The sequence below is a fragment of the Pongo abelii genome, chromosome 1, assembly GCF_028885655.2.
Source record: "Pongo abelii isolate AG06213 chromosome 1, NHGRI_mPonAbe1-v2.0_pri, whole genome shotgun sequence".
NCBI lineage: Eukaryota > Metazoa > Chordata > Mammalia > Primates > Hominidae > Pongo > Pongo abelii.
Window position 1 is genome coordinate 31,569,843 of NC_071985.2, and position 576,716 is coordinate 32,146,558.

Below are 576,716 nucleotides of genomic sequence, written 5' to 3' on the forward strand. Positions count from 1 at the left end.
TTGAAGTAACAGATCATTTGGCCTATAACATTTCCCAGTGTCTGGGTTTCGCTGGCCAACAATTTTAAATTAAAGCTTTTATGGTCAATAAATCACATTTCCTGTCCCTCTGTGCTATCATTGGATCCAACCCCCAAATCATATGCAATAATTTTAGTGTTATTCTCTTCAGATGCAAGAAACAAAGATTCCCTCAGCCTACCTCTAGCAGGAAGTTTTATTGTAAGGATACACATGGGATGGGATTAAAGGATATAGGAACCTCAAATGTTGAGTTAACTTCCAAGGATTCCAGGAAAATCTAAGCATCACATAAAAAACAGAAACCTCATAAAAGCCCAGCTTTTTGGAAACCAACTGTAGTTCATAGCCATGCAGGATCTGACACAGCCCTGGCATCCAGATTATCTCTTTGCTCTCTTGGCAGCAGAGACTTGCAAATGTCTTCTCTATTTGAGAGTGCCTGTGTTTCTTCTCCCACACCCACTAGTCTGTGTCTGTTGTGTCTGTGTGTCTCAAGTTCAACAGTCTGAGGGGTTTCTAATTGGTCTAATCAGTCATTATTTCTCAGGGCAGAGCTTTTATGCTGAACTATTTCACACAATTTACACTTCAAACCATTCATCATTCTACTTACATGTTAGTCGCCCTTAATTTGGGTACCCAACACTGGTCTCATCATTTGCGACCCGGGTGAAGGGGTCAGAATATGGGTACTTCAGGGGAACCATTTATGGCACTGTTGGTCACCAGGGGCTGTGATTGTGACAGACATTCTCAGAGGTAAAAGACTCAAGTTTAAGTATTTCTTTGAAAAGATATGTTTAAGAGATTTCAAATACATACACACAATAATTAATTCATGAATACAGCTACAAAATTTTATAGTTTATTGAATCATAGCAAGTATATTTCCTACAGGATCTTCATCTGTGTTTTCCTTTCAGAACTGTTAAGTTTTAAAATGCAGATGGCTTCAGTTTCTTCTTCTGATACCTAAGAGAGAGAAAACTAGAGAGATTAAGAGATTCAAGGTCACTCATCAGACGTGGAAGAATCCAGGACTCCAGGCAGTGTTGGGTCTTCTATTCACACTCACTTCACACCTTAATCTCAGTTTTACATTTCATCTTCTGTTTTCTGAAAACAAAACAGTAAAATGAAAAAAAAAAAAAAAGAACTTCAGAAACACGAGTTCTTAAATTCTCTATTTAAGTCTTCCTCTCTTAGCTTCAGTTCAGTTAATGTTAGGAGGTCACAGCCCCGGACTTGAATCATTTTTAGCCCTGTTCTCTGCTCTCCGTCTACACTACTGCAGATCTTCATGAACAATCATGATCAAGTCTGGGTAACACAGCAAGATCCCATTTTTATAAAAAATTAAAAAATTAGCCAGGCATGAGAGCGTGTACCTGTAATCCCAGCTACTCAAGAGGCTGAGGCAGGAGGATCACTTGAACCCAGGAGTTTGAGGTTGCAGTGAGCTATGATCACGCCACTGCACTCCACCCTGGGCAACAGAGTGAGACCCTGTCTCTCTGAAAAAAACAACAAACAAACAAAAAACCATAAACAAAAAAGCCAATCTTGATTATGTGTGCCACTAGACATACAGAATATCTAGCAAATCTGCCTCCATTATGGAAAAACACAGCAAAACATCTTCATACAGGTAGGTGGGGTGGTTATAATATTTTTAATCAAAGACAATTTAACCAGGAGAAGGATGCTGAAGATACCTTTATTCTTTTCTCTTTGCCAATTCATTATGCCAAAACTTGAAAGGGTTACAAGTTCACATGACACCAAACTGAATGACAAAATTTAATAATTTTTCTTATTAAACTAAAATTTTAACTCCTAACAGGCACACATATAACTTATATGCTTAATTATTACTCTCCCCTCATAGAACTTTTTTCCATACACAGTTGCTAAGATCTTATTCCCTCTGGAAAAAAGACGATGGCATTTAACCCCTTTCCCAATCCAGGTGCTAACTATACTTATTTTTCATTTTATTTATTTATTTGTTTTAGCTGAAGTTGTTCATATGCCAAATTCCTATGGAAAAGGAGAAAAAGTACATTGTTTTTCAAACCTAACAAATAATTTAATTAAAACTCATCTTATTGGGCCTCAAAATTGAACCACTTTTTAGCAGAAAGACAGCCTGGACCAAAGCCCATTTTGCAAAGACAAACTGGAGGAAGTTGAGAAGCCTGTAATGCAGGAAAACTCACATTGATGCCAGACTGAATCGGGTACATTATCCAATTCATAAAATTACAACCAATGATTTTAACCTTATCTTGCTAATTTTTCTCCACAACAATGTTTAAAGAGACTCTGCCTGGAAAGATAAATGGAGCTAAAAGGATAGCAAAACACTCTTGACAGGACACAGCACGTTCTGATTTAGATCAAACTGCTTTTTGGAAACTATTGAAAGTTACAAATAGTGACCATTTAAAAGACAAATTAAAGACACTAAAAGGAGTAATGTTATCCTAGTCAGACAGTAGATTTTAAAATATGTGTGTGTTTAAGATCTAGTTCCATGTATTTTTCAGTGGTTTAAATCTTAGAGCATTAATGATAACAGCTAGGTACAGGCAGTGTTTATCCTAAACTTAGACATGCTAAAAGAAAGAAAGATTAATCTGATAAAGGCATCACTATTTCTAATCGGACTGATGGGAAAATGTAGTATTGGGTGTAAAAGGCGATGTCGGGTGAATTATAGTGAAGTGATGAACTACCTTGAAGCTGAAGCAATCAAATAGATAGCTCTAAAAATTACTACGGCATCTTTATTCAACAGTTTGGTGCAAGTGTCCCCATCTTGGCCTTTTTTTACAAAGAGCAGAAGCACTTTGTTGTATTTGGCGAAATTAAATCTTAATAGGAGAGCCTCAGCTAAGGCTGCTGCCCTTCACTTACCAAAATTAAACACTAGACATTCATTTCCTATCAAAGAAAAGGAGATGACATTTTTATAATATTGTCAATTCACAAAATTGTTAAAAATTGAAAAGAAGAGTTGGCAAACATTAAAAAAATCCATAACATATTTGTGCCTTTGCATTGCACATTCTTTTTAATTAAAAATAATCTACACCATTTGTTACTCATCTTTGTCTTTCTGTATAAATAATTTAGCAAGTAATTATTTCATCTTCAGAAAAAAGATAATTGCCTCTAAATTATTATGATTAAATAGAATAAAGTCAAGATGTTTTTGTAATTGATAGAGTAGAGCAAACAGTCCCTACTGGAGTGTTTTGTTTTAATACTTGGCTTTCATCTGGTTGCATTAAAACATCAAAAAATAGAACTAAAAAGAAGTATCCCACAAAAAGTACTCATAATCTCACCACCCAGAGATAACCACCATTAACACTTTTGCAACATACAAACGTATACAATACATATTAAATATAATAGTGTGTGCAAGTGTGTTTTTATACATACGTATGTATGTATACACACATATGTATATATGTATGTATACACACACATATGTATATATTTAAGTGAAATAAGACTACACAGCATACTTTGAATCCAGTCTTCTTTTCCTAGAAATATATTGTAGGCATTTTTAAAAATTAATGGGTAAAGACATAACATTTTACTGTCTGCATAGTACCGCCTTGTATGTGTTTTATTATTTAACTAACATATATTGAGTGTTCAAGTTATTTTCAATCTTTCATTATCATAAACAGGACTGATATATCTTTGAGTTAAAAGCTGAAGTCACACACAAATATGAGACATTTTATTTACATTACTTCATACTCTGGCTCTCAAATACCAGATAAATGCTCCAATGGGTAATGATACTTTATAAACCTTTGAAACAGAAATTCCACTTGGTATTATATACACATTTTCTATTAGCTCAGAATATTTCATATTTTCCCTCATGTATTCCTTCAGAGTAGCTAAAAGATAGACATTGGTATCTGCATTTAACATATTAACTTCCAAACTGAAGCACTCAGTGGGTAGAGAGGAAAGAGTAACATAAAATCGAAGGAACTTTGCCTTGAATCTGCCCTGTGCTCTTTCTAACAGTCTAGTGCTTTCTCCTTGGTTCTTGGTCTGAGAGGATAGCTGGGGGATTCTAACTAGTATGATTTCTCATTTCTGCCCCTTTCCTTCAATTGCAGTGATCTTTGCTGTCTTCACCCAATACGTTCTTTAAATTTGGCTGAAAATGTCACAATAGCTCCTATTAGACACACTTCAATTGTAACCACTGCTGTATTCTAAAATGCCTTAGAAACTGAATACAGTATTCATTGAGAGCTTATTTTTTGTTCTTGAATTTTATATGGTTACCTTTGTTCTTATTTATCTTCTAAACATTGATAATCAGAATTCTATATTCCATTTCTTTGGTATTGTAAGATACTTCATACTTCAAATAATGTACATTATTCAGTATAATATTTGAAATGATACTGTATCAACACAGCACTGAAAAGTATTTTGGCTTTGGAGCACCAACAGTATTTTTTCACCGTATTGTGTAAAACTATTTATTGTATTAGTTAAAGATAAAGGGTATTTAAGGGCCAGGCATGGTGGCTCACGCCTGTAATCTGGCACTTTGGGAGGCCGCAGAGGGCAGATCACCTGAGGCCAGGAGTTCAAGACCAGCCTGGCCACCATGGTGAAACCTCATCTCTACTAAAAATACTAAAAATACAAAAATTAGCCGGTGTGGTGGCACTGCCTGTAGTCCCAGACACTCCGGAGGCTGAGGAAGGAGAATCACTTGAACCCGGGAGGTGGAAGTTGCAGTGAGCCAAGATCACACCACTGCATTCCAGCCTGGGCAACAGAGCAAGACTCTGTCTCAAAAAAAAAAAAAAAAGAGTATTTTAGATTTTTAATGTTCTATTTCTTAATGTATTTTTGGCTCATTTTGGAGAAGAGATCTGAAAAGTAAAATTCATGATCTTTTAAATGTTGAAAACCATGACACTATAATGAAAGAAATTTATGGAGTCTTATTACATATAAATATTATTATAACATGGTTTTTAAAATGCTTGATAGTTAAGTCAACCCCATTTGATTTTTTAAGTGTTATTTAATATACTTTTTGAATTACTTCTTAGCAAAATGTCATACCTTTATACAATCTGTCCAGCTTTTGAGTATAATTTTCCATACTTCGAGAAGAGCTCAAATGATGGTAATACAGTCTGGAAATCCTAGGAGGAAAAAGCTCAAAGATTACCACAGAGATCTTAACGATTTTATGTTATTATCATTATTGTTATTATTTAGATTAAATCGCTAGACAGATGTCTTTCAGCTGCACTTCAAATTTCCCATTATACTCTCAAAACAAAATTAGCAGGTAAATTTTTGAAGGTTTATCAGTTGAGAATCAGGCATACTGAATTTCCTGGCACATAGTCTTTAACAGTTATGGATGTCACCTGCAAGCAAGTCTGGGCAATGCAAACATCAGGCATATCCACCTGTCTTCAATGAGTCACAATCTAAATTTTTTACCTTGGCTTCATAGGGGTTGGTACTTTGTTTTCTGCACAATAAATATTTGTTAACTGAATGAATGGAAATGGAAAGGTGATACGCCCAAATCACTATCATAGAGGAGAGACTATGTTCATTACCTTAGAAGTTATTCAAATGAATGGTAAAGGACTCCAGAAGGAAGAGGAAAGAAATCATTTTTTGTTGTGTAACCAGTGAAACAGCATTTGATTGAGCATAGAAATGGATGCTTTTCATGCATGTTAAAACAGGTAAAGTTATTAAAAAGGTAAGATACACTAAATCAACAATGAATGCTGTAAACAAATGACCAGATTATATAACGGTGTATGTTTCTTCTTGGAAAGGAGGTCTATTGTTAATAAAGGTAATTTTGGCTGAGTTTTTTTTTTTTCTTAAGAAAACATAGGAGAAAAAGACCTATTCCCTGAGTCCAGCTCTTTATAGGGCCCATATATAACAAACACATGTGAAAATAAATGTATTAAAGAACATGTGGACATGAGGGTGTCTCTGTCACTAGAGATCTCGTTCTCCAGTCTGGTACAACAAAGCCTCTAACCCTAAATATCTGCTTCTACAATTAATGCTTTTTCAAGCCCCAGGGAAAAGCTTCACATCTGTTGCTCTGTGTTTGTCATGGCCAAGTGACATGAAGGATGGTGGGTTGTGACAGACACTGCTTTTGAGTGCAAAGAGAATTTGAGTGATAAAAATGCTTAGATAAAAGGCAAATTAATTAATATGAATGAAATCCTTCTTGGATAGCATAAATGCAATGAAATTTTACATAATGAAATATCATTTTCCTGTGGGGCTGAGCATCTATATTCTTGCCTTCTTTTTGTTACAAATTACAATTCTGGAGGTAATCAGAAATCAGCACAGTATTTGCAACAATGCACGTGACATCTTTACTTTTTGCAATAGTAAATTGTTCATATCACTCTTGAATTTGAGCATATAGAGTTTAGACATCTGCATGAAGCATCAGTGACTTTTTATGTTGGCAACTTGATAACACTAAAACTCAGAACTGTGAATACCTTTATTTTTATATATATATATATATATATAAAATATTTTATTTAATTTTCAAAAAAGTAGACCTGCCTTGCAAGATATGTTAAAAGAAATTTTCAGTGAGAGGCAAATGATATAGGTTAGAAATTCAGTTCTACATAAAGAAATAAAGAGAAGGAATAAATGAAGATGAAGTAAAACCTTTTATTTTTCTTATTCTTAGTTGACCTAAAATATAACAGTCTTTGTTCTAAATAATAATAACAACAATGTCATTCATGATTATTGCTTGTGGATAAGGGAAATGAATGATAGCAATGTTATAAGAAATGGGAGGAAGGAATCAGGAATAATCTGTTATAAGGTAACTGCACTACTCCTGAAGCAGTATAGTGTTATTTGAAAGTGGACTGGGATTAATCATAAATGTATACTGCAAACTCTAGAACAATCACTACAGAAAAATTTTGATATACTAAGAGTGAAAGAAAATTAAATCATATAAAACGTTTAAAACTAGAGAAGACTAGGAGTGGAAGACAAAAGCAAAACAAATAAGAAAATGAAGACCAAGTTACAAATTTGGTATATATTGATCCAACTATATTAATAATCACTTTAAATGTGGATAGTTTAAATGCACCAATAAAAGAACAAGACTGGATAAAAAACAAGAATCAACTATATGTCGTCTACATGAAACTCACTTTTAATGTGAAAACACAGAGTAAAAGTAAAGAGATGCAGAAGGATATACCATGCTAACACTAATCAAAATATAGCTGGAGTAGCTATATTAATTTCAGACAAAATAGATTTCAGAATAAGGAAAATTATTAGGAATAAACAGGAGCATTCATTACATAGTAATAAAGTGCCTAGCAATAGAGTGTGAAAATCTATGAGGCAAAAACTGATAGAACTGCAAGGAGAAATAGTCAAATTCATTATTGTAGTTGGAGACTTCAACACCCCTTTATCCATAATTGGCAGATCCAGCAGGCAGAATATAACTGAAGAGTACTACCATAAAACTGTATATAATTGACATCAATAGACTGCTTAATCCAACAACAGCAGAATACTCATTATTACAGAGCTCACATTGAACATTCACCAAGACAGACCACATCTTGGGCCATAAAACACAACTTAACAAATTTAAAAGAAGAGAAATCATACAACGTCTGCTCTCGGACCACAGTGGAATTAAATTAGAAATCAGTAACAGAAAGATTGCTGGAAAATCTCAAAATATTTAGTGACTAAACAATGCACTTCTAAATAACACATAGGTCAAAGGAAAAGTCTCAAGAGAAATAAAAAATATTTTTAACTAAATAAAAATGAAAATACAACCCATCAAATTTGTGAGATGCAGCAAAAGCAGTGCCTAGAGGAAAATGGATAGCACTAAATGCATATACTAGAAAAGAAGAAAAATCTAAAGTCAATAATCTAAGCTTCCACTTTAGAAAACTATATTAAAAAGAGCAAATTAATTACAAAGTAAGCAGAAGCAAAGAAATAATAAAATCAGAGCAAAAATCAATAAAATCATGAACAGGAAAACAATAGAGAAAACCAACAAAATCAAAAGCCTGCTTTTGACATCATCAGCAGAATTGATAAACTCATAACCAGGTGAACCAACACAAAAGAGAGAAGACACAAATTACTAATATCAGGACTGAAAAATGGGCAATCACTTCTAATCCTATGAGTGTTAAAAAGATAAATATTATGGCCAGACATGGTGACTCATGCCTATAATCTAGCACTTCAGGAGGCCAAGGTGGGAGGGTTGCTTTAGCTCAGGAGTTCGAGATCAGCCTAGGCCACATAGTGAGATTCCATCTCCCAAAAAGTTTAAAAATTGGCTGGGTATTGTGCTGTACAGCTGTAGTCCCAGCTACTTAGGAAGCTGAGGTGGGAGGATTGCTTGAGTCTGGGAGTTTGAGGTTGCAATGAGCCATGGTTGTGCCACTGCACTCCAGGATGGGTGACAGAGTTCCTCATAATATTCCTTTATATATATACATAGCAAGCCCCTTCTCTTAAAAAATAATAAAATAAGATTATATACCTATAGAAATACATTTTATATATATATAGAAAATTACATATATAGAGAAGAATAAATGTATACACATAGAAAATTATATATGGAGAATTTTTAGATATAACTTTTACATATATTATTTATATACATAATATATAAAATTATATATTATATATTATGTATATAAATATTTTAAAATATATTTAAAATTTTATATTATATACAATTTTATATATTATATATAAAATTACATGTTTTAATTATATATAAATTTATGTATAATATAAAAATTTCTCTCTATATAATTTTCTCTCTATATATAAATTTATACACATATATAATTTTATTTAATTTTATTTATTTATTTTTTGAGACGGAGTCTCACTTTGTCACCCAGGCTGGAGTGCAGTAGCATGATTTTGGCTCACTGCAACCTCCATCTCCCTGGGTTCAGTGATTCTCCTGCCTCAGCCTCTCAAGTGGCTGGGATTACAGGCACACATCACCATGCCTGGCTAATTTTTGTATTTTTAGTAGAAACGGGGTTTCACCATATTGGCCAGGCTGGTCTCGAGCTCCTGACCTTGTGATCCACCCACCTTCGCCTCCCAAAGTGCTGGGATTACAGGCATGAGCCACCATGCCTGGTTATAATTTTACAATTTTTTTAAGAGAAGTTGTCTTGCTATGTTGCCCAGGCTGGCCTTGAACTCCTGGGCTCAAGAGATCATCCCACCTCAGCCTCCCAAGTAGCTGGGACTACAGTTATGTGCCACCATGCCCAGCTTTATTTTTAAAAACTGAATCAATAATAAATAAGCTTCCAAAAAGGACAAGATGGTTTCACTGGTGAATTCTACCCAATAAGGAAGAAATGATATCTATTTTCTATAATTTGTTCTAGAAAATAGAAACACAGGAAACACTTCCTAACTCACTCTGTTTTGTAATCTGTAAAATGGGGATATCTACCTCACAGGATTGTTGTTTAATCACAGGATTGTGATTAAACAAGACAAACTATCTGGCTCTTAACACTAGTATTTACCTCTCTCATTCCTTAAATAATAGAAGTCTATTCATATTATACCTACCATGTTCTTTCAAAAATTAAATCAATTCCATCGGCACTTACAGGAGACTAATTTTGGGGCGATAATGTGGTGAAACAGGACTTTGATGATACCATGTCATCAGTAAAACTATTTTCAATAAGCACATTCAATACATGCCTATTCATTTGTGTTAAATTATCCATGTGTAACATTGTGGGAATATAATATAATGCTAAATATATATACAAATGAGATAAAAATAAATATAAATAGAAGTTCTAATATTTTCTTCATTTCTGTGGATCTTCTTGTGTACTTAATTTTGGACTCATCTGATATAATGAAGCATCACTTAATTCTGAGTTAGACCTTCTTTTGTGCATTCAAGTAACATTTTGGTGTCTGCAATGTGTCTGACACTATGCTAGCTTCCAACCAATGGTAACCAAAACTTGGTCTTATCTAGTGTCAGACAATAGTACAGATAAACAAGGATTGACCACTTCAAGTACCTACCTTCTATGTCCTCCAAAACAAAATCTTTTAGAAACCCTTTATTGCTCTTATTTTTAAATCTAAAATCTCACATTCTTACATAGCTCTAGTCAACCAATAACTGTGACCTCTGGTATAGGAAGAGGTGAAGATACCATTAGGAGAACTTTGGTTTTGGGAGAAATCTGGTGTTGATTAGCATTTGTTTAAAATTTGCCTCTGATATGATAAAACATGTCATCCGATCATGGGAAACTATGAGCTCAAGAAAACCACCTGCACACTTGTACAGTGTCACTTTTTAAATGGGGGTTGGGGAACTGCTTTTCTGAAAAATAACCTCATCAAGAAAAAACACTAGGGATGGTAATTTTAAATGCTGCCATAGCCCTTGCTTGCCAGAGCAGACAGCTTCTGCTATTAGGATGCCCAGCCAAACACAAATAATCCACTGCCAAAATGAGCTCCTTGGGACAATTTAGGAGTCTTTGGAAGTGAACGGCTCTCTGAGCTGGAATGCAGCCCAGGTCCATTTTCAAACCCAAGTCAAAATGACAAAGAGCACATTTCCTGGGCCACTCACCCCCTAAGTGTAAGATTACTTTAGGTTGGCAGCTGCACTGTTTATCTAGTTATTTAAGGCTTTTCACCAGATACTCACAACTGAGTGCTTAAATACTTCAATGTTAGTAAGCAGGACAGTGCTGTTACACCATAGGAGACAAAACTTTTGAGATTAGAGCGATAAGATGAAAATCAAGGGTTATGCACATAGTTTTCAGCTAGCTTATAATGTCTTATATATTCAGCTTTAAAATATGGCAAAGATTTTTCTACTAGAGTTAGAAAAAAGGAGCATGGCAAGAACTTCTGGCTACGTATAAATACTATTTTAATCAAAAATATTTCCTTATATCCTGAACAAGACTTCAACTAAGTCTGGTTAGCACTGGAGACTTTACAGACTCTTTAAATGAGAGTTTACAGCAGGTTTAAAAGATCACCTGGCATTATTCCTGCAAGGTCAAACTTTGCTCTCATTGCATGTAGAAAACTGTGATGACATGAGGATCTCTACAGTTCTGACAAAAGAATATACAGGAAAAAGTTGTAGGAATTATCCCCTTCTTTCTGTTCACTATTTTCAGGAAAATATCCTCAAGTATTCAATCTTTGTTATTTGTGTTGTTCTAAAGCTCAGAGATTTAGGATTTATTATGTATTCTTCAATCAAACCATTTGTACATGTTCCCAGAGAAGAAAATTTTAGCTGATGAGTTGATGATGCATTATCAGTCTGAATCTAAACAGGAAACCAAGTTCATTTGCATATCGTGTGATGCCCAGAGTCTCACTGGTGATTGCAGGGGTCATGTGAAAACTTTCTTATTACTTCTACTCAGAGGCAATACTGCTTTGGAGTCAAGCTGCCTGGGTTTGAAATCCAGGTTTATCTTTAAGGACTTTGTGGTCTTGGAAAAGTTATTTAGCCTCTGCCATGCTTGTTTCCTAATTTGAAAACAGATAAAATAACATGAAAATATAAATACATGAGTTTATCCATGTAAAGCAATTAAAACAGTGTCCAGCACATAGCAAGTACTTAACAAGCATTAGCTATTCTCAAACTAAGAAACTCAAGTACACTTTTAAAAAATTGTAGATGAATAATCCTAAATAGTTGCTAATCAAAGTTCATTTATATTTGACTTTAGTATACACATTCCTGCTTTTATTTCAGAGTGGGTATATCTAAATTGTAAACTTATCCTTGAGTTTCCACTGATTCTTTTCCTGTTTTTATATACTGTATCTTCCTTCTTAATAGTTCCATCTGTCGGCCAGGTACAGTGGCTCACGCCTGTAATCCCAGCACTCTGGGAGGTTCAGGGGGCAGATCACGAGGTCAAGGGATTGAGACCATCCTGGCCAACATGGTGAAACCCCATCTCTACTAAAAATACAAAAATTAGCTGGACGTGGTGGTGCGCACCTGTAGTCTCAGTTACTCGGGAGGCTAAGGCAGGAAAATTGCTTGAACCCAGGAGGCGGAGGTTGCAGTGAGCTGAGATCATGCCGGTGCACTCCAGCCTGGCGACACAGAGAGACTCCATCTCAAAACATCAACAACAACAAAATAGTTCCTTCTGTCTTTCTCTCATTTAGTTCTCATATTTAGTCCTTTCCCCATCTTTACGGACTTGACAGGCCCACATGACAGCCATATAAACTGAAGGATAAATGATTGAGTTCCTTGTTTGACCAGTTCATTGTACTCAGTGGCATATGTATTAGGCCATAATAAAAGTGATACAAGATGTAAAGATATATCAGAAGGAATAGATTTAATTATAGAAACAGATGCAGATATAGAAAGGCAGATGAACATGAAAATGTGGTTTCAACTATTTAATTACAACCAAAAACACAAAAACATGTCATCTAAATAAAAGTACCTGAAATCGAATATCTAACTAGATACAATGTGTTAGTTAGAATGATCTGTAGCCTGTTAGTGGTTTTATCATAGAGCTGGTGATACCACGGTAAGATATTCCAGCAACATTATTTTCATATACAAAGATGTGCCAATTTAAAAAGCAGAAAGGCTATATGAAACTGGCACTAAAGGGAACATTTGGCTTGCATGTGGTTAATCTGTGGGAAAATATGCTGCAAAAATGTTCAGAGACAGTATCAGAATGGTTTAAGAAGAACCAAATGAAATGGGGAAGAACAATTGATACTGGGATTGTAGCATTCCTAAGTTTTCTCCTACTATGACACTAAGTGTTTCTTACTAGGAGAAAAACTGAATGCATCTAAATAATGAGGTACTGCAAGAAAATGATCAAGAAGGGGAGTAACTGCTAAAAGCCAGGTTACATTTTGTTCAGTTGTATTCCCAGGATTTAGCACAGTGTCTACTACAAAGTAGGGACTTGACAAATGTTATTTAGCTGAAAGAATGACTAAATAAATGAATAAACAGATGTGGCCCTGGGGAAACCATGAACTTGTTAAAAGTTTGAGCCCTCTGGAGTAGCACATCCTTACTCTCTCACTCAACCCTGTCACTCTAGAAACCAAGTGAAGAAAATGGAAGTCGCATGCCCTGGACATCATCAGGGTCCTCCCAAAGTCCACACATGGAAATCTTTCCTTTTCCAGCTAGTAGATGCTGTGCCAGGTCGCTCCATACATTCAATTACCTGGGTTTCAAAGTATTTGGGGGAATGACAGAAATCAGGAAAGAGAGAAACAGTAGAGAATTAGTGACAGATTTATCTATGGGGGAGAGGCAAGCTGTATCAGTTTTGTTTGTTGTGTTCCCAGTACCATCACAGGGCCTGAAACATATCATATTAAATCTTGTTTAAATAGAAATACAGGACTTCTCAGAGTGACCCTATTTTGAGAGGAAGACAATGCCTAGATTTATCCGTAATATGATGGTGTGTTCAATGATGACTTCTTTATAAGAACACTGTTACTAGAGATCCTCACTATTCACAGATTCCTTATTTGAAATTTGCCAACTTGCTAAAATTTATTTGTAACCTCAAAATTAATATTCGCAGTGTTTTTGTGGATGAACTGCAACCTAACTTAATGGGTAGACAAGATTGAAAACCTAACTTAGGAGTATGAGCCTGTAACAATTGCTGAGTCTTGGCCAATCCCAGCAGCCATACTTCAACCACTCATACACTGCTGAGTGTTCAAACTGTGTTCAAATAAGGCAAACACCTAGCTCTAAGCAATCCAGCTGTTTCTGTACCTCACTTCCGATTTCTGTATGTCACTTTACTTTTTTTGCCTATAAATTTGTTCTGACCATGAGGCACCCCCAGAGTCTCTCTGAATCTGCTATGATTCTGGGGGCTGCCCGATTCACGAATCCTTCATTGCTCAATTAAACTCCTTTAAATTTAATTTGGCTGAAGTTTTTCTTTTAACAACCCTAAGTGTACTGCTGAAATTCTGCCTAGTGTTCCTTAAGTGTAACGTGGAGAACATACATGCTAGATAAGCTTCATTCTAGCATGAGTTATAGTGCTATTGGCCACAAGTTCAATGCTAATGAGTCAAAATATACGTCAGTTAGGGTGTTTTTAAATGGAAGCACACATAAAACACTATTATGCACTGATTGGTTGGCAAAAATGTCGGCCAAAGTCTAGCAGAAACGTAATCTTATTTTCCCTGTAGGAACAATGGTTCATTATTCACCAATTCAGTGTTTGAGGTGACTTTATAGAACATAACTACTGCAGATAACAAGAATTGATTGCTGTAAGACAGTCAAGCTCTTTCATGACACACTCACTATGGCATAAACTTGTATATTCTACCAGAATATCACAGATACAATGACTCCTGGGATATGAATAACATTGAACAAGCCACTGAATGAATGAGAACATGAATACATAAAATGAACTAATGAGTTGAAAATATTTTCTACTATTATTTAAGGGGTGAATTGTAAATAATTCTTTATGAACACTAACACTAACCATATATAGATTATAACCTGATGTTTAGTTTAATAAGAAATAATTTTCATTTAAGTGTAATTTCACTGCCATAAAAAATAAGGTAATGAATAAGCGAAGCATTATAAACAGTACTCTCATGATCCTCTACTAAACCTAGATGTTCATATTATCATCAGGAATAATCATGTTTGTTAAACTAATTTCTTTCTGCTCTTTTTGAAGGATTGGTTTATAAACATTCATTTATTCATTCACTCTTTCTTTTAAAAAATATTAATCAAGTGCCTACTTAAGCCAAGCAGTATTCTAGGCAGTGAGAATACAGCAATGAACCAGTCATGCAAGAATTCCTGTCTTCATGGAACTTAAATCTCCAGTGGGAGAGACAGACAAGAAACAAGTAAGTTATATGATAATAAGTGCTGTGAACATAAGACAGGGTAGTGGAGAAGGACTGAGGGAATTGGGAAACGGCTTTGAATTTCAAATCAGGTGGTCAGGAAAGGATACTCTGAGGTGCCATTTGAGGACAAACCCGAAGGAGGTGAGAGTGTAATCATGCAATTTCAGCTCACAGTTACAGTCACCAATTTGTCACTGTAACACTAGGATCACTTCTCGTTACCAAAACCGTATAAACTATGTTAAAAAGATTGATTTATTTGCTTTAAGATTTTTTTGGGGGGAAAGTTTTCCAACATCTGAAACCTGTTAATGCATTTGGGATTTGCAATGCAGAATGTAGGGCCACAGCATCAAGCAATGAAACAGATGCCTTTTCTCTGTAGGTGGCAAGAGAAGGGCACCATAGTTTTGCCTATGGAAAGAGTTGTGTTAATTTCACTTCTTTCAAGAGTCACTGTCAAATCCTGATGTTGTCATCACACAACATGCACTGATTTCACCACAGCCCCCAAGCAAGAAGTATATAATAGTCCAGCCAGTGAATGATACCTAGCCCATAATTTCTAATTCCCATTGGTGTATTTATATTCTTTAGGCAGCAATGCCCAAGAGAGACATTGCAGAAATAAAGAGAACTATTAATAATGATTACCTATTTCTTTCATTGATACCACAAATAGTATCTAAGGTTAAAAAGTAATTTAAAAAAATTCACATAGAAATAACACTTGATGCATTGTCTGGGCAGGTGTCAGCTGGCAATTTTTTTAAAGATGGCAATAACTAACTTTTGTCAATGTCAGGTATTCTTTTCATAACTGTGGGCTCTGGTGAGGAAAAGTGATCCTTCTCCAAAAGGAGAGCTAACAGGGTACATTTTCACTTATTTTTCTTGAAATTGTTCATGCTTAAGTTTTTGTGATGGGATTTATTATTATTTCTTGGTTAGCTGGGTAGCTGGAAGGGAGGCTGTTGCATAACATAACATATCTTGTTCATTTTCTAATAACCTCCTGGAAAGGCAAATACTCCTGAAACACTAAGCTGGCTAATTTAAAAGGCATAGCTAACTAAAATGAAGGGCAACTTTAGACTTATTTTAAAGTCTTTAAATGTGCAAATCAGAACCTTCAAATCAACTAGTCATCAAATCTCAAAATAAAAAGCAATATTGCCTTGTCTTCATAAAAGGCAGTTTATCTCCTTCTGTATACTATTTTCATCAAACTGTTTTCTACTTGCTGGTTTACTCTTTTACTGTGAGAATGTGTTTGATAATGTGTGATATAAAAATCAAGAAATTAGTCTCACAGCAGGGAGTCTGCTAACAACACCATTTTAATCTTATCCTTCAAGCAGTTACAGAAAACATATTAATTGCAGTTTAATTTATGCAACAAATATTTCATTTTAATTATGCTTAATTTTTGTCAAGCTATAAAAATGTCAATAATTCTGTCACAGTTTTTTCTTACAAGATTTTTTAAATGAAAGAATTAAAATCAAGTGCTGTTTCTAAAAGAAATTATGAAAGATTTCTAATTACTGCTTATGTTTTTGAAAAATTGCTAATCTAGCAGCCCCAAAATAACATCTGGGAACATGTGAACCTGGAGTTTTCTTACTCAATATTTATAATTCTTAATAGTATACATGCATCATTAATATAATGGAATTCTCACAGGAAAGTTTTTTTGTAATTATAGGATGTATCAATAACTGTCATTGAATGGTGCATTTTCTCTATAGAAGTGTTTCTGTTAATTCCTCTCAGGAAAACTGAGACAAGAATAAGTGAAACTGATTGCTGCTGACACACCACACTGAAGAATATTCACCGTTAACAGAAGTAAAAAGAAAAATGTCAAACCAACAAAGCTGAAGAGCATTAATTATATTCAGCAAATATTTATTAAGTTCTTAGTAGGTGCAAATCCTACCCAAACATTAAGTCTCAAGTAAAAATGCTACTTCCTCCAGGAAATCCTTCTCTCTTCAGATGTAAATTAAATTTCCCTACCCTGAACGCCTATGGTGCATAATCATACTTTTCTCACAGTTCTTTTATATTTTTTTTGTTTTGCATCACAGTAATTCCCCCTGCAAGTTTCATCTCATCCACTAGATGGTAAGGTTCCTGGGGGAAGAATTCAGGCTTTTGTGTTTACATCCTACATCTACCACATTCAAATATACATAAAAATGAAAACTATATGTATGAATAAAATATTCTGGATGGGTGAATGGCTTTGTCGGGTGAGGGTGTGGAGGTGTTCCTATGGCTGGACGTGATTGGCGATTCGCAGCATCCTCATATCTTCTAACAGATCAAAATGCAGATCTTTGTGAAGACCCTGACTGGCAAGACCATCACCCTTGAGGTGGAGCCCAGTGACACCATCAAAAATGTGAAGGCCAATATCCAGGATAAGGAAGGCATCCTCCCCGACCAGCAGAGGCTCATCTTTGCAGGCATGCAGCTAGAAGATGGCCTCACTCTTTCTGACTACAACATCCAGAAAGAGTCGACCCTGCACCTGGTCCAGCGTCTGAGATGTGGTTGTTAATTCTTCAGTCTTGCATTTGCAGTGCCCAGTGATGGCATTGTGCTGCACTATTGTCATCTGCCCCCACTTAAGTTTAGAAATTACAAGTTTCAGTAATAGCTGAACCTGTTCAAAATGCTAATAAAGGTTTTGTTGCACGGTAGCATTAAAAAAAATTCTGGATGTTATACTTTTGGAAAAACATTATTTCAAAAGTCCTTCTATAAAAGTTGTATACAACTGTACTTTGAAATTATTCATTAGAAGACTTCTAGTTTTAGGATGGTGGTGAATTTCTTGCCCTGTCTCATCCTCTCAGAGATGCATCCCACCTCCCCACATTCAAAAAAATGTGGACAATTGTAAACATCCAGTAAGCTACATATTCAGTGAAACCAGCAGACAGCAGCGACCCCAAATTATAACTTATATTGGGAAACAGACAGGGAGTGGTACTAGACTTACAAGGAATGAAGAACAGTGACCTGTTCAGAGGGGGACACCAATGACATCCTATCCTATTTTTCCTACTTAAACCCAGAAACCCTCAGGCATTGGAATCTTCAGATATCTCAGAAGGCATAGATGATGCACAGGGATTGGTTAAAAGCCTACATAAAAAAACACTCTCCAAGCTCCCTCTAGGTTCTAACACTCCAGGAAAATCTTCCTCCCCTCCTCCCCTCAGGTTCAGGAGGTTTATGATCTGGGGGATTTTGGTGGCTGGGTGAGCAGCAGGCACCAGGCACAAGGTATGACACTATACTGAAAATTAAGTGAAAGGCTTCATACTGAATGGTGAGAACAGCATCCTACTCACCACCTCAATTACCAATTCCCAGAATATTTGCACACCTGGCAAGAGATTAGAGAAATTTTTTTAGAAACACTGAATGGCCATAGGTACTGGCCCATCTGCAGAAAGTCACTTCTACAGTAAAAACCACCAGTCAACCTGGCTCAGGCAGGACAATGAATTCAACTAACATTTCTGTGCCTTATTTTAAAATATGAATAAAACAGCAAAAGATCAACAGATGTCTGAGGAAATCAGCTAACATAAAAGATGGAGAGAGAGATAACTAAACAAAAAACCAATTTAGATGAAGTTGAGATGATGCAAAAAGCAGAACCAAGCATCACTAAAATCTAAAATAAACTTTCTAAGAAGCATTAGAAAGGATATTGCATCCATTAAACAAGTACAAGCTGCTATTTTAAAAAGAAAAAAGCTTTAGTGAAGTAAAAATATGAGAGCAGAAAACACAAGTTGATAGAAAAACCGGAATTTAATATCAAAGAACTCTCCTAGAAAGTAAAACAACAGGACAATAAAATGGAAATAGGGGATATAAAATTCAAAAAGAAGTTGAAGAGCTATTAGAAAATTTCATTTCTGACTAGAGGAGCTCCAGTAAAAAAGATCTGAGAAAACAAAGAAAAAAGAATTAGGAAAGAAATAATGCAAAGAAAATTTTTCACAAAGCAGAATGACAGATAACAATGGCTTCAAACAGAATAGAAATAACTCTTAACATACAATTACACATCAAAACAACTTATCAATTACGTGTAGGATGAAATTTTCAGATAGAAAGATTATATTGAAAGATTTTTACAGGGTGTGGAGAAACTTCGACAAGAGATGTGAAGAAAATTATGCAAATGGAGAAAAATGTAAGTAATAACTCCAGGGAATATAAAAAGTTATACAGAAGAAACATCATCATGGAACATTTATTGATTTAATAAGAAACAATCTTTACATAGTAAAAAAAAAGTAAAAGCTGAATATTTGCTTACTCAAGACATATATTCTAAGAAAACATGGAGATGATAGTATAAGAGCTAAATCCTCATCTACCGTAGTTGAAGGTCAATGGCTAACACAGAAATTGATAAATTGAGAGATAGCCTATTTTTTGGAACATGAAAGAGCTGAAAGTGGTGGCCTCCGAAAAGGAGGCCTGGACATGTAGGGAAAGAGTGAGTTAGCAGTCTGCCACTTTTCATTACAAATCTTTGAACATATTTTTCTTTATGCATGTTTTAACTTTTATATCAATAAAGTAAAAAATAAGTGCACCAAATATTTACTGTTCTTAGAATTATATTTCCTTTCTACTTGGACACTTATTTATCAACTGTATTCCTCTTGGTAATTTATGTCCTTTTTTTTTGAGACAGGGTCTCACTCTGTTGCACAGCCTGGAGAGCAGTAGTACCATCGATCAAGGCTTACTGCAGCCTCAACTTCCCATGCTCAAACAATTCTCCCACCTCAGCCTCCCACATAGCTAGGACTATAGGTGTGTGCCACCATGCCCAACTAATTTTTTTATTTTTTGTAGGGATGGGGTATCACTGTGTTGCCTAGGCTGGTCCTGAACTCCTGGGTTCAAGCGATCGCTTGCCTCTGCCTCCCAATGGGCTGGAATTACTGGCACCTGGCCTGATGTATTTTTAAAGTCATTTATACAAAATATGTAGTTACATTTATCTTGAATACCTAAATATGTGGTTTCTCTTGTGTTATTAATTTTTACCTACATCTGAACATTTTTACATTTCCTATTAGCAAGTCTAGATATTAAAACATATTAGAATGCAGATAAGATAGTCAACGGAAATTAGTATACTTTAATACCAACCCCCTCTACAAGCTTTGGGAAAATTATGTTCACATTTACTAATCTATGCACAATATTTAATGTCTATATTTCAACCAAAATTATTCTAAAAGCTCTATTTTCTGAACCAGTGTCCTTTCCCCCAACTAAATCAAATTAAGAAAGCAATGTGAATTTCCTCACAAGCTATTTCATACTTGGATGCCCTTGAACTTTACTGAATCTGAAATAAAAGACATGTGTAGGTTAACTTTGGTTTTCAAAATCCTAAGGAATGTCTATTTGCTATTACCATTCAAAGCACACATAAATATAACTAACTTATTTAGACTTTATAAATGAAAGTCAACTGCAAGAATATGATTTAATACATACAAAAATTTAGTCTTAATATTTAATACATTATTTCATTATTATTTTTTGAACAATATAAAAATTAAAGATTGAGAGGATAGAATAGAACAAGTTAAATAATTGTTGCCTCCTTAAAACTCTATGATAGACATAGTCACACAATTTAGGAGAAAAATAATATCTTGAATAAAGTGAAATTCAACTGTGTATGTATTGTCTTGACTTACACTGCTTTTGTTCTGCAAATAAGAATTTATCAGAAATAAAATAAAGAGCAAGTATATTTTTGCTGACCAATGTATAATAACTGCTGATTAGTTGATATCACTTTTTAAATTGCACTTGTAAAACTAAATAATTAATGTTATATTCTTAGTAAATGAATTATATGTAAGTTGCTACACTTCAGAAACTTTGACCTGTTAAGTAAATTAACCATTCTTATAATGTTGCTTAAACTATTATCTTATTTAATAAAGCCCTTTTTATAAAAACATAAAAGTAATTCAATAAAAGAATAAATAAATCAGGTACAAAAATAGCAAGTATATATAACATGAAGTTCTGATGTGGACAGGCAAAAATAGTTTACTAGAGCATTAACATGTTCTTCTATCCATTAGCAGCTTGAAGATAAAGATGAATTACTAGTAGGAAAAGTCTTTCAATTAAGCTTGATAGGCTAAACGTGCTTGAAAGGAATGAAAATCCCCCACAGGTAATTCATATCATCTTTATTAACAAATAAGAGGTAGAATGTTCTCGACTTTATGTAATTTTACCAAGTAAAATGTTGACAAATACATATTCACTTAAGAAAGGAAAAGACATGTAAGAATTGTTTCATGTTGAAATCACATTGAAACTCTACTTTATCATGAACATATTAATATGCTAGACTGAAATAATTATGAGTTGTAGATTTCTTTTATGAAAACATTCTTTAGCAATGTAGGTTAGGATATTAATGCATAATGCTTCATATATCCCTTATGTTGACATATTTTTACCTAATATAGATTACGATATAGGTGTTAACTACCATTAATGATATATCTAGAATCCCATTAGTTTCCAAGAGCTTGGATATTAATGGTAAAGTATTTCAATTAGTTTTGTGTGCTCTCCAACTATATGGGTAGGGCCTATCCAAATTTTCAAAACTGTTAGTCTGTTAATGTGATTACCTCACAGTGTTCCATTAAGTTCTTTTCTATCATAGAGGCTAGTTAATTGGGCTAGCAGAAGAATTTGCTCTTCCAAGAAATCTTATATTAATGTTTAGACCCCTAAAACACTCTTTTCCATCTTTAATAAGCACATGGAAGAACTGGCAGAGGAGAGTGGGGGGAAATTGTAAACAACTACTACTAACATCTATGTGTTTATGGGTAGAACTGAAAAAGTGATCAAATAATTATCTCCACCAGAGGATCTGGTACTCACACAATTAATTATACCAGCAAGTCTTTTGATGCTTTACAATGGAAGATAATTCTTAGTCTAAGTAAACTGCTCTGGAACTTCTCCTTACTTTCTTTTGACCTCACCACAAGCATTAAAATTGAATTTCTTTTAGGGCACATTTTTTTTTAAGAGAAACTTTAATCTCTTAAAGAAAGTTCAGGATAATGAATGAAAACATAAAACTGCTGAGCTGCAGAAACCAAGCAGTATTCTGGGTTTTATACAGGTCAAGCAACCCACTCTCACAGAGACTCACTACATGCAGGGTCTCTGTGCCATGCAGAGAGCTGTAAAGGCAGTACCAGTTACAAGTATAATTTCCCATCTCTTCCATCAATTATTCTTGTTGGAGAACTAGGAAATGGGGCAAGTGAGTTGGGCTGCCTTCCACCTGGAGCCTAGAAAGAGGCTTCGATCCAAAGAGACAGAAGGGCTAAAACCACAGGCCTTCTATGTTGGCAAATAGTGAATGCATCTAGTGCTCTTAAAATAGGAGAGGGATAAGAGGGAAACAATTATATAGGCCTATGGAAGAAAAATAGGTCCACATGTTAAAAGACATGGATGAAAAGCAGGCACTGAAAGTCATCCTCTGCAGGAACCTAAAGAAAAGTTAAGTGTTAGAGAATATTTGCCAGCTTCAACCAACTTATGAAAACAGAGTCAAAGACTAAAGAATAAAAGAGGCTAAAATAAGAGGACCAGACATACATAGAAACTATAAGGTCAGAGATGTTAGGCAAAAGAGAAAATAAGCTAAGATTACAATGGAAGAATTAAAATTCATTATGTAGGTAATAACTGGCTAATTTTCAAGTTGAATTAGTGATGAAGGTCATACTTTAGAATAAAAAAAATTCAAAAAGCACAGCCTCCTCCACCCACACAAATCAAAGAATTAGTCTTATCTCAGGTATTTAATTTGTAAAACTAATTGATAATCATGACTTAATAACTATTAAGAGAAAAAGGTTGTGAACCCGGTACTCTAGACATACTCTAGTTGTCACTTACATATGAAAGCAACAGAAAGGCATTCCTAGATTTTGTATTAATGGGGATTAGCTTAGAAAGCCCAGATTAACAGTGACTTAACAAGAAAGAAGTTTACTCAAAATTCCAGAGTTAATGTGATACTTTATAGTGTAAGGTCCCCAAGTTTCTTCTATGTTATTGCTTTATCTTTTGTGGCCTACATTGATTCAAGGATTGTATCATGATTAAAGATGTCAGTCCATCCGTAGCTCTCAAATACCCCATTCCAGACAGCCACAAGGAGGAAAGAAGGACACTCGTTTTTTTAAAACACACTAGGAAGAGGAAGTCCATCTTGGGACTCGAGTCCCACGAGTCTTGGTGAATGTGCCAAAATCATAAAGTCTTCACCATTCTTTTACCTGGGCCACTCCTCAGAATTCTTTATGCAATTGCCAATCCTGTAACATCTCCCCAGTACATATCACTTAGTCCTGTGATGTGCCTGGTTTCCCTCAGGGCAGAGAAGCCTTGCTTACTGCTTCCTATAAAAGTCGTAAATTTCCTATACTAGGGGTTGTTTGCCTATGATATACTTGCATATGCAGGCCTTCCTGACTCTCTGCATCACTATGTAGGATTTGAGGCTATTGCTTTTGCTGTGAGGGATAAAATCTCTGACCTAGGAAGCTGCTGTCTTCTACCAGTATCTACGGAACTGCATCAGACTAATGTACTAGCTTGAATAGTTCTTTTGGTGAGTGTTCTGCTTTTAGCTGGCCTCTACATCATCAGACTTACTAACATAGGGGAAAATCCTGGTAAATACTTCTTAGAAGCTGGATTCACACTTTTTACTTATATTCCGTTTTCCAGCACTTAGTCACAGGGCTATACACAGTGTAAAAAAAGTGGCTGATAAATGTAGTTTTAATTTCAGCATGCAGGTACACACTATAAATCAAAGGTTCTATTATATAGAAAAGGCATTAGAAAACTACAGCTTGCAGGCCCAAGCCAGCCCACTGCCTAACTTGTATATAAAGTTTTATTGGAATGTAAGTCATGCCCACTTATTTATGTATAATCTATGGCTGCTTTTGTGCTACAATGCAGAGTTGAGTAGTGGTAACATAAACCTGTAGCCATCAAAACTTAAAATAATTACTCCCTGGCCATTAAAAAAAAAAGTTTGCTGACCTCTGGTTCAGAGAAAGGGAAAAACTGATACTGAGGGACAATGAACTCTCTGCCATAGATATTCAAGGCCTCAAAAAAAGTACTGTCCATGCCCTTCTTTAAATAAAGCTTCATGATATATTCCATGTATCAAAAAAATTTCATTTTTTTTTTTTTTTTTTTGGTAGAGATGGGGGTTCTTGCCGTCTTGTCCAGGCTGACCTTGAACTCTTGGACTCAGGATCCTCCCACCTCAGCCTCCCAAAGTGCTGAGATTACAGGCATGAGCCACCGTGCTTGGACAAAATGATTCATTTTAGTGTTTCAGGAAGAAGAATAAGTAATACTGGTATGAATAATACCAACATGATATCAAAACTCAGTAAGGCTGCAGAAGATATGAACAATATTAGCAAACCTCCGGAAATGGATGAATGTAGAATGTTGTGCCCAAGAACTGTATTCTTTTTAATGTACTTGAAACATTTACCAGAACTGACCAGATCCTGGGACATAAAGCATTTCTCAACACATTTCAGTAGATTAAAATCACAGACTCTGTTGTTTTAACATGGAGGACATAAATTAGTACATTAATAAAAATATAACTGGGAAATCTCCAAATGTTATATAATTCAGTAAGATATTTCTAAACAAGATATGAGTCAATATAGAAAAAAAGAAAACATTTTGAAATGTATGATGAAAACTTGTGGATGTCACTAAGTACATGTTCTGAGGGAAATTTATAGCCTTATATACATAGATTAAAAATAAAGGGTGAAAATGAATCATTTAAATATCCATTTTAAGAAGTAACAGAAAAATCAGCAAATTAAACCCCAAAAATTGAAGGAAGAAACAAAGAGCAGATGTGAATAAAATAGGAAATGATCATTCCATGAAAAAACTAACAAAGCGAAAATTCAGTTTTCTAGATTGATGAAATTTAAAAATCCTTAACAAAATTGATTAGCAACATTTATCGATATCCATGAATAAAAAGGTGACATCACTGCATATGCTATAGAATTAAATATTAATATATAATAAAAGGGATCATGAGCAATTTTTTGCCAATAAATTTGAAAATTTAGTTGAATAGGTCAAATAAAAAAACACAACAAACAAAATAAGAAATAGAAATCTGAATTGTCCTTTATGTATTAAAAGAACTGAATTAATAAATAAAAAGAATACCCCACAACTCAATAGGCTCACTAGTGCGTTCTTCCAAATGTTTAAGGAAGAAAGAACAATGTCACACAAACTCTTCCAAAAATTGAAAAAGAGGGAATACTACCCAAATTGTTTTATGAGTTCAGCATAATCTTGATACTAAAACTTGACAAGGACTGTCTAAGAAAGGAAAACTAGGGACCAATCTATCTTACAAACATAGATATAAAAAATAATAAAGTATTAGCAAATTGAATGCAGGAATATGTAAAAATAAAAGTATCTCATGATTAGAGTTCATTCTAGGAAGAGAAGTTCAAGTAATTTAAAAAAAATGTAATTCACTATAATAGAATAAAAAAGTAATCACATGATCATCTCATAGATGCAGAAGAATTTGATAAAGTTTAATACCTACTTATGATTTTAAAAATAATAATCTCCTAGCAAAACAAAAACATAGGAACCATCTTTAACATGATAAAGTATGCTAAAACATTATACTTAATTGAAAAATAGATTAGAAATGCTTGAAAATGGAAGAAATAAAACTTTTGTGAGTTTATAATGTACATATTATATGGATATATATATTTATCATATACCTAATATGTATATGAAAAATTATGTATATCAGATTTAATTTAATTTAATACGTAGGAAAGTATGGCAAAATATATTGGTTGAAACTAGGTGGTGAGTGCATGACATATGTATTATTCATAACATGGTCTTGAACTCCTGGACTCAAAGGATCCTCCCACCTCAATCCTCTCAAAGTGCTGAGGTTACAGGCATGAGCCACCGTGCTTGGACAAAATGATTCATTTTAGTGTTTCAGGAAGAAGAATCAGTAATATTGGTATCAATAATACCAACATGATATCAAAACTCAGTAAGGCTCTAGAAGAAACGAACAATATTAGCAAACCTCAGGAAACGGGTGAATGTAGAACATCGTGCCCAAAAACTGTATTCTGAATAATATGTATGTCATGCACCCACCATCTAGTTTCAACCAATATATTTTGCCATACTTTTCTACATATTAAAAATGTTTCATAATTCAAACTGTGATATAATTTTTAGCAAGAAAATAAATACAAAATTTATCAAATATTGATAAAACTCTTCTCAGAGGTGTATTTATTACTATAAATGTTTTCATCCCTATTGTTTCAGTCCCTATTGATGTCCCAAAATTTCTTTATCCCTGAAAATAATTTAATGTTTGACTAAAAAATAAATGTAAGTAACTAGAAATTTCAGAAACTTTATATCATACCTTACTTCATTTCTGCATATTGTTTCGTAGATGCTTCATGGTAAATATCATGGTTAACTGAAAAATTTTACCACTTAAACATATATACATAAGTATTCTATTGTAAGAATTATGAAAACCAAAAGAAATTTTTTAATTTACCAAATTTAAAGTAACATATTTTTTATTTTCTGAATATATCTATGTTCATATATGCATGATATGTACATGTCTATATATATCATTATATAAGTATATATGCACATATATTTCCTCAATTTCTAAAGTAGAGCTAAATTATTGTTACTATTATTATTATTTATTTATTTTTTTGAGACAGAGTCTCACTGTGTCACTCAGGCTGGAGTGCAATGATGCAATCACAGCCACTGAAGCCTTAACCTTCTGGGCTCAAGCAATCCTCCTGCCTAAGCCTTCCAAATAGCTGGGACTCCAAGTGCACCCCACTACTCTCAGCTAAGTTTTGTATTTTTTGTAGAGATGGGGTTTTGCCATGTTGCCCAGGCCTGGTCTCTAACTCCTGGGCTCAACCGATCTGCCCTCCTCAGCCTCCCAAAGTGTTGGGATTACAGGCATGAGCCAGGCGTCTTCCAAGTATCTACAAAGAATTTATAAAATCTTAGAAGCTGACCTACACTAGGAGAAAGTAAGTTTAAAGAGCTAGTTGAGATACTATAGTGTAATGGTTAATAGGCCAGATAGCAGTGATGAACTTTCTATATTTAGCTTTTAATCTACACTGAGGAATGATAATATCAATATCCTAGGTTAGTTAGTTCTGAGGCTTAAAAGTGATAATGCACCTAAAGCTCTTTCTCAATATGTGTCAGTTTACTAGGAATAATTTTAACTCTGGGATAATTTATCAATAAAAAGGAAAGGACTGAAATGTGTAGAAACTGTTGCTTATGCAGCCTGACTCCAAAGGAAACAGAAATAGCAAAAAGACATCTAAAAGTCTTTTGCTTATTATTTTCAAGGACATTATCTATATGAATGGAATTAAATACCTTTGTTTTATCTAGCTGTCTTACAAATTGAGACATTACTGTGCACGCAGTGGGTGTCCAATAGTTATTAACTCTTAATAACATTAATAACAAAATGTACCAATAATTGTAAAGAAATTGCAGTCATGCCTGCAAAATGACTGATTCCTTTTTTTCGATAAGTTTAAACCTTTAAACATGATTTTCCGAGTTGCACTTCCGGTTTATTGCAGAGTAACTTCACTGGAAATCTATAGATAAACCTTAGGTCCTAATGCCTCAAAATGTTTGGCTCAGTGCAAAATGTGGACATCATAAAATGATGTTGATTGATAAATGGGAGGTATCACTATCGCCCTCTCAAAATAAGCTAACATCTGTATATTAATTTCATAAAAACTCTTAGTGGAATTTTAGTCACCTAACCACCAACTATGGTTCCCCTATGTTGTATTATACATACATTTGAAAAAAAATGATATATATGGATATGCTTTATTGCTACCTTTAGCAAGATTGAAACAGTGTATCAAATTTTATTTTGGTTATGCTTTTATCAGCTTTCTACCACTTGATCAGCTGATATCACTAATAATAAATATTTTTTATAAACTAGAGTTTGCAAGTCCTGTCCCGAGACTGTAATATTTCAAAAAACAGTTTAAGCTTTAGGGAAAAAACCAATTACAGAAACAGCATTAAAAATGCCAAGCTCCGGGCAGAAGCAATTCTGGATCAGTTTTAAAAAGTGATTGATGAAACTCTAATCCAAGCTGAAGGAACAGTTTCACGACAAGCTGTGACCATTCCACACACTTCATTAGCTGCCATAATTAGCCTGGTGTTTCAATTTGTTAGAACTGGTGGGGACAATTTTCCTCAGAATGCAAACATCAAAAAACAGGGTCCCTCAGACTTCAGAAGAGGCTGATGAGAGGCTTTTCTAGTCTCTGTTAACTAAAAGATTAATTATTGCTGATGGGAGGCTGTGCTGTGATTGTCACTCTGTCTATGTGCATTACTTTTAGCATTAGAAGAAAGATATGGTTGACACTGCACTACTCAATCAAGCAGCTTCACATTAGAGCCCAAAGTCGCTTTTAATATCCAGGGTATTTTTGATTGATTTTTCTTCCTGTTTCTAGGTCCAAGAGTCACACCTATTTATTTATATTAGAATTTTTAAATAGCCTCTAAAATACAGAGGCTTGGTTAATGTACTTTGTCCCAAGTCACAGCTTTCTTCTTATTTAGATCAGCAAAACAGTGATTTCGTATACTTCTATGATTGTATAATGATTTCTCTCAACTATGTTTATAAACCTTCTAAGATGACAAATGTTTGAACCAACCTAGAAAGCTACATCAATTTTACCTATATATTTAGAAATATAGAACTATAATCTTATCTCTTGATTAAGGGAATGTTCTCTGATTTTTTCACAACATAAATTTATGAAATCTAATCAAAAGGGATGGGAGGAAGGGACTCCTACTTAATTTCCTTAGAACAAAAGTGACTTCTTTTTGTCTTTGGGCCACAGGCAAAACTAATCCAAAACAGATAGTATATATCTATAACAATTTCATTTAAAATGTCACCAATGCCTTAATTTTTAATCCACTTGGATTTACTATTAGTTAATTATTTTCATTAAAATATTTTTAAAAGAAAAAATTTCACTTTATATATCTTTCTGTATCATTTCTTTAATGGACCTATAATGAGCAAACTGGAAAATAATTTAGTGAGATGTAGAAAACGCAGACATAGCTGAAGAAACTGGTGGTATTTTCAAGTTCTCTACAACACTAGAGTGCAAAAGTCTTAAAGCGAAAAAACATAACATCAGAGAAAAATGCTTGACTAAATTTCCAGGGGGAAATTTTCCACAGATTCTGCTAAAATCAAGTCCCTTCTATCCCCCAAAATTGGGGAAATATATCATTTAGAGCAGTGCTGTCTAAAAGAAATACAATGTGGGCCGCAAATGAAATTTATTTTTCTAGTAGCCACATTAAAAATAGTAACAAGAAACAGAGAACATTAATTGTATGCTAATAAAATATTTTAACCCAAGATATCTATAATATCAGGGTAACATGCCACTAATATAAAAATATTAATATGTCACTTTTTAACTAAGGCTTCAAAATCCAATGTGTATTTTACACTTACAACACATCTCAATTCAGAACTCAATGTTTCAAGTGCTCAATAGCTTTACGACTATTATACCCGACCACACAGAATGTGTTTAGAGAATGCGGAGCTTTCTTTCTCCAGGAGCAGCTGTCTGCTATTTAGTAAACAGAGCAATTCTGGAATTCTACAGAGTTACATACTCAACAAATGGGACAAAGAGAAATAACAGTACTTCTTTCTTAATAAATGTGCCCTGAAGAAATGCATATAGATTATGAGCACCCCCAAAATCAGTGAGGATAATGTAAGACTTAAGAAATAAACAGGCCCAAAAGGGAAAATGCAGATGGTAAAGGACCATGCACACCACTGAGACTGAGTATAGCTACACACAGGGCCAGAAAGATAGCGCCAATTCCCAGGGCAAAGCTGTACAGTTAAAAAAAGACAATTTTCCTTAACTTTCATCAGAGTGCAAAATTCATCCAACATGCAACAGTATGGTTATATTGGTTTCCAAATGGAAATGCTTTCACTATTTTCAAATCTGTTAGTAAACAGCAGTTAACTCAAGCACCACCCCCAAATTACCCCACAGTGCAGCAATTAAAGAGTTAATATGTATCCCTGCAGGGAACCCCAGTATTACTGTCCATTCTGATTGTTTAGTACTTGGGTATCATATTTAGCAAATATTTTAAATATGACTTGTGACTATAATACATACACAATTAGCTGGGCATATTGACCACAGTTAATTATCTAGCAAAGTTGTGGCTAATTTAGCCATATTACTGTTTTTAATCTCATCAATTTGCTTCTTCCCCAAATCTCAAGAAACATACTGAGAACCAAAATATCTAGATTCAGGAGCTCTAAACATTCATGCAGAAGACATATAGAAACTAGTCACATTTGAGTCTGCCAAGCCATTTGATATCCAAAAAATATTACAGGGATTATTTCTATTTGGGTACTGCACTGTGGGGAAGGCTTTACTCCCACAATTCTACATCTCTACTTTTTAATCTTTAATTTTTTTAAACAGTGGAACATATACCCAAAATAACTCTTGTGGTTCATACATAATTTTCAAAATTATTGTTGAATCATTCATCTTAGTATTGTTAAATACAGAGAGAGAACCTTGAGGTTTAAATTATAAGATAGTAAAATAACTTCTTGAGTAGTAAAAATTGTACCATTAAAAACAAAATAAATACAGCTGGAGCACTTCTGTCCTTTGTGAAAATACTTGAGAGGTCATAGCTCTTTGTCACAAAATATGGGAGGAGCTGAGAAGGCTGGAAATTAACCCAAATTTTGATTTGCTCCATCCAAAGACCTTTGCTTGGAAACATCTCATAATACAAACAAGAGAAGCCATAGGCCACTAGGGAGAAATCATGCGGCATGAAATCATGCTAGAGTTGATTTGTCACTTGGAAGAGAAGAATACAGTAGACATAGTACTTCTTTTTCTTCCAAATAGTTGATGTTTTGTAGCACGTCATAGAGTAAATGACAGAGTTAACATTTTCCTTCCGCATTCCCCGGAATGTATCTGAGAGCAAACAACTCACAGCTTTGGTCTGTTTCTACTGGCATCATGACAGATAAATTCTTATTTTGTGAGCTCCTTTTAGAAACTATGTAGGCTGTTTTCTTATCTTCAAAATGATTGAAAGTTATTTTGTTGAGCATAACTCAGATGGAAGAAAAATCTTGAAATTTTATATCCAAGTAGAGTATCTGCAACCTTGGAAACACATTTGGTTTTGCTGTTTGGTGAAAAAAGTTTCACATGCCATTTTGACCATTTTATAACTGCCCGACAGATTCTTCCTGCTCACTGCATAAAGACCACAGCATTACAGTAAAGAGGGTTTAATTCACACAAGGCCAGCCATGTGAAATGGGAGACAGAGTTAGCACTCAACCTCCTTGAAGGTTCCTAGGTTAGGCATTTTTCAAAGGTAGTTTAGGGGTGGCTAGGTAATGGGTGCTTGTTGCTGATTAGGTGGGGAGTACAATCATAGGGGTGTAGGAAATGATCCTCCAGTGAGCTGAATCGCTTTGGGTGGGGAAACAGGAGAGGCTGGAACCATTGGTCAGTGGGTCCAGGTGGAGCCATGGGTTGTCAGACATGTAAAAAACTTGAAAAGATATCTCAAAATGCCAGTCATAGCTTCTACAATAGTGATATTATCTACAGGAGTAATTGGAGAAGTTGCATATTTTGTGACCTCTGGAATAATGGTTGGCAATCATTTATGCCTACACCTTAACAGAATTCAGGCTCCTCTCCTGCTCCTAGCCTGGTAGTCTCTCATTAGCTTCACAAAGGCAGTTTAGTTTTGGAGAATATCTATTATCATTTATCAGGACAACATGGTAAGAAGAGTTCATCCATGGATTGACTTACTTAGAAAATTTTATTGTTATTCAATGCACTATGGTTATTCCATGCACTACAGTTATCCAATGCACTAGGGTCACGTTATACTTTGTGCTACAAATTCACAAATCCTTCTGAACAAATTCTTAATCTAGAAAATAAGATTAGAGATAGATAAATATGCCAGCTAATTCTGGAAAAAGTCCTTTGTAGGCTAAAGTGCAAAATGAAAATTTGTTAATTTCTATATAAGCAGAAATCTCTAAACATCCTATTGAAATTAACTTCAGCTTCAAGGTCCCTAAAATGATACATGGATTTATTAACTTTCAGCTGTTACAGACTACATCAACAATGCAGACCCTGAAACACATAAATGCAATGACTTAAGCACAAAGGAAATGAAATGACATGAGTTCAACCAAGAGATTTCTTGGAAAACTTATATAGTCACATGGTCCTTAACAACAGGGATACATTCTGAGAAATTTGTCACTAGGCAATTTACTCATTATGTGAACATCATAGAGTACACTTTCACAAAGCTAGATGGTATAATCTACTACACACCTGGGCTATACGGTATAGTCTATTTCTCCTAAGCTATATACCTGTATGGCATGTTCCTGTACCGAATACTGTAGGCAACTGTAACACTATGATAAGTATTTACGTATCTAAACATATAAAGGGTACAGTAAAAATACAGTGTGAAAGATAAAAGGTAGTACACTTGTATAAGGCACTTACTATGAATGGAGCTTACAGGACTGGAAGTTGCTCTGAGTGAGTGGTGAGTGAATGTGAAGGCCTAGGACATCACCATAGACTTTATATATAAACACTGTACACTTAGACTACACTAAATTTATAAAAATATTTATCTTTCTTTAATATTATAATAAACTAGCCTTAACTTACTGTAACTTTTTTACTTTATACACTTTTGATTTTTTTAACTCTTCGCTCTTTTCTATAACACTTAGCTTAAAACATGAATACACTGTACAGCTGTACAAAAACATTTTTCCTTTATATCCTTATTCTATAAGCTGTTTTTTCTGGTTTTTTTTTGTAACTTTTTAAAATTTTTGTTAAACAATAAGACACAAATACACACACTAGCCTAGGCCTACACAGGGTCATGATCATCTATGTCACCGTCTTCCACCTCCATAGCTTGTCCCACTAGAAGGTATCCTGGGGCAATAACACACATGGAGCTGTCATCTCCTAAGATAATAATGCCTTCTGGATACCTCCTGAAAGACCTGCCTGATGCTGTTTTCAGTTAACTTTTTTCTAAATAGAAGCAATACACTCTAAAATAACAATAAAAATTCTATTATAGCAAATATGTAACCCAATAACATAGTCATTTATTATCATTATCAAGTATTATGTATTGTACATAATCATATGTGCTATACTTTTATATGGCTGGTAAAGCAATAGGTTTGTTTACACCAGCATCACCCCAAATGTGTGAGTAATGCAATGTGGTACGACATCTCTACGTGATGTTTAAGCTTCCTTGTAATCTTATGGGACTGCCCTTGTATTTGCAGTCTATTGTTGACTGAAACGTCATTATGTGGTGGGTGACAATATTTCTTTAGCCTCTGCTCTCTGATAAAGCAAGTTATTGGAGTTCTAATTCCATTTGACACTACATACCTAAGTAAATTATTATTTTTAACCCTTGTTGCCATTAGAGTAAAAACACTGAAATCCAATTAATGTTAGAGATAAATGCATTGTTGTACAAAATGGCTACTACAACATTTCAACATTTTATTCAAGTAAACAATAGCAGTGTTCTCATTAAATTTTACTTTTATACAATTTCATGTCTTTACTTGCAAAATTTGAATTCTCTGAAAGGTCAGATGTCAAAATGTATCTATTAATTTGACATTTTTAAGATTATTTCTGAAGAAAATAGCAGTTTCCTGAATTAAACTGAAAACCCACTTTGCCACTCTGTATATTAAATCAAACTCCGCATATAAAATAAATACCAGAATTAAAGTCGGCAAAAAGATTTCCAACAAAGGGAAATGAAACCAAATGGTTAAGTGAAGGAAGGTAGTGACTTGACTTATACTAGTGATCTGGTGTGTCCATATAGGTGGGCAAGCCTTGAACACAAAAGCCCAAGCCCATAGGCATGCACTCGTAACATCTGATTTATCTGACTTGCATCACTCTTATTAATGCTATCACTCCTTAGAGAATATAATTACAGTGTAGAGAATCATTTTTACATGTAAGTTTCAATATGAGAGAGACGGTTCTTCGGTTACCTCTTCTCCAGTCGATGACAGCTTTCCTGAATGTGGGTGTGTGTTTATACTTGTGCATGAAAAGACTAGCAAGCTCTATGGGACAAAGGCAGACAACATGTATAGCCGATATACTTTTCGCTAATGAGTTCTGAAGGTAACCAGCTTTTTGATTTTGACTTTTAAAAACCAAAACTAAGCATACTGTCATCTCTTATGAGGTCATGATATATAATAATGATGAAAATGATTATCTACAGAAATTTAAAATACATATTGAAAAAACAGGCAGTTGAAACTGTCTTTGCTTTGAAATAATAGACTTTTCTGAAGCAGTGTGTTATAAGTACTCAACAGCAGAAAGAAGCTTTTCTGAAAGTAAACTTTTTTTTTTTTTCTTTGAGACACGGTCTCACTCTGTTACACAGGCTGGAATGCAGTGGTACAATCTCAGCTCACTGCAGCCTCAATCTTCCCTGGATCAGGTGATCCTCCCATGTCAGCCTCTCAAGTAGCTGGGACTACAGATGCGCACTGCCACAGCCAGCTGATTTTTCTGTTTTTTGTAGAGACAGAGTTTTGCAATGTTGCCCAGACTGGTCTCAAACTCCTGGGCTCAAGTGGTCCACCCACCTCGACCTACAAAAGTGCTGGGATTACAGACATGAGCAACTGTGCCCAGCCAAAAGTAAACCTTATTTTTATGTGAGAATGTCATAAAAAGTCAATCCTTAAAGCTACTATTGATTATTTTAATGCTACTAAGCCAAACTTTATATTAATATGGTAGCTACATTCTGTGATGATTTTCATCATAGAACACCAAATGCTTAACATTTGATACCCGAAAATCTCCCAATCTGACGAATTCATGTAACTTCAGATCCATTTTTATTGTCAGCATTTATGTCTATTATAGATCAGTAAGATGAGAATTAGAAAGTTAAAGCATGTGAAATTTTATCTGTCATGTTTTGGGATAAAAAGAAAATATGTTAGTTGTGAATATATCTAATATAGTCTACCACTGTTTTCTGGTATATTTTTAGAATTTTTAATGTACTTTGAATTTTAGGTAACACTAGCCATGAACATGGAAACTTACTTTATAAACTAAGCATACATTTTATATATGGTATTTTGTACTTCTTTAATTATGCTATTAGAACTGGAAAGTAGATAAGGATTTTTCAGATTAAATTGCTTCTACCCTTTGGACATTATTTATGTATATTAAATGTCAAAACTAAAATGACAGATGATTTCTAAATGCAATTAGCAAAACAATATCCACTGCCTCAAAAATCACAAAGATAAAGTAAACGAAGCTTCAGATTCAAACAGGTATAATTTCAAATTCTATTTATTTCTTTTAAAGGTACTATTTTCAAGAAAATGTTAACCTTTTTAAATGGTTTATAGGATTCAGTCATATGAATTTCTACTGAATATGTCGACAAATAAAATAGAAATAATTTTTAAAGGTAATACACGTATGACAGAAAAGTGAAGGAAACAAGTATATGGTAAATGCTAATTGTTCTTCATTACTGCCATAATAAATGTCATCCTGATCTACAGCTTTAGGTGGGTGAGCTACAAAGAAATTTGGACAGACATGCTTCCAGTCTTCTAATGGCAAATCATTAGATTCATACACAAACAAATGCAGAAGGAATATATAATAAAAATAATTAAAACACTGAATAAATGTACATCAATTATATTTTATTTGCCATAAGAAAATGTATTTTTGGAGTATGCCTTTTTATATAGGGATTTGATCCTTTAAATACTAATTAAACTTGCTAGTCATATATAGCTTGAGCAAGATGCAGTTAGGAGAGGCATTCCTAAGGAAGGAGATAGAGAAAATGAGTATGCTTCCTTAGTATTTGGTGTAATTTGACCAACTGTGTGGATGCAAGGAATTTAGAAGAGACCAGGTGTCAGGGAGGAGATGAAGAGTTCTATATTGAGCATATTAAGAGTGAACGTCTCTGGGATAAGCAAAGAAAACAGCTGAAAGAGTAATATGGCAACATTCTTTTCTCTAATGCTGCTTACAGGCAAGTTGCATGATTAAATGAAGAAGGTAGGGAAAGTAAGACATTTATAACACAATGGACAAATGACAATGCATTGCTAGTTAGACAGCATAATAACTACCATCTAATTTTCTCTTTAGAATCCATTTATTCTTCAAAGCCCTAGATCATCATCAAGGGACCCCATTTTCTAACTGAGGAATTACAGGAGAGGAAAAGCCAATTTTATTAAATACTCCAATTGTTATGAGCAAACCCTTTGCAAATAGCTCCTGGAATGGATTTAATAAGAAAGTAAGGTTAACATTTGTAACCTTAAAACCAATAGTGCAAACTATTTTCACTATTTTTATACCTTTATAATATTTAATTAATATTCAAAAAGTCACTTGCTGCCCAAGCTATCAAATTATCACTTCCTAGTCATTTGGCAATTCACATTTGTTAACCTTTTAACTTGTAAACAGATTTAAATTTTTCTCTAATAGCTTAACCTGACAACAGTCACCTAAAAAGTAACTTGTAAATTAATTCAGAGTTAATAACACCATTATCAGTCTGGCACTTATATGACAGATGTTACAAAAGGCAGTATTCTCTAATCAGCCTGGAAGTATGGCTTCCAGGCTCTTCTAAGAATAAATATGAATGTGTAGCTAAATAATTCCATGAAGAACTTGTTTAGGAGAAAATATATTGCATTTAGGCAGAATTTGGAAAATACTCAGTTAAGTATATTACAATAAAATGAATCTATGAGAATAATTTTTTGCACTGGAACACTTCCTTCAAGTGAATTCTTAAGCAGGAAGCCCAGGATTTGACACAGATGAATGGAGCCCTGTTTGAGTCGAGGAGATGTTCAGTACAGGGCTCAGGATGCTGAGTGCTTGTTGGTGCACATTATGTAAAGTGATATGAAGTGATCAAGCAATGCAAAATTTAAAAAAGAATTTGACTGTCATTTTTATGGTCTATATACTACTGGATTCCTTTGCCTTTTTGTAGAAGGTTAAAAAAATATTAAACACCAACTTGGGGATTTACCAAAAATAATTTTCAAAGAGTTGCTTGTTACATTCTGATATAAAATTGAATGGAAGATACAAAATGATATGAGATGAATCCATAAATTCACATCTGACTTGCAAATAAGCTTTCACATATTTGCCTTAGAAGTAATAAAAGTTGGATGTTTTACAGATTTAAATATCAATATTTAATTTTTTGAATAAATTTTATTGTGTATATTTGAGGTTTACAACATTATTTTATGGGATACATATAGATAGTAAAATGTTTACTATAGTGAGTAGATTAATATATCTCTCATCTGACAGTTACTTTTTTATTTTTGTGACAAGGGAAGCTAAAATCTACTTATTTAAGAACACTCCCTAATATAATTTTATTAACTTTAGCCCTAATGTTGTACATTGGCTCGCTGGACTTTCATCCTATATATCTGCTATTATTTCATCCTATATATCTGCTATTTTGTATCTTTTGACCTATATATAAATATATATGACCTATATTTCTCTTGCCACCCCAATCCCCTCCCCATGCCCATGTTAATCATTTTCTTTCATGCTCTATGTGTATTTGAGCTCGTTTTAAAATATATCTTTTTTTTTTCACATAAGTGAGTAAATGCAGTATTTTTTTTTTTTTTTTTTTTTTGAGATGGAGTCTCGCTCTGTCACCCAGGCTGGAGTGCAATGGTGCAATCTCAGCTCACTGCAACCTCCAACTGCTGGGTTCAAGTGATTCTCCTGTCTCAGCCTCCCGAGTAGCTGGGATTACAGGTGTGGGCCACCATGCCCGGCTAATTTTTGTATCTTTAGTAGAGACGGGGTTTCACCATTTTGGCCAGGCTGGTCTTGAACTCCTGACCTCAGATGATCCACCCTCCTTGGCCTCCCAAAGCGCTGGGATTACAGGCGTGAACCACCATGCCCGGCCGGAGGCAGTATTTTCTTTCTGTGTCTGGCTTAGCATGCCCTTCAGGTTCATCTATGTTGTGCTAAATGGCAGGATCTTTTTCTTTTATAAAGCTTTTTAAAATAATAATATATATCTCACATTTTCTTTATCCATTCATCCTCTGATGAACATTTAGGTTATTTCCATATCTTGGCTATTGTGAATAATGCTGCAATGAATGTGGAAATGCAGATACCTTTACAATGTGGTAATTTCTTTTCCTTTGAGTATATACACAGAAGAGAAATTGCTGGGTTATATTGTAGTTCTATTTTCAATTTACTTAGGAATCTCTGTGTTGTTTTCCATAACAGCTGTTCCAATTGGCATTCCATCAGCAGTGTACTAGGGTTCCCTTTTCTCTACACCCTCACCAACATTTGTTATCTCTTATCTTTTTGATAACAGCCATCCTTACAGATGTGAGGCGATATCTCAGTGATTTTAATTTGCATTTTACTGATGATTAGTAATACTGAGCATCTTTTAATGTACCTGTTGACATTTTTATATCTTCTTTAGAGAAATGTCTGTTCATGTTCTTTGCCCGCTTTTTAATTGGCTTATTTTTCTTGCTGTTGAGTTGTAAATGTTCTTTATAAAATCTGAATATTAACCCTTATCGGATAAGTGGTTTGCAATTATTTTTTCCCAGTTTGTAGGTTGTCTTTTCATGTTGTTGATTGTTTCCTTTGCTGTGCAGAAGCTTTTTAGTTTAGATTTAGTTTAGTTTGAAGCTTTTTCGTCCCATTTTATTTATTTTTGTTTTTGTAGCCTGTTTTTGGTGTGATATTCAAAAAATCATTTCCAATGCCAATATCAAAGAAGTTCCACCTATATTCTCTTCTAGGATTTTTATAAATTCAGATGTTACATTTAGGTCTTTGATCCATTTTAAGTTGATTTTTATGTATGGTATAAAATAGCATCCAATTTCATTCTTTTGCATTTGGAAATCCAGTTTCCTTGCACCACTTGTTGAAGAGACTATCAGTTCACCACTGTGTCCTCTTGGTGTCCTTGTCAAAAATTAGTTGACCATATATGTTTCAATTTATTTCTGGGTTCTCCATTCTGTTCTGTCAGTCTATGTTTCTGTTTCTATGTTAGTACCATACTGTTTTGATTATTGTAGTTTTGTAATATAACTTTAAATCAGAAAGTATGATGTCTCCAACATTGTTTTTCTTCATACTGCCTTGACTATTCAGGTTTCTTTTGTGGTTCCATATAAATTTTAGGATTTTTGTTTTCTCTTTATGTGAAGAATGTCATTATAATTTTTTTAAGTTCCCAGGTACATGTGCCAAATGTGCACATTTGTTACATAGGTAAATGTGTGCCCTGTGGTTTGCTGCACCTATCAATCCATCAACTAGGTATTAAGCTCAGCATGCATTAGCTTTTTTCCCTAATGCTCTACCCTCTCCCTGCTCTCTTACAACAGGCCCCAGAGTGTATTGCTCCCCTCCCTGTGTCCATGTGTTCTCATTGTTCAGCTATCACTTATGAGTGAGAACATGCGGTGTTTGGTTTTCTGTTCCTGCATTAGTTTGCTGAAGATAATGGCTTCCAGCTTCATCCATGTCCCTGAAAAGGACATGATCTCGTTCCTTTTTATGGCTGCATGGTATTCCATGGTGTATATGTACCACATTTTCTTCATCCAGTCTATCACCGATGGGCATTTGGGTTGATTCCATGTCTGCTATTGTGACTAGTGCTTCAATGAACAGACACATGCATGTATCTTTATAATAGAATTATTTATATTATTTATATTCCTTTGGGTATATACCCAGCAAGATTGCTGGGTCAAATCTTGGATGTGTTTCTGGTTCTAAATCTTGGATGAATTGCCATGCTGTCTTCCACAATGGTTGAACTAATTTACATTCCCTCCAACAGTGTAAAAGCATTCCTATTTCTCTGCAGGCATTAAAATTTTAATAGAAATTGTCTTAAATGTGTATATTGCTTTGGGTGGTATGGACATTTTAACAATATTAATTATTCCTTTGCATAAACATAGGATACCTTCCAATTATTTGTTTCTTCTTCAATTTCTTCCATTAATGTTTTATAGTTTTAGTAAAAATATTTAATTTTTATATTAAAGCATAAACTTTAATATAGAAAATGAATTCATGTTAATAAAGGGCAAATTAATCTTTTAAAAATCAGTTTTTCCAAATGGCTTTTATTCTAATACACCATGAAAACGGAGCTAATAATGTATACATTTTAAATGAGATACAGAGAGCATTAGAGATTTAGAATATCACTATAACATAAGTAATCAAAATATACCAGTAGACTAGAAAAAGACATAAAAAAGATCACTAAATATAATAAAAGCTAAAGCGTATGCTGTTTACCATGTTGAGTATAGTTTATATAGTTCTCCATCATCAGAAAAACACTGTAAGGAAAGTAAAATATTTTCCCCTTTCCACAAATTAGAAAATTGAGGTACAGAGAATTTAAATAACTTGCTTAAAATTACGCACCTATCTGGAATTTGAACCATAAAATCTCACTTCGGAATGCAGTTTCATAATTATTATGTTTTAATGCCTTGAGTTTCACATGTAGTGATTTTAATGACTGTTTTGAAATTGACTATTTGAAAAGATAAATCTTTCTCTAATTGGTAAAATATCATATTTAGAAGTTAGTTATAAGTAATGTTATAAGTCCATAAAAATACCAACTCTCACTATGACTATTTAAAATCATTCTGGATATATTAGTTAATGGAATTAACCAAAACACTAAAGTAGAATATAAATGTAAGAAATAAAGAAACAAAATTATCATGAGTTTCAGATGATTATATACTTGAGAACCCCAAGAAAATCAACAGATAAATAATTAGACCTATTAAAAATGTTCAAAAATCTTTATAGTAACTGTTACAGACTAAATTGTGTACTCCCTAAATTCATATAATAAAGCTCTAACCTCCAATGTGACTATATTTGGGCCTATAAAGAGATGATAATAATGGTTGAGTGAGGTCATAAAGCTGGAACTTTTAAGTTGATTGGGTTGCTTCTTAATAAGAAGAGGAAGCAACACCAGAGATGTTTCTGTCTCCATTTGTACATAGAAAAGAGGCCATGTGAGGACACAGGTTAGAAGACTTCATCTGCAAGTCTGGGAAGAGAGACCTCACCAGAAACTGACCCTGAGCTTGGAGTTATAGCCTGCATAATTGTGGTAAAATACATGTCTTGTTTAAGCCACCATCTGTAGTATATTGTTACGGCAGCCTGAGAAGACTCATATAGTAACAAAAATATATATAAATAATGAAAGTTACTATGTAACAAAAGCCAGCTAGAAAATAAATAAGAAAAGAGCTTTCCCACAATAACAATAAAATATAAATTACTTAGGAATAAATCTAACAACAAATGTGTATTATCTACATGAAGAAGACTGCAATTTTTATTGAGAAACATAGTGTGTTCTTGGAAAACAAAGCTCAATTCATTAAAATCAAGGAAATGTTAGTTCAATCATTAATTTCATACCTATGTGACTGGTAAAACTTTTAGGTTAATAATAAATGTTAGAAAGAATGTAGACTATATCCCTGCTGTAGACTAAATGTGTACTTTGGAAAATGGATATGAAACAAATTTAAAGATGTAAATATCCTACAATCCAATAATACTTTTCTTTCATACGTACACCAGGAGATATGTAACATAACATATATGTATATGTTATATAATTACATATAACAAACATAATACTCATATTAGCATGATTTATCAGAGCAAAAGGCTGATTACCAAACCAGATTAATCTTTAGTAAAATTGATAAATTGTGGCAAATTCATGTGTGGAATATTTTACACTAGTGAAAAAGAATGAAATGCAGCTACACGCAATGAGTGTTCTGTATAAAAGTTTTTACAAAAACAAAACAAAAAATCACATGGCATGATTTACACATTCATATAAATACATTTACATGTGTATTACTTTTTTCGTGTATTTTAGGAGCTTTTAATATATTTCTATTTATATGAATACAAAAAAGAACAGTTTTATTCTTCTGAAGTCTTTTGGCATTCTTATTGATTCCACCTTTTCTGTTCTTAATTAGAGACAGCCACTATCCTGAATTTTTTAAATGATTTATTTGCTTTTCTCTGTACTTTTATTGCATATGTTTTTATTCCTAAATAATAGTTTGTTTTGTATATTTTAGGAATTTTTAATGTATTTGTATTTATATGAATATTTGTATTCATATAAATACCAATACATACACAAATGTATTTGTATTTATATGAATACATATATTCATATGTATATAAATGTATTTATATTTGAATTATATATATATGTATGTGTATTTTATACATATGCATATGAAAGAAAATTATACATACGCATATGAAAGAAAAGTATTATTTTTTTAGGATATTTACATCTTTAAATTTGTTTCATATCCATTTTCCAAAGTACACATTTAGTCTACAGCAGGGATATAGTCTACATTCTTTCTAACATTTATTATTAACCTAAAAGTTTTACCAGTCACATAGGTATGAAATTAATGACTGAACTAACATTTCCTTAATTTTAATGAATTAAGATTTGTTTTCCAAGAACACATTATAAAATACATATACATACAAATTTATATGTATTTGTATAAAATACATGAATATATGAATAGAAATACATTAAAAGTTCCTAAAATATACAAAACAAACTATTATTTAGGAATAAAAACATATGCAATAAAAGTATAGAGAAAAGCAAAGAAATCATTTAAAATATTCAGGATAGTGGCTATCTCTAATTAAGAGAAGAAAAGATGGAATCAATAAAAATGCCAAAAGACTTCAGAAGAATAGAACTGTTCTTTTTCTAAACTGATGGAGAATTTTTTGTATAATTATTTTTTAAGTAATATTCTGGTATTCTATACCTACTTGACTCATAATGAAGACAATTTTAAATATATATAGTATACAAAACTGTGAACATAATACATAAAAGAACAGAGTTAATCAACATAAAATAATAGAAATTCAACAAAAAAATCCCATAGTAAATAAAATAGTAACTAAGTGAAATAAATAATAAAATAATGGAATTTCTAATCATGGGGAAATGACAGAATAAATGATATCAAGAAAACTCAGTAGCTATTTGGAAAATAGCAGCAGTAAGTCCTTACCTATCAATAATTACCTTGACTGTAAATGGATTAAATTCTCCAGTTAAAGACCATAGAGTGACTGAATGGATTTTAAAAAAGAGACCCAACTATACGCTGCCTACAACTATATGCTGCCTACAAGAGACTTACTTTACCTGTAAGGAAACAAACTGAAAGTGAAGTCATGGAAAAATTTATTCCATGAAAATGGAAACCCAAAGAAAGCAGGAGTATTGATACTTGTATCAGATAAAATAGTAAAATAGTAAAAAGAGAAGAAGTTCATTATGTAATGATAAAGGGGTTAATTCAGCAAAATGATATGACAATCAAAAATATATATGCACCCAACAACAGAGCACTTAAGTAAATATATAAAGCAAATATGAAAAGATCTAAAGGGAGAGATACACTGCAACACAATAATAACAGGAGACTTCAACACCCCATTTTCAGCAATGAACACATCATCTAGGCAGAAAATCAACTAAGAAATATTAGATTTAAACTGTACTATAGACCACATGCATACATGACCTTGAGAAGAAATGAGGAGATTCCTTGGAAGAAAGAATTGACAAGGAAGTACAAATCCAGTGAGGGTAGTGGTCAGCGTTTGCCTCATGGTATATACCTGTCCACAGAGTCGTGAGTCTGGGTATAACCTGCCACATGCTAAAAAAAATAGATGCTTAGAACTAGAGCAGAGTGAAAAATTAAATTAGAGAGCCCTATATAAAACTGGAACTCCTAAAAAATAACATTCTCAGTCGGTGAACTAGAAAAAGAAAGACTTTAGTAGGGAGAATTTGAGCATATCTACCTATTCCATTCTTAGTTCTGGACTGAGTAAAGAGCAGGAAAGAAATCTTTCCTGGGAGAATATGATATGGCTAGTTCCAGCAAATATTAGAGAAGAGCACTATTTGAAGATATAGTGGCTAAGATTTTTCCAATTTGGTGAAAGACATCACACATTAAGCAACCCAAGGAATCCTAGGCAGGATAAATAAAAATGAAATCTATACTAAAGGAAGAGTTCATATAGTAATTAGAAAAATAGTAAGAAAAAGACAAACTCGTGAACAGAAATATGAGCAAAAGATATAAAACGTCTTTTACAAAAAAGCAAGTGGTCAATAAATGTCTAAAAACATTTTTAGCATAAGTTGTTATCAAAACAATGTAAGTTTTTAAAGAATTTTACCTATTATAAAATTAATGATAAAAAATATTCAGTGTTGATGAGAATGTAGAGAAATAAAAATTCACACAAATGGTTGAAAATGCAAATTAGTTTAATCTTTCTGCAAGACATTTGGGAAGATGGATCAAAAGTCTTAAAAACATGCATACTCATTAACCCAGGGTTTCTCACAGGTGGCATAATTGACATTTTAGGTAGATAATTCTTTGCTGCAGGGGGCTACCCTGTGCATTGTAGAAACTTTAGCAATCCCTAATCTCTCTCTACCCTTTAGATTGCTGTAGCCTCCTTCATTAAGTTGTGACAATCAAAAATACATTGCCAAAATCACAAAATCACCCCTTGTAGAGAGCCACTCATTTAACCTATCATTCCCATTTCTAGGAACTCATTTCTAAGGACATAAATTTTGGGGCAAAGTTTGTGCCCCTTGCATGAGTGCTCCTCTTAGCATTACTTCTGAATCTGAAATTTTGGGAAATTAATTTAAAAGACAAATTAATATAAAATCGGAGGATGCCAGTTAAATAATGATATCCACATAACAGCATAATTAATGCTAAACATCTTCTATCTTAAAAAATAAAAGATACATTACCCCATATCTCCCTACAGCTATTGCTCTCTCTTCTCCCACTCACAGACAAACTTATTCAAATTTTTATCTACACTTGGTATCTCCTTTAAAATTTACCTAATCGAACCAACTCTAGTCTTCCATATTGTCATTGAATCAACTCCTGCTAAGTAACCAGTGACCTTCATTTTGCTAAATCTATGGGGCTTTTTCACTGTTCATTTTATTTGACTTCACAGCATCATTTGACATGGCTCATCACTCCTTTATTCTTATTGCATTATCTTTCCTTGACTTTTTTGATAAGCATATTCTCTTAGCCTTCCTCACATTTATCTGCCTCCTTTACAGGCTCATCCCACTTCAAATGGCCATTAGATATTGGCATTCCTCAAAACTTCTCCTAGCACTCCTCTTTTCTTATTCTGTGTTCCCACTCTAGGAAATTTCATTCAGGCTATTGTTTGGACATAATCTCTTTATCTCCACAAAATTTCATGTTGAAATTTGATCCCCAGTGTGGCGATGTTGAGAGATGGGGCCTAGTGGGAGGTGTTTGGATCATGAGGACAGATCCCTCATGAATGGCTTGGTGCCATTTCATTCTAGCAGTAGTGAATGAACTCTTGCTTTCATGAGATGGGATTGGTTCTGGGGGATTGGATTAATTGGGACGCCCCTCAGGTTTGGTCCCTCTTTGCACATTCATGCTTTGCCCTTAACCTTCTCTGCCATGTTTTAATGCAGCACAAAATCCCTCACGAGAAGCTGAGCAGATGCCAGCAGCATGCTTCTTGTGCAGCCTACAGAACTATGAGCTAAATAAGCCTCTTTAAAAACTACCCGGCTTCAGGTATTCCTGTAGATAGCAACGAAAAAATAAACTATCTACTTTCATGGTTTCAATTATTATTTATGAACCAAATATATTCAATTTTGTGATTCTAGTAAAGGCTGTTGTTCCAAGCAATGCACCTCTATATTCAGTTATATTCTATTCTATATTTTATTTGACATATCTAATTGGATGAGTTAAAGTCATTTCAAACTCAAACATGTTCAAGATTGAACTCAAGGATTCTTCTCTGTAACTGACTCCCAATTCTAGCCCTTTCCTTCTTTTCCCAGTCTCAATGAGTAATACCATTCTAAATCTGGTAGCCTTTTGCAGAAAGTTAAAAGTAATCAGAAAACATCATACTCAATGCATTTTCAAGTTTTAACATTATCAGTAATCTTAATACTTCTAAAGTTAATTCATGTCTCTCCAAATCCACTGCCATTCTTGTAGAACAAACTACATTAAATATAATTTGGACTACTGCTCACAAACTTGTCCCTTCTCCATTCATTTTGGCCTCTCTAAAATTGAGTATCCACATTGTATCCAGAGAAAACTTCTTAAAAACATAAACCTCACTTTTTCAATCCTTGCTTAAAACCTTTTAACTCTCCTAGCCTAAAGACTAATTGTTTAGGATAGTCTAGCGGGTACCTGCATATTCTATATCCGGCGAGATCTCCAGTCTTATCATCTAACATCTTTGTCCTTATTCTCTCAACTTAAGCCCTGATAACCTTTTGAAACTGGAAAGTTCTTGTTCCCTGAGAACTGAAAGTCCATGTTGTCTGCAATCATAGGTGTTTAGCACTTACTGATCCTTAGGGTTCTTTACTATCCAGTCTTATATATGTATGACCTTTTTCTCTGGGGTATTTAAAACAGTGATTAATTTACATTCTAAATTGTCTAGCATACTTCCTACTCCATAGAAGGTGTTCAGTATTTGTTGAATGACTAAAGACAACTGTTGCTAAATATGACCTTCAAGGAGTTTTAGCTGGCCTTTAGAAAATGGAAGCTGCCTAAATCCAAATCTCTCCATACATCATAATATTATCAAGGAACACAAGTAAAACTATACATGACACATACCTTCAGCCTTACTAGGAAATAAAGAATACAAATCTTAAATTAGTTATAATTAAAGAAAGAAGCATCAAATTCTAAGAGTTAATATGGTAGCTTTCCTCATTGTTGCAAACCTTTGGGTGTAAAATGCAAGGGGAGAGAAAGCTTACTAAAGGTTATAGAAAGAGGTGAGGGGCACAGAGAACACTGATAAAATAACCTCCAGAAAGATAAATTTAAAAACTAAGTGTTAAAAGGCTAAACACAGGCCTGTGACTTGATAGTTCATGGCATCAACTATAGAGAAGAGCATTGAATCTGAAGCGATTGCTTCTAGGGAAGAGGGAGATAAAGAGAGAAAGATGCACCCTTGAGTCAGAAATGAAAGAAGGAAGTAGAAGTGGAAAAAAAAGGATCCTGCAGAAATAAAACCACAAGACATCAACTCCCTCTTCTTCCCTACGACATTATTTTATTAAAGAAACCAAATTTACCATAGTAACAGAAAAGTACATACTTGACTTAGGAACTCTGTCCATAAAATAAAGAAAATAAGCTAAATAGAACCTCATTAAAAACTCACTGTGAGAAAAAAATCAAAGTGAGAATTCAAATGTTTCAGCAAATGAAAATTCCGGAAAACAATAAGAAAACATTTCAAATTGAATTAAATATTCTCAAACAAAAATTAAGAAATAATTTATATAAAAGCTCACAAACTAAGAACAGAAATGTACCCAAAACCAGGAAGATATGCAGGAAACTTATTTAATCCCAGGAAAGAAATTGAGGAAAGAGACAAAATCATATCGGATATGAAAAGTAAATTATATATGGCCCAAAGGAAATAGATTTGAATACAAATTTAAAAGAAAGCAAAAAAAAAAAAAAAAGGAAAATGAAATAAGTAATATGGGTGAGAGAGAAAAGGGCTAAAGTGGAAGATAGGCAAAGAAAGATTCAACATTAAATATAATTAGAGTCTTTAAGATGATAAACAAAAGAGTAAAAAAGAATATTTAAAACTATAATCTAATAAATATTTCCAGAAATACGGGAAAGCTTTAAATCTACATATTGAAAGGAACCACTGTGTACCTGAAAAATTTTAAACTAAAATGATAAACTGTAAGCCATCAAACTAACACATATATGATGATGTTCACATAAGATTATACTTTACAGTATGGTTTTTAACTGTTTTTACTGTAATTTTTCTATATTTAGATACATTTATATACACAAATACTTATCATTGTATTACAACTGTCTACAATATTCAGTACAGTAACATGCTGTACAGGTTTTTAGCTTAGGAGCAGTAGGCTATACCATATACCAAAGGTCTGTAGTAGGCTATACCATTTAGGTTTGTGTAAGTACACTTTATGATGTTCGCACAACTAAATTATCTAATGACACATTTCTCTGAACATATCCCCATTAAAGTGATGATCAACTGTATTAATGTTTAAAGACAAAGAAAATTACTCAGAGCATTCTGGTAAATTGTGATGTCCAAGGATGGTAAGTGAATACAACAGGCTATGAAAGAATATATCAAGTGCAAACTTATTTTCTGTATGTATCTGTGTGGTAGATTATATGTACAAAAGTGAGACTGAAATAGTACTGTAAGAATAATAAAATACTGGCAATGAATAATAGGTGGTTTTATTTTCTCTATTTGCTTCTCTCTTTTCTAAATTTTCTAAAATTAAAGTGAATTCTTGCAATCTAATCATATAAAATATAATTTTCAGAAAAGCATGATAAATTCAATTTAATTGTTTGAGATTCCCTTTACTGAATGAGAATAATGAATGGGGACTGTACCAGAAATGCTAAAACTAAGAGGACAATCAGCATGCAGAGATACATGGGAAGCTGAAGTTCAGTAATACAAAATGCTTCATAAAGTTACAGGGAAATTATTGGGCATGCCTGTAGACTATGCATGTGTGATCCTAGTCATTAACCTATAGACGTACAGCAAGATGTGGCCAACAGCAGATCAGAAAACTGTACCTAGAAGAAAAATATTAGACTTATGTAATATAGCCCATTTAAAGGTAGCTTTTGAAACCACGTAAGGTAAATTATGCTGCAATTTCAGGGCAACATGTTGAGGGTAAAATTGATTTGGTATGTTTCCACTCAGTCGAGGATCTTACTTTGGATAGACACACACACCAGCATCACCATCTGTATTAGTTCATTCTCACACTGGTATAAAGAACTGCCTGAGACTGGGTAAATTATAAAGGAAAGAGGTTTAATTGACTCAGATCCACAGGGCTGGGGAGGCCTCAGGAAACTTACAATCATGGCAGAAGGGGAAGCAAACATGTCCTTCTTCACATGATGGCAGGAAGGAGAAGGAGAGCCAAATGAAGGGGAAAGCCTCTTATAAAACTGTCAGATCTTATGAGAACTTGCTTGCTATTATGAGAATAGCATGGGGGAAACTGACCCCTTGATTCAATTACCTCCAGTATGTCCCTTCCACCACAGTTGAGGATTATGGGAACTACAATTCAAGATGCGATTTGGGTGGGGACATAGCCAAACCATATCATCACCTGGAAGATTTGTTCACAAGAAAACTGGGAGAAATGAGAGGATACACTTATTAAATTTCCTCCAGTTTGACATCTTTTAACGGTCTTTAAACAGGCTTCAGATTTCACTAAAATATAACTTCTATAATATTTACTAAAAAGTACTCATTTTTTCTTCTAATTTTTTAAAGCCCCATTCCCTGTAAGACTAATTCATGAGCTGAACCCAAAGGGAGTAAAAGCAGATAAGAATAGCTGAGTTATGAGAAAACTAGATACATAGAATAGATTTATTTGATCAATTGTATGTATAAAAACTAGATAAATTTTAGCATCATGCTGAGAGAATAACACTTTATAAACTAGAGAGAGTTTATGCCAGGAATACAAGGATGGTTCAACATTACAGCTTATATTGATGTAGTACATTGTTTTAAAAGGTTAAAAAAGAAAAATATATTGATCTTTTTAGATACTAAGAAATTACTTAATAGACTTCAATAATTACCTCACTCGAAAAGATAGTAACTTCTTAATATTTCAATATCATATTTTAACTAGTTATACGTATATATGACACTATCAAGTAGTTACAATTGTGTGTATGTATATTATGTATCCAATAGCAAACTTTATATTCAGAAGTGAATGATGACCATTTTAATCTATTTTTCATTATGCTATGTGTTAGTTAATATGACCAGAAAGTTTTTAAATGAAGTAAAAAGATTATAAAGTGAAAGATAGAAGGTTGAATATATAAATATGTGCAGATGATGTAATTGTCTACCTAGTAAACCTAAATGCTAGAATTAGTAGAAAAATTCATAAAGCAACCATTAAAACATAGCACATTAAGGTAATAGTCTTTAAAAATTAATAAATAATAAGGTAAAAGAAAATCCTAATCAGAATAAAAATATAAAATAATTAGAAATATGCTTAGCCAATAACTGGAAACTAGAACAGTTACAAAACTCTTCTTAAGGTCAATTAAAAAATTTTTAATAAATTGAGAGACAAAGCATGTTCTTGAATGCTAAGACTCAATATATTAAAAGTCAATTCCCCCCATATTAATCTATAAATTTATTCAGTAGCAAACAAAATTCCAGTTTATTTAAGACTAAAGATGTGTGTACATCTTTTGTAAAAACCACTGAGAACAACCAGTGTTAATGACAATGAAGGGATATGTATATATGGAATAAGGTACTTTTTTGTTCATTCCGCTTCAGAGCAGTTAGATAATGCATAATGAAAGTATTAATACTATGCATTCACTCTACATCAGTCAGGGTTCTCCAAGGAAAGAGAACCAATGAGATAGATGTCGGGGGAGGGGTGAATTTATTTTAAAGAAATGGCTTATGCAGTTTTGGAAACTGGTAGGTGTTAAATCTGTAGGGCAGTCCACTCCAGTAAACTGAAAACACAAACAGGGATTGATGTTGCAGTCTTGAGGAAGAATATCTTCTCTGGGAACCCTCTATTTTTGTTCTTAAAACCTCTAACTTATTGAATGAGACCCACCCACATTATGGAGGATAATCTGCTTTACATAAAGTTAACTGATTATAGATCTTAAGCACATCAGAAAAACACCTTCACAACATCACTTACACAGTGTTCGATTAAATAATGGTGTCATAGCCTAGTCAAACTGACATAACATAAAACTACCCATCACATTCTTTGACTCAGAAATTTTATTTTCAGGAAATCATTAGGGCAAAGATATATGAATATGCATAAAAGTGTTCATCTCATTGGCAGTACCCAAAACACACTGCTGCTGAATGGTTTGATAGGGGCCTACCTAGAAGTACACAGAAATATCCATTTGAATTCTCCATGCCAAACCTCCAGATATAGCCAGGAGGACACTTGTCTAAGTACTATTAGCTAACTTTTGTGTTCATGTTATGTTTCAAGTACTTCCATGATTCTTAAGACCAAAGTTGGCCTCTTTCTAAGGCACAATGTATATTTCCTATTTATATTTCCAGTCATTTGGGGTCCCCTTATTCCAGTAAAACCTCCTTTTGTCTGAGTCAAATCAAGACCAGAAAGTCACAGAAAGATATTAAAGCAATAATCTTATACTTCGGAACGAAGGCAATAGGTTTGGAGGCCACAATTCACACTGATATCTTGTCTCAGTTTCCTACAACAGCAAGAAAAACGTAAATTGAGGCCTTCAAATTTAAAAATATAAAGTTAAGAGTTTAATTGTAGAAAAATGCAGAGATAACATATTCCATGATCTTTGTCAGAAGAAGAATTTAACTCTCATTCTAGATGAGTAACAATGCAGAGAAGACTAGCATATGTTGAATTTTTAAAGACTTACAAACTTCTTATTTTATTTTTTTAAGAGATGAGGTATTTCTTTGTCACCCAGGCTGGAGTGCAATGGTGCCATCATAGCTCACTGCAGCCTCCAACTCATGGGCTCACACAATCCTCCCACATCAGCCTCTCAAGTAGCTGGAACTACAGACATGTGCCACCATGCCCAGATAATTTTTAATTTTTTGTGTGGAGACAGGGTCTCACTATGTTGCCCAGGCTGGTCTCAAACTCCTAGGCTCAAGACATCCTCCTGCCTCAGCCTCCCAAAGTGCTGGGATTACAGGAGTGAGCCATTGCACCTGGTCTGAGACTTAGAAACTTCAGGAGAAACTTTTCATAAAGTTCAGGAATCATATTGGGACTAAAAACTTCCAGAAAAAAAATTTCATAGGCAAACTATTAAACCTCTCACTGTCAGAAAAAGATTTTGTCCTCCACCACAGTGTACAGCCGCACATCTAGGGCAAACATCTTACCTGGGGTAATGTAAATCTTACAGACCTCCGACGGAAATGTTAACCATAGTCTCTTCAGAGCTGTACAGCTATTAATAATCTAATGGAGAGATCTCTCAGTTTCAAGCTTTATTGCAGTTACAAAATATAAAGATTTTAAAAATGGCTTACCATGCTTCTTTGTAAAAATTTGTTCCACTATGTTTGTTCATCACTTAAATGAAATATTTTAGAATCAAATGCAAATTGTGCCCTTAGGTTAATGATTATAACTAATATGCTCAGATCTAATCTTTTGAGAATCTTAGACACATCATTGCACATATTATTTTCATTCACAAGTTAAAATTCAAATCAGGAACCCTGTTGTATCATTTTTAAAAGCATAATTGGAAATTACTAAACAATGTATCAAATTAATCAGAAACAAACCAGATTAAAAAGCAAAGGCAGCATAAATGTATATATCTTTACATAATACATTTAAAGTATTCTATACGCTAAATATTATTTTACTAAGTAATACAATACAGTATTTGGCTCTGCCCAATTTTCTGAAATGCATAGTAGACTAGAGTATACATATAAATATATGCATATACAAATGCATCTATAAATTCATAACAAAAATTCATGTAAATTTATACTTTTCCTGAAGCCTACTGTCCTTAGAAAGACTAGACAAGGGTAATCAGAGGAAGAAAACTGAAAAAATTCAGTCTCTAATATATTGCCAAAGAGGGAGAGAGAGAAAAATCACTTAAACTGAGTATTTGATTATTGAAGGCCATCCTCATAAGCAAAATATTTTCCCTCAATTACACCTAATTATTTAATTGTTTACATTTACTAATGAAATGAAACAACACATAACAAACAACTGTAAGGGGCTGTTTTTCAGCAAGTGCATAATCATCAATCAGCATGTATGGAAAGATTCTTAAAATTATATGAAGCTGGTCTGTTTAAATAGAAAGGCATATTTTATCCCAATCAATGCATAAAAAGTAAAATTATCCATAACTGAGGCATGTTTCTCTGCTGTACAGTTCAGCTATAATGATCCCCACACACTGCACTTGCACATCAATTATGATAATCATAATCACGGTCGTTAAGCTGAATGTTCATTATTATCAGGATGCTGGTGACAGCAGATTCAATCACTGGGTGCAATGGGCAAGCAGTCACAATCCCACCCAAGTTTCTGCAGACAACAATGTGCCACATTAAATCTATGATGTGTTCTACATCCCACTCCATTCCAAAAGCCGTAGACAGTAAAGGTCAACTTTATGTTCTGTGCAATATGCTTAGGTTCTCTAAATTAATTCTTTAGAGTACTGGATATTTTTATGCTTTGTAGCTTACAAAATCCTGTTTAGGACCAAAATGCATGTGAAAATAACAAAAAAAGAACTTCTCTACTGTTGTAATTCACCTGTAATAAGACGTATGAGGAAAAGCTCTATCAACATGAACCATCTTGAAAGAGTCTCTTCCTGAATTTTTCAAACAAGGGAAAACATCAAATGGTTCCATTAAAATCAGTTGTCTAAAATGCCTATGGAAACTCATTCCAATTCAGATAAAGGCTTTAGAATATCATTTCTGCTTCAGTAAATACGAACATATGTGAATGTTTTGACAACCAAAAGGATGTTTTTAGTACACTGAATTTTTTATTGTCCAACTCTTTTAGATCTACCCAAATAGATTAAATTAATAGTGACTGACTGGTAGATTCTCCTTCTTTAACTTCACATCTAGTTTAAATATGGAGATCAGTACAATAAAGAATTTATGAATACAAAGAATTTACCTCATCTTAAAAGGTTCGACCATTTAAGACACAGACTTAGAATCTAACAACTTAACTTGGGCAGTTTACAAATAGATTAAAAAAATGAGTAAATTATATGGTATGCACATTATCTTATTATTGATTTCCACACTTTCAAAAATTATATATATGCTACTTTTCATTATTGATTTTCATACTTTTGAGAAAAATCGTATTATTTGCTCTAAATTTGCTGACTTTGATTTCTTTGTATAGTGCTCTTCAGTTCAATAGCATTAAAAATAAAACAAAAATTTAAATAATATTTGATACATTAAATCGATTTAATATGAATGTAATGAGAGGAAGAATATTTACTTACCTTTGATTTTCTGCCAACTGACACCTTTTAACACAATTGGTTAATAAATCATTTGAAAAGTATAACTTCTATGTTTAAAAATAATATAAGTGAATTAAAGCTTTCTACATAGACAATCTAAAAATATAATGGGAAGAGTAAAGGACAGAAGCCAAATATACTTGCTTGAGCCTTCTTGGCTAACGTCAATCTACTGCATTCAACTCCATCTTGCCATAGAAGAACCATAAGATCATGTCAGCCCTTTCTTTCTTCAACATTTTGAATGTGACATCTCTAGTCTCCCTAAGATTTTCTCTAATCCACCAATAATTAATAAATTGAAGCCTAAAATTGCCAATATCAAGAAACAAAGTTTTATAAAAGTATAGAAAAAAGTATTTTAGCAACCTATTGAATGCAAGTCCCATCCAAGTTGCTTAATATCAAATCAAATTATAAAGTATTTCTAATAATTCTAAGATTTTATGTTTAACCAATAAAATGACTACCTATGTATTGTACAGATTATGCTAGCCACCACACAGAGACATAGTTTTTGTTTGTTTGTTTTGTTTGGTTTGATTTGGTTTTGAGATGGAGTCTCGCTCTGTTGCCCAGGCTGGAGTGCAATGGCACAATTTCTGTTCACTCCAACCTCTGCCTCCCAAGTTCAAGCAATTCTCCTGCCTCAGCCTCCTGAGTAGCTGGAATTACAGGTGTGCACCACCATGCCCAGCTAATTTTTGTAAGTTTGTTTATTTAATGTTGTTGTTTATTTTAAGAAATAAGAAGATGGGGAGAAATAAGAAAGGGAAGGAGGAAAGGAGGAAGAAAAAAAGGAAGGAAGGTAAGAAGGGAGGGAGAAATGTAAAGTTGTTGTGAATAATTTTCTACATGGTTTTGTATGGAGTTGGAGGGACTGATGATTTATTATGATTTAAAGAATACCTACAATCTCTGGGCGTGGTGGCTCAGGCCTGTAATCCCAGCACTTTGGGAAGTCTTGGCTTGAGTTTGAGCCAGGAGTTCGAGACCAGCCTGGCCAGCATGGTAAAACCCCGTCTCTACAAAAAATACAAAAATTAGCTGAGTGTGGTGGTGCATGCCTGTAATTCCAGCTATTTGGGAGGCTGAGGCATGAGAATCACTTGAGCTTGGGAGGTGGAGGTTGCAGTGAGCTGAGATTGTACCACTGCATTCCAGCCTCAGCAACAGAGCAAGAGTCTGTCTCAAAAAAAAATAAATAAATAAATAAAGAATACCTACAATTTTTCTTTTAATTTTTAGGGTGATGTGGTTTGATTCTGTGTACCCAACCAAATCTCATCTAAAATCGTAATCCTCATGTGTCAAGGGAGGGATCTGGTAGGAGGTGATTGGATTATAGGGGTGGTCTCCCCTATGCTGTTCTTGTGACAGTGAGTGAGTTCTCATGAGATCTGATTGTTTTAAAAAAAGTGTTTGGCAGTTCCCCCTTGCACTCTTCTCTCTCACCTGCTGCCATGTAAGCCATGCCTGCTTCCCCTTCACCTTCTACCATCTGCCATGATTGTAAGTTTCCTGAGGCTTCCCCAGCCATGCAGAACTGTGAGTCAATTAAACCTTTCTTTTAAAAATAACCCAGTCTCAGATTCTCATGTAGTTTCTTTCTTTCTTTCTTTCTTTTTTTTTTTTTTTTTGAGACAGAGTCTCACTCTGTCACCCAGGCTGAAGTGCAGTGGTGTGGTCTTGGCTCAGTGCAACCTCCACCTCCTGGGTTCAAGAGATTCTTCTGCCTCAGCCCCCCAAGTAGCTGAGATTACAGGTGTGTGCCACCACATCCATTTAATTTTTGTATTTTTGGTAGAGACAGGGTTTCACTATGTTGGCCAGGCTGGTCTCGAACTCCTGACTCCGTGATCCGCCCACCTTGGCCAGGTAGTTTCTTTATAGCAGTGTGAAAACAGACTAATACACGAGGCCAACAAGAATAATTATGTGTGATTATTTTTCTTAAATATGTATGCATTCTAAAAGTATATGGAGGCATACAATTATTCCTCCAAAATAACAAAATATACTACTTTTCTTTTTACTGTGTATCCAAAAGTTTCCATATTTCCATAAAGTTGCTTACTTTATGGTTTAATAAATGCATATTCTCGAAAAATACATCAGAATATATGAAGTGAATCCGTTGCATAAAACCAAAAGGAAGTACTACATTATTTTAGGAAACACATTTTCCACAAGAACATGTCTTACTCTGAAGCAGCTTAATGTCACAAGTCATTTATATTTTAAAGAAATGAACACCTCTTTGAATTAAATAGAACAGTGAGATGGTATAAAAGCAACAAATGTTTATGTCAAATAGAAAATGAGATGCAGATCACATTACACATGTTTAAAATATGAAATTAGATAAATAGTTAAAAAGCATATTTAGCTTACATTCTGAATGGTTGCATGCCAGTTAAAAACATGTGCCTAGAACAGGTTGATTGCTGAATTTTATGAAATGACATTGCTATGGCTTGAGTTTGTTCTCACCAAAACTCATGTTGAAATTTGATCCCCAGTGTGGCGGTTTTGGGAGGTGTTTGGGTCATGGCAACAGATACCTCATAAATGGCTTGGTGCCATTCTAGTAGTTGTGAGTGAGTTCTCCCTGACTAGATTAGATTCTTACGAGGATGGATTCATTCCCTCAAGGGTTGGTTATTATAAATCCAGTGCGCCTCTTGGGTTTTGCCTCCTCATGTGCCTGCTTCCCCTTTGACCTTCTCCACCATGTTATGACACAGCACAAAAGCCCTCACTAGAAGCCAGGAAGATGCCAGTGCCAGCCTTATTGTACTTCTCAGACTCCAGAACCATGAGCTAAATAAGCCTCTTGTCTTTATAAATTACTTAGTCTCAGGTATTCTGCTATAGCAACACAAAACAGACCAAGACAGATATTATCATCAACATTTAGGTTTGTCGATCAGTTCTAAGGGTGAACTAGGTTAAATGACTCACTGTATACATTCTTAATGCCTTGGAATTACTAGTGTTTTTGAAGGCCATTTTTAATTAAGATGTCTTAGCTGCAAACAAAAAAAAATTTGCTTTCTGAAGTATCCAATTTACTTTCCAGCATGTCTTACCCCTTGGCAATCCCATATTTATAATGTCCTTAAAAAAGAATGTTTCTTAGAGTTTAGTAAAGAAACACCTTATTTTTCTTTTTGGTCTAACGTTTCTTCCTTTTGAGTTAGGAAGATCCATCTGTAACTTCTGTCTTCCCTTTCATGTTGGACACCAGGAAGCTGAAATTCTTAAATCACCACCACCGTGATGCTTTCCCTTTATGTTGCAGGCATATAAACTCTTCTCATCTTAGATCATTTCCCCTTATCCTTACTTCAATAATATGACCCTTATTGCATTTTACTTTTTTTTTTTTTTTTTTTGAGACAGAGTCTTGCTCTGTCACCAGACTGGAGTGCAGTGGCGCGATCTCAGCTCACTGCAACCTCTGCTTCCTGGGTTCAAGCGATTCTCCTGCCTCAGCCTCCCGAGTAGCTGGGACTACAGGTGCACACCACCACACCCAGCTGCTAATTTTTGTATTTTTAGTAGAGACAGGGTTTCACCATGTTGGCCAGGATGGTCTCGATGTCTTGACCTTGTGATCTGCCCACCTCGGCCTCCCAAAGTGCTGGGATTACAGGCGTGGGCCACTGTGCCCGGCCACATTTTACTTTTAGAAAGATGCCTTAAATCCCTTCAGGAAGGAGGCAGTATGCAAATGAACGAATCCTCACTGATAGACTATTAATAGAATCATTAGGTCTGGTAGTATGTGGAACCCATACCCTTTCCAGTGGCCCCAATTCCTTTCCAGAAAGTCACTACTTCATTTTGTGTAAATTCCGAGATGTGTGTGTGTGCATGTGTGTGTGTGTATTTTTTAACTGTTAGTGAAGGAAACCAAAATATTTCTCTCTGAAATACTGGAGATCACTGAGCTAAAGAAGGTTAAAATGCAGGGGCACATTCTGCCCTTCTCTTTGCCTTTCCCACCTGAAGGCAGGCACTTGTACAACGCTTGCTTATCTCAGAAACAGAGCTCAGAGACAGTGGCGCCATAAGATCCTGGAGGAGACTTTGTTCTTTCCATGAATGTATCTTCCCACATTTTCCTGCTTTTTGGAAGTCTGGAGATACTCTATTCTTTGTTTTGTCACTATATAGAATGTATAGCTCTTTATTAAAGTACTATTTATGCCAGGCTCCTGTGCCACTGCCTTGAGAGAGAAATACTTTTGAACTGAGGCCTCTTCCATGTGATAGGTATGGCATGTGTTAATACGCTTTGACTGGGTTTTTCTCTTGTTAATCTGACTTTTCAGGAAAGTATCTCAGCTAAGAATCTATGAGGGAAAGAAAAGAAATTATATTTTCTCCCTACAAGGAACAACAGGTTAAATGCATGGTAAGAACTTTCCTTTTTCATCTCTTACAGTCTAAGACATGTTTTCCCAATTCAGACATTTTTATTTAAGAGGTAAAAAATATTTTGAAATCAGATAAAAAATATTTTTTTCTTTCTTCCTTTATATATCATGTTTTTTGACTAACGTTCTTAATTCTGAAGCCCTTATTGAATTGTAATATGGGCAACGAATATACATATACATTATCCTGTTCATTCAGATCTATTGAAAGTTTTACTCTAAGCCAAAAATTAAATTAAAAAGCTCTAGATATAAAACATAATACGATGAACCATAACATTTAAATTTTGCAGAATATGTAGTGTAATGATGTTTACACTAAATGTTTTCAGAAAAGCAAACTCTCTTAGGAATGTCCTTAGACAGTAATATGGGTTTCCTTTTATATGTGATTTTTTTTCATTTCAGGGTGTACATATACAGGTTTGTTATATGAATATATTATGTAATACTGAAGTTTGGACTTTTATTGATCCCATCACCCAAATAGTGAACATAGCATTCAATAGGTAGTTTTTCAACCCTTGCCCCACTTCCTCTCTCCCTCCCTCCCCTCTTTTGGAGACCCCAGTATCTATTGTTTCCATCTTTATGTCCATGTATACTCATTGTTTAGCTCCCACTTATAAGTCAGAACATGCAGTATTTGATTTTCTATGTCTGCATTAATTCACTTAGAATAATGGCCTCCAGCTGCATCCATGTTGCTGCAAAGGACATGACTTCATTCTTTTTAATGGCTGCATAGTATTCCATGGTATATATGTGCCACTCAATTTTTTTCCCTATCTATAAGTGCAGCACAAAGATAAATATGTATATGTATGTTTGTATACAAGTATACATTATTATTAACTATAATCACCATGCTGTATGTGTGCTGCATATATAACATGTATGTTACATGGTATAGCCTGAATTTTGTAGCCACCCCCACCACCACTCATGTGTTGAAGCCTAACTCTCAATGTTACTATATTGGATACAGAGCTTTTAAGAGGTGATTAAGATTAAATGATGGCATACAACAGTCTGTGAGTGCTGGGTTTTGAGCTAGAGTGGGAACATATTGCTAAGGAAATGCATAACATGGTAGAAACAATATCTTATATTTCCAGTGCCTAGAAAAAGTTCTAGACTAATAGATAAAGAGATGATGGGACTCAGGGACTTCATCAGCTCTATGAACAGAAGCCAGGAACAGAGATGAGATTATACCAGCTAAGACACCAAGAGTTTGAAGTAAATAGCGCAGAGAAAGCAGAAAAGAATTAAGGCCGATTGTGGGACTTCTTGGATTCTACAAGGACTGGACCACTATTCAAGGAAAGGGAAGAATGACCCCTAAGGGGATTCAGAGATCACTGGGGCTGCTACTCCTGCAAGAGGCCCAGGGAGCAGGACTGTTTCCTTCTAGGTTTCAAAGAGTGGGGCCGCCTCTCCAGATTCCGTGGGGCAGGATGACCCTGTTCAGTGCCTCTAGGGCAGGACCCACCCTTACAGGGAGCCATGTGGGCAGGGCCCTTGCAGAGAGACTCTGCCTCACCCACAGAGCCATCAGGATGACCCTGCCATCCCAGAGGAACTGGAGAGCAAAATATTGAACCAAAAAGGATTATTTTCAAGTCTTAACATGAAATAGAATTTGCCTTGTTAGGTTTTAGACTTCACTGAGACACATCATCCATTCCTTTCTTACAATTTTTCCCTTTTGGCATAGAAATATCACCCCTTTGCCTGTCCTACCATTGCATTTTGGAAGCACGTAACTTGTCTGGTTTCACAGGTTCACAGCTACACAGGAAGTTTGCCTCAAGATGAGGCAAGTTTCACCCATATCTGATTATATGGTATTTCTTGGTAGTTCTTTGTTTGTTTTCCCACAGCTTTACTGAGGTATAATTGACAAATTAAATACACCAGCAGTAACTCAACAGATTACTTTGGTTGTATGGACATTTTAACAATATTAAATTCTTTCAGTCCATGAACACAGCATATCCTTGCCAATACATGTTATCTTTTGTCTTTTTGTTAATAGCCATTCTAACATGTGTGAGGTTATATGCCATTGTGGTTTCTATTTGCATTTCCCTGATGATTAATAATGCAGAGCATCTTCTCATATACTTGTTGGCCATTTGTAAAAATTGTATATATTTACAGTGTACAACATGATCTTCTCATATACATATACATTGTGAAATGATTACCACAACCATGCTAATGAACATATCCATAAGATTTAGCACAGTTATTTCTATTTTGTGACAAGAACACTTAAGATCTATGCTGAGTCATTTTCAAGTATACAATACATTATTAATTTTAGTCACCATGCTGTATAATAGATCTCCAGAACTATTCATCCTAATTGAAACTTTGTGCCTTTTGACAAATATCTCCTTCTCATTTCTCACCCCTACCTCCTGCCTCAAGTCTCTAGTAACCACCATTCTACTCTACACTTTTGAGTTTGATTTTTTTCAGATTTCACATAAAAATGAGATCATGCAGTATTTGTATTTCTGTGCCTAACATTTCAATTAGTGTAAGATCCTTCAGGTTCGTCTATGTTATCACAAATGACAGAATCTCCTTCTTTTTAAAAGCTGAATAGTGTTCCAATGTGTATATCTAGTACATTTTCTTTATCCATTTGTCCTTCAATGAATAATTTGTTTGATTCCATATCTTGGCGATTTTGAAAATGCTGCAGTAAACATGGGGCTGCAGATATCTCTTCAATATACGGATTTCACTTCCTTTGAATCTATACCCAGAAATAGGATTGCTGGATTTTACAGTACTTCGATTTTTAATTTTTTGAAGCACCTCCATTTTCCATAATGACTGTACTAATTTGTATCCCCACCAATAGTGTACAAGCATTCCATTTTCTCCACATCCTTTCCAATACGTTATCCTTTGTTTTTTTGGTAATAGCCATTCTAACATGTGTGAAGTTATAGCTCATTGCGGTTTCTGTTTGCATTTCCCTGATGATTAGTGATGTTGAGCATCTTCTCATATACTTGTTGGCCATTTGCATGTCTTCTTTTGAGAAATGTCTATTCCAGTATTTTGCCCATTTTTAAAAGAGCTTATTTGTTTTCTTGCTATTGAGTTGTATGAGTTCCTTATATATTTCAGATATTAACTCTATCAAATGTATGGTTTGCAAATTTTTTTCCTATTCCATAGTTTGTCTCTTTATGCTGTTGATCATTTCCTTTGTTGTGCAAAGCTTTTTGGTTTGATGCAATTCTATTTGTCTATTTTTGCTTTTGTTGCCTATACTTTTGGGGTCATATCCAAAAAATAATTGCTTAGACCAATGTCAAGAAGCTTTTTTCCTATATTTCCTTCTAGTAGTTTTACAGTTTCAGGTCTTAATCTAGTTTTAGTTAATATTTGCATATGGTGTGAGATAAGGATCCACTTTCATTCTTCTGCATGTGGATATACAGTTTTCTCATCACCATTTGTTGAAGAGACCATCCTGTCCCCATTGTGTGTATTTGGGACCTTTGTCAAAGATCAATTGAGCATAAATGTGTGCATTTATTTCTGGGTTCTGTATCCTATTCTATTGTTTGATGTGTCTATTTTTTATGCTAGGACCATGTTGTATTGATTACTATGACTTTGTAATATAATTTGAAATCAGATAGTGTGATGCTTCCATCTTCAGTATTTTTGCTCAAGATTGCTTTGGCTGTTCAGGGTCTTTTGTGGTTCAGGAATTTTAGGATTGTTTTTTCTTTTCTTCTTCTTCTTCTTTTTTTTTTTTTCTCTTTCGAGACAGAGTCTTACTGTTTTACCCAGGCTGGAGTGCAGTGGCATGATCTCAGCTCACTGCAACCTCCGCCTCCAAGGTTCAAGTGATCCTCCTGCCTCAGCCTCCTAAGTAGCTGGAACTACAGGGGGGCACCACCACACCCGGCCACCTTTTGTATTTTTAGTAAAGGCAGGGTTTCACCGAGTTGGCCATGCTGGTCTTGAACTCCTGATCTCAAGTGATCTGCCCACTTGGCCTCCCAAAGTGCTGGGATTACAGGCATGAGCCACCCTGCTTGGCCAAGGATTATTTTTTCTATTTCTGTGAAAAATGACATTGGGATTTTGATAGGGATTGTATTGACTCAGTTGATCACTTTGTTTATATGGACATTTTAACAATATTAAATTCTTCCAGTCCATGAACACAGAATACCTTTCCATTTATTTGTGTCTTCTTTAATTTATATCATCAGTATTTTATAGTTTTCAATGTACAGATCTTTTACTTCCTTAGTTAAATTGATTCCTATGTGGGATTATTATCTTGATTTCTTTTTGGAACAGTTCGTTGTTAGTATATGGAAATGCTACTAATATTTGTACATTAATTTTGTATCCTGAAACCTTATTGCATTTGTTTATTACTTCTAACAGTCTTTTGGTGGAGTCTTCAGGGTTTTTAATATTTAAGATCATGTCATCTGCAAACAGACAATTTTATATCTTCCTTTCCAGTGTGGATGCCTTCTCTTTCTTTCTCTTGCCTAACTGCTCTGGCTAGGACTTCCAGTACTATACTGAATAGTAGTTGTAAGACTGGGCATCCTTGAGGCTGGGTGTGGTGGCTCATGCCTATAATCCCAGAACTTCGGGAGGCTGAGGTGGGCAGATCACGAGGTCAGGAGAAGGAGACCATCATGGCTAACATGGTGAAACCCCGTCTCTACTAAAAATACAAAAAATTAGCCAGGCGTGATGGCATGTGCCTGTAGTCCCAGCTGCTTGGGAGGTTGAGGCAGGAGAATTGCTTGAATCTGAGGGGCAGAGGTTGCAGTGAGCCAAGATTGCGCCATTGCACTCCAGCCTGACCGACAGAGCAAGACTTCATCTCAAAAAAAGAAAGAAAAGAGTGGGCATCCTTGTCATGTTCCTATGATTTAGATATGACTTTAGACTTTAGAGAGGGTACTAAATGTATTAAGATTCTTGTGGCTTTTGAGATGGAAAGAATGTATTTGCATTCAAGAGTGCATGAGTTTGGGGGCCAGGAATGGAAGGCTATGAACTGAATTGTTTCCCTAGAATTCATATGTTGAATATCTAACCTGTAATGTGACTGTATTAGAGACAGAACCTGTAAGGAGGTGATTAAGGTTAAATAAGGTCATGAAGGTAGAGTCCTGCTCCCTTGGAATTAGTGCCCTTACAGGGAGAGATACAAGACAGCCTGCTCTCTCTCTGCCCAGAAAGAAGAGGTCATATGAGCAAACAGGGAGATGGTAGCTGTCTACAAGCCAGGAAGAAAGGCCTCACTAGAAACTATGTTGGCAGTTATCTCAGACTTCCAGCCTCCAGAATTGTAAGAAAATAAATGTCTGTGCTTGAAGCCACATAGTCTATGGTACTTTGTTGTGGCTATCTGAGTATAGACTAATATATCACATAAGTGCCACGTATACGTGCTGTACCTGTTATGAAAGTGCATATGACACTCAGGAGTTGCACATATACATATATGCATGTTAAATGTATGTTATACATTTATACATCATGTTTTATATAATGCTTGTCTTCTCTCCCCTCCTCTTTATTTAGCTATCTATAAACATACATACACAGATTGAGAGAGAGCAAACAAGCCCTGATCTCCATGCCCGAGAGTTAGCTTAACTCCATTCTGTGACCTCATACTCAAACCCTGCTCATATGCCAATGCCAATGATCCATGCCTTTGATCCTAGGGCAGTTAAGTTATAACTAAGTCATAAAACTTAAGAATACAATACTGAAAAAAAAAATCTTACATAGGTCAGCAGCACCATCTTTACCTAAAACAGCTATAAAAAATGTTGTTACCATAAAGGACTTAATTGTAAAAAGAATATTTATATTTGCTCTAATTAATGTATATTTCTAGCTTTTAAAAAGGAATAAATTTTTAAAATGTGTTGTTAACTCACCTTGTCACAGATCCATTTCTTAGGATTTTCACTTCGGAATTGTTCTTTGTAAGAAATAGGAGCATACTTGCTTGATAAATGCATTGATGGGATGTACTTTTCATTTTTATGGTATGAAGAAAATGGCAAAAACCTGAAAGAAATATTTAAGAGCTATTCTTAACTTGATTTCTAGAGACATTTGATTTTTAAAATAAGGCTTTGTAGAAGTACTATAGTACAGTGAAAATGATACATTATTTAGAATCAGAATACCTAGATTCCATTTCAACCTCTGCCACTGATTATCTGTGTTAATTACTTCTATTAATCTTTATTTTCTATTCTTCAAATGGAGATACTAAAATGTTCTTCACAGAATTTTTGCGAGTCTCAAGTATTTTATATATAGAGATAATGTTAAATAGTACATTTATGAATTAATTATGCCAAAAACTCAAAATTCATCATATAAATGAAAATGTTCTTAATTTAAAAATAGTATCCCTAAATCAAAAGGACAGCCAATACAGTCAATTCTCATTGAAGTAGGCTTTCTTCAATTTTAAATCACTTGAATAATGGTGGCATTATTGGTAGCAGTAGCAGTTATGAATAATGGGGTCTTCAAGCCAGCCAGACCTGTAATCACATCTTAGCTTTGCTTTGCTAGCTGTATTACCCTATGCAAGTTACCTGAATGAGCCTTGACTTCCATATAGGGTTATTACAATGAATGAACAACTTAATTTATGTAAGGTATTTAACATGGAGGCTGAAAAGAATGTGTCCAATAAATAATGTTGGTGCTAAAAGCGGATGTAAAAATCGAAGGAACCTGTTGCAGCAACCATTATCATTATCATCATCATTATTACTTTAGATATTTTTATGATCAACAGAAAAGACCAAACTTTTAAAACCCATATAAACTCTCACAGAACATCTAAGATTGTGATATGCTTTCAGTATAACCCAGATCCCTCACCAAAACACACTGAAATAAGAGTAAATAAATCTTTTTAAAAAGTTATAAACCTATAAGAAGAAGTAGGACAGAAAATAAGAAAGAATAATTGAAAATACCAATTAATTTTTAGCAGGTGGAAGGAAGATAGAAAATTCATAAATGACACAAAAGAGTTAAGAAAACTGAAATCTAAGTGCCAGAAGAATGAGATGTCAAAGAGAAACAGGGCAATTTGTCCTGCAGAACCATGGAAAAGCTCGGGAACTAAATCTACAGTTATTGCAGAAAGTGAGAGAAGGAATGAAGCTGAAAACAGCTGAAAGTCTATGTAAGGAGTAATGAAATCCCCAGGTCCATGTCCCAGTCCATGTATCCATCAGAGCCTATTCTCAGAAAAATTTACACCAAAAAGCTCTAGTCTCAAGGAAAGCAGGTACAGAGGAAGGCTAAGGGGAGGCACCAAATGGAATATGTAGATTTTAATCCAAAGACTGGCCATTGAACTCTTCCCTTGCTTGTCTCTTAAATGCACTGGCAGCTTGGACTTATATCCTTCAGAAGACTGATTGCATCTTCTGAAAAGACATGACAGTTCTCAGAGAAACGAGTTCAAATATCAACAATTTGGGGATGTTTTGATTAAAAAGCTGTATCAGAGTATAATAAAATCTATCAAAAAGCCACTCTTTTACACCCATAGAGTTTCTAATCTAATTTTTATTTTTTCCATTTTAATATAAACTTAAGAATGGTTTACCAGTGCGAAAATAATCAACGTGGAGGAAGGACACAAATCCAAACATATGGAATAAGCTAGAGGAAACAGACATCATAATGCAGCAAACAGGAATAAATTCAGAAATTTTTAACACATATAATCAAAGGAGATATGGTATTAATGAAATAAAAGTTGGATGCTTTTTTAAATAAAAGAAACATTTAGAGAAAAGTGGGAGCTCTGGGAAATAAAAACTATAAATAGCAAAATAAAATATTCTCCTGAGAAAAATATTCTGAAATTCAGACTTAAAAAAAAAGTTGAGGTTCAACATATATTTACTGAGCCATTACTATATGCCAAAATTTTCACACAGATGATCTCATTTAGTTAAGATAAAGAAGGGTGTTTTTAAAAATCTAAATTCAATTGAAAGTTATTATTTTTGCCATTTAATAAACTTAGAAAAAGTAGCATTCTTTCACCAATTTTAATACCTCTCTGCAATTTCTTTTTAATATTTATTAAGAAATTCTTTCTTAATATTTTTCCTAAGAAAATATTTTCTAACACTATTTAAAATAAAAAATAAACAGAATACAGAGCTTTGAATTATACAAAGTTACAGAAGCATGTATTACGTATGCTCTTGGGAAAAGAGCTCTCATATAAGATAGATTATGGTCCTTCCAGTGCCAATTTGCATGTGGGATGGACATCACACACAAAAAAATTAATGTGGCCCCAATGTCCCTGAGTATACAAAGGAGGTGCTGTGAGCCGGCTGCTGCACTTACAGTTTTTATCACTTCTGAATTGCATTTTAATGGTACATTTTTCTTTGTGTCTGAACAAAATTTGCCTTCTCAAGGGAATGGATGGCTGAGATGACAAGGCTGGAAGACTGGGTATTTCCCTGCTCATGAATTAACTCTACTTTCATTTAGCCAACATGTTTCATGAAAGTAACATATAACATATATATTCTTAATTGTACATATATATGTGCATGTATGTATATTCAAAAATATTTAGATATTTTATAATCTTTAAATAACATTTATCTTCAAATTAGGAAAAAATTAATTCTCAAATCAGATTTGCTCTATAAAGTATAAATAGCTACTAACATTAAAAAATCACTTTGGTTTATAGTAAAATTTTACATAATTATCAATTACTTTAAAACGATGTTCTTTTACTAGTTTTTAATATATACTCAGTTGTGCTTATGCTTACAGTGAGTACTTTTCAATTAACTAAACTTCATGTTAAAGAAAAGTAATATATGTACTTACCTGTTTTTTTTTTTTTTTTACAATCTTATCAAAGACATAGATCTGGCAAAAATTCTTGAAAGCAATGTAGAGATATAGTGGTATATACAAACAAGTAACAACTTGAATGTCTGGGCAGTTACAGAAGAATTGGTAGAGGTCTCAGGAAGCAAAAATTAAAAATAGTTAATTCGCTTCCAGGAAAATAAGTCCATTGTAAATATATTATAAAGTCTTTCTTTTTTTTTTTCTTTTATTATTATTATTATTATTATTATTATACTTTAGGTTTTATGGTACATGTGCGCAATGTGCAGGTAAGTTACATATGTATACATGTGCCATGCTGGTGCGCTGCACCCACCAACTCGTCATCTAGCATTAGGTATATCTCCCAATGCTATCCCTCCCCCCTCCCCCCACCCCACAACAGTCCCCGAAGTGTGATGTTCCCCTTCCTGTGTCCATGTGTTCTCATTGTTCAATTCCCACCTATGAGTGAGAATATGCGTTGTTTGGTTTTTTGTTCTTGTGATAGTTTACTGAGAATGATGATTTCCAATTTCATCCATGTCCCTACAAAGGACATGAACTCATCATTTTTGATGGCTGCATAGTATTCCATGGTGTATATGTGCCACATTTTCTTAATCCAGTCTATCATTGTTGGACATTTGGGTTGGTTCCAAGTCTTTGCTATTGTGAATAATGCGGCAATAAACATACGTGTGCATGTGTCTTTATAGCAGCATGATTTATAGTCCTTTGGGTATATACCCAGTAATGGGATGGCTGGGTCAAATGGAATTTCTAGCTCTAGATCCCTGAGGAATCGCCACACTGACTTCCACAAGGGTTGAACTAGTTTACAGTCCCACCAACAGTGTAAAAGTGTTCCTATTTCTCCACATCCTCTCCAGCACCTGTTGTTTCCTGACTTTTTAATGATTGCCATTCTAACTGGTGTGAGATGGTATCTCATTGTGGTTTTGATTTGCATTTCTCTGATGGCCAGTGATGGTGAGCATTTTTTCATGTGCTTTTTGGCTGCATAAATGTCTTCTTTTGAGAAGTGTCTGTTCATGTCCTTCGCCCACTTTTTGATGGGGTTGTTTGTTTTTTTCTTGTAAATTTGTTGGAGTTCATTGTAGATTCTTATAAAGTCTTTCTACACTGAGTACATGTAATATTATTTTATTATTATATACATATATATGTATTTTCCAAATAAGAACACTAACAAATTACATTTATTGTTTTTCTACCTTAAAACTCTCTTTAATATTTCTCTTTTTCTTAAAGTCCTACTACTGTTACACATAACTCTAGGTTTTCCATCAATGCATTTATTTCACTGCCAGATAATTGAAATCTTCAAATTATGAACCTCTCTTGCCTATTGAATCAAGCCTAAATTCTCCAACCTAGCTTTCAAGCTTTTTCTAATGCACTTGATCTCTTCAGGCTGTTCAACCACTCCCTACCTGCTGTTCTCATGATGCCATTTGCCTTTCTTCTCCCATCCTACCTCTATGCCTTTGTTCATGCTCTTCCTCCTGAAATGCTCATCCATGCACTACTCCTCTTTCAAAATCCACTTTAACATCCAGCTGTCCTAGGTGCCTAATCTACCACTCCAACTAACGCTGATTTCTCTATTATCTAAATATTTATTCATTGAACAACTCTTTTTTTTTTTTTTTTTTTTTTACGGAGTCTCGCTCTGTTGCCAGGCTGGAATGCAGTGGTGCAATCTTGGCTCACTGCAACCTCCGCATCCCAGGTTCAAGCGAATTCTCCTGCCTCAGCCTCTCAAGTAGCTGAGACTACAGGCACATGTCACCACGCCCAGCTAATTTTTGTATTTTTAGTAGAGACTGGTTTCACCATGTTGTCCAGGATGGTCTCGCTCTCTTCACCTCGTGATCCACCCACCTCGGCCTCCCAAAATGCTGGGATTACAGGACTGAGCCACCGCGCCCGGCCTCATTGAACAACTCTTAAATGAAATAAATGTATATACTAGGCATTTTGAAAAATACAGGGCTGGGCAGGGCAGCTCATACCTGTAATCCCAGTACTTTGGGAAGCCAAGGTAGGAGGATCGCTTGAGGCCAGGAGATCAACATCAGGGCAACAAAGTGAGAATTCGCCTTTAATAAAATTTTAAAAATTAGCCAGGTGTGGTGTTGTGCACCTATAGTCCCAGCTACTTGGGAGGCTAAGGCAGGAGGGTTGCTTGAGCCTGGAGGTTAAGGCTGCAGTGAGCCGAGATTGTGCTACTGCACTCCAGCCTGTCTCAAAAAAATAAAAAAAAAAGAAGAAAAGAAAAGAAAAACACAATGGTATAATGATGGAAGATGCAGTATACCTGAAAGGAATTCACCTTCTAGCAGGGGTATGAAATGGGACAATAAACACAAGTAGAAGGTGATAAATTTTGTGATGGATGTATGGACAAGAGGCAATTAATGCAAAGAGAAAGATTTGTGTTTGCATATACATGTGTGTGTGAGGGTATGGGGAATTACTGGCAGGGAGATGGAGGGTGCGGCATGGAAAAATTATCTTCCCAGACCATGTATGCCACAACTGAGTATTGAAAGGCTAGCAGAGTTAAGAATCTGATGAAAGCTACTTAAGGTGGGAAAAACAACATAAGCAAATACATGTAGGTGAGTTAGAGCATAAAAAGGAATGCTGAAGAAACTGAAAAGCATTCAACATAGCTAGAAAATTTGGTTCTTGTGAAGGCAACAAAGTAGATCATGAACAGCCTTAGTGGAGACAAGATTGCCCGTGAAAACAATCCATGGAGGCTGGGCGCGGTGACACACACCTGTAATCCCAGCACTTTGGGAGACCAAGGCGGTGAGGTAAGGAGTTCAAGACCAGCCTGGCCGACATAGCGAAACTCTGTCTCTACTAAAAATACAAAAATTAGCCAGGCATAGTGGCGGGTGCTTGTAATCCCAGCTACTCAGGAGGCTGACGCAGGGAGAATTACTTGAACCCAGGAGGCAGAGGTTACAGTGAGCCAAGACTGAGCCGCTGCACTCCCGCCTGGGTGACAAGAGAGAAACTCCGTCTCATACACACACAAACACACACACAAAAGACAATCCATTGACAATAATATATTACAGATTGATATAAACTGTAAAACATTTTTATTTTTACATATGTATGAATTATGACTGCCCAATAGGATAGTTATACAATCTGCAGTGGATTCTGCCTTAAGTAAATTATTTCAAAATAGACATTGTGATAGAGATTTATAGATATCAACAAATGGCTATGGAACAGGTAAGTCTCAAACATCAAACATGTCCTAGATCAGCCCCCTCTCAGTTGAAGAGCTCCCAGCGCAAACTATGTATTAAACATAAAACAGGATAAAGGGATACTCTATTACAAGTCAGGAATTTGGTTCCAGACTGTAATACATTCTCCAATGAGCTATACAATAGCATACAAATAGTCCTTTCATCTAGAATAGAGGTAGGAGAAATAGCAAACTAGAACAAGTTTCTCTAAAAATTTATAGCAGAGCTTGTATAATCCTCCACTTTGTCTATTTGTTTATTTAAAAAATTTTAAAAATAGAGATGCAGTCTCATTATGTTGCCCAGGCTGGTCTCAAGCTCCTGGGCTCAAACAATCTTCCTGCCTTGGCCTCCCAAAGTGTTGGGATTACAGGCATGAGCAAACCGCGCTCCGCCAATCCAACACTTTCTAATGTGAGGACTGCTCCTGGACCTGCCCTCAGCATCTCAACAGCTAGCAAAAATCAGAGGTGAGCTTACAGATAGCACAGTTATCTCTCCAGGGAGAATAGCCTTACTGTTTCCCTACTGGAAAGTCAAAGAAAAGTGAGAGACAGGTAAGGATTCTCCCCAAAGGGAGCAAATCCAGGATGACATTTTAGTACTTAAATCTCCTGAGAGGTCAAAAGACAATCTAAAGACAGGGAACCCCACCACTGGAACCACCTTACCTTGTGGGATGGATCACAGCAGCCCTGCTCCCTCCTTGAGCTGAATGGGGAAAGTTGGAATGGAGTGGTGGTGGGGGTTGGGAAAGGGGAGGCAAATGGAGGCTTAGGCTTCTCCTAGAGACAGCCATTGTGATACTGAAAGGGATACTCAGTTCTGAATTTGTATTAGGTAAGCAAATATTAAGTATATAATAAACTCTTGGTGACTTGATTCATAGTTAATTCAATCCACCAGATATGTCTTATTAACTAATATGTTCAACACATCGTACTAGACACTATGAGTATAAAAAGGTGAACGAGCAGATGCCCAAAGGCTCTTAAAATCTCATGAGGGAAAAAGACAACTATAACAGTACAAAGTGGGAGTTGGGGGTAGGGCGGGGAGTGAAGCTTTTAGGATAAAGGCAATAAAAGAAGCGTATGAGAACGGAGAGTCCGGAGGGCACTATCTAACCTGGGCTTTAACAAATGGGTCAAATTCCATTAGACAGAAATGGGAATCGAGGATGGGGATGCAAGCAAGGGATCCATATAAATAGATGCTCAGAGGTAAAAGATTGGAAAACATATGTGGGCTCTTATAAGAACGTAGCCAAGTTGCCTGGAAAATAGAATGCTGTTGGCTGGGCGCGGTGGCTCATGCCTGTAATCCCAGCACTTTGGGAGGCCGAGGCTGGCAGATCACGGGAGATCGAGACCATTCTGGCTAACACGGTGAAACCCCCTCTCTACCAAAAATACAAAAAATTAGCCGGGCGTGGTGGTGGGCGCCTGTATTCCCAGCTACTCAGGAGAATGTCGTGAACCCGGGAGGCGGAGCTTGCAGTGAGCCGAGATTGAGCCACTGCACTCCAGCCTGGGCGACAGAGCGAGACTCTGTCTCAAGAAAAAAAAAAAGAAAAAAGAAAATAGAATGCTGTTGCCAGGGTGCTTATATTGTCTCCTATTAGTACAGGTCAAGTTTCAGCGGTTTCATCTTGTCTTAACATCTCTATAATGGATGTTGCATCTCTATGCAACTGAGAATATTAGCCCAGTTGCAGGTACTCCTGTCACACCCTGTAACCATCGTTGAGGTGCTACACTGGCTCTCTCCTTGGAGGGCTGACTTGGCCACAGCATTACAAAGGCTAATAAAGACTGAGGATCAAGGCGGTCGCCCATTATCACATTCCTCTCTCTAAACTCTGTTGCTAAATTACATGTCTTACAATCATTTGATGCCCACAGAAGTCTGACATTTTCCACCTTCTATTGGAAGACATTTTGTATTCATGAATTATAAAATAAATACAAGACTCTTAAACAATAAGTGACTATTGACACATTCACTTTTTCAGGTGGGAAAAGATAAACACATACTTTTTCTTATTCTCAAAGTAGGTATAAAATTATTTACTTTTCAAGTTTCAAAACCTCCTATCCTTTATAGACAAGAAAATATAATGAGTAACAGAATAGCAAATAAGGTCTTATGAATTTTATTGTTGCAATATTTGAGTAATTGAACTTCGTATGTTCAAGTAGTAGTTTACTTCTAATAAGAGTGACTGTAAGATGCTATTATTTCTTTAGCATGCACTACTGGGGTAATAAATGACAAAGAATTTCTTAGAAAATCAATAGTTTTATCTTTTAAATTACATACAATAGGAATTATGTCAATTGTTTTTTGTTCTTATAGCAAAATTTTAGCACATTCTCACAAGCTTCGTTAATAAAGATGTTAGTCTATGAGCAGCCTCCTCATGCCAATCATTAACAACACTGGAAGGACAGGAACTCCTAAATGGGGATATAGGACGGGCTGCTAGGGGTCATCCCAGAATATCTGCTTAAAAGGTCTATCTAAAATACTTGCCAAAGAAGTGGCAAGGAGTAAGAGCTTAGTAATGTTCAAAACAAACAGTTATTTAAATTGGGGTGAAGAAAATAAGAATAGAAAAATTCCACTCTAGACTTATTAAGGGAAGGGAATCTGTACTCTGTTCTACAAAACTTGATTTGACAAGCAAAGACACCTACGTTTAAAAGTTGGGAAAGAACTGATGAAAGAATGTAAAAGGAAATATGGATAAATGACGTTGATTTAATCTAATAAATGAATCAACAAACAGCAAATGTTTATGTTATAAAAGTACACCTGCTCAAAAATTATTCTTAACTCTAATATTTTAACCATTATTATAATATAGAAAATAGTAAATTTAGGCCGGGTGCTGTGGCTCACGCCTGTAATCCCAGCACTTTGGGAGGCTGAGGTGGGTGGATCACTTGAGGTCAGGTGTTTCAGACCAGCCTGGACAACATGGCAAAACCCCATCCCTATTAAAAATATAAAAAATAGCCAGGTGTGATGGCATGGGCCTGTAATCCCAGCTACTCAAGAGGCTAAGGCAGGAGAATCATTTGAACCTGGGAGGTGGAGGCTGCAGTGAGCCAAGATCACACTACTGCACTCCAGCCTGGGCAACAGAGTGAGACTCCATCTCAAAAAAATAAAGAAAGAAAATAGTAAATTTAATGTTTTGAGGGCTGAGGGGCTGAGTTATAACCAGTTCATGCCTGATCTCATTATCAGATGACCCGGTTCTCATAAACCAATCATAAGCTTTTTTAAGGCAAAGCATTTTGAAAGAACATGTAATTGGAAATATACAAATTATTTGGCAACAATATTTGAAATAGGATGAGACATGTTTTACAATTGTAGTAAGTATAATTAATAATGAATAATTTTGCCCCTTCTAAAAAAACAAACCTTTTTATGGCCCATTTTTTTAATGGGCCCTTTTTGGGCCATAAGATGTTGAATATTTGTCCTTTATGATACAGAATAGTTTGAGTTTTAATAAAAGGTCAGCAAATAAATAACAGTCTATTTTTCATTACCTTCAATATGAAAAATAAAAAGCATCTTTACTGTATGTATTAACCACCTAAATGTCCAGGTAAACCTAATATATAGCTCATTAGTATGAACAGAAAGATTTCAAAACATAGGTTAGTGGAGTTTTTGTTGAAGATATTAATAAAATGAGCAACAATCTGGAATAGAAATTAGACAGACTTCCTTTATGGTTGAGGACAAATCATAGCTATAAGCGCTTAATACAGTATTTTATACTTAGAGTAGAATTCATAGTATAAATTTAAAACTCATGAACTATTTAGGCAGCAATATCTCCCCCCCAGGGTGGAGACAGAAATGTAATGTTTAAATATAAAGAATGCAAGTGGCAAGACTATCTGTTCAACTAAACAGTAAGCTTATATTGCAAGCTTCTAAATTTAACTGGAAAGATATTTTTCCCCTTTCCTTACATTTTTCTTAGCTTAAGAGGAATACATTTCCCTGGATTTATTATTATTATTATTATTAACAATGTCAAATCATCTTGGCTCAGTAATTTCATTACATCTATGCAACAAATTTCTGATATATATTTTGCAGAGTTCACTTTATTTTCTTCTGATTGTGAAAAATATTTTTAAAAATCTCTGATAAAAGATACTGAAGTTAAAGGCCTCAGCTAAATAGCATTCACATAGGCTCTTCTTTTAGGCCATTTACATCAAATGTTTTAAACTAACAAAGTTTCAAAAAATGATGAACTTAGATATTTTAAGGACTTATATAAATCACTTAAAGAACGTAAACTTCTCACGCCTGTAATCTTAGCACTTTGGGAGGCCAAGGTGGGTGGATCACTTGAGCCCAGGAGTTTGAGACCAGCTTTGGCAACGTGGTGAAACCCCATCTCTACAAAAAATACAAAAATTTGCTGGGCGTGGTGGTGAGGTGTAGTCTCAGCTACTAGAGAGGCTGAGGTGGGAGGATCACCTGAGCCTGGAGGTCAAAGCTGCCCTGAGTCATGATCATGCCACTGCACTCCAGCCTGGGTGACAGACTGAGACCCTGTCTCAAAATAAATAAATAAATAAATAAAAGGTGGCAAGAAATACATCCAACTATATCCAGAGCACCATATTCCAAACTATGGTCTAGAGATGAGATGAGGGGACTCATGGCCAACTAGGCCATTTGCTCCATGAGGTCAACAGACTTTTGTCACTGGGGGCGGTGGCTCATGTCTGTAATCCCAGCACTTTGGGAGGCCAAGGTGGGTGGATCACCTAAGGTCAGGAGTGCGAGACCAGCCTGGCCAACATGGTGAAACCCTGTCTCTACTAAAAATACAAAAATTAGCCAGGTGTAGTGGTGGGTCCCAGCTACTTGGGAGACTGAGGCAGGAGAATCAATTGAACCCAGAGGTGGAGTTTGCAGTGAGCCGAGATCACACCACTGCACTCTAGCCTGGGCGACAGAGCAAGACTCCATCTCAAAAAAAAAAAAAGAGACTTTTGTCTGTCTTGTTCACTGCTATGTTCTCAATGCCTAATGTAGTGCCTGGCATATAGTCAGCATGCAATAATATTTGTTGAGTGAATACACTTGCAAAATGCTATATACGGTATTATTTCCCCTCTTTGATAGTCACATCAAATAAAAGTATATTTAAGACTGAGAAGCCCTGTAAGTGCCAAAAATCCATTTAAGTGTTTTCAATGTAATTTTTCCCCAAATTTATTTGAAAGAAACTCATTAACATTAGTCTTAAGACTAGTTTTTTAAGAGACATAATTTGGAAAATCATGTTCATAGTAAGAACAACAAAAGAAAATATAAGCCTATTACTGAGACTGTTAGTGTAGTATTAATAAACATCAAAGAGGAATCATAATTGACTTCATTTTTTGGCTTGACTTGTTTTTAGTGAGAATGATTTTTGTGATCTGATATGTTAGGCTAAAACAAGCAAAATCTAGTTCAAGCTCAAGAGTCAAAATTCAATCGTAAAAAATCTCTTAGCACTTACTGTTTGTCAACTATTGTGCTAAGTGTAGTGCATAAGTCAGGGGCTCTGTTGTTGAGAAGCTTATCATCCAGAACAAGGCTCTCTTATTTTTCTGTTAAAGGACCAGGCAGGTAACATATATGAGTCAGATGTAAACCAAAGAGTCCAAGTTTTAATCAATTGTTGCCATGTCAGACTGTGAGCCTGCTCCTTCTAGATCTCCTGATTTTTGCTATAAGCAGTAAAATCTGGAGTTTTAAATAATTTAATTGCCATTTTTAATTACTTTTCAATTTATCTAATTTTTAGAATATTGTGGGATCCAAATACAACACCCCTGGGGAGGCCATATGCAGCTCACAAGCTACTAGTTTGCAATCTCTAGTTTAGAATTTTAAAGTAGCTCCGTCAATGATTTTAAGGTCCCTGACAAGATAAATTATATCTTAAATTACTGTGCAAGCTTTTGTATGAGATCACCAAATCACCATTAGTTATTCTTAATAAATTGTGAATGTACCAAAGATGTAACACAATGATTTTTAAACAGAAGACTATAGATTCTACAATATATAGAGGGCTTAATGTGATGTTAATTCCCAAAGAAAATACAGGAGAAGTAACAACTAGGTGATACAGGGGAAAGTAAAATCTACTAATGAATGACTCCCCAATAGCCATATCCTAGATATCCTTTTTAGTTTTCTTTCTTTTTATTTATTTTTTTTGCAACAGAGTCTCACTCTGTTACCCAGGCTGGAGTGCAGTGGCACCATCTTGGCTCACTGCAAGCTCTGCCTTCCAGGTTCACCCCATTCTCTTGCCTCAGCCTCCAGAGTAGCTGGGACTACAGGCACCCGCCACCACACCAGGCTAATTTTTTGCGTTTTTTAGTAGAGATGGGGTTTCACCGTGATAGCCAGGATGGTCTCGATCTCCTGACCTCGTGATCCACCTGCCTCGGCCTCCCAAAGTGCTGGGATTACAGGCGTGAGCCACCGCGCCCGGCCTCCTTTTTAGTTTTCACTGAATTTGAACTTGCATCAAGCTGTTTATCCACTTCTTGTAGCCAGTCCTCTTTGATTTGCACAATCGCTCCTGGTTGTCTTTCTTGCTGTCTCTGTTTCTTGACTGACTCGTCATATTCTGCCAATATCTGAAAGTAATGACTCTTAACCAGAACTGTGCATTTGAATTACCTGGGCATATTTTGCAAATATATATGCCTACTTAACCAAACTATCTGTGATTGAGACTTGGGAACGCATATGCATATCATTTTAAACCTCAAGGTGATGCAGTTAAGCAATCCTGACTAAAAACCACTGCCCTGCCGGGCGTGGTGGCTCACGCCTGTAATCCCAGCACTTTGGAAGGCTGAGGCGGGCAGATCACGAGGTCAGGAGATCGAGCCCATCCTGGCTAACACGATGAAACCCCGTCTCTACTAAAAGTACAAAAAATTAGCCGGGCGTGGTGGTGGGTGCCTTTAGTCCTATCTACTCGGGAGGCTGAGGCAGGAGAATGGCGTGAACCCAGGAGGCGGAGCTTGCAATGAGCCAAGATCCTGCCACTGCACTCCAACCTGGGCAACAGAACAAGACTCCGTCTCAAAAAAAAAAAAACAACAACAACAACAAAAAAACCCACTGCCCTAACATTAAAGCAATTCCTAGAAATCTGTAATCTTCTCTCTATATAGTTTCTCCTGAGGGATTATTCCACCACCAAGGTTTTAACTATCACCTCTAAACTGATGATTTCTAAATCTTTATCTCAATACACAATATCTTTCTTTAACTGAAGAACAGTATTTTCAAATGCTCACTATGGATATTTACCTTGATACACTAGAGGAACCTCAAATAGAGCTGCCTCCAAATTAAACTCATATCCAAATCCTCCACGCTATCAAATTTGCAATGCTTCTTATATATTTTTTCTTAGATAAGTCAGAACATCATCCTCTAGCCAGTCACCTAAGTCAGAAGCCATCAGTTCAGGGCATGAGAGGACGTTCCTGCCTCTCCTCTCCTCAATCTGAGGAGATTCTTGCCTGTGGCTCTACTCACACACAAAAAAACTGTATTTGATATAATGTGACACCCCTCCCCGAGACCACAGTCATGGTCTATTAGTACATTAATAGACCTTTAACTTAACCGTTATTTATTGTCTGTTTTGTTCCAAGCCTATGGCATATGTGAGCCAATTTGTTAACATAAATTGAGCAAAATAGATTCTCTCTCAGAAATTTGAACTGAAAAACAGAAGTAGCTGTGGGTTCTAGAGCTAGAAGGTTATATTGAATTAGGCCTGGGTGGTAACTAAGTGAAAGCTAAAGATTTATGGGAAAGAAAATTTATGATTTACGAGTCATCAGTTAAGCTAGTCAGTAGAAAGAAGCAGACGTGCAGAGGAAAGCAGAGATGCCACTAGAAGAAGAATGCCATGTCCCTACAGCTCCCCACTCGTCTTAGTCCAGTTTTTCTTTGGGTCTTTATATCTCTATAAAATTCCTCAATATATCTTTTAAACATCCCTTTAGTTTCTTGAGTTTCCTTGAATGGATCTTTGTTCTTTGTGAGTAAGAAAGCTCTGAGACAGTGATCCTAAATGCATCTGTGCCTCTGACCACACCATCCAGACCATATCAGGCTCACCCCTAAATCTGATTTAGGGTTTATGGCAAACTTGTCTAACCCATGCCCCACAGGCCACATGCAGCCCAACACAAACTTGTAAACTTTCTTCAAACATTATAAAATTATTTGTTGTGATTTTTTTTTAAGTTCCAGCTATCATTAGTGTATTTTATGTGTGGCCCAAGACAATTCTTTCTTCTTCTTCCAGTGTGGCCCAGGGAAGCCAAAAAACTGGACACGCCTAGTTACAGGATCCTACCTATAAAGCAGCTTCTCAACCTTTCTCTACCCTCCATTACCAACGTCTCAGTTCTATGGCAAGTCCTCTTCATCTCTGACCTGGACTGTGGCCCCAGTGACTCTGGCCTCTGTCCCCATTGACTCCCATTTCTAAAACATCTCCGTAGCTAACAGAGTGATAACTGCAAGCTATCTGATCTTTCACTCAGGGCCTAAAACACTGTGCTGGTCTTGTGAATGCCTCTACAGCATAAAGTCCAAATATTAAAAGTGTCTTTTTATGACTTGTCTGATTATATATACTAGAAGTACATATTCTCAAGCATATCACTGAAAGTATTCCAAATTATCAAATTATATATTTTTAAAATCTTAAGTTTTTTTAGACGCAGGTGTCTGTAAGAATAGAATTCTAGTATTCTGTGGTCATTTACTTAAAATAAACTTTTTTTTCTTTCAGAGAAACAGTGGACAAAAAGCACAGTTCTCACTATATAGCCAAAGTAATACAGAGCTCTTTTGTAGACAAATTCTAGAACTTCTTAATTATACACAGGCTTATTATCTATATCCCCAGTGTTATAAAGTACCAGAACTTCATTAGAAAAATTAAGCTGGAAAAATGAAGGCAGCACTTTGTAAATTTCCACTGGAAATTAGCTGGGAGAGGCAGAGGAATACTGGATCAAAAGAGGGTAATCATGCTTAACTGTGCCCTAGAGCACCCGCATGTATAATACGATTTGCACAGTAACTGCCTCTCTTATTACTGCTTGTTTGGAGTATTCTGTGTTAATGGGGTTAGCTAATTTAGTATTTTAACTTAAAAAGGCTCTGCTGATTAATAAATGTTGCACACTGTGCTAGTAATTAAAATAAGTGGAAGAGTTACAAATAAAAGTTGAATTGTTAAGAAAACATTATCTGAAAATATATGATAATCTCTGTTTATCATAATAGTAATAGTTCAGAAAATATGCAAATTTTAAATGTCTAAAGTGTCTGAAAAAACTACACAAGTCAAAAAAGTTTTGAGATATGTTAAATTTTCTTTTCACTATTCTTTAATGATAAATAGAACCAGTGCTCACCCGTATATACCACATTGTAAAATGTCCTTTCTAAAAATTGTTATTTAGATCTTGTTTCTTAACCTTTCCCACAACATTTTTCTTATAGTAATGACTATGAAATGATACCTAATTAGAAATTCTATTTAAAGTTTTAAAAGTGAGTAATTTGGCCAGGCGTGGTGGCTCACGCCTGTAATCCCAGCACTTTGGGAAGCCAAGACGGGCGGATCTCGAGGTCAGGAGATTGAGACCACAGTGAAACCCCGTCTCTACTAAAAATACAAAAAATTAGCTGGCGTGGTGGCGGGCGCCTGTAGACCCAGCTACTCGGGAGGCTGAGGCAGGAGAATGGCGTGAACCCGGGAGGCAGAGCTTGCAGTGAGCCGAGATCGAGCCACTGCACTCCAGCCTGGGCGACAGAGCAAGACTCCGTCTCAAAAAAAATAAAAAATAAATAAATAAATAAAATAAAAGTGAGTAATTTACTCACTTTTTACTGATGTTTACTACAACAGAGCATGGTTCCCCCTTTTTTAGGGGTCTGTGCACACCAAGCACAGAAATAAAGGAAAATCCTGAGTCCCTTCAAGGGAAATGCCAGCCCCAGAAGTAAATAAGTAACTTGTTCTAGAGCTATTTGCTTTCCCTGTAGGAATTAAAGATAACATCTTACCATAGGTCCCTGAGTTGTCTTTCATGGGCTCAGACTCTCACTGAATGGATCTGTTGGCACTTAGACCCCAGATAAGGGGGAAGTGAAGACTAAACTTTAACTATCACCCTTTGTTGTAAGTTCCTTCGTAAGGGGCTTGGGGGAAGTCATTCTCCCTAACCGGTTAACATTTTTGTATTCACCTCCAATTTTACTTTTTTAAATTTTGAGACAGTGTCTCACTCTGTCACGCAGGCTGGAGTGCAGTGGTGGGATCTCGGCTCACTGCCACCTCCGCCTCTCAGGTTCAAGCGATTCTTGTGCCTCAGCCTCCCGAGTAGCTGGGACTACAGGTGCCCACCACCACACTTGGCTAATTTTTTTGTATTTTTAGTAGAGATGGGCTTTCACCATGTTGGCCTGGCTGGTCTCAAACTCCTGACCTCAAGTGATCCACGTGGCTCAGCCTCCCAAAGTGCTGGGATTACAGGTGTGAGCCACCACACCCAGCCATGATCCCAAATATTTAAAAAGAGAGTTTCTCTTTCTTAGCCAATTGCCAATCAGAAGATCTTTAAATCTACCTACCATCTGTAAGCTCCTGCTTCAAGATATCTCACCCTTTTAGGCCAAAACTAATGTGTGACCTCCATGTATTGATTTATGATTTTGCCTGTAGCTTCTGCTTTCCTGAAATTTGCTCCTGCCTTTAAAAACTCTTACCTGCAGGCCACGGGGGAGGTTGGGTCTTAAGCATGAGCTTCCTTGAATCTTTTTGCTTGGCGCCCTGCAATAAACACCTTCCTGTCTGTCACTGCAAAAACCTCTGAGTTTTACTGTGGTGGGTGAATGGACCCCATTTTGGTTTTATAATATTACCAAATCCAATATTTACCAAGGCCCCTATCTAAGCTAGGTTGCAAATTTGAGAGAAATGAAGGCACATTAGATTCATAGCTATTAGTTCCAGCAAGTGGAGGAGCTCCAGAAATAGAGTTATTAGTTCTGCTATGCTACTAAATGTTTATGGGATGTCTCTCATTTCACCTACTCTGAATAACTATCAGTAAATTAATACCTTTTTATTTTTCTAAAAGATGTAGAGACAGCTGTTGAGCTGTCTATACACAGTTTCTTAAATGAAAGCCTATATAAGTTAAAATATAGCTACAATATGCTTTAATCATGAACTCCTCTTCATAGGGAAACTCCAGTCACTGTTACATTTTTTAAATCCTCAATGTCTATACCTTAAACTTGTGGAAGACTCTTGAATCCTTAGGGGTTTAAGGAGTTCCTTCAAATTTAGCTCAGGATTATAATTAATCTAAACACCAAAGTCTGACCTAGCAAGGTAGCTTCTTGATTTGGAAACCGTTAGGAAGAACACTTGCATTTATTTTCTTTTGCTGTTATAACAAATCACCACAAAATTGGTGGCTTAAACAATACTATTAACTTATCATTCTTGAGGTCAGAAGTGCAAAATAGGTCTTACTGGGCTAAAATCAAGGTATTGGCAGGACTGCGTTCCTTCTAGAGGATCTAGAAGAGAATCAATTTTCGCTCCTTTTGTGACTTCTAGAGGCAGCCTACATTCCTTGACGTGGTGCTCATGCCCCATCTTTAAAGCTAGCAAAGGTAAATTGAACCCTCCTCACGTTGCATCACTCTGACCTCCTTTCATGTAGTCAAATTTCTTTCTGCCTCCCTCTTCCATTTTTAAGGACCTTTGAATTACAAAACTGGACCCACTCTGATAATCCAGGATAATCTCCCCACCTAAAAGTCCCTAATTTAATCAAATCTGCAAAGACCTTTTTATTATATAAGGTAACATTCACAGGCTCCTAGGATTAGGACATGTAGACTCTTTGGCAGGGCAATAGGGATTGGGGAAGCATTATTATGCCTAACAGAAAATTAATTGAAACTAATTGGTTCTCATTTCTATTGCAATATCCTAAATCCATTGTATTTTGGATATAATTATAGTCTCCTGTATTAAGCCAGAATGTTTACAATTAACAGAAGATATCAATGTATAGGAATTTTACACCTCTCATAAGACCTTAGTGAAGCCCATATCATAGCCTATATCATCTGATTTATGATTGTCCACTCCACTCAATTTCTGCTGTCTTGATGGGTAAATTAAACATTGAATAGCTCTGGTACCATTATGGCCTCCCATTTCCTCAACCTGTTAATAACTTTTTTCCCCATTTCATCTAAGCAACTTTCATGGTCCCATTTCATGTTTGGAAATATTCCTTGAAATGTTCCCCTCTGAAATTTTAAAGCCTAAAATTCTCTGTGATCACCATATCCCATAAATAAGAAGTACAGTATATATAACAGTCTGTCTTATTTTAATAAAGAAATAATAAATATACATATAATTGCACTTGTAACCAAAAATTCCTGGACAGATACACAAGAAAAGGTTGACAATAGATACCTCTGGAAAACATAACTGAGAATCAGTGAATAGTGTTTAAGGTTTTTACAATAAATATGTGTTGTAGTTTTAATGTTTTAAAAGGCAAACAAAAATTCTTCCTTATTTTTTTAAATGGATTTGAGGAGATTCATAAATCAAAGGAAGTAGAAAATTTCTAACAGAAACAAGAGAGAACCAGGGACATACAGAAGAATGAAAACAGCTCAGTATCTCTGGAGCACAAAGTTCTTTACAGAATATGACAAAGATTAGTTAGAGAAATAAGCTTGGATCAGATCCTGAAAACTGTGTCTTGCAATAAGAAATTAAACTTTATCCTAGAGGCAATAAGAAGCCATTGAAAGGCATTTTAGCTGAATAATAATTGCATAATCGAATCTCTTTAGTGCTTGTGTGGTAAAATGCACTGAGTGAGAGTAAGACTAGGTAGACCAGGTTGAAGGGATTTGATGGCAATTAAAGTTAAGGAATTTTAAGGTGCCTAAATTAAGACAGTGATAGTATAAAGGGGAAGAGAGGCTGAATTTGAGAAAAACTTAAAAGGTAGAATAAACAGGACTTGAGGACTGATAGGATATGGATGACGCTGGAGGAGAAGGTAACTCACGAGTCTCCAGCTTGGGGAGATAGTTGGTGATGCAATTCACACTCAAGAGAAGATGCAGGAAAGTGTGTTATACACTGCGTTTAGGACATCTGGTGGAGATACACACAAAGATGGCAGTTGAAAATGTAAACCTGAAATGTAGGATCAAGATTGTGCAGATTTAAAATGGAAATCACTGGCATAGAGGTGGTAGTTAACATCTTACAAGTAGAAGCATCCATTCAAAGATTATACAGAAGAAGAAGAAGAAAGAGAATATCGACTCCTTCTATCACTTTAGTTCTAACCCATTACCTATTACCAAAGTTTCTGCAATATTTATCCTAATGGGTTTCACTGCATCTATCATATCTTCTCAAATACATTTGTCTCACAATCAAATTTATATTCTTTTTATACCATCCACTTTCTCTAAAAAAACAGTAAATAATTTTCCACTACCTATAGGATAAACCACCAACTCCTTGGTCTTGAACTTTTTTGCAATTTTTCTTACTCCCGCTCTCTAACATAAATATTAGCCTGTCAAATTGGCCTTGTCATTGTTCTGTCAACTTTTCCTACCATCGTTTTCCTTTTCATATCATCAGCCTACTTTTATCTACTTTCTTCTTTCCTCTATCAAAATCTCAATCATCTTTTGCAGGATCCAGCTCACTTCCTTATCTGTCAAGAACGCTTTCCTAGATTATCAGAGACCAGAGAAAACTCGACATTTAAAAATATATACATTGTCTCTTACAGACACTTGACCATTTATCAAGTACTTGGTAAATGTTACTAAAAATTTTGTTAGGTTTCCTGGTTGGTTTCAGCTATATAAGTTTCATGAGAGTAGAGGCTATGTCTGATTTATTCACCACTATGTCCCTAGAGCTTGGAACTATTCCTGACATGTAAACATCTGTTGAATCAATACATAATCCTTTTTATTTCTCACAATATCTAGATGAGACTTTCCCATATAAAGGTTCCTTCATAATTATTTATTAATTGCTTATTTGGCTTCCTGGCTTCATAAGGATAGACATATGAGTGAGGGAAATAATTTTCTTTGAGATGGCCTGAGAAAATTGAATGAGTTCCTTTGAAAACAAGAACAAATAAAGCTTTAAAATGACTTCCAAAAAAACTTCTGTAATCTATCTTCCATGTCTTTATTATTATTGTCCTATTTGCTATGTTTATTTTAAAGAAGATATTTAACTAACAGCTATAACCTACCAGCCTGTGATTATTAAGAAGCATTTTGTCATTCCTAATAACAAGGAATGCAAGGCTATGAATTGTGTTCTCTCAAAATTTATATGCTGAATTCCTAATACCCAGTACCTCAACATGTTACCTTATTTTGAAATAGGATCTGATATAGTTTGACTCTGTGTTTGCACCCAGATCTCATGTTGAGTTATAATTCCCATTGTTGGTGGAGGGATCTGGTGGGAGGTGACTGGATCATGGGGGTGGATTTTTGCCTTGCTATTCTCATGATAGTGAGTGAGTTCTCACGAGATTTGGTTGTTTAAAAGTGTGGCACTTCCCCCTTTGCTCTCTGTCTCCTGCCACCAGGTGAAGATGTGCTTGCTTCCTCTTCACCCTTCCACCATGATTGTAAGTTTCCTGAGGCCTCCTAGCCATGCTTCCTGTACAGCGTTTGGAACTGTGAGTCAATTAAACCACTTTTCTTCATAAATTACCCAGTCTCAGGTAGCTCTTTATAGCAGTGTGAGAACGGACTAATACAGGGTCACTGCAGATGTAACAAATGAAGATGAGGTCATACTGGAGTAGGGTAAGCACCTACTCTAATATGTGTGGTGTCCCTATAGCAAAGAAAAATTTGGACACAGACATAGGCATTGGGAGAACACCACGTGAGGAAGGCAGAGATCAGAGGAATGCTTCTAGGAACTGAAAAACATAAAGATTAGCAGCAAACCACCAGAAGTTAATGAAGAGGCCTGAAGAGATTCTTTCTCACAGAGAAGGAACCAACTCTGCTGACACCTCCATCTTGGTCTTCTAGCCTCCAAAATTGTGATACAGTACATTTCTATTTTTTTAAGCCATCTGTTTGTGGTACTTTGCTATGGCAGCCCTAGCAAACAAGTACACTTAGAAAATTTGTCTTTTAGATGCATAAAGAGAAGTCTTTAATGAGGTTAGGACGCTGTGGTGTAGGCAGAGCTGTGCTCATTGTCCTCCTCAACTTCTGGTTCTCCAGGCTAGGGGATAAAATCCAACCCATCTTTGGAACCTGTGATTTCTTACAACTTTTTGATGTCTTAAATGCAGAATTACATTTGTAGTAATACAAAGCATGTTAATAATTCTCTTTTATTAAGACCTTACTATGTTCCTGACACTTTATACTCATACTCATTTTCTCTATCAATCCTCATTACAGCCTCTTAAGGTAACATTTCTGCTTCATCTTACAGACAGGAAAATAGAGTTTCAGGTAGGCTAAATTACTAACCAAGATTATACTGCTGTTTAATGGAACTAAGATTTGAGTTTATATAGATCTAGTTTCAAAGTTCATACTACTTCTACTATAACACGCTGCAATTTTCATAATGATATGAAAACAAAAGAGCTAAATGTATTAAACTCTCAGATATAATGCTACCCTTTGAGTCCTTAACATTAGAAATAAAAAACTCTACCTTTCTAGGTCTAGATAGCAGGTTCCTGATATACTACCTTTAACTCCTTATAGGCAAAGTTGGTTTTGTGGTAAAAGGACCCTCTGCATTAACAAACCATGAATCTTTGTGACAGGACTATACTTCATGGAATTATTATCTGCAATGATATAAAACCTATATTTCTAACATTTCTTTTGCCATATAAGATAAAATAAGGCATTAACCAGTATACAAAAAAACAAAATGGTTTCAGAAGAAGCTATGAAAAAAAATCAGTGTTTCAATTCTAATAATGGAATTATCCTTAGGCTAAAGACCAATTACTTAGCCTAGTTGCAAAAAAAATATGATAGCTTTGAATCTATAAGAAATTTTTTTTAGCATCTCCAACTTGTTTTTTTTCTGATTGGTTGAAAATCTTAGAAAGACTTTGCAATCTCTGAAAGCCTCAGAGCAAAGGGTCATCAGCAACACTGTGGAAGTTGAAGATATGTACAAGTATTCCATGGAAAATACAAATCGAGCAACTTTCTTTGGGGATAACATTGATAGCTGATCTTTCTAGGCTTACTAAGGAAAATAGTAAGAAATGATATCACAGTATGTTTAATATACAATGATTTCTGTAGAAATATCAATCAGATAATCAATAATCATCTCAATTATTTGTTTGAGCAATTAGTCATGCTATTTTGTAAACCTTTGCATCATTGGAAACAGAAAAAGAATTCTGAGTAATATAACTCTTTAGATAATCATCAGTAAATTTTATATTTTGCTTGGCTAAGTCTGAGAAGCTTTAATCTTCTACAATATGTGTGGTAAAATGAATCTACCTCCTCAAAACTAACTGGAAAAAAAAGTTCCTTATTTTCTTACTCATCATATGTTGGGTTAACTCAATCAATTATTGAAAGAATCTGCTAAACACTCTACAGCTAATTATTTCACTTCAAGTAATTGCTATAAAGTGAAAAACTTTATAAAAATTACTTGAGATGCCTGCCAATTTTGTCTTTGATATGTTTGTGTAAATGTATAATTCAAATAAAGCATATTTTATGTGTACATGTATATATATCTTCTAACTGTTAAAATAATCCAAAATCCACTACAATGGATAAGAGGTAATTCTAATTTCCTTCTATATCAAAACACACCTTTAAAATATTTTATAATTATTATATAAATTATTATGTAACATAATTAGCACATGTATTATGTAAATGCAATAAATGATTATAATTTTATGTTATATTTTGTATTACACAATAATTTATAATAATTTATATTATACCAATATTATCATTAATATTTAGTATTATAATGTAATAATGTCTTATTTAGCATATAAACAATATTAAGATACATTATAAGACACATTGCAAAGATAATTGTGATACATTATAGAATAATGACAATCATAAAAAAGCCATTTTAGATTTAAAATGGTCTATTTATAAGTTATCTATGACTCTATTGGTGACAAAGTGTCTTAAGAGAGAGAAAGCGCCTGAGAGAAAGATGTCTGAATTAAGACCCAAATCCATGATGCTAATAAAATAATTTAAAATTACATATGCTATTAAATCATTCTTCATCTTTTTCAGTCATTTTCCTCAGTCATAAAGAAGCTAACTTCTTTCATTATATCTGATTTATTAAAACTACAATGTTATGTCAATAGATCAAAATGATATTTAGTCCACGTTAAGAAAAATGTTTCTTCCATCTTACTGGATCTTATTTTAGGCGTTTCATAAATATGTATGCTTTCACTATAGATAATTAAGAAACTTATCTTCACAGATACATAGATAGTGGTCATTTATCCTCAAAATGCCGATCTTTTTTTTGTCTTTTGAGTTGTCAAAAGAGTTTTTGCCATCAATACTGACCTCATTTAAATCATTTGCATGTTGAAAAATTATTGCTTTGGAACAGGTCAAGGGTGGCTTTACCTTTTCTCACAAATAAAAGATTTTTTACAGTATTAGGAAATAGAAAAATTAGAAAATTAAGGCACCAAATATGTCACAGCTATTTTTGTTAAGCTAAGAACTCACATATTGTCATTTACATTTCGCAGCCATTCCTCTCTTCTGAGCTCCTCTCTGGCCAACTTTAATTCATCGATTGGTTCTGCCACCCGCAACGTTGGCTCCAAAGGCTTGTAGCGTTGTTCTAATACTTCGGTGATATCTCGGAAGGGCCCCTGACAAGACAGGATGAGGAACGTATTTTATATGGAAGTTTTTTTGAGGTATGATTGATGACCAAGGCTAGTGAACATCTACAAAGTATAGCAGGTTTACTAAGTTATTTTTAAAACACCATTTGTTCTTCACTGAGTTAGAATATATATGACATAATGTCACTTATTTTCAAGATATGTTCTGTCAAGTAAAATTGATTACATTAAAAAACTTTAAAATTAAACAGAAGTTTCCCCACTTGCATCAAAAGATCTTCATGTTATAACTGATAAACTTGTTATAGGTTGCTTTGTTTTCTAATTTTACAAAGTACATTTTGTTTAGTATAATTAAAAAAAGAATTGTCTCCTTTTTTGAGTAAATACAAATATTAGGAAAAAATTCTAAGCATAGCTTTCCAACAGCCCTTCTACAAATAGAAATAGGAGAGCATGTGTTTTTTCATTAAGTTAAAATTTTTTGGTGAATGTCAAATGTCACATTTAATAGGCAGCCTCCTAAACACAGAAGAACCATAACTTTTATTTATTTTAAATGTTATTTATTTAAAATTCTAAACTCTATTGTTCAATTACTCTGATACCAATAGCAACCTTTTAATGACACAAATACTTAGCAGAAGAAAGTCCACAGCTGCACTGTGAAAAGTAACTTACAACCTATCCTGCTTTCAAGTTAGCTGTTATTTATACTAGTTACTAAAATCCACTGGTTGTCTAATTAGTATCATATTAGGCACAATACAAATCAAAGGCAGCTCAAGATTTTGCTGTGACATTAATTGCATATTGTTTCTTTTCCTTACTATTGTATAGGAGAGAAGTAATATTAAATGGACAAAGATTTGTAATCAAATTCCTTATTCTTAAAAATATCTCTTTAAATAGGTTATCACTAACAAGACACAGCTGGAGTTACTGCAAGCACTGAGTGAAGACTGTGGGGCTAATAAAAAGAAATGATTCACGCCTCATTTATGTTCACTTATGTTTTACATTAATAGAAACCAATAATAGGAACCAGTTACCATAAAAGTCATGGACCGTAAATAACACAAATGGCAAATAAGTATCATCTAGTACTTTTCACAGCTGGACAGGAGGATTGCTATATTTGAAAGTAGTTAATGGATTTTTATTGGAATTTTACTTTTTAAAGGTACAGTAACATGATTCCAAGTTCACCATTAAGAAATCAAATGGGACTTCTTTTTTTTCTTATTCTTATTCTTTTACTTTGAAAGAGTCTACGACTTAAAAAATTGATATTTGGTTTTATGACAAGGGATAAACTATTTCTCTATGCCGATGTTCATCATATGTAAAATGGAATAACTACATCACAGAATTTCTCTTAAGATGTGTACGATAATGTGACACCCTTACCATGTACTTAGAACACAGCAAACACTCAAAATGGTTCCCACTACATTGTTATTATTATTACCATCATAATTATTAGTTTCAAGAAGAGTTTTTAAAAGGTTTTGAGCAATAGTAGCATCAAAGAAATACACAATGGCCCAAGGCTATGACTTTGAAGAGACCAGCATTCACATGGAGCAGTGGTCTTCTTGGTGGCCACGCTATGCCTTCTAACCTTTGTTGATAAGCAAACATAACACATATCTACTTGTAGCCTTACTCTACTATTGTTCTGGAACTTATTAGTTCCCGTAAGACTAGAAAATGAAAGAGAAGAAGCCCTGCTTAGGATTAGAATGAAAGTAAACTCAGTCTTCCTTTTGGGTTCACTACCACCTTCATGATCCCTGACCTTTGTGCAGTCGTGTCCATGTCCCTATGTCTTTGCAGTGTCTGGTCCACACATTTATACCTCAGACAATTAGCATCTTGTCTTTGAGCTCAATAGTCTTCCAGCTCCTTGGTTAGTGAACTTGACACCAGCTGTCAAGTTTCTCTACGTCAAATTTTTGTTGATTTATATTTCTTTTGAAAAACTGCCTTTTTTGGATATCAGGCAATCATCTATCCCAGTCATGCCTAGAGTGACATGGGAACCCAGGTTTTGTAAATATATATCTATATCTATGTGTACCTTTCACCTATCAAACTTTAGATCTGCTGATTGTACTTATTTCCAATTAATCCCTAGAATACCTAGATCATCCAAGACTCAACTTGACCCTACAGGTATTTCTGGACTCTTAGCTATGGTTTTTCAATGTTTAGTTTATGTTGCCTCCACCTAAGCCCTGGTTGTGAGAGTAAATATATTTATGTTCTGCTGTATTTTTCATAATTCATGTTATTTATAGTCATTTTATACGTTTAAGCTTAATTATTAAAGCCATAAAATTGTCCTAGATGTTTAAAAAATTCACCTGGCAAGTAAAGCTACTCTGATTGGAGTACAAATATTATCATTTGGGCATAATCTTAAATGTCACCAATGAGATATATACTTTTTTATTATTGGGTAACACACAGGAATATGGCTCAGAAAAAAAAAAACGAAACAAAACATAAAACAATCCCATTTGGGGAAAAAGAAAAAGAAGAAGGGAAAGAGAAAAGAAAAAAGAAGAATGGTGAAGAAAAGAGGCAAAGGAAGTAAAGAGAGGAGAAGGTGTTAAGAAAAGATGACAGAAGGAAGATTGAGAAGGAAGGAAAGATAAGAGAATGAAGAATAGGGCAGTAGGGATGACATGGCCAGAGGAAAAGAAGGAGGAACTTAAAATAGGGAAGGAAGGAGACAGAAGAAGAAGGAAAGAAAAAACACTGAAAGAGAAAATAAATAATACAAGAGAAGGGAATAAAAAAGAGAGAAAGAAGAAAAGAGAATATATTAGTCGTGATCGTTATTTTGTAGCATGCTAGATAAATGTAATTCAGGAGTATACGTGTTTATATATATGTAAGTATACATATATACATATATAAATACATATTTTTAAATTCCACCATATGTTTATGTATTCTCTATATAAACATATATTTCTCTCTCTCCGTACACAGACACACACACACACACACACACAAGTTGTTTTACAAATGTGTGTATTTTTCTATTTTTATACTTATACCATATATATATATCTTCCATATGGGCTGATATACCATTTATACATACATATTTTCCATATACCTATACATCATCCATACATTATTTCTGTACATGTACCTTTCGCCTATGCATTCCATACATACTAAATACACTTATGTATATAGGTATATGTGTACATAGGATGGTGCGGAGGAAGAAAGCCATGTAAGGAATGAAGATGGTTGTACAGAGGTTGTATTGAGAAACAGAGATGAAGAATGAATACTGACAAGTGTAGAAGAATACACATCATTAAAAGTTTATTAAAAGCAGGGCAATAAAGCAAATGTAATAACATTATAAAACACCTATACCATAATATTACATGTTTAATGGTTAATGTTGTGAATATTGTATAGTGGGGTAGTTTGGTTCAGATGACCTTCATGGTGTTTCCAGCTCAGAAATATTTACATGCCCTGATTTTATTCATGCCATGTAATTTTCACATTTCCTAGAAAGTTGTACGCAAAATTACTCTATGAATTCCATGTAGTACCAATAGCTATACAAATCAATATAGCATGCAACGTGGTTTTTTATTATTATTATTTTTTGGGATAGAGTCTTGCTCTCTCACCCACACTGGAGTGCAATGGTGTGATCTCGCCTCACTGCAATCTCCGCCTCCCAGGTTCAAGCGATTCTCCTGCCTCAGCCTCCCAAATAGCTGGGATTACAGGCATGTGCCACCATGCCCGGCTAATTTTTGTATTTTTAGTAGAGGAGGGGTTTCACCGGCCAGGCTGGTCTCGAACTCCTGACCTTGTAGGTGATCCACCCGCTCCGGTCTTCCAAAATGCTGGGATTACAGGCGTGAGCCACCGCGCCCAGCCGCAGTGTGGATTATTAAAAATTTAAATATGCAATGTTACATCTACCTTAACTGCTTTTGAGCAGTTAATACATTTAACACACTGAACACTTAATATATATGCAATGGAAATGCTAGAGTTATTATTTTCTTGATAGAATAATTAATAAATTTAATTGTTTGTTGATGCAATGTTATATGTTATATATGCAATGTGATGATTACTTACACTAATAGAAAAATAGTAATGTACATAATTCAAAATAGCAAAAATTCAGTTATTCATAATATAAAATTCATTTTACATTTACATTTAAAACTATTGTAAATGCTTTCACTAGAATATTGATATAACTCTTATTTAAAAAGGAATAATGAAACCATATTCTGAAGATATATCCCCCTAAAAAACTGAAAATTTTCCTACTATCTCTTCTGTCCCCTTGCTCACTCCACTGTGCTTGTCACTCCATTTTAGTAAAGGAAAGAATGATCAGATTCAGATAAATGGATTAGTTTACTAGGTAATTGAGAATGCTGATACATGGGCCTGGCGTGATGGCTTATTCCTGTAATCCCAGCACTTTGGGAGGCCGAGGCAGGCAGATCACCTGAGGTCAGGAGTTCGAGACCGGCCTGGCCAACATGGTGAAACCCTATCTCTACTAAAAATACAAAACTTAGCGGGGCATGGAGGCAGGTGCCTGTAATCCCAGCTACTCAGGAGGCTGAGGCAGGAGAATCGCTTGAACCTGGGAGGCAGAAGTAATTGTGTGCTGAGATCCCTCCACTGCACTCCAGCATGGGCAACAGAGCAAGACACCATCTCAAAAAAAGAATACGGATATAAATAGAATATCATAGGAACTGAATCAGAGATGAAGAAAAAGAGAAAGCAGTCCAAGGGGGAAACTGACTATATATTTTCAATTATATTTTATAGCTCTTTCTCTAAGACAGCATAAACCATCAGTTAATAGTATTAATTATCAGTTAGTAGTTTTGAGAGAGCAAAAAAAAAGATACAAATAAAGGGGATTAAGGATGTAATTATAGAGAATGGAAACACAACATATACCACAAATAATTACAGTAAAGTGGGAGATTTTTAATGAAATAGAAAGCAGGGCTATCTTATTGCAAGGATGATTCAATGGTTGGGGGTGTAAAAGGCAGTCTCTAAGATGACTCCCAAGGGCCCCTGCCTCCTGGTATCCATAACTTTGTGTAGTCTTTTGCCCTTGAATATAAAATAGACTTACTCATTTCAAACATGGCAGAAGTGATGGGATGTCACTTGTAGCATTAGCTTTATAAGCCTGTGGCTTCTGTTTTGAAAGCTGTCTCTCTCTCTCTCTCTTACTAGGATCACTCACCCAGAGGGAAGTGAGCTACCATGTTGTGAGGCAGCTCTGTGAAGATGCCAATGTGAGGAGGGGCTGAGGCATGACAACACCCAACCATGTGAGTGAGGGAACCAACCAAGAGGATTTCACTGCCCTCCTAACCCTACCCTCCATCTGAGCCTTCATATGAGATCACGGTCATGGTTGACATCTTTTTTTTTTTTTTTTTTTTTAGAGGCAGGCTCTCGCTATGTTGCCCAGGCTGGTTGTGAACTCCTGGGCTCAAGTGATCCTCCCACCTCACCCTCCCAAAGTTCTGGGATTATAGGCATGAGCCACTGTGCCTGGCCTGGCTGACATCTGGACTACAACATCATGAGAGAACTTGAGTAAGAAGAACTCACCAAAGGCAGTACCTAGAATGGCAAACCCACAGAAACTGTGAAGTAACAAATGTATGTTGGTTTAACCCAATAGATTTTGGAGAAATTTATTATACAGCAATACAGATACACAAGGGCCGCCTATGCAGGGAGCTAATGGTCAGGAGTTCTGGGAGTTTAACTGTGTGAGCCAAATCTAACACAATGTAGTTGATACTACATGGTGGCAGCTTAATTATTGATTGGGATGATAGACCTGTGGCTCTCCAGGACTTTTAGGATGGTGACAATCATCACTCACCCCACCCCACTCTACCCTTTAGCCTCAGGAAGTCATTTGCCAAACCTGTTGTACTACAATCTAGTTATAGTGAAGATTTCCCATCTCTACTATGAGTCTTGCTTTGTTTTCAGCTATCTCTAATTCTCAAATTTACATTTTTAAAATTACTCAAGCCCAAGTTATGTTTAAAATGGCATATAAAGACATATAGCTTCAAATGAGAGGTTAAATTCAATAAAATTGATAGTACATATATTCCCAGCAACAACAGGTTACAACAAGTAGTGGTATAACAATATTTTTACATAAAAAAATCTAGATTCTAGGAAATAATCCATGTTTTAACTTCTTATTCATTATAACAAGATTTAATGCCAAAGAAGTGTTTGTTCACTTCTTTGGTATATATTTGTAAATTACTTTATGTTTATTATTTAAAATTAGAGTTGCAAAAAATAATTTTCCTCTGGTCAAAAAAATGGAACAAAACAATAATCTATATAGATAGATAGATAGATTATAGACTATATATATAGAGAGAGAGAGAGATCGGTTGCCAGGCTGGAGTGCAGTGGCACGATCTCGGCTCACTGCAATCTCCGCCTCCCGAGTTCAAGTGATTCTCCTGCCTCAGCCTCCCTAGTAGCTGGGACCACAGGGTGCGCCACCACGCCCAGCTAATTTTTGTATTTTTAGTAGAGATGGGGTTTCACCATGTTGTCCAGAATGGTCTTGATCTCTTGACCTTGTGATCTGTCTGCCTTGGCCTCCCAAAGTGCTGGGATTACAGGCGTGAGCCACTGTGCCCAGCCCTATATTTTTAAAAAGCAAGACACTATAACAGAGTAGAGAAGGAGCCCATAGAATGGGAGAAAATATTTGCAAACCATGTATCTGATAAGGCATTAATACCCAGAATATATAGAGAACTCCTAAAACTCAACAACAAAAAACAGCCCAATTCAAAAATGGGCAAAGGACTTAGAATAGACATTTCTTCAAAGAAGACACACAAATGGCCAACAGGCACATAAAAAGATTCTCAACATCGCTAACAATTAGAAAAATGCAAATCAAAACTGCAACAAGAATGTGGAGAAATTGGAACCCTTGTGCCCTGTTGATGGGAATGGAAAATGTGTACAGATGCTATGGGAAACAGTATGGCAGTTTCTCAAATAATTAAAAATATAATTACCATATAATCTGGCAATTCCACTTCTGGGTATATTCTTAAAAGAAATGAAAACACAAGTCTTAAGAAGATCTTTTACACCCATGTTCACAGCAGCATTATTCACAATACATAAAGTGTGGTCGCAACTCAAATGCCTATTGGCAGATAAATGGATAAACAAAATGTGGTATGTACATAAAATAGAATATCATTCAGCCTTAAGAAAGAAGGAAATTCGGACACATTCTGCAACATGGATGAACTTTAAGAACATTGTGCTAAGTGAAACAAGTCATGTCAGGGGATGGGGCAAAGCGAAATGGAGAGTTGTTTAGTGGGTATAGTTTTAATTCTACAAGACGAAAAGAGTTCTAGCGACAGCTGATTGCACAAAAATATGAATGTACTTAATCCCACTAAACTGTATAGTTAAAAATGGTTAAATTAAGATAGTGTTATATAAAAAGTGCAAAAAAACAGTAAGAATAAAATTAATGACAGAACTCTTATATAGCAAATTAGTACCTGACATTGCTTTCTATTAATAGGTGGTAGAATTTCAGACCGAGGAAAAGAACGGGTGCTTGTACAAGCTAGCCAATCAGTAAGGCTGGTGGAGTCCTTCTGCTTAACTTTAGGTCTTCGGTGTGTTAAAGGCTTTGCCTTTTGTAATTGCAACTCCCGTGGATCAGGTTCTTTTCTGAAGGGTGAATTGTATATTCCTGGAATCTAAAGAAGAAGAAAGCAATTTTGATTTTTATTTTTAATTTTCAGATGAAATAAAAGCAAGATACAGTTGTACCATGAAATTTTTTCTTATGTTTAAAGAATATTTTAAACTACAACTGTGGTTCTCAACCAGAGGTGGACTCCAGATTTACCTAAGGAGATTTTACAAAATACTCATACTTGTCTTTACGCTAGACCAACAATTTCAATATCTTTCAGGATTGAGCACTAAACATTTTAAAAACTAGTGAGCTCAAGTTCCTATCTGTCACACAGACTTTTTATATCACCATACTTAAGAAAAAATTACAGTAAGACCCTAAGCCATTCATTTTGTATTCTAACTATATGCTATGTATATTTAACTATACGCGAAAGTCATACATTCATTCACAGGAAGTCAAACATACAATGCTTGAACAAGTTTCAGGTACAAAATACGTACTCAAATATTTGACTGATTATTTTAATTATTATTCATTACATAAACTAAGGGCAGCTATCTTGACTTTTGTACTTTAATAATCAAATTGGTATCACCTATAATGCTACAGGTATCGCCTATAATAGAGGCTATAATACTATATTATACATCACTCAAAATAACATCCTGTATTTCATGAGTTGTATTCATGTGGTTAGGTGCTATGCTTCTGTAGTGTCATATTATCCTTGCTGTTCTATCAATGACTTTGTCATGTACTGCATCAAAATAGTCAAGAGTACCTACCACACAATAGAGGTTCAATAGATGTATGTGTGACAAATGTTAAGTCAAATTTAGCAGTGTCCATTTTTGAAAATTTAATGTTGTTTGAATATACAAACTGCATAGAACAAAATTTTGATGGTATTATATTTTAATGGTATTAGATACCAATCTTTGATATATGGTTCCATGAAGTCTTATATCAAAATATATACACATATGTGTATATGTAAATATCATACACAAATGCATATTTAAAAGGAGAAGTTACATTTTAAAGGGCAATATAACTTGTTTGGTGTCTTTGTAGACACTCTGGACTATATATTAAATGTATCCATTCCTACTAAAAATGTGATTTCTCTTATGCCATCAACATATCTATAAACATTCCTGTATGCTACATTTACTTCATGGAATCAGCAGTTCCAAAGCATTAACTAAGATAGCTGTCTTCGAAAAACTAAGAAAAGTTTATATTTCTAGCCTAACTCAGCAATAAGTGTTAACCTCTATCAAATACCTACCCAGGCTGTAGTCAACGTCCTATCCCAAATGCGATATCCTATCCGAAATGCAACATCCTATCCCAAATGCAATGTCCTATCCCAAATGCAACATCGTATCCCAAACGCAACGTCCCATCCTAAATGCAACGTCCTATCCCAAATGCAATGTACCATTCAAAATGCAACGTCCCATCCCAAAAGCAACGTCCTATTCCAAATGCAACATCCTATCCCAAATGCAACATCCTATCCCAAATGCAACGTCCTATCCCAAACGCAATGTCCTATCCCAAATGCTTCCTTACTGTGGGGATAACCACCACAACACCTATCACATTACACTGTTTCAAAATTATATTTGCATGTATGTCTTCCACAAGCTAGAAGTTGGAGCACAGAGAGTCTGTTCCAGGTATTTTTGCAACCCCAGGGCCTAGCAGGGTACATGGCACTTAGTAGGCACTCAATAAATGAATGTTAAATGCTCATCTAGAAGAACAATGTACAATTGAGAAAGGCCCATGAAAACCTCTATTTCACTCTTGCTTTCCAAAGCAACATAAATATCTTAATAAAAAGTTTGAGACTTATTTCAAAATTGTATTGACTGCTTTCAAAGAATATACAGATTATACCATTTTTCTCTTTTTTAACAGAACAGTTTCAATTTGCTTTAAAACACATTGTCAAAGACCTACTTGAGTCACCTCCAACTCAAATTTTCCTATTTTATAATTGGAGACTAAATTTTATTGGATACAAAGCAGTTAATGTAAATGCATTTAAACATTTAAAAATATTTTTGTACTGGCTCTTCTTAGAGATTTATTCTCTATTACAATTGATACAAGAAAAACACTGTGTGGAAAAACATTAAAGGCAGTTATATAAACCATTTTTAATGTCATGTTAACATGTTCTCTCTATAACAGTAAATATAGACAAGGTAAATACACAGACAATAGCTTTCCATGGACAGTAATTTTTAAGTGGATGGCAATTATAAAGATAATTTCTAGGGTGATTTTCTAAGATCAGAATTTATTGATTGTACCAAGAAAAAAATAAATGTTATATTTTTAAAAGACTATTGTGACGTAAAGTATAACTAAATCTACAGTCTATAAAAATGATATGAGAATACCATTCTCATCAGTGACGATCTAATAAACTGAAGTCTGTTAGTTTTTTATTAACATTGCTACAGCCTTACAGATTAAAATGGTAAAATACATACAATTTAGCTAGATTATAATTTATCATTTGAAAATATCTACCTACCTGAATAACTGCTACCGGCTATTAACTTTACCCCATTAGAAATCCTCTTTGATCTCCTTGCACATTTGCATGCACGTGTATACATAGGCTAGATGGGAAATGCAAATGGATCAGTAGACATGATAGCTTTCTTAAATCATATTTTGCAACCTATATGGAGACCTCCTCATGTGTATTCTCTTTGCAATTTAAATCAAATATAGATCGAAAATATATTTTAATTGAATTTCAAATGTATCATTTAAAGTCTTCAAGGTGTCAGTGTTTTAGAAATTAATTTAATACATTTGCTAAGTTATGTCAATAAAAACAGTCCAGCACTCCCACGATCCTTACAGCAAGTAAATACCCTATTTATTTATATTGATACAGTATTCATTTACTTATTATTTCTTTAAATAAGTACAACAACCTTAACATACTATTGTCTCAATTGCCATATTTCATCATTAGTAAGCCACCTATGAATAATGGTTTCTTGTTTATTTTTAAAAATATTACTATGAGTCACAAAAGACAGGGTTAATCCTCGGGGACCATGGCATATTTTTCAGTTTTCACATTTTTCACAACTTAGAAGGCCTACTGCCAAGCTAGCTTTGGGGACTTCATTTTCAGCAATAATTTTCTAGAGTGACCAACACTATGGGGAAATCTGTGCTAACTGCTTAAAAAAAAAAGAAAAAGCCTACAACTGAGTTATTTGCAGTACTGTCATGCTAACATTCAACTCAATAAGACCCAAGAAATCTCAGGAGAGGACTCTGCTAATAGCTTCTTACTGACCTCCTTGCATCAGGCCCGGCTGCTGACTGGTGGCCCAGTGGTGAATATGGCAAATGAGGTGTGAAAGCACTGATTTTTTTTTAAAGGCTACGATTCTGACTCGTCAAAAGGCAAAAAAAAAAAAAAAAAAAAAAAAAAAAGGCAATGAGTTATATAATAGATATATATTTTTCTTGAATTCCCCCCTTCAGACTCTCCATCATGGGAACTTAAGCATGACCTAGAATATTAATTATGTCAGGCTGAGCAACGAGCAAATGTACCATTTGTTACCCAGTCACCCTTAGCATTACATTAATATTTTGAACCATTCTGTATTTCTAACAATCTATCAATTGGCTCTTTTTCTCAGTTTTTATTCTTATACTTAAGTATTATGTGGAAAAGTGTTAAAATGGTACAATTGATTTGAAAAGAAATTGATATACTTGTTTTATTTGGAGCACCTACTATTTTATTCCATGAAAAATGTTTTTTATGGCCATTTTCCACTCATACACTGACCTTTACTTTGTAATTGCCTGGGGGAAGCTATAGTCTAATTTTTTTCTCTTCTCTTTGTTACCAACGTGTACTTTTAAAACAAGTTTCTATGAAATAGGAAAAATAAGACACAGGATAGTGTACACCTACAATTCCCAAATCACAATTACTAATGTCCTAATTTCATATTTTACCATAACAGAAATAACAATTTCTGATGATTTCCAAGGAACTGTTTATCCTGGGTATGAAGAACGATTAAGTATTCAGGATAGGTGGAAGAATTCAAGTTTTACTTTTACAAATGACAATTACGCAGCAAAAAAGAGTGGCTGACCACAAATAGGAATAAAATTTAAAACTATTTTCTTGCCTCTTGATTAAAAATTTCTGAATAACATGACAGAGAAACAGTTCCTAAAGGAGGTGTGTCTAAAATATGTTTGGTTTCTATGTTTTAATCACATTTGCTTTTAAAAAATGATATACTAAGCCAGTAGGGAAGAGTAGTAAGATCTCTCTCTAATAACTAGAAAAGTACAAGTGGGCCAAATAACTGTGAATGAAATATTTGCTAGGGTAGGGACTGCTGAATCTACACTGACCAATGTACTTCATCATAATTATCAGGACATACTACTACCAGAGGATTTATAAAAATCCCACTCAGCAAATAATTGCCCTGCTGTTAGGAGATAGTCAGTGTTAACACACTGTCACAATCCAGCATTTAGTAAGATATTCTACATTCAATTACTCTTGCTCAGAACTAAAAGGAAACATGGTCATTTCTCAGCTACAGCAGTTATTTCAGACAATAGTTAACCCTCAGATATAGTACCCCAGAAGGAATAAGAATTTCATGGAAACATTAGGGATTCACAAAGGATACATCTGGTCAGAACTTATCTATATAAAGAAATATTTTTAAAAACTATTACTGATGTGAAATGCTTTTAGTCTTCTTTGTTTTACTTTAGTTAAGAAGGAATTTTTAAATGTTTTGAGCCATACTACAGAGTGGGGTCACATTAAATGCGGATCCCAGAAAGTTGAAAAAGTAACTTGAAGGGATCATTTGGAGCTCTTCCAAGAACTCAAGCCCTAAAGAACACCATCAAAAGGGGTATTTCAGCCAAGATCATGAGGTTGTTTGTATGCTTATTCTAAGACCATTCTTCCTGAGTTCCTCAGGGGTGCAGATAAGAGAGTATTTAAAAAATAATAACTGCATTCAGCTTGAGTTTGTTTGGAGAAGTCTAGAACTCCTCAGAGGGATATAGTGCAAGGGGAAAGCAGATATATTGGAAAATTCACCTTTAGAAGGTTCCCCTAACAATAGTGCTACACCATCTTCATTCTGGAACACATTCGTTTTTTCCTCATGTATTTCATATACCAAAGGTACACTTCGATTTTTTTCTCACATGATGGAAAATAAATATTGCAAATGAAATATTACCTTTGATGTAGCTAGTTAACTAAAATGTATATCTTTAGCAATCATTTTGATATCTTCATCCATATGATCATACATTAAACATCCTAATGAAATGTTTATCAAAATGAAGAAATTTAAATAGAATACTGAGAAAGGGTCCACCTTGCTAGATCCAAAATAGGCACAGAGGCAAATAAAAAGTTATCACTCCCATCAAGCTCTTCTCAGTGGTGGGGGTGGATGGGATTAGGAGAATGGTTTTGTGATTGACTATTACATAACTAGCCAGCAGTAAGTGCCCTCTAATAACTTTTGAAGAGGTACACATCAAAGGCTGCAGTAAAAGTATATGTTCTGTGTAAAAAATATTCAAATTTGTTCTAAAGATGAGTAGAGCTGACCAGGCACGGTGGCTCACGTCTGTAATCCCATTTTTAAAAAAGTAAATGGCACCACCAGCTCCTCAGCTTCTTAAGTCAAAAACCTGAGAATCATCCATGATGACTACCGATTTTCCCCTACCCCATATATGCAACCCACTAACGAGTTCTATTAATTCTAGCTCCAAAATACGTCTTGAATCCATAGGCTTCTATTCATATCCATGGCCACCATCCTTGTCCAAACAACCATAATATCTTTACCGAAGTGCTTCACACTTACAGGTTCTCTCCATCTGCTGTGCTTACCCCCATCTGCAAGGAAGTCCGAGTAATAAAAATAAAACAAGTATTTTCGTTCCTTAATAAAAACCTGTCATTAGCTTTTCAATGCACCTAAGAAGATCTCATAAATTGTTGACAAGGCCCATTCTTTTCTGTTCCAACCTCATTTTAGCCACTCTCTCATCCCTCACTACACAGCAGCCACATTTTTTTTCCATTTCTTCAATACATGCCAGTTATATCCATGACTCAAACTCACCAAAAATGTTTTTTTTTTTTCCATCTGCTTATTTGCCTGGCCAAATCACACTCATCCTTAAGAATTCACACTAAATATCATTTCTTAGGAAGACTTTTCATGACCCACACACATTCTAAATTAGACTGTCCTATTCTATTCTTTCTCTCATGGGACCCTTTTCATTTTCTTCATGGTACTTATAACTAATTGTATGCATATATGAGTAACTGTTTTATAATGTCTATCTCCCCAAGTCCAGTTTACATTCCAAAAGGACAAGGACTGTGTCCATTTTCTTGGCCTCTACATATGACAAGTTGTTGGTTCTCAACTCTGGCTGCGCATTAGAAGAATTTGAAAAATAGTGATGTTCAAGCTCTTCTCTAAATTAACTCATTCAGAATCTTTGAAGCATGCGTCTGAGCATTTGTCTAGTTTAGTTAGTGGGGTTGTTTTTTTGTTTGTTTTTTTGAGACAGGGTCTTACTCTGTCACCCAAGATGGAGTGCAGTGGCAACCACTGCCTCCTGAGTTCAAGCAATTCTCCCACCTCAGCCTCCCCAGTAGCTGGGACTACAAGTACACACCACCACGCCCAGCTAATTTTTGTGTTTTTAGTAGACATGGGGTTTCACCATGTTGGCCAGGCTGGTGTCAAACTCCTGACCTCAGGTGATCTGCCTGCCTCGGCCTTCCAAAGTGTTGGGATTATGGGCATGAGCCACCATGCCTGGCCTAGTTTAGTTTTGTTTTTTAAAGCTGATGTGCAGCCAGGGCTGAGAACCCTAACTATTGCTTATTTCCATAACTGGCATAGAGTAGACAATCTATCGTGACCTGAATAACTGATATAAAACCACAGGTCTACAGAGAGGTTAAAATTTCTTATTCAGAGGTAAGGAAAAAGAGCAATGAAAATAAAGGATGAGATAGATGGGGAAACATTCCATAGAGTAGAATCAAAAGGCATCGATACTGGATTAATTAAGAGGAATGTAAGATAATGTGGAGTCATGGAAAAGCTTGGGTTTGGAACCAAGTCAGAGAAGGTAGAAAGAGGAATACTAATATCTGTTTTGGAGTTATTAGGATTGAGCTCCCCTTAACACATTCAGGTTGAGAGGTCCAGTGTATTGTTGTAAGAGTGGGTCTGAAACTTAAAAAAGAGGTCGTAGCTAGCAACTGGAGTGTTTTCTAAATAAAAATAGCTAAAGGTGTGAAAAATGGATGGGGTTACTGAGGGAGAGTGTAGACTGAGAGAAGAGCCAAGGGGAAAGTCTTAGGAGTGTGCACATTAAAGAAATAAGCGGGAGAAGAGAAGCCCATGAAGGGCACTCAAAAGAGCAAACAGTGAGGGAGGAGAAGCAGGACACAAGGGAGAAGACCATTTCATGAAGGAGGTCAGAAGTGTCAGATGCTATGAAGAGGTGGAACAGCATGAGGACGGAGAATGCACACCTAGAATGGTAATTAGAAGGTGACGGGTGACCTCTGCAGCAGCAGATTCTGTTCTTGTGGCTGATATTATACTGTAATTCAATGAATGTGAGAAAAGAAAGCAGATTTCTCTTCAACCCTACTGCATTTTGAAAGACTTTGCGAGAGATTCCATTTAAAGAACTTTCTGGGACATCTTCCTAACTAAACAATTCTCTCTTTACATGTAAATATCAGGTCACTATTTTACTGATCCTTGAAAAAAACCAGACTAAAATTGCTTGTTTTCTTGCTTAGGCAATTTCTCTAGGCTTGCTGCTTTCTCTAAACTCTATCAACGCCCTACCCCTACCCCTAGTCCACTCTCTACCTCCAATATGCCTTCATTGATCTCCTTTATCTGCAACCTCTCAAGACTGATTCCTGCTCTTCCATTTGAGTCACAGTCTTGATAAGTTTATGAATAATTAGGTAATTCTGATAAATGTTGATGTGGAGATATATATATATGTATACTAGAAGTACACTATTCTGTGGAGTCAGGATGCCTGGTGTTTGAGCAGTATCGGGAAGGAAGAGAAGGAGTTTGGTGTATAAGGTGTGGCAAGGCATTCTCAGAAAACAACAAGAGTGCAAAGTAACAGAACCTTTAAATAACTTTGGAACTAAAGAACTATAAATAGTCCCATATGACATCACAATATACCAGACATACAGAAATTACTGAAGAAGACTGAGAAGAAACGACCAGAGAAGGAGAAAAAGATGACCATAATGTCACAAAGGCCAAAGGAGGTTTTGAGAACTGAAGTGTGATGAGCAGTGTGCAGATCTCAGAGAGGTCCCACATGTTTATACTTAGGAGATTCCTGGTGGCCTTACCAAGAGTTATTTTCAGTAGAGTAGTAGAAGTGGATATCAAGTTCCATAGTGATTTCTAGACTTCACTATGACTCCCTTATGCACCATTTCTACATATTCTGAGCTGGCTTATTAGGCATACTAACAATAACTGTGTGCCCTAAGAAAAATAGAAGAAAATCACAAAATATGTTTTTATGACCACCATCCTCCTACAAACCTTCTATTGTATACTCTTTTCCTCTGGATACCTAGTGTTTTCACTTACTTGAATTCTTCTACAGGTGATTTGACTTACAAATGATTTCATAGTTTGAGTTTAAAAGATAGCTTCCAAGGTAATTTGGTGCTGAAAGAAAAACCTCCAGAATTACAGAACTAGACAAGTGAATGAAAATTTTCTTTTGTTAAAGAAAATGCAATAATAGAATTGGGCATTTGTCAAACTTTATTTCTAGTGTTATATGGGATTCTGCAAAAAACTGATTTCCCACCAGTCTTTGAAGAAGGAAGAAGCCATTTTAGGTTTCATCAAGTATGGTTGAATGCATCAGGGGGAAATGCTATATTGCCCTTATCTGACTGGCCACAATCTTGTATCCAGATGTTAAAGATTTTCAGAACACTGAGCCCTTATATAATCTTTTTCTATAAACTCGTGGCTTCTTACAGGAAAATTATTAAAGTATCTATTAGATATAGATTATACCTGCCATTTTGTGATTATTAATTGAGCTAAGTGATTAGAATTTTTTTCACTTTTCTGTATGTTATCCTTCAATAAAATTGTATATTTTTAGATTATCTTTTGTTTTCCTATTTTGTTCTGATCTTGATAGTAGAAGGCCCAGAAAATTCACCTATTTGATAGTAGAAAGCCCAGAAAATACAACTATTCTTCACAACCCAGTTATCTTTTATCACCACTCAAACTTTAAGTCTCTCTGCTGGTAACATAATTTGGTCACAAAGTAATTAGAGCAAAAATAATTTGGTCAATACAAATTTTGATCAAAAAACTGATCTCTAAAATGAACAAAAGCTCTACTCTCTGGATTTTTGGGTGTACTATTGGGTTGTTTGTCTACGTCTTTATTTTTTCCATTTTTCAAAATTTGAGAAAATAGTTCTTCCTTTGTATTTTTAATACATAATTTACTTTCAATCTATCATTACTGTAGTATTTAAAATAAGGACAGTACAGCAACTTAAGTTTATCCACAATAGAAGATGGTTGGATCAAGCAACTATTGATCCATTTGCTTTTTAGTCAAATTGCTTATGACCAAATAATTTTCTGCCAAATTAATAATATCTCTCTTTTAACTATATTCTTTGGTATACTCATTCTCAAATTACTGCACTACTTTTCTGAAGACTTCTGATTTCCTTGCCTATAATATTTTCAACCTTGCCCTGTGGAGCCCCTATTCCATCTATATGAAACAATCTCCCTCTGCCTCAAACTTTTCCATAAATATACTTTTATTATAAATGAACTTCCTGCTCCTCTAGAAAACCACTTCCCTTGCTGCCATACTGAGCAAGGCATTTTAGTATTCCTTTGTATCACAGTCACCACAGAAAGGTTTTCCTTAACTCAGTTCCCCATTTCCACTTTCAATGTGGTACTCATCTTACTTTTTTCTTTTTGTTTTTAGGCATAGCCTTGCTCTTTTGCCCAGGCTGGAGTGCAATGGTGCAATCTTGGCTCACTGCAACCTCCGCCTCCCCAGTTCAAATGACTCTCCTGCCTCAGCCTCCCAAGTAGCTGGGATTAGAGGCACCTGCCACCACACCTGGCTAATTTTAGTCTTTTTAGTAGAGATGGGGTTTTGCCAAGTTGGCCAGGCTGGTCTTGAACTCCTGACCTTGGGTGATCCACCCACCTTGGCCTCCCAAATTGCTGGGATTACAAGCGTGAGCCACCATGCCCGGCCTCATCTACTTTTTTGTAATCTGAATATTTCATATTTTTCCCTATTGTAGTTATCATAAACTGACTTGCTGGTTATTCCCCCATATTCACAATAGCCTTTGGCACATGGTCCAGTCTTCCTTTTTACTGCATGTTCCTAGATAATTTTAGGTGATTTCATATACAGATGGCAACCCATCCCAATATTATAGCTTCATAGTTCTTTGATGCCTTCTTGTCCACTGACCTTCACATATATGGAATGGTGACCACACCTCATACATCCCCATCATCCAGACCGCTCTGTGTAATTATACAACCTTAAAGATCAATATCTCATCCTCTTACCACAACTTTCTGGTCTGTTAGTTATCTGATATTCTTATTCTTGTTATCCATAAGTTCATTCCCTGGAGATCTCAAGTCAATTGATTCTTCCAACCTTTCCTAATCTATTGTTTCCTTTTCACCCTCACTTAGTTCCCTGCTCATCTGAGTCCCATTGTTGATTATGTTAATCACACAAGGCTCTAACATCAATCATCTTGCCACACCCACTGGGCCATACCCCAAACGAGAATCAATTCAACTATGCAGGAGAGCTTAGTGGTTATGAGCATGGGTTCTGGAGGCAGATTAACAAAATCCAAATTCCCACCTCCACCTTTTATTACCTTTATAATTTTAACCTGCATTATATAACCTCACTGTATCTGTTTTCCCCTCCATAGTAATGGTACTACCTTATAAGGTAGATAAAGATTAAAGGTACTAAATCTTTAGTACCTTTGAGCTGTTCAAAAGCTAAGGCACTTCGAACAGTGGTTGACACAAAATAAGTACTCAACAAATGCTAGCTTTTTTTCCCTAAGCGATAGTGTCATGTAGTCTTTGTACATGTGGGCTCTGTTCTAGACCATCAAATACTAACACTGATATTGGGCTACTTATTAATCTCTTTGTGCCTCATTGATAATTGGAAGTAATAGTCTATCTCATAGGATATGTGAGGATTAAAGGAAATAATTCATGTAAAGCACTTATGAGAGTACTTGGCTCACAGTAAGCATTCAATAAATATTAGCTGTTATTACTGCTATCATTCTGCATGCCTACAGTATCAGGTTGTTGATAACTGCTGGAATAAATTACATAACCAGGCAGACTGCTATTTGTGGATTTCAAATCTAGCTGGTCCCCAGTACCACTAAACATTCCACCCTCTCTCATTCTTCTAAGGATTACTCTGGAAGATCAACCAGAATACTGAGGTATTCAAACATTAATTACTTTAACATCTGACCTTTCCCACAAAAGCATCCATACATGATCCTACATTAATTTTATTCCTTCTTGACCTAGAAGTTCAGGTCTTCTCCCACTTGTTTAAGCCTACAACTTAATGATCTTCACTGCACCCTCTTTCACCTTTTCTGGGTCCATGTTTATTTGGTTATTTTTTTCTCGTCTGTATTTTCAAGCCTTCTCCCTCAAGTAGCTCTGATGAACATGTATAAGCTTCTACCATTCTCAAACTCTCCTCTAACCTTGCTTCCTTGCCAACCCTACAAATCTAGTTAGTGGGACGTACATATTTCCCATTCCTCATGTTTTCATGGGCTTCTCTCTGCCCTTCAGTATGTCCAGGAAGAAGCAGTGGGTTTTCAGTTTGTGCGTCAGGAAAGGAGTTGATCCAACCTAATTTAGCCCCTTCCCCCTACCTCTTGAAAGCCAGCCTATTTATGGGAAGCAAATATCTTTTGCTCTCACTTCCTTTCAGATTTACTGGGATAGGCCTAGTTTTCCTCCTCTGCCCCTGACTAGCGGGTAGATTTAATGATGGAACTAAATAGAAGCAAGCTCATTATTGATTCAGATGTAAACTTCCAATTCAGCTTTCATTACTAATTTTGAGATAGATGTATGTTTTTATCTCCATCTATCTGTCTTTTTTAATTTTCTCTCCACTGGTTCTGAAATCAGGCAGGAAAAAGGGGATTTATGTATTGGGCTCTAATACCTGTCTTTCCCATCTTAGCCAAGTTTCCACCCTGACTATTCCATAACAGTACTTTGGCAAATATCATGTCTCACTTTTGCCATTAACTATATTAATGTCTCAGATGGTACTGAATATACCAATAAATGTATCTTCTGTTTTATCATTTGGGATGTAGCAAGCTCAGTTTTTAACTGTCATGAGTGTACATTAATTAAAAGAAACATTGCTAATTAGATCAAGAATGAGATGTCGAAGGCATTTGTATTTTTATAAACATCCCTTCGTCTCATAAAATGATTGCAAACCAATGTGTAACAGGATGTTGAACAGGATTTCTGTTGTTTCAGAATTTCAGCTGGTGTTTCAAAGATGAAAATACTAAGTAGATGACAAGTACCCACTTGTTCCTCTCTTCATTGTCCTTTTTCTGGCATGACAAATAGATTGCCTAAGAAGTGTCCATAAGGACCCATGAAGCCTTGCTTCACTTCCTGTGAGAGGGCCTTGCATCTGAATTGTCTCTTCCACCTCCTGACCTCTGAAGAAACTGAGAAGCTAATTCCCACAAAGTATTAAAGGCTAATAATGTTGAATATGTTGTCTAGTAGTTGCTTTCAAGTAAACAGAACTCTTAAAATACAATTTCACTCATAATCCAGGAAAATATTCTTAAAGTAGGCCCTTTCTCAGCTCCCTTGAAACCACCCATAAACGGGAAGCGTGGTTTTGAAGACAGCCAGAGCTAAGTTTGAAATTTAGTTTCATCCTATATCTATTGTGTAACTTGGTTTAATTTGGGGCACACAGAGTATAAAAAATATTAGCTTTCCCCTTTGCGTTTTCTTGGTGTATAAGATTTGTCCTTCAAAAAAAACCTACATAAAATATATTCGGGCAAATATAGACATAAGTTACTAAAAAATTATTGTAGCTTTAAAAATAATTTTGTTTTACTTACAATCTTGTTTCATTAAAAAAAGAGTGAATAATTGGAATTAAAATAAAAGCTGCCTGTCTTGTTTTGTATCTAAAATTATTTTAAATCAGAATTAGGACATGTACATAAACCATTCATTTATTAGTTAATTGGTATTACTTGTGAGCCTACTTTGGTATGAGAAACTGGAGGTATCAAAATGGCATGATTGTTCTCCTTTATGAATTCACCTACATTAGAGGGAGGTAGCTATAAACATAAAACCAATAGCAAATGCTTTATTAAGACATAGAAGGGGGAAAAGGGAATAATTCTGCCTTGAAAAAGCAAGGAAAACTCAAAAATTTTAATACTCAAATAATAGGAAACAGGGAGGTTGATTTTGGTATAGATATATAAACAAAAAAAGAGGTAAAATAAATTGAATCATTTCAGTGATGTGAGTTTAAGACCAATACAGATGATCATAAGTTAACTTATGTACATAGAACCCAAATATAAATAATTAACATTATTTAATTATGTATTATAAATACAACAAAATTATATTATTTTAATGGATTCACATTTATTTAGTGGGATGTTAGAACAGAAATTATATGCATACATATGTTTACATGAATTAATTTAAAAGTTAACGGAAAATATTGCTTAATAAACTTGAGAAAAAACTCTGGAATTCAAGTCATTAAGGGAATGACTAATTAGGAATGCTTTTCCTTATATAAGCACCTTGTAGATGTCACTTTTCTCTAAACTAAGAAAAAAAAATTTTTGACAAGAGTTCCTTTCCAGCCTAATACTAGCTACTGAGATATGCAGCTTATTTATTTTAAACTCAGAGATATTCACAAATTAAAATTTAAAGAAAGATTCTTTTCCCTTTTTCTCTTCTCCACATCTTCATTTTCTCATCTTTTATTTTACTGTCCCTTGTGATACTCTGTGAATAACATAATTCATTGCTGAGTAAAATATTTCCAACTGTCAAAAGATACAGTAGATAGAGAACAGCAATTGACAAGATTATTCGTTTTATAGAAAACCTGTCTGCCATTTTACACTAAAATACTCAAAATCATATCACACCAAAATGAAATCAATTTTATATTTTTTAAATAAAAAATTGGAATCCCTCTTTGGTTTTTTTGTTTTGTGATTGTAACAGATACACAATATAATAAGCAAACTTTCTGCGTCTTTTAAAATATTTACATTTTGCATAAAATCCAAAATTTATAGATTATTTCTTGTGTTGGACTATACTGTGATCTCAGAACTTAAATACTCATGATCTTAACAGTGACCTTAATGACCACATCAGTCACATTAGTCAATGTTTGAGTATCTTAACCACTGACTCAGTTAAGAGCTCATTTTAAGAAAACATTTGGGAGTATAATCTTTCTCCTTAAGTCTCTAGTTTTAATATAAAGGGCATATGGTATTTCATGATAGGGTGCACAGAGGAGGGAGGGTAATAAAGAGAAAGATTAAAGGAAAAAGATGATGGATTAGACTAGAGCCTGAAATTTTAAAATCTGGCTGCCAGATACTCAACAGAAAGATTGTGAAGTTTTTCAGTCTAAAAGAGTGGATTAAATATCAGAGACACTGGGATATCTATATAAAGTTATTCTTCTAAAACTCACTGAAGAGCTAGGATAAATCATAACCTGACAAACTTCACAAACTCATTATTTATCAGTTATACTTAATAGCATCTAACTCATGACTGGGCTCAATCCAAAATATTTCTGAAGTGTCCCCAAAATAGAAAAATAGCCATAATAGTAAGAGAAATAAAAATTTAAATCTACAATTTAAATTTAAATCTACAAAACTATTACAGCCCCATTTCTTTCATTAGATCTAGTTAAAGAAATGGCCTAACTGCTTGTGTTTCTAAGATTTGGATTTTATTATATTATAAATTTAATTAGTGATTAAAAAAAGGAACAACCAAAAGCTTAGTCTCTTCTAACCAATGAAGAAAATGGTAGAATTGATTGTAATTAACTTGAAAATAACTGTAGGATTTTTTTGTTTTTTGTTTGTTTGTTTTGAGACAGGGTCTTGCTTTGTTGCCCAGGCTGGAGTACAGTGGCGCGATCATGGCTCACTGCGGCCTCAACCTCCTGGGCTTAAGCAAGCCTCCCACTCAGCCTCCCAAGTAGCTGGGACTACAGGCATGCACCAACATGCCTGGATAATTTTTTTTTTTGTAGAGATGGTGTTTTGCCATGTTGCCCAGGCAGGTCTTGAACTCCTGGTCTTAAGTGATCTGCCTGCCTTGGCCTCCCAAAGTGCTGGGTATTACAGGTGTGAGACACTGTGCTGGGCCAATAGGAGTTTTATATAAAACCAATAAAAATAACCAAATACTAATTAACTTTCAATTGCCTTGTATAAATTGTTTACATACAATGCAATTTAAAATATGGTGTTCTGGAGTAAGTGGAGGAACATTTTACACTGAGGTAAGAAATTGGAGCTACATTTGTTATGTACTTTGTCCTAATTCTTTTCTGGCTTTTGAATGTTTTATTAAGACTGTATTTGAAATTTTATATATGTTTGTATTTGTGTGTGTATATATGCATATACGTACATAACATGTATACACGTATGTACATATATACGTATGTACAAATACAAATGTATACATGTACATATATATACATATACAAAATATATTCATTCTTTTTAATACCTAATAACTATCTCAACCCCATACCTATTAAGTTAATTTTAAAAAGGCACTGAATCTACTAAATGAAAATAAACTGATCCTGAGTTTGATGTCCAAATTTTGTTTTCAATTTAAAAGAAGAGAAAGAACTAAAGAAAATTCGATGCTTCAACTTTAAAGAAAGATAGGCCTAAAATGATAAGGTTTACTTAACTGTCTGAAGGCTGGATTTGAAATCTGGCATGCCAATGATTATGTATAGCACATTAAAACAAATGTTAAAACTTATTTGAGCAAGTTTAACAAGAGCAGCAGGGTTTTCACATAGTACATGAATGGAGTCCACTCAGAGGTGAAATCACAGTGAAACTAAGGAAGCTTAAGCTTTGGGGTCCCTTGCTTTCATAGGCCCTTTCCAAGGCACAGTGTAGGACCCTAGCAATTTGTTCACGTGGTCATGCTTTTTGTAAAATTGGCAAAAGTCAGATATCAGTGAATGCTACTCTGACATTCTCTATCACACTTCCCCGTGGGTTGGGTGGTATGAGAGTGGCTGTGGGCATGTTTGGATCAGGCTATGAAAAAGATGAGGTGGGTACCTGTTTAATCTAGGTTTAGTTAAATACATTTATGTGGGTTTTCTGACACTTCCACATATACTTAATATTTGTTGCAATCCCAATACAGAAATACCTCCCAGGAATATTCCTACCACCCACCGTGTAGATAGGAGGCACCGCGAATGAAGGAGCAGGGCCAGGGGCTTCATTGCAATAGGAACATCTTAAAGTGCCTCACCATGGAAGTCTGCGAGTAGTGGGGGAGATGCAAGGTTTAAAATGCACACAGCCCAAAGCTAGCCTGTGAAAAATTTTTCCAACTTTCAGATGTGTAAATCATAAATGGGGAATCCAGTTCTCATAATTTCATATACAAAATGGAAGACTCTCCTTTCAAAAACATATTCAACATAATGCATTATACAACACTTTTATAGTAATGAAAATTTAGATCAATGTTGTCAGAACAAAAGGGTAAATAATCCATCTCTTCTCACTTCAGAAAGTATAACAATATTATTGTCAAAAAAGGAGCAGTCAAAGAGTATGAAGTCAAAACATAGAAAACAAATGCTATAGAGCTGTGGCAGGCAGTTTATTAAAGCACTATGCTATATTTTTAGATTTTAAGATGTTGGGTATTATCAGGCCTTAAAATTTGAAATGTGCTTGACATGATTTCCTTTCTCATTAGAAAAAATATTGCCAGGTGTGGTGGCTCATGCCCGTAATCTCAGCAATTTGGGAGGCTGAGGCAGGAGGATCACTTGAGGCCAGGAGTTTGAGAGCAGCCTGGACAACACAGCAAGACCCTATGTCTACAAAAAATGTAAACAAACCTAGCCAGGTGTGATGGCACCTGCCTGTAGTCTCAGCTACTTGAGGCTGGATTGGGAGAGCACTTGAGTCCACGAATTCAAGCTATGATCATGCCACTGCACTCCAGCCTGAGTGACAGAGCAAGACTCTGTATCTAAAGAAAACAGAAATAATGAACTTAATCCTCTTTTATTTGAAACTTTGCATACTTTATCCTTAAAGGTGTATTCCCAAAATTGTGTAAGCTTCAGGCCCATAACACATGGATCTGTCCCCAGTCACACATAAGGGGGAGGTTTATAATGTGTTTTGCTAAAGAATTTATTCTAAAATGCTGCACACTTAAAAGGAAAAAATACATAAGGGAAAGAGCTAAGGCCCTTTTCTACCTAAGTGGCTCTCTTTTAATTAATTTTTATTTATTCTTGCCTCTTTCGGAAATTGTTGCCTCTTTCTTAGATGTGAGGTAGTTAAAAGATGGCAAGAGGAGAAGAGCAGAAAAGGAATTCATTTGAGAACACAACAAGATTTTTTTTAAAACCACTTCACTCTGTCTCTTCAAAGAGAACTGGCAATGGATAATAATGCCATCCCTTTCATATATTACAGGATAATAAAAACTACAATGTTAAAGAGGGAGGAAATAAAACGTAAAAGTTAATAGGTAATTCATTCTCCATGCTAGTTCAGTCCTTGGCCTTTCTGCACAGAGACTGCCAATAGTAACAAATTATGTGATGATTCTGTGATGTGAGCTGTTCACTCGGGATTAAGAACAAATGTCCAAACTTGAGGACCTGCCTCTTAAACTATGGATCCAAAGATTGTAGGTCAGATCCTATCTAATCTTGAAAGAATAAACCTACCAAGTGTCCAAAGGGAAAAAAAAGGAGTCCCAAACAACATTTTAGTCACTAGAAAGATAATTTCTGCTTTATAGAATATTCTGAAAATAGATATAATAAATTGTTTTGAGCAATTCACCAGAAGGTACCATAGGTATCCAAATTACATTCTAGCTTTCCTTATGCTTCTGTATACATGACCTAGTTCTTATCTTTGTACATGAACTCACTCAGAATTGATGTTTCTTATAAGTACTAACCCATTTCAGAGAAAGGGAAAAAAGAGAATTCAATGAAAAACCAGTGCATATCCTTTAAAGAAGGACAGTCATAAAGGTAGGATACAGTTCGTTCCACGTAGGGTTTATTTAGGTTAACCAAGTATAGACCACAGATGTAGATGACTAACTCAGATTTTTATTGTGACCATGGTTTACTGAGGATGCCCCAGCTTTACAGAATGTATTCAAACTAGTTGTGTGACCTTGCGCAGGTTGCTTCATCTTCTAGTCTTAATTTCTTTAATCAGTTAAAAGAGAAGGCTGGAAAAATCATCCTAAAGATCCCATGCTGCTCTAGCATATTCCGATGAGTGGCACCTCTGTCAGTGTGAGTTCCTATTGTTAAATTTTTCTGTATGAAAACATTCATACAAACTACTGGGAAGTTAGCACAAGCAAATATAAGATCCTTCATGTAAAACCTATAAATCTACCTCCCAAACCATACATCCATATCTCTGTCTTATTACCAGACCTTTCCAACTACTGAAAGAGTTTGCTAAATAAGTGGCAGGGAATGTAAGAGTTAAGAATTGGTTTTGGAGAATGCTGAGTTAATAATTGATACTAAATAGCAGTGACCCTAAGCAAAATGACACAACTGATACATTTCTTCTGCATGTCCTCTTAATATTCTTTTTTAGTGCCATAAATACCTACTTTCCTCCCCAGACATCCCATGAATGCATTACACCCTTCAGCATCCCTGGATCTCTTTCTTACCAACTTTATGTCCACTTGGGTCTTTATACTCTAGGCATTGCCTCAGGTCTCTGAACGTACTTTTCTTTCCCATTCTTATCAGAAGCTGTTCACAATCTATCAATTTTCACTAAGATATACCATTAAGGACAACCTGAAAGCTAACGTCTCCTTTCTAAAAATAATCTAAATTAGTTATCTAAATTTAATAGGAGAAAGAAATACATCTTTAATGGTAAAGTAACAGTCAAATTCAAGGTATTAGTTAAAAGCTGGTAACACGTTTCTCCTTTTCTGTGAGAGGTAGAGGGGAGGCTTCTGAATTTCCACAATATGACAAGTCACCAGAAGTCACCTACCTCATATATATATACATATATATATATATATATATAAAGAGAATCTTATGATAAATTTCTCTAAGATATAAAGTCAGACTGTATCAGTATGCTCATATTGAGGAGCAAAGGCAGCTCAGACTGAACAGGCAGAGTGAAGTCAGATTATAAAGAATTTTGAATGCTTATGCTGAAAAATATGGATTTTATCCTATGGATAACAGGGAATCTTTGGAGGCTTACCAGCTGCAAAGATAAATGAAATAAAAATGCTCTTTTAGAAAGATTTATCTGATTGTGGCAAATATATTGGGTTAAAGGGCAAAAGACTTAAAAAGAAAATCATTTCAGAGACTATTACAATTGCTCAGGGCTCAGGAAATAAACATGAAGGGACTGATTTGAAAGACACCTGGAATCATGAACTGAAAGATGATAGCAAAAAAAGAAGAAGAGTCAACTACTTCAAAACCCTGGATAACTGGGGATAGTTTAGTATCGTGGATCGTTTAATGTAAAGTCTGATTTGGAAAAGAGAAAGAAAACACACACACAGAAAAAAAAAAAGCCTGAAAAAGTTCACAAGGAACATGTGAATGCTCAAAATCAGGTTGCATCAAACCACAAAGATCATAAATGTAATATTCAATGCAGTGGAGATAAGGGTACTATTGGCAACCGTAATATCAAGGCATACATCCTTTTGCATGTATATCATGCAAACATAAAAGAGGGAAAAAAGGTCCAACTAAGAAACTAGAAAGGAACAAAATCAATGTTTTTCAAGTCAGAAAAGTAGTTTTGAGATAAGGTCTAAGAGGTCCAAATATGTGCTCCAGAAAGTCATTATAGGTAATCTTAACATTACTCTTGAGTTTCCCTATCACTCCAAAGATACTTTCCAAATATACCAAACATACAAAGACATATGACACACAGATACACATACACACACATATGTAATGTGCAATGCAATACCCACACATTAGGCAATGGTATAGCCTCTCCAAAGGTACTTTCCAAATATACCAAATATACAAAGACATATGACACTTAGATACACATACCCACACATATGCACACATGTTGGCAGGTGCACACGGTAAGGCTGCCATTTTTCTAGGACTTTATCATCTCAAAATAAAAGTGAATAATCGCGTATTGAGCACTTGATATGCATAAGATCTCTCCACTTATGATACTTAAAAGATAGAGTTGAAAGCAATAAGTGATTTGGAAGAATTAAAATTTTTTTTTTTTTTTTGAGTCAGAGTCTTGTTCTGTCACCCAGGCTGGAATGCAGTGGCGCGATCTCGGCTCACTGCAACCTCTGCCTCCCGGGTTCAAGCGATTCTCCTGCCTCAGCCTCCGAGTAGATGGGGTGGCGCCCGCCACCATATTCAACTAAATTTTTTGTACTTTCAATAGAGACGGGGTTTCACCATGTTAGCCAGGCTAGTTTCGAACTCCTGACCTCAAGTGATCTGCCCTCCTTGGCCTCCTGAAGTGCTGGGTTACAGGCGTGAGCCACTGCACCTGGCCAAAATTTTCCTAATTTAAATATTTTTCACCTTATAAGATTTGTATCCTGGAAATTAAAATAATTTTTTAAAAAAAGATTTGTCTTATAAAACTGTTTTTCATATCAACAGACTACCAATTAATTATGGGTATGTAAAGTTAATTTTTTTTTTTTTTTTTTTTTTTTTTTGAGATGGAGTCTGGCTCTGTCCGCCAGGCTGGAGTGCAACGGTGCCATCTCGGCTCACTGCAAGCTCCGCCTCCCGGGTTCGCGCCATTCCCCTGCCTCAGCCTCCCGAGTAGCTGGGACTACAGGCGCCCGCCACCACCTCTGGCTAATTTTTTGTATTTTTAGTAGAGACGGAGTTTCACTGTGTTAGCCAGGATTGTCTCGATTTCCTGACCTCGTGATCCGCCCACCTCGGCCTCCCAAAGTGCTGGAATTACAGGCGTGAGCCACTGCGTCCGGCCAAGTTTAATTTTTAAAATTAAGACAGTCTTCTCTACACAAATATGATTTAATATGATTTGGGAAAGAAGTAGCTGAAACCATTTTGGCTTCCTCAAAAATATAATTCAAAGTAAAGTTTTATCAGTATTAATCATAGTATAGGGTCTTTTTAAATCATAAATAACTTAAAATAGTTATTTCAGTAGTATTTTCACTACTTTAGTGATGAGTGAAGAAAAACATCAAAAATCTATCGTATAAATTATGACATGAAAATTATTTCCATTATATACGTGTAACAATTTTAATTAAAGTAAATGTGTTTCTACTTTAGCTTTAATTTCAATATGTGCAAACTCTTAAATGCCACACCAAAATAAAATATACATAGCTATACTGAGTTATATGTATATTTTATGTTTATTTACTTTTTTTATTATCACTTTAAAATGAAAAACAGGGTAACATTTTCACTAATAAGATAACTATTGCTGTGTATAATTCTATATAATAACCAATATTTCCAAAGTAACCTTTTATAATTTGGATCTTGAATTTTACATTTGTATCTGTAATTTTTCTAATGTCCAGGAAGATTCTCAAAAATTCTGGCAATATTTTACAGGTATCTTTTAATAAATCCAACAATAGGCCTTTGCATATATCCACCAGTAGGTGGAGCAGACAACATAATTTATTACCTAAGAACAAGGGCAAGGGAATGAAAGTCAGTTTATTTGGAATAAAACAAATCTGCAAATGAGATTTTCTTCAAAGAAGATATGTCCTATATGTGTTAGATTTAGTTTGACTAGTTACTGAATCAAAATAAATAACTTTATTAAATAATCAATCTTTAGCAAAAGATAAATTAAATTTACAAATGGAAGCAATATTTGCATTTTACTTTATCCAAATCAACCAAAATTACCCTTCCTTTCATAAAACTTTTACAGGGACAAAGATTTTTTGATGTGTTCATTTAATAAGGGTGCTAAACCCAATCCTGTTTTACAGGTGATGGGGTGCATAACAAATAGTATTTTCTGGGAAATATAATTGACTAATCCTATTATGTCTGTAGCAACAAATTAACCTTATTACTACTAGTAAATGGTGATTGATTATTTATGCAAATAAGTTACCATATTCAGCTTTCTGATTGAAATAAACATGTACAAAAGGTGTTTTAATAAGACTTGAACTTTTCAATTAATAAAACCCTGAGGGTCTATTTATTCACTCATTGCAATATTAGTTATTTACTTGTGTAATTTCTATTAGCACTAACATATTTGCTTGAATAAAGATGAGATAATTAATACCATCAAAAATTAGTAATAGCTTTTGGAACTATTTTAAGGTATACATTGGATTTGTACTAAAAATAGGCTTAAATCTGACTTTAAAACTTTGCAATCAGCATATAAGCATATGAGTATATCAGCATAATCATCCTAAAATTATTAATACATTAAAAACACGTAATCTTATATCATCTATATCTGAATTCACAAATACAATTTTGGCTTACAAAATTATCTTTTTTGAAGCACTGTCAAAATTAATGTTTTATTTCTACTCATCTAAAGTAAGCTATTAGAACAATAAAAATTTAATGTAAAAATTACTATTCTATAAACCATACTAACATCATTCCTAATCACCAATCACCAATATAAATCATCAATATAAATAACGTCCCTCTCTTTGCTAAAAATGCTATTAGATGTATTCCTTTTAAGCAGATCAATAAAGCTTTTCCTATCCTGATATACTTTTTATAAAATTATTCAAACTTGAATATTTGGAGAGTTTTCAAATATCTGCAGGCATTGAACGTTAAAATTGATACAAATCTCTTAAAATAAATAGTATTAATTCTTATTTGGCTTTTATTTGTACTTAAAGGTCTATAAATATAATTTGAAATCAAAATCTTAAAACAAGCAATGAAATTAATTTGTAAACAACTAAGTAAGGAATATTTTAAAATCTGCAGCTTAATTTCTCCCCAATAGCCAAGACATGCTGTAAAAATTACTAACAACACTCAGATTGAAATGTATGTTTTTTATTCTCTGAATCTTCCTTAGGCTCAGGAAGGAAGGTTATGTTATTTTTTATTAAAATAAAATAGCACATCAGCAAAATCATAAGTATAAATGGTTGTTAATTTCAGTGAGATCACCTATATAAGCAGTAGTGAAAAGCTGGCAATTTCCATCTACAAAAAAAATCGACATTAGACTGAAATTAGGCTCAGTGATTTTTGTGGTTAAAGATTAAATAGTATATATTTATATATACTAAAGTCCTAGCACAGTACTATTAGATGGCAGGTACTCAAAAATATTATTGGAAGTCATTAACTGATGAATTTAAGATTCATGTTTATTGTATTTATTAAATCTTAGTGTTGCATACTTTTGTTTAGACAGAGACAGTTTTGTATTAATAGTTGTGACTTGTAGCATGTTTCAAAATTCAACTTTTTAATATCATGATGAAAAATACTGATTAAAAGCTAAGTAAATCTGTTGGGATATAAGGAAGAGAACATATGAACTTTCCAGTATCATTCTGTCAGTAAAACTAATCCCTTGAACAAAATGAACAGACGAGTCTAAGATGACACTGCTATTCTATTTTACCACCACACACACAAAAAGTTTGCCTTGGGAACAAAAGTGGCTCCATAGGTTCAAAGGGTTGTCTTTTAATCTCTAGTTACCCGTGATCAAATATTAAGATCACTATGATGAAGTTTACCAACCGGCCAGGTCCAAATTAAAATCCCTAATATTTTTGTAACATTTATCTCCAAGGGAAGCAATTTGAGAATACAGTTTCACCTGTAATGTCCTCAGGTCTGTGAAGTCAAGTGTCAAATGGAGGTGGGGGACACCAGTATAGAAATTTCTAACTAATTTTTTATTAATAACTAAAGGAAAGCCAAGAAAGGAAATGAGAAAATGAATGCTTCCAATTGGTAAGATTAATGGAAGAAAATTAAGAAAACCTTAGGTTTATCTGTGGTTAAATCCTAATAATATGATTGTTACCATTTACTGAATGCCCTCGAAGGGTCTGGCACTGTTTTAAATACACTACATTTAATCCTCATCACATTCTTCCAAGGTGGGTTTCATTATCCCACAAATGCAGAGGGAAGCAGAGGCTTAGAAAACTGAAGGTGATCTAATCCATTACCCTTAGTGGGAGAGCTGGGATGTCAACTCAGCTCTGTCTGATGACAATACTTGGGTTCTTTCAACCTTGCCATAGTGCCTCAAAAATAATTATTTTATTGGATGCCAAGGAGTTTTGGAGACTAGGGATCACTAAAATAAAGTTTATATACATTGATATTATCAGCAGCCTATATGGTATAAAGAAGGAGAAAAATGCATTGACAGCTTGTATTTGTTAATACAAATATACTTAAAACACAATGGTAATATCTGAAAATCCATTAAGGTCTATGATTCAAGTGTTTTAGTCAGGTTTGTGAAAATTCTTTGTCAAACCAGGTGCTTAATTTTAAAAATGAAATGAAATCAAATTAGTTAAAGAAATAATGCATAGAAAGTCTCTATGATACTGTTTGGCACATGGTAAGCACTCCATAGATATCTGCTGTCAGATTACTTTTATTAGTAAAAAAAACTGAGTCTTCATGGACTTTCTAAATCATTTCACTAGATACTCAGTATCTCAACAACCTTGAATAAAACAGAATTAACAAATGTTCAGTTAAATATGATTTCACTATTTTAGGCCAGGCGTGGTGGCTCACACCTGTAATCCCAGCACTTCGGGAGGCCCAGGCGGGGGGATCACTTGAGGTCAGGAGATCAAGACCAGCCTGACCAACACGGTGAAACCCCATCTCTATTAAAATACAAAAATTAGCCTGGCATGGTGGTGGGTGCCTGTAATCTCAGCTACTCTGGAGGCTGAGGCAGGAGAATTGCTTGAACCCAGGAGGTGTAGGTTGCAGTGAGCCAAGATCATGCCACTGTACTCCAGCCTGGGCAACAGGGTGAGACTCTTTTTCTCTCCCTCTTACAAAAAAAAAGTATGATTTCACTATTTTAAAAATTGCTTTCTGTATTACAACATCCATCATAAGTATACATAGCACAACTAGAACTCATATTAAGAAAGATTCAGAGTATAGAGATGGTTCAGAGTTACTAAAATTAACAACTGTATTGTAAAAAATAAAATATCAGATTTAAAGAAATAAGGATATTGATAGTACTCTTAGTTTAATGGAAGTTGAAATTACTAATAACTAAAGTTAAAAATTTTCTGCTAAAAGGAATTTTTGATTTGAAATTCTGTATAAAAATGTAGCACTTCAATTATACAACTAAAATTTTACTACTATAGATTTTATAATGAAAAGTTAAAATATTTTGACTTTTAATTTTTAAAAGTATCTTTTAATTATTGCCTAAGTATTTAAAGTCTAGAGACCTCAGAGTGCCGAGTGCCATATCTATTTCTACTAGCTTTGTATCTCTAACTCAGCTATGTAACACCTCTGAGTTTGTTTCCTTACCTGTCAAATGAAGATAACTCAGCTACACAAATCCAAGTAAATATGAAGATAGTCACCATGATTAAAAAGTATTGGTATTTAGACTACCAAGCACAGGCTAGAGATGCGGGAGATCTACACTCCAAATGTAGAAGGTCAGCCCAGGATTTAATATATATATATATATTTTTTTAATTTGGATGCCTCTAAGGATGACATTCGGTCTTGGGGCTCACCCTTCACCACTGGGACTTGACTTGCCCCTACCTGGAGACATTCAACTATGTGACTCTGGCCAGAACTACAACACTGAACTTGAAGGTCTATGAGAAAAAAATAAAAACCCAGAAATTGCTAGTTTCCTGACTAGATCCCTAGTAACAAAACACATCTCACTCCCCAAACTCATGCTTTTTTAAAACCGTATTTCTTTTTGAGACTATTCCACATGCCATGTATTCTTTCCTAGTAACCAGGACAAAATCCAGGGTATTGACATTTTAGCAAGCATTGTAAAATAAATGTCTAAGTATTCCAAATTTCATGCTTATATTTCTATAAGAAGATGTAATTCCTGAAGCAATTCTGTTAAAAGCTTTACCTGAAAACTTCCATCAAAATTTAGAAAGGGTCGAAAAATGGTTTTAATCTCAATGTTAGCTCAATTAAAAGAGAAAACATGAAAGCAACCTCAGCCTAATAACTTGTTAGTTCTTGATCAATTCACAACACAACAATAAGCCACTCAGAATGAGTTTTGAAAGCGAGGTTATGCCCTTCGTGTTGTGTTATCACCGTGGCAGATCACACTGCTGACTTGGACCTTTCTGCCAGCATCGCAGCCGCTGCCTCTATGAAGCCGCTGTCACAGACGAGTCATGGTGCCTGCGCGCACCTACACAGAAGCACGAAATTGAACTTGAAGTAGTGTCTTTGTGATATCTTTTCAACAAGTCATGTCCCATTCAGCCTGCTAGTTTATCTTTGTCAGGCTAGTGGCCCAAGTGGCTTACAGGAGCTGTCAGGGACAGGTAGACCAACCTGCTTTGTGCTGAGGAGGTAATGCATCTTTCGGGCTTGGTAATCTCTTTTCTTCTCTTCCCTTTCGTGGTTAGCCTTCTTCTCTTCTCTTTCTTTCATTTCTGCAAACTCCTCCAGTGCCTTCCTGCATCAAAACCATCTGCAGTTACTTATGATACTATGTGTTAACATTTTAATTCTTTCACTGATGATAAATCAGTTTTTTTGAGGGGCAACCATCATCCATATCCATCCAAATCAGTGGTGTAATCTATCTTACCTGCATTTTCTACATGAATCTTTGCAATATTTAGAAAGCATTTATGTGATTTTTCAGTGATTAAGTTTTTGAGATCAAATGAGTCTATTTATAATTGATTCAAAGCTGAGAAAATACTCATATCAAATGCAAAGTAAGTGTCTTACTTATCAGGGTTTTTTTGCTTTAAGATTAACTTTTTTGGACATACTTAAATATCCCAAGAAAGCATCTGAGCTAATGTTTTCCCTTACATTTTGGGTTTGTATTTTCAAATCTCTAATCATTTATTTTGCCTACTAACTACTGGCCTAATTTTTAAAATGTGACAGGTTTTATACATATACTTAATTTATTGTAGGTTTACTTCAGTTGACAGTTCAAATAATACCGATAAGATTACATATATTATCTTGCACTTCAAAGGTTGACATTTTGTCCAATTACATAGATAATTCGAATAAAAGCTAAATTAGGTGAGAAAGTGCAAGTCTTTTCTAAGTATAATAAATTTTATTAAAATAATGAAACTTTTCATTATTTATGTGTATCTAAGAAATATAAACAAAAAATAAGCTTTTAAGTATACTATGTGAAAACATCTGCTAAACAGATTATGATATCAAATATGGAGAAAAATAAATCCTTTATTTTCAAGGAAAAATTTAACTATTTGTATTAAAACAATGTTTTGAAATTGTACTATACTTTTTTAAAAAAGTAGGTATGTAACTTAGTGTCTAGTTCTGTAAGTAAAGTTTTAAATAAATCATTTGAGCATTTTTCTCAAAGGTATCTGAGGAAAGTAGCGGAAAAAAATTCAAAAAATAAAAGAGATTCTCCTTTCTACTTCAATGTCTAGAAATATTTTTGTTGCAATTTTCTGTTAAAGGCTACTAATACAATACTTTATACAAGTTTACTTATGAAACACACTGACGTTTAAAAATCACCAAGCTATGCCATTGCAGCAGAGCAATTTTTTTCAACATAAGATTAAATTGCAAAATAAATGAATTACTTGGAGTGGCATGGCCCCCATTTTGCCACCTTCTCTTGAAAATTGCTTATTAATATGAAAAAAGGAGTCAGAAAATAGCCTGTTTTACTTTATGCATAGTATTTTGGGGGCTTCTGCGCCCACAGAGCCAGGCTAGCTGCACATTTAGATTGTGTTGGCAAGCTGGTACAATGACCTCTCTGACCTGCATCTCAAGGCTATTATTAATCGCTAAGTAACCTGGTAAAGCCAAACAAATTTGTTTCCATTGAAAGGATCTCTATCTGTGTCTGAGAATTTGTTCTGTACCAAACAAACCTCATTAACTGTGTCCATTTTTGACAAAGAACCAGGAGTTAGAGGGATTGGTGACCTTTCTTTGTCCTTAAAGTACAAATTTCAAGGCAGTTACATACGACTAAATAAGAATTTTTGCTAGGAAAAATAACAATCATATGTTACATTAAAAAGCAAGTACATTATTAATTTTAATCTTTACTATTGATATTATGAAAAAAATAAAAACTAACCAGAGAACTACCACTATAAAGATAATTACTCAGAAATGCATGTATCCAATTTCATATTATGCTAAATATAAGTATAGTAATTTCCTAAGCAATCATAAAAATAAAAAATCTATAAAGAAGTTTCTGCTCTATAAATAATTTAATAAATATGAAAAGATCTTATATAAGAAGAAAGGCCTAATATAATTGAAAACATATATGAACGGGTAAGGTACAAAGATGTACACAGAGCTTGGATACAAAATTAAAAGTGTAAGTTATTTTAAGTAGTAAAAACAGTCCATCTTCAGAATATGGAAATGTAAAATAAAAACAGTATGTATAGAGTGGCATGGCACAGCGAGCAAAAACTGTGAGATAAGGGAAAAGAATGTTACTTTCCAGCATATAAAGAAAACACTTAGGAAACACTCAAGTGTGTAGTCTCAAAACACAAAAGTAGTTAATTTAATAAATTCATCCAATTATTGAAAAAAGTCAATTCTTAGGTTCCAAATTGATTTCTTGTAATATTTGAGTGTGTGTGGATATACTGAACAAGACAGTAATATTTATGTCAAACATTCTTTGTTAAATGATGAAGTAGGAATTGCTAAATAAATTATTCTTGATATATACATTTTTGTTATAGAAGTAGGGTGAAGATATTTTTCAGTGTGCAGGATGCAATAAAAATTATGATCTCATTAAAAATAAAAGGATGGAAGCCATTCTAACTAGGATTCCCTACAAAATTATAAAAATTACCTATATTTTTTGTCTGGAGATTTTTTAAATGCAGTACTTCTAAGACACTTAAATAGGTTGTTTTTCTGTTTTTACATTTCAGATGTATTTTCTCATTTCTATCCTCAAAAAAAAATCCTGTGATATATATGGTATAGCTTTTACTAATTACTCTATTTTGCAAATACAGAAACACATAAAGAGATTAAATGACCTACTGTGATTAACAAATAAGTTAATGGCAGAAATGGAATTAGAATCTCTGTGTTTGCATATTTTATAACTCCAGACCAGGCTGTCATCTTCCTGACACAAGAAATATTATGCTGAATATATTTTTATTAAATTAGCCATGCATATTTTCTTTATCTTATAATCCTGTCTTCTACCATATAAAGAAACTTGAATAAGTTCCAAGACTTTCTGCCTTGTTTTCATATCTATAAAACATTTTCTGATATAGTTTTAAAATAAAGATAAAAATTACTGAAACTTTTGCAAAGCTTTACATATTCTGAATGTATTTTGCTAATGATATTCATAGGGATAATAAAGTATTTACATATTCTAATAATGATAGCAATAATAATAATAGCCACAATATAGTGGAGTGATTAAGAGCATAGACTCTGTTTTTGTTTTGTTTTGTTATGTTTTGTTTTTTTGAGATGGAGTCTTGCTCTGTCACCCAGGCTGGAGTGCAGTGGCACAATCTCAGCTCACTGCAACCTCTGCCTCCTGGGTTCAAGCAATTCTCCTGCCTCAACCTCCCAAGTAGCTGGGATTATAGGCACATGCCACCACGCCCAGCTAATTTTTGTATTTTTAGTAGAGATAGTGTTTTGCCATGTTGGCCAGGCTGGTCTCGAACTCCTGACCTCAGGTAATCCACCGGCCTTGGCTTCCCAAAGTGTTGGGATTACAGGCGTGAGCCACCGCACCTGGCCAAGAGCATAGACTCTCAAATGGCACCTGGTTATAACAGCTCTGCTGTGCTCCTTACTAGCTGTTTACCCTCTAGGCTGCAATATCCTCATTGTAAAATGTAAATATATTAATATTAGTATCTTTTCCATTAAATTATTGTGAGGATGAGATAAGTTAATCAATGTAAAGTACTCAAAATAGTGGCTGGTACACAGTAAGGTGCTATGTAAGTGTTAGCTATTTATTGAACATTTACTATGAGCCAAGTATTAGGCTACATGCTTTATCTACTCAACTGGATATGCTTTCTCTAATTCCCTTGGTGGTCTCCTCCTTTCTCTCTCCTGATGAGAGTGCACTTTGTGAATGAAATTCCACAATAGAGAGCATGGAATATGGGATCCTAAGAGGCATGGGGCATGGGGTAAACAATGATAAGTGGGAAATAGGAGACAGAAAAGAACCATGCAAATAAATTTATCCTTTCCCTGTCCTCCACCTACTGCTCTGAGGGGTGGTTTCTCCTTGCAAACCTGAAGACAACCTGTGTGGCTAAGACAGCAAGCATGGCCAGGTGCAGTGGCTCATGCCTATAATCCCAGCACTTTGGGAGGCCAAGGCGGGTGGATCACCTGAGGTCACGAGTTCAAGATCAGCCTGGCTAACATAGTGAAATCCCATCTGTACTAAAACTACAAAAAATTAGCCTGGTGTGGTGGTGTGCACCTGTAATCCCAGCTACTCAGGAGGCTGAGGCAGGAGAATCGCTTGAACCCAGGAGGCGGAGGTTGCAGTGAGCCAAGATCCCACCGCTGCACTCCAGCCTGGGCAATAGAGCGAGACTCTATCTCAAAAAAAAAAAAAAAAAAAGACAACAAGCGTATCTGCTGGGCTATGTCGCATCACTATGGGCTCTTTGTGAAGCAGTGGCCAGGACTGCAGGAGCTCATAATGCCTCATTCCTCCATACAGAACCAAACCCAAAGTTCCAGCTGCCAGGAGTGCTGGCTGCTGACTGTTCATAACTATATCTCACTGGAGAAAATCAGCTGCCCTGCCCCAAGTAGGTTTTGTTATCCTGCCCCCAGCCTGGATTCAATCAATGACTGGGGATTGACAGAGTACATAGGCCCAGAGCCTTTGTCTCAGTTTGGGACCAATATAAAGGGCCATCCAAATCGCAGAGCTGAGACCTCCTGATGCAATTCAACTTCTCTCTCAACCTCCCTCCTCCCTTCCCTTAAAGATGTTGCTCCCCAATAGATCTTATGCACCAAATCACTGTCTGAGAGTTGTTTCCATCTATGACACTTCCATCTATGACCCCCTTTTTCTAACCCTCATTGAGCTGGTATTGAGCCACCCAAAGCATCAGCACTTTAATCCTCTATTTATGTTCTGCTTTCAAGAGGTTCCTGGCTAAGACATAGATATCATTTCATTTAATACTTTCATAGTCCTGTGGGGCAGATATTATTACATTCATTTAACAGATAAGGAAATGATATTCACAGAGATTAAACCTCTGCCCAAACTCCTACATCCAGAAAGTGAGGGAGTTGGAATTTGAATCTGGGTTTGACTCCAAAATCTTTGCCTTTAACCACAATACTATACTCATATTGCCTAAATTCAGTGTTTTATTTAGCTATCAATAGGACTTTTTTTCTGAAGAGGTAACTTTGTATTACATATGTTAGTTTTCCAAAGCACACAAAAGGAAAAAGCTGCTCTGTTTTGGAATGATTTCAATGAACTGTCACTACTCTTTCATCACCAGATCATAAGATCATAACCAGGTAGCTCTATGTGGCCATGAAATACACAGACCTTTGCATTTGCCACCACAAATGTCCTATCTTCCTTAAAATATGTTTTCCATTTGCTAATTTTTGAGCAAGTAAATAATTCTAATGCACAACATTAATGTATAAAAGAGACTGAAGCTGAAAGATGTTTAAAAGCTATTTGGCACAATACAACTAACACACAATACAAACCTACAAGGCCTTTCAGCATTGGTACCTGCTTCTCTCTCCTTCTCACTTCATATTGCTCTCTCCTGGGATCACTATGCTTCAGTCACAATGGCTGTATTTCATTTCCTAGCAAACCATTTATTTCTACCTCAAGATGTTCACTTAAATTGTATTTTCTGATGTGGATTTCCTTTACAGCAACCTGAATTCTCCTTTCCCTGTTCTTTTCACTCATAAACATCATAATGTTGTTTTACTTCCATATAACTTAATAAAATTTACAATCATACATTTATGGATATATTTAATATATGTCTTTCCTACTAGACTGCAAACTCTGTAAAAATAAAGACTATGTCTATGTTGCCCATGTCTATTTGAATGAATAAGCAAACATTTTTAAAAGACTACTGTCTCCATATAAGTGTGTAGGTTTATGTCTATGAATGATGATAGGAACTAGAGAGAAGTGACTGCAAAAACACGTATATAATCCTGCTCAATCCCGAGCCCAAATGAAAGGTAATGATTACTTCCTATCATGTAATAATTCATGTTTTCTTGCATTGCAGATTTTCTTTTCCTTGTTACATTTTTTTTCTTTTTAAACTGTTTCTTGATTTTGTCTAATGTCTGTACCAAAGGAGAAAAATAATATATTTCTATAAAATATTTCTGAGGAAAAAGAGCACTGTGCTCAAAATTATATTATTTCCACAAGTGATATAAGATAAAAAATCCAAACTCATAATCCTAATAAATATATTAATATATAATATGTATGATATGCAACATATTATATAAATGACTCAATTATATACAGTTCAATATCTGCTCAGTATACTCATAAATGCTTTGTTCACCATAATAAAAATTATTAATAAGATGGACACATTCTTTTTGCTTTTCTTGTTCATTTCAAAATATAATACTAAAAACAGAATCTTTATAATTTTTATATTCTCTTCTTTTTAAGTCAAGAACAAAAACACAAAATCTCCATCCTTTCCTCTAAGAAGGCTTCATAGATCCCCTCAACAAAAATTAATCTTTAGTTGTTCCCACTGTAATACTGATTATGAATCCTTTATTTCTCTTTAATATGTCCATTACCTTCTGCAATACATTATAGTTGTAGGTATGCATGTATGACTTGCTAACTCCCCCTCCTAAATGCTAAGGTCCTGCTATAGGCTGAATATTCGAGTCTCCCCAAATTCACATGTGGAAGCCTAAATCCTAAATGTGATGGCATTTGGAGGTGGGGCCTTTGGGAGGTAATTCAATTATGGAGGTGGAGCCCCCATTGAATGGGGTTGGTGCCATGGGATTTAAAACAGACATGAGAAAGATGCTCTCCCTCTGTGAGGGCACAAGGAGAAGTTAACTGTCTGCAAACAAAGAAGAGTGCCCTTACCAGATGGATATGTTGGCACCTGTCTTGGATTTTCCAGTCTCCAGAACTGTGAGAAACAAATTTCTCTTGTTTAGCCACTCTCTGGAATTCTTCTACAGTAGCCCAAACTGACTAAGACAGGTCCTGAAGGTCAAGAATAATGTTTATCATTGATGTGCCCCTCCCAAACACTTGGTGTAATACCTAGTATGAACTTGGTGCCAGCATCCTCTTTAACTATTTCTCATTTGACTAGTATATTTCATCACTCCTGATGGTTTAATTAGGAGAGAGAAGGAACTACACTGTGAAAGTCCTCTGTTGGGAAGTGGGGGTAGGACCAGAACTCCAGCTCTTTGCCTAGGTTAGTGGGTCTCAAAGTGTGGTCCCTGGACCAGCAGCATCAACTTCACTTTGGAACTAATAAAAATGCACTTTCTCAGACCCCACCCCAGACTGGCTTAATTAAACATTCTGGAGGTGGAACCCTGAGGTGGTCTATGATATACTACAAAGAAGACACAATATGTACTTCACAATAATTCCATAAAAATCATAATTTTGACAAAGAAATAAAGAATTACATCCAGACTGTTTTAAAAGCACAAATTCCTAAAGCTGCAGAGTCAACTGCTAATAAATAATACTACATAGATTTCTCAAATAAAAACAAAATGCCATCATCTGCACCATCTTTAAGAAAAAATAAAATTCTAAGGAAATGGATTTAAACAACTTTCTACTGTCCTTATTCTGTTTTCATGGGAACTAAAGTCAGTGTGTGCTTCTGTTGTAAGATGCCTTCAAAATAAAAATTGTCACGGGTGTGGTGGCACACACCTGTAATACCAGCTATTCTGGAGGCTGAGGCAGGAGCTTCACTTGCACCAGGAGCTCAAGACAAGCCTGAGCAACATAGTAAGACCCTGTCTCAAAAAAATTAAAATAGTCAAATGGCATTAGTTTCTGCTGTGGTATATCTGACGTAAAAGTGTTTTAGTTAAATTTATTGAATGTATTTACATTTCATCTCTAACAATTGTCTGCTCTGAATATGTTCACATTAATTCAACCAAATAAGTAAGCCATAAAAGAAAAAAGAGAATGCTAAGTCTAAAATACAATAAAAATACTAACCATAAAAAAGTCATTTATATGCTAGGATTCTGGGTTTGACATCTAAAAATATTTTGTGAGTGATAAAACCTTGGAATAGATTATCTGGAAGTTATTAAGATACCTAAAATATTCCCATTAGAAACAAAATTTAAGTCAGTCAAACAACTTACACCACTTATTTTATCTACCTTACTTTGCTACTGGTTACCTACTCCCTGGATCTGTTTGACAGGTGTTGCAAATTCCATTAGGGCAGCCCTTCACAAAGGGAAAATACGTTTAAAATGAAATATTCTGTAGCACATAGTCATTAACTCAAGCACTCAGGTTGCGCCTGAGTTTCACACCTTACTCTGAAACATAGAGTTGAAACTTTAACATTTTAGAAACATTCAGAAAGGTCCTCTCATTAAAAAATGAAAAAAAAATGTTTAGTTACAAAATCCTTTGTTGCAATATAGAAGAGTTTCTCTTCAAAAATATCTAAGCTATTTTAAGAGTTAATATCATGTAGAGAATTAACATGCATTTGTTTATTCAGGCAGGTATTCACAAATATGTTTAAGATATTTAGAGAAATAAAGATGTTTAAACCGTAGTACTTGCCTTCAAGTAGGTTGCAAACAAAATAGCTGATAATTTATCAGAATGTAGAAAACAAGTCGGTGAAAAAAATACATACGTAGTGCTTAAGTTCAGGGAGCTCACTTCTGATTAGAGGGATCCGAAAAGGTTTCATGGAGACGATGGTATTGGAGTTGGGAACTGAAGAACGAGCAAGTTTTCACCAAGCAGAGAGAGCAGGGATAGAGAGGAGCAGTGTTGAAATAAGACTGGATCATTCACTAGAAACTCTTGCTCTCTTTGGTAGGCTTTGACCATCAACAGCAAAGGACAGAAATGCACTTTTGAGAAGAAAGGTTTCCTGGCTACACATAAATGGGCTCTCTAAGAGTAATGCTAGCAAATTTATTCTCTATAGACAAGACAGTTTGAGAATGAAAAAAGTAAAAAAGATGATAATGGTCAATGTTATAAAATTACAATACCATGACTTTAGTATGATCATACAAAGCGATTGTCCAATTGCTCTATTATTTCATTTACCTGCTTTGCATGATTATAAAAAGCAATAAGACTCCATTCAAAGATCATTCATGAAAATCATTTTTTTTCTGCTTCTGGCCTTTTTGAATCAACTTGGTTGAAAAGAATTTTTGTATAGTATTCTTTCTAAAAATATGCACATATTTCACTGTAAAATTATTTTCTTTTTATCATCTAGAGAGTTGCTCTAAAAGGAAGCAAAATTTTATATATGTATGATGTCAAATAATTGATAATGACATAAGTACCATAATAGCAATAATAATAAAATATATTTATATAGTACATTATTTTCAGGGCTCCAAATGCTTTCAGATATTAATTCAGCCTCACAACATTCTACTAAGGTTGGTAGGGGGCAGATATTATTAACAAGGTCTCTGTTCATCTTTGTGAAATAAAATGACTTTACAGATTGTGACTTTGAGACACAGCATGGGGGCTTTCCTGCATAAAGATAGATGAAGGCATATCGTATTCTCTCCATTGCCCATCTTCACAGTCATTCAGCTGTGGAGGAGGAGGATCAACCCACTAAATTTATGTTTTGGGTAGAGTTCAGAATTGAGGTAGCTACAGTTCCCATTTCATATAAAAAGAGTTTCATGATCTTGTTTATTTTGTGTTTACTCAAACATCACACATTGTCTCTCATTTAAAATGTGTTAACCTCACTTTAAAGCAAAAATAATTGCTGCTGCTTTTGCATGCAATCCACTCAACACAGACAAGGGACATCTCTCAACTAATCTTGAGGCTAACATAAAGCAATAATAACATACCATAGGATGATGTCAACATATTTTAAAGCAGCATGCTACATGCAGTTTCAGAAATTATCTAATGAGTTTTAGGAAACCATTTATTGGGCAATTATTTTACAGCTGATCTTAGAAATCATTTTTATATGAATGCCACAGGGAATGCCATCCCATTTATTGTTGGATAAGAAACTATTACAAAATAGTGGTGAGACAGAGAGAGAGAGAGAGAGAGAGAGAGAGAGAGAGAAACTGGAGTAATTTTCTTTCTCCAGTCTTTTCATTGTCAACTCCAAGAGGGGAAAAGGATAGATTTAGAAGGAAAGGAAATGGAAAAAGCTGTCAAGCATTACAAAGGAGTAATTAAAAAGTGATTTAAAAATAAATGATTCTTTATCAATTTGCTGTTTTTGTAGTAGGTTATCACTACATAATTTCCTATTTATCCTAAAATTTCAGTTTATTTAGGTATACATATGTTCTATGAATTCCCATTCTATGCTAATATTATAACTAAAATACATGTTAACATTCTTATCCAAAGATTCATGTTTTTTAGTATTAAAACTGTTAAACAATATGATTCAAGTGTTTATTTTGGGTTTGCTTAATTCTTATGCCAAGAATATACTCTAAAATGTAATCCCAGTGTTTATATTTCACATGTTTCTAGAACCTGTAAGTCATCTTTTACTATGGGACAATTAAAAGGAAGGAAATAAACAGATTATGGTGATCAGATTTATATTTCAGAAAGATCATTAAGGCAGCAGTAGGGAGAATAGACTTATGAGGAGAGCTAAGAAAAGAATTGATAGGGCTCAGCCACCAACAGAGAAAAGAATTTTTAGAATGAAAATCTCATGTTTCTGGCTTGGACGCCTACATGAAGAATGGTTCAGTTTACCATAGAAAGAGGAAGAGGTTTGGGGAAATAATTTTATCTAAACATGCTCAGCTTGAGATGTTGGTGGGATGTCCAAGTGGCAATGATAGCAGGCATTTGAATAGATGGTTTAAACAATCAAGATAGAGGTCTGGGTGGAAGAATACTTGGAGTTATGAATCACACAAGTGCTAGCAGAAGTCATAGAAGTGAAAGTTATCATCTATAGAGTGTACAATGAAAAGGTAAATGCATCGAGGAGGGTACACTACACTAATATATAAGGTCAAATAGAGTACACAAGGAATGCAGAGAAGAAACCATTAGAAATGGAGAAAGGAAACTAAGATAAAGTGGTATCAGAGAATTAAGTTATAAGAGAAGAGAAGAAAGTGGTTTATGGTGCCTTTATGCTTCAAAGAGATAAAATAAGTACGGTGACTTTATGCTTCAAAGAGATAAAATAAGATGAAGGCCAAAATAGTCCACAGGACAGTATTACATATAAATGATTTTTAGCACTAATAATATTTTCTCAATAGAATTTCATAATAATGTAAACATGTCTTAAAATGTGACTAAAAAGTTTACATATTATTACTATATCAAGCATCTGCATCTGAGATAAATCTACTCAAAATCAGCAATATGAAAAATAGCATTCTCAATCCTTATCACAGAGTTTTTTTAAAAAAAGAAACTTTCTTTTATCGTCTATGAAAAAATCTGGTAAGAGAAGTGAGAGATAAGAACTTCCAAGTCCATCCATTCCTCAAAGCTGGACAACCATAAGGCTAAGTCCATGGACTAATACTATTTTAGTCTTTTACTTTCAAATGAGTAATATTTTAGTACATTCCCCAGGAATTTTTTTTTCCTCTGAAGATCACTACAAAAAAGAAGGATTTGAAATTCAGACTGCTTTTTTGTATTTGAAAAAACAAACAAAAAAAAAACTTGGCTGGGCATGATGGCTCACATCTGTAATCCCAGCACTTTGGGAGGCCAAGGTGTGTGGATCACTTGAGGTCAGGAGTTCGAGATCAGCCTGGCCAACATGGTGAAACCCTGTCTCTACTAAAAATACAAAAATAAGCCGGGTGTGGTGGTGTGTGCCTGTAATCCCAGGTACTCAGAGGCTAAGGCAGGAGAATTGCTGGAATCCGGGAGACAGAGGTTGCAGTGAGCCGAGATCATGCCATTGCACTGTAGCCTTGGCGACAGAGTGAGACTCCATCTCAAAAAAAAAAAAAAAAAAAAAAATCACCTTACTGAAGACATTGTTCATTGTATTACTTAGTGTCTCCTACTGAGGACTTCTATGTAAAATTTCTTTCAGGATCAGTGCTAGAAAAAAACTGTTTCTTGGCATATGCAGTAATGTTTCTCCATTTTGTTAATGGGACATACTTATCATCTTCCCTGATCAGTAATACCATTAGCATTATCATATCTGTATTTTCCTTTACTGTGGTCCCCATGTCCTTTGTAAACTGCTTGAAATTCATTGTGGAAAGAGTTAAATTGAAGTACCCACATAATAAGCTTTTTCCTTTTGTTAATTCCTTCTTGGGACTGAAGCATTTTTTCCTTTCTGCATATTTTGCTTTTAAATATTTTGAAATGCCAAATTGTAAAAGGTAGTACATTCTTGTTAAAATATAGTATGTGAAAAGACTGTGATGAAATGGTTAATATCATTCCATATTTTAAAGTGATTACATGGATTACATCATTAACTAGTAATTATGAATAAATGGCAGACTGTTTTTAAAGCAAAGAATATATTCTACATTTTATGCTGGACACCCTGGCTTGTGTTATTATATAATTTCTACCAAATTAATTACTATAATTATTGTATCTTGATATATAAAATGATTCTACAGAAAATAACTTACACTTACAGTTAACATTACAGACTAATTTGTTTCTTGAAAACTAAAATGTTGTTTTCTTTACCTCTTTGGGATAGACCTTACTATAAAAGAACCTGTCATCAACATACAATTAGATAAAGCTGAACTGCTATCATTTACTTGGCTGAGATCATAATATTATGTTTTTAAAATGAGGTTTACTGAAATGTTATCTTGAGGTAATCATATTTATTCTCCTTATTTACACAATATCTATGGTGCTCTACTCATGTCCTTGAAATAGGGAACAGGGACACCATAGTATGAAAAAGTGGCCTCGCTGCTGGAGTTCATAAATTTTGTTCAGCTTTGGGTGAGTTCAAAGAATTGCCATGTAAGAAAAGTCTTACAGAGGGAATTTATCTGATTATGGCAGTAATAATTACCCAGCTGTTTATTGCAGATAGAGAAATAATTCATGTAGGCAATAGGCCGTGGTGGCAATGACACTCCGCATTTAGTAAATATGCAAACTGTTCACTTCTAATTAACCAAGCTAGAGGATGCCCTTATTAAATGTATAAACTAAAAGTGCCTTCCTGACAAGTGATGAATTGTTACAATGCACAAACTCTTGCCACAGAATTATTGGAGTGAACTTGGGGCTTAACTTCATTAAGAGATCTTGTGGGATAGTTAAATGAGGATGGACAGCATAACAAGGCTTACCTGACAGCCAATGATATGTTAGAGCTTAATGGAACTGCACCTTTTCTTCTGTCCTACTTAACTGTTCAGATTCACGATAGATAAATCGTGAAACTGCAAAGTTAATTTGAGTTTGAATAATAAAAATAAATGAAATAACATGACAGCCCACTTAGGGAAGCTACCTGACAGTTTACCTATTTTTTGAATGAACCTACAAAACAGACATTTTTTTTAATGATTCAAATATCTTTCACATATCCAAAACTGAAAATATGCCACTCGTTAAAATCATTAGTTTAAGAAAAATCATCCTGTGGAATAGCTTTAAAATGAAATATATTTCAAAAAGCAAACGAATGAGTTTTATCAAAGAAAACACAAAAAAATTAATCTTAATATTGGCTCTGAGTTTCACTTAATTTTTAGCAAACAATCAACTATGAAATAGCCCTGTTTTTATTTTATGCTTAACATTACATTGAGATAACTATTCATTCTTTATCAAACATCTATACTAATATTTGTATACCAATTAAGAAACAGGTAATGTCTATTTTACAAATTTGTTGTGAAAATTGAATGAGATAATAAAGGGCTTAGCACCATGCTTGGTATACCATAAGTGCTCAAAATATGTTAGCAATTTTAATGTGTTTGAATGACATTAGCTCTATTTGATTAAAATATTATTTGCTATTGTTTTATCAGAATATATTTTATTTCATAATATTATTTCTTCCATTACCTCTGTAGTAACTAAATAAATAAGTTTTAGAAACTTAACATCTAGTATGTTTCCAGTACTGTTCTTTTATTTCTTATAACTTGAATTTACAAAATCCAAGACAGTATTAGATAGCCTTCCAACACAGGTACTTTGTAAATGATTTGGTACCAATAATCAGAAAGTTAAGATGATTTTAAAATGTACTCCAGGCAACTAGTCAACCCAAAGCAGAGCTCACAAAAAGTTAAAGTAACTAAATGTATTAACATTTAAACAACTTTATGACATATTTTTGCAGATGGAAAAAGTGAGGTGCAGAGATAGTAAGTAACTTGACTAAGGATACGAAACTATTCATTGGTGTAGGTGAGATTCATGCTGAGGTCTATTGAGACTCTATCCTTGCCTTTTCATCCTTATTACCCAGACTTTGAGACTATAAAATGTGTGAATTGGCATTTTAGATAATGCCAGAATACTACTGAAAATGTTTGCTTAATTATCCACTTACTATACAACATGAGAGGAAAAATATGTAAAAGAATATTATACATTTTAAGAGAATCAGACTCTTTAACTATTCAAATATGCCTCCAAATTTAGAATAGATGACTTCATTATTGAAGATTTATGTACTAAAAAATAATACATAACCCCCGCTTTCAAAAATTTATGCAATCATACATTTACAATATACAATCTTTTTTCAATGAACACTATGCATCAAGAACTGTAACGAGTAGGGAAATTGTCAGTTATATATTAATACTGATGATCTTCAAAATAGAAGATAAAACTTCCATATCTCAATGAGAGAATGCAATAATGAAGGGCCCAAATAAAATAGTTTTAATTAAGAGAGGAGCCATGTATAAGAATAACAGTTTTTTGTTATTATTATTATTATTTTTTTTTTTTTGAGGCGGAGTTTTGCTCTTGTTGCCCAGGCTGGAGTGCAATGGCGCGATCTCCGCTGACGGCAACCTCCGCCTCTTGGGTTCGAGAGATTCTCCTGCCTCAGCCTCCCGAGTAGCTGGGATTACAGGCATATGCCACCATGCTTGGCTAACTTTGTATTTTTAGTAGAGATGGGGTTTCTCCATGTTGGTCAGGTTGGTCTCTAACTCCCGACCTCAGGTGATCTGCCCGTCTCAGCCTTCCAAAGTGCTGGAATTACAGGCGTAAGCCACCGCTCCCCGACAGTAGTTTTTTTTAAGGCTTTAAATGCATGTATAAATTTAAAACAACTTAGATTTCACAACTTGAAGAAAGAGTAAGACCAAACAAAAGTAAAGATGATACTCCATTTAAGGAAAGCATAATAATAATAGCCAATATTTATTGAGTGCTTATTGTAGTAATAATGTGTGGATTTCTAGGAAAGACAATGAATATGTGCTCTTTTGCCTATAATCCTTTTCTAAAAGCAGCCAAAATTAAAAAAAAACACAAAAATATGGGAAAACAAAGAAAATATGCATGAAAACAAGGGAAAAGTCACAACCCCCATCATAAACTCAGGAGAATAACTGGAAGCTGAATGAATGAAAAATATCTGCCAGGTTCAATTTAATTTAAAGCCCAAGTACACTGTATCTTCCTTAATCACAAAATCAGTGTACTATATGGGCAAGTTCAATACTGAACAAATTTGACGGCTCTAGTGAGAACCCCAGCCAAGACGGTTTATAAAGACTTGGGGATAAAAGGGATGCAGGACTGAAGAGAGAATTTGTAGCCAAGCAATTTCCCTTTTTGTTGATCAGAACTTCTGATTGGGTTGACAAATGATGGCAAATTGGACTGGAGGAGAATGAGGAAAAGGAGCCTGAGAGCTTTTGAATAAAGTCAACTGATGAAACAAAAGCCAGTTTATGAGCAGTAGAACTTCACACTAATCCCATTTCATGAAATCAATATCCACAGTCACAGGTGGTCAAACAGGGCTTGGGAGGATAGTGACAAAAGCACAGCTGCCCATTTCTCCAGTTTATTCTTCATCCCTCATCAGATAGTTGAATGACTGAGCAAGAAAACAAGCCATCAATATCCAGCCTTCTAGCAGAGTATAAGAAGTTTTAGACAATTAGAGATTTTGGTAAGGTATAACATTACTCCAACAAAATATATTACTTTCCTGTATATAAACAATAATCACTTGGAAAATGAAAGAAAATATATCATTAACAAATACAACAGAAAATTACAATATTTCTAGAAATAAAATTAACAAAAATACAGCCTATATTAAGACAATCATAAAAATTTACTGAACATTTTTTAAATTCCCACATAAATAAGGAGACATTCCTTTACAAGAAGATTAAAATTATGAAAATACAACTTTTTCCTACATTATAAGTTTAATTTAAACTACTTAAAAACATAATTTGGGGCTGGGCATAGCGGCTCACACCTATAATCCTAGCACTTTGGGAGGCTAAGATGGGCCGATCATTTGAGGTCAGGAGTTTGAGGCCAGCCTGGCCAACATGGTGAAACTCTGTCTCTACTAAAAATACAAAAATTAGCCAGGTGTGGTGGCGCAGGCCTGTAATCCCAGCTACTCAGGAGGCTGGGGACCAGACTTCCTTGAGCCCAGGAGGCAGAGGTTGCAGTGAGCTGAGATCTTGCCACTGCATTCTAGCCTGAGTGATGGAGCAAGACTCTGTCTCCAAAAATAAATAAATTAATTAAAATAAAAACACAATTTGGTATTTTTGATACATGTCAAAATGCTTCAAAATTTAGTTGGATAGAGAATTTTAAAAATAAGCCACAATATTTTTTGGAAAAAAAGTATTTTATAGCTATTTAAGTCATGTGATACTATGTAGGATTACAAAGAAAGAGAAGAATCAGACAGCACAGGTTGACAAGAAATATACTTGAGAACATGTGGGCACTTAGTATATGATAAGATGGCACTTACAGTAAGAGATGAAGCAATAATTTAATAAATGCTTTGGAATAACTTGTTGGTCATTGAAAATTTTTTAGGCCAAATTTCAAATGCACTCCTTGTATTAAATAGATTCCAGAGAGATTCAATATTCAGTGTGACAAAAGTAACTCTAAAATATCAAAAGAAAATACGGATGACTATTCTCAAAATCATACAAAGAAGAAATTATAAAAGAAATTATTGGTAAATGTAACCATATAAAGAATTGAAAGGCCAACATGTTTCAGAATCTCCATAAATATGTTTGCAAGTCAAATGCAAACAAGGAAAGATAATTTCAGCACAGATTATAAAGGATTTGTTTCCTTAACACAAATAGGGCTTTCTGCAAGTGCACAGGAAAAAAAAATAAACTAATTAGGCAAACAGAACAAATATAAACAGGAAAGTCATTACAGAATACAAATGGCTACTAAAGATATTCAAATTAATAAAATTCAAAAATTAAATTAAAAATTAGAATTGTTCTTTATTAGATTAGAAATTATTAACAAAAGTATAAAGAAACAGGAATTTTTGTGCACTGTTGGTAGAAGTACAAATTGATATTTTTCTTATGGAAAATTAGACAATTTTTTAAATTTTTATTTATTTATTTATTTTGAGACAGAGTCTCACTCTGTTGCCCAGACTGGAGTGCAGTAGCACAGTCTCAGCTCACTGCAACCTCCACCTCCTGGGTTCAGGTGATTCTCCTGCCTCAGCCTCCCGAGTAGCTGGGACTACAGGCATGTGCCAACAAGCCCGGCTAATTTTTGTATTCTTAGTAGAGACGGGGTTTCACCATGTTGGCCAAGCTGGTCTCGAACTCCTGACTTCACATGATCCACCCACCTTGGCCTCCCAAAGTGCTGAGATTACAGGCATGAGCCACCACACCCGGCTGATAATATGTTTTAAAATATAAGATATGTTTAAACTTTTACCCAAAACCTCATTTATAGAATTACACAGAAAAGAAGATAACAGTATAAATGTAAACAATTTCTTGCAGATAAATGATATATTAAGTGTCCATTAATATAGATAGAACTTATTTAAATACAAGTTATGGCACAAACACCATGGACATACATGTATACTATAGGCACTGAAAATTTTGACATGAAATTTATATTTATTGACATAGAAAATGTAACTTGTCATGGTGGATAAATAATTCCTTCACTCCTGTTTCCTTCCATGTGGAGGAATGTAGAACAGCTAGAAAAGCAGTTTAATTTGATTGCAGGTTAGCTCCGCCCATGTCCCTTCAGAGGACAGGGGTGGGAGCAGACATGCTGAGCTTGGCAGGACCAGAGGCTAATGCAGAGAGGAAGTGTCTGCTTAGTACTGTGGTGATTGCCTGGGAAAATCTATCTAACTCCTGTTATGCAGTATTTGAAAAGCCCATTATCTGCACACATACTGTATTCTATATTACTAGCTTTAACAATCATACATGTGATTTTTTGGTCTCTCATCTGCCCTATTGTTTTGTCTTATTTCCCCGTTGGCCTAGATCACAGTTAGGGAAGAGTGAGATTTATTAGATAGACTTCCTCAGACCTATTTAGTTCTAAATCAAACAATAATTGTTTGCTTGAGTTCCCACTATGTTTCAAGTACTGTGGTAGGTGCTAGGAGTATAGTGATTTATGAGGAAGGATGGGCAATATGAAAATAACTCCAAAAATTTTACAGTGGGATAAATTCAGGGGAGGAAAATTATGGAGAATTATGGAAGTATACAAAAGAAAGATTTAATCTATTTATAGGTTGGGTGGGATGATTGGGGGTTAGGAAAGATTTCTCTGAAGAGATGACATTTAAGAGGATATCTGAAGGATAGAAACAAATCTTTTATGGGCCTCCGACTTTGGGAAAGAAACTTTATATGGCTTCACAAAGGGGACCCAACACATGTATTCATGGTATGAATTTCAGCTCACCGAGGAGGTGATCCCAATCCTTTTACTTTTCAGGCTCACTGTAGACCCTTTCATAAGATAAATTGGAATGGTCTCAGTTGATATTTGCTGGCAGGAAAGAATATTAAACACTATAAAGGGTAACTCAACATGAGTTAGAAGTATTACACGGACTGTGGACTGGAGTTCTGGCCTCAACACCAGGTTTACAGGAGAGGGCTGATGCTAACACACCCTGGGTCTATATGTGGAAGATTCTCTGGGCCTACCTACTCCAGACTAAGTCCCTCTTGACCCCATGGACCTAGCCATTCTGACACAGTGTCATCTTTAGGAAAAATGAATGGTACATGAGTGTGTGCAATGAGTGGTAACCTCAGAGGCCAGAGTGGAGTGCCAGTATGGCATTGGCAATAATCCAGAACACCAGAGGGACTTCCTCAGCAGGAAAAAAAAAGCCACAATACCTTGCAGACCAAAGATCAATGGGGATAGTGGGGTAGTGATTAAAACAATGGGCCAGTAGACAGATTGGAATTACCAGTTTTCTTTCTTTCTGTCTGACAAATGAAGTCCTGGAAGCAGAAGTGGCTAAATAAGTTCCAGAGTCCTTAGACAATTTAAGAGAAGAAAAATTAATTGGAAAAAGATTTATTCTTTGAAGAGTTTGAAAAGGCTCATTCAAATATATGTAGCAATAGACAGTATACACACACTCATAAAAACACATATTAAAGGTTATTCTCTAAAAGTGCTTGTCTGGTATGATTTTGAAAGAGGTTTTATGTTATTTTACTTGTAAAATGTTTGCTATTTGTATTTTTATTAATTTTCTATATGTTTTGAAGTTTTTATAATACAGGCATTATTTTTATCAAAAAAGTTACAGAAAATAATGTGGAGCTGTATAAATAAGTTTCCTAAATATATTTAATAAAATTTTTACTAATTTTTTATTACCTGCAGGATGGCTAATGTTAAATATTACTACTTCAACATGCAAGTTGGTTTTTTTTCCAAAACCATTGCCAATTTGTTTGAATAATGTCACTGAGAAGATGGTAGGAATGGAAAATTCTGGTAGAAAGCATGCTAAAGTCTGTGTAACAGGTACACATTTTAAGTACCCCTCATTTATTTTTCTTTATCAGAAAGTCATTTTCTCTCCCTGCACTACATCTAATTATAGCCACTGGGAGAATAGGTCCTACCATGGAATGAGAAATAGAAGGGATGGAAGAGGAGCTGGAAAAAGTAAAAAGAGTGACAACCCTGCCTCTTCCAACCCCAAGGGACTGTGGAAGGCAGAAGAGAGGGCAGGAGATGGATCATAATGCATCGTCCTGTGCCCTGGACCTGTCAACTCCAGGCCAAGTCTTAGAAGCAGAGAGGAATGCCAAAGACGGGTGTTTTCCTACCTCCTTGGGTTCCTGGGAGAATATCATTTGTATAAGACAGCCTTGAGATAATAAGGGATGGTTCCAGCACAGTAAAGAGTATCAAATAGTGAGGTCAGGTAGAAAGGGCTTAGTACTCTCATGTTTTTCTTGACTCCCATATCATCTAGAAGGACCAAAGTTCAAACACATCCTTTAAGGGATAAGCCAGATCAAAAGTAAGAGCCAAGGATTGAATCATGAGAACAGCTATGGCAAAAATATAAACAACCTTGAATCAAAGTCTGCATGGTAACCAACTTTGCCCAAGGAGTCATTTGGAACACATGGAAGACCTCAGAGATACTGGCAGAGAGAGAAAGAGATGACACAGGCTTAGTGAGCTAAGGAAAGCCACCAGACCCAAATTAAGTTGACAGTGCTTACATCAAATGCAAGTCTTAGCAGCAGATGCCAGCAGAACTCCTAGGGACAAGAATGATCAATCACACAGCAGCAGACACCAGCCACTGTCACCTACATATAAGTCAGGGTTCTCTTTCAAGCCTTAGAGCCACCGGTAACATAAGCCCCCTCTATACTCATTGGTCATCTTAGAGAGGATCATGGAGAACTCAAGGAATTATGAAAAAGATCAACTTATTTAAAAGATTATCTTTAATTACTGTATTAAGCAAAAGTAAATTGATATCTAGTTTTTCCCTCTCCCATCCCAGTGCTAGAAGGAGGAAATGTGATTGAAGGATACACCAAGAATATTAAAGTTAAAGGAATAAAAAGTTGTTATAGTTCATGGTACATCTGAGTGTGATGCCTTATCTACAAATATATCATGGCTAAACTCACAATCTATAGTGTATTAGTTTATTTAGATGAATTTTGTGAATCTGGATATATATGTCTTTCTAGCAACATATATATACACTTATACAGATTCAGTGACTATCAATAGTTCTGGCCCAAAATATCTCAGAGAACTCCACAATCCAGCAGGCTGCAGCCACATCTTCTCCACTGGAGTGTGAATCTCATCGTTAATGTGTGGGGAGAGGACCTTCCAAACATTTCCTTCTTTGGGTTCTCTTCCTTAGGCCTAGAGGTGCTAACTTCTCCCAGTATTTACTATTTCTCTATTCTCCAGAGTTCTCTCTTATAATATACAAATTATAATGCTTTATGTTTTTGTAAATTATGTTTATGCATAAAAGTCTTAGCCTTTTCTTCTTTTCTTTCTTTAAAAAAAAGTTTATTTATTTATTTAGAGACAAGGCCTTATGATATTGCCCATGCAAGACTCAAATGATCCTCCCACCACAGCCTCCCAAGTATCTGGGACTACAGGCATGCACCACTGTGTCCAGCATTAGTCTTTAGTTATCACTGGTAAGATGACTGTTGCAGCTACAGTCATTTTGTGCATATTTCAGAAAAAAGAAAATATGGAAGAAGAACTAGCAGATCTCATTGCTCAAAATGCAGTCATATTGCCATTCTTAGATGAAAGTTTAGAAAAACAATAATAACATGAGTTAAGTTGCAGTGTTGGAATGAACACCGAGTAATCAAATCTATGAAATTTTCCATACTCCACCTCATTGCAGAATCAACATTTGTGTCAGTTGCCAATTTTTTACCTCTCAGTTTCAAATAATTTATTATTTGCTATACTTGGTAAAACTGGACCTGGACCCGTAACTTTACCTTTACTCATTTGTATAACATTAGTCTGAAAATAAAGGGTTATGGAGGGATATGTCAATGCATGACCGGGGAAAGTGTTACCTCTTCCCTCCTCCAGTTCCAATTGTCTGCTTTCTTTCTTCAGTGGCTTGGCTATTAGCTCTATGTGGGAGAACCAGTAGTGCCTAACAGCTAGTGAGTTTTGCTGGTACTCCAACAAAGGTAGGTCCTTGCTTATCAATTCCAGCCCATCTGCACCACCATGGGCAGTTTTCTGCTCATCAGGGTCAGACCACTACCTGCAGAACAGCTCTCACCCATGACATCTCAGAAAACCCCACAATCCAGCAGGCTGCAGCCACATCCTCTCCGATGAAGTCTGAATTGCATTCCTTATCGGTGGGGAGAGGTTCTTCCAAACTTTTCCATCCCTTGGGTTCTCTCCCATAGGCCTAGAGGTGGTAACTTCTCCCAATATTTACTATATTTGTATTCTCTAGAGTTCCCTTTTGTTCATTTTAAAAGTTATTTATCTTGTATTAGTTAATAAAGCTTCATATTAAAATTTCTCAGTTCAAATTACTGGTGTGGATTTTGTCTCCTGACTAGTCCCTGACTGATACAATATCCAACAATCCTCCTTCCTTACTTAAACTTTATATGAAGTGCTTCATTCCTTTCCCAAAGAAGATGGTACCATTGTTGCATCTGTTATTGTATTTAATTTAAAGCCATGTGCAGTCCTGTCCATCAGGTTTGGATGTAACTCTTAATTATCTGTCAATTAAATTAAAATACAAATTATCTGCCTATAACACACCAGCACTGAACGGTAGAGAAGGAATGGAATAACAATAACCATAACAAAATGCCCACATTAGGAAAAATAGAAAATGAGAAAGAAATAGTTACTAGTCCAGAGCAAACATGAAATCCTGCTATATACACAGGTATAGTGAAGAGTTCCTGTTCAAGAGGTGTTTTCTTGGGTAGACAAACAGAATATTCCATGTCTATTATCTTCCATGACCACATATGAGGTGGCCATTGTAGAGGACAATATTTCTGGAGAATGCATTGTTCTAGTAGCCCACTAGGGGCCTATTGGTCCAAGTTCAGTAGTTTTATGATTGCCTGAGGGCAGGTCACAGCTGGCCAAGTTGGCATTTCTTTAGTAACAGGAACTTTCAATGATATTGCAGGCTTCTGGCTTCTTTGTTTGTGGTTGGTTTCATGAGCAGGTGACCACAACCAAGAATCTGGTCTAGACAGTTTTCTAGAATTGATGGTCTTAGATGCTGGCTTCTAAGCTCTGTTGCTGTTTTTCTTGTTTGTTTTGTTTTGTTTGTTTGTTTGTTTAGCAGCCAGTACTTGCATTCACCCAAAACAACCAATTTGGGTGGCAGGGCAGCAATTCACTAATTGTTAAATTTTTCTAGCTTGGATTTTATTCTTTAAACATAATAAGATTGACTGATTGTTTTCTTCTTCTTTCTTCTTCTTCCTACTTCTCACTCATGGTGTCTTGTTTTCCTGACTCCCTGGTACTGGCCTGGTACTGGCCTGGTACTGGCCTGGTACTTTGCTGTGCTGGCCATTGCATTTGGAAAATACTTTGTAGGAATACTCTTAGTACTAGAATGACAGCACCTTCCCTGGTAGAGGCTTTTCAAATGTTTCCATCAGGTTCCTGGGTCACTATCAGTCTGAGACCGTCTAAGTTCAAGTTCAAGACTTTAAGTTATCTAAACCACCTGGATAAATAGCGGTGTGCTTGCAAATCTTATATTAAGCTAGTTTACTTCCATTATTACTTACTCTAAGGTTATGGCTTTTGGGGATCCTGGCTGAAAGAAGAGGGGGAAGTTAAGCAGAGTTCTTACCTTTGGTTGCCATGACTTGGAATTTTTTTCCTCCTGCTCCTGCAATGCAGCCAAAAGCACAGCTCTTTCTCAGTTAGTCAGGTATTCTTTTAGACAGGCACATGACCTCAGGGCAAAAGCAGTTTTGAGGTAGACTCATATCTGAATTCTCATCTTCTCCTGTGCCTTGGCTAGTAAATTATTTACTATATTGATAGCTCTTTAATGCTTAGATGTCAGCAGGGGGAGAGTTGTTTTGAATTGCTCAGCCATTATTAGACAAAACAACATTCCTAATCTGATCTTTGTCTTGGACTCACATACTTGTGAAGTCCTGAGGTTTATCTCTAGCTAAAGCCCTACATTTCATAGCCACTGCTTATGACCCCATTAGTTTGGGGCATAGCAGTTGTGTTTTTCAACATTTTAAGGTGCCAAATTACAGGACTCTTATTAAACGGACACACATTGTACATGTTGAGCATCTCTGTTAGCAAAGCAGTTATTAACTTCTGTCTCTGCTCACAGATTGGCAGCCTCTAGTCCAAGTTCATCTGTTCCTCACAGAAATTTGCTCAAAGGGTCAAAGAGGAGGCAGCACACACCAATATTCTTAAAAGTGCCTATCATTTCTATTAATGTCAAACCCTCAAATGATAATGATCTGCATCACATGGTAGAGAAGATGGAATTTGTAAAAAAAAAAAAAAATTACATAAGGATTTAAATAATTACTTATTATTATTATTTTGAGATAGAGTTTCACTCTGTTGCCCAGGCTGGAGGGCAGTGGTGTGATATCAAAACACTGCAACCTCTGCCTCCTGGGTTAAGCAATTCTCTTGCCTCAGCCTCCCAAGTATCTGGGACTACAAGTGCCCACCACCTTGCCAGCTAATTTTTTTGAATTTTTAGTTGAAATGGGGTTTCCCCATGTTGTCTAGGCTGGTTTTGAACTCCTGACCTCAGGTGATCCGTCTCTTTCGGCCTTCCAAAGTGTTAGGATTACAGGTGTGAGCCACTGTGCCTGGCCAAATTAGTGTTTTCCAATCTAGCACCAAACTATCTCCAATAACCAAATTCCCATTTTAAGTTCTGTTACTTTTAATATCCTTCTTATGTCTCATTGGTCATGACTAAGTCACATGGCTAACACTAAAAACAAGGAAATCTATGAAAGTGAGTTTTTAGTTTTCTAGCCTCAATAGCAGAGAAGGCAATTTATAAAGAGGTTAGGATGGGTCTTAACGTGAGCCTAGTTATTTATGGTATATGCTTCAATTGAAATATCACCAATAGAACTGGTAACAATTCAAAATATAAAGAGACAGTGTGGTCTGGCTTAAAAAAAGACTGAGTTCCAACCTCTAGATCCACCGTTATTTTGGTGTGTGACCTTACCCTTTACTTAAACCCTGAATTTTATTTTTCATCTTTGAAGTATAAGGAGACACATCCCAAAAGGGGGTTTGTGTGGATAGACGAGATAACATATAAAACACCATGCACATGATAGGTGCTAAATAAATGACTTGCTGTGATTGCCCTCCATTTACTGAGCTGGTCCTTGTTTATAATGTCTAAATGTGTTCATCTGTATGTTTGGCCTGATAATCATGACATTTCTGATTATAACATACCAGATTGATCTCTCTCTTATTGTTATTTACCAAGAACACATATGTATCCTATACCTACATACAGAAATGTTTAATGTCTGTAATTAAAGTGTTTCTTTTGTTTGTGTTTATACCATTTCAGTAACTACTCAGTTATAATGTTATTTGCCTACTCTGTACATGTGTCTAAAGAGGAATATTTTATCAGCAAGCATCTACTCAATGCCAATAGTCTAGATATATTCCAGATTATTATCATTTGCATTTCTATTTTCCAGTTAATATTAATTGTGACTTTAAAATGAAGTTGGTGAAAATTCTGAAGAGCTGATATGTGATTGCAAAAGGAGGGCAAATACAAACACCACCCTGTAGATTTTTACCCAAGGTTGCTGCTTTGATTTTTAGGTGCTGCACATGTTAGCAGTCTGAAAGGGCATACTGACTTCTTCATGTTATTATTTCTTTATTAATTAAAGCACAATTGGAAACGTGCTGCCTAGATAGCTTAATATATTAACAGACTTCAACTCCAGAAAACTAAAAGTCTTGAGTATTGTGTTTCCCAGATGCAGAAGCAATGTCAATTTTTTTTGTTTGTCATTAGCCTATTGCATTTGTTGTTTCTGCATATTCTTCTGCCAGAGCAAGATTATTTAAAAAGTATGATGGTGAGTATATTGAAGCTGCCAGTTAGTCATTATAAGGATGAGAGATTATGTTCAAATCTTTTGAATTGAGTTTCCTAGAAACTCGACGCATATTCATAAACATCACTTTTAAAGTTTTTTTGCTTCATCCTTGAAAACAAATGCAAATTAGCAGACTACAAAGACAGCATTTAACACAAATATTGATATAAATATTTTGAAACAGCAAGCTGTTAGTTAGCTGTTAGTTCTGGATTCTGATGATCATCACTGGGAACAAACACTGACAGTGTAACAGAGGAAATACAACAAAGAGAAAGAAACTGAGAATTTTAAGATCTAAGAATTTCTCACAGTACAACTAGAAGTTGTTCACATAAAAATAACAGCAATAGGCATAGAACAGTTTTTTTTTTGCATGACAAGCTAAGTGTATGAATGTATGGATTTCAGAATAATCAAGGAAACTAAGCACACAGCCCAGTCGATGCCAATATGACAGAGCTGCCTAGGGATCTTGAAAGCACTGGAGATTGTTCTCATAAATGTAATATTTCATCAGCACTACACAGATCATGAAAAGGCTGATAATGCATTTTAACAGACCTTGTCTATTAGCATTTTGGCAAGCATGTCAATGAATCTAAGAACTCTTTAATATAAGATTAAAATTGGAATAATGTTCATATTAATGATAAATCCATTAGTCATTCTTCTCCAAAACTCTGAAAGGTCAATTTAGTAATTTGTAAAGATGTTGCCACTTCTGAGATAACGTTCCCTATCTTTAGGAATTCAAAACAACCTTTATGCTTCAGGAATAAAAAAGATATTTCAATATCATCTGTTAATACTGTGAAGATTTTTAAAATTTCATGATAGCCTTTTAACTTCTGATTTTAAACATATAATGTAATGTGTGTGTATACATCTTGATTTACATGTATTATCATATCCGTCTTGGTCATGGTAGGGGATAATTTTATATCATATATTTATGGTACAAAATCCTTTATGCCATATATTAATCTCATTTAAATGTTCCTTGCACTTTTAAGGGATTCAACATACTTTAGTTTCATGGTAAATAAATACATAGATTTTTGTATTTTTAAAATATACTTATTACCATATTAGGCTAATTTTCTCAGACTTAAAGGGATATTGGAAATCTTCTAATTCCTCATCAAATGCAGAAATTCTTTCTACCTATGTCCTGACATTTTAGATAAATCCTTCTGTCAGAGTACAAGTCAGCCTATTATTGAATAGCTCTCATTATTAGAAACACGTTTTCCGGCCGGGCACGGTGGCTCACGCCTGTAATCCCAGCACTTTGGGAGGCCGAGGCGGGCGGATCATGAAGTCAGGAGATCAAGACCATCCTGGCTAACACGGTGAAACCCCATCTCTACTAAAAAACTACAAAAAATTAGCCAGGCGTGGTGGCGGGCGCCTGTAGTCCCAGCTACTTGGAGGCTGAGGCAGGAGAATGGCGTGAACCTGGGAGGCGGAGCTTGCAGTAAGCCGAGATTGTGCCACTGCACTCCAGCCTGGGCGACAGAGCAAGACTGTCTCAAAAAAAAAAAAAAAAAGAAACATGTTTTCCATGTTCAACTCAAATCTACCTATTTGTCCTAATTTTTTGCCTCTTCAGAAATATAGTGCATGATGTTTTGTTTGTTTGTTTGTGTTTTTCTGAGATGGAGTTTCGCTCTTGTTGCCCAGGCTGGCATGCACTAGCGCATTCTCGGCTCACTGCAACCTCCGCCTCCCAGGTTCAAGAGATTCTCCTGCATCAACTTCCTGAGTAGCTGGGATTACATGCGCCTGCCACCACACTTGGCTAATTTTTTTAATTTTTAGTAGAGATGGGGTTTCACCATGTTGGCCAGGCTGGTCTCGAACTACTGACCTCAGGTAATTCACCTGCCTCAGCCTCCCAAAGTGCTGGGATTATAGGCGTGAGCCACCTTGCCCAGCCGATGGTTCTCAAAAATGTGAAGGTCAATATCACGTCTTCCTTTAGGCTTCTATTTTTCCATTCTGGGCCATGTCTTTGTGATTTCCAATCGGTTCTTTCCATAAAATTCCTGTTTGCTTTCTGCTGGATGCAAATTTTTTTCGTCAATGTTCATCAGAAATAACAATGTTCATTCAGAATTTAACACTGGACACCACATGCAGTCCAACTGAGAAACTTTTATTCTCTAAGATCTTTCATTTCATTCATTTTGTAAACATGAAGTAGTGTAATATATTGGAAAGAGCACTATTCTTGAGGTCATAAGGTCTAGAATCCCATCGCAGTTCTGCTACAATTTTAAAATTTAACCTTGGGCTTCAAAAGCACAATGGCTACACACTTTTGTTTGTTTCTTTAACACATACACACAGAGAATGCCAGCATCCAAGCGTCGATTTCTTAGGTAAGGGATCAAAGGTGTGCTTTCTGAAAAAACTGAGAGAAAAAGCCTAGGCATCAGAGTACAGTGACTTGTGGGTATGAAGCACAGGCCCATCTCTCCCCCTTCACTCAAACGCAGATGGAGAATCTATTCCCTCCAGAGATCATTATAAATTTCTTCTTTGGAGAAACTCAATACTTCTTAAAGAAAGACCTGGTGTTCGGGGGTGCCCTAATGAGTCATCTCTTCATTGTATCACTTTAAAAGCAAACAAAGCCTATCAGTCAACAACATCTGCTTATGTATGTATATATTCAAATCATCATTTAAATTTCTCATGCTCATGTATAAACAAACAGCTCAAGATCACCATTTGTGTGAGGCAAGACTCCAACATAAAAGGGAAGATGAAAATAATTACTAGGAAAAAAAAAACATCCTGAAGGAAATCGATAGCACACACACTGGAATAAAACTTAACCTTAACCTGAATTATTATCTATGCTAATTATTTTCCATTTGCCACACCTTCACTCCATTCTACATACTCCTCTGCCCTACACTGTGACCGAGAAAGATGAACTCTGCAGATTGTATCACCGTAGCTGGTTTCCAGTGGGTTTAGTCTTAAAGAGAATTAGAGCACAGGAGAAAGAAGAAATTAGGGGTATTTCTTCATTTCTGTCTCCAGTGGTGCCAAACACCTCTGGCAATAGCTGCATTGCTCTGCAAGTCTAGCTCATGGCCAAGGTTCGGGGAGTGAACGTCTTGGCTCTGACTGTTCCATTCATGCTATTTCTTGCCCTTAGTACTTCAACTGTGGTGGTAGGAACACCTGCCGAGTGCTGCTGGTCTCTGCATGCCAAAACATCCCCTGCTGAGCCCTCTGTAACTGTATTTGAGCCACCTGAGGTCGATTCTGCTTTCTGCAAAGACCCTATTTGCTCTAGTATTTTTAGAGAAATATGAGACATTTTATTAATAAAATAACAGAATGCTATGAAAAAAGATTAGAATGCTAGAAATATTTCATGAAAGTTAAAAATTGCTAAAATAAAAATGTCAGTAGGAGGGTAGGAAGGAAGTCTCTCACAAAAACAGAATGGAAGGAAAAGGCCTGGGGCTGGAGGAGGGGGCAGAAAAATTTAAGAGACTGAGTGCATTACTTCTGGAGGTCCAACATCCTACCAATAAGAACCTCATGAAGGATGAAGAAAAGAAAATAGAATGAGGAAATTATGTAAGACATAATATAAGAACATATTGTAGGCCGGGTGCGTTGGCTCACGCCTGTAATCCCAGCACTTTGGGAGGCCAAGGTGGGTGGATCACCTGAGGTTGGGAGTTCGAGACCAGCTGACCAACATGGAGAAAACCTGTCTCTACTAAAAATACAAAATTAGCCAGGCATGGTGGCACATGCCTATAATCCCAGCTACTTGGGAGGCTGAGGCAGGAGAATCACTTGAATCCAGGAGGCAGAGGTTGCAGTGAGCCGAGATCGTGCCATTGCACTCCAGCCCAGGCAACAAGAGCGAAACTCTGTAGAAAAAAAAAAAAAAAAAGAACATATTGTAGAACTTAAGGGTCCACTGACTGCTCAGTACACTGAATGTAAAATGCCCATAAAATTAATAATTCTGAGAAATTATAAAAACTTCAGAGAAAAAAGAAACTATAAAAACACTAGTTGCTCTAAAAATGTACTGCTGGATCTACCAACATGTTACTTCCAAGGACATATCTACCTCAAGTCCCTTCCAGCCAGTAATTGAGAATGGTAGGGTACTAAGGCACGACCATTCTGTCAAGGCAACAGGCTCCTTCATGGGGAAATTTTAGCTTCAGGACAACCAATAAGCCTAGTTGAACACTTCTTGGAAAGGTATTATAGTCCCAGTCTCTTCCCAATCTTCTTCCTCCCCTCTTTCTACAAGTGTTAGACTTGCATTGTGGACTAACAGTGTTCTTCACCTTCTCCTGTTTATAAGTACTAGCTCTTAATTTCTCTACCTTGTCCTTGATAATAATAGCCACTATTTGTTGAGCGTCAATTATAAGCTCAGTGTTTCATATACTGCATAATTCACAAAAACTCTGCAAAGTAAATATTGGTGCTCCAATATAAAGATGAAGAAATCTGATTTCTGTTAAGATTAAGCAACTAGTTCAAGGTCACATAGCTAGAAAGTGGAAAAACTATGACTTGGATTCATATCTATCTGAATCCAAAGCCAATGTTCTCAGTCTCTTATGTCTTATATTTTTTATCCTAAAGCTTTCATGATGTACCCAAGATAAATGAAAACATGAAAATATGTAAACACAAAAATTTGTACATGAACACAGGGACACAAAGAAGGGAACAGACACCAAGGCCTACTTGGCAGTGCGGGGTGGGAGGAGGCTGCGGATTGAAAAACTACCTATTGAGGTACTATGTTTATTACCTGGGTGATGAAATAATATGTACACCAAACCCTGTGACATGCAATTTGCCTATATAACAAACCTGTACATGTACCACTGAACCAAAAATAAAAATTAAAAGAAAACACTTGTACATGAATTTTCATGGTAGCACTTTTCATAATATCCAAAAAGTGGAAACATCTCAAATGTCCATCAGCTGATTAACAGGTATAAATATGTGGTTTATTCATACAATGAAATGTTATTTGACAATAACAAGGAATTATGTACTGATACACATGTACTACAACATGGATGAACCTTGAAAACACCATGCTAAGTGAAAGAAGTCATAAAAGGTTCAATTTATATGAAATGTCCAGACTGAGCAAATTTACAGAGCCAGAAAGTAGACTAGTGGTTACCTGGAAGTGAGGTGGGACAAGTAGAATGGGGATGACTAATAAAGGGTATAGGGTTGCTTTTTAGTATAATAAAAGTGTTTTAAATTGATTGTGGTGATGGTTGCAAAACTCTACAAATGTACTAAAATCCATAGTACTTAAATGGGTGTATTATATGTTATGTGGATTTTATCTCAAAAAAAGCTGTTATAATAAAAACAAACCAAATAAATATTTCCTTTTAAAAAACTTTCATGATACATAAAAGGAATGGTAGAAAATAATATCCATAAAAATCTTTCTAGCAAAACTATATTATACAAAATCAACATGCTAAGAAACTAATTCATTTTGATGAATGACAAATTTACATTCAAAACAGAGCTACTGTTATGAGATACTAACCATCAGCAACTATATTCAAGCATTAAACTTGGGGGAATATATTACATTGATCTTAAATTTCTGTCAAGAGTTGTTTTTTTTTTAAAGTCACTTCTCTGACTCCAAGCTAATAATGTTTTATTAATGTTACCAATCTGTAACTCTGTAGTTAGTTTCTAATTTCATTACATAATTTTCTTATTCATAACCTGGGGCAGTTTTTGCATATCAGTCTAAAGGTTACAAAAGAACATGTCTACCAAGTGCAAACTCAGCCTTAAATTAATCAATCCCATTTATCTTCGTAATAGGTCCACTCTTGGTTAAAAAATGCATTTTTGCATATGTACCACGTAATTTTTTTTACTATTAACTATGAAATAGATAAACTATTTCTATTAGCAAAAGAGCAGATAAATTAAAGTTAAGGCCAATGTTGTCTGGTATCCTACACAATTCAAATGCAAAACATATTCTGATGTAAAATATTTTGCTATTTTTCTTCTTTAAATGATTTAACCCCCAAAGATAGAGGATTGGACTAGATCTTTCATATTCTCTTTGAAACTCAGACATAAATCTTAATTGTTGCTGGTATAAGTAACCAGGATAAGTCATAATTGCCTCACGACAACATTAAAGATTGAAATATAATATTAAAAGACCTGACATAAAAATATTGCCCTAAGTCAAGGTAAAGTAACTTTTATCCTAGGCAAAATGCTGAAAATCACCATGGTTTTTGAAATACAATATGTGCATCACTGAGTGTGAAAGACAAGACTACCTCTAAAAAGGCCTCCAATGTTCCCCATTCTGGTATTCATTCCATTGCATAATTCCCTCCCTTTGAGTGTGGGAGGGGCCAATTTCTTGCTTTAAATGAACAGAATAGCAAAAGCAATGATTTTTGATTATGAGACAAATGTAGCTTCCATCTTGGGTGCTCTCTTGTGTTCTCCAGTCACTTGCCTGAGAGAAGCCAATTTTCATGTTGTAAGCTGCATGATGGTAAGGTCCCCATGGCAAGAATCTGAGGGACACCATCAGCCAACAGCCAGAGGAATTAAGGCCTATGCGAGCGAGCTTGGAAGTGAATCTTTCCCCGGGTGGAGCTTTCACATGAGGCAGCAGCCCTGACTGACAGGTTGACTACAACCTCAAAAGAGACTTCAAGCCTACACACACAGCAAAGCCCCTCCCAGATTACTGATTAAGAAAACTATGAGACAAAAAATATTTATTGTTTCAAACTGCTTTGGGTATAATTTCTTACACAGCAAATGGCAATTATAGTCCTGATCCCAGTGATTTTCACTGAAAAATAGAACAACGAAATGTGAAAAAGTAAGCTGCCTGATGGTGAACATCTGAAACAGACTCCAAATCCAGTATATTTAAAATGTTTAAAGCTGGTGTGAGTTTGTCATAGATGGCTCTTATTTTGAAGTATGTTCCTTCAATGCCTTGTTTGTTGAGGATTTTTATCATGAAGGGATGCTGAATTTTATTGAAAGCCTTTTTTTTTTTTGCATATGCTGAGACAATCATCTGTTTTTTGTTTTTAGTTCTGTTTATGTAATGAATCACATTTATTGATTTCTGTATGTTGAACCTACCTTGCATCCCAGGGATAAAGCCCACTTAATCATGGTGGATTTCCTGTTTAATGTGCTGCTGGATACGGTTTGCTATTATTTTGTTGGGGATTTTTGCATCTATGTTCATCAAGGATATTGGCCTGAAGTTTTCTTTTTTTGTTGCATCTCTGCCAGGTTTAGGTATCAAGATGATGCTGCCCTCATAGAATGAGATAGTTTGGGAATAGTTTTGGTAGGAATGGTACCAGCTCTTCTTTATACCTCTGATCAAATTCGGCAATAAATCTGTCTGGTTTGGGGCTTTTTCTGGTTGGTAGGCTTCTTATTATTGATTCAATTTTGGAACTCATTATTGGTCTGTTCAGGGATTAAATTTCTTCGTGGTTCAATCTTGGGAGGTTGTATGTTTCTAGGAATTTATCCATTTCTTCTAGGATTTTTACCTTATGTGCATAGAGGTATTCATAGTAGTCTCTGTGGGTTTTCTGTATTCCTGTGGGGTCAGTAGTATCATAATATTCCCTTTGTAATTTCTGCTTGTATTTATTTGTATCTTCTCTTTTTTTTCCGTTATTAGTCTAGCTAGTGGTCCATCTTATTAACTCTTCCAAAAAGCCAACTCATCAATTCGTTGATCTTTTGTATCATGTTTTGTTTCAACTTCCTTCATTTCAGCTCTAATTTTGGTTATTTCTTGTCTTCTGCTATCTTTGGGGTTGATGTGTTCTTGTTTCTCTAGTTCCTCCAGGTGCAATCTTAGGTTATTAATTTGGGATATTTCTGACTTTTTGATGTGGGCATTTAGCATTATGAAATTCTCCCTTGACACTGCTTTAACTGTGTCCCAGCGATTCTGGTATGTTGTATCTTTGTTCTCATCAGTTTCAAAGAATTCCTTGATTCCAGCCTTAATTTCATTGTTTACACAAAGGTCACTCAAGAGCAAGTTGTTTAATTCCCATGTAATTGTATGTTTTTGAGGAATTTTCTCAGCAAGGATTTCTATTTTTATGGTGCTGTAGTCTGAAAGTGTGGTTGGCAGGATTACAGGTTTTTTGATTTTGCTAAGGATTGTTTTATGGCTGATTGTGAGGTCGATTGTGAGGTCGATTTTAGATTTTAGATTTTGTGAGGTCTCATCTGTACCATATGCAGATGAGAAGAATGCATATTCTATTGTTTTGGGGTGGAAAGTACTGTAGATAGATGTCTATTAGGTCATTTAGTCAAGTGTCAAGTTCAGGTCCTGAATATCTTTGTTAGTTTTCTGCCTCAACGTTCTGTCTAATACTGTCAGTGGGATGTTAATGTCTCCCAATATTATTGTGTGGAAATCTAAGTCTCTTCATAGGCAAATGCACAGCCAAAATCATAATGAATGGGCAAAAGGTGAAAGCAATTCCCCTTGAGAAACAGAACAAGATAAGGATGCCGTCTCTCACCACTCCTACTCAATATAGTACTGGAAGTCCTTGTCAGAGCAATCAGGCAAAAGAAACAAATGAAAGGCATCCAAATAGGAAGAGAGGAAGTCAAACTATCCCTGATTGCAGATGATATGATTCTACACCAAGAAAATCCCACAGTCTCTGTCTAAAAGCTCTTTGACCTGATAACGACTTCAGCAAAGTTTCAGGGTACAAAATCAATATATAAAAACCAGTAGCATTGCTATATACCAACAACATCCAAGCCGAGAGCCAAATCAAGAAGGCATCCCATTAACAATAGCCATAAAAACAATGAAATACAGGGCCAGGCATGGTGGCTCATGCCTGTAATCCCAGCACTTTGGGAGGCTGAGGTGGGCCAATCACGAACAGCCAGACCAATACGGTGAAACCCTGTCTCTATGAAAAATACAAAAATTAGCTGGGCATGGTAGCACGTGCTTGTAGTCCCAGCTATTTGGGAGGTTGAGGCAGGAGAATGGCTTGAACCTGGGAGGTGGAGATTGCAGTGAGCTGAGATTGTGCCATTGCACTCAAGCCTGGGTGAAAGAGCGAGACTCCATCTCAAAAAAGAAAGAAAGAAAGAAAGAAAAGAAATACATAATAAATAGAAATATAGCTAACCAGGGAGGTGACAGATCTCTACAGTGAGAATTACAAAACACTGCTCAAAGAAATCAGAGACAATGCAACCAAATAAAAAAACATTCCATGCTCATGGATAGTGTATTAGTCCATTTTTACACTGCTATAAAGTACTTCCTGAGACTGGGTAATTTATAAAGGAAAGGGGTTTAATTGACTCACAGTTCTGCATGGCTGTGGAAGCCTTAGGAAACTTACAATCATGGCAAAAGAGAAACCAGGCACATCTTACATGGCAGCAGGCAAGAGCAAGAACATGTGAGAGCACAGAAAAAACTACCATTTATAAAACCATCAGGTCTTGTGAGAATTCACTCACTATCACAAAACAGCATGGGGGAACGGCCCCCATAATCCCATCACTTCCCTCCCTAGACACATGGGAATTAGAGGTCCCTTCCTCAACACATGGGGATTACAGGTCCCTTCCTCAACATGTGGGGATTATGACTTGAGATAAGATTTGGGTGTGGACACAGAGCCAAACCATATCACATAGAAGAAATCAATATTGTTAAAATGGCCACACTGCCCAAAGCAATTTACAGGCTCAATGCTATTCCTATCAAACTGTGAATGAAATTCTTCACAGAATTAGAAAAAAACTACTACAATTCCTATGGAGGCAAAAAAAAGAGCTCAGTCAAGGCAATTCTAAATAAAAAGAACAAAGCTAGCAGCATCATGTTACTCAAATTCAAACTATACCACAAGACTACAGAAACCAAAACAGCATGGTAGTGCTACAAAAACAGACACATATGCCAATGGAACTGAATAGAGAGTCCAGAAATAATGCTGCACACCTACAACCATCAACAAAAAGAAGCAATGGGGAAAGGATTCCCTGTTCAATAAATGGTGCTGGAATAACTGGCTATCCATTTGCAGAAGATTGAAACTGAACCTCTTCCTTACACCATATATAAAAACCAACTCAAGATGGATTAAAGACTTAAATGTAAAACCTAAAACTATAAAAACCCTGGAAGATAACCTAGGACATACCATTCTGGATAAGATGCTGGGAAAGTTTTCATGAAGAAGACAACAAAACCATTTGCAACAAAAATTAAAAATGACAAATAGGCCAGGCATGGTGGCTCACGCCTATAATCCCAGCACTTTGGGAGGCTGAGGCAGGTGGATCACAAGGTCAAGAGATCAAGACCATCTTGGCCAACATGGTGAAACCCCAACTCTACTAAAAATACAAAAATTAGTTGGGCATAGTGGTGCACACCTGTAATCCCAGCTACTTGGGAGGCCGAGGCAGGAGAATTGCTTAAACCTGGGAAGCACGGGTTGCAGTGAACCAAGATTGCGCCACTGCACTCCAGCTTGGTGACGGAGCAAGACTCCGTCTCCAAAAAAAAAAAAAAAAAAGAAAAAGACAAATAGAATCTAATTGAGATAAAGAGCTTCTGCACAGCAAAATTTAAAAAGAACTATGAACACAGTAAAGAGACAACCTAGAGAATGGGAGGAAATATTTGCATCTATGTATCTGACAAAGTTCTAATATCCAGAATTTATAAGGAACTTAAACAAATCAACAAGCAAAAAACAAACAATCCCAATGAAAACTGGGCAAAGGACATGAACAGACACTTTTCAAAAGAAGATATACATGTGGCCAACATGAATATGAAAAAATGCTCAACATCACTAATTGTTAGAGAAATGAAAATCACAACCACAATTAGATACTATCTCACACCAATCAGAATTGCTATTTTAAAAAAGTCAAAAAATAACAGATGTTGGCAAAGTCGCAAAAAAAGGGAACACTTAAACACTGCTGGTGGGAGTGTAAATTAGTTGAGCCATTTTGGAAATCAGTTTGGTGATTTCTCAAAGAACTCAAAGCAGAATTACCACTCAACCGAGCAATCCAATTATTGGGTATATACCCAAAGGAATACAAATCATTCTACCATAAAGACATGCACTCATGTCTGTTCATCTCAGTACCATTCACAATAGCAAAGACATGGAATCAACCTAGATGCCCATCAGTGGTATACTGGATAAAGAAAATGTGGTACATATATACCATGGAAAACTACCCACACATTTAAAAAAAAAAAAATGAGATCATGTCCTTTGAAGCAACATGGATGGAGGTGGAGGCCATTATCCTAAATGAACTAATGCAGGAACAGAAAATCAAATACCACAAGTTCTCACTTGTAAGTGGGAAATAAACATTGATTACATATGGACACAAAGAAAGGAACAACAGACTTCAGAGACCACTTAAAAGTAGAGGGAAGGAGGAGAGTTAGGATAAAAAAAACTACCCGTTGGGTACTAATTATCTGGGTGGCGAAAAAATCTGTACACCCAACCACTGTGACATGCAATTTGCCTATACAGCAAAGGTGCACATGTATCCTGAACCTAAGATAAAAGAATTTTAAAAATACACAAGAAACAACAACAACAACAAAAATGTTTAAAGAGAAACTAGAGAATAGCAACATGAAATAAAGAGGGGGAGAGGATTTTATTAAAAGAGCCCTACCTCCCAAAAATTTTAAACATATATTCATTGAAAATAAAAACTCAGTAAATGAGTTTAACAGCAGACAATAACAAACTAAAGAGAAATTTCATGAATTGGAAAATAGATACAAATTACTCCTAGCACAAATATAAATAAAAACATAAAAAAGATGTTATAAGTCAAGGTGACTAGAAAGATAAGTTAAAATATGCATCTAACAGGAGCTGTTGAAAAACAAACTAGAGATTAGAGACAAGTCAATAGCAGTATGGCTGAGAATTTTCCTAAACATGAGTTCCTAAACAAGAAAATATGAGTCATAAAATTAAGGCAGCTCATCAGATAGAAAGCAGTCCATATTTTTTAAATTCTTAGATACATTGTGGTAAAATAACAGTACATTACAAAAGTAAAGAAAAAAATGTAAAGATACTAGAGAGCTGTCTTCCAAAGACAGATTGACCAACATCACACTTTGTACATCAGTGACAATTTAGGATAAAAAGTAATGAAATATGCCGGGCATGGTGGCTCGCGCCTGTAATCCCAGCACTTTGGGAGGCCAAGCCAGCAGATCACCTGAGGTCAGGAGTTCAAGACCAGCTTGACCAACATGGTGAAACCCCGTCTCTACTACAAACACAAAAGCTAGCCGGGCATAGTGGTGGGTGCCTGTATCCTCCGTTACTCGGGAGGCTGAGGCAGGGAGAATTGCTTGAACCTGGGGGTCAGAGGTTGCAGTGAGCTAAGATCGTACCACTGCACTCCAGCCTGGGCGACAGAGCAAGACTCCATTTCAAAAAAAAAGGCAGAGCGCGATGGCTCACGCCTGTAATCCCAGCACTTTGGGAGGCTGAGGCGGGTGTATCACTGCTCAGGAGTGATACTGTTTAGGAGTTTGAGACCACTGCTCAGGAGTGATACTGTTTAGGAGTTTGAGACCAGTCTGGCCAACATGGTGAAGCCCCATTTTTACTAAAAATACAAAAATTAGCCAGGTGTGGTGTGGGCACTTGTAATCCTAGCTACTCAGGAGGCTGAGGCAGAAGAATCACTTGAACACAGGAGATGGAGGTTGTCGTGAGCCGAGATGTAGCCACTCCAGCCTGGGCGACAGAGTGAGACTCCATCTCAAAAAAAAAAAAAAAAAAGTAATGAAATAATATGTTCAAATACCTGAAAAAAAAATTTGTCATCTCAGAATTTTATAACCATATAACTATCATTCTATAGAACATATGGGATAAAGCTAATTTAAGATGCATAAAACTGAGAAAGTTACCACTCATAGACCCAGATGAAAAAATGCCAAAGGATTACCTTCAGCAAGTAAAAACTGAACCCACAAGGAAATAGTGAAATTTTAAAAGTAACAGTGAGCAATAAAACTAGCAAAATATGTTAACAAATCTAAATAAGTATTGGCTCTTAACTTTTCTAAAAATGCCATTCTGGAACAAATTTAAAAATAAAGTAAAAACCAAAGTAATTTTCTTCCATTAAAAAGTGAAAGATACATAGAGGGTCATATTTAATGTATTCTATGCTTTATTGTTTAAAGGAGAAAGAAGGTAAATACACAGTATGTTAAAATTTGAGGGTTATCAGTAGAAGAAAGAATTTGGATTATATACCTTCCAAATGGGTGGGAAAAGAAAAGGGAAACTGATGTAGTAACAACAACAAAAAAGATGATTCAAGAAAAAGCATGGGTAATTTAAAAAATTAGAATAAAGCTTAGACATTAGTGGTGACCCATATACATCAATTCTGTGTTAACTTCAAGTAATCAATAAAATGTGGCAATTAAATAAACAAACTCTATGTGTACAAATAGAATTTGCAAACATGTTAAGTTAGTTAAAACCTAACTTAATTATACAACACTTAAACATGTGACAAGACAGCATTTACGTAAAATTTTAAGTACACAAAGCATTACTACACGTTATTTTTGCATAAATAGTACTCAAAATAGAAAACATTATCTGCATATATATATACACCACATTTTAGTGATTGCCTCTAAGTATTTGTAATATTAAGCTTTATACATTTCTGTATTATTTATAATTTCCAAAAAGAAAAGGATGATTTTAATTTCCAAAAAGAAAAGGATGATAGAACTAAAGTCACAATTGAAAAATACAGTCATCATAGAAATGAAGTTTCCACTGGAAAGAGCAAAAAGAATAGATAATGCTGAAAGCACAGAAAAGCACATTGAGAGCAGATTTTAGAAAAGTAACCTAGATGAAATGGAAACGAAAGAGTATAAAGAAAATAATAGATGTTGAAAATCAGACAATGAGAGCACCAATAAAAGCCATAATACCAGGCAAACCTAAGAAATAAACATGAAACAAAAATAATATAGGCCAGGCGTGATGGCTCACATCTCTAATCACAGCTCTTTCGGAGGCCGAGGCAGGTGAATCACCTGAGGTGAGGAGTTCAAGACCAGCCTGTCCAACATGGCGAAACCCCGCCTCTACTAAAAATACAAAAAATTAGTTGGGCATGGTGGTTGGTGCCTGTAATCCCAGCAACTTGGGAGACTGAGGCAGCAGAATCGCTTGAACTCGTGAGGTGGAGGTTGCAGTGAGCCAAGATCACGCCATTGCATCCAGCCTCGGCAACAAGAGCAAAACTCCGTCTCAAAGGAAAAAAATAAATAAATAAAACAAAATAAAATAATAAAATATATATATATACACACACACACATATACACACGTACATATACACACACACACATATATACACACACATATATATATGAATAGGCCAGGTGTGGTGGCTCATGCCTGTAATCCCAGCACTTTGGGAGGCCAGGGCAATGAATCACTTGAGGTCAGGAGTTTGAGACCAGCCTGGCCAACAATGCGAAACCCCATCTCTACAAAAAATACAAAAACTAGCTAGGCGTGGTGGTGCACGCCTATAGTCCCAGCTACTCGGGAGGCTAAGACACAAGAATCACTTGAACCCAGGAGGCGGAGGTTGTAATAAGCTGAGATCGCACCACTGCACTCCAGCCTGGACGACAGAGCAAGAACCTGTCTCAAAAAATAAATAAATAATATAAATAATCCAAAAAACTCAAAGATACAATTGAAAAATAATTTCATGATATTTAAAAACGTATGTATAGGCCGGGTGCGGTGCCTCATACCCGTAATCCTAATACTTTGGGAGACTGAGGCAGGTGGATCACTTGAGGCCAGAAGTTCCAGACCAGCCTGGCCAACGTGGTGAAACCCCGTCTCTACTAAAAATACAAAAAAAAAAAAAAAAAAAAAAAAAAAAAAAAATTAGCCATGGTGGCGCATGCATGCCTGTAGCCTCAGCTAATTGGCAGGTTGAGGCAGGAGATTCACTTAAACCTGGGAGGTGGAGGGTGCAGTGAGCAGAGATTGCACCATTGCACTCCAGCCTGAGCAACAGAGCAAGACTTCATCTCAAAAAAAAAAAGAAAAAAAAATGTATGTATAAACTGACAGGTCACATTATGTCTAAGGATAAAAATATGTAAAACTATGGGTGTGTATTCAATCAAAATCTATTCAATAGATTTTTGTTGAAACATAAATACTGAAAATACTTTTAAGAAAGTAAGATATCTATCAGAACTAAAAATAGGCTTAAATCTTCCAAATTATTAGATTTAAAGCATATATACATAGGCCATACATATGCTGAAAGCCTAACCATGAAAACCTATAGCAAGAAAGTAATAGAACTAAGACAACACACATGTACAATATCAATAAGTACAAGTGAATATAACTTATTTTTAAAAGAAAATAATCAATTCTTCCCAAATTGGTCCACAGATTTAATTAAATTCCTAACAAAATTCCAGCCAAGTGTTTTGTAGACATATATCACCTTATTCTAAAATATATATGGAAAAGCAAAAGGCTGAGAATAAATAAAAACAACCTTGAAAAAAATAGAGTGAAAGGAATCCCCCTGCCCAATGTTAAGGTTTATTATATAGTTACAGTAGATAAGATAGTGTGTTTTGTCAGTGGGATAGACACATAGACAAAAAGGACAGAAGGGAAAGTCCAAAAATAGACCCACATAATGACACCTACCTTGTTTTTGACAAGGTGCAAAAGCAATTCAATGAAGGAATAATAGCCTCTTCAAAAAATGGTGCTAGAACAATTAGATATCCATTGTCACAAATGAACTAAAAATGAATCACAAACAAATATAGAATGGACGACAATAAAACTTTTAGAAAAAAAAAAGGAGAAAATCTTTGGGATCTAGGGACAGACAAAGTGATCTTAGACTAGACTCTAAAATAATGATTCATAGAAGGAAATATTCAAAAACTGGATGCCATTAAAATTAAAAAGTTATGTTCTGTGAAAAGGTCATACTAAGAGAATGAAAAGACAAGCTACACATTGGAAGAAAATATTTTCAAACCACATATTTGACAAAAAATGTATCCAGAATACATTTTTAAAAACTCCCAAAATCTCAACCATAAAAATATAATCTAATTAGAAAATGGGCAAAACATATGACAAGACATTTCTCAAAAAAGAATATGCAAATGGCAAATAAACACATGAAAAGGTATTAAACTTTCTTAGTCATTAGGGAAATACAACTACAACCTCATGAATGTATCAGTACATACCTATCAGAGTGGCCAAAATTTTTAAACACAAAAATAATAAATACTGGTGAAGACACAGAGAAACTGGAACACTCACACATTCCTGGTGGGAATGTAAAATGGTACAGCTGCTCAGGAAAACAGTTTTACAGTTCCCTGTAGAACTAAATATGCAATTACCTTAGGGCCCAATACTTGCACCCTTGGGTATTTATTCCAAAAAAATAGAAATGTGTGCTCACATAAAATCTGTACACAAATGTTTGTAGTAGCTTCATTCATAAAAGCTCCAAAATAGAAACAACCCAGACATCCTTCAATAGGTAAATGGTTAATCAAACATTCACAAGGTGGACTAGTACTCTGCAATCAAAAGGAAATATCAATACATGCAACAACTTGAGCAAATTTTTAGGGAACAATGCTGGGTGGAAAAAAAGTCAATCATAAAAGGTTTGACATAACAGTGTAACTCCATTTATATAATATTCTTGAAACGACAAAATGATAGAAATGGCAAACAGATTAATGGTTGGCAGAAGTTAGGGATGGTGTGAGGGGAGTGTGGTAGAATAGAAGTGAATGTGGTTATAAAAGGGCAACACAAGGGATATTTGGGGAGATGAAACTGTTCTGTGTGTTGGCTGTGGTGGGAGATACATAAAACTGCACGTCATAAACTAGCATAGACCTAACTACACACACACACACAAAGTAAATTTGGGAAAACCCGAATAAGATTGAATGGCTTGTATCAAGGTCAACATCCTGGCTGTGATATTGTACTCTAGTTCTGCAAGATGTTGGTATTGAGTTAACGTAGAATTTCTTTGGTTTTTTTTTTTTTTACAATGCATGTGAATTTACAATTGTCTCCAAGGCAAAGGTTAACTTTTTTTTTTTAAAGGAAAGAAAATGGCCCTCTGATTTGGATGACAGAGAAATCCCAGCCACATTCTGACACTAAATCTAATTTTTTTTTGGTGGGAGGGGGATGGAGCCTCACTCTGTTGCCCAGGCTGGAGTGCAGTGGCACGACCTCAGCTCACTGCAACCTCCGCCTCCCGGATTCAAATGATTCTCCTGCCTCAGCCTCCCGAGCAGCTGGGATTACAGGTGGGCACCACCATGCCCAGCTAATTTTTGTATTTTTAGTAGAGACAGGGTTTTACTATGTTAGCCAGGCTGGTCTCAAACTCCCAAGGTGATCTGCCCACCTCAGCCTCCCAAAATGCTGAGATTACAGGTGTGAGCCACTGTGCCCAGCCTAATTTTTGTACTTTTAGTAGAGACGGGGTTTCACCATGCTGGCCAGGCTGGTCTTGAAATCCTGACCTCAGGTGATCTGCCCTCCTTGGCCTCCCAAAATGCTGAGATTACAGGCGTGAGCCACCACTCCTGGTCTCTTAATGAAATTTGATAATTTGAAAGTAAGAAAAAAAAATGGTGAAGAGTCACTAAGAAAATGCATATAAAACTTAGCAAGGTATTAATCTTGATTTCACAAAAGGTTGAATAAAGGGAAAATAAAATAAATAACACAAAGAAGAATACTATAGACAAGAAGATTTAAGTCATGAATATCTATTAACCATTACTTTAGCATCAAACTTCATAAAGCAATCTTCCATTATAGGAAATATAAATATAAGCATGATAAAACATATTTTAAAGATTTTTGTTGTTCAAATTTACCTCAGCCCTTGAGAAAAAATGTTTTGTTTTTTTAAAAAAAGTTATAGAAAATCTAAAAATCTTAACTATTAAAGAAGAAGAAACTTTGAGCTCTATATTATAAAAAGATAATATATTTTATTTTCAAAGTCCATGCATTTTTAAAATTCACCATATTAATTAGGTCACAAAGAGATTCCCAATAAAGTTTAAACAGTAGAAATAGAACAGATGTCATTTTCTGATCATAATGTAATAAATTTGGAAATATTATTGAAATAAAAGAAGAAATGAGACTTCCGCTTTCAGCAGGATTGCAAATTAGCTGTTCTCAAGAATCTTCTTGCTGTAATACATTTAGATCCTGGAAAAGATCAACATATGAATTGTAATGCATTTCTGGATTCCAAGAAAGTGATGAAAATCTTCCAAGGACAATGAAAACAAAATGAGCAAAACAATGAGGCCAGTCGCGGTGACTCACACCTATAATCCCAGCACTTTGGGAGGCTGAGGCAGTCGGATCACCTGAGGTCAGGAGTTCAACACCAGTCTCTACTAAAAATACAAAAAATTAGCATGGTGGCACGTGCCTGTGGTCCCAGCTACTCAGGAGGCTGAGGCAGGAGAATCACTTGAACCCAGGAGGTGGAGGTTGCAGTGAGCTGAGATCCTGCCACTGCACTCCAGTCTGGGTGACAGAGCAAGACTGTCTCAAACAAAAGAAAACAAAAACAACAACAAAAAAAAAAACAAGGAGGAGTCACCTGCAAGTAAATTTCAAAGTCAGGTAACCTTGGGGCAGACACTTTCATATGATGAGTTCAGAAGATTTGATGGCATAGGAGTGGGAAAGAAACCTGAGCCTCTCATATTAAGCCAATACTTTCTAAGGGGACTAGAGTGGTTCTAGATCAGTAGCATCTTATAGCTTAAGGAAGACAGACATGACTACTCTCTAGAGGAAAACTGTGCCAATTTATGCCTTTAGGGTTGGTATAGATGAAGTTCAGCTTACTGTGAACTCAAAATGTTTGTAATGGTAAATACATCGAGAAAAAAATCAGGAAATATGATACAAACAACTGGAACAATATTACAATTATCAGATGCAGAATATAAATATTTGATTATTTAAATCTTTTAAAATAAAATCTTACAACAAACAACATAAAATTATTTTAGAATGATTAGGCAAATTTTAAAAAGGACCAAATAGTACTTTTTAGAAATGAAAAATATAGTCATCAAAATTAACTCTATGGATTGGCAAAAAAAAGAGAATTAGCAAGATAGAAGCTGTATCTGAAGAAATTATCCAGAATAAAGTTTAAAAATATAAGCTGGTGGAAAATATTAAAGATTAAATGTAAGGTAGATACGGAGGATAGAATGAGAGTGCTTAATATATGTAAAGTCAGAGTTCTGAAAAACTAAAGTAAAGGCTGGGCGCGGTGGCTCACGCCTATAATCCCAGTACTTTGGTAGGCCGAGGTGGGTAGATCACCTGAGGTCAGGAGTTTGAGACCAGCCTGACCAACATGGAGAGATGCTGTCTATACTAAAAATACAAAAATTAGCTGGGTGTGGTGGTGCACACCTGTAATCCCAGCTACTCAGAGGCTGAAGCAGGAGAATCGCTTGAACCTGGGAGGCGGAGGTTGCAGTGAGCCGAGATTGCGCCATTGCACTGCAGCCTGGGCGACAAGAGCAAAACTCCGTCTCAAAAAAAAAAAAAAAGAAACAAAAAAACAAAAAACTGCAGTGAAATGAAGCTCACAACAGGCTTCTATGATGGTACAGGGGTTGACTAGGATCAAAAATGGAGAAGGAAGCAATGAAAAAAGCAGATGATAAATGCAAAAAGTGAGTGAAATGCAGAGTTAAAATGAGAATTCAACTGAAACATGCCATCAGGAAAAGAAACAGAGAGAAAAGCTACTTCAGAACCAGGAGATATTGAAAGGGAAGGTGCACTGGATCTCAGTTTGAAGGACTGATTAAACTATATTTATTTTGAACATTAGAGGATAGAGTGATCTCTGAAAGTCAGAGATTTTTGAGAACATTGTCTTATACTTGCCTGTTAATAGTTCTCAGAATTTAGTATAATTTCTGGCACATAAAAAGACATCGTGTGGTGGCTCACACCTGTAATCCCAGCACTTTGGGAAGCCAAGGTGGCCAGATCACCTAAGGCCAGGAGTTCGAGACCAGCCTGGCCAACATGGCGAAACCTCATCTCTACTAAAAACACAAAAATTAGCCGGGCGTGGTGGCACACACCTGTAGTCCCAGCTACTCGGGAGGCTGAGGGAAGAGAATCACTTGAACCAGGGAGGCAGAGATTGCAGTAAGCCGACATTGCACCACTGCACTCCAGCCTGGGAGACAGAGCGAGACTCTGTCTCAAAAAAAAAAAAAAAAAAAAAAAAAAAGCAGACATAATAAATGCTATCTGTTTTGTGATGATTATATTGTACTTTTGCTCTACTAAGCTTTAAGCTCTATAAAGGCTAGCTCGAATCTACCATGTTAATCATTTATCCACAACATTTAACCTAGTACCTGACCCACATAGTAGTTGTTAAATAAGTATTAAATCATGACTTATTAAGACAGAAAAAAGCAATATTCTTAAAATTGCAGCTGCTTGACAAAGTAAAAATTATAATGGAGTTTCATCTAATCTCATTCATTCTTTCATTCAGTAAGCTTTTAGTCAGCAAATATTACCTTGGACTTACTATATATCAGTAACTGTGCTAGGCACTGAGGTTTCAAAGATAATTAAGACAGGGTGTTCAAGTGTCAGCTCCTTTCCCCCACCGATTTCAGAATATAAAGGTAAAGACAAACACATAAGTAATGATAATACCATAAGACAGAAGGCATAAGATAGCTTTGTTTGAGAGTCTCCGGGCATGCAGATGAGGAGTGCCCCAACTCTATCAACATGTAAGCAGCAACAGAAAGAATGATGAGCAGTTGACATGGCAGATGAGGGATTAAGAGAATGGCACGTGCAAAGGCTTGCAAGTCTAAGGAAACATGATGCTTCTAAAATTGATAAGACATTCAGAATGGGTGAGCATTTGAAGATGGGGCTGTCGACCTATGTGACAGTCTAAAATATGTGACATGCTAAAAGCAACAGGGAGAGTTGGACGGATTTGAAGCAGAGAAAAATGACTTAAAAGAGATCTCTCTTAACACTATTTTGAAGAATGGCAAAACCAAAAGAAAAGAGAATTGTTAAAATGTTCTCGCTTAATTAAGAGTCCAGGCAAGAGATGATAGAAGCCTATATTTAAAGAGTAGGTGTTTTGGTAGAAAGAAGCCTCCAGAAATTTCTGTGTTAAATAATGGGGAGGGGAAGTATAACCAGTTTTTTTTTAATATTTTTGTTTATTTATATTTTTTAGAGAAAGAGTCTCACTCTGTTGCCCGGCTGGAGTGCAGTAATACAATCACACTCCTGGGCTCAAGTGATCCTCAGACTGCTGGGCTCAAGTGACCCTCCTGCCGCAGCCTCCCAAGTAGTTGGGACTACAGGCATGTACCACTGTGCCTGGCCCTCCGGTTTTAAAAGTTAAGAGGTAAGTTCAATTTTCAATGAAGCTGAAGGTGAGGCACAGAAGGGCCACGATTCTAATATGTATAATGTTTTTTAAGTTCACAATAACTAATCATAGTTTATAAATAAAAGGAAACAGAAAAAGCAGAAACATAAAGCAAGATGAGAGAAGTTAGAAAGAGTTAAACGGTTACAATAATGAAAGCAAACATTTTATTGCTCAATTAAAATACAAAAACTTAGCTTGGGTAAGAAAACAAAATCTATTCATTTGCCTTTAAGAGAATACCTAAAACAAAATAACACAGTCATGGGTTGCTTAACTAATGACAGAGATACAGTCTGAGAAATGCATCCTTAGGCAATTTCATCATCGTACATACATCATAGAGTGTACTAACATAAACCTAGATAGTATAGCCTATTACACACCTAGGTATAGCTTCTGGCTCCGAGGCTACAAACCTGTACAGCATGGTGCTGTACTGAATACTATATGTAATTGTAATACAACTGTAACTATTCGTGTATCTAAACATATCTAAACATAAAAAGGTACAGTAAAAGTATAGTATTATAATCTTATAGGACCACCGTCATAACTGTCGTACATCATTGACCAAAACATCATTATGTGGTATGTGACTGTATATAAAAGGTGAAAAACTAAATAATTTTCCTGAGGTAATATTTGTACCAAATATATTTTCTGACTGTAACACAATAAACCTAGAAATACATTTGTTTTATGTTTAAACTACAAGAAAAAGCCAAGCCACTGGAGATTGAAAAATGCATTTCAAAGAGAATATAAAAAATGCAATTAGAATATGAGAACATTATATATAAAAATATATTAAATGTGGACAATATTATACTTGGAAACGAATAGTAGACTAAATGTTTTAATTACTAAAAAAGCAGTAAGGAAAGTAATGAATTCAAGAACTGTAAGAAACTCCATATTAACTAGTAGTAGTACTAAAATAACACAATGTTTACAATAGCAAAAATTTAGAACAACTGTATCTCCAACAATAAAAAATATTTAAAAGCTATCATGGAGCTGGATGCGTTGGCTCACACCTGTAATCCCAGCACTTTGGGAGGCTGAGGCAGGTGGATCACTTGAGGTCAGGAGTTCAAGACCAGCCTGGCCAACATGGTGAAACCCCATCTCTACTAAAAATACAAAAATTAACCAGGCATGGTGGCAGGTGCCTGTAATTCCAGCTACTCAGAGGCTGTGGCAGGAGAATTGCTTGAACCCAGGAGGCAGAGGTTGCAGTGAGTCAAGATTGTGCCACTGCACTCCAGACTGGGCAACAGGGCGTGACTCCGTCTCAAAAAATTAAAAAAAAAAAGTCAATAGTGTTTATTTCTGAGTGATGAAATTATAGATGACTTTTCATTTAGTTTCTTTTACATTATCTATATTTTCAGTTTTTCTACAAAGGGCATGTATTATCTGTGAAACAAAGAAATTACGGGTCTTTTAAAGATGAAAGCAAAACATTTAATTAGGAAACAAAAATAAGTTAAAAGAAAAAATCTGAGAGATGTTTCTCTAAAAAATATAGATAAGCCTAACAATTTTGAGAACAAAAGAGAGAAGTATTTAAATAAGCAAATTAAATAATGAGAAATGGACTAAAACAACTAAAGTACATATTGTAATTAAAATATCATAAATAACATTAGATATATTTAAATGTCAATGAACTAATAATTATCTGGAAATAAAGAAAATTGACTCTAATAAATTTATAAAAACCTGAATTAAGGTTTGGCAATGTTAATGATTGACCTTCCCCAAAAGGCTCTGGGTCCAGGGAGTTTTATAAAGTATTTGTTTTAAACTTCCAAAGACTAGTAATCCCCATATCAAAAAATCTACTTAATTCATTTAATAAATGTGGCAAAAATCTGGCACTAGGATCTGACAATTGCAATATAAGAAAGAAAATTACATTAGTCCCCTGTTATTTACAGAGAATGTGTTCCAAGGCTCTTTGCGGCTGCCTGAAACTGCAGATAATATTGAACCCTATAAATAATATGTTTCCTCCCATACATACATACCTATGATAAAGTTTAATTTATAAATTAGGCACAGTAAGAGATTAGCATCAATAACAAAAAATAAAATAGAACAAGTATAACAATATACTATAATAAAGATCATACAAATGGGTGTTCTCGCTCACTCTTTCTCTTGTTCTCTCGCAAAATATCTTATTGTACTGTACTGTGAATAACCGAAAGTGCAGAAAGCAAAACCATGGATAAGAGGGACCACTGTATAACCAATCACATATACAGAAGAGGATGTAAGCATCCTATATAAAATACTCATATAATTTAGTGAAAATTCAAAAGAATAATTAACAATGGCCTGGTTAGATGTATTCCTAAAATAAATGATGGTTTAATATTAGTACATCTATTAATAGAATATAGCTCTATGCATGTTAGTATATTATAAAAAGAAAAAACGTCCTATATAATTATTTCAATAGATGATAGAAAAGCATTTGCTAAAGTCAACTTCCATTCCTGGTTTAAGAAACTCTAAGAGAGCTAGAAATAATAGAATGGCTCTGTAATATACTAAAAAATACCACTCTAAAATAAAATTACAACACTGATATACCAGACTCTCTACTGACTAGAGATATTCCTATTAAAATCAGGAGGAAAATAAGAATTACTGGAAATATCTGTCAAATAGAAGATTCAGACCTTTCCCAAACCACCTCTTTACCTATTTGCCTCCTTGACTTCCTCCTATTCAGGGCTCAGACAAGATTGAAGCAAGTAAGGCCCCTGAAGTGCAGAATTGAAGGACATACTCACTCTTGGGGTTATGAAAGTTCAAGGTTGATAATTGTGTGACCCTGAAAGTGAGCACCTCCCTCCCTTAAAAGTCTCACTTGTCTCACCCTAGTTCCAGCCCTGCATGCATTTCTTCTCTCTTGGAAACTCTACTAGCTCTTCCTCCTGACAAGCTAAAGTCAGCCATTTGTAGACAGCCAGCCAGTCTTTAGAATTTTAGATGTTTCAAGAAGAAATTAAACAGCAGTCCCCTATGATTCACGTGTTTCTGAATTTTCCAACTTCTCCAATCGACTAAATCCTACTGAAGCCTTCCCCCTCTTAACTGCTCTCTTTCTAAAGAAATCAAATTAACAAATTTCTCTATAGGTAATCCTCAAAGACCAGATCCCTTTATATTCACAACATATGTGAGAAAGTTAGTAGTTGGGAAATTAGTTTTCACATATATCTTATATATTATTTTAGGGTCTCAGACAAAACTTTTATTTTAATAATTTATTGCCAATTACTTGTTCTCTGTAGTTCAAAGACTTTAAAGAGTAAAATAAGGGGCTGGGCGCAGTGGCTCACGCCTGTAATCCCAACACTTTGGGAGGCCGAGGTGGGCAGATCACCTGAGGTCAGGAGTTCAAGACCAGCCTGGCCAACATGGCGAAATCCCCATCTCTACTAAAAATATAAAAATTAGCTGGGCGTGGTGGCATGCAACTGTAATCCCAGCTACTCGAGAGGCTGAGGCACAAGGATCACCTGAACCCCAGAAGCAAAGGTTGCAGTGAGCCGAGATCGTGCCACTGCACTCCAGCCTGCGTGACAGAGGAAGACTCCGTCTCAAAAAAAAATAAAAGAGTAAAATAAGATGATATATATGATATGTATAGAAAATATTTTGAAGTGATACTATTCTATAAATACCAACTACTATTAATTAGTATTTCTTTTTTATCAAAATGTACTATATGCATATGGTCATTTATATGTTATTAGAATGGGGCATATCACAGGAGGAAAAAACTATTTTCAAAGTAATATGGAAACTTAACATATAGAACTTTGGAAAAGCTGGCTGAGTAATATTATGATGCCTTTACTTTGCATAATTCTACAGATCCCATATCCTAAATCTATGTCCTATCCTCCTATGTGTTTAAACAAATCAAAACTGACAGTGAACAGACCTTTTTAATATGTTTCATGATATTTTATTCTAGGAGAGGCAAGTTCTTGCTATGGAACATGTTTCTCAAATGCATCTGAGGCTTTTTGTATTTAATGTTGCATCTCTAGATCGTTTTACAGATAAATTCATCTCATCATGAAATAATTTTCCTGAAACTATTTTGTATAGGACCAAGATACTACACACATAAATAAATATACAATATACTACACACATAAATAACTTGCGGTGAAGGATACAAGATTTTTTCAATATAATAATAAATTCAGGTAAATAGAATCATATATATATTTTTTATCAATAAATGTCTGCCTAAACATCACTGACTTTTAGAAAGTATTTTTAGCCAGGCGTGGTGGCTCACGCCTGTAATCCAAGCACTTTGGGAGGCCGAGGCGGGCAGATCACAAGGTCAGGAGTTCGAGACCAGCCTGGCCAATATGGTGAAACTCCGTCTCTACTAAAAAATAGAAAAAAATTAGCCAGCCGTGGTGGCAAGCGCCTGTTATCCCACCTACTAGGGAGTCTGAGGCAGGAGAATTGCTTGAACCCAAGAGGAGGAGATTGCAGTGAGCCGAGATTGCACCACTGCACTCCAGACTGGGCAACAGAGCAAGACTCCATCTAAAACAAAAAAAATATTTGTAACTATGGTGTTGATCAACATCTATTGAGTAATCTTTCCAAAGTTTTCCCTAGTGAATGGATGATTGCACTACTTACCTAATTGCATCGTTGGTCTCTGAAACGACTTTCAGGTACTCTTTCAAATAATAATAATTAAAGAGGTACTTCCGAACCCTATAGCCTCGCCATCGTCTCTGAATCTATTAAAGTAAATAAAGAGATAAAATATGCCATTAAACACTTTTATTAAAAAATGTAATAGCACTTCAAAATTAAGGTAATTATGGCTGATAACTCCTATCAAATAAAGTCTTGGGCTTTTCCACTAATATTGTAGTATATTAGTTGTAAATATAGGTTCTGCTCATAAATTTTTTATGAAATATTATAAAAATAAACATAATTATAGGCTATTATAATTTATTTTAAATTATTTATAATTATTTCACAGAATACTAAACTATTGAAAGATTTATAAAAATTTGCTTTACAAATTCCTACTATTTCCACTTCCTGGGCAAATCGAGTTTTTTTTTCATAGCCAACTCACTTTAAGGTTGTATTTGGTCTCATTGAAATACACGTTTAGTTTTTGTATTTTGTCTCATTAATGGGCTTCTTAAATTCAGTGGTATCAAAATATTTAAACAAATTCTTGTATCTTAATTATGACATTTTAATACTTCCTTAACAATAACAAAAATAGCTAATATTTATTGAGTTCTTATGTGCCAGGCACTATCTAAGGGTTCTTGCTTACATTTATTTAGTCTTTAGAATACTCCTATGATATAAATACTCATTACCTCATTTACAGATGTGGAAACAGTTAAAAAGAGAGGTTATACAATTTTCCTATAATTATACAGCTATTAGGATGAATCCAGGTATCAAATTTCAAATTAGGGCTTCAGAGAGCTCATTCTCATAACCATTGCAATATAGAACTGGGAACAAAGAGAACTGTGATTTTCAATAAAAGAAAAGTTTTATTGAAATTATCTGCTTCTTACATCTTTTACTTCAATACTGACATTCAAATAGTTTTATTTTTACTAGAACATATCATCAAAGTAGGGTGTTTTTTTTGGATGAGAATAATGTTAGGGGTCTGAGAGACCATACCTAAGTCAGCTTCTAGATATCTTATACAACCCCAGGAACCGTGAGAATCAGTCACTGTCCTTAAGTCCTATCTTTGCTAATATAAATATCTTTGCTATATTTTCTAATACCCCTATTTGAAAAACTCAAACAAAATAATATATGATATTAATTAGGAAAAAATACCTGAAATTATTTAAAGGATTGGAGGAAAAAGAAATAGCACATACTGAAAAATATTAACTTAGTCTTGCGTAAAGATTTAGCATCATTCCCTAAAATTTTCCAACAGTTTAAATATCTATATGAATGACTCACGTATCATAAACGATTCCCTTTTTGGATATGAAGTCTTCCCAATTTTAGCACAGTTTGCTAGGCTAAGAGAACACACGTCTTCCCTAAACTTTTTTTTTTAATAGGAAAGGGAAATATGGAGACTAAGCACCAGTCCATTGGGTTTTATCCCCAAAGCCTGCTTTTTTTTAGCTAAAAAATAGTTAGTATAAAATTTGTATAAGTTGAATATTGGATCAATAAAAAATAAACCGGAAAAATTGTTTACTTAAATTCTCATTCTTTATTTTTCTCTGTTTTAAAACATGGCCATTTAAAAGGTCATTTATAATCATTTTACAATTTAAGATATTAAACATGGCTGGGCATGGTGGCTCAAACCTCTAATCCCAGGACTTTGGGAGGCTAAGGCGGGAAGATCACAAGGTCAGGAGTTCGAGACCAGCCTGGCCAATATGGTAAAACCCTGTCTCTACTAAAAATACAAAACAAAACCCCGTCTCTACTAAAAATACAAAACTGGGCACGGTGGTGTGTGCCTGTAGTCCCAGCTACTCGGGAGGCTGAGGCAGAAGAATCGCTTGAACCGGGGAGGTGGAGGTTGCAGTGAGCCGAGATTGCACCACTGCACTCCAGCCTGGGCGACACAGCAAGACTCGGTCTCAAAAGAAGAAAGATATTAAACATGAAGATTATAAAGGAGTGTTTTTGTCAGACTCCCCATATGAGAATTACTAAACTAACTGGAAATATGCAAAACAGCTTGCAAGAACAAGTAAATCAGAGACAATAACTTCATTTTATTTTATTTATTTATTTTTTTTGAGACAGAGTCTCGCTCTGTCGCCAGGCTGGAGTGCAGTGGTGCGATCTCGGCTCACTGTAACCTCCGACTCCCTGGTTCAAGCGATTCTCCTGCCTCAGCTTCATGAGTAGCTGGGATTACAGACACGCGCCACCACGGCCAGATAATTTTTGTATTTTTAGTAGAAACAGGGTTTCACCATGTTGGCCAGGATGGTCTCGATATCTTGACCTCGTGATCTGCCTGCCTTGGCCTCCCAAGGTGCTGGGATTACAGGTGTGAGCCACCGTGCCCGGCCCTTTTTTTTTTTTTTTTTTTAACGGAGTCTCACTCTGTCACCCAGTCTGGAGTGCAGTGGCATGATCTCGGCTCACTGCAACCTCTGTCTCCTGGGTTCAAACGATTCTCCTGCCTTAGCCTCCAGAGTAGCTTGGACTACAGGCATGTGCCACCATGCCCAGCTAATTTTTGTAATTTTAATAGAGGCAGGGTTTCACCATGTTGGCCAGGCTGGTCTTGAACTCCTGACCTTAAGTGATTCTCCTGCCTTGGCCTCCCAAAGTGCTGGGATTACAGGTGTGAGCCACCACACCCAGCCAACAATAACTTTAGAAAGTGAAACTAGTAGTATAGCAAACTAATGTAACAAAAGTATTCAAAGTGTCTTTCAAAATACTTCTCAAGTTATCTTATCTGCGAGATCAGTTCTTTAAAAAAAAAATTCTAAAATTGTATACTCAATTTAGAAACTCTCCCTAATTTTACCAATATTATATTATGGCTGAGAAAGAAAAAGAAGGAATTGATAGAACCACTTTCCTAATGAAAAAGAAGAATCAATTGGAATATGTATACATATATAAATCATACACGCAAATAAGTGCATATTTTCCTAGCTTATCTAATTTGATCATTATAGCATCATTCTGAGGTGGAGATTACTATTAGCCTCATTTGATAGAAGAGGGAATTGATGTTTAGAAAGGTTAACTAATTGCCTAAGGTCATATAGCTGGTTGGATGGCTTCAAATGTTTCAGCATACTTTTACTGCATATACAGTAACAATTTTATTAATGAAGGGAACACTTGTAAATACATGTACTGACAGGAAATCCATCATCAGCAATGGAAGTTATTCACGTTGCATAGGAAAATATTAAGATATCAAATAGTATTAAGGGAGGGGCTACCTATCACATGAAAATATCATTAAATTATAAATAAAATAAGATTAAGTGTGCCAGAAAACACAAAAGATGCATGTTGGCATACTGAGAGGAAGGAAGAATGATGCGAGTTTATGATTTGGTAATATCAGAGAAATGGATATTCCCATTTCTAAGAAAGAGATGTTAAAGGAAAAAAAATTGAAATTGGCTGAAAAATTTGTGTTCAAGTAAGAAGAGTTTCCTGTAATTAAAAAAGAAAAAATCCAACAACATGGGCTCTTTCCTTCTCCAAACCCAGCAACTACTGGAAACAGCACCAACCATATCTAGAGAGACTACAACTGGTATGCTTTCAGAAAACATTCTAATGTCCTGACACCCTACACATATCTCCAAAGGCTGGCTAAAATTCCTCTCCAAGATAATTCCTTTTATTCAGAATTGGATATTAAAGAATGTAATAAGTAAGTGATGGTTAAGGTAACAAATTAAAACTCATCCACACTAAAGTATAATCAATCAGTCTTTAAGTGGCTTTCTTAGAGATGAGTGGGTAAAAAGATCTGGAGGAAACAGCATTTGAGTGGGTGAAGAAGCTGCCATCAGTGAAATGAAGGATCTAAAATTTATTGAGCTCCATGAATGTGCCAGGTATTATGCTAACTGCTTTTATTCTCACAATATCCTTGTGAATAGGGCATGATCTCCATGTTAAAAATGAAGAAACTGAGGTTAAGTAATTTGCTCAGGGTCACATAACCAGTAAAACAGTAAATGGAAAGTCAGGATACAAACCCAGGTTTGTCTTACTCCAAAGCCCGCTCTTTCCACCCGAAAGACCTTACATATATATTGTATAAAGAGAGAGAGTATATGCATGTTCTTTAGTTTAAAATATGGTATTTTCTTATATTATAGGGAGACTAGTTTAACCAATAGCTAATTGATATTGTAAAATACAATGTAGATGAGACTGTACTATATTTCCCATTATAGAAACAAATGAATTTTGCCTATTCTGTTGATATTCCAGTACTAGTAAATATACTTTTATTTTTTTAAATGTACTTTCAAGCAGCAAGATGATTTTTATAAGATTTCTTCTTAATTTCAAGGTGAACGGGTTACGACTTCAAAAAAAAAGAAAAATGACTTGTATTCATGTCCTTCAAAGTAATTAGCAACTTTCAAAAGTGATTGGTATAAAACAATTATTGTCATTGATCAGCTCTGAATAGATAATTTTAAACAAAGTCATTGTGTGCTCAGCAGATTACAGCTTGTTAACGGGCAAGTTCTAAATGACCTCTTAAGCTAGTCAAATCAATGATGCATATTCCTCATTAAGTAACATCAAAATGTAAGTGGTCTTATAAATAATGTTTATTTTAAGCACTAAAACAAATGGCAAAACCTTGATATATTAAAAGCCATCTGTCACAGAAAAGATTTTCCCTCCATTGGGTTTACTTTTATTCCTGAAAATCTATAGTAATCTTAATGCCACTAAAAGAAAAAATGTCTTCTCTCTTAACATGAAAAATGAAGTCATGGGGCCAGGAGCGGTGGCTCATGCCTGTAATCCCTGCGCTTTGGGAGGCCAAGGTGGGTGGATCACAAGGTCAGGAGTTCGAGACCAGCCTGGCCAACATGGTGAAACCCCATCTCAACTAAAAATACACAAAATTTGCTGGGCGTGGTGGCAGGAGCCTGTAATCCCAGCTACTCGGGAGGCTGAGGCAGGAGAGTCGCTTGAACCTGGGAGGCGGAGGTTGCAGAGAGCCGAGACTGTGCCATTGCACTCCAGCCTGGGTAACAGAGCGAATCTCCATCTCAAAAAAAAAAAAAAAAAAAAGAAAAGAAAAAAAAGAAAAATGAAGGCATGGAAAGCAAATTCCTTGATAATAGCTCACCCAGTGCTAATGCTCTAAATGTATATGAGAGCACAGAAGTAGAACTCAGTTATTCATAATTATACTTTTATTAGAATGCTCAACATTCTAAAAAAGAATGTACAGTGAGCACAGAAATGTGGGTTTACTAAATCTTCAAAGATTAGGAATGTAAAAAGTAGTAATATAACCCAAGTTTTCATTGTAGGTATCATTGCATTGTCATGTCACAACCATTTATATTTATACATAAAATATTATCATATGAAAACATAGTTTCACACATATAGGACATATATGTGAAAATCTTAACTAGATATTTTTAGCAAAAGATTCTGGATAATTATTAAATGTGCAGTTTCCTCTCTTTAATATCCTGTTTCCCCACTCTCACTGGCCTTATACTTCCTTTCTCTACAAATCTATTTAATCATTTCACAATGATATTGGTACTAGAAGTAGAAGGAGGGAGGGAGAAATATACTTTTACATGGGGATGGAACATTAAAATATCTATTCCATCATCAGGTAAAAGCTTGGTGTTGTCCAGATGGCCCCTTCTTTTCTTCCATAGGCTGATATTTTGGGATACCCTTTTTTGTATGAATAAAACTGTTATTCATTCTGTATGCCCAGAACAATAACATAATGTCTAGCATACAAAAGACCTTCCGTATCCTTTTTCTGAATTAACTAACCTATCTATCTCTAACTATGTAATCTCGGGGTCATTATTCTAAATAGAAATGTTTACCTCATAGTATTATAAATATGAAAATAGTATTATAAGTACTTTAAGGGATTGAGATGAATCTTTATATATCTGACACATATTTAATCATTTTTAAGTAAAGCCACCATATAATCTTGTCTAACTTTTTTTGTATTTTAGACACAAGTGGGAAACAAAAGAAAATGGTTACTTGATACATCAAGTTAGATTAATTTTTATAAATTAAAATTTTTATTATATGCGAAGAAAGCTCTAAGGGGAAATAAGCCAATAAAGTGATGTTATTTGGCAAATCTGTTGTTTAAATGACCTTTGTTCTACTGTTTCTCTTGTTACTATTGCTTCTGTTTCCCTAAATGTGAGCATTTCAATCTGAACAAAATTGTTTGGGGGCACTATAATCAAGTTAAATAATTTAAAATAATAAAGAATCAGTTGAAACTGCAAATTCCAGTGGAATTTCACTAAGTAAGTATAGGTGATTGATCAATAACAGGTATAGGGATTTCAGGGTAAAAGGAATTTTACTTGAAACACTTACTTACATCTGTAGTTCTTTAACACTCTGTAAGCTTTTGATTATTACCATTTTTATCATTCCTCATGGATCTTTGAAACTAAGATAAAAACCTATGACGGAATTCATTTTATAAGAGAGATCTCTAAGATGCTGCACACCAGCACTTCTTGAAATTTGCATTCATGTGATATTGCTCCAGTTGTTCTAGGGCTGACAAGCAAAGGAAGACTCAAGATGTATGACATGATACAAAGGAGGCTTTTCAAAGGCATTACAAGGAACAAATATTTCCCATAAAGTTTACCATTGTTATATTCCGAAGTCTGTGACAAATTATATGTCCCCATTATGTTTAGTTTATTGAAGACTAGTATACTCTAAACATTAATTTAGAAACAGCAGTTGACTTTATCAGTCCTAGCAACAATTTTGTGATTGTTCCTAATATTTTAAAAATGTTAGAGTCTCTTTTCTTTTCCATTGATGCTTCAGGGCCCAAAACAGGCATGGTAGAGGTATAAATGAAACTAAACACAGACTTTTAAATTTCAAAAATCTGTGTGATTTGCACCTTGGACTTCAACCAGCAAAGAAATGACAAACTCTCTTTGTTATCATTTGTTACATCCTACACAAAAATCCATTTAAAATTGGAGCAGGAAGGGTGTTTCATCTAGGCTTATGATGGATGACAAATCCTGATGCTGGCAATAGGAATAAGGGAGGCCACAGCCTGACTATTCTTTTAGATGGTGAGGTTCTTCGTCATGAGCCACCTAATTCTGCCTACAAGGGGAAGCATGTGACACTACATTGGAATGCCTCAACTTACTCCTTAGTTAATTGTCACTTAATTTAGAATTCCTGCATGAAATGTGCTACCAATAAGGATGCTCATGAATTATCAGGCCACAAGGTCAGTTTTCTAAGTAAACAGGGTATGAGTAATAAAATGTCCCTAAGAGCTCAGTCTAGGTCAGTATAGTTGTTCTCATCCATATTTTCAGAAAAAGAGGATTGGAAGTAAAGCCAAGATTACAAGTGACCAGCAATGACAGAAATGTGAGTGCCAGACCTCCTGGGTTCAATGTCTAACACTTTCATTTACTAGCTGTGCGATTTTGGGCAAGATACCTTTCTGTGATTCCCTTTCCTCATATTTTAAGTTGTAATCTTAATGATACCTATACCTCAGAGGATTAGTTATGATGATTACAGAGAAAAGTTAAAATATTTAAAATACTTAGAATGGTGCCTGGAAGGTAGTAACTGCTATACAATTGTTAATTCATTATTAGTATTTACCAGTGGTTCTGACCTACCAAGATTTGGCAATACATGACATAGTAATCTTTTTCTTGCCTAGCTTCAGAGATCCATTTTGTTTTTCAAAAATTAGCAGCCACAATAATTTACTTACAGTTGAACTCTTCATAGGATACTACAAGACAATGAACATTTCATATCAGAAACTGGTGCCAAAAGTGTGAATTGCAACACAGACAACAATATGAAATGGGCATGAAACAAAGTTGAAGTGGACAGATTAGCAATTTGTCTTTTGAATTTACGAACATTAGTGTAAACTTTATTAAAGAAACAACTGTGTTTTAGGAGAATTGCAGGGCATTCAGTTGAAAACTGAATTTCACAGTGTTATATCCCATTTAGGAAAAAATAAGTATAATTTTCCCCCCACACTCTGACATACTGTAATCTCACTCTTGGAACATTACTAATCTAGTCTCCATCCTCCTTCTCTACAAACCTCAACATACCCATATAATTGTGGCAGGAGTCAGACAAATGCCTTGGCAGATAGAAGCGGTCCGGTGAAACCCCACCTTCAAGCCAAAAACAGCCAGAAGGTTGAAAGACCAGACTGCTGCTTCCAGATAAAACCCGTGACCCAGAGTGAGAACTTCTGTTCTTGTTTGCCTGCCCTTTCCCAACTGGTTCTTTCCCAATAATGTTTTTTAACCAGTCAAATGTTGCCTTTTCCAATACTACCTACAGCTCCCCCGTCCCCTATCCTGTGCCTATAAAAATCCCAGACTCAGCCACACTAGGGGAGACCACCCAACTTCAGGTGAGAGACCACCTTCGGGCATCTGCTCCACATCATAGGAAGCAATGGTGGGGCCAAACCAGCCCCGGAGCCGCAGGCCAGAGCAGGGCAAGGGACTGACCCAGCTATTAACACACCACCATCCATCTAGCTGCAGATGGCAGAACTAAAAGAGCTAATTAGCATGTTGTAACACCCCTTCTGGGGCTTCGGGGCTGTGGGCACCTCTGCTTGGGCACCACCATGTTCCCCTTGGGCAACACATCTAGACTGGCTGCAAGCCCTGCACGGAGCCTGCCCCTGTGCTGGTGTTGGGAATGGCTGGCCAGACCCTGCACTCGCTTGCTTACACACACTCTCCTGCCAGGGACTGAACATGCAGTCGCAGCAGCCAGCGGCCGGAGCACAAGCCAGGCACAGCCAGGCAGGCTGAGTAGATGAGGCACCTCCTGCTATAATACCTGCAAAACGACCAAGAAAAATCCTGCATCACAAATCAAAGGAGCATTGATCTAGAAGAGGGTATAAATAAAATAAGAAGTCCTTAGAAAGAGGGAGAACCAACGAAACAGAATCCACTGAAGTCTGGCCAGAGCTCAGTCTAACTGAAGTTCAGAATCTGGGGAGTTCCCTTTTTCAAATCCTTGCTTCCTCACTGGCAGTCAGTTTGACTACAGTACACTTAGGTATCCCCCAGCTATAGCTATTTATTCTCAGGGAATAAGTTTCAGAATCTGGAGTCATTCTATTGGAAAAATAGAGACTTCAGCAACAAGGTTGAGGCTGAATGTATGTAATCTTGGTCTTGGGTTATTTTCCCCCTACAAATATAAGAATTGGGTATAAGATATATGTCATTTTGTATGAGAGAATTCTTCCTGGATGGGGTCAGCCAATCAGCAAAAGCCATAAGCAAGAGAAAACACTAAATATTGAAAACTATGAATCAAGGTAATGGGAAAAAGGGACAAGAAATAGACCTTAGGATGGAAAAAACAATTCCACTAAACTCTACTCTTTTGCTACCTGGGGATATTTTTAAATGGGTTTTCCCCACATAAGTAATTCTTACCCTCATCTTTATAATATTGTCAGAAATCGGACTCTCTAAGCCCAGTATTTGGAGGGCTAAGATGACTCAAGTGCTCACTATACAGAAAATGGAGGGTGAGTTTTACACAAGGCTGTCAGAAGATATACAATTGTACATCTAGATGGCAGAGAGAGAGAAATGACTTGTGCAACTGAATCAGCCCATGGCGTTTGCATAAGATACTAACAGCTGTTCAAAGAAAGAGAACTGAAAATAAAAGTTGGGGGCCAAATTTAAATAGGATCCACAATGGAGTAGAAAAGATGCTGGAAGAAAAGCAGAACTCTAATCTGGAGTAAAGTCAAATTGAAGACTAAAAAGGAAATAAAGTGTCACAGAGAAACAGGAGGAATAGGGCCCCAGGAGCTAAGATAAAAATTTACTGAGCAATTTATTGCTATATTAATTGACTGTCACTGGCCTAGCAGCAAATCAGCAACAGGGGTTTTGTAAAGGCATACTGTGGGTTGTGACAGCAGCTTACATCACAGCAAACCTCCTTCAAATAGGTGTGTGTTATGATACTTGAGCAAAATGCTAAATCTCGTTAAGTCTTCCATTTACATATGAACTGCACAAACTAAATTTTACCTTACCAAGTCCAGTTTATCTACATCATTATAGTATAGTCAGATAATCAAAAAAGGCTTAAAGATCCCCCAGCAAAGGCTTAAATAAGTTGCAACAAACGCACTTTGAAACTTGGAAAAAACCTGTTAAAGTAAAGGACTTTTTTTTACTCCGTGTTTAGAAAATAATGGGCCAGGATTCATTGATTTATTCAGGGATATTTATTTAACCACCTACTATAAGCCAAGCATTGAAGATACAAAGATGAAGATAGGATCTGGGCCACATGAGACTTACAGTGTACAGGGGAGCAGGGGGTGGTGGGGTGGAGACAGGCATGTAAATTAGTAAGGATAATAAAATGTTACAGGTTCTATAACAGAAGTATGTCAATGGTAAAATAGGAACATAAAAAAGGAAAGTGATGAATTCTACAGGGGTAGGGGGATCATTAAGTCTTTAGAGAAAAGGTGACCCTTTAAAAAATAAATGCAGCAAATCAGGATATTAATATATATTACATAAAAGAGAATCACATACATATAATTTGTTCTTCATTACAAAAGAGTGATATCTATTTAGGGATGGATAGGCTATAAATAAATTTGTAAAACTCCTGCCATTTCAGAAATGCTCCACTAGCCTCTTTGACAATTGAATACATTTTAGTTGTCATGGTAGCAATCAATAGCCAAATATATATAACTTACAATAGGCTTTGTTCATAATATACTGTACATGAAGGTCTTATTCATAATTTGGGTACATATATATCTGTCTGGATATTATTGGCCATATAGATATTTGGTAGTTATCTGTTACCCTTAGAGATTCTTTCTTTTGAACACTTGCCATTCATGTTTAAATCACTTCTAGTTTTGAACTAAGTTACCAGGTAGCTTATGAACTGAAAAAGCAGAATTGTATTTATTAGAAATTTATTTATTAGAAATCAAACTTCAGCTACTGGTATCCAATTAGGATTGTAATCTTCAGATATACACAACACAAAGTTATCTGGGCCACACATTGGTCTCTTTGGCCACTTACTCTTCCAAGTAGCAGAATTTTAAGAGCGCCATCTTGCAAAAATCTACTTATAAATAAATTGGTTGGAGTCCACTGACAGCTTCAGTTCCAGTCACTGGTCACTTGGATCAACCAATGCTATAAACTTATTGTTGTTGGGGAATCACTTATGGTCTTTCTGCCAGTGAGCCTCATTCCTGATTCCTCAACTCAGGAACATGAAATAGCACATAGTCTACTACCAAGTTAACCCATCTCAAACCTCTGAAGAGTGACTTTGAACTTCTTTGTTAGAGAAATGTCACTATTATAAATTTCCCATAGTAACATTTATGTGCTCCACATAGGCTCACAGAAATTCCTGAGTGTCATTAGTGGATCGTTCCAACCTCTAGGTAAAGCCTAAGTCTTCGCTCCCCTCACTTTAATCCCTACTGCATTCCCACCCCTATGCTTCTCTCCCAAAATGTTGTGTTGGAGAGAAAAGGCAATAAGGAGGAGGATAGGAGAGTACAGGAGAGGCAGGGAGGGCAGAAGACAGAAGGAGAAGAGAAAGGAAGGGGAAGAGAAAAAGGACCCAGAATTACAAGGGAGAGACTTTATTGGAAAGGAGTATTGCAAGAGGAAGCGGGAGGGTGACTATTGCAATCTGCAGAGGCAGTAGATGATGCTATTGGAAAAGTGAGCTTTTAGTATATGTTGGAATAAGTAAAAAACTGCCCTCCAAGGGACTTGTACTGATGTGAATTTCTTACATATGTTTAGTCTAGGTAAAAGAGACCTTAATAAGCCAGACCAGAACTCAATATGAAGGTTTGAGGTAAAATAATACACAAAAGTATGCACCTTTCTAACTCTATCTTCTGCGCTTCTCCCTAGAAGCACAGAAGGGAGGAAGGATCTCCTTCTACAATCTCCGCTGGTGATCAGTGGAAATAGCTAAATGGGCATTAACTGCTTTAGGTTCTCAGTCATCTGTGACTTTTTATTTTGGAGACACATCTGACATGGAGTAAGCAGAAAAGAATCAATGGTGTTTTAGTCTCAGAGGTTAAGTTTATAGCAAAGCTGTACAAAATCTCTGAAATTCCCAGACCAAAGTATTCCCATTAAAAGAGAAAAATTGAATTGTTTTCCTATATGAATATTACTGAGAAAGGCAAATAGCCCATTGCAGCTAGATTTTCTGCCTCTGGCTCAAGAAAAGCAGCAGGAAGATCTACTTCTTCCTTTTATATTTTTCCTCAAACTCCAGGAGAACAAGCAGAGAGGAGGATGAAGAAATGCTAGACTACCAGCACACTCACCTAAAAATGAAAGAGCCTCTTTCTAAAGCAAAACATAGTCAAAATAATGTTAACTTACCCACTATAGTTCACCCCAGCACTTTCAGAAAGGATTTTACTACCTTGCCTCACTCAAAATAAAATCCATTATTTGCAGAAGAACTAACAGATTAATGAAAAAGAATATAAGGCAACATAGATTTTAAGGACACTAATGAAATTCACTTAAGAAATTTCTCCATTTATAATAGCTTAGCAATTAAATTATTATCATACTGTCTGAAACAAAAGAAATAATATTTTTGTTATGTCCATTCCCAAGATCAGTGCAGGAACCGAGTTCAAGCTCCATAATTGCTAAATTCAGTTTTCTATTAGGAAAATAACACATTAAAAATGAGCACAGAAATGATAGAAATAAAACTTCTAAGCTGGAAACTGACTTCATTACTGTTAAATCATACGAATAATTTCTAATTGATTTGTATTGGGAAGGAATCTTATATTTCAGAACCATGTTCATCTATTTATCACAATGTATTCTATATGACATATGGAAACTAATACATTGCTTCATTAATATTTAAGTCTTTCTCTAGTTATGGCTCAGAGATATTCAACATTCTAAAACATAAGCGTTTATAATTACATGTTTTACATTTTACTCTAATTTTTAATACTGCCAAGATTATTTAGCATAACTAACTTTTTAACTACATACTCTTTCTCTCTTTACCATTAGCATATCAATCAAATTTGCATTATTCTGCTTTGCTCATTTTATTAAAAGCGAATTCAGGGCACAATTGACTTTTCATTTGTTTAACAAGTGAAGAAATATTTACCCTGACAGCCATTGCATTGTAGAGATTCATCATCATAGTATAATATGCTACCTGTGAATCAAGAAAAAAAGATGGCATACATTTCAGTTACACAAAGACAGTGCAGCCTATTTTTACATATAAAAGATAAGAATCTTTATACATAATACATAATAAGAGTTCTTGCCTTAGAAAAATGAAATCAAACGTTGTATTGAAGAGATAGGCTTCCTAATACATAATGCAAGCTTAACCAGAAAAATCTATGGTAGTCAAACTAAGAGCTAATGGAGATATACGATCATAAAATGCTCTCCGCTGAGTTTGATAATCAATGGTGCTCTACTGAGAATAGAATAACAAAGCAGAAATATTCACAAGTGCTGGTGACATGTAGTATTGTATGATTTATTCACTGGGGTTCTTTTAGCCAAAACTCACAGAAACATAAAAGGAATTCATATTTCAAGACGTCTGGTATAATGAAAAATTCAAAGAAATGCTGTCTTCAGTCGAAATCGTTCAAGGATATGGATGCAGTGATGGAGCAAAATTGTGCCTTCCAACCATCTATGCAAAGTGTTATGTACTTAGCTGCCTCCTGAGTAATCCTTGGGAATTTTGTTTCATTTAATATTCATTTTAACACCATAAAATCATAAATACAATGATATCATTACAGCAAATCCCTTGATATAGTGAAGACTTCCTGAAGTGTTGGTTTCTCTCTAGTAAAGACACATCTATATATTAATATACAAATTTCTGTTACAGTAAATCATTCAACAATGTAGCTTATTTCAATGAAAATATTCTTTAAATAAAGCTTCCCCATCTGCTTTATCTTTTAATCAAAAATATAAAATAAATATAATTCATGACAGTACAATAAACAATAAAAGCAATGAGATACATATTTTTAACATGGTATACAACTTTATCCATTTTTATTCAACCAAAATTTATTCACTATAACTTGAGCCCAGGTAATAATTGTTATGTTTCAGGCAAAAATCAGAAAAAAGTGCCTTAACTCTTTATAAAGGGGCTTTCTGCCCCATGACAAACAGAAATTCATATAAAAGGGTTTCACTGTAATTAGTGGTGTTTGAATTGCCTGGTCTGATCCAAAGCAAATTGTCTGTGGAGAGCAGCAGGGCTGGATTATTTATCAACAGTTTGAGCAATTAAGAAACAGTTGGCTGCAATATGTTATTTACAAATGAACACAACGTTTCTTCATTTCAAATTCTCTTTCTTCATGATTGTAAGCAAGGCGTAATTGGTGTTTGAGGTGATTTAAAATATTTACTTTAATAGTGTACTTCTTGACATCATATTGAAGCAGACATTGCTATTAAACATTTCTATAAAGAAGAAATACATTGATATTATATATTTCCAAAAGTTTGGGTTCAGAAAAAGATGTTTCTTGTCTTTATCATATCATTGTTTAGTTAACAGTAGAGTGAATGTGTGAGCTTTTGAGCCACAGACCTGTGTTCAATTCCTGGCTTTGCTTTTAACAGCTGTGTGGCCGTGAACAACTTACTGAAAATCTCTCAGTCCTGATTTCCATTCTTAGAGAACTGGTCATTATATGCTTCATTGAGTTGTCGTGAAGACTAAAATGAGATAAAGTATCTAAGGTGCTCAGGACATAGCTAATAGTCATTATGAAGGGGATTATCAGTAGTGCTCACATTACACATTTTGTAGTTAAAAGTATGTAATTTAACTATAAGTAAAATTCCAGGCCAGGCGTGGTAGCTCATGCCTGTAATCCCAGCACTTTGGGAGGCCGAAGCAGGTGAATCACGACGTCAGGAGTTCGAGACCAGCCTGGCCAACATGGTGAAACCCCGTCTCTACTAAAACTACAAAAAAGTAGCTGGGCATACTGGTGGGCAACTGTAATCCCAGCTACGCAGGAGGCTGAGGCAGGAGAATCGCTTGAACCCGGGAGGCAGAGGTTGCAGTGAGCCAAGATCGAGCCACTGCATTCCAGCCCAGGTGACAGAGTGAGACTCCGTCTCAAAAAAAAAAAAAAAAGAAAAAAAAGTAAAATTCCAAAAAGTATAAAAGGCTCAATTTTATTATGAACTAACAGGAAAAAAAGATTCAGATTTTGAACCAAAGAATTCTGAATCCTGTAGTTAAGAGGTGAGAAAGCACTTTGATTCTCACATATCATTCTTAAGTGAACCACTAATTGATACCACATTTATTCTCAATTGTCTAGCCCAGATGCTTTAGAAAGTACTGAAAGAAGCATATGCAACAGAATATTTTATTATTCCACTTACAGGAGGTACTAGAATAGTCAAATTCATAGAGACAGAAAGTAGAAAGTGGTTACCAGGGACTGGAGGGAAGGGAGAGTTATTATTTAACATGTACAGAGTTTCAATTTGGGAAGATGAAAAAGTTCTGGAGATGAACAGTGGTGATGGTTATGTAACAATGTGACTATACTTAATGCTACTGAATAATACAGTTAAAAATGATTGAAGTGGTAAATTTTATGTTACACATATTTTACCACAATTTTTTTAAAAACTAAAAAAAATCACGTGAATGTGAACTGCATTTCCATAAGCTTTCTAAGAGAGACATATAAACACTTTAAACTTCTGTAAAATTTTATCTGTTTTTCCATTCTGAAAATGATGATTATTTGTTATATTAACATTAACCCTTTGGGTTACTTGAACAGTTAAAATATAACTCATAGAAAGGCTCTAGTTCTTAAAAAATTATTTTCTAGAATTCTGTCTTAAAAGTTTTTTTTTTCATTCCATGAAATTGGGTGAGGAAAGCATATTATACCTACCAAATGTTAATAACATATCCAAGAATGACATGCCATTTTAATGTCTCAGCAAACAAAATTCTTATTTATTAATTACCTATTTCTTTATCATCAAGATATCAAGTCTACTTTAAAGGGGAAGATGAAAGGTCTGGGGCGAAAATTAAGTATAACAGAAGTAGATTGTTATATTGTAGTGGAAACATGGTGCTCAATTTTAGATGTTCACCAAATGTTTGTTGAATAAATGAAGAAAAAGAGGGAGGGGAAAAGAACAGGAAAGATAGGGAGAATTGATGTCTTGCATTTACATCAGATAGGATAGGAAGAATTCCTGGGATTAAAAAATAGCATTTCAACGTTATCAGCCATTTGTTAGCTCTATGTGGCCTTTGTCATATTACCTAGCTCAATTTTTAGAAAGTTTCTGAAATTTTTTCGAAGGAATATATTCCTTTTGAAAACATAATTAATTTTCTGACGGGTTGATATCCATATGGATCTTATAGACAGGGCTCTTATTCAATGGAATTAGACCAGAGAGGTTATACTTATTATTTATAACTGATGTCCTTTCTGATTTGTTGTCCATGAACTGTGATGACTGACCCAACTGTATACATGCCTAAGTATATTGAATGTTATCCTGCCTGTAAGACAAACTTCTGAGAACCCAGTCCCACCATTGGCCATGTTGGTTTTCTATTTTATTTTTTTATTTTTTATATGCATTTGTTTTTTTAATTATTATTATACTTTAAGTTTTAGGGTAGATGTGCACAATGTGCAGGTTAGTTACATATGTATACATGTGCCATGCTGGTGTGCTGCAACCATTAACTCGTCATTTAGCATTAGGTATATCTTCTAAAGCTATCCCTCCCCCCTCCCCCCACCCCACAACAGTCCCCAGAGTGTGATGTTCCCCTTCCTGTGTCCATGTGTTCTCATTGTTCAATTCCCACCTATGAGTGAGAATATGCGGCATTTGGTTTTTTGTTCTTGCGATAGTTTACTGAGAATGATGATTTCCAATTTCATCCATGTCCCTACAAACGACATGAACTCATCATTTTTTATGGCGGCATAGTATTCCATGGTGCACATGTGCCACATTTTCTTAATCCGGTCTATAATTGTTGGACATTTGGGTTGGTTCCAAGTCTTTGCTATTGTGAATAGTGCCGCTATAAACATACGTGTGCATGTGTCTTTATAGCAGCATGATTTATAGTCCTTTGGGTATATGCCCAGTAATGGGATGGTTGGGTCAAATGATATTTCTAGTTCTAGATCCCCAAGGAATTGCCACACTGACTTCCACAATGGTTGAACTAGTTTACAGTCCCACCAACAGTGTAAAAGTGTTCCTATTTCTCCACATCCTCTCCAGCACCTGTTGTTTCCTGACTTTTTAATGATTGCCATTCTAACTGGTGTGAGATGGTATCTCACTGTGGCTTTGATTTGCATTTCTCTGATGGCCAGTGATGGTGAGCATTTTTTCATGTGTTTTTTGGCTGCATAAATGTCTTCTTTTGAGAAGTGTCTGTTCATGTCCTTCGCCCACTCTTTGATGGGGTTGTTTGTTTTTTTCTTGTAAATTTGTTGGAGTTCGTTGTAGATTCTGGATATTAGCCCTTTGTCAGATGAGTAGGTTGCGAAAATTTTCTCCCATTTTGTAGGTTGCCTATTCACTCTGATGGTAGTTTCTTCTGCTGTACAAAAGCTCTTTAGTTTAATTAGATCCTATTTGTCAATTTTGGCTTTTGTTGCCATTGCTTTTGGTGTTTTAGACATGAAGTCCTTGCCCATGCCTATGTCCTGAATGGTAATGCCTAGGTTTTCTTCTAGGGTTTTTATGGTTTTCAGTCTAACGTGTAAGTCTTTAATCCATCTTGAATTAATTTTTGTATAAGGTGTAAGGAAGGGATCCAGTTTCAGCTTTCTTCATATGGCTAGCCAGTTTTCCCAGCACCATTTATTAAATAGGGAATCCTTTCCCCATTGCTTGTTTTTCTCAGGTTTGTCAAAGATCAGATAGTTGTAGATATGTGGCGTTATTTCTGAGGGCTCTGTTCTGTTCCATTGATCTATATCTCTGTTTTGGTACCAGTACCATGCTGTTTTGGTTACTGTAGCCTTGTAGTATAGTTTGAAGTCAGGTAGCGTGATGCCTCCAGCTTTGTTCTTTTGGCTTAGGATTGACTTGGTGATGCGGGCTCTTTTTTGATTCCATATGAACTTTAAAGTAGTTTTTTCCAATTCTGTGAAGAAAGTCATTGGTAGCTTGATGGGGATGGCATTGAATCTATAAATTACCTTGGGCAGTATGGCCATTTTCACGATATTGATTCTTCCTACCCATGAGCATGGAATGTTCTTCCATTTGTTTGTATCCTCTTTTATTTCCTTGAGCAGTGGTTTGTAGTTCTCCTTGAAGAGGTCCTTCACGTCCCTTGTAAGTTGGATTCCTCGATATTTTATTCTCTTTGAAGCAATTGTGAATGGGAGTTCACTCATGATTTGGCTCTCTGTTTGTCTGTTATTGGTGTATAAGAATGCTTGTGATTTTTGTACATTGATTTTGTATCCTGAGACTTTGCTGAAGTTGCTTATCAGCTTAAGGAGATTTTGGGCTGAGACAATGGGGTTTTCTAGATATACAATCATGTCGTCTGCAAACAGGGACAATTTGACTTCCTCTTTTCCTAATTGAATACCCTTTATTTCCTTCTCCTGCCTAATTGCCCTGGCCACAACTTCCAACACTATGTTGAATAGGAGTGGTGAGAGAAGACATCCCCCTATCTTGTGCCAGTTTTCAAAGGGAATGCTTCCAGTTTTTGCCCATTCAGTATGATATTGGCTGCGGGTTTGTCATAGATAGCTCTTATTATTTTGAGATACGTCCCATCAATACCTAATTTATTGAGAGTTTTTAGCAAGAAGCATTGTTGAATTTTGTCAAAGGCCTTTTCTGCATCTGTTGAGATAATCATGTGGTTTTTGTCTTTGGTTCTGTTTACATGCTGGATTACATTTATTGATTTGCATATATTGAACCAGCCTTGCATCCCAGGGATGAAGCCCACTTGATCATGGTGGATAAGCTTTTTGATGTGCTGCTGGATTCGGTTTGCCAGTATTTTATTGAGGATTTTTGCATCAATGTTCATCAAGGATATTGGTCTAAAATTCTCTTTTTTGGTTGTGTCTCTGCCCGGCTTTGAGGACTTGATCTTTCATTTTTACCTGTCATTTCCAACTAATCCCTGGGCTTTGTCAAGTCTTCTTTTCCTGTGACTGAACAACCTACAGTCTTCATACCAGCTTAATCTTATGTTTAATCCATTTGGAACACTTCTTCTAGATTAATTTTGTAAAGTATTGCTTTTATCAACTCCTTTTTTGAATTTTTAAAATCATAGACTTTCAATAGTTTCCAATTGCTTAAAGCAAGGCATCCTAATTGGGCTGATTGATGTAACTAACGCACTTGAGTATTTCAGATCACTAGGAGAGAGAGAGACAGTCACAAGCTAAGGCACATGACACTTAACTTTTTTATTTCTCTAGTACGATAATGATTACTGATGAGAGTATATCCCATATTTAAGTTTATTTTTTCTCTATCAAGTGAACTACAATGTGGGTGGGGGATAAATGAGAACTACTCTCTTACAGGTCAAAGTGATAAGCAAAATTCACCACAATCAAGTGCCAGTTGTTTTTTTTCCAATTACCCCTCCCTATTCCTTTCCCTTAAACCTCAATCTGATCAAATTACTGCACGTTTTTTTCTTCTCCCTTTCATATTCATATGACTTTGCTTGCCTGAAATGTCCTACCATTCCTTTTTAGCTGTCCAAATCCTATCTCCCCTGTTTTCCTTATAAGCATTTATTTATAGGAGAAACTACCTTTTCTTCCCTACTACGAGTGCTACCAACTGGAATAAGAAGTTAGCATTCTCCTAACTCCAAAGGGTACTTTCAAACCATTTCAAACCAGTAGGATGAACTTCTTTAAATAAATAAATAAAAGAACCCATTTCTAATCTGAGGTTAATTCAACTTTATTACTCTCTATTCCTTTTAGGTGTTCTTACCCTTCCTTAGGCTTCTGAATCACACTATCCTCTATCTCTCCTTGTTGCCCTCCCAACCTGCTCCTGCTATAGGGTATAAAGATTTTGGGCCGGGTGTGGTGGCTTACGCCTCTATTCCCAGCATTTTGGGAGGCTGAGGTGGGCAGATCACTGGAGGTCAGGAGTTCGAGACCAGCCTGGCCAACACGGTGAAACCCCATCTCTACTAAAAATACAAAAAACAAATTAGCCAGGTGTGGTGGTGGGCACCTGTAATCCCAGCTACTCGGGAGGCTGAGACAGGAGAATTGCTTGAACCTGGGAGGCAGAGGTTGTAGGGAGCAATTGTACCACTGCACTCCAGTCTGGGCAACAGAGTGAGACTCCGTCTCAAAAAAAAAAAAAAAAAAAAAAAGATTTTTAACACCTAGGTTAAAGTCTTACTCTTCATTGGAACTTCTGCCACTATCCCAAGACTTTTCATATTCATGTCAACAGCACATTCAATTCCCTAATCTCACAATTACCCACCTTTTCCAGTCCCAATGACCCCACACTTCAGTTTAGCCTTATATTCCCAAAACACGCTCCAGACTTTGTCAACTATGACCATTGCACCTCTTGTTTTAAACCCAGACTGCAAATTCTTCTCCTTAAAGCCCTGGAGGCTTAATTTCTATTAAAAGACTGTTTCACCTACTCTAAACAAATCTAGTACAGATCTCTTCTTTTCCTTAGTTTTAAAATCCTTCTTCACATATTTTCATGTACAATATACAAAAACTGCATGGTTTTTTGTTATATGAAACTACCATAAGTTATTTAATCTTTCCTTTATTGTTGAGCATTTTGGTTGAAAACCAAGAAAATATGAGCTTCAAGGATGAAATGATCAACAATTTCAAGAGCAAAACATTTAAAGTAATATGTATTTATAATAATTTTGAGTAATATATCTAGACGACACGATGAGATCAACTGGCATCATTTGCTAAATTGAAAAATACAAAAGAAATATATGCATTAAAGTGATGAGAATGAAACCTTTAGAAGCCATGCACAATGGATAACAGATCTGATGAGCCTGAATTTTTGTTATTTTCCATATTAGGGCCATCGACATTTCATAATTTTGAGTACAATCATTAAATTAATTTCTAATCAAGTAATTATGAGTATTTTGTGCATATGCTTTGCCTTGTTTGCTGGCAATTGATAACAATTTGGTCATTATCAACAGTTCTTTTTTTTTTTTTTTTTTTTTGAGATGGAGTTTCACTCTTGTCGCCCAGGCTGGAGTACAATGGCGGGATCTTGGCTCACTGCAACCTCTGCCTCCCAGGTTCAAGCGATTCTCCTGTCTCAGCCTCCCGAGTAGCTGGGATTACAAGCGAGCGCCACTATGCCTGGCCAACTTTTGTATTTTTAATAGAGACGGGGTTTCACTATGTTGGCCAGGTTGGTCTCGAGCTCCTGACCTCAGGTGATCTGCCTGCGTTGGCCTCCCAAAGTGCTGAGATTACAGGCATCAGCCACTGCACCTGTCCTGAACAGTTCATTTTTAAAATATCATTTTTTCCACAAAAAAGAATTAAAAGCCAATTATATTCTTTCTCCCAGTTGCCAGTAATATTATCTTTAAGATTAGGTGAACCAAATCTAAACTTATATTACAATTATGATAAAAATGTGTTGTTAAAGTTTTAAATTAATATTAGTAACTCAGAGTCTTAAGTTGTCCTGTCTTTGAAGTTTAGACCCCAAGGAAAAAATATATGTATGTTTCAGTTTTCTCGTATGACACTAAAAGGTGAAGAATGCTGCCTTATTGTCTTATAACTGATTTGGAAGTCCTATTAAGAAAAATATCAAAAATATTGGGCATTTTCTCATCTAAAAATAAACACGTGTTCATCTAATGCAGAGAAATAAAAACATCTATGAAAGCAACTATGTCAATCTCTTATCACTTTTAAAACTAGTGGCTGGTATTTTATACATTTTTGCCAACCATGAAAAGATCAAATTGTTGGCTTTTATCATAACAACACACAATGGAATTCGATGGTACATGGCATCGTTTTTCCCATTTAAAGTTAATAAAACTTTCATTGTTCCTCTTTTAAATAATCATATATGAAAACATTGAAAGAAGTGTTATAATGGTAAGCCACGTATGAATACTGGGAACCTTGATTTCATCAATATATAATGTTATTTTTATAATTTCAATAATTGCTCTTTTTAATCATAATTAATCTTTGTAAATTAAATAGTTCTACCATAGGCTATTAATACATTTCAACAAAAAAATTTAATTAAATTGAGTTTTAATGTGGTTGCCATACATATGTTATTCACTAGATGATCTCAATTTAAAAACGTAACATTGACCTGTCTAGGACTACAGTTATATATAATTATTTTATAACACCTCATATCAAACTAATTCTACACTACAATAGCCTTTATACTTCTCTGCTCTCAGACTATGGTGATTCAAAAGTAGCACATTCGATATTAAACATAATGTAAATTGGGTAATGACAAAATATAAAAAAGGAAAGCAAATTTAAAAGTATAACAAAATGTATACAAGCCATCCTATTTAGTTTTTACAGATAAATTCACTCAGGGAACTCTCAAATTGTTAGTGCTCTTAAAAGAAGCAAATGAAAGGATATTTCTACATTTTTGTGGTACTATTGCTTAAAAGAATGACTTATTTTTATTTCCCCATTTATGAAATGAATGGAGTAAGGAAGGGGTAAGGAAAAGCTAACTAGAACACTACACAGCTAAAACAAAATAGGTCCCCAAATAGTAGGACTATTTGATTGTACAATGAAATGAACAGGCCACAGTAAAATTAAACCAAGAGTTCAGCATGCATAAAATGCATATGCACTGAGCACACGCACCAGGTGACAATAAGTTTGTTACCAATAAAAAGGAGAATCAGAGCACATCCTCAATAATAGGAAAGAATTTTCACAGTTGTGACCCAACAGTTCTGTACCCCTAAGATAGGCAAATTTGGGTTATGTTGCTAGATATAGCAGCATGAAAGTCAGCAGAAAGGCCTAAAATGGAAGTTGAAAAGAAAAACAAAAGCAACAGTCATACAGGAAGCAAAAAAGAGGCAAACAAATCACAAAACAAGACTGGAATAGCTCTATTATTGTGGGTTAATGAAGTCACTGTAGTGCAGAGCACATGACCCTTTAGGACTTGATAAGCTATTTGATGTCACCATAAGAATTATTTAAAAGCTGGATAGAAACATTTGGTATAGGAGAATTTTGAGGAAAGTTGACTTTCCTCACTAAAGAGATCCCAGAACTTCTATCTTTTCACAGTCCTCTTTCTGCTTGAACTTCACATTTGACAACTCCAAGTTTCCTATAAGTTTCCTCCTCTAATTCCTGTGATATAACATCACTCTGTTTTCCTGTTTATTCTTATTTTTAATTCCCTTTCCTCTTCCTAAATCCTACCTAATGCATTCCACAAGCCTCAATTCTTAGACACCATTCTGTACTGTTCACATACTTTTTTCATTAGGTAGAAAATCCTGTCATCCTATAACTATGGATCTAGAACTTTTATCTCCAGTGCTGATCTTTAATCTAAGCTCCCATTCAATAGCTTGGTTTAACAAATATTTGCTGAGTTCTAATTTTGATGTGCCAGAGATTTTGCTGAGTTTGCACCATCGCCTTACAAGATATCACCACATGGAGGTGTCCTAACATCATCACAAACTCCAAAAGCTCCAAACATCTTTTTGTAAGCATAACCGAGTAACCCATTCAGAATGTTTCTTATAAACATCCTTGCTTTCGTTATCATTATAACTATCAATCAGCTTTGCTGAGATAAAAATACAACTATCACAGTAGGTTGCAAAACAACAAAAGTTTATTTCTTACTCACACTACATGTGAGCTAAGGTTCCCTGTAGCTATGTCTCACACATCTCTTTGTCTTAGCCCTAAGGCTGAAGGAGCAAGCTGGATCTAAGGTATGCCATTCTTTTGCCAGAGGGAAAGACCGAGAACACCTCTTTAAAGCTTCAATTTGGGTGTGGCATATATCCCATCCGCTCACAACACATAGCCAAGCCCCACATCGGTGGGATGAGTATGAATCATCCTTTTTATGAAGAAGGGGAGATGGGATGACTAATTTTGAACAAGAATACAATCCACCCTGGCACATACTGATGTTAATCATCATCTACGTTGGCCATAGCAAACATCTTCCAACTTGTATCCCTGTGAATCATTTATTTATTCAGTTGGTAAAAATTTCAGTAGGCCTTTTATGTGTCAGTCACTGGGATATTTTTGAATATAATTAGACTCATCACTGCTACTCAGGAGCTTCCAATCAAATGAGAGAGATGTAAATAAACAAATGTATCAGTGAGACAAATGCCTACACGACAAGCATTTAAGAAGACAAAATTAATATTTTCAGTATTCCTGAATTTTACTTTCTACTAAGATTAGGAAAAGTTGATCTTCAAGTAAAGTCTTGAGGGATACGTAGGAAATCAGACCAATGAGAGGCATGTTAGAGTGAAGAAAAGCATTCCAGGCAGAGGGAACAGCATCTGCCAAAAATCTTTGGGTGATAAGGACACTGCATATTTGGGCAATGGCAAGTGGTTGAATATGACTAAAGCATATTTATATAAGTATAGCAAGAAGTGACATTAGATAAGAAGCAATGGTAAGGCCACGGAAGACCTCACATGTCATGTTAAAAAGCAAGGACTTTACATTGTATGCTATGGGAAGGAGGGCTACAGGCATGGCAGTAAAATGATGCAGTTTAGTTTGGAATCAAGAGGCTTTTAAGAGGGAAAGTAAAAATGATTTGATGACCAATAGAAGGTGGGGTAGGGAACAAGAGGTGGTAGAGAGTCTAGGATGACTGTTTCTCAGGGTTCAATTTCTGGTTGAATTGCAGTACTATTTACCTGAAAAACAGGACGAGCCAATTTGGGCCACCTGAGGGACATCCAGAGAAGATGTTTAGTATTTAGTATGTGGATCTATATAGGTATATATGGATCAGGAGCTGAGAACCCTAGGCACATCATTTAATCTCCCTGAGTACCAATTTCTTCATCTATAAAACAGATACCACCTGCACATTCTTCTTAACAGAACCATTGCTCATGACATAATGAGACAATGATTGTAAAAACTATTTTTAAATAAAAAATCCTTTAAAAATATATTAATATAAAATTATTTTATAAAAGTCACACTGAACTCCTTACCAACCTTCTGTTTGCATAATTTAGAGCAACTATCTAATTTTTTCTGTATATGTTATGCTCATTCCTAATTTCAAAATTTCATTCATGTTTTCTTCCCAAGGGTTAGCTCAAGTGTCATTTCCTTCACCTTCAGAGCCTATGTTGACTTCCCACCTGAATACTTATTACCTCTATTTGTGTGTGTGTGTGTGTGTGTGTGTGTGTGTGTGTGTGTGTTTTGATGGGCAAAGTCTCCTTTAAATTGACTTTCTTTTTAAATTAATTTATTTAACAGATAATACATTCACATTGTTTAAAATTCAAACACTACGTATGAGCTGACATTGAAGTCTCTCTCCCATGCCTGTCCCTCAACTACTCAGTTCTCTTCCCCCCAGGCAGTTAATATCATCAGGTTTTTTGTGTGTGATCTTTCCAGAGATCCTTCCAGAGTCAAGAAAATTAAATCAGTGGCTTTAAAATCATGCCCTGGTGGCTTAGGCGACAATAGAAAACACAGGGAAAGAAATGAAGCAGTTGCATTTGTCTAGCTTCCAAAATAGTTGCACTGCCTATATTTTATGTGGGTCTATTTTGCATACCATAAGGGAATACTGAGACAGACTAATTCATTTACTTATTATTATTTTTTATTATTATTATTTTTTTGAGACAGAGTCTCGCTCTGTCGCCCAGGCTGGAGTGCAGTGGTGTGATCTTGGCTCACTGCAAGCTCCGCTTCCCAGGTTCACGCCATTCTCCTGCCTCAGCCTTCCAAGTAGCTGGGACTACAGGCACCCGCCACCACGCCCCGCTAATTTTTTGTGTTCTTAGTAGAGACGGGCTGTCACCATGTTAGCCAGGATGGTCTCGATCTCCTGACCTCGTGATCCACCCGCCTTGACCTCCCAAAGTCCTGGGATTATAGGTGTGAGCCTCCACACCCGGCCCCAGACTGACTAATTTATAAAGAAAAGAGGTCAATTTGGCTCATCTGGTATCAGATGCTGGTATCAGCATCTGCTCCACTTCTAGTGAGGCCTCAGGAAGCTTTTACTCATGGTGGAAGGTAAAGGGAGAGCAGGCATGTCACATGGCAAGAGGGAGCAGTTCAAGCTGCCAGACTCCTTTAAACAATCAGCTCTCATATGAATTAATGGAGTGAGTAATGAGAACTCACTCATTACTGTGGGGAGGGGACCAAGTCTTTCGTGAGGGATCCTCCCCCATGACCCAAACACCTCCAACCAGGCCCCACCTCCAACACTGGGTTATATTTCAACATCAGATTTAGAGGGGACTGATATGGTTTGGCTATGTCTCCACCCAAATCTCATGTTGAATTGTAATAATCCCCAGGTGTCAAGGGTGGGGCCAGACGGAGATAACTGAATCATGGGGGCAGTTTTCCTCATACTGTCCTGATAGATAGGGAACAAGTCTCACAAGATCTGATGGTTTTATAGGGAGCTTTTCCTCCTTTTGCTCATTCTCTCTTGCTTGCCACCATGTAAGACATGGCTTTCACCTTCCACCATGATTGTGATGCCTCCCCCACCATGTGGAACTGTGAGTTCATTGAACTTCTTTTCCTTTATAAATGACCCAATCTCAGGTATGTTTTTATCAGCAGCGTGAAAACAGACTAATACAGGGACAAACATTCAAACTATATCATATCTCTTTTACATATAGGACTAAGAATTTTGCTAAAATTTTAGTTAGAGGAGGTTCTATTACTAAAGTTTTAAAATGACTGTTCTATACCATTCATTTTATAACTTAATCATATACTGTATGACATTGTTATTATTGTATATAACTGTAAGGCCAAAAAAAATTATGCAGCAGAAATTAAGAAAATGATGATTTAAGCAAACTTAATTTAGGACTAAGTGTGTGACAGTGCAGAGGTTCAAACAGTATCCTCAACTCGTGTCCCACTGCCCAACCCAAGAAAACAGCAGATCATTTCATGCACTGTTGCTTCAGAAGATTTACATGTGATTGTCCATTCCTGGCTTTGTTTTTCTAAAACCTAAGCTCTGAGGCAATATGTTGGTGGAAGGTGGGCAGAGCAGTGTGAGGTGTAAAAGAAGTGGTGTGGGCATAGGATGAAAAGAGAGGAGCAAAGATTCCACATGCCTAAGAAAGAACTGAACATTAGCCTTCTGAAATGAAGCAATGCAGCATTTGTCATTCCTATGGCTCCTCGGAGGTGGCTAAAACTCTGGGGGTAAGCTGCATGACAGCTGTGGAGAAGATGGGCCTCTAAGCGCTAGGGATATCAGCTCTGGTAAAAATTCCCATTCCCTTTATGTGGCTCAGCAGCCATAGAGTCCTCTAAGGATTAACTTGGAAGGTTCAAACACATCGTCTTAGACAATGGGCATCTTTTGAATGAAGGCTCCATGAAGGCAGCAATCTCTGATATGCTGGCACTAGTTAAGTCTCACAGGAACTCCCTGTAAAGGAGAAAAATCCCCAATAAGGGCTGAGATTGAATTGCCTACCAGCTCAATATATAAGGATTTTGAAATCAGGTCAAACTGAGTTTGAACTCTTCTCCACATAACAGTAATAGTAATAACAGCAATAGCGTGTGTCCCTGAGGAAGTAAGCTGAGCATCAGATTCTTCATCTATAAAATAGTGATAATATTCATAGGGTTGGTGTAATACTTTCCATAGTTGGCGTACACATGAAGAATGTAAAAAGCTTAATGCAATATTCCACTTTCACTAGGCAATCAAGAAATGGGAGCTATTTTAATCTTATTTGATAATTATTTATGAAGATTCCATTATGATTCTGTTTCATGCCTTATGTTAGGCAGTGTGTACACAATGGCAAAAATAAATAAATACATACATACATACATACACACACACATACATAAATCAGACCTATTCTCAAGGAGCTTAGAGCTTACGAGATTTAAAAACCATCATGAACCAATCTAAATGAGGAAAAGCTTCATATTTTGATTTTGTTTTCAAAAAAACCAAAAAATAATTAGATCCAAATCTGGAGAATCATTTAGTGATTATACTGGGTGATACCCTTTTTGATCAAATCCAGTTGAGATGCTAAAGTAACAAAACAAATATTCTTAGGTGGCTTATTATTTGAACTTTTAAAAGTATTTTTTTAATCAGCAACCCCAGCATCATTAAAATAAATACACATTCCAAGGTGACTACTTTGAAAACAGTTATTGAAATGTATAAACTTATATGTTTGATTAAAAAGAGGTCTCAGCCTGGTGCAGTGACTCATGCCTGTAATCCCAGCATTTTGGGAGGCCAAGGCGGGTGGATCATCTGAGGTCAGGAGTTCGAGACCAGCCTGGCCAACATGGTGAAACCCCATCTCTACTAAAAATACAAAAACTAGCCGGGCATAGGGGGTGGCAGGGGGCACCTGTAATCCGAGCTACTTGGGAGGCTGAGGCAGGAGAATCACTCGAACCCAGGAATGTCTTATATGCATAAGTATACTCTACTGTCTTTGTGCATACCATTGACACACAACCTCAATCGCTTATAAATAATGGGACTAAAGGTGCTCGTTACTCCACAGAATATCTTAATTTCTTGGTCGTCCTGGTTAAGTAATATGATTCTATCGAAAATTGGTTTGAAGAAGCTCCTAGTGAGAAAATGAAGGACTATTTGAGCACCAAACCATTTAGCGAGAATAGTTGACTATAACCCACCCATTGAATAAAACAGGAATCCATTCCTTCATACTCATATAAATACATGAATAAATAAATAAATGGGAGAGAGGAAAATCTCTTATAGCAAAATGCTGGTAAGTAAATGTAGGAGAAACAATGGAATTAGAAAATCACTGTTGGAGAACTATAGTAATAATGGATTCTGGTAAGAATCATAATTGGATGCTAAACCTAGCATACAAAAGCTTACTGAGGAAGAAGATGCATACATAGCATTTAAATATCCCCTCATGAGAGACAAATAGTAAGTTGACAGTGTAGAAACCCGAGAGACACTACTTTAATCAAAGTCAACAACATTTACTGGACAAACTGATGACATATGCATCATAATATGATGTATTGAGATGTATTTCTGCTAAAAATGCATAACCAGAATCTAACACTGAAGAAACACCAGCAAGCAAAAATTGAGAAATAATCTGAAAAATAACTAGTCTGTACTCTCCAAAAATATTAGGGTTATGAAAAGTGAAGACAGACTAAAAAATTATTCTAGATTAAAGGTGACTAAACAGACACAATAAACACTAACTACAAAGTGAAATCCTAGTTCGTACCCTGGAAAATATTTTTTGCTATAAATGACATTACTGGTACAATCAGTAAAATATGAATAGCGTCTATACATTAGCAAATAGTTTTGTACAGATGTCAATTTCCTGATTTTAATATTGTAATAAGATTATGTAGGGCCGGGTGTGGTGGCTCATGCCTATAATCCCAGAACTTTGGGAGGCCAAGGCGGGCATATCACAAGGTGAGGAGATTGAGACCATCCAGCTAACACGGCAAAACCCCGTCTCTACTAAAAATACAAAAATTAGCCAGGCGTGGTGGCACGCGCCTGTAGTCCCAACTACTCGGGAGGCTGAGGCAGGAGAATCGCTTGAACCCGGGAGGCAGAGGTTGCAGTGAGCTGAGATAGCACCCTTGTACCCTGGGATGACAGAGCGAGACTCTGTCTAAAAAAAAAAAAAGATTATGTAAACAATATGCATGCAATATATTGAGAGATAAGGGGGCATAACTTCTGTAACTTTGTGTCAAATGAATAAAATAATGTATATAGAGAAAAATGTATACAGAGAAGAGGAAATAATAATGCAAATTTTTTCACTCGATTAAAAAATGTGAGTGGAGAATATATGGAAGTTCTTTGTACTATTTTTGCAACTTTTCTGTAAATCTGAAATTTTTTCAAAATTTAAAACTTCTTTTAAAGTGGCCTGAACGTAAATGATAGCACAATAAATTTTAAAAATCATATGCCACCTGGGCACAGTGGCTCATGCCTGTAATCCCTGCATTTTGGGAGGCAGAGGCAGGCAGGAGTTGGAGACCAGCCCGGCCAACATTAAACCCTGTCTATACCAAAAATACAAGAAAATTAGCCGGGCGTGGTGGCAGGTCCCTGTAATTCCAGCTACTCGGGAAGCTGAGGCAGGAGAATCGTTTGAATCAGGGAGGCAGAGGTTGCAGTGAGCCAAGATCACACCAGTGCACTCCAGCCTGGACAACAGAGCAAGACTTTGTCTCAAAAAAATAATAAATAAGTAAATAAGAATAAATAAATAAATAAAAATCATATGTCAAAATTGGAAAGAAAGAAGAAAAGGAAGGGAGAAAGAAGGTGGAGAAAGCAAACTTATGTTTAAAAATAGTATTTAAAAGCCATCAATAGGAATTTCAAATACAAAAGAAGCACTGATATTTGATTACATTTTTTCCAAACCTGTGAGACAAATGGACCCAAATATGAAATAAAAATTCTTCATTAAAATGGTATAAATTAAGTTTGGATAGAATATGGAATATATACTGTAGCCAATGGAATTCTTTGGTTTTATATGTCTTTAAATAGAAAATATGGGTTTTTCGTATGTATACCAGATAAAAGGTTATTACCAAAATCCCTGGCATTCAAATTGAAAAAGTAAAAGACGAAAAATCAAATCTCTTCTTCACTGTTTAAGAATATGACATTATGCCCAGGAAACATCTACAACACTTCTTTCTATCTGACTTCTGCTTCCATTGGCTCACTGTCCAATGTCAGCCATTGTCAACGATTCTTAAAATTATTGTTTCTACAACCACACTCATTTGTTTTCAGAAGAGCATCTTATGAAGATCATGAAGATTTAACTCTTCAACAATATAGAAGAGTATATATTTAACTATATTAATTTTAGTATATAAGCACAGAGACATAGACAATATGAAGGAAATAAAAATTATCCTGATCACCTTTAATATTCTAAAATATCAAGTTGTAGATTCTAGGGTTATGAGTTGAATAGCAGTTTAGATGGATTGATGGTGAACCCAATATCTACATTTAAACCCTGAAAGTCTCTTTTCCCTCTTCATTTTTCTTTCCTATTTATTATAAGTACAGCTTTAAAGACATCTGTCTTTGTGTTTCTTTGCTTTCCTCCTAATTTCTATTGTCACTAATTCTAAGAAAGACAAGCTTCAAAACGTAAGAGGTTTCCTGAATCACTGTATAAAAATTGTATGCCTATGTATCTATCTATCCACACACTACACTCACTCACATATAATAAAATTATCATGTGATTACGCATAAGTGAGAGAAATGTAAAATGGAGCTAATCTGATTTGAAAATCTCTCACTTATATTACTCCAAGCAAACTGCCTTGATAGTTTGTGAATAATACTAACAACAGCATCACAAATGAAAAACTACCATTTTTGAGCACCGACTAGGTGCCAATCACAGTTCTGGGTATTTTACGTACAGTGTTTCACTTAATTTTCACAAAAATCTCCCACACATTCTTATCCTCATTTTAAAGACAAGGGACATAAGCAAGGTCCACACAGATTAAATAACTTGCCCACAGTCATTAAACCTCCATCATCAGGTCTAAAGCCTGTCGTCTTTCTGCAGTTCAATGAGAGTCAAAAGGTAGGTACAACACTCAGAGATATTGCATATTTAATGCTTACCACAGGGTCTGGCACCTAGCATATATTCTGTAACTACTAGTTACATCTTCTTTCCAATTTTTCCTTTCCAAAATGTTAAGCAGAAACAGAAATAGAGGAATTTGATTTCAGAGTAATTCAAAGAGTTACTTTTTAAAATGATGTTTTTAACCAAAATCAAGACAGGAGAAGGGAAAAAAAAAAAAGTTTGGCCAGGCGTGGTGACTCACACCTGTAATCCCAGCACTTTGGGAGGCCGAGGCAGGAGGATCACCTGAGGTCAGGAGTTTGAGACCAGCCTGGCCAATATGGTGAAACTCTGTCTCTACTAAAAATACAAAAAAATTAGCCAGGTATGGTGGCTGGAGCCTGTAATCCCAGCTACTCAGAAGGCTAAGGCAGGAGAATCGCTTGAACCCAGGAGGCAGAGGTTGTGGTGAGACGAAATTGTGCCATTGCACTCCAGCCTGGGGAACAGAGTGAGACTCCATCTCAAAAAAACAAAAAGACATACTATACTCAGACTGGTGACCAATCAGTATCAATTTTTTGCTTCTACCAGTAAAGTGAGCACAGCATAGTAGAAACAGAAATGTTGTTCATTCTTCTATTCATCTATATAAGTGCTAACTATTTAATATATGCCAGGCACCATGCTCTGAGAGTGCAACACTAATGAGACATAGTCTCTGTCCTTACGGAGATTAGGCAGAGGATCTTGGCAATTACCAGACAACTGTGCCCAATGTAAAAACTTCTATAACAACTGTAATGTTGCTATGTATACTAAATGTACCACTATGTGTTCATGGACAAGTGGATGAGACTCAGTTTCCTAGCCTGCCAAATGAGTACAACAGTTACTTTTAATAAGCATCCTAACATACAAATTAAATAATTACACAAAATGCCTGGTATATAGCAGGTGTTTAATAAATAATAGCTAGTATAAAAGCACCATGTAATCTTTGTTGCTTTCCAATAATAATTAATCGTGTGATATAACCACAAATATGTTTAACTTTCCATAAAAAACCATTCTGGAATGATATATCATTTATTAAATTATTTAATTCTTATTTACACCTATGAAACAAAATTTATCAGAAAGTCCTGAAGAGAAGACAAAAGAAGTCTTATTCTTTGCTTTGATCAATTTAGCGTCCTTATGAGGATATTTATTGACCCTGTTCTGGGCAAGGAATTAGCCTAAAATGTTGGTGATCCAAAAAGGAAGTAGGCTGCAGTGCCCACTCTCAAAAAGCTCACCATCTACAAAGCACAGACAATCATCAATAAATAAGTATAAATGCATATACTGTGAAAAGTACTTCAAGCAAAAATAATATCAGTGTAGTTTGGATACCAAAAAATGGGTCAATTCTCCATGGAAATATCAGAAAATGCTTTCAAGAATAGGTCTCATACTAAAAATTAAGCCCAATTTTGTCTTTACATAAATACTCATCATCAGTAATTTCCAAACTATATGGAAATATGACTAAAGTAAGTTACAGCATATTGTACAATTCAAATGCTAACATATGTACATTTTATATTTACCTGCACAGTTAGTTGATATTGCTTTCTGCCTAAGAAACTTCTCCACCATTTTTGAATAACTGTTACAATCCTGTTTAAATGCCTAGGATAAAAAAATATGCTTATTAGTATCCTTTCACTGAAACAAGGTCAGTTAAATCTTTGTTAAAATACTCTCCTACAATTCAAGAATTCAAATTCAAAGCCAGGTTTATGTGCACTTTTAAAGAGTAGAAAGTTATTGTGGGATAGAATTAATCATTTCTAGAAGTGGAAGAAAACGGCATTGGTAACTATTTGTTATTTCTTTGGGGCTTATTATTACACAATACTTAAATTTCAATTCTTCTTCAATACTTAGTCTTTAACATATTTTTGAATGTTAAGACTATAAAACAGGTCACAGTGACATGTTGAGAAATAAGCCAGGCACTATCGATGTAAATCATTATTAGCAATTAGAAATAATTCATGAGGTCCGGGCGCAGTGGCTCATGCCTGTAATCTCAGCACTTTGGGAGGCCAAGGCAGATGGATCACCTGAGCTTAGGAGTTTGAGACCAGCCTGGCCAACACGGTGAAACCGCCCCTGTCTCTACTAAAAATACAAAAATTAGCCAGGTGTGGTGGTGTGCGCCTGTAGTCTCGGCTACTCTGGAGGCTGAGGCAGGAGAATCGCTTGAACCAGGGAGTCAGAGGTTGCAGTGAGCCGAGATCACGCCATTGCACTCCAGCCTGGACAACAGAGCAAGACTCTGTCTCAAAAAAAAGAGAAAGAAAGGGAGAAAGAGAGAGAGAGAAAGAATTCATGAGATTAAGAAATAGTTCTCCTCTTCATTCTTTTCCTGTAATCTTCAAGTCTATCCAAGCCAACATCATGTTAGTCTGCTGAATTCAAAAATACTCTATTTGCCACCATGTTCTTTAGTTTATATAGTGGCCAAAAGAGAAGTCTTATCTTCCAGGCGCCTTGGCTCATGCCTGTTATCCCCACACTTTGGGAAGCCAAGGCGGGTGGATCACCTGAGGTCGGGAGTTCGAGACCAGCCTGACCAACATGGAGAAACCCCGTCTCTACTAAAAATACAAAATTAGCCAGGCGTGGTGGCACATGCCTGTAATCCCAGCTACTCGGGAGGCTGAGGCAGGAGAATCGCTTGAATCTGGGAGGCAGAGGTTGTGGTGAACTGAAATGGTGCCATTCCACTGCAGCCTGGACAGCAAGAGCAAAACTCCATCTCAAAAAAAAAAAAAAAGAGAGAAGCCTTGTCTTCACACTTTAAATTTGCATGTCTAGCTCTTACTAGACAGTATAAGAAAGTTTTACATAGGATAATTCCAGGGCTGATGAGTTACTATGGAGTAGGCATATTTTCCTCTACCTTATCCAGGAAAATATTTTTTAAGAATTGATGGGACACTGAGGGAAAGTTTGGGCACTGAAAAAAAAAAAAGTGAGAATGAGTTAAGATAGGGACAAATTTCCGTCTCTGACGGATGATGTCATCCGTCAGAATGACATCATCCATGCATCACTTTCTTTTATCTACCAACATGGTGGAAAAGATTGAAACTGTTTTCTCTTTTTCTCCCTTTCTTACCAGTCAATGAATTTATTGCTATAAATACGAACCCAGTCATTTGCAGATCCTTTGGAATTTGGGAAAAGGAATCTGAGCAAGTGTGTTTGTAATATTGAGAACTTTATTTTATTTTTTTGAGGCAGAGTCTCACTCTGTTGCCCAGGCTGGAATGCAGTGGCACCTTCTCAGCTCACTGCAAACTTTGCCTTCTGGGTTCAAGGGATTCTCCTGCCTCGACCTCCTAAGTACCTGGGATTACAGATGTGCACCACCACATCCGGCTAATTTTTGTATTTTTAGTAGAGACTGGGTTTCGCCTTGTTGGCCAGGCTGATCTCAAACTCCTGACCTCAAGTGATCCATCTGCCTCAGCATCCCAAAGTGCTGGGATTATAGGAGTGAGCCACTGCGCCCAGCCAATATTGAGAATTTTAAAAAGCAATACAGTCAACATAATTTAGTTTTGGTAAGAAAAGATCAGAAATACTATGTATTTCTTTTAAAAGAATACCATACAATTTATCAACTACATTATGAGTAAAATAAAAAATTATTTGAAATGAGTACTGCATGAATAAATTACATTTTCTAAGGAATATATTTTTATGATATATCTGAGGTTTCCATGACAAAACCAATATACCTGATATATGCCCGAACTTGACATCCTCGAAACCAGCTTTGGATTTTAACTGCTGCATCATTCTCCTTTTTTCTAAATGGATCTACAACACTAAAACAAAATGTTTAAAAAGCACTTCATTAGTAACTAATATAATTCTAAAGCAAGTCAACCTGTTAAACTTGATTTTTAATTTCTTCCAAAATGATAATTATAAATTCAAATGTCATTTTAAATAACATTAAAGTATAAATAAATAAGGCATTTCAAAAATCATGAGCTATGTTTTGAAAATTAACCTTTCTCTGAGAAGCCATGTGCTTTCAACAGCTTTGCTTTTTTTATTTTGATAATCACCAATTTTACAACTAATTAATTTGCCAGTAATTTTTATTAGGGAGTAAGAAAGAAATGTGTTATTTTGACATTATTTTTAAAACATAATCATTTGAATTTACTGTTTAAATGCTACTACACATGTATCATGCAAGATGAAAATGCGCACATATTTCACTCATTCATCAGTTAAATGAGTTGCCTCTAAGTTAAATGAATCCATCACAGAATGCCTGTTCCATTAATAGCTAGAATTCTCAGAAAGTCTGTTTAATTAAAGGAGGCAGGGGGAGGGCCATAGGGCTTATATAGAGATAAGAAATTCAAGTCAGTGATCCAGATGTGAGACATGTACAATATAGGGAGAATTCACACAAATCAGTAAGATTACATAAAGTATAGATTAAGTGTAAAATAACTGTAAAAACCACACAAAAGAATATATAAATAGTTGCATTACCTGATAATGAACGGAAGGCACCATGGTAAGATTACTATATGATGCAATAAAATCTGCTGGAAATAATTAAGAGTGTAAGACCACTCTAGACAATTAGGAATAGAAGAAAGGAAAGATTCCTTATTGTTGTATATTTGTACTGTATGTAACAAATTACAAAAGAGGTTTGAGTAAGGCCCGCTCGGTGACTCACACCTGTAATCCCAGCACTGTGTGAGGCCAAGGTGGGCGGATCATCTGAGGTCAGGAATTCGAGACTAGCCTGGCCAACATGCTGAAACTCCGTTTCTACTAAAAATACAAAAACTAGCCAAGCGTGGTGGTGGGCTCCTGTAATCCCAGCTACTCGGGAGGCCGAGACAGAAGAATCGCTTGAACCTGGGAGGCAGAGGTTGCAGTGAGCTGAGATAGCGCCATTGCACTCCAGCCTGGGCAACAGAGCGAGACTCTTGTCTCAAAATAAAAATAAAAAAATTTAAAAAAGAGGCTTGACTAAAGTGTATTCTGGCATCATATTATTGTCCTCCATGTGGGAGGGAGAACAGCTTAAAGTCCTTTCCTCCAGAAAACTTTCCCTGACTTCCCAGACTACAATTAGGCCTTTCCATGTTACACTCTCATAGCTCTTCATAATATTTACCACAATCATATTTAAAAATTATTTAACGATGGTCTCTTCCACTAAACTTGAAAACATCGAAGGAAGTAATCTTGTCTATTTTGTCCTATACTGTATTCCCCATGGCCTCAGGAGAGATCATTGGTGTTACTCCTAACACTCAAACTTTGTCTTACCAAAGGTGCTACCTGAAGGAGAAACATGCCTGTTGGCATATTCCATCCCAGTGAGAAATGCCACTCACAGGCTTCCCTCACTAGATCTACTCCCAACATTGAAACCTCCCTACTTTAGGATGACATAGTTGCTGAGAGCCCATGAGTACCTCTATCCTCTTAGTAACTTAAACCCTGGGTGATGATGGGAAAAAGACAGGCAGACATGAAAGGAGCTGTTGAGAGAAACAGAAGGAAATGAATACGTTTTACTAAATAAAACCTTATATGTCAGGCATTGTTCCTAATATTTCACATACCAGTGAATTAACTCATACATAATCCTTTTGAGAGGTGACAGCGTGCTGGCAGTCCTCACAGCCCTCACTCGCTCTCGGCGCCTCCTCTGCCTGGGCTCCCACTTTGACGGCCCTTGAGGAGCCCTTCAGCCCATCGCTGCACTGTGGGAGCCCCTTTCTGGACTGGCCAAGGCCGGAGCCCACTCCCTCAGCTTGCAGGGAGGTGTGGCGGGAGAGGCGCGAGCGGGACCCGGGGCTGCGAGCGGCGCTTGAGGGCCAGCTGGAGTTCCGGGTGGGCGTGGGCTTGGCGGGCCCCCGCACTCGAAGCCGCCGGCGGGCCCTGCCTGCCCCGGGCAATGAGGGACTTAGCACCCGGGCCAACGGCTGCGGAGGGTGTACTGGGTCCCCCAGCAGTGCCAGTCCACCGGCGCTGCGCTCGATTTCTCGCCGGGCCTTAGCTGCCTTCCTGCGGGGCAGGCCTGGGGACTGCAGCCCGCCATGCCTGAGCCTTCCCCCACCTCCGTGGGCTCCTGTGCAGCGCAAGCCTCCCTGACAAGCGCTGCCCCCTGCTCCAAGGCGCCCAGTCCCATCGACCACCGAAGGGCTGAGGGGTGCCAGCGGATGTTGTGGGACTGGCAGGCAGCTCCACCTGCAGCCCAGGTGCCAGATCCACTGGGTGAAGCCAGCTGGGCTCCTGAGTCTGGTGGGGACTTGGAGAACATTTATGTCTAGCTCAGGGATTGTAAATACACCAATCGGCACTGTGTATCTAGCTCAAGGTTTGTAAACACACCAATCAGCACCCTGTGTCTAGCTCAGCGTTTGTGAGTGCACCAATGGACACTCTGTATCTAGCTGCTCTGGTGGGGCCTTGGAGAACCTTTATGTCTAGCTCAGGGATGGTAAATACACCAATGGGCACTCTGTATCTAGCTCAAGGTTTGTAAATACACCAATCAGCACCCTGTGTCTAGCTCAGGGTTTGCGAATGCACCAATGGACACTCTGTATCTAGCTGCTCTGGTGGGGCCTTGGAGAACCTTTGTGTCTATACTCTGTATCTAACTGATCTGATGGCGAGGTGGAGAACATTTATGTCTAGCTCAGGGATTGTAAACGCACCAATCAGCGCCCTGTCAAAACAGACCACTCGGCTGTACCAATCAGCAGGACGTGGGTGGGGCCAGATAAGAGAATAAAAGCAGGCTGCCCGAGCCAGCAGTGGCAACCCGCTGGGGTCCCCTTCCGCACTGTGGAAGCTTTGTTCTTTCGCTCTTTGCAATAAATCTTGCTACTGCTCATTGTTTGGGGCCACGCTGCTTTCATGAGCTGTAACACTCACCGCGAAGGTCTGCAGCTTCACTCCTGACCCAGCGAGACCACGAACCCACCAGAAGGAAGAAACTCTGAACACATCCGAACATCAGAAGGAACAACTCCAGACGTGCCACCTTAAGAGCTGTAACACCCACCGCGAGGGTCTGCGGCTTTATTCTTGAAGTCAGTGAGACCAAGAACCCACCAATTCCGGACACACTTTCAATACCTCTATGAAGAAGAGAATTATTATCTCTACTGACAGAAGAAGATACCACTGTGGAGAAAGCATAGTAATATGCCCAAGGTCACATCTTTAGTAAATGTCACAGCTGGCATTTAATCCTTGGTAGTCCTGCTCTAGACGCTGTTTTTCTTTTTGTTTGTTTGGGGTTTTTTGAGACAGAGTCTTGCTCTGTTGCCCAGGCTGGAGTGCAGTGGTGTGATCTCGGCTCACTGCAATCTCCGCCTCCTGGGTTCAAGCGATTCTTCTGCTTCAGCCTCCGAGTAGCTGGAACTACAGGCACACGCCACCATGCCTGGCTAATTTTTGTATTTTTAGTAGAGATGGGGTTTCACCATGTTCGCCAGGCTGGTCTCGAACTCCTGACCTCGTGATCCACCCACCTCGGCCTCCCAAAGTGCTGGGATTACAAGCGTGAGCCACCGTGCTCGGCTCAAAGGCTGGGTTTTTAACCATCACTGTTTCTAAAGGGGAAGAGAGGAAGAAATGAAAAGAGGAGAAGAAAGGGAAAGTAAAATGCAAGAAAAGGAGAACACAAAAAACATGTAATCAATTTCTAAATATAATATTGAGACTTTGTGGGAAAAGGTAGCACCAATCTCCCTAAAACAATAAAATAAACTGAGAGACTAAGAATTTGAAATGATACCAACATCTATAGCAACACCCCAAAATTTCAGACTATACCAAGTGTCAGTGTTAAGAATTCATATATATTGCTGCTAGGAAACAGTTTGGCCTTTGAACATATACAGAATAATTTTATTTACATAAGTAAAGACCTCACAAAACTTTAGAGATGTTCACTAAGGATGTATACATATATAGTAAAATTATAATGAGAATGATAAAACACAAATTTCAAGACAGAAATGAAGGATGGGGGAAATGAGGAGATTAATAGTTGAAGCCAAGGCAAAAGGCCTTGGTTTTCAGAGTTTTGTGCATAATATTAAGGAACTCTAGACTCCCTGATTATCAACATTTTGACCATGGAAACACACATCCCCAAAGTTTGATAATCTCTGTAAAGATTTACAGTAAAAGATACTAAATAACAACAATTGTAAAAAAAAAAAAAAAAAAAAAAAAAAAAAAAAAGAGGTCCAATCATAAGATGCAAGTATAGTGCAGTGTCATAGAAGTTAATGGGAAGGCATCAGGATGGGAGATCATGATTAAACAATGTTAAATACTGTGCAGAAGTCATGGAAAACAAGGCCATTATTCAACTGGTTGCAGGGTTAGAAGGAATTCTTCATTTTTCTTTTAAAATCTTATCCTGACCAATAACAAGATGGGATAGTGGAACAAAGACACTGTCATTAATGGCCAACATGGAAAAGATACAACAATATAATGTCCAGTAGAGCAGGCAACTCAAAGAAGATAGAGCGTGGAAAAAATAAGAATAATTTCATTCAATAAAGCTAATGTGCAATAAAATTCATGATAATACACTAGAGCTGTTTCTTATGGTTATTTAAACCCTTTACCATTAATATTTAACAAACTATACTAGATTTGTTTTTCATGTTCTTAATATAGTCCATTTAAATGACTGAAAACATTTGTTTCTCCTTTCCCACCAACAATCAACTGGGTACCTTTACAAAAATGGAAGAAAAATATAAATAAGGCACATAGACACATCTAACGCTTCTTTTGAACTTACTGTATTAGTTATTAATGTATTTGTATGAATTCACCCTTTATTTATAATTGTCATTAGAAATGCAGAAGAGAAGCAATCAAATTAACTGTTTTGGGTTTATGTTTTTTAACCTCTCCTGGTGACACCAGTCAAGTGGAAAATTAAATAATTTCTTTTTGGGATATTAATAATGTGTATATATACAAGCATATGTTATATTAATAAGAATTATACATTGCAATTAAAAGGAAGGAGGCACTAAAAATTAACTAGTAGTTAACTTACTACTAAACTTTAACTTATGTGCTAAAATTTGACTTCTATACATGTTTCTCTGTTGCCCTTTTTTTAACTGCTTAAAAACAAAATTTACAGATGCTGGGTTACCGCTGGGATGCTGAATACTCATACAATATGTCATGAACTGCTAGACATTTTATGTTTAAAATGAAAAATGTTGGTAACACTTTATTTTAATGGTATATTAATTAGTTCCAAATTACAATGAAAATCCTACAGCAGTGAATAAATTATGACATCTACATGAATTTGAAATAAATTTATTATGATCAGTATTATCACAATGAATACTAAATGAATTAATCATGATGAAAGACCAAAAGTATCACCAGTAATGTAATAAAACATCAAGAAGTAACTGGAAGTTTCCAGTCACTTCATCATCAACTAGAAATAAGTACTATAACCCTGGATAACAGTATATTCATGTATATCATTAGTGGCCAGAAATTAACTGACAATAAGTAGAAAATGAAAAAAACAATGTGTAGTTAAATATCTTTCCTGTAATATGCAAAAAATATGCATTTTACACATCAACAGACTGTGCTTAGTCTGACCCATGTATATTACCTATGAATAAATACTAGATTAAAAACTCAATACTCTTTCTTTTTCATTATCATATAACTTGTAACTATTTTAGACAGTAGGAATAAAATTCCAATATTAGCTGCTCTGTGCTGTCAGATATGTTGATGTGTAAAATGATTATTGTTTTGCATATAATTTCGCTACTAGGTCTTAAGGATTTCATGCTCCTTAAAGGCAGAAACTACAGTATACTTAATCTATATTTTGTGTTTTGATTATCACTCATGTGCCTAATAACAGATGCTTGATGATGAGAAATAGGACTATATTTTAGAACTAGAACCTATGTTTTATATTTCATTAATAGTCCTCAACATTATTATTATTTCACAGCTCAAGGAATAGTGGGTTGCAAATGCATTAGTATTCAATCATATAGTAGGAGTTACCATAGTTGGTCGAATGTTAAATACTGTGCAGAAGTCATGGAAAACAAGGTCATTATAATTTAGAACTAGAACCTATAATATTAGTGCATTCAAAAATATTTGGTTTCCTAGCTGGGTGCGGTGGTTCACGCCTGTAATCCCAGCACTTTGGGGGCTGAGATGGGCAGATCACCTGAGGTCAGGAGTTCAAGACCAGCCTGGCCAACATAGTGAAACCCTGTCTCTACAAAAATACAAAAATTAGCCAGACAAGATGGTGGGTGCCTGTAATCCCAGCTACTTGGGAGGCTGAGGCAGGAGAATTGCTTGAACCTGGGAAGCAGAGGTTGCAGTGAGCTGAGGTCGTGCCATTGCACTCCAGCCTGGGCAACAGAGTGAGACTCCATCTCAAAAAAAAAAAAAAAAAAAAAAAAAAATATATATATATATATATATATATATATACACACACAGAGAGTTTCTTTTTCTTCCTCTTCCTCCTCACTTCTCTTTATGTCATTTCCTGAACAATTAAGTCTCAAAGGCCTTGGAAATGGGCAGGAAAAGTAGGGCACTGTGCTATGAAGGGTGTGGGAGGAGGAAGGCACAGTGGCTCAGCATGAGGTGTCAGAGCCTGTGTGGGGTAAGGTGAGCATCCACAAGTGGGGGCTGCCTGGGGTAAGATGTCATAGTCTGAGCTTAGCAAGGACAGTGTGTCCCATGGAGAGAAGGCCTGGCTTTGGGGTGCAGAGGGAAGAAGAAAAAAGAATCTGCACATGAAGGTAGCCAGCATAGAGAATCAGAGCCCAAGAGTGATGAGGAAAACATCCAAGTTGGTGGGGAGGCTATGGTTCAGCATGAGGAGGTAGAGCCCACGCTGGGTCTAAGAGAAGAGGCAGTTGTGGTGACAACAGTTTGGTTACATAAAGAAGAACTGATCAGATAAGTAAATATTCTAAAGATAATGGGAGCCAGGTTTCTCTCTGTCAGAAAAGGTAAGAGAAAAAAACTCGAATGAACGTGTTGTGTTGAATCTGAAATAGAGTAGTCAATGTGAACTCATGAATTTTATTACATATGTTCATCAATAGGTAGAGAAGTAAGTATAGATGTAAAATGTGTATAGATGTGTACAAACACGTATTCCTTTGTTCCTTCCACTGAGAGGTCCGGAGAGCAGCAACATAATAGCAATGTGCATCCACTGAAAGAAACAAAGGCTCTTTGGAAAAATGGATGGTTCTAGGGGTTGGCAGGAAAAGTACAAGATAAGCCTCTGTTATTCATTCGTTTTCACACTGCTATAAAGATACTACCCAAGACTGGGTAAGTAAATAAATAAACCTCCTTATCAATAAAAGGTTTAATTGACTCACAGTTCTGCATGGCTGGGAGCCCTCAGGAAACTTACAATCATGGTGGAAGAGGAAGCACGCATGTCTTACATGGCGGCAGGTGAGAAACAGCATGCAAAGCAGGAACTGTCAGACACTTATAAAACCATCAGATCTGGTGAGAACTCACTCACTTTCACAAGAACAGCACGGAGGAAACCACCCGCATGATCCAATCACCTCCCACCAGATCCCCCCTTCAACATGTAAGGATTAGGGGGATTTCAATTCGAGATGAGATCTGGTGGGGACACAGAGCCAAACCATATCAGTCTGCAACTTTTTGTGTGTCAAGAAAAAGCAAGGAATCAAGAAAGCATTAGAACAATGAGGACACAGAAGGAAGACTGAAGTGGCTCTCACTAGCCAAATCCGAGACAATATTAGCATGACTATAAATAAGAGTGACAGATTTTAACCCACTGAATAAAATAGGAAACTATGAGTCTATACTTATTTAAATAAACAAATAAATTTTAAGTTTGATGAGGAATAGGATACATAGTTTCAAATGATCTGCTTTTTAAAAATAATTATAAATTACAAAGGAAAAAAGAATATTCCAGTAGAGAAGCCTTGCAGACAACAGCTTTATCAAGTGATCTAAATGAATATTGTCAGTCATGGGACAAGTCAAAATCAGGTAGTATCTGGTAGGATGCATTGAGAAGATCACAGTATCACTTCTGTGATAGTCCTGCCTGGAGTGCATAATCTGAATCTAATCAAGGGGAAAAATCAGACAAACTTAAATTGAGGGAAATTCTAAAAAATAACTGATTTGTAATCTTCAAAAGTGTCAAGGTCACAAATACCAAAGAAAAACTGAGAAAATGTACCATATTAAAGATAACTAAAGAGACAAGACAAACATGATCCTTTTGCTATAAAGAACATTATTGGAGCAATTTGGCAAAGCTTGAATGGAGTCTGAAGATTAGATGGTAGAAATGTGCCAATGTTAATTTCTTGATTTTGATGGTTGAATTGTGGTTATATAGAGAATGTCCTTGAGTGTAAAGAATTTGGGGCACAATGGGACATCAGGTTGCAACTTACTCTCGTGTGATTCAGGAAAAAAAACCCTTGTATTATACTTGTTATTTTTCTGTAAATTTGAGATTGTTTCAATAATTTAAATATATATGTGTATGTGCATGCACCTAATAATTTTTAAATTTCAGATACTGTGTTTTTAATCTCTAAACATTTAATTTGCTTCTTTTTAATGTCCCATTTAACTCCTTATTATCTTCATAGTTTACTTTTAAGTCCTTAAGTATATTTTAAATAGCTATTTAAAAATTCTTGTCTGATTATTCTATCATCTTTGTTTTTCTGGATCTGTGTCTATTGATGATTTTTTTTCCCCTCCTGATTGTGGGTCACAGTTTGCTACATTTTTATAATACTACTAATTTATGAATAGATGCTGGACACTATGAATGTTACACTATTGAGAGTTTGAATTTTGTTCAGAGATTGCCTCCAAAAGAAAGCTCGGGTAATTGTCTTGTTAATCTCATTTGCTGATCTTTCTCCTTGAGATCAAATCCTGCATTGCCTACTGCATCAATACCTAAAAATAATTGTTCATATATTTTGTTGAGTCTTCTAGTCCTTCACGGTTGGAGGACAAGTTTTGTACTAGTTAAATCTTCCACGGCCACTTATTTTCTATGTTTAATTTTGTTTTCAAAACAAAATTTTTGTCCTAGGACAAACTTTCTCCTATTTATCTACTGTTTATTTCACAAATAAGTACCTGATTAACCAATGCTCAATATAAAATGTTAAATAATACAGAAAAACATAGAGAAAAAAGATTCTATTTCAACCTTTCTTTCAATTTTTAAAATTTAACCACTTACTATGTGTAATTCCAGATCTATCTAATTCCAGTTTTGTATCTTTACGTATTTTTACATTTGTTTTACATAAAAAACACTAAATGTATTATATATTTTCTATAATCTGGGCTTTTCTTAAAGCTTATTTTGTCTCAGAGATTTTGTTCATGTCATTATGTATAAAATGTTGCACTCCTTTAAACTGCTATTTATTTTCCTCATATGCTTGTCTTTATTTAGCCAGAGTAGTTGCAAATAGATACAAGTTATTTACAGTTTTTATTTTTGTTTTTTGCCTATTAGGAATAATGCTTTAATGAATGCCCTTGTACATAATCCTGTATATAAAATACTCTTACACACAACTTGTGTATACATAAGAGCATTTTTGTGAGGCCAATAGAAAAAGTGACAGTTCTGAGTCAAACGACATGCATTTTGATGCTATTAAAAATGGTATTGCCGAAGTCTTAAATTATAATTTTTCATTGCTGTTATGTAAAGACTACTGTATATTGCCCTTGCATCCTGCGAACTTGTTAAGTTCATTTATTACTTCTAAATCTTTTTTTGTATGTGGTTTAGAGTTTTTTACACATATAATTATGCTGTCAGTAAATAAAGACAATTTTACTTCTTCCTTTGCAATTTTTATGCCTTTGATTTACTTATCATTCAACATTTAAAACTAGTAAGAAAAGGATGGACTATTTAATAACTGGTGTTGAGACAACTGTATTCTATAGAAAAAGTTAGACCTCTATCTCACACAATACATGCACATAAACACAACTGCACATAGACTGAAGGAAAAATATAACAAAACTTTTTAAATATTATAAATAAATTATAAATAATTATAAATATTATAAATAAATATAATCTTAGGTTGGGAAAGACTGTTCCAAGAACAACTCAGATCGCTAAAGTCAGATGAATAAATTTACTAATTTGACTATAAAAGCTTAAAATAAAATTGATAGAATGGTTGATGGCCACGGCAAAAACCTGAAACATTATGGTATTGGTTTTGGGACTGGGGGATGCGCGAGAAGGTGAGGAAGATGCACATGTCATTGAAAGACCATACCTGTGGGTCAGAAGAATGGTGAAAAAATTGATATTAGAAGCTGGAAAAAGAACCTCTGTTATGTGAGAGTGGGACAATTATTATAGCAAGACTATTGCCTATGATCACTTGGAAGACTGAAAATGTACAGTGAACTTTTGAACTTGCCTAAGGAGATATCTAGAAAGGACATTAAAGTACCAATCAGATTCTTCTAGCTTAATTTGTTTTACTTCTTCTAGATTAATTTGTCTTAATTAAATATAAGGTAAATCACAATAACATAATGCTTATTTAATTTTTAATTAAATGAAAATTATTGTAGAATTGCTTATTGTTGTCTCTATTATTTCTTTTGCTCTTCTTCCTCTATCTCGAGATCTTTGCTCCAATTTAATTTTCACTTGATCATGGCAAGTACTTTCTTGAGTACATTTCGTCAGGTAGGGTACATAGATGACATAACTGAGTCTTTACATGTCTGAAAATGTCTTTCTTTCATCCCAATCCCCAAATGAATCTTTGATAGAATTCTTATCTATGGTCTTGAATCATTAGTAATTATTGTTTTTGTGTCTTTTGGGTTCCTGTGTTGAGCAGAAAGGGCATTCATTTCCTTGGCAAATAACTATTTTTATTTTCTGTCTAGAATAGAATCTTATGAGATTATTTTTCCTGTAGTCTTGGAAGTTCACCAGATAATATCTAAGAAGTAGGTGTTAAAGGAAATACTATATAGGACTCAGAGAATTCTTTCTATTCTAAGCCATACTCTTTTTTTAGTTTAGGAGTTTTCTTCTAGGGTATTTCTTTATTATTATTCTATGTCTTCCCCACTCCCAGTGAGAATTCTGCAGTAACTATTATTCACATAACAAGTCCTCTGGGTATGTCCTCCATATTATTAATCTTATTACTCATGATTTCTATTCACATGTGTTTATGGATATTTCCTTTATTTGCTTTCCTAACATATTTATATTTCAGTAGTGACTATTCTAGTTTTTAATTCGTCTATTACATTTTTAAATGGAAAATTATTATTTTTAAAAATTGGTTACAGTATCTTTTTTCCTCTAGTTTATTTCTGTAAAAGTTCGCATTACATTTTTATTGAAGTTTGTATCTATGTCATCCATTAGTTCTAACTCCACAGTAGCCATCTGTTCTGGTTTCTTAGCTTAATCTCCTTCCTCCAAACTAACATTTCCTTAAATGTCTTGTGAAGTTTATCTGCCTATTTAATAGATATTCAGTTGTTTGATACCTATACAGGGCTTTCTGCTCAGGTTAGTTGGGCAGTGATAAACTGATGATACAGTAAAAGGTACTTTCAATTTTCTTTTTCCCCATCAATGAGCCAGCAGTGAACATGTTGGCAAATAGGGATCTGTCTTTCAGGGCATGATAAATAGACAGAATTAGTGTGCAGTTTTGTTTTGCTTTTGAATTAAATGGAACCATCTCTATTGTATTCCAGCAGCACATCTAATGTTGGCTGTTGATTTTAGAAACATATTCTTTATTATTAAAACACTTTTATTTCTTTCGTAAACATGTTTTAAAACAAACACTGCAGAACTTTATCTGACTGAAGTTTGGACAGGTATATACCTATGGAAAATTACTGAGTTGTACACTTCACACAGTTTATATACTTTATTTAATGTATATAATACAGCAATAAAAATTTTTACGTTTTTAATGAAAAAAAGAAAAATATTTAGGAATAGCTGTAAAATTTTTCAATTACCTTTTTGATATTCACTGAGTTGATCACATGTATTTTATACTTTACCCTTCTGTTGTGATTTCCTATTATAATTATGAATTTATTGAGTGCTTACTAATATACCAGATGATCATTTAACCTTCTTAGTTAACATATCAATAGGCATTATTATCCCTGTTACAGATGAGAAAACTAATATCTAAAGAGTTTAAGTAAGGTAAGAATATAAGTTTAAAAGTTTACATTTAAGCCTAAAGTAATACAGAGTTAGGATTTGAACTGTTGCACTTTGGCAAAAATCTTCCTCGTGTATTTGGAAGAAAGTTTGCTAAGTTTTACTAGTCAGAATTGAGTACACCTGTAAGAAAAAATTCAGTAACTAATTAGAATCGGGGAAGGGACTCACATCTGTTCAACTAAGCTGCTATTTATTTAGGCTAATGGGACTAAGAGGATTGTTCAAATTCAAGGACACTGAACAAAATTATTAGACTAAGAATACAGTGAGGAACTACAGTCAATTTACTATGTCAGAGTCAGAAACAAATTTATTCCGTTTATAGGAATAATAGATCCTGAAATCAGGACAATTGAAGGAACATTATACCTTAGGTTGATACAGAGTAATGAAGTACGTGCAAATCACCAGTCTTGAACCATAGAGTAATGTACACCCGTTTTCTTTTTCTCAACCTGATCTTAGAAAGGCAGTTTAGGCCTTATGTATTTGATGAACTTACTTCCCTGCAGAAACGTAATAATTTAAAGATCTCCCTCTCCCAGGTGTAAATGTGGACAGAAATGGATCAAACGTCACTAGATCTTTGATCTTCTTTATCTTTGGCAAGTAATATAGATGGTCTAAAACTCACATTCCTTTGTTGTAACCCAGGAATAAGAAAAATAACCTTATAAGATTATTGTAACCATCAAATAAAATAATGTTTGTGAAAGCAGTGCTCAGCATGTAGTAGATATTCAATAACATTTATTTCTTTTTCTGTTTCTTTTTCTCTATCCCTATGCACTCCTCAAGCCCCCTTTCAGATAGTAAGAGATGTGGACATTTGACAGTTGGTCTATATAGCATGTATCTAGAGAACTTCTTGCCCTCTTCCTCAGCCACTGGTTTCTCTGTATTCTCCAATATACTTTTCCCTTCAGCTAAGCCAATTAAAAAAGATTTTACATATATCTGGCTGATTTCTGCTTACATATTGTTAAAAAACTTACGTGTTTTAAAAATTTTTAAGTGTTATTTACTTTTTTCATTGACACAAGCAGATTTGATTTAAATTTTGTTCAGCAAAAACTGGCACCAAAAAGTTAAAAGATGGAAGTGGAGGAAGAAAGTAGAAATGGGAAAAACAAAAGCAAAATGCTTTATCCAGCTGAAAAACAAGTCAAAGGGGCTGGGCCCAGTGGCTCACGCCTGTAATCCCAGCACTTTGGGAGGCTGAGGTGGGCAGATAGCTTGAGCCCAGGAGTTCGAGACCAGCCTGGCCAACATAGCGAAAACTCGTCTTCACTAAAAATGCAAAAAAGAAAAAAAAAAAATTAGCTGGGTGTGGTGGCAGGTGCCTGTAATCCCAGCTACTCAGGAGTCTGCAGCAGGAGAATCTCTTCAACCTGGGAGGCAGAGGTGCAGTGAGCTGAGATCACGCCACTGCACTCCAGCCTGGGCAACAGAGCGAGACTCCGTCTCAGAATGATAATAATAATAATAATAATTATAATTTTGTTCAGTGTCCTTGAATTTGGATAATTCTCTTAGTCTTAACCACTTAGGAATATATTTTCTCAACAAAGTCATCTTTCAACTTCAGCATTATTCTGATGCTAGCCATTAGGAAGAAGCATTTCTGTCCCTACCTTGTTACCAAAACTGAAGACATTGAAAGTTAAAGGTTACTTTTTTATTTATTGTTTTTATAGACAGAAGTCACATCATGTCACTCCTCTGCTGAAAACACCCCCTTTTTTTTTTTTTTTGAGACGGAGTCTTGTTCTGTCGCCAGGCTGGAGTGCAGTGGCATGATCTCGGCTCACTGCAACCTCCACCTCTAGGGTTCAAGTGATTCTCCTGCCTCAGCCTCCCAATTAGCTGGGATTAAAGGCGCCCACCACCACACGCAGCTAATTTTTGTATTTTTAGTAGAGACGGGGTTTCTCCATGTTGGCCAGGCTGGTCTCGAATTCCTGACCTCGTGAACTGCCCGTCTTGGCCTCCCAAAGTGCTGGGATTACAAGCCTGAGCCACTGCGCCCGGCCTCAGTCCATTCTTTTTAAGGCTTGCAACTTGGAGGCTTCATCTGCATGATAAAATGATAAAACCCAGGTCTCCCCAATCCCGTATCATAACCCAGACATTCCTCATTTCTTTCTACTGATAATAACTCACTGAACCACTTGCCAGTCAGAATTTGAGTCCTGCTCTGTTGCCCAGGATGGAGTGCAATGGTCCGACCTTGGCTCACTTCAACCTCTGCCTCCTGGGTTCAAGTGATTCTCCTGCCTCAGCCTCCCGAGTAGCTGGGATTAGGTGCGCACCACCACCCCAGGGTTTTGCCATGTTGGACAGGCTGGTCTGGAACTCCTGACCTCAAGTGATCCACCCACCTCAGCCTCCCAAAGTGCTGGGATTACAGGCGTGAGCCACCACTCCTGGCCAGAAAATGTTTAAATCTACCTAAGACCTAAAGGGCCTCCACCTTGTGGAACTAATATAAACCTTACATGTATTGATTGATATATCATGTCTCCATAAAATGTATAAAAGCAAGCTGTACCCGGACTGCCTTGGGCACATGACATCAGGGCTTCCTAAGGCTGTGTCACGGGTGCATCCTTAACCTTGGCAAAATAAACTTTCTAAATTGACTGAAGCCTGTCTCAGATATTTTGGGTTCACCCACACTATAGAAACATAGTGGAAGAGGAACATTCTAACTTATTCCTATTAGAATTTGACAGATTTGATGAAATTTAAATAAGAATATGGGGAAAATGAACAATATGATCAATAAACATATACTGAACTCTTTTCTCCACAAAGTACAGTACAGTGTACAGTATAAATGACCAATAAGTCACAAAGAAAATCTCATAGTTTGGAAGAACAGAAATGAAGCTAAGAATTACTAGAGAAAGTTAACAACAACAACGACAAAAAGGCCAACACTCTGTCAAGTGACAATGGAACTGCCACTGGAAAACTGTAACTGAGACAGTGAAAGAGATCTGACCTAACCAACTCCATCTTGCTTCTAACCTTCAAGCTTCCTCTTTCATTCCTGGACATAGGCTGAACTAACTTTGCCAGGAACTTAGTTTATAGTTTAAAACAAAGATGATAATAGGCCTTTCCCAAGGCAAACCCACTTCTTACCTGGGGACTAGACTGCCTTTGTAGGAATAACAAATTAGTTAAAAGATTAGAAATTATGGTTTGGGAGTCACACAGCTGGAGGCTACAAGATTCTGACCCTCCCTAAATGGCTCCTCGGGATAATATCAGTATTGTAAAACCTAAGATCAGTGCTAGAGATATTTTGCAGATGCTGCACTTGATGGATCAGCTGGCGCCACCCAGATTGATAAACTGGCTCATTGATAAACTGGCTCTGACCTTGTGGCCCCCACCCCGGAATTGACTCAGTGCAAGAAGACAGGTTCCACCCTCTATGATTTCATCTCTGACCCAACCAATCAGCCCTCCTGACTCACTGGCCTCACACTAACCCACCAAATCATCCTTAAAAACTCCGATCCCCTAATGCTCAGGGAGACAGATTTCAGTAACAATAAAACTCTGGTCTCCCACACAACCGGCTCTGTGTGAATTATTCTTTCTCTATTGCAATTCCTGTCTTGATAAATTGGCTCTGTCTAGGCAACAGGCAAGGTGAACCCACTGGGCAGTTACAACAACTGCCTACTATCTTTTGTTCACCTTATGTCCAGGACAAAATATTCAGCCTCTTTGATGGGCAGGGCAAAATATAAACACACACCAAACATTCCCTGTGGGAGCAACTTTCCAGAGTATTAAGTCAGTCGGGCAACCCACACTCGTCCTATTCTTTGTAGCTCAAAATCTCCTCCTGTATTTGCTGCTCACTTCTTGGAGTTCCAGATCCTTCCTCTTTGTTAGGCAGAGGAGCTTCTTGTTTCCACACTGGACTTCCAGGCCTTGCAGGACTCAGATACTAACCTAACCACTTAGGAATGTATTTTCTCAACAAAGTCATCTTTAAACTTCAGCGTTATTCTGATGCTAGCCATTAGGAAGAAGCCTTTTTGTCCCTACCTTGTTACCAAAACAGAAGACATTGAAAAAAGCCAAGGAGACTTTAAATTGTTTCCCACAACTCTGTTCCCTACATGTTAATGGATTTGGGACAGTACACTCAAGCCATTTGGACCTCTGGATCTTGGTGCTTGTTGCAATTTAATTAAATCAGCTTAATGGGAAGAAAATTTTGTTTAGTGATAGTGAACAGCAGAGGTTTTAGAGTTAGATTAGTTGGCTCTGATAATTCATAATTGACCTCAAGCCATCCACCTGCCTTGGCCTCCCAATGTGCTGGGATTACAGGCCTGAGCCACTGTGCCTGGCCAATTAATTGTTTGTTTGGCACTTCATCAGGCTTTTCTAGAACACTGTTCTATAGCTCTAAAAATATAGATTATCTAATAAATAGATAATTCCTACATTAACTTATAACATTGTGATAACCAAATGAAATATCATATGTAGTTGTTCCTGGTGCAATCCCTCATATATAATCAGTTCTCAAAAAATACTGGTTGTTTCCCTTTCTGTCCATGTTACTCTATTGTTGTTGTTATTATTTATTTATTTATTTATTTATTTATTTGAGACAGAGTCTTGCTCTGTCACCCAGGCTGGAGTGCAGTATTGCAATCTCGGCTCACTACAACCTCTGCCTCCCGGGTTCAACTGATCCTCTTGCCTCAGCTTCCAGAGTAGCTGGGACTACAGGCGTGCACCACCATGCCTAGCTCATTTTTGTAATTTTAGTAGAGACAGGGTTTTGCCATGTTAGCCAGGCTGGTCTCGAACTTCCACCCTCAAGTGATCCATCCGCCTCAGCCTCCCAAAGTGCTGGGATTACAGGCATGAGCCACTGAGCCCAGCTAGTATTGTAATTATTTTTTAAAAGCCTATATTCCATACAAGGATGTGAACATCATGATGGATGGGGCTTATTTCATTTATATATGTCATAAATACAGCACCTGCCACATACTCTAAATAAATAGATAATTTCTATGTTTAGCTATTATATGTTTACTTAAACCAGGGCTAGTGATTTATTGAAAAATTCATTAATGTGAGTCTTCAACAATTATTGTGTTACTATTGTTTGTATGGAGCTATCATAGACGTTGGAGACAAAAATACTGGTGAGCAAAATAAGAGACACTGTCTCTGCTACTAGTTTAAGAGGGGAGATAGATATTATCTCATAAAAGAATGTAAAATTGAATTGTGATCAGTGCTGTAAGAGAGGTACGTTGTGAAATAATGATGTGGTAGGTTAGATAAACGTTAGAATAAAAACAGCTCAGCAAGACCCTATCTCATTGACATATTTTCCATTGGTCTGTCATGTCACTGTATTCCATAATAGTCTAATTCACTTTTTTGTAGTTTCTCTTAAGTTACAAAAACTCCTGGGGCAATGCTTCCTTAAAATGAAACTCTTCCTGGGCAAGAAGTTTGGGTGTAGGGAGATGAAGAAGACTGCTAGTGGTTTTCTTACCCGTTATCTATTAATTAATATATTGGTACTAGTTACCGTGTCAGAATGGTTTAGACACTTTCATTTTATTTTATTTTACTTATATTTATTTATTTATTTTTTGAGACAGGGTCTTAATTTGTCACCCAGGCTGGAGTGCAGTGGTACAATGCCGGGTCACTGCAACCTCTGCCTCCCAGGTTCAAGCGATTCTCCTGCCTCAGCCTCCCAAGTAGCTGGGATGACAGGCATGTGCCACCATGCCCGGCTACTTTTTGTATTTTTAGTTGAGACGGGGTTTTACCTTGTTGGCCTGGTTGGTCTAGAACTCCTGACCTCAGGTGATTCGCCCGCCTCGGCCTCCCAAATTGCTGGGATTACAGGAGTGAGCCACCACGCCCGGCCGATACGTTCATTTTAAAAAGGCAAATGAGTCACAGAACAATTGAGTTCAGTGATGTTTGTAAAATAACGGAGGCTCAAATCCCTAGGTAGATGGGAAACAATCTGAGATCACTGGGCTAGTGAGTCAGGGTGACTCCGTCAGGGTATTGAAACTTGAACCCGGAAAACATAGGTTTCATCAAATTGCAGAGTGGTGAGGTCGAAGAAAAAAAGCACTTTACAATTTTATCTATGCTGGGAGTTTCCTTAAATCATCTCACACTGAATATCTACGGCCCCTCTCTAGAATTTCGTTGTATGGTAACAGAAACTCCCAATTATGTTTGCAGCCTATTAAGGGAAGAATTGGGTACTACTTAATGGATTAGGGAAATCGTTAATTGGAAACTCCCGCTGAGGAACAACTGGTATAAAGTCAGCCTGCCCTTTACGCGATCCTTCTCTTCCTGACTTACCTGTTCCTAAAGTAGTACTGATTTCCTACAGTCGACGACCTAGCTTGCAGCCGGGCTAACGTGGCCATAGTCTCTTGGCCCTGGGTTTACAACTGGTGTTACTACCGGTCTCCATGGTAACTGGGCTAAACCATAGCTCACTCCCGGGGTCCGACTTTTTGTTCACTCCTCTTTTCTCCCATGCTGCTTTGACTTTAAGAGCACTAAAAAGAGAATTAAGAAATTTATGTGTAGCACTAAATGTTTAATTTATTTTTCTCTGTCTCTATTGAGAGTAGGAAGAGGGGATTATAGGAAGGGGACAGCAGTAAACGCGGAGAACTAATGGTTGCTCCGGGCATCCGGTTTCCGCCTCCTGTCGGCTTCCGGAAGCTCATCTCAAAATGCTGAACTGCTCTTTGGAAGTCGCCGGTGCTGTAGTAGTTGGAGTCTGTTCACGGGCCTGAGCCTCGAGGCCAGGCTCCTGGGTGTCGTTAATGTTCGGGGCCGCCGGGCGCCAACCGATCGGAGCTCCAGCAGCCGGGAACAGCTGGTGAGGCTGGCGGCCCTGGGGAGGGGGAGGTCAGGGAAGGGTGTGATTGCCCGAGGCCGCTCCGCTGGACCTGGAATGGAGGCGGGAGGGAGCTGTGATGGATGATCTGAGGACATTTAGGCCTTGCTCTCACTCATTCCTGGGATGCACGCAGTTTGAGGGAGCTCTTGGGTGTGTGCCAAAGATTTGTGAAAGAATACAGTAAATGTTTGCTGATTGCTTGTTTAACAATATTTTAGAAGTCAAGCTTCCTGTACTCCAGGAGCAATTCATCTCCTCATTGATTGTTGACAACACTAGGGACAGGAAGAATTTATCTTAATCCGGGCCTTATTCCCCACTCCTCTTTCAATATTTACCAGATGGTTATACCAAGTCTTTTGGAAGATAAATTCCAGAAATCTAGAGTTCTGGAAGTTCAATCGTGGAAAACACATCACCTTCTCACCCCCTTTTTTAAAGAGAGAGGGTAACCTACCTGTTTCCACCCTCTTGAACATTCTATTCAAGTTAAAGTGAGATACGTATGGGGGCTTTCCAAGAACCTATAACTGTCAGGATTAAGTTTGGGGCTTGACTATGTCTATGGTATCATGTCACCAATGCCACGTTAGAATAATATATTGCTTTGACTTTTCAAAGTATTTCCACAAATTAATACACTTTATCCTATGACAGCCTTGTGATAGCAGAATATCACAAGCACAGAAAATTCAAGTGCCGTGTCCAAAGTTGCCCTGTACATTTTAATCCTGGAGCTAGAATCCTGGTTTTGGGATTTCTAGTTGAACACCCTGTAATATCTGTCCTATTTTTCTCCCAAGCTCTTTTCCTCCAAACATAACACAAGACAACCAGTGACACAAACAAGCAATTTCCCATTGAAAATCCTCAAACATAAAGTTTTGACCAACAGGTGAAAGAAATGTGGCTAAATGGTGCGTGTTCATTCCTAGATTCTGCAAAAATTAGAACATGAGGAATTCTAGTAGTCTGTGATCTCAAAGAATGACTTTTACATCACCTATCACTGAAAAGTTAAAAGAATACCTTATCCAAAATATTTTTAGTTGGATCTGATCATCCTGTAGTTAATTTTATAGTGAATATAGATTTGATTATACTATTTGTAAATTATTACATTTTCCAGTGAGGAAAGTAGGGAGCGCTTTTCAAATGAACCAGTTTTTAATGGTATAACTAGCATAGAATGAAATGCACAATTCTTACATGCTTAATTTTATTAGTTTTGGCAATTGTATATACTTATGTAAACACCACACAAAACAAGATAATGGACTTGTCCATCACCCCACAGTTCCCTCTCAAGGATACCTGTCTTAATGTTTCACCATTCATTATATTGGTTAAGTCAGGGAGACAAAATGTCCGATTTAGATTGGTCTGCTCTTCCTAGGGTGCTATTGATTTGTAGGGTAGGTGACTGCATCAGAATGTGATTGATTCTCTCAACTTCTTCTACCTTTCAAATCATGGTTAGGTACTGAGAGAAACCTCCTTCAATTCTCTTTAAAGGCTGTCTTGTCATACAACTCACCGTTTCTTATGGCACCAGAGTATAACAAAGTGGTAGCACTTAGTATTTTTGAATGAAATTCAAAGTCATTCCTGTTTTGTCAGAATGAACATGTTCCAGAAAACTGGATCTTTATTTTCTAGTCTATCTGTATGACTATCCAGTCATTCCAGATTTCTTAATGGAATTTTCTTTTTCATTAATTGAACAGATATTTACTATGTAACATGTATGTTTGATCCCAGTAATAAATTCCAGTCCCACTGTGAATACTGCTACTAAGCAGTTAACTAGGTGCCAGGTTTTACAAATATGTGTCATCTCATGTAAATCTATTGAGGTAGGTGTATCATTCTTTGCATTTTAGATAAGGTGACACAGAAGCAAAGATGGTTTAAGTAACTGGCCTAAGTATCATATTTGCAGGATGATTCCAGTATACCCCCCCAAAATTCTTAACCACTTTTTTATGTTGCCTATGTGTCTGAATGAGATATAATATCTCAAGGAATACGTAACCTAGCAGTTAGATGCCCAAATTTGTTAACCAGTCTGGATTTTCTGACTTATTTAGCTCTCATCTTGACTTTTTCAACTTCTCCAGTGTGGAGGTTGCTGTTTCAATTTTTAGGCACCAAATGGGTAAATGTAGATTATTTATTTATTCAACTATGGTATTCTTTTTTTTTTTTAACTTTATTATGTGGCTTTGCTTAAAAAAAAGCCATTAAAATAAACTGTATTGGCTCTGGACTTTTGTTTCTGCATTTTCATTCCTATTTGGTATTTTGATTTTATTGAAATCCAGGAAACTGCATAGTAAAAGGTGTGCATTTTTTTGAATTACTTGTTTTTTGGAGTTTGTTAGTCTTGAACTTAGTTGCATACTGGAAGGTTTGAGTCAGGTTTTTGTTTCAACAATTAAGAATTAAAGCAATAAACAGTATGATTTTGTTCAAGTAATTCATTAAATTTGGTATAGCTTCTTAGCATCCATATTTATGTCAAGCTGGAAGCCTTTACATTGTCTTTGATAATTTTTCCTTAACTTCACATTTACTTAGCTAAAAGCCTAGAGTGTCTGGCTTGTTAATGTAGCAGAAAATTTGGAATATGGATTGTCTAAAAGTTTTAGTCATTATGTTTTTCTTTTGTTATTTGTTCAGTCATTTAGTCATTCATTGGTTTGCTCATCTGGCAGATTATTTTTTAAAATCTGTTATGTGTCAAGCAGTATGCTATTTCTAATTAATATTCAGTTGTCTTCATTCTCATTCCTGTTATAGGAATTCAGGTTATATGTTCAGTAAATTTTTACTGAACAGTTACTGTATATTAATATAAACATTAAATAAGACTCATTTTCTACCTACTGTTTGCCTAATGCATTTGAATATATGCATATTGACAAGAGCTAGAATGAATTACTTATTAGATTCTAAATTTTTTGTTTTGTTTTAAACTGACTTTATTTCCTATAGGCAGCTTTTTAATAGTTTACATTTTGAAAGCAATTAGAATGTAAGGAAAAGTTTGAATGACTCATGAAGTCATTAAATGAAGTAGCAAAAAAATCAGAAGCGTGGTCTTCAGATTTAAATAATAAATGAGCTTGCCTTATTAAATCACTAATTTGGAAACTAGGGTTAGACTTTTTTTTTCTTAAAGCCATTCACGGTTTGATTTTGAGCAAACCATGGTAAAGAGGAAAGAAAGCTTCCTGAAAGTTCCTATGGTGACAAAGGTGACAAAGTAGAAGCTGCCAGGAGCACCTGTGATTGAATACAAGTTAGTGGAGCTTTTGCTTTCTTTCCACTTTTAACTGGGAAGGATTATTTAATCTTTTTAACTTTACATATGTATATTTTTAAGGTGGAAATAGGTCAGGTACACAGCATTAATTTTTTTTAATTTGGGATTTAAAATTTTTTTTTAGCTCCATAGAGTCTTCAAGGAGTCCACGAACTTACTGAAATTGTATGCAGCAATTTATATATGTCTGCTATCCTTCCTTTTCCCAACATTCAGAATGCCTCATGACCTCAGAAAGATTGAAGGCCTTTAACTATAATACCCTCAAGATTCTCAGTATGGTTATACCTTAAAAGCAGGATCATTTGGGATCTTTTGGTGACCGGTTTCTCTTATTTGTGGGTAGAGGTCGTTGAAACATGAAATAACTTATCTTGAACATTAAGTACCCACTCATCCTCAGAAACATCTTTTCAAGGTAGAAATTATGCAGATTTTTATGATGAATAAACAGAATCAGAAGATAAGTAATTTGTCCAAAGTCCTATAGCTAATGAATATAACTGGAATTAGCTACCAAATTCATAGCCTTGATTTCTAAGCTCATGTTCTCTGTAGTTTTCTCCCAGCCTTTTTTTTTTTCCCTAGAGAATGGCGTTTCCTATTTATTGCCTAATATTAATATAAAGTTGTAATTAATCATTTACGTGTTTCAGAATAAGATAATTCTTCCCTATCCCACCCTACTTTTTTCAAAGAGAGAAAAAATTTACTTTTGATTAATAATTTAAATAGGTAAGTCAAGGAATTTCTAAACTAGCTTAAGTGTCAACATTTAGTGTTAGGGTTATTGATAATTTTCCTAAGATAATGCCTGCCCACTCCCTCACATATATATAAAAGGAGAAAATTGAAGACATAGTTTCTTAATAGATTTCTAGGTTGAGATAAGGACTTACTTGATGAATAATATTCCCATTGAGGAGGGAAATATATAAATTCCCATAAGCAGCAGAAATCTTAAGATAATTCTTATGGATCATATGGTGTTAAATTAGTCATAAAGTTATTAGTCATTTAGCCTTGATGTGGCATCTTGAAGTCTCACCATTTGCATGTTTAGTCACTCATTTTCATAGTCTACACTATTATGCATTACTTTTAATCTGCTTGGTTCAGCTGTTTGCTGCATCCTTTTAGGACCAACCAACCTTTTCTATCTTAAATAAAAGCTAATATGATAATGGAGGCGTATAAATCGAAGACTGTGTGTTAAGTTTGTGAGTAGTTTATAACCTTCAGCAGCATAGTCCTTGACTATGTACTGTGTGTTAGTACAGTGTTTTTGTACACACTGAATTTTTATTCATACAGAAACTAATACATTAATGATTATTTATTCCCTTACATTTTTGTAAGCCAATTAAGCAGATGTACTTAACACCAGGTAACTTACTTTTAGCACTGCATTCCCAAAATTACTTAACTTTGTAGAACTGATAATCCATGTTTTAGAGAAGTAAAGATGAGAGTTTTACCCAGTACTAGGTGATAAACAATATTTACTTTCCTCTTCCTTAACTAGATACCTAATAGCTATAATCAATTAGCCTTGAGTTCTATCTGGAAGGTTTTTTTTTGAGACGGACTCTCTCTCTGTCATCCAAACTGGAGTGCAGTGGCATGAACTTGACTCACTGCAACCTCTGCCTCCTGGGTTGGAGCAATTCTCCTGCCTCAGCCTACCGGGTAGCTGGGATTACAGGTGTGCACCACCACGCCCAGCTAATTTTTGTATTTTTCAGTAGAGATGGAGTTTCGCCATGTTGGCCAGGCTGGTCTTGAATGCGTGACCTCAGGTGATCCACCCACTTTGGCCTCCCAGAATGCTGGGATTACAGGCATGATCACTGCTTCCGGCCAGTTTTTGTTTTTAATATGAACTTGGGTTTATTTAGTAGACACACGTGCATATCCTCTTATTACACAGTTTTTATCAGCATCTAGGCAAGGAAATTATTCCCTGACTAACTTTTCTATATATACTGTATTTTTCACTATTAGGAATAGCAATTATTGGTAACAGAGGCTTCAAAAAGTAATAGTCATTGTAAAAATTTGTAAAAATAGTTATTTCTTGGGGAATTTGTTCTTGGGGCTTTCTTCACTCTTGCTATTCCCACTTGTATTAATATATGGCTAACTGACATTTAAGAGCTCATGGGCCATCAATCAACTCCCAGTTCTTAGGGTAGATTAAGCAATAAATTAGGACTAAAGCATCTTCCTGATTCTTCTTCCTTGAACCAGAAATATTTGAAAGAAAAACACTAAACTTTATGTTTTCTACATTAATTGGTCTTATTCTTAAACATCCACTTTTAGGAAGGCTTTTTGCTGAATTTATTAGAGCCTGCAGATAAGGAACCCAAGGATAATAGTTCACTCATTTACTGGGTATTTGGTAGAGGAAGCGAAACAAAAAAACTTGACCTTGGCCTAACATTTTTAAATAAAGCCTGCATATCAAATCTTGGATTGATCATACATTTTATATTGCTCAGCATAATGCAGTACCACCCGAAAAAACAAAGTACTCATCTGCCCAAGTCATTTCCTTTAATAAAATCCAACTTTATATAGCTGTTGGGGCCATAATTTTGTTTTGGGGTATTCTGTTCATTTGGACTATCTTAATAAAACTATTGATGAACTATTGTTATCTTAGACATTACCCGATATTAACTGTTCCCAGAAAATTTCATTTCCAAATGAGTTCTAAATGAAGAAAAATGGCTCTTACAATTATGAATATAAAAATCTCAAATTAGTTAAGTGGTACATTCACTGAATTTAGTATAATTCAAACTTTAAAACTGGTTGTTCAGTAAGTACAGATTTGTATAGAAAAATGCTATATTTCCAGGTTTCCCCTTTAAGAGGAAATTCTTATTTAAGAAACTATCTCTAGGATAAAGTGTTTTAATACATTGGTCTTCTGATGCATCAGTGTAAACTGCCAAGGCAAAGGAAATAAAAGAGCTATTGGTCATGTGATGGTCTCTTAGGATCATCTTGTTTTTGATGGGCCAGTAGGAGACGAGTCTCTCTGCCACCCAGGCTGGAGTACAGTGGCATGATCTTGGCTCACTACAGCCTTTGCCTCCTGGTTCAAGTGATTCTCCTGCCTCAGCCTCCTGAGTAGCTGAGATTACAGGCATCTGCCACCCTGCATGGCTAATTTTTGTATATTTAGTAGAGACGGGGTTTCAGCTTGTTGGCCAGGCTGGTCTTGAACTCCTGGTCTCAAGTGATCCTGCCACCTCAGCCTCTCAAAGTGCTGGGATTACAGGCGTGAGACACTGCCCTGCCGATGCCAGTTTTAACTGAGGGATGTTATGAAGCAGCTTGACGTTAACTGACTATAATATTACTGACTCATTAGCATGGGTTTTGGTTGGTATTGCCTTGAAGAAGAGTGTAGTTATTAGAAACTAAAGGGGAAAAAGATAATTTGAACTCTGAGTAGGACTTGTTAAGTCTGTATTTTTTCTGTGTTTTTATAGGATTTTTTCAAAAAAGCTTTTAAAAGTAATATGTAGTTGATTCATATTTGAGTGACATCATGGAATAAATTGGATTTTTCTAATTACAGTGTTTTTTAAAATATGTTTTTTGTTTGTTTGTTTTTTCTTTTGTTTTTTGAGATGGAGTTTTTCTCTTTTCGCCCAGGCTGGAGTGCAATGATGCGATCTCAGCTCACTGCAACCTCCGCCTCCTGGGTTCAAGCAATTCTCCTGCCTCAGCCTCCCGAGTCGATAGGATTACAGGCGCCCACCATGCCGGCCTAATTTTTTGTATTCTTAGTAGGGATGGGGTTTCACCATGTTGGCCAGGCTGGTCTCAAACTCCTGACCTCAGGTGATCTGCCTGCCTCAGCCTCCCAAAGTGCTGGGATTACAGGCGTGAGCCACCACCCCCAGCCTAAAAATATGTTTTATTTTCTCTTGAGAGAGGCAACATAAAGTCAAATAAGGCTGACACAGTTTTCATGAGATTCTAGGGAAATTTTGCATATATAACTGCTAATATTACTAAGAATGAAATTTCTATTACTAAGAAATTTCATTCTTAGTAATATTAGCAGTTATATTTTATTAAACTATATCAGTTACAGCAATACTTTTTAAACAAAATTAATTGAAGAGTATCAGATTTCAATGGATTGAATCAGATGTGTTAACCTTTTTCTAATGTTAGTACTATAAATTTTCTGTGCTGCAGTAAAGCACTAAATTGTAATATCCAAACTAAACTGACTTTAGATATTATATTCATACATCGAGTTAATTTCATGTTTTATTATTTTGAACTGGCCATTCACCCATTGATAAGAAAACTCTGTCTTCCAAGAGTAAGTTACTCCAGAACTAGATAACAGAGAGAGAGGATATTGATTTTAATACATGCTAAAGTGTATTTTTTTCAAGTGAATGTTTCTTAAGGTACAATATTATATTCAGAGATAATAGGTCTTTCAGACTATATTTCTTTTAATGAAATAATGTCACAGGAAAAGAACAAAATATTCATTGTTTTAAGGGAAAGGGCATTTGATAACATATAGATAATAGAAAAAGGATTCATTTGGCTTATCAATGTAGTCAAAGTTGTAGCCTCTGTTTTGTTTGGCTTAATGTTAATTCCTATGTGATACATAGTTCTTTTAATCAAATTCAATGTTCTAAATCCTGATTTGTGGGGCTGGGCATGGTGGCTCATGTCTATAATTCCAGCACTGAGAAGCGTGGTGGGTGGATCACTTGAAGTCAGGAGTTTGAGATCAGCCTGGCCAACACAGTGAAACCCTGTCTCTACTAAAAAATACAAAAATTAGCCAGGCATGGTGGCATGCGCCTGTAATCCCAGCTACTCGGGAGGTTAAGGCAGGAGAATCACTTGAACCCGGGAGGCAGAAGTTGCAGTGAGCCGAGATCATGCCACTGCACTTCAGCCTGGGTAACAGAGTGAGACTCTGTCTCAAACAAACAAAAAAACCCTGAGTTGTATATAGTACCCTTAGAAAGGAAAAATCAAATCTCAGTGGCCCTAACAGAGTTTATTTAAAATAGATATTTGAATCACCACATTTTTAAAAAAGCTGTATGCATTAGATTTTTTGTTTATATTAAATACATTCAGAATGCCCATGGAAATAAATCTAGAAAATACAAATTCACATTAACCAAACCGCAATGCCATGTTACTTAGTTGCTCACAGTGTACATTTTACTAACCAGTACAGGGTTGGTTCTTTGAGCTCAGTTTACTTTCACCAGCTATACCACCCTGTCCCTTGTGTTGATTCAGGTCTTTCACCTCTTTTTTTCTACTCGAAACCATATAATAGCTACCTATGAGTCATTTGGGTTTTACATAGATGTATATTAAATCTGTCTTGAGGATTACAGTAATGCTACCTGGTGCTAGATTAATCATAAACAAAAATACAAACTGGCTACTGGGATTGTGTAGCTGATCTTGGCTGTAGTTTGGTCAACACTGGAGCTCTGGAACCTGATTGCTGGAGTTTGAATCCTGTCTCCACTACTTAGATGCATCACATTGTGACAGAGATCTTTCGGCCTTTGTGTATTTCATCTCCCACCTCAAAAGATTATTGTGTGAGAATGAAATGAAATAATACATGTAAAACACTTAGAAATGAGCCTGGCAAATAGTAAATGCGCAAATGTTAGAAGCTGTTTGTATGCATCACATTATAAATGGTAAATCCAGTTGAATCACCGTGTGTGTTGTTTTTAGGTTATTAAAGTGAAAAAACAAAAGTTGAAAGCTGTTATAAGGAACTTGCAAAAGCCTGAAATTATTGTTGGAGACTATACATGACTGTAGAGACTATATAGACCATGGGTCAGCAAAGTATAACCAGCTATAAACTGATTCTATAAATAAAACTTTATTAGAACACAGCCATACCCATTTATTTATGCATTGCTTGTGGCTATTTTTGCATTACAGTGGCAAGTTGAGTAGTTTTGGGAGACCCAATGGCCTGCAAAGCCTAGAATATTTACTAGCAGGCCAGTTACATAAAATGTGCCTACGCCTGCTGTAGGCTCTAGAAGCTCTGTATGACTGTTGAGAGTATTTCAATCCCTAGGTGCCTCTAGATCTCGATTTGAGAAATGATTGCCTGTGGCCTTCATAAGAAGGGTGCAAATCTGAATTACCTGTGATGTTCAAAAAATAAAACCAGATACCTTGGCTCTATGTCACACCAACTAATTTAAAATCTTTGGGAATTGGGTTTTAAAAGGACAAGTATAATTTATAAAAATTCCCAAAGAATGCTGATGCTTATCCTTGCTGACTACTGGATAATTTTCATACTGGTGATATAGTTTAATGCTCTTAAAAAAGGAAAGCCTAAGAGATTGCTTCAGAATGAAGTAATGATGGGCCCTTTTAAACCCGTGAGGCTCCAATTTGAATGCGAATGTAGTTTCTGCTTCACTGGGTTAAGAGATTAGTGTGGCCTAAATAAATGCATGGTGTTGGTTAAACTTTCACATATATTACTAATCCTGAAACTACCTGTCTGTCTTTCTAACTGCCTCTTACATGACAGTGACTGGTTACAGCACGTGGTGAACAGAAGATTTCATGTTTCTTTTTTTACTTAGAGATTAGTGGGCGAAGAGGGGACTGAGAAAGTTCTTTCTGTATCTGCTGTAGGAAAACTGGCTCTAGAAAAGGGGTAGGAGTGGGCCAGCGGATAGGGATTTAAACAGAACTTTTCCATAATTATACAGAAAAATATAAAAATACTGGGATCTTTCATTGCTCATAATCTTATTCTATCTTGGAAGTAATTCCTGTGTTTAATAAAAGAACTTTACATAAGAAGAGGCCTAAAATGAATCAATATTTAAAACTGTAATATCTTGGATAGGAAAATTAGCTTTGAAACATTTTGTAATCATTATTAATTTTTGTCAAATTTAGAATGAACTGTCTGTTATAGAAAATGAGGTTACTGTGGTTAAGATTGACTATTTTCTTTTTTCTTTCTCTAAAAAATGAAGGCATTTCAGTAGAACCATGGAGGAGCTGGTTCATGACCTTGTCTCAGCATTGGAAGAGAGCTCAGAGCAAGCTCGAGGTGGATTTGCTGAAACAGGAGACCATTCTCGAAGTATATCTTGCCCTCTGAAACGCCAGGCAAGGAAAAGGAGAGGGAGAAAACGGAGGTCGTATAATGTGCATCACCCATGGGAGACTGGTCACTGCTTAAGTGAAGGCTCTGATTCTAGTTTAGAAGAACCAAGCAAGGACTATAGAGAGAATCACAATAATAATAAAAAAGATCACAGTGACTCTGATGACCAAATGTTAGTAGCAAAGCGCAGGCCATCATCAAACTTAAATAATAATGTTCGAGGGAAAAGACCTCTATGGCATGAGTCTGATTTTGCTGTGGACAATGTTGGGAATAGAACTCTGCGCAGGAGGAGAAAGGTAAAACGCATGGCAGTAGATCTCCCGCAGGACATCTCTAACAAACGGACAATGACCCAGCCACCTGAGGGTTGTAGAGATCAGGACATGGACAGTGATAGAGCCTACCAGTATCAAGAATTTACCAAGAACAAAGTCAAAAAAAGAAAGTTGAAAATAATCAGACAAGGACCAAAAATCCAAGATGAAGGGGTAGTTTTAGAAAGTGAGGAAACGAGCCAGACCAATAAGGACAAAATGGAATGTGAAGAGCAAAAAGTCTCAGATGAGCTCATGAGTGAAAGGTGACTTTTATATTCTCTAAATATAAAAATATTTATCTCCAGTGTTTGTGGTTGAATGTTTTATATTTTAATTAATTCTATTTTAAAATAATTATAAATTGTAATAATGATAGTGATATTACTGTTTAACTATGGTTATATTTCCTCACAATTTATGATGTTTAGCACAAAGCAAAATTGCTTGTTTGATTTACACAAAGTCTTTTGATTGTATTATAATGACTCAGTTTTCAGCTACAAGGAGAAAAGGAAATGGATTTTCAGTGGAAAAGAATGTGCTTTTGAATAACAGCACGTTTGTAACTCAGAATTGGATATATAATTATTTATATGTTTAATTATAGACCTTTAGCTTTTGGTACTTTTTAGAGTGTCACAATTCATTAATCTATTCTGATTCTTGAACATCAAAAGTTTATACCACTTCAACATGTATGTGGCTTGACATAAAAAATCTGGAGCTTTCTAGGAATTCTGATCACTTATGAATTTTAAAACCCAATTTATAGTCTAGAAACACCTGGTTTTGTCATTAGAAAAATAGGAAAAATAATGGTCCTGTGGTAGTAAATCTAATCTGTCTATTCTAGGAAGCAGGTATACTATAATGATAATTGTTAAGTACTGTTTTGACAGCATCAAAAGGTAAGTGATCATTTTTCTTTTATACTGAAATGATGAAGTGATGCTACTTGCAAGAAATGAGAATGTATTGACACTTTATCCTTTTAGGCATGGGTCCGCAAAACCGAATGCTGAACTATGAGCCAGAAAAAGACAGTCTGTAAATAATGGCCTGAGAAAGAGTATTTGATTTTTAATTTATAGGGCTGGTATCTTTTTTTTTTTTTTTTTGAGATAGAGACTCACTCTGTTTCCCAGGCTGGAGTGCAAGGGTGTGATCTCAGCTCGTTGCAACCTCCACTTCCTGTGTTCAGGTGATTCTCCTGCCTCAGCCTCCGGAGTAGCTGGGATCACCTGTGTGCACCACCATGCCTGGCTAATTTTTTTTTGTATTTTTAGTAGAGACAGGGTTTCACCATATTGGCCAGGCTGGTCTTGAACCCCTGACCTCAAGTGATCCACCCGCCTTGGCCTCCCAAGGGCTGGGATCATTTTAATCGTGTGAATTGTGGTGAGCTATCAATCTTTTATTTGGTTTTTATTTTTTATTTTGTTTTTTGGTTTTTTTTTGCTTGTAAATGTGAGTGGGACCTGGTAAAAGTTTATGGAATTATCCTTTTATTAGACATGGTGTGCTAGTCATATAATTTTTCCAAAGAAGTAAAAATTACTTACATTAAAAAAATGTGTCTGAGCATGGTGGCTCATGCCTTTAATCCCAGCACTTTGGTAGTCTGAGGCTGGTGGATCACCTGAGGTCAGGAGTTTGAGACCAGCCAGACCAATATGGTGAAACCCCATCTGTACTAAAAATACAAAAATTAGCCGAGTGGTAATGTGCGCCGAGTCCCAGCTACTCACGAGGCTGAGGCAGGAGTTTTGCTTGAACCTGGGAGGCGGAGATTACAGAGAGCCAAGATCGCGCCACTGCGACAGAGCGCCAAGATCGCGCCACTGCGACAGAGCGCCAAGATCGCGCCACTGCGACAGAGCAAGACTCTATCTCAAAAAAAAAAAAAAAGTTTCCAGAGGGCTTTGAAAAGTTTATCGTATCTGTTTTTCTTGCAAGAAAATTGTCATTCTTATATGGAAATAAGTATTATTTGTATTAGGCCATTGTGACTTCAGACCATTCAACCTTACTTGAAAGTAATTGTCTGACTCAATTACCGGGAGGGAGAGTATGTGGCAGCTGATATAACATACTCAATTCTGGATTATTCACAATTAGATTACCTGCTTTTTGGATTCATTGTGCAAGCTGCCCCCCTTTTTTTTATTTCTGGCTTTTATTGATCTGCTTTTTTATAGGACATGTAACTGGTAATGGAAATGAGATCAAACTCCCATTTTTCATTTCTTTTCATTGTAAAAAGTATTTGAGTATCTACCAGGCATGAACAGGCTACCTAGCAGTTCACAAACAGCCCAGGTACACATTTTCAGAGTATGTTTTTACTCTTGAATAAATGTCAAAAAATATATTTTCTCTGATTTGAAACTTATTTATAAACTATTTTCTGTTGTCACTTAAAAGTTAAGTGCAAATTCCTTCTGTGCAAAGATTGCTAAATATTTAAGGTATTTTGGTAACAAGTATAAGTGTTTTCAAGACTACTTCCAAAGCTTTCCTACTACAAAAAGCTTTATATTTCCTTGGGGTTGATTTATAAATAAGAGAAACTTCGCTGTGTGTGTGAGGTGTGTGTGTGTGTCAGATTTAACAAACATTTGATGATTAACTACAATTTACTCTTCACTGGTAGCACCTGGACTAATAATGGAAACTCTGTTCTCAACAGCTGCATAGTCTGGGATAGCCAGGCAAGCAAATGATGAAAATGAAATGTGCTGAGTGGAAAGTATTAGTGAGGGAAGACTTTCTAAGGGAACTGTGCTTTAAAACAAGTAGTAAGACTTGTTCAGGAATTGAGGAAGTCAAGAGAAGAGAGGGAAATGGGATTCATAGGTAGAGAGGGAGCAGCTTGTGCAAAGGCATGAATTGTGAAATGAAAATACATACTTTGTTTTTACCAGAAATAAAGTGGGATCAGAATTACAGCAAAAAGCATTTCTCAGAGGTCTATGTGCTATGGTAAATAGTTTGGATTTTATCATCTTATAGTCAATGGGATCAGTGAAGAATTTTTAACAGTGAAGAAACTCAAGTTGATTTGCATTTTTTCAAGGTAGTATGATCTTTACAGCTGTATTTTGTTTATCTTTGACCTCCAGTCCATGCTTAAGTGGGAGGTGAATTATGATATGACAGCAGAGAGAACTAAGTGTTTGAGAGTATTTGAGACCAATTTTAAGAGTTAGAATTGACGGGAGGTTGACTGACTATTTGGGAGGATGAATGAGAAAGAGGACTCTACAGAAAATATAGGAATTGAACAAATTGGAGCAAGTGATTGATATTAGTGTCCATGTATTTGTTCATCCAGCATATGTGGAATATATTCTCATCCAAATACCATGTTATAAAATTCACTCTAAAAAGGTGAATCTCTAAAAAGGCTTATCTTGGAGATAAGCCGCAATGACTGTCAGCTGCTGAAAATAAAAGGCTTGTTTCTATTTAAGTTCTTGTTCTGATTTATTCAACATAGAAACACGTACATAATGTATACGGAACAACTCTAAATATCAATGAGGTGAAATGTAAATCAAGAAACATGTTGTATACATACATGCCAACATACCTCAAAGTAGGACAAGGATCATTAAGGACTCAGAGCTGGAAGAGAGGGAATTCTGATTGCCTTATATCTTCAAGAGCTTGGACAGGTGGAGAGGGAAGAGAGTGGAGATAGGCATACCACTGGGAAAAGAACATAAACAAAAGGACCAGAGATGGGAATAAGAAGAATTTAGATGGAGGCCCATCCATAGAAAGTCTTGAAATCTAAATTTAATTCAACAAGTGTTGAAGTAATTTTAAATTTTTGAATAGAAGACTGTTCTATAATGTACATGTGTGTGTATGTGTGTGTGCATAGTTTATCAGCTGCTTTCTTTGGAATAGACGTAAATTTATAGAAAAGTTGTAAAGATAGTTCAGAGAGTTAATGTATGTCACATTCCCATATATCCCAAATCCACTTTCTCCTATTGTTAATATTGTACATTACTATGGTTAATCTCTCACAATTAATGAAACCAAATTGATATATTTGTAAGTAAAGTTCATAGTTTATTAGAATTTCCTTTGCTGTTATTTAATGTCCTTTTTTGGTTTCAGAATATCACATTACTTTTAGTCAACTTGTTTTATTTTGAAAAGATGAACCTGGCTGTATGTAGAATAGATTAGAGAGAGGTAAATCTGAATTCAGATTAGAAGATCATGGTCTAGAAAAAATAGCACATCAATTCATAATGCTTTGTCTGCAAATCTGAACTCTGAAAAGCTATGAAAAACTAATTCATTTGTTGCCAAATTTAATTTGACCTGTACTTAATGTGGATATTCATTCATTTAATTGAAAAAACATATTAATCTGTTTTATAGAGTACTATCTCAGACTCCTCTGAGGCAGTTTAGAATATACCTTGCTAAAATTTGAATAATTCAGAATTTTAAATACATTTTGCCTCAAGGGTTTCAGAAAAGGAACTGTGACCTGAGGTGTATTTGAGACCCTTCATTTGAGTTGTGTTAATGGGGGGCACACAGGAAAGAGGAAAGTATCAATAGTTGTTTAGACAGCGAAATGTCAGAAAGATAGTTTCTGAGGTGATTTTAATACTCTCACATTATGGTGCATAGAAGAGCATATATATTTATAAATAAGAATATGGTTGTGATGCTCTTAGAAAATATTTTTTCGTTACCAATTGTGCAATATGGGGAGCTTCATACATGCACTTAATTTAGAAGAAAGCTAGAGAGAGGTCTAAACTCAGAACTCCTTGGAAGAATGTGCCTCTTAAGAAATTCCTATATTCTTCATTAATATTTATTTTTTAAGAAATCGAACAGAAACAAATTATATTCAGAAAATGTATGTGAATTTAGATCTCATCTATAATTTTAATCCTAAACTTCTCAATTTAAATATTTTAAAACAAGTTAGGATGCCTTATTAAAAAATAAGATTATAGAATTCTACATATTAATGGAAAAAGTATTTTAATTAAAAAAAGGGATGATTTCCTGATTGGTTAAAATTAAGAATTACAGTAAAAATAAAATACATGAGAATTTTTAAAGAACATCACTAAATTTTCTTTAAAAGCTAAGCCTCTCATTATATGACCTTGTTCTCCTGGTATTTTAAACTAGACTATCATATAAGCATTACTTCTATTAAAATAGTAACAGTTTGTTTATGTTATTCAATATCTGCTATTTGTTTTATTTGTATGTTAGATTTGACTCTGGAGCTTCTGTGGGAGCAATGAGAACCTGTGTTATTTTTGCACACTGCCTCCTTAATATTTGTAAGATTCTTTTTTTTTTGCTTAAAAGTGACCTTAACTTCGATATAATGGATTATCACCATTTTAAACTTTTTTCTTCCTTGCAAACTAATAGAGTTGTTGTGAATTCTTAAGTAATGTCTTCTCCAGAATATTTGCAAATGTGGTTATGAAAAGTAATCTCATCCTAGTCCCTTGTATTTCATGTGCTGAAGAAAGGCTTAGCCTGCTTTTGATTGAGACTTTTCCCATTTTATTGAGCAGTAGTGTTCCAGGCTCAAGCTCAATTGCATGGCGTAAGAAAGGAGCAGTGAGCATTTGATGAAAGCACATAATAAAATGCATCAACTGTGTCAGCATCTCGTTGCAGTCACATCTGGCTTACTGTCAGGGTCCCATTAGATTCCTGTGGTTTTATGTGCCAAAAATAATATGCTCTGTAGTGAATGGAACCAGGATATTAGCAGTTTGATTTTAAAAAAATCATCTTATTTTCTTTCAGATCTTTGTCAGGTTTAAGTTCCATCTCTGAGCTGCCATGTCTCTTTAAAATTTTACAACTGAGAGATCAATTGTTCTTTTGATCTGTTTCTTTCTTTTTCCTTATTACAGTGATTCCAGCAGTCTCAGCAGCACTGATGCTGGATTGTTTACCAATGATGAGGGAAGACAAGGTACTGAAATGATATTTTTTTCTCTCTTTGGAAAAACTTCTTCATTCTAAAGTGGAGCTTATTACTGGTTATTTCATAAGTTGATGACTGCAATCCATTTACCTTACACATATTACTTAGTGAACTAGGATTTAGTATCGTAGCTGGTTTTTTATATGCTATGGAGGGTGTCCTGTCTTTATGACCTAAGTAATTGATTATCTCCAAAAGCTAGTAAGTGGAGCTAATAATATTAAGGAAGGATTATCTTGTTTGAGAAAGCTCTAGGTACCTTTTTGATTTTCTCTCTTTTAGCAAGTTTGAAAGAAACTGGTTCTCATTCTCTAATTCCAAATGTACTTAAAACTGTTTAAGCATTCATAAAGGTGGATTTCCAAGTCATTTGTCATTTTTATTCAGCTGTGACATTTATTCATTCTATCCAGTTTGTAAGTAATTAGATGATTTTTATGAATTCAATATTGTAAACCATTAAACAGAAATGTCTTGCAACTTATATGTTTTCCATCTTTGAAACTTCCAGAAGCTTCAGTCTGTAACATGGCAGTATTTTGAAGCTATGAAAAATTTAAAAAAACCTTAATAAGGGGGCAGGATTAATCTTTAATAGGATTAATTTCATTTAGTCACATCTGCTCATGATTGTTTCCCTTTTACACTCCATGCAAATCATACGTACAGATACCTATCACAAATGTTTTCTTCCTTTCTTGAGAATACATTAGAGGAAGACAGTAAGTTCCAAGTGAAAAACACTAATATAAATTTTAAATTATAAATTTAGTTAATGATGTTATAAGAAAAGGACAAAGTAGCCTCCTACACTTTTTTTCTTAGTCTGTTCATCCTTTTGGCAGTACAAAAAACATAAGTGATCATTCTTTTTTGCCTACTTGTAAACTATTTGTCCTAAATGAATAGGTACATAACTATTTGAAAGACCGTGGACTTTAAAGTTGATACTTTGCTGAAATATGTTAGAATGCTGGGGCTAAATGCGAGGGTAAGCACCTTGATAATATACTTAAATTCTCGTTAAAATACAGATCTTTACTCAGGATTGTATTATAAATGCTGATATTGGTAATGAAATAAAATGAAATGGAAAAAAGTAAAAAAATAACTTTGACAAGCCTATCAATCTTTGATAAGTATGGAAAGGCTTAGAATGATATGCTAGCATTTATTGTGAACTTACTATGTTTCACATTGCTAAGTGTTTTTCTTGCATTTAAGTTTTTAATTAATTCTAAAAATCCCTTTGAGATTCCCAAGTTTTTAAAATGAAGAAACTGACTCTAATAGAGTTGAAGTAACTTTCTTGATGTTACAGACACTAGAATTCTAATTGGTCTGTCTGATTTCAGAGCAAGTTCTTAATCAATGACTATTTGATTTCCCTATTGAATAATAAAGTTGTGTATTACATCAAAAATCAAATAACTTTATTTTTCTGTAATAGTGTTGGAATTCAGATATATGGTAGTCAGTTTCAAGTGAGGCCCTGTTTTTTCTTATGCTTAAACCTGATCTGTGTAATTTTAATGTAAAGCTCAGTAAAAGTCCTGATATCTAAGTGCTATTGTGTTTTTTGAAAATTTTTATTTTATTAATTCCCCAGTAGAAAAAAGTTGATGACTCTAGTTTATGAAATGCCTTTAATTTTCCATTGCATCTTAGTTGAAATATAGCTATTTCTCATAAAATAATTTTCAACTGAAGCTTGAGTATTTTTAGTTTTCCTTTAAAGATGTCTGTTGTAAGAGATTTTAGAAATCAGAAATATCTTTCTCTAAAGGGAAAAAGTTTATGACAATTACGACGACCCTCTTAGAAACCAGAATTAGTGGTGGCTTCTCATAATCAAGGGAAGGAGACTTTAATGAATCGCAGATCATCTTCAAAATGCTGTTTGTTTCTTTCTGTTTTTCCTTTCTTTTCTCTCTCTTTTTTTTTTTTAACACAAGGTCTCACCCTGTGGTCCAGGCTGGAGGGCTGGTGGTGCGATCATAGCTCACTGTAACCTCAAACTGCTGGGCTCAAGGGATCCTCCTGCCTCAGACTCCTGAGTGGCTAGGACTACAGGTGCATGTCACCATGCCCAGCTAATTTTTAATCTTTTTGTAGAGACAGGGTCTCGCTATCTTGCCCAGGTTGGTCTGGAACTCCTGACCTCAAATGATCCTCCCACTTTGGCCTCTCAAAGCACTGAGATTACCACATGAGCCACCATGCCTGGCCTGTGTCTCTTTCTTTTAAAAGCCATCTGTCTTCTGTGTTTTTGTCTCTTCATAACTACTTTTTCTTCAAAAAACAAAATACTGATTCTCACCTATGGCACATTTCAAACTGAATTTTCAATTGACCATTTATTGTTCCATGGTTACGCTCATGGATGTTCCCAAAAGTCAGAATTACTGGATAGTGTTGGGCAAAAACATCTCGATTATTTAATATAGTTTCTTCATAAACTCTAAGGTATTGTCACTTTTCATTTAAAATCAACTTTTTCAAAACTATTTCTTAATGAGCTTAATTGGATTAATTTCATTTAGTCACGTCTGTTCATGATTGTTTCCCCTTTTACACTCCATACAAATCATGAAATTAAGCTAATTATATACCTATATCCGCTGCAAAGAAAGGGTTCCACAGTTTTAATACTTTTTAATTCCCGGGAGCAGATTAAGGTTTGTTTTTTCTTAACGTGGAAGGGGTAGTAACTTAAATGGATTTTCTAATCGTTTTTGCCAAAGGATTAACCGGTTTATTATTGTTTTTCACATTTTAAAATTGGTTCTAAGACATAATATTTTGTGTTTTTGTTGCTGGCAGTTCTTACAGTCTTAAGATAACATTTCTTAAGTGAAGCTGTAGTATAAAATAAAAAGTTTTCCTTATAGATTATATATGCAGTTGTCAAATAAAACATAGGATCCCCAATTAAATTTAAATTGTAGGTAAATAACACATAATTTTTTAGTACAGCTATGTCCCATGCAGTACTTAGACATATTTCCACCAAAAATTTAGTGCAAGTATATAATACTTATATTAAAAGTTAGTCATTGATCTTAAATTCAAATTTAACTGCTATCTTGTATTTTTATTACCTGACAAGACTAATTGTGTAACTGGATGATAAAACTGAATCTTTGGTGGGGGGGGTTTCTTGCATTTGCACAGGTGATGATGAACAGAGTGACTGGTTCTACGAAAAGGAATCAGGTGGAGCATGTGGTATCACTGGAGTCGTGCCCTGGTGGGAAAAGGAAGATCCTACTGAGCTAGACAAAAATGTACCAGATCCTGTCTTTGAAAGTATCTTAACTGGTTCTTTTCCCCTTATGTCACACCCAAGCAGAAGAGGTCAGTAGCACTGGCTCCCTGGTAGATATAATGGGTTTAAGGTCAGTCTAGGAATATTCATTCAAGGAGGATAAGATAAAGTGGAAATTAGAGAATGTAAACACAAGATGCTATAAAGAAACATATTGGCCACTAATATAGCTACTACATTTATCATGCTTTCAAATTATTAGAAAAATTGACTTGCTTTCTTGCTAGGCTCATTGAGAAAATGTTGACATGATAAGAATATTAATTCAGAAAAAAGAAAATGGGTATTTATTACTCTAGTGATTAAACACTGGCTAGTTAAGTGCTGACTGCCTTAGTACTTTGCTAGGCATTGCTTCAGTTTTTTTAAGTGTGAGTTTTGCATTTTCCCAAATAATATTCGTGGCATTCACTGCCACCACCAACTTACTTTTCATTCTCTATTGATAGGATCCTCTTCTTCTTCTATGCTTCAGTGATCATAGAAAACTTCTAAATTGAGTACTTTGATTTTCCAGGTTTCCAAGCTAGACTCAGTCGCCTTCATGGAATGTCTTCAAAGAATATTAAAAAATCTGGAGGGACTCCAACTTCAATGGTAGGCATACTTTTTTTGTGTAATTGTCATGTTTGGAAATGTTTCCATTTCTATGGAATAAAAAGCCACATCCTCATCCTTTATTCATATTCTAATGTTAAACTTAAAAATAATCCATTTTTTTGTAGGCTACAAACTGGACCAGTGAGATTCCCCTATAAACCAAATCTTCTAATGCTAATAAATTAGTTACGTTTTGAACATCTGGGGAATGACATTCGAGGGAACCTGGCTCCTGTCCTCTTCCCTGGAGGAATATCATTGAAGTGAGAGCCTCTTTGATGAAAAGATGGGGCTGTTTTTGCTGGAGGACTGGTATTCTTCCTTTTAGTCAGAAGTGAACCTGACTGGGGAGGCTTTCTAGGGATTTAGGTTGGCCCAGGGTGGATAGAAACTACTGTAAATTATATATTTTTCTCTTTTATGGTTTTTTTTTTTTTACATTGAATCCATTTATGTATACGTGCTTTGCCAAAATGCTAACAAAGCTAGAAAATTTTAAACTTCCAGATCGACAAGTATTCCTTAATGTTTATATTGTGACTGATTAAGAATTAATTTTTACATATCTGACTGTTGTAAATAAAAATCATGATGCATTGACATTTATGGTTCATTTTTAGAGAAGTCTTATATAACCAGCATTATTTAAAATATTTGCATTTTACTCAGGGTATTTTAACAAGGGCTAAGATGAGTAGTAGGTAAGGTTGATAATCTTTGCTGGAGTTTGTATTTTGTTCAGCTTCCTTCCTACTTGGGTAATCTGCTCTGTATTGCAAACTCATTGTATTTTATAGTATAGCTTTCATTGTACTGCAAAAATCATCTTCGTTTTAATTTAGCCACAGTGATAACTAGTCTGCACTAGTAGAATCATTTACCTTTTAAATTATCTGCTTTGTCTGATACCTGAAACACATCAAAATTATTATTTTGGTTTAGAGCTTAATCAAACATGTGAAAGCTGGTATTTTTAACAAATACTGTGTGATTCTGAATCATATTGTCATGTTTAAAAGTGAGAGCTGCTTGTACATCTTTAGAATGGCAGACCATATGTGTCACTGTGAGTGTCAGAAATACTTGCATGAGCTCATTTTCACCAACTGGGGGGAAAATGTAATGTTTCTATTGATGGTATAATTTAGACACTATAATAAGTTCAGCCATTTGAGTTCTTCAAAATGGTTATATTAAAATGATATTTTTATTAAGCTTCAATAATGAAAAACAATGTGATTTAATATGTGTATTTTTATATTATTGTATGGACTAATTGTTAATTCAGCATTTAATGGCTAACTTAAATATGATTGGAAAAGAAACTTCAAGTTGCCATTGCTTTTACCTAAAGTTTTTTAAAATCTGAAAGATTTCAGCAAATGCATTAAGCAGGAATGTGTGACATCTCCTTTTAGATTGCTTGTCTAATTTGGAGAGATTAAAAATGGTAAAATGCAACTTTGAGTCGCTTTACCTTTGCATATTTAAAGTGATATTTAAAGGTACAATAGTGTGGTGTTGGTAATTGTAAGTAAGCTTTTCTGTGCTATGTCTTTGGAGTGAAAATTCATGTTTTTTTTCTGGATTACATAAATGCTTTTGTTTTATTTTGTATAATGACTGTCTTTTAGATCTGAATAAGTCACTTTAAAACCTTGGCCTATGAACTTTGCCTTATCAATCATGAATCTAGATGAATGCTATCTAGTTCTTGGTTCAGTTTTACCTATTTTTATTTTTGGTTCACTGCTTGCTTGAGCATAGCTGGGATTTGTAGCCCATTTTCTAGGCTTATTGCAATCTCACTGTGGTATTTTATAGAAGCTATTACAACTGATAGGCTAGCTTCATGGTATTGATGATACATGGCTTAACCATACTAAAAGCTGCCTTCCCTCTCTAAATTGTAAAAAGGTGATTAAGTTTCACTTGATGGAGACATACTATATATGTGTGTTTATCATGGAACTAGTGCATTAGGCCATAAGCTGTTTTTCTGGTCTATGTTTTTTGTATTTAAAATTTTACTGAAGACAGTGGACTCCTTCGGGTTTTCTTTCTTTCAACCCTGAATTGTCCTTGTTTGAATTTTTAAGTACTGTAATTTTTTTTTCAATAAAATCTCTGACTTGGGCAAGAAAGGTAAGAGTTCCAATTTGTGCTGATATTTCTCTGATTTCCTTTGCTAAGTTTTCGTTGTTGTTGTTGTTGCTTATGCTGTTTATATTATGTATAACTATAATATCTAGTTTTAAAAATCATAATCTCACAAAACAGTCGTCTTTACACAGTACCCATGACATCTGGTAATAAGAAGTGAAATTTAATTGCCTTAAACTTTCACACTGGAAAGCCAGATTGTTTTTAAGAGAGATTAATTTTCTGAGCAAAGTAAAACACATGGGGCTGCAACCCATTAAACAGAAGGCCAACAAAAGATTTCTTAAGTGGATGAATGATGACTGCATAAATATAATGATGTAGTATCTTTGAAGGAAATGACAGAGGAAGAATCTTTTACTGAAATATCAATGTAAACATTTTTAGGGGGAAAGTTTTCAGTTGTATTATAGTTGATTCTGACTATTTGCCGTAACTGTATTCTAAACACTTGCTGAAAACATTGAGTTAGGGAATACTGAATCATAGCTCCTAAGGGAAAGACAGGGTTAGGTTCCTGGAAGCCTCTGGTCACAACATTTTCACCAACTGATCAATAGATAACCTTGTTTTGTTTATGTTTGTGTTTAGAGACATTTAATATATATTGTTGACTTACTAACATCAAACTCACGGCCAATAGCACTATAACTTATGTCTGAACAAAGCTCATCAAGTCTTTTCTCTATAAGGCACATCCCAGCCTTCTTGCACTTAGGAGCACTAGACGGCATTTCTCAGCACTATACAAGGGGCTATTTAAAACAGAATAATCACCCACAAAAAGCACAACAATGCAAAAAAAACTCTGGTACTAATTTAGACTACAAAAAGGACATATGTTTACAGTATGATAGTTTAAACAAGTAGGAAGAAAGTCACCTTACTGACCTCTGGTAGGAATGCACGTGTATGTCAGGCAACTCAACATGCTTCATTGCTCTGTACATGTTACTGAATGACTACAAAAGTCAGGAATTGTGAGTATTGATTTTGGGGTTAACAAATAAATTTTAGCAGGCAGGCCGACTTAAAAATACGGAATCCACAATGGGAACGAGATTGACTGTATTTAGTTTTATAGAGAGCAAAGTGATATTGCAGAAAATTTATAGATTTTGAAGTCAGACCTTTGTGAATCCACACTCTGATTCTTCTTTTTAGTTGTAGTTACATTTTGAACCTCCTTCCCTCCTTTTGTTAAATACCGACAATACTTACTTTTGCATAAGTGTCGTCAGGTTTTTAAATGAGATTGTGTATGCATAATGGGCCCAGCACCATCTCTGGTGCATAATATATATTAAATAAATGATAGTTACTATTATTAGATATATTCAACACAATAGCTGGAACTTAGAGAACATTTGTATCACGAGTCAAAGTGCAGAATTGTGGACCTTAAACTTTTCTGGTATTTCTTTTTTTTTTGAGATGGGTCTTGCTCTGTTGCCCAGGCTGGAGTGCAGTGGCACAATCAAGGCTCACTGCAGCCGCGACCTCTCAGGCTCAAGCAATGCTCCCACCCCAGCCTCCCGAGTAGCAGGGTCTACAGGCGTGTGCCAACATGTCTGGCTAATTTTTATATTTTTAGTAGAGGTGGGGTTTTGCCATGTTGTCCAGGCTGATATCAAACTCCTGGGCTGAAGCCTCTCGGAGTGTTGGGATTACAGGCGTGAAGCACCGCAACTGGCTTGTTCATATTTAAATAAAATTTGCCTTTACATTTAATATTTAAAGCACTTTATATGGCATTCTTTTATGTTTCTTTTATACCTCATTTATATTTGAACTGGCCTCTTTCTTTAATATGGTCTGTGAATCATAGTTTCCAATAAATTTTAGGTTGACAGCCACTCCACTAAATCTCAAAACTTAATTGCAAACTGAGAAACTGTTCTAAACTCTTCTCCTGACCACAGAGCACATAGGCCTTCTCCCTCCATCATTTAAGCTATTCATTTAGCTTAAATGATGGAGGGAGAAGGTCTAATAGCTATTCCTGAACCTATACTGTTCAGGAGATTTGGGTCCTGATCTACTTGACCTATCTGATTTTTTAAATTAATTATGCTCATGTGCATGCAAAGAGTCCTGAGATTTTTGTGTTGAGAGGAATTACTGTTGCCATCCTAGTAAAGTACCAGTTTGTTAAAACCCAGCTAACTAGCATCTCTTATTCCCCACTTTTAGGAGAATGAAGCAAATGGTAATTAATTTCAAGGGATATGCGGAGGCTGTTATCCAGGAGATTCAGCCCGAATCTCTTATATTTCCATAGTTTGTGCACTAAACTCAATTCAGAATAATATTTCTCAGAATAATGATGCCAGAATCAGTTTTGGGATATAGTACCTATAAAGTGAATCCAAGTAACCTTATGTAAGCATACATTCCAGATAGCCAAGATATATCCTATTCCTATGCATCCTAAAAAATTAGTGTTTTTTGTAGGTGAGAGCTTTTTAAAATTCTTTTTTGATTTGAATTAATGGTCTTTCAACAGGTGTTACATTGGTCTACTGAAACTCCGCATTCAAATTGTGTAGTCTTTTGAAAGATCAGGAAATAAATGACTCAGCTTAAAACACAGTTGTTGAAGGCCAACATAAATATTACATAGAAATTTTACACAAGAGTGATAGAAATTTGTTTAAAAGTTTTATAATTGCCTCAGTTCACTTTTCTGTACGGTTGGAATAAGAATACATTGGTGCTGGTATTGGTGGTTATTCTGCCAAAGAAAATGAATCTGATTTAATTGACTATACATGTTTATCAAGTTCAAAAATCTGAAAAAAATGTGAACATTAGCTCTTAATCCAATTTATCATGCTGTACAAATAAGCATACTGTTTACATTCACTATACAAAAACCCTGAACACAATAATTTGTATCTGTTTAGAATCTTGAGTCAGTTCATTCTATAAGAGAAAAAGAATATTGTATTTTCTTCGGTGAAGTCATAGAAAACCAGGATTACATGAGTGGCATTTTGTTAATGACAATCATACTGTAATGATTTACTCTGTATGTCTTGCTCCACTTTTGTTAGGAAACTAGAGTAGGAATATTTAGTCTACTTTATAGCCTTTTACAACAGAAGGGCCATTTAATTTTTTTTAATTTTTTTTTTTTTTTGAGACAGAGCCTTGCTCTGTTGCCAAGGCTGGAGTGCAGTGGCAGATCTCAGTTCATTGCAACCTTTGTCTCCCAGGGTCAAGCGATTCTCCTGCCTCAGCCTCCCCAGTAGCAGGGACTACAAGTGCCTGCCACCACGCCAGCTAACTTTTGTATTTTTAGTAGAGCCAGGATTTCGCCATGTTGGCCAGGCTGGTCTCGAACTTCTAACCTCAGGTGATCCACTGGCCTCGGCCTCCCAAAGTGCTGGGATTACAGGCATAAGCCACCACACTAGGCCAGAAGGGCCATTTAAAATGCAATTGATTTACATAAGGGAACCTGATAGTCTAAGAGAAAGGAAAACTGTTATGATAGAAAGCAAATCTAAAATGATTTTAAAAAATACACACAGCCTATGTCCTCAACTGTAATTAGACCATGACTGATTATCTAACATTTTTTGAGTGGAATTCACTAGTGAAATGCTTTATTTTAACCCCTGTGAACTGATATATGTTTGTATCTGTAAGACATTTTGGGATACTTTGGAGAATACAAGAAGAAAGTGTTTTTAAACTGTTATATTTTAAATATATATCATGTATATTCTAATCTATTACTATATATTAATTTTGTTTTTATCTTATTTCAAAATCAGTTTAAGATCCAGATTTCACATTAGACACTGATACTTTTTTTTTTTTTTTTTTGAGATGGAGTCTCACTCTCACCCAGGTTGGAGTGCAGTGGCGCGATCTCGGCTCACTGCAACCTCTGCCTCCCGGGTTCAAGTGATTCTCCTCCCTCAGCCTCCCTAGTAGCTGAGACTACATTTGTGTGCCACCATGCCCTGCCAATTTTTGTATTTTTAGTAGAGATGGAGTTTCACCATGTTGGCCAGGCTGGTCTCAAACTCCTGACCTCAGGTGATCCTTCCACCTCGGCCTCCCAAAGTACTAGGATTACAGTCGTGAGCCACTGTGCCTAGCCAGAAACTGACACTTTTTTAAATAACTTATTTTGAGATAACTTGATTCTGTATCTTAGAAAAGTACAACTTAATAGAATTATAATAAATATTTCTTTTACAACAGACATTTTAATACAGTCTCTTTGATTTAAAATTCTCTATTTTGGGCCAGGCACGGTGGCTCACACCTATAATCACAGCACTTTGGGAGGCCAAGGCAGATGGATCACCTAAGGTCAGGAGTTCAAGACCAGCCTGGCCAACATGGTGAAACCCCGTCTCTACTAAAAATACAAAAATTAGCAGGGCATGGTGATATGTGCCTGTAATCCCAGCTACTAGGGAGGCAGAGGCAGGAGAATCACTTAAACTCAGGAAGTGGAGGTTGCAGTGAGCCAAGATCATGCCACTGGACTCCAGTCTGGGCAACAGAGTGAGACTCCATCTCAAAAAAAATATAAATAAATAAATAAATAAATTCTCTATTTTGATGTCATTTACAACTGTAGATTCGGTATCATAAAAATTTAATATCCATAGTTATTTGAAAATATGACTTGAACAATTTTTCATTCAGTTCTATTAAATATCTGTTTGTCTTGATATTCTTATTGTATTATGCTTTATTAAAAGAGCAGATATTTACAAATTTAAATAGTGTCAATACAGTAGTAAATTTGTTCATTTAACAGTATTTTAATGTTTATTATATTCTCCATATTTAGTCTTGAAAACCCTTTAGGAAAAATTATATAAACAGGTGTTCAATCTTGGTATTTTAATGTTACCAAAATTGACAACGTATATTTTTCCATATGTTTAAAATATTGGTTCTTGCTTCTCTGATAACTTAGTCTTTGAATTTGCTTGACTTCATAGACTTCATTGTCATTTCGGTTTGTGATGCTTCAGAAATCTGGAACCTTGCAAAGTGAATGTTAGTATTTTAGTAATTAGACACAATGATGCTTACTCACTATGTGCCAGACACTTTTCTATGGGGTATTTATGTATATTTTTTCATTAATCTTATTAACATATCTATAATATACATTAATGTTTACAACTTAAACAGTTTATTACATGTTCTTCCTTTGACAAGCCAAAATTAATACGATTCAGAAGTCATATTTCTGTCATGTTGCTAATATTAATAAATATAAATAAATTCTCTTCATAAAGTAGTCTTCATTTCTTGGTTACAAAATGCCTGGTTACAAAGTGTGAGTTATTTTTGAAATACTCACAAGCATTCTTTGTATCTTGAATGGCAAGCACAATCAAGATGTGTGCCATAATAAAAATGATAATGAAATGTTTTACTGCTTCTATCAGATTAATCACTGGAACCCAGTCCTCCATTTTCACCCTTTCTTCCCTTTGTATGTTTCTCAGGTAGTCTATAGTACCTTTTTGCTGATCTAATCTAGCACCTTCTGGTCTGCTTGCTTGATCTGTTTCAGGTTGTTCTCCCTGCCTGACCTCCATGGTCCCTCATTATCTCTCCAACCTGTTTTACAATGTGCCTCATAGCTGTCACATTGCTATTTTAGTTCAGCTGTGATGATATCCTCTGTATTTCTTATATTCCTTTCCCCTCCTTTCTCATGTAACTTAGCAAAACTCTGGGAAAGCCTCTTAAAGGAGTTTGATCTGTTTTAGCTGAGACTTCGAGAATGAGTTAGAGCTTACCAACTGATTGGGGAGGGAAATTGGCAGACAGAAAGGCATGGTCAAGGATTAAGTTTGAAACAGCATGGGGTATTCAGGAAACCATGAATCCAGTATTACTGAGATATAAGATATGCTTGTGTGGAGTGGTATGTAGCAGGGAGGTTTTGGCTGAAAATGTGGTCAGGGGTTAGGTCCTTATGGACGTTGTGGTCCATAGGAATGCATTTGAACCCATGTAATCTCCAAGAGGTTAAAAATTATCAGATTTGTTTTTTAAAAGATTACATGGGCAGCAGTATAGAGAGTACATTAGGTAATTACAAGTTAAGACTATATCAGGAGGCTAAGATCCATGCCTATTCTACAGTAGGTAGGATCCATGGACTAGACTGAACCCTTAAATTTTTACTGGACCTGATATTCTGATCAACTCTTGCATGACAGCCACTCGTTTAACAGATTTTTGATACTAGGTAATACCAGTATCAGATACTGCTGGGCCTTGGGTGTTAGTGATGAACAAGTTAGATATGATCTCTTGAAGCTTACATTTTAATGAATAAAAATAAACCTGGTGGAGGTTGGGAGGAGAATAAGGAAATAAAAATGGACATGGGGAAAATTAAGCAGGGTAAATGTTAGAGAATTATAGGATATGAAGTTGATTGGAGAGAATATGATTTGCAGGCTGGAATTTTCAGCCTTGGACAGTCTAGTGCCTTTCTTCTAATTGCCCTTATAACAATTGGGGAAAGGAGCAAGGGTGTACATTATTCATACCTGTTCATTCAAGAAGTTGGTGGGCTGGGTTTTAGCCATCTCTCCTGATTCCTGATCAGATTGCCCAAAGCTTTTAAATGTCAGTATGGATAGGCCTGTGAATAGCAAAAAAGGCGCTTTTGTTTACCAGGTACAGCTTTACTACTAATGCTTCTGAATTTTTTTTTGCCTTTATGTTTATTTTTTTAATTGAGAAAGTAATAATTATACATATTTATGGGATAATGTGATATTTTGAAACACATAAGCAATATATAATAAATGAGATTAATTATGATGTCCATCACCTCAAACACTTATCGTTTCTTTGTAACTTTTGAATGATTTTTTTTAAAGAAAGTTTACAGATGCTAAATATTTATATAGCATTTTGGATGTTCCCTTTAGATTTCTTCATAATGTATGTCCTGAAATTTAATATGTAAGAACTTCCCTACAGAGGTTACCAGTTTACTCTTCTGCTTTCATGGCTACTTAAATATTATGCAGTACAACTAGTCTTTTTATTACCTTTTTAAAAGTGCGTGAAATACCATGCTTTCTTTGTTTTATTTTTCTCACGTTAGTATTTGCATACAAATTCTTAAGTCATTACTTTATTGGTAAAGAAATGGCTTATTTTACTTTTTTGTTTTCGAGATATATGTGATCTATGGACTTTTTAATGAATGTCTTTAAAAACATTGAATTTGCAAATGTGAGGTTTTCTAAAAATACGTCTTAGACTATGATCATCATTTGAAAACTTTTCTTCTCTTTTGTATCCTAACAAACCTTTGAAATGTGTTTTAAAATGCTCTTTCTTTCAAAATTAAGGCTGCTGATTTGTAACCATTTGACTTCACAGATGAAGATGCAACACCTTTTTTTAGTTGTCTTTTAAAATGGTGATGACATTGCCATAGTCCCCATTATTATTATTTTTTAAAAATCAAAATCAGGGAAACAGAAATGCTGCAAACATTTTACTTTCTAGGAAGCTCCTATTCTGTTTTTCTGCCTTTTATGTTGCTGATACAATTATTCTGATGGTCTATAAAATTCGGTTTTCTACTTTCCCTTCAGATATGTCAGATATCTAATATCAGAAAAGTTCAAAATCCATGATGGGTAGAACACTTCCAAATAATATTTAACAAGCACTTTCTATACGGAAGTCACCTGCAAGTCCTCCAACTGAAGGTGAATTTGAAGAACTGAAAATTCATAATGAAATCGTCTAGATAGGAGTTTTCTTTACTATAGTTAGAGAATGCCAACCAGTTATTTGTTGACTGACATCCAGGAAAGGGGATTCTGATAAACCAGAGATGCCAACAGGTACTTACGTATGTTTTAAGCCAATAAAACTTGTAAAATTTTTGTTGTTCAGTCCCAATTATCTGAAACACTGACCAGTACTTAATGGGGGCAATTTGATTGTTTTTTTTTCCATACCAAAGGAGTACTGACTTGTGTCATTAATCTTCCTCTTAGAACTTCATATTTAAATCTCATATTTGGTCATAGACAGTTTACTATTGAAGTATTCCAGGTCCATACAATTCTGAACTTGCAGGAGTGTTTATCTTTAAGTGACATGACTATGTAGTAACATTTAATGGTATCTACTTGGTTTTTTTGAGGTGTTTTAGATTTGAATCGATTTTGAAGTATTCAGTCTAGAAACTGTTCTTTAAAAACTAAATGTTTATTACTTAGATTTCATCTCATTTTATCTCATTTACATATATCCTTAATAAATTCTTCTAATTTTTCAATTCACAAAAATACTTTATAAAAAATTCACAAAAGTATTTTGTATCATTTGTCAGATGAATAAATAAGTATATGTTACATTTGACTCAGAAACTTGATATCTTGCCTAATTGTGTTTTCAACTATAAAATTTTTGGTTCAGCTCTATGCACATGTCATGAAGACTTAGGATGTCTTCATTGTTCAAGGGGCTGGGGATACAAAATTTGTCCTGAAGTACCTTACAGTTTAGTTACTGAAAATTAATTGAGAAAAGGGGAGCAAAAAAAGAGACCTAACATTTGTTAAGGGAAGCATTGATCCTAAGTGGGTTTTGGTCCTTCAACGTAACATTTGGTTTTATGTGTTATCTTTTTCTTCCTCCACTCTTGCCACATCTAGACAAGTCTGCGCCTTATTTCTTTATCTTTCATAGCAGCCCCTTCTTTTCAATTTCATCTGTCACTACCCTAGTGTAGTATCTCATAGCCTTACATTTTTATAGCCTCCTCCCTGGTCTGTCTTTTGATTTTCCTGCCTCTAATCCATATCACACGTAACTCCAAGTAAACATTTCTAAAGTGTGGTTATGCTCATGTCGCTCCTGTGCCAAGAAATAGTTTTCATTACCGTCTTAATAAAATTCAGATTTGTTCTTTTCTATTTTCACTCTTCACTTATGACCTATAATACTTCACTCCTTTCCAGATGGTGTTATGTTCTCAGTGCCCCCACTCTTTCTTCAGCCTTCTCATATTCAACCATATCCGTGTATTTTACACCTCTGTTCACAACAGTGTATCCCTCACTTCTTCCTGCTGGATTCATGTCCTTCAGGTATCAGTTCAATTCTATACCTTTTTTTCAAAACCTTCCCCAACTCTTCACACTTTTGAGGTCACTCTGTTATCTGAAATGGCATTATATCTTCTGTCTCTGCCACTCATTAATTAATTCATGGATAACCTAGTATTTTATACTGTTAACCATCTGCTTACTTTAACTATGTCTACCCAATGATGGGAGTCCTATTAGCACATACAGTAGCTCCAATGATGGAACCTATTAGCACATTGTATGTGTTTAATATTTTTTTAGGCTGGGCGCAGTGGCTCACACCTGTAATCCCAGCAATTTTGGAGGCCGAGGCGGGCGGATCACGAGGTCAAGAGTTTGAGACCAGCCTGACCAACATGGTGAAACCCCATCTCTACTAAAAATACAAAAAATTAGCCGGGCGTGTTGGCAGGCACCTGTAATCCCAGCTACTTGGGAGGCTGAGGCAGGAGAATTGCTTGAACCCAGGAGGTAGACGTTGCAGTGAGCCAAGACTGCGCCACTGCAGTCCATCCAGCCTGGGCAACAGAGTGAGACTCTGTCTCAAAAAAAGAAAAAAAAAAAATTTTTTTAATGTTGATGGTTATTTACTGGGTATGACCTTATGGTTTTTTGTTTTGTTTTGTTTTCGTGACAGAATCTGGCTCTGTGGCCCCGGCTTGAGTGCAGTAGTGCAATCTTGGCTTGCTGCAACCTCCAGTTCCCAGGTTCAAGTGATTCTTGTGCCTCAGCCTCCCGAGTAGCTGGGATTACAGGCATGCACCACCACACTTAGCTAATTTTTTTGTATTTTTAGTAGAGTCAGGGTTTTGATATGTTGGCCAGGGTGGTCTTAAACTCTTGATTTCAAGTAATCCTCCCACCTCAGCCTACCGAAGTGCTTGGATTACATATGTGAGCCACCGCGCCCACCGACCCTGTGTTTTATAGGCAGTTTTCCACCACTAGTTATATTGCCGGTGTAACTTTAAGTAACAACATTCTTTCTGAAAAATATTAGTTTCCAAGGTTTTCATTGTTTTAATTTTGCCCTTTTATGTGCTTCATGAAATGATAGCATATACAGTCCCAGTTGACAGCACATTAAAAAGATGATTGGATGCCTAGTGTGCAGATGCAGGGCTTGCTAGAGCTTTTGGTTGGGGAATCCGTATGTGTTGCTATCCATAGGGATTTCCCTTGACAAGTTGCAGAGAGAACGATATGCCTTTGTTATTTTGGGGTGGGGATAGAATGGAGTCCACTAGCCAACATTCTTGTTATAAACAAGGACAGGGAGCATTCATTGTGCGGACTTTCACTGAATTTTCCTGATTTTAGTAAAAGGGTATCATGAGCTTTGTAGGAATGGCCCCTTTCTAGTTTAACATTTTCATATAATCAGTTTTGAGCTTCTGGTGGGATATAGGGTAGAAGTTGTAATATATGACTGGATGGGCTGAAAAATGGGATCTGGGGATCAACTTTTTAAAAAATAGACTATCCATGAATTGCCTGTTTAAGAGGTATCTAGAGCCTCCAATTTGTGAACTTTTCTGGAGTCTGGTGTTTCAGTCAGCTTGTTTTTTATTGCCACCCTCTCCCCACCCTGTTGCACATAGAAGAAGCTGGGCAGTCAGCCTCACATCCATTTGATTTTCATCTTCTGTGATTTTGCCTTTTTTTTTTTTTTAAGAGACAAGAGTCTCACTCTGTTGCCCAGGCTAGAGTGCAGTAGTTCCCTCATAGCTAACTGCAGCCTCGAACTCCTGGGCTCAAATGATCCTCCTGCCTCAGCCTCCTGAGTAGCTAGTACTATAGACACTGACCACCATGCCCAGCTAATCTTTAATTTTTTTTTTTTGGGTAGGGACAGGGGTCTTGCTATGTTGTCCATGCTGTTCTCGAACTCCTGGCCTTAAGTGATCCTCCCGCCTTAGCCTCCCAAAGTGCTGGGATTACAGGTGTGAGCCACCACACCTGGTCTGTTGACATATTTTGTCTATTGGTATCTTCATTCCTATTCTCTTTGTCCTTGTGCAGTTGTATCTTTTTATTCTATTGATTTTAATTGGGCTTTGGGAGGAAGCTGAAATAAACATATGATCAATGTGTTGTGTTTCCTGGGAAGTCCTAGCTAGTGTTCTTTTCTTTTAATTATCATTATTTTAAAATAATAAATACACAGGTTTTAAAATTCAGATAGACAGAAAGTATCCAGTAGAAAGTCCTTCCCTATGCCCAGTCCCTTCCATACTCATCTGTACAAATAGAGCTTCTGTGACTTTAACCTTGCTTTTTACACTTTTAAAAAATGACGGAGAGATTCTAAATCATACCTATATTTTCATTCGTTTGGCAGTATATTTCATTATAGAATATTATTAAATTATTTTTCATATCAGCTTTTGTGTTAAACTAATATAAAAGAGCAGAAATATTTGATTACTATTCATTATAATAGCTAACATTTATTGAGTTCTTATTAATTGCCAGATTTTATTCTAATCTTTTTATGTATATCAAATCATTAAATGTTCACAAAAAGCCTAATTAGGTCAATATTATCTCCTCTCCATCTTATAGACCAGGAAACTGAGGGACAAATGGCTTAAATGACTTGTTCACGGTCACAGGATTTTAACGCTACCCCGTGGCCAATTTCCCAAGGACTTAACCATCAAGCTATACAGCATTCCTTGTAAGGGTAAACTATATATTTCCAATTAATTTTTTAAAAATTGGGTAGACCTAATTGCCTACTAAAATAATGTATCTCAGCCAGATATTTTGGTCAATTTAATGAATATACTGGGCAAGTCATTATTCTGAATTTGCTTTATGAAATTAAATCTTTTGAACTATAAATGTGTTTTATTTTTCAACGTAATCATTTTTCATAATGTAAAGATACTGTTCATCCTTCTTTCTGTCAATTCTTTCTTCTACCACTTCACCCCATTTAATGTTTTCTCTCCTATTCTTTGGTATCTTTTGATTTAAGTTATGTTAAAAGGTCCTTACTGTGACATGTAGGTTTTTTCTTTCTTAAGTTTATTAAAAAGTAACTTATTCTGTTACCCGTCAGTTTTCTTTTTTATATATATATTTTAGAGGTTAGTGACAACAGTAAATATTTGAATAACACTTAATGTTTTATAAGGAGCACCTTTATAGGATCTATTTTATGAGTTCACAAACAGATTTTCAAAGAATTACCTACGTTAAGAAGGATCGGCCGGGTGTGGTGGCTCATGCTTGTACTCCCAGCACTTTGGGAGGCCGAGGTGGGTGGAACACTTGAAGTCAGGAGTTCAGGACCAGCCTGGCCAACATGGCAAAACCCTTTCTCTACTAAAAATACAAAAATTAGCCGAGCGTGGTGGTACATGCCTGTAATCCCAGCTACTCGGGAGGCTGAGGCAGGAGAATTTCTTGAACCCAGGAGGCGGAGGTTGCAGTGAGGTGAGATCGCATCACTGCACTCCAGCCTGGGCAACAAAAGCGAGACGCCGTAAAAAAAAAAAAAAAGTATCACAGTTAATCTCTGAACTTCAGTTCTGTTGCAAATTAAAATTCTCAGAAAAATATGCTTTTTTCCATATTTTCAGCTAGAGCTATAGTGATGTTGCTTTTTCGAATGTTACTTTTGAAAACACTGAGACTTGAAATTTACATTACTTGTGAATTTTTCAATGTTGCCTGTCTCAAAATTTGATTGAGTTCCCCTTTTGGGGAAAGATTCAAGGGTTTTTACTATTGAATCCTTAGTTTACTCTTTAAAATTATAAATGATATTGAAATAAATAATTTAATTCAAGCCACATATTTGGCATTCGCCCCTTTCATATATACTAATATCAGACCTGTTCCTTCTTCAGTAATCCTTCTTCCTCATATAGCTTCTCAAAACTGTGCTTGCTCAACTTTTGGAATTGACTGTTTTTAGGAAATACCAATTAATCTAACTCATTCCTTGATTGAACGTAATCTCAGAGTCACCCTCTTTCCTTAACATCTTACTGTAATCATATGTTTGCTACTGAAATGCCTTTACTTTCCTTTGGCATGCTCCTTAAAGGTGCTAGCTGTCTAGCTGACTGGATGCGTTTTCTTTCATCCTATTTCTCCCAATATATAACTCCCAGCTCCACAGTGTAGCACTGTGAAGGACAAGGAGGGCAAAGCAGGCACTTTATATATGGGAAAGGTACCTTTACACATATGTGCACACACACACACTTTCTTTTTAGATTATCTTATTTCTAATAAGTAATCCTTGATTTCATTTTGTCACTAGGAGTACATAAACTTATTTTTACAACAATTATAATCATGACTTTTTTTAAAGTGAATTAAGATATGAATATGTATGAAGAAATTAGATGTTCTAACCATGAATATATAGCAGCACTGTGTTTTGAGTGAATTACAGACTTTACTCATTTCTGGACCATTTGTTTTATATATAGATTAAATATAGATAATTACTCACTTGACAGGTTACTTTATTACTTTGATATATCTCAAAGTACCACATGAAGTTACAGTGTGATTATTATAATAATTTGGAATCATTAATAACCAAAATTAGCATTTCATATAAATTAAAATTTAAAAGTTGGAATTTGATTTTGTTTAAAGTCAGTTTTACTTCTGTTGGTTATTTGGATTTAATAATAAAATATACTTTTTTTAAACAGCAGTTGTTAATTATTTTTAAGCTCACATGTTAAATATAAAAATATTTTGTAACTATTCTAAATTATAATTAGAAATATTAGCTCCTGTAGATGAATTAATTCATTTTTGCCTTGTGCCTCACATGTATGAAAAAATTATGAGTTAAATGTGTTTCTTGGGAACAAATATGCATCACATATGATATATTAAGTTTAAAATTTAGTTTTACATTTATGGAGCACTTAGCCATGTACCTAGAGCATCTAGATGTTAAATAATTGTTCTGTATTATTCTAATACTTGTAACAGTATCTTGTTTAGATAGATATTAAATGGTTAAACTGCTTAGAAATTATTTGCATACTCCTTAAGATTCATTACCTGAAGAAACAAAATTAAAAGATTCTAATTAAGTATCCTGTTTTAATCTTTAATTTTTATTTTGTTTTGTTTTGCAATAAGGATTCATGCTTCTGGTTGAAAGTGAATTTTACCTGCTTTTTTAGGTTAACGCAGTTCTTTAGAAAAGCAGATCTATTCTAGCTATGTAATGCATTTTATTTAATTTTATGGTTTTTATGATACCATATATTACAGATTGCCGAAAATATAGAAAAATTTTAGAGAACATTTTTGGATTTGATGGATTACCACTCTTGAAAGGGAAACAAAACACTAAATATTTCTAATCCTGCATTATTTACCGCATGGGTGGTTAAATGCTACTTTAAGCCTCATAAAATTAAAAGGGAGAAATCTGCCAGCTGTAGCAGGAATTGGATTTAGGAAGAGTGGTACAGAGCCAAAATATTGCTACAGAATTAAATGTCAAAAATCTTCTTTAATAGTAGATATATAGTTCACAGTGCTTGGTTATGATTAATACATTTAATCTAAATCACTGAAAGTTGCACTCTCCTTTTCCATAAAATACAATAGGACACAAATCAGTTTTACTGTAGATGGATAACAATTGGAAAATAATGCATCTTCCCGCCCAATAAATTGTCAGTTATACCTTTTAACTAAAATCAATTCATCTTTCCAAAATTTATTGCAATTTCTAATAATAAATCTCCTCAAATGTTTATTCATTTGGTTTTTGATACATTTGTGCCACTTCTGCTATGGTCTAATGTTTTCTCTTTTGATTCATTGTAAATTAGAAAATCTATTTTGAGTCAATTTTCTAGTTAAGAAGTTAAAATCTATAACCTAGCACCTTTTTCACCCTCCTTTGTACATTTTAATACCCTTGAACTTGAACTTAAATGCAGTCCTGTAAATTCTTTTCAGAAGGAGATTAAAAGACTTTTCAATGAAACTTCTTAAGTAAGGGCCAGATTCATAAAACAAGCACTTAAGAGGTTGTTAGATGATTGTTGCCATAGATCCATTTTTGAATCAAAAGTCAGGGGTGGGCTGAAATACATGGGATTGTACTATCATTTCATGTAAGTGGTACAAAGAAGAGAACCATTTGAATTAGGTTTCAGATATTGATCAGAATGGGAGTCTGCTTTTATTTTCTGTTGATAGCAGTAACCCAAAAGTGGCATTAAAAGGAAGCTATCTATTTATCTCTATGTCTTACAGAAATATCTTCTTATTAACCTCTAGGCATACATTTTTAATCTCTAAATATACCTGTTCAGGTTGTTTTTATAATGTACCCTAAGTGATTGAAATCAGTTTGGTTTTCCATGAACACTACATGTACAAAATGTAGTGCTCAGTTTTAAAAATTCGATAAATGATTCATGAACATTTCCCATTCTTTATACTCTTTAATGTTACTTAAATTAGATTTTTATATCATATGGTGAACACTGACTCTTGTTATTTTAATTTTGTACTTTCACTGATTCCATAGTGAAGTCATATTGGTATCCATTTTTGTATACCTTCACCTCCTCTGTGCTATTACATAAACTTAAAAATGAAAGTGAGAAGCCATCTACTTTCCCACCAATTTAATAAAAATGTGTTTGAAATCAACGTGTTTTGAGGCTTGGTGTTAAGCCTATACTTTTTGAGTTATACCAATTAAAATTCTAAAGTAGAAAGTGACATTAACTAATTTGACTCAAACTGGTAACTTATTGGCAAATTTATGTAGTTGCTATAATACAAGATGCCATATGATTAAGTTAGCAGTTAAAAAATATAACTTGTGTAGCCAGAATAGACGGAGTAGAATTAATTATTTGGGCTACGTACATGGCGAAGAAAAGGTACATTTTCTAAGGCAAAGATCAGATTCAGAAATTAATTCCAAGTCTTTCTTGTTCATCAAAAAATAGTTCTTTTTTTAAGTTGTGAACTTGTTCATTTTTTTGATATATGAAGTCTTTAATATAAAATATATTACTCATTTGGACTTGCCAAATTAATTTCTACATTAACAAATTATAAGTTTTAATACATTTAGCTAGCTGTAAAAACTTTAAAAATAATTGACTTATGTGTACTTCCTGATTGTTTTTCCCATCACATTAAATATAAAAGTAAATCAGATCATGTTTCTTTAAATAAAAAATGATAAACTAAAATGCTTATGCCTTTCTTTTAAAATACTAATAATAGTTTTTGGTGATTTCTTCTAGTTATTTTATAGAATTGGTTAATACAGAGTTCATGTATTGCTAAGGTTTAGGGTTTTCTCTATTACTGTCAATAATGTAGACTTTAACAGTAACTGTAATGTCACAGTTGTTACCTTTGCATGGTTAGAACTCAGTTTTTTGAAGGACAACAGTTTTATCATACTCACCTTTCAAAAGAGGAAGTTATGATTTGGACAGAATAAGTAACTCACATAAGATATTAGCCAGGGTTTAGTTATTTCTGGTCCTGTTGTCTATCTCCTCCATCTGTCTTGCTCATCTTTCTAGCTGAATGTGAATTCATCCTAGAGACAGAAATTTTGTCAATGCTTTTAACTAGGCTTTTAGGAATTACCAGGGAAATTTTACTATTTTCAAGTAAAACAAATGTTTTTAAACAGGCCCATTAGTGTTACACACACACACACACACACACACATACACACAATTTAAATTAGAAGTCAAAATTCATATATATGTCCATCATATATATGTGCACATATATATATGTTCATCATATATATATGTTCCATTTCAGTCTCTTGGATGTTGACATAGCCTAGCTATTCTCCCTGTTTAACAGTTAACTTTTCTACTTTCTTTTGTACCACTATCAAGTCTCCTCAAATTCCAATATGATCTTGGTGACCCTTTTGACTTCTAATTTAAATTGTTTACTGCCTTTCCTTGGTTTACAAGATAAAATATAAATTATTTTTCTTGCAATTCTAGGCCTTTGCCACTAGTGCTTCTACTTATCTTTCCATTTTCATACCTGAATTCTCTCTAGTTGATGCAGAATAACCTCTCCCAGATCCATGATTTACTGGCTGTGTGACCTTGGAGAAATCACCCCTTTGAGCTTCATGTTTCTCATCCCTATAATAGGAATAATAAAAGATAAGATGAAATAGTGTAGGTGATAGGACTTTGTAACTGTAAAGGAACTATTATCACTCATTTATCTCAGGAGTCCGAAGCTCAAATGCCTTCTAGTGGCCAGGCAGATAATATACATGTGTGAAGTAGCTTGGTGTTAGGGGATGTATCAGCACACTAGAAAGTGCATTTCCAGGTCGAATATATTTAAATTCAAAACTTCTTTAGGTGCTATGATGGCCATAAAAGGGAGAAAAACCATTGATTGGTCAAATACTGCTCCCTTGTGTATATCATCTTCCCTATCTTAGCCTAAGCTGAAAAGATGTACCATTTCTTTCCGACAAAGCATTGCATGTCGCAGGTACTTAATGCAACCTTAAGGTGGTAGAGATAGGTGGGTAAGTGGATGACCTAAATAAGTAAGTGAAGTTTAATGTAAAATGTGGGAAATGAGATGGTTGCGTTTTGAGCTGTTTTCCTGATCAGCAAGCAGGAGGTTTAAAAAAGACATTGTACAGGGCCGGGCGCAGTGGCTCATGCCTGTAATCCCAGTGCTTTGGGAGGCTGAGGCGGGCGGATCACTTGAGGTCAGGCATTCAAGACCAGCCTGGCCAACATAGTGAAACCCCCATCTCTACTAAAAATACAAAAATTGGCCAGGCGTGGTAGTGTGTGCCTGTAATCCCAGCTACTAGGGAGGATGAGGCAGGAGAATTGCTTGAACCCAGGGGGCGGAGGTTTCAATGAGCCGAGATCGTGCCACTACACTCCAGCCTGGGTAGCAGAGTGAGACTGTCTCAAAAAAAAAAAAAAAAAAAAAAAGACATTGTACAGACCATAGTTTCTCTTTGGTCTTCTAGTGAAAACTTTCTGGGTTTTCACTAGCAAATATACTATGCACAGTTTTGCCTTAACTCCTTTTCAAATAGAGTTGGTTATAGAAGCACTATTATAGTTAATTGAGAATTCAGTCATTTTACTGTAAAGATGTTATTTTCCCTGTCTCTTTGCATTGGTGGACTCCGGCAGACTGAATAGAGCAATAAGTTTGAGTCTAGTGCCTATTTCATTCAATTGCTTTTCCTTCTGATCCTTGACAACTGGCTGAAGAAAACCCTAGTGCTTGAGATTTAATGATTCTTTTCCCTGGGATCTGGAAAATGTGTGCTCTTCATTTTCTCATCTTTAGAGACTTAAATATATCTCATCCAATGTGTTAGGAGCCATTTTTAAAACCTGGATTTAGGTACAGTTAACTCTTGGATCTTTAAAAGAATGTAATATAGATTTGGTTAAACAGTAAGATACAAGCCAAAGACCCAAAAGACCACAGTGTGTCTATAGTCTTTGCATTTTTATCATATTTACAAGTGAAATGACCATCTCTGCAGTCTAGGAACTACTTTTCTAGGAGATAGAACTTGAGAGCAGTCTTGGAAAAGCAGTAGTCGTTATCCAGGTGAAGAATAGCAGGGTAGCCACTCTGGGCAGAGGGGAGGGCATGAGCAGGCACTTAGGTCATGAAGCAGCAAGATGTCTTCTAGAGGGGAATGTAAGGAAGAGGTGATGGCATGAAGCAGAAAAGAGAGGGATGGGCGGGCCATGGTCTGCCTGGAGATTGGACAGTTCCATTATAGCAGTCAGGTCCTCTGGGAGATTTTAAGTGACTTGACATGACATATGGGCCCACATTCTTTCACATTTGAGAGAAACCACCTCTAATACTACCAAACAGGAGTGAATTGTTTCTTAGATTTTGAAATGATTGGCCCCACCTGGAAGGCTCACTTTTCACCTCTTTCTGCTGTCATGGCCTGTTCATAATTGCTCAGTTTGCTTCCTTCGATGAAAATGTCCTAAAAAATGCCCTTTTAAAGTTGTTTGCAGCCTGGTTCATGTAAGCAGATGACTACATAATGTTATTAGTTACATGCTTAATAAATTGTGTTTAAAATGTTTTATATGTTCATAGTGGAATAGTGGGATATTTCTTTAACTTGTTCTCTCCATGAAATTGTTATCTCCCTTGGGGAAAGGGGGTAGATTTTTTTACTGATGTCAACTGACAATAGTTTATAACGGTTACCTTTTAGAATCCATTATTTTAGGAGGCAATATTCCATTTCAGTTGTTAAATACATTGGTTTGCATGAATGATGATACTGAGTAAGGAATAAAGAACCATAAAGAAAGTATTACTGAGTTAAAGATTTGTGCACTATTTATTTTATTTTTTACTCTTTCATTTTGAAGAACATTTAATTATATGATTGGAATTTTTCTGAGAATGTCATATACTAGATGATGTCTTATGGTTCAATTAAGTTTTAATTGGTAAAGTGCTTTATTTAAATAATAAAAAAGAATCTTTGACCTTTCTAATGAAGAGATCATCCTGATAGTCATAATAATAATGCTTAAAAACACAGCTGTGTAGTTGAAAAAATTGTTCCCATTGAAATAGCTTCCCAGTAGGTAGATCCTTACTGGTTATTGTATTCTTAGGCACCATCGTTGGACACAGTGCTAGCCAGGTATCAGAATTAGGTAATTGCTACCAGTTCTTAGCAGTTGAGTCTTTCCTATGCTTCTGAGAAAAGCTTTTAAGTTCTCTGCAAGAATTGTAACTCATTTCTTCATTGATCTGTCTTTTCAGTCCCCTGGAAGAATATGAAGGATGGATTATCCAAGGGAGGGAGGGAATTGAAGATAGAGTCTTCATCAACAAGTTAGCACCTCTGATTTCTATATATAATATATATTCTATATATACTAATATCATTATCTCCTAGTCACCTGTCTAGAAAGCTTAAAGTCTTATTCTTGCTGTAAAGGAAACAGTGTTGGGCTGTGGATCCAAAGATAAGTTCAATGCATTCTTTATTTTTGAGGTATTCAACTGAAATACTCAATTCTTAGCTTTGTCATTTACTAGTTTTATGCTTTTGGAAAAATTAAGTTTTGAGTCTTTCATAATACCTATCTAATAGGCTGGCTGTGAAGATTTAAATAAATTATGTATTTTAGTCATCCTACTGAAAATATTTTAGTTGTTTTTTTGTTCCTTACTCCTCCCTAGTCAGTTGACAAATCCAGAAAAATCTTTCTATATTGTTGGTGAAATTTGCATCTCTCCTTTCCATTTGTACTACCTCTGTTTTAGTCCAGTTTCTTATGAGTTCTCAAACTCTAACAGTGACCTTGTGATTAGCACCCCCACAATTTCACACTACTGTTCATACAGAGTATTATTCTTACTGTAATCTTTCTAAAACCTGGTTCTGTTCATTGCCCTGGTTTGGGCTTGTTCAAAAATTTTCATTGGTTCTCCTTTGCCTGCTGGTTTCAAGGCCCTGTGTAATTTGGCCAGTCTCTTTCTTTCTATCTTAGGTTTCCATACTTTGAGATTTAATTTTTAAAAATTTAATCTCGGATTTTAAGTAGTCATTTTGTAGGATATGGAAAAGGAAAAGGAGTGTTCAGTGGTACAGTTTGTCTGGGAAACACCAAATTAAAGCCATTTAAGTAAGTTTCTGAAATTTAGGACTTCAGTGCTTTTTAAGTAGAACTTTTGCGGAGAAATATGATTTGTAATCTTTCCCAAAGGAACTTCTTTCTCCACCCTGCTTTTTTTTTTAGAATCAGTTTTTAGAACTATAATTTGGAAATGCTGTTGGGAACCTGTTTGTAGTCAGGAAATTTGGTTTTCCTCTCTTTACTGCCTTTAACTAGCTATCTGAGATAAATTGATCCTAGGGTAAGAAAATCATCCAAACTTGCAGAACTTCCCCCCTGCACCATACACCATCAGTAGTTCCAAGGCTCTTAGTTATACTTCCAGATTATGTCACCTCTTCTCCCAGAGGTAACTACTATCAAGAATTTTATGTTAATCATATCCTCGCCTTTATTTATAGCTTTGTGTTTGTTTTATAGTACAGTGTATGCGGCCATGTGCTGCATAACAATGTTTCAGTCAAGAATGAACTGCTTCTACAATGGTGATCCCATAAGATTATAATGGAGTTGAAAAATTCCTGTCACCTCGTGGCATTGTAACCTCACAGTGCAGTACATTAGTCACGTTTGTGGTGATTCTGGTGTAAACAAATGACTGTGCTCCTAAAGTATACACAATACAAGTATGTACCGTACATAATAGTTGATAATGATAATAAACAACTATATTAGTAGGTTTGTATGTTTACCATAGTGTACTTTTAATCATCATTTTAGAGTATCCTCCTTCAAAAATGTAACTGTAAAACAGCCTCAGACAGGTCCTTCAAAAGGTATTCCAGAAGAAGGCATTGTTATCACAGGATGACAGCTCCATGTGTGTTATTGCCCCTGAAGACCTTCCAGTGAGACAAGATGTGGGGCTGAAGACAGTGATATTGATGATTCTCACCTTGTGTAGGACTGGGCTAATGTGTGTGTTTGTGTCTTTGTTTTTAACAAACAGTTTTAAAAGTAAAAAAAAAAAAAAAAGCTATGAAGTGGAAGAAAGCTTACAGAACAAGAATATAAAGGAAGAAAATAGTTTTGTACAGCTGTGCAATGTATGTTTTAAGCTAAGTGTTACTACAAGAATCAAAAAGTGAAGAATTTTAAATGTTGATAAAGTTAAAAGTTACAATAATCCAAGGTTAATTTATTATTGAAGGAAGAGGATATTTTAAAATAAATTTAGTGTAGCTTAAGTGTACAATATTTATGAAGTCTACATTAGTGTCTAGAAGTGTCCTAGGCCTTCACTTTCACTCACCTCTCCCTCACTCACTCACCCAGAGCAACTTCCAGTACTGCAAGCTCCATCCATGGTAAGTGCCCTATACAGGTATACCATTTATATCATATTTTTTACTATACATTTTCTATATTTAGATATGTCTAGGTACACAAATACCATTGTGTTAGAGTTGCCTATGTTATTCAATACAGTAACATACTGTAGAGGTTTGTAGCCTGGAAGCAAAAGGCTGTACCATATAGCCTAGGTATAATAGGCTATATCATCTGGGTTTGTGTAAGTATACTCTACGATGTTTGTGTGACTGTGACATTGCCTAATGATGCGTTTCTCAGAATGTATCCCTGGTGTTAAGCAATGCATGGCTTTAGTGCTACATATTTGTGCAATCTCTAGGCAATCTTGTGAGTCTCTGTATTGTTACAAGTTTCTGGCTATTACAAACATTCTTGCTGTTCTTTTTTTATATTGTTATTATTTTTTGAGACAGACTCTTGCTCTGTCACCAGGCTGGAGTGCAGTGGCGTGATCTCAGCTAACTGCAACCTTCGCCTCCCGGGTTCAAGCGATTCTCCTGCCTCAGCCTCCTGAGTAGCTGGAACTACAGGAGTGTGCCACCATGCCAGCTAATTTTTGTATTTTTAGTAGAGATGTATTTTTAGTAGAGTTTTACCATGTTGGCCAGGATGGTCTCGATCTCTCGACCTCGTGATTCGCCTGCCTCGGCCTCCCAAAGTGCTGCGATTACAGGCGTGAGCCACTGCGCCTGGCACTGCTGTTCTTATTCATGTCACTTGTTTCACTTTTTACCAATTAATATTAGAATACATTAATAATAGATATATTTATACTATGGAATTCAGCAGTGGAATGAACTATAACTGCAAACATTAACATGAATGAGTCTCATTGAGAGAAAAAAAGCAAATTGTAGAAGAAAACATAGTGTAAGATCCCATTCTTATGAACTGTACCCAAACAGATAAAATTAAAGACACTAGTGTTTGAAGTGGATTAACCTTCCTGGTTAATTTAATGTTTGTTTTATCTTTAATAATGCTTTTAATATTATATAAGGTCTATTATGCATTATATTAACATATCTGCCCTCATCTTTCTTTAGTTTATATTTTCCTGGTATTATTTTTTCTACCCTTTTATTTTTTCTACCTTTCTGGGTCCTTTTGTCTTAGGTATATCTTTTGTAAACAGCATATGGTTGGATTTTTAAAAATCTAATATGTTATTGTCTACCATATAACTAATGCTTTCAGATTATTGTGATTTCTGATATATGTGGACATATATTTATATCAACTCCATATTTTTATTTTTCTAACATTTTAAAAGATTTTTTTTCTTCTAGTATTGACTTGTTGCTCTGTTTTCTTTCTCGTTCTAATTTTCTCCTCCATTTTACTAGTTTCGAAGCTAGGTATCTACCCTGGTTGCTTCCATGCCTCTGATGTCTTTGAAATTTTGCTGTGTGTGTTTAACAACTTTTAACATCTACTGTTGATATTTAAACCTCTTCTAAATAATACTAGGAATTTAGAACAATAATTTTGTTTTTTGTTTTCTTTGAGATGGAGTCTCACTCTTTCGCCCAAGCTGGAGTGCAATGGTGTGATCTAGGCTCACTGCAACCTCTGCCTCCCGGGTTCAAGCAACTCTCCTGCCTCAGCCTCCCAAGTAGCTGGGATTACAGGTGCCTGCCAACATGCCCAGCTAATTTTTTTGTATATGTATATTTTTTTTTAGTAGAGGTGAGGTTTCACCATGTTGGCCAGGCTGATTTGAAACTCCTGACCTCAAGTGATCCGCCCGCCTCGGCCTCCCACTAACATTACAGGCGTGAGTCACCGCACGAGGCCTAGAACATTAATTTTGACCACACCTCTTTGAACATAAAATATTCTCTTGATTTCCAGTCTTTTAGTTTTGTCAACCTATAAATTAGACATTATTATTAATGTATAGCATTTATTTAGAGCTACAAGATTTACCAGATGCTCACCTTTCATCTTATATTTCAGTCTTTCTTTGCAGGATCATTTTTCTTCCATTATGCTTAGAAGTTCTTTTGGTGAAAATCTAAAACAGATAATTTCACTTTTTAAATCTGAAACTAGCTTTATTTTACCTTTTTTAATGAATAATATTTTTTCTTGTTATATAATTCTGGGTTAAATAATTTTTCTCAGTATTTTAAAGATACTCTTGTACTATCTTCTGGCATTCACTCTTGCTCTGAGATATCTGTTCCACTAATGGCAAATAACGTATTTTATTTTTATTCCCTAGCTGCTTTTAAGAAAAAAAAAATGTGTTTTATATTTTGTAGTTTCCCAACAATATATAGATATAAATTTATTTATCCTGCTTTTTTTATGTTGTGCTTCCTATATCTGAGAATTCCTATCTTTAATCAGTTCTTTAAAAAAAATTTCAGCCCTTTTCCAAATACAGCTTCTTGTTATCAGTCTTCTATTTTTTTTTTTTTTTTTTTGAGACGGAGTCTTGCTCTGATGCCCAGTCTGGAGTGCAGTGGCTCAATCTTAGCTCACTGCAACCTCTGCCTCCCAGGTTCAAGCAATTATCCTGCCTCAGCCTCCTGAGTAGCTGGGATTACAGGCACGCGCCACCACCACCTGGCTAATTTTTGTATTTTTAGTGGAGACGGGGTTTCACCATGTTGGCCAGGCTGGTCTCAAACTCCTGACCTTGTGATCCACCCACCTCGGCCTCCCAAAGTGCTGGGAATACAGGCATGAGCCACCCCGCCCGACTCAGTCTTCTATCTTTTTAGACAGACATATGTTGCACTTTCTCATTTTATTCTTAATGTCTCTTAGCCCTTTTCTCCTAGTGTTCATTTCATTGTTTTTTTGTGTGTGCCACATTACAGGTAATATCTTCAGTTCTGTGTTCCAGTTATTTAATTATCTTTTTATCTTCATCTGATCTGCTGTTTAATCTATTCTGTTAGTAGGAATAATCTAATACATGCAGTAATTATTTATGAAGTGCTAGTAGTCTTTGATTTACCCATATTTTTACTATATTTTATCTAAGATGGAGTTTAGGAGACTTAAAATTCTGATAAATGCTTTTGTAATAAGGTTAGCTGTAATACGGATTCTTACAGTGAATGGTGTATTTCAGTAGTTATATTTCTGTTGTAGCATAAACTGCAATCTCAGGTGCTCCTATTAATCATAGTTAAGTATATTTTATTGTCAAATGTTAAATAGGCATAAGGCACTGATATATAAGAAATCAAATCAGATATTCAAATCATTAAAGCTCTCTCTGTTTACTGACCTGCTGGCTAGTTTTACTGTGAATTGTTTATATACCTGTCACCTTCTTCTGGTCTTTTCATAAGACATAATTTAATCCATTATATTTAGCACCACAATATTTTTATTTTAAAGCATTATCTTTTGAGCATTACTACAATGTTTTATACCAACTTTAATACTGGATTCTTTGCTTTTTTAAAAGTAAAATTGTGGTGTTGCTTTTCCTGCTAGTCATTTTTTTGGGTTTATTGCCTGAACTTTTTCTGTTTTTATAATTTTTATAATATGATATTATTTGAAAAAATGTAAATAGATTTACCATGTCCAATAATTGTTCATCTTTTTATAATCACTGTTACTATCTAAAACAGTGACATGCTGTTATGGTGACTTTAAGGTAATTTTTATGAAAATACCTGGTAAAAATTTTAAAATACTAGGAATTATAAGTTATCATTTGTAATAATTATAGGATTTACATAGTGCTTTTCTTCCAAAGAGCAACAAGGATTGTACCAGTAACTTTTCAACTTTGTCTTTTCTGTGACAGTTAAATAAGAGATGCAGTGGGGAATGGCACAGGAAGAGGGTGACAGAAGGGTACAGATGAAAAGAAGTAGGGGAGAGTGAACAGTTGCATACTCAAGTAATGATTCCCAACCCAATTCAGGCTATTTGTTTCTATGTTTGAAAGTTGTCTCATATTACTTTTACTTTTTACTTCTTGATTCCTACCTACCAGTGACCATGGATATTTTTTAGTAGAAGAGAAGAGAATCAAAGAATATAGTACAAGAAATTATAAACTTCTTTTTTTTTCCCCCAGACAGAGTCTTGCTCTGTCACCCAGGCTGGAGTGCAGTGGCACCATCTTGGCTCACTGCAACCTCAGCCTCCCAGGTTCAAGCAATTCTCCTTCCTCAGCCTCCCAAGTAGCTGGGATTACAGGCGCACATTACTGCGGCCGGCTAATTTTTGTATTTTTAGTAGAGATGGGGTTTCACCATGTTGGCCAGGCTGGTCTTGAACTCCTGACCTCGTGATCTGCACGCCTCAGCCTCCCAAAGTGCTAGAATTACAGGCAAGAGCCACCGCACCTGGCCTAAACTTCTAATATTTCACACTGTTCTCTTGGGAAGCACTCCAGAGCTGGGCATGCCTAGGTTTTCACATGTTCACCTATTCACAAGGACATACTCTCTTACGTACATCCCGGTGAGAAGTTGGGAGAGGTGGGACTCAGAAACTCTGGCTTTGTCTTGCATCGTATATTGGAATGAGCATTGGTCTTTGGAGTCAACATGAGACACAGTTTCACCATGCAACTAATTAGCTATAGAAACCCTCTAAGTCCTTAACCTCTTTTAGCTTCAACTCCTCTCTCATCTTGCCTTTGTCTTCTATTAAGGGCCTTTTCTTGTAAGGCCTTGTGCTAGGCATTAAAGTTTATTTCTAGTTTGCTTATCTGTAAAAGGGAAGTTTTGAAATCAATAGTTTTTAAGATGCTTACCTTATTAACCTGAGGACCAATGAAAACGTATAAAGGGTAAGAACAAGAGACACAGACCAGGAGGCTAGAAATCCTTTCCACCAAGTGTAGAGCGGAGATGCTTAAATTTAATCTCCCACCAAATCTTGGGGGCTGGTGGGAGTGGATCTTGTTAAAATGTCAATTCTGATTCATTAAGTTGTGGGAGGAACTTGAGATTCTGCCTTTCTAATGAGCTCGCAGAAGATGCTGATGATGCTGGCCTGGGACCCACTCTTAGCAAAGCTTGAGAAGATAGTTGGGGAAAGGAAAGATTTTAAAGGAGGAGGATGATAAAAGTAAAAGGGTTGAGATTACCGAAGGTAATGCTGTACACTAATTATAAAGAAAAGTTATAGTAGGAGGTGAGCAGTTATCTTTGCTGCGATTTTGAGATAATTGGGAAAATTTTCACTATAATCATATATACTTTAGTAAATATAAGCACTTCTTGTTTGATACAGATTTGTTTTTCTAGAAGTAAAATGTTTCCCTATTAACTTTTTATAAATTTGTAAGTTAAAACGTTAGCTTACTAGAGAACAGGGTCATAATTACTAATTTTTCATCCTCTGTACATCATCTGATATACATCTTTTGCCCCATCCTTTGTTTCATCCTTTGTGTCACCATCCATGGAAGGTCAGAGAGTGAGGACACTACCAATTTATTTAAACTCAAGATAGTTTAGATTTATGGTGTGGTATACCAAGTTAAATTTGTGCATCAAAAATATTTAAGGAGATAAATTTAAACTACAGTAAATTCTTGTGCTTGTCTGTTGAAGTCTCACTTTTTTGTATAATGAATTCCTAAGTGAAACAAATTATTTGATTTTTATCCTGAAAATGTGTGTATGTAACAATAAAATTATTGTAGCAAAAATTATGGTATATTTTATATGTTTCTTGGAGTAAATTCAAAATCTTTTGTGTGTTTTATACTTCGAACATATCTTAATTTAATAGCTGCATATAACTAGTGGCTACCATATTGGATGGCACAGCTAAAGGCTTTCACCACATAGACAGTCACTGAGATTAAGGGATAGCTTCATTTCTTTTACTTTTCTCATTTCATTTGGTAAGATCACAATAGCCTGTAGTTGTATAATATATAAAAGTAGGACTTTTTTATCAGCAGCAGAGAAGTGGTGCCCTGGTTGCAGGCTTTGATGGATTCTCAATGAAAATCCATTTGTCTAGTATTTATAAATATTTTTCAGGAAATGTTGTAAAGATTGCCTTATATGTGACATAAAAAGTAAGTATTTTGGTGGTCAGAATTTAGGATTTGGCATTCACCTATAGGTGTGTTGGTCAACCCCAATGTTATGTCTGAACATGTAAACTCTTAATGATTTTTATGTGCTAAGTGCATAGATTTACTGCTGCAGTTTGAGCATTTTTAAATTAAAATATATCTTTCATTCTGAATGTATTGATTTACACATCTCTGTGTCAATATTAAGTCAAGCGAATTTTCCAATAAGTTAAAAAGATCTGTCAGGGCAAGTTAAATTTATTAGATTTGTTAAAGATTTTTTTTCTTGTCTGTGTTTGGGCATCTCTGCTTTTTTTTCTTGATTAGAATTTTATTTTAAAAATACGACTAAAAATTTAATAGCACATTCCCATGCCTCTTACTTTTTTTGTGTGATTACTCTCTTTAATGAATTGCCATTGCAAACCTTCACTTTCCTTATTAGATTCTTGGCATTCTTTGCCACTGTTTTTTTAAAGCAATGTATTTTAAGTATTCTTACGTTATTGTAAGATATATCATTGTTTGGATTTTATTTGTGTTAAAAAACTAAGCTATATTTCTTTGCATCCTTTTTGTGTGTGTGTTTAGGTGCGTTACACCTTTTTAAAAATCATACTGCAAAGTAAGATTACCTCAGCTCATTGGAAATATTTAACAAGAGTTGAAAAGATTTAGGCATAATCCACCACAGTATCAAAGTGTACATCTGAATGAAGGATTTACATTTGATGTTATAAGTGAAAACTTTATTTGCATATTTTCACTAACTCAAAATATCAGTTGTCAAGTCTTAGGGATGTACGAGAGTATCGATCATTCTATGTCCACACACTAGGAAGAAAATACTGGTAGTCTTGATTCATCAAGTGATGCTAGTCCAAGTTCATTGATATACTCATTGGATTATGATTTTACTTAGCTATTTTAGACTGGCATCAATATATCTGTCATGATATGCCATTAATTCAAACTTGACTTTAAAAGACAAAAGATGTAGTAAGTATGCTTAATATCAAAATACGTGTATTGTGTGAAAAGAGGGACGTGAGGGTGTTATTCAATCAGTAAAACATAGTTTGTAAGTGGGTAAAAACTTTGATGTAAGAAGAGAAGGCAGAAAATGGTACCAGAAACCTCAACCAGGACTTAGTGAACTCATCAATAAGTGGGCCAAGCACAGAGGCTCACGCCTGTACTCTCAGCTCTTTAGGATACCGAGGCGGGAGAATTGCTTGAATCCAGGAGTTCAAGACCAGCCTGGGCAACATAGTGAGGCCTGTCTCTACAAAAAATTTTAAAAAATTAGTCGGGCCTGGTGGCATGTGCCTGTATTCCCAGCTACTTAGGGAAGCTGAGGTGGGAGGATCCCTTGAGCCTGGAGGATCCCTTGGGCCTAGGAGTTCTTTGAGGCTGTAGTGAGCTATGATCATGCCACTGCCCGTCAATCTGGGCAATAGAGCAAGACCCTGTCTTAAAAATTTAAAAAAGTGGCAGAAATATTTCTTTTGAAAACAAAACAAAACAAAACTACTTTTTTTTGTCTTGGTGGTATTACTTGCAATTTAAACTGGTAATCCTCCCCCTGCCATTAAATCAAATCTGCCTGGTACTTTGTGATCCCCGCCCCCCGCCCCGCCCCCATGAAGTGGAGTTTGCAGTATAAAATAAAACCAGGCTGGACACAGTGGCTCATGCCTGTAATCCCAGCACTTTGGGAGTCCAAGGTGGGCAGATCACCTGAGGTTGGGAGTTCGAGACCAGCCTGACCAACATGGAGAAACCCCGTCTCTACTAAAAATACAAAATTAGCAGGCATGGTGGCGCATTCCTGTAATCCCAGCTACTCGGGTGGCTGAAGCAGGAGAAACGCTTGAACCTGGGAGGTGGAGGTTGCCATGAGCTGAGATCGCACCATTGCACTCCAGCCTGGGCAACAAGAGCAAAATTCCATCTCAAAATAACAATAATAATAATAATAAAAAGTAAAACCAGATTTTATATGATACTTTGGACTTTGGCATTGATAACCAATACTTTTATGGGTTTCTTCACTTTGACCTGTTAGTACCTCAGGAATTCCATTCACCATATAACAAAACTGAATTTTTTCTGTAGACAAAATAGCTGCCTGACTTCAATGGATGTATAGAGATAACGTTTTATAATAGCTGAAGCTAATACTAATTAAATATTATGCAAAGTTTTTACACAAGCACGCTCATTTAACCTCACACTACCATATAACTTGGATAGTCTATCTCAGTTTTACAGATTGGGAAATCAAGACATAGGTTAAGTAATTTCTTCAAGGTCACAAAGCTATAGCAAGTGGCAGAGGCCGCAACTGAAACTAGGTCTCCATAGAGTCAAAGATCGTGCTCTTAAATATTACAGTATACTGCCACCTCTTGCAAAAAAAGTGTTTTGGTTTTATAATCAGTTGGGTTGTATTATTCTTACTTTTTAAGAAAAGATAACGTTTTCAAAATTTGATTGGCGAATTTTCTGCCTTAACTTAGGGTAAGGAAATTTTTAAAGCCTTTTATTATTTTTCCAGTGGTTCTATACTTATAGACAGATGCGGTTTTCTATTAAATCTTTGCTTAGCTGTTGAATATTTGCTGTTATAAAATAGCACTCTTAAATGAAAATATTTGTGCATTATCCAATTAGCAAATATATTATAAATTGTATTTTTACAGGCATGATATTAGCAATTAATCTGCTTTGCGCATTCCTATTTTAGAGTTTTAAAAAACTATGCAGCAAAAGCAAAACAATGCTAAAAAGCCAAAATATGATCACCAGTGCTTGCGATATATTCAGTCATCTGCTTAATCCTTATCCCCTTCGCATTGTCAATACCCATCTAATTCCACTTTAACAACAGTAATTGGCTGATGGAGTAGAAGATATAGATTTGTTTTCTTGATGACTCCTTGACTTTTTTTCCTCTGGTAATACTAATAGAATTCCAAATCCGTACTGGTGTGATCATGTCATGAGTAGGTCAACAGTCATGTCAAGGTCCTATTGGAAACCTCATAGCCAACATCTTAATTTAGACTTAGCTATCTTTTTCACTTGTATGTGCAATTGTAAGCAATTTTTTCAAGTCTCAGCTCTCCATTATAACAGAATTCATTTAGTTCAAAGGGTGATAGTTCTGCATGTGAATTATGTGGCTGAGGCTGGCTACAATGGAGTAAGTAGAATGTATAAAAATTTGGGAACCCATTTGCATAGTAATATACGTGTGTTTCTTTTATGAAGTTACATAGGTTCAACCAAAATAGGAGAACACTTATGCATTTTCTTTTTGCTATCACTGTTACTTTTATGATGTTATAAACTTTGTGGTAATGAAACATGGATGATTTAATAATGTTAAGTTCTAGGAAAGTATACTTTAACTTTAAATAGGGCCTTAATCATTGTGTTACTACCAGATAGTGTGTCATCACTGGTTCAATTTAATTCATTACATGTGACAGGAAAAATATGTATTCATAATAGGAAAATGCATCCTTGAATTATAAAACTACTTTGATTTTTTGGGATAGGAGGTATATAATCAGGCAAAGGCATTCCAGATATTAAACTTTGGATGTGTAAGTGTTTGTGTACATATGTGTGTATATATTTACCTATGTTTTAATATATGCCTGTTGTACATTTTCATTTTCTTTGTTCATAACCTTGATTAATACATATCTACCAACTGTACTATTTTCTGTATATAAAAGGACCCACTGCACTCACGGTGTCTTGGATAGTAATAGATGATAATTACTTGAAGCTATTAGGTTTGGCTTTTTAAAAATTTAGAATTTTGGAAAAAACACAAAAAGTAAGTAGGAACAATGGGCTAAAAAATGAAGCTATTAGCTTTTAACACTTAGAGAAATGAACTTTTATAGGGACTTAAAGTGAAGGCATTCTGATTACCCTTACGTTTTATAATTTCTGCTAATATTTTTCTATTAAATTGAAATCTAGAGCAGGTCTTTACACAGATAATTGTTTGTTTATTTGTTATCCTCCAAGTACAGAGATTGTATACATCCAGGAGCGAGGCTTTATTATCATACTAATAGGTTTCTGGTACTGCCATTTATTTGTTTGGAAGGCCAAAGCAATCAAATTGGAAGCACATAAAGAATCAGTAACAGTTTTCTCATGTCATGATGCATTGATTTTTTACATCAGTTGTATTTTAAATCTGAGCCACTTGGAACTTTGACCAATAAATTCAAACTTTTATATTAAGTAAGCTTACCTGGTTTTGTCTTTTTCTGAATGCCATTTGAAACAAAATTGACATAAACCTAGATGATTGGTTTCCTTTTTAAGGTAATGGTTGAATGTGCTAATCTTAAGAGGATTTTTAACATCATTCCTGTGGCTGTTTCATGTTCTTATGTGATAACTAACAGTTTCCACCTTTTTCTAGGGCCAAGGAAAAACAAAATGAAGCAATACTTTGTAATGTAAAGAACAGTAGACCATCGGTCAGCTTTGAGATCTAATCCCAGCTTTGCAGAAATCTAGCATTGTGACTTTAGGCAAGACATTTGAGCATTTATTCCTCATTGATATGACTGAAGGAACCTTAAGCTTTTTATTTTATTATTTTTTGACCTATAAATGATGTTAAGTGGAAAGGTTGCCATAGACCTAAATCACTTCTCAGACCAAGAAAAATCATATAAGTACCACATTTCCAACCCTGTGTGTGGATTTATCAGGAATTAAAAGCGAAAAAATGATCTTTCATATTTCAGGTACGGAATATGTGAGATTGAATTTTTTGTTTCCCTTATCTCTGAATTTGATCTCAAATTTTGCCTTTCTTTATAGTTTGCTAGATAAGCTTGCTCTTTGGAGCCAAAAAGACCAGGACTCAAATCCTGGTTGGACCTGTCGCTTATTATTGACTGAGTGATTTTGTACAGCTTACTTAATCTCTGTACCTTGGTTTCTACTTTTGCAAGTGGGAATAGTAATCTTTACCTGGAAAAGTTTATGGGAGAAGAGAGGTTTAATGAATATAACATATGTAAAGTACTTAGCAACATGACAGACCCATCACAGGTGCCCAAAAATGTTTTTTCTTTTCCTTCTCTTATTTTAGGTTTATGATTATTCCTTTTATTGTTTGTCTCACTTTGACCAATTGCATGCCAGCTATCCACAGGCAGATAAACCACCCAGTAACTGAACCCAGTTGCTGAATGTCATTCCTCATTGCAGGCCTAAGTGGAAGGGCACTCCCTGGACTTAAACTAGTCTCAGCACTCTAGGAGATTCCTAGTCAACTCTGAAGTCAGCTTCAAGGCCTCTTTTGGGTAGTTTTGAGTTTATTGGTTTCAATCTAAATTTCCACGGCAGCTTTGGGGCTCGGGCTAGGATAGTCCCAAAGTAGACCATTAAGAAAATAAGCCCATTTCAACTGAATATATAAAAATGTTAAAAAGGCACATTTTGTGTCACTATCCTTCAAAAGACTTTCTTGGACACTGTATTTCTCTTATTTTTCTATTTATTCAGCATTTGAGAAACCTTCAAAGAAATAATATCTCACTGTTAGGTACTTCTAAGAATAATCATTATTTATCTTAATGTCCAAACAGTGGTTCCTATTTGGTATCCATGTTAAGATAGCACATTGCTTTTCTTTTTAAAAATCATTTTCTCAGATATCATTTTTGCCAAGCAAACCATTCTCATTCTCTGCAAAATAATTAAGTAAACATATTTAGCAAAGTCTTAATTGAGCTTTTCCTACAGCTTGTTCTGTGAGTATAGAATCAGACCATTAACATTATTTGAACATATTTCTGTGGTATAATTAACAGCCAGGATAGGTTGATTCTGAAAAGGGCATCTAGCAGTTCTGACACTGAGAATTAATTATAAAAGAAAAGATAGATTTGTGCTCCAGCTAGAATTAACCAGTGTTCAAAACATAAGCAGTCACCTTGGGCTCCTAATAAGAAAATGACACTCCTTTTCTTAATATCTGACTTGTAAAGTTTAGTTAGACAATTCATCTGCTTGTCAGCTCTGTCTTTTTCTGTTTAATTAAATTTAGAAAACAGTTGTTATTTTTCTTCAGCCACTCCAAAGTTCATGTTTGTTGAATTTAATAAAATCACATTTTATGTGTGTTTGTGTTTAAATGGTTCAGATACTTATCAGAGGTCATTGATTCTAGGAGAAAGGGGATGACATTCAACTTAACACTTCTTCCCAATTTTAAAGAATATCTCTTTAATTAAAGAGTTGAAAACTGTTAGTTGTTTGCAAGGAATGGCTCACATAAAATGCTGTTACTGTATTTTGATTTTTTTTTCCAAGTGAGCACAATTATTTTAATGCTTTTAATGCAACTTTCCTCATTTTACAACAACAAAGACCCTCTTCAAATGTCTTACATTGGTTAATGCAGAGAAACACTGTGATAGTGGGGTTAATTTTGAGTGCACAAAGAGCCATTGGAGGGTACAGAGAGGGCATCTGTTGGATAAGCTTTCAATATGATGAGAATGATAACAGATCTGCCACTTGTGCAAAAGACAAGTAATCTTTTACAGTATTTGACTTTAAAAAGTGTCATTTTGTTTGCTTAAAAAGCATATTTTAGATGAAGGGGTTATGAACTTTTGTGTCAGACTTTCTTCTTGCACTTTTAATGTTTTGGATTGCAGGACATCTGGATTTTGTTCTAATGTATCTTAAGTAGGTATAAAAATTACATTTGAAAATTACTTTTATAAAGGTGCTTAAACACTCTTTGCTAAGGTTTCTTCTTACATTTTCACTATTAACCCTCCCTTCACCCAGAAAAGTAGCTTTTCTCTCTTATATGTGTGGCTATATATATATATCCAGTTATTTGGGAAGTCGTATACTGGTCTCAAAAACTGGCCTCATCTTAGATCAATTAAATCATAACCTCTGGGGGTGGAGCCCAGACATTGTCATTTTAAAAGAGATTTGGTAATTCTACTATGCAGCCAGCGTGAGAGAATTTTAGAAGAATCAGGAATACCTGTGATTGAATTCTGGTTCTTAATGAATTCACTTTGGGGCCTTGGGCAAATTATGCTAGTCTTTAATAAGATTCTGTTTTCTCATTGGGGTTGTTGTGCAGATTAAGGGATTACAGAGCACCTGGTATAATGGTTAATGGTTCTTCAGCAAACACAGGGTGCCCATGAAGCCTGAAAACTAGATAATAAATTTTTACAGATTGAAGTTGTTCTTGATGACAATGTATATATTTGCCTTTGTGTCCAGGCTTTATGGAAACTCTGGACATCATCATATAATATGGTTTTCAGCTTTTGTTTTCTTTTTCTTTCTTTCTTACAGTGACCTGAAATCTGGCTTCACAATGTAATTGGTCCAGTTCTACCCTCTCGAGTTACACAGAATAAGTTAGATTCCCCCTTTTCACAAGACCTAAATTTAAGTTCTGATTCTTCTGCTAGCTATCAATGTATCCTCTCTAAGCCTCAGTCTTTTTGCCTGTAAGATAGGTATCAGGATATCAGACAAATGAAAGGAATAGAGTTGCCACATCATTATCCCACAAATACTTGCACATTTCTTGTATCTTTTTCATGCTAGATCACCTAATTTCTCTCCCTCTCCCTCCCTTCCTCCCTCCCTCCCTCCCTTCCTTCCTTCCTTCCTTCCTTCCTTCTTTCCTCCTTCCTTCCTTCCTTCCTTCTTTCCTCCTTCCTTCCTTCCTTCCTTCCTTCCTTTTCTTTCTTTCTTCTTTTGTCTCTCTGTCTTTCTGTCTTTCTATTTATCAGAATCTCACTCTTGTGGCCCAGGCTGGAGTGCAGTGATGTGATCTTGGCCCACTGCAACCTCCACCTCTTGACTTCCTGGGTTCAAGTGATGCTCGTGCCTCAGCCTTCCAAGTAGCTGGGACTATAGGCATGTGCCACCATGCCCAGCTAATTTTCTTTTTTTCTTCTTTTTTTTTTAATTTTGGTTTCGTTTTTGTTCTTTGCTGGGCAAATTTTTGTATTTTTAGTAGAGATGAGGGTTTCGCTATGTTGGCCAGGCCGGCCTCAAACTGGCCTCAAGTGTAGATCACCTAATTTCTTTCCATTATTTTTCACCTTTTTCCAAACCTTGTACCTTTTTGATCGCTCACCTTTAAATATGCTTTTTTTTTTTTTAAATATCTTTCAAATGTGGTGCCCAGAAGTAAAATACTGTTGAGTTTATTGCATATTTTTCTTCTTTTGCTCTGGGAACACAAGTTACATTAAAACAGTCTTAAAATGCTTCATTTTGGGAGAGGGGAAGAGGGTCTTATTATATCACATTTAGCATTTAGGCTAACATTATACTGAGCAGCTGTTTGGGTTTACAACTAAAACTCAATTTACACAAACTTATGTTGAGGTCAGTTTTCCTTTCCTCTAGAACAGTTAGAGAAAGAGAGAGTGTGTGTATGTTAAAATAAATGCCAGTTTAATGTCCCTATTACATTTCTTCTTTTTAGTTGAAGGCTGGATTTCACCCTGTCAAGACTTTCTTTTGGATCTTGATTTTGTCACCTAACACGGTCTGATATAATTAAATTTGAGAAGTATACATTCTATTTCTTCATTCTGAGACTTTGAAGCGGGATTGATTAAACTGAAGGAGCCAAGAATAGCACCTGGTAGGCTGCCATTGGAAACGTCTTTACAGATTTATTCCAATTCATTAATCAGTTTTCTTTGCCTAAGTTTGCTTAAATCTCTATTGTTTCACCTAACTAAACTCTTGGCTAGCCATAGTTTACTTTCATTGTTGCAAATAATACCATTAAAGACTGTCAGATACCCTTTTGAAGTTCTAATACATGATATTTCTTACCATCACCCTTTCAGGATAGTAACCTTTTCAGTAAAATTGAATGACATTTTTTCCAGAATTTATTCTTAGTGAACCTATGCCGGCTCTCAGTGACTAATCGTCTCTGTTCCTAGGTCTTCATAAACTGTTTAATAATATGATGCAGAATTCTACCTTCACTTGCCATCACTTTGTTGGTTATTTGTTGGTGTCTTGAAATTTTATAGCTACAAAGAAAATATAACTCCAGGATTATATTTGAATTATCCCTGAATATCTACATGAACCTAGAAATTTGAACTAATTAAAAAAAATGTTCTCTGTCTTGAGCTGCAAGATACTTACAGAAAGATTTATAGTAAAAGCAGCATTTGAGTTGGGAAAGGAAACAGGAACAAACACTAATATCCCTTTTAAATACGTATTTTGGGGCCAGGTGTGGTGGCTCAGGCCTGTAATCCCAACACTTTGGGAGGCCGAGGCGGGCGGATCACTTGAGGTCAGGAATTCAAGACCAGCCTGGTCAACATGGTGAAACCCCATCTCGACTAAAAGTACAAAAAATTAGCCAGGCGTGGTGGCGTGCACCTCTAGTCCCAGCTACTCAGGAGACTGAGGCAGGAGAATCACTGGAACCCAGGAGGCGGAGGTTGCATTCAGCCGAGATTGAGCCACTGCACTCCAGCCTGGGCAACATGAGCGAGACTGTCTCAAAACATATATATGTTTTGGGTTATATTTGTTATCTCATTTATTGATCAAAATATCTTCACAATGTAAATATTGTTACCCATACATTTACTGATTATATTGGGGCCTGGAGAGATTAAATAATTTACTCAAAAATCTGAGAATTTGAAGAGTGTTTGTCACCCCTACCAACCCTCCAGATAGTGAATTTCCATGTTTTCTGTTCATTTTCTGGCTTCAAACATTGCCAAACGTAAATTAGAATCCCATTCTTTTTTGTCTTTAGCATTTTTCATTAGCTCCAGTTTACGTTTTGGGCTCTTGGGCTCTTGTCTTCCTTGTGGTATTCTGATGAGTTTGTGCTAGTGTTTTATGTTCATCCTTGGCTTCATTCCATATCGTGTACATATTCTTTTAACCTTTGGCCTTATTTAATTTCATTTATTTATTTATTTATTTTTGACGCTGAGTTTTGCTCTCATCACCCAATCTGTAGTGCAATGGTGCAGTCTTGGCTCACTGCAACCTCCATCTCCCAGGTTCAAGCAGTTCTCCTGCCTCAGCCTCCTGCGTAGCTGGGATTACAGGTGCACGCCACCACGCCCAGATAATTTTTGTATTTTTACTAGAGGCAGGGTTTCGCCATGTTAGCCAGGCTGGTCTCAAACTCCTGACCTCAGGTGATCTGCCCGCCTTGGCCTCCCAAAGTGCTGTGATTACAGGCGTGAGCCATTGTGCCTGGCTGGGCTTGTTTGATTTATTACCTTAAATACTTGCTTCATAAAATGGGTCACACATATCCACCCCACACTCTGCTTGCTTACTTAATGACAGCATTCATTGTTTTTATTTAGAATTTTGAAGAGTAACATATCCTTCTTTATGATATGGTTTCTTCTAGTATTTTCAGCCAAGTCAAACGTATTACTTAACTAATTAAAAACATGTGTCCCCAAATATCTGTCTACTCCCATTTCGTCATCTGTACCGGTCTTATATTAAATTTTTTCTTCTGGAGTTCTTTTTTTTTTTTTAAAGTAAATATCACTATTGTCTTTTTAGTTGTTCATACTATAAACCCTGCTGTCATCCTTTTACTAATGAATATTTTACTAATGTCATTCATTTACTGATGAATATTTTAATTCATTAGTAAATCCTAGCAGATCTATTTGCAGATGTATTCAGAATCACATCCCTTCTTATCACCTTCAACTCCACCTTCTTCTTCTAGCACCACTACATGTCTTTTCTGATGTTTACAAAAACTATTGGCTTTGCCTTTGCTCTCTACGCTCCGTTCTCAAAACGACAGCTAGAGTGACCATGATCAAATAAGTCCCATCTCATCATTCCTATACTCAGAACTCTTGAATGGCCTCCTGTCTCACTAAAATAAAATCCTATACTAGCTTACAAGACAAGACCCTATATCAAAGCCCCTCTCCCCATCTTTCTGACTTTCTACCTCCTGTCTCTTTGCTCATTTCTGTCTAGCAACACTGGCCTTGCAGTCTTGCCTGCATGCTCCCAAGGTAGCTCTTCCCTCAGCCTGTAATGTTGTTCCATTGGGTGCAAGCCTGGCTCTCTTCCTTACCTGTTTGAGGCATTCTCTTACTATTTAAAAACTGTAACCCTCTTGCCCCAGTACTCTCAATTTCACTGTTTTGCTTTTTTTCCCCCATAGTACTTATCTGGTCTGTGTGTTTTTATCGTGTGTCTCCTCTCAGTGGAATATAGGCTCCATGAAAGCAGAGATTCTTATCTGTTTTGTTTATAGCTATGTGCCCATGGCCTTAGCACACTGTGCCTGACACATAGTACTCAGTGAGTGTTTGAGGGAATAAATGCATTCTGTACATTCAGCTTTTAATCCTGCGTTTTAACTTAATATATAAGTATATATTAATAACCATACATTTTAATGGTTGCATAATGTTTCATCATGTAGATAGAAATATTTTCTTTGTTTAGGTTCTCACTTTTATACTGTTATAAATAATGTTGGGGTTTTTTTTATTGTTGTTTTGTTTTGTTTTTTGAGATGGAGTCTTGCTCTATCGCCCAGGCTGGAGTGCAGTGGCAGGATCTCTGCTCACTGCAAGCTCCGCCTCCTGGGCTCACACCATTCTCCTGCTTCAGCCTCCTGAGTAGCTAGGACTGCAGGTGCCCGCCACCACGCTCGGCTAATTTTTTTGTATTTTTAGTAGAGACGGGGTTTCACCGTGTTAGCCAGGATGGTCTCGGTCTCCTGACCTTGTGATCCGCCCACCTTGGCCTCCCAAATTGCTGGGATTACAGGCGTAAACCACTGTGCCTGGCCATAAATAATGTTTTGGTGAACATTTTGGTGAATGGGATTTTCCTTTCTGAGACACGCACAATGCATGCACAGGCATAAAATTATTTCCTTAGAATGAGTTACTTCAATAGACTTACTTTGTTGAAAACTATAAATATTCTTAAATATTTAAAGCCAAAAGGCTTATACCAGTTTATGAATGGTATCTAGATAACTCTTACAGAAACATCAGACAGTCCTCACCATTACATATGGGCATTTCTCCTGCACTATGTCTGTGTGTTCATAAAGCAAATCAGCTATAAGGGAACAAAATTTGCACTGAGAACCAGCTAAGGTAGTGTGCTTGCACATACTTTACAGTTGCATTGTTTTAGTGGCTTTGTGCTTTATCATAGATGATTTTCAAAATGTATAAAACATTACATTAATGCTAATGCTAATCATGAATTAGAAAAGAAGGGCCAAGACTCTTAAGCAAATGGTAGATATAAGTAAGAGCTATATTTAGGCTGGGTGCGGTGGCTCACGCCTGTAATCCCAGCACTTTGGGAGGCCAAGGCAGGCGGATCACCTGAGGTTGGGAGTTCGAGACCAGCCTGACCAACGTGGAGAAACCGCGTCTCTAGTAAAAATACAAAATTAGCTGGGTGAGGTGGCACATGCCTGTAATCCCAGCTACTCGGGAGGCTGAGGCACGAGAATCACTTGAACCTAGGAGGTGGAGGTTGCAGTGAGCCAGGATTGCGCCATTGCACTCCAGCCTGGGCAACAAGAGCAAAACTCCGTCTCAAAAAAAAACAAAAACAAAAAAAACAAAAAACAGGAGTTGTATTTGCTGAGTGATGTTTTAGCTATACACTCATAGCCATAGAAAAAACCTTTTCGTATTAACTGTTTTCCTGAAAATAACTGTTATTATGAGTCTAAAAGCCTAATTTTCCAACCACAAGTTTCTCATTGAAGCAATTGTTTTAATATCATTTTTAAAATGGTGAAGTTTGTTAAGAGTAAAACTACCACAGTAGCAAAACAGTCCATATTCTATTTTCACTGTCTACTTTTGTATTAAATTCAAAAATGTAATCTCAATGTTTCAACTGCATATTTTAACATACTTTTAAGGTAATTTGTACTCATCCTTTAAGTGTTAATTTAAATATCACTTTTGGATGCATGCTTTCTTGATCTTTCCCAAAGTGATCAAACTGGTTAGAAGAATAATGAAGGAAAGTAAACAAAGGAATGGATATTTTCCATATATTTCATTAATAATTGGATTGATGAGTTAATTTTTCATATACTGGATGTGATATTCATTCATATCTTTTGCCCATGTATTGATTTGTGTGAACTGTATATAAAAAATTAATAATGCTATGCCTGTCATATTTGTGTGTAATGAATTAATTCAGTATACAAAAAGGAGATCTGTAATAGTGATACATATGCAGTTTTAGACCTAATGATAGAAGAACATCTAAAGATTAAGGAGTTTACCCTTCCCACAGCATAGGATGAATATTCAATTGGTAAGGACAAGTGAGCTCAAAAGGAAGTTTTAACTTTTCAATATCTTTATTTTATATCTTTTTTCTGTATTTGAATTGCTTCAGCTGAGGCTGGATAACTGCTAGTCAAGTATCTAAAATTTCTATATTTATAAGAAAGTTACACTTACAGAATGCTGTGGTAAAAATTGCAAACTATTTGCTCTTTCATCTTATTTTATTCGGGATCTTTTTATTTTTTATTTTTTGAGACGGAGTTTTGCTCTTGTTGCCCAGGCTGGAGTGCAATGGCATGATCTCGCCTCACCGCAACCTCTGCCTCCCGAGTTCAAGTGATTCTCCTGCCTCAGCCTCCCTAGTAGCTGGGATTACAGGCATGTGCCACCTCACCTGGCTAATTTTGTATTTTTAGTAGACGGGGTTTCTCCATTTTGGTCAGGCTGGTCTTGAACTCCCAACCTCAGGTGACCCGCCTGCCTCGGCCTCCCAAAGTGCTGGGATTACAGGCCTGAGCCACCGCACCCAGCCTAGGGATCTCTTTTACTGTAGATCACACAGAAAAGCATTGAACTTTTTTTATATACGTTTTATTTATACGTTAAGTTTCAAGCCTTAAATATATTCCTTAGAACACTTGGTTACCTGAAAGTGTGGAGATGTTGATGAATTGTCTTAATAGTTACAAAAAAGAAAAAGAAACCTCACACATCATGGATACTCATTTGCCAGTTTACAGTGTTAAAGTAACCATGTAGCAATGAATCTGTGTGTGAAATGCATGCATATGTATGTTTTCCTAATTCTTTTAAGAGTATAAAATAATACAGTTGTCCATGCCTGTTTTTGCTCCTAACTATTATGATAAGTGAAATAAAACTCCTAGAAAGTATTGTTTTTCTCTTCAGGAATTTCCTTAAATTTCGTAAAGAATAATAACTGTTTATTTTAAAAAATTGAATTTCTCTACTTTGGAATTTTTCTGTATTCAGTTACACATACAAATATAAAGTATTAAGTTTTCTTTTTTTCTCTTAATATACATTGACTATAAATAAACGCACTTGCCCTTATACATTTGCATGTTTGAAAATCAGTATTTTATATATAGATTTAAGCATTGGACTAAAGCAATTCCAGGGACTTGAGGTTCTTAGAATATTTAGGGCCTTTTGTATTGCCAGTAGTGAATAATTCAGTGACTAAAATCTCAAATAATAAATCATTAGTCAAATTTGCATTACCTTTTAGAGATGAATGTAAAATTTGATGATCAGCCTATTCATGACAACACAGGAGCCCACCAGTTCCTGTTTTTTGTGCTCATCACTGTTTAAACATTCTGCTCCTTCTTTTTCAACTCTCCTCAATCATGTCTAGTTTGAGGGGCAGAAGAAAAGTATTTAATATAATATTTGTAAAGGAAATAAATGAGATCGCAGTCTTTTTTTTAGGCTATGATATCTAAAAACTTTACACTTAGAGCCAGCAGCACATTTTTGTCTTTCCTAAAGTATGCATTATGGAAATGTATTAATAACTTAATATGTGGTTGTACCCTAGTTAGGACTTCACTGATATTTGTTTCTTTCTTGATTTTTCTTAATGAAAGGAGCAGACACTTCTGAAATAGATTGTAGCCATGGGGAATTTCGTGTCCTTGGTTGTTCAACACACATACACCTGCTGTATTATTTGGCCATAAACCAGAAAAAAAGTTGTAGCTGAAATGGAAAAAAATGGGACATTCTGTTGCATTTTGAGTATGTTTTCGAAGAGTTGCTGGAAGGTAAGCCATGACTCAGTGATGTAATGTGTGGAGTCAAACGGAGTATTTGCTGTGCCGGAGAAAACTAATGGAAACATTCACTTGGGGTAAGACAAATGGTATTAAATGAGAAAACACACCATGAATTGCAAATGGAGCTGAGTTAATTTGTTGCTACAGTAGTGTTGCCCTACTGTTAAATGAAGGCTGTGTAATTATCTTGCTGGCAGAGATAATGTCAAAACCTCATTTCTCTTTACATGCTTCGTTTTTACATGAGGGCTAATTGAGCTGCAAGGTGGCAACTGATTATATATGGCTATCATCTGGTCCTCTTGCTCAGTTTGCAAATAACGTTACCCTTTTTTTAAGTGATGATTTTTGTCGGACTTCAAGTAAGATATTAAAGAAACTTTTTGAACTCTTTGAGTAATTCACAACATTCCTTTCTGTCTGCAAATTATTCTGGAATAAATTATCGTTTTTATACATACTTCTTTTTTTTTTTTTTTTTTTGAGACGGAGTTTTGCTCTTGTTGCGCAGGCTGGAGTGCAATGCCACGATCTCAGCTCACCACAATCTCTGCCTCCCGGGTTCAAGTGATTGTCCTGCCCCAGCCTCCTGAGTAGTTGGGATTACAGGCGTGCGACACCACGCCTGGCTAATTTTGTATTTTGAGTGGAGACGGGGTTTCTCCATGTTGTTCAGGCTGGTCTCGAACTCCCTACCTCAGGTGATCCACCCGCCTTGGCCACCCAAAGTGCTGGGATTACAGGCGTGAGCCACTGCGCCCGGCCTACACATAACTTCTTTAAAACTTTCTCTTCATTCTTCTGACGTGTCTATAAAACTGTAGTTAGAGATAGCAATAGTTTTCTTTTTACTTTGTGGAGCATTATAGTTATGTTGAGTCAAAAATTATTTCTCTCCTGTTTTAATTTCTGGAAGTTTAAGCTTTTTTAGGTATTTAAAATAGGATGTCAGCATCAAATAACAGGAAAATGTACCTTCTTTCTTTATCAATGTCAATCAAATTCTTATGTAGATTTCTTTCTTGTGGATATATAGGACTGAACTCATTTCATTAACCTCTAGGTTTTTTCTGTCTCACTATCATGGTAGGTCTCAGTAGAAAAAAAGATGTTTGTTTACCATAGAACCAGTTTTATTAATTTTGACTCAGTCCATGAGGAGGCAGCATTTTATATAGTACAATTTTTTATTTATTTGAAGTTTGAAGGGTTGAGCAGTATAACTATTTTTTGTAGTTTTTAATATTCCTGAATATATACTAGATGCAATTCATTACTTCAAGGAAAGGACCTAATAGTGGCTGTATAACTACAAGATAAATTGTTGCTCCAATGGAGAATCTTCTGGCTTAATGCAAAATTCTTCAAAGGAATTCAAGCTAGGATGTTAAGCTAGGGTAGTAGGAAGGGATATTACCTTTACTTGTGGGATAGTCTAAATTTGAGAATAAATATCAGACAACTGGGTACTTTCGAGTCTGAGTGTAGTTTGGAGTCAATAGAAACCCCATAGCAACTTAGCAACTTGTCCAAAGTCATTAACAATAGCAATAACAACAGAAGTTTATTCATAGAACAAAAATAGTGTGTTGCCCAATATTTCATAGTAATGTTAAAGTTTTCAAAGTTTACTACTAGAAAAGAGTAGGAAGAATAGCTGATCTGTACTGTTCTTTTGGGTGCCAAGTGTCTTAGTTAACCTTTACAACAACTGCATGAATTAGATATTATTATCCCGTTTTAACAGATGAAGAAACCAAAGTGCAGAGATGTTAAGTGAGTTATTCAGGATCACATTGCTAGTAAGTGACTCATGATACTAAGCAAACCCTGTAGTTTGAACATATGTGTCTATCTCCAGTTTATTAATGATAGTATGGAAGCTCAGTGAGCTGAAAACTTGTTTCAGATTAGACCACTGGTAAATGTACAGTGTGGTTCACATCTGGATCTTTTCACTCTAGGTTCATTGTTGTTGCCCTTGTCTTTGTTAATTTCTCTTTGTATCCTTAAAACCAAGCCCCATATTTTCTTGATCAGTGTTTCTCTGTCCTAGTAGTTTTCCAACAGTGTTGCATGAAGCCCTTGATTCCCATAAGTTGCCTCAGGCCTAGTGAAAATGCCAAGGCATGGGTAAGAGGATAGGAATCCAGCCTGCCATCGTAGTAATTCACTTAGCCTTAAGGTTCCAAGCAAGATTTTTATTAGGAAAATTTCCCTTCTGAAAAAGTTACAAAATAATATGCTCTACTCCATGTAACATTATTCCTAGACCTCTGTTTATACCTGTTTATGAAGTTAATAAACCCAATGCTGTGTTTTAAAAAAGGGAGGGGGGCATTCTGTGTTAATTTCAGTAGTATTTCTAAGCCACTTGTCTCCTCCCCAAGCACTGGAGTACTTTTCAGATCATTTGGAATTGCTAAGGTTGAGCTTGACTGCTGGGGCACTAGTGTGGTGATAGTTTTCTTGCACTGCGGTGCTTTGATGGTAGAAAGGAGAAAGGTTGTATGCTCAGGTATGTTCAGAACTTGGCATGCCTGATTGAAGAGAGGTATTCTTCCTTGAAATTCCAATATACCTGCTTGAGAAAACACAAACTAGAAACAGTCCCCAGAGAGAATAATTTTTCTGTCCTTAAGGGCTTGCCATTGCCTGTCAGAGATCCTTTGGGTCAGTTCAGAAGCAAGGCAGGTACCTAATCATACCCTGCAGAGGAGGGTGTCTGTGAGCTGTGTACCCCATGTTTCTCCTCTACTTCTTGCACTTGTCAAGGGATGAAAACAGTGGTGATGATCTGGTTTCTGAAAGTCTGTAGGTCACTCAGACTTTCAGTGAGCCAGGCTCTAGATAACTGCATTTATCTCAGAGGAAAGTGGGGAAAAGACCATTGGCGGAAGAGGAAATACCAATGTGTGAAGACACTGTTTTGAAAATGAACTTGGCATAAATCAAAGTTTGAAAAGAATAAACAGGATTATTTTGTGCAGTCAAAAAGAGAAGGAGTTTCTACTGAACGTGGTGGGCTTGCCTAAAATGCATTAAATACACACACACACAGCTCGATGACAAACGTCATCATACATCTTCTCACTGCTTGAAGTGTCACCTATTTTTCAGTTTTTTATTCTCCAAGTGTGATTTTATCTCAGTAACTGCTGTGCATATATTTTTAGATAAACCTTTTCTTCAGTTTTAGTGACACCAGAGCTCCTCCTGTCAGCAAAGCAATGGTGTTTGTGATTATTTTATTAAGTTTTGTAGCAGATGCAGTTATTTACCCTTACGTTGAGTTGTAATTTTAAATGTCTGGTTTGATTCTGTGTTCAAGGAAAAACCAACTGTATTGCAGAAGTGACTTTGAAAACTGCAGCATTTCAGGAAAGTGTAAATAATGCGCAAATAGTATAGAGGTATTTTCTTTCTTTGTTTTTGTTTGTTTGTTTGTTTTCTGGAAGTGAATGGAATTACTCACATTATCAAAACTTTTTATTTTTAAACTTTGAGTATTCCCTTACCTTTTCAAGTGAAATTAGGACTAACTGAGCATCCTTTTTTCCTACCCCATTAAATAACACTTACCACTGTCTATGCCAACTTTTAAAGTTAAAAATCTTAAAATAGTGCCATCTTACACAGAGAAAGTGAAAAATGAAAACTTTAACTGATTAGTACCTGAAGGAAATATATCCGCCATGGGAGACAGACAGTCATTCTTTGTTGTTAAAACAGGGTGGGGAATGCTACTAACTTCCAGTTGGAAGAGTCCTGGGATGCTATGAAGCATCCTGTGTACACACCAGTCTCCCACAGCAAAGAATTAACCTGGCCCCAGATGTTGATCATGCAGGGGTTGAGAAATTCTGCTGTGAATGAAGCACCTACAGAATTGGAGGTTCATAATTGTTGGGCCATTATATTCAGAATGTTTGAAGTTTGCATATTCACTTAATGTTTTATTTGATAACCTTAAGAGAAAATGTGTTCAAGAAAGTGTATATAGGTGAGAATTGGCTGCTGCATTTTATTATATTTGGAAAGTGTTTGTGCAGAAATGGAAAAACTGGGTTTTTTCATTCATTCAACATGTATTGAGCCCCACTATTTGCAAGACACTGATGAGCAAAGAGGAAAACAAATACCCCTGAGGAGTTAAATGATGAAGAAAGTCAAACAGTGACTTCCAAAACCATTTGCTCAGAGCTGTGATAACACACAAGGAATAGGATACTGTGGGTATAGCGAGGAAGGACAAGTAGCATATACTCACACGGTGGATGTAGGCAAGGCTCTTGGAATACAAGCTTCTTAAGCTGAGCTTTGCAAAACAAACAGGAGTAACCAGGAAAATGAGGTGGAGAGGAAGAATAAAAGGCATTCTGGCCAGGCATGGTGGCTCACACCTGTAATCCCAACACTTTGGGAGGCCAAGGCAGCAGCTCAGGTCAGTAGATCGAGACCATCCTCGCCAACATGGTGAAACCCCATCTCTACTAAAAATACAAAAATTAGCCAGGCATGGTGGCGTGTGCCTGTACTCCCAGTTACTTGGGAGGCTGAGGCAGGAGAATCGCTTGAACCAAGCCTAGAATAGCCTGATGTGGGAGAGTGAGGGGTATAGACCTCTCTCTCTCTCTCCCCCTCTGGAGGATTTTTGTGTCTCTTAATCTCTGTCTCTCTTTCTTGTGTGCGCTCATGGGTTCATAGGCTATCTCTCTCAAGCACTTTTGGGCTCTCTCTTGTTGTGGTGTCTGTCTTTAGCCCAGCTCAGTCTCTGGTTTCTCCCCGAACTGGGCTGGGGCTCACTTGCTGTCTCTCAGGCTCACCTGCTCTCTTTCTCATTGATTCTCAACCAGGCTTGGGCTCTCTTGGGATCACCCTCCCTTTTGCTTTCACCTTGCCTGCTTTTCAGTGTTTCTACCCTTCCTTTTTTCCATTTCCTTAAGCTAGCTTATATGTTTGTAGTGCCATAAGATGAAGGTAATGATAGTCCTTTGTTAAGCATGGAGAGAAGAGGGCAAAGCGGGTGATAGTGAGAAATAGGACTGTAGCCAGCTCTCAATGGGGTAGTAGAAAAAGGAGTTTGATTTTTTATGTCACAGGTATGGAGGGGCCGTTGAAGGCTCTATATTGAAAAAATATCTAGAATCTGATCTTTCCTCGGTATCTTTTGAAGGATTTTTTTTTTTTTTTTTGCAGGGGGTGATATGTTTATGTTTTAGAATGAGTCGTGATTCATAGCATAGTATAGTGTTTGAGAGGTATCTTTTGGCCTTAGCTGATATGGTTTGAATTCTAGATCTAGTACCTAAAGCTCTACACATGCCATCTAACTTCTTCATGCCTCACTTTTCTTAGCTGTAAAACAAATGTGTTTTTATAGGATTTTATTGTAACATCTGAGAAGATTTGGTGCCATTTTCAGTTAATTGTTTAATTATTTGTTTAAATTAATATGATTATACATATTCCTGAGGCAATGGAGAATATTTAGAGCAGTGTGGTCAGTTGAGTGTGAGGAACTTGAAAAGTGATAATGGGAGCCTGAAGGGGGATATTTGCTGCAGGGAGAATTAGTGAGCGTGGTAGACCCACTTGATTTGTTTCCTACCAAGTATAGTTGGATGAAGCAAAAAGAAGGAGTAGTCAGAGATGACTTCTAGGCTTTTGCCTTAACTTTGATTGATTGTGGTCTTTTGTTATGTTTTATTATTATTATTTTATTTTTTAAAATCTTTTGTAGAACAGGTCTCACTCTGTTGCCCAGGCTGGTCTCAACTCCTGGCCTCAAGTGCTCCTCCCGCCTTGGTCTCCCAAAGTGCTGGGATTACAGGTGTGAGCCACCACTCCAGGCCTTGTTTTGTTTTAATGATGACCACAACTTGTTTGAGTTTTGATGGGGTGGAATATAGGAAGTCTAAACAGGGAACGTACCAGAATTTAATTTAAACACCTTGATGCTAAAGAATAGGGATTGGCTGGCAAGATGGCTTGTGGACTTCTTAGATTGGTTCTTGACTTTTTCATAATCAGTTGGATGCATGTAGTCTGTATAAAGGCTTTGTGAGACACTTTATTACAACAAAAGATCATGAAATTTGTACCTTTCATGTTAGATTCCATTGTTGTTTAATGTTAGATTAAGAGCCCTATTAGTAAAAGATACATGAGTTCACATGTATTCAATGTCAAAATATTTATTATTTATTTAGTATACACTACATTTCAAGCATGGTGTTAAGTGTTTAAATATATTACATCTGTTACACACAGAAACCCTTCAAGACAGTGGTTATCAACACTGTACAGATGAGGTGACATTAGCCTCAGAGAGGTAAATGATTTGTTCAAGATTATGCCGCCAGTCTTTTTAGAGCCCTGTTTCTAATTGTTTTTTTGTGCATGTGATTTCAAAACATGTGGTTTTTCTACAATAATATGAAGCCATTATATAAATTTAGTATCATTTTAAATTCAAGATTGATGAAATTACATGAAAATGCTTTGAAAAAGTCAGCGGGTTAAAAAAATCAATGGTTTGAAAATCGTAAGATGTGGATCATGATTCAGAAGCATTTTACAGCTTAACTTGTGTCTTCAGCTTATTAACTTGTTAAATGGTAATAAAGTTTACTTCTGCTTATTTTACAGTATGATTGTCATGTACTGCAAAGTTTTAGGATTCAAAATTTCATCTTATGAAAGATACATTAATGGACAGTATAGTATCGGTGCAGGGATAGAAAAATAAACAAGTGGAACAGAACAAGGAGTCCAAAGCAAAAGCACTCAAATAGTGTCATCTGACATATGACAAAGGTAATATTATAGATCAGTGGGAAAAGGATAGACTTTTTACTCAAGGATGAAGAGATAATCAGTTATCCATGTAGGGTGAAATGAAGTTGGAATCTCTATCTGATAGCACATACAAAAATTGATTCCAAGTGGGTTAAATACAGAAATGTGCTACATTTTTGAACAAATATCGGAGAACAACTCTATGACCTCAAGGCAAAGAATTTTTAAGTAGAACAAAAAAGTTTATAGAGGAAAAGACTGTTAAATTAAACCACATTAAAACGAACGGAATTTTTTTTTTTTTTTTTTTTCGAGATGGGGTTTCACTCTTGTTGCCCAGGCTGGAGTACAGTGGTGTGATCTCACCTCACTGCAACCTCCACCTCCTGGGTTCAAGCAATATTCCTGCCCAAGCTACCTGAATAGCTGGGATTGCAGGCACCCGCCACCATGCCCAGCCAATTTTTGTATTTTTAGTAGAGACGGGGTTTCACCACATTAGCCAGGCTGGTCTCGAACTCCTGACCTCAGGTGATCCACCCGCCTTGGCCTCCCAAAGTGCTGGGATTACAGGCGTGAACCACCACGCCCGGCCAACTTGACATTTTTAAAAGATGTAAAGAGAGAGAAACAGCACACACATACCGAGCCAGAGACTGGGAGTGGCTTTTTCAAATGAAAAATAAACATTTAGCAGAAAGATGAGCGAAAGTAAAGAACGAATATTTCACAAAAAAAGAAACACAACTGATTTATAAACATGGTATGTGTTCAACCTAATTAGAAAGTAGGAAACTGTAATTAAAGTCACAGTGAGATACCATTTCACCAGATTGGCAAAAATTAAAAACAGACAGTACAAATGATTATCAAGGTAAGGATCATTGGCATCCCCGAAACATTGTGTCTGGGAATACACGCTGATTTAACTGTTTTGGAAAAAGTCACCAGCCAGTAAAGAATGCATATCTCATGAATTTGTGATGGCCCACAATGTATATTTCCCAGGGAAACTTCTGCACTTTTGTGCTAGGAGGCATGTAAAAAATATCCATAGTAGCAATCTTTATAATAGTATAAAACTGGACAAAAAAATCATAAATGTCTCTTAGCAGGAAAATGGATAAATTGTGGTATATTCATTCAGTGGAATACTGAATGAATTTTTTAATACTATTTTTAATAGTAAAAATGATCTACAGCTAGATGCACCAATGTTAATAAATCTCAAAATACAATATTGGAAGAAATGAGCAAGTGGAGAATAATGCATACAGTGTGTTTCTATTTATATAAAGTTTAAAGATTGGCAAAATGGAACAATGTTGTTTAGGGATACATACACCAGTGGTAACAACTAATGAATAGAAAGAGAATGATCAAATCAGAATTCACAGTAGTGGTTGCCCCCCAAAGAGAAGGGGGAAGATATAAATGTGGCACGGTGAATGGGGACACTTGGAGTATGTTAACATTCTAGTTCCCGGCTTGGGTTACTGCTCCTTAAACTATTCGTGTGGTTTTTGTACAGACTTAACTGTATAAGCTATATTTCAGAGTTTAAAAATGATCAAAGCAATGGATGTTAGGATTTTCTTATGTATTTTTGTTTCTGTCCTAATAATGGTTTAGATTCGTGTTTTAAAGAAAAAGAAAATTTCTTTCTTGGATAAATTATAAAGATGTAATTCCATTCATTACATATCTCAAACCTCTTTTCAGTGTTAAGAAAGAGAGAGCAGTTCAAATGATTTATAAGTTGACTATTTTGTTCTGCCTGTCGTATAGTACAAAGTAAAGAATTTGGAGTATGACCTGTGTGTTTCAGCCTTAGTCTCTCCCTCCGTAAAATTCGTGTAGTATTAACCCGTACCTCATAAGATTGTATGATATAGGTACATGAAAGAAGTTCATAAACTTTAAGGTGAAGTGCAGATGTGAATAAACTTTAAGGAGAAGTGTAGTGTAGGTGTTAGTTAGAAATGTATGCTACTTTCTTATGGAGCTGATCAGCAGAGGAGGAAAAGTTGGAAGGGCTTCCAGTGTCTAATTCTCTGCAGCTTTCCACCAAGTGATAACCTGGAATACTTGGTTGAGATGTTGCTTTATGTTAGTTATGTCATTGTCATGTTTTTTGAGAAACAATTTGATTAATAAGTATCATGGACATTTTTCTTTCCTTACCTTACAGTGCTCCCGAGAGTAAGTAAAAGTGAGATTCAGAATAAGGCCAAACCTGTAATAGTAAAAGTGCATCGGAACTTCTAAACCTTCATACCCTAACATACAAGCAGGAGTAAATTGTCCTACTCAAGCTGACATTTTAGCCAATGTGGCAGAAAGCTGCAATAGTGTGTATATGAAACCACTTGTAAAAGAATTTGCAGACAGAAACTTCCCACTTAGAATTTTGATTCCTCTATAACCTTATAAAATGAAATTATTGAACATCATTAGACTCTGAGGAATAAAATAAGATATAGACAATCTTTCTAAATAGTTGGGGTTTTATATTAAATTATGATGCTAGCTTACCTTTTGCTGCATTACTTTTCACATTGGTTTTTAAAAAGAGGACCTGGAACAAAAAATACCTATCTCAGTAAATCTTGGTTTTAGAAATCCATTAACAGTGAGAATGTAGCAACCAAGTAATGGCATAATACCAAGAAGGAAAAGATTCAGGTGTCATAAATTTTCAAGCCATCTGTACACTGAGCAAACTGATGAGTGATTCATGTATTTTAGAAGAATGGAAATCTTTAAAGCTCCTACTCTTTGTAGCACTGTCTGTAAAACCTTGAGTGCTCAATAGTGCAGGCAAAAGATCTCAAAAAATTTTTCAACTGTTTTGCAGGGAAAAGTTTGTACCTTTATAAAAATAAAATGGATAAATATAGGAGAAAAGACAATTTAAAAATAAAGAATGGGGTTTTTTATTATTCACTTTTTTCCCTAAGTCAAACTCATTTAACACTCCAGTGTAGTAACATATAAGAAGTATCAAAGTACTTGTTTTTTAAAATATTACTATTATTTGTATAGGATTTACATTCCACCTACTTCCAAAACAGATTTACAGTTAGACTAGTTTGACTTCTGGAAGATTAGATTATGTCAGATTAAATAAAAGAATGTGCCTTATCAATGGGTGTATGTATTCCTGAATCAACACATAGTAACTACAACATTTATGATAATAACGATAATGTTCAAATTGTGGCAGTTCTAATAGTTTCATAATTTCTTTCCTGTGACTGTCACCTCTTAGTGTTTGTCGTACTACAGATATGAGTTAATCAATTGCCAGGCAATGTAGTGTTATTAATGTGATCTCAAGAGATGCTCAAGTACAGATAGGGCCTGACTATTTCATACTACATGCTGCTGTGACTTTCAGAGCTCAGTGAGGACTAGGTTGCCCTAGCTAGTGACCTCATAATTTCCAGAAGCAGGTGGAGGTGGCAATTATAGCTTCGGCCACTATCTTGAACTTTCTGTAGTAGGTGATGAATTGCAAATGGCTAGACCCTGTGCACAACAATAAACTCAAATAAATCTTCAATGTGTAATAATGACAAGAGCAAAAGACTGGCAGCTATAACAAGGCTTCTGTTGTCACCCACTTTACTGTAGCCTTGATATTCATCATTATCAGCTGGAGCTAGCTCAAGAGCTGGACAAGAAGGTCCGAAGAAGGATGAGTTGTTTGCGCTGAAGCGTCCAGTTGGTCCCATCTGGACGAAAGTAAATGGGATTTTTTTTGCTTGTTCACTAGGCCAGAGCTGTCCATCATTTTAGGCAGGTATCTGATCACTTCATGCTGTGGGACAATATGGCTTTACACTGTTTGGTTCTCTCTTGGTTGTTCAATGTAACATTTCTACCCTGTTTGGAAGCTTTTGGTTACTTTTCAGTTATGTAAAAATGCCATTGTATTTCACAAAACTGAGCTAATGATATTTTCCATTGTTGACAAATGATTTCTCAAATGAGAAAATAATTTTAATGCAACTTGAATCACAATCGAAACCTGTGTCCTGAATCATGTGAGGCTTTTGTGTTGAATAAGAATGCATTTATTATTCCTTTATACAACTTACCACTTTTAATTTTCAAAACAATAATGTAGACTATACAAAAAATTGTGTTGGAACTTTAATTTTTTCTTAAAATATTACTTAATGTTCCCTTAATACTTTACTATTGTTAATATATATAGTATACATATTCTTATAATTACAATAATGATACACTTGTGACAGTTCTGTCAAAATTGAACATTGTTTGACTTAAAGCCATATTCACATGATCCTTCAACATTTTAGTCCTGTGATGAAATTAATCAATAAAATGTGATGATTGGATTTATTGTTCTCCCTTAGATGCATACGAAATTTTTTAAAGTGCAGAATAGAGTCTATTGAGTATTCATTTATGAAGCCCCTATAATTACGTATTTTGTGATTATGGGGTTCTTAAAATGAAATATTGCAAATTTAGTTACTGATAGGTAGCTGATTTTCCTGGTGATTAACCACAGACATCTTGAATAAAGATTATAAAGTAAGCAACCACTTAGTTTTTTTATTACTTTTTTTCTGTTGATTTTCTGTCTTTTAAGGGAAATGATCATATAACTATTTTTTAACATTTTAGATTTGGTGTTTCCCCTTAAGAAAAATGAACTTGTTAATAAATAATGAAATTCTGAGTACTTTTGCTTTTGATTAATGATTTTCCCATTATTATCACTTAAATATATAATTTAGATAAACCAATAATTACATAATTCAAATTCACACTCCTGAGATGATTAAAAGGTAAGACTTCTGAGGTTTTCATCTCTCCAAAATGCAGGTTCACTGCCAGGGTTCAGGCCAACTGACATGCCATCGTTCATTTTGTCTTTGCTTCATAATAAATCTTTAAGCCTTGAGACACTAGACTCATGCAGATTTTTTTGCATTTTAGTGTCTTGATGGAATAACAACTTCCAATTTCGAAACCAAAGCATATTGTATTTCATCTCTGTAGACCTAGCTTCACTCAGTAGTGGCCACATGAAAATATATGTCAAGAACACTGTTTTTTCATATTGGAATTCAGGCAATTTGTTTTCAGAGTGTGAGCAGTTTCAACCTATTTTTGGAACCCCTTTGTGGCCTGACCATTCGTTCCAACATAATTTATGGTGGTACTGTAACATATGGACTTTTCATCACTGTCCAGCTGAAATTCTCTGTTGAACATGGACTCTTCTCCCTTTGCCCCGCTGTGGCTACATTTACTACTACCTTTACTGCTTCTGGAACAGGTAAACCAGTATTAAATTTGTATTAGGCCACATACACCTTTAACTAGGTAACTTATTAAATTAAATTATATGAGTACCTTCTGAATAGTATATGTGTGTATATGGATATGCCATATGAATCTGTTTAAGTTCTAATGAATATGAATATATTTGAAGTGCCTTCTTATATGTAAAGGCTGAACTTTAGTTGAGGTTGCTTCAGTAACTGTTAAGAGAGGTTTTACAAGGTTTTATTCATATACATAGGAGAAGTTTACAAGGTTTTATTCATATACGTCAGGTTGGTTTGTTGGTAAGGCAATCAGTATTTTTCCTCGTATTTCACAACTAGATATACTACTTGAAGTTATGTTAGTAACTGATAGTTAATTGCAAATTTACCCATCTAAAAATAGATTGATTAAGAATTTAAAAAATTATCTTATTTTCTTAATAAAGTTCTTAGCTTATAATGTTAAAGAATATTTTCTGTGGCATCCAAGGCTATGATAACTGAAAACTAAATAATTTAAATGAAAATGGGTGATGTTACATGATATGTAGTTATTTTGTCATCGGCAAGCATGCCATTTTACTTCTAGCCATTTGACCTTATACAAGTTACATAACCCCTCTAAACTCGGTTTCCCCCCTTGAAAACTGGGTTAATGATAAGTACTTCTGTTATAGCATTTTATTGTGTTAATGGATATAAATTGCTTAACGTGATTTCTTCCTCACATGGCACAAAGTTTTAAAAAAAATTCAGATATAACAGACACAACAGTGAATGAGATCTGTGTTCTTATTTCTCAGTTCATGGTTCAAATTGCTAATGTGGCTGGCAAAGGAGACTTTTTTGGCAATGTTTTCAAGGTTAAAATATTAATAGAGAAGACTAGCAGTCTTGGTTCTTTCAATATTAACCTAGAGTGGTAGTATTCAAACTGTACTATGTGTAAGAATCAGCTGGAAGTCTTGTTAAATTAGGAGTTGCTGAGTCCACTTCCAGTTTCTGATTCTGTAGGTCTTTGTTAGGGTTTGAGAATTTGCATTTCTAGTAAGTTCTCAATTGGTACTGATGCCTTTTAGGAACACTGATCTCCAGAGACCCTTTCTTAAATGACAGTGAGAATGAATTGAATGAATTGATGATACCTTGCCTTTGTGTTTAGTAACATTTGCATAAAATAGAATGCCCGTGCAGGCCTACAAAGAGCAAAGACTTTCTTTACTGACCATACATCTTTTTCTGTTTCTGACATAACCAGATTTGCACTCCTGACTGGTCTAGGTTTCGCTCTGGTTTTTTTTTTCATGATTTCTGAAGAATTCTTGTTTTATTTTCTTAAGAATTTAAAGCTTCTTGAATGATTTTGATTAAAATATTATTTCAAATTATGAATTTTTAAACAGATTTATAATGCATAAGCATATGAAAAATCATCTGTCCATGTAAGCAAAAATTCTTCATAAAGTCTCTGATTATATGCTATGTAATTAGACTTACTAATCATGTAATTACTTATCTTAATTATTGCATGCCTTACTTGCTTCCCTACATGTATTTAAATAATTATATTAAAATAGTATATAATTACAAAAATATAGTATAACAGATATTTTGTTGCTTATAGAGAAAATATTTGTTCATTAAAATTATGTAAAGCAGACTAATGGAAGTTAAAAATGATTTTAAAATCATGTTTTCAAAATTGTGGTAAGTACAGAGTAAGCTACTTCATTTTTGGAAGCAAATTTTACTTTGTGGGTTTCTGTTATTGAAGCAAGTTATTAAACATTTTTTATTTTGTCAATAGATTTTTGCTATGTCTTTTTTTTAAACCAACTAGGTAACAAGAAAATCTGACTTTCACTTATGGATGAGTGTCATTCACTAAAAATAATTTTAATTAATGATGATAGCATAATTTCTGTTTGTATTTAACACTATTCCTAGATTTTTTTTCATATGTTTATTGTTGATATCCCTTCATGAGAATCAACTTTGAGGGTAATGAATCTCTATTTTGTTTACCTTAAGGTCCTTAAGGTCAAATCAGTACTCAGCACTGAGCAGGTAGGTTTCTGTAAGCATTTGGTGAATAAATGAATAATAATGATCTTTTATTGGGTACTTACTACGTGGTAGGTCTTCGGTTAAGAATGTACATACTTTATCCTCATCATGCCCTGTAAAAATTAGACATTATTAATCATAGAGGAACCTGAGCTTACAGAAGCCTACCATGTGTCACAGCTAACAAGTGGTGAACCCTTGTCTTTCTGCTGTAGAACCCAGAGTCTTGTCACTAAATCATGCTGCCTCAAAATCTTATATTCTGTGGGATAAAATAGAAAAATATATAGTATTTAGGAAGTGTAGATATTGGTATTTAGGAAAATAGGAAACTAAAAATGGTGAGTAGACAGTTATTCCTTACAGAGTTCTCCCATTAAAGAACTAATGAGAAGGAAATGAAGTTTGATTTTGTTTGTATATAATTTAAAGCAATTGGCATCCAAGTATGGTGTTTGCACCCAACTGAGAGCAAATCTAAATGTGAACCTAAATTCACTGAAAATTTTTAGTCTTAGACTTTTCTTTTTTTCTAATTCCTATGACTTTGCATAAGACCTGTTAGTTTATGGATTAATTTGCTGATAAAGAAGTCTTTCTACGTTTTGATAGTCCTTCAGTCATTTAACTAAATTGGTCAATTCTTTATTTTTTCTCATACATGGTTCTTAGTAGATTTATCTTACCAAGGAATATGAGTTATCAGCAAATGCTTGTTGAATGAGTGAATGAATGAATGACGAGTTTGTAAGTATTTCATTACTTCTCTTTGAATGGTCTTCTATGAGATGTAATTCAGATAAAATGAAGCCATTTGTTTGTGTCATAAGGGCAAAGATGAGAGGTAAGAAGATACCACATCAAATAAACTTTTCTTGTGGGATACTCATCTTTCTATACATAGTAGCAGGAATATCTTAAATGTTTCTGGAGCATTTTCATTGCAAAGCAATATTTACCATCTTCATTTCCCAAATAGTAGCTACGACGGACAATCCTGACATAGCAGATATATGGAACATGAGGGGGAAGTCTATATCCTGAGAAATATAAATTTATAATTAAGTTAAAAAATCTCGTATTGATCTGAGTTATGAATTCTATAGTCATTAATTGAGATTAATTAAAATATATCTCCCATGATGTCTAACCCATACTGTGTTCTCAGTAAATGGTTTTGTAATTGTACTGAGAGACTGTGGCCTTAAATGAGAGCTGCCAAAACTTAAGCATTTTGAAAAGAGTGTGTTTAGATACTGCTAGACAAAGCTGTATAGAAGGAGGAAAAGAACAAGCAACAGTATACAGACATTGATTTGCACCTGGCAACTACCGCTCCTCAAGTGATTTTTATTTTTAAAGAGAATAGAGCACCACCATCAAACTGTGATATCTCCCCATATATTAGTCCATTTTCATGCTGCTGTGAAGAAATACCCGAGACTGGGTACATTATAAGAAAAGAGGTTTTATTGACTCACAGTTCCACATGGCTGGGGAGGCCTCGGGAAACTTACAATCATGGCGGAATGTACCTCTTTACAGGGCGGCAGGAGAGAGAATGAGTGCCAGCAGGAAATGCCAGATGCTTGTGAAACCATCAGATCTCATGAGAACTCACTCACTATCATGAGAACAGTATGGAGGAAACTGCCCCCATGATTCAGTTACCTCCCACTGGGTTCCTCCCATGACACATGGGGATTATGGGAACTACAAGATGAGATTTGGGTGGGGACACAGCCAAACCATATCAACCAGTTTTGGACAAAAGAAAGCTTTATAAAAATTGTGTTAACTGAATAAACTATTGAATTCATTATAAAAAGCCTGTAAAATATTCAAAGTATTCTTTTCACGACTGAGATTTCTGATTTTGCAAAGATTGAGAGAAGCAGGTGTCTGTTTTAGTATTTGTAGCACATGTAATCAAAAAGATTACTTTCATTTTCAGGGGTAACTGTGTATACCTGTGCAGGTTTGTTACATAGGTAAACTTGTGTCATGGGGATTTGTTGTACAGATTATTTCATCATCCAGGTATTACATCTAGTACCCATTGGTTTTTTTACTGATATCACCCTCTTCCCCTCCCCCCACAACCTCCAATAGGCCCCAGTGTCTGTTTTTCCCCTCTATGTGTCCATGTGTTCTCATCATTTAGCTCCCACTTATAAGTGAGAACATGCAGTATTTGGTTTTCTGTTCCTATATTAGTGTATTAGTCCATTTTCACACTGGTATAAAGAACTACATGAGACTAGGTAAATTATGAAGAAAAGAGGTTTAATTGACTCACCTCTCCACAGGCTTAACAGGAAACATGACTGGGAAGCCTCAGGAAACTTAACAGTCATGGCAGAAAGCAAAAGGAAAGCAAGCACGTTTTACCATGGAGGAGCAGGAGAGAGAGAGGAGAACTAAGTGGGAAGTACCACACACTTTCAAACAACCAGATCTCATGAGAACTCACTATCACTTCCCCAACAGCAAGGGGAAGTTCGCCGCCATGATTCAACCACCCACCACCAGAGCTTCTCCAACACATGGGGATTACAATTCGAGATGAGATTTGGGTAGGGACACAGAGCCAAACCGTATCAGTTAGTTTGCTAAGGATTATGACCTCCAGCTCCACCAATGTCCCTGTAAAGGACATGATCTAATTCTTTTTTATGGGTGCATAGTATTCCATGGTGTCTGTGTACCACATTCTTAGATTCAGTTTATTGATTGGTGTTTAAGTTTATTCCATGTCTTTGCTATTGTGAATAGTGCTGCAGGGAACATATGCATGCATGTGTCTTTATAATAGAATGACTTATATTCCTTTGGGTATATATGCAGTAATGAGATTGCTGGATCAAATGGTATTTCTGTCTTTAGGTCTTTGAGGAATTGCCACACTATCTCCCGCAATGGTTGAACTAATTTACACTCCCGCCAACAGTGTACAAGTGTTCCTTTTTCTTTACAACCTTGCCAGCGTCTGTTATTTTTTGACTTTTTTTTTTTGCACTGTCACCCAGGCTGGAGTGCAGTCACGCGATCTCTGCTCACTGCAACCTCTGCCTCCCGGGTTCAAGCAATTCTCCTGCCTCAGCTTCCGAAGTAGCTGGGATTACAGGTGCTCACCACCACACCTGGCTAATTTTTTTGTATTTTTAGTAGAGACGGGGTTTCACTGTGTTGGCCAGGCTGGTCTTGAACTCCTGACCTCGTGATCCGCCTGCCTTGGCCTCCCTAAGTGCTGGAATTACAGGTGTGAGCCACCACGCCTGGCTTGACTTCTTGATAATAGCCATTCTGACTGGTGTGAGATAGTATCTCATTGTGGTTTTCATTTGCATTTCTCCAATGATCAGTGATGTTGAGCTTTTTTTTTTCATATGATTGTTGGCTGCATGTATGTCTTCTTTTGAAAAGTGTCTCTTCATGTCCTTTGCCCACTTTTTAATGGGGTTGTTTGGGTTTTTTTCTTGTAAATTTGTTTAAGTTTCTTACAGATGCTGGATGTGACACTTTTGTGAGATGCAAAGTTTACAAAAATTTTGTCACATTCTGTAGGTTGTCTACTCTGTTGATAGTTTCTTTGTCTGTACAGAAGCTCTTTAATTAGATCCCATTTGTCAACTTTTTCTTTGGTTGCCATTGCTTTTGGCATCTTCGTCATGAAGTCTGCCCATGGCTATGTCCTGAATAGTATTGCTTATGTTGTCTTCCAGAGTTTTTATAGTTTTGGGTTTTACATTTAAGTCTTTAATCCATCACAATTTTTGTGTATACTATAAGGAAGGGGTCCAGTTTTATCTTCTGCATATGGCTAGCCAGTTATCCCAGCACCATTTATTGAAGGGAATCCTTTTACCATTGTTTGTTTCTGTCTGGTTTGTCATAGATCAGATTGTTGCAGGTGTGCAGCCTTATTTCTGGGCTCTCTGTTATATTCCATTGGCCTATGTGTCTGTTTTTGTACCAGTACCATGCCGTTTTGGTTACGGTAGCCCTGTAGTATACTTTGAAGTTGGGTAGTGTGATGCCTCCAGCTTTGGTCTTTTTGCTTAGGATTGCCTAAACAATAGTTTTTTTCTAGTTCTGTGAAGAATCTCAATGGTAGTTTAATAGGAATAGCATGTAATCTATAAATTGCTTGGGCATTATGTCCATTTTAATGATATTGATTCTTCCTACCCATGAGCATGGGATGTTTTTCTATTTGCTTGTGCCATCTCTTATTTCTTTGAGCAGTGGTTTGTAGTTCTCCTTGTAGAGATCTTTCACCTCCCTAGCTAGCTGTATTCCTAGGTATTTTATTAAAAAAAATTAAAACTTTGTGATATAAAAACTGGTGAGAGAATCTTCATTTCACAGGTAAGAACATAGTAGTTGGCAGATATTCAAACTCACAGTTCATCCTACCCATTGTGTAACACTTTACCCAGAGAAAATTATTGAAATGGCCTTGTTGGCTTTATAACATTACAAATGTCTGTTTAACAGTTATCCATTTTCTCAGCAAATACATGTTGTGATCTAGCTGTGTGTAAAATCATTTCATCTTTATTTGACGCTTTGTAGTTTATAAAACCCTTTATGTATTTTACCTCATTTTAGTTTTCTATACATCAGGGCCTCTCATAATCCCAGTTTGGCCTCACGATTCCCTGGCTTGTTCTTTTGACCACTTGTGCTTGGAGCCACGGACAACACAGAAAAACAATTACATAGTCTACTGCCAAGAAGCCTATAATCAAGAGAAAGGTCTGTAGACAAGTAGCTATTAAATCAAATTACTGTTAAAGTGTTTAGACATTCAATGAAGGACAGATCAATTTTGATTGGAAAGATGAGAATTTCTTAAGAAAATCCTTTTCTTTTATTTTCCCTTTCTGTGGGAGAAAAGTAATAAGTATGCACCTTTATGCCTGCAGACTCTAGGTGCTGCCCAAGTACCCTCTATGACGAGGATTAGCACAAAAGAGGCCGAGACCTCACTCTAAGATCTTACTAGCCAGTCGTCTTCCCAGAGTCTCAGATATGGTCTTGGTAGTGCTTGTCCATTGACAGAACTCCTGCTGTGAATAAACAGTTTTTCACTGTCACTCTCCACTCACATTTCCGAATTGAAGGGTCACCTGGAATCTCTGATTGCTGGGCTACCTCAGCCAGGTTTTATATTGTAGCCGCCTGTGAGAAAGTGGGGACAAGCATGTATTGACTGTTCTTCCAGGAAGTTGGGCTTTCAAGGGAAAGAGAGAGAAAGGAAATGGAACTGTTCAGAGTTTTGGTTGGTTTTAATAAAGGAGGACCTAAAACATGTCTGCCAATTGAGAAGGCTCCCGTAGACAGGGAGATGTTGAGAAAACAAGAAGGAGAGGGGCTGATGGATTGAATGAGGTTCCTAATTAAGTGAAAGACAGCAGGAGCCAGAATATACAGATGGAGAGCTTAGCCTTAGATGGGAGGAAAGACATTTCTTTCATTTTACTAGAAGGAACATAAAGGGCAGGTATATTGGAGTTAAGTTTACAGTTTCAGGGCAGGAAATGAAAAGGTATTCATTTATATTTTATTTGTAAGATAGAAGGCAAATTTGTTTGCTAAGGTGGGGGATGGCAGGGAAGTGATGAAAAGGTTTGAATGGACTTGAGAAAGTTCTAAATGCCTTGTGTGAAGAACTGAAGAGCGAGATCACTAGAGACTGTTGGGATTGCCGACTTGCACATACATTGATAGAGTTCATCTCAGTTATGTGGCTTTTTATTTCCAACAGCAGTTAGCAGCCTGGGTATGGAAGGCAGATAATTTAGAGATGTGTGGAGAAATCTTGGTTTGCTTCTGATTAGGGTTTACTTAGGCTGGTGTGTGGAGAGAAGAGCTGACAAAGGGAATTACACTTTTTTTTTAAAAGAATGTTGGCCTCTGGGTTGGAAAGGATAGTGGACGCAGGAGAATCACATAATTTGTTTTGTTTGTTTTTGGAACAGAGTCTGGCTCTGTTGCCCAAGCTGGAGTGCAGTGGTGTAATCTTGGCTCACTGCAACCTCTGCCTTTCTGGGTTCAAGCGACGGCTGCCTCAGCCTCCCCAACAGCTGGGATTAGAGGCTTGTACCACCACATCCGGCTAATTTTTGCATTTTTAGTAAAGACAGGTTTTGCCATGTTGGCCAGGCTTGTTTCGAACTCTTGACCTCGAGTGATCCACCTGCTTCAGCTTCCCAAAGTGCTGGGATTACAGGCATGAGCCACTGTGCCCAGGTTATTGCAGTTTCATATCTCAGTTCAGATGTTCAATGTAAGAATATCTGGAGTAAACTTTTTTAAGACTTTATAAAGGTAGTAACTCAAGTATAACTATATACACACACTACAAATAAGATAAATTAACATCTTGATATTGACTTCTAGTCCATTCACATTACAGAAGCAATACAACTCTTAGCCAAGCGAGCCTGAGAAAGAATCCTCTTGAAGGATTCTCTTCTTGATTTCTCATCTTTGGTTATAACTATGGCTCTTCCTGCCCTTCTTTGTTTGTTCTGTTCTTGTCCCATGAAACTGTGGGCTCGACTGGTCATTTCCTCTTATCAGTTCATTTAATACACTCTTTCTCAGAACATTTAGGTGTTTATCATGACTTAATTTCAAGCTTTGCTATTAGCGCTTACAATATGCCAAGTATTGTTTTAAAATATTTGATGAGTAACACCTTAATTATTCTCACACTATCCCTGTAAGTCAGATAAAGATGACTTTTAATCATGTCGGGAAACTAAGGCATGGAGCAGATTTAAAACGTTCCTGGCTGGGCACAGTGGCTTACGCCTGTAATCCCAGCACTTTGGGAGGCCGAGGCGGGCGGATCACGAGGTCAGGAGATCGAGACCATCCTGGCTAACACGGTGAAACCCCGTCTCTACTAAAAATACAAAAAATTAGCCGGGCAAGGTGGCGGGCTCCTGTAGTCCCAGCTACTCGGGAGGCTGAGGCAGGAGAATGGCGTGAACCTGGGAGGCGGAGCTTGCAGTGAGCCGAGATTGCGCCACTGCACTCCAGCCTGGGCGACAGAGCGAGACTCTGTCTCAAAAAAAAAAACACATTCCCATCATCATGCTTTTCAATGATGTAGCCTCTGATACATAAATCTAAAACTGACTCTGGAGCCAACACATATAGCCACTACTCTGTACTAAATGTTGATCCACTATATTCTCTGACTAGCAATTTCTTAGTCCCTAAGGCATCTGTCTTTCCTTCACAATGTTATGCAGATATGAAATAAGGCTAAGTGGACTGATGTAGGTAAAACAGGCAGAACTGTGCCTGGCTCATGGCAGGTGTTTAGCAGTGTTAGTTCCCTTTCTTGTCCCCAGATGCCACCTGCACCGGCATCTTAAGCTCAGGGATAGATTACTCGCTTTAGTGAGCTGCAGCTGACTGCCTTTCTTTAATGTCCCTGCACTATTCTGCCTTATGATGTCAGTGACAAAGTAGGCGAAAAACTTCCAGATTAAGGAAAAGTGGAAAAGCCTGTGGAAGAAAATATCTTGTCAACTCTGGAGGATACTAAACCCTAGGCAAAAGCTTTCAGTTTAGGACTTTAGTATTAATTCTTAAGACTTTTTGGGTTTTAAGTAAGAGAAACCCAACTCAGCCAGTCTTATTACGCTGAGACATTTTTAAAAGGAAATAGATGTTTATTGGCTCAGAGAACTAAAATGTTGAATCCACAGGCTTAAAGGATGGCTTTGGTCCTAAATCTGGCGCCTTCCATCTGTTGGCTGTTTTCCTCGGGATTGAGCCATTCTTGGCCAGGCTCTCCCGCTTCCAGAGACAGAGGGCTCCCAGCGCTTGAAACTTATATCTTATCTCTGGAATCCTTCCCCCACCCCAAAAAGAGGAATATTTTTCTTTCCAGTAGTTTCAGAACTGTTCTAGAATAGATTCTTGATGACTTTCACTAGGGAATATCCACATCCCTGAGCCAACTATAATGGGCATAGTACGGGGTGCTGTGAATGGCCAGGCCTGGGCCAGGGAATTGGAGACTGTGTCACTGCATCTCCTGCCGTAAGGATGGGAGAAGGATATTTTCTGTGGAAAAAATCAGGATGTTGTTATTAGAAGAAGGAATAGACACTGTCACTCACAATCAGGATGTTATTATTAGTAGAAGTAATAGACACTGTCAGCCAACCAGCAGATGTTCATCACAGTCAGCCTAAACCCAGCAGGATTCCTCAAGAAACAAAGCTTAAATTATATAATCTTGACCCTTTTGACTTCAGGGTATATAGCCCTCCTTAGAATTTTTTTACCAAAAAGCAAGTTCTTACATCATTTATGAGCATGAGTGACTTAGTTGGACCAAAGGACATGCTAATAAGACAATTGGGATGTTTGGTCTTTCTATAAAAACAACTCTACTTCAATCTTCCCGGATGGAATACCTAAAATGTAGCTTGTGAAAGAGGCTTGAACATTTTATTCCAACTAAATTTGGGTGTTCTCAGCTTCCACTTTGTCATTTATCTAAAAGGCTTGTGTTGTTAACTTGCCTATCAGATTATTATGTGATGTAGTGAATTACCCAACCCATTGTCTTACACATAGTAGATGATAAATAAGTATTCACATGGATTAAGATAATAATTGAATTTTACTATATGTATGCATTTAACTATTGCTAATTTTTAGGGTACTTATGTGGCTGAACAGAATATAGAAGCTTAAGTTTTATGATTTTTATTCTTTTGTTAATGCAGGCAACAATGTAGAAACCTCCTGGAAAAAAAATGAAATGAGCTCTCTTCAAATCAAGGACTCTTTGTAATTATCGGGCTTTGACACTCTACTTGTCAGACCCCTAGTGACTCACAAGACTGTACTTTTTAACTGCTGTGACAGGACATCTGTATACCCTAAATATGAAACTGCAGGGGCAGAAAACAAAAACATTGCTGATTTTTCTTAGGAAGTATAGAAATTTAGACTCATGTCAGACATCTGAATAGAGCAGTTATTACCTTGTGCCCAGTCATTTCTACTGCCGAATTGTGTTGCATTCAATGATATCAGATTTATGAAAGCTTTATTAGAGAAATAAAGTCACAATTTGAAGAAATTGACAGAATTTTCAGTATGAGTAATGATTTTGCTTTTCTTTAGCTTTAGAGAGCAAACTTAGGATGATAGAAGCTGTATCAGTGTAGTACTCTGTCAAAAGGAGCTCACGGACCTTAACCAAACTTGCCTACCGATGAAAGAACTTAATACAGAAGCTATAGATGAATGTATTTGTCCCAGAAGTTTCTAAAATTCCTGGCTGTTTGGCCAAATTCAGCGAAATGTTTGGATCCAACTGGAGTTACAGTTGTCACACCACAAGTACACAGGATACATCTGGCTCTTACGTACTCTCATTGAGTCTCCAGAAAACAGTATTACAATAAATTTGTGCACAATGCCATATTTCAGCCTCAGTGTTTTAGCCAAAAATGAGGGTCAATTGTTCTGAAGAGAGAGACTGTGGGAACAGATATTAAATGCCACCTTGGAAGCTGTTATTCTTTTCACTTTTAGCTACATAGTCCTAGGGCTATTACTTCAAATGTATGTGTACTAGGTTCCTCACTGCTAGAAATTAGGATGTTTTTTTCATGTTTATAATTTCATTAAAAGACTTATCTTGAATAGTACGTACATGTTGAAACCTGTTTACCACTAAAGTGGTTCAGAATTGATCCTTTAAAGAGTAGCACTATTGTGCAAACACTGTGCACTTTAGTGTAATAAAGTTGACAAAAATGGTTTTATGGTTTCCAAAGGATCAATCACTGCTATGTTACTAAAAGAAAAAAGATTTTATATTTTTGAAAACACAAAGAGGCTCTTGTTTATTACTGCTATCAATGTAAAACTTCATGTTACTTTCACACATAATCATGTAGTGTTTTGTTGAATAACTGGGACTGCTACTTTGAGATAAATTGTTATCAGAGGGCTCCAAGACAGGGAAAATACAGGAACAGCCTGAAGCCATAGGACCTAATAGTACCTAGCAGCCAGATGCAAAAGGGGCACTTAGCTGCAAGTCTGTGGGTCTTACTTCCTGTTCATCTATCTGGTTTTTCTCCCTCCCTCCCTCCTTCCTTTCCTTCCTTCCTTAAATATCAGTTTAAAGACCATTAGAACCCCTTTGTGATTGTACCGTAATGAATTAATTGTGCTTTATCAGTTACAAAATTGAAGAATAGTATTTAATTTTTATATTGCCTAACCCTCCAAAACTCTTTAATGTAAAAACTCTCTAAAGAAATGCAATTCTAACTGAGATTGGAAAATTTCAGGTTGAACCTGATATGCGAATGTTTATCATAGGCAATTTTTATGTCCAACCTATTAACTCAAAACTAGGTGGTTATGATAAAAGTAGTGACTATTTCAAACATACAGTAAGCATGGATATATATTCATTAAGTTTTTTTATAAATACATATATAAATAAATTGTAAAACAATCAAGAAATCAAGTCTTTCAGGGTTATCTATTGCCATTGTTTCCTATGCATTGAAGCCCTCACCATAGCCATTACGATAAAACGTTCCCTAAGTACATAAAGGCTCTGATCGTTAAGATTTTTATTGCCAGCCACACATACAGAGCTGCAAATTGCCTTGTTTCAGATTTATTATGTATTACTCCAGAAATTCTATAAAGATCAAAAGAACTGATTACAATGTTGACCTTTGCATTAACTCATCTGAATTTAAATTCAAGTGTTTGATTTGGGAAAATAAGTCCATTTATCATAGGTCTGCTACTGAGGGGATTGTGCAGCACTGATTGGGAGTGCTGAGACCAAATTTATTTATTGAGCGTGGGCTTGAAAATTGTTTGTAGGACAAGAGGAACAAAAGTTTGACCTGCCATTGTACAGTACCAGGGGAACAATGTGGACATTGCCCTTTTCAAATTTCAAATAGTCAGTCTGTTTCAGTCTTGTTTTTAAAATCTCCAGATAGTAAACTGAGCAAATATATACCGGTTTAATCATATAAACTCTGCCTTGATTTGAAATTAATGATCCTTCTTTTACTGAGAGAATAATCATTTTTTTTGAACGTGGTATTTACATTTTGGAACAGTATGAGATGCTTCCCATTCTGAAATTAGCCTTAATATATTAGAATTGAGCTCATACTTGTCAGTGTCTTTTTTTTTTAATCTGATGTACTAAGGAAAAAATTGTAGTACTGTTTTCCTATATGGAATTATGGATTTAATTAACTTTCACCTATGGAACTATTTAATTATCAACACACAGAATTCCATTAAACTCATATGCCATACCCACACCCACACCCCAAATGGCAAATCTTGTCCACATTGATACACCGTTTCATCTGCTTTTAGATAAGCAGAGGGTCTAAGAAAGTGATTTGATAAAGGGAGCAGTGATGGGAGTCAGCACAAGGCATCAGCGTGAATCTATCCCTAAATGCCCATGCTATTTGACAGTATAGCATTCATAACAGTGTGAAAAATTAGGACCCAACACTGTTAAGTGTGACGATAATGGACATAACTTGGCCCGTAGTAACCCAAAGAGCCTATTGGTATATATATTAAAAAAAAGCATACATTGTGGGTTAGGATTTATGCCCATCTTAACATTAAGGTTCAGCTCTGCTGCTCTTCATGGTGATTAACCTTCCAACCCAAGCCACAGTCAGAATGGAGAGGCCAGGGTGTTACCCATTTGCTAAGTTTCAGTGGGCAGACTGGAAACGATTACAGTAGACCCTTGATGTTTGCAAGAGATTTGTCCTGAGACCTTCATGTATCTGCAATTGGGAAAATGTAATTACATATTATTTTCCCCATAAAATCTGGTGAAGTATAACTAAAAACCATTTTGACCCTTCAGACTGTTAAGGATTCTATAAACACAAGACTAAATTATTTATAAAGCTATTAAAGAAAATTCTGCCAATAAAATAAACTCCATAGCACATAACATCATTTTAGTAACATTAACCCCAAATTTACAGAATCTGCAAATCTTAAACAAGATTGATGTAATGACATTTAGGTGTGCAAAGGTGTATTGAAATGTGAATGCTCAGCTAACTTGTCATGAACCTGCTTCATGTATGTGAGTCACATCATTAGAACTGCCACAAAAGCATGAACGAATATATCATGTCTTTTGGATCTCTTGAATATTTCTCTTGTAAAATTTCTTGAGTTCAAACTTTATTTTTTTAAAAGGATGTAGATTTTTTAGTTGACACCTACAGGAATCTATCTAAGTTAGAATCAATTTGTTTTTTGATGGAAAAGTAGGGCTGAGAGAATAGTTTTGTACTTATTTCATCTTTATACAGTCTAAAAATAAAGGATCCTGGTAAGGAAGAGGTAAAGTCTATGTAATTAAAAACCTAGTGTTTATTACTGAAAGAAATAAATATGTATAGTAGTTAGATATTATAATCTGCTTATTGTCTTTAAAGAAGTTTTGTAATTTTTGATATTAAGAAAATGAATTGCAGTGAGAAAATCTTGAATGATGTTATTGTCAGTTTGAAATTATTGGAATTATCCAGATGATTGAATTAGTGGGAAAAGTTGTATTTGTCAAATTAATCTAAGCATTTCCTTTTTTCCTTATTTAGTCTAAATGGACATTTAAGCTGTCAATGGTTTGATTGTACTTTGATGAATTTGACTCTTTTGTTTCACCATTTTTAGCATATAAGACCAAAGTGGTTTCATTTGTTGCAGTAATGATTCTTTCACCTCATATTTTAATGTTTTGAGTAGCATCAGGACAGTCATAGTAGTGAGAGGATAGTTAGGAGAGATAGGGTTTTAGAAAGAGAATACCTGTTGTCAATGCAAAGCACTTATAATCTTTATAATATATAATTATAACCCTTATATATTATAAAGCCTTATAATCTTTTCCCATCTCATACTTAAGATAATTAATTTCAATGTAACAGACATATATTGAACACCTACTATGTGCCACACACTGTCTTAAGTAGCCCAGATACAAAGTTTATTAATTGAAACAGACCCTATTGTCAAGGAATTTGCTACCTAGCAGGGTAGACGTGTGCTTAATATAATATGGTAAAGTGCGTTATTAATGGAATGAACAAAAAGCTGAGGAAATTCAGAGAGATAGAATAAGCCGAAAAGGACTCCTTTTCTTTGATTTCTAATCTGTATGAAAATGATCTAAGAACTCAACATAGAATCATCGAATGTTTTTGATGCAAAAGATTTTAGAGAAAATACTGAATTTTTTTAACAGATTCAAAAATCTAGGTCCAATGACTTAAAGTGACTTATCAAAGCTCATACATCTGTTTGTTTGGCTGGTTTGTTTGTTTGGTTTGTTTTGTTTTGTTTGAGATGGAGCCTCGCTCTGTCACCCAGGCTGGAGTGCAGTGGCATGATCTCAGCTCACTGCACCCTCCTCCGGTTCAAGCGATACTCCTGCCTCAGCCTCCCAAGTAGCTGGGATTACAGGCGTGTGCCACCAGGCCTGGCTAATTTTTGTATTTTTTTAGTAGAAACGGGTTTTCACCATGTTGGTCAGGCTGGTCTCAAACTCCTGACCTCATGATCCGTCTACCTCGGCCTCCCAAAAAGTGTTGGGATTACAGGCATGAGCCACCGTGCCCAGCCATACATCTGTTTTTTTAAAGATATAGTTATTGATTACAGATTTAGTGTACTTGTAGAGGTTACCATCTAGGTAAAACCTTCCTAATCACTAGAATGCAAGCAATTAAGTTCAAAATTACATAGTATTCACCTTAATTGCGATGGGATTTCCAAAAAATTAGAAATAGGCTAATAGAAATGGAGAATACACTATAGAAGAAATCAGCAAATTATTTGGATAAATGGAGAGTATCTGTTGAATGAAAGAAAAAGAAAATAAGAAGCAAAAAATGGCAGTTTCTGGCACAAAAGTCTTGATAAAATATTCAGTGCATGTATGCCTCTTGTTTGCCAGAGTGTTGGACTTAACAATTTTTTAAATGTATTTTCTCTTTTTAATCCCTACAGAAAATCTATGAAATCAGAATTAGAATCAATTTATGGCTGAGATTATTGAGGCACAGAGTGAGTTAATTAACATCGCTAGGTTGCATAATAAAAGAGATTGCTTCATCTGACTACAAAGCACTCATTCTTTCTTCCATACTATCCTGTTAGTCATTAATAGATGACTCCCAGATTTTCTCACTTGTGAGACTAAAAAAGTACTGGTATTCACCAGTAGCCAAAAACAAGTAAATAAATACTAATAAAATTTTAAAATTGGGCTTTAGGAAGAGATGCTAATTTGAGAGAGAGTCTAATGAATTTATTTGGATATAAGGAGTTCAATGTGATTCTTAGCATATACAAAAACAGACAGTGTAAGTGATTTAAGGGAGAAAAAGGGATGGGCAAAGTTAAAAGAAATTTAAAAATTTTAAAACATTTTTGTAATCTGAAATCAGTAGAGGTGATGAGGTGGAACTGTTTCCAGAGTTTGTGGTAGGCTGCTCATGAGGGTTTTTAGTTCCAATTCCAAGTACACTGGGGGTTGTTCTCGTAAAACCGGAGTCAGTTGTCTATTCATTCAACAAATATTCTAGGTAGTATTTTTGGTACACAGGATGCATTTTGAACAGTCTTCTTTCTGGCTTTTACTTAAAACAATCTTGTACATTAACTTGGCCGGGCATGGTGGCTCACGCCTGTAATCCCAGCATTTTGGGAGGCCGAGGCGGGCGGATCATGAGGTTAGGAGATGGAGACCATCCTGGCTAACACAGTGAAACCCCATCTCTACTAAAAATACAAAACAAATTAGCCAGGTGTGGTGGCGGGCGCCTGTAGTCCCAGCTACTGTGGAGGCTGAGGCAGGAGAATGGCGTGAACCCGGGAAGCAGAACTTGCAGTGAGCTGGGCTCACGCCACTGCACTCCAAAAAAAAAATCATAATAATAATCTTGTACATTAACTTAAAAAGAGAATAAAAACTTCCTTTTTAGACTGTTACCTCAGTGCTAACTCACCCACTCAACTGGAGTTGAGTAAGTAGATACTTGACATTGAGGTAACAGTCTAATACAGAGGAATTTATTTTTTCTATTTCGATTAAGTCAAGTGATTGAAACTAAAAAGCAGCAACAGTACCAGGATTGAGTAGTCCTAATAACCATGTCTGAGTTGAAATGTCAAGCCTGTTGGTAAAGCAGATTGGGGCTATAACATCTATAAAATCTGCTAGGCATAAGAACTAGCATTATTGGGTCCTTACTATGTGCCAGGCATTTTCCCAAGCACTTTATGTATATTAACTCATGTAATTTTCATAACAGCCCTATAAAACAGGTTTTACTATTATTGACCTTTTACCTATAAGGCAACGGAAGTACTAAATAACTAAATAGCTAGAAAGTGACAAAACATGAATTTGAACAAGACAGTATGACTTAAAAACACAAACTAATCTCCAGTTATTTAGTGCCAAGTTGAGCTAAGTAACTGAGACAGACATCTGCAGTATCCTGAGCTGAATGTAGTTAGTACCTTTACAGCTCATGGTGCAATAAATTTTGTACCCTATCCAACTGTGTGGTCATGTGACATCTGGTCACCCTGTGAGAACTGGGAAAGGGCCAAAAGGATCCAGCTTTAAAGAGCACAATTAATTTTTGCTTAATTCAGGTGGTGGTGAGTGCAGTGGGTACCAGTTGTGAGCTTTTATTATCTTTGGATATCCTAAATGTTTTTTTTTTCCACAGACTGTAAGTAATTTTATAAATGGAAGAAGGAGTTTAACACAGAATTTCATTTTGAATATGAAAAATGGCCTTATTTTACAGGTGAAAGTTAACTGGACTGTCAAGGCCATGCTCACTAATAAGAAGATGGGCAATTTTTACTTAAAAGCTAATACTTTACCCAGTTGATAATAAGATTAAATTACAGTCTAGTGTTTCTGATTTGAGAATGAATGTTTGCTAGGATGTTTTTATGGCTGTTCCTAAATCTTCAAAATGTGGGTGGCATAAAGTGTGGTCTGTATTTTATAGGAGAGGGCAATTAATTATAAGAACTGTAAGAATCTTTTTATTTTCATTTATTTATTTATTTTTGAGACAGGGTCTCGTTCTGTTGACCAGATTGGAGTGCAGTGGCATGATCTTGTCTCACTGCAACCTCCACTTCCTGGGTTCAAGCGATTCTCCTGCCTCAGCCTCCCGAGTAGCTGGGATTACAGGCACCCCCCACCATGCATGGCTAATTTTTGTATTTTTAGTAGAGGTGGAGTTTCATCATGTTGGCCAGGCTGGTCTCAAACTCTTGACCTCAGGTGATCCACCCACCTTGGCCTCCTAAAGTGCTGGTATTACAGGTGTCAGCCACCACGCCCGGCTGTAAGAATCTTTTTAATAGATCTTATTTTATATTCATTTAAGTATTTCTATACATAATTAAAAGAGCACAGAGTTTTCTTGCTAATCATATTTGTTATCCCCATTGCTATTTACCAAATCTATATCTATATTCAATAAAAAGGGCTTAATGAAAACCTGTGCACCTAGGATTCTGTTATACATGATTCAGAACAAAGTATCTGGCATGACTTTCATGGAGATACCAATGTAAATGTCAAGAGAAAACATAAATACTTAAGTCAACAAGTGAGTATTGTTTTATTTCATATTTGCCATGTGCCAGACACTGAGCAATGTATGGGAGAAACAAAGTTGATTAAGAGACAATTCCTAGTCTCTAGATGCTGCTAGTCTGAGAACCACACTTGGACGACGACGGCATGTGGCAATGCTTCTCGAAGTGTGATCTGGAAACCACTGGGGGTCCCTGAGACTCTTTCAGTGGGTCCCCAAGGGCAAAACTGTTTTCATAATACCAAGATATTATTTGTCTTTTTCACCTTTATTTTTCCACAACTGTGCAGTGGTATTTTCTAGTCTCCAGGAACTGTGTGCTTGTAGATTCTTGAATTTAAAAACAGAGTTTTAATATCTCATACACTCAATATCAATAGATACAATCCACATAAACAAAAGCTCTTTGTAGTCCTCCATCATTTTTAAGAGTATAAAGTTTGAGAATTGCTGTTATAAAGAAAAGAGCAGGCTAGGTGTGGTGGCTTATGCCTGTAATTCCAACACTGTGGGAAGCTGAGGCGGGCAGATCACTTGAGCTCAGGAGTTCAAGACCAGCCTGGGCAACATGGCGAAACCCCATCTCCCCATCTCTAAAAAAAAAAAAATTAGCCAGGTGGGCTTGGTGGTATGCGCCTGTAGTCTCAGCTACTCTGGAGGCTGAGGTGGGAGGATCACTTGAACCTGGGAGGTCAAGGCTGCAGTAAGCTATGATGGCCCCACTGCACTCCAGCCTGGGTGCCAGAGGGAGACCCTGTCTCAAAAAAAACAAAAACAAAAACAAAAGATAAAGAAAGAGCACAACTTTTTACAATTAAGACCAGTGGGATCCTGTTCTGTTCTCTGACCTCACATTGTACCCGTCTTCCCTTCCCCACACAGACTTCCATCCTACTCCTTGAACATGTAAACTCTTCCTTGCTTCCAGGCCTTCATATATGCTACTTCCTTGTCTAGGAATGTTTCATTCCTTCTGCCCTTTGCTTGGCTGCTCCATCTTATTCTTCAGGGGTCAGGTCAGCAGGGGTTCCTCTTCCCTACCACCTTCTCCTTATTTATTTCATTTCATTTTCTAAAATCTGTAGTGTTCTTGTCTGTTTGTTTTATTCATCGTGGCTCTCTAGAGTAAAATGTCAGTCCCATAAATTCAGCGGCCTTTTCAGTCTTGTTCACCAGTACATCTCCTCTTCCTTGCTCAGGATACATAGTCAGGGCTCAATATGTTTTTTGTTGAGTCAGTGAACCAGGCATTTCTGAATCAAAATAGTGGCTGTGCTACTTGTCAGGTAGGTGGCCTTAGGTAAGTTGTTTTAATCTCTCTGAGCCTCATTTGTAAGATTGAGATAATAATTAGAATCTTGCAGAGTTGTGAGCATTAGAAATATTTAATATGCAGCTTCTGAGAGTTTCTGCCACCTAGGAAGTGCTCAGTCGTCGTTTGTTGAAATCAATAATAATGGATACTATTTACTGAGTACATACTGGGTTAATCACAGAGGACAAAAGAATAAAACAGTACCCCTGCACTTGGAGTTGCTCACAGCTCAGTGGAGTGTGCTACTTGGGATTCTGTTTGTGTACCAGTCCAGCGGAGTTGGGTTGTAGTGACATTATGTCCATGTTTCACAGACTGACTATGATAGACGGTATCCTATTTTTTTCAGATTCCATGGTGTGGTTTAATGTCCACAGAACTCATAGTTAATACTGTGAAACAATTCAAGAAATAATTGGTGATTTCCAGTTTCTTAATTATATTGATGCATACACGCTCCTCTTGCTTTGTAGGTAGCTTCTAGAATGGTTTGTAAGCACATATGATATATCCTGCCATGTTCTCAGAGTATATGCTAGTGCTTGACAGCATCCTTTCTGTCAACAAATTTCTTAACAGTGTGCTACCCAGAAAGATAATTCAGCAATTTTTCTTTTTTCTTGTATTCTTTTTTCGTCTGTTTTCACCAACTTGTCAAAAATGTTTTAGGTGTTCATTAATGACAGTAATGAGCATCTCTTTCATTTTCTATATTTTAAAAATTGTGAACCACTCTTTATGCAAAGCACTGAGTAAATTATATGCCTGTAGTCAGCTGATTCTCTTTGTATTGTCTACTGTTTTTTTTTGTGTACTATTTCATGAGATTGGTATTAGAATGGTTTTAATTATGCAGATGGCAATGTGGCTTCAAAAACACCATATCCAGATTTTTGAAAGATTATAGTATTTAACCTGTTTGTGAATTACTTGAGGTATAGTCTGAATTTTTATGACTATTGTAAAATGCTAATCAGCTCTCATGAAAAATATTTGTGCTTTTGTCTAATTCAGCACGTTTCATTGTAGGCAAATGTGCCAGATCCTGGTGGCAATACAATAGTAAATAAGACATAGCCTCTGCTTTTGAGAAACATAGTATTATAGAGAAGACAAACATATGTATAATTCTAACATGAGGCACACAGTCTGTTAAGTGATATAAGAAAGATACAGAGACATATAGGAATTAAAGTTGGATAAAGAAATTACTTCTGTTGTGTGTGGTCAGAGAAGCCTTCAAGGTTCTGCATTATTATTTTGTATAAAATTAAATAAAGTGTCTGTGTATGTGTGTGTGTGTGTATGTGTAACTGGGCTTGGGAGGAGGTGCGTTCCCTTTATTTCTTCCAACAACTGAATACCATGTATTCAACTGGTCTGCCTGTTCAAGTTTTCGGGCCCTTAGAATTGGCCAAGAAAAGCAAATCAGCTGTAAAACATGCAATTTAGAGACGATTATTATAGCTAAAATACTTCTGTATTTTATTTTAACTCATGACCTTTACACTAATTGAAAAGCATCAGAATTATCACCCTATACAGTCACTAATAATGTCTTTGTGGAAATTATTGAATTAAGTTTTATAATTTAGACTAAGTTCCACAGGCTTTAAGTAACTATTTTTAAACATTGTTTTGTAAACTAAATATGTATCTGCTCTTCTGATACAATCACAAGAAAAAGATTATTCATTTGATTTTTATCAAACCCCACCAAGATGGTTTCAGTTAATTCACTGAAAGAAGTGGTGATGGCCCCAATAAATAAACATCTTTGATGGCGTGATTTTTCTGTGTACACACCCTCCTTGCTCCCACTCCCACCAACCCTACAAAACTCCTTATTCTTGCTAGCATCTACTGTAACATTTATTGTCATCTTATTATTGAGATTGTACTTTGCATTAGACTGTGAAACAATTAATACAAATGATAATAGCTAATATACACTGATCTATATGCTTTACAAATGATCTCATTTAATTTTTGTAATAAAGCAATGAAATAGGTACTATTATCCACCCCCATTTTGTAGATGAGGCAATTGAGACAGTCATAACACTGAAATGTGGAGAAGTTAGTATTTGGACCCAGGCAGTCTGGCTCCATATCCCAGTTTTCATCTCTGTGCTCTTCCATTCTTAAGAACTACTTTATACTGGAGGGGGAAAAAATGATGAAATCCACAAATTTCAGTTTATTTTGTTAAAGTTGGTGGATAGCATATTTCATTGTGATCACTGCATTGGAGAACAAGAATTACTGCTAGGACTCCATATTACTTTGTTTTCTAGACTTAACACAAAGGTTATGTCTTTGTCACTGTTGATTTTGTAACCTGTAGATTGAAAAGCATGACATATATTACGTTGTAGTTTTTTACTATGAAACAGTGAAAAAGCTTAAACTAGTATTTAATACTTTACTACTTGTGGATACAGTGGCATATTTTTATCTATTCTAATTTGTAAAGATAATTCCTCTATTCATGAGTATGTTCTAAAGGGTTGATGTCAGTTTGTAAGTGTGGAGAGCAAAAAGTTAACTCTTGGGTGAGAGAAAATATACCTTCTTTATTTACTACATTTCTTATTTCTCATGAGCTTCTGCCTGTTAGTGCCGGGTGTGGGGAAAGTGGGGAAAGAAGTACATTGGTGGAGGAACAGGAATATGGGAATCATCTTAGTCTGTTTTGTGTTGCTATAACAAAATACCCAAGACTGAATAATTTATAAAGAAAAGAGGTTTATTTAGCTCACAGTTGTGCATGCTGAGAATTTCAAGGGTGCAGCACTGCCTTCTGGTGAGGGCTCTTATTCTGCATCATAATGTGGAGGAGAAGGTCAAAGGGGAAACAGACATGTGTGAAGAGAAAAACCTGAGCAATGTCCTGGCTTTATAACAACCCACTCTGGAGGGAACTAATCCATTTCTACAAGAATTAATCCAGTCTTCCAGCAGGAGAACTCACTACCGTGCAGAGGGAACCAAACCATTCTTGAGGGATCCCATGACCCAAACGCCTCCAACTAGGCCCCACCTCTCAATACCATCATGCCAGGGACCAAATTTCAACATAAGTTTTGGTGGGGACAAACAAACCATATCCAAACCATAGCAGGAAGTGAAACAGATTTTCCAGTTACAGTTATCTCTGTATAAACTATTTCTTTGGGTAACTCAGCTCCTTTTTAACAAATGCTTGTTCTTGCAGTTCTCTTCTCTCTTCATCTGATTCTCTCCATGGTGGCACTACAGAGCTTATGTGTCCTGGGGGGGGATTATGGGGGAATCTCTTACCTCAGATACATGCATCATCTCTCTGTCCAATCACTATTCTTTGCCTTGCTGACCTCTAGCTGGTCTGGACTGAACACTGGCACCACATTCACTTCTGTGAGTCTGGTTCCATTTGGCCTTTGGAGGTATTATTCTGGTACTCATTACTGAAGCCCACAGATTTGCCTCGGATCTTCAAGTCCCTTTGCTTTCTTGAATCCCAAGACAGTCCTCACCCACTGGTCCCCTCATGAGGATACAGGAACTCCTGGATCACCTGTCTCACACACTCAGACCTTGGGGAACCAACAGCATTCTCTCAGGCTATCTGTCTGGCCTCCTCCTTCCACAAATGCAGCATTTTTACCTCTATGCCCTGTTGGACAAGGTGCCAGTTCAACTGTGGCACCTCTTCTAGACATGTTACCTCCCCGACTGTACCTCAGGAAACAGACATCCCTCAGTCCCCCCCATGCTTCTCTGACCTTCCACCTTACTTTATGCAAGAGGCGTGGAGATCATTAGAATGTTGGTTTCTGACTTACTCCTCCTACTTCAGCCTTAGTTCTCCTTTTCATTCACCAAGGAGCAAAAAAGGACAGGATACCTCAAGTCCTAGTCATCGTAGGCGGAAGGATTTGCCTCATCCTGCTGTGTGTAGAAGAAACTATGTATCTTCAAGCTCTTGATATAGGATCTAGAAAGCAATGAGGAAGTAAAGGCAAAAATATGGAAATTTAATACATGAAAACATTATCTTGTTTGTGTCTTTGTAGTTATTTTTACTTGGCTACCCTTAACAGAGTCTGATGATGTCAGTCAGTCATGAAAATCTAGCTTAATTTTTAAAGACTTGAACACAGAGATTATTTTACAGGATGAACAATATTCTTAGATTTCTGAACCTTTGTTACCTATCCAACCATTATTTTCTATGAAGTTCTAGTCAGGCTTATTTCCTCATTTCCAATATATATACCCTTTTGATTCATAACTTGTTTATGCATACAGTCACCCCTCCTTCCATTGGCTTAGATCCTAGCCAGCTCTAACATTCAGCATAAGTCTCATCTCCTCCAAAACCCACATTTGCTAATTTGGGCTTTAATGATTTTTTTTTAACTTCTGTTGCAGTTATAACTAAATGGACACAGTTTAGTAGTTGTTTAATCTTTATATAGTTTTATGTTTTAAGTCTGCAACATATTAGCTAGTAGGGTTGATATTGTGCAATTCATTAGAATCTTCCATATAGCACCTGAGTGCTGGACATATGAAGTAGTTGTTCACTATCTCCTCTCTTATTAGTGAATTCCTGGTCCATCAAATGACATGTTGTTTTCTAGGACTAAACGTAGAATTTAATAGATATAATTGGCTTCGTTATTATTAATTAGGGATTGAGCTTGGTGTACATAATAAAGTATCCAAATAATGGTGGCTCAAACAAGAGAGGGTTTTGTTTTGTTTTGTTTCCCCCCTGACATAGAAAGTCACTTAGTGGCTTGGTTACCCAGATAAAAGATGCCATGGTGGAAACCTTTGATTCTTTTGGTCTTTAACTCCTAGTCAAAAAAAAAAAAAAAAAAAGGATGTTGTTGGCCATATCCCAGGCACCATGAAGTACAAAGAAGGGCACAAGGCACATGTCAACTGAGTCAGTCACTTAAAGAACTTTCCTTAGAAGCTTCACGTGGTGACTACACATACCTCTTATTGTCCAGAACTCACTTCACGGGAAGTGAGTTATCTCTGGCTGCCTGACTGACTTTATAAACCAGTGCTTTCCAACCTTTTTGACACCAGAGACTGGTTTCCTGGAAGACAATTTTTCCACAGACTGGGGGTAGGGGGATGGTTTGGGGATGATTCAAGCACATTACATTTATCATGCACTGTATTTCTATTATTAATACACTGTAATACATAATGAAATAATTATATCATTATTATATTGTAATACATAATGAAATAATTCTACAACTCACCATAATGTGGAGTTAGTGGGAGCACTCAGCTTGTTTTCCTGAAACTTAACAGTCCCATCTGGGGCTGATGGGACACAGTGACAGATCATCAGGCATTAGATTCTCATAAGGAACACACAACCTTGATCCCTTGCAGGCACAGTTCACAATTGGGATCACACTCCTATGAGAATTAAATGCCACCACTGATCTGACAGGAAGCGGAGCTCAGGTGGTAATGTGAGCAGTGAGGAGCAGCTGTGAATACAGATGAAGCTTTGCTTGCTCGTCTGCTGCTCACCTCCTGCTGTGTGTGGTTGGGGTCCCCTGCTATAAACAACCAGATTTGGGATAGACATTTACTTCTATCAAGGTAAAGCTAATAAGTATTTCAAAAATATGAGAGTCTGACTGTGATTATTTACTTAGAATAGATATTGGCCAAAAAATGTTAAAAGTTTTAGGTTATTTGGGATTTTTGTTGTCATTTATTGAGTATGTAATATGCTAAGATTGTGCTTACACAGCTATTTGTTAACTGATATTTGACCTCTTTTTAATTAACTCATTCACTCATTTATTCGTACCGCAAAGAATAGTTATACATTTGTACTTTTTCCCTCCCCCATCAAATCACGATTACATACTTTTTTTTTAGCTATGGAAATTTTTAGTGCAATTAACGGTATAATAAGGTCTTGAACTGCATCACATAAGATTGAATGATTGAATGGTTGCCTGCATGTTTGCTTTAGGAGAACAGCCTATACAGAACAATATTTTAAGTGTTTTATTTGCTAAATATAAACCATATTAAGTTGTCAGTTTAAAAGTGTTGAGACTATCAGCATTTTTCTTATAAATTACTATTGGTCCTTGAGATTCTTAGAAACACTCTTTTAATTATAAAAACCAGCTGTAATTTTTCCCTTGATGTAAATTAAGGTTTTATGCAACACCACTATCAGGTTAAGAAGAAATTGACTAGTTTATAAAAACAGTTTGAAAAATAGTAGAAATAATATCCAGTTCAAAAAGTATGCACAATGGATGATATGACACATTGTCGAATAATGTGGAAAGAAAATAAATTTTAGCTGCCAAAATGTTGATCATGTGATTTTTGAGTACCAAAATAATTTAAGTAGTTTATAAGCAAGCACTTAAAAGTTTTCCTAGTCTGCTTATATTCCTAAATAAATTTTTAAAATGTGCATGTAGAATTTTTTTCAAAAAGCTATATTAATAATTTGTTATGTCCTCAAACATGTTTGCTGAGTCTCATCATTATCTTCACTACCGTATTGCCCTCTGACCTCTTCTGCTACCCCCGAAAAAATTAAAAAGAAGACAATTAATTTCACATGTATTGAGCTTCAATATGCATAATTCTCCCTAGGAATGAACTACTGAGATCTCTTTTAAGTCTTATCCTTTATATAATAAGCTCTATATAACCTAAGCAACAAGGAGAAAATACTTTTTGGCTTTTATTTTCTATGTATGTGGGTTTTGTTTTTTAACCTTTGGTAAAATTGTGGGAAATGGGAATGAAGACTTTAAACATAAAATAGAACGTTTATTCATTGTATGAAATTCTTTAAAATAGTTGAACATTACTTTTAAAGAATGACTTAAATGTCCAGAGAGATAAAAAAGATTTTTATAAACAAATTCCTTGGCAGGAACTACATTATGTGCTATATATTTCAGGATAATAATAAGGGCTTACTGTGGGTCAGTGTGTCATATCCCAATGGTGTCTAGTGAGATGGAGGGTTATCTTATATGTCAGCTAGATAACCCTGTGAACCATTTTGAGCAGGCAAGATAATGGGACTGAATTCTGAAATGAAGGTTGAAATATACTGGAATATTGTTACATGTGACAACAATAACTTCTTAAAATAAATGTAGTCATGTTTTGACATCATTAGATATATTTGCTAATAATTTTTAATAGAGTATATTTAGGTGAATAGATTGGATAAAGGATGAAGTGAATCAAATATATGATTACATGTTTAAATAGATAAATAAAAATTCCAAATTTTCCCACACACGGGAAGCTTTTATTATTAGGAAGCTGCTGAGCAAAAACTGAAATATTTTTTCTTCTCTATTATGAATACTGAATTGACATTTCTTAATACAAGCAAGGTTTTGCCTTCTTAATTGCTATTTCATTTTGAATATAAAATTACTTCCACCCAAACATAGGAGCAATAATACAGAAATTTTTTTAATTGCTTTGGATTACTATGTTTCCAAGATAGTATTTTCATAAACCATTACATAAAATATTAATCTCTTTTTTAAAATTACAAATTCTTTCAAGTTTTTAAATTCAGTCTTCTTTGTGTTTGCCTCCAAAGTCAGTTTGCCAACCCTAAATATAAACTTAATTTTTGTGTGTGTGTGTGTATTGAACAAGTCCCCAAAACCATTTGTTTTTAAATGGCCGGGCGCGGTGGCTCACGCCTGTAATCCCAGCACTTTGGGAGGCCGAGGCGGGCAGATCACGAAGTCAGGAGATCGAGACTATCCTGGCTAACATCGTGAAATGCCGTCTCTACTAAAAATACAAAAAATTAGCCGGGCTTAGTGGCGGGCGCCTGTAGTCCCAGCTACTCTGGAGGCTGAGGCAGGAGAATGGCGTGAACCCGGGAGGCAGAGCTTGCAGTGAGCCGAGATTGTGCCACTGCACTCCAGCCTGGGCGACAGAGCCAGACTCCGTCTCAAAAAAAAAAAAAAGCAGACGTGAATTGCTTTGATATGAATTGAGTAAGAAAATCCACATTTAGATTATCATGGTATATAAATTAGAATTTTAGAAGATATATAGATTGCCAATATAATCCAAGTATATAGCAGTGGGATGAAATGATTAAAGTTTTTTACACCATCTTATATACATTTTGTTTATTACTTTGTCATTTATTCATAAAAGAAGATCTTTAGGCACAGTGGATTTTACGTAAACATATGTGGACATATCCTTATTTTCTTGATGCTCATAATATTGCAAGCTTCATAAATGAGGGATTTAAGAAGGCTTTGGTCAGCCAGTAGAGGCCACTCACAGCTTGTTACTAAAACTGGATGGCAAAGTGAAACTCTTTACTATCACTATTGGGCATCACTCTGAGCTGGTTAATTTTTAGTTCTTTACTTAAAAAAAATAGTATTACCATGGAGTGGTATGACAAAAGTTGTTGCTGTATTTGTTTTTGAATTATGTAGTGATTAATCTTTTCTGTGAAAGCATTTAGATCTTTCATTAGTAGTGTATACCAGAAATGAGAATTCTATGTATTTAATAATTAAAAGTATTATTATTCTAATAGACCAATAGTTCTAAATTCTTAATTATCAATTTAGACTGGCTTTAACTAGGAAAAAATTGTTTACAATGAAGATTTAAAACAATTACATTGTTCAGTTTTACGTTAAAAACATAATTGCTAATGTCATACATACAACTATATGTGTATGTATATATTTCTAAACAGTATAATTTTCATTCTGTCATTTCATAGAGAAATATATTTGCTGCTCTTACTTAAAAATATAGTAAGATCACTTCGAAACTAGCTGAAGTCTATGTCTTTATTCACTACTTAATGCAATGCTGGCAGCTGTAAGGTTAGCATCTTCCCTGCAACACGCGTGTACGGATTCCTCTAGGAAGGCTAATCCTCAAAAGAAAGGCAAGCTTTGTACTTCTCTGTGGTTTATCTTTGACTATTTTTTTTTTTTAAACAAAACCTTTCTGGTTTAAAGATGTGATCATGTATTTAGATTTATATCTGTTTTCAAAGGAAAGATAGCCTAAGTTCTCTAATTTTCCCCAAGTTCTTTCACATATTCTCATCGCAGAGTGTTTCCTCCCCTCCAGTACACTTTGTAAATGTTAGGTTTCTTTTGCTGTAATGATTAGTAGGGGAGCCATTTGTTATTCTTGTTAGTCCTTCTATAATATGTGCTGGTAACCCTGTTTAGTGCTGCCATGCCCTGCATTGCATATGCTTAAAATAGCCCGCATGCTACCCAGAAGTTACAGGCAAGGTCTAGAGTATCCTTGGCTGAAGATTTTCCTAGAGTGTGTTCTAGATTCAGGCCATCATCTCCCAGGACAAATCCTCAAATACAGAAAACATTTGTTTTGATATATTGTCTTTTTTTTTTTTTTTTTCAGTGTCCCTGTAGGGGAAAAAGTACTAGGTGGTAAATTGGACAATTTTGGTTCAAAGTTAGCTTAATTGAGTTCCTATAGTCTAGGGCATGTGCCCTCACCTCAGTGAGTGTTAATTTCTTAACTATTATTTGAGAATAATGATGTTTCTTCACTCTAGGCACATTGTTTATGAAAAGCAAGCCATAAAGCAGTCTATAAAGAACAGGAGTGGCTGGACACTGTAGCTCATGCCTGTAATCCCAGTACTTGGGGAGGCTGAGGTGGGAAGATTACTTGAGGCTGGAAGTTCAAGACCAGTGCACGCAACATAGCAGGACCCCATCTCTATACAAAATTTTAAAAAGTAACTAGGCATGGTGGTACATACCTGTAGACCTAGCTGCTCCAGCAGCTGAGGTAGGGGAATTGCTTGAGCCCAGGAGTTTGAGGGTACAGTGAGCTGTCATTAAGCTATGAGTTGTGAGTACTCACGCTTGGGCAACAGAATGAGACCTTGTCTCAAATAAGTAAATACACTTAAATAAATTTAAACAAATAAAAATAAGGATATTATTATTAATGACAATAGAAATATTTCTAATTATATTAATTTTTGATATATCTTTTGTGATCATTATTACACATTCTTTGTCAGTTTGTTCATGCTTAAGCCCTTCCAAGAAAGATTTAAAATTGCATTGTAAAAACATAACAAACAACATAGAATTTTTATTTTAACCTTGACTAACAGGTAAAAATAATCAGTTTCACCCACTGTACTATAATTTAGATAACATGAAGGCTATGACTAGTCAATAGTATATAGGTCCTAGTTCAAAGTCTTTTCCTAAAAGTCATACAGTGTGAGCTCTGCTAATAAGAGCAAGATTGTTTGTCAATATTGATATTTTTAAAGATATGAATGATAGGAACCTGATAGGCCTTTTTGTACCATTATTAGATTTTATAAAATTCCAAACTTTGAGGCATTTTCTGTATTGGAAAACTGAGTTATATTCCATAACCTTAGTAATTTTCTACAACAGTTTTGAACTCTCCAGTAATTCAGTTGTCCTCAGGAATGGATCATCTTCCTTCCTGAATGTTCTTTCTAGGAGGGCATTGTCTGAAAGTAAAACATCTGGTAGGTAAGGATTTGTAGCGACTTCTCCCTAGCATTAGACATATTACCAGGAATACATTAGATGTTCTAGTTTTTATGGTGTATATTTCATATGCACCAATTTTTTCATTTCTTGTAGCCAGTGATGAGGATTTTTCCACGCTTGCCATATAAACACATTTTTACTTTAATAGAAATCTAGACAGATAAAGGTGAAACATGAATTATTACGTGAATTATATTTACTAATATTTTTCATGTTTAAGAAACAACAATCAAAAAAACCCTTGGAATTAGAGGAGTTCCATAACTTTACTTTTTCAAGACATTAAAAAGATTAGTTCAGTTGAACAATGTAACTAAAATCACCCAACTGAAAGGGAACACATATCACTTATTGTATAATAAGGTTAAGCATAATTTTATATGTACATTATGTTACTAGTTGAATTGTACCAAGTAAGCAGTACTGGATTTAGAATAAGAAGCTCTCGGTGGCTGCATAAGGTGCTAGATCACATTGGCAAGTAGGTAAGGATCAGCTTAGGGAAAGCCTTGCATGCATATCTCATTAATTTTCATTTTACTTTCAGTGTAGAGCCATAGATGGCTGTGGAATGAGAAAGTTGACATGTGAAAAGCAGCAATTTAGAAAGTTGAATTTGGCACGTTGGTAAGATGGATTGGAGCGGGGGAGATAATGCATGCAACTCCCTTCTTAGAGGTGATTTTTTATTACTCTTTATTCCTCTTAAATCAGATAACTACTTTGTTTCCTTTTAATCTTATAAATGATATCCAATTTATGCTCCTTGAATTATCACTTTTTGTATTTGCTTTAAAAGCAATTCTAAAGTAATTTTTACATTTTTGTATGTTGCTTTAAAAGTAATTTTAATGTTATTTTCTTGAATATGTTTCTCATCCCCAAACAGATTGTGCTTTTTGTGATTTGTGACCATTCTGTAATATTATAAGAATAGATGACACAATGAAATATTCTATTCATTCCTCCAACTATCTTGTAACAGAACTTTTAAAACGCCAATATAAAACAAAGGTGCGCTCATTTGAAATGCTTTCGAAGAATCTTCCTTTATTCTTCTGTATGGGGATAACAGATAAACATTCAACACATTTATTTTAATGTCTATTAATTAAAATGAATTATTGTAAAACATTTAGAATATTATCTTACTTAAAAGTCTTGTTTCTTTCTTCAAAGAAGTTGAGTCAAATTAAAAATTGCTGTAAGAGAAACCAGAAACCTCTGGGTCTTGACAAACTGGCCCGGAGGCTAAGGCAGTGCCTCCCGACAGCCTGGAGGCCAGGCAGATTTGATTGACCAGTCCTCACAAAATGGAAAGGCCTTCTTTTGAATGGCAGCTTGCCAACGTAAGTGTTTGTCATTGTGGGCACTGAAGCAGAGTAGCATTTGGAAGGCAAATAAAATATAGTTGAAAAGCAGAGCAAAGTTGAAGGGGACCAGCTATACTAGAGGGAGAGAAGAAAGGATGATGGTTTCTTGTTCTTACGTGTGGACATGAAAAGAAACTTCATTAATTTACAGAAGGAATCTTAATCATTGAGAATATAAGTAAGATATCATCCATATTGAATGGCCTCTGTATTACTCTTACAAGACTCTTGTGTCTCAGATAAGTTTACCTGATTTGGAGAGTTATTTGTTCAGTTATGTAATTGCAGAAGAATAGTATGTCATGCATTCGGTTTGATAATGACACAATTAAATGAAAACGAGACATAAAACCAACTTTTTATCTTTAAGCAAAATCATAAAATTGGTATCAATACATCAGGGACAAAAAGAATAAGAAATTGCTTTTAATATGTCTAATAACTTTGAGAGAACAGATATTTTGTCATTGATAATTGATCATTTAGCAGAATTTCCAATATATTGGTACATATTGACCTCCTGAATCGATAGTGGTACTTGTACAACTGTTGTTAAATTTTCATCTCTTGCTACTACATTCTTATTTCCTGAGACTGATAATATTTAAACAACAGCAAAATCTAAGATCCATGTGATCTTTTAGAATTAGGACACAAAAGTTATTTTATCTAGAAAGCATCAATTCCTTTCTAACTTTCAGTTTACTTCTTAAGACTGTGTGATAAGCGTCTAATAAAAAGAAATATATCTGCTTTATTTCAGATTGTAGTCGTTATTTATATAGTAATATTAACAAATGAATCATAAGAATTCAGGGCGTGTAATGTGATGTCTAAGGTTATCAACACTAAATATTGGCTAATTACATAAATAATTGTCTCCAGGGCTTTGTCAGTTATAAGAATTGGATTGTGGAGATACTGTTTCTCATGAAGAACAGAATACCTGTTTCCTGTCTAATCTTATGGAATAAAATGTATTTTTCTTACTAATAAGCTTTACTATGTGAATATTTTATTAGATATTTAAAGTGAAACAACTTCTTAAAATTTGTGATTTCTAAGAGAGTTCCAAAATCACTAGAAAGCATGTGTTTTGGAGAAGAAAACAGTCACCATACTTAATTATATGCTAGAAATTAATACTTTGATCTGATGTTTAAAACTGCTCCTTTAATTTTTATAAAGATTATTTTCTATCTTGAATTAATGATGAGAGAAACTTTTAGAAAGAATTCCTTAAGTATGTTCCTTGAAGTTTTATATTTTGAAGTAGTCTCCTAATAGTCAGATTAAACATGTTTTAAAGTTTAAAATTCACTGAAACTTCAGTATAACACTGCTTTCCATAAGCTGAATTCTATATTAAATATATGATTCTCAAATTTTAGCTAAGTGTGTCTAGTTGCCACAGTAGTGAAAGGTTCTCATTGTAAGAACATTTTACTCCTGAGGCAGACCACTGACGTTGACCCTGAAGAGATCATTATATGTTGCTTTATTTCATTAAAAAAAGTAAATTTCTAAACTATGCCTATTTTTGCATATCTTTAAAAGTAAAACAAAAATTGAATTAAAATAACAATAAAGGATAGTCACCTCTGTTTTCTTAAGGGGATCATGTACTAGGTAAATAGGTAAAATTATTTAAATATCTGTACTTGAAACTGTAAATCTTTTGTGGGTTACTTGCTGCAATTGAATTGAGCTTACAGGTTTTTTATACATACATATGATTGCTGAGAAATACACAGTATGATTATTTCTGACTAGACTGAAAGCTTACATTTGTATTATGGTATAAATTAGCTATAAATTCTGTTTTATTGCATTCAGTTGCTTTGTTTTCATCAGGCAATTTGTCACATGGGTGTATGTGAAATTTCTTCATTTATTAAATTTCAGATTATGTATTTCAAACCAGAGCAAGACTTAAACATTTTTCCATAAGTATAGCTTCAGGTAAACAAGCAATTTTAGTCCTGAAAATAGCTTCTGCTTCTGTCAACACGTTGTTTATTTTTTCTCTGAGATAAAAAGTTTAGTTTTCTGATATTTGTACCAAGATAAAGTCAGTAAACAAGATTAATATAGTGTGGAAAAGGTTGTCAGCAGCCTTGGCAAAGGAAATAAGTTGCCTGTACATAGAACATACTGTAAACTGAATAAAAGTGTCAGGTCCACCATGAGATAATGTGATCATGAACCTCTAACAAAGCATGACATAGGCACAGTCGGCTTTTCTCATAGCCACAGTGTAGAAAATGGATTACTGTATTCCAGGGATACCCACTGGAATAGCATGAAAACCTCATTTTGAGATGAATGCAGGATGCAGTCCTGGAGTTGAGCCACATGTTTACCTGTGGCGCTCAAACCATAGGGTTATTAATGTCATCATCTGTGCACATTTGCAGTATTTGCATTTCTTGGAATTTCTGAGTATATACTGGCATTCTTGTAACCCAAGTGACACGGGAAGAAGTAAGGTTTTGAAAATGTTAGGGTTTTTTTAAGAGGAATATTATTGCTGTCTCATGCTTTCCCCCCCATTCTATATAAATGGCACTTCTATAATTATGGAGGGTTTTTTTTTTATTAAAATGGAACATAACTTAAAGCATTTTGCTGTAAATGTATGCCTTGCCAATTGTGATTGATAGATTCATTCTTATGCAGTGCTATGTTCCCTTCGAGAACCATCTATATGATAAGAAAGTTGTGAAATTCTAAAAAAAAAAAAAAGGAGTAGCTTACTTCAGATTTTAAATTTTATTTAGAAATAAAGGAGTGAAAATACTTTTCTCTTAGATGAAATTGCATTTTGTACTATGTAAATACACAGTTTTTCATAGTTTCAGGGAAACTATGAAAAGGGCTGCTCACCACTTCCTTGATCTAAGTTTTTGTATATATTTAAATATATGTGTTATAATACATGTTATTTATATTTAGGATCTAGCTACAAATACATTGGTCCTCGGAAATATCTGCTTAACACCGATCTAATGAAACTTTTTTTTTTTTACATGATAAGTCACTGGTCTGTTTTTTTTTAAAAGGATATTTAGACTATTATAAAGAGTCCTTTTTTAAAAAAAATTTTTTTATTATTATTTTGAGACAGAGTCTTGCTCTATCACCCAGGCTGGAGTGCAGTGACAACCTCGCAGTTCACTGCAGCCTCTGCCTCCTGGGCACAAGTGATTCTGCTGCCTCAGCCTCCCAAGTAGCTGGGATTACAGGCGTGTGCCACCATGCCTGGCTAATTTTTGCATTTGTAGTAGAGACGGGGTTTCACCATGTTGGCCAGGCTGGTCTCAAACTCCTGACCTCAGGTGACCTCAGCCTCCCAAAGTGCTGGGATTACAAGCTTAAGCCACTGTGCCCCGCCAAGATTCTTTTAAAATAGTCTTAAAAATCTAGCAGAGGGGTTGGGCGCGGTGGCTCACGCCTGTAATCCCAACAGTTTGGGAGGCCGAGGCAGGCAGATCACGAGGTCAGGAGATCGAGACCATCCTGGCTAACACAGTGAAACCCCGTCTCTACTAAAAATACAAAAAAATTAGCTGGGCTTGGTGGCGGGTGCCTGTAGTCCCAGCTACTGGGGAGGCTGAGGCAGGAGAATGGCGTGAACCCGGGAGGCGGAGCTTGCAGTGAGCTGAGATCTCGCTGGGCACTCCAGCCTGGGGGACAGAAAGAGACTCCGTCTCAAAAAAAAAAAAAAAAAAAAAAATCTAGCAGAGGAAGTACACTAGACCAAAACAAGTAAAGTATTCTTACCAGGAATTAAATTATACTTTTGATCCACACAATGTTGTCTGAGATTTGAAAATCTTGTATTCTCCATTTTAGAGTGATGTCTTCAAATTGATATATCACTATTATTCATGGTCGTTTTATAAAACAAATCTGAAATTTATTTTTTCTTTTTAAATCTCCCTGTAGGTACCCATTCCTGGCCCAGTGGGTAACAAGAGAATGGTTCATTTTTCCCCAGATTCTCATCACCATGAGTGAGTACTCACTGTGTTTATATAACCTTATTGGAGTATTCTACTTAGCTCTTTTGGGAAATTATTAGCTACTACTAGTAAAGCTGATTTAATTTGTACTTTTTAAAAAGAGTAAGTATAATTTACCATTGGTAATAATGTAAGAACAATTTAAACGAAAACCATGACAAAATTTAAATGGGGATTTTTAAATATAGTTATTCTGTTATTTGTGATAGTATTTGAAATTCATGCATTATTGAAATTTATGTATTATCTTAAAAAATTTAAATTTTCATTACATTGAGTAGCATCAAGCTTTCCTACTCCTCCATCCTTATTCTCTATCCCAACCCTAATAAAATACTAAAATGAAGAGCAATAAGCCAGGCATGGTGGCTCATGCCCATAATCCCAGCACTTTGGGAGGCCAGGGTGGGCAGATCACCTGAGGTCAGGAGTTTGAGACCAGCCTGGCCAACATGGCGAAACCCATCTCTACTAAAAACACAAAAATTATCCAGGCGTGGTGGCAGATGCCTGTAATCCCAGCTACTCAGGAGGCTGAGGCAGGAGAATCGCTTGAACCCAGGAGGCGGAGGTTGCAGTGAGCTGAGATCGTGCCACTGCACTCCAGCCTGGGCAGTAGAGCGAGACTCCATCGCAGAAGGAAAAAAAAAAAAGGAGTAAAAGACTGTTTTTTTTTTTGCGGAGGGGGGCCAGGCGTGGTGGCTCACAGCTATAATCGCAGCACTTTGGGAGGCCAAGGCAGGCAGATCATCTGAGGTCAGGAGTTCGAGACCAGCCTGGCCAACATATCGTGAAACCCGGTCTCAACTAAAAATACAAAAATTAGCTGGTCATGGTGGCGCATGCCTGTAGTCCCAGCTACTTGGGAAGCTGAGACAGGAGACTCACTAGAATCTGGGAGGCGGAGGTTGCAGTGAGCCGAGATCGCTCCACTGCATTCCAGCCTGGGCAACAGGGTGACTCCCATCTCTCAAAAAAAAAAAAAAAAGACTGGTTTTCTTCATTACTTCTCTACTTTCTGCTACTGCCAAGCATTTGGTAATAATATAAAGAGCCATGAAACAACCAGAATGTATTTCCATTTTGCAACAGAAGGAAGAGACTACTTACTAGACAATTTTTTAAAACTAAGTAGTTGTAGCCTTGACTTTGGTAAATTACTGCTTGAATTTCCAGGGGTTAATTCTTTCTGTAAATACATCTTTGTTGGAAAAGCTTAACTTGTTGTGTATTTTAGATCAATACCATATATCTTCTGCAAATTTGATTGAACTTTTAAAAAGGCCATAAAGTATGGGAAGACATGAATCAATTATTGAATAAATTTTTTGTGGCGAGCAATCATATTAGGATCCATTAGTTTCTATTTTTTAAAATCACTACTTAACAAATATAAAATAGAGATTATTGTTCAGATATAGCAAAATGATATCATAATCTTATAGTGGCCTATACATTCAAAGTGCATGATGCATAGACTATAGAATTGTTGAGAAGGTAAGCTATTTCTTTTTTTTTTTTTTTTTTTTCCTTGAGACAAAGTCTCCCTCTTATCGCCCAGGCTGGAGTGCAATGGCATGATCTCGGCTCACTGCAACCTCTGCCTCCTGGGTTCAAGCGATTCTTCTGCATCAGCCTCTCGAGTAGCTGGGACTACAGGCGCGTGCCACCACGCCTGGCTAATTTTTGTATTTTTAGTAGAGACAGGGTTTCCCCATGTTGGCTAGGCTGGTCTCGAACTCCTGACCTCAGGCCTTCCGCCCGCCTGGGCCTCCCAAAGTGCTGGGATAACAAGTGTGAGCCACCGCGCCTGGCCTAAGGTAGGCTATTTCAACAAAAGTTTGCATTCAAGAAATGAGATACTTAATACTCAGCATGCCACAACGCATATATCCAGTTTGGCAAGCAATTCTCTCTCTCCTTTCTTGGAGAACCTAACTTGTTATTCTTCCTTTGAAGATCTCAGCTGATATGTTCATTGAGCAGATGCCTTACAGGGTACTGCACAGTTTTATCAGCCCATTTCTTGTTGGTGAAAGTAAGGAGTTTGTCATCTGCCTAAGGAACTAAACAGTCACAGACTCTTGTTGACCAAGTTCTTTATTTCAGCACTAGTATTTCATCAAAAATATAGTGGTTTCTGTTGTGTTTGTTGTTGCAGTTTCACGCCAGCAAATGCTGCTGGCCTCCATGTTCTTCCTCTACTCTTAGTCTCCTTAGTTTAATGGCTTCTGCCCTGAGGCATTTCAAAGCCATGGCCTCCAGCAGGTAGGTATAGGTCTTTAGGAAATCTTTGTCAGCAGGCTCATGCTCTTTGTCAGAGAAATCCTACAGAGAGGTATTCAGGAAGATCTAGTCATTTTGCTTGTTAAATCTAGCTTCCATGCCATTGCCTGTTTCCATTTAGGGGTTCCAAACGTGGGTTCCCCAACGCCATTCCTTAATTATAAGACTTTAATTCAATTTAGATTATATTTTGTTTTATGTATTTATTTTTTTAGACAGGGTCTTGCTCTGTTGCCCAGGCTGGAGTGCAATAGTGCAATCACTATCATGGCGCACTGCAGCCTCGACCTCCCAGGCTTAAGTGATCCCCTGGCCTCAGCTCCACAAGTAGCTGGGACTACAAGCATGGGCCACCATGCCTGGCTAATTTTTCTTTTTTTGGTAAACATGTGGTCTCACTGTGTTACCCAGGCTAGTCTTGAACTCCCGGGTTCAAGCAATCCTGCCATCTCCACTTCCACCTCCCAAAGTGTTGGGATTACAGCTGTGAGCCACCATGCTTGGCCTTGATAATGTTTTATAGGCTCATTTAATAAGTCTGTATTTTCATCCCTTTCTTCAGGCCCATCCCTTACCTATGTAGAGCCAGTGTGGGGGAGGTCCCTTACAGACCCCACTCTTGACAAGGAGAAGCCACAGGACACCACATCATGGGAATTTTCTTTTACACAAATAAATAAGTATACAGGCAACGTTGTATAGACACAAACACACACACACACACACACACACACAGACTTCCAGTTAAGTTACATAGGTTGATGCCCTTCTAGGGACTGGCCTGCCTATTTTCTTTAAAACTGACTCCATTTTACTTCAGCTTGTCTCTTTTATTGCTCTAGGAGAAAACCCCAATATCTGAAATTTTCCCATCAGGTCGTTTAACAGAAGAAGGTATATGGCCAGTATCCACTCTGGGCAGAGAGTTTTAGTTATACGCTTCCCCAACTTCCTAGCTGGAAGAAGTGGTTCTATACTGCCTGTTACCCTTCTTCCATTCCTCCTGCTCCCTGAGTTAGATACGTGAAACTGACTCTTATCAAATTCAGCGTCTCATAGTAGAAAAACTAAGGTGTTCATACCCTCAGGATATACAAATAATTTCTAGTAGAGTCAGCAGTAGTTTTAAGGGAGTCAATTTTCAAATCCCTTGCTTCCATTTACAAATGTCTTTCCTGAAAATTATCAGCCCTCGTTATTTTGCTGGTTCTTACTTTTCCCAGTGCCTTTCTTCTTCCTCAGGGAAAAAAGACACCCCTACCAATCCTAATCTTTGGTGCACAGTATAAAATCTTTCCGGGCTCTAAGCAGAGATACTTCAAATATTGTGCTGGTATTGATGTGGAGGGATTGAATTTAATGAATAAATCACAAAGCATTTTGCAATTTAGGTATATAGTTTCTGATTTTATTTTATGTTTATTTTATTTTATTTTTTCTTTTGACATGGATTCTCACTCTGCCACCCAGGCTGGAGTGCAGTGGCGTGATCTCGGCTCACTGCAACCTCTGCCTCCCAGTTCAAACGATTCTCCTGCCTCAGCCTCCAGAGTAATTGTGACTACACACATGTGCCACCAGGCCCAGATAATTTTTTTTGTATTTTTTTAGTAGATACAGGGTTTCACCATGTTGGCCAGGCTGGTCTCAAACTCCTGACTGCAGGTGATTTGCCCGCCTCAGCCTCCCAGAGTGCTGAGATTACAGATGTGAGCCACTGCACCCGGCCTCTAATTCTTTTTTTTTCAGCAACTGGTAGATTATTAAAAATATTTCTTAACCTAGAAGTCATTTTGTGACTTTGGGCATAAAATTCTGAAAGTGTTTAAATAATCAAGTGACTGCTCTAACCAGGTTCCTTTTATTTCCATTTACCAGTTTGTATGAAAAAGGTTTCTGAGCACTCTATAAAATTAAAAGATGGTAATAGAATTGGCACTAAAAGATGTACTCATCAATGAACTAATTTTGGGGGAAAGCTCATTAATGATGCCTAATAAAATTTTATTTTTATGTTTACTGTTGTTTTATTTTTTATGTTTGCTGTTACCCAATATATTATTATATATTAAATGTATATTAAACAGGAATTTAAGAAGAAAAATAAACTATGTAAAATTTTCAACTTTTAAAGAAATGTGCATCCTGGTTTGGTTTTTGTTTTAAATAAATGGTGGAAGATATCAAATCACAGTAATATTTATGTCCCAATGTGTATATTTCAAAGAGTAGCATAATGGTTTTATTTTAAATTATCAACATGTTGATAGTTTATAATCAATTATAATTGATATAAAATTAAATCCTTGCAAATGTTTAAGTTTTTATTGAAAAATGTTAGATGTCTTCCTAAAATTACATGAGGAGAGTATTTTCATAACTATTTCAGGCAATACATATTCAAAAATGGTAAAGACCACTGTTGTATAGCATGCTTCCAGGAAAAAGTAACAGAATATTCTACAAGTAATGGTTTAAACAAATAGCAGTTTAGTTTACTGATAGAACCAGAAATCTGGAAGGAGCTATTGAGGAAGCAGTAATAGTATCTGCTATAACCTCCTTTAAGGAATCATTGGTGTTTCCCCTCAAATTCCTATCAGCATTCTCTATATCTCCTATTTTTTCCTTTAAGTTTTATTTTTACTTGATTACGGTATTTATCATATTATTATTTGTTGTATAATTATAAAATGCATGTTTTATTCCCATTAGTGGACCGAGAACTTGCCGAGGTTGGAGACTTTGTCTTGTACTTTGAATCTCTTACAATGTACGTCACAATGCGTTACACTCAAATCATAGGTTCTCGGTTCGAGATTATCAAGTTCTACTGCTGGCTAGTGCTGGAAAGCATTCATGAAGGCACCAACTGAATACTTGTCAAATACAATTGATAATTGGCAGAAGAAGCAAGTACTAGAGCTAGAATGAGCCTTAGTTGCTGTCCAGTCCAGTCACTTGATTTTTATAGATGAGAACTTGAGGCTCAGAAAGGCTCAGTTCAGAGACTAGCTCGCAGAAGATATAAGACAAACCACCACCAGAAATAAACACTAAAATTGGTCATCACTGGATGATGGGATTACAGGTTAGTTTTGTATTTTACTGGGAGCGGGTGAGGTAGGGGTACATGTTAGTATCTACCAAACTTTATTTCAATGGACATGTTACTTTTATATTTAGAGGATGAAAAAGCCAGATGACTCACTCCAGACTGGAGTGCAGTGGCGCGATCTTGGTGCACTGCAACTTCCGCCTCCCAGGTTCAAGTGATTCTCGTGCCTCAGCCTCCTAAGTAGCTGGGACTAGAGGCGTGCACCACCACGCCCGGCAACCTTTTCGTATTTTTAGTAGATACGAGGTTTCACCCTGTTATCTAGGCTGGTCTTGAACTCCTGACCTCAAGTGATCCACCCGCCTTCTCCTCCCAAAGTGCTGGGATTACAGGCGTGGGCCACCACTCCAGGCTGCAGTCTTATTTTTGAAGACAGATACCGAAAAGCCTTCCAGAGTGTCATAATTATAAAAATGCGATCATTTTCATAAAATAACACAATGTATGAATTGTCTTAAATACCATCTAGTAATTATTTCCTTGAAAAGCATATTACTATATTTAAAGTCCAATCATTAATGTATGATGGGTTTCTTTTAATCAGAAATATGTAGCACAGAGAAATGAAATACTGACTAAGGTAACTAGAGAGCTACATGCAAAAAAGACAAGAGCCTCAATCCAGCTAAAGTAGAGAAATTAGTATCTAATTTCTCAGTAAAAGTAACCTAAGTTTTGAAACTCTTTTAATTATTCTGTTGACTTTTTAAAACTACAAATATTAAAATGTTAAAAATAAAATTAGTATATGACTACATTAAAAATATATGTAAGCATAAAAATGGAGTTACTTCTTATTAATTTGGCCTCCCTTTATGTACTCTGTAAATGGTTCCAGAAATTTTTCCTTTCTTTTTCCAATCACATATGAGATACTTGCTTTTAAATAGAGATAAATATGATCTATCAATCGATTGTGCAATTGATATATTTTACTTTTATTTCAGTTTGAAGTAGACGATATTTACCTGAGGAATTGTATGTAAATCAAACTTACTTTAAATGCACATGGGTAACTCATTATAATCCTATGATGAATTCCTTTATAAAGCAAATACTCACCCCTTATTTTATCTTTTGTGTAAATATCGAGTTTGCTTAAAGCAAGATTTGCCCGGATTAAAGGTTATTTTCATTGGGAATACTTTTACACTTTGAAATTTAGCATCTATTGCTTTATAGTGAAAGTATCTTTAACTCTAGATTGAGATAAACAAGAAATACAGATCGATTCCTCCTCTGATTTATTGTGATTCCCATGGGTGAGTCATTTAGCTTACATGTCTTAAGTTTATTTATAGAATAAATATTATACAGTAACAGTCCTTTCTTATATATTTTTACAAGGTGCTTAGGTGTAAAATACAGAAATATTATTAAACTAGGTATGAAACATTTCAAAATGATGATGATAATGATGACATACTTTATATTGTGCACTGTATTTTATTTTTTCAGACAATTTTCATATGCACCACTGTTTTTAGTATTTTTACTGCCTCTCTCAAGTAGTCATAGCAGGTATTAGACCCCATTTTATAAATAATTTGACTTTTCTAAAGTCACACACTACACATCACTCAACCAAAAGTCAATTAAAAAGACAAATGTATTAAGCCTCTATTAATTGTTGGTTAACATGCTAAACCAGTTAGGGTATAAGTAATGCCCTTTAGCACTTGTTTCTTTATAGGCATTTAGAAATTAAAAGGTACTTATTGCATGTTAAAACTTATGGAATACATATTACTATATTCCACTGTACTGTTAGGGGAAGAAAATTAATATTTATTTTAAATACCATCTGCCAATTTCTTAGTGTTGTTTTAAGCCTTCCAAATACTGAGAGTGGTTAATTTTATTTTATGCATGAGGAAGAAACTGAGACTCAGAAAATAAAATAATTTGTCAGAATTCACCTAACCAGTAAGTGCCAGAGCCTATATCCAAGATTAGGTCTTTCTGATTTAGTAACCACACCAGGCTGAACTTCCTGAATTTACATTAGTAGTTTAATATAAGAAATAAAGTTTAGCAGGGGCTCTTGAGCATAATTTTAGAATTGACTTTTTGTTACATACAACATGTTATTGAGTGAGGAATACCGTTAGCATCCTGGTCTTCTAGTCCATAGAACATAAGAACCCAAAGGAATCTTAAAAGATCACACAGCCCAGTTTTCTCATTCTTTTACCTTAATATAGAATAGCATAGCAACCATAGTTGATGAAACGCCATCCTGTATCTCAAGTCATTCATTTGTCCATTCATTCAGAAGATATTTATGAGGGTGTACTAGGTGCTGGGTATACTGTAGTGAATAAGACGACATGATCACAGTTGTTGTGGTTCTCACATTACTCACAGTGTGATAGAGGTAATAGAGATTAGTCAGTAAGCACACACACAATTGTATAATTATATGCTGACACATAAATGCATTATTATATACTGAGCTAAGTACTCTAAAGAAGAACTTGTAAAAATTGAATTTGAACTAGACATTGAGATGGGGACGGCTAATGAGCTCTCTAGGATTTAAGTGAACTGGTGGCAAGAAGAGCTTTTCAGGCAGAGAAAATAATACGTGTTGTGTTCAAGAAACTAAAGGATTCTTATGCTAAAGCACATTGAGCGCAATATAGGAAGGAAAAGCATGTGGTATGTGATGAGACAAGAGAAGGGTCGGCAAGGAGCACATGATGCCAAGCCTGGTAGGTCATGTTACAGATTCTTTCTCCTGAGAGCGTTTGGAAAGCCACTTAAGGTTTTGGTTTGCTTTTGCTTATTTATTGTTCACTTGGTATGAATGAACTCCCTGTCAGTTTCTACACTGACAATCATAAGGAGGATGCCCAAAGGCCAAAAGGCATCCTCCTTATGATTGCTACCAAGATCTGTTCTTACCTAGCCACATGGCTTCTTAAATTTCCATATCTCCATCTATGAAACCCTATTATAGTATATTAGGTTAGGAGTTTGGCATATATTTCTACTTCTTTGTCCCCCTCCCTCCTCTCTCGTGTATAGTTTTTCATATTTGCAAGTCTTTTCAATAAAGTATAGTTCACAGGGAAACTGTCGGTATAGAAGACTGTATACCATTTCCAAAGTTAATTCATATATTTAGTGATAATCCACTTAGACCAGTGTTACCCAGAAGAAGAACTCTTTACAATAATGGAAATGTTCTGTATCTTCACTGCCCAGTATGGTAGTTATTAAACTGCATATGCCTTTAGCACTTGAAATGTAGCTATTGCAATTAAGAAACTTAATTTTTCATATTAATTTAAATTTAAGCCGAAATGGGAGGATCACTTGAGGTCAGGAGTTCGAGACCAGCCTGGCCAACATGGTGAAACCTTGTCTCTGCAAAAATACAAAAATTAGCTGGCGTGGTGGCACATGCCTGTAATCCCAACCAGTTGGGAGGCTGAGGCAGGAGAATCACTTGAACCCAGGAGGTGGAAGTTGCAGTGAGCCAAGACTGTGCCACTGCACTCCAGCCTGGGTGATGGAGCAAGACTCTGTCTCAAAAAAAAAATAAAAATAAATAAATTAATTGAATAAAATAAATTTAAATAACCATATATGGCTAGTGGCTACCATATTAGCACATATTTAGATCATTTTATATATACTAGACCCACTGTTAAGTTACAATGAAATTATGCCTCTGAGTCCAAAAACAGAAACTTATCTCCAACAATAAAAATCCATATTATAAGTTGCAATAGCTCTTTCCTTCTGAAAAGTACATTTTTAGGAGACCTCAGTTAAGAATCTTGAGGTTGATTTTGTCCTTTTGTCTACATATAATATTAATTGACTTCCCATGAAATCCTATACATTTCTGCTACCTGTAGTTCAACACTGTGGGTGAGGAAAGGGGGGATTAACGAACAGTGAGAAGGAATTAGTGTGGAACTCTGCATCTGCAGAGATTTTAGTTTTTAAAACCTTCTTTCCTAAAGGTTTATTTTCTGGTCATTCTTAAAAAAAAAAATTATTTCTACTCCACAGAGTTACCAACCACAACTGCTCTACTGTACTTGAAAGAGCACTGTACTGAGGGCTCAATAGGTGATAACTATTCCCGTTATCAGCAGTGCTGCGGTGAGGATTAAATGAAATAATATGCCAGGCTTAGTTCCTAGACCTCCCTAAACTGCGTCTATGTCCTAGAGGGAGAACTGAATTTGGAAACCACATTCAACCCTTATGAATTGTGAGGACAGGCAATCTGCCTGTGTCTCTGAGCCTAGCCATTCTTTATAGTTGATCAGTTTTAAACTCTTCTGTGCTCCCTACTCCCAGATTTTTCTATCACTGTTAGTCTCTCCATGAAGCCCGTGTGGAACCTTGGCTCCAGTGTAAATACACATAAATAAATACCCATTCTCTTTCAGAGCATTTTTTTCTTCCTCTGTCTTTGCATAAACTTGACTCTGACTTTCAAGGATGCTACTTCCTTGAACAAGGTGTTTCCTTGTTTGCTCATTTTTCACTAGAAAGTTATTAAGTAACTTTTATTTTCCATGTATTGTGCTGGATTCTGGCAATACCAAAAAAAAAAGAAAGAAAGAAAGAAAAGAAAAAGATAACCAACCCTTCCATTATGCCCCTAAAACATGATAGTACTTGAAGGAAATGAAGGGGAAGTATATGGTTAAAAATACAAGATATGAAATCAGACAGACTGAATTCAAGTTCTGATTCCAGTACTTGCTAGCTGTGTGAGCTTGAAAGGTGATAGGACTACTTCATAAAGTTGTTGTAAGAATTGAATGAGATAATTCATGTATGGCCATGAGAATGATAACCAGCACACAACCAACACTTATTGAGTGGTGATAGTGCTTTTACTGCAACTTTGATTACTACTTCTACCACATTTTCTAGTTACTACCACTATTTCTGTTAGTGTTATTATCATTATCCTTTTCTCAAGGACCTCTGATTTATTATTAGGATAAATAATCAACTGCAATATACGAATATATTCGTGCTTTAGTGGATATATCGGCAGAGACATTGGGAGTTTGGAAAAGGAAGCATCTAAATCTGCCAGGGTGAGTTCAACAGGCTGCCCAAAGGAGGAAGCCATTCGCCTCCTATTATTCCTTTTTTACTCCTGGGTGAAACTTTTTTTGTTGTTTGAGATTCATACTACCACCTACCTTTCCTTATTTGCCCTCATTCATACAGGACTTTGGCACTTGAATTGGTCTTTCTTTCCTGCATCAACCTCAGCTATCCTAACTGGTGGCAACATGTGTAATGGTTGGAAGGGACTTGGGCTTTGGAATCAGGAGACCTAACTGAATTCCCGCTCTGCTGCTTAGTTATGAAATCTTTGGCAAACCTCTTAATCTCTCTGAGCCTGTTTTTTTATTTGCAGAATGGTAATAGTAACTGCCCCTAGAGTAGTTTAAGGATTAAATTGCCTTAGTAAGGGCTCAATGCAAGTTGGGTACTCCTATGACCAATGGTTGGATGGAATAGTACATGCTGGCACTTAGCACACTTTTTTTTTCCTCCTGGAATCCAACGTGCTTCATCTGACTGCTACTTGAGAAACTCCCCTGGCTGCTCTTATATATAACCATCACCCAGAACTAATAGAGCTCTGAAATTTTGAATGGTCTTATACCATTTTCTTACCACAACCTAATACTCTTTCAGCTTTTTTATCCTATGTTCACTACCTGTGTTCTTTAGGCTCATTAAGTCTGCTATTTAAATTTGGATAAACTTATCCAAATATACTTTCACTCCCCTTTTTCTTAGACTTAGAGGAAAAGATCTCTCTTCTCCTGTCCACGGCTAACTCGTAACACCTATGCTTTTGACTGAAAGTTTATTTTCCTTTCCAAAAGCTTCTTTCATAATCTACTACATTTTTTAACCTCCCCTTTAATTTTCTTTAACTCTAATGTGTTTTCTCTCTCTCAAACTTTGAAAGCCAAACTTCTAGAAAGAGTAGATTACAGTATAGTCCCTTCTTCTCCACCCTACCATGATATTATAATCCTGATTTCTTCCCATATCACTTTCTAGATACTTCTCTGGAAAAGTTCACGAGTGGCCCCTCCAGTTGTGTTTTCTCAGTTCCTGTCAGACTTGATTTCTCTATATTTAACACCAGTGACTACTTCCTTCTTAAAAAGTTTCTTCATGGCTCCAGAGATACCACTGTCTCTTGGGTTTGCATTTATTTTTATTCTTCCCACCCAAATTCCACTAGAAAGAAGAAAAGAGATATAAACACACAAACAAAGAGGGGACACTTCAGCAGGTTAGAGATTTCAGCCAATTTCTAGAGCTAGAAAGCACTTGGAGATTTGTACCTAAATAAGCAGGTAGAATAAATATAAACTTAAGAGTCTGATGAAATAAATGCTGATTTGTCCCTCACAGGCCCTGGAAAATCTGAAAACTTATAAATTGGGTGGGACATGGAGCTGAAATAGTATGTCTCAGTCAAGAAAGTAAATCTTTCTTTTCTTCAGAAATTTACTAATCTGAGAAAAATAGACAAGATAGTAACCTTGTAAGTTTCCACCGTGAGGAGATACTTGTATGATCATCCTGTAGATAAACTTATTTGTTGAAAAAGGTCTTCTGATCAGTTTTGTAGTGCCTTTTAAATATTGAATAGATAAGTAAGGATCATCAGATATTTGAGAAAAGACTTCAGTATAAAGAGAGGAACAAACAGGAAAAAAGGACCTGCTCATCAAAAGATGCGAAAGACAGATAATTTATAAACCAAGTAGAGTAAAATGTTAATAGTAGAATCTAGATAGTGGTATATGGGTATCATTCTAAGACGCTTTTAACTTTATTGAATATTTGAACATTTTCTTCATACATGTTGAAGAAAAAGTAAAAGAAATGAAAAATAAAATGGGGGATTAAAATGGTGAAAGAAATCAAAAGAGATCTACAAATATGAAGAGACTTCATGGTTCATAGGTTGGAAGATTCAACATAGTAAGGATGTCAGTTCTCCCCAAATTGATGGTTACGTTTAATGCAATTCTTATCAAAATCCCAGCAAGATTTTTGTAGATATAGCAAAGATTATTTTAAAATGTATATGGAAAAGCAAAGGAACTTGAATCGCAAAAACAATTTTTTAAAAAAGAATAAAGTTGTAGGAATCATCCTACCAGATTTCAGGACTTACTGTATAGTTACAGTATTCAGGACTGTGTGGTATTGGTAGAGGGATAGACACATAAATCAATGTAACAGAATAGAGACCCCCAAAAATAGCTCCCCCTGCACACACACAAGTATAGTCAATGGATTTTTAAGAAAGGTGCAAAAGCAGTTCAGTGGAGGAAGAATAGTCTTTTCAACAATATTTGAAACTAGTGTTCTGGAAAATTTACTTTAAAAGAATGAAAAGAAGCTACACACTGAGAGAAAATATTTGCAAACCACATATCTAGCAAAAGACTAGTATCTAGAATATATAAAGACCTTTCAAAATGTAATAGTTATAAAACAGTTAAAAAGCAAAACAATCTAGTTAGAAAATGGACAAAAAACATGAACATCCATTTTACCAAGGAGGATACGCAAATAGCGAATAAGCACACAAAAAGATGTTTAGTGTCATTATCTATTAGAGAAATGCAAATTAGGACCACAATGAGATATCACTACATATCTATCAGATTGGCTGAAGTAAAACATAGTGACAGCATCGAATGCCAATGAGGATGTGGAAAAACTGGATTACTCATACATTGCTGATGAGATTATAAAATCGTGTAGCCATTCTGGAAAATGTTGTCAGTTTTCATGAAACTAAACCTGTAACTACAATACTAACCAGCAATTGCACTCGTGGTCATTGATCCCACCGAAGTAAAAACACTGTTCATAGAAAAACCTCTACACTAAGGTTAACAGCAGCTTTATTCATAATAGCCCAAAATTGGATAGAACTCAGAAGTCTTCCGATAGGTGAATGGTTAAACAATGTTCACCCATACAATGGAATACTACTCAGAATAAAAAGGAATAAACTATTGATACATGCAACAACTTTGCTGACTTTTCAGAGAATTATGCTGAGTTTAAAAGCCAATCTAAAAAGGTTACATCCTGTATCATACCATTTGTGTTACATTATTTTAATGACAAAGTTATAAAAATAGAGAATGGGTTAGTGGGTTAACAGGGATTAAATATAGGAGATTCAGGGTTGGGGTGAAATGGGTATGGCTATAAAAGGACAACATGAAGGATCATTGTAGTAATAAATTGTTCTGTATCTAGTCTGTATCAGTGTCAGTATCTTAGTTGTGATGTTACACTATAGTTTGCAAAATATTATCATTTTGGGAAATGGGATAAAGGTGCACAGGATCTCTACCAACTGCACGTAAACCTACAATTATCTCAAAATAAATATTTCTTGTAAAGATTGATAAATCATTTAGCAGGCAAACAAAAAGACAAATTTTAGGAGGAAAAAAGTAAGAACAACTAACAGATCAGCTCAGAAGTTCTGACATTTAATTATTAGGCATTCCAGAGAGAGAAAAAAAACAAAAACAAATTTTCTCATACTGAAGGACCCAGATCTCCAGATTGCAAGGTCTCACCCAACACAGTAAATGAAAAATGCTCACTACTAGAGAAATTAAAATCTTCTAACAGCATCCAGAGGAAAAAAATCCAGATCACATTCAAAACAACAAAAATAAGCATTTTTTATTGGCCTGTTGAAAACTTAAGAATATGAAGAAGAAAACAGACAAACAAGCGGGAAAAAATCAACTCAAACAATACACTTCTCAACCATTCTCACTATTTGAGTGAGTTCTTCGGCAAAAGGTGGAAATGAACTGAGAAGCTGCGGGATAAGGAAACAAGAGATGCAGCAAAGGAGAGAAATGACGTGAACACCCAATGAGAGCCAAGGAAGTTCCAGGACAGATCTGGAGAACAACAGCTCAGATAAGACCAAGTAGACAGAGGGCTTTGGGAGGAGATCACTGGAGGCTGAAGAGGAGGGAGGAGTAAGGGATGGGCATATTTTCAGATATTTTTTAATATTTGAAAACTAATAGTGATAAGAATAAGAATGTAATAAAGATAGGCTGGCAGGTACTTAGAAAAATTAAGAAGGCTAGCAGGTACATAGAAAAAATAGCAAAAACAAGACAAATATCAACTTTAGGAGAAACAAAAAGAAAAGCTTAGCAGCAGAAAGTATTCATGTAGTTATAATATGTCTGTATTCACAACTGATTAATGAAAAAGATGCTATAATTGGAAATAGAGGGTTGGGAGTTAAAAAAGAGCTAAGTCTATGATAATAGAAAGTCAGTACTTCACATCTAAAATCAATGAATCACAAGCTATTGGTATAACCATATTCTTTAGAAATATAGCATTAAATACAAAATGAAAGGACTAAAAGAGTTGACAGTGGTGTCTCTCAACAGAGCTTAGGAGTCAGGATAAATGGAACAAGAAATTGCTGTTTTTAATCCTTTTAGTTTTTTTCTTTTAAACTGTGTGTATGCATTTGATTTAAGAAAAATGTTTGTCTTTAAATAAAAAAAAAAAAAAGGCACAATCCAAAACAGAAGGGAAATATCTTAGTCAAGCTGTCAGAGGAACTACAATGAAAGATTAATTAATTTGGTAATTAATCCAGGTGTTATTTACTAATACCAATAAATGTCCATTCCCCCATCACTGGTGGAATTTGACCTGCCTGGGAGCATCACTATCACTATCTATGAGCTTGAGAAATAATATATTAATGCCTAAACAAGGCCTATTAATGTAGAGGCTGTTTGTTCCTGATTTTAATACCACAGAGGCTAGAGAATGCAAAGAAGTCTTAGAGCGTCCCAGGAGATGTAAACCCTTTCTAGCCCCTTGCCCTTCTGCAGCGTGGTGTGGTGAAAACACACCTTATGCAAGTAAGCTAACATTTTGAGCCCTCATTTCTGTATTTGGAACATCAGCCTAACCTTGTAAGGATTTTATGAAGATGGGAAATAAAACATGTCACGTGCTTAGTATATAGAGGTACTTGGTATTATGGTTGTTGAAATCATAAGTAGCATTAATAGTAATGTTAGTATCATTCCCTGTGATTGTGGGTCTTTAGTGATTGATTTGCCATAATACCTCTCTCAATTTCCTAGTCCTTGATGTTTATAGTTAGTTTTTTTATACAGAATAATTCCAGAGGACTGGGCGCATAGCTAATGATAACAACTCCCGTGGAAAAGGTATTGCCAGATACATCAGTATTAAGAGTCCCAGGGGCAGCTGAAGCAAAATGGGCTGGGCTAGGCTATGTGAGAAGGCAAGGCTTTGATGATGCAGTGACTTCTATATTTTTAATGTTGTTGAACTTATTCTCAGCCAGAATCTAGGTTGTTATAACGGTGGAGGGAATAGGTCCAAGGTACCTCAGCTGATGCTGCAGAATTCATATCAAGGGCTTTGTGTATTGCTCCTGGGGGCATAGCTAGATAATGTAATATTGTTGTATTTTAAACTTTTTTTTATAACTCCAACAATCAAAGGGTCATAATTTGTTGTAATGATGCTATAATTAAGTTGTGGTAAAGGACAGCATTTGTAGATTTTATAACCAGAATTGATTCATAAAATGAATACAGTCCCAGCAGTTTATGTTAACATAATTAAATGGAAATGTAATTCTAACACAGTTTGCTTATTAAATTGAAAATTACCAGGTTATGAGCACTTTTACATTTCTGTCAAAATTGGTCTAAGTCTAGAATTACATGAAATATCCATTAAAATAAAGCATATTTAAGGCTCTGTTGCTGGTGACAAATTTCTTAAAGCACATGCGGCTTGATCATGTGAGAGCATGTGCTTTTAGTTAGGTTCCCTCTAACTGCCTTTTTCTTTCCTCTGCAGCCATTGGTTTAGCCCTGGGGCTAGGACAGAGCATGACCAGGTAAGGACCATTGTAATCCAAAAGGAAGTTACTTAGCCTCTTTCAAATATCTAACTGTCTCCCTTCAAGAGAGTAGATCAGCTTTATGAGAAAAAATACAAATCCCCGCTCATTTTAAAAGGTGTTAACTATGTCAACGGTTAATACACTGACCAAATAAATGCATGATCCTTAATCAGCATGAGAGTTTTCTTTCCTTTACTGCCACTGTCTTCAGTCATACTTGTGACCTCCATGGAAAGACTCTGAAACTCACTCATTTGTAGGACCTCACTATTGATCTTTATTTTTCACAAAGTTAAGTTATCAAAACACTACCTGTGCTTAAAAATTAATTTGTATTAAATCTAAGTTCAGCCAGGAAGAGAATATTTGTATCTGAAGTTTAGAAGGTAGGAAGAGTTTCTTATACTTTTACATTATATTTCTACATGAATTTTTTTAAATTTCTTACTGGTATACATGGCAGCACAATGATTAGTTGACTTAGTGAGAAGTTGACATTCATTACAGTTATTTTTACATATAAAATCATCAGTTATTCCTTGATTATATTAGTTCTTTCTCGGAAGCATGCTTAAACTTGTGATGTTTTAAAGCGTATACATTTTAGGGTTTGCATCCTTGCAAAGTTTTTATCTTTTATTGTGAATGATAAAAGTTATTTTTAAAATAAAGGGGAGTGGTCAACCTCAAATCTTCAGGAATCATTTCTTCTGAGGGGTAGGCAGAGAAATATAGGTAGTAAAGAGGACTTTGTGCTTTAACGGTAGTCGGTAACATTACTCTATAATGTTTGATTTCTTGGGTTGAGCAGCAGGTTCACAGCTGTTGCATATACCATAGTTCCTTGTACTAATAAAAGGAAGGTGCTACGCACTTCATTTTGAACGCTTCTTTATTTTTTAACACACATAAGCTTAATAGAAATACCTTTCATTTTCATGATTTTTTGACTTGCTTTTTTGCATGAGAGTGAGTTACCTCTTTAAAGATACTTCTCACATTAATAATGGACTATGTGCCACTATTTCTATGAATTCAGAATTAACTAAGCTAAGCTACATCTACGATGTGTTCCTCTTATTATTTACAATACAAAAATTAGACTTTCTGCTTTCCTAAATGGTTCATATCCCTCTATGTACAATGCTTACAATAATATTCTGCTTTTAGTATTAAGTTGCATCAGGACATATTTCATCTGAAAATATAATTTTATAAAGCTCATTTTCTACCCTTTAGAACTTGAGAAGTACTAAAGCAATGTTATAAATCTAGGTTTTAGACTATGGTATACCTGGTTGCTTCCAGCCAAGCTTTATTCTGGAATTAAAAATTACCTTTAATAGCTAATACCTTATAAGGAAGAAATTGACCAATTTTTTTTATCTTTTTGAATCTTTTTGACCAATTTTTGAATCAGCTTTTTACTTAAACTTTGATGTGCCATTTCAGATCTGTATCCTTACTAGGTAGATTATTAATTAATTAATCCAGTTAATTCTTGTTACATATGGTAGTTATGTTCTATGTAGTCAACTCAAACACTGAATCAATGAATGCTGAACCATTGCTTGTAGGGGAAATACAGGGTTTGGTTTCTTTGAGCCCCAGGTCACATCTTCATCAACTGATCAATACATAACCTTGTTTTGTGTGTGTTTGTGTTTAAAGACACCTTATTTAATGTCTGTTGTTGATTCATTAACATCAAACTCAGGGCCAACAGCATTATAACTCGTGCCTGAATGAAGTTTATCTAAAGCACATATTTTCTCTTTAAGACCCATCACTGTCTTCTTGCACTTAGGAACACTAGATAGCACTTTAGCACTATGCTTGGGGCCATTTTAAATAGTGAAGTCACCAACAGAAGCACAATTATGCAAAACAAACAAACAAACAAAAAACCAAAACACTCATAAAACAACTGCAAGAAATACAGTTGTTTATACTATGAGAGCTTGAAACAAGGCCGTGTCACCTGGCTGGAGATCAACTGGAAACGTGTTAGAGGCTACTCAGATTTTTACCACTCTGCCTACACATGTCTGCAAATGACTGCAAAAGCAGGGGAAGTATTGGTTTTTGTGTTACAAATAAATGTTAGCAAGTAGGTATATGGAATCTGAATAATGACAATGAATTGTACATGTATGTATATGTACGATACATTCTACTTAAGTAAGGGATAATTTTTTAGTTCAACTCAGACCTAACTGTATAGCAAACTAAACTGTTGTTTAAAGTTAGGTGCAAGTGATGAAATGCAAGACCATGGAGTATAAAATCTTTTAATTTATTGTTGAATGAATGACTAATTAGCATGCATGATTACCTTAGGTTTTTCTCATACCAACTTAACACAAAGAAACAATAATATTAACCCTACTTTTTAAATCCCATCTCTCACTCCTTTCTCCATCTTAATGATTCTTCTTTCTTGCTATTCTTCAGTGCTAAGTCCCATTTCAATTTACCATACATAGTGATCGTGCCTTTACTATACATTTGTTAAATAACTTACTCACCAGCCACTATCTATTGAGTACTCTCTATTTTTATTAAAAGAGATATTTGTAAAAAACAACATAGTTTTTCCCCTGAGGTGGTTATAGTCTGGAGCAGGTAAGCGGTAATTATACTATGTTGATAAATGTTTCAGAAAACCATAGAGAAAGCACTGTGAAGGCCACAAAAGAAAAATGTCAAAGTTAGTTCAGGGGTGGAAGGAAAGAGGGAAAGGCCACTATAGGAAGCATCATTTTTTGTTTTGTCTTCTTTAATTCTGAAGCTTTGCTTCCTTGAGACATTTTGACTGAGTTTACAAGAAGTGTCTTAGTGAGTCAGATCATAGTTTAGTTTTTACTTAGTTCCCCTTTTAATTTTGAGGACACTGTTGAGTGTGAAGAGACTTGAAATTATTTTGCAGACATTTGAGGAATTACCTGAACAGTGGCTGCCAATAGAAGCACTCTTGAGCTTGAGTGCCTTATGTATAATCAGGTAGTAAAGAGAGGATTGGTGGGGAATGAGAATTCTGCTCTTTGCCTTTCCTCTTGGGATTTGAGACTTTTAATAATCTTGAAAAATGTCATGAATAGCCACAGAAACTCTTAGTTCCTTTTCTTTAAGTGTAAAAACCATTATCCACAAGGTATACTTTTCTTCCTGGTTTAATTCAGCAGTTTTTCCAATTGTGTACCTAGGTTTTTTACTTATAGATTTTAATGTAATTCTTATATGAGTTATTTTTTAATATACACCTGCAGGTCACTAATAAGGGGATTGTATCTTCGTTTGGCCTAAGTCCAGCAATCTGAAAGTTGGAAGGTAAGAAGCACTTCGCACCATATTCAGAAGTTCTGTTTTTGATCAGAGTTGACATTATTGAGTCAGAATCCAGAAAAGCAACCTCACTTGTGACACTGATAGGAGTCCGAGGGAACAGAAAAAAAAAAATATGTATCAAGAAGAAAAATGAAAAAATTTTCAGTCTTTTGAGCTGCTCTTGCTTATTAGAGCAGGGATCAAGGATTCTGGTTTGTTTTGAATTCATAATCTGACCTTTTAAAAAAATATGTTGGGAGTCTTCTTTTTTTTTTTTGAGACAGAGTCTCGCTTTTTCGCCCAGGCTGGAGTGCAGTGGCGCAATCTCGGCTCACTGCAACCTCCGTCTCCCGAGTTCAAACGATTCTCATGCCTCAGCCTCCCTGAGTAGCTGGGATTAATTACAGGCGCCTGCCACCGTGCCCAGCTAATTTTTCTATTTTTAGTAGAGACAAGGTTTCGCCATGTTGGCTGGGCTGGTTTCGAACTCCCGACTTCAGGTGATCCACCCGCCATGGCCTCCCAAAGTGCTGGGATTACAGGCGTGAGCCACTGCACCTGGCCAGGAGCCTTCTAAATGCAAATATATGTTGTTCAAGTAACACGTTAGATTAATTTTTTCATCTTTGCCCCATAAAAGATCTAAGCTCACATATTAACTTGTGATTCATGACCCAGAGATCTCTGTAGTTTTATCTGAGCTTCCTTTTAAAGTTGCAGTGGTGTCCCCAGATGTATAATTGTATTGATAAGGTGAGATAAGTTTGTGATGGGTTTTATACATATAGATGCATTGCATTAAGTAATGCCATTGTTTGACTTGTTTTTATGTACAAAGTCCATCAAAACTATACATTTGAGGAAGAAAACACATTATCATATAAATCTAATAAAAGGAGCTATAACATCAACGTTCAGAGAGGGTGCTATCTCATTTAAGTTCATCCAGATTGGTGGCCTCTCGGAGAACTATCCACACCTAGTAGATACAACCTAATGTTTATTTTGGTCCTTAAAATTGCATTTTTCAAAACTAAACTATAAATTTTTTATTTTTTTTTCCATAACATTGTGTTTGGGATTTTGAGTTCTTTTTTTGAACTGTTGTAACACACGCCTCAGGAATAGTGTTCAAGTATCTGTCTTTTATCTTAGAATTAGAAAACATAATTAACTATTAACTATTATTATTAATTTAAGGTAGAGGTAGAGATTTCATCATCTTACTTCTAGCTATCTGTGTCACAAATGTTGGTTTGTATATATATATTTTAAAAGGCACTTGACTTAGAAATGCCAAAGTAATTAATTTTCTTTATTTTCAGAAACAATTTAGTGTTCATGGTACGAAGTGTTTCTAAATTGAAACACTTTCAGATTAATGGATTTAAGATAACTGGTCGCTCTTTTCTATAAGTAGTAATAATGAGATATGGCTTCAGCTACATATCAGATACCAGATCTCACTTCCTGTTCCTTTATTTCATTCATCCATTCATTCAGCAAATATTTGTTGAGCACTAAAATGCTTCAGACACAGTGCATGAACCCTGAAGATGTAGGCAAATTGCATAACCCAAGCAAAGGGCCAGAGATGAGCAACAGCATGGTACATACCCCAAACTAAGAAGTTCAATATGGCTAGGATATATAATTTAGGAGAAAGAAGGTTAGGTTGGGGTAGGAGGAAGCATAATAAATTATGAATTTAGAGATGTAATCAAATTATGAAGGGTCATGAAAGCCTTGTACAAGATTTTGAGTTTGATCTCCATAGAGTCATATAATTAGATTAATTTTAGAAAGCTCATAATGTCTGCAGTGTGGAGAGTAGATTAGAAGGGAGCAGGCCTGGAGGCAGGGAGATCATTTGGGAGACTTTTCCAGGACAGAGAAAATGGTGATCTGGACTAGGATGGTGGCAATGGGGATGGAAAGAAGTAGTATTTAAGAGAAAATTTAAGAATACTTATTTAGTTCAGACATTCCTGAAAGAATGAGCCTAACCATATTCTTGATTATCTAATTAAGGTCTATTCCTTCTCAAGTACAGCTAAGTAAACTAATAATTGATTCTAAGTGACGTAATTGGACAGTTCAAAGCAGTTATTCATCATTAGAAATTATTGATACTGGTCAGATAATACCTACCGAGAGCCAGTCCCATTACTTATCATCATAATTATAATCATAGCATTTAAGCCATATTCTTTCTCATCATTTCCTATGTTCCAGTTTTATAGTGCTAAATATTTTAAATGGTTTATATTACTTAATACTCACAATAGCTTTACAGGTAGATATTATTGTTATTTCCATTTTACAGGTGGAGACCAAGGCTTAGAGAAGTTAAGTACTTTGCCTAAAGTTACACAGGTTGTAAATGGTAAAGCTATTATTGGAACCTAGTGACTTTTTAGTTACTGGCCCAGCTGGGATTAGAACCCAGCTCTATCCTGCATTATTACTTACAAGACTTTTATTTTTGTTGGGGTTAATTGCTAATATTCTGTACAACTTCGTTTTAGCCCGGTCTTGCATATAATCATATTTTCTGCATAAATAAGATAAGCTAGAGTTTGAGTGAGCACATAGTGAAGAATATTGACTATTTGGTTTTTTCTTTCCAATTAGTTAGGGTAAAGCAAGTGTGAAGGGAAGTGGATGGTAAGGCATTTTGAGGAGGCAATCAAATACGTTTTTTTCTAATTATATATTTCCAAGCCAATAATTTCTTTGAAGAAGAATGTTTTAAGCGTGTTTCTTTACCATGTTAGGCCAGTAGGTACAGAGAAAATAATATTAGCTCTTTATGTCAGCATAGGTAACAAAGCCTTAAAAAATTCACAGCTGAATGCAACAGTGAAGGCCGTTGACAAGAAAGGTTGCATTACTTCAACCAGGGCTACTGCAGTGAACCAGAAAAAGAACTGAGTTCTAGGCTTCCATCCCCAGGCTACATCTTAACTGACTAAGAGGGCAGTTTAGCTGTCCAGGAAGAACTCGATTGCTAACTTTCACTGATAATTTTGCAACAGTGACAATAAAGAATGAATTTTAAAAAGAAAAACTTGTCTCCCTGAACTATTGAACTCCAGAAAAAGTAGTACTTACAGTTTTTGCTTTAAGAGAAACCAGTAAAAAAAAAAAAAAAAAAAAAAAAAAGCCATGCAAATAAATGAGTAGTGTCCCTTTGAATGAGAATATTTTATTTTCCTACTTGCAAAATAATATAATGAAAATATTTTTATTTCTATGACTTTGTCTTAACACTTTGTGTAGCATCAGCTTCTGAGAGATAATCGAGCTGAAAGAGGACACAAGAAAAATTGTTCTGTGAAAACAGCCAGCAGGTAAGCAATTCAAAATCACTTTTTATTCATTCATTTTCTTTTTTTCTATGCCTATAAGAATGTAATGAATTGTTCTTAGGTTGCCTTTGGTTCTAAAAAGTCAGCTTAAAATATTTTATGTATTGTTTATTGGAATCTATTTTAGGATTACTAGTAATGAATAAAAAGATATTTTATTTATATTTTTTAAACTTGTAAAAAATAATTAATTTTTAAAATAAAATATTTATCTCCCTTCACTATTGAATTTTAGATCAGCATTTACACTAATAATTCATTTTTAATCTTAAAAATAGGCTTAATCTCTTTCCCTAAACTTAAGTGGCATTTAGACCTTATGAGAGAGAAGTATGTGTATTCTAATAACATATAAATGAGTGAAGACTGGGAAGAAAGTAGTCTCTTTTAAAGAGTGCTTTTAGAATCTTGTTCATTTTTTCCAATGTTAGTTTTTTCCATAATACAAGGAATTTCCCCCAGTTTGTTTTTTAGACAATATGTTTTCAAATTGTGCAAATGGTGTTTCTGAAGACTTAATTTTTGTTTAGGTGAAAATGGCTACGCTTCTTGTCAGAATGTTGATTAGAAAAACTGCCCTGATATTTACATTTATTTTATTCTTAAGAAGAGACAACTGACCTCAGCAGCCACCGTTGCATCCCATGGCTTCCCAGTGCCAGTGTGCTATCCACTGACTTTAACATTCCCAAGTAACCAAAATACAGCCTCAAAGTGCCATGTGATGCAGACTAATGCCAACTGAGATCCCACTGGGTATCTGCAGAAGCAAATGTAAATCCTACCTAGCATACCTAATTTAGACAACCAAAAATCACCAAACATAAAATGAGATAATTCACCATCAGTGGTAGTCAACATAAATGACTAAGAGATTTTCTCCTAAGACTGCCAGATCCTAAAATTATAAGATATAGATTATAAAATAACTATGGATGAGATGTTTATAGAAATAAAATGAGCAAGCAACAAATCACTATAAAAATGAATCAATAAGAAGTGAAAAATGTATATAATTTTTAGAAATGAGAAATGTGATTGTTCAAGAGATAATTAGTGAAATGAAAGATACATCTGAAGAATGGGCCAGAATAGAGTATAAAAATTCAAGGAGATGGAAAACTGAAGGAGTACCTAAGAGACATAGAAGATCTGTGTTACAATCAATCATAGTCCTTGATGAAAAGAATAGAATAGCTGAAAAAAACATGAAATTTGATGAGATGGTCGCTAAGAATTCCCAAACCTGGTAAAAGTTATAAACCCATAGATACAGATACAAAAAGCACAGTGAATAACATGCACAATAGATAAAACGAAATCCACACCTAATAATATACCATAGTAGACCAGAAGCAAAGACAAGTGTTAAAAGAATCAAGAGAAAAGGCAAATTATCTACCAAGGAATGACAATGATATATCAGATTTCTCAGTAGCATCGGTGAGGCCAGAAGACAGTGCAGTCATCCTCATTGTGCTGCATGAAAATAAATTGTCAACCTAGAACTATGTACCTGGAAACCCATCTTTCATGTACAAAGATGAAATAAAATAACTTAAAGATTTTCAAAAATGGGGAATGTTTACAGACCTTTGCAAAGAAGTTTTAAAGGGTGTATTTCATAAAAGTCCGAAGGAAGTTCTGAGATGCAAGAATGAATAACGAGCCAATATACTGATTAAAATGTTTATATAAATAATCATTGCTTCTATAAAGTGATAATTGTAATAATATAATTTGTAGGACTTTTTAAAAAAAATGTTTTTTAATTTGAGATGGAGTTTCTCAATTTTTTTTTATTTGAGATGGAGTTTCTCTCTTGTTGCCCAGGCTTGAGCGCAATGGTGCGATCTCCACTCACTGCAACCTCCGCCTCTCGGGTTCAAGCAATTCTCCTGCCCCAGCCTCCCAAGTAGCTGGGATTACAGGCATGTGCCGCCACACACGGCTAATTTTGTATTTGTAGTAGAGACAGGGTTTCACTATGTTGGCCAGGCTGGTCTCAAACTCCTGACCTCAGGTGATCTGCTTGCCTTGGCCTCCTAAAGTGCTAGGATTACGGGCATGAGCCACTGTGCCCCGACAATTTGTAAGACTTAAAGGCAATCTAAAATAATGGACAAAACAAACAAAAAATAAATAAATAAAATAAAATAAAATAATGAACAGCAATAGCATGTTAAGTTTGCAGGGTTGGTGATTATAGTTAAAGTCCAATGTAAGATCCTTGAATTGTTTAAGATGTCTACCTCATTAGTCAGTTAAGCATTTGATACTTGATAAGACTACATTAAGTATTCATTGGTAAAATATCTAAATAACTACTAAGTCAATAGAAACGGAGTATATAATTGCCAAACCAGTGGAAGGGGGAAATGTAATTAAAATATTGCCCCCCTCAAATAATCCATTTTTTAAAAAGTGAGGGGCATGGTGGCTCACACATATAGTTAATTCCAGCACTTTGGAAGGCTGAAACAGGAGGATTGCTTGAGGCCAGGAGCTCGAGACCAACCTGGGCAAAATAGTGAGACCCTCCATCTCTACCAAAAAAAAAAAAAAAGTGAAGAGAAAAGAAAAAGCATTGAGAAAATAAGATACATAGAAAGCATAAAATTAGACAATTGAATCACACACATAAACACACACACACACACACACACACACACAGAGATCAGTAATCACAGGAAATATTTATGGTTGGTTGGTCAAAGAGGCCCACACCTGTTAAGCCACAGCACTTTGAGATTACTTGAGACAAGGAATTTGAGACCAGCATGGGCAACATGCAAGACTCTGTCTCTACAAAAAAAAAGAATTTTTTTAAATAGTCTATGGTGGTGCATGTCTGTAGTCCCAGCTACACAGCAGGCTGAGGCAGGAGGACTACTTGAGCCCAGGAGTTGGACCTTACAGTGAGCCATGATCATGCCACTGCACTTCAGCCTGGGCAACACAGTGAGACCCTGTCTCCAAAAAAAAAAAAATAGTTTTTTAAAAATTAAAATAAAATAATTTATGATTAAACATGTCAGTTAAAAGCAGAACTAACTAGGTTGGACTTACTGGAAATATCCAGTATGTGTTCTTTATAAAAGACACACCTGAAATATAATGACAAGGAAAGGTGGAAAACTAAAGAAGGAACAGGATATATGCCAGATGCATTACAAAGAAAGCTCTCATACCAAAGTGATTTAGGAAGAAAAACTTTACCAAGTTTTTAAAAGTCATTATTTTAGGATAAAAGATTCAGTGTATAGGCACTCAAATAACCTCAAAATGTATAAAGCAAAGAGCAATAGGAGTACATGGAGAAACTCACTAACCCACTATCATAACACTGCTATTATTGATAGCTTAAGCCACCCAGAAAATTTATAAATGGAAAATTTCTGTAACACAAAATTAACAAGCTGAAATTAGTAATATTATATAAAAGCTTGCATCCAAACTGGTAGAAAAAACACATTCTTCTCAAAGACACATTTAACACTTACAAAATCAATCACTTACCAGGCCATAAAGCTAGTATCAACAAATTTTAGTGAATATGGATCATAAAAAATATATTCCTTTACTGGAATGTGATTCAGTTAGAAATCAGTACCAATTTTTTTTTTTTTTTTGAAGGTTACAGTTAAAGGCTGGGTGCAGTGGCTCATGCCTGTAATCCCAACACTTTGGGAAGCCAAGGCGGGTGGATCACGAGGTCAGGAGTTCGAGACCAGCCTGTCCAACATGGTGAAACCCCGTCTCTACTAAAAATACAAAATTAGCCAGGCGTGGTGGTGCACGCCTGTAATCCCAGCTACTCAGGAGGCTGAGGCAGGAGAATCACTTGAACCTAGGAGTCGGAGGTTGCAGTGAGCTGAGATCACGCCACTGCACTACAGCCTGGGTGACAGAGCAAGACTCCGTCTCAAAAAAAAAAAAGGTTATAGTTAAAAAGTACACTTCTGGCCGGGTGCAGTGGCTCATGCCTGTAATCCCAGCACTTTGGGAGGCCCAGGAGGGCGGACACCTGAGGTCAGGAGTTCGAGATCAGCCAGGCCAAAATGGTGAAACCCTGTTTCTACTAAAAATACAAAAATTAGCCAGGCTTGGTGGCCCCTGCCTGTAGTCCCAGCTACTTGGGAAGCTGAGCCAGGAGAATCGCCTGAACCCAGAAGGCAGAGGTTGCAGTGAGCCAAGATTGGGCCATTGCACTCCAGCCTGGGCAACAAGAGTGAAACTCCGACTCAAAAAAAAAAAAAAACAGTACTCTTCCAAGCAACTCATGTGTCAGAAGCAACTAGATTAATATCAAGACATGTGGATTACAATTAGATGGTAATTGGAGGAAATTATACTGCCTTAAATGTTTATTTATATTAGAAATTCGGTCCCAGCTCCTGTTACAATCAAGTTTCTGAAGTACAGGATTACTGCCACCTCCTTAAAGATCAACCCAGCAGAAATTTAGAACGAGAAAATACATAGGAAACTTCAAGAAGCCCTTGGTATTATAGGTGCTATCTTAAACTTGTGTATGTAAAGCAGGGTGGCTTTGACTTGAGACAGGAGGCAATCCAGCTTGGCTAAGGGAAAATAAAATATGAAATACAGGGAGAATAAAATATGAAATACAGTTCTGTACTGTTTTATCATTGGCCATTGCCTTGGGAGAACTGCTGCCTGCCCCACACAAAGACTCAGACCTCTGGTCTAAGTGTCTTCTGAAATAAACTCAGTAGTTCACAGTGCTGTTTTTGAGGAGTGATGGAACTAGGTGAAAGATTATCATGTCCTTGCTGCAGCCCCTCTAAAACCCAGTGCTGAAGAATTAGTTCTGCTCCTCTCTGGGAATGAGAAGAGGGAAAAGGTATTCTCTTAAACCAAAGGGGTTATTTCATGGGGTGGGGTGTGATGACTGTGGTTTTCTGGTGCCAAGGCCTCTCTACTCTAAGGCTCACAACCCCAGTTGCTTTCCCCATACCACTGCCTGACAGACTAGCCAATGTTCTCAGAGGAAGATGAACTCATAGGCTAAGACAAGATGTTTGAAGAGGCCAAGCACAGTAGCTCACACCTGTAATCCCAGCATTTTGGAAGGCCAAGGCGGGAGGATCACTTGAGCTCAGGAGTTCAAGACCAGCCAGTGCAACATAGTGAGACTCTGTCTCTATAAAACATTTAAAAACTAACTGGGCAGTCGAGGCTGCAGTGAGTCATGATCATGCTAGTGCACTCCAGTGTGGGCAATAGTTTTTGTCTCAAAAAACAAAACAAAAAGAAAAAAGACATTTGACAAGAACAGCCTTTTCAAAAGAAAAACAATTGATTGGATTACAGATTCCAATAGAAGCAGAAATGTTAGCACAAGAGAGTCAACAAAATTATAATTAGCATGATACATATTAATCAAAATAAATATAGGAAGATATTAACAATATGAAGCAAGAAAAAGAACATGTAATTAAGAACCAGATATTTATTTAGGTCTTAAGATCTACATAACTGGAGAGATACACCTTGTTCATGGGTCAGAAGACTCAATATCTTAAGATTGGTTTTCTCCAAATTGTCTATGGATTAAATACTATCTAAATCAAAATCCCAGCAGGCAATTTTATGGAAATGGATAAGCTCATTCTAAATTTCATATGGAAATGCAAAGGACTTAGCCCAAACAACTTTCAACAAGAAGAATAAAGTTGAAATGCTAACATTAGGTTATTTGAAGACTTTATTATAAAGCTATATTAATTAAGACAGTCTGGTACACTCATGCACCACATAAGGACATTTCAGTCAGTGACGGATCACATGTATGACAGCGGTCCCAGAAGATTACAATACCATATTTTTACTGTATCTTTCCCATGTTTAGTTATGTTTAGATACACAAATACTTACCACTGTATTACAATTGCCTACAGGATTCAGTACAGTAACATACTGTACAGATTTGTACCCTAGAAGCAATAGGCTACACCATAGAGCCTAGGTGTGTAGTAGGCTACACCATCAGGTTTGTATCCTTGTCATTAATTGATGCCTGACTACATTTATATGAAGATAGAAAAACAGACCATTAGAGAGAAATAGAGGTCAAGAAATACAGCCACATGTACACAGACAACTAACTGATTTTCACGAACGTACAAAGTCAGTGGAGAAAGTTTGACAGTCTTTTCAACAAATAGTACTGGATCAAGTATACTGTCATTTGCAAAAAAAAAAAAAAAAAGATATTCAACCCACACCTAACACCGTACGCCATGTAATGGTTAATTTTATGTGTCAATTTGACTGGGCTAAGAGATGCCCATATAGCTGCTCAATGAATATTTCTGGGTTTTTCTGTAAGGGTGTTTCTGGAAGAGACTAGCATTTGAATCGGTAGACTGAGTAAAGATCTCTGTTATGCAGATGGGCATCTTCCAATCTATTAAGGACCTGAATAAAACATAAAGGCAGAGGAATGGCAAATTTATTTTCTCTTCTTGAACTGGGAGATCCATATTCTCTTGCCCTCAGACATCAGCACTCCTGGTTCTTGGGCCCACAAACTCAGATGAAGTCTTACCCCATTACTCCCTAGCTCTCAGCTGAATTACTCCACCAACTTTCCTACTTCTCCATTTTGCAGACCACAGATTGTGGGACTTCTCAGCCTCCATAATCACATGAGCCAATTTCTATAGTAAATATATTTATGTGTATATACCACATAGAAAACTTAACCCACATGGATAACAGACCTAAATGTAAAACCTAAACATATAAAACCTCAAGAAAACACAAGAGAAAATCTTTGCAACTTTGGTGTATTTATAGGTAGGGTTCTTCAGAGAAACTGAGTTCATATAAATAAATATATATATCTATATACACATATACATATGTATCTATATGGGATATAGATATATATCCATCCTATATATACCTATAACTCCTATGTATTTATATACATATGTACATATATCACCTCTATACACACATATACACACATATGTTCATATGTGTATACACATGTGTATATAAGTGTACGTGTGTATATATGTATACACCTGTGTGCATATGCATGTGTATGTGTATACATATATATGCACACATGTGTATATATGCATCCTATGTATATATATAAATAATTATATATAGAAAGATTTATTTGAAGGAATTGGCTCACACAATTGTAGAGACTGAGAAGTCCCAAGATCTTCAGCTGACAAGCTGGAGACTCAGGAGAACCAGTGGTGTAGATCTAGTCTGAGTCTGAGGGCCTGAGAACCAGGAAAACCTGTGATGTAACTTCTAGTCTGATAGTCAACAGACTCAAGACCCAAGAAAACCAATTTTTTAGTTCTAATCCAAAAGCAGGAAACTGATGTTCAACCTGAGTAGTCAGGTAGGAGGAGGTTCCTCTTACTCATCCTTTTTGTGTTCTAAAAAACAATTGATTAGAAGAGGCCCACCCACATTTAGGAGATAAATCTACTCAGTCTACCAATTCAAATGTTAATCTCATCTGGAAACACCCTCACAGACATAGACACAATAATATTTGACCAAATGTCTGGGCACCTTGTGACCCAGTCAAGTTGACTTGGTATGTTGGTTAAAAGTAACCAACATACATTGGCTTCAGCAAAGATTTCTTTGATAAAACTTCAGAACACAATCCAGGAAAGAATAAATTGATAAATTGGAATTTATGAAAATTTAAAACTTACGTTCTTCAAACGACACTTCAGAAAATGAAAAGCCACACTTCAGAAAATGAAAAGCCACAGACTTGGAAACAATATTTGCAATCACATATCTTATAAAACATTTATATCAAGAATATGTAAAGAACTCTGAAAACTCAATAATAAGAAATCAATCCAATTAAACAATAAGGAAAAGTTTGAATAGACACTTCACCAAAGAAGATATGTAAATGGCAAATTGCATATGCAAAGATGTTAAACATCATTACTCATTAGGAAAATGGAAAGTAAAACCACAATGAGGTATCACTCACAAAAATTAGAATAGCTAAAATAACAAAATGAATGTACTATATTACATTCTGGAAACCAGTTTTGAAGTTTCCTAAAATGTTGAACGTAGACCTACTATGCATTCCACGTGAATACTTAAAAGACTTGTACACACCACACCACTGCACTCCAGCCTGGGTGATAGAGCAAGACCCTGTCTCCAAAAAAAGCAATGGGGGTCTAGGCACAATGGCTTATACCTGTAATCTCAACACTTTGGGAGGCCAAAGTGGGAGGACTGCTTGAGCTCTAAAGCTCAAGGCCATCCTGGGCAACATAGTGAGATGCCATGTCTACAAAAAGTAAAAATATTAGTCAGGCATGGTGGCACATGCCTATAGTCCCATCTACTCAGGAGGCTGAGGTGGGAAGATTGCTTGAGCCTGAGAGGCAGAGGTTGCAGTGAGCCAAGATTGTACCACTGCACTCTAGCCTGGACGACAGAGACAGAATGAGACTGTCTCAAACAAACAAACAAAACAAGATTGGTACACAAATATTTATAGCATCTTTATTCATAATAGTAAAAGCAAAAAGGAAACAACCAATATATACTAAAACTTCGATAGAGAGTATATGGATAAACAATGTTGGTATATCCATACAGTGGAAAGCAACTCAGTCACCAATAAAAAGGAATGAAGAATTGATACACATAACACATTTATGTAAAATTCTAGGAAATGTAAACTAATACATAGTGAAAGAAAGCAGATCAGTTGTTGCCCAGACATGGGGTGAGGACCGGGGGATGTGGGAGGAAAGGGCTAAAAAGGGCTACAAAGAAACTTTTGGGATGATAGATATGTTCATTATCTTGATTATGGTGATGGTTTCACTTGTGTATGAATGTGTTAAAACTTATCAAATTGTATACTTTAAGTATTTGAAGTTTATGTATGTCAGGCACCAGGATGGTAGGGAAACTGTCAAAACTCTTCAAACTATTTTTTTTTAAATAAAATCTTTAGTGGCTTTCTCTTTCATTCCAAGTAAAAACTGAAGTCTTTTCTTTTTGGCCTACAAGACTACATGTGATGTGACTCACCCCTTGTGGCTTCCTCCCTGACCTCATCTCCTCCCACTTCAACTCTTATTCACCATGAGCTCCAGACACACTGGCCTCTTAGTGGTTCCTCCAGCACACCATCCACACTCACATCTCAGGGCCTTTGCACCTGCTGTTCCCTCTGCCAGAACACTCTGTCTACAAGTACCCATATGGCTTTCTCCTCATTTCCTTCAAGTCTCTGCTTAGTGTAAGGTCCACCGTCCACCAGTACCATCATACCCTGTCCCCTCTCCCTGCTTTATGTGTCTTCCCTATTGTCTCTATTTTTCCTCTTTTTAAGCTTCATGAATACATGGTCTTTGTTTTACTCACTCATGTAGCCCCAGTACCAAAAACAGTACCTGGCACTATTAGGCAATAAATGTTTGTTGCATAAAATATTTGTAGAATAAATTTAAAATGAAATCTAAGGAGTAGAGCACACTGATTAAGTGCGTAGGCCCTGGAACTGAAGTGCCTGACTTCCAATTCCAGTTTAATCACTTACTAACTGGGTGATCCTGAGCAAAATACTGACCCTCTCTCTCTCTCTCAGTTTATTTATCTATAAAATAGAGAAAATGGTAGTACCTACCTCATAGCATTGTTGTAAGGAATAAACAATAACAAATAAGTGGATGTTAGCTGTTATGATGACTGTATTATTATTGTTTCTATTTTTCTTGTATGTTTCCTAAGCACTTGGTTTTGTTTTGCTTTTTGTTTGTTTTTTGGGCTTTTTGAGGCAGGGTCTCACTTTGTCTCTCAGGCTAAAGTGCAGTGGTACAGTCATAGCTCATCATACGTAGTGTAGTCTCAAACTCCTGGGCACAAGCAATCCTTCTGCCTCAGCCTTCTGATTATCTGGGACTACAGGCATCCACCACCACGCCTCACTAATTTTTTTATTTTTTGTAGAGATAGAGTCTCACTGTGTGCTCAGGCTGGTCTTGAACTCCTGGCCTCAAAGAATCTTCTTACCTCAGCCTCCCAAAGTGCTGGGGTTACAGGCATGAGCCACTGCGCCTGGCCCTAGGCACTTGTTAAGTTGAATTTTTCGATCACATTATTTTTATACATAGTTTAGAATGTTAAATTGTTCTGTAAACTTATAACAAAATACAGTGGGCCCCAGCCCTATTCTTTACCATTCTCTAATTTCACTCTTGAAAGGAAACTACTCTCAACTGTTTTAGCTATCTTCTGTTGACCTCTGTATTTCTAGTATTACATATTTATATTGCTATTTCTTGAAGTTTTCAGTTTAATATTGCCTATTGACTTTTTAAAAATTCGTTTTACTTTAATTTTTGTGGGGACATAGTAGGTATGTGTATTTATGGAGTACATCAGATGTTTTGATACAGGCATGCAATGCATAATAATCACATTATGAAAAATGGGGAATCCATCCCCTCAACAATTTGTCCTTTGTATTACCAATAATCCAGTTAGACTTGTTATTTTAAAATGTGTAATTAAATTATTATTGACTATAGTCACCTGTTGTCCTATCAAATACTAGGTCTTTTTCTTTCTATTTGTTTTGTATCCATTAATTATCCCCACCTCCCTGCTACCCTCCCACTCCCCTTCCCAGTCTCTGGTAATCATTCTTCTACTCTCTATCTCCATGAGTTCAATTGTTTTGATTTTCAGATCCCACAAATGAGTGAGAACATGATGATATCTCATTGTGATTTTGACGTTTGTCTTTCTGTGCCTGGCTTATTTCACTTAGCATAATCAACTCCAGTTCCGTCCATATTGTTGCAAATGACAGAATACCATTATTTTTAATGGCTGAATACTACTCCATTATGTATATGTACATTTTCTTTATTCATCTGTTAATGGACACTTAGGTTGCCTCCAAATCTTGGCTATTGTGAACTGTGCTGCAACAAACATGGGAGTGCAGGTATCTCTTTGATACACTGATTTCCATTCTTTTAGATACATACCCAGCAGTGGGATTGCTGGATCATACGGTAGCTCTATTTTTAGTTTTTTGAGGAACCTCCAAATTGTTATCCATAGTGGTTGTACTAATTTACTTTCCTGCCAACAGCATTAGAGGGTTCCCTTTTCTCCACATCCCTGCCAGAATTCGTTATTACCTCATTTGGATATAAGCCATTTCAACTGGGGTGAGTTGATATTTCATTGTGGTTTTGATTTGCACTTCTCCGATGATCAGTGATGTTGAGCACCATTTCATATGCCTGTTTGCCATTTGTATGTCTTCTTTTGAGAAATGTCTATTCAAATCTTTTGCCCGTTTTGTAATCAGATTATTAGATTTGTTTTTCCTGTAGAGTTGTTCGAGCTCCCTATTTTTCTGATTACTAATCTTTGTCAGGTGGGTAGCTTGCAAATATTTTCTCCCATTCTGTGAGTTGTCTCCTCACTTTGTTGATTGTTCCCTTTGCTGTACAGAAGCTTCTTAATTTGATGTGATCCCATTTGTCCATTTTTGCTTTGGTTGCCTTTGCTCATGGGGTATTCCTCAAGAAATTTTTGCCCAGACCAAAGTCTCCAGCTGTTATTGTATTGGGGCCTATATCTCTCTTTAGCTTTAATAATATTTGCTTTACATATCTGGGTCCTCCAGTGTTGGTGCATATATATATTTAAAATCGTTAAACCCTCTTACTGAATTGACCCCTTTATCATTACGTAATCTTCTTTTTCTCTTCGTATAGTTTTTGTCTTGAAATCTATTTTGTCTCATATAAATATAGCTATTCCTGCTCTTTTTTGGTTTCCATTGGCATGGAGTATCTTTTTCCATTTCTTTATTTTCATTCAATCTGTGTCTTTACAGGTGAAGTGTATTTCTTGTAGGCAACAGATCGTTGGCTCTTGAATTTTTATCCATTCAGCCACTCTCTGTCTATTGACTGGAGAGTTTAGTCCATTTACGTTGTGTTATTATTGATAAGTAAGGACTTACTCCAGCCATTTTTTATTTGTTTTCTGGTTGTTCTGTGGTCTTCTCTTCTTTCTTTCTTTCTTGTCTTCCTTTTAGTGAAGGTGATTTTCTCTGGTAATATGATTTAGTTTTTTGCTTCTTTTTTGTGTTATCTGTTGTAGGCTTTTTGATTAGAGGTTACCACTGAGGCTTGCAAACACTATTTTATGACACATTATTTTAAGATTATAACAACACTGTTTGCATAAAGCAAAAAGAAAACTAATTAAAAACTATGCCTCAACCTCATTCCTCCACTTTTTAACTTTCTGTTATTTCTGTTTATATCTTCTTCTACTATGTCTTGAAAAATTGTTGCAGTTATTATTTTTTATCCATTCATCATTTAGTCTTTCTACTTAAGAGTATTTTAGACATCATAATTACAGTGTTACAATATTCTGTGTTTTTCTGTGTACTTACTATTACCAGTGAATTTTGTACCTTTAGATGACTTCTTATTGCTCATTAATGTCCTTTTCTTTCAGATTGAAAAACTCCCTTAGCATTTCTTGTAGGATGTGTCTGGTGTTGATGAAATCCCTCAGGTTTTGTTTGTCTGGGAAAGCCTTTATTTCTCCTTCATGTTTGAAGGATATTTTGACCAGATAAACTATTCCAGAGTAACAGTTTTTTTCCTTCAGCACTTTAAATATATCATGCCACTCTCTCCTGGCCTATAAGATTTCCACTGAAAAGTCCGCTGCCACATGTATTGGAGCTCCATTGTATGTTACTTGTTTCTTTTTCTCTTGCTGCTTTTAGGGTTCTTTTATTTTATTCTTCACCTTTGAGAGTTTGATTATTAAATGTTTTGAGGTAGTTTTGTTTTGGTTAAATCTGTTTAGTGTTCTATAACCTTCTTGGATTTACATATTGATATCTTTCTCTAAGTTTGAGAAATTCTCTGTTACCCTTTGAATACACTTTCTACCCCTATCTCTTTCATTTCCCACTTTTTCAGGCCAATTACTCTCATACTTGCCCTTTTGGTCCTATAGGTGTGCTTCATTGTTTTTTATTCTTTTGTCTTTTGTCTCTTCTGACTGTGTATTTTTAGCCTGTCTTCAACTCACTAATTTTTCTTCAGCTTGATCTATTCTGCTTTTAAAGACTCTGATCCATTCTTCGGCATACCGGTTGCATTTTTAAACTCCAGAATTTCTGCTTAATTCTTTTTCATTATTTCAATCTCTTTATTAAATTTGTCTAATAGAATTTTGAATTCCTTCTTTGTGTTATCTTGAATTTCTTTGAGTTTCCTCAAAATAGGTATTTTGGATTCTGTCTGTTTCTCCAGGATTGCCCCTGGTGCCTTATTTAGTTCATTTGGTAGGGTCATGTTTTCCTGGATGGTCTTGATACTTGCAGGTGTTTGTCTGTGTCTGGGCAGTGAAGAATTAGGTGTTTATTGTAGTCTTCTCGGTCTGGACTCATTTGTACCCATCTTTCTTGCAAAGGCTTTCCAGATATTCAAAAGGACTTGGATATTGTAATCTAAGCTGTATCTGCTTTAGGCAGCATCCCAAGAACAGTAACACTGTGGTTCTTGCAGACTTGTAGAGGTATTGCCTTGATAGTCTTGGACAAGATCTGGGAGAATTATCTGGATTACCAGGCAGAGATTCTTATTCTCTTCCCTTACTTTCTCCCATTCATGCATAGTTTCTCTCTTGTTCTGAGCCTCATGAAGCTAGCAATAGAGTGACGCAAGCATCTCCTTGAACACCACCAGAAGGGCTATAGGTCAGACTTGAAGCCAGCGTAGCATTAGGTCTCGCCCAAGGCCTGTTGTAACCACTCCCTCTTACCCCAGGTGGGTCCAGAGGTGCCATCTGGGAGCCAGGGAGCAGAATCGAAAAGCTTAGAGGTCTACCTCGTGTTCTATCATACTCCGCTGATTTGGCACTCACACCACTAGTTGCAGTCCTTCCCACTCTTTCTTCCCCTTTCCAAAGGCAGAGGATCCTCACCCCATGGCCACTCCTACCACAGGCCCATGGGGAGTACTGCCAGACTATTGGCCAATGTTCCCTTAAGGCCCAAGGGGTCTTCAGTCAGCTTGTGGTGGATGCTGCCTGGCCTAGGACTCACTCTTCAGGGTAGCAGGCTCCCCTCTGGCCCAGGACAGGTCCAGAAATGCCACACAGGAACCAAGTTCTGGAATCAGGGACCCCAAGATCCCACTTGGTGCTCTGCGCCCCTGTGGCCAAGCTGGTATCTAAGGAGCAAGACAAAGTCCTCTTTACTTTTCCCTCTGCTTTTCTCAAGCAGACAGAGTCAGCACAGCTGGGAATGTGCTGAGTCTCTCTTGAAGCTAGCAAGGCTCAGAGGCTCACCCAAAGCCCTCAGTGTGGTACCTAGGTATTGCTGCCTGTTATGCAGGGCCCAAAGGCTCTTCAGTTAGCAAGTGATGAATCCTGTCAGAACCAAGTCCTTCCCTTCAAGGCAGTGGGTTCCCTTCTGGCCCAGGATGTATCTAGAAATGTCATCCAGGAGCTAGGCCCTGGAAAGAGGGCCTCACAACTCTGACCAGTCCCCTATCCGGCTGTGGCTGAGCTGGTATCCAAGATGCAAGACAAAGTCCTCCCCACTCTTCCCTCTCATCTCCTCCAGAAGAGGAAAGGGATCCCTTTTGGAGTTATGAGTTGTGCGGCTTGGGGTTAGGAGAGGAGTGATGCTAGCACTCCCTTAACCACCCCCGCTAGTGTCTCAGTATGTTGCATGCCCCTCCAGTCCACTAGCTCTGGGCCCAGTTCAGCACTGGGCCTCTCCTGGGAGTTGCAGTCTTTGTGGCATAGACTGCCTTTCAAATTTATTTAAAGCCCCAGAGTACTTTAGCTTATGGTTGCGAGGTTTGCAGAAACTCAAGTTTGGACCACTAGGATTGGTGATTCCCCTCTGGCTAGGGCTGGTTTAAATGTTTCCTCCGTGGGCAGGCATCAGCTGAGTTTGGTTCCGTCTTGATTTCTGCTATAACAGGAAAGCATTGGGTTCAGTGCCTCACAATTGCTGTGCTCTCCCTCACCCCAGAGCATAGACATGCTTTCATACTACACCACCACTGCTCGAGGATAGGGTAGGGGCAGCATCAGTGATTCAAGACTGTTTTTCCTGCCTCTTCAGTGCCTTTTCCAACAGTATGAAGTTAAATCTAGGTATTGTGAGTCCTCACCTGATTTTTGGTTGTTATGAATGCACTTTTTTTGTGTAGATAGTTGTTAAATTGGTGTCCTGAAGGGGGTGGCAATTGGTGAAGTCTTCTATTCTGCCATCTTGCTCCACCCCAAGTCCTGTGCATATTGATTTCTTGCTGTGTCCCCCCGCCCAACAATACACACACACACACACACACACACACACACACACTCATATCTGGATTTATTTCCCTCTTTCTCCTAGACCAAATAAATATCCATTGTTTTCATTAATATGATTATCTATGTAGATATACACAGATATATCACTTTTAGTCGTGGTTATCACTGTTTTGTTTATTTGCTTTTTGTTCTATGTTCCTATCCCTAACTCATCAGACGCCTCTTGACAGAAGTTAAACACCTCTCAGTTATTTTTCTTCGTGGCATCTCTCTTGGAGCCCTCCATTTTTCAGGCTCATTCTGGACTGTTTGCTCTCTGGACCTGCTGCACATCTAATGTCCTGGCATCTCTGTTAACTATCATGCTCAAGATTTCCTTCATACATCCCCTATGTGGGATTTTATGTGCCCTGGATCCAATGGCATTATTTTTCTTCACCTTTCCCAGGAGAGAACAGAGATGGTTAAATTTATGGAATTTTGCATGTCTGAAAATATCTTTATTCTTATCTCACATTGATTGATTTAGCTGGGAATTGAATTCCAAGTTTGAAAATTTTTTGCCTCTGGGTTTTAAAGGCATTGCTCTAATGTCTTTCAGTTTTCAGTGGTTGCCATTTTCTCTGTGCTCCTAATTTTTCAGTTTTGGAGCACCCTTAAATGATCCTCTAACTTTTTACACTTTTCTTTTATGTATTATTTTCTTGGAAGATTTGGGGGCAGTTTTCTCAACACTCTGCCCCAAGAAACTTAATGATATTTAAAATTATCTTACTCTTTTCATTTCCAAGATCTCCTCTTGTTTCCTTAATTTTTTGTTTGTTTGTTGTGTTTTGTTCTTTGAGATGGAGTCTTGCTGTGTCGCCCAGGCTGGAGTGCAGTGGCGCAATCTCAGCTCGCTGCAACCTCTGTCTCCCAGGCTCAAGCAATTCTCCTGTCTCAGCCTCCCAAGGAACTGGGATTACAGGCATCTGCCACCACATCCAGCTAATTTTTGTATTTTTGGTAGAGACGAGGTCTCACCATGTTGGCCAGGCTGCTCTCAAACTCCTGACCTCGAGTGATCCACCCGCCTTGGAGTCCCAAAGTACTGAGATTAAAAGCATGAGCCACCGTGCCCAACCTTCTCTTATTTCTTTGAACATTCCTTTCATATCCTCTTTTTCTTTGCTTGTGAGTGCATATTTTTTCTTCTCTCTGAAGCCTTCAGTTATGTTAGGCACAGGGCAACTTGAAAAGGTGAAATAAGTGTGTAAGAAGAGAAAGACTACTCATGTTTAATTCTTGTTGCAAATTTTGTTAAATGCAAGATAAAAATTCTTCACCTTTTTTATTTATATGCATTTTTCTATGTTACTCTCATTCAATCCATTTTCTTTCTTAGTATTTTAAATAGTATCTTGACTTTTCTTACCCCTTTTGGATGAGTGACTGCACTTCCCTTTTTCAACTTGCAGAAAAACATAAAGGTTAGAGAAGAGAACTATAATGCGTTAAATCAATAAATTGTAGGATCATTTACTCCCAAAATATACCAAGCAGGTAAAAAAAGATAAATGCATAAACGGTCCGCTGTTCATGATTCAAAGCCAAGACTTTGAAGTGCATGACTAAAGCATGCCCTTAACGTAAGCATTCCTCACAAAAGCGCTGAATAAAGTGCTATGCAGTTATGGCTTTAGTCTTTGGAATGTAGGACATCTCACCCTCAGCTCCTCGGGGGAGTTTTCAGGACCTCTGTAAAAAGGGATTTGGGGACATATTTACCAATGCCACTTACTGTAATTCACTTTTGTGGTGGTTTTCTCTATGTCCAATTTATGCCATTTCTCCTTTTTTCCACGTTCACATTAATTTTCATCTAGGCTCTTTAACTTAATTATGAGTGCAGAAGAGTTGTCACCCAACTCTTTGACCTTTCTATATCTTAACAATAACAAACAAGTGACCTTTATAATTTCCTTTAAACAAATAGCTCATTTTAACTATTTTAATCCTTTCTATCAGGAAGTTCTACTTCATCAATAATGGACACTGCATTCTTCAAGGTATCCTATACTTCTCTCTTTTCCTAAAAGCGCAGGCTTCCTGTGGATTTCTTAACTTGCTTCTCATGCTTCACTATCTCCTCTCGTGGCATCAGTTACCATAAGCAGTGCCCATCATTACATGCCATTTCATCATATTCTGAATATTAATATTCTCTACTAATAAAGTATTGATGCACTGTGTTTGTTCGTACGTTTATTGTAAATAACATTCTTATTCTTCTCACATAGGGTGCATAATGAGTCCTATAATCAAATTTCAAGGGAGAAACACACTGATTCTTAATGTGGATTTAAATTTTCTAATTGATTCAAGTGATATTAGTCTTATAATCTTTCTTTTAGTTTGTTGTTTCATTTTTATTTCCTGAGGGGTGTCCTTATCATAAAGTAGATGTGTCAGATAGTGAGTGATGTGAAGAATTGTCATCATGACATTATTTTCATATATTCATTTGATGTGTTTTCCTGAGATTTTGCATCATAGTCCCTAGAGTTACCTGTTTCCTGTCTCATGTTCTTCCACCTTGCTTATATCATGTTGATTATTTCCCTCTATACTTCTGTTTGATAAGTCTATGGGTTTTTTTTTTTTTACATCCATTCTTCCATTTCTTCAGTGTTTTCTGTCCATTTGCCTGCTATGAAGTTTTATCTTAGTTTTATTGCCTCTTATCTCTCTAATATTTTATGCATGTCTCAGGATTTGTTCATGCCATTCTGTCATTTTTATGTACCTCAAAACCTTTGAAAGCATGATTACAACTCAAGAAAATATGAAATTCTTTTCATAAATAAATGCATAAAAGCATATTCAGTTGTTTTTTTTTTAAAAAAAACTACCTATTACCTGTCATTTTCAATATTTAGTAATCAACAGGCATGGTTTTTGAGTGGTCATTACATGCAATCAATTAGTAGCTAAAGTGAACATACACACACACACACACACACACACACTGAACTAAACCTTGAGGCAATGCACCTAAGTGTTTTTTAGACAGAAATACTAGTGATATCTAGATTTATTAAGCAAGTTCACTGTGCACCAGTTACCAACTTATCTCACTAAGGCAGAACACACTCATGTGCCACAGGTTATATGAAGCAGATTGATTACTCACAGATAGGTAGTGAGGGACAGAAGTTTATGATTCATTGTGAGCCAGGAAAGCTGCCTGTGACAGATAGTTTCCTCCACACATGCCCAGTCACACCACAGCTGAGCGATCCAGAAAGTTAGCATTCCCTGGGTTATATACCTTAGTGGTGAAAGGACTTGCTGTGCTAAAGAGTTGAAGGACATCCTGTTTCTAGGGGGGACTAGGACAATGCCAAAGCCATTTCCGCCAGTTCCTCTCCCTGTACGTTCTTTCTCCAATTATTCTTGAGCGCTGCAGGTGAGAAAGCGGGGAGAACGGTTCTGCAATTTTCAATCTCTTTGTTTTTTTCTTGGTATTTCTGTATTTAAATATAATTTTATGCTTCTCAAAATTAGAAAGAGCTTTCCCACTGCTATCACCTCATTTTAGAGCTACAGCTAAATAATGTCACATTGTTTCTCATGTCAGAAACCTTTGGTTAGCACCAGAAAGTTCAATATAGCTTTTCCAAATTGAAAGTCTGTTGGGCCGGGCATGGTGGCTCACGCCTGTAATCTCGGCACTTTAGGAGGCCAAGGCGGGCAGATCATGAGGTCAGGAGATCGAGACCATCTTGGCTAACATGGTGAAACCCCGTCTCTATTAAAAATACAAAAAATTAGCCTGGCGTGGTGGCGGGTGCCTGTAGTCCCAGCTAATCAGGAGGCTGAGGCAGGAGAATGGTGTGAACCTGGGAAGCGGAGCTTGCAGTGAGCTGAGATCTGGCCACTGCACTCCAGCCTGGGCGACAGAGCAAGACTCTGTCTCAAAAAAAAAAAAAAAAAAAAAAAAGTCTGTTGAAAACATGCATTAAGCGATGCCTAATACTAAGTGATATGTCATTTTTGAAAAGATCTTGCTCTTTTAACACATTTTTATGCTTATGATTAGTCTTTATTGCTGTAAGAATCCATTCAACAAACTTGATCATTTGTGGCAGCTTTATTCAATTGTTTAGATTCAAAGCCTTTACTTATGGATATGGCACCGTTTTTTTGAAGGAAGAGGGTTTGAATTTGCCATGTTTTCTTATATGATTTTTGTCCTTCACTGTTATGAAGCACAAAAGCCAAATCATTTAGTAGCCTGACATGTAGTTTGAAATCAAGTAAAAACATTTTTATTGCTGACATTATTAAATTGTACTTAATTTTTTAAAGTGTCCTTTAGAAACATATTTAATTTACTTTTACTTAGTTGCTAAATACATTATATTTTTCACTTTTCATCTACTTAAGGTCAAATGATTTGATAATCCATGGATTCTATGTGACATAATTTCTTAGGTTGTCTATTAATAGTGAGAAGAAAGAAACTTTTTTTCCTGTCATTTTGCCTGATTAGCAGTACAAGGAGTCTTCTAAAATGAAAAAAAAAATGACAATAGATTTAATCAGAGAAACAAAACAGATCTCATCACATTCATGTCAGCCCTCTTCCATCAAGTTAGAAAGAACATTCCTATTTACATTAATACAGAACACATTTGTTTTTATATGATACAGATCACTGTATTTTGTTGCAGATGTAACAGATAGAATTACAGCTGCTCTTTATTTGATCATCTAAAGATCCAAAGATGTTTAAGGATTCAGTTTGCTCAGTCTTCCCCATACTGTCATTTGTTGTTTGGAAAGGAGACATAATTTGCAACAGATACAAAACTATTTGTCATTTTGCAGGTTTGCCAAAAATAAATGAAACTATTAATTATGACATTTTTGAGCAGCTGTTAATAAATTGGGATAGGGTAACTATTCATTAGAGTACCACTTAATGACATGGGCTATATTTGTTTAATGCTGCTTTTCCTAGAAATGTATCAACAAAATTAAGTATATCAACAAAAGTAAGTGATGCTTTATTTTAATGATTTAAGTTGTCTATCCTACCTTAGTAAATTTAGGATTTTAAAACAAATTCTCTTTTGTCATATTTTAAAGCAAATTCTATCACTTGACATTTTATATTTTATATATTTTATATGTCCAAAATAATGGTTTAAAACTGCTTTTAAACTGACTTTAAAAGTAAAACTTCTAGTTTATTCTCAATTTTTCCTTTCCATACCTAAAATTAGCATTAGATTTTATTGTTGTAAAAAAAGTTTAGCCCTTCAGATAGAAAAATGTCTTGGATTTTTTTTATTCATTCTTATGTATGCATGAATGAATAGAAAGTATTCATATATTTACTTTAATTAGAATGTATACTTTCTATATTTGTTTAATTGGAATGCACTTAATTACGTATATATTCCAATTAAAAAGAAAGCTCAAATGACGTCTAAGTATAGAGATGCTTAGAGTAGAATAATTGGAAGCATACCACATATACAACATAAAATGGTTTTTAAGGGATTTAATTAATCTGTTTTACTCTATATAACCAAATTATTGTATTGTATAAAACTACACTATTCTCAAATTGCCAGTTCTCATGCTTCCTGTCCTTTTGGCATCCTGAAACTCTTCCTTGCCAAGATTTTAAACTAATGATCATAGAGGGTTATTTTAAATTGTCATTATACTAAATAAAATTAGTTATCAGCCACTTAGAATTTTGGAGGGTGCTTTTCAGTTTTATATGAAAAGCCCACACAGAAAAAAAGGAATTTGACATTTAGAAATAAGTAATATGCCCAGTGGGTGGTAAATAAAACAAAAACAAAACACTACTACTAACTAGTGAAACTCCTATTACTTACATCTTCTCTTTTTCTGGTAGATGAACTAGATATTTTCAAATGCCGAAAAGTATGCACAGCCTCTCATCTCTAGGACTGCAGTTGAATTTGGCCATGGTCACTAAGGATGGAAAATAGTTAGCATGTGAAAGCTGTTCCAGTGACCCTTAACTGAAGTGAATTTGTGGTCTGAAGTCCATTTCCTTAAGGACAGGTGTTTGTTTCACAGTTGGCACTCTCCAAATTGGTCCTGTGATTAAATGGGCATGGACACAGAACTAACCTTTAACTCCCAGAGATGATTCTCCTAGGAAATGATTAGGATACACCTGCAGGCCCATATCACAACAGCTTGTATCACTACTGCAGCCTGGGTTATAACTTCATTATGGGTACATTTGGAGATCTGTTAATCCAATGTGTATGTGCCAGAATACTTCCCAAAACAAACAAGCAGTCCTAATTTATTAATAGGAGAATCACTGTAGAAATTAATATTTTAAATCAGCAAAATAATAAACAACATCTGCTGCTTGATCATTTGTACCTTACAGTCCTCAGGAAAAAACCTATTAAATTCATCTGCCACACTGAAAATACTTTCAATTTTAAAATATTACTTTATGTATACAGAAATCACATCAACCCTTGAATATTTACTGCTCATAATAAGAATTATTCTGCAACCTAAAATTTTAATGCATATGTAAGTATAATTAGAATGTTTTACTTAATAATGAATAAAAATATTCAAATATCAAATATTTGGCTATCACTCATTTTAGATAATTTTCATTTCCTTTCAATTACAGGAACAATTTAAAAATAGCAAGATAATTTCCTAAGAGTTAGAACTATGTTTTTAAAAGAATCAATTTCTTTATAATCAGTACCTTTCCTTTGCTTTTTTTGTAGAAATAATTGTTTTTCAAATTGTTTTTCATCATTCCTTAGTGATTTGTTTGTATACCAAGATATTGGTGGGAATTTACCTTTGTTTATTTCATATACTTCTGATCAGTTCCAACTCATGCCCAATTATATTACACTAAATTAACATAATTCAACAGATGTTGATATTTAAATGTTTTCTGGCATTCAAATCTTGGACAGCTGTCTTCGAGCTTGGGGAAAAGGCAAACATTTAGAGTTAAATGCTGAACATATGCTTAAGTTACTAATTAGAAAGATGGAATAAAAACTACGTATTATCCTTTCTAAGGACAATAAACCTCAGATAAAGATTTTTGTAATCTTTTTAAATCAAGTTACAGTCCAGGGGTCTATGCAGACTACATGATTTAGACCTCATGGAAAACTTAATTTAATTTCAAATTTGGTCACTTAAAAATTATGAAGAGTCTCTTTCATGAAGCCTTGAAAAAGCTGTGATGACTTATACTGGCAATCTTAAGGATTGAAAAGATGCTTTTTCACTTACATTGTCAGGATGATTAAAGCAATTTTTAACAATATTTTATCACAGAAAATTTTATTATATACAGAAATACAGACGAAATATAAACTCATTGTGTCTATTAACTGACTTAGATAATTATCAATGTTTGGCAAACCCTGTTTCATCTGTATCCCCCTGCCCCCCAAATCCTATATTTCAACTGAAATACATCATTGTGTTTCTCTAAAAGGTAACAGCTTCTTAAAAAAAAACAGTCTCAGTATCATTATCCCATCTATAAAAAATAACAATAATCCCTTAATATATGAATATGTATATATGCAATTGATATTTACATTTCCTTTATTGTTTTATTGCATTATAATCTCTCAGATTCACTTTGATATATAAATTCCCCTTCTCCAGCTCTCTCTTCTTTCTGTCTCTCTTTCTCTTTCTCTCTCTCTCTCTCTTTCTGTGTGTGTGTGTGTGTGTGTGTGTGTGTGTGTGTGTGCGCGTTCCTTGACATTTTTTGGTTGAAGACATCAGGTGTTTGGCCTGTAAAGTTTCTCACATATTGGAATGTTGCTGATTTTCTCTACACAGTGTCATTTAACATACTCCACTGTCCTCTGTGTTTCCTGTAATTGGTATTTAGATCTAGAGAACTGATTAGAGATTCAGGTTTGGTGTTTTGTTTTGTTTGGCAAGATTGTTCCAAAGGTGATATTGTGTACTTCCCTCACTTATATCTCTTTCCGTGATTTATTTGCCATGATGATTATTGCCCAGATTTATTCATTAAGGGTTGCAAGATAGTGCTGTGTTAATTCTTTTAATATGTTCTAGTTACTTCTGTTGAAAACTTCCTCCTCTCCAACTACTTGATTACTTTAAGGTACAGATCATGTAGGGAAAGCAAGAGAAGTACTTGATTCTTTCCCCTTACTGTATGCCAGTTTTCAAAATGAATTGGTTCCTAACGTTTTCCAAAGGTGAACTCACTGATTTAAACACATTTGATATGTTTCGTCCATGAGTTATAATTCTAATTGATGCTAAAATTGTCCCATCTGTGGCCAATGGGAGATTATTTAAGTTAGTTGTGTGTGTCTTTGCTGCCAGTCTTTGCTTTCTGGTATGTTTACATTTTCTAGGCTTTTCTTGGACCTTTTCTGGCTTAGACCAGGAGTCACCCACTTCTCCAAGAAGTGCTGATTCCTTTACTATAATAGGAAATAGGTTTAGAAACCACAGTCTGGATGTTAGGAATATCTGTGTTTCTAGGCCTTTTCAGATAAATGAGTTAGGATTTTTTTTTTAAAGAAAAATCATATTGATTCATACTGATAGTTCCAGTTCAAATTCAAGACTTTATTGTTTATACTTTCTGTCATTGATTTTAATCTTTTTCCAACCATATTAAAAATATTACATCTCAATGACAATGGAATACTCATTTTATTTACCCCACCATACACAGACAGCAATCTCAGAATCACCATACTATCATCACTACCAGTAAAATAATCACTAAAAAGTGTTTTTTCTTTTTTCTATTTTTATTTGGTACTTACTATAAGTACGCTAGGAATATACAATCATTTTCCTGTGTTTTAAAGTAACTTGAAATAGTTTCTAAGTATAGGTATACCAATGTATAATTATTGTCATTTTCAGCAACAGGTTTCTTTTTAATGTATTTAATTTTGTTTTATAATAATATAAAAATACTCATGGGATCCACAATCAAATTTTCACAAGCAGTTATTTTCAAAGAAGTCTCACTTCTACCTGGTTCCCTCCATTTGTTTCTTCCCCAAAATGGGTTTTGTTTTGCTTATGATTTATCCTTTTTTTTTTTTTTTTTTTGAGATGGAGTCTCACTCTGTCACCCAGGCTGGAGTGCAGTAGCATGATCTTGGCTCACTGCAACATCCACCTCCCAGGTTCGTGAAAGCGATTCTCCTGCCTCAGCCTCCTGAATAGCTGGGACCACAGGCACCTGCCACCACACGTAGCTAATTTTTGTATTTTTAGTAGAGACGGGGTTTCACCATGTTGGCCAGGATGGTCTCAAACTCCTGACCTCAGGCAATCCGCCTGCCTCAGCCTCGCAAAGTCCTGGTATTACAGGCGTGAGCCACCGCGCCCAGCCGACATATCCTTTCATTGGCTTTTGTTTCCTTGTTTTTAAGAGAAGCAAACATCTATCTCTCTCTCCCTCTCTTACTACCTTTACCTTTCTTTTTCTCCTTTCTCTTGTCCTCATTCTCAGTCTGGTATACCATTGGACTTTGAAGAAGGCTTTTTTTTTCTAATAATTACCTGTTTAATATTACCTCTATATAACAGTTTTAGGCCCATTTCCCTTCCTTTTTGAGGCCCCTTGCTGCTGGTTCCCTACTGTGAGCAATATTGAAGTTAGCTGGCCTCATGTGCCCTCCTTTCATTTGTTAATATCTATAAGACAGTCAGGGAATTTATTTCATTTTTCCTATATACTTTTTATTGTCATCCATTTTTAGCCAGGCATGGTGGCTCATGACTGTAATCCCAGCACTTAGGGAGGCAGAGGCAGAAGGACAGCTTGAGCCCAGGAGTTTGAGACCTGCCTGGGCCATATAGAAAGACCCCATTCTCCACAAAAAGGAAGAAAGAAAGAAAAAACAAGTATTTCCATCCACTTTTAGGTAGTTATACTGTGTGTACATTGTCTGACACATACAGCCATTTAGTACTATACTGCCCCCTTTTTTTTTCAGTTCTAGTTTTATTTAGTTTTAGTTCAGTCCATTCAGTTTTAGTTCTATAAGTAAATATATTTTTAATGATTACCACAAAATCTTAAGTCAATGCTTCTGCACTCTTTTTGTCTGAATTTTATTCTCTAGTTTTCTTCCTCTGGAAGTGCTCATTCAAACAATATTTCCTGAGTTCTTGCTTGTTATTAGCAGTTTATGCATGAACTGTATATTTAAAGGTCATTTTGGCCAGATATGCAATCCATGGCTCATGTTTTTCTTCTCCTAACTATCTTAAATATGTTACTCCAATGCCTGTATAAAACGTTGCTTTCGATATCTGATATAGTCTGATTTTCTTAGACATAAAAGTGACTTGGTTTTGCCTAGATGCTCAATGTGCATTTTCCTTTTCTTTAAAGGCCAAGAGTTTGACTAGACTACATTCTAATGTTGATAATTTTAGGTGATTTTTCCCAGGGATGAAGTTATCCTTTTTTGGTAGCTAGTTATTATTGTTTTATATATTAGTCTGTTTTCATGCTTCTGATAAAGACATACCCAAGACTGGGAAGAAAAAGAGATTTAATTGGATTTACAGTTCCACATGGCTGGGGAAGGTCTCACAATCATGGTGGAGAATGAAAGGCAGTTCTTACATGTTGGTGGCAAGAGAGAATGAGGAAGAAGCAAAAGCGGAAACCCCTGATAAACCAATCAGATCTCATGAGACTTATTCATTATTATGAGAATAGCATGGGAAAGACTGGCCCCCATAATTCAGTTACCTCCCCTGGTCCCTCCCACAACATGTGAGAATTTTGGGAGATACAATTCAAGTAGAGATTTGAGTGAGGACACAGGCAAACCATCTCATTTAAAAAATAAATTTCAAGATGTTCTCCAATTATAATGTTTTATATTTGTTTTGTTTTGTTGTTTTAAAAATTTCTATTATACTTATATTGGATCTTCTTTGCCTATCTTCTGTAGCTATCACTTTCTAATCCTTTTAATTTCTTTTTTAATTTTAAAGTTTTTATTTTTTGCCTTTTCCATTTTTATTATATTTTCATCTTCTAGTTCTCCATAATATGGCTCACTCCTCTGTTCCTTTTAGTTTAATTTCTGAAATGATTTTTTTCCTTTTATTTCTAATTGCTTCCTAAATGCTATCATCTCTTCTTTTAAATCTTCCTTTTATCCAGTCCCTTTATTTCTCAACCTCTCTAGTTGTGACTTTTTCATATATCTTCTATCATTTTCTTAATTTCCTTTAACTTGTTTTAGAATTATCAGGTATAGTTTTCATTTTTGTGGGCGTATCTAGAGTACTCTTACAGTCTCTAAGGACCTTATTTTTTCCTTTTAATAATCGTTCTTATTTATTTATCTGCAACACTGTTCTGAATGAGGGTTCCTGTACTTTTAAGAAGGAGACATGAGACAGGATAGCTTTCTAATTTCATGGCTTTATACCTCTCTCTTCTGTTGTTTTCATAAACCAGTCAAAATTCTGGCCTCATATTTTCCAATATCTGCCTCTTCTATTCCTCTCAATATTTTTATATAGACCTTCTGTTTCCTTTTCCCCTTGGCCTCTGTTCTGCTCCAGTTCGCTTCTGCTTCCACTGTTTTTCCTTGGAGTGGGATTTTTATCCTGGGAAATCACTTTAACTTTTTAATTTCAAGAATTTGTATGATCCAACTAATCCAACACCACAGAACTATTACATCTTGGTCCTCTTGCACTCATTTATGAACTGGAATCTTTCAGTATACCTCCTACGTTTAGCATCTGTGTTCATCTTGTCTCCCTGTACTTTCCGTTGAGTGGTAGAGCTTTGGAGGTTTTCCTGTGCTTGGGGCCATTTGCAGATTCCTCTCTTTTTCCTGCCCAGGTGTTGATATGGCATCTCATAGCTGCCAATAATTTATATCCAACCACCTGTTTGAGGATAAGAAGGGGAGGGTTTGGGGAATACCTTGTTGGCTAGGTATTGGTGACCAGGGGTTTTCGGTAATGCCACGTGTTATTATATACATTCAACAACAGTGTCATTGCCACCATATTCCCAGAGTACTCTTAATTATGACTTTTTTTGTTAAATTTTAGGATTTCAGGGCTTCTACATAGCATGTTTATTTTTAAGTGAGTAAATAAATTATTAGAGTGCCAAGTTGGTCAGGGTTTAATTTCTTTTAGGATGGTATTGTCTGTTACGAGAAAAAAAATGATGTTTCATGCAGTCCTTCACACACCATTAAGTGCCTTTTATTCTGAGTATATAAAAGACATTAGGCTAGGTGATAAGTGTGGAACCCAGATGCTATTCTGTCTGCATTCCAAGAACTTACATTCTGGCCAGAAAAACCTGGATTCTGTCTTTCACTCCTTTCAATCTCTCACCCTTGTTCTATTTATCCATGCACCACATCATAACCAGAATGACTTTTGGGGAACCCAAATCTATTTATGTATACTTAAACCTTGAACTCGTGGGCTCAAGCTATCTTTGTGCCTGAGCCTGTCAGGTAGCTAACGCTAAGGTGCACACCACTATGCCTGCCTTTTTTTTTTTTTTTTTTTTTTTTTGGAGTGATAAGGTCTTGCTATGTTGCCCAGGCTGGTCTTGAACTTCTGGCCTCAGGAAATCCTCCCATCTCAGCCTCCCAAAGTGCTGGGATTACAGGCATAAATCATCCTGCTGGCCTACTTAAAAATTCTTAATGGCTTCTCATTGCCTTAAAACCAAGTCCTAAACATGGCTTGCAAGGCCTTCCTGGTCTAGCCTTTCTTATTTTTTCAGCCTCATATCCAATTACTTCTTACCTTGAATGCGATATACTAGCTGCAATGAACTTGTTTTACTTCATCAAGTAAACTATACCATCTCTATGGTAGATTTTAAGACTCATAAAAAAGATATAAAGTGTTGTGGGAAATCAGCTTGAGAAACTATGATTTGGTATGCTGTGTTCTGCCATGTTAACATAAATGACACTTTCATATTTTAGTTTGTAGAATACATTTAGACCTTATTAGCTACTAATAAATCTATTCTATTTCCGGTTTGTACTGTAACAATAAAATATGATCTCAACTGCAGTTTCTCTACTCTTTTGTACTCATGATTGGGCCTCAAAAATGCCAAATTATGCCATATTCAGTTTATTTTATACAAATTTCCTTTGTAGGAAATTATGGGTAACATTTATTGAATGCATACTGTGAGGCACACATTTCTTTAATCTTCACATCAACTCTGTGAGATTGGTTCTGCTATCATCTCCATTTCACACATGAGAAAGGCCAAGCATAAAAGGATTAACTAACTTGCCCAGGTTCACCCAAGTTGTTAAGTGAGGGAGCAGGAATTGAACTTTGTCTCTCTGGGCTGCACAGTCCACACTCTTAACTGCTGTGCTCTTCTGCCTCACAAGATGAGTAGATGGGTAGGTGAGAAGAAATGAAAAAATAGATAATTTAAAATATATGAATTTAGTTGAAGAAAAAGATTTCGCCATCGTGTTTATAGCTAACACCATAATAGCTAAGATTCATTGAGTGTTAATGATGTATTTTAACTCATTGAATTTCCAATATTACCCTATGAGGTAGATATTCTTATTATCCCCATTTTACATAGGAGGAAATAGAAGGGTTAAATAGCTTTCTCAGGTCAAATGGTGGATAATTTATACAGCAGTATCTTTTTTTTTAGTCCTATTTCTATGCCATTTAAAAGTAAACTTGACTGCTTCCTGAAATCTGTTATCTTGCCTTTAATCAAAACTGTTGATTCTTCTAAAATAGTCACTTAAACAGTATGTAGATCGATTTATGTGCAAAGAAAAGTGACAACATTTTGCAATCATGACTAACCTGATCGTTGTTGAATCATTTGGCATTTGATTTCTGAAGTTTATAAAACATAGGGACTTGTATGTTTTTCTGAAGAAAAGCATTGTAAAAATGAGAAGAGGAAAAGACAGTTTATATTTGAAGTTACTTTTTGTAGGGTAGTGTTTTTCTCCATAGACATTTAAAATCAGTAGACCTCTTAAATACACCAAGTAATAGACCCAATTTAACAAAATTATAAACTGCCTTTGGTTCAAAGATCTTAATGTCAAAACTATCCTGAATATAAGTTAATGCTCCCCAACTTTCCAGTTATTTCAATGGAAGTAAATTAGGAGAATCCTGAAATCCTCTTCCTCCCAATTGTTGAACATTAATGTTCATGTACTTATCACAAGCCTCGTGATACCTCACCTAGCTATTACAGTATGTTTTATAGTCTAGTAAATATTTGCTAACAAGTCTGTAAAAGTTTTAGGGATATAACATTCATCTACCAAAAACTATCAGGCAGGAGGAGGGTCTGAAAGCATTCTTTTCATAAAGTTACACTTAGTGAAATGCAAAATTATGTAGAAAGAGAAACATTTTAGAATAAAAGTACATGCATATACTGTAAAAACTAGCTTCAGTTAACAAGCTTAGTTTTGCAGATATTTTTATTCTAAAGCCCAAGAAATGGAACAAATATGTTTTGTAGTGTTCTGTAACTAAGCATTTATATATTAAAGAAATTGGAACCACAATAAAAAGACTGGTTAACATGAAAACAGATTACTAATTTAAGAAAGCCCTGACATGCCTTGTTAAATTTTATTCAATAAGTATTTCTTAAATACCTGATATGGCAAGACATGTAACTGCTAAAGAAAATGTACTTAAAGACATAAATCAGATGTGGGCCTTACTGCCTTCAAGGAATATACAGTCTGGCTAGAATATTAGTTTGTGTACATATATAGCTGTAGTTTAAGGTAGAAAATACTGTTTTCTCCCGTGAGTAAGAGATTATTTCTGGCAATGGGTATCAGAAGACTCTGCATAAAGGAGGTGGCATTTCAACTGTGTCATAGGTTTCCAATTGAATTCCACCAATAAGCAATAGTTTAACCTAAATGCAAGTAAGTTTGCATTTACATGGTAACACTGTCTGACATATTTCAAAATAGAAATAACTTCTTATATATTTCAAAAGTTTCTGATATTCTGGCCTAATATTAAGACATTTAGTCTTATCTTCTCAATATAGAGATAAAAGTAGCAAGCACATTTTTTCTTTGCTCTTTAGTAGTCCTATTCAGAAAATGTACATTATAGCATATAGAGCTGTTACATTATCATTACCATATTACTTTGCACGAGAAGCAAAGTCATGGGACACGTTGCAGAAAATCAAAGCTGAACTCAGTCTTCAGCCTGTATTTGCCAAATCAATTATGCAAGTAAATTGTAGACTCTCTTGAATGAGTGAGGACTCTCAACTTCAAGAGTTACCTTGGAAATGGATCCACATTTGACTCCATCTCTGCCTGAGAGCAACTTCCAGAATTGTGTCTATAGAGAATTATGGAGCAGACTTTTTCCATTGAATTCGATTTGTCAGTATGATGAATAAACTGCATAAATTAAATAAGAAGTTTCTTAAGGGGAATTTTCAATAATTGTGAATAGACAGATTTATAGAATTTACTAAAACTTGATGTGTGCAGAGAGATATCATCTCCTCCCACTGCTCCATATGTGCCAACTCCAGTTATACTGAATTGCCTACAGAGCGACACAGCTATGGCATGTCACGTGCACATCTGAATGCCTTTGTGCCTCTGCAAATGTGTTCTCTCACTTAGGAGCCTAGAATGCCCTTATATGCTGGTTGAGGATTCTCTTTGAAAATTGGGTTGGAATCATTTTTCCCACATGATCAATAGACTTGAACCCCTAGAAAATGAACATTGTGTCTTTTTTATTTCTCAATTAAAAAATGTATTTCCTGTCTGATGGCATAGGGCATGGCATGCATTACATTTTCAGCAGAAGTTTATTAAGTAGATTATAATAAAGTAAGCTGGATGATGTAGTAAGGTACGGGGGAAAAGTAGTTCCTTGGAGTCAAGAAAGCTTTGGTACAAATACAATAACTTAACTCTCTGTTCATGGGATATTTGACAAGCAACAGTTTCTCTGGACTTCAGATTCCTCGGATATGTAATGGGTTTTTATGAGGATTACATTATGTAAAAATTACTGGCATAATACCTTTTATATAGTTAAAACTCAGTGAGCCTGGATGTTTATAGTAGTTCAGATAATAAATTCCAATACTTAAGAAACCAACATGTATTAAACGGAAAAATAAAATTAAATATATATATTCTCTACTTTGCTCTTTAAATTCTATTATTTCCTGTGCTGATGAAAGAAAAACACTTAGCACGTATCTGTCCTAACATGCTACCTCAGAACGGAACTTAGAGCTTGGCTTAGAGTCTGAGATATCAAACAGAAGATACAGTAAAAAGTCAATTCAACAAACATATCCAGATATCATGTAGTGTACTAGATGAAGTAGATCCAAAAATGAGTAAATGCACGGACTTCCCTCAAAAAAGTTAGGAATATTAGGAATATCTCAAAATTTTATTATAGACATTATAAATGGCAACCATAGCATCCTAGGAAACATTTAATAATACTGTCATTATCAAAGAGAGAGTGTGGGATTACATCTGAATCTGCAGTCTATTTTGATAGGTTTTTTACGTGAGATCCAAGATATCATTTTTAAGCAAATTACAATGAGCATAATTGTTGAAACTCTACACTAAATATCAATGATAAACAGATTCCAGAAATGTATAATTATAGCTGAGAATGAGGTAAACAGTTTACTAAGTGCCTACTATTTCCTAGGTACTGTGGTGTGAAGAATAAAAGAATACTCCAAGATGCCTCAAATATCAGATTCTACTTGGAGAGACAATATCCAATTTCAATTCAGGCAAAATGAATTTTCCTCAATTTCCCCAAAGAAGTGGTCTGCTACTATAGCCCTGTGGATTTATTACATTGCATAGTAATTTATTGTTCATGTTCATTTCCTACATTAGGCTATGAACTCCTTGAAGGTGGGAGCTATCTTACCCTTCTGTTTAGTTTAGCATCTAGTAGAATAACTGATACTTTGTCAAAATTTGTCAATTGTTGAGGGAATGTTTTTGAATAAATTTAAATAACAGTTCAAGAAAGAAGTGTTACTATTTAAAAAAATTCATGATTGATTACCACCTGAAATGTTGAGACAACAATAGTTACAGTAGTTTTATTCATTTCAGTTCAATAAGCTTTTCTTGTGCTTTTAATATATGAAAAACAAAGCTAGGTTCTGGGAATTAGACATGGTTCTTGGCCTCAAGTTGTTTTCCATATATATTTAGCTGACAGTCTCCTCTAATCTTAAAACAACTTGAGGCAAATACTATATACTGTGTGGTAAGATATGACAGCAATATGCACAGATTGATGTGGAAATACGGAGAAAAACACTTGGAAGAGTAGCAAGGTTAGGAAAGTTCAAAGAGGAGAAAGACGTTTAGACTTGAGGGCACTGGGAGAACTGAAGGAAAAAAGCAGGTTCTCTAACATGGGCAGAATTAAGAAACAGAAAGAAAAATTTTTAGGGCAGAAATAGGAAGCATAGAAAGAAAATTTTTTAAAGTGGGTAGAATACATTGCTCTAATGTTAGCACATATATATGGTCTCGATGACTAGCAGTTGTTTAGAAAAAAAATCTAAAGGACCTGGAAAAATACGGGGCATGATGTAAGCTGAGATATAACAGCAGGTCTCTCGAATTGATTTTTAGAAATCCCATTGAACATTCCCCCAGATGTGAGAATGTCTTCATTTACATATAGTAAAGAAGTTGTAATAATTACCTGAATTTCATAAAACAGCCGCTACCATTTTCGGTTATCATTTGTGTGGAATAATGAAGCAGTACAAAAGAAATATTTAACTGAGCTGTTTAGGAATATGGTGTCGTGTATTTCTTAACATACACAAGGAATGATATGATTGGACTAGCAGTCCTAGGCTTTAGATAAAGCAGGAAACATATCACATGAAGGAGGCAAGACATCTTTGAAGTACCAAATGGTGGCCAAGAGAGCATCTGCAGCAATAGGCTGATGTCAGAATATCAGTGGGTTTTCCTCTCAAGGACTCTTGTGGGTTTTAATTGAGTTTTTGAAATGAAAATGAGTGCTACATTCTGGTATGTTATGACACATTTAAAGCAAGCAGAAATGGACAATGAAGAAAAACTTAACCTTTCTATTAACTACCAAAAAAATGCCTACATGATTTTTTTAAATGACTTTAATTCTTCCTTTATTGTAGCATAATGGCAATTTTCAGATGTAATGAGTTTACTCTGCTATGTGTTTATTTGGTATGTGTTTAGTGACACCCTACACTAAGCATTCTTCTGCATGTGTTGTATGGCAAAATGCCTTCCATCTGTTCCCTTTAACTGTGACTCTAGGTAAATTACTTAACTTTTTTGTGCCTGGGCTGCTTATCTGTAGGGTGGGGATGATAATAATAGTAAGAGTAATAGCTAACAGTTATTGAATGTATAGGCATGTGCTAAAATGTTTCACATAAATGATTTCTAAATAAAGTCTTTTGAGGTAAGCACTAGTCTAATCATAATTCTTGAAGTTAAGGAAATTGAGGCAAAGAGAATATAAGTAACATGCCAAAGGCTGATAAAAAGTCTTCTCAAACATCGATAAGCAGACTTTTTCAAAGCTCTAGTGAGAAAGCAGACATGGTGATACAAGAAGAAACATGTCCTGACTCCCTGGCTCATCCCAAATGCAAATCAAACCAGTGCAACCTGTAGCTTGAATTTACACCACAGCTGCCGCAGTGCGAAAAGCTTGACTTTGCCTTTGAGAAATTCATCCAGCTGCCAAAACCACTTACATTTATCAATACCATTGTTTTTCTCTTTTCTAATTAATCTGGTTATAATTTGTATCTTTCATTGCATGCTTAGTGTAAGAAAAATAATAATGAGAAGGGTAAAGAAGAAAATTCCCACAAAATGCCATCACACACAAATCATTATCATCAGTATTTTGTTGCACACTCTTCCATGCCTTTCAACCCAGGCCTATGCATATTCATTGATTTGGATATTTTAGTTTAGTGCACACACCTATTCTGTGTTTTTTGGTATTGTGATTTTAAAAGGTGACCTATATATATGGCATATTTTAAATATTCCAATGACATTTTAAGACAAGTATTTTCTATTTTAGATTATGAATAGTTTGGTTTAAAACTACTGAGTCTATTTTTTTTGGGTAACCCTCTCTGTTAATGATTCAGAATCAGATGAAATTCATGCATCCTCTTGCTAGAAAAGTATGCATACATGTATTTTGCACATAATTTCAGTAAGTTTCTGGCTCTTCTGAAGGCTCCCACCTTGTCCCCTGCATCTCACCTCCTTGCATGCTACATTTCAGCCCTGCTGACACTGCTTTGAGGAGTCAGGAGAGTCCTTCACTAGCAGGGTGGCAGCAGGAGTGAAATGAGGCCCTTGAGCTCCTTCAGAAGCCTTCTGACACAGTGGTGCTAAAACGGGAGTGTTCCCTGTCCCCCCTTGCAGGAGGTGTGACAGGGGTGTGGCTTGTCTGTTGGTCCACTGTGTGCCCTCAAACCCCTTACGGGAGGAGGAACACCCAGATGGGCAGGTACAGGAGCCAGAGGTGAGCACTTTGGGGCTCTGGCCCCACAGTAGCATCTAGGGGTGGGTACTTGTGACTCCCAAAGCCCAAGTGGGCATGGTGTGTGTGTTACAGTGCACTCTTTTAGCTTTGCCATCCACAGACAGCTTAAGTGTTAACGAGCTCAGTGCCCTCTTGGTACCCAGGTCCTTGTCCAGTGCCCAGGAAGAATCCAGTCACACAGGGACTTGAGGATGGTAAATGCAGGGGTTTTATTGAGTGGTGGAGATGGCTTTCAGTGAGATGGATGGGGAGCTGGGAAGGGGATGGAGTGGGAAGATGGTCTTCCCCTGGAATTTGGCCGTCCAGCGGCCAAATTCCTCTCTGACTATCCCCAGCCAAATTCTTCTTGACGTTCAGATGCTCCTTCTCTTCTCTCTGCCACACCATTCTGCCGTGCTTCTGCTCTTTTGTCTGTCTTCTCCTTGTCTGCTGCTGGAGCCTGGGGCCTGGGGTTTATATGGGTACAGGATAGGGAGGTGTGGCAGGCCAAAGGCAACTTTTGGGCACAAAAACAGGAATGCCTATTCTCATTTAGGACCATAGGTTTCGAGGCTTGAGGGTGGGATCTTTGTCGGGGTAGCGCCCTCTTCTACCCAGTATTTCCCTGTCTCCTGTCCATATCAGTGGCTCACTCACACTAGGCACATAGGAAACACAATAAACAGTAGCTCCAGAAGAGGCCACCAATTACCTGTAGCAGGATAAAGCAGACTGGGAAGAAGGAAGTTTGGACTCGAACCCTCTGACTAGAGTGGAAGAGGCACTAACAGGACAGATCCATCTGAAGCAGTGAGAGGAACTACACAGTGGCAGGCAGATCATTCTATCTAAGGGGTAAAGCCTCAGACTACATGTGGTGGAAGGTTAATCAACATAGAGTCAAGAGTTGCCAACAGGTAGGCAGTGAACAGGGATAGGAGCCAGAGGCAGCTGATGCTTGGAGAAGGGTCGGCAGGCAGCATTAGAAAGAGCCTCCATCACCAGATTCCATTTCACGGCCAGGAATTGAGCATCTAGGAGGTCAAGGCGATTACCGAGTTCTGAAAGAACTAAGTTACTACAAGGTTTGTGGTAAGGTAGGGTAAGTCTAGAATAAAGCTTGGACCCAATTACTGAAACCCAAGTACTAACTTCAGTGCACTGAGCTAAAACTTAAACCACCTCTTGCTAAGGTCAGGTTTGTTCCAAAGAGAAGGTAAATGGGATTGAGGCAGAATGTGAAGTCAAATGACCAAAGCCATCAAGAGAGAAGACCAGAGCCAAGAACTGGTCAGGCTGTGATCCACGATACCAAATGCAGAGGGTTGCTATGAATGTCCAAAGAGATCATGCACAAAAAGCTGCTTTGAAAGAAAACACCACCATTAAAAACAAGGATTTGGCTGGGTGCAATGGCCTGTAATCCCAGCACTTTGGGAGGCAGAGGTGGGCGGATCGCTTCAGGTCAGGAGTTCGAGACCAGCCTGGCCAATACGGTGAAACCCCCGTCTCTAGTAAAAATATGAAAATTAGCAGGGCGTAGTGGTGTGCGCCTGTAGTCCCAGCTACCCTTGGGGGCCAGGAGGGTGGACGTGGCGCTGAGGTATGAGAATCATCTGAGCTCAAGAGGCAGAAGTCACAGTGAGCAGCGCCACTGCGCTCCAAACTGGGGTACAGTGAGACTCTGTCTCAAAAAGAGGAGGAAAAAAAAAGAAAAGGTGTTTTTTTGTGTGTTTTTTTTTTTGAGACAGAGTCTCGCACTGTTGCCCAGGCTGGAGTGCAGTGGCGCGATCTCGGCTCACTGCAAGCTCCGCCTTCCGAGTTCACGCCATTCTCCTGCCTCAGCCTCCCGAGTAGCTGGGACTACAGGCGCCCGCCACCACGCCCGGCTAATTTTTTGTATTTTTAGTAGAAACGGGGTTTCACCGCGTTAGCCAGGATGGTCTCGATTTCCTGACCTCGTGATCCGCCCGCCTCGGCCTCCCAAGGTGCTGGGATTACAGGCGTGAGCCACCGCACCCGGCCAGAAAAACCAGGATTTAATTCAATCTTTCTAGTCGTTAAAAAACATTTATACTTGAAAGTGCTTGATACTTATTGTATTGTGCATTTAGGTACTAAAGGAAAAAAAGCTAGATACTGATGTCTGTCTGTTCAGTTTAATACGCTGAGACATACTGACACCAAGTAAAGCGGGGAGGGTAGTTTGGATCTAGAAAAGGAAGTTCACATGGGGCTGGGTTTCCCAACCCCCATCCTTCTCTCTGCCATTGGAATGCTCCTCCAGTGACACCACAGACCTGCTTTATTTCTGTGCAGCTGATGCCCTGTCCAGGCTGATATTTTTCTAACTGACAGTGAGTGTTCTTGCCAAATGCCAGGGCCCATAGTCACGTCTATTTGTCTCTGTCTTGCAGCTTGTCAGAGGCTGCTTGGGAACACATTTTATCCAGGGGGCAGCTTTAACTAGGCCTAATTCTCTGAAAAGCCTCTGTTTGTAATTGCATACAATGAAGAGACAAGTTCCTATTGTCTTCTCTTTACTATTATTGCGTCTGACACTGCCTGCTTCAGTCCTTGTCAGCCCCTGTCAAAAGCCAGGTTTTCAGGCAAGGTGGTTCTCAGTAGAGTTTTTGTTTCTGTTTTTTGTTTTGAGTTTATTGGGTTGTTGTTTTGTTTTGTTTTGTTTCTACTTTTTTCCCTCCAGATAAGATGTCCAGCTTCCTGCCACCACCCCATTTAAAAGATAGCCTTCAGCCAACGATGGGGATAAACCAAGTGAAGTCGGTTTAAAAAGCAAAATAAAACAAAAAGACTTCTTTTTGAGTTCTGCTTTTCTAATATTTAATAGGAAAATTTTCAGAAGTAATACATGGGAAACAATGTTTCAAATCGTAAGTGACAGACCTGTAACAAAAATGCACCATTTCTTTATCCTTTCCACTTCAGGATAGGTTGGTTTTGATTTGTCTCCCTTCTTTTCCTCCCCATGCAAATATCCCAGCTAAAACACATATCTAGTTGATTGGTGTTTTTCTGATACACCTTACAAAAGGATCTTAATATTGTTCTTTAATAACTTTGGGTCTGTTCCTAGGACGTTGCATTGTCATTCTCAAAACACCACAGAAGAAAGAAACAGAAAATGCCGACCATCACCTTGAGTAGTATTCCAAATGTTCTGCTTTGCAAAGACAAATGACTCATTTAGACTGAAGAAACAAGGCTGCCTTTGAGACATTCACTGATTTTAAATTAAAAAATAACTGCTATGGTTTACATTAAGAGTGACAACAAAATGACAGAGTAGACCTTACATAGTGTCATTTGTAGCAACTCCACTGCACCTGTCTGAAAGAAGGGGGGTGTGGGGCAAGCCTAAATGGGGTGATCTTATGGATCAATAATCCAGATCTCTCAATGCTCTGTAGCAGACAGTCAATTCTTGATAGAATTACTGAAATATACAGCTAGCTGTTTTTCTTATGGCTCAGGTCTTCAGGTTTGGTGTTGCTGAGTTTATTAACTTTATTCTCCTTGAACATTTTTCTCTTTTTCTTTATGTAGCTATGTTGGGGGTGGGGGAAGGGAGTTGAATGAAAATGTTATATTTCATTTGCTCTGTGAAGATACCCAAAATGTTTGGTCCAGCAGATGGAAAAAAAAAAAAGGTTTAGAAGAGGGAGTTTGTTGTTCCTGAAGTTTGTTTTTCACTATCTTTGTAAATAGGCCTACATAATAAATTTTAAGAAGTATGAAAAAATAGTTGTAAAGGCAATATTGACTTGGGAGAGCTATTTTCAAGCAATTGGAATACTCCAATTATATATAACTAGTGCAAGAACAAAGTAAGTAGAAACCAATGGTATTAATAGTCACAGTGAGCATCTAATATCAGGCACTCAAGTATTTCTTCTTCTTATTTCTAAAAATGTGTTTCTTAAGAAACGTGCCCTGGCTAATAATTGTTTTAGCTTAGTTTGAGCTTTAAAAGTATCTGAAATCAATAAAACCAGCCTTAATTCTTTTAAAATTTTAATTGATATTTAATATTTGTACAACCAAGAAGTTTCATTGTGCAGTAACTTGCATCATTCTTTAGTTATTATAACTGAGATGAGGAAGTGTGTGTCTGAACTATGGCAAACCTAGTTGGTCTTCTCCCTCTTCAGTCTCAACCGTGTCCAACTCGAGCTCTCTACCAGCATCCATGCATCTGGTCTAATTTGTCTCCTTTTATAAAATCTTTAATGACTCCACATTGCTGTTAAGTCCAAACACCTTCATGGGGCAAAGGCGGCATGTATGGCCCCATGGTCCAGCCCCAGTGCTCTTTTCCATTCGTGTTATACAGTCCCTTCTGCAAACACTGCTCTGCAGACATCCTGAACTACTCATAACTCCCTGAACAGAGCAAACTCTTTATCACTCAGAAATTCGTTCAGCAGCAAGTATAGAAAACCTGACCTGCAGTGGCTTAAACTGTAAGATGTTTATTATGTTTTAACAGAGGATCAGAAGTAGCTAGTTCATGAGTTGGTTTTCACAGCTTGATTACAGAAGACCCACACTGCAGAATTCAGATTCCCACTTTATTCCCTGTTTTCAGAATGGTACCTTCCCCTCTCTTCAGCTATTTCTGATATCTGAGCCTGTCTGGTATATGCTCTACAGAAGGTAAACTTTACTCCAGTCTTTTGCTAAGGGGAGATTTCAATAGGGATAAGATATGTGAAAGGATACTTTTTTACAAAAAGGTAATATTATGACTCTCATATGGATATAAAGTGGGTATGTGTTAAAGATTTTATTTAATTCATTAGCTAATGAGGGAACTGGGCAGATGTTATAACCAGTTGAAAGGAGAAGTCAAAGAAGCTCAAGTGTATATAGAGTAAAGGAGTATTGAAATGATTGTTTAAATGGACCCAAAACTAGCTTTTCGACAGAAAGGAGGGTAGTCATTCCACAGGACAGAATTTATTTGTGTTTCTGTAGTTAAGAAGTATTTCCCATTGCTTTCGGTTAGCTACAAGGTAGAGTTGTAAAATAGCTTCCATAGAATTAGCATTCAATGACTAAAAGGGTATACTCCTGAAAGCATAGTTCTTCCCTGGAAGCACAAATTTTATCCTACCAAGGAAAAAATGTATATTTGATGCAGCATATTTAGGATTGTTGTAAGGACTAAATATTATAGTCTTTACTAGTCGTTAATAAAGTTGGTTATGCCTGCCGCCACTACCACTGTACCTAATTATTTCATATACACCTATTTATGTTTTCTTTCTCCACTCTGACTTTAAATTCTTCCAATAATGAGACCTGAAAGTTTCATTTCCCTTGTATCTTCCGTCTTCTCTTTTCCCCTCTCCCCATTTTCACCACCACTGGAGTCTTATGCTAAGTCCATAATAGATACTGATAAATGTTTGCTGAATAAGTAAAAGAATAACTTTAAATTTGTACAAAAAGAGTATGTCTTCTCTGTGACATCGTTCTACTTTTTAAAAATGTATACATAATCTTAAAAAATAGACACAGTCATAACTATTCATTTTTCTTGGCATCATGAGCCAAGACCATACCTCAAAATCCAATGAAAATGTTATAGTCATGCATGTTAATGAACATTTGGAGAGCCAAGCAGAGCTAAGTTAGTCATTAACAGAATGAATTTTTGAAAGGTTTTTTGAAATATTTTAATAATTATATTTATTTTGTAACAGAAACAGTATGTGCTCAATAAAAAGGTAAAAGAAAACTAGACAAATGCTCATTTACTGTTAAGATACGTTGATAAGGTTTGTGGTATATTTTTTTGACTGCATGTGGCCCTTAGATTACTCAGATCATTAATTATGACTGTACTTTGTGTTTTATAAATAAAACCTATATTTGAAATAACTGTACTCTCCAGCACTAATTTTTCATTATATTTAACCATCTGAGTATATGTGTTTAAATATATATCTTGAATTTTGAATTTTACCTGAATAAATTTTAATTTTTCCCTTTTTTTTTCTTCCTAATAATCTGTTTATTTTCAAATTAGTTTCTTTAAAACCTCAGGATACTGTCAGATATCTCTCTGTCTTACTAAAAGAACATGTGCTGTCATAAACATGCTTCATTTATTTCTGCTTCATGTTCCCCAGGCCCTATCCCAACCCTGCATCAAGGATTATGATGCAGGAAATGAACACAGAATCTTTCTATAGCTTGAAAAGTCTGAAGACTTTAAATCCTTTCTTTTTTGTATTCATCTTGATTTCTAATTGGCCCATTTCTTATTTTTTTATATAACTTTTCAATTCAGGAGATCAAGATTAGACAGAAGAATCTAATTGTATAGTAGCTGGTTCCAAAAATAGCAGAAGGTCAACTTCTCAGTTTTTATATATCATGTTTTTACAAATATAATCCAGTATCATGTTAGACTGTTAAATAGCAGTAGACCAGCATTAATGCATTTAAATTATGTTTTCTCACTCAGCTAATAAATAATTAACTGAAGAATTCTAATCATATAAATTATAAGGGAAGCATCACAATTTCCTTCTATTTAAATGTTTTAAGAGAATTCACTGCTGCATAATATCCTAAAAGAAATTGATCATACTTTTCCTGTAATAAATGTTGTTCTGACAGTAAAGCATTAGTAACCAATTGATAACCTAGCAACAATATTGTGATCTCTTTAGATAATTAATCTTAGCTATTTTCCTGTCAGAAGCAACAGTGCTTGATTTTATGTTGAGCCAGAAAGATTGCCAGTTTTGAAAATTAAAAAGCATTCCTTTTATATTATTCATTCCAGTAACAATTTATGATGGCGCATTTAGCTGCTGAACGCTTGTCAACAAACGTAATTATGTTTCGATATAAACAAGATTGGTGATTTTACTGTGCAGCTCCATCTTTGTTGAGAATGTTTTGATTTAGGTTCAGATGATACAAGCTGTGTATTTATGTGTCATTTTTTTCTTCTTTGTTAATAGTTTTTTCTAATAATTACTCGTAGGCAAACAAGCGTGCATTTAGGATCCTTATGCACGGGAGATATCAAACGGAGAAGAAAAGCTGCACCTTTGCCTGGACCTACTACCACAGGTAAAACAAAAGCAGGGTTAGAGTGGAGCACAAATGTAGAGTTCATAAGTCACGAAGAATAAAATGTAGATACTTCTTAATCACTTGCAATGAGGAAGAAGCACATTTTCAAGAAACTATTAAAACAAATCATTTGTATGTGGTATCAGGATGTATTGCATGTTCCATGTGTAGATCTTCCAGGTTAACGTATATGTTACATCCCTGCCCAAATGCAAGATTTCGTATAAGGTATTAAAAGGATACAAAAACTTCAATGGCTGTATCTTTGGCCTCTATAAATTTACAGTCTTGTTGGGAAAATAAGGCATAAATAGATGAAATGACAAATAACCCCAGAAGAGATTAATAGTAATAAATTCAAAAAGTATAGCCACAGCCCCAAAACACAAGACCCCATGTGGTAGGAGATGGAAACCTGACTGAGCGAATGTGGCAGTCTGGTTTCTAGTCCCAGCTCTGTAGCAGTCTTAGATTCCTCATTGCTTCTTTAGACAACATTAGTATTAGATTGAGAAAGCTCTCATTTCTACCTCAAAAATCATGCCATTCTAATAATAATTAGTGTGGTATTGAGAAGGCTGCAAGTACTGATCAGAGGGAAGTCACTGTAGATCAGAGAGGACAGGAAGCCTTACTTACTGAAAGGGCAAAGACTCACCTTGTAGTGAAGGTTGTGAATAAAATAGTATGTATTGAAAATCTCATGCAAGAGCAGTGGTAAGGGAGGCACAGATAAAGTCAGTGATAGGAGGAAGCCAAGTGGGCATTAAAATGTAGACACCCACATATAAATAAACAACAGTTAACCATAATGGATTTGTGATGCAGCAAGCTGTATGAGAAAATGTTTTTCAGTGTAGATACAAAGAATAATAGCCTTGACCTATCGTCTGGGATCTTTAACCATACGCATTTAGAAATTTTCTCTTAGCTTCATTTGGGCAGCCTTTATAGGAAAAGTGATTTTAATTATAGACTATGAAAATAAGATGATTCCTATCAACAGGAGAGTAAACAGTAAAAAGAAAAATATATGTAAGTATATGGATGGTTTTATGGGGGTGGGGTTGCATGGTGAGTTTAAGAGGAAAAAAAGATGTGAAGCTTATGTTCTCTTTTTTTTTTTTTTGAGATGGAGTTTCACTCTTGTCACCCAGGCTGGAATGCAGCGGTACGATCTTGGCTCACTGCAACCTCCGCCTCCAGGGTTCAAGCGATTCTCCTGCCTCAGCCTCCCAAGTGGCTGGGATTATGGGTGCCCACCACCACGCCCAGCTAATTTTTGTATTTTTAGTAGACACGGGGTTTCACCATGTTGGCCAGGCTGGTCTTGAACTCCTGACCTCAGGTGATCCGCCCACCTCTGCCTCCCAGATTGCTGGGATTACAGGCACAAGCCACCACACCCAGCCACATTCTCTATTAGGTAACTTATTCCATAGTTAAGCACTAGAAAATTGAAGAATAACTTAAAATTGGAGCACTTCTAATGCAGTTGTTCCGTATAAGGGACTAGATTATAAAATTATGCATTTAGATGCATACCTGATCTTCTGGCTGTATTGAATTTTCAAGATTAGGAAACACCTGTGTGTAGAGTGCATTTGTATTTGTATAGAATAATATTTGCCACTTGTTGGGTACCTCCTGTATACCAGAAACTTTATTATTTTATCTTTATAACAACTGTGTGAGGGAGATGGTGTTATCATCACCTTACAGATCATAAAATGAAGATGCGAAGAAGTGTTAGGTTAGCTACCTAAGATGACAGAATTATTGAACGCAAGGGAAGGTTTCAAGCCTAGGTCTGCATAACTCCTAAATCCATGCTCTTTTCATAACAATGTACTTACAGCCTCTTTGTAAGAATATACATATATATTCCTTATATACACATTACATATATAAAAGATTGTCCTATTGCATATGCTGACTTAAACGCACTACTATATATGCCTTAAGTTTTATAGAAGATTTATCTAACTATTACTATGTAGAAATGCGAATATTCATGAAATATTTCTAATATATCTCTTCATACAGGAACATGTAGCCACATTTTGGATGAAACATATGTCATCAGTCTTGCAATTCAGATCTTTCATAAGGCAGGTATAGGATTCTTTAACATCTGCATTCCAGTTGAATGGTCCCTGAATTTTCTTATCTTTCATTGATTCAACCATTAGCGGCAGAAACTGTACAAGAACAATCTTAGGAATGCTGCTAAAGCACCTTAGTGGCAGCAATAAGGAAAAGAAAATACTGGGGTCACGTCCTAACACTCTGAACATATGTGAAATGAGAAGGAAAATGCATAATGGTTGAGGAGCGGATAATATAATTATTTCTGCAAGGTGATTTTGACATTACAACTCAGTAACATCAGAAGAAATCATTTATATGGCGTATGGGTACAAACATTGAACTTTAGCCTAAAACAGTTTTTTTAATAAGCTTACACCAGCATATTCCAGATTTTATATTTCAAAATTGTGATTCTCTTAATATTCAAGATGTTGGTATTACTACATTTTTACTTAGAAGATAAAATTCATAGAAATTTAATGCACTTTTAATTACTCAAGTAGTGGAGCAGGAGAATTGCATCACTCATTTTCGAGGCATTTTTAAAATCTATGCATAACTGTTTTTCTCTAAGAGGAAGAGATTGAGGTTATCTTAAAGTCCTCAGTTTTAAATAGAATATCTTTTAATACTAATGAATCAACTCTAAGGTGAAGATTATTATCCAAATTCAAGTAAGAAATGTTTTTGCATAAATACACTTTGATAATGAGGGTATGAATCCTAGATCATCTTGTCTCTGAAAATTACAGTTTTCAAATTCTGAAAAAGAGTCAGTCACATAATAAAGAGTTAGTTATATTTGTAAACTTCTGAATGTTAGCTAAGGACAATATTCTTGCCCTTTTATAGGCCCTTGCAGAACTCCTGAAAAACACATTGAGTTGAGATATATTTTCACAGTTTCTTTTGCTTTTAGTCAGCATTAACTCTAAACAAGAAAAATGCAGACGATAACTCTCTTTTATTTGAAATAGGGAGTAAGTGTTAAAAGACTGACAGCTTGAATATTGTTTGATAATCCCCTCTGATTTATATGTGAAACATTATACAATCAAACAGCAAGTTTAGAAAGGATTTACCAAAAAATTATCAGAAAACTATAATTAGGCACTTTAAATCCAAAACTGCGTTTGTATAACAATTTATGACTAAAGATAAATTGCATTCATAATAAATAACACTTTTAATAAAAGATTTAAAGCCCCCTATGAAATTAATAACCCAGAATTGATTACGTTTACCTGCTAGTGTATTGAAGATTTTTCTCACCATCTTTTAGCAATAGCTTTGAAGCCTAATTTCAGTCGCTTTAGAAAGCTCTAGACTAACCAGCAATGTTATCATTTGAACATTTATTAATTGTGACAAGAACACCAAATTTATTTCAGTGCTTTGGCTTATTTACTGCTCTTTCACCTTCGTATTTTGTATTGACAAAGTAAAATGAATATTGATAAGGTTAGATATTGATTTTTTTAATGTATAGCTTGTTCTCTGCCTCATTCAAAGTCACATACCGAAAGATAGTGGATGTCTCAGTAGCAAAGGATGCAGATTTACTATTATACAATTGAGAACTATCGAAGCAAGAAGGTTTTCCAGCAGAATGCGTTTTATAGTTTGAAAAATGTCATCTGTAAAGGTGAAGAAAAGCAGTGAACAAAATAAGAGGAATATTATTAACACTTTTTAAAAAGGTGTTAGCAATGTTGGTTGTGGTCCATGTTTTTGGTAGAAGGCATAGCTTATTGAGGATTTAATAGTAAAAAGATTTAAGTTCCTTTATTGAGATATTGTGGCTACTATATTTTAAAAAAATTTTGTCCACTGTACAGTATGAAAATTCAATGTTATCCACAATTAATATTGCCTATTACTATTTTGCTTTCTATTGAAATAATATCATAGTGAAATATTTATTATAAGGAGTCAGCCTTTTTTATACATTTTAAGTATAGAAATGAAATGCCTTTTGAAGTTTAATGTCTTGATATACATATTGTTCCAGGGTAGTTTTTTTTCCATGAACATGTGAGTTCTGGCAAGAGGTTACATTACAGCTTTTTGTGACTTTTCAACTTTTTTCTCCACATCCTCCTGATATTTCAATAGGAAAATAATCTTGAATATTTAAGGCAGTGAAGGCAGGTTGTAAATAATAATAATGAGTGAAGACTTTTTAAAGGCTCATTTGCAATTAAAAGTCATACCAAATATAATCAGAAATGTGTGGTGTAACCAAGCTCCTTTTCAAGGTACTAGATTGTAGTTGTCCAAATTTATCTTATCAATAATTATATTTTTATTTCCTGCTATCCCTGGGTCCATATAGCTGCTGTAGATTATTGTAGCTCTTTCAGGATTTTAAAACAGGCAGACTTTTCCAAGGGGATTGTTATTAATTTTGAAACCAGACTCTATCTGAATGAATAGTAAAGCCTAGGATATATGCAATCCTTTGCCTCTTCACACATACACCACCAGCCCACTCTTCGGTTATGCGTTTTAGTAGAGTCTTAATAAACAGTTTTCCATTATCATTCAGTACAGGATGGACAGAGTAAGCACGCATGTTAGATAGAAAAGAATTGCTGTTTCCTGACAAAAGACTAAATAATGAGAAAACACTTAAACTACCGAACACCTGAAAACACTGAATAAAATTTGAAGCCATGTTTTTACAAAGATAGCTGAGACTACAGGAAAGAAAGGGAAATGTTCAAGACCAAAATGGCCCTGAGCAGCCCCCACACCCACTCACACTACTGGCAAGCTCGAAAACCTAAGGCATGCTCGTTAGTTCACCCGTGGACAGGGAGTCAAGCCTGGGATCCCAGCGTAAGTCTCCTTATCAAGTCAGAACCTCTAAAAGCTCCATCATCAGAAATGGGCAGACTGGAAACAAAACTCACCCACAGGCACAGTGGAAGATAAAGAATCTTGTTTCTGCCTGGGCTCCAAATAGAAAACTCTCTGAAGATTTGTGACCAAGAGGCTGCCCTCACAATGAGTTTCTAGTTTTAAATTACACTAAGCCAAAAATTAACATAAAAACTGGTTTCTGAAGTACATTCAAAGCCGCTCTAGAGGTGTAGGCCTTCAACCCAGGCCTCAAAGAAGCACCACAAATAAAAACCTACCAATGACGATCTCATAAACCAAAACTAAAAAGTTAGTTATAAAAACAAATTCAAAAACGAAAGGAAATAATTGTAGACAAAGAAAAGACAGATGTGGTAAAGAATCGAGTAGAAATTTGAGATTATTTTATTATGAAAATATCTTAAAAACTGTGCAAATCACTGAATGGGTTATATGACAGAATAAATATAGCTGAAAAGACACTGAATTTTAGGCGAGATCTGAAGAGTGATCTCTATGCTACATAAAAGCAGCACAGAGAGATAAAATGATTGAAAATATAAAAGAGGCTGAAGGACTTAAGGACAATGAAGTTCAACCTGTGTCTAATAGAACTTACAGAAGGAAGAGTAGAGAGAATAAGATGGTGCAATATTCAGGAAAATAAGAATTTTTAGAATGGAAGGAAAACATGAATTTTCATATTCAACAAGTACAAGTCTATATCAAGAAATATTAAATATAAATAAAGTCACATTGTAATAAAACTTCAGAACACCAAAGACAAGGAGAATGACTTAAGAGCAGCCAAGGAGAAAAAATATAACCTATGTAAGAATGAAATTGTACTGGTAGCAAACTTAAAAATAGCAGTACAATTGCAAATCTAAGAGAGAATATTTCCAAAGTGCTAAGACAAAATAACCAAATTAACCTGAGTTACATATCCAGCTAGATATTACCCAAGAGTGAGGATGAAATAAAGTCATTTCGGATAAAGACTGACCACTACTAAATTTTATACCTCTTGTAGAGGAAAACAGAATCCATTAAAAAAAGAATGAAATTCAGAAAGTAATGGTGAGCAAAGAAATTGTTAAGCATGTACTAAAAGCTAAATTAATATTGACTGTATAAAAGTAATAATGATGGTGACAGTGACCATGTAGATGATTAATTTGGATGTGTAAAAGTAAGATGGAACTAAAACTATGGACAATAATATGTAAAATGTGGGGGAATAAGCAAGATATGCATGTTGACTTTTAAAGGTCATCACTTAAAAGGATAGAAATATTGTATATAGTCTTCAAGGTAGTATAAGCAGGCAATAAATTCCAGAAAGGAGGAAATAAAAATTCACAGAAAAAGCAAAGTTAATAGCTTTAAATAATACAGTAAAAATAAATGTAGGTATATTAGTAATCATGATAAATGTAAATGGAGAAACTACATCGGTTAAATTTAGGGATTATAAAGGATAAAAGAAGAAAACTCAGTATATGCTTTTTACCATAAATACAACTAAATATAAGGTTTAATTTAAATATTAGCCAAAGAAAGCTAGAGTAGCTGGATTTATAACAAACAAAATGAATCTTGAGGTATTTCAGGAGTTAGAATACTCTCTTTAGTCAGATTTGCTATGCTTATTTAGATTTATACTTTTACCAGGAGTTAGAAATCTGTGAATAGAATAAAACCTTAATCAGTTGGGGAAATATGGCAAAAGAAATGATGTAGTAGAAAATGTTTTTTGTTTTTGTTTTTCTTTTATTATACTTTAAGTTCTGGCATACATGTGCAGAACGTGCAGGCTTGTTACATAGCTATACACATACCATGGTGGTGTGCTGCACCCATCAACCTGTCATCTACTTTAGATATTTCTCCTAATGCTATCCCTTCCCTAGCCCTCCACCCCACAAGAGGCCCCAGTATGTGATGGTCCCTTCCCTATGTCCATGTGTTCTCATTGTTCAACTCCCACTTATGAGTGAGAACATATGGTGCTTGGTTTTCTTTTCCTGTGTTAGTTTGCTGAGAATGATGGTTTCCAGCTCCATTCAGGTCCCTGCAAAGGACATGAACTCATCCTTTTTTATGGCTGCATAGTATTCCATGGTGCATATGTGCCACATTTTCTTTATCCAGTCTATCACTGATGGGCATTTGGGTTGGTTCCAAGTCTTTGCTATTGTGAACAGTGCTGTAATAAACATACATGTGCATGTGTCTTTATAGTAGAATGATTTATATTCCTTTGGATATATACCCAGTAATGGGATAGCTGGGTCAAATGGTATTTCTGGTTCTAGATCCTTGAAGAATCGCCACACTGTCTTCCACAATGGTTGAACTAATTTGCACTCCCACCAACAATGTAAAAGCATTCCTATTTCTTCACATCCTCTCCAGCATCGGTTGTTTCCTGACTTATTAATGATCAACATTCTAACTGGCGTGAGATGGTGTCTCATTGTGATTTTGATTTGCCTTTCTCTAATGACCAGTGATGATGAGCTTTTTTTCATATTTGTTGGCCACATAAATGTCTTCTTTTGAGAAGTGTCTATTCATATCCTTTGCCCACTTTCTGATGGGGTTGTTTGACTTTTTCTTGTAAATTTGTTTAAGTTCTTTGTAGATTCTGGATATTAGCCCTTTGTCAGATGGATAGATTGCAAAAGTTTTCTCCCGTAGGTTGCCTGTTCACTCTGATGATAGTTTCTTTTGCTGTGCAGAAGCTCTTTAGTTTAATTAGATCCCATTTGTCAATTTTGGCTTTTGTTGCCGTTGCTTTTGGTGTTTTAGTCATGAAGTCTTTGCCCATGCCTGTGTCCTGAATGGTATTGCCTAGGTTTTCTTCTTGGGTTTTTATGGTTTTAGGTGTTACATTTAACTCTTAACCCATCTTGAGTTAATTTTTGTATAAGATGTAAGGAAGGGGTCCAGTTTCACTTTTCTGCATATGGCTAACCAGTTTTCCCAACACCATTTATTAAATAGGGAATCCTTTCCCCATTGCTTGTTTTTCTCAGGTTTGTCAAAGATCAGATAGTTGTAGATGTGTGGCGTTATTTCTGAGGCCTCTGTTCTGTTCCATTGGTGTATATATCTGTGTTAGTACCAGTACCATGCTGTTTTGGTTACTGTAGCCTTGTAGTATAGTTTGAAGTCAGGTATCGTGATGCCTCCAGCTTTGTTCTTTTTGCTTAGGATGTCCTGGATATGTGAGCTTTTTTTGGTTTCATATGAACTTTAAAGTAGTTTTTTCCAATTCTGTGAAGAAAGTCAATGTTAGCTTGATGGAGATAGCATTGAATCTATAAATTACTTTGAGCAGTGTGGCCATTTTCACAATATTGATTCTTCCTATCCATGAGCATGGAATGTTTTTCCATTTGTTTATGTCCTCTCTTATTTCCTTGAGCAGTGGTTTGTAGTTCTCCTTGAAGAGGTCCTTCACATCCCTTGTAAGTTGTATTCCTAAGTATTTTATTCTCTGTAGCAATTGTGAATGGGAGTTCACTCATGATTTGGCTCTCTGTTTGTCTGTTATTGGTGTATAGGAATGCTTGTGATTTTTGCACATTGATTTTGTACCCTGAGACTTTGCTGAAGTTTCTTATCAGCTTAAGGAGATTTTGGGCTGAGACAGTGGGGTTTTCTAAATATGCAATCATGTCATCTGCAAACAGAGACAATTTGACTTCCTCTCTTCCTATTTGAATACCCTTATTTCTTTCTCTTGCCTGATTTCCCTAGCCAGAACTTCCACTACAATGTTGAATAGGAGTGGCGAGAGAGGGCATCCTTGTCTTGTGCTGGTTTTCAAAGGGAATGCTTCCAGCTTTTGCCCATTCACTATGATATTGGCTGTGGGTTTGTCATAAATAGCTCTGATTATTTAAGATACATTTCATCAATACCTAGTTTATCGAGAGTTTTTAGCATGTAGGGGTGTTGAATTTTATCAAAGGCTTTTCTGTGTCTGTTGAAATAATCACGTGGTTTTTGTCATTGGTTCTGTTTATGTGATGTATTACGTTTATTGATTGGAGTGTGTTGAACCAGCCTTGCATCCCAGGGATGAAGCCGATTTGATCATGTTGGATAAACTTTTCAGTGTGCTGCTGGATTTGGTTTGCCAGTATTTTATTGAGGATTTTCACATCAATGTTATCAGGGATATTAGCCTGAAATTTTTTGTTGTTGTTGTGTCTCTGCCAAGTTTTGGTATCAGGATGATCCTGGCCTCATAAAATGAGTCCGAGAGGAGTCCCTCTTTTTCTATTGTTTGGAATAGTTTCAGAAGGAATGGTACCAGCTCCTCTTTTTACCTCTGGTAGAATTTGACTGTGAATCCATCTGGTCCTGGGTTTATTTTGGTTCATAGGCTATTAATTGCTGCCTCAATGTCAGAACTTGTTATTGGTCTATTCAGGGATTTGACTTCTTCCTGCTTCGGTCTTGGGAGGGTGTATGTGTCCAGGAATTTATCCATTTCTTCTAGATTTTCTAGTTTATTTGCATAGAGGTGTTTATACTATTCTCTGATCGTATTTTGTATATCTGTGGGATCGGTGGTGATATCCCCTTTATCATTTTTTATTGTGTCTATTTGATTCTTTTCTCTTTTCTTCTTCATTAGTCTGACTAGCGGTCTATTTTGTTAATCTTTTCAAACAACCAGCTCCTGGATTCACTGATTTTTTTGAAGGGTTTTTCGTATCTCTCTCTCCTTCAGTTCTGCTCTAATCTTAATTATTTCTTATCTTCTACTATCTTTTGAATTTGTTTGCCCTTGCTTCTCTAGTTCTTTCAATTGTGATGTTAGGGTATCAATTTTAGACCTTTCCTACTTTCTCCTTTGGGCATTTAGTGCTATAAATTTGCCTCTAAACACTGCTTTAGGTGTGTCCCAGAGATTCTGACACGTTGTGTCTTTGTTCTCATTGGTTTCAAATAACTTATTTATTTCTGCTTCAATTTCATTATTTTCCCAGTAGTCATTCAGGAGCAGGTTGTTCAGTTTCCATGGAGTTGAGTGGTTTTGAGTGAGTTTCTTAATCCTGAGTTCTAATTTGATTGCACTGTGGTCTGAGAGACTGTTTGTTACGATTTCCGTTCTTTTACATTTGCTGAGGAGTGTTATACTTCCAATTATGTGGTCAATTTTAGAATAAGTGTGATTTGGTGCTGAGAAGAATGTATATTCTGTTGATTTGCAGTGGAGAGTTCTGTAGATGTCTATTAGGTCTGCTTGGACCAGAGCTGAGTTCAAGTCCTGAATATCCTTGTTAATTTTCTGTCTCGTTGCTCTGTCTAATATTGGCAGCGGGGTGTTAAAGTCTCCCGCTATTATTGTGTGGAAGTCTAAGTCTCTTTGTAGGTCTCTAAGAACTTGCTTTATGAATCTGGGAGCGAGAAGACAGGTGTTGGCCTGTCTTACTAGGTTGGGGAAGTTCTCCTGGATAATATCCTGAAGAGTATTTTCCAGCTTGGTCACATTCTCCCCATCACTTTCAGATATACCTATCAACCATAGGTTTGGTCTTTTCACATAGTCCCATATTTCTTGAAGGCTTTGTTCATTCCTTGTCATTCTTTTTTCTCTAATCTTGTTTTCATGCTTTATTTCATTTAGATGATCTTCAATCTCTGATATATTTTCTTCCCCTTGATCAATTTAGCTATTGATACTTGTGCATGCTTCAGGAAGTTCTCATGCTGTGTTTTTCAGTTTCATCAGGTTATTTATGTTCTTCTCTAAACTGGTTATTCTAGTTACCTTTTTTCAAGGTGGTTAGCTGTCTTGCACTGCATTAGAACATGCTCCTTTAGCTTGCAGGAGTTCATTATTACCCACCTTCTGAAGCCTACTTCTGTCAGTTCCTCAAACTCATTCTGTGTCCAGTTTTGTTCCCTCGCTGGCAAGGAGTTGTGATCCTTTGGAGAAGAGGCGTTCTGGTTTTTGGAATTGTCTGCCTTTTTTGCTGTTTTTTTCTTCATCTTCGTGGATTTATCTACCTTTTATCTTTGATGTTGGTGACCTTCAGATGGGGTTTCTGTGCGGACGTCGTTTTTGTTGATGTTGATGCTATTCCTTTCTGTTTGTTAGTTTTTCTTCTAACAGTCAGGCCCCTCTGCTGCAGGTCTCCTGGAGTTCATTGGAGGTCCACTCCAGACCCTGTTTGCCTGGGTGTCACTAGCAGAGGCTGCAGAACAGCAAAGATTGCTGCCTGTTCCTTCCTCTGGAAGCTTCCTCCCAGAGAGGCACCCGCCAGATGCCATCTGGAGCTCTCCTGTATGAGGTGTCTGTCGACCCCTGCTGGGAGTTTTCTCCCAGTCAGGAAGCACGGGGGTCAGGGACCCACTTGAGGAGACATTCTTTCCGTTAGCAGAGCTCGAGCGCTGTGCTGGGAGATCTGCTACTCTCTTCATAGCCAGCAGGCAGGAATGTTTAAGTCTGCTGAAGCTGTGCCCACAGCCACCCCTTCCTGCAGGTGCTCTGTCCCAGGGAGATGGGGGTTTTATCTATAAGCCTTTTACTGGGGCTGCTGCATTTCTTTCAGAAATGCCCTGCCCAGAGAGGAGGAATCTAGAGAGGCAGTCTTGCTACAGCAGCTTTACTGAGCTGTGGTGGGCTCCACCCAGTTGGAACTCCCAGCAGCTTTGTTTACACTGTGAGGGGAGAACTGCCTACTCAAGCCTCAGTAATGGCAGACGCCCCTTCCCCCACCAAACTCAAAGCACCCCAGGTCGACTTCAGACTACTGTGCTGGCAGCAAGAATTTCAAGCCTGTGGATCTTAGCTTGTTGGGCTTCATGGGGGTGGGATGTGCTGAGCTAGACCACTTGGCTCCCTGGCTTCAGCCCCCTTTCTGGGGGAGTTAATGGTTGTGTCTCGCTGTCGTTCCAGGTGCCACTGGAGTATGAAAAAAAACTCCTGCAGCTAGCTTGGTGTCTGCTCAAACGGTCGCCCAGTTTTGTGCTTGAAACCCAGGGCCCTGGTGGCGTAGGCACCCAGGGGAGATCTCATGGTCTGCGGGTTGTGAAGATTGTGGGAACAGCATAGTATCTGGGCTGGAGTGCACTGTTCCTCAAGGCACAGTCCCTCCAGGCTTCCCTTGCCTAGGGGAGGGAGTTTCCTCACCACTTGCACTTCCTGGGTGAGGCACCACCCCACCCTGCTTCTGCTCACCCTCCATGGGCTGCACTCACTGTCTGACCAGTCTCAGTGAGATGAACCAGGTACCTCAGTTGGAGATGCAGAAATCACCCACCTTCTGCACTGATCTCGCCGGGAGCTGCAGACTGGAGCTGTTCCTATTCGGCCATCTTGCCGGCAACTCCCCATGCATCAGAAAATGTTGATGATATAATATTGCAAGTTCAGTGTTCAGTCGGCTGAAAGGGTAACATTTGGGATCAAATGTCCTAAGTTCAAGTTCTAGCTGGGGTACTTTTTAGCTAATTGACTTCGGGCAGCTGAATTATCTCTCCAAACATCAGTTACATCTACAAAATGGGGCCAATAATACTCCCCTTTCAGGTTGATAAGATCAAAACAAATTATGGATACGGAAGCATTTATAATTTATAAGGGCTGCAGACATCATTGTATTCATGTTATCCAAATGTGTCTGATATATTTGTGATATATTGTCCATATACAAATTGCGATATATTATTCATATACAAATTGAGAGAACCTAATATTGCAATTCATGTATTACTCAATGAATTTTTTTAGTGGTTTGTACAACATCTCTGCTAAAAATTCTTATAGGGAATCAGGTAAAGAAATGTGTGTAGGCTTTTGGAGTAAGCTTAACCAAAGTTTGAGTCCTAGCCTACTCACTGTGTGGTCAAGGTTAAGTTACTTCAACTCTCTGAGGACCATTAAAATTTCCTTTTTGAATGAAGGGTAGAAATAATGAATGTCAGATACCTAACAAATACACCACATGCTTTGTGTAGGCATGCTTTCTAGTAGGAAGACCAAAAATGGTTCTGATTATATTGTAGCAGATAAACATTCCTGTCTGACTTCAGGGCCAAAACAGTTTTCTATTTGTAAGATTTTATTTTTTTGAAAATGCATACTGTTTGATACATAAGCATTCCATAAGAAATATATTTTGGTTTAACTAAAAACGTATGTTAATAACAATACTTCCTCCCCTAAACATGTCAATAACAGATCATGTCTTTTATTCTTTACAAAGTTTTTATCACTTAAGGAAAAAAACTAGTTTTACATTAAATTTCTGTTATTTAAATAAGTCAGTGCATCATATATTTATGCACTTAACTATTTAAACTGATTTTAATTAACAATAGTATCATGAAGTATGTCTGCAATATTGCAGATAAAATTATAGACTAGTCTGAATTAGTGAAGCATTTCTATATTAATAAATGAAATAATTAAAACATTAGACGAAGAGTAGTAACACCTACCACTTTCTCTTATCTTAAACTGTGCTTAATGCTGTTCCTTGAGTTCATAATAATAATAATCAAAAATCCATGTCCCTAAATTAGTTACTGAGAACAGAGGACAGTATCATAACTTATCATTGTTATAACGTTGCTAATAATAATGAGAATAGCCCAGCCCCTCAGCTGGCTAGTCAGGTAATGGCAAAAAGAGTATGGGAAGAAAGAGTGATCACAAACTAATAAATGCCTTGTGAATACAGGGTAGGGACAGAGGCAGAGTGCACTAGCTGTTCTATGGGAAGCAGCATGTGTCACCTCCCCTTCCATTGGCTGTTTATCCAACATCAATACAACACTTTATGAGCCAAATTACTAAACAAGCTGCCAATTAGTCTTGCAGTCAGCTGGATAGATTAGTGGCTAAGAGAGGCCGATACAAGATTTTCATCTCTTGAGCCAATTATGCAAGTGAATTACCCTCCACGGTACTCTTTGGAAGATTTGAGGGGAAAGGACCGACTCAGCTGTAATGGATATGAGAGATCCAGCAGCCAGGAGGCTGGGAGCGGAAGCAGGCAGAAAGGTTAGCAGGCGATGTATTGCTAAAGCTGCCGGAGCAGGAGAGCCTTCTAGGAAAGGTCTTAAAGGATTTTAACACTGCCAGGAGCCAAAGAAAGGGAAATTATGGTTGTGGTGTCTACTGCGCTGAGGCTGAGTTGTTCCACTCCCAAGTCTTAATCTCATAAAAGAAGGATGAGAAGCCAACAGTAGCTTTCACTCTAGAATCATTTTCCATGAATAATGAAGTATCTGTTACTCTTTTTGTTTTTTAGGTTGTGTTTCTATGAGGAAAGATTTAGCGTTTGAAGAATAAAATGTTCATTTTTCTTCTGAGTACAAGATAATGCTTTCTTTTATGTTATATTGTTTTATTTTTATGAAGAAGAGAAATGAAACCATCATTTAAAAAAATGAGAATGAGTTCTTTTCCATCTATATAAAAACAAAAGCATGAGAGTATGATGGTCACCCCTGGGCTACCCTGCTTGAAATACCAACATTTTTCAATTATAATAGTGAATCAATTATCATTTGCTGTTCACTTTAGGACTGAAAATTCACCATAATTTAGCAATTTTTTAGAAATACTTTAAATTGGCCTTATTGTTTTCTTAAAATTAAACAAATTTTAATTATGAACTTTTGCAAGCTATCCTATCAAAAATGTGAGTAAACAGATGTATAGCCCAGAGCAGCATTAGACCTCTGGTCTGACTTTAGCTTAGGGTAGAAGTAAATTAATTCATGGCAATCACTGAAAAATCAGGGATATGAGACAACATGCTAAGGCACCGTTTAACCTGGCATACCTGATTAGCAGCTGTCCAGAAAAAACTACATACCTTGGAGGTCTGTCCTGGTTACCACCATAATCATGACTTCAAAATAAAAAATTAATTGCTTTTTTGTTATATTAAACATTTTTGACAAAAGATTTTTATGTTGTGTGTGCGTGCATGTGAATGTGTGACTAAGAGGTCCATTTTTCACTGTCACACACAACACACACTCACACATATATTTATAATCTCTGTATATGCATTTTGCCCTTCTCAAGTGGTCAATAATGTTAGTCTGGAATTTTTCTTTGACATTAGATGTTGCCACTCAAGAGGCAAGTAGTTGAAGGTTCTTTCTGTTACATGTTAAGGTACTTGTTTCCATGAGCTATGAATCCATTTGAGAAATCCAAAGCCAATTAATCATTGGCTAGTTCTTACTCCCAGTAAGGAATTTAGCAAATGGCAATGATGTGGTCTCTTCTTGGTCTTGAAATGCACTGAAGATTGAGAATACCAAAATGTTTAATAAATGGCTTTGAGAATCAACTGATGATTACTCCATAGTAAATAAGAGGAGTGTAGGTATTAAAACTCATGTCTAGCACTTTGTGGCTTTCATTGTTCTACAAGTAAGAATCACAGAGGGTGACTCACTTGCTGTTCCCCACAATGTGAGATACAAATTACCAGAGAAGATACACTGTTGGTTCAATGCTGACATTTCTTTTACTATTATTTTATTTTTTACTGTGAAATACATAGTTCAAAGAATACACTTAAAAATGTATATGTACAGTTTGGGTGCGGTGGCTCATGCCTGTAATCCCAAAACTTTGGGAGGCTAAGGCAGGTGGATCACCTGAGGTGAGGAGTTCAAGACCAGCCTGGCCAACATGGTGAAATCCCTTCTCTACCAAAAAGTACAAAAATTAGTTGGGTGAAGGCACACACCTGTAATCCCAGGTACTCGGGAGGCTGAGGCATAAGAATCACTTGAACCCGGGAGGTGGAGGTTGCAGTAAGCCAAGATTTCACCACTGCACTCCGGCCTGGGCAACAGAGTGAGACTCTGCCAAGAAAAAAAAAAAAAAAAAGTATATGAACAGTTTAAAGAACAATAATAAATTGGCCATTTGGATAACCACAACTCAGGATAAGAAAGAGAACACTACTATACTCTGGAGTTTCATCGTTAATATTTTTGTTATTCTTATTGATGTTTGAGATCCAAGGATCCTTCTCTGCTGGTACCACCATTCTGAACATAGTCTCAGAGAAACAGTAGAACAGAAGAGTTCCAACTTTTTTTTGTAGTTGGGGAGAAGGTGCTGTAATAATCCTGAGTCAGGGAAGAAGAAAACTGATGATGGGAAAGGGGTAGGTGCAGGGTGAGGTGTAGGTTGGTGCTAAAGAGACTCACAAACCTTTGAGAGAAGTAAGTGGTTATGTCAACAGCTGACCATTTCAACCTCTGTCTAGGAAGACATGGTCCACATTTCAGAGCAGAAATATGCTAGAGCCAGGACTCAGCTGCTATACCACAGGCATTCTACAGATATTTGGAAAGTGTAGTATAGGAAGCCTATGGAGGGAATGGTGTCAAACTCTGTATCCCTGTAAATTTGAGCCCTGGTGGAAAAGATTGGGCTGGGCCGAATATGTTCTCACTAAGACAAAGGTTCTTTTAAGATAGACTTTCATCTCTCTCTTTTTTTTTTTTTCTTACAGACTCCAATATTAGTTTGTCTGTTAATCACTTACTTCTAAAAGGGGAGTAACCATGAGAAATGCTCTGATAATTAAGACTTCTGATTGCTTGTATCTGGTTAGCTCCAGATTTTCTATATTCTCTTTTCATACACCATGATCTAATACCTGCTGCTAGAGAAGGAACAGAAATGAACCAATCAAGGAAAGAACCAACCTGTACCACACCTGGGACAGATCAACCAAGGCCAAGGACAAGCCCAAGCTTGCGGTTGAAGGAAAGAGCTCAAGTTATTGTATTTTTTGAGTTTTATGGTGTTTGTTAATTTCTCCATCCTTGGACTTCAGATATCTAGTACTTCTGAGTTTTTCCCTAGAACAAAATATACAGTATCTATGCTCAACTTTTTCTATAAGGGCCTACAAGAAAAAATTAAATTAGAAGTCTATTTTTGAAAATGTCATCAAAGAGAAAATGCTTAAAATAGATGCATTTCTCAATTACCTGCTAAGAAAATATGGTAAACAACATCTATATCTAAATTTCATGTTAAGCACTAGCCAATCTCCTTTTTCAAATAAGGAATGAAGGGAAGGAGGGAGGGAGGGAAGGAAAGGAAGAAATATATCTATCCCTGGAGGCCTGTGAAGGGAATTGTGGTCTATGTCCCTGCAAATTTATATAATATATTTTTTAAATTTTATAATATATATATATCTCTCTCTTCAATATTATTTTCCTCTATTTTCTTTCTAATAACTTATATAGTCATTTAAACATGGCCATGGAAGGAAAAGGAGGAAAGGAACTAAAAGATGCATATGTTACAGACTGAATAATAAATAATAAGGAGAGAGATTATAAGAATGTAAATTCCTAGGAATTCAAGATGCCACCAGTTGTGCTTTTTGTTTGGTTTGGTTTTAGTTTTGGTTCTGTTGAATGTCAAGGTCATGGGCAAATGTGAGATATTACAATATAGGCTGGTGATTTTCTGAAGAATCCATAAGGCTAACATGGTAATGAAAATAAATCCGTTAGTAGAGTACTTTATGGTTTACTGAGAAGTTTCTTTACATACATGATCTCATCTGTCCTACAAAGTTCTGTGAGATAGGCAATGTAGGTTGTATTATGGCTGTTTCACAGATGAGAAAACAAGAGCCCAGAGAGGCTGAATAGCTCACCCTGCTGTGAAGTGCTAGAATTGGAATTCTAAACAAGATCTTTCTTCCATTGTTTTCTCAACTACAAAAAGTATCCAAAGATGAATACGCAACCCCCTCTAGTACCTGGTTGAAAAACAAAACAAAACTTAGGAGAACATCATTTTCATAGCCTAATATCTTCACCTGTGTTCATACTAATTAATGTGTGCTGTTGTTTTATCATTTCAGGATTTGTAGGTGAAAATGCCCAGCCAATCCTAGAAAATAATATTGGAAACCGAATGCTTCAGAATATGGGCTGGATGCCTGGGTCAGGCCTTGGACGAGATGGCAAGGGGATCTCTGAGCCAATTCAAGCCATGCAGAGGCCAAAGGGATTAGGACTTGGATTTCCTCTACCAAAAAGTACTTCCACAACTACTACCCCCAATGCAGGAAAATCTGCCTAAGAAAAGCAAAGAAGAAATGTTTTACAGACTTTATTCACTATGTCCCATTGTTCTAAAATGATAACATGACTTCTGTTTTTGAAGCAAAAATCTACATTGCCTCAAACACATCACTCTAGCTTCCTAACTGCATACAGTCCTGCCATAGTGAGAGAAATGGGATTTCATCACAATTCATGGTGCTAAAATGAAAACCTCTGCCCTTTAATTTTTTTCAGTAATTTCCAGCTATTTCTAGGTAGAAAGAGCAGCTCGTTTCTCTTATTTATTTTAATCTCATGTGTCAGTACTTTCTGATGCTTTGCTTAATTCATGTATGTGTGCAGTGCTGTAATGCCCAGACAAATGTGAGCACACCCACCGGCTTCTAAAATGGGATAGACAGGAAAAGATTGTGTTTTATATCATCCCTATCTATTGTAACCCAAAAGACCTACCATTGCATCAGCGAAGTCCGAACACATCTTTGTTTGAAAGGCTTGTCAATTTCATATTCCTTGAATTGGCTTCTTTGTGAGGATTTTCTGACAGAGTGATACCCATTAATTTTCTATCCTTAGACAATGTAGTGTGAAGTTCACAGTTGACAAACAACAATTAATGTTTCCCTTAGACGTTTTGACAAAAATAAACCTCACCATTATTATCACCAGAGTGCCCTCTACCTTACTTTAATGCAGATTTTATAAATTTTACCTCATTTAGAACATAAAATAATTATTGAAAGAAAAATGTATTTTTTAAATTCACCATGATTGAAATGTAAATTCTATTAATCCAGATGTACTTCTACCTCTGTTTTCCCAAAGATTGATATTATTTTTAAGATCAACTCAAGTGTAGTAAATGGATTTAAAATTTTAATCATTGGAGTAATTTATCACAATATTGAATCAATTTATATGAAGAGTTAAATGGCTCTCCCAGAACTCAGATTTCTGGCAATGGCCCAACCCATTTAGAAGGTGAACGAATGAACAAAAGAAGTAAATGGTACTGATTTGCCCTTTCTAGGACCCAAGATGTTACTTTAAAACCTAGCAAAAGAGGTCGTTTGTATTATGTGCGTAGTATTGAGCTGTTCCTGAGTCATTTGCTTCATAGTATCAGAGATTCTAAATTGCTTTTAGTTTAGAAGATCTTTATTTATTATCCTCATTATTAACAACTTATTATGATGATTATTATTATCATTCTATTTATAGTGGCCTTTACTGGTTGAGTAAAGACTGAGATAACACACGTGAATCACCTTTCTAATGGGTTTTTAAAATCTTGTCACTTTCCAAAAGAGTTTTTTTGTTTGTTTCTTTTTTTTTTTTTTTGGACAGAGTCTGCCTCTGTCACCCAGGCTGGAATGCAGTGGTGCACTCTCGGCTCACTGTAGCCTCCCCCTCCTGGGTTCAAGCGATTGTTCTGCCTCAGCCTCCCAAGTAGCTGGGATTACAGGCACCCACCACCACACCCGGATAATTTTTGTATTTTTAGTAGAGACGGAGTTTTGCCATGTTGGCCAGGCTGGTCTCAAACTCCTGACCTCAAGTGATCCACCCACCTTGGCCTCCCAAAGAGCTGGGATTATAGGCCTGAACCACAGCACCCAGCCCCCAGAAGAGTTTTAAAAGGTGTTAAATGAGGTTTATGCATGTAACAGACCTTTCTCAGGTGGTCCCCTAAAAAAAATCCTGCCAACTAGGGAGGGGAAGGCCAACCTGCTATTTGAAAGCCTTCACGGTTTGCCAAATGTACATTTCTTGAGAATTATCTTCTTTCCCAGGGATATCGTACCTAGAGGACAGGTTGGTTAGGGGACTATGGATGACCAGAAGAGATGTTCTTTTGAAGCATTCTTGTTGGGATAAAGTAACCCCATGGTATCATTACTTTCTACAAGTTTTTTACTTAGAAATTTGCCATTTTCTTAACTGATATTTTCTAAATGCTCATTCTGTCTATGTAGCCGGGGGGAGATTATATACAAGTTTTAAAACTTCTTTGTGATAGTGTATTGTGCTCTAGGGTCTATTCAAAATTTGGTGTTTGAGCTTTTTCTTAATTTGATTGCTTGGAGATCTGCTAAAATCCTAGAATCTCAAAAAGCCAAGTTTGAAGCCACTGAGAGCAAACAATGAGGTCGTTGTGAGCCTGGTTCCACACTCCTGAGGACTTGGCTGTTCTTTTTCACCTTATTATGTTCTGATGGAGGTAAAAACCCTCGTAGTGAAGAAGAGCAGTATATATACCAGACTAGTGTATAGGAACTTCTTCATTAAATATTGCAGTCCTTATGAGTGCTCTTTATTGCTCTTCTGGACAGGTACAAATCTTCTGAAGCAACTTCTGTAGGATGTTAACTTAGCTTCTCTAACACCTAAAAAAATTCTTCTTTGTATTTTCAGCTAATAGAAGACAGTTCTTCATCTTGACACCTAGAGCCCTCTATGTGATTCACAGAGGACTTAAAATACTTCTTATTCTGTTGAAGTGTTTAATTGTACAGAATATATGTACTCTACAGTATATGTGAATCAGCACTCAAAGCAGAGAAGTGATAACATCCCAAGCTTCCCCCATACTTCTACTGACATGCCCTCAGTCTTTACGAAAACTCAGTGCAGACCTGATGTTCTGGTTGTACCTGAACTTAATTGGAGAAACAAACACAATTAAAATATGAATTTTTTAGTGTAAATCAAATGTCTTTCACCATCTGAAGCCCACTAATTTGTGTTTTATATATAGTTAGTTAATTTTTTGCCAGTTACGACGTCCATAGAACCCCAAGATTTAGAAGGTATCATGTATGTTTCCTCTAAAAGGTAGTAAGATATTTCTTCTGCTCTTTTGTGAAGCCACTCTTCTACAGTATCTGTAGCCTCATAGCAAATTAATTGGTTGTACTAAAAATTTTAGAGAGTGCATAGGTCTCCCTTTTCTATCCTAATTACCTGCAATAGCCTAGAGACGCTGAGCATGATTACATTCGCAACTTGACTGTTTAAAAAATTTGTTATACTTGATAATGACCAGACTGTGTGCTGGAGTCATTTGTGTTCTTCTTTTCTGCTACCCGAATACACTATTTAATTTGGTTGCTTTTATTTTTAAACTATATGGCACTCTTTTAAATAAACATTCATTGCTAATTAAAATCTGCCAATAAATTGGTCTCAGCATTTAAATACCATATATTTTATAACTCATACTGTGGCTATCAAACAGAAGTTAACACAGTGGGGGTAAAGATATACATAATGTGTACCTATAGGTGTATTTATAATGCCTGTGTGCAGTATACAGACATAACTACAAAATACTGCATTTTATTAATGTTTATTTTAACATTGAGAATTGGTATTCTTGTAAATTGAACTGACAATTGCTTCTATTCAGTACATTTTGTTTTGAGCAGATATTTCCCAAAAGAGAAAAAATCAATGTTGACATGATTTTTAAAACCATTTTCACCTGTATTTTGTCTTTCAAAAAGAAAAGTGATCTAAATTGGCATTGTAAAGAAATTGTTAGCAAAGAATATTTTTTATTTTTTTATTTTTTCTTTTGGTAGAAAGTTATATTAATAGTACAACAAAGAATGAAAGAATAAAACAATGTTTAAGAACATTATTTATAAGCAGTCATTGTCTTTGTGCTTTAAATGTTTCCCTTTTACCTTAGAGTAATTTTTTAAAAGTTGAAAGTACTTTAAAAATTTGTTTAAATGAGTACCCATTGACAATTAGCATTTAATAGTGCAGTTAAGTTCATTGTTATTAAGCCTTGAAAAATTTCAATATCTCAAAAAAATTAGAGAAAAATATTGGTAAACGTATTTGATTCACAAATGTATTCATAGCCAATTGTGAGCTGCTCTACCACATTTTCCTGTTTTTATTGTTTCTGTGACGCTTGATTAGACTAACTTGCTTAAGGTTTCTTTCTGCTCAAGGATTCTATGATTCTAATGTAACAAGGTACACACGCTCTCTCTGATCACTTAAAGTATCAGAGTTCAAATCTGTTACAATCACTCCATTTCCTTTTGGAAAGTTGTGCCTCTCATAAAGCTGCTTGGACATTTTAAGTGTTTTGTAATATGCATTAAAGTGTTGAGTTTTGTTTGCTGTAAGAGGCATTTCGCTATGTTGATTAAACTTATCTTTTCTCCCAAAAAACTGAGTAAAGTTGTTAAAATAAGTAGGGTTTTTTTTTTCATGCAATAGGTATTAAATACTCATTTATTTAACAGGCTTGTAGTAACATATACTCAACTGGCAAGTGGACCATGAAGGCGCCTTCTGCTGGGTTCCTACTAAGCAAAGACTCATTACTTTACACACCTGACACTTTAAGTAGATCCAGATTTGTCTCCAGCGAGTCAGTGCCATTAACTGGCAGGGGTATGATCTACTATTGCCACTTTTAGTTTTATCTGTACATCAGAGTTGTCTCTTGTCTTTGAATTGTCAGGCAGTTTAAATCATTCTCAGATCCACATACTTCCCTCCTGTTGCAATATCAGAATGTCCTGTGTTTGTTTCTTAATTTTTCAAGGCTGAAGTAAGGTTAAAATTGAGGGCTGTTTTTTGTGTTTCTTTTTTTTTTTTTCTTTTAGTTTGAACTTTCAAGATAAATTGCTAGTATTTTAAGAGTGTGTATAATGCTTGATTTTCCAGCTGTAAGACTAGAGATAAAAGTATAATAGTATCCCAAGTAAAACACCAGAACTATCTTCTGTCTGTTTGTATCTTCCTATTTCTAAAAAATAGTTTCTTTCTTTCTAAAAATCAATATTCTTCAATAAAAATAGAAAGACTGAGAAATAGTATACTAACTCAATATATGCTTTTCAAACCAAACAAATTCTTCCATCACTTATTGAAGTTAATTTCTTCAAATGCCAGGATTTCATATGTATGATAAGCAAATGAGTTTAGGGAAGAAAAAAACAAACTAAAGTTCTATTAGATGACTGACAAATCTAGGATTCTAAAGTGTCTCATTGATGGCTGTAGTTCATTATGGAAACAGTATAGATGATCTACATTGCATATATGAGGCATGAAATTCATAAAATAATTTTTAGATGGTTGTGAAGCACTTGGAGAATACACATTAAAAGTTTGAAATTTATAATGTGCAAAATCACAATATTTCTAATACACTGGCCACAGCATTGTTACATTCTCAGCAATAAGTACAGTGGTCCATAATCTGTAAGGCTAGGTTCTTGATCGTCCTACATCTTTATATGCCTGTCCTTTTATTGTACCTCTTCTAATTCCTTTGCTGTTTTTTTAAACACACATCTTAGTCTACTTCACATGTTTTAATATTACAAGACAGTCTTCCAAAAGGAGGAAACAATTGCCGATTACACAGGAAACCAGCATGTTTTGACTCCCACGCCATTGTATTTCTCCATTAAGTCCCTTAACAACTCAGCTAGAAACAAGCGGCACATTTTTTTCCCTGACTCAGTGAGTAATTGTCTGCGCTGCAGTGACAGATGTGCAATATAGCAGCTTCTTCAGGAAAAAGTTAACAGTTTGTCCAGCATGTCAGCTCGCTCTTTTTAGTGCTTGGGAGGTCTTGGCCCCATTATGGATGATTTAAAAATTGAGGCAAGCAAAGACCAGCTGCCTGCACTGAAAGCCTTCGTTAGTCGGCCTCATCTGCATTCCAGGACTCACTTACATCCAGAAATTGGTGGAGCCCCTCTGGCCACAAGATGAGTACGGGCTGACAATGCCTTGATTTGTTGAGAGAGAGAATAAATGGGTTTTTCAGAAGATGAGGAAATATCACCATTACTGGCCAATTTACAGCATTTTATGTTCTTCAAACATGTCACTTTTGTTATTGTTGCATGGTAATTACATAGTGAAACGGAAAGAAAACAAATTCTGGTTACGTATTCAGATGGATTGCAAAATCATATAATCCTGATAAATGCCCATTTATGATACACATGGATGAAAGGTTCATTTTAATTTTGAATGGCTAGCTCAGCCATAAATAGGATATAGGATTAAATTCCAGAGAATCTGATTACATCAAAGCAAACAGTCTTTCTCTTTACTTCTTCAGATTCAGGGAGATACCGTGAGGCATTTTCACAAACAGGATTTTCCTGAGACAATACAAAAAGTGAATCCAGAATTGCATTTTCAAAAGAATAACTCCCAGTGAAGCCCAAGAGAGATCTTGTTCTGGGGATCGGTTGGCCTTAAAGGCTTCTCAAGAAGCCAGTGGACCAAAAGATTTGGTGTGCCAAAAGATTTCCACCTTGGAGGAATCGCCCAATTTTTTGAAGCTCACATTCCTGGTTGCTTCTCAAATCTCACCAAATATTTAGAGAGTAGAAATCAAATGCTTTTCCTTGTGTTCCTCTTTGGAAGATTATTTCTCCCCCATCCCCAAGCCAGTTATGGTAAAACAATGTGGAAGTTTAGCTGATCATGAAAAGCTCAGAGATGCACGGGAACAAGGGGGAGCCGCACCCCAGGGCTACTACTTAAAATGTCAGGTGTGAAAAGTAATGAGTCTTTGCTTAGTAGGAACCCAGCAGAAGGATTCTTCATGGTCCACTTATCAGGTGGGTATATATTACTGCAAGCCTGTGAAACAAATGAGTACTTAGTACCTATTGGCTCCCAATTTTGCTGTGGCAGGGAAAAGGGGATAGAAGAGGTACATTAGCACTTAACTGATTTGGGCTGGGGTGGGAGGTTGGGGAGTGGTGAGAGACATGAGGTCACTTCTGTTCATGACCTGTTGGTCAGAATTGGCCACACAGGCCCAGCTGAATTGCAGAGAAGCTGTAGATAGTAGGGGAGCATGTGGATATTTGGTGAGGACTAATTCTGCCATATAATCTTGATAGGAAGCATCCAGACTGTGAAATATCCGGCCGGGCACAGTGGCTTATGCCTGCAATCCCAGCACTTTGGGAGGCCAAGGTGGGTGGATCACCGGATGTCAGGAGTTCGAGACCAGCCTGACTAACATGGAGAGATGCTGTCTATACTAAAAATACAAAAATTAGCTGGGTGTGGTGGCGCATGCCTGTAATCCCAGCTACTCGGGAGGCTGAGGCAGGAGAATTGCTTGAACCTGGGAGGCGGAGGTTGCGGTGAGCCAAGATTGCACCATTGCACTCCAGGCTGGGCAACAAGAGCAAAACTCCGTCTCAGAAAAAAAAAAAAAAGAAAAAAGAAAAGAAATATCGAAGCAGCCTATACCATATTTCATTGAATCTAAGATGCCATTGATTTTAAGATGCACCTCAATTTTATGTACCATTTAGAAAGAGAGAAAAACTACCCAATTGCAGTGCACCACCCATGACGACAATGTATCCCAATTTCGGCTTTCTGGGGAGAGAGGGTTGGAGAAAAATGTTCATGTATTTTTACTTCCCTAAAGATCCCAATGAAGGCTGGCCATGGTGGCTCATGCCTGTAATCCTAATACTTGGGCAGGTAGGGGCAGGCAGATTACTTGAGGTCAGGAGTTCGAGACCAGCCTGAACAACATGGTGAAACCCCTTCTCTACTAATAAAAATAGAAAAATTAGCTAGGGGTGGTGGTACACGCCTGTAATCCCAGCTACTCGGGAGACTGAGGCACAAGAATCACTTGAACCCGGGAGGTGGAGGTTGCAATGAGCCGAGATCATGCCACTGCACTCCAGCCTGGGCAACAGAGAGAGACCCCGTCTCAAAACAAAACAAAAAAATAAGAATAAAATAAAAAATAAAAAAATCCCAATGAAGATAGTCATATTAAACAGTCGTCCTAATTTCATAGCTGCCCCCACCATGAGCACACCCTTAATAATAAACTTTTGCTGTGGTTCCAAATGATACTAGATTTTAAAAATTACATTTGACTAGAACCTATAAACAATAAAAGTACAGAATTTAACTACCTGTCACTCAGTGACTAATTTCTCACTAGAGCTGACTGCAAGTCACTCAGGAAACATCAGCCATGTCCACCAAGGCCTTTGAAACCTACCATGGCTCTCCCTTGCATATGCTGCTGATCGCACAGAACCATGAAGAGAGACACAGAACCCAGTGCCCAGCTCCAGTGGAGAATAGAGTTGTCCCAGGACTCTAAGAATAGCTAATGTTTTAACAGTTTCCTCAGATATGCTGTTTATTACAGATGCTCAGGTTGAAACTCTGTCTTTTCACAGTCGTTTTGGGAGTATATTCTAGAACAGTGTCTACCAGTCTTCAGAGTGCATAAGAAGCACCAGAGGAGCACTTAAAAAACTGATATTCTTAAACTCTACTCTCAAAGAGGCACCTGAGAATGAGAATTCAGTTGAACAAGACTGTCTTAGAAGAAATAGATGAGGTAATCACCAAACCTTTGCCCATATAGCCAAGCTCGGTCTTCTATGGTGGATCTAACTGTGTCATCTGCCCAAGCTCTCCTTTTCTGGGAAGTATTCTAGACACTACCACTCTCTGGCCCTCTGTGGAAGAAAATTCCTGGGAATTTAGTATTAGGACTAAGAGATTTCATTTCAGCCTTGATGTGACTGGTCTCTTGAAGGGAGGATATCGGGAAGCAAACAAACAGAGAAAGTCTGTAAATGAGAAAAAAATGAAACAGAGGATCAGAGAGAACAAAGATGGAGAGAAAATGTGTTTCCTACAACCCTAAGACCTGGCTTAAGGTTGTCAGATATTCTCTTCCAAAAAGACAAGAGGAACCTCACCTGGAATGTGGAGGAAGCAACACTTCTTTAGGAGAATATGACCTCCTTCCATAGGACTGGCCTTTTACATTATTGGACAAAATACTGACCATGTGAGCCAAACATCTCATTAGCAAACAGACAAATCAGAGGGTGAATCACTCACATTACACAAAGATTTTTCATGTTGTAAGAGAGCACAGGGTCCTTTTAGGTAGCACTTTCTGAAGTGCTTATTTACAGATCATTAAATACTTAACAGAGGGAAAAAGTAAAAGCTGAAGTGCTTAAGCCAGTATTTATTAAATATCCACCCTAGATTCAGATAACACAAATCTAAAATTATAATGGCAGTTAATTGTCCAGTTTTTAGATTTTTATGTTAGCAGACAAGAAGCTAAAATAACAGCCTGCCCAGGTTAATACATCCCAAGTGTTCTAACATGGTTGTAATTCTTTTCTGAGGTCTTATTCTCAATCCCATAAGACACCCCCTTATCTTATAACACATGTCCCCTTTTTTTACAGGCTAAATTAAGAGGCTTTCTGTTACTTCCATATAATACTAATTATCTGCTGGATGTTGGCTAATGCTTAAATGTATTGTAAAACACTGAAAAGTACTATGTTTGACCAACTGAATTTTCTCTGTGCAATCATCTCAGAATTTATAGGAGCTGTTACACCTTATAATGTTTTAATAAAGTTCTGTCTTGTGGCAAGAGAACATTTTAAGTAACATTGCCTAATTTTCTCTTTAGCTCTCTTTTTTTTGGTGGCGGAGGGTGGGGACAGGCTTTTCCTCTGTTGCTCAGGCTGATGTGCAGCAGCCCAATTACTGCTCACTGCAGCTCCATCCTCTTTGGCTCAAGTAATTCTCCCACATCAGCCTCCTGAGTAGCTGGAACTATAGATGTTCACCACCATGCTCAGCTAATATTTTTTTTTTGTAAGAGATAGGGTCTCACTATGCTGCCCAGGCTGGTCTCAAACTCCCATGCTCAAGCAATCCTCCTGCCTCAGCCTCCCAAATGCTGGAATTACAGTTGTGAGCCACTGAACTCAGCCTCCCTTTTTAAAAATTGACCCAAACTCTATCAAATTCTAACCCTCTCATTCCTATCTATAGAGGAAACCCATTACTTCAGGGTACACTCATAAGATTGCAAGAGAATCCTGAGTAATACTTAGTATTATTTTACATATAAGTAACAGATTACCCAAATTGTTGGACAACATCCAGCAGAGAATTAATACTATATAAAATAACGGTATTATTTTACTAATGGTCTATAACATGGGATTTTTTCATTGAGCTCTTTTACAGTTTTTATGTGCCACAGAGTAAAGGACAGCATGGAAGGCTGTGAAAAACAGAAGCCACGTCCTTTGGTCTCTCCATTCTATCTTGTAACTATTCCTTCTCACACACTCAGGCTAGTGGGTTCCGCTGTTAGCTGTTGAGGGGAAACATCTAAGTGCCTCGTCTGTGCTGGAGATTTCATACACCATTTCTCAATGGACATCACCGAGAAGTTTTACTACTCTTTGGTTCTTCTCAGTTACAAAGATTAGATGGCACTTCCACAATGCAGACTAATTGGGGAAAATCTCATTACTAAATTAACAGAAAGTCCAAATTATTTAATACTTACAGATATGCCACGTTATTGTTTATTGAATAAAATTTTTTATTTAACTGGATGAATATTCCGATCCACATTGGCATACAGTGTTTGTATAGCATCAAGAGTTTCGAAAACTTTGGTTTTCCTTAATTACTTTTTTCCCCTGTAACTTGCTTCTGCCATTAACTTACGTGATAAAACTATGATTGTAGTGCACAGGCATACTAACCAAGCCCACGTTCCAATTACCACAAATTCAAAATGTGTAACGCCCACATACCTAACATTTGACAGTATCCCCTGATGTATGTCTCATGACATGTCAGTCTTCTGATCATAGATACAGAATAACACTAACTTGGCAACATGACCGTGAACAAGAGCCTAAGCATGATTTCCCAGAACAATGAAGAAGAAAGTGATGGGTTTTTCTCTTTTAAAGAAATGGGGCTCAGGGTCAGTGACCCTAACTCCTTATATAATTTGTAGAATTGGAATGGGTTCAGAGAAAAGACAGATGATTAAAGGCTAAAGGGACTGATTTTAAGGAAAATATAGGCAATGAATAATGTACAGTTTGCTAGATAATGGCCACAGAGAGGGTTTAACAACCCCAAGAATATTTTAAAGACACAAACATGAAGGAGGAATAAAATTGTTTTCAAGAATTACCCTTTAGTTCTAGAACGTGAAAAGTATGTATTGGCTGGTTTAAAATTTTTAAAAAGTGGTGGGGGGGTTGGGGGGCGGCACTGGGTTTTGAGTAAAAACAAGCCAAAAGACATTTATTTTAAAAGAAGACATTAAACTAATCAAAAGGTGAGCTAGTATGAAATATCAGTCTAAATTAGCTGAAACCCTTCGTGAATCCGTTGATGGCAACATTTCAGCCCTACACCAGGGTGATGGGCAGAAATGTTTTAATACACCTAAGAGCCTAACCTCTTCTCTCCATTTCCTAATCATGTCTGGCAGTAGGTTGAGCCAGGAAAAGTTTTTATGGCGTGCCTCACACTGGGTGCAGGCATTATTGTGCATTCCTGTGTTGATGAGTAGCATAGGGTTTTTCTGTGACCCTCTCCGGGTCCATTCTTTAATCTGACTTTTGCACCTGTGAAAATAACCACAGTACCTCGCAGGTCATTAGGCTAGGTAAACGACTCATTACAGAGTGAAATGAGACCAATGATAGTCATATTCTGCCAATGCCGAATGTGTCTACTTCCTATTATCTAATTAAATGCCACTTGCTAAGTATTTATGGAGCATCTGCCATATGCTTATCACCAAGTTGGTTGCTGCAAGGATTCATAAGAATTTTATACTGTACTCTCCACCCACAAGAGACTTAGAATCTTTTTGGAAATATGCAACATATATTCAGGAATGATATTCAAAATAGTTCATAATCAGACTGGCACAGGCACCAGCCAATGAGACTGGAAACCCATCTTATCTGAATGAATGCCAGCTATTAATAATTGATAGAGCGTGATGGTGCAGGCTGGTGAATACCAGCCTTGCTTTCATCTGATTTTTTTAAACTGTTGAAGAAAAAAAAAATGTTTAAAATCTTATACTGACTCTAATCAAATGCCAATATATATCATGGAATATAAATGCCGGATATGCAGCTCTTCCTTGTCCACAGCGGACACCATGAAAGTGTTACTTTCTTGTCCAAAATCAGAGTGGCTGCTTGCACAATTTTATTTGAGGGAAAATATTTTTTCAAGCGAATGCAGAAGAAATGAGTGTGACTATTTCACACAGGCAGCCTCCAGCTGAATTCCTTAACTAAGAGGAACATTCAGCGAAATCTGTAAACAAAATGTCTGCCAGAGGTGACAAGAAAATGTAGCTCCATGCCTTCCACTGAGTATAATTTCTTAGTGAGGCCAGCTGGCATTTTGCAAAAGTTTACCTGTTGTCAAACCTGCTGGTGACTGTGCTGTTCTGATTTAGAAATAAAGGATTGACTCAGAGGTGTCTATAAAATCATTCTGCAGGATGATAATTCCCAACTTTAACACCAAAATAAGAGGCAAATTATCAGCGCTGGCTCCTGTTTGGATCTCACGCTTACCTCAGTCTTTATAGGTTGTCCGTGTCGCCAGGAGAGGAGGTCACGGGGCAGGCTCGGGATGGGCTTAGCAAAGGCAGGCTGTCTCTGTTCGGCGCTGCCTGCTGCCTGTGGAGGGTTCCCCCATCTCGGGCCCTGTGTGAGTGAATGGCTCATAAGTACACAAAGTGGTTTTTGAAATCTGAATAAGAGCTCAGCTATCATCTAGGAAATCGTGGATCATGGAGTAGAAATTATGAAGAGATCCTGTTTTTCACTTTGTTTTATTGGCAAGCATCCTGAGTGATACTGACTCTTTCCATAATAAACTGTCATCGGACACAATTGTTTCAGAATATGGTCTCGGTGTTTGATTGCAGGGTCTGCAGACTTCAGACAGTGGGAATGCAATGCTTAAGCTTCTTCACTTATTGCCTGCTGGTGTACAAATATAGGATTTGGCAATTTAGCCTAAAGCCTTCGTCTCTCCCGCTACATCCACCCGCTCTGGGAGGCTCCAGGAATGCAACTTTCCACAGGCTCCCAGGCAAGAGGAGGCCCATAGAGCTGATATCAGAGGCAAGGTGTGGGCCTGCCTCATGTATAATCCACCCGCAAAACACAGTCTGATGGACCCCTTGCTAGAGTTGAACTTTGGACTCCCCACCACTGAAATAAAAAAATAAATAACTGCCAAATCCTCATAAATGCTGAAAAGAAGCAGCTGGTAGCCACTTTAATAATAGGAATAAAAATAAAACCAAAGCTGGGTACAAAAAAGCTTATATCTGTAAAAAGAGAATTAATGTAAAGAAGGGGATCAAAGCCACGTTTGTGTCATGCCACTTTGTCACAGAGTCAGGCAGGAGAAGGGAAGGCATTTCAAAATCAGAAACCAGCCTGATACCCACCAGATAATAGCACAAAATGCACCTTAAAATCCCTGTGTTAACATGCTCTGTTGGGACAGGGATGGAGTTATTTCCATTTCCTCTTACAGGAGAAGAATCCCCCTATAACAACAATATTGATGGGATAGCTTTCTTTGTACAGAGGCATCCATGTTGACCCTGCCCGGCAGCAGAGTCCTTCCTGAATTTTGTTGAACAAAAATGCTTTGCTAGTAACTGAATTCCCAAGCCCTTGATCACTGGGCAACCTGTCTATCTGCTGAGCCTAAGGTCATTTTTATGGAACATGGTTAACCAGGACGGGATTTGGATACATGTGCAAGGTAAACAATGATTCATAAAATTGAGGGTTTAAATCTGTGTGGGAAATGTTTGGGGCTGCTATACATTCATGTAAACCCTGTCAGTATTTGGAGATTTGGAGAGCAATTTGTTCATTTAGTTTTCTTTCTGCCCTCATCTGGCATTCAACTTAACAAGGGAAGATGAGAGTAAGGTGCTGAGATGCAGCATGGAATGCTGGGAAAGCAGCAGACTCGCGAGCACAATCCTCACCCTTCGCTTACACACTGGATTGTCTTGGGCAGCCCCAGCCCTTGGAAGCCTCAGTTTCTTCCCTTTTCTTCTCCTGTTTTGCCAAAGGGTTACAATGAAGATCAAATGAGGCGGGACATGGTGGCTCACGCCTGTAATCCCAACACTTTGGGAGGCCAAGGCAGGAGGATCAATACAAAAGTTTGAGATCAGCCTGGGCAACATAGTGAGACCTCGTCTCTACAAATAATAATAATAATAATTAATTAATTTAAAAAATAGCCGATCATGGTGGTATGTGCCTGTAGTCCCAGCTACTTGGGAGGCTGAGGCAGGAGGATTGTTTGAGCCAGGAGTTGGAGGCTGCAGCGAGCTATGATGATGCCACTGCAGTCCAGCCTCGGTGACAGAACAACAGAGCGAGACCCTGTCCCCCATCCCCCTGCCACACACATAAAATATCCAACAAAGTAATATTATGTAAAGCATTTTGAAAATTAAAATGCTATGGGACTCGATACAAAAATGTTTATGACAAGTACCCCAAAAGTTTATATAATGCATTAAGTGTTCAAAAATTAATGACTTCTGCCTACAGAGGTAATAAAACCAGATGTTTTCCTGCTGAGCCTTAAAGAAAATTAAGCCTTCTATAGACAGAGATGGAGGTAAGCTCGGCCGATGGGGGCAAAGGAATGTAAACCGAGGTGGAAAAATGTGTATATGGCTTGTTCAAAATCTAGAAAGTAGTCTCATTTGTCTAGAGCATGAGACACTGTAGTATTTAAGAAAATTGTTTTTTTTTTTTGGTGTCTATCACAAAATTTTCCATCTTTTCATTTCAAATGTTAATTTCTGCAATGCCAATGGGTAAATATTTACAGCTCAATTTGTATTTCAGCTTTTTTATGCAATAGTCCCTGCTGTAGACAGTGTTAACATGAGCCATAAAAAATTCAAAATAGTTTCCCAATTTCCTTTGCTGTTCTTTGCTATAGTGGCTGATATTTTATGATAATGTTTCTATTGTTTTAATATTCTTGCTTTTCTCATTCATATTCTAGGAGATTATCGTTAGTGCCAACACATTTGATTTATCATTTAGAGAAAGCACTTGTTCAGAAAGTCAGTACTGGGTATTAAATGATGATTGCCTGCAATGAATTTCTTCTCAACATCTGCAAAGACAATTTTGCCTTTTGTTCTTCCACTTAACTCTAAATGAGAGATCTTAAATATACTTAAATAGGATTCATATCAGCTTAGAAAATCTCTTCTTAAAACCTAGGGTGTTAGAAACAGTTTCTAGTGCCTATTTTTCTTGGTTAAAGTAAAATACACACATGTGTACCAACATAACATTACAGAATGATACTTATACTCTTTTCCTAAAATCCTGGCTAATACTATACAATTAAAATACTTATCTTCCTTTTCACGTTATTTCTATTTCTATTTTATGTTTATGAAGTATTTTGTAATTTATCAATTGCTCTTTATTTCAGAAAATATTTATTTCCTCTTGACCATTGAATCATGAAAATACAAGCAAGCAAGAGTAAAGCTGTTATTTTAAAATAAACTTTCAGGTTTGTTATACCTGTCTCCAAGTGAAAATTCTTCCATTATACATACTATGTGACAACTCCAACTGTATTCTTCATGTGTATATTGCAGGATTAATTTCTTTTTATTGTATTTTTTATTATTTATTTATTTATTTATTGAGACAGAGTCTCGTTCTTTTGCCCAGGCCGGAGTGAGTGGCGTGATCTCAGCTCATTGCAACCTCTGTCCCCTGGGTTCAAGTGATTCTCCTGCCTCAGCCTCCTGAGTAGCTGGGATTACAGGTGCCCACCACCACACCTGGCTAATTGCAGGATTAATTTCTAACAGTTGACTGAGGCTTTATAACATATAGGTTATAGCACATAGAATAATCCTAAATTAAAGTGACATTTCAAAGAAAATGCTGTGTAAGCAAAAAATATTCGATTTTGTCTTAGAAGAGAGAGTGTCACAGCCAGCAATCAATTCAAAATGTCACATTCATTGGTATTTGTCACCTTTGTATGGTATCTCTTATTTTATTTGAGGCCAATGAGACATTTATTCATCTATTTTTGACCCCACCATGTCCCAGCCATAATACCAGAAGCTAAGTGAGAGAGGCAGAAATATAAAACTAAGTTAAATTCCTTGCCTTAAAGAATCTTGAATAATGATAGAAGAATGCAATTATTTGTTTAACTACATAAACAAATAATTGTAATAACACTTGACCCAAACTATAAGCTGGGTCTGTACAAAGCATTAAGGAAGTACAGAGGAGGAAATGACCCATTCTGTCTTCACGGAAGACAACGTTTTTGCTGGATCTTAAAGAATGAATGGCGGCTGGGCGCGGTGGCTCACGCTTGTAGTCCCAGCACTTTGAGAGGCTGAGGTAGGTGGATCACCCAAGGTCAGGAGTTCGAGACCAGCCTGACCAACATGGTGAAACCCTGTCTCTAATAAAAATACAAAAATTAGCTGGGCATGGTGGTGGACACCTGTAATCTCAGCTACTCAGGAGGCTGAGGCAGGAGAATAGCTTGAACCCCGGAGGCAGAGGTTGCAGTGAGCTGAGATAGCACCTGGGTGACGGAGGGAGACCATGTCTCAAAAAAAAAAGAAGGAATGGGAATTTGGCAAATAGAGGAGAGGGTAAATATTCATGGAAAAGGTAAGCACTCAGACAACAACACAGAGCTGGGAGGACATGACGTAATTTTAGGAAGGACAAACGGTTTGGTAGAAGTGGAATGCAGGGTTTTTGAGAGTAGTGGCATGAGATGATGGAGGTGAAGTAGGACCAGACAGAGAAGAACAACTGGTTGGAACAGAGCCTGGCACATAGTAAGAACTATATGAGTATTTGTATTATTGAGTATTAACTAAAACACAAACAGTGCAATGGACCCCAGTAGGCATAGCCATAATTCAGAGGACAGAAGAGAGGTTTAAATATTTTAATTAATATCTTCAGAAACATTTGAGAGACTATTACTACTATAACTATTACATGAAGAACTTGCCATGAACAGAACAAATCAAAGAGCAAAAAATATTCTTGGAAGTTAGAAATACAACTGCCAGCGGGCGCAGTGGCTCATGCCTATAATCCCAGCACTTTGGGAGGCCAAGGCGGGTGGATCACACGAAGTCAGAAGTTCGAGACCAGCCTGGCCAACGTGGTGAAACTCTATCTCTACTAAAATTACAAAAATTAGCCAGGTGTGGTGGTGTGCACCTGTAACCCCAGCTACTCAGGAGGCTGAGGCAGAAGAATCACTTGAACCCGGAAGGCGGACATTGAAGTGAGCCGAGATTTTGCCATTGCACTCCAGCCCGGGTGACAGAGTAAGACTCTGTCTCAAAAAAAAAAAAAAAGAAAAGAAAAAGAAAAAAAAAATACATCTGCCAAAATAAGAGGTCCCACAGTGGAGATGAATGATAAATTTACCAGGGCTGAAAGAAAAGCGATGGTAAATATAAGGAAACTTAAGAACAATGAAGGCTAGTCTTATTTAACATTAATTTACTAAGAGTTCCAGTAGAAGGGAATTTGGGCAATGGAAGGAAGAGAAAATCCAAGAAATAAAAAAAGGAAAATTTACCTGGGCAAAATAAATAAATAAATCCATAAAACAATGTAAATCTTGACATGGAAATGAATCACTGAGTGCCAAACAGGACAAATACAGAGAAAACTGATATATTTTTGAAGAGGTAAGGGAGGTGTATTTGTGGAACATATTATCTTCACAGGAATATAAATCAAATGGGCATCAGACTTTTCATAACAGTTAATGGGTTCTAGGAACCATTGGAGCAGTGTTTTCAAAGTGATTGGAGAAAAGATTTTGAACCTAGAGTTCTGCTAGCCAGTAAAACTATCAATGATAAGTAAGAGCAAAATAGAGAAATTTTATACGTGCCAACGTTCAGAAAGCATTCTGCCTTTAAACTTGATATGAATAAACCCCTTTTGAACCCTACAGGAAAACAAATTACTTGAGTAAGTGGTCCAGTGGAATAAAAAAGAATCTATGAAAGGAGACATTCTGGGATATGAAAATAGAGAAAGAAAAGATGGAGTCAGAAAAATTAAAACAGAATCTTCCACACTGAAAGGTTTGCCTTAGGAAAGTTTAAATGATGTAGGATTGCATGATTCCGTCTCTTCTAAATGGCTCCATCTACACTACTTTGTTCTAAACTTTAAAACGTTTACATAACCAGGCCCGGCGCGGTGGCACACGCCTGTAATCCCAGCACTTTGGGAGGCCGAGGCAGGCGGAGCCCAGGAGTTGGAGATCAGCCTCGCTTACATGGCAAAACCCGTCTCTACTAAAAATACAAAAATTAGCCGGGCATGGTGTCCGGCGCCTGTAATTCCAGCTTCTTGGGAGGCTGAGGTGGGAGAACCGCTTGAATCTGGGAGGCAGAGGTGGCAGTGAGCCGAGATCACCTCACTGCACATCAGCCTGGGTGACAGAGCGAGACTCTGTCAAAAAAAAAAAAAGGCCGGGCCCGGTGGCTCACGTCTGTAATTCCCCACCTTGGGAGGCCGAGGCGGGCGGATCACGAGGTCGGGAGATCGAGACCATCCTGGCTAACACGGTGAAACCCCGTCTCCACTAAAACTGCAAAAAATGAGCCGGGCGTGGTGGCAGGTGCCTGTAGTCCCAGCTACTCGGCAGGCTGAGGCAGGAGAATGGAGTGAACCCGGGAGGCGGAGCTTTCGCAATGACCGAGATCGCACCACTGCACTCCAGCCTGGGCCGCAGTGCAACACTCCATCTCAAAAAAAAAAAAAAAAAAAAAAAAATTTACATAACCGTAATATTTTAGATTCTGTTTCTTACTTTCAATTTTTAATCAACCTGTTGACAATATTTGAAAGGTCTAATAGAATTACCAAAGAACAATAAGCATTATAAACCTTGACAATAAAAATAGTAATATAAGAAACAAAACTGAGGGAGTAGAAGAATGCTAATTTCCTCACAGCTAGTTAGTAGAGTCTACCTAAATTGATAAATTAAGAAATACTCAATGAATATATCACTGGTAAAAATAACATAATAAAACATGGGCCAGGGAGATGCGATCGGCCTGTAGAAGACTGGATTCATTATTTTTAACATACACAAAATAACTTTGGGATATTGTTCTCCCAAATTCTCCCAAAGCTGAGAATTTGAACGCAGCTGAGATGAATACAAATCAGAGATAGCTCCACCTCCACTCCTGTCACACAGCTGCCTCTTCCTCATTCTTTAGGTCTCAAGGGCCCTTCTTAAAAGCTGTTGGCAAACCATACCATCTAAAGTGGCCTATCATTCTACCAATTCTTAGCCTTAGATAAATTGATTTATGACATCTCTTACATAAATCAAATGTCCAGAGCAAATGGCATGGTGATATGGTTACATACATTAAGTTAGGTGTTGCCTGGTCTGACAATTTTCCAACATTAACAAATAAAGTGAAGTTAAATTGTGGGTTTGTTTCATTCAGCTGATATTTTACATTCATGCTTAAAGAAACTTACTCCCATAAACCTGAGAACATTTTCTAGGTGGTGAGTGTCTTCTAGACAATTTATAATAGCTTTGAAGGAATTTTTATATACCTGTGATAGCTCAGGAAACACATAGAAGCAGACATGTAAGACAATACTCTCGTCAAAAGAATTACATAATGGAAATTAACATTATGAAGATAGGTCATCCATTCTAACATGTAAATACATAGAAGTACACCATTGTGTATCAGGCTATAAAGTTATAGAACTCATTACCCATAAGGAGTCATACTGGAAAGAAATATAAATGAATTCAAATAGAGTTTAAACACAATCCTAAATGGCAATGTTAAAAACAGTTATTAAAAGAAAGTGGAATATAGTCAACGATTCAGCTGATTATGAACATCAGTTGATATATTTTACAGAGAAAATGTAGAGGTTTCATTAATGTGGAAAGTCGGTTATGAGAGTGTCCATTGTATATTGGTATATTATATATGTATTTTATTTCACTAAATATAACTATATGTATGCTATATATTTTACTGTATATATAATCTGTGAATTTAATCTTTAAATTTACAATGATTTCAAAGAGAACAACCATGCTCGATTCCTTGTAGCTACTGTTGGCAAGCAGAGTGCAAAGTAAATAGGCTTTATTTCTGCTCAGTCTTAACACAGGAGCCTACATGTATTGTCAGAGGCAAAAGGAGAAAGAGGGTCTTCTTCCAGAATCCATTTCTTTAATGGATAGCATTGCTGATCCAACCATCTCTCTCACTTATGAGTCAGGGAATTTATTTTTCTCAGAGCTGAAATATCCTGAATAAAGACAATATAGATGTAATATCCCTGTGTAGATACAAACACTTGCCACAGGGAACAGGGCAGTAGCTCTTAGTTGGTCATTAATGCTTTGCAACCTAGTAGTTTGTCAGAGAAGTAGCTCATGCAGAGCAGAAGGAGGACTCAGGATGGTTAACACAAAGAATGGGTAGGCATGGTGGAGTGTAAGAGGAAGAACAACATATAATATTATAATACTCTCCAAAAAGCAAGAGGTGTGAATGTACTGAGAAACTGGAAAAGGAGAATTTGTTATTGAGGGAGAGGTCTGAAGGAAGGGAATGAAAAAGAATGGACAAAAGCCTTTTTGGAAATATTTTCTCTCAGTGGTCCTAACATGCAGTAGAATAAGCAGTCTTTACAACCAGGTGATCTAATTTTAAGTGCCAAGTCTGTCAAGTTAAGGTCTTCAGGAAAAGTCGTCACCTTTTTGCAGCCTAATTTAGATCTGTCCTGACTACCAACATGGGATAAAAAATAAAGTGTTGACAAAAAACAGAGGATGCCAGAGAATCTCCTTAGATTAACCTAGTTCTAAGATCAAGACAGTAGTACTGGTAGTTATGAAAATGCAGGTCAAAACAGGGAGCTACCATTATTCATCCATCAGATTGATAGAAATGAAAAGAAGTAGTATCATAAAGCTCAGTGCTGGCAAGTACATGGGGAAACAGGCTTTCTCAAACATTGAAGGTAAACAGCTCTTGGGGAAGGGAATATGACAATATCTTCTAGATTTTAAAGTGGGCATACCCATTGACTCAGCAATTTTCACATCAGGGATATAAAAGCCATGATACATATTAATATAAGTGCAAAGATGTGTTGCAACATTGTAAAAGCATAAACTGGGAGCAACTTGAATGTCTATTAGTTGAATAAATTATCAGATAGGCCAATTAAAATGAAAAATCTCTTAAAAGTAATAAGTGGATATATATGCTTGGGTTTTGAAAGCTGTGCATATGTTGAATGAATGAAGCACTTGTACAGAATAACATTCATACTAGAAGCTAACTTTGATCTTACGAAGAAAGACTCTATACTATATATAGATATAGATATTTGTACAAACATGGGGACAGATGTGAAAGGAGGCTGTTGACCTCCATTATCTCTAATGGGTATAACCAGAGTGGGGATGGGATACTATTATTTGTTCATCTTCTCATCAAGACATTAATTTTTGTAAAGAGAAAGTCTTTATTAAAATATTTACGTATTTTACAACAAATAACAAAAATAAAAGGCAATTTCAGGCTTTCCATTTGTGATATTTTACATTATATTAATGTATCACATTATGCCTATCACAAATACCTAACAGAAAATAAAAGAGTAGCAATTGACTAAGTAGGAAAGTTCTGTCATTTAAATGTATATCTCTATTGTTGCCAGCTTTTAATTTTAATGGCATATTTTTCCTAATTAAAAAAAGCAACACATTGTCTTGGAGAAAAATATCAGAAATACAGAAAAGCACAAAGAAGAACACACAAATTTTCAGTATAGTACATTCATTTTTTTTACAGTATAGTATACATCCTTCTTTATCCATCTCTCACTCTCTTTTTTCTATGTATCCATCTATCTATATGGTATACAATTAATTGTATGTAATTTTACAAAATCACCAAACATTAACATAGAGTTTTTTTTTTTTTTTTCAGTGCTATATAATTTTATTATTTTCAATAATGGAGATTAATTAAACACATACCACATTGATTTAATTTTGTAGTATTGTAAACGTTATAACTGTCTTTTTTTTTTTTCTTTTATTATTATTATTATTATTATTATACTTTAGGTTTTATGGTACATGTGCGCAATGTGCAGGTTAGTTACATATGTATACATGTGCCATGCTGGTGCGCTGCACCCACCAACTCGTCATCTCGCATTAGGTATATCTCCCAATGCTATCCCTCCCCCCTCCCCCCACCCCACAACAGTCCCCAGAGTGTGATGTTCCCCTTCCTGTGTCCATGTGTTCTCATTGTTCAATTCCCACCTATGAGTGAGAATATGCGGTGTTTGGTTTTTTGTTCTTGCGATAGTTTCCTGAGAATGATGATTTCCAATTTCATCCATGTCCCTACAAAGGACGTGAACTCATCATTTTTTATGGCTGCATAGTATTCCACGGTGTATATGTGCCACATTTTCTTAATCCAGTCTATCATTGTTGGACATTTGGGTTGGTTCCAAGTCTTTGCTATTGTGAATAATGCCGCAATAAACATACGTGTGCATGTGTCTTTATAGCAGCATGATTTATAGTCCTTTGGGTATATACCCAGTAATGGGATGGCTGGGTCGAATGGAATTTGTAGTTCTAGATCCCTGAGGAATCGCCACACTGACTTCCACAAGGGTTGAACTAGTTTACAGTCCCACCAACAGTGTAAAAGTGTTCCTATTTCTCCACATCCTCTCCAGCACCTGTTGTTTCCTGACTTTTTAATGATTGCCATTCTAACTGGTGTGAGATGGTATCTCATTGTGGTTTTGATTTGCATTTCTCTGATGGCCAGTGATGGTGAGCATTTTTTCATGTGTTTTTTGGCTGCATAAATGTCTTCTTTTGAGAAGTGTCTGTTCATGTCCTTCGCCCACTTTTTGATGGGGTTGTTTGTTTTTTTCTTGTAAATTTGTTGGAGTTCATTGTAGATTCTGGATATTAGCCCTTTGTCAGATGAGTAGGTTGCAAAAATTTTCTCCCATTTTGTAGGTTGCCTGTTCACTCTGATGGTAGTTTCTTTTGCTGTGCAGAAGCTCTTGAGTTTAATTAGATCCCATTTGTCAATTTTGGCTTTTGTTGCCATTGCTTTTGGTGTTTTAGACATGAAGTCCTTGCCCATGCCTATGTCCTGCATGGTATTGCCTAGGTTTTCTTCTAGGGTTTTTATGGTTTTAGGTCTAACATTTAAGTCTTTAATCCATCTTGAATTGATTTTTGTATAAGGTGTAAGGAAGGGATCCAGTTTCAGCTTTCTACATATGGCTAGCCAGTTTTCCCAGCACCATTTATTAAATAGGGAATCCTTTCCCCATTTCTTGTTTTTGTCAGGTTTGTCAAAGATCAGATACTTGTAGATATGTGGCATTATTTCTGACGGCTCTGTTCTGTTCCATTGATCTATATCTCTGTTTTGGTACCAGTACCATGCTGTTTTAGTTACTGTAGCCTTGTAGTATAGTTTGAAGTCAGGTAGTGTGATGCCTCCAGCTTTGTTCTTTTGGCTTAGGATTGATTTGGCGATGCAGGCTCTTTTTTGGTTCCATATGAACTTTAGAGTAGTTTTTTCCAATTCTGTGAAGAAAGTCATTGGTAGCTTGATGGGGATGGCATTGAATCTGTAAATTACCTTGGGAAGGATGGCCATTTTCATGATATTGATTCTTCCTAAAAAAAGTCCAGGACCAGATGGGTTCACAGCCGAATTCTACCAGAGGTACAAGGAGGAGCTGGTACCATTCCTTCTGAAACTATTCCAATCAATAGAAAAAGAGGGAATCCTCCCTAACTCATTTTATGAGGCCAGCATCATCCTGATACCAAAGCCTGGCAGAGTCACAACCAAAAAAGAGAATTTTAGACCAATATCCTTGATGAACATTGATGCAAAAATCCTCAATAAAATACTGGCAAACAGAATCCAGCAGCACATCAAAAAGCTTATCCACCATGATCAAGTGGGCTTCATCCCTGGGATGCAAGGCTGGTTCAATATACGCAAATCAATAAATGTAATCCAGCATATAAACAGAACGAAAGACAAAAACCACATGATTATCTCAATAGATGCAGAAAAGGCCTTTGACAAAATTCAACAACCCTTCATGCTAAAAACTCTCAATAAATTAGGAATTGATGGGACGTATCTCAAAATAATAAGAGCTATTTATGACAAACCCACAGCCAATATCATACTGAATGGGCAAAAACTGGAAGCATTCCCTTTGAAAACTGGCACAAGACAGGGATGCCCTCTCTCACCACTTCTATTCAACATAGTGTTGGAAGTTCTGGCCAGGGCAATTAGGCAGGAGAAGGAAATCAAGGGTATTCAATCAGGAAAAGAGGAAGTCAAATTGTCCCTGTTTGCAGATGACATGATAGTATATCTAGAAAACCCCATTGTCTCAGCCCAAAATCTCCTTAAGCTGATAAGCAACTTCAGCAAAGTCTCAGGATACAAAATCAATGTGCAAAAATCACAAGCATTCTTATACATCAATAACAGACAAACAGAGAGCCAAATCATGAGTGAACTCCCATTCACAATTGCTTCAAAGAGAATAAAATACCTAGGAATACAACTTACAAGGGATGTGAAAGACCTCTTCAAGGAGAACTACAAACCACTGCTCAAGGAAATAAAAGAGGATACAAACAAATGGAAGAACATTCCATGCTCATGGGTAGGAAGAATCAATAACATAGAGTTTTTTAAGCTGCTTTTTTCCCTTATGAGTATAAGGAACACTTTCTTGTCTCGTACAATACCATTTTTAGTGACACCCTCAGAGTATTCCATTGTATAAAGGATTAATAACTTATCCAACTAGCCATCTATGAATAGATATTTGGGCTATTATTATGTTTTAGCAGAAAAAAATATGTACAGCACTTCTATCCAAATTGCTAGACATGCTTTCTAACATCATTTTGTTATTTTTCAGGTTTTTTTTAAGAAAAACATCAATAAATAAATTTTCTTAGTCAGCTAAAGACTGGATTTGTTGTATGCCTCAAACTTACAAGAATGTAGGTATCTCCTGAGTCCTACGCATGGCAAAAGAAGGACTGTGGGTACACTTAGCGTGTCTCCAGCGATGCTAGAGGACAAAGTCACTGCAATCTTCCCAAGACCTATAACATCACACTGAGACCCGAGGCAAGAATGCTAGAAGACCCCATAGCCAGCTCTTCATTTTGCAGTGGACTTGAATGAAATGATGATAATTATTGATCCAACAAACTATAATGGCTTCCCCTGAGTCCTTGGGGACTGTTGTGCAAATGTGTACTTAGGGACTCTTAAATACTGCTTATTAATGGTTTGACAGGCCATAGCCGCTTTGAAGGAGCCATTAAAGACCATGGTATAAATCCTTTTGGGTTTTCTCTTATTTAACTCAGCCTGTCAGAGATGCCACATGCCTGTATTCAGACAGGCTGCTGAAAGTAGTAGGTGATGCTCTAACTTCTGAACAATACATCCATGGTGTCCAAAGCAAACTGGCAATTTCTTCTGAAATTCATTGATTCTTCTACTTTTTTTTTGCTTTAATATATTGAATCCATTCTCCTTAACATTTTAAAATAGCATGTATAACTCATTAGCTACTTAAATTATCTCCCATTTTCTAATTAATTTCTGTAGATTTTAGAACTAGGTACAGTAAAAATTTTTGGATACTTAATAAGGTCTTTATAATGATTCAAATAAAGTCTGATAAATCTATTTCCACAATTTTTACATTGTAAAATATTTTATTAATGGTTGTCAACCACATCAACAAGGCCCAACTAGTAAAAAATGAGAACTTTTAATCCTCATCATTAACTCTGAAAGCTCTCTGAGCCATGGTACATTTTCACTGACACAGTTTTAACTGCCCTTAAAAATAACATTGTAATAGCAGAAACATCGAGCAAACTTTCACTTCAGCCACACTCCCAGTGCCAAAGTCAAGCATGTTTTTTCTTTCATAACCAAGTTTCGCTGAGACACTTATGGAAGCTAAATTATGATGTTTTGCCAGCATAGATTTCATTTTGAGTTATCTTCTTTGTTTTACAAACCTAATCTGGAGGACTGGACTTCTAAGGTCTGTGATATGTTGCCTGAGGAGCACGCAAAGGTTTAAATTGCATCTTTTCAATGCATTTTGGCACTGCTGCCTGAAGCCAGTACTTGTTTTTTAACTGGCAACCTGCCTCCCATGAATGGAGGAAGCAGATTGCCTCTTTGCTGAATACTTAGACAAGGTACTGATATAACAACAGTGGACAAGCAGCTGGGAGCTGGGCTGTCAGCCTGTCACACACTGACAAATCTGTTGTTCATATTCAAGCAGGATGTGCGTGTTCACTCGCCATCAGTATCATCCATCTAATGCGGGGGGTGAGGAGTAGCCTCGTCCCCTCGTGCCTATGGACCAAACGCTGTTATTACATCTTTCTGAAGGATCACAACGAAACAACTCATTTACTTTTTACGATGGGGGCTGGCAAGTGAGACAAGTAAGATAGCCTGCTCAATTTTTGTTTCTCTTTCTTCGTTCAATACACCAAGACAGCCTGTATTACCACTTCATGTCACATACATAAAATCATAACTCTAAATGGCTCCAAACCGCTTTTCTGAAAATCCACAAGGCAGAAGGAAGGGCAAATATAAGAAATATTAAATTAAAATGCTGTTGTTAGAGGGGAGAAAATGATTTGAACACAGTGTGGGGTGGGTTTTTTCGCTCTCTCTCTTTTATTTTTCAGGCAGCACTGACTTTCAGAATGATCTCTAACAAATTTCCCCTAGAGCCACTGAATTTGTAACACTCAGACTCTCCCTCTCTCTGCAGATTCATTTCAGGCTGAATGTGAAGCCCACCTGAGAATAAATTTACAATTCCCTGGACAAACCGTATCTATATTTATATGGGTCTTTGTAAATCAATGAAATATATTGTCTTTTTAAAATGTAGGCATTTGTGTGAATTTAAAAGTAATTGAAGCTATATCCCAGAGTTCCTGATATGATGCCATTCACCGTTTGTTGCTCCTTACCTGGAATATTTAAAAACAAAATTCTGTCTATGGGCTATTGATTTGCATCAGTTATGCAAATGTGTAGGTGTGTGTATATGTATATATATGTATATGTGTGTGTGTATGCGCACATACACACAATTGTCTTTTACCCCTTCTAATCATATTCACTTTATGGCTCTAGATAAAGAGACTAATCCATCCTAATTAGGATTCCTGCGTAGTGTTTAGTGGGCTGTTTTGTGTTGTTAATTCTGATTCATCAATATTTTTTCTTTTCCCATGGTCAGCCCTAGAGCTATTTCTTCTGAGGAAATATTTTGTGCAATATTTCAGGTAATCTATTCCATAAGATCCACAAAAATGTGCACCAATTCAAAGAAGCAAAACAACATTTTAAGTTAAAGGCACAAATGACCCTGAAAAGCCAGACTAACATTTAAAAATATTCATACTACTACTGTTATCAGAAATAAATCATTGTAGTTTGTAATTTAATCTTAAAAATTCCTTTAGGTTAAAGATGCTTTCGTGTCAGTAAAAACTAGTTAAAACAATAATAATAATATTTAGTTATTTATTGAGCTCTCACTATGTATTAGAGGTTTTTTTGGCATTTATGTCTATGTTAGGAAAAAGAAATCCATTAATTTAAAAATTGTTAGGGTAGTAGATAGAAGGAAACAGCTGGCAATACATGTTAAATAAAACCCTCAAAGAACAGTTTCATCTTTTGTTTACTACCTACAGTACAAGTTTACTGTATTTACATAGTTATTTTTGTATAAACACAGACATTAAGCAGTAATATTTACCACAGATTTTCATCAAATTATTTAAATAACATGAACTTTTAAGGATTGCAAAGAAAGCAATATAGTTGTAATAAAACTTTTATTTAAATGTAAAATAACTCACACACACAAACACGCACACATATACAAACACACACATATACACACACATATACATACATGTGAGGGAAAAAATATGTCAAGTAATGGTCTGTCATTTAGGAAATACAGCTTCCAGGTCTGGATCAGTTTCTAGAATAGCACAATGTGAATGTACTCTTAACTGGGGAAATATCTTTGATTTCTGGAATTGTCATTACCCCCTTGATTTACCTTGGTTTAAGGCACAACATAGCTTTAAGTAAGTATTTTAATCTGTTATGTTTCCCTTATTTTTATAGGTCTGAATAAGAAAAGTAAAAATATTCCATGTTTAAATCAGTAGCACAGAAAAAATATGAAAGGTTAATTTACACTTTGCATTTTTCTTAATAGGAAAAAACCCATAAATATTAAGGAGGACGAAATCACTCGTGTCAACTTCAATAATATCCACATTAACTCCTCTATGTACTCAGTACTCTAAAATTTTAAGATTGTGCCTTTTTTGAATACAATAATGATGTAAATTCTCCATCCTTATGAAATAGCTGGGTACTCTTTATTCTGCCCTGAAACCCTAGTGATTTTTGATTGACAGGAAGATTACCTAATAAACCTTCACTACAAACTAATTAATCACTTTGAATACAACACTAAATTGTCAGGCATAAAAAAGCAAATGAGATGGGTGTTGAAGACCGTTTTCAAATGACCTTAGTTAAAAGCCAAGTACAGACTTAATTCTTCTTTACCATGCCTTCCTTGTGTTCATGGAAAGGGGTTCAAATGTACACTTGCATGTCCCCTCCCAGATGCCTGTCTGCCACTCCCTAACAGACATTTAGCTTCTGCAAATGAAACCATACCACAAATCAAATATTTGCTGAGCTCTGGAATAAGGTTATAACAATGTTACCAATTACAGTACAGATTATGAAGTTTTCAGGTATTAATAATATCCTGGACCTCCCACCTCTGTTGGTGTCTACAGCACTTCTGGTCCATATTACTGTAACAGTATTTATTGCACTGTAGCGTAGTGACTTTTACATGTCTTGGGGCTTATAAGAGGAACATCACTTATTCATTTCTGTATCCTCCATACGTGACACAATGTCTGGCGCTCAATACTTGCATAATAAATACATGAGGTCTAAAACAGAAGATGGTGGGTGATATGATTTGTCTGTGTCCCTACCCAGATCTCATCTTGAATTGTAGTTCCCACATGTTGTGGGAGGGATCTGGTGGGAGATAATTGAATCATGGGGGGTGGTTTCCCCCAGACTCTTCTCATGGTAGTAAATAAGTCTCATGAGATCTGATAGTTTTATAAGTGGTTTCCCCTTTTGCTTGGCTCTCTCATTCTCTTTTTCCTGCCGCCATATAAGACCTGCCTTTTGCCTTCCACCATGATTGTGAGGCCTCCCCAGCCACCTGGGACTGTGAGTCCATTAAACCTCTTTTTCTTTATAAATTATGGTATGTCCTTATCAGCAGCATGAAAACGGACTAACACAGTGGATTTCAAACATCTTTTCTACTCACTGTATTTCCATGCAGACTCAATAAAGTTAAAAGGAGTACTGCCTATTTTGGCTAAAAGATCATGTTCCTCAATAGTATCAAGATTTCTTGTCCATTGCTTTTTTAAAAAAAAAAAAAAGAAAGAAAGAAATTTCTTAGTCAGTCTTGATCATTAAGGCAACTTTATTTATACACAAGGCCCACAACTTGATTGAAGTTTGAGACAGTTTATTATACATTAGTCCTGTCAGTTTCATTTGTCACTGCCAATTTGGTGAGATGGGATCCTCTTGGGCTTTTTTTCCTCACTATATATGCATTACCACTAACGGGTTCATCATTTTGGTCCCACCAATCTCTAAGAATGATACCTCTGTTAAGGATAAAAATATTAAAAGCAGAGGTTTTTAAAATCCGCTCAAGGCATATATTTTACCAAGTCCCTGGTCCACTTTCTTTTGCTGTTTATCTCAAAAAGAACAGTCACAGTCCTCTAAAAATTTATCTTTGCCACCATCCGCCATGTCCAACTCACTCAACACACAAAAGATTCCTCCATCTTTCTTGCTGCATGCGTTACACAATCAAACTACTACAGGTGGGTATACAAGGCCCTGCAGGAACCAGAAAACATCTATAGACTCCCTCTGTTCCCATTGGCAACAAGTAACTTCTCAAGGTTTACCTGATACTCATCTTCTAACCTCAGTCCTAAAAATAAATGAAGACAAAACAAACAAACAAACAAATAAGGGACAGTCTAAAGAAACACAGCACTACTAATTTATTACTTTGGAGGGGCTCTACCCACCCCCAGCTCTATCATGAGTTGGCTTCTCTCTGCTTCACAGTGTTGCCCGCTGTGGCTTTTGTTTGCTGTACTCATTCATGGCTGGCTGGCTGTGCTGGATGAGTGGGTAGGATACGTCTGGTCTCAGGATCTGTCTGTTGAACTCCAAACGTGGACATTCCTCCTACCGGATAAGCAGAGGCTTCTTGGGATATTAATGAGCCCCCAGCTATTTCTTGGGCCTGCCTTTCCCCATCCCCCTTTCTCTGCCTGGCTGTCTCTCTTACTGCCTCCACCCAACGCCAGCAGTCCTGCCCTGCTCCTCTAGCTCCCTCTCCTCACAGCTTTTATCCAAGCTGCTCAGAAACAGAGAAGGAGAGAGGAATTATTTATTGTGCGTCTGTTTAAAATGAAAGGCTTTTACATTTTAATGAGCACTAAATAGGTGCGAGGAAATATTGTTCATTAGCTGTAATCTGCGGAATTGCTTGAGTGAACTTCCTTTGGAGGCTGCTTTAAACGGTTCACTCAAGTAAAGCAGTTTGTATGGTAATTAAGGGAGCATTTTTCTGTCAACATCTGTGCTGCTATTTATAACAGGGGAGGGAGTTTGCAGCTCCACTGGAAGAGCTGGAAGGGGTAGGTGCTGGAAGAGGCAGGTGGGGTGGGGCTAGTCCTTTGGTTGACAGTTAGCACTGGCACAACCATTTCTTCCTGGCACTCTTTACCACGACAACAAGCTCCTTTTTCTTGCTCTCCTTCCATTCAAACTCTAATACTTCTTTAAAAAAAAAATCCTTCCCACTCTTCCTGGATAGAAGAATTACCTCTCTGACATCTCTTCATTAATCACATCTTTCACTTGGCAGCCCAGGCAGGGAGATTCAAGCTGCTTTGGAGAAGCAAGTGTTCTTCAGCTTTGTCAGATGGTTTCTTTCTGTCTGTCATCCATTTTTCTCTCTCCCTATCGCCCTTCCACACACATGCAGTGGCAGCAAGGTACCAGGATTAGGACTGTGGAATTCAGGGCAGGGGTAGATTGCTGGGAAACAAAGAACTAAATTGGATACTTCAAATCCCTGCCAGGATGAGAGGACCAGTCATCCCTCCATAACACGTGATGGCCAGTCTTAGTAGCACCAGCAACCAGCCTGATTTGTGGTTTCCCTGGAGAGACTTGTAGGATGACGTGCATCCTCTCCAATGAAAGTGACCTCAGCCCTCATGTCCTCAGACCAGAGAGTCTCAGGACAGGGTGCTGATCTGGAAAGTTCCAGGACACAGTGAAGGCAAGAGAAGTTCATTAGGAAGGTGGCTTGGCTACACTGAAGCCAGGATCAAGAAAAACAAGAGCAGGCAGTCAACAGTTGCAGGAAGGCAGACAACAATAACTGGTGATTCTGCAGTTAGGACTGGATTGGGCAATGCCCCAGTGCCTGGAGGAACCACAGAGGAGCAAGTCAGAGCCACAATCCTGGGCGAAGTGGGAATTTGTGAACACAGGGATCAAAGAGGGAAACTTTGTATGGAGAATAAGGCAAGGATTCAGTTCCTAGAACCAGTGAGGCATCAGGTCTGGGCAGAACCAGCAACTATATCACTTGTATATGTTATCTTTGAAACATTAATAGGTCTTTATAATTTCTTTCTCACTAAAGGCAGAACCAGTGAAGATTCTTGAGAAGAGCAGTTACTTTCTCCAGCCGTGAAGGTTATAGCCATACGGCGGCAAGGAGCCAAGCAGATTTTAACTACTGAAGGAAGACTAAAGACCGTTTACCAACTAGACTGTGGGATTCTTAAAGGCAAGGAAAATATTCCACTTTTCTCTACTTTTCTTTCTGTTTTTTGGGGGGTAGAGGGAAGGGGGATACCTGGAAAGTATCTGGCACATAGTAGGTACTCAAAGAAAATGTCTTTTTAATCAATAAATAAATGATTGAGGATTCTGCCAATAATGGGAATGACTTACAATAATGGAATAATGGATAAAACTGAGAGTGGCGATGGCCAACTTTGCTTCTCCTGGGGACCTTTTATTTGAGGAATTGGTAAAGAATCAATAGCCTTAAAATTGAATATTCTTGTTCATTCCATTCAATATCTTGATTTGGAAAAATACACTGAGAAACTCCCATTAAGTGCCTGCTGAAAGTAAGTATAGTAAAACCACAGTGTTCTACTTCTGATCAGTTTCATCATAACTCTGACTATCAGGAATTCTCGTCCTTTATTAAATATCATCTTCACTGACAAAACTTGTTATCAGGCACAGTGTTTTATGCCCACGCTATTTTTTTTTTTTTTTTGAGGCAGGGTCTTGCTGTGTCACCCAGGCTAGAGTACAGTGGTGTGATCTTGGTTCACTGCAGCCTCCACCTCCTGGGATCAAGTGATCCTCTCATCTTTCAGCTTCCCAAGTAGCTGGGACTACAGGTGTGTGCCACTATGCCCAGCTAATATTTGTATTTTTTTGTAGAGACCGGGTTTCGCCACGTTGCCAAGGCTGGTCTCAAACTCATGGGCTCAAGCGATCTGCTCGAAGTGCTAGATTTACAGGTGTGAGTTACCGCACACAGCACATATTTGATTATTAATCCATCTTTAGATTCTGTATTTGGTCCCAAGGCAACTTCACTAAATGACTAATTTTGAAGTCAAAGGCATAAACAAATGACTGAAGATAACTCACACTGAGAGCTAGCAGGAATAACACAAATCTACAAGTGACCCCCAAATTATTCTCAGTTTAAAATAGCTGCCCTACCACACTCCACTGGTATAATTAGGCTAGGAAAACTCTGTCATTTGCACGTTGTTCTCTTTTCTCCATGGTACAGCTCTTCTCTAAGTGAGCGACTGTAGTAAAATATGGGAGAGAAAGCAACAGAATAGAGAAAAACAGAAATAATTAACATTAGATCATTTTCCAAATATTTATTCCAGTGTTATCTATGACCCAATATATGTAATACATACTTGCGGCATCTGATATGAGTGCTGAAATGCAGGGATAGTGGAGCCAAAGTGTCATCTCTAAGAGTTTTGAAATTTAATTTTTCCACAGGACACATTGTCACTCTGTAGATACTGTGTTAAGCCTGATCCTAGCCATCAATGGGCTTTAAGTATATTCATGGAGATAGATCATAAGCGAAAAAAAGTATAATGGAGGCTCCTAGATCCCATCACAGGTGTGTATACTGGATAGAGTAGGAGCATAAGGAAAAAATTATCAATACTATCTGAGAGAAGGGGGCAGCAGGAAAATATACGGGACTTGAAGATGGATGGGGTGGAAATACAGTGAGCTCTACGGGTCAAGGCAAATACTCATGCATGCATCATGAGGAATTTCACTCTCACTAGAGTTTGTAGACAATGGAGAATCACTGAAAATATCAAGTAAGACACAAATATGATCCAATTTGAATCTTAGGCAACATGGGCAGTAGTGGAGATGGGATTAGAGGAGTGGAAGACTTGAAGTAAGGGAAACCAATCAGGAATCAATTTTAAATAAAATTATTGTTTTGTAATATTATGAGTGTGGGGGAAAGTACATAGAGAAGATAAGATATAGAATGACAAGATCCGGAATGTAGGCAACCATCCTGATGACAGTGAGGAGGAGTTGGATTTTCTACAGACACAGTGACTGTGGGACTTGCAGACTGATTTGACGTGGAGGGTAATGAAAAGAGTAAGTTTAAGATTGGTTTTAAAATCTATCTGTTCAACAAAGTGTAATTGTTCATTATTACTGTTTGGACTATATTATTTTTGTGTTATGAGCTAGGCACAGAACCAGGCCCTGAGAATATAATGAAGCATCTGACTTGAACTGTGCCGTAAGATTCCAAAGTGGGTAGTTGATGGTGGCACCTCTTGTAACAGGGAATATTAACATAGGAGCAGGTTGGTAATCATTTTTCTTTTTTTGATTGAGATATAGTTTACATGCAATAAAATCCACTCTTGTATAACCATTACTACTAATTCCTGAAAATTTCCATCACCCCAAAAGAAACTCTGTGTCCATTAGCACTCTTTCTTCATTCCTGACAGAAAACTTGTTGCGTGAATTCGGTATCTTAACCTGAACTCGCTTTAGGAATATTGAATTAGAGATGGCTGTGGGGTGTCCAAGTGGTGCCATCTAGGACTTGTTCAGGTCTGGAGCTCAGTGGGGAAGTCTGTATTGGAAATGGAGATTTGGGCCTTAGCAAATGGGAGCTAGCAGAAACCATGGAACAAATATTTCTCAGAAAAACGATCTCTAAGGATAGGCCCTGAAGAATGCTAACATTTAAGATTCGAGCAGACCAATGGCAGTGTGATTTGAATCATTCTAAATGTGTCTTTTTACAAGTATAAAACTCATCTGGTCATTGGCATATCCATGAAATTTGCTATCTATAGAAAGCTAGATATCTACTATCATTATTTTCCTAGATTGGCCAAAGTGAACACATCCAGAGGGTGGTCATTATTCACGCTCCTTTGACTATCATTTTCTGCAAATTATAGTACATGCTATACTCAGTTATAGAAATTCTTAAAATATCGAATCTTTACATTTCCTACCAATGAGATTCTGAGTTCCTCAAGAAGAGGGACCATGTCCCAAGTTCCCAACTGGACATAGTGCTTATATATAGGGAATGCAAAATAAATGTCTATAAACAAGAAAGGAATAGTTCTTTGGGTACTTATTTTCTGATAAGACATTTAATCTCCATGGTCATTCATCCAATCATTTATTCATTTGACAAATACTTATCAAGTGCCTCATATGTGCTGCTACAATCTTACAGATGCAGGCTAAAATGTAAAGAATCTTAGATATTTTATTTTACGTTTATATTTTATATTCACATTTTATTCTGTTTATTAATAATAAAGCAAGGTAACTATTGAATCAGTTATAAGCATCAATTTTAAAAATAGGCATGTAAATTTTTAATGACACTAGATATCTTTTAAAATTATTTCTCTTTATGGTTGGCTTATGTGATTGCTTTTTGTCTTGTATATTTTTAGCCTGTTTAAGTAAGACAGTCAAATATTTTAAAGTAATCTCTTCAGAACTGAGAGGAATTCCCTTTTGCTGGCTTTGTGCCCAATTTGATTATTTAGTATTTATGAGTGAAGCATTGCATAATGGGTGCTATCAGATTATTTTAAACTTGAGCCAATTTTTATTACTGTATGTGAAAAAATAGATTTTGTCAGTGGAATTTGACATATGTAATCAATAAATTGCCATGTTTTAAAAACTTCACTAACAGTCAGTTGGGGCTTCTATCCCAATTTAGGTGTCATTGCAGGTATTATCATACTAAAATTCAGCGTTAAGACCCGACAAGGCATATTTTGGTGCTCCATTAACATTTGTCTTGGAATTAAAACTTGATACATTCAACCACTTGCTGCTTATATTAATGGGCTCCTAAAACATGCCCCAGAGTGACTTCTAGTACATACACAAGATGGCTCTTCTTTAACTTTCCACTTAATTCTAATCCTTCTCCAAATATTTTTAAAAAGTGTTTTTCTCAGCCTAAAACACATTTTATAAAAAAGTCACAATAGAGTATAAAAGACAATTAGAACAAATTGATTGGACTGCTTTCTTCTATGGTATGCAAAACATTTAAATGAATATGTAACTGGAGAAATAGAAACCACCATTGAGGAAGAAATTTTGCTTACAGCTGAGTTAGAGAAGGTCACTTACAAAGTTTTTTTTTTTTTTTTTGAGACAGGGTCTCACTCTCTACACTGAAGTGAAGTGGCACCATCATAGCTCACTGCAACCTCAAACTCCTGGGCTAAGTGATCCTCCTGCCTCAGCCTCCCAAGTAACTGGGACTACAGGCATGTGCCACTATACCAGGCTAATTTTTAAAAATTTTTATTTTTAGTAGAGACCAGGTCTCACTATCTTGCCCAGGCTGGTCTTGAACTCCTGGGCTCAAGCGATGTTCCTTCCAATTTGCCTCCTAAGTGCCATGGTGCCTGGCCCACAAACATATTTTTAAAGCTTCTGTCATGGCCTCATCTATCTCTGAAAATGCTGAGTTGAATATGGGGGTGGGGCAGGAGCTAAACACAGATAAGGTACTTTGCATAAGAAATGGCAAATATGGGGATTACAAAATAGAGATATGGTCTGAGAAGGGTTGAAGAGAATGAGATGTGAGTGAAGGCCAATCATTGCAAGCAATATGGCACAGAGACTATTAATAATAGGGATTTGTAATGTTCGAGTTTTGTTTTGCTGCAATAGAAATCCCTCCGTATCTTCAAACTTCTGTAAAGTCTGATATGCACACGTATGCCTTGTGTGACTACTTTGTGAATTGAGGATAATTTCCTTAAGTCTTCAATTTTACATGGAGTTGATAATGCTCTGGGAGAGGAATAGCCCGTATGGGACAATAACTCAACATACAAATGCTGCCACTCGAAGCCAGTGATGATCTGCCTCACAAAGAGAACTCACTAATAAACACACTGCTCTATCAACACACTTTTAGAAGCTGTCAAGGCAACCTGCTTTGGGGAACATGAGCAAGTATCAGATGCTGTACCACTGGAATTTCCTGGATTTCTTTATTTTTGCTATGCAGAAAGTGGGTTCAAGCGTTTCTAATTCCCAACCCTGGGATGCAAACTGTACAAAAAATCAAATATTGAGAGGAGTTTTATCATATTTTTATATACACCAAAGCATTAGATATTATGAGGGATGTATAGGAAGAACATATGATTTTTGCTTGCAAAGAACCGACTAATTATCCTTGAGAAGACAAAAATACTATGTATATACATTATATATACCTACAGAGTCTACAGGGGATAGTGGAGCAATATGTGTGCCCTTCTGTAGATCCTCTTCACTAATTTAATTCCTGCTCATCCTTCAAGTCTCTTCTCAACACTGAAGTTTATCAAGACTTTATCAGGGCCGGATTTGGTGGCTCATGTCCATAATCTCAGCACTTTGGGAGGCCGAGGCGGGCAGATTACTTGAGGTCAGGAGTTCAAGACCAGCCTGGCCAACATGGTGAAACTCCGTCTCTACTAAAAATACAAAAAATTAGCCGGCTGTGGTGGTGCATGCTTGTAATCTCAGCTACTCAGGAGGCTGAGGCCAGAGAATTGCTTGAACCCAGGAGGCTGGGGTTGCAGTGAGCTGAGATCACACCACTGCACTCCAGCCTGGGTGACAGAGCAAGACTCTGTCTCAAAAAACAAAAATGACTTTATCAGAATCCTCAAAATAATGACTATAATAACTGTATTCAGGATCCCTTAAGTGCTTAAGGAGAAAATCCACAGCATCCAAAAAGCATCTGCAGAACAAATTGCAAGTCCTAGGAAAACACATAGAGTTCCTTCTCCCTCCAATGCTCCTCTATGTCTTTTTCACTGGCTTCCACAAAGCCTTTCTTTAGCTCTCACCTTCCAGTGGGAAACAGTTGTGTTAGATGCTTCTCCTCTGTGCCATACCATTTTCCCTCACTGTATTGTAATTGATTGTTTGTCTCTTCCAGTAAACTCATAGTTCTTGAGAGCTGGAACTGTGTTCTATTTTCTGATTTATACCCAAGTGTAAGCAGAGCACAGAATACAAAGTTGGTGCTCCATAAACATTTGTTAAATTAACAAATAGAATTTGTGGGAGCATTCTATGGAAGATACTGTTGAGGTGGCTGTTGAAGGAATGACTGTCAACTATTGTTTAGTTTTGATTTCTTGCTTTTTCTTATGGTCCATATTTAACCTTTCATAAATCCTGTCAGTTTTGCCTCATATCAAGAATCCAGTCTTTTCCTCTTCTGTTCAACAGATGCTATGGCCACTTACTGGTAAAAAAGACAGTGGGACTTACTAGTGAGTACAGGCTCTCACATGAAGGAGACTTCAAACTTGGACAAAAGACACACCACACATCTATTTGTTGTCACCACTAACATCATAATAATCTAGGACATGTGATTTATAAAGCTCTTTAACATTCAAATTTCTGATTTTTTTTTCTCATAAGGTGTCCTCAGAGTAGGTGTTCTTGTGTCTTAATTTGGGGGTGGGGAGGAGAGGGTAGACTCAAAAAGATAGAAATACACCCAGGGTGACATAAATAATTTAATAGAATTGGGATTAGAACCAAGGCCTTGTGATGCCTAGTACAATGCTGATTCCACAATGTTTCAAAATTCGGATATTGTGATATAATGTTAATATCACTAAAAATGTTTTATGATCCCAAATTTATGTTACTTTTTCAAGTATGTGAATTAAAACTTAAGTTAGGTGTCCCAGGGGGTTAGATAAGCACTTTTTTCCTGAGTAAACATGGGGGAAAACGTGGAAAATCTACATAAAAATTATATTAAAATATAAATTATCAGAAAATAATGCCCTCAAAATAGCTAAGTCTTCTCTCTGAAGCCTGCTGAATATAACAAAAAAGTAGTCTTAAAGACCATGTAAAATGTGATCTCAGGTTTGATTTTGTTGTTTGAGATTATCCATCTTTCCATGGGTTGTAACGTTTATTCCAAGTTAACATTTTTTGGCTATTGATTTTAATCTGATTTAATAAAATACTATGAACATGAACAGATATGATGTATGAAATATTAATATTTTATTGTTCTCTGCCATTTGCATATAGGCAACTGATATATTTTTCAAAATTGATTTTTTACTAACTCCAAGGTGATGACAATAAAGTTGAACAAATAGAGGCGTACAGGGGTACTGATGGCCAAGAAAGAAGCCTACATGTCAGAGAATCACTGGTCATTGATGTGTTTTTTCAGAGCAGATATCTTGGATGTGCCCTTTCAGCCATTGATATCTGACTTGGATTGTGTGATCCTTGAAGGGAGGATGTACCCTTACTGCCATCTTTGTCAGGGCTAACTCAGTTGCAAGGAACAGAAGTTATGTTAAAGGAGCTCAAATGCAAGGCAGAGGAGGAGGCTATTCTAAAGATGGAGGAGAACCCCATGGTAGCATATATTACTGGGAAGAGGGCACAGCCAGACTTCCTGGGACTAGAAAATTGCCCCAGAGCTCCTCTAGCCATCTCTCTTTCTAAGGTTATGTTGTTTATCTCTGCTTGTTTCTGCTTTCTGCACCATTATTTTCTCTACTAATCTCCCCTGCGAGACAAAATTTTGGGTTCTGCTCATTAAACTTACCTTGTTCTGGTTTGCTGTGCTTCCAATTGTAACCTCAGCTCTAAATGACATTTTAGTTCCAATTTCTGTGTATCATAATTGGAGAGAGAGAAAAAGAAGGGAGTAAGAAAACAGAACAAACCCAACAACCTTACTAGCTCAGTCCAAACCAGGAGCAAGTTCCCCTTGGGTGGTGATGGTGGTAGGAGGTGTTGTGCATCTACCTCTAGTCCAGTCAGCTGAAGCTGGAGAGGGATCATGAGGCATAAATAGGGATGCCTAAGCTCACTGATTTCATAGGGGCTACGGGCTGGGAAGGAATTTCAAAGAAGTAGCAGCTGAAGACAACGATAATTGTTGCTACCATGTCTGTTTAAGTCACCTGATAGACCCCTTTCATGAACTGTTGATGACAAGTCTTGAAGGAGATGAAGGACAAACAGGGAGAAATTCTTTCTTTTCCTCTCCCATCCCTCTTTCTCTTTTTCTTCATCTTCCTCTCTCTCTCACACATGCAAAGACACACACACACACACACACACACACAGACCAAGGTAATAATTTTAAATAACCTTCTTCTGTCTCTTTTTTCAACTTTCTACAGATTTCACCTTGCTTTAATAAATATCATTCCATATGCTTCTAATTTTACAGTAATAATGAGGAAAGGGAAGGAGAAAAAGGAGATATGAAGTCAGATTATTATTATAGTTGAATGTTGGAAAACCAGCTAGCAACTTATAATTTACTGCTGTTCATTAATCAGGTACCGCTTAGATCTCAAATATAAGATTTCCTCCATGCATATTCTTGTACAAGGTTAGGAGATGAGCATAATAAAGATAAATATTCAATGATAACATAAAGTTTTGCTTTGTCTGGTAAATTACTCTGAATATATTTTAAAACCTAAGGGGTTTTTTGTTGTTTCTCTGTCTAGAGCTTTATTATAAACTTGTATGTATACCATGAAAGACAACCAAATACCATTTAAAAATTAATGTTTTTATCACATCAACCATGGAAAGTCAGTATAGAGAAAGAAGTTTGGGTTTGTGGAGCCAAAAATAAGAAATAAGAGTGATGAAATACAAGCTTGGATGGGAGCATTGTAGGCTTGGGGAAGCAAGCCAATGATCAGAGCAGAGTTAGGATCTAGAATCCGGACCTAGAGCACGTTTGGGCAAAGCATCACGCAAAGGTCAGTACCTAGCAAGCAGGTGCTTGGCAGGCATTTGCTGCTTGAAGATGAGACACAGCTTCAGATCACATGCAAGCCGTGGGTCTGCACTGTATGTAGCAGACACTCAGAAATCTAGCCAAAGAGAGCCTGGATAAAGAGGGAATGCCAGACCCAAGTGAAAAGTCTGGCCAGCAAGTAGAGGGCACTAGTGCAAAGCAAAGAATTTTCTGACCAGAGGGTTTCTGCATAGTGGATGTAACTGCTCTTGGCGTGGAGAACAAGCAACCCAGAGAGGATGAAAATTCCTGGGGGGTAGGGGTAAAAGATAAACCCAACACTTTTTATAAGGAAAGACTTAATCTTGCTTATATCGTGACGTAGATCCTACAGAGATAACTAAGAATATAATCTTCTCTTGGCTTCAACAGACTATTATACATGACACAAATATAGAAAAATTCAAGAAGCAACATATATATTAAAAAATTCTATATAATTATCTTTGATTATATTATATGGCCCCAACTTTTGCAGGTATCTTGTACATTTAAGGAAAGTTTTGTAAAACCTCGTTTAAGTTAACCACATAAACACCCTTGAACATGTTCTTTCTTGCTTCATATATTCAGATGTTTCACTAATTGTTTAAAAATACCACTCTCTATATCTTGTTAGTAAGCTGTACTTCCTGCCTTCAACAAAATTAGAATTTAATAAACGTGTCTGATTTTGCTTAGTATTAAATTATTAATACATATTTTTACTTGATGGTGAAACTAAATTACAGTATTTTAGTTTTGGGAAGAATATTCTCTGGGGAAGCAGAATCCTTAACTTCTACCAAGCAATTTACTAAAGCATTTTCTAGATCAGATGAACGCCCACATTTAAAAATGTTTAAACATCATTTATATAATAGTAAATATAACTATAGTAATATATGTTGATATAAAATATATTAATGAGAAATTTTAGAGTAATGTCAATACAATGTTTATATTATTGCATTTATAACAAAGACAGTTTTTCAGGGCAAAGTTTTTTTCTTAAAAAAAGTTAACTACTTTATGATTATAGAAGGAATGCATTCTAATTAACAAAAGTCACAAACAACCTGTTTATTTAGCATATTTGTGGGACCACTTCGATATAAAACATTCGAAGCACCTCAACAGGGTGACAAAATATCTTCATCTTACAGAAACTTGATTAATTTCCTGCCTCAAATTGCTAAATGTTTATAATCATATCTTGCAATGGAATTCCACTTCACTTAAAAAGTGCTAGAAAAGAGAGTTTCGTTCATGCAATAAGAGAAGTCAGAATGTAACATAGTGTTTACTGAATAATATATATAAAATATGCTATTTTTTCCAATGGCACACTCCAAACCAATGAGATCGTGATACAAAACAGATATGAAAGAAATAAAAGCTAAAGGAAGCACAATCATTGTGCCAGTTATAAAGCTCTTTTCAAACACGGTTGCGTCTAGAATTATACTGTTAGCATTAACTACTCTGCTAAATGTAATTTCAGAGCAGCTTGGCTATGCTGGGACCAATAATGTTTCAGCAGATGTTAACAGTGAGGGAATTTAAAGATTACAGAGTTTCATGGGTGTAGTAAAGCTGCAGTGGGAACAGAAATATTACCGTAGCTGTTATGTTCTGAGTGCATCACATTTACTGACAAGTAATACATGAGTGATAGTGAGGACCAAGGGAATGGAACTTTATACTTACTGGTCAGCAGCATATAAATTCCATAAATTAAACAAAGTTTTATGTATTCTTCATTTCTTTTCAGACTGATCTTCCTCAGAGGGCCTTTGTTTCATGTTAATTCCATCATCAAAGCTTTGTTCAACCATACTGTTCTTTTTAGGAAATGTATATCCTTGTTCAGGGTTTCCTTCCACAAATACATCTCTGTTATTTTTTAAACTTGTAGTGATCTCCATGTGGAATTTGAGGTAGCCTCAACATTTTTTATTATGGGTTTTATCAGACTACACACTCCTTGCAGAAATCCCATCCTTGTCCATTTAAAAGAGACAATGTTCAGCATATTTCTTCCCTTAATGATCTAAAAGGAACAATACTGTGATATCTGAAGATGTGAATGGGAGAAAACTTGGTTAAGGACGTTGTCTTTCCTTATGCATAATCTGGAAGTGAGGACAGTGAAGTGGGGGGGGTGTCGCTCTGTTCACCTGGGGGCTAATGGACAATGGGCATAATAGTTCATATCATCTACAGTGTGACCTCCAGCTTTTTCAATGGGCCAAATAATCAGCCACTAGAAAATAAAAAATTCTTGGTGGACTGAACATATTGCATCCTAATAACTCCACTGGATCTCAGAACAGAGCCAGAGTTAGAATATGAGATTTCTTACTTACAAGACTGTGAGAAGCAGAAATGATATGATACTTTCAAGTCAGCAATACTTACAAAATTTAGACAGTATGAAAGTTGGAAATAAGAGTTAAACTAATAGTATTTGGTGACTTCTAATAGACGTAAAGTTAGCCATGTACAAATGTAGTTTTTCCTGGTCATATAGATACAAAGAAACAACTTCATATATCTTGGACCTCATCTCACCACACTGAGACATTGACCAGATCCTGGAGTAAAATTTTCAAGTAATATGTAGCATATAGATATTCCCACGTAAAATCCAGAGGCCAGAATGCCCATGTGGAGCCCTTACCTGGTACTTCCAGACCCTTCTGCCCACTTCCTTCTTTGTGGCTTACTTGACTCGTGTGTGTGTCTCACTTGTTACTAGACAGTGAACCTGATTGAGAGCTTGGATTGTCTTATTTCTTGTTGTTCACCTGACCACTAGTACTTTTCCAGTGCTTTGCAATAGTAAGCAAATCGATAATAGAGTGAGAGAAAGGCAGAAGACCTTGCCAAGGATCCTAGCCCTAGTTAGCTAGACATTATGTAAATTACTGAAAATCATGTTTAAAATTATGTTATTATGCAAACACACATTTCTAAATTTTTATATACAGTAGTATGTTAGTTTTTATACTTACCATAAATATTTCTTTTCTTTCTATTTAAAGACTTTTTTTTTCAGGGCAATTTTAAGTTCAGAAAAAAAAATGGAAAGGAAAGTTCAGAGTTCCCAAATACCTCCTGCCCCCACACATGCACAGTCTCACCCATTATTGACATCCTCACCGGTGTGGTGCAGTTGTTACCACTGGTAAACCTACATTGATACATTATTATCACCCAGAGTCCAGAGTTTATGTTAGGGTTCACGCTTAGTTTTGTACATTCTATGGGTTTGGACAAATGTATAATGACATGTATCTATCATTTTAGTATCATACAGAGTATTAATACTGCCCTTAAAATCTTCTGTGCCTGCCTTTTCAACCTTCCCCCACACCAACCCCTGGCAACCACTGATCTTTTTATTGTCTTTCTAGTTTTGCCTTTTCCCCAGTATTGTATAGTTGAAATTATACAGCATGTAACCTTCTCAGATTGGCTTATTTCACTTAGTAATATGCATTTAAGGTTCCATCATGTCTGCGACTTGATTGCTCATTTCTTTTTAGCACTGAATAATTGATTGTTTGGATGTACCACAGTTTATTTAACCATTCACCTAGGGAAGGACATCTTGGTTGTTCCAAGTTTTGCTAATTATGAATAAGACAACTGTAAATATCCATGGGCAGGTTTTGTGTGGACGTCAGTTTTTAACTGCTTTGGGTAAATACCAAGGACTGCTGGGTTTTACAGTAAGTATATACTTAGTTTTGTCAGAAACTGCTAAACTATCTTCCAGAGTGGCTGTACCATGTTGCATTCCTACCAGCAATGAGAGTTCCTGTTGCTCCACATCTTTGCCAGCATTTGGTATTGTCAGGATTCTAGATTATGGCCATAGTAATGGGTGTGTAGAGGTATCTCATTGTTGTCTTAGTGTGCATTTCCCTAATGACATATGATGTAAAGTATCTTTTCATATGCTTATTTGTCGGCTGTATATGTTCTTTGGTAAGACGTCTGTTCAGGTCGTTGACTTATTTATTAATAGGGCTTTTTTTTACCATAAATAATTCTTAATATTTCAATAACCTTGTGAATTGAGGAACTGGAAGGGACATTACTTTGCCGCTCTGTCATTTAGTCCATCTTTTTCGTAAGAAGGATGAGGATTTTTTCAACCCCCAGAGATTCAAGAACATGAAGTTTCCTCAATAACCCTCCCTAATCTTCATCTTTATATTAGCTTCTCACTGGTTATGGTCGAAGGAAAACTCTACCCTTTTAAATGTGGAAATCTGGTGGGAAATAGAGATATATTATGGTTTAAAATATTTTTATTCTAAATATTACACATACTACTTTTCTAACTTCATATTGCTGATTATTTTACCTGTTTCTAATCTAAGAAGTTGGACTTATTACTTATAGCAGGCAGGAGCCAGCGAATCAACATTTGCATCAGCTCCATGAGCCCCAGTTCCCATAAAGCAACGTGAAGAGGACCAGGTGGCACCTGTACACATAGTGGATTGTGTTCCAGGAGGACTGCTGAGCTTGAAGCCTGGCCTTGGCTCCAGAGGGAGACCCCATCTCTCTCTTCTAAGGCTGTTCCCTGTACAAACATCATGGAAAGAGGAGTGTAGAGCCAAGAGAGAGAGTGCTTCTGCTAACAGGATCTACAGACACGTGAAAGACACATGGAGAATATCTCCCAACAGTGATAATCTGAAAGTGTCAGATTGTTCACCTTTTATCTAGAAAACTGTTTTTTTAATTGAAAGTCACTTTCAGACTCACATGGTTAGGCCCCCTGTAGTAATGGTAAGACGGCAGCAGGGTTTTCTGGCATTAAATCACTTCTCATAGACTCTAAGACAGATCTCCTTTCAAACAAATTCTTATGCCATCGTAGGATGTATAAAGGATAAAAGTTATGCACTATTGAAATATAAGTGGTGAAAGCAGTTTTAATTTTCTTGCTGGCGCTATTATCTTTTAAGTCCTAATAATCTCTCTCATGCTCAGGCCGTGAGCGTATAAATCGTACAAGTTCAATTAGCAGTGCAGGAGAACTTTTCCTCAACAGTGCAAGGGACTGATAAAAGCAAACAATACAATTCTAGCATGCTGCTTATTAAAAAGAAGACACCCACACAGCCGACGGCAGACTGAAAGCCTTTTTATTTTGATGGTACTCTTTGACTGTCTATCATAAACTTAGCAAAGCAGGCTTTCTCTATCCTGCTCTCCTTTTATTGGATATAAATCACCCCTGACAGGAAGTTTTATGTTTGAATCCGTTTACTGTCCTTGTTGGTAGTCTTTAAATTAATATTTATAAGCTGAAAGAGGCCTAAAAGGATGCAGCAGTAAAATAGCTAAATGCCTTAGTTGGGCTTGAACCTATTTCCACCTCCTTGGTCATTGACATTTTTTAATTACCCCTGACCCAGGCATCCATTGTCAATGCTGTCCCTATACCCACAAATCACTGGCTTTGGAGGAACCACAGTGGACAAAGTAGGAGTTCAGAAGGGTTTAGCTTCTGTGTCACATGTGATTTTTGAAAAGCTTTAGTAGTCAAGGATAGAGACAGAAGAAAAGAAAAGAGAGTTATATGAGTTAAGCAGTGGCTGGAAGGGTATAGTGGCTCATGTGTGTAATCCCAACACTTTGGGAGTCCGAGGCAGGCAGATCACTTGAAGTCAGGAGTTCGAGATCAGCCTGGTCAACAAAGTGAAACCCTTTCTCTACTAAAAATACAAAAAAAATTTTAGCTGGTCATGGTGGTGTATGGCTATAACCCCAGCTATACGGGAGGCTTGAACCCAGGAGGTGGAGGTTGCAGTAAGCTGAGATTGTGCCACTGCACTCCAGCCTGGGTGACAAAGCCAGATTCTGTCCCCCAGCACCCCCTCGCCCACAAATAAAAGAGTTAAGCAGTGGCTGAAAAACAATGGCTTGGGAATTATTCTAATTGGAATTGTATAATAATGGATTTTTAAAATTCCATAAAAATGCACAGCATAGCCTAAGATTACCAGCAAATCAAAAATTAAACTAACTTAACCACTGAATTTTAATGTACAGCATGAGCTTCACACCTTGGAATAATGTTGGTTCCATGCCTCCATCCTCCACTATTGCCTTTGTCAGTAACCCTTCTGATATCAGCCTCATTGTGATCATTCCTGTTTTATTTAGGGGTCTACATTATTCTTCCTTTGCCTAGCCAAATGCTGCAGGCAGGCTGGCCCCAGCCTCTGGGGATAAATTTTGAATGGTTTAAGTCAATCATGTTGTAGGCATGGGCACATGACACAATTATTGGCTAATATGACATTAGAGAAAGTAGAGGAGGGCACCTCTGCAAAATCCTTTCTCACTTTCAAGAGCACAATCAAGGACGGCCCTTTTAAGTTCAGTGTCCTTGGAACTAACGTGGCCTTCTTGGCACTATGAAGGGAGCCAAGCTGAGGTCAAATTCAACACACAGAGGAGAACAGATCCAGTGGAATCTCAGAGAAGCAGAGCTGATGCCCTCACATGCCGCTCCTAGATACTGCCCTAATAGGGACTTCTTATTCCAAAGGTAATAAAGTCCTTTAGTGGTTAAGCCAATGAGAGTCAACATTTTCTGGTACTTGCATCCAAAGTCATCTACTTTCTCTAAATCAAAATATATGGTGACTGGGCATGGTAGTTCACACCTGTAATCTCAGCAATTGGGAGTCTGTGGCTGGAGGATCACTTGAGCCCAGGACTTTGAGACCAGCCTGGGCAACACAGTGAGACTCCATCACTACAAAAAATTAGCTAGGCATGGTGGCACATGCCTGTGGTCCCAGCTACCCAAGAGACTGAGGTGGAAACATTTCTTGAGCCTGGGAGGTTGAGACTGCAGTGAGCTATGATCATACCACTGTACTCTAGCCTGGGTGACAGAGTGAGACACACACACACACACACACACACACACACACACACGGTATTAACTAGGATATTGAGACCTTAAAAGTTCAGCATTTATATTAAAACAAAGCAAGATAAGCATCTATATGTTCAAGTTTTCTACAAGTCCTTACTTTTTGCTCCATAAAATCAATGTATGCTTCTGTGTGTTGCATCTCTTTAGGAAAGCTTGTATTTAGAATTCTACTTTTCCTCCTCTACAATCCCCATCTATAGGATTACATCTGTTCTTGTGAATGTTGTTCCATATGCTTATTGTTTCCAAACATACCTGTTAACTCTGCATCTTGCTATTCTACAGTCCTCTTTCTCCAGCTGTTCCAAGGGTGTATAACTTTGGCTTGGAACACAAGTACAAAAAAGTGAACTCATTGTCTTTCTCCAAATAAATTCAACTTCCTTATTTTTTTCCATGTCTGACAATGGCAATAATCATGCATTCCATACGTCCCTTAGGAGTTGTCTTTGCTGTCTCCATCCAGTCAGTCATCTAATCCTAACAATTCTTCTCCTATAGTGTCTCCTGACTGCAGTCAGGGGTTTGAGCTGCAAGCAAGAGAAAAGAGATCTGGCAATATCTTGCAAAATGGGATTCTGTTGAAAGGCTATAGGCAGCTCCTAGAACTGATGGATGGCTTATAAAGCAAGCAAGAGGTGAGAGGGCTGGAAGCCCAGGCAGAGGAAGTCAGGTCTCTTCACCTTTGCTGCATTGCCACTGCAATAATCTCACCTTCAACTCGTTCCATATACCTTTATCACCTGTTCAGGATTCAATGTCCCAGGAGAAAACATTACATTTGTCAAACGGAAGGCTCATCTTCCATCCTCCCCTCTCATTCCTGTTGTTCAGCAGAGAAAGGGGGAATCTGGTCCCTTTAGATTCCAGAATGGGAAATGGAGAGATGGACACCAGCCCACCAAGACCACATGCAATGAGGGATTCCTTCAAAAGGGAGATCACAAGCTCATAGACAGGAGTGAGTGTGAGGAGTTAGACGCTCAATGGTTAAATAAAAAAAATGATGTACACTAACCACACATTTTATCTTTCTCTCAATTTCCGCAATATGATTCTAATCTAGATCTCTGCCACTTTCTGTTCTTCTTGCTGGGTCAGCCACCTATATGGCTTTCCCACCTATACAGCTGCACACTCCCCAAGCCTACTTTAATCATCTTCAACTTCTAGAATTAGTGACCTCTAATACGGCCTCAAATTTAGAGATTTTCTTGCTTAAAGACTTCTCTGTCCTAACCCAAGTAGCCCATCACCACTTTTCAAGTTCTCTTTCTTACTTTATCTTCAATATGACTTGTAAACTTTCTCCTACATTTCCATGTTGCTGCCACATCTGTTTGATTTACACACAATCCATTTTGCTTCTCTTTCCTTTTGCTCCTGCACTTACTATTTTTTAAAAATTATACTTTAAGTTCTGGGATACATGCGCAGAACGTGCAGGTTTCTTACATAGGTATACACGTGCCATGGTGGTTTGCTGCACCCATCAACCCATCAGCTACATTAGGTATTTATCCTAATGCTATCCCTCCCCTAGCCCCCCACCCCACAAAAGGCCCCGGTATGTGATCTTCCCATCCCTGTGTCCATGTGTTCTCGTTGGTCTTGAGTGAGAACATGTGGTGTTTGGTTATCTGTTCCTGTGTTAGTCTGCTGAGAATGATGGTTTCCAGCTTCATCCATGTTCCTGCAAAGGACATGAACTCATCCTTTTTTATGGCCGCATAGTATTCCATGGTGTATATGTGCCACATTTTCTTTATCCAGTCTATCCTTGATGGGCATCTGGGTTGGTTCCAAGTCTTTGCTATTGTGAACAGTGCTGCAATAAACATACGTGTGCATGGGTCTTCATAGTAGAATGATTTATAATCCTTTGGATATATACCCAGTAATGGGATTGCTGGGTCAAATGGTATTTCTGGTTCTAGATCCTTGAGGAATTGCCACACTGTTTTCCACAATGGTTGAACTAATTTACACTCCCACCAACAGTATAAAATCATTCCTATTTCTCCACATCCTCTCCAGCACTGACTTTTTAATGATTGCCATTCTAACTGGCATGGGATGGTATCTCATTGCAGTTTTGATTGCGTTTGTCTAGTGACCAGTGATGATGAGCATTTTTTCATGTTTGTTGGCCGCATAAATGTCTTCTTTTGAGAAGTGTCTGTTCATATCCTTTGCCCACTTTTTGATGGGGTTGTTTGTTTTTTTCTTGTAAATTTGTTTAAGTTCCCTGTAGATTTTGGATATTAGCCCTTTGTCAGATGGATAGATTGCAAAAATTTTCTCCCATTTTGTAGGTTGCCTGTTCACTCTGATGATAGTTTCTTTTGCTGTGCAGAAGCTCTTTAGTTTAATTAGATCCCATTTGTCAATTTTGGCTTTTGTTGCCATTGCTTTTGGTGTTTTAGTCATGAAGTCTTTGTCCATGCCTATGTCCTGAATGGTATTGCCTAGGTTTTCTTCTAGGGTTTTTATGGTTTTAGGTCTTACGTTTAACCTTAATCCATCTTGAGTTCATTTTTACATAAGGTGTAAGGAGGGCATCCAGTTTCAGTTTTCTGCATATGGCTAGCCAGTTTTCCCAACACCATTTATTAAATAGGGAATCCTTTCCCCATTTCTTGTTTTCATCAGGTTTTTCAAAGATAAAATGGTTGTAGGTGTGTGGCATTATTTCTGAGGCTTCTATTCTGTTTCTTTGGTCTTTATATCTGTTTTGGTACCAGTACCATGCAGTTTTGGTTACTGTGACCTTGTAGTATAGTTTGAAGTCAGGTAGCATGATGCCTCCAGCTTTGTTCTTTTTGCTTAGGATTGTCTTGGCTATGTGGGCTCTTTTTTGCTTCCATATGAAATTTAAAGTAGTTTTTTCTAATTCTGTGAAGAAAGTCAATGGTAGCTTGATGGGGATAGCATTGAATCTATAAATTACTTTGGGCAGTGTGTCCGTTTTCATGATATCGATTCTTCCTATCCATGAGCATGGAATGTTTTTCCATTTGTTTGTGTCGTCTCTTATTTCCTTGAGCAGTGGTTTGTAGTTCTCCTTGAAGAGGTCCTTCACATCCCTTGTAAGTTGTATTCCTAAGTATTTTATTCTCTTCGTAGCAATTGTGAATGGGAGTTCACTCATGATTTGGCTGTTTGTCTGTCATTGGTGTATAGGAATGCCTGTGATTTTTGCACATTGATCTTGCATCCTGAGACTTTGGTGAAGTTGCTTATCAGCTTAAGGAGATTTTGGGCTGAGACAATGGGGTTTTCTAAATATGCAATCATGTCATCTGCAAACAGAGACAATTTGACTTCCTCTCTTCCTAGTTGAAGACTCTTTATTTCCTTCTCTTGCCTGATTGCCCTGGTCCAGAACTTCCAATGCAATGTTGACTAGGAGTGGTGAAAGAGGGCTTCCTTCTCTTGTGCCAGGTTTCAAAAGGAATGCTTCCAGCTTTTGCCCATTCATTATGATATTGACTGTGGGTTTGTCATAAATAGCTGTTATTATTTTGAGATCTGTTCCATCAATACGTAGTTTATTGAGAATTTTTTTTTAGCATGAAGGTGTGTTGAATTTTGTTGAAGGCCTTTTCTACATCTATTGAGATAATCATGTGGTTTTTGTCATTGTTTGTGTTTATGTGATGGATTACGTTTATTGATTTGAGCATGTTGAACCAGCCTCGCATCCCAGGTATGAAGCTGACTTGCTCATGGTGGATAAGCTTTTTGATGTGCTGCTGGATTCAGTTTGCCAGTATTTTATTGAGGATTTTTCAATGCAAAATCAGGGATATTGGCCTCAAATTTTATTTTTTGTGTGTGTGTTTCTGCCAGGTTTTGGAATTAGGATGATGCTGGCCTCATAAAATGAGTCAGGGAGGAATCCCTCTTTTTCTGTTGTTTGAAACAGTTTCAGATATAATGGTACCAGCTCCTCTTTGTACCTCTGGTAGAATTAGGCTGTGAATCTGTCTGGTTCCGGGCTTTTTTTGGTTGGTAGGTTATTAATTACTGCCTCAATTTCAGAACTTGTTGTTGGTCTATTCAGGGATTTGACTTCTTCCTGGTTTAGTCTTGGGAAGGTGTATGTGTCCAGGAATTTATCCATTTTTTCTAGATTTTCTAGTTTATTTGCGTAGAGGTGTTTACAGTATTCTCTGATGGTAGTTTGTATTTCTGTGGGATCAGTGGTGACATACCCTTTATCATTTTTTATTGTGTCTGTTTGATTCTTCTCTCTTTTCTTCTTTTTTAGTCTGGCTAGTGGTCTATTTTGTTAATCTTTTCAAAAAAACAACTACTGGATTCATTTATTTTCTTGAAGGGTTTTTTGTGTCTCTATCTACTTTTCTTCTGCTCTAATTAAGACAAGTTATTTCTTGTCTTCTGCTAGCTTTTGAATTTGTTTGCTCTTGCTTCTCTAGTTCTTGCAATTGTTATGTTAGGGTGTCTATTTTAGATCTTTCTACTTTTTCCTGTGGGCATTTAGTGCTATAAATTTCCCTCTAAACACTGCTTTAGCTGTGTCCCAGAGATTCTGATATGTTGTGTCTTTGTTTTCACTGGTTTGAAGGTACTTACTTATTTCTCCCTTAATCTTGTTATTTACCCAGTAGTCATTCAGGAGAAAGTTGTTCAGTTTCCATGTAGTTGTGTGGTTTTGAGTGAGTTATTATGAGTTCTAGTTTGATTGCACTGTGGTCTGAGAGACTGTTTGGTATGATTTCTGTTCTTTTGCATTTGCTGAGGAGTGTTTTACTTCCAATTATGTGGTCAATTTTAGACTAAGTGTGATGTGGTGCTGAGAAGAATGTTTATTCTGCTGATTTGGGGTGGAGAGTTCTGTAGATGTCTATTAGGTCCTCTTGGTCCAGAGTTGAGTTCAAGTCCTGAATATCCTTGTTAATTTTCTGTCTCGTTGATCTGTCTAATATTGACAGTGGAGTGTTAAAGTCTCCCACTACTATTCTGTGGGAGTCTAAGTCTCTTCGTAGGTCTCTACAAACTTGTTTTATGAATCTGGGTGCTCCTATATTGGGTGCATATATGTTTAGGATAGTTAGCTCTCCTTGTTGCGTTGATCCCTTTACCATTATGTAATGCCCTTTTGTGTCTTTTTTGATCTTTGTTGGCTTAAAGTCTGTTCTATCAGAGACTAGCATTGCAACCCCTGCTGTTTTTTGCTTTGCATTTGCTTAGTAAATGTTCTTCCATCCCTTTGTTTTCAGCCTATGTGTGTCTTTGCACGTGGGATGGTTCTCCTGAATACAGCACACCGATGAGTCTTAACTCTTTATCCAATTTTCCAGTCTGTGACTTTCAATTGGGGCATTTAGCCCATTTACATTTAAGGTTAATATTGTTATATGTGAATTTGATCCTATCATTATGATGCTAGTTGGTTATTTTTCCAGTTAGTTGATGCAGGTTTTTCAAAGTGTCAATGGTCTTTACAATTTAGTATGTTTTTGCAGTGGCTGGTACTGGTTTTTCCTTTCTGTGTTTAGTGCTTCCTTCAGGAGCTCTTCTAAGGCAGGCCTGGTGGTGACAAAATCTCTCAGCATTTGCTTGTCTGTAAAAAATTTTATTTCTCCTTCACTTATGAAGCTTAGTTTGGCTGGATATGAAGTTCTGGATTGAAAATTCTTTTCTTTAAGAATGTTGAATATTGCCCCCCAGTCTTTTCTGGGTTGTAGGGTTTCTGCAGAGATATCCACTGTTAGTCTGATGGGATTCCCTTTGTGCATAACCCAGCCTTTCTCTCTGGCTGCCCTTAATGTTTTTTCCTTCATTTCTACCTTGGTGAATCTGAGGATTATGTGTCTTGTGGTTGCTCTTCTCGAAGAGTATCTTTGTGGTGTTCTCTGTGTTTCCTGAAGTTGAATGTTGGCCTGTCTTGCTAGGTTGGGAAAGTTCTGCTGGATAATATCCTGAAGGGTGTTTTCCAACTTAGTTCCATTCTCCCTGTCACTTTCAGGTACACCAATGAAACGTAGGTTTGGTCTTTTCACATAGTCCCATATTTCTTGGAGCCTTTGTTCATTCCTTTTCATTCTTTTTTCTCTAATCTTGTCTTCATGCTTCATTTCATTAAGTTGATCTTAAATCTCTGATATCCTTTCTTGTGCTTGATCAATTCAGCTATTGATACTTGTGTATGCTTCATGAAGTTCTTGTGCTGTGTTTTTCAGCTCCATCAGGTCATTTATATTCTTCTCTAAACTAGTCATTCTAGTAAGCAATTCCTTTAACCTTTTTTCAGGGTTCTTAGCTTCCTTACATTGCGTTAGTCCATGCTCCTTTAGCTTGGAGGAGTTTGTTATTACCCACCTTCTGAAGCCTATTCATTCTTAGTCCAGTTTTGTTCCCTTGCTGTCCAGGAGTTGTGATCTTTTATAGGAGAAAAGGAATTCTGGTTTTTGGAACTTTCAGGCTTTTTGCGCTGATTTTTCCTCATCTTCATGGATTTATCTACCTTTGCTCTTGGTGTTGGTGACCTTCGGAGGTGGTTTTTGTGTGGATATCCTTTTTGTTGATGTTGATGTTGATGCTGTTCCTTTCGGTTTGTTAGTTTTCCTTCTAACAGTCAGACCCCTCTGCTGCAAGTCTGCTGGAGTTTGCTGGAGGTCCACTCCAGACCCTGTTTGCCTGGGTATCACCAGTAGAGGCTGCAGAACAGCAAAGATTGCTGCCTGTTTCTTCCTCTGGAAGCTTCATCCCAGAGGGGCACCCGCCAGATGCCATCTGGAGCTCTCCTGTATGAGGTGTCTGTCGACCCCTGCTGGGAGTTTTCTCCCAGTCAGGAAGCACGGGGGTCAGGGACCCACTTGAGGAGACATTCTTTCCGTTAGCAGAGCTCGAGCGCTGTGCTGGGAGATCAGCTAGTCTTTTCAGGGCCATCAGGCAGGAACATTTAAGTCTGCAGAAGCTGTGCCCACAGCCACCCCTTCCCCCAGGTGCTCTGACCCAGGGGGATGGGAGTTTTATTTATAAGCCCCTGACTGGGGCTGCTGCCTTTCTTTCAGGGATGCCCTGCCCAGAGAGGAATCTAGAGAGGCAGTCTGGCTACAGCATCTTTCCCAAGCTGCGGTTCGAACTTCCACCCAGTTCGAACTTCCCAGCAGCTTTGTTTACACTGTGAGGGGAAAACCTCCTATGCAAACCTCAGCAATGGTGAACGCCCCTCCCCCCACCAAACTCCAGAGTCCCAGGTCAACTTCAGACTGCTGTGCTGGCACCAAGAATTTCAGGCCAGTGGATCTTAGCTTGCTGGGCTCCAAGGGGTGGGATCCGCTGAGCTAGACCACTTTACTCCCTGGCTTCAGCTCCCTTTCCAGGGGAGTAAATGGTTCTCTCTTGCTGGCATTCCAGGTGCCACTGGGGTATGAAAAAAAACTCCTGCAGCTAGCTCAGTGTCTGCCCAAATGGCTGCCCAGTTTTGTGCTTGAAACTCAGGGCCCTGGTGGTGTAGGCACCAGGAGAATCTCCTGGTCTGCGGGTTGTGAAGACCATGGGAAAAGCGTAATACCTGAGTTGGAATGCACCATTCCTCAGGGCACAGCCCCTCAGGGCTTCCTTTGGCTAGGGAAGCTTTCCCGACCCCATGTGCTTCCTGGGTGAGGCAACGCCCACCCTGCTTCTGTTTGCCCTCTCTGGGCTGCATCCACTCTCTAACCAGTCCCAATGAAATAAGCCAGGTACCTTCTCAGTTGGAAATGCAGAAATCACCTGCCTCGTGCATTGTTCTCACTAGGAGCTGCAGACTGGAGCTGTTCCCATTCAGCTATCTTGCCCAGCTCTTGCCCAGCTGGGATTACCTTTTTTTAAGACAGAGTCTCACTCTGTTGCCCAGGCTGGAGTGCAGTGGCATGATCTCAGCTCACTGCAACCTCTGCCTCCTGGGTTCAAACGATTCTCTTGCCTCAGCTTCCTGAGTAGCTAGAATTACGGGTGCCTGCCACCACACCCAGTTGATTTCTGTATTTTTAGTAGAGACAGGGTTTCACCATGTTGGCCAAGCTGGTCTCAAACTCCTGACTTCAAATGTTCTGCCCACCTCGGCCTCCCAAGGTGCTGGGATTTCAGGCATGAGCCACCACACCCGGCCCCCTTCTTACTTTTTTTAAGCCCATGAAAAATGTTTTATTCAATTAATTAGTTGATCATTGTCTCCAGGAGTGCCTCTTACCAAATCCTACCATCTTTGTGTGACCTTCTCATATCCAATATCCTTCAGTATTTACATATGAAGTAGTTTAGTGAGCTGTACAACACGAATTAGGCAGTAAGAAAAAGAAGGGCAGGAATTGTGCCCTAGATCCTGTTGTAGGTTAAGCACGTAGGATCCGGAAGTAAGAAGACATTCAGTAAATGTCTCTCATCCTGTTTATCTCCATTCAAATGCTTGCTTCTCTTAGGCAAGCGCTTTCAGTCCTTCTGGGTGTTTTTTGTGTATGTGTGTTTATAATCTATTTCTAAATAACCTGGTTTTCTTGATTTTTCAGTTTTAGGTTTTTATATCCTGCTATGAAAAGAGTATATTTACCTAATATCCCATTTAGGTCTTAACCTTCCCACTTCCCTGCCTTAATACATCCGTATACCATCCCTCCTCCTATCTTTCTGAATTAGTTATACTGACTGCTATTTTGGCTGAGACTTTATTTAGTATTTATATTATTAGGACTATTAGAGTAGTATGTACAGCTGGGTCACACTCTATACTGTGGTAACATTTCCTTTTTTCCACAATCTTTTTTTTCTGGCTTCAATTACTTGATTTTCATTAGGAGATTAGGCTTTTATTCACCAGATATTAGTTTATCCCCAAACTCTCCAACAGATTTCTACAAGTTCTTTCAATATGTTCAATTGGTTTCATGTTTCTCTTGGCAATGTCTCTCCTGCAGCCCTCTGACTTCCTGTGCTGCTAGCTCTCTAGGCTCCCACCCAGATGGCACTATGGACTGCTCTTCACCATCATCTTGGAAATCCTCCTTGTCCCTCATGTGTTAAATCCCTGGTCTTCTAGATTCCATGCCTTCAATCTCTTGTTTTCATAGAGCACATACTTTAATAGTTCCCTAAGAAAACAGTCATAGGAGGTAAATTTTTTTCCCAAGCCCTGCATGTTTACAATGTCTTCATTTAAACTCACACTTGATTGATAGTTTAGCTAGGAACAAAATTCCAAATTGGGATCATCACTTCAGAATTTTAAAGATATTTCTCCTGTGTTTTTTAGCTTCTAGTGTTGCTCCTGACAACCTGTGACATCCTAACCTAATCTCTGTATTTCACCAGTTTTTTATTTTAGTTTGTCTGTTTGCCTTTTTGGAAGATTTTAAAATCGTTTTACCTCTAGAGAACTGATATGCATGATGGTATGCCTTGGTGCAGATCTTTTTAAAATTCGTTGTGCTATGAAGGAGCAGGCCCATCAGGAGCTCAAATTGTTAAATTCAATGTGCAATTCCTAAGCCTCATCTTACTTGACTTATCAGTGGCATCTGACATCATTGGTCAGTCTGACATTCTTTGCCTCCTACTTCACTGCTCACTCCTTTGCAATCTTCTTTACTAGTTCTTCTCTACTTCTCAGACCTGTTAAATTTGATGTGTCTCAGAGTTCAGTTCTTCCCTGTCTTCACCCACTCCTCTGGTGATCTTCTCCATGCCACCTCTCTTTACACACCAGCTATAAGCTCCAGAACAACATGTTCAACAGCTTCCTTGACATCTTGACTTGGGTTGCTGGTAGACGCTTTAAATACCAGGTATGCTCCTGTCTTAGGGCCTTTGCTACCTGGAAGATTTGCTCAATTTTATTTTGTATTTATTCTGTTCAACTTTTTTGTTTCTCTGATAGTTACAGGAGTTCTTTTTCCTATCTTTTGAAAGCACCCTTTTTTGTGGTTTTAATATCTTCTCTTTTTTTTGGAAGATTTTCTTTTAATTTTTTTAATTTTATTTTTTTTTGAGACAGAGTCTCACAGTGGCATGATCTCAGCTCACAGCAACCTCTGCCTCCTGGCTTCAAGTGATTCTCCTGCCTCAGCCTCATGAGTAGCTGGGAATACAGGCATGTGCCACCACACCTGGCTAATTTTTGTATTTTTAGGAGAGACAGGGTTTCACCATGTTGGCCAGGTTAGTCTTGAGCCCCTGACCTCAAGTGATTCACCTGCCTCAGCCTTCCAAAGTCCCAGGATTACAGACCTGAGCCACTGCACCCTGCCCTTTCTGAAGATACTAATAGGGTTTTGAAAACGTTTTCATCTGCTTCACAGTTTTTCTCAAATCCGTGCATTGCCTTTCTTCTCTGCAGTTTCCTTGCTATTAGTCTCTGCTTTTCTTGGTAAAAATTTTCCTCATATGTCAGGTGATTCTGAGCTGTCTGTTTATATCTCAGATTCAGCCACTAGCAAGACCATAAAGAGCCTCATGTGTTTTTGTAAGACTTCTTGACTGATGTGCTCTACTATAGATGACTCAGTGAGAACCAGGCCATTTCACAGAAGGAACTGCGATAACAGGATCTTCTTTTAAATATGCCTTTTTTCTTGGATTTCTCATAGTCCTCAGTTTCCTTTCTCATGGTCACCAAGCAGAAAGGAGGTGGAGGTCTCAGCGTTCAGCAGATTTTCACTTAATGGCCTATTTCTAGTAAAGACTTTCATCCTTGCCTTGCAGACTGTTGTTCCACAATGCAGGTGTCTCTGGGTTGGACTCTCCAGAGGATGGCACTCACTTCTTCTGCTGGGTTTGGGGAGGAACTGTTGCCTGGCTGGGGGAAGGGATCCAGGTGGGCTAATTTCTCTTTATACAAATTTTCAATGAATCTTCTTTTTTTCCTTCCCCATGCTACATGCCTGCCTCCTTGAGTTACTTGTCTCCAATTCCCAAGGCAGGGTTCTGAGGTAAAATTAGTCTATCTCCTAACTTTCCTTATGACAGGCTCAAGTTTCAGATTTCTTGGGTCTGCTAAGTCCATGGCCACTTCTCCATCTATTTTCCAGTTTCTAAAATACTGATTCCCATTTCTTCCTGAACCTTCTTTCTCAGTTTCTTTGTCTTTGCAGATTTATGCCTTTTTTTCTTTCTTCATTGTCACTTTAGTATAGTTTCAGAAGGAGGCTGACATAAACAGGTGTGCTTATATAATAGATCTTCTTTTATGACACATTTGACTCGGAAAACATAAGAACTAAATCTGCCAAGTAATAATGCATCATCCTTCTGGGTAATGCTGTTTTTTGTCAAATGCAAACTGTGATGTGAAATAACAAGATTGGCTTTCTGATGTGGCTCATAATCTACCTCCAAAGGCAATTTAAAAAAATCAGTGTCGAAATGTTTTGAGCAATAGCTGCCTGCTTAGGATAAGTGTCTAACCTCCAAGGGGACTGCTTCGTAGGGGACAACAATCCTTTAGATATTTTAATTCTGGTTTTGTATAAAAGTCTATTTTTTTACTTTGTTGGATCATACTTCAAAATTGCCCTTTCATTGTTTCCCTTGTGTGTGCTTTGTCAGTGAAATCATTAATTCCACAGGGAACTCTGTGACTCTCCAAGAGTGGTCATTGGACTATGTCTATCAAAACCACCTGGGAAGGTCGTAAAAATGAACTTTCTTGAGTCTCAAACCAAGCTGACTGCATCTGAATATCTGGAAGACTGTGGCCTGGAATTAGATTTTTCAGAAGCACCTCAGGTGATTTTTATGAATAGTAAAGTCTGAGACCCACTACTTTAGCATTTTGTGTGATTTGTAGTAATCACTGACATTCGTGGGGCCAGGAACAAGGGTGCAGATGGAAGCTCACATTCCGTGTGTCTAAATATTTAAAAGTTAAAAATCAACCTAAAAATTGTTAAAAATAATACATTTCATTCTCCCACCTTCACAGGTATTCTTTTATAATGGTACGGAGGGACAATTTCAAATGCGGCATTCTCAGGCTCAGTCCCTTGAAGTTCTAACTGGAACATGTAGAGAGGTGACCCCAGCCCCTGGCCACCAGCCTGTAGCCTCACCCCCTTCTCTTGTCATCCCAGCTCAGACTCTCACCGTGAATGACCTGAGGAGCACACGTATCAACACTGCAGCCCTGACCTCCAAGCCTAGCTCCTCCACGAAGAGCACCCCTTTAGTCCAGGGATGCATACATCAGTGGTACAATTTTCCCTCAAAAGTTCAGACCCCAGGAAGAGGCCTGTGTAGGTCCTGAAAGTGGACAGAAGACCATCTTAGCAGAGAATTCTGGGGTCTACTATGCCTGGAACATGGTCTAGAGGGAAGGTGTGGACTCTAGGTGGCCCCATAACTCTTTGCCTGGGGTGGAGTGTGGCCAGATGAAAGCTGGAGGAGAAACCTTTTACCTAAATCTAAGGGTGGCACTGCTCTTCCATGCCTGGTGCGATATGTGATGATACTAAGCGTTTAATTAGACATGGTAAAAATGAGACATAATCCAGTTTGCTTTATCCTGCTAAATGATTTTTAGGTTACTCCATTTGTGATCTTCAGTGAGGCACTGCTATTGTTTTAATCTCTACAGAGAGAGAAGCACAGAAAGACCAGGCCTGGCCCCTGCTCACTCAGGTGTGTCACCAAGAATACGCTGGCTGGCTCTTTGTCCTTTATTTTGCATGCCAAAACAGCCAAATAGTCCTAACTATTAAGATCCAGATTCCTGAGAAAGGCTCTGCATTACTTGAATCCATATGAAAAAATTCTAACAGAAGGTTAGAGAAGGTATTTGCAGGGAACATCTACAAATATTGATTAATGTGAATTGGTTTCAGAACACCCAGCCTCCGTGAGAACTTGTATGCTTTTTCAGACTTAATTCAGCTTATTTACATTTCTGAAGCATACAAATTCCAGCCAGAGGAAGCATTAAGCAAGTCTTGCCTCCTGAGGTTAAAGAAGGATGACAAAAGTTTGCATAGTGCAAGGATTTTAGCCATAGTGTCATAAGATCCTTGGGGTGTTGCTTTGCCAGCCAGAAACCTCTATGGCCAGTGGTGCCTTTGCCTGAGTTTTCACTCAGGCCTACTAGGCTCATTCTGCCCACTTTGCCTAGCAGGCTGCACTCAGCTCGCACTACCTGAATCTCATACCTGCCAAGGGTCAGTCAGGCATGAAGTGGCGATGGGTGTGCGAGCAAGCAAGTGTAGGGTCCAGCCACTGCACACAACCAGGCATGCTGGCTGTGGCAGGGTACCAGCTCCCTGTGAGGCTGTGGCTGGACCTGGTATACTGCAAGCAGCTTCCATGGCTGGCGCTGGGGAACGTGGTGGAACCTGGAAGCTTGGAGACACTAGGAACCGCAGAGACCCAAAGAGGGAGTCACAGCCTTGGCTTAGGGAGCTGTTAGGTCTGGGCTCCCCAAAGGGCCACAGCTCTTCTCTCCTTTTCTCTTTTCTCCTTCTTGTTGCCCACAGCTTTTTTTGGCCCACCATTTGGTGGGTCCCGAGTTCTTGTCCTATGTCCAGGAAGAATGAGGTACCCGGACAAGTGGAAGATGAAGAAGGCAAAGAGGAGCTTCATTCAGTGACAGAACAGCTTAGAGGAGACCTACACTGGGTAGCTCCTCTCTGCAGGCAGGGTGTCCCAATGTCTGCTCAGCTCTCAGCAGAGAGGAGACCCTGGAGTGGGTGGTTCCTCTCCACAGCTGTTTGAACAAACGTCTGCTCAGCTCTCAGCAGAGAGGAGACTGTGAAGAGGGTAGCTCCTCTCCACAGGCAGGTCTTCTGGTTGTCTCCTGGAGTCTGGCTGAGTCTGGGGTTTTTATGGACTTCAGACAGGAGGAGGTGCATGCTGATTGGTTTCTGGGCAACCATGGGCAGGCCCAGAAAGAGCACCATAAATTCCTATTCTGTCTGATCAGCTCAGCCCCCAGGCTTCAGGCTGTCCCTGGCTTGAAGGTGGGGCTTCACTGGGGAGCCCCTATCTACACAGGAACCTACCTGTCTGCCTCCTGCCATCATCGACAGCGCCCAGGCTATTTATGTTGAGGGGTGCCTGTGGGCCAGTGTTGAGCTGCTCTCAGCTCCCGCTTGGCCTCCCTCCCTATGCTCATTGATACCCAAAGTCCAGACGGGGCCAAGGCAGCAGGGAGCTGGCATGTCATCACTGCTCCGAGCATGCACACACCCAGCCGGGTGTACCCAGGCTCAGTCTCAACTTTGGTCTGAGATCAGAGTGGATGCCAGGAGCAGGGATCAGGCACTTATGAGGCTGCAGGGGGAGTGGGGCTTCCTGGGTCCCTGAGAGTCAGAGATGCCGGGCCTGCACCTGCCACTGGTAGGCTGCTGCTGTGCCTGAAAGTGTGGGGCTCCTGCTTGCTCCAGGCCCCCAAGAGCACAGGGATGCCCAGGTCTGGAGCCGTGGCTGAGTGGCTGCAGCTGTGCCTGTGGAGCATGAGGCTCCTGCCCTGCCAACTCAGAAGCCAGTGTGGCTTCTGCCTGTTCCAGCTCCTGCAGGCTTTGTGGAGCACTCAGCCCCAGCCATGCCTCCCCAACTGCCGCCTGTGCCATGGCAGCGGCCACTCCAGACAGGCCGCTGCTGCAAATAGGACTGTGTTACATTGCTTCAGAGTGAGAATAGACAAAATTTTGCCTGATGGTGGCCTGGAGGTGACCTGGTCAATAGCCCCAGGACCATATCTGGTGTCTCTGGCTCCTGTAGACTCCCCTGGGTGGTGGCACAGTCAGAGGGAAAAGAAAGGCCTTCTGTTATTTTCTAACTCAACTCACAGGAGGAGGCTGACTGGCAGCTTACTTCAGACTTGAATTTTATCTCAGCTGGAATCTTTTCCCATGCATTTCTCCAGGCACTAGTCTAGGCAAAGTATGGGTGAGGAAAGGGGAACAAACAAACAAAGAACTAAAACAAACAAAAACTATGCATAGCAGGACAGCATGGCTCTAGGGCCACTGCCCTGAAGGATCTGTGCACTGTGTCCAAATGATTGTGCATTTGTTCTAAGGCCAAGCAATAAATGTTTGGGCTTTATTGCAGAAGGAACACGGAATTATTACTCAGGGCTTTGCAGTCTGAGTGACCAAGATTCAAATCCTGAGTCTGTCTCACTCACTGAATGCTTTTGGGAAAGATACCTAAACTCTCAAAGCTTCTATTTCCTTTCCTGCAAAATGCCAAAGATAACACCTTGTGGCAGGGTTATTGAATACTGAACAAGATAATAAATGAGCTCCAAAAGAGCAAGAGGTTTTTCCTGTTTACTACTTGTAATCCCAGCACTTAGAACAGTGACTAGTACATAGCAAGTGCTCAATAAAAATGTATCTAAAATAACTGCAGTCATTGGCATATGAGAAATATTCAAAAAATAAATTCTCTTTAATTGAATTTTATTTAAAGCTTTATGATGGTAGTACGGTTTGTGTTTCTATAACCCTCATAGATCAGAACTTTTGAATATGTTGAGTTCAGTCATTCTTGTTGATTGCAAATAACGACATCCAGATTTAATATAATTGAAACTCCAGTTGAATGATAATGTAGCACAACTTTCATTTGGTCCATGATTCTTGTATCTCAGAAATCACATATAGCTTTTTTAACAATTTCATCAGTATTCCCTATTATTTGTATATTATATTGAATGAAAGACAGTGAATTAAATTACCATCTGCTTCATGATGTGATCGAAAGAGCACAGGATTTAGTCTCTGATGATTAGATCCCATGGGATGTATCATATGGTGTCCATATAACATTAAGAAGTCATTTAAACTTTCTGAGTCTCATTATTTTAAATGTGTAAAATGAGAATGAAAACATTTATATAGCTCCAGAATGACTGGGAAGAAAGGGTGAAATAGGTGAAGTGTAAGTAAGTACTTTTATGCCTGTTCTGTTGGGCAGGACTGGCGTGGAGAGTGGATGAAGGCCACCGTGCTCTTCAATTGTGAGTGAGGGTGCCAGCATGGAGGACCCTTTTGACAGCGAAATTTGGTGACCTGTGTTGAGAAGTGGCTTTGGTGAACAGGCCATTTGGGCAGTTGTCAAAAAGAGAGGCAAGATTTGAGGTGGACCAGAAGGGAAAAAAGCAAGTTACCGGTGAAAAGCTACGGATACAACTGCAAATACAGGACAGACTTTGCTGTGCATGGATGTCTGGGACTCCACGGTGGTGCTCAGTTCCTGTGCAGGTGGCCTCGCTCCATCCCCTCCGCACATCTGCCTGGCTTTCTCTCCACTGTAACTCTCAATGTTGTCACTACAAGGCTTAATGTTTATTTAGCGCCTACTGGTGTCAGGTACTGTATTAGATTGCTAAGGCTATCCTAACCCAGTCTCACAGACTGGAGGTCTTAAGCAATACATTTTTTTTTTTTTTTTTTGAGATGGAGTTTTGCTCTTGTTGCCCAGGCTGGAGTGTAATGGCGCAATCTTGGCTCACTGCAACCTCCGTCTCCTGGGTTCAAGTGATTCTCTTGCCTCAGCCTCCCAAGTATCTGAGATTGCAGTCATGCACCACCATGCCTGGCTAATTTTTTGTATTTTTAGTGGAGACGGGGTTTCTCCATGTTGGGTCAGGCTGGTCTCAAACTCCTGACCTCAGGTGATCCGCCCGCCTTGGCCTCCCAAAGTTCTGGGATTACAGGCATGAGCCACCTCGCCCGGCAAACAGAAATATTTTTGTTGAGAATTTTAGAGGCTAGATGTCTGAGATCAAGGTATTGGCAGCATTGGTTTCTTCTGAGGCTTCTCTTCTTGGCTTGTATTAGGTTGGTGCAAAAGTAATTGCGGTTCTTGCGTTAAAAGTAATGGCAAATTGCTACATTAAAAGTAAAGGTAAACCCTCAATTACTTTTGCACCAGCTTAACAGGAGGTCATCTCCCCGCTGCGCCCTCACATGGTTTTCCCTCTGTGCTTGTCTGTGGCATAATCTCCTCATTTCATAAGAACATTAGTCATATAGGATTAGAGGCTACCCTAATGACCTCGTTTAACCCTATTTACCTCTTTATAGACTTTCTCCAAATTCAGGCACCTTCTGAGGAACCGGGGGTTAGAACTTCCACATATGAATTTTGGGGAAGCACAACTCGGCCCATAACTGGGGCTTTACCCAGTGTCTCAGGATGGTTATTCCTTTTCTCATTTAAGAACTTTGGAAATTGAGGAACATGAAGGATGAATTAGTTGCCAAAGGTCACACAGAATTTCTAAATGCTGAATTTAAATTCAGACCCCTTGGACTCCACTGGTTCATGCTGGTAGGCAATTTAGAGAGAGTCCCTAACTGCAGTGAAGGCACTGGCTGCATTGGCAGTATATGTAAATAAAGACCCTTTAGGCTTCCTGTTGGGTTTTTCAAACAACTTCTCTGGTTTCTGTACCTGAGCTGAGCAGGATTAGAGTCCTGTGACTGATTAGATCTGCCGGCAAATCTCTGACACACCAATTAATGTGATTTCTGTCTTAACCTCTTCCTCTCCTCCTTTCCCCTACCCCAAATTTCCCATGCTCTTAGCGAAAACAACTTGAAGTGGTTTTGTTTTTTTTTTTTTTAATGGTAAGTGTTTTTGAGGAATGCATTTCCTCTCTCCTTGTACGAACTTGTTTCTATTTCTGTTCTTTATTTCAAATGACATGAAACCCATATTGCTCAAAATGTTCTCTCTTCTGGTGTGTAAGTTTGATAATTTATGCAAATTTACCATTTATACGCTGTATTTGGCCCGGCCAAAAATGCACAATGGCCAAGGCCAGACTTGTAACACCCATTAGCCCTAATACTAACATTGGGCAAATAAGAGAGTCAATAAATGAATGTCAGTGAGCTATAAAATACGTGATAATGAAACAGTTCTCTCAGTCACCTTTTATAGACAAAAGCTGGCCACCAGAAGATATATAGGCCCAATAAATCAATGAGAAGGAATTCCAAAATGGATAAATCAATACTCAAGCAGTCAGAGAATCCTACAGGTATATGAAAATGACCTATTGGGGCCTTTAAACCTCAGCCAGGAGGTTTAGCCAAGATAGTCTATAATGATAAATATCTCTGTGGAGGAAGCTTGTATTGTTTGTACTTTTTCTAAAACACCCTTCATACAATGGCAATATAAACTGACTTCTTTAAACTAAAGAACAGTTCCATAAGAGGTTCCAGTTGTAAATCCATACACCTGGGGAAGATCTCCAAGGAATTAGGTCATTTGCATAAATAGTTTCAGGTGTGACTAGTCTACATAATTAAGTTGGTTACCATTTGCATTTTACAGATGTGCAATCATGCAGTGGCTGTTAATGGGAGTGTATATTAATGCCTTCCTTCTGGAATAGAATGTGACATATGTAAAAATGCTAATTGCCATTTACTGCCTATTTGACTTCTAGGAGGCCAACCTAAAAAGGTCATGTGATGTTGATAAAGATGTTCGTTTCAGTGTTATTTATAACTTAAAAAAAAAAAAAACCAGAAATAGCCTCCTAAATGTCCAATATTAGGAGGGTGTGTAAAATCACAATAATAGGTTCACAAAAAGATATTAATAGGCAAATAGTAAACAGATATTATCAAGTAAATTTAATGATACAAGAAAATGCTTATGATTTAAACTTAGATTTAAAAGCAAGCTACAATACTGTATTCATATCCACAATATAATTGTAATTATGTTTTCAAATGATAAAAATTACAAGAAAATATACTCATTACAATATGGTTTCTACATTTTCTTCATATTTTTCTGAGCTTTCTATAGAGATAGGAATTAATTTTTAATCAGAAAACGTCCTTATTTAGGAAATGTTCTTTTCAATTGATTTCTTAGTTCTACTTCAGAGAATCTATCTTAAAGATACACTCCAAAATATTTTTTTAAAAAGTATTCACAACACATTATTTATAAATGTGAAAAAATGGAAACTTCCCAAATGTTTAGAATTAGATAGACTAAGAAACTAGGTTGATTCAGAAAATTATAATGTAGGTACATAATAACATATTAGGAAGTCATTAAAATTATAATTTTGTGAAATTTTAACAATATGAGAAATATATATTAATGTTAAGTTAAAATTACAGTATAATATTGTATATATGGTATAAATATCCACAACAATAATGCCAAATGCTCCAAAATGCTAATTGCAGTTTAATCTTTGAATAAGACTATCAAATGTACATTTCTTTTTGTTATTATCTTATTTTTCAAATATTCTATTGCAAACATATTTAACATTTATAATTGGATCCTGGTAAGTAAACTTTATTTTGTCATTTAAAAAACCTTTTGTGAGGTATTGGCCCACTGCTGCATATTGTCTTTCTTGTATAAATCACATTTATAATATTCTCTCCAATATTTATTTTTTATTAAAATGTTACAAGAACTTAAGGATACTTGTAATGCAATCTGAGTGTATGCAGTCTGTGCTTCTAGATTTTATAATGTTACCCAGGCTTTTGACATTTTTCCTCCTTTTCATTCTGCAGTACTTTTTAGTGAATTGCCTTTTTAGTGAATTGCCTTTTTAGTTTACTTAGAAAACAATTTTTTTCTCACTCATATTTAATCCATTTTTATAATACTTAGTTAACTTATACTTCCAATAGCAAGTATAACTTGTATAATTTAGCTTTAGGAACAACCACAACTGACCCTTGACAAGCACACATTGTGGCTAGGAGGATCAGAAATGCTCAGGTATATTAGAGAGTAGCCCACTTACTTAAGGCAGGGGACAACAATAACATGCTTACAGGCAAGTTAGGAAGAACTAATTAATTTGGCTACCAAAATAGAGAGTTCATTGAATGTTTAGCCCTCGTGCTAGATCCCATGGATGTAAATGTTCATGCATTGTTTAGTTAGGATTAGCAGTGGACACTTTTGGCCAAGCTGAAGCTCCTTAGTTCACTTACTCCAATGACTGAGCAGTATATACTTAGCCTCCTCTGAGATTTTTATTTTTTATTTTATTTATTTATTTATTGAGATAGATAAATCTCAATAGAAAGATGGAGTGCCGTGGCACGATTTCTGCTCGCTGTAACCTCCACCCCACAGGTTCAAGTGATTCTCCTTCCTCAGCCTCCTCAGTAGCTGGGAGCTGGGACTACAGGCATGCACCACCACGCCCAGCTAATTTTTGTATTTTTAGTAGAGATGAAGTTTCACCACGTTGGCCAGGCTGGTCTCGAATTCCTGATCTCAGATGATCTGCCTGCTTCGGGCTCCGAAAGTGCTGGGATTACAGGTGTGAGCCACCACGCCCGGCCTCCTCTGAGACTTTTAAATTTAAGAATGAAATTGAGAACTCATGAAGAGATGCTTAACCTCATTTGATATTAGGAAAATGCAAATTAAGACCCAATGAGATATTAAGATGTTGTAGCCTTAATTAAAACCCAGTGAGATATTAAGATCTTAAGACAGCTACAGAAAAAAAAAAAAAATCCCTGACAATATCAAGCTCTGGTTAGGATATGTAACTACTAGAATCCTCATGCATTACTGGTAGGAATGCACAATGGTACTGCTGTTGTGGAAAATTGTTTGGCAATTTCACATAAAATGAAACATATACTTACTATGTGTTTCAGCAATTCCATTCCTAGGTATATTACCAAGAGAAATAAAAACATTAAGTCAACATAAAAACCTGTCTTTGAATATTTGTAGTGACTTTATTCATAGCAACCAAAAATCAACACAATTGTTCATCAACTGGTGAATGGATAAATTGTAATATATTCATACAATACTATGTATACATAAACCACTAATGCATAAATCTCAAATAAGTTTTGCTAAATGAAGGAAGCGAGGCTCAAAACTACGTATAGTAGGAGTTGACTTCTATGACATCTGGAAAAGGAAAAACTGTAAGAACAGAAATCAGATCACTGGTTACCTGGGACTTCAATAGGAGATTGATGAGAGAGAAAGGGAGGAAAGGAGAGGGCGGGTGGAGAGAGAGAGAGAGAGAGAGAGAGAATTCCTATCTGAATTGCTATCTCATTAATCAGAGCAATTTTCCTGCCTCAGCTTCATCTATAAATAAAGTGGTACTTAACACCAAACTCTATTTCTTGGGAAGAGTTCTAAATGAGCCTCAAAGCAGCATGGGAAGCACACTAGCTTTATAACAGGGGAGGCTGAGTTACCTTTCAGTCAGGAAGTTAAAGCCAGAATGATATAGCATTAATCTCTTCCTTAAAGAAGAAATAGACACACCTAGATATTAGATAATGAATAACTAAGGAGGTTTTCAGTTTCTGGGGCTCTTTGGAGAGCTGCATCTGATGAGTTAAATGTTGATTTTCTACAGGCAAAAAGTTAGAGTTACTACCAGGCTGGCTGAAAACTCCATAGTTACTAAGGAAATTTAATTTTGCCAGGTGAATTTTAGACATACATTGTTATTGCAGACAAATAATTAATACTAGAATTTTAACTTTTCAAAATTAAAATATGAAATTATCAAAGTAATTCTGAATATTTTCTCATTGTTACACAAACTCAGATATACAGGAATCAGCTCTCCTTACTTCACCCCACTAATTTAATCCTGTTTGCAGAGGCTACCACTGTTAACAGGTTACCGTGTATAATCCTAGATTAGCCCTGTGCATTTTCAAATATGTTTGTATGCATGTAAGTGCATTGTATATTTAATACAAATGCACCTTTTAACTTATTTTTACATAAATATATACATTTATACAAACATACACATATACCTGTCTTGTTTCTTTCTTTTAACATCAATGTTATTGAACTGGATGCATTGTTACTCAATACACTTTTAACTGTTAACCATATATCATGAATATATTTCTGTCACTACATACATATTTCTCCTATTCTTTTTAACTACGTAAGTTTTATTTATGATGCTGATGGTATTATAGTTTTTGTGAAGAATTTTATTTGAAAACTAATATACAAATATAAGAAAAATTCAAAGTACAAAAAATATGACAGAAAGTAAGCCTAGACTTCTTCTTACTCCAGACCCTCAATTGCCTTATACACTTCCATATTAGTTCCCTATATTTCAAAGGCATTCTATGAATATATAATCAAAAAATATATATACATGCCTACATCTATAATACATATGTTTTATATGTAATGTATCTATGGTATACTTCCTTTTGTGTTAAACATATTTCTGTGTGTATATGTGTATGTAGGTCTATCATATGTACATAAAATATATATAATCCTTTTGAAAATTGGAAGTGTACACCACACCCTTCTGAAATGTCATTCTTTCATTAACAATGTATCTTGTGGCCAGGCACAGTGGTTCAGGCCTGTAATCCCAGCACTTAGGGAGGCCGAGGTGGGTGGATCACGAAAGTCAGGAGTTCGAGACCAGCCTGGCCAAGATGGTGAAACCCCGTCTGTACTAAAAATAAAAATGAAATTAGCTGGGCATGGTGGTGGGTGCCTGTAATCCCAGCTACTTGGAAGGCTGAGGCAGGAGAATCGCTTGAACCCATGAGGTGGAGGTTGCAGTGAGCCGAGATGGTGCCACTGCACTCCAGCCTGGGCGACAGAGACTCAAAAAAAAATGTATCTTGTAACTTTTTCATTTTGTCATACATGGATACATCTCATTCTTTCATACAACCGTATAATCTTTTCATATGAATATTCCAAAATGTATTCTACTACCTCCCAATTAATGGGCATATATAGTGTTTCCAGTCTTTTTCTATAAGTAACATTCCAGTGAATTTTCTTGAATTACAATATTGCATATGTCAACAAAAATTCCTAAATGAGCCATAATCTATGTACTTATTCTTCTACTGATATTTAGTTATTTCCAATATCTTGTTATTACAAACAGTGCTGCAACAGACAACCTTATACATAGTACTCAGTGTCAGGTATGAGTGTTGCTCTAGGGCAAATATCTAGAGTTGGAATTCTTGAAGGTCTATTAAAATGTAATTTGAACAGATGCTGTCAATTTGCCCTCCAAAAAAAAAAAAAACCAATTTGCTTCCACTAACTGGTAATAAATAAACTTTGTCCATACATTTGCAATCACATATTGATTTTTGACAACTTAACAAGTGGAAGAAATGGTATTTAATGATTGTTTTGTTTTTAATTATTTCCCTGACTGCTGGTGAAGTTGAGCATATTTTCATGTGACTATGTTCTTTGCAGTTTTCTTTTCTGGAAGTTGTCTGTTCCTTTCCTTTTCAATTCAGTTTGTTTTTATTTATTCATAGGTGTTCTTTACATATTTCAAATATTATTACTCTTTATTCTGCATGATTGCAAATGTTTTTTTCAGCTTTTGGTATTTGCTATAATTTCTTTTAACATAGAGTTTTACATTTGTGATTCTGTCAGACTTATCCATTTTTTTCCTTCACAGCTAGCTTTTATGTTTTATGTCTTATTTAAGGATATCTTTCACACATTTCTTTTCTCTTTATTTGCAACACTTTTATTTTTAACCTTTGGCTCTCTAATCGATCTGTAATTTATTTTTGTGAATTGTGTGAGGTAGCAACCTAACCTTTTATTTTTAAAATGGGTAATCTTCCAACACAATTTGTTAATGCATTTTTCTCCATGGGCCTGAGATTCTACCATTATTGTAAAAGGAATTTTCATATCTTTTATTTTTGAAATAAATGTGTTTTGAAATAGATTTGTTTCTGAATTCCTTCTACTGTTTCTTTGATCTATTTTTTTCCTGAACCAACACCACGGCGATTTAACTATTAAGCACTTTAAAAATATTCTGAAATTTGGTAGGAGAAACTACTGTCCTTACCCCAAAGAGTTCTACTCCTTAAAAAAATTCATGGCTTTTTTTTTCGAGTTTTTTTTTTTTTGGTATTTTTTGGTATTTTCTTTCTTTCAGGTGAATTTTAGAATTAATCTATCAAATATCATTCACAAATCATATTGAGGTATTAATTGAGGTTGCCTGGAATTCAGTGGATAATTTTGAGAGTACTGTCAGCATTTAAATGTCAAATTACTCCATATAGTCCTAATTTTTAAGAGGATAGGCAAAGAATTTCCATGCTAATTGAAGAAAATATATGATCGAGTTTATATTTGGAATCCTCTACTTTAAACTTCATCATTCAATAAAATTTCCAACACAGTTCTATAAGTGTCTTGCCTATACTATCCACTAAGTATGAATCAGCTTAAGTGGAATTTTATTTTTAATTAGAAATGGTTCTAGATAAAATGGCATTTTCAACTAAAGGAGAGCCAAATCAAGTTGAAAATGATCTACTTTTCCTTGTTACCTCAATGATTAACAAAATATCTGCACTATCAGTTTACTTGGACTTAACTTTACATGTATATTTTTACCTCCTTTGTATGGGAAAAACATAATAACTTAGAATTCACTTATTTTAGGTTTTTGTGATACTTCAACTTTAGCTGGACTGATGATTCATTTTTGTCCTACTTAAAAAGAAAGGTTTACTTAGCAAATTAATAGTATAAATAGGCAGTGAGCATGTTTAAGCCATTATGAACACTATTTTTAAGGGCTTAAGCAAATGAATTTTATGCAAATGGTGTTTCTAATGCTAGTGCTGCTAATCTGTTCATTAAAGCCAGAGGAAGCAAACCTTATTTTGACAATTAGTTGTAGTTACTATATGTATTAAAAAGCACTAAACTGCATTTCTTTTAAAGTGTACAATAAATTTAGACTTTTCACGAATTCAGACTTTTCTCCATTACATAGTATGGAAATTATGAGCTTAGACGCTTGCCTTTGGTAGTAGTTACAGGGAAGTTGCATTGCTGAGAAATTACTACAATAAAATATCATAGGTGCTTTGAGTTCAGGAAAAATGTATCTAGTGAACTCATACCTGTAATTGAAAGAAAAAAGCAACTCACCTGTCTGGAGGCACATGGCTGCCCCTCTGACTGAGGGAAGCAGGGAGACTGCACGGGTTCATCTTTCAAAGGCAGAGAAGAATTGCCTTTACTTAACAGGACAATGATGTGCCCTGATCTATTATCAAATGTCAGGCGGCTGTTGCATTTGACTTCTTTCCCTGCTCCAGAAACACCATGTTGTCTGATAGTGTTTGGAACGAGAGACATAGCAGGTGGCAGCTATCGATGTGACCTTTTGGGTTATCTGCAGAACACTGAGTGCATTTAAAGGAATAAAGTTGACATTTGTTGTTATGATCATTCATATTCTTGTCATCTGTCCATTGATCTAAGACACTGGTCACATCAATGTCTGGAAGCCCAGTGACAAATGTGACATATGACTGATAGGCAAAAGCTCAAGTGAATTTTGCCATTTATTATTATAATTATTGTTGAGTCAATTTTCCTTTCCCCAATTATGGGGCCATAGGGTAGTGAGCTGTCAAAAGAAAAGATATGGCTGCCTAATGTCACAGCAAGCTATAGGAAATATTTTGATGGAGACAAAGGTTGTCTTTCAGGATCCATGCCTTCCTCTTCCATTATTTCCTCTGTAAAATAAGTTTCAAAATAATGAAAACTATCAGATTATTTCAATGTGCACGGGGGTCTACACTGTCCTAGATGTTTTATATGCCATATTGTTTTTATTCCCAGGTGTATTAGTTATTTTGTGCTGTGTAACTAGTTACCTCCAAATGTAGCAGCTTTAAACAAACTTTTCTTAGCAATGAGTTTCTGTGGTAAGGAGTCACGGCACTGCTTACTAGATAGCTCTGGCCCAGGATTTTCCAGAAAGCTGCAATCAAGAGATCAGCTCACGTCTTTCACAAGGCTATACTGAAGGTAACAGCTGGGCTGCAGTCTTCTCAAGGCTCAACTGGGAAAGGATCTGCTTCCAAGCTCACTCACATGGATGCTGGCAGGCCTCAGATCCTTACTAACTGTTTGCTGGATACATCAACTCCTTACCACATGGGCCTCTCCACAGGGCAGCTCACGAGGTGGCAGCTAGCTTCCCTTAGAATACGTGAACTTATTCCAGAGAGAATGCAAGAGAGTGAGAAAGAACACCTGAGATGGAAGCCACAGCTTTTGGAAATTAATATCAGAAGTGGCATCCCATATAGCTTTGGCTAGAAGTGAATCACTAGGTCCAGCTCACACTCACGGGGGTGGAGTTACCCCAACATTGAATACCAAGAGGCAGGACTAATTCGAGGCCATCTGAGAACTTCCTACTAGACTAGGACAAATGGAGGAAGTGTGTTTCACATTCTTTATGTGCTTTAGAGAAAAGGCAACTAACATTTATGGAGTTACTTGTGTGAGAACATACAGCTAATCTTCTAGAACAGGGATTTGAATCAGATCAGGTCACTGTGATGCTTTTAATCACTGCATAGAACTGCCACTCCAGGTCAGGGCACATGACTGACCCTCAGGTGTGCCAGAAAACGAATTCTGCTGTCTCAGGAAAGGCTAAAGTAAACACATTCCAGCAGCTAAGCCTTACTCCCAGGACCAAGGCACAAGTTTTTAAATTAAACCTTCAGGGTCTGACAGAGCTGGCTTTGTTCAACTACTGGCTTTAACGTTAAGTGGCTCTGTGATTTTAGTCATGTTTTTTAATGTTTCTGATTAAGATCAAAATAGATAATTTGTGTAAAGATGCCTAATATCCATATATTAATTAATAAATAAAATGTCAATTCATCTCTTATGTATGATACATGATATATATTATATATATATATTTATGTGTGTGTGTGTGTGTATAATGTAGTGTAATGTATAATTGATACTTAATCGGTTTTCTTTCTTTTCCCACCCCACCCAGTTGTGGAAATTTAGCAGACATAAATGTTGGCATTTTCTTTAAGCAAAGGAACTTTTCTCGAGTTACAAAAATCAGTTTGGTAGTTATTATTGCCTACGCTTAAGGGTCAAACCTGTAAAGATATTTCACTCCTCATTAGGGGGAATTTTAAATTTCTTTACCTAAATCCTTCACTCACAGTCAGGGACATGTGCTATGGCACCAGGCCAGGACAGTGGAAGACTCTGACAAGATCAGCTGGATTACGTATAAGGGGTTGGTGCCTGTGGGACAAAGGTGCTTTGGGTGGGACATTAACCTTAATTTCACTTTTGTTTTCACCTCTCCCTCCCTGGTGCATATCTCTCAGTTGAACACCGTGAACTGAATACTACTGTAGATGAGACAGAAACACATGTTCTATCCACCCTGTACTCTGCCCCCTGTCTACCCTAGACTACAGTTATTCTGAATCCCCTTCTTCTGATCCTTACTGAAACCATAACATCCAATTCTTCATTGTGTAATGTTGCTCTTCCCAATGTCTTAAATCATTCCAAGGGCCAGACCCACAAAACACCAGAAGGGGAGGAAGTGAGTGGATGTAGAGGGCAATTTCTGTTTCCCCTCTGTATTTCTTTTGTAAACACAGACTTTTTTTGGAGACATTTTGTTACAGAAAAATCTCAACCAAACTTTTGATAAAATGTATTTCGTTCTGAAGCTTATCTAAAAATGAGAATGTTGTTGGTGTTGGATGGTTTCACACACTGAAGTGTTAAGAGATTAAGCTGCAATGTATCCTTGGGCAGCTTATGATCATTGATTTTTTCTTAAGCTGATTTTTCAAGAAGAATGGTGGTCGGCCCCATTGCCTCTACAGACTTCTGGACAAAGACACCATGTGCATTTAAAAATTGGACTCGAGTTCTAAATCATGTCTTCTTCAAACTGTCATGAATGCAACATTAATTAAATTGTATTAACTAGTATTTATAAAGCAAGTGCTATGTGGAAAGCATTTGGCTAAATAGTTTCATCTCTATTACTTAATACTTATATCAACCCTATAAATTATTACTATCATTGCCATTTTTTAGATTCAGGGGTTATGCTTAAGGAGATTAAATGATTTGCCCAAGGTTATATAGATAGTACTTTGCGGAGCTAAGATTGGAACGTATTTTTCTGATTCTACATAAAAAGCTCCTTCTGTTGCACATCAAACATTGATAGCAATGTGTGGCCACATTTTTAAATGTGTTTGCCATAAATTATATAGGATAAATATATTTCTGATGGCATCGATTCTTCATGTTTCAAAAAAGCACTTTTGGGGGTCTTACTGTTTTGCAGAGGAGCAACAGGAACTTCTACTTTAAATTTCAAATTCTCTGCCAATTTCCTTGCCCAAATTGCTTGCCATTAGAATCACAAGATTAGCATTAAAGGATGAGGTGTTCTCTAGGACTGAAAGCAGTCATGGCTGAAAAAGGAAAACATAGCCAGCTCTCCACTAAGGTAATAGAGGACAGGAATTGTGTGCATAATAGGATCTGTAGTAAACTTTGATATTGTATTTTTAGCCAGTGTGTTAGGCTTTTTCTCAAATCATTCTGTTTCTAAATTTCACTAAGAAGAAGCAAAATTCAATATTGTTATGTTAGAATTAGGTTCAGCTATGGTAAGCAATACTCCTCAAGTGGTGAATAAAACAGCTAATTTCTCTGTCATATGAAAACAAGCTGGAGATAGTTGGCACCAGAGTGAGATGGCAGCTCAAAGTCATCGGGACCCAGCCTTCTTTTATTTTTTTTAATTTTTCATATTTTTAGTTTTTATTTTTATTTTTTTGAGATAAGGTCTCACTCTGTTGCCCAGGCTGGAGTGCAGTGACGTGATCTCAGCTCATTGCAATCTCCGCCTCCCGGGTTTAAGAGATTCTCTTGCCTCCCCTTCCCGAGTAGCTGGGATTACAGGCACACACCACCACACCTGGCTAATTTTTGTATTTTTAGTAGAGACGGGGTTTCACCACGTTGGCCACCAGCCTTCTTTTAGATGCTGCATTGCAGCATTTCCAGGCTCTGGTCTTTGTGCTCCTGTTCAAGATGGCTGTGACCAATAGCCATCACAGATACATTTCAAGCTGTGGGATGGCAGAAGGAGGGAACAGGATTTTATCCTCCTTCTAAAGAGACTTCCTGGAAGTCTCACGTAATACTGTCACTTATATCATGGTGAGCAGAATTCCTTCCTTGAGAAGCTCAAAACAGTTTTAAGGGAATATGTCAATGTATCCGACTGAAAATAAAGGTTTTGTTAATTTGAGGGAGAAGTTGAGGATATATCATTGGTGGCAATGAGGAAAACCGACCTCAGTTATGCAGCCACTTTTAATTTTTAAAGGTATACAAAAATGATAATGTCTGGTGAAGTGGTCAAAAAGTTGGTGATCGGAAGACGTTTGAAAGGTGATGCATGTATCAATTCCTGAGTAAATAAAAGTAGAATTTCCACTTTACACATTTAATAATGGTCACTGTCGGGAAGTGTGAAGTTCAATTAAAAAAAAATAGGAACAGCAGTGTATGGCCCAACCGATGATCCAACTGACTTTGACTGTGGCAATAAGGGATATTTATAAGAGAGAGGAACCATCTCACTGATAAAAAGCTGAAAAGTCTGTCTTCCCCAACATTTTAGTTTTGAATACTAGCCTACATGGCCCGAGCACACATTAATTTATTGAAGTTAGGTTTGAACTGTTAAAAATAAATATGGAAGCCATCTGTTAGATACACCTTAAGGCCAACCACTCATAACCACATAGCCAAAACTTAAGTCATTCTGATTTCCCTGAAATGTCATCCCTAATCATGGACATAAATATGAGCTTTAGGTCCTTGTCACCATGATTCAGTGAAATTAAACCGATCAGCTATGGACAAATCAGCTTAAACAGCTGTATTTGTCTTAAAAAGAATGATAATGTATAACAGCAAATCACAACAAAGGTCAGAATACTTCCTCCTTTATGCTTTAAAAACTGGTGGCTCATGCATCTAATTCCAGCACTTTGGGAGGCCAAGGCGGGCAGATCATGAGGTCAGGAGTTCAAGACCAGCCTGGCCAACATAGTGAAACACCATCTCTACTAAAAATATAAAAAATTAGCTGGGTGAGGTAGTGGGCGCCTATAATCCCAGCTACTCGGGAGGCTGAGGCAGGAGAATCACTTGAACCTGGGAGACGGAGGTTGCAGTGAGCTGAGATCATACCACTGTACTCCAGCCTGGATGACAGTGTGAGACTCCATCTCAAAACAACAACAACAACAACAACAACAACAAAAACTGCTGTCATTGCTGTAAGGCCAGCCTCTTCCCACTTGGTTTGAACTCTCCCAGGCCACAGTCTGTACTTTCTCTTATTGTATGACAGTAAACTTTTAACTTTTTTTCTAACTAGATCTGATTGTATTTTTGACAGAGCCTATTCAATCTTCCATCTATTTCTTGATGTAATGAAAAATGTATTACCCACAACATAAATTAGTATTTGCTTCATTTGTCCGAAATTTATCTCTGTCAAGCTTCAACTATCTCCCCTTGGAGCTGCCTAGTGTTCTAGGCTGTGAATAATGTTTGGCCCATTTTACTTAGTTCATGAAGAAAAAGTCATGTAGGGCCCCACCCTGATATTCCAGCAATTACTAGTTGATCCTAGAATTCCCTTTCCAAAAGAAATATGCTTCTATTATTTTTAAAAATGCCCTCATACCACCCATGCCAGTATTTCTTTCATTAGCACTGTTTCTTTCCTGCTCCTGACAACATTTTTTTTTTCTCACTGACAATGCCCTGACTACCCTAGAAACTAGTGGTAATAGCATAACTAGTTGTACATAAACATTGAAGACTTAACACTTTCTAATTTTTCTTGTCTGGCCTCAGCAGTAACTATGTGGCATTTTATCTCCCTGGGCTTCAGTTAACCTAATGGTGAAATAAATGAAATTGGGCTAGATGGTTTCTGAGATCCCTTCCAGACCAGGAAAAGTCAATGACCCTGTGACCCTACTGGTGTATGAGCTCATAAAAATGTTTCAGAAAGTCCCATTCTTTTAAACGCACAGTAGTGAGAGATATGCCTAGTTCTAAAAATGACACAAAGGCTCCACCTGCCCTCTGCTAACTGCTAATGGCAACCCAATTGTCTAGTCTACATTCTGTACACTACTCAAGAGTGAAAAGAAATTTCTCCATGACTTAACATATAGTCAATTCTCAGTTAGCTAAAATAAACCATGAAGGTATAATGACATGGACAGAGATTACAATTAATTAAAAATCACTCATATTTGGTTTTTGCACTGTTACATTTTCTGTGGAGCACTGATTTCTGAATAATTATATATTGCTCTGTCTAAAAAATTACTCTTTTATATTTTCTGATGATTCACATTGCATTACATTGCTCCATAGCTCAAGCTAGAGAAAACCAGCCAAAAAGAGTGGTGGGTAATCCACAAACAGATGGTTGAAAATGTAATTTTATCTACCATCTTTCATTAAAAATAACTTGAAGCAGTTTATAAAACTACATACGACACCATGTAATTGAGGATTTATCATACTCTGTTAAATTGAAACCTCATGTTGGGGCAATTGAAACATTCAATTAGGTGAATTTGTCTTTGGGAAGTTTGGAACTAGTCAAGATAGACTCTTAGTCTGCGTAAAACTTTTACAAATAAGGGTAATAACAGCTCCCCTGCTGTATCAATAAATTACCACAGCTCCTATGTGAGAGACTGACAGCAGCTGTCAGAACACAGTTTCTTTGAAATGCTTTATAAATACCATCTAAAGAGCCAGATTGTTCTTTAACAGCCTTGTTATCCTAATGAAATCACTCTGCTTCCTAATCTTTGCTCCAGACACCACCAAGGTTGGGCAAAGGAAGCCCCATCTCCCCAAATGACTCTAAACACCAAGTTTGGATGACAGATTAATGATTGGATCTGCCTCCCCATTAATTTATTTGCAGGAGACACCTGTGCCAATAACCTCGTTAGGGTTTGGAGCTTGTCCCTAGAAAGGCATGCCTTCCCTCTCACTGAATCCGCTTCCCATAATTCTTAATTACTTTCTATTGCCTAGTGGGGAAAAGGCACATGACATGGAAAATTTTATAGGATGTAATCATTAACCAACTCTGTTCTTGAGTGGAGTTAGAGTCTCAGAGAAAATGGTCTGTCTCAATCCCCCTAGCTACTTTCAAAATCATTGGCCAAAGGAATTTTCCACATGTATTTTCTGCTTGAGAGCCATTCCCTTAAAGATAACAGCAAATACTTTCAAGGCACTTGCTTTGTGTCAGGTACTGCTCTAAACCCTTTACATAGCATTCATTTAGTCCCCCAGCAACTCCACAAGGGAAGTTACAATAGTTATCTCACTTTACAGATGAGGACACTGGGGCACAGAGAAGTGTCACTTGCTCAGGTAGTAGAGTCAGGATTCAAAACCTGGTTGTCTGGCTACTGAGCTCTCCCTCTTACAAACATGTTCTTCTTCTTCTAGAAAGGAGACTTTAGGAAAGAGAGAAACAATTTTTGAACTTGGCGTTCTTTGTTTTGATAACTTATCAAAATTATATTGGAGATAAAGGGAGTTCTGAGATATCCTTTCGAAATCACAAAACTAAAATGATCAGCAATAGAGTAGAGATTCCAATTCCACTCTAGCAGTTGAAAGTCTGCTTCATGTGGTTAGCTCCTGCCCTCAAGTCCTGTGAATCTCATCCCTGGAGTCACCTGGAAACCTTGAAAGAATCCTGATGCCCATGCACTTGCTTGCAAGTGTGCTTCACTCTCTCCTACATCCTCTCTCTCTCATCTATCTATTATCTACCTACCTATCTGTCCATTCATCCATCTGTATTAGTCCATTTTCACATTGCTATAAAGAACTACCTGAGAATGGGTAATTTATAAACACAAGAGGTTTAATTGACTCACAGTTTCACATGGCTGGGGAGGCCTCAGGACTCTTACCATCATATTGGAAGGCGAAGGGGAAGCAAGGCAGTCTTTCATGTCGGCGGGAGAGAGAGAGAGAGAGCAAAGGGGGAAGTGGCACACTTTTGAACCATCAGGTCTTGTGAGAACTCACTCACTATCATGAGAACAGCATGGGGGAAACCACCCGTATGATCAAATCAGTCCCCACCAGGTCCCTTCCTCAATATGTGGAGATTATAATTTGAGATGAGATTTATGTGGAAGCACAAAGCCAAACCGTATCTCTATCTATCTATCTATCTCTCTCTCTCTCTCTCTCTCTATCGTCTATCTACTATCTATCTATCATCCATCATCTCTGTCACATATGTCAATTTGTCTCTATCACATCTGTCTATCAATCATCTGTCATAACATAATGTCAGATAATGATAATGCTATGAGGAAAACTAAAGACAAATGAGAATGGGGTTGTTGGAGGAGGGTATTTTTTTTTAAGAGGATGTCATCTTTGAGAAGGTGATATTTGAATAGAAACTTCATTGAAGTCGGGGAGCAAACCTCGTCGATATCCGGAAAAGTGTGTCAGCAAGTACAAAGGTCCTGAGATGGGATCACACTAACTTAGTTTGAAGAACAGCAAGGAGCTCAGGGAAGTTGGCTAGCAGGCAAGTGAAGTGGATACTGCTAGCGGGGGAAGAGGTTGAAGAGGTGGCCAACCACAGATGGTGTGAGACCTTGCAACTCATGGTGAGGAGCCTGGATTATATTGTGAGTGTATAGAAAAGCTCTTGGAGCTAACAAGCAGGACAGTGGCATGATCTCACATATTTTAAAAGGATCACTCTGTGCATGTGTGGAAAATAAACTAGAAGGAGTGAGTATAGAAGATGGGGAACTAGTTAGGATGTGTCTGTAGCTGCTCATGAGAAGGAGACTGTTGACTTTAGCTGAGGGGCGAGCAGTGGAGGAAGGAGAAGGGAGATAAGCCCTGTTGATTGAACATAAGCCAAGAGGGAAGATGAATCAAAGATAATTTTTAGGTTTTACTTCCAAAAAAACTGGATAATGCTATTTATAGAGGTTATAAAGAAAAAATGGAGAGTAGGATTATGGGGTGGGAATAGGGATCAAGAGTTCTGTTTAAGACAGTAAATTTGATTTGCCTTTTAGATGTCCAAGTGGGACTGTCAAGTGAGAAGTTTAACAATCAGGTTTGGAGCTTATTAAAGCAGTCAAGCATGAAGATATAAACCTGGAATTCATCAGTATACAAACAGGTGATTTCTGAATGCTTTATAGATCTCCTAAATTATATTTTTAAAAATATGTTCACTGCTTAACTATTTTGCTAACGTATATTTCTAGATGCTTTAATCAAACTTAAATGTGACTGAAAACATTTATGAATCATGTGCAGGCACCTAGATTCTCCTTGTCCCATCCCAGATTGAAAGTAAATATAGTTCTTTCCCATTCAACTTCCAACTCATTTTTTCCATTTCAACTTCAAATTCTTTTTCTTATCTCTTCTTATCTTTACTAGACCTTTCCCATTCCTTACAGGCCAAATCATTTCAAAAGGGGATTTCTTTTACAAAGACACTAAAATCCTTCAGTGTGAGTTGAGCTATGAATGCCTAGGGGTCAGGGTGGTTCAGTGAACTAATAACTGCCTTCTCACCTCTGGGATTCACGTTCCAATATAGCCTTTGATTAAAGTGCCTCTAAATCATCCTGATTATCATTGCCCTTACTGTAAAGTGTGCACCACTCTAATTTGTGTCGAGACACTTTAAGAAGTTTTCTATCATTCATGTAACTGCATGCCCATGAAACTCTCATTAGATTTGCTCTCTTACATCTTCTACATTTGAGTGCATATGTGTGGATGGCCTGATGAGAAACAAAGGTCTGGCAATCACTTTTTTTAAACATAAGGCTTGCAGGGGGAAATTTACCTGCAAAATGTTCAGGTTTCCAAAACGTTCAGGGTCCATTTCTGCCTCACTACTTCCTCCTCCTTTTCTTTTTCTTCTGCCTCTTTTTCTTCCTACTCCTCCTCTTCCTCTTCTTCTTCTCCTCCTTCTCTTTTTCTTGCATTAGGTATATTAGGTGATTTTACTGCTAAAAAGAGAGCTCAAGAAAAAGAAACTGACAACTATCCACAACTCAAATTAATTCCTAGGATATTTGTTTTCATATTTGCCCCAAACATTGATGGGAAGCAAACATATTGATGATAGATGTAAGAGTCAAAATAAACCTAACTGAAATTAAAATGTATAGGTATAAAGGTAAAGTCTTACACTGAGGTTAAAAGAGCAATGACATGAGTGCAACAAATGGGTGGAGGAGCTTAACGGACCCAAACTCTAAATGAGCTAATAGCCTTGGAAAACACCTAGATAGCTGCAAGAAACAAGCCTCATTAATGGAAGTACAGCAATCAGATCAAGGGAAGCAAGGGTTCCTTTAATCAAGCCACATCTAGATTTTATATGCATATTGGCACCACAGAACATTGACAAGATGGAAGCCATTTAATGAAAGATGATGATGGTGAGTGCAGAAATTCACATCTTATAAGGAACCGATGAAGCAAGTGGAGATCTTCAGCTTATGGAGAGGTAACAGGAGAGGAGGAGGTTAGAGCACGAGAGTTGTCTTCAAATCTTTGAAGGACTATTGCGTAAAAAAGGGATTCACCTTCTTTGAATGTTAACTGCAGAGAACAGAACTAGAAACAGTGAATGAGAAGAAGACATTATGATAGAGGTTCTTAACCCTGGCTACACCTCAGAATCATCATAACCTTAAAGATTAAGATTTATGGGCTCCTTCCCTGTTGATTCTGATTCAGTGGGCCTTAGGTGGGACTTGGTAATCTGCAGTTTTTAAAACGTTTTACGGAGAATGGTGCTCAGTTTCATTTGAGAACAACTCTAAGGAGGTCAATTTCACTTTAATATAGGAAATAATTTTCTAACAATTACAACTATTACAAAACTGAGATTAAAATTAGCCTGTCCTGTAGGGAAATAAGACCTTTAGAGCTGGAAATGTCCACACAGTGACTACATACTGAAAGGAGGATTTATCTTTGTAAGGCAAATTGTATTTGGTGACTCCAGAGACTACTAGGTACTTTAAGGACCTGTAAGTTCTCTGAGGGCAGAAATGGGATCTGGTTGCCTTTTTCCCTGGGCCCAGGATATTGTAGGTGGTAAAATATCTGCTATTAAATGAATGAATGCCAAGGACCCTTTATCCAGCGGGTAATAGGGACACAGAGGCTGGAATCTGATTTCTGAGACTCATTTCTAAACCTATGCTGTCTCACACTCAGACTTTGCTCCCTTTCTGCAGCATATTTCTCCCTTACCCTTCACATTGGTGCAGTGGAAAGTTCCAACATACAGAGCCAATGTCACAGAATGTCAAATTCAGCTAAAACATAATATAAAGGGTAACACATAAAAGTGTCTTTCCAAGAGAGGAAATAAAGCACAAATAAACATAGCCAACTGGTGCTATTTTGTAGCAATGCCAATGACAACCACATCCTTGGACTCCAGACCTCATACCCATCCTCACTATTCATCTCCCGAGCATCTCAACCAAGCCATACCCCAGCGTGAGTTTCCCCATTTGCCTACTCTTTTGAGTCACCAGAATACCAAGGATCTGCGCTCTTCAAAGTATCGGAATTTTTTAACCTCAAGTTTCTTTAGCAGGAGGAAATTACAATACTCTTTAGCGCATTTTTCTGTCAGCTCAGCATTAGAAGGATGTTCTTGCTGTGCATGATACACACCGTGTTTATTTTCACTTCTGTGATTTTATTATATAAATATTATTTTTCCTTTCCATGAACCCAAATGTATCCATATTTTAAGATTCAACTCAAGCTACATTTTCCTCATAGTTTTTTTCTCAATTACTCCAGAATTTGCTAATCTCTCCTGTCTCTGAATTCCTAAAATATTCATATTCGCCTCTCACCATTTGTGCCTTGACCAACTCCTGTCTTGAAATGTTGTTCGGCGGTGTGATCCTGTGAGTGAGGAGGATACAACACATTTCTTGGTGTTTTCCGGTGTTTTGATCTGGACTGTACACAGCATGTTTCCTCAGAAAATGTATGCCTATTGATTTCATGTAAAATTAAGTGTGTCAATCTGGTTATGTTGAAAAAACATAACCAATCTGACAATGGAATTTCTTTGATAAATCTACAAGAAAAGATTCCAAATCCAAATTTGGGAATGATATACAGCCTCAGAAGCTCTTTGTGTGTGTACTTACATATGTGCTGTGGCTATGCCCAAACTCCCTGCCTGCCAGAAAGCTCCATCTCCAATTCTACCTTATCTCCATTCTCACCACAGGCCTCACTCTCACTCAAGGCTGCAGAGGATGATGAAGTCCAACTTGTCAGAGTTGGTTACTTGCTAGCAAAATATTCACACCTTTGACAGAGCTGTCAGATTTTTGTCCCCAAACCAAATGAGCACACAAACTGAATTTTCTTCCCACTAGACTGGAGGGCAATGCTTTAAATCAACTCTCAGAAATAGTTCAAGTCAGTGGCTCTATACCAGCAAAAAGCCAAGGAAGAGTAGCTCTTCATCCATAGTTCATGAGGCTCCTAAGAAAGGTGCTTTCACATTAAAAAAAAAATTAACCATCCTTCCCTGGGTCGGGGGCAATGGAAAGCAGTAAAGGGAGGCTAGGGGTCAGACCGTGTGAATGCTTAATGATTTCGTAAATGGCATGCAATCACCAAGTTTGGATTTTCACAATGAATGAAGAAGGTAGATTAGTAAATATTCTAAAGAGTTATCCTCAGAGACTTACAGAGACCAACCTAGTGAAAAAACAAATAAGAAAATATTAGCAGCAATTAATAATTTATAAAGGTAATATATACTCTAAATGAAACAATATGAGTTGGAAATGATAGATAGTCAAAGATACACAAAGTTAAGTGGTAAAGAGATAGAGAGGGAAGTGGATTCCTAGCACATACAGGCCCAGATCTGGGCTTCTGACATTTTAAATGCCATCTAAAACATCACTTGTAATGATTTTTATGACTAATAGCTACAGAGTAAACAACAGTAGGAAAACCTCATTTGATTTAAGAAAGATTTTATGTGAGTGATTCTGGGAAGACAGTAACCTCAATATGTCTACCCTCCCTGGTCAGTGCCAATCTAGACATCATCAATAGCCCATGGTGTTCACAGACTGGCAGGTCCTGGAGAGTAGTGAAAGCTGGGGCAAGATTTCTTTACCCCTGGGAAATACTTGACCTGTAGAAATCCATAGACCAGAGAAGGGAGGCAGTGCTGAGCTGCGTGAGTGTTCCTGTAAGAGACACTGAGGGACTGCTAAAAGATTTAGCTAGTGCTACAAATCCCCAAACCTTAGGAGAGCGTGAACTTCTGCAGTTGGAGAAATGGGGAACCATCTATCAACAAGGAATTGGCTACTTGCTGGCTGTTATATCACCAACTCACAGGGCAGTGGTTGCTGCTTCTCCAACCTATATGGATTTGCACATGCTTGAGCTACCTCAGCAGCAAGAGCTGACCCTCAAGGATGAATTGAACCATGAAAAAGAAAAGGGAAATATAATTCATTTAAGAGGATCAGTAGCAAGAAAAAGGGAAAACAAGCAGAACACCCAGAAAATAAACTAGAGTCTTTAGAGGAGACAGGTGGAAGCTTGAATGGCTACCAAAAAAAACAAAACAAAACAAAACAAAAAAAACCCCAAACCAAAAACCAAATAAACAAAAAAACATATAAAAAAGACTTAGTCACAGTATTAAAATGCTTCCTCGAAAAAATACTAATTAAATGTTTAAAATCGAGTAGTTTCAGGATCCCTAATGCACAAATAAGAAGGGTTCCAGAAAAGGGAATAACAAATAAATGAAAAGAGGGAAAATGCAAGCATGTAATAGAAGAATTAAATACTTTGGTCAGCATATTAAAAGTTTTCATAAAATTCTAGGCAGACTGACAATAAAGCACAAGTTTAATGTGTGGTAAAGTTCCTGGACTCCAAGAGAACATTTTAAATATTCTAAATCAAACAAGGTACTTAAAAAAGGATAAAGAAGAATAATCAAATGAGCATCAGACTTCTCAGCTGCGACACTGAAAGCAAGGAGATTTTGGAACAGCAGCTGAGGATGACTGGGTGTAAAGACTGTGACCCAAGAAAGTTATTCTCAGCTGAGATAATAATTACCTAAAAGAATTTTTAAAAAGAGAGAGAAAGAGAGAAATTGCTAGATGGGCAAGAGCTCAGATAATTTTTCTCCAGGTACTTTATCAGAAGAGAGCCCTCACGAACAGGCTTTAGTCAAACAGCAAATGAATCAGGGCAGAGATCTGAAGGTAGGAGATGAAGAAAAGAGGAAGCAAGGAATGAACGATAAACACAACATGACCGACGTTTAAGTGAATAACGACAGCGTAACTAGCAATGTGTGATATAAATGCTACATAAAGATCCTTAATAAAGAAATGGCATTCTATAAGGAAAAGCCCAATGATGATCTAAAAGAAAAATAACTAAACGATCTAAGCAAAATAGGAGTTTGTGGGGCAGGAAGAGTGGGGAATAAAAACATCTCAAACATTGTATTCATGGGAGACGGTGTGGATGCTGTGGACCGGGTCAGCAAAAGTTTTCTGAAAGTCTCATTGAGATGGGCAGGAGCAGTGGAAGAAAGAAAATAGAGGGGACAACAATAGGTATGTGGTTTTCATAAAATAGTATATAAATATGTGATTAATTATGGCTTCTAGAAATAGAAAAGTAAACACTAGTGGAATTATAAAAAATAAAAATAAGTTGTTATGCTAAAGATGAATGGGTTGGATTCTTCTAATGAAAGACAATGTCATATTGAGTTAAAAAGCCCAACTCAGTTATGCTATTTACAAGGAACATATTTATAAAAAGTGATTTTAAAATATTGAAAATAATGGGACAGTCAATTAAATGCCTGGCACATGCAAAAGAGGGTGGAAAAAGAGGTGGAGGAGGAAGAAAGGGAGAAGAAAAATAGGAGGAGGGAAAAGGAGGGGGAAAGGAGTGGAATAAGAGGAAAGCAGAAGTGATATGAATATTAGTTAAGGCAACAAAGCTGCTGTAGTGATAAACCCTGAAATTTCAGGGGCTTAATATGACAGAGATTGAATCATCACTCAAGTAAAGTCCAAAACGAGGGATTCCTTGTGGATCTCTTTTAGGCAGTGATTCAGGAAATCCTTTTCCTTTCACCATTTTATTCTATTATCTTCAACACAAGAGTTCTAAGCTACTGTACTCATCTGCATAAAACCCAAAGGGGAAAAAAAGAGCGAGGAGATCAAACACAAGTTTTTATGGGCTAGACCCAGAAATAGTACAGGCCACTTCTCACATTTCATTGGCTGGAAGCTGTCACATGACCACACGTGCCTGAGCCGCTGGCCAATACAGTCTAGCTGGGTGCCCAGGAAGAAAAGGAAAAGGATTTGATGAGTAGCAAGTCAATTTCTGCCACTTCTATATTACCAGTTATGCATTTTAGGAAATTAAAATCAAAAGAGAGAAAGAATTTTAAAAGTTTCCCAGATAAACATACCATTTATAATGATAAATAATCTTATTTGTGATTTATATATACATCTGTATATGCAAAATCATATGCATGAAAGGATGATTACTAAATATTAATAATGGTTATTGGATCACGAGGTAAGGAGATCCAGACCATCCTGGCTAACACAGTGAAACCCCGTCTTTACTAAAAATACAAAAAATTTGCCGGGCGTGGTGGCGGGCGCCTGTAGTCCCAGCTACTTGGGAGGCTGAGGCAGGAGAATGGCCTGAACCCAGGAGGCGGAGCTTGCAGTGAGCCGAGACTGTGCCACTGCACTACAGCCTGGGCGACAGAGCCAGACCGCGCCCCCCACCCCACACACAAAAATGGTTATCACTAGATGGTGAAATTTCAGGTGATTTTTACTCTCTTCTCTTTACCTTTATTGATTGGTTGACTTTTAAAAAATTGATGCATAATTTTTTACATATTTATGGGGGCACATGTGAGTATTTGTTACATCCATAGACTGTGTAATGAGCAAGTCAGGGCACTTGGGGTATCCATCATCTTGAATATTTATCAGTTCTATGTGTTGGGAACATTTCCAGTTCTTCCTTCTAGATTCTTTCCAATAATGTAACACATTGTTGCTAACCTTACTCTGCTATGGAACATTGTAACTTATTTCTTCTATCTAACTGTATGTTTGTACCCATTAACCAAACTCTCTCCATCCCACCCACACACCCTTCCTGTCCTCTAGCATCTATCCTTGTACTCTTTACCTCCATGAGTCAACTTTTCTTTTTAGCTCCCACACATGACTGAGAACATGCGGTATTTGTCTTCCTTAACATAATGTCTTCCTTAACATAATGATTCCAGTGGTTGACTTAATTTTTTTTTTTTTACAATGAGCAAGTGTTGTTTATATAACCAGAAAAAAAAAGAAACTAATTTTATTGTGGGGAAAAGAGTCTTTATGATAATGAAATGAAGTTTACTTGCTCCCATCTTTGGTTTTTGGTTCTTGCTAAGAAAAATGTAAGATACTGACAACACAATTCATGTCAAATTGCCAATTAACAACAACTACATTCACACCATGGGTGATTTAATTTTCAATATCATAATCTTATTTCTAAATTTTTATTCTGCATATATTTTAGGAGCTGGGAGGTAAGAAGTACCTACCATTTATTGAACATTTAATATACACCAGCTCTCTTATGTACATATCTCAATTTTTTTCTCAAATAATGCTATCAGGCAAAAATAATTATTTTCATTTTTAAGATGAGAAAATTAACAAAAGACTAAACAGCTGATTAGCAAAAGGGTCAGTATTCAAATCCAGGACTAGTTTTAGAGCTTGTATAATTTACCATTATCTCAATTTTTTTCTCAGATAACCCTATCAGGTAAAAGTAATTATCTTCACTTTAAGATAAGAAAATTAACACAAGACTAAACAGGGTAAAAGAGTCAGTATTCAAATCCAGGACTAATTTTAGAGGTTGTACAATTTACCATTATGCTCTATATAAGTTTTCAAAAATAAATATGTCATATATCCTCATGTTATGTGCCTTAAGTTTGTCTATTTATCTCAAAGGAAGCAGCTCATTTAATTCTCACAGCATCTCCATGAGGTAGAAATATCTATTTTTAGAGATGAGGCAATTAAAGCCTAGAGAGAAGTTCTTCCCAGCACTTCACAGGGTATAAACAAGGCCCAGGCCTTCTGCAGAGAGTAGTTCCTAAGCTCACCTCAACTGCACCATTTTATTCTGGCTGGAAATTTTGGCTTTAAGATTTCTCCCTGACTCCTGCCTTGAAGCAGCCTATGTGGAGGTCTGCAACTCCAGAGAAATTGTAGACTCATCTCACACTAAAACGGAATAATTAAGGCTGTGAGAGGATTGATGAGTCCCTTCCAAGTTATCAATGCCACACTAGACTTAATAAGCCATCTTTCCCGCAAGGCTTGGAGTTTTTCTTTCCATGGGAACCAACAGAAACAGGATTTTCCCTCTTGTGCAGAAGAGGTTTAAAAGCACTGGAATCACCAAAAAAGATAATGTTCTTTGATATTCAAGTGTAATTTACATTTCTCTATTCAGCCTCAAGCATGTGCTCAAAGGTAATTGACTATACAGGAGACTTGCATGCTGCCCACTGACATACCTCAGGTCACAGATGTCCTACCCATTTGCATGGTGTGGCCTAGTTTTGTTCTCCTCTCAAGAAAAATAAATATGCTGCAGATGTGGGGAAAGGGAGTAAAGGATTGGAGGGGGTTATAACATTTCTGTCATAAGACCTCTTTCTCTTTACACCACGGATTATTTGAGTGCAAGCTGCTTTGCATCCATGAGGGGTTTCTCCAGCCCACCCCACCCCCATCTCTGGCCCAGACCCCTTCGCATGGTCCTGAGGCCCGTGTTCATCACCTGGAGTGAAAACTGACAGGAATGAGCACAGGCAGGGAGCAGCGAGACACGCGGGCATTGTCATGCATGACTGACCAGCAGCCATCAACGGCAATTAAACATGGAGAGCTCGGGATCTTTTTGGACAGGTTCAAGTTCCCTGGCACTGCTGTGATTAGATGTTTTGCACTGTTTCCCTGTAGTCAGGATGTGACATATTCCCTTTCCCTTGCTCTTTTCTCATCTCCTTTGCGCTGTCCTGGTGCCGCCTGATCACCCAGCAAAGATATTTAGAAGACTTTATTTCAACGAGAATTTGGTTGAAGCAGATGCAAGAGGAACAAAATCAGAAGTGGTCCTAATTCAGGGAAAATTAGGGTTTTTTTAGGTGCATTTTTTTTCCAGATGCATGAATTTTAGCTTAGTAGATAGAACCTGCCAAGGGAGGATTCCTGCCGCTATTTCCTTTTCTTTCTGGTAATTTACATCCTGAATTGGATTCTGCAATTTGATTCTTTAGAACTCCGCTGTTTTCAAGGGAACTGAAAGAATGCTAAGCTGTGCTTTCTGAGTGTCTTTGGTCACTTAATTCTCACAAAGTTTGAGATAGTTTAAGTTGCTGTGATTTTTTAAATGGCTAGTATGAAAGTTGGCAGAATTAGACTTATGAAATGGGACTTGCAGGGAAAAGGAACTGGATCACTTTAACAGGGTTAGATACTTAGTTTGGGGTCTGGGAGAAAAGAAATTGATGAAGCAAAGAAACCCTGTCTCTCTAAAGATACATGAAAATAGAGGAAAGAAATGATCATTGTTCTCTGCTTCTAAGATCTACCTACGATCATGATTACCTCCCTATAGTCTGGTCATTCCAATTGTTCTTCCATTAATTAATGGTTCACAAATATTTAGAGAATTCCTTTTGTGTGCAGAGTAGGGCAATGGGTAGAGTGAGGATACAGAAAGGTATAATTCAATGTAACAAACACTTATTAAGTCCCAGTATGTGTCAGGAAGTGTCCTAAACATTGAGATATAATGAAGACTAAAATCAGGTGCCAGGTGTCAAGGAAGGGACACAAGCACATCTAAATACAGTGCAACTGAGGGTCTGAGAGTCAAGGTACAGGAAGCGAGACTCTGAAGTCATGAACTTATAAGGGCATCTGGTGCTGGAGCAGACAGAAGACAAATACCTATAAATTAAATGCAACAAAGTGAAATGATTTTATAAGCGTGTAACTGAGGGGAAGGAAAATGCTAAAATGTATCCAGCAGGTAAGAGACAGTTGCTTAAATGGAAAACACAGTGACCCTATTTAGTACTTTAAGATGTACATAATATCATTCATGGGGATGGGTGTGCTATGCATTGTTTTATTATTGGGAACATAAAAACAGTTATAAAGGCTGTTCAAGGCTGACCTCTGTTAAGTTTTTAAATTCTGAGGTCTCCTTTGTGGGGTTTTTAGAAATTCAATTCAGAAGTTTGGGAAGATAGGTACTATTGTAGCCTATTTGACTCTGAGTTAGGAAAAAAAAAAGCATCTAGTTAATCAGATAGTGTAGCCCCCTTTGCCACCTTAAAACTTGGATTGAAAAGTAAATGCTGTGGACAAATAGGAGGCTTTTATAGGGGTCTGCCAAGGATAACAATCTTAAGGTATTTGAAAGTGAAATCACTTACATTTTGATACATAAGAGAGATTTTGATTTCTTGTTGAGGAGTAGTCCCTGCAGGTATCCTTGAATGTGGGGCTCATGACCTGCATCCTTAATATATGAAAGGAAACAGGAATTGTCGTGCAGTCAATGCAAAGGAAGCAGGTGGTACAGGAGAGACTACATAGGCTAACCTTGGTTTCAATTTCAGCTCTTGTCCTTACTAGCTGGGTGGTTTGGGGCTACTTTCTTAATTTTTACAGGCTTTAGTTTCCTCTTCTGTAAAAGGGAAATTATACTTCCTAATGTGGTTATTGTGGCATTAGAGATAATGCCTGTGAAAAGTACCTAACACTTAGAAGATGATTAATGTATTATCAATAATTATTGTCATTATTTTTTATATGGGTTGTAGTGACGGCAGCATTGGAACAGCCTAGGTATTCTGTGTACAATTGATCACTGCTGGTTAGAAAACAAGAAGTAAATGAACAACATCATATTCTGGCTTTATTAATTGTATAAACCCTACTTAAGCTCATGCTTATTGTTTTTGAGTCCAGCTTTTGGAAACTGTCTGCGTGTCCTTAACTTCCTAATGCCTTTCTAAACATTTTTAATAGCTGCTCCCTTAAAAAGTGTCGAAGGAGGACTTATCTCTAATGCGTGGGATCTGAAGAGTTAAACATGTCAGAGCATCGATACTAGAAAAGCTTCTTGACATTGGTTTTTCCTCTCTGTGAAATGGGGATAAGTGGATCATCTCCTAGGGAAGTGCACCTGAGTTGCAGCAAATAAAGGTGACTGGAAAGCAATGTAGGACTCATAGTGAGTGTATCAGTAGCCTTTCCTGAGAAACAGACTATCCCAAAGCTTAGTAATTTAAAACACCAATCATTGTTGTCAATTTCAGACTGGGTTTGTTAAGGAAGTTCTTTTGATGGTTTTTTTCTCAGGCTCACTCATATGTCTATATTATAGTGCAAAAGGCAGATAGGTTTGAGGCTGGATGGTCTAGAATGGACCCACTCACACAGTTGCTAGCATTTGGCTGGCAATCAGTGAAAGCATCTTTTCTTTTGCAAGGAAAAGAAACTGGCTCTTTCTAGTAGGGTTAGATACTTAGTTTGGGGTTTGGGAGAAAGGAATTGATGAAGCAAAGAAACCATATCTCTGTAAAGATAAATGAAAATAGAGGAAGGACATGGTCATTGTTCTTTTGCTTCTAAGATCTGCCTAGGATCATGATTACCTTTGTAAGTGTTCCTTTATATGATTTCTCCAGAAGGCTAGCTTGTATTTTTTTCTGTGGTGGCTGCAGGATTCCAACTGCCAAGAGAGGGCAAACACCATACAATAAGCAAAAGCCTCGTTCAAATCATATTTGTTAATATTCCATTGGCCAAAGCAAGTCACATGGCTAAGCCCAAATTCAAAGGGTCACAAAGGAGACTCCATCTTTTTATGGAAATGGCTGCAAAAGATTGTCCCCATTTTTTTGAATATACTGAAGTGAGGCAATATGAATGACAGCATAATCCCAGATCTGTCATTTGGGCAGAAAGGTGGGAATAAAAAGAACGAAACAATTTACAGAGCATCTGATAAGACTAGAGTTGATTGAGATTACTCAAGAAAAACTTCAAAAAGATAAGATCTGAGCAGGACTGCTGTGAGTGGGGATGGACAGGGAGAGTTTCTGCTTAGTGCAGTAGAGAACTGCTGCTGTTAAGAAACAAACTATGTGTTGTTGGTTTGGTTGGCTGGAGTACAGAGTTTAAATTGGGCAGTTAGGGTGAAGTTGAACAGTCAAGTTGACTTGTGCCAGTGGGAAAAGGCCCTTTAATTAATATTTATTTTTCTGGAAGTCAAAATACATAAATTTTACTCCAGGCTCTACAACTCACTGAAAAATAAAACCAGTCGGGAAGAGTGGCTCACACCTGTAATCCAAGTACCTTGTGGGGCTGAAGTGGGAGGATCACTTGAGGCCAGGAGTTCAAGACCAGCTTGGGTAACAGAGCAAGACCCTCATCTCTATAAAAATAAAAATTCAAAAATGAGCTGGGCATGGTAGCACGCACCTGTAGTCCCACCTCCTCAGGAGGCTAAGGCTGGAGGATTGCTTGAGCCCAGGAGGTTGAAGTTACAGTATGCTATGACTGTGCCACTGCATTCCAGCCTAGGTGACAGAGCAAGACTATGTCTCTACAAAAATAAAAATAAAAATAAAGCCTTGTACAAATTATTTCACTTCCTTAAACCTGTAAAATGAAAATTCTAGAATAAATATTCCCTTAATTCCATCTGAACTCAAAAATTGGTTTTACGTTAAATATATTTTTACTCAGAGCATTTAGAACCTGCCTGCTTACAAAATAATGCAGAAATAGACTATATATTCCTCCAACATATACGTATAGCATAACAGACCCTGTGCTAGGGACTGGGAAACATCAATGATCAAGGTGGATGAGGTCCAAGTCATAGCTGGTGAGTGGGTTGGGGGCAGGGGAGTGATAATTCAAGGGAAGCAAATCAGTCAACATGACAGTCACCAGTCATGTCAAATATCACGAAAGCAATAAATAGAGTGAAGAGATTTTGTGTGTGTGTGTGTGTGTGTGTGTGTACATGCACATGCCAAGGGCTTCTTTATTATAATCATGGAGGGCCTCTTTGAGGAGATGAAAATTAAACTGAAACATAAAAATGAGAAGAAGCCTGTCATGTAAAGAACAGATACAAAATAATGTTCCAGGCAGAGGGAATAGAAAGCCTAAAAGTAGTGAAAATAGACTATTCTGGTAGGGAAAATTCAAGGTGCTACCATAAAATTTTGTAATATCAAAGAAGAGAACTTCCAGCATAGACAGGGATTCTCCATAAGCCAAGTTGTTAAGCACTGAATAATCCTATAAACAAAGGCTTTAAAAGAAATCCTAAAAGATACTCCAGACAGCTGAAAAACACTAAGGAATAAAATTCTAGCTTATTAATCACAAGCACTCAATGACCAGAAAAAAAGTGTTGGTAGGTTAATCTACAGAAACCAATGCAACTGACTACATAAGAGCTCATATATAAAACTGCAACTGCAGAAAGTTAGGCCTAGAGAGGCCAATGATGGGCAAAGTTCGTGAAACTGGAAAAAAACATAAAAGAAAAATCTAACTGTATTTGGAGACAGAGGCCAAAGATGAAAGAGGTATGTACATATTTGGGGGTTTGGGGTAATATTTAGCACACAGCTTATAGCAAGAAAGCCAAGTTGTTCAACTCCCGTTTGACCTCTGTCTTTCTCATCAAGAAGAATGATACTCGAAAATTAAGCATATTGAACAAGAATGTTGAAAAAGACATTGAGCTCCAGGCAATAGTGACAGAGACACCTGTGCAGATGAAGAAGGTATAGAAAAAGAATAAGCTGAAGTGTTGGGATATGCCTATGAAATTTTGACATTGCAGTGGACAGCTATTTGTTGGTAATACATCCTTAATTGCATTACAAGCTTGTATTATTGTGGCTTGGATTTTGTCTGAAAATCAAAAGCAAATAAATATATTCTGTTTATGAGTTTTTAATAGCACTATTGAATCATTTCTATAATGATAAACGTTTACATTCTCATGAAACTTCTTTCTGAAAGAACTATTTTTCCATTTCAACCACCTTTTATCACAAAGCTTAGTCATTTTTCTTGAAGACATACTAAGGTAATTGCCTTGAGCTAATAATTCTTATCATCATCCTCATCCTCATCCTCATCCTCATCATCTTCATCTTCAACACCTTCACAGAATGTATAGTGCTTTGGCATTCTTCATCTTATAGATCTTTTAGATCTGTATATTTACTCTGTGAGGCAGGCAGAACAAATATAAATTTACTCCCTTTCACAGATGAAAAAAGAGGAGGCTCAGAAAGTGTAATATTTGATGATAATAGAGATATGGAGCTGCTGATATTACTCAGAACAAGGTCTTTGAATTCCATGTCCGGTGCTCTTTATACTTAACCATTGTATGTTGATTAAGTGCATCTCCCTCTTTCCCCAAAATGTGGAATAAACAATTCTCAAGTTTGACTTATGAATGTACCATTTGCATAGAGAGGACTGGACTAGGTTAGATTTGAATTCCAAAGAGCTAAAGAAGCTAATGTCTTTGATTTTTCTCATCCCCATGCTCTTAACATATATGCTGCTCCTCCCATGGAGATAGTTCTGTGGTCTGGTTTTGCCTAGTTTTAGTGATGAAAGGCTCAGTGGGTTCCAACACATGGAGTTATTAGGGTCCTGTGATCACGTGTTCTGTGATATTGTGTGGTCAAGTGGATTGCTTCAGGGGGGCCCTGTGAGTGTCTGATCACAGGGTTGGAGCTATCAAGTCATTCTGCAGATAAATATTTTAACAGAACAGGTATGTAAGATCTCCATCGCTACCCCAGAGGAACCAGTTCCTGGATAATCCTCATGCTGGCTTATCTCACCAAATCCCTCTCAAAAACACAATGCTGTTCTACTATGATGAGCTAATCTGTAGAGGGGAAAGCTTACACTTTAAGGAGGGAAATGGACAGAGTGTCTGGCATTTCTTGTTAATTTGATAGCTATTTCTTAAACAACTCACAGGTATTTGAAATGAGTTATTTTGCTTCTGATGCCCCCGTCTCAGAACAAAAGCAAGTGTACTATTAATTCTCATTTGCAACACTAGTTTGATTTCGATTTCCATCTCAATTTACTTTGATGTTTTTTGGTGGTGACGGTATGTGTTTAGGATCTAGAGATGTGGCAATAGAAAGGTTGGATTTATCAAAATAAATGCTTATGAAGTTTTTTGTTTTGTCTTTAGAATTTACCTGTCTTTTGGCAAGTTTTCCTTCATTCTTTAATATCACTGATTTGATGATACCTATTCTTTTAAAAAGTGACCCCTTCCTTTTTTTAACTTTTTAAGGACCTCTGAGTATTACATTAACTGCTAGATTGGTTCCACAATGTCTTTCTAATGGCTTTTTGCCTCCTGGGAGATTTCTCTCTATTTTATATCCTTGATTAATAAGTTCTTTACCAATTGCTACACAATAACAGAGTATTCTTTTAAGCTTAGTGAATATGTTGGTGCTTGTTAACTCATTCTAGGACCTAGATAATTTGAGTTGGTCCTGCTGATGGAATTTCTGTGGACATAACTGTAGGCATTCTAGTCCTAAGAGAAAAGGATGGCGCAATCCGTTCTCTGGATTTCAAGTGAGCACAGGGAGGTAACCACTTGTGAGTGGGAAGGGCTGAGTGGCAAATGACAGCAACAGATATAGGAGAACAAAGGTTAAGAAAACCATTTAGGTTCTTGAGAGCTCTTGAAGAAAGATAAAAACAAAAGATGGCATTACCAGTCTCCAGTCTGGAATGCATCTGACCCTAACTTTCCAGGGGCTAGTAAGATGTAAGCCATGGTATGTCTCCCCCTCACCACCTCATTGACTAATTCATTCATTCATTCCTCATATTTTTCAGCCATTATCATATACCAGCCTTGGATTGACAATGAGGAATAAGATATTCTTCTTACTCATAAGAAATGGGCCTATGTCAGCTTTTCCCCTAGCAGACCAAATGATTAAGAGAATATAGAGTGAGGTAGTTCCCAGTTGAATAGTCTTCAGATGCAGTAGGGCAAGACCACTCCACCTTGCATCCTAAAGGTTTATATGCTATACTGAATGATGCGTTAACCTGAATTTTTTTAAAGAACGAAGAGAGTCCAAAGGAAGAAGATGAAATATTACCACAAACTGAGGTGGAGGAGAGGAAGGGAGGCCTTGTTAGTTTATTAGGAGTTTGATAAGTTTTACAGAATTCTAAAATATTAGAAATCAGTAGGACTGAAGGGGACAGTTCAGGTCTCTCTTTCTGTAGATGAGAAGACAAGCAGAGAGAGGTTAAGTCTATTTCCTAAGATAAAATAGCCAATTAGTGGCAATATGACTCTTGCCTTGCCTTTTCCCATTCAATCCGGTGATGTTCTAATAGATATTTTCTGAGCTCAGGTGTCAAATTCATCTTTTTTCACATTCCCTCTGCTCTACATTAGGCCTTCATTGTCCGCCATCCAGACAATGAAATATCTACCTTCTTGACTTTTTTCTTCCAGTGTTTTTTTCTCTCCATCATATCATCCCCCAAAATAATCTTCCCCATTACAAGCACCCTGTACAAAAGTCTTTGATGGATCCCACACCTTACTGAATCAAGGCCAATCAGGCACAGCGTTCAAAAGCTTCCTAGATCTGCCTCCAGCCTGTCTTTCCAGACTCTACATTTTCTTGTGCATCCTGTATTTCCATGGCCCCACTCACGCCTTTTACAGGCCAACTCTAAGTGTTTGCTCATGCTTTCCTCTCTGCTGTCATTCAACGAACACATACCAGGGACTATCTTAAGCATAAGGGATAAAAAGTTGACCAAGATGTGCAAGATCATTGTTTTCTTGGGAATTATCTTCCAATATAGAGGTTCCCAAATTTTAAGATGCAAATGAATTATGTATATGCCCAAAATACTTATTCCTTCAGCCTTCAGAGCAGCAAAGTTTGTTCAGCTTTGGTGGGAACCTGTGGCCAATTGCCTTTGGTCAGTGTCCTATATAAATATTATCATTCTCTTTATGTGCTATGACCCAGAGAAGATTAGGAAACACAGTTCCAGTAAGTTACTTGAATACCTTTGACGTCCTTCACTGTCTATCAAAATCATACCTATTTTTCAAGATTCAGATCAAGTGCAAACTTCTTTATGAAGCCGTCCTCAATGTCCCTCATTGGAAATTTCCCTTCTGTATGTTTATGTTTACATCCTTTGTATATTTATTCTATCAATACGTATTTATTGGCCACTCACTGGGAATGCTAGACATAAATTTAGGTTTTGGGATTACAGCAATGAAGAATTTATGACACTTTCATTATACCATAAGCATATTGAGGGCAGGAACCATTGCTTAGTCATCTTGGTATCCTTATCTTCTTGAAAAGATTTCTTGATTATTTCATTATTTTCTAGATTTATTCCAAAATATTTGCTTAATATAATACTAACAGTGGATTTCTGTGCACTCTCATTGAATCATCACAATAATCTTATGAAGTAATTATACTTAATCAATATGCAAACCGAGAAAATTGAAGCACAAAATTGTTAGCTAACTTCTCCAAGGTCATCTAGGTGGAAGGTGGCACAGGTATTTGATAAATGCCTCATGAGTTGAAGTACTTCACATACTTAATCACATCTTGAGGGGAAGATAGTACTTACAATATAATTACTAAGAAATTTCTGGCATATTTTAGTGATTTTTGAATCCAAATAACAACCTAAAAATCTGCATAATCACTTTATCCCCAAACTAAACCTAGATATTAACGCTGGGCAACTGAACAATAAACCATTTGCCAAACCAACAAAAGAAACATAGGATAGTTTAGCAACACCCAAGCAGTAGGAGTTTCATTTGAAAAGTTTTCTGCCAGAAGAGTGATAAAACTGGCTATCTAACTCTAGAGGGTTATGGAGCCTTTATAAGAAGAAGTAAATAAATAACATCAGTAGTTTAATGATGCACCTACCTAAGGGAGGAGAATGGATCGGGGGATCTCATGTGCTCTTTCATTCTTTAGGGCTCTCTGGTCATTGCTGCTTTCCCATCTTTACTTCATTGTATAATTCTTTTGCAGATAAAATGCAATGCCAGTGGGCCCACCCATCTCTGCCTTCTCACTGAAAGGTAGACTCTCTTCAGAAAAATGCTGTGTCAAGAGCAATATGCCACAAAAACTAAAGACCACAAGAAGACATACGAAAGGACTAAATCTGCCAAGGGAGGATTTGGGTAAAGGAGAATGTAATTACCTGAGTTGGAACTTGGCCAGCAAACAAAGATTAATGCAGAAACAGGAAGGCTTCTATCCTGTGAGAAGTTCCAAGCAAGCCTTTGGGACCAGAGGTGGTCAGGGCCTGAGTGTTATATTTCATGTGATTTCTGCCATCCCTGGGAACACAGTGGCCCCTTGCTGAAACATTAGTTCCAAACTGACTTGAAGAACAGCCTTGCTTACTAAAGCATCAGCATTATCAATTACACTGGACAGTCTAGGAAGCAAAAGGGATTTAAGTGTTGGCAGGATTATGAAAGGCAATCCAGTGTGTGAGGGGAGAGGAAGGGAGGAAGTGCTATTTCAGACGCATGGACAGCTTGTACTTAGCAGCTCCCCAGTGGCTCTCAAATTGTGTCCCTCCTTTCCCCTCCGTCTCCACCACGCCTTCAAACTTTTTGCTTGGTTATTTATTTTGGGCCCAAATTGTTGCAATGGAGACACGAAACTCTAGGGGGAGCTCCAGCCTCCCTGGTGGGTTCTATGCCCTAGGTTGGGAGCAGAAACTCGAGATGAGGCCTCCAAATTCACAGTTGATGAGCAGTGTGGCTAGATCCAAAAAGCTGAACGCCGTCTTCTGTCAGGAGCGCCTGCTTTTGATTGCTCTACTCTCTTGTAGAATTCTATCTGTGTCATGCTGTGGCAAAGCAGCCTGGGACTTCTTACAGAAAAGCAAAACAGTTTAATGATGAAAAGCAAGGGCAGGTTCCCAGGGGCTTGGGGGAGTCGGGGAGTTATTGTTTATTGGGGTCAGAGTTTCAGTTGAGAGGTTCTGGGGATGAATGGTGGTGATGATTGCACGATGTAAATGTACTTAATGCCACTAACTGTACATTTAAAAATGGCTAAAATGCATATTTTACCACAATTTTTAAAAATGCTAAAGTGTATATTTTACCACCATTTAAAAAAGTCTTTCATTATGAGTTTGAATAGATTCAAAGGTCTAAATTCTTTGGTATATTGTAATAGTGGGATCTTTAAATGAAGTTATGACATCGCTCTTAAAAAACAAAACAATCAAACATCATTGGAGGCATTTAGACCTGAGTGATCCTCTCAGGTAAATTTCCCTACAAATTTACTCTCTCCACAGGAAATGTGCTCAGAGAAAGTCAAGATTGAAATCTACCCTGTTATCTTTTAGAAGAGAAAACTTAGACCAATGCAGCAACCCAACTAAATCTCAGTCTGCTGTTCCCATGGTCCTGGAATCTTTATCTGCACCTTTGATGCTGTTATTCATTTCCATGCTTTTGTTATGCTGTTATTCCAACAAGACTCAACTCAGGTGTGGGATAAATTCAGATCCCTCTTCTCTGTGCCCAGCTGCATTTGTTCTCTTTCTCACTAAATTAGACAGTGAACTTCTAGAGTGTAAGAACGATCTTTAAATCCTCAATACATAACCTGGCACATAGTAGGTGCTCCAGAAATATTCGTCAAACTCAACTTTACATGCTATGAATCCCTTAAACATATCCCCTTTCCCAGTTTCCACAAAGACACCAGAATATCCAGGTTTAGAATATGACCCACCCTATGCAAAGATAACTAAAATTCCTGTGCAAATAGATCATTAAGTATGTAGATGAGAGAATAGGAGCTGGGAACAGAACCAAGCACTGAAACCCTAAATACAACTCTTTAAACCCGAAGAAATTTTCACAGAATGATAATCTTCCACCACAGCACCAAAGTAGCTTGGCTGTTTCATTCACTCTTACATCCACCTGATGTCACTCTCACTGCCCAGTAGAACAATGTGTCAAAGGCCTTTGGTCACAGAGCTCCTACATTAAGAGCCTTTGGAAAAGCATACATAGCTATACCTGGTTTGGGAGGAGTTGAAGGTTCCCTGAAGACAAAGAACTATCTACAATGCATCATCCTTCTTGTGTTCTCTCTTCCTTACTCTGAGAACAAGATACCCTCACCCTGTTTCGTTTCCAAGTTCTTTGTCCTGAAAACACTCAGAGAGAGATCTAGTACTTGTAGAGCTTGGCACTGAGCCAGGCCTGAAAGAGTGAACGTTACTGTTTGCCTGGGAATATGGACTTAAGATTAAATTCAGGAGCTTTCCTTCTTGTTCTCATCCCATAGAAACTTATTGTTTTTCTGCTGTGAATTCTCCATTTTATGAATTGACCAATTACATTTTCCCCCAAGATAGAATTTTGCTATATGCTAATTTGTAGGTCCTGAAAATGCAAAAATAAAACAAGAAACATTGTCTTGCCCATTATAACAGTTAAAAAGAATTGGAACATCTGGGTTCTATTCCTGGCTCTTCTACTCACTTGCTACTTGACCCTAAATGGATCATATAAACAGGCTGTGTCTTTTAAATGTGGATTTTTAACTAGAGCGCATATGTGGATAGTTTTAGGGTCATGATGAAAATAATTTGGCAAGCTTTCTAGAGAACTTTTAAGGAAAATTCACAGCATAAAGCCTGGCTGGCATGATTCTCTTTTCCAAACCCAATTAGTGACAAAACTTTGGGAATTCTCAGCCATAAATATACAGGAGCTGAACTCTCAAATGCACTTTCCTGTCTTCCCTCTTTCACCCAGTAGCAGTCTCATCAAAATGCCACAGGAGAGAGGACAAAATATTTTGCTTCTTTAAGCCTGGATTTAAACAATTGTTGACAGTGAAACCCAGCTCTCCCTGTGAGCTCTTCATTGCCAAAGTCCATTGGCCAGGATGAAATACTTTGAGGACGGTCATCTGCTGCTCTGTGGAGCCCTGATCCTCTCATTGCTGTCTGCTTGCAGCCTGAGTAGCAAACACTTTGTGTCAGTTCACAGATATCTCTTGGTGCCACGGTCCAGATCAGATCTGACACTGCTGCAGGATTGTGCTTCTTTTTCCTCACCAGCCTGGCCATGAGTGTTCTCTTTTTCTTTGTGGCTTCTTCATAATCAGCCAGTTGTCTTGAGCTCTCAGACAGCGTCGAAGAGAGACCAAGGAGCTGTTTGACAGTGTTCAATGTCTCAGCAACACCTCCTATTCTTCCATTCTCCCAGGTGCCTGTGCCTGTGTGTGGCCCTTGCTGGTACTCAGACAAATGTCATTCAGAATGTGATAGATTGATTGAAAAAGCACATTGTTTTTTTTAACCCAAATACATAAATCCACCGACAAGTTCAAACTACTTAAGAAAACTAAGTGATTTTCAGAAGTTTTTACTTCAAATCAATTACCATTAGTGATATGGTTTGGATTTCTGTCTCCCTCCAAATCTCATGTCAAATTGTAATCTCCAGTGTTGGAGGAGGGGCCTGGGGGACATGGTTGATTCATGGAGGCAGATTTACCCCTTGCTATTCTCATGAAGTGAGTGAATTCTCACAAGATCTGGTTGTTTAAAAGTGTGTGCCACCTCCCTCCTCTCTCTCTCTTCCTCCTTCTCCAGCCATGTAAGGCGTGCCTGCTTCCCCTTCAACTTCCACCATGATTATAAGTTTCCTGGGCCCACCGCCCCCAGTCATGTTCCCTGTACAGCCTGCAGAACAGTGAGTCAATTAAAGCTCTTTTCTTAATAAGTTATCCAGTCTCAGGTAGTTCTTTATAGCAATGCAAGAATGGACTAATACAGAAAATTGGTACCAGGAGTAGAGTATTGCTTTAAAGATACCTGAAAGTGTGGAGGCAACTTTGGAACTGGGCAGTGGTCAGAGTTTGGAAGAGTGTAAAGGGCTCGGAAGAAGACAAGAGGATGAGGGAAAGTTTGGAACTTCCTAAAGACTTGTTGAATGGCTTTGACCAAAATGCTGATAGTGATATGGATAATGAAGTCCAGGCTGAGGTGGTCTCAAGATGGAGATGAGGAACTTATTGGGAACTGAAGTAAAGGTCACTCTTGCTATGCTTTAGCAAAGAGACTGGTGGCATTTTGCAAACTGCCCTAGAGATCTGTGGAACTCTGAACTTGTGAGAGATGATTTAGGGTACCTGACAGAATGAATTTCTAAGTAGCAAAGTGTTCAGGCTGTATCCTGGCTACTTCTAACAATGTATGCTTATATGCCTGAGCAAAGAGATGATGTGAAACTGGAACTTATGTTTAAAAGGGAAGCAGAGCACACAAGTTTGGAAAACTTGCAGCCTAGTCACATGGCAGAAAAGAAAAACCCATTTCCAGCAGGGAGAATTCAAGCAGGCTTCAAAATTCAAGCAGGAGCTATGTGCTAACAGCCAAGACAATGGGGAAAAGGCCTCAAAGGCGTTGCAGAGACCTTTGTGGCAGCACCTCCCATCACAGGCCTAGGAGGGACGAATGGTTTTTGTGGGCCAGGCCCAGGGCCCTGCTGCCCTGCACAACCTCAGAACACTGCTCCCTGTGTCCCAGTTGCTCCAGCTCCAGCTGTGGCTAATGAGCCCCAGATATGTCTCAGGCCACTGCTTCAGAGGGTGTAAGCCATAAGCTTTGGTGGCTTCCATGTGGTGTTAAGCCTGTGGGTGTGCAGAGGGCAAGAGTTGAAGTTTGATAGCCTCTGCCTAGATTTCAGAGGATGTATGGAAATGCCTGGATGTCCAGGAAGAAGTCTGCTGCAGGGGAAGGGTCCTAATAAAGAACCTCTACTAGGGCAGTGTGGAGGGGAAATGTGAGGTTGGAGCCCACACATAGAATTTCCACTGCGTCACTGCCTACCCTACTAGATCTGAGAGAAGAGGGCTACTGTCCTCCAGACCCTAGAATGGTGGATCCACTGACAGCTTGCACCATGCTCCTGGAAAAGCCACAGGCACTCAGTACCAGCTCATGAAAGCAGCTGAGTGGGCTATACCCTGCAGAGCCACAGGGACGGAGATGCCCAAGGCCTTAGGAGCTTATCCTTTGCCTCAGTGTATCCCGGATGACAGACATGGAGTTAAGGGAGATTATTTTGGAGCTTTAAGATTTAATGACTGCCCTGTTGGTTTCTGAACTTGCACGGGGCCTATGGTCCCTTTGTTTTGACTGATTTCTCCCTTTTGGAATGGGTGTATTTACCCAATGCCTGTACTTCCATTGTATTTTGGAAATAACTAATTTGTGGGGTTTTTTTGTTTGTTTGTTTGTTTGTTTTGAGGTGGAGTTTTGCTCTCTCACCCAGGCTGGAGTGCAGTGGCATGATTTCGACTCACTGCAACCTCTGTCTCCTGGCTTCAAGCAATTCTCTGCCTCAGCCTCCCAAGTAGCTGGGATTACAGATGCCCACCACCACGCCCAGCTAATTTTTTTGTATTTTTAGTAGATACAGTGTTTAATCATCTTGGCCAGGCTGATCTTGAACTCCTGACCTTGTGATCCACCCACCTCAGCCTCCCAAACTGCTGGGATTACAGGCATGAGCCACCGCGCCCAGCCACTAACTTGTTTAACTTGTTTTTCACTTTACAGCCTCATAGGCAGAAGGTACTTGCCTTGTCTCAGATAAGACTTTGGACTGTGGGCTTAACAGTTAATGCTGAAATGAGTTAAGACTGGGGGACTGTTGAGAATTGATGATTGTACTTTGCAATGTGAGAATGTGAGGAGGACATGAGATTTGGGAGGGGCGAGGGGCAGAATGATATGGTTTGGATTTGTGTCCTCGCCCAAATCTCATGCAGAACTGTACTCTGCAATGTTGGAAGAAGGGCCTGGTAGAAGGTGATTGGATCATGGGGGCGGACATCCCCCTTGCTGTTCTAGTGCTAGTGAGTGAGTTCTCACAAGATCTGGTTGTTTAAAAGCGTGTACCACCTCCCTTGTCTCCCTCTTCCTCCTTCTCTGGCAGTGTAAGACATGCCTGTTTCCCCTTCACCTTCCACCATGATTGTACATTTTCTGAGGCCACCCCAGCCATGCTTCCTGTACAGCCTGCAGAACTGTGAGTCAATTAAACCCCTTTTCTTAATAAATTACCCCGTCTCAGGTAGTTCTTTATAGCAATATGAAAATAGACTAATACCGTTAGTAATACATAGCTATACATTTTGTTTAAAATTGTTTTCTACACAGCTGGTGAATTCCACAGGAGCAGTGACTGTGCACTTTTGTCCTCAGTGAACTCCAGAGCCCAGGATGGTGTATGGCTCACAGTGTAGTCAGTAACATTCCATGAAAAAAAAAATTAACCTTTTCTGAAATCTTTATTATATAGAATCTTAAGGCGTTAAAGCCAACAAAAGAATGTTAGTGATTGTCTTCTTCAATTTCCCTCTCTTGAAGATCAAGAAATTCAGTCCAAAGAGTGAAGTAACTTACCTAAGATTACATAACATAACAGCAGCAGAGAGTAAGCTTCCAGCAGTTCATTTCTATCAATTCTATTTTGTTCCCTTCTGTGTCCCCAGGGCTCAGATACTTCCTGGAACATAGTAGATGTTGAGCTATAGCTCCAGGGACCACAGTTTGAGATCCACTGGTCTTGTAACACCAAACTAGAACACGTCATCTACTTAACCCAATCATTTATGACTTGCTTTGCCTCCACCCAGGGATGCCTTTCACATGGCCTTTTCTCAGTGGCAAACACAGCATATACTTCTACCCAGCACATACCATATTAGAATGAAATGTGTTCTGCATCCTAGTCTCCCACATATGACTGCAAGCTCCTTGAGAGAAGGCATTCCATTCTTGCTAATAGCACTGTCAGCCTAGCACAGCACTTGGCACATAACAGGAGCCCCTTGAGTGCTTACCTGTGGGAGAACTGAAGGCAATTGTGAACATTCACTGTACATATTCTTTCAAACCTATATACCAAAGGTATTGTTTTCTCACATTTTGGTCTTCCAAACTCAGCAAATACCAGAGAAGAGTTAAGGACAATTAGAATCATAGGGAATGTTTGCAAGAGGACTTGTTCCATTGTACTGTAAGCATGCAACATAACATGTGTGTTCAATGACAGAAGGAACAGTGCAAGAAAGTGCTGGAGGAATAAGGAGGTATGTGTACGGAGAAGTGTTTGAAAATATGATAAATGTGCACCTTTGCTGGCAAGGAAAATCTACTCTCCAATGTTCTTGTTGTTTATTGTGAATGTTGAATACATCAGATGTGGTTTCCAACTTTCAAAATGAATAATATACATTGATGTAACTGCACAGGATTAAAATGCAACAGTGGAATCCTGGAAGACAGGCTGTAGAGTGTCACCTCAGCTGCTGAAATGGGGTTGGGGAGTGCATCACCACTGTGAAACTTCTGGGCAAGGCACCAGGTACGGATCCCGAAGGCAAATATTCTAGATCTCAGGAGTCCTGGCATGGGAACAGGCTTTGAGTTTGGAGCCCAGTGAAAATCAGGCCTCTGCTACTTTCTGACCAGAGCAAAGTACTTAACCTGTTTGAGCTTTCATTCCTTCATCTGTAAATCAGAGCTAAAATCCTGGCTTATCTGAGTATTAGATATCAAGCCCTGAGCACAAGGCAAGGCATATGGTAGATGATCAATAAACATTAGCTATTATTATTCCACAGGCAACTCCATAACACTGCATATAATGCATATGTTCAATGGATTATCTTAATATTTTCAATTAAGAAATCAGAGGGACCTTGATCAAATGATCAAAACACAATTCCACCTTAACATGACAGGACCAATGACACGAGTGTTTGAGGAAAGCTCTGGCACATTTATTTGGAATTGATTACTAATTTGTCAATATGGGAGTGAAAATTGTCACTCAAAATAAATACAAAGTTGAAGTAGTAATTGAAAATGGTAATATTATTGTTATTATTATTAATAGCTCCACTTTAATGAGGCACAGATATATGCTGGCAACTGTGCTAAGAGCTATATAACCATGATTCCCAGTTAATCCCCCCAAGGACTATGAGAGATTACTCTTATTAAGAAGTAGATTCTTTGAAGTAGATACTATTATTGTCCTATGCAGCAGGTACTATGAGAATCCCTGTTTTGCAGATGAGGAAACTGAGGCTTAGAAACAGGCAGCTCGGGTATGAGCCCAGAGATGAACACACATGGAAAAAGCAACTTGCCAAGGTCACATGGCAAAGAATGGCTGCGCAGGAACTTAAACCCAGGTCAGCCTGACTCAAAACGTCATGCCTTGCCCCTCAATCCTAGACGGCTTCCCATGTATGTAATACGGAACAATCCCATCACACCTAATAAAATCATGACCCCTAGTTTCTTAAATCCCTAAACATGGTTTATTTTAGAGATCGACTTAAGAAACATTTAATGGGAATGGCATTATGTGCAAAGTTCTGCATTAGCCACAGTGGGGAATTTAATAAATGAGCAAGCCTTGATTTTGTCTTCAAAGCAATTTACAATTAACTCAGGGTATAAAAAGAATTAAATCTGGGTACAAAGTTAGGATCAGACAAGGGGCTGAGTAAGAATTCAGGTAACTTTTATCTTCCAAGTTGAAACTGTTTTTCTAGCGTGGGCCTCTTTTAACTCCTGTCTGAGTGGCACAGTTAAAGACAGACTTTTACTGAAGTCTGGGGCAGACAGGCTGGATGGACTGCTTTTAAATCCACAAACTCCCTCACGTGTAGCCCATCAATCCAGGATGTTGTTTCTTTCCAAGATATCTCAGACACAGCTCTCTTGGCAACTAAGTTGCATATCTAAGTTGAAATCATGGGTTCAACACTGCCAGTATCTTCTTGGTAGGCTGACTTCTCACCTTTTCCCCTGTCTTTGAAAAATGTCAGCCTCTCACCTTAGCTGGCAAGGGAGTCTTTATGAAGCTCTCTCTCTCACACTTCTGTGCTCACTTCCTCAGGGTTTTCTGATTTCAGTGCCTTCTGGGCTATGGCTGACTGGCTAGAAGTGAGGGTGGCTGGACTAACTCGCAAAGTTGGATCAGCTGGTGAGAGTTTCTTACCATGCATTTTTACCATGTCTGCTGGGTATGTGTGGAGTGAACGCACTGACTTGATGGCGTTCTTACGATTATTGGTTTTAGAAATTAGTCTATGATTGACTTTTGGGGATTTTATTTTTTTTACTTTTTTGAGACGGAGTCTCATTCCCCAGGCTGGAGTGCAGTGGCATGATCTTGGCTCACTGCAACCTCTGCCTCCTGGGTTCAAGCAATTCTCTTGCTCAGCCTCCCAAGTAGCTGGGATTTCAGATTTGCACCACCATGCATGGCTAATTTTTGTATTTTTAGTAGATACGGGTTTTCACCATGTTGGCCAGGCTGGTCTTGAACTCCTGACCTCAAGGGATCCACCTGCCTCAGCCTCCCAAAGTGCTGGGATTACAGATGTGAGTCACCACGCCAGCCCTGACTTTGTTTTTGCTCAAACACTGGTTTCTATTAGAAATGAAGGCAAAACTTGATTTTAGTGAAATGAATGAAGATCATGTCCCCAAATGGCTTTAATATAAATACATATAGATGATAGCAGCTCATCTTTAGCCCAGTAGCAGTGGTTTATGAACATAGAAAAGTGTGAAGTACAGGAAGCAAACCTATACGGATAAGAAATATGCAAGAGACATTTCATTGTTCTTGAGGGGACCAGGACAATATCAAGAAAAGACAGTAATAAATAGTTCTGGACTGGTTGTGAGTGCCTGGAAAAGATAGATGGAAGCAAGGTAGTAAAAGTGAAATAGACCCACATGGAACTAAGGAGAAGGTTGTAATGCTTGGGAGAAGGAGAGAGCTGGAGACAAATTCCTGTGTTGTCATTGTGCTTAGGTCTAGGAACACTAGAGTCACGACAACAACCACACGTAATAACAGTCTTAGTGAAAGTAGTTATTATTTATTGAATGCTGTTTTTCTTGCGCCAAAAATTGCACTAGGTGCCATCCAAACATTTTCTTTATTCTTCATAACTACCCTGCAATATACATATAAATTATATTCCCACACAGAAACTGAGGCACAGAGGGGTGATTTGAGTAATTTGCCCAAGGTCAGACTCGTAAATGACAGAGCAAAAACTCAAATCCAAGTCTGTTTGACCTCAAAGTGCTCAAAAGTGCCTCTCCCCTATGCCTCATACAACAGTTTCCAAGGTGATAAGATGACTTGGGGAAGGGGAGAGACCCAACAGCACCTACTGCTCATTGGTCGTAAGGGCAGAAACCATGCCCCTTCCAAACCCTGGTCATGACACATCAGAGCCTGGAACGAGCCACTGTTGGGCTGGAAGAAACTCTCAGAGTCTTCTAGTCAACTGGGTTCATTCTTGGAGACACAAGAGAGACGAAGGGCTAAGGTTTCCAGATGGCTGGTCCCAAGTTTTTCTACTTCTCTATAATTATTTCTTATCAATAATAGTGTTGGGACTTGGAACTCAGTCCTGTCTAAAATAAACTCCTTACTCTTTCCAAGTTACTGTGTTAGATAGGAACTTTTATTTGCCTTCCCAGAATGCTTCCATTCTTTGTCCTTAATGACAGGATCCAGTTTTGCTCAGGGTAACAGAGCTCCAGGTGATGGATCACAGCCAATCCTGACAACCCTGATGCTGGGCTTCCCAGCCTTCCTTGCAGATAGAGGTGGCTGTGTGATGCAGTCAGCTCTCCTCTGGGGAAAATTTTTGGGAAATACTTTTTTACCCCTATAAAAACAGACAGATGTGGCGTGGCTGGTACACGTCCTTTTTCCTAGTTCACTTTATCCTGACTTAGATGTTGACATACGGTTGGGTCTAAAGAAGCTATCTTGGAACAGTGAGAGAAAAAGTCAAGGGAGTTGGAGAGATACATGTCTCAACATGATTGAATTGCTGAACCAATACCAGAAATTACTTAATTTTTACATCAGAAAAGTATGCTACTGTAAGTCAGGGTTTCTTTTTTTCTTTCTTTCTTTTTTTTTTTAGACTGAGTCTTACCCTGTCGCCCAGGCTGGAGTGCAATGGCACAATCTTGGCTCACTGCAACCTCTGCTTCCTGGATTCAAACAATTCTCCTGCCTCAGCCTCCTGAGTAGCTGGGATTACAGGCACCCACCACCATGCTAATTTTTGTATTTTTAGTAGAGATGAGGTTGCACCATGTTGGCCAGGCTGGTCTCAAACTCCCGACCTTGTGATCTGCCCACCTGGGCCTCCCAAAGTTCTGGTATTACAGGTGTGAGCCACCGTGCCCGGCCAAGTCAGGTTTCTTACTTGCAGCCAAACACATTCTCACACACTAAGCTCTATTCTGTCACTGAAGTCTGTACTCCTATTTCTCAAATATGTATCTGGTGAATGGTGATCAGATATGCCATCTTTTGACCCCCAGCATAAAGGAGAAATTATTGCTCTGACTCACAGACAACGAGGAGATAAGGATCTTGTCATTTTGTCCCAAAAAGATGCCTTCATAAATAAGTGATTATTTAAAGGAAGCTCAGGTTTTCTTCTTGCAAAACATAAGGATACACCATGCCCCCACTTTACCATGACGTATTCCTTTTCCTTTCGTCCCATATAAAATGTGCTTCAGTGCAACTAAGTATACTCAAGTGTTTGGAAGTAGAAGAAATTGAGTGGCATGCAGAGGCAATTTTTGTGTGCAGCTCTTTTCAGCATGCAGCTCTCCTGCTCTGTTGCTGTGTGAGGAGGAGCAAAGGCTCCCCTTCTGCTTTCACTTCCTTTGTGCTCTGTGGTTCTAAACTCTAAGAGGGCTAGGAAATCTCACTTTCCTCCCCAACCCTCACACCGAGGGCAGTGCCTTCACAGAAGAAAAAAACTCCTCCTTTGTCAATCCATGCATGCTTGAAAAGGAAATTTTCTTTCCTAATTAAAAAATATGGATTTGGGAACAGTCTGGGGTCATCTGATTCAATCTCTCATTTTAAACAAATGAAAATTCAAATCAGACTACCTGTTTTTAAGAAAAATGCTATGAAGAGAGAGATATCACATTCATCTTTAGTAGAATTTGATCAAACTTGGGACAAGTGGCCTAATTGACCTATATTTCTTTAATTAAAAATGGAAAATAGACAAAAGAAAGAGCAAAAAACAAAACAAAACCCTTCAGATTACCTCTTGTTCTCAAAATAATGTTTAATGAATTTGCAAATAATTACTAATTCTCCCATCTTTCTTCCTTTTCCAAGATGAAACAAGTCCAAGTGAAAATCTTATCAGACTCTTCCCATTTTCCATCTTTTCATTTTCATCTTTCACAGTTAGTCCAGGTTTTATTGTAAAATTGGGATGGGTAGGCCGTGTGGCCCTTCAGCCATACTCTGGTCACACACCAAGTCCTTCTCAAGGTACTTCTCCCCTGCCATGTGGCTCTCATCCTTCACTCCTCCCAAAACACATCTAGATTCACGTCTTCTTTGGTTTTTGGCATCCAGACCCACCTGCATCTGATGGAGATGGTATGTGCCTACATGAGAGGCTCCACATACTCCCCATGGGCCGTACACACTTTACTTAGCCTTCAACTAGTTTTCTTTACTATTCTGCTCACTACCTCCAGTAGATCCAGATTTTTTTTTTAATGTAGCAATCCAAACTAGACATGGGTCTGCACCCTCAAGAGGATATAAACATAGTGCTTTCTTGCCTTTTTTCTGTTTTTGTTTTATGAGTGAGAAAATGCATTTTCTCTTCAGTCAGAGACCATTCCAGCCTGGCCCACATGCCCCCATCCATCAGGCTTAGTATAGTCAGTGTGGAAGGAAGGGAGTCTAAAAGTAGGGCTCATTTCAGAATTAAGCGCAGGGTGAGCCAGTGTTATCGACAGAAACTCTCTCATAATTGGTCTGCTGATATACTCAGAGACTTGGAAGGCTTCGGGCTTTGAAGAGGAGCCACTAGGTAGGGCTGAGTCCTGGCCTAGCCCAGCCAGCCGTTGCTCTCTGAGTGATGGCTTGACACTACCGTCTTCTGTCAGCACTATTGTTTCTGTCATCCCTTGAGACCAAAGCAAGTGCAAAAGCTAAGAAAACCATGAACTCGAGAGCACATGGATTCACTCTCAAGTTTCATAAGGGAATTCTTCCTCAAGATGTGGACTAATTCCTTTGCATCTTATAGCACAAGAGGAGACGCCACTGCCTCCCTGTCTCTGAAGAATATGATCTATTTTTTAAATTTTATATGCCCCCAAATCTGGGTTTTCCCTGTGGGTTGCATGATCACTTCTCTTTATTTACTTTTTCCCCAGATATAAAACATACACTGCATGATGGTAAAGACCACTACGTAGATCCATGCTTTTTATTTTTTCTGTCTTTTTCCCTTTTCTAGTGCTACTTTATGACAGTGTCCATGAGGATTTCCACAATCTTATTAATATTTAACATTTATTGTTAGTCTCTTGAGCCACCACAGGGACATATATTATCTCTTTGCAAGATTTAATGTCACCCTTAGTGATTCATATTCTCAATGGTATGCTTTCTACTTAGAAAAAAAAAACCCTTCTTCATCTCCAAATTAAAGCATTCCGTGCTCGGCTGAAGTTCTAGCACTTGGGCAGAGGAGTGAGTAATAGACAATGAGGGATACTTTGTCTATTATACTTTGTCAGCCAGGGATCAGAAGTTTTTCACGAAAACTTTTGGAATTATTTAGCTTATGTCCTGTGTTTATATTTATATTTATATGAAGTGCCTTAAAATGTAGACTTTAATTGAATTAAAAACATAGTAAAGTCAGACATTTAACTTTGTACAGTCTTGAAAGCAAAGTTTACTCTGCAAGCAAATATTATAAACTTAATATCATGGGACTAATTTACTCATCAATGGGAAGAAGTTGTTTTTGAATCTTTTAGCAGTATCCTTCCACATACTAATAATGAATGTACTAATTGAAAATGATTCTTATATATTCAAAAATATGATTGGCAGAACTCATTTATAAATACTTTGTTGGCTTACTTTGACCAATTGGAACTCCCGATTTCAATTGACAGATGCCCAATTTATTTAAAAGAAATATTCTCCAGTGCAGACTGTATAGTTTTTCAAATTAGTCATTGACCTGACTAGCGCTTTTGGCTTCAACCTTGCAATCAGAATTCAAATTTGCCCTCTAGCATATGCAGCTCAAAACATTAGATTTGGATGGCAGACAGGCCTCATTTTAATATTGGCTCCTCATTTCCTTCCTATGTGACATATAGAACAAACATTTAACCTCTTAAAAAATATTGATTTGGCTGGGTACAGTGGCTAATGCCTGTAATCCCAATGCTTTGGGAGTATGAGGTGGAAGGATCACTTGAGGCCGGGAGTTTGAGACCAGCCTGGGCAACATAGCAAGACCCAGTCTATGCCTGAAGTCCCACCTACTTGGGATACTGAGGCAGGAGGATTTCTTGAGCCCAGGACTTTGAGGCTGCAGTGAACTATGATCATGCCACTGCACTCCAGCCTGGTGACAGAGCCAGGCACTGTCTCTAAAATAATAATAGTTAGCAGAGTAGCAAGAATAACAACTGCACTTATTGAGGTATAACTATGTTTTAGTAACTTTCCTTGGGGCATCTGCTGGTCATTTCTGATGTACAGGAGAGTCCATGCCTAACTTGAATCAGGTATCCCTGGCCATGTATCTTAGCTCTATACAAAGCCACATTAAGTCACAGCAAAATGTTGGCTTCAGTTTCCCCCATCTCACTGAGACCAGATGCAAAGCTTGGTAAGTTTAGTAAAAGATTGGTGCATCCCTGGTGATCCAAGGTTACGTGTTTTACTGCTTCATATAGGGATGTAGGAATTACCACTTTTCAAGAAAGATTGTATCTTTCTGCAGATGATTCTAAGCATAAAGCATATGTCACCTCCAAATATTCAATCTACGATTCAAGTATGTCTATAATGTCTTTCTTTTTATTTACTTAGTGCCCTCCTTCAATGTAGTTGAACTGGTTGTTGCATTTGCTCCTCCCTTTAAAGACCTTGAAGGTAAATGCTTCTAACACGAAGAATTAGCCAGAAAGATCTAGTCTGCAGTGTGAACAACAAGGTACAAAGCATGAGAGAATGGGCTACCTTCCTGAATATTCTGTTTTAATAACTAATGCTTATTAAGTGCTTACTAACATTATTATTCCCACTTTATAGATGAAGAAACTGAAGCCCCCAAGAGGTTGAGTGACTTGTCCAAGCTCCCACAGCTCATAAGGGACAAAGCCAAGGTTCACACAGGGTAACTTGCCTCTTAAGCTTGAGTTTGTAAACTTTGCCCTGTCTTGCCTCCTTCTGTAATCAAACAAACCTCCTCTGGCCTCTTTTGTTTTATTTTCTCACTTGAGATTCGGCCTCTACTTCTTCAATGTACCCCATAGGAATAAATGAGTACATTCCTGCTAATGTGTCCCACCTCTCTCCAATAAACATCTCATTCAGCTTCAACTCCCAATAAGTTACCCATGAATTGCCTGAGAACTTTATCTTCTTTCTACATCTCCTTCATAAAGTTATTCCATCAAGGATCTTTTTTTTGTTGTCAGAGAGAAGGTTGCATAAACAATACATATTTCTTACTCTTCCAAGTTAATAACCAATTGTCATATGGATATAAGAGACAGGTAGGTATAGATTTTAATAGGGTTGTTTGTCTATTACTGCGTTTTAAGAGTTATTTGTATATCTTGGATGCCAAATCTTTATCTAATTATGTATTCTGCAGATATTTTCTCTCTCCCACTCTGTGACTTGTCTTCTAATGTTCTTAGCAGTGTCTTTCACAGAGCAGAAACTTTTCATTTGAATGGAGTCCAACTTGCCAGGTTTTTCTTTCATGGATTCTGCTTTCAGTATTATGTTTTTAGTCATTGTCATACCCAAGATCACCTAGATTTTCTCTTAACGTTATCTTCTAGTTTTATAGATTTGCGTTGCACATTTAGGTCTATGATCTATGTATGAGTTAATTTTTATGAAAGGCATAAGTTTTGTGTCTAGATTAATTTTTTCTATGTAGATGTCCAGTTGTTCCAGCACCATTTGTTGAAAAGATTATCCTCTCCCCACTGTATTGCCTTTGTCCCTTTATCAAAGATACGGTGACTATATTTGTGTGTATCTATTTCAGGACTCTCTTTTGTTCCATTGATCTATTTGTCCATTCTTTCACCAATACTGTTTTGATTACTGTAGCTTTATAGTAAGTCTTGAAGTCAGGTAGTGTCAGTTCTCTGACTTTGTTCTTCTCCTTCAATATCGCATTGGCTATTCTGAGTTTTTTTGCCTTTCCATATAAACTTTAAAACCACCAGTTTGTCAATATCCACAAAATAACTTGCTAGGATTTTGATTGGGATTACATTGAATCTCTAGATCAAGTTGAAAAGAACTGACATTTTGACAATATTGAGTCTTCTTATCCACATATATGGAATATCTCTCCATTTATTTAGATCTTCCTTGATTTCTTTTGATTAGAAGGTTTTCATTTTCCTTATATAGATCTTGTACACATTTTGTTAGACTTATCCCTAAGTTATGTTTGTTTGGGGATTTTTGGTGTTAATATAAATGCCATTGTGTTTTTTATTTCAAATGTCAATTGTTCACTGGTGGCATATAGGGAAACAATTGACCTCTGTATATACGAGAAGATTTTAAAAATCAAATATATTACTGATCAAAGCTGGATTTCAGGATATGAATAGAATTGTGGCTTTTTAACACTATATAATGCATTTGACATTTTTCCCTACCCACTTTCAACACAGCTGAACAGCCACAGGCCTCTTCCTGACTACTGAAGGGAGATCACCACAGAGAGAAACTGAGAATGTGCCCTGAGAACAGGCATCTCCACAAGGAGACAGAAAAGCCCGGGAGGGGCAGAGCCAGTGTTATCAGCAAACAAAGCACTCCTTCTCTCTTGGGCAGGGGCAAGGTCAGTGGCTGAGAGAGTCTAGGAAACTCTACTCAAGCAAAGCTGCCCATCAAGGAGATCTGAGACTGACGAAGGGGAATTCTCTCAAACATTCTCCACTAGTCACTCCAACTTGAAAAGACTTAAAACATTAAGACAGACAGTGAAAGTTAAAGGTGGCGTCAAAAATGTACTTTACTGTGTGTGTGCTTATGTGTGTGCATATGCATGTATCCCTTCCATCACATTCATCAAACCTCTGTAAAAGCAGTCCTATTAAAATATTGTCACTTAAGGCCTGGGCTTCCTACATACATGGTATGTCACCAGGAATTCTGTTTTTTGTTTTGTTTTTAGAATAATATACCATTTATAATAAATTATTAATCTAAAATGTGGAAAATAGAAAAAAAGCACAAAACAGCCACACATTATGTCATCAGAGTTCAGTATTTTCCTCTATGTGTGTGTATATATGTATATGTATATACAGACACACATATATTCACACACATATACATATATACATTTAAAAGAGGATTGCAGTCTACATGAATTTTTATGATCTGATTTTTAATTAATAGATCTTGAAAATTTTCTACCCATTAAATAGTCTTCTACAAGATTACCTTTAAGGTATGAGTAGTATTCCATCATATGTAGATGTGTATGTATCATAATTTATCAAATCAACCCCTTATTGCTGAACTCTTAGATTATTTATAAGGTTTTCTCCATCATAAATGATTCTACAATGAACATTTGTGTTCATAAATCTTGCACAGTTGTCTAATTATTTCCTCAAGTTATAGCCCTGTAACTAAACTTACTATGTGACTAGGTATGCACTGTTTTTTTAAGCCTTTTGAGGCATATTGTCAAACTATGCTCTTATCTGCAACTTTTAATAAATTGATTCTCCCAGTTTCTCAACTACTCACTGGTACTGTTTGTCATCAGTGAAAACTGTTTACAGTCATGTGGTTCGTGTTTAGACCATGGACACATGGATTTGTTGAAATCACCCTAGAAGAATAAATGAATTAATGTAGATTCGAAAATTAGGAAGTAGCTGAGCTACAAAACAAACCTACCAAATATTGTGGTGCACACACTGTTGTACTTTTCTCCAACTTTCTAAACTTCTCAGAGAAATTGAGACTGCTTCTTTGGATAAAATGCTCATGTGGAGAGAAACTCCTTAAGCTCTGAAATACCTTTTTACCTAGATCCTGATAGACAGCCAAATCTGTGGTGTGACAAATGGCATCTGACATCCAGAAAGGAACATATCCTAAAAAATAAGTCCGTATCTCTCATCCATCTCTAATTTCAGGGGACAGGCTTTCGTGCAAGATCTGTATCTGCATCTGCCTTCCACAAACACCAAGTCTTAGTTTTCTGGCCCTATAATCACCTTGGCTGAAATACAGCCACAACACAATTTGAGTTAAACTTTGTTCCCATAAAGAACCCTGACATGCTGCTTGTGTGAAAGTGATTTCTAAGGAGAAAAATATAGGTAAGTAAGCTATCAATCAAATAACAGATATTTTCCTAGTTTCAAGAAATGTGCTTAAAGAATTCATATTTTTGCATTTATATATAATATCTATCAATGTATTTGAGCTATTTCAGGAGAATATTTATAATAGACATTAACTTTTTAGGACCTTTCTTGTGAGGAGTTCAAAGCACAGTACTGTGTATTAGCCAGGGTTCTCCAGAGAAACAGAACAGGTAGGAGAGATAGGTAGTTAGATGAAGGGATTTATTAGGAAATTTGGCTCACATGATTATGGAGTCTGAGAAGTCCCAGGACAGGCCTGCTGCAAGCTGGTGACACTGGGATGGTGACAACGTGGCTCAGTCCTAGTTCAAGAGCCTCAGAAGGGGGGACACAGATGATGTAATTCTTAGTTCAGTGGAAAAGGCCTGAGTGAGACATGGGGAGGGTGGGCACTGGCATAGTCCTGGAATCCAAAGGCCAGAGAGACTGGAGTTCTGATGTCCAAAAGCAGAAGAAGAAGAGTATCCCAGCTCCTGGAGGGTAGAAGAGAAAGGAAATCTCTTTTTCTCTCCCTTTTCTGTTCTATCTGGGCCTTCATCCAAATGGATGGTGCCCACCCACATTGAGGGCATATCTGCCTCACTCAGTTCACTGACTCACATGCTACTCTCTTCTGAAAACACCCTTGCAGACACAGCCAGAAGTAATGCCTTACAAACTCTCTGGGTATTTTGAAATCCTGTCAAGTTGACAACTAAAATTAACCATCACAAGTCCACCTCAAGTCAACTTGGCACCCATATGTATTTCCTTAAACCATACTTGATCTCCAAACAAAGGTAACAACAAGGTAATAGTTCCTACTGAAAATGTACTAATCCTTCCCTCAAGTGAAGTCCTTGGGTAATGTTTACTATTCTCTGGATATCCCATAACTTAAATACTATGATGTAAAATGAACAGTACTTAAATATGTTATAAAGTCAATATGTCTTATGTTACATGATAAAGGAATAAGAGAAAAATGAAAACAAAGATATTTGCCTAATATATGTCTATATACACACAAACATATTCTTAACCAAGTAAGGAAGAAATACTCACCAAATAGTTCTTTCTGTAACTGGTCATGCTGTGATAGTTGATACTTATAACTACCTTCTGTAAACCATTCTATATTCCCTTTGCCTTCAGCAAGCACCCCAGCTGGTCATTGTTTTTTATTTGGCATGGTAACTCAAACCTTCATTCCTGAAGGGTCTGGACCATTTGTAGTCCTGCCTGGATTGGATTGTTGTAATTTCCCATTGACCTTAACCACAGGGCATGGTAATACTAGGACACTTTCTAACGGATCTCCTGTATTCCAGCCATACTCTTCCTTATATCCATTATGGAGTAGTAGTTTCAATTTCCTCTGGGAAGCCTGGCTCAACCATCCCAGCCAACACTACAACTTCTTTCCTAGTCTGTTGACTCAGAAGCATAAAGTGCCCAAAGAGTCTGCGTGGCAGTCTTAACTTCCAGTTCAGTGGAATCATTATTGTCTCCTGGTGGAAGTTTTCCTCCTTTGACTAGCAGAATATAAAGTTGTGGGAACCGGAAACAAAAATATTGCTAGTCGGTCACTAGGGGAAATGGTGAGTGGTGCCACATCTATTTCTATTCCTTGATTTCTGAACCTATGAATCCTCACTATGAAACAGTACCATATATTGAATGCTGACTCAGAACATATACAACCTTCCAGAGAACTTTTCCCAACCCTACAAAGTATGACAGTAGGTGACAATCCAGCTGGCATTGTAACTGCAACTTCAAGTCAGCTGCTTCAAATCAGTGAATGCCATGAGCATGAGGCCATTACTGCACTTCTTTGGCTGTGAAGTGAGTTGCTTGGTCAGAAGCAATGCTGTGTGGGACAGCATGATGTTAGATAAGGCATTATTTAAGCCTATGGGTGCTAGTTTTGACAGAAGCATTGAATGCAGGAAAGGCAAATCCGTATCCAGAGTAAGTTTCTATCCTAGTAAGGTGCTGTTCCTTTCATGATGAAAGCAGTACCGTGTAATCAATCTGCTGCCAGGTAGCTGGTTGATCACCCCAGGGATCATATCAGTGACTCAATGCTGGTCTTTGCTGCTGGCAGATTGAGCATTCAGAGTTAGCCCTAGCCAGGTAGATCTTGGTGAGTAGAAGTCCATTTTGCTGAGCCCATATATAATTTCCATTTCTGCCACTATGGTTGCTTCTTTTCATGAGCCCATTGGGTGGCTGGGAAAAGAGTGACTAATATCCATAGAATGGGTCATCCTATTTACTTGATTATTAGAATCCGCCTCTGCTGAGGTCATCCTTTGGTGAGCATTCATATGGAACACAAATACCTTCACATCTTTCGTTCACTCAGGGAAGTCTATCCATACTTCTTTCCCAGATGTCTTTGTTATCAATTTTCCAATGAAGTCCCTGACCATCCAGCCAAACCTTTGGCTACAGCCCATAAATTGGTATCAAATTGCACATATGGACATTTTTCTTTCCAAGCAAAGTGCACAACCAAATGCACTGCCTGAAGTTCTGCTCATTGAGATTTCCCTTTACTACTGTCCTTCAGAGATGCTCCCAAAATGGGCTGTAGAGCTACAACTGTCCACTTTTGAGTGGTCCCTGCATATTGTGCAGAACAATCTGTAAACCAGGCCCTAGTCTTCTTTGCCTCTGTAATCTTATCATAGAGTACTCCTTATGAAGTCAGAAGTGCATACTGGGAGAGAGAAGGCAGTGTAGAAGGAGTAAGAACCATGGGCATTTGGGCCACTTCTTCATGTAACTTTCTTGTACTGTTAGGACCTGCTCAGGCCTGATCATGTATATACTACTTCCATTTGATGACAGAGTGCTGCTGTGCACATCCAAGGCTTATGGCTTGATGAGTCAGATAACATACAATTCATGACAGGCAGCTCAGGTTGCATGGTAACTTGGTGAATGATGGTCAAATCTTCAGTTTCCACTAAGGCCCAGTGGCAGGCCAAGAGCTGTCTCTCGAAAGGAGAGCAATTATCTGCAGATGATGGTAGGACTTTACTCCAAACTCCTAAGGATGTCTGCAGTGATTCATCTATGGGGGCCTGCCAAAGTGGCCAAACAGCTTCCTTATCTGCCATTGACATCTAAAGCGCCACTGGATCTGCTGAATTATATGACCCAAATGGCAGAGCAGCTTGCACAACAGCTTGGAGCTGTTGCAGAGCCTTCTCCTGTTCTGGGCCCCACTCAAAACTAGCAGGTTTTCCAGTCACTCAGTAGATGCACTGTAATAACACACCCAAATGAGAAGTGTGTTACTTCCAAAAATCCAAATAAGCCTACTAGGCATTGTACCTCTTTCTTGGTTGTGGGAAAGACCAGATGCAACAATTTATTCTTCACCTTAGAAGGGATATCTTAACATGCCCCACACCACTGGACCCTTAGAAATTTCACTGAGGCAGAAGAACCCCAAACTTTAGTTGTATTTATTTTCCACGCTCTGACATGCAAATGTCTTACTAATAAGTCCACAGTAGTCTCTACTTCACTACTCACTAGGTCCAATTAGCAGAATGTAATCAATGTAATGGACCAGTGTGATATCTTGTGAAAGGGAAAATTGATCAAGATCCTTGCAAACTAAACTATGACATAGGCCTGGGGAGTTGATGTATCCCAGATGTAGGACAGTGAAGGTGTATTGCTGGCCTTGCCAACTGAAGCAAGCTGCCTTATAGACAGAAAGAGAGAAAAAGGCATTTGCCAAATCAGTAACTGCATACCAAGTACTAGGAGATGTGTTAATTTGCTCAAGCAATGAAACCACATCTTGTATAGCAGCTGTGATTGGAGTCACCACTTGGTTTAGCTAATAATTCACTGTTATTTTCCAGAATCCATGTCTTCTGCACAGGCCAAATAGGAGAGTTGAATGAGGATGTGGAGGGAATCACCACCCCTGTATCTTTCAAGTCCTTGATGTTGGCACTAATCTCTGCATTCGTCTCCAGGGATATGGTATTGGCTTTAGTTTACCATTTTCTTAAGTAGAAACGGTTCTAATGGCTTGTATTTGGTCTTTACCACTATAATAGCCCTCAGTACACAAGTTAAGGAACAAAAGCTGCTGAGTATGTCTATTGTAATTATGCATCTGGAACTGGGGAGATGACCACTGGATGAGTTTTGGGTACCCACTGGGAGGCAGACTTGAGCTAAAACTACATTGATTACGGGACCTCCAGAAGCACTTACTCTGACTGGATGGCTGCAGTGATGTTCCAAGACTCTTGTTAGTTGAGAGCCAGGATCTAGTAATCCTGAAAGGTCTGATTATTTTCTTTCCTCCGATGCAGTTACCCTGGTAAAAGGCAGGAAGTCCCTTTGGGGAAGAATGGGGGATAGATGGTAAATTCTCACTAATGTACCAGGTTTCTTCCTGGAGGGGACCCAGCCTCCTCTTCATTCAAGGGGTTCTGGATCTGTAAACTGGCTCAAGTCTGGGAACTGATTGAGGGGCTGTAATTCCCTCTTTTTATCATTTGAATTCAACTCTTGTTCACTTGACCTGAAAGTTTTCTGCCAATACAGATCAAGTAAGAACTTAGTAGGTTTATTCTTTATTTCACTTCTAGGAACATCATGATTTACTAGCCAGTACCACATTCATTCAGCATATGAATCTACATGAGTCAGACTATTCTGAATGTTGCTTTGCTTCTGCTGTCCATTGTGGTACCTACGCCCACCTTGTTATGGATGATTGAATGCTGCCGCTTGTCCCCTGCCACCCTGGGATCCAATCATTACCATTGCATTTTTTTTTTCAATTGAATGACTGCAATTCTCACTTCAAGGACCTGTCTTCAGAGAATAGCAATCACGGAACTCTTCAGGGATGTTGGGGCTCCCCTTGCGAATCTATTTATCAAAGTATTGGTGAAAGGTATGTGTAGGTGAGTAGGTTTTAAGTGACAAATCCACTCTAGGATTCCAGTCTCCCTAAGCCTTTGCATCCCTTCCTCTATTGTAAACTGCGAGATAGGGTGTTTAGGTCAGCTCCTACTCACTCATGGTGGGCTATCTTTTGAGCCAACCAACCAAAGTGTTAGAACCTTTCCTAACCCCCTGAACTGCAACATTAAATGCATAATCTCAGCTTAGTAGGCCCATACCAACAAACTTGGCCTGATCCAACTTTATGTTCCTTCCACCATTATCCCACACCCTTGATATCTATTCCCAAACATTTTCCCCAGATTTCTGCTTATATAAATTAGAAAACTCAAGTAGTTCCTTTGTAGTGTCGTGCAACTCCTGGTGGGCCACACTTTGTACCTCACTCTTAGGGGCCTGCTGGGACTTGAGTCTCTTTATAGATCTAGAAGCAAAGAGGGATGATAGAGTTGAGTCCTGAGGAGCATAAACATTGCCTTGCTTGACAACTGACTCAGAGGAGGACATTGCCATTTCCTCAGGCAAGTACAGAGTTAACCCCCTCTGTCCGAGGTGGAAAGGCTGATCGCACTGTGGGTGGGAATGTGCTGCTGCTAGGAATGGAGAGCACTGGCAAACAATGCTCATCAGAATTTAGGAGCTTGATGTCCCAGCCTCACCTGGATTTTCCCACACCATTACACTCTGACTTATGGGACCTCATTCTTTACCAACCAATGCCCTCACTTTAAGTGGACAGCCTTCGAGACTGAGAGTTCAACTTTTGTTGTAATTCAGCCAATTGCATGATGAGGGCTTGTGTTTGATTTTCAGCTATTTCAGCCCTGAGTCTACAGGAGAGAAGATTCTCCCTCAGGGCACACTTAGAAGCTCTTAGGCTGTTTATGGTTTTCCACAAATGTTCAAAGGTATCGTATACACAGTTACCAAGCTCCTTGCCTTTTATAAGTGGTTAGTTAGGAGTATCAAATACTGATGTTTTGTGTATCCTGATAAACAGTTTATACCATGAACTATCAGTGCTGTCTGTACTATTATAAGTAGAGTTCTCAGCACTTTTAGATCTAATCAGATTAGGCAGCCAATTCTAGAAACCCCCAAACCAATTAAGAAAACTCATCCTAAAAATTCTGTTCTTCTAAAACCATTCCTGTTACCAATTCTCTGTCTTAGTCTGTTTTTTGCTGTTATAACAGAATATCTGAGACTGGGTAATTTATAAAGAACAGATATTTATTTCTTACAGTTCTACCTCCTAGAGTTCTAGGAGGTAAGGGGGATGAACTCAACCTTTTATCAGGAAACCACTCCCACGTTAACTAACCCACTGTCAAGATAACAACATGAATTCATTCATGAAGCCAGAGCATCTTAAAGGTTCCACCTCTCAACACTGTTTTTTTGGGGATTAAGTTTCCAATGCACGAACTTAGAGAAACACATTCAAACCATACACATTCACAGAAACCATGCCCCCACCCTTAAAATTCATGTTCTTCTTACATGAAAAATACATTTATTTCATCCCAGTAGCCCCATATTCATTTCATCCCAATAGCCCCCTTACCTCCTCTTGCTCTCACACTCTCTTGCCTTCTTACTTTCTTCCATGTGATCATGCAGCATAGAAGCCCCAGTTGTGGGGCCCTTGATCTTGGACTTTCCACCCTGTAGAACTGTAAGAAATAAATCTCTGTTCTTTATATATTAGTCTCAGATTTTTTTTTTTTTTTTGAGACGGACTCTCACTGCCACCCAGGCTGGAGTGCAGTGGCGTGATCTCCCTCACTGCAAGCTCTGCCTCCCAGGTTCACTCAATTCTCCTGCCTCAGCCTCCTGAGTAGCTGGGACTACAGGCATCCACCACCACGCCTGGGTAATTTTTTGTATTTTTAGTAGAGACGGGGTTTCACCATGTTAGCCAGGATAGTCCTGATCTCCTGACGTCGTGATCCACCCGCCTCGACCTCCCAACGTGCTGGGATTACAGGTGTGAGCCACCGCACCTGGCCTCAGATACTTTGTTATAACAGCACAAACAGACTAAGATAGAGAATTGGTACCAGGAAAGGTTCTAGAAGAACAAAATTTTTAGGATGAGTTTCCTTAATTGGTGTGGGGGTTTCTTAACTTGTTTTCATCATCAACTCAAAAGTCCAAAGTCCAGAGTCTCATCTGAATCAGATATGGGTGAGACATAAGGCATGATTCATTCTGAGTCAAATTGCTCTCCAGCTGTGAACCTGTGAAATTAACAAATTGTGTGCTTCTAAAAGACAACAGGTGGACAGACATAGGATAGACATTCCCATTTCAAAAGGGAGAAATAGGCCAAAAAGAAGGAATAACTTCCCCCACGTAAGTCCAAAACCCAAAAGAGAACATTAAGTCTTAAAGTTGGAGAATATTCTCTTTCAACTCCATGTCCCGCATCCTGGGCCTACTAGGGTGGGAATGGGCTCCCAAAGCATCAGGTAGCCCTGCCCCTGTGGCTTTCCTGGGCTCAGTCCACTCAGTGACTCTGCTGGGTTGGAATCTCATGCCTGTAGGTTTCCCAGGCTGAAGTTGCATGCTGGTGACCCTACAGTTCAGGGGCTTCTGAGGTGGCCTTACCCCTATGGCTCCACTAGGCATTACCCTAGTGGGGACTCTCTGTCGAGGCTCCAACCCCGCAGTTTTACCCTGCATTTCCAAGGTGTCCATGACATCTTTTGAAATCTAAGTGGAGGCTACTATGGCCTCATAGCTCTTGCATTTAGCACACCTATAGAATTAGCACCACATGGACACCACCAAGGCTACTGTTTACATCCTCTGGAGTGGGAGCACAAGTTGCAGCTGGGCCCACTTGAGGTACAGCTGGGACTGCCAAGAAATGCTGTGCTGGAATGAGAGAAGCAGAGACTTGAAGCATTTCAGGGCAGCAAATACTGATATCCCACTGGCACCTCTCTGGAAACATTGCCCTCAAGATCCCGTTCTGGACCAGTAATGGGAGGGGCAGACTTGAAGATCTCTGAAATGACTTTGGGGTCTTTCGCCTGTTGTCTTGATGAATAGCACCTGGCTTACTTCTATCCATGCTAATCCCTTTGTCAAAGGGTTGTTTGGCCCTTGTTCTCCTAAAGATGCCTTCACTCTTTTTTTCTTTTTTTTTTTTTGAGACGGAGTCTCGCTCTGTCACCCAGGCTGGAGTGCAGTGGCGCGATCTCTGCTCACAGCAAGCTCCGCCTCCCAGGTTCGCACTATTCTCCTGCCTCAGCCTCCTGAGTAGCTGGGACTACAGGCGCCTGCCACTACGCCCAGCTAATTTTTGTATTTTTAGTAGAGATGGGGTTTCATCATGTTAGCCAGGATGGTCTTGATCTCCTGACCTCGTGATCCGCCCGCCTCGACCTCCCAAAGTGCTGGGATTATAGGTGTGAGCCACTGCGCCTGGCCAAGATGCCTTCACTCTGTACGTGTCCAGGCTAAGAACTGTGCTCTTGCTTGCCTTTTAATTGTAAATTTCATCTTTAAATTGTTTCTCTCCTCTTGCATCTTACCATATGCAGTTAAAAGTAGCCAGGCAGCTCCTTCAAAATTTTGCATAGAAATTTCTTCCACTAAATATGCTAGTTCACTGCTCAGTTCCACCTTTCATAATGCCCTAAGACATAGATACAATTCAGCCAAGTCCTTTGCAAATTTATAACACAGATGGCCATTACTCCAGTTTCCAATAAGATATTTCTAATTTCTGGTCAAGGTGTGTTGACATGTATTACCTGAATTTATTGATGATGTATAATAACACTTTAACTCTAGAATAATATAGCTTTTGGCTGAGAAAACCAAAACTTCCCCCAAATTATGAAAAACTTGGTTCCCAAAGCCACTATTTTCATTCATATAACTTTTCAGAGGTCTCCAAATTCTGGTTAAGAGAATAAAAGAAAGTGCTCAGAGTACTTGATTATCTTGTTTCCTTTTTTTTTTAAAAAAAACGAAATTAGTTGGCCAGGTGCGGTGGCTCATGCCTGTAATCCCAGCACTTTGGGAGGCTGAGACGGGTGGATCACGAGGTAAGGAGATCGAGACCATCCTGGCTAACACAGTGGAACCCTGTCTCTACTAAAAATACAAAAAATTAGCCAGGTGTGGTGGCGGGCGCCTGTAGTCCCAGCTACTCAGGAGGCTGAGGCAGGAGAATGGCGTGAACCCAGGAGGCAGAGCTTGCAGTGAGCCAAGATCGCGCCACTGCACTCCAGCCTGGGCGACAGAGTGAGACTCCGTCTCAAAAAAAAAAAAAAAAAAATTACTTTTATGTTTTTATTGTGACTTTGTAGAAATGCAGGAACTATTCCAATAAGGAAAGGATAAAATGTAAAGAGAATCACAATTAAAAGCCTTAAAGGGGCATACACTTAATAACACACACACACACACACACACACACACGCACACACAGATATTCCTAATTTTTGTCTAAGATCTCATCAGAATGGCCTTTACTGTTTATATTTCTACCAACATTCTAATCATAACCACTTAAGTAATCCCTAAGAAGATTTAGGTACTTCCTACAGCTCGTCTTCTCAGCGCTCGTGAAATTGTCCTTAAGGCTTCATTCATGGTAATATGGACTTTTTCTAGCTCGCTCCTCCAGATTCTTCCAGCTTCTACCCATTACCCAGTTTCAAAGCCACTTTCACATTTTCACGTGTTTATTATAGCAGAAGCCCCACCTCTTGGTTCCAAATTCTGCATTAGTCAGGGTTCTTCGGAGAGCCAGAATCAGTAAGATGGAAAGATAGATAGATAGATAGATAGATAGATAGATAGATAGATAGATAGATAGATAGATTAGATAGATAAACAGGTGATTTATTAGGAGAATTGGCTCACATAATTGTGAAGGATGAGAAGTCCCATGACAGGCTGTCTGCAAGCTGGCAACCCTGGGATGCTGATAGTGTGGCTCAGTCCTAGTCCAGAAGCCTCGGAACCAGGAAGCCAATGGTATAATTCTCAGTCTGAGGCCGGAAGACTGAGAATCCAGGAGGCTGCGTTATAAGGCCTGGCGTGCCAAGGCCAGAGAGTCTGGTGTTCCGCTATCTAAGGCCAGGAGAAGAGGAGGATTCCAGCTCCAGGAAAGAGAGAAGAAATTGCTCTTGCTGTTCTATCCAGGCCCTCAGCCATTTGGATAGTGCTCCGTTGAGGGCAGACTTGCCTCACTCAGTCTATTGATCCACACTCCAGTCTCCTCTGGAAACACACTCACAGGCACACCCAGAAGTACTGCTTTACCGGTTCTCTAGATATTTCTTAACCCAGTCTAGTTGACACATAAAATTCATCATCACATACTGATAAAAATTAAATATGTATTCATTATTTTTATAAATATTACTATAAATGTATCCCTACGACATGCCAGTTTGTATTTGGTTCTTGAGATAGTAAAATAAATAATATTTGGGGCCCACACTTAAGAATCTTCCAGTGTATATTAAAAAATGCTTAGCATCATTAATTATGTAGAGGGACTCATTATTAATCAGGGAAATCAAATCAAAACCACACTGAGTGTGTTAGGCTATTCTTTGCATTGCTGTAAAGGAATACCCGAGACTGGGTAATTTGTAATGAAAAGTTTAATTGGCTCATGGCTCTGCATGCTGTAGAAGCATGGCGCCAGCATTTGCTTGGCTTCTGGGAAGCCATCAGGAAGCTTACGATCATGGCTGATGGTGAAAGGGAAACAGGCATCTCACATGGCGACAGTTGGGGCAAGAGGTAGGGGGAGGTGCCATACACTTTTAAACAACCAGATCTCGTGAGAATACACTCACTATGGTGAGGACAGCACCAAGCCATGAGGGATCCTCCCCCATGATCCAGTTACCTCTCACCAGACACCACCTACAACATTGGGGATTACAATTCAGCATGAGATTTAGAAGGGACAACATTCAAACTATATCAATGAAATACCACTTCATACTCACTGGGTTGACTCAAGTCACAAAGATGGAGAATAGCAAGTGTTGCCAAGGATGTGGAGAAATTAGAAACTTCATCCATTGCTGGTGGCATTGTAAAATGGTACAGCCACTTGTACAGCAGTTTGGCAGTTCCTAAAATGTTAAATGTGAAGTTGCCATATGATCCAGCAATTTCACTTCTAGGTATATATACAAAAGAATTGAAAATGTATGCCCACATAAAACATGCACATATTTTTTAATGAATTAATGATTTTAGAGAATTATTTGATTTGACGTTGTGAATGTACATGGCAGCATTATTCATAGTAACCAAAAACAACTGGAAACTACGCAAATGACCATCAACTGATGAATGAATAAACAAAATGTGGTATGTCTATACAATGAAATATTATTTGTTCATAAAAAAATGACATGCTACAGCATGGATGACCCTTAAAAACATTAGTAAATGAAGTAAAAGAAGGCAGACACAAAAGCCCACTTATTTTTATTTCATTCTAGAAAATGTCCAAAAGAGGCAAATCTATAAAGACAGAAAGTAAATTAGTTGCTGCTAGGAGGTGGTGGGAAGAGGGAGTAGGGAGTACTTGATAATGGTATGAGGTTTCTTTTTGGGGTGATGAAAATGGTCCAGAATTAAATCATAGTGATCGACACATAATGTTATGAATATACAAAACCTATTGAATTGCACTCTTTAAATGAATGAAATTTGTGACATGTGAATTATATCTCAATAAATGTGTTATTCAAAAAAAAAGAAGAAATTCCCAGGATAAAGCAACTTACTCTTCTCATTCTGGTTGAGGAGAGTGAGTCACATTATCCTGGGAATTCTACCATGCCATCCTTTGAGAAAGGGTGGGGAGGGGCTTCATGAAGACACTAACATCTGCCCTAAATATTCAAGGATGAGTAGGAATAAAGTTCATGCAAGGAGAAGGAAAGAACATCCAGGTAAAGGGAATGACACTAGCACTTTGTAGATAGCGAATAAGTATTTTTAATAAATTAGTGATTTTAGAGGATTATTTGATTTGACAGTCATGAGAACTCCCTCTCCAAGGGCCAAGAAAATTAGGGACCTGCCCCAAAACTAAATGATGAAACTGGGATGGGAACCACTGTTTTTTGGCAGATTGCACAATAACAAAGTTATGATCTTATTAGTTTCCTCTGATATAAAACATCTAGCAATTTCTGGATTGATCACTGATGAGATCTTAGAAGAAATCTTTGCTATTTCTTTTATCCTAGAGCGTGTCTACAAGATACATGCGTAAAGCATGGTAAAATATCAAGCAAATGCTAATCGTCTCACATTGTATAAATAGGCAAGATTAAGTTGAATTTTTCCTTTTTAAACTTTGCAACCAACTTTTTTGGAATAGAGGACTATAGACTCATGTCTATAAATTCTATACATTTTCTAAATTATGGATGATGTTTATAGAATTCACAACTAATCTTTTTCTATCCCTAGATTTCAAGAACATTTAAACAAGCTAAGTGTTCAAAATATGTTAAAATTAAATTCAAAAAGCACAGTTTGAATCCCAACAGAGTTTCAGCTATGGAAAAATTTAGTTAAACCAGTGAAGATAGGAGATGGCAAATGGAGTTGAGTGCTACATAATTTAACTTTAAGAAAAACATAATTAACCAGTCTATTATTTTATACAACTGATCATTTATAATGAGAAGATATGGGGTAAAGGCCAGGCGTGGTGGCTCATGCCTGTAATCCCAGCACTTTGGGAGGCTGAGGTGGGTGGATCACCTGAGGTCAGGAGTTCGAGACCAGCCTGGCCAACATGGTGAAACCCTGTCTCTACTAAAAATACAAAAATTAGCCAGGTGTAGTGGCGGGTGCCTGTAATCTCAGCTACTCCGGAGGCCGAGGCAGGAGAATTGCTTGAACCCAAGAGGCAGAGGTTTCAGATTGTGCCATTGCACTCCAGCCTGGGCAACAGAGCGATACTTTGTCTCAAAAAAAAGAAAAAAGAAAAAAAAAGATTTGGGATAGGATGGTAACAAGAACCAATCTGAGTGAAAAACATTTTGCCTAGGTGAAACTGTCAGTGGTTTGCAAAAGTGAAGAGAAGAGAATAGATGTCTAAGAGGGTGGGTTAGAGGTAATAGGATTTTGCCCTGCTATGGAAACTTAAGCTAAAGATTGCAAAGCTTTTATGTGATATCGCCTTTGGAGTGACAACAGCCAACAGGATTTGAGCGGTGGTGAGGTCAGTATAGATTTTTTCTAGGTATGCCTGCTGCCATTTCCTGTCATGAGAGTTGTCATCTTCAAATCACTTACATACATTCAGCTATTTTAGTGCATCGGTATATAGCAAAAACATTGGGGTAGGAATATTTATTTGGTTTGAAAAATTTTCCATTTTAATGTGTACCAGGTTGGGAAATGCTCTGAACACTGTTTAAAAATTCTTTCTTTAAAAATAGGTTAATAACCTGCAAGTAATTTTTTTCAAAGGCTTGGATAAGTGTATTTTATGTTTCCTTTAATGAATAGAAAATTACTTTTGTTTAAAAGACTTTCATTTACTCTATTGTACATTTTTCATCTGATGGAGAGAAAAATCAATTATTTTAAGAGTTAAGTTCTTTTTGTCAGTTCGTTTAAGTAAATCCTACAAGTTAAATGACCATCAGTATTTTTTTCTTATTTATCAACTCCAAGAAAAGTGCTATAATGTACAGAAGTGGAATATAATTTGCTGTTGAGGAAATGGCATTGATTTTTCTGTCTGTTAAAGACTGCTAGTTAGAAAACAAGAATAATATTTAACTTCTACTTGGAAAAAAATTCTTGGTAAGAATTATTCTGGAGTCAGAAAAGAAGGCAGCTAATCCCATATACTCTATAACCAGCTTATGCCTGAGTGTTAAATGCTCAGGTAGAAATAGAGAAAGGATGTTACATATGGAATAATTATAATCAAAATGTTTTACAATTTTATATGCATAATGTTTTTTGCAATATATAAAAGACTTTTACATACATGACATAATTTAATTACTAATACATGAATTTTATGTAATCTGGCATTGGATGGCTAAAAGGAAAGACTGCTTTCAAATTGCAAATTAAATTATAAAATACATCTTAGAGTTTTCTGGATTTGATCAAAACACATAATGTACCTATATCTGTTTTATTTCTTTAAGTGCTAACATCTGATTAGATGTCCACAAAACTGTCAAAATACATAAACCATCAAAGTATAAAAACTAGCAAAATATATAAATTTTTCAAGGGCCAGGAGCATTTCTTTTCATTGTTGATTTTTTCTATTGAGGTCCAGATATTAAAATGATATCTATAGCAACTATTTTGTGTGTTGTTTCCCCTAAAGGCATTAAATAATAAAGACATATTTGTTGGTCACTTAAGGGGCTGCAAATGGTTTCCCTTGATCCCCACTTGGATTTAGAGCTAACTGAAAGAGAAACAAAAGAGCAAGGCACAAGGAGTTTTGGGAGAAAGTGGCTTGGTTGTGTGGCAACAATGGGACCCCTAATGCCCTCACTCAGCCCCTGGGTAACCTATGGTCTTCAGGACCCCTTCACACGGACAGAACCTGTGACAGTAAACACAATGGCACAGAGGAGCAGAGATGAGAAAGAAGAGGGAGTGAAAAGAGATACGCTATCAAGTCCTCCTTCTCGTCTAAAACTCACCAGTCTGATCATTTGGAGGAGTGAGTGAGGTAACAGAGCCTGGGAGGCTAAAATGGTTGTCCCATCATGTTAAAATCCCTCCACTTAGAAACTCAAAACATGGGGATAACTACTGTCAACAAATAACAGAAAATAATGCATAATTATAATATTTATTTAATATCTAATGTTGCATTATAAGACATGTCTTCAAAAATAATTTTTAGAGGGAATTTGGCCAATACTTGTAAAGTATTTGATTGAGTATACCTGTAACAAATGAGATTCAGTTAAGGATTTATCCTTTTAAAACCCAGATCTAAGAGAAACACCTCCCTGATTATTTCTTGCATTATAAATTATTTCAAGTCAAGAAAGATTTAAAATAGTTTGAAAATGTGTATTCAAATATTCATAATAGAGCTGAAATCTATAATACCACCAATAAATTTTTAATTTAAAAATTATAACCTTTAAATATATGTTATATGGCAGATAATAATAGTAATGGTCAAAATAATATGACCAAGATTGATTGAATTGATTGAGTGCATATGATATTACAAGTATTATATTAGGTAAATGCATGATCTCATTAAAACACAACTGCCTTATGAGGTAAGTACTATTACTATTTGCATTTGAGAAATGTCTACTTGGCTTGAAAATTCCATATGAAGTATGTGAATGAGACTCTACTTGTGCTGTTTTTCCAAATAAAAGCCCTGTCCTTTATGCTAGTAAATAAAACCAATATCAGTTTTCCACAGGTTAGCTCTTACAATTGTGCTAGTCAGGGATAGGAAAGCTGTCATATGCCCACAGAGATGCAGGCATTGAAGAACATAAATAATTAGTTCAGAGAACCTACACTTACCTTTAGGAATTATCAGTAAGAAAATAATCAGAACGACCTGGATTCAAGTCTCACCAGTCCTCTTTTCTAGCTGTGTACCTTAATTCCTTGAAAATTTGGTCTAATAATCTCAAAAATGGAAATAATAAATGGTACTACCTCACAAGGTGTTGTGAGAATCAAATAAGATATTAAAGTAGCCTAAAGCGAATTGCCTATGTAGACACAGCCTTTTCCTCCCCTGTGTGTTGCTGGGCTGCCGCTTCTTTCTCCAGCTCATCCCTTTGTGCTCTTTGGCACATTCCTTCCCAAAAGTGGCTTCCTCCTTGGTAAGGGTACTGGGCTTAATCTTTACGTGCCGGTGATAATGATATCTGCTTCAGATGCCATTTTCTCTATCTCTGTGGTCACATCATGTCTCCCATGGGTTGCTGTCTGCATTGACTATGAAATACTTACTTTTGATATAGCAAATACATATGCAAACAAAAAAGAGGGAAAATATTCAATTTTGGGGTCAAGCTTAGGAAAAAACCACTTTTTCTTGCAAAAGTCAAAGGACTTGGAAAGGACATCTGTTATCAAAATGAGATGATTTGCTTTAGAAATACATATTTTTTAACTAAAATGCATATATTAAATAAAGCTCATGACATTCAAATCCTTAAAGATCCAAGACTTTGGATTTTGTTGTGAAAATGTCTTCCTAAGACATGGCTTTGATCAAGCTTTCTTGGATTCAGTTCCAGTCCATTTAGGTAGTCATTGAATTTTATTTGGAAATGAAATCGGAAACCCACACTAATAATTGGAGACCGTCATCTGAAAGATCAGACATGAAATGGAATCAGCTTTTATCAAGACACTGAAGCAGGCGTAGCCATTGTGTTTATCCTCTTTGAAACATAAAATGCTTGGGTTGAAGGAACATTAGAGATTAGGTGGCTCAGAGATTCCCCTCCATCATTTGAATATCAGAGGACCTACTATAAAGACACATGCACACGTATGTTTATTGTGGCACTATTCACAATAGCAAAGACTTGGAACCAACCCAAATATCCATCAGTGATAGACTGGATAAAGAAAATGTGGCACATATACACCATGGAAGACTATGAAGCCATAAAGAGGATAAGTTCATGTACTTTGCAGGGATATGGATGAAGCCGGAAGCCATCATTCTCAGCAAACACAAGAACAGAAAACCAAACACCACATGTTCTCACTCATAAGTGGGAATTAAACAATGAGAACACATGAACACAGGGAGGGGAACATCACATACCAAGGCCTGTCGGGGGGTGGGGGCTAGGGGAGGGATAGCATTAGGAGATATACCTAATGTAGATGATGGGTTGATGGGTGCAGCAAACCACCATGGCACGTGTATACCTATGTAACAAGCCTGCACGTTGTGCACATGTATCCCAGAACTTAAAGTATAATAATAATTTAAAAAACACATTACTTGGACTTAGCTTAAATGAATGGGTGGGAGAAGCAGATACTAATTTCTAGATCTTAAGTTCTGGAAGAGAGCTGGTCACCAAACGTGCTGCATAAAACACAAATCCTGCAAAAAGACTTCTAGCCTGTCTACCTCTGCTGGCGAGTCTGAACAAATGTCTTCACCAGGGTTGAATGTGTTGCTTATTTCTTCTCTTTCCGTGATGACTTATCTCCTCCTTTTCTACTGCAATGCTTCGTCAACTCACTTCATTGCAACAAGATCAATCTCAGTGTCTTCAGGTGTATGAAGAGAGGTAACTTCCTTTTTACACAATTGAACATAATCTTTACTTCAAGCTTTCATTCTACCAGAGCATAGAAACCCAATGTCAGGCCACCGAGAATTGCCTCTGAGGCAGTTTGTAAGACCTAGACACTGGGGTGGAGATGAGCATTGAATTCTGACTGGGCATCCTCTATTCCCTCAGCATTCCTCATTCCTGTGATCTATGGGCACCCCGTCCTCCACCTCAGCCCACCGTAGTCCACTTCAATAGTTTTTGGTAAGATCACTAATGCTCTCCATTGCTAAATACAAGAGACATTTTTCATTGTCACCTTACTAAGATACCCATTGGCGTTTGACCTATTTTCTCCTTAAGGCACTTCTTTTCCTTCGCTTCATCAGATAGTTTTCCTCTGCTATTTCCTGCCATTTTTTTTCTTCTTAAAAGTCCATCTCTGTATCTTTTAGGGGCACTTCTGTTTCTCAGGTTATCTCCTCTCTATTTTCTTCCTAGGTGATGTCTTTCATTTCCATTGCTTCAAATACAACCCAATTCAGATGACTTTGCATTTATATCTTCAGGCCAGAGAGAGTGTCTCAATTTATAACTGTATATTTGATGACAAACATTACATCTCTACTTAGATGTCTCAAAGACTCTTCTAAGAACATACCCGAAAGTATTAGGGTCATTGTCTCCACAAAACATGTTCCTCTTTGAGTTTTTCTGCTCAGCTTGTAGTATATTCTTGCCATCTCTCTATTTCACTTCTTCCCCTATACATCAAGTCCTGTAATGCCTATCCTCCAAATGTATCTTAAATCCACCTACATCTTACAATCTCCACTAATGACATGGACCCCTGCACTGACCTCTTATGTGATTACCTTGTACTTACTCTTGCCTTCCTGCAATTCCTTCTCTACAGAGTAACCAGAGTGACCTCTTAAAAATGACTCGAATCCCATTACACCCTTCCAAAAATGCTTCAGAAGGCTTGTGATTGCCCTTATAATAAAGTATCTAATATTGAAGGTACCCTACAAGGACTTACATGAGGTCCTTCCCAATTGCCTCTCCTGCATCATCATCCTGCATCACTGCTCTCTCAAACATCATGGGCAAGATACATTTTCTCAATTGGTCCAGCCAAATATCTCAGATTTTTGGTACTTTCCTTAGAATATATAGCTTTCCTCTACTGTAATGGTCTGTAGCCTTCTGTTCACCTGGATAATAATATGCATCTGGAGACTTCTACCCATCCTTTGCCTTATTTAGGGCAAAATCTTCCTCAAATCCTCAAACTATACCCTTATTTTATATTCTCACAGTAGCATAGGTAGTCCATTGGTTTAATGTCTATCTTATTCGTTACTGTATACTCAGCCCCTAGCACAGTGCCTGGCAAACAGTCGATATTTGATAAGCAATTACTGAATTTGAAAAATACAGCCTTTATTAGCTTCTTACAGGTGTCATAAAAAACTTGGTGGCTTAAAACAATTGAAATTTATTCTCTTGCAGTTCTGGAGTCTAGAAGTTTGAAGTCAAGGTCTCAGCAGGGTCATGCTCCCACTGAAGGCTCCAGAGAAGACACCTTCCTTGCCTCCTCCAGCTTGTGGTGACCCTGTGCATTTCTTGGCTTGTGGTGGCATAACTCCTGTCTCTGTCTTCATCTTCATATGGCTGTCTCCTCCTTGTGTCTCTCTGTGTCCTCTCTTTTTATAAGGCCCTGCCATTGGATTTAGGGCCCACACTATGTCCGGGATGATTTCATTTTGAGATCGCTAATTAATTATATCTGCAAAGACCCTATTTCCAAAGAAGTCACATTCTAAGGTTCCAGGTGGACATGAATATTGGGGATACTATTTATCTCTCCATGCAGCTCATCTCCCAATACCTCTTGCTGTTTCCGTTTTCCTTCCTCCTTCCCCCTCATCAGCTGGAGTTCATTAGAAAAGCTGGCTTCATCATTAACATTTATAGCAGGATCTTTCTCAGCTGTTCAATTAGAGCTTAATTCCCAAGATCAAAATAACACCTTAGGGGGCAAAAGTCCTCTGTGATTATTCTTATCAGTGAAACAAGAAATATCTTTAGAAAATATAGTCCAGAGGAGGGAAAGAGTTATTTAGCTTCCAAGAGGTTGAAAAAATGACACACATTACTCTTATTGTATGTGCCTTGCTTCCAAACAAGAAGTGAATTTAAACATTAATATTGACTTATGTGTAAACACGGAAAAAAAGGAAGTGTGCAATTTTTGAAATCCACAATCATGTAATCAACTGTGAATAGTGAAGGGTATAAAAATTATTACTTAGCCCAAAACAAGCATGAGCACTGCCAAATGCTCACTTTTCAAATGTGCTTGGAAAGGACACTATGACACGGATCTTCTCATTCATAAAAAGACCCAGTCAGAAGCACTCAGGGCACCACACTCTTTAGGTAACCCCAAATCTCTGTTTCCAACCTACTACCTGAGAAATACAAGGTAATGATTTTCATGTTTCTAGTATATGGTTATATTTTCTAGCATATTTCACACTCCGCATGCCCCCAGCCCTTGCCCTGCCACCCTGCCACCGTTGCTGGTCATGTGTAACTTAAAAAAAAAGGTAACACCCAGTGCAGGTGAGCAGATGATGAAACTTGCATTAAACTTCTTCCACTTTTGTGTTCTGGTGACAATATAAATGAGTACAAATCATTTGTAAAGTTATTTCAGGATATATTTTTAAAAATATAAAATTAATTGTTTAGGCCTAGAATAAGTAAGAGATTTACATTTATTGAGCATGGCCAGGCCTAGTGTCTGACAGTGGGCAGACAGAGGTCAATAAGGAATGGTTCCTGCCATTGAGGAGCTCAAGTTTCATAGGGGAGACCGACATGTAAATAAATAATTATGAAACAGAGGAAAAGGTTAAATAATAGAACTCTGCTCTTGGTTCAGAAATAGTACCCCCTAAACCCACAGACAATAACAGAAAAAAGCAATGTGTTTAATCTATTTGTGTATAAAAAGCAAGAAAAGTTTCCCAGAATAGGTATCTGAACAGTTTTAAAGGATGAATGGGGATTTTTCCAGACACTCAGTCTTGGGGTGTGGTTGGGAGAACCAGGTGGAGGGAGGGAAGGAGCAGCAATGTTGAGAAAGGAAATAGATGTGCAGGAAATAGGAATAACAGTGATTGTCTTGGGAACTATAAATTATTTGATAATATTGGGACATAAAGTAAGTTCGGTGACCAGAGAATTGACTCTAGACCTAGAAGGCTAGATAGGAAGGTCTTATGCACTGTGCTCACCATGCTAAGGGCCGTGGTCTTGGACCAATGAAGATTTGTGGAAGAGATTTAAGCCTCGTGTGGTGGTGGTAGTGGTGGGGTGGGGGAGATCTGATCATATCTTCATATATACTCATTAATCCCATTCCTGTACTATTTCAATACATATTTATTCCTGATAATAAAATAAAATACATTTTTGTTCCAGACACAAACATCATTTATTATATTTTGCACATCAAATTAGAAAAATATTATGTCACACTTAAAGCATAATAAAGGATTTTGTAACCACGTGGCAAAAATGATATATTTTAAGCATGCCTTACTATAAATAAAATGAGACGCAGTTGTAAACTGTGAAGTTATTCTTTTATTTAATTCCCTGATTTTCTATTGAATTTCTGATGGCCTATAAATAAATGTCATAGTGAACATAAAATGTTTAACAAAAATTAAAATATCTAATATTTATGGATTGCATTTGTTACTAGCATTTTTTTTTAAAAAGAAAACATGAAATTCACCTTTTTAAAGAAAATTCTTAATTGTTACCACATTCTCATCCAGCAAAATATATTCAAACTTTTTCTCTTGTTGTTAGCACCAAAGAATGCTCATTGTCCTCTAAGTGACTGAACCTATCAGCCCAGGAAAAATAAGTGAGTATAAATCACAAAGTTCAATTCCTTTCATTTGTATGCTGCTTTGGAATTTGTAAAGGCCTTTAACATAACTTATTAAAGCATGTGTCTGACACACAGGTATAATCCTTTGAGTGAACTGTTTGTTACAAGAGTTTAGTTCTTGCCTGGGAAGTTCAGAGTATTTAGTTATTCAGGAACAGAATTTAGTTTGTCTGGGTTCAATCTTCGAAGCAGCGTCAAGTGCTGAAACTGCTGACAGTACAACTCTTCTCAGAACGTATATGCAGTATCTGAATTCTCCATGTAAGAACAACTCAGTATTCCACCCTTCTGTATGGCTTAGAGAAGATACTAATGCTCAGACTACCAGGAAAAGTGTCATGTCATAATGGATTTGGGTTTTAAATAGTAGTTCACGTGAACCAACTACAATAAGAAGTCTGGTTCAATACTTAAAGATCTATAACTAAATTCTTCCAGTAAGGGCTTATTGGCTGCCTATTAATATCCAGCCCTGTGTTTAATGCTGGGGGGAATCAAAAGAGATGTAAGAAACTCTATAAATTTATCAAAAATTACTGAATGTGTACTTACACTGAGTAAATTGCATGATATGTAAATTATACCTCAATAAAGCTGTTAAAGAATAAGGAGGCGGAAGAGAGGGAAGTGAAGGACAGAGAAAGGGAAAGAGATGAATCAATTTACCCAGCTGCTGCAGAGAGAATTCTAAAAGGACAAGGCAGGATGGAATAGAGTCACTTTTACCAAACTGTAATTATTCATGGGTGGCTTTTCCATGTTGCGTTATCATGTAATGTCTGTATTTTAAATTATTAAATGGTTCTCTATTTTTGGCTGTTTTTTTAGTCTAAAAGCTTTATGTTCTTTTTAAACCAGCTCATCTTCTTGTGTGTACCCAAATAAACAGTAGAAAGCAAAAAAGATGTAAGAGATGTCTTTGCCCTGCAGGAGCTTACAATATATGTAAATTATTGGCTGCCTACTAGTGCCCAGCACTGTGTTTAGAGCTGGGAGGGAATTAAAAGAGATGTAAGATAGAAAGAATAACTAAGATTTAGTATTTGATAGCACAACTGGGTGACTATAGTCAATAATAATTTAATTGTACATTTTAAAATAACTAAGAGAGTATATATAATTGGATTGTCTGCAACACAAGGAAAGGATGAATACCTGAGGTGATGGATACACCATTTACCCTGACGAGATTAATATGCACTGTACTCCTGTGTCAAAATATCTCACATATCCCATAAATATTTACACCTAATATGTACCCGCAAAAACTAGAAATTAGAAAAGAGAGATGTAGTAAACACTAGGGAAGATAATATATGTAAATATAGCAAGTCTTCAATGTCATCCAATGTTATCATTAAGTTCTTAGAAGCTGTGACTTTAAGCGAAACTTTGTATAACAAAACCAACTTTACCATAAGTGAATTGATATAAACAAGAGTTAAGTTCACACGGCATATCTGTGATCACAAAACATAACCAAACTTTTAAATAAAGAACAAAACACTTGTAATAATATTAAACTTTGAAATAAATGTGAGCTATGTATACATTTAAGAAAGATGAATAACAACGAGTAAGATAATTATTTACCCAATTTTTGGTGAACCAGTAAATGGCTACCATCGTCGTGGTTGTAGGTTAAATCAAGCAATAAATGTTTGCGTAGCAAAAATTGTAAGGAGCACTTCCTATCACCAAGAAGTTCAAAAACAATCACAAATAGGACAGACTCACTGAGCAATTTCGTACTGCATCATTTATTGGCATGCATTTGTGTGATTATTGTAGAGTTGAAGAATATTTATTTGACAATAATTTGTATCCATTCGTTTTCCAACCTGCTTATTTCAGTTCAGGGTTGAGGGTGGTCAGGTCCCATCTGGGCAGCTCGGGGCACCAGGTGGGAACCCACCATGGATAGACCACCATCCCATCACCGGGTGCCCTCACACACACCCACACTCACTCACACTGGGACTAGGGGGACAATCCTATTCACCTAATGGGAGGAAACCAGAGTACCTCAAGAAAACCCACGCAGACATGGGGAAAATGTGCAACTCCCCACAGTCAGTGGCCTTGCCAGGAAGCAATTTTTTTGTCACCCATGTTATAACAAAACGACATTCAACAAAATGGCATTATTTGAGGACCTATCCAGGCAAAGCAAATTTTATAACAAATCAAATCTTATACAGTTAAGTGCTATAGTTAATGAGCAGAAAATAAACATATAAATTAAGGGAAAAGTGACATTAATATGGGCTAAATTTGTGAGGAGAGTAAGTTACAGAGAAATTGGGACTTGAGCTGAAATTGGGACATTGCAGAATGGACAAGATTTGGAAAGTGAAAGAAATGAATTTTATCCAATATCCATCATTTATTGTGTCTTTGTTATATGCTAAACACATTATAGGCAATTCACATACAAGTGTCATATATTATCTTATCTAAATACCATAGTGATCATTTAAAGAAGTAGTACTCAGTTTACATATAAGGAAATCAGACCTCATACATGTTAATGGACATGTCCAAGGTCACACAAGTTGTCTAGTACTGCCAGATTTCAAATCCATGCCTGTTTGATGACAAAGGCAATGTTTCTTCTGGAGGAAAGAATATTTTAGATAGGAGAAACAGTGTGAGTCGGGGCATGAAGTCATGTGCATGGCATGTGAGGAGCCTGTCCTGCTGTGAATAGAAGGTTCTTGAAAAATAACTCACCCTCTGTCTCCACAGAATTACAATATACTTATGATAGCATATCTCTCCACAGAAAGAAAAGGGGTATTTACTATCAGAAGAGAGAGAAGACTTGGATCCCAGGGATTTCGACTACCCAGCCAATTGGATGATTTAAGACTATGTGGTTATTTTTAGTAGGACTATATTCTTTAATACAACTGTATTTTTCTTTGTCTCTGCAATGGAGTTGTTTCTAAGTATTATGACTCTTTAGTCTACTACAATTATTTCATTATTTCATAAGCCAACTTGAGAATATGTAGGCAGAAAAGATGTAAGAACTCCCCACCATCTACACACATACACACATGGCTATTGGAGGGCATGAAAAGTAGGATGAGAGCATCTTCTTTTTTTTTTTTCATTACAATGAAAATTTATAGAAATCTGTAGAAATTATTACATATTAGACAATGAGTACTAGACTGACAATATTATTGTTGACCCTTTAAGCAGAATGGAATTCTATTGACTCACACCATTTTTATGTAAATCAAGCTCCCAATAACAGATGAATGGATAAAGAAAATGTGGTATATATACACAAAACTACTCAGCCATAAAAAAGAGTGAAACTGTCATTTGTGATGACATGAATGAAACTGACGGCCATGATATTATTAATAAATGAAATGAGCCAGACGCAGAAAGGCAAATACTGCATGATCTCACTCATATGTAGAATCTAAAAAGGAAGTTGATAAAGAATCAGAGAGTAGAATAGTGGTTACTAGTCAAGGGTAGGGCAGTGGGGAGGGAAGGATGGGGAGAGGTTGGTCAACAGGTACAAAATTACAGTTAGATAGGCAGACTAAATTCTGGTGTTTTATTGCACAGTCAGGTGACTATGGTTAACAGTAAAATATTTTATATTATAAAATAACTAGAAGAGAGGTTTTGAAGGCTATCAACACAAATATATGATAAATGCATGAGGTGTGGGATATACTAACTACTCTGGTTGGATTATTCTGATATATAGATATGTCTCAAAATATTAAGTTGTACCCTATAAATATGTGCAATTATAATATGTCAAATAAATACATACATAATTTTTAAAATAAATTTTTTACCCTTAGTTTGGAGTTTAAAATGATACATGCTTTATTATAAAGTTTAGAAAGTATCAGAAGACATTAAGAAGAAAATAATAATTATCCCAAGTTCTATTACCTATAAAGGGGAAGGTGAAGTGAACACATACTTCTTCACATGGCGACAGCAAGGAGAAGTGAGAGCGAAGTGGGGAAAAGCTCCTTAGAAAACCATCAGATCTCCTTAGAACTCACTCACTTACAGGAGAATAGCATGGAGGTAACTGTCCCCATGATTCAATTACCTCTCACCAAGTCCCTCCCAAGACACCTGGGGATCACTGGAACTACAATTCAAGATGAGATTTGGGTGGAGACACAGCCAAACCATATCAATACTATATATATATATATATAATATAAATGTATTTAACATTTAAATTATATAAAATTTAATATATAAATGTACTATATCAAAGCATATCTTTAAATGTATATTATATATTTATATGTATAATATATTATATATTTAAGTTTCAAATTTTTGCTTGTGTAACTCTGAATAAATATCATTTTACTGAAATAATTTTGCACATCTTTAACTGTTTCTTTAGGAAAAATTCCTGATATGTAATTACTGGGCTAAAGGGAATGTATTATTTTTAAGGCTCTTCATTCATACTTCAAAATTACATATTAGATAGCTTATATTAGTTTAAACTCCAGCCAACAGTTTTTGAGAATGCAGCTTCTACATGTCAACTCCCAGCCCCGTTCCTCACAACCATGATTACTATATCATTAAATTGTGCATATGTACTTTTTAATTTGCTATGTGAAAAATGACATTAATTTCATTGTAATCAGATTGACATTTTATGTTTAATTGATCATTTGAATTTATTCTTTTGTAAATTACTTTAAAAATATTGCTATTTTTTCATTGATTTATAAGATTATCTCTTTGCATCAGTAATGTAAATTTTGTCATATATGTTGTAAATGCTTTTTCTAATTTTCGTGGGTTCTTTAATATCAAGTTTCAAGGTTTATGTAACATAATATATCAATCTTTGCCTCATGGCATCTTCGCTTCTTATATTTTAAATTTTTATAGAGAGAGGGTCTTGCTTTGTTGTTCAGTCCGGAGTGTAGTAGTGTGATCCTAGCTCACTGTAAACTAGAACTCCTGAGCTCAACCCATCCTCGCACCTCAGCCTCCTAAAAGTAGCTAGGACTACAGACACGTGCCACCATGCACTGATTTTGTAATTTTTTGTGGACGTAGGGTCTTGCTATGTTGCCTAGGCTTATCTTGAACTATTGGGCTCAAGCAACCCTCCCACTTTGGCCTCCCAAAGTGCTAGGATTACAGGTATGAACCATGATGCCCAGCTGGCATCTTTCTCTATTTAATGTTAGAAATGTCTGCAATGCAGATGATTTTATTTTTTTATATTTAATTATTTAATCCATTTTATTTTAATTTCGTTATATAGTATGAGGTAAATATACTCTTTTTTGCCCAAGTAATTAACCAATTGTCCCAGAATCATTTAAAAATAATACAGATTTTTACCCATTGATTTAAAACCACCAGTACTTAAGTATGTTTCTGGTCTTTCATTTCTGTGTCATTTTGTTCATCTTTATGCCAGTTGTATCTCTGTTAATTAATTAGCACTGCATTGCATTTTTACTATCTTTAACAGTTTTCTCTGTTATTATGTGAAAAATAAATTTTTCTAGATGAACTATGAAATCATTATACAAATTAAACATTTACGTTGTACAAATACATTATTTCCCCTGTTCTTCATTATATAAAAGGCAGCACAACTCTTATTTTTACACTATTCAGTCTCCCAGGAATGAAGTCTCTCTATAAAAATATTTCTTCATGTCCTTCATGTCCTTCATTATAGTCTTGTATGTTACATATGCAGGACAAAACATATAGGTCCTATACATTTCTTATAAAGTTTATTCTAATATACATATTTTTAATTAATATTTCAAATGACTGCTTTTTCTAACTATATGTATATGGTACTTATTTTACTAGTAGTCATCTGAATAAATTTACCAAATCTTACTAGTTCTAATTGTCTGTGATTGGGTTTTTTGAATTTTCTAGTAGATTACTATAGTTTTTACATCTTTAAAATTAGTTTTTTCTTATTTCTGCCTTATTGTCTATTGACTAGAACTCCTTGAACAAAGTCAAATAAGTAATCAGTTTGTGTTCATGCCTTTGTTATAACTCTCATAAGAGTACCTCCAGGAATAATAAGCTACCATTTGTTGAGCTCTTACATTTTGGCTGGCATAGATTACTTAATGTAATCATAGAAACCTCTTTTAGGTAGGTTCAATTATTGTCCTCATTTTATAGGTGAACAAACTGAGTTTTATAAGTTAATTTGCACAAGATCAATTAGCCACAAAGCTACTGTTGAACTCAAAGGAGACTAAATATTGAGTACAGTTGCTTAACCACTTTAATGTCTCATCATGAAATATTATTTTGATTGATAGTTTGAAATAGTTATTCCCATTTAATCTAATACCTTTGTATTAATGTTCCTCAAATTTTTTTAATTTTAAATTTATAGTGAATTTTATATTCCTTTTTCATCTATTGAGCTATCCTTTTTTTTAACCCATTGAGCCATCCTTGCATTCCTAGAATAAAATGATTTGACTATAACATATTATTATTTTAATATGTAGATGTTGTGATTTGCCTAAATTATTTTATAAATTATGTATATCTCTACTATTATTTTTTCTGCTTGTCCAATTAAGAAAGAGATAGTGAGATCTTTCAATGTATTAGAGATTTAAATTTTTTCTCCTTCAAATAGGAATGCTTTTACACTATTGGTGGGAGTGTAAATTAGTTCAACCATTGTGGAAGACATTATGGCAATTCCTCAAG

General features: G+C 36.6%; 2 protein-coding genes, 1 long non-coding RNA gene and 1 other non-coding gene across 16 annotated transcripts; 3 read left to right on the forward strand and 1 right to left on the reverse strand.

The window, feature by feature from the left end:
- Positions 1-867: 867 nt before the first annotated feature.
- On the reverse strand, positions 868-232,183 carry SPATA17 (spermatogenesis associated 17). Of its 7 annotated transcripts, none has more exons than XM_054520376.1 (12): positions 232,050-232,172; positions 213,052-213,141; positions 210,847-210,928; positions 190,433-190,483; positions 177,116-177,219; positions 124,620-124,743; positions 97,348-97,551; positions 89,604-89,752; positions 65,400-65,532; positions 5,149-5,231; positions 1,107-1,140; positions 868-996 (listed from the first exon to the last, which is right to left on the reverse strand). In XM_054520376.1, the coding sequence occupies exons 1-10, from the start codon at positions 232,115-232,117 to the stop codon at positions 5,151-5,153; spliced, it is 1,086 nt and encodes a 361-aa protein (XP_054376351.1). In that variant the 5' UTR covers positions 232,118-232,172; the 3' UTR covers positions 868-996; positions 1,107-1,140; positions 5,149-5,150. The 7 variants fall into 7 exon arrangements, 6 of the variants coding, with proteins under 6 accessions (XP_054376351.1, XP_063581272.1, XP_054376356.1 ...); XM_063725202.1 differs by lacking the exon at positions 232,050-232,172 and adding an exon at positions 213,827-213,877; XM_054520381.1 differs by having other exon boundaries at positions 868-1,140; positions 232,050-232,183.
- LOC103889935 (uncharacterized) lies at positions 41,575-110,476 on the forward strand. Of its 2 annotated transcripts, XR_010140471.1 has the most exons (6): positions 86,725-86,931; positions 87,303-87,347; positions 89,627-89,800; positions 95,000-95,097; positions 95,215-95,434; positions 110,231-110,476. It is a non-coding gene; the product is annotated as an uncharacterized LOC103889935 (long non-coding RNA). The 2 variants fall into 2 exon arrangements; XR_008509917.2 differs by lacking the exons at positions 86,725-86,931; positions 87,303-87,347 and adding an exon at positions 41,575-41,772.
- GPATCH2 (G-patch domain containing 2) lies at positions 231,704-433,957 on the forward strand. Of its 6 annotated transcripts, XM_054520354.2 has the most exons (11): positions 231,704-232,581; positions 242,980-243,696; positions 249,358-249,419; positions 252,606-252,788; positions 253,277-253,356; positions 346,933-347,000; positions 363,352-363,391; positions 370,007-370,077; positions 412,163-412,251; positions 414,301-414,369; positions 430,110-433,957. In XM_054520354.2, exons 1-11 carry the CDS (start codon positions 232,526-232,528, stop codon positions 430,328-430,330), a joined length of 1,656 nt encoding a protein of 551 aa, XP_054376329.1. In that variant the 5' UTR covers positions 231,704-232,525; the 3' UTR covers positions 430,331-433,957. The 6 variants fall into 6 exon arrangements, with proteins under 6 accessions (XP_054376329.1, XP_024108365.1, XP_054376337.1 ...); XM_024252597.3 differs by lacking the exon at positions 414,301-414,369; XM_054520362.2 differs by lacking the exons at positions 363,352-363,391; positions 370,007-370,077.
- A 123,511-nt stretch (positions 433,958-557,468) lies between these two features.
- On the forward strand, positions 557,469-557,551 carry LOC112131360 (small nucleolar RNA SNORD45). Its single transcript, XR_002913447.1, has one exon. It is a non-coding gene; the product is annotated as a small nucleolar RNA SNORD45 (small nucleolar RNA).
- Positions 557,552-576,716: the final 19,165 nt, after the last annotated feature.

What these genes read in the sequence shown, in the direction of transcription:
- SPATA17 (XM_054520381.1), bottom strand. Translation starts at nt 232,117, where the DNA reads ATGGCCACGTTAGCCCGGCTGCAAGCTAGGTCGTCGACTGTAGGAAAT. An exon ending in CAGTACTACTTTAGGAACAG is followed by an intron (nt 213,142 to 232,049) that starts GTAAGTCAGGAA and finishes ATTTTGTTTTAG; the next exon opens with TGTTGTAGATCCATTTAGAA. An exon ending in TTAATAGAAAGCAATGTCAG is followed by an intron (nt 89,753 to 97,347) that starts GTACTAATTTGC and finishes CTGTCTTGTCAG; the next exon opens with GGGCCCTTCCGAGATATCAC.
- GPATCH2 (XM_054520354.2), top strand. Translation starts at nt 232,526, where the DNA reads ATGTTCGGGGCCGCCGGGCGCCAACCGATCGGAGCTCCAGCAGCCGGG. An exon ending in CTAGGACAGAGCATGACCAG is followed by an intron (nt 363,392 to 370,006) that starts GTAAGGACCATT and finishes CACTTTGTGTAG; the next exon opens with CATCAGCTTCTGAGAGATAA. An exon ending in TCAGATCTTTCATAAGGCAG is followed by an intron (nt 414,370 to 430,109) that starts GTATAGGATTCT and finishes TTATCATTTCAG; the next exon opens with GATTTGTAGGTGAAAATGCC.